Raw genomic sequence first — 576,716 nt, forward strand, 5'->3', positions numbered from 1 at the left:
TGGTAAAAAGTTTTTATATGAAGAAATGAAACAGTTCACTTTGTAAAAGCAGAATTTTCAAAAAATCTGAATGGTATGTTTACAACAGTGACAGCTTACCATTTTATGGCAAGTTATCTTATAACTTGTAAGATTTGTATGTTCTGATGTTTTCTGTCCATTTGTCCAAACAGGGAACAAGTCAAGGCTCCGCAGTTGAAGCCATGTGCTTTCACCAAGAAATAGGAAGACACAAGGTTAGATTGTTGGCTGACATAAATCACCATAATTCCATCAGTTTAACTGACCATTAAACACTCAAATGAAATATGGACTAGCAGTCTAACCCTACTTGAACTATCTCCGATTTATTTCAGCCACCTAAGTGCAAAAAGAACAAACATATTACGAGGGAGTTGCAGTAGTTATTTGGAGGCAGAGATGTTGCTATTTTACAGCATGTTCCTAACATACTGTTCTTCTCTGGGAAGGTAGGAGAAGGACAGAAACCAGAAAAATAGAAAATCACTGCCACAAATTCTATGAACCAAGCAACACAGATTCCTTCATAAATATACTTAATTTTTCAACTATGAAGGGATTACACATTGACATTAAATGTTTGTAGAACACTTTAAATATAACATGATTTGCTCTGAATTACTCACTTTTTAACTTTCCCTTTCACTTTTACCTATCATAATAACTTATATGACCTTATCAATATATTTACCTCATTTGACACCAACAGACTACCATATTTCAACTTCACCAGTAGAAATGCAGTAAAACTTTTCTTTCAGGCAAGATTGATTGAACAAGGATGTACAACAAGGACAAATTACTTCAATCCAGCTCCTTTCCTAGTCAATAAAAATTGACTATTTGCCTACAAAAGTGAGTATTTCAGCTGGAAATACAAAACTAGTTTTATACACTGGAAAATTAAATGATTCAGGATAATGCCTACTTCTACCTAAATTTAACCTGAACACCTAGATCTTGCACTGCACACCGCTGAGAAGACTGACTCCTTTCTACACCCTCCCACTTAGGGAGCTCTAGAGAGGAGCACCAGCTCTCCTAGCCTTTAACTTAAAGGTTGAACAAACTTAGCTGATTCTCTCAGTCCCTCCTCATACAATATGTTCTCCAGCCATTTAAGCTTCCTGCTTTCCCTCTGGTGGACTCGTTCCAATATGTCAACGTCTCTCTGGTACCAGGGAGCTCAAAACTGGGCACAGTGCTCCAGCAGCAGTCCCTGAAGAGCCAGACACGGAGAAAGAATCACTTCCCTCCACCTGCTGGCTACACTCTTGTTCTTATACTCAGCCCAGTATGACATCCATCACTGAATAACGTCTCCTTAAGAAGTGAATGCAGGACTTGCTGACTATGCTGATTTTAAAACATTCTTGTTCTGCCAAGAAGCAATGCAACTTGAAACAGAGCCAAGTGGTGTCTCAATATTGGTCTCTTCTAGGTTATTAGCTAAGTTTAGCATCATTCTATGGCTAACAGAAGTGTTAAAGGTCAGCAGCAGTATAATGCTGCTCAGAGACAAAGCCCACTAGCTGCAGGATATAAAAGTGCCTGCCAGTGACAGCACACTGATTTATGACTGCTGAAAAAACAGTAATTTGAATAAAAGTTACATTTGGAACAGCAACCATTCATTAGCATCCATAAGGACTGTGAAGCAATAAGTGTGGTAAGGCAGCCATGGGAATGGATGATTGGGAATTTCCTGTGGAAGTGGCATTTTTTTCCACAGTAAGAATTCTCACTCAGACACTATAACATTGTTTGGAATCTAGAAAGTTTCCTGTACAGGTGCTCCTTGAATGCTGGGAGGAACTGCAGAAATGTTTGTGGCTAAACAGCACACAAACACATTCTATCAACAACATGGAATCACAATTAAAAAAAAAAAAAAACCTAAGAACTGAATCTGGAGTTTACCACTAATTTGTCATGTAAACACCATTAAGTCATTCCACTACATGCACCTCTGGGTTGCTACTGGCTAGTTGCTCCATTTACACACAGACTGTCATTAACCCTCAAATTAACATTGTTTTTTTTTTAGCAGTTGTTATGTTTTCATAGGTCTTCATAACTCACACTTCCTTGTTCACAGACTGTCAAAAATACCTGGGGGTATTTCCACAAATTACCTGCTGCTGAAAAGAGACATGAATCTGCTGCTGTTGTAAGCTGGAAGTGATAATGAAGGACAGCACTCTAACAGGAATTTCACCATTTCGCTAAAGAGTCCATCCATGCAAATCAATTGAATTTATGTTTGTTAGTTTTTTTCCTTCTCAGACAGCAGCATTTGTTCTGTTAGAGTAATAAAGTCACCTCAATGTTTATCTTTTTCATTATTTTTCAAATTATTGCAAGACATAAGATATTACTTTAGGAAGAGTTTTATACACAACAGTAGCACAGCTGTAAGATCTGCCATCCCACTTCCAAGATGCAGCTTCAAAACCCAATGCCTCCACTCCTTTTGGTAGAAAATATACTTTTTATTGTGTCATTTGTTAATACAGGAACTTCATCTGTTATCATTATAACAGATAAATATATATGAGACTGTTTAGCCTAGAATGGAATTGTTTAGCCTAGAGGAGAGAAGGCTCAGGAGGGATCTTACCAAAGTATATAAATATCTGAAGGGAGGGAGCAAAGAAGATGTTCAGTGGTGCCCAGTGACGCGACAAGAGGCAGTGGGCACAAACAGAAACACAGGAAGTTCTATTTTAACATCAAGAAACAATTTTTTACTACAAGGGTGACGAAGCACTTGCCCAGGTTGCCCAGAGAGATTGTGGCATCTCCATCCCGAGAGATTATCAGAAGCTATTTGGATGTGGTCCTGGGCAACCAGCTCTAGGTAGCTCTCCTTGAGCAGGGGGGCTAGACTACATGACCTACAGAGGTCCCTTCCAGCCTCAATCATTCTGTGGTTCTGTGATCCTATATCCAGGTTTGAAATGAATTAGCAGATTGTCTTCTCAGAGACACTCTTATGGGCTTAGGCATGTTTCTTTGTTGTGACATTTCCCAGAATACTTGTGTATGAACAGCAGCTTACCCTACTGATTTTGCTCTCCCTTAGTGTAGAAGTTTATCAACTTTAAAGCACAGCTGGCAGAAAGAAGAGTAGGTATGTTCATATTTTCTTTGCTAAAATTCACCATCAGGTCCAGTGATCTCCAAAAAGTAGTGCACAAGACAATCCACTGAGTTGCAGGAAGAAAAAAATTTAGTACCATTAATAAAAATAATAATAATTAAAAAAAAACATTGTTAAAATAATTCTATTTTCTCTTCATCTCACTTTTTTTAAAATTCTGTGTAGGTTTATGTTTCATAACTTATGGGATATTAATACAGTAGTACATGTATATAGTTTATATATAATAATATACTGGCCTTGAGAGCTCAAAGGCTTTTACTGTTAGAGTATGTGATCAAAAATGTTTAGAGACCATTTCTCTAGTCTACTAGAAGCCCAGACTCTCAACCCCTTCTCTAAAGAAAATGTGAACATATATTACCTTTTAACAGCTTTTCAGTAAGACAATGACGTCTTAGTAAGAAACAGACAGCTAAAGAGAAACATCGCAAACCCCAAGTGTGAAATGAACTGGGGTTCAAATGGCAGCGTTGTCATTCATGCCTGCAAAAGTTTTTTCACTGCCACACACCTGGAGAAGTATTTTATAGCTTTCATTAATCAAAGTAAATATCCAATCTATAGATACTCCCATGTGATCATCTTTAAGTTTGCTTACTACCTCATCTCACAATGGAATTCAGTGACTAAATCTCCCTCTAAGGCTGGGAGTGCCTGAAGGTGAGTAAGGGTGAAGCTGCAGAGACTTAGAGAAAGGCTCTGCACTCCATGTAATTATGTGGTTTATGTAGTAGACGCTAGCAGACCCAACATTCCTTGAATGTACTGTTTAGTGTGTCATGGCACATCAAATACAGCTGGAGAACCCAGAAAAAATATCTAAATGACAAATGATAAAGAACATAGTGGTTTTTCCGCAGTGGGGATCACCATAGATTAGCTGGAAAAAAAAAAAAAAAAAAAAAGTTGTGTAACTAAGCACCTTGTATTCAAAAAGCTGAGAAGAACTAAACCTTTAAATAAGCAAAGTAGGGCAAAAAGATAGAAGGTACCCTTACCTCTGGTTTATCCCCCCATTTGCCTCCCATTCCTGTATGGCACTGGTAATTTTAGCTTAAGTCATGGTTAACTTAAAGGTTTAGTATTTACCCTTTTAGATAAGAGTATTTTCTGCCAGTTCAAGGTACACAAGGAAAGCAAAAAGGAAAAGAAAAACAAACAAACAAAAAAGAATTATTCAATGTGGGTACTTCAATCTTTAAAGGGTTCTTCAAAAATATCTGAAGAAAGGGAGCAGCTGACAAAGTAACTTCTCTACAATCCTCTTCTCTACTTCCTCTACAAAGGAAGATTGGAGAAAGAAGGGGAATAGCTGTTAATCACTTCTTACTGTATTTAAAAAGGACAAAGACCTGGAGTTTATCAAAGATTGTGATTTTGGCTGTGGCAGCAAACATTAATAGTAACAATTAAAAAAAAAACTTAAAAGTTAAAGAAAGGATAACACAACAGACAATGCAAGAGTTCAAAACAACATGCAGAATACTTATCCAGCATTTGGGGGAGATAATTACAAGGAACATCCATAAGGTTTCTTAGAAATTAATATTTTATCAGCAACACATACCAATTTGGAATTCAGTACTTTATGAATAGACCTTCTTTAATAAAGAATAATTCTGCAAGAGTCTATTACAGTCTATAGGCTGTCATGATGAGTTCGCTAACTAGTTTATACCTGGCCTACAGACAGTATGGCAGCAAAAAGTATTCTCTGAAGGCATATTAATAATAATATAATTACTGAATTTTCTCCAGCCTGGAGTCAGCTCATTCAAAACTGCCATTCTGTTAATATTTCGAATGGTCTGAAGTTCCTGAGATGCTACACAATTACCTGCACAGAATTTACTATAGATTCCGAAGTCTTTGAAGTCTTCTGGTGATGACCACTTCAAGCAGATGCATCTACCACTCATAATGGGAGTTTATTTTTCAGCATTTGAAGAGAATCACAACACTTAAAAGCAAAGGGTCACATAACAGACCCCTAAAAAAAAAGTTTTAAAACAGTTTCAAGGCAGCTTTCTACCATGTAGATGGTTAAAATGAGGTTTGCCTGAGAAGAGATTGAAGACAATGCCCACCCAGAAAGTTGTGATTCAAAAAGATGAAAGGCAGTGCAGGATTTTAAAGATAGATAGAACTGCCTATTAATGATGAGGAATCATGTACCAGAGGTTGAGTAGACATTACAAGAAAAATGATGAAATAAAACTAGACCAAAAAAAAAACATGCCACAAAGATTTTCTGCACTGAATCAAGTGCCAGAGAACTAAAAAGGAAATCAGAGATTTGACTTATGCACTCTGTTCTAGTAAGACACTGTGTGTTCATTTTAGCATGGGGAAGAGTTGTAGAGAAAAAGGGGGAGCTGAGCCCTGAGGGGGAAACACTAGATTTCACATCTTAAAAAGTCTTCCAGCTACTTGAAGCATTGCTATTTGAAGGATATGGTCACTCCTCAGTGATTCCATGTCTGCCTGCAAACTGGAAATGAGATGACTTGCAGACCACCACCACCTATTTATACTTCCCAAAGTCTCCTTGCATTCAGAAAATGAGAAAATAGACATTAGGCCAAGTTGAAGAGCTCTTTATCCTACAAAGAAAGAAATGCAACAATACGCAAGTAAATGAGTGTGATGGCAAAGAAGATTTTAATGAAATAATTTTTCCATTGAGACTGGGCTTTCAACTTTGTGAGAGAGAAATACATGATGAATTTTGTGGCGTTTTTTTCTACCTCCTTTGCTTTCCAGGAAGAAAATAGTCAAAAAATCTCCAGATCTAGAGGTTGGTAAGGAACTTTCTACCAATTAGGTCTTCCAAATCTGATCAACTGGCTTAGCAAAACATGTTCATGCCCTGCCCTGACAAAGTCAAGAACGTGTCCTCACTATATTATTGGAACTGCTTCCTGCTGTTTTTCCAGCTTAACGTTATTCATTATCTCATAACATAATGGAAACAATTAGTTCTGAATTACAACTAACGTATCTTAAAAAAGGGAGGAAATTTATCTGAATCTTTGGATTGTCATTATGGATTCATACAACTACCCTATTTGCAAAATGCCTATACTAAGATATCTGAAGTGAACTAGTACATAGCCTCACTGTAGCTCTGGGGAAAGTTAATGCTTCTTCAGCATTTTGTAGCATGACCTCCTGCAGCTGTCAGTAAAAAAAAAAAAAAAAAAAAAAAAAAAAAAAAAAAAAAGGACTTATAGCCTGTGACAACTGTAGGAAATCACAGAAGGTTTGAATGATTGCTGTCCCTGCATCAGAAAAGCATCCTGCCCTGTAGCAGGATTCTTAGGAGTTCCACTTCAATTTGTTGTAATTGTAAAATATCCATTGCTCTTTTCCACCTTCAGAATTAGACTGACAGAGATACAGTGAGAGACGGTGTTTCTGTTGTGCTCCTCACAGGACAGCCAGTAAGGGGGAGAGCAATTCACACAGGAACTCCTGCTTTCTCCACTACTCCATGGCAGGAACTGTAGCAACTCCAGGCAGTACTCCCACACAAGGATGAACTTAGACGAATACAGATGTGTTAGGAAGTAAACAAGACTGTGTTCCTTCCCATCAAACAGCACATACAGATCTAACACAAGTTTTCATTAGCTCCAGTCCCATGGTTAATACTATGTCTGCCAGTGTAATTATTTTAACATCCCTAGGAAAAAATGCAACTTTCAAAATAAAAAGCTGGTATCAGAAGAACTATTATTACTCCATTTAACAGAACATCGTGCTTGAGAAAATAAATCCAGACACTTTGTGCAAAATAGTTCATCTTGAGTATATACAGAAAACTTAAACAGCTTAGATGAGTAGACTGCATAATGTAATTTCTGAGCTGGAGATACCAATGTAGTACTGTTTAAGCTAGAAGCAACTACGTTAATATCCTTATCTACACAAAGATGTAACTTCATATATGCAATCATGTTTTTCAGCCGTCACATTGTTCTGTAGCTTTCACTTCAAACTTCTCAAACAAAAGCAAAAAGTAGTTGAACATGTACCTTGTTAAAGCAAGATTGCCACACACTCCCCTTTGACCAAGACCTTACCATACATGATCCACTGTCAGTTCATTTGGAACTGAGACGTAGAAAAGCAATGTAACATCATGCTAGTTACTGGAGAAACACCATACAAAATCTGATTGTGATCTACTGACACAACTATCTAATGTTTAATGCCATCACCAGCATGTTTCAAAGGCCAGGTGGATGAAAGAGCACATCTGAGACATAGAACAATACATATTTCACAGCAGCAAAACTGAAGATCTACAGAATCAGCCAGCTTCAACTCTTTTTCTAGTTATCATCCACCCTCCTTGTCTTCCTCCCTGTCGTTCCTCTTTTTACTTCTCGGTTTCCTACTTCCTGTGTCCTGATCTCCTTCCCATTCAGTTTTATCTGCACTTTCCTCACTTTTCTTCCTTCCCTTCAGTATCTCAGAGCTGCCCTGTGGACATGAATATAGCTGAAGGAGACTTTGCAGAACAAAAGACATTTTGGTGCTGAAAACTTGTAAGAACATTTAGGTTTCTCATCTTTCAAATGGCCATTTAACACTTGAAATAGAAATATTCTGGATTTTAAGAAAGATAGCCCTGGTGAGACAAACCCTATCGCATAAAACTTCATTACTGGTTCTTCATTCCAGCTGGCACAACTTCTCACATCACAAGCAACAATATGGCTTACAGTATCATCAGCTCCCTCAAAGACAGCAAGCAAGAATGTCTGCTGTTTCCAGTACATATTCATTTGACCTCCAACACTCAGCAATCCTTAAATAGACCCATCTAGCAAATGTGTACATATGACTCAAAATATATGTGATAGTATTGAATATAGACTGTGTCCTTCTGATCCATACAGGCAGAAATCTATCTTTCATGTTCTCCTACCAGTAAATCAGAACTTCAAATCAGTGCCTGGGTGCAAATCTATTGGTAAATAAAGCAAATATTTAACTTTAGCACATAACATACAACACTTACGTGATTTCTGTCAACATATTTTCTGTAGGTACTCAATGTCAGCAGGCTAGCTACATGAAAACAAGAAACATCCAGCTCATATATGAGGATCCTGGACTCTCTTAAATAGACAAGTTTCTAATGTGTCCTATACTCATCCAACACCTGCAGGGAAATACCAGCACAAAAGAATATCCTGCAAAGGTTCTTTTGTATTCTGATTAAGGTGTTTTTTTCCTCCTTTGTTTTCTTGGCAAGGAAAAAAAAAATCACAAGGAAGTTTCTTGTGTACCCTTTAGCAGCCAAAACTTCTCCAGTTCCCTATAAAGTTCCCAGGTCTACACAAAGAAATTACTTATCTTGTCAAATAGTCTGGATTACCCTTCTTCAACAGGTATCCATTCCATTTTTGCTGTCATCCAGAAGTCAATATTAGGACTTACCAAATTTGCAAGCATTATGTTTGAAAGACAGACAAGTGTTGCCCTTTTCAAGGGCAGAATCATAGAGTCTTAGAATCAGAATAATTAAGGTTGGAAAAGACCTCCAAGATCATCTGGTCCAACCATCCCCCTACCACCAATATCACCCACTAAACCATGTCCCTAATCACCACATGCAACCTTTCCTTGAACACCCCCAGGGATGGTGACTCCACCACTTCCCTGGGCAACTTGTTCCAATGCCTGACTACTCTTTCTGTGAAGAAATTTCTCCTAGTTTCCAACCTGAAGCTCCTCAGGCACAACTTGAGGCCATTCTCTCTAGTCCTGTTGCTGCTTATCTGCGATAAGAGGCCGACCCCCAGCTCCCCACAACTACCTTTCAGGTAGTTGTAGAGAGCAATACTGTCTCTCCTGAACCTCCTCTTCTCCAGACTAAATAACCCCAGTTCCCTCAGCCGCTCCTGATAGGACTTGTGTTCCAGGCCCTTCACCAGCTTCGTAGCCCTTCTCTGGACATGTTCCAGGGTCTCAATGTCCTTCTTGTAGTGAGGGGCCCAAAGCTGAATACAGCACTCGAGGTGCAGCCCTATCAGACCAGAGTACAGGGGGATGATCACCTCTAGGGTCCTGCTGGCCACACTATTCTTGATACAAGACAGGATGCCGTTGGCCTTCTTGGCCACCTGGGCACACTGCCAACTCATGTTCAGGCGAGCACCAGACAGCACCCCCAGATCTTTTTCCTCTGCACAGCTTTTGAGCCACTCTGCCCCAAGCCCATAGCATTGCATTGGGGTTCATTGTGGCCAAAGTGCAGGACCCGGCACTTAAGTCATGTTGAACCTCATCCCACTGGCCTCTGCCTATTTATCCAACCTGTCCAGGTCCCCCTGCAGGGCCTTCCTACCCTCTGGCAGATCAACACTTCTCCCAACTTGGTGTCGTCTGCAAACTTACTGAGGGTCCACTCAGTTCCCTTGTCCAAATCATCAATAAGCTATTAAAGATGGGCCCCAACACTGACCTCTGGGGAACATCACTGGTGACTGGTCACCAGCTGGATTTCACTCCATTCACCATCACTCTGGGTCCAGCCACCCAGACAATTTTTAACCCAGACAGTTTTTAACCCAGACAATTTTTAAGCAGTTAAAGAGTGTACCTGTCAAAGCCGTGGGCTGCTAGCTTCTCCAGGAGAATACTGTCAAAGGCCTTGCTGAAGTCTAGGTAGGCTATGTCAACAGCCTTTCCCTCATCCATCAGGTGGGTCACCCGGTCATAGAAGGAGATGAGGTTGGTCAGGCAGGACTTACCTTTCATGAACCCATGCTGACTGGGCCTGATCCCCTGGTTGTCTTGCACATGCTGTGTGATTGCATTCAAGATGATCTGCTCCATAACCATCCCTGGCACTGAGGTCAGGCCTGTAGTTCCCCGGATCCTCCTTATGACCCTTCTTGTAAATGGAACCCAGCCATGACCTCTAGTCCTTCTCCTTCACTTGTGGGATGGGTGCAAGCCGGTGAGGCTCTTGCCCAGCCAGCTGTGTCACCTCCATGATGGCACCCCCAGTTCGATATCCCCTGGGCTGCAGCCAGGCCACACTGCTCCCTGGCACACCTCAGGGCCTGGAAGTCCAAAGCAAAGTTTCTGTCCAGGTCTCCATGGCTCTCAGGGGCTCTGTGTACATGCATTTCATAACAGGCTTACACTCTCTCATCATCTGCTGCATTTTTATTCCTGTACTCAAAATATTACTGATGCTGCCACTGCAATGTGTTTTTCATGTGCAGTTTTATGCTTTCTTGAAAAGTAATCACTTCTGTCTTTTTATTCTCCTCTAAGTAATCTGTGTATGCTTAACAGCATTAGTAAAGATCACAGAAATGAAACTAGAAAGTGCTTAGAAGCTTCAAGTGTTGAGCAATCTGTGAAAGACTGCTCAAGTTGAAAGGCTCATCTCCCAGAGCTTTTTTGCTTCACAAGTAGAAATGTTTTTTTCTTTATCACCTTTCTCCCAAGCTTATTTAACCTGAAGACTCAACTTTGCTGATAACCATCTTTCAGCTTCCAGAAAACAGGTGTTTTTTCTTCACAATCATTTTTTCACCTGCTACTTGCACATCTGCTAAAAATGGCAACATTAAACAATTTCCCACTCTAAAAATGTAATTATACCTTTTATTTATAAACAGAAAGGCAAATGTGTTATTTGTCAAATTAAGATTTTTCCTTTAAGCTCTGCATAAATACAGCTATGCTGTGTACTACTGTTGTTCTTACACACAGAAAATGGGAAAAAACAGGACTGTCACTTAATGCCAACACAGCTTATCCTCCAGATCTCAATGTTTTGTTTAAAGTAATTAATAAAAAAGACAGAAATAAATCATACTAAAGAAAGAAATATCAAATTTATAAATCAATCCTTGTACAAAATATGCAACCAAGATCCCTTGAAGTCAGTATGGACCAAGTCACACAACCCTTCTTCCACAAACAGTGAAGTCAACAAGAGAGCTTTATGGTAGATGTATATTGTTCATCTATCAATCAACATACGTGCAAGTACTTTCCTAAATACGTTAAGTATTAAATATATGCTGGAATGTTTAGTTAGCATCACTAGGATAAAATCTTAAGCATTTCTCTTAGTCTTCAGAGTAGCTGCCTTCAGAACAGAAAAAAAAATGACTGTATCACTATCATTAGAGCATGATTGTAGACTACTTACTAAGATCAATAATGTGTTTCTTATAAGGCATTATCAAGATAATTTTTTTACAGTCAACTTAGGGTTCCAGAGATTTTGCTGTGTTTTACCCATGTAAATGACATATACCTATCCAGAGGATATTTCCAGGGGAGAAATAGAAAACAATTCAAACATTGGACAGTGTTATGTATTGAAGAGCTATATAAATTGATCTGTATTTTTATGTTATAAAAATGTGGTCTGTATTTAAAAAGAGTTATGCAGAATATACTCACTTTCAATGAAGGTTTTGTCTTGTTTGGGGGGGGGGAGGGGAGGCAGGGCAATATATATTCTTTCACATGATCAGAGAATTACAGAATTGTTGGTTGGGTTGGAAGGGACCTCTGAATGTCATCTGGTCCAACCCCCCTGCTCAAGCCTGGCCACTAAGAGCAGATTTCCCACAACAATGGCCAAACAGCTTTTGAATATCTTCAGGGATGAAGACTCTACAACCTTTCTGGACAACCTGTGCCATTGCTTCCGTTACTCTCCCAGTAAAGAAGCTTTCATACAGTACATAGCATAAGAATTATTCTCTCTAATTGAATGCCATTGGATTATTATGTGGCTTAATTTTTATTTCTATTTACCAGCTAATTGGCAAACAGCACTTCTGATAATAAAATTATTTTTATGCTTATTGAAAGATTAAATGTGACTCCCTTGTGTGCAAAAAGTGTCTGGAAGAAAGCAGAAGCTCAGAGATTCCCATGTGGCACCAGAGAGTGAGAAAAGTGTAGATCTGAAGCAGAAACAGTTGTCATGATCACCACCACAGTTCACAAAACTAAAAATACACAAGAACCATCAAAAATGTTCATGAGGAACATTTGAGTAAATCACAGAACAAGTTGAGTCATTCTGTGGAACACAACTGAAATAACAAGAGCTCATTGATATGCCACTGGAAAATATGTCTTAAATGTAGATGATCCACTGCCAATATTGTAATATTGTCTTAGCAACTCCAATTAGGACAGAATAACATTTAAGAACATACGAATATGAAGTACTAAAAATGCGTGAAGTGGTGATGGTGCCTCTCTCTGGTCATTAGCTGTGTATCAGATACTGTTTGATCACACCTTTCATAGATTCCAGGCTGCTTTAAACTATATAGGAATTTGACCCACAACATTTTAGATATCAATCATCAAATCCCTTCAAAATGTATTTTAACATTATTTGATTTCCCAGTAGAGAAACAGACACATCCAGTGTATTTATAGATCATCCAGAGCTGTCTACTCTGGGAAATAAACCATCTATCTAAAGTATGTATTTGTTTTGGTTATATTTCCAAACTGATGACTGAATTGTTTTAAATACCTAAACAACAAATAAGCATTTTTTTGACATTTTCTCACAAAAAAAACCCTCTCTGCGATGTGTATGAACACAAATTGTTAGCATCAACAGCTGAAGATCAAGTAAAAATAGACATGCAGATAAGAAATTAAAGCTGCCCAAATATTATTTGCCATATTCTTCCATATTTTCAACAGAACATAGCTTGTTTTCTGTAATCTTGAGTTACGTCTAGTCTCTAAGCTCATGCTTCATTACAGATAACAGTTTTGTTTTCAACATAAATTAAAGTATGATCTCACATCTTCTTATCTTATATATTTTATCTTTTTTTAACAGATTGGCTATAGAGTCCTTATTAAGGATGGAAATACACATTAGCCATAGTGTTGTCAGCTCCATCAACTTTTACAAGTGTACTGCGTCTAGCTGGGATGGAGTTAATTTCCTCCATAGCAACCTATATGGTGCTGTGTTTTAGACTGGTGACCAAATAGTATTGATAACAAATCAATGTTTTAGCTAGTGCTGAACATTTGCAAAGTGTCAAGACTTTCTCTGTTTCTCACTCTTGCTCTCGGTGAGCAGGCTGGGGGGTGGGAAAGAGGCTGGGAGGGGACACAGGCAGGACAGCTGACCCAAACTGAGCTAAGAGATATTCCATACCATATGATATCATGCTCAGCAATAATACTAGGGGTAAAGTTTTCCAAATAGCCGTTGCTCAGGGACTGACTGGGCAATCTGCTCATGCTGGTGAGTGACTGCTTTTGCATCACTTGTTTTCTTTACATTTCCCTCCTCCCCCTTCATTTATTAGACTGTCTATATCTCAATCCATGAGTTTTTGTCTCGCCTTTTGTATTCTAATTCTCTCTTCCATCTCTCTGTGGGAGAGTACACAAGCAACTGGGTGGGGACTTACCTGCCAGCCAGGGTCAGCCCACCACAAGTTTCACATCTCATTGTATTTATTTTTTATTGTCCAGTGTTTCCACTGATGGAAAATTACCAAATTATAGTTATATAATTCAAGGGTATTATTAAATTTCAAAAAATCCAGAAATTTAGTCAAATATTTTTTTTTCCTGATTTTCATAGGCCATCTTTCTAGCTCTTGACTGTTGAGATATTATAATATTACATCATACAATGTTGTGCTTTCAGTGTGAGCTGGAGCACTGAAGTTTTCTTCCCATAGTTTTAAGCTGCCCTGTTTTACCATAGGTTCAGAGAACATCTGGAGACTGATACTCTGACTTTAGATATCTATACTGAGTTTTATCTCTACCTAAAACAGTAACACCACTGATTTTAAAGAATACTACTCATATCAGTAAACAGATACATAACTAGTGACAGAGATACATTCAAAACAATTAATTTGCAGTAAGATATTTCTCGGTGTAGCTCGAAAAGCTACTTGTGCTCTTATGCAAAAGGGAAACAAAGCAATGAAAACAGAGAAAGCCAAACACTCATAACAGAACCCAGTTTTAATAGATGTAAGTGTTCAATATATATAATATGTTTTTAATCATACTTTTCAACATTTACCCGTTAATTATTTCAAAGGAACCAAGAACAGAGAAAGAACATGGCAGCTCAGTTTTGTTTACATTAGACTCCTCACTCATATAATTGTTTTTAAAAAATAATTAAATTAACATTCCTTGGCCAAGGATGGCATTCAGCTCATTGTTTGATCCTAAGTTTTTAACCATTTCCTTTGAACAACTTTTCTTAAAATTCTGAAATCAAGTCCTGGAAAATCATGAAATAACAGAGATTCATATCTGACCAAGTTGGCTATGTTTCTATGTGCTGAATTGCTAGCCATTAACATTAAAAGCTGAACTCTGATTTTTTAGTGCTTTTGGGAAAAGATGCTGCTCAAATAAACTTGTACCCATTTATGAACACAAAGAACACAATATATTCACCAAGTTCTTTGCTAACCACATTAAGATTTTTTTTTAACTGTTACAGTCTTTATTGTAAGGCAAGCGTTCATTCATTCCAATAACTATAATTCATCCATTACACCAACAAAATATTAAGAGCTTATCCAGTAAGACATGACATAAAGCTCTAGACAGTGCCTGTACCAGCACTAACTACTTTATGGCCATTACATGCATCTGTAACCATATGATACTGTGTCACCTGGGTCTTTATACAGATTTATGACTCCACTGCCTCTTTCAATCCAATATCTCTTACCTCAAGTGAAATGTGTTCAAATTTACATCAAACTGTCTTAAGGTCACAAACCACAGAAATAACAGCTAGAGTTAGATTTGTCTTGCTATTTTCAAACACTATTCACTTCTAGAGCCACCAACAGAAACCTACACTCCTGATGCCCAGAAAGGCACAAGCAGATATATGCATAGCTGGAAAGACAGCTCCATTCAGGAGATAAAATTCACCCTTTCACACATAGCTGCTGCAGAAAGGATTTGTGTTATAAATCTGAAGGAAAATGTCTTCCCTGAGGAAAGAAAAAAAAAAAATTTACATATTTAGTACAAGGGCCCCTGAGTTTAATTCTTCAATTACATTACTCTGTACCTAGAATTGAATGGAATTCATCATAGAATCATAGAATCAAAAGGTTGGAAAAGATCTTCAAGATGATCTGGTCCAACCATCCACCTACCACCAATATCACCCACTAAACCATGTCCCTATGCACCACATCCAGCCTTTCCTTAAACACTCCCATAGATGGTGACTCTAAAAGTGGGCTAAAAGTGCTGTTCCTTTCACAACAGAACAAGAGAGCTGAGGAAAACTCAGTGTGCCTAAGTAAAGAACATTACTTACTTTTTCCAACCTTATCAGCTAGTCTAATTCTCTTTTTCAAACATTGCTTCATTAAAACCCTCATAGTCATGGCCACAACAGTTATTAAGGGTGTGGCATCATGAGGTTGTGGTCTCACTCTTCTCTCATTCTTCCCTCCATCTCTACAAACACAGGATCTGTTTTGGTTTACTCTGGTTATTATTCTGTACTTTTGTCTTGCTCAATGTATCTCTTCCACCTACAGAAACCATGACAAAAACAACACTGCCACCTCTATACAGTCATACCCAGATACTAATTTCTTTACCTACTTCAAATAGGAATGACTCAGAAAAAATATATATTTCTTCTGGAACAGTTCCGTCTGTTTACTTGTACTGCCAACAGTGATTAGAAGAATGATTTCTATGAATGGTCTGCAGCTTAAACTACATGTATCAAACTCAATACAATATTCTCTTTTCATTACTATTTTTGTATGATTTTCGTTAGGACTTCTTATATTAACTTATTTCTCCTTTAATGATAAAAGTATGCCTTAATGTCACTTACAACGTTATTGAGGAAAAGGAAGAAGAAGTCAGTATCTTACATAATTTACAATTTCTTTTGATTAATCATATTCTGTAGGCAGAACTGCTCATCTTTCATGTAATAAGTTGGGCACGTTAGGTAGTTCTACTATACTGACACCATAGAAAAGCTGCTGATCAATTATTCATACACAGATTAAAGTGAATTAAAACTGCAATCTTGGAACATCAGGAAAATATAAAATGACCAAGAATTATTAATACAAAAACCTTCAAAGAAGCTATGAAAGTCAAATTGTCGGCTGCAAGCCTACTGTTACATTTTTGGTCAAAACAAAAAAAAAAAAAAAAAGAAAAGAAAAACTGCTTTTTTCTTTCTTATATGGTCATTCATTCTTTCACAGTTTCAATTACTTCTGCAAAAGATTTCAGAGAATCTTGTTCTTTTTTAATTAGACCATTTCAGAGGAAAAATTACAGATGTAGTTGACAGGATAGGTTCACAGTTTCATGCTGACCTCAAGCCCTATGAGGTTCTTTCAGGGGTAAAAAAAGCATTCTGAATCTAAACAGTTCCTTCTCTGCTCATAGTGTTTAAGATCCGTAACATCTCCATCTTCAGTTTTATGTCACCAATTTGGAAAAAAAAAATAAAATAAAAGATAGCGTACCCGGCATTGTGGGTGCATGTGATAACATCATTCTGTAATAAAATATCCAAAGAGTCAAGCCTTGCCTTTTTCAACTCAGCATTAAGTTTTGGCACTCATTTCAGTGGGACTGAGAATATCATTCAGAAAATCCAGATAATACACATCCAGCCTCTCATCTGACAAATAGTTTTTCACAGGGTCTGCTATGATGCCAGTAAGAAAGGCACTCAGATTCTGTAAGGTATCATTTGAAATGCTATTTGATAGAGCTAACACTATAAGGAGAAAAAAATAATCTTATATTTTTTTAGATGCTAGAAACTCCAAGTGGTGTAGCATCAAATGAGGCTCTGATCCACACGCAGCACGTTGTATAGACACTGTCCGTAGATGTTCTCCCATTTTGCTCATTTGAGGTATTACGGGATTTTTCTTACAAGAAAACAACCCTATTAATCATTTCTATTGTCAAACAAAAAAGATGTTCGCATGAGAACTTGCTGCACATTCAGATAAAGGCAAGGCCATGCAGGTGGCGTAATCACCAGTACCCGGTGGGAGCTGCCTGCAGGCTCTTCTCTGACAGCGACCTGGCTGAGTCTATCGTGCAGCCAAAGGATTTGTGCAGCACAACACAGGCTGTGTTTGCTGAAGGCAAAGCCACATGTGCAGCACGGCACAGCGCAGCACAGCCCAGGGCCTGCTCAGGATAACTGCTTTGTGGATCACCAACTCCTCCACGTACAGTGGTCGTCTGGGCAGAATCACTACACGCATCCCTCAGTCTGTTTCCTCTAGCACATTTGTGGAGCTTATGCTGTATTTTCTACAGAAGGAGTGTTTACTTCCAAAAGTGATTTACATTTCCCCCCAGAAGTTGAATGTACCCATCGTCAAGGCTCCCTCTCTCACAAATGCTACCCGGCTGCAGAGAGCAGAGGTCTCTTCATGGCGTGCATATATGACCAACAAAAATTCTGCTTCCACTCTCGCTTCTCCTTTCCTGTAACTGTGTATCATATACATCACACATAAATTAGCAGTAAGTGATTTTATTTGCATGAGCACATAGCTAATTCTTTCCTCACTTACTTGTTCAGTTGCGCTCAACACTTACACTTCTGGAGCTTTTTACTCATTTTTAGCCTTTCCATCCACTCCTTTCTGAAACATGACACACTCCTTATTTCTACCAGCCATTTCTAGTTGGATGCCGCTCCATCCATCCTAGCCTGGCACAAACACAGGTTTGTGTACATGCACACCTCACATACTCACAGCCCCTCCATCTGAATACCCATCCTTCTTCCCTTCCGTCTGCAAGACAAAATACAGAGAGAGCATATGGTGTTGTACGAATGTGTGTGTATATATGTGTCTGTGTGTGTTATTGTGTGTATTTATCTACAAGGGCACGCACACATGCACGTGCATTTGGCTGGGTTCTGGCGTGGATACAGATAAGCTCAAAAGGACACAAAAACACATCCCAGCAGGGAGTGAAGGAAACAGAGTTGTTTCTCCATCTGTAAACTGTGACATGGAGGATCCTTATCACTGCTGCAGAAAGGGCTGAGCAGAGCTAAAATCCAAGCATAAATTAAACCTTCCAACAGCATAACCAAAGTCTGGGAACAAGGATGGGTGAAGTCCTGCACCCAGAACTCCCTGTACCGGGCCCCAGGGAGGATGAATTTGATGTCCTGCCTATACCAGTCACTGTCTCTTGTACTAATATTCAAATCACAGAGCACCAGAAGCAGCCATAGAGTAAACACTGCTGAACTCCGTGCAGAGCACATATAAACAACCATGGCCATGTTGCAGCTTGCCCTGCCCTGGACACTTAAAGCAGCCATGGTGACTGTTGTGGCATTTGCACACGAGAGACCAGCACTGGGTAAAACAGCCTGCTGCACAAGGCAGACACATCTTGCTCAGTCCAGAGAGAGACGTTGTCAGAAAGGCTAAATTAGGAACCTCTGGCTGGAATCTACAGCTGCATTCTCATACCTGCTCTCAGAGAAAATAAACTTCAAGGCTAATTTGTCACAAGTGAGGTATGCCATCTTCTACTGGGGAAAAGAAAAGTAAGAGGAACACACAAAAATGCATGTTATGTCTGCAAAAAGCTTAAAAGACCACATGAGATTTTTGGCTTAGTTCTTTTTTTATTTAGTTTCATTAGCTCATTGACTAAGTAATATTGAGAAAGTCACCTTTTATAAGGGAAGAATGTGAAATATTTAGGTGTTAGCTCACGGATAAATTTCAATCCATTAATACTCAGTAATAAAACAATTCAACCACAAATGAATACAGATTTTTTTTTTTTTTGTACATCAGGTACATCGTCACCTTTTCAGCATCACCACATTACAAAGCCAATGTGTTATTGTCACAAGCATAGGTGATTTAATTTTTAATTAATGTAATGCTGCATTCAGAAACATAGCATGCCAAGCTTTTGGGTCTATAGGAGAAACTCCAATCAGGTTTAAATAGTTCAGCTATTTCAGTTTTTGCAACAGTCTTTGAACTCATGTTTTTTAATAAGATAAGGCAATCTGTGTACAAAACCATACGTACTGTAGCAACTTACCAGTTGCCTAATTCTTCATGCTATTTCAAGTCTTGAAATAGCTGCCAAGCTTGTGACAATTTTATTATCATTAATTTTCACAATTTTTATTTCACTACATTTTTTTCCATTATAGCCACAGCACCTTTAGTATAATAATTATTGTATAAATCCAGTGTTTCCATCCTCTTTGCAGTAAAAGTACAGCACTTGCAGTTGTGAAAACAGGCACTGAGGATACGAGCAGCCTCCAATGTCAGAAGACAAAGCTCACCTAAAACTACAGTAACGGTCAGAATTTTTGTAGACTCGACCCAAGATTTTTCTAACGCTCTACGAGCAATGTTATGGTCCGGCTTCATTCTTTCTGATTGCTTGGGTGCTGCCCGAGGCTCCCTGCAGTAAGCTGCGTCTGCCTTTACCCTTGCTGTGTACTGCCCTCTCGTGGATCTGTGTTAGAAAAAAAAAAAATATATATATATATAAAGAAAATATTAAAAAAATTAAAAATATAATATAAATAATATATAAAATATATAAGAAAATATAAAAAATATAAAAATATATAAAAGAATATACACATACGAAATTGTTTTCCCAAGCTGTGTAAAACAAACTTGAATTCAATCACAGAAGTGGGTCCACCGGAATTCATACTTACGTATCTTACATATATATATGCATTTATAGAACTGATCTCTAATTAGGCAGGGATAAATGTATTAACAACACTTTGCATTGTGTATACTTAAATTCACATTATAGTTCTTCATATCAGTGAATACTTATTTATGGTTTTTACATTAAAATGTCTGATAGATTGGAACTTGATAATATCTGCCACAAAACTTTATGTTTTGAGAAACTTTATTTGAAAACCATTATTATTATATTATGAAAACCATTATTATATATATATGTGAGAAATTATAACTGAAAAACATAATTGAAATGTGTACATTTTCAAACAAAACTTTATAATTGAAACACATTTTAACTAAAGAAGGCCTATTTCATAACCTACTTCAGAATCAAGCCAGGAATTTTAAAATTGAACCAAAGTCTGCAGAGATTTTAACAGGTATTTATAAGTAATGTAGATAATTTATAACGAATAAAGATTTATTATATACATTTTTAGGCCAAGACTGTTAAACATCCAAATTTTTACATCCTTTTTTAGAAGAAACATTTATATAAACTGCAGGAGAGTTATTTAAATGCAATTAACACATTGAGCAAGACAGATCTGTAAATATTCTCAAAAAAAAAAAGACTGAACATCAACACTGTCATTCACTCCATCTGAAAATATGAGTTTCTCTACAATTCAACCTAATCCCCCAAAATCACAAGTTCCTGTGCTTCGTTTGTTTTATTTTGTTTTGTTGTATGTTTGTTTTTTATCATTCAAGCTAGATAAGTAATTTATCTCTGAATATGGAGTTTAATGGCAAGCTGAGCTGCCTTTTAAGGCAAAATAGTATGTACTCAAAGAGATGCCACAGGAAGGGTGCTTCAGTATGTAAAATGTATGACTAAAAGTCATTTGTCAATAACCACATTCATCCCAGTCAAAAAAAAAAAATTCTCCTCCACTTCCTACACCAATTAATTGATTTGCAACTAACTCTGAGAGTCATAAGGAAAAAGATCACAAGCTCTTAATTAGCATGGCTTACTATAGCATGAGCAAATAAGCCCTGCCACTGATCAAGGAATAATATACATACATTGTTTAAATTATTCTTCATAAATTCTTGGTAAATTATTCTTTATTTCTCCCCTACCAAAAAAAAAAAACCACAAAGTACTCTTTTAAAATGGGCAGATGAACATTTGACAGGCAAATAAAATTCTCGTAGTCTAGGTTTTTAATCTATGCAGTTAACTCTGTTACCACTGAAATCAAGAAATCTTGGCAAATAACATTGATAGTAATAAAATCAAGCCTGTATTAGAGATGAACAGCTACATTGCATGACTGTCTCCAGACATGATGAGGAGAGTTAACTCAGTTAGGAGTTCAATGATGTAGTAAAACTGAAGATTCAGCCCACAATCTAGATACATCACCAATATCTAAGGGCAGATCAAGAGTATGAACTGCCTCATGCCAGCAGCATATCCTTCTTTACAATGCTTATTGCTACAGTGCCGCAAAATGCTCTGCTAGAGCTCTCCTGCTACTCAGCTGAGTTGTGCTTCAGCACGACTGCCTCATTCTTCCGAGTCCCAGGAACCAGAATATGCAGTGCTTTTCAATTGCTTCATTCAGGATTTAGCTTTTGTGGCATTGCCCATTTTTAAACACACATCAGGGAACAGATGGATAGGATGACAATTTTGCATGTCAGTTGTAATACAATTCTTTATGGAGCAAGCTGCCAGATTTTAGTATTTCTAATTTACAAGAATGCTTTTATACCTTTCATCAGCACCAGCCATTGAAGCTCAAATGTAACTTTCAGAAGCAGCTAGAAGTAAATAACTACAGAGTTTAGAATGGGTAGAAGAGGAATGTACTTCAGGGAACTTCGAATTCAATAGAAGTCTATTTGAGCTTTTGGTTCTTTTATCCAAGCACCTTTTAGAGCCAGCTAGGAAGGCTTCAGAATGGGCACAGGAAAGTTTTCCCTCCCCAGTAACCCAATCAAACTGACTAGGTCAGCTTTAGAAAGGAAAGCGTTCTTCTGTTTCCCTTTGAGACTCATACTCAAGCATTGATGTGATATTCTGTCTTGTGCCTGTTTTCTAGCACAAGAGGACCAAGGCTCAAGAATACTGGTCTTTTGTTTGATCTCCCTCACAAGAGTAAAATCAGAGCAAAAGCAGGGTTCAGCAGAAGAAAGGGTCCATAAAGAGCTTTACAGACTTGTGGATTCCACTGATTTCCATGGCAGTAGAAGAAAACAAGATCAGCCCTATTCAATTTCATTCCATAGTGCATTGCTTCATTCCTATGGTAGATGGCACTAGCAGAACCTATTATCAAGCTTACAGAACACTTCCCACCTAAATTGCTGGTTTTAATTGTTGGTGGTTTTGCCAAGTATCAGTGGTTTGCCTGCCCTTCTATTTTGTGTTCAGGCCAAGTATCATGTCAGCTTGAAATCTGGAGAGGAGGGACAAGAGAAGGAAAGGAACAGATTTCAATAAAAATAGGTTAGCTGGATAGTCAGAATTGGCTGAGGGAAAGAAATGTGGGTTTGCCTATGTTAAATATATATATATTATGTTGTTGTTAAAAGTTGTAGCAATTTGTTCTTTGAAGCAGGGACCTGAATTTCAGGTGGGAAGCAGGGAGTGCCATCCATTGAAGGCTCTGAAGGAAATGGATGAGGATCAGGGAAAACCCAGAGTCAAAGAGAAGTGCAAAATGAGTATGAGATTATGGGATGATCTGTCTGTGGGCAAGATAAGAAACTTGAATTTTCAGACCCCTCGGGGTCTGAAAGCTGGATTTAAACAAGCACAGGTGCTAAGTACAGTGATACATACACATATCTCAAGATATTCAGACAGCTGTCACTCAGCATTAGAGAGACAAAAAAAAGACTGCTTTGTCACCAAAATGTTTGCAGCGGAACACTGGTATAGCACTGAACAAATAACAGCCTTTTGACCCTGCTTTGATACATGAACAATGTTGTCTTAGTCTTTTCTCCAGTAGCATGCTGTTACTGACTAGCTAACACCAAAAGCTTTGTGTTCGTAGAATCATAGATTCACAGAATATCCCAAGTTGGAAGGGTCCCACAAGAATGATTGAGTCCAGTTCCCAGGTCCCCAAAGGACCACCCAAAAAATCAGACCATGTGTCTGAGAGAGTTGTCCAAACACTTCTTGAACTCTGACAGGCTCAGTGCTGCGACCGCTTCACTGGGGAAACACATTTTCTTTTTTATTCAACACACATTTTCTTTTGGACCCCATTTTGGGGTGCTTGATTTTCATGTGTATTGAATAAGAAGCCTCAGCACATAACACAGGACTGAGAATTTCATGAAGTGGCAGCCAGCCAAACAAGGGAGCTGTTCCCACACAATGTTAAACTGACCAAGTCTTTTTGTGAATAGAGATTTGGGTCTGGGAGGGAGGAGGCACAGATACATCGACAGTGACTGAGAAGGACACTATCTCCAGGTGGCAGAAGGGACACATGGAACCAACAGATAAAGAAAGCTGAGATAGAGCAAAGAGCCAAAATGCATCCAGAGAGTGCGTGGGACTGAGAACAGATGAGGAGCAAGACTCAAACACTCTGAAAGACAGAGAGGAACAGACACTGGCAACAAAAATGAATCTGATTTGGAGGTTGGGTACAGGGAAAGGGGAGGAGAGGCACTGGCTGAACCAGTTCCATCTCCAAAGCTGAAGTATCCACTATTACCAGTACCGATTTGTTTTCTGAACTTCTTATTCTCCTTCTCTTTATTTTAGGGGCAGGTGGGTCTGTTTTTCACCCTCACTGAGGTGTACCACTTTCCTCTTCATGGTCAGGGAACCTTTCCTCTGAAGGAAAGGAGGGACTGGCAAGTTGTACCCACCTCAAGCCTGTAGGCAAAGTTCAGAACACAGCACTATCAAGAAGAAAAACAGCATATGCCATTCTGTTTGAGATGTGTGAGAGCTACATAGGACAGTTTTGTAACTTCTGTTAAGCTTAACATGGTGTCAAGGTGAGATGCCATGGTTGGAAGCAGCAGCTCTTTTCATTTCAGTCAGATGAACAACCTCAACCCCTATTTCCAAGCAGATGCTACTTACCAATACTGCTCACATTGCTTTTAAGAAAGCCCTCCTGCTTGGAAGCTGCTTTTCAAACACTGCAGTCAGTATAAATGCCTCCAGCTCTTCCCTTGTGATTCCTCAACATTACTACTTCGCACTGATAGGAGAGCAGTAAACAGTCTCAGCCTGTCTTTTGCACTAATTTCAGAACAGGAGGAGGCACTAAGTACACTAACAGATTTTATTCATCAAGAAGAACCCTGTTACACATGCATACCTTCACACACATGCCTTGATTGGAATTATGTACTTTGGAGGGAATGTTTGCTAGCATTTCATTTGAGACAAGGAAAACTTGGAACATCTTCAGTGGTGATTATATTAGAGTAATTGTGTAAATCTAACACATATGATTCTTTATTTCATTAAAAATGTATGACATTATGTGTTGCTGGCATATAAAACTTAGTGGGACTCCCATTTTTAAAGAGCTGCTGCTCTTCTGTTGTAAACATGAGCAAGCCTACATATTTGTCTAGCAATACTGCTCAGAGCAATGAGATCTGCAGCCTTGCAAGGAAATACCGAGTCTCACTGAGGTGAAAATATGGCATGGTAAAAATAACTGCACAAGTGCCAGTAAATCAACACCTATAAATGATAATCTGAAAAGTGAAATGTATTCAAAGGGGATATTTCACAGAAGTGATGGAATGGTGATCAAAATAGCTTGTAATGTTCCCAGGAGTTTTGAAAAAAGTGGGCTGTGACAAAAATCTTGAGAGTACTTTGTTCAGATGAGAGCTCCAAGCAATTTGGAAAGCGACAAGCAAAATATGAAAAACAGTGACTAAGCTCTTTTCTCCAAAGATGAAACAAACAAGTTCATCAGAAAAAATGAGGTCTACTGAGACTACGCATTGCTGGAAAGTTCTTTAGCAACATCGTTAGATCAGCAAAGGTTTTATACCGACGGCTCTTGAAAGTCAGGTAAACAATCTAGGAGTACTGCTGACAGGTTCAAAGAACCACAGAATGGCTGAGGCTGGCAGGGACCTCTGGAGCCATCTGGTCCAACCTCCTGCTCAAGCAGGGCCACCCAGAGCTGGTTGCCCAGGACCATGTCCAGGCAGCTTTTGAATACCTCCAAGGAGGGAGACTCACCCTCATATTGAAAAAGTATTTATCAATGTTCAGACAGAACGCCCTAAGTTCAGTTTGTGCCCACTGTCATGAATCAAAATTGCCATGCCGAAGTCACAGCTTTATCTTCAGACAGAGGTTCCTAGGGAAGAGCAAGGCACAAAAACAGTAGGACAGGCTCCTGGCTCACTGCCCCTCACTTACGATGGTGCAGGGAAGTGCTGTGCACTCCCCAGTGCCAGGTCTGCCCTATTCTCCCTATTGCCTTCTGTCTTTTCTGCCCCTGGGGCTGAGGACAAGAGCAGAATATGGCAGCAGTATCCCCAGTGAGAGCTGACATCAGCCCTAGGTCACCACCCTCACTATCTCTTGGCCCAGGAGAGCCTCAGATCTCCCTGAATGCTGCTATACCTTTGCTGTGGAGCAGCCTTCAAGTCCAGCTTTGTTTATTTCTCCAAACCTAACTCTTCCATGCTGGTCTGCATCTCAGAAGGACTAGGGAGAATGGCAGCTACCCCTTATGCCATATCACAGAATCATAGAATCACAGAATGCTTGAGGTTTCTAAGTACAGACAGACAATTAATACTGGATTTTTTTTTCCTAGTGTTGATTTCACCTATAAATCTAAGCAATATAAGGAAGGAAAAGAAAAAAAAAAAAAAAAGAAAAAAAAAAGGAATAATGTTAAATTATAGTTTGGCTTCATTTGAGAGTTAGAAAGAAAATGTAATATCTAATATTTATGGTTTTTTAATTTATTCAGAGCAGCATGCTCAAGCAGAACCATAATAAACTAGTTACATAGAGAAATACAAATTAAAAAAAAAAAAAAGAAAGAGAGCACAATGTACATTTGTACATGTTCCATAGGGATTTAGGTCTTATGCAACCAGATTTATCAGTGATTCAGCACACAGTGTGAACTAAAACGAGAAATTTGCCCAAAATACTTTTTTCTTACAAGGAGCACTGCAATTTAGCACATACCCTAGCTAATATTGCATACTCCAGGTGTTTAAGTCTACAAGGTCAATGATTCAGCTACACTGCCAGAAGTCTCCCTTGTGACAAGTCACCTTGTTCCCAGATGGTTATGAAACAAGATCATTGACGCTCTGTCAGGAATCTCTTGGATTTTTTTCCTCTCTTGTTTAGTCAAGTTAGAGATACAGAACAGTGTGCGAATGACAGCCGTGGTGATTGTATTCCTTTGTGAATTCACAAAAAGGTTCAGCTTGAGCAGAACTGGCACCAACCTCCTCACATTGTCTTGTCAAAATCCATCAGCCCTGGCCTGCTGTGACCTCCTCCAACAGTGAGCTTCTTTTAAACCCAATTCAGGCAGTAGCTTCTGTGATGGCAAAGGCTTGAAAAGCTGACTGCTCTGTTACGTGGCCAACTGCATCAAGATCACCAGCACATTTCACATAGTTCTCCAATCAGGAGATACATGGAAGGTGCTGGTCATTGTCTATCCAACCTTGAATGAGTGATTAACTCATTTTTATGTCCCTAAGGACTTTTATAATCATCTAGTTTAGAGTGGTTTTTGAGTCAACTCAGGGAGCTATTCTTAGAAACATGTTCAAGCCTTTATATTATTAGATAAATTATTCCAAAAAGCAATTAAAACTCTGCAAACAGTAGGAAGAAATCCAGCGGGATTGCCTAAAACACTAAACTTAACCTAGGACTGCTGAATTCAAGACCCTTCATTCAGCAGTGAAAGAGACATTTTCTTGGGGGAAGTTCAACACAAGGACTGTCTTTACTCACCCTGCATCTTCCTCTAGAAGAGTTCCAGTGGAAGCTCAGGATTATTTGTTTTCTGAGGCTTAAAGTTAACAGGATGTAAAAGACAATTTAAGAGGAAATTTACACATTAAGAAGCACAACAGAGGCATTGACTTTTTTTTTGTTTGATTTTTACTTTATTTTTGTCTGCTCAAAAATATTCCCTAATTGTGAAAATACAAATAATAATAATAATAATAATTCTCCATGAATAACACTGTCAAACTTCTTACAGTAGAAATTTGTAGGGAAAAATGTTACTTTTTATTGGATATATGCCAGGGTATGATGTCTCCGTGACTTCCTCTGCCATTTTGTCATTCCTCTGGGCCTATCTGCCAACAACTGTCATTTCAATTTGACAGCCCAACACATCTGCAGGGAAAAGTGTCAGCAAGAAGAAAACACCCATTTTGATAGAACTACCATAGAAGTAAATTTACAAGGTCTGATATCTACTTATGGGCATAATAGGTATATATCTAGGTAAACTGAAATATTGTGTGGAGAACAAATAAAAGGAAAAAGGAAGGGCATTACGCCTGCCTGCACTAATCTGGCATATCACTAATTCCTCAATTATGTTGCAGGCACTGTTGGGTTCCCCTATTGCAGAGATATACACCTAACCAGCTTTTATTATTGTAATAAAATTCTACCAGAACTAATATTCTTATATCATCATAACTATAGCACATAAGCTCCCATACATTGGGGGAAAAAAAAAAAAAAAGGATTGGCAGTTATCAGTTTGAGATGCATTTAATAATATGATGATATATAAGAAGTTTATTAATAAAATGCTTTACACTACTAAAGTGAAATATGCTAATTAAACTTCTCAGTGACCATTTCATAATTAGACATATATTATTCATAGGGTTGTAGTTATTGTAAATACCTGAGATACATTCCCCAAGCCTTACCCTATTTTTTTAATATTATAAAAATGCATTTTCTAGTGCAAGTGCTTATAGATAAAGAAATTAAGCAAGTTACAGAAAACGAAGTAGATATACTGATCTTGAAACATGGATACTTCTGGTACATAACTGACAAAAATGGATAGGAACATTTATAATAATGTGGCTAAACGTTGGTAGTAGGCTGGATCCTGAGCCCTCCCATTATTATACCCACAAGAGCTCACCCATACAAGCCATGGTGGAGTGCTAGCACATCCAGCTGCTCTGCACTACACGTGCATTGTCTTCAGGCACCTTAATGATTTCTATGAAGAAACCTGGACCAATACAGAACCGGAACAGCACTTACTGCAAAGTAAGCAGTGTACGATATGAGGGTATGCATGTGTATAGTAGTCCTGAATAAAATGCAAGAATTTTTAGCCGTGGTCTGGGCAATTTTATGCTAATGACAGAAGTATTTACAGGAATATAAAATGTTTGAATTCAGAGGATTGTCTTAAAGTATTTCCGTGATGTTTAGAATCCTTCCGATATAAATCAGTTTAGATATTCTGCAGTTGTGAAGAAGCTGGAATGATAGCCTATTGTACATCACAGACAGAGAAACAACTTTAATTGGTTCTTTACAAAGAGACATTCTTAGCCTTCATCTATGATTCGTGTTGGAATTCACTAGAAGCAGCCTAAAGGGAATTCTTCTGTTATTTTTATCACCACAAGTTCATTCAGACAAAGTCTCTTTTCAGATCAAATGAACAATACTATCCGGTAATATTCCATGCCTTTCATCTCAGCTTTCTAGACAACTGGCTAGCTACAGTGGACTGGAAATTTTTAAGGCCATTCCAGTGTTCTCCACAGCCTTACCAGAATGTAAGCAAATGGCACACCTTTGACAGCTTTCCCTCATTTGGGTTTCTGCTTATCCTCCACATGGAACAAGGGGATTCCTAAGATCTCTTACACATAATTTGTTCATTTTTTTTCTTTCTGAGAAGAATTCAGTGTGTAATAACATCTAGCTGTTTGCTAGCTATTCTCTTCGGCAGATTCTTTGAACTGCTTAGCAAATAGATTCTTCATCACGTTCAAAGCTGAGCCCCACTCCACCATGTATCATCAAAGAAGATTACAGAAGTGCCAACATATTAGTGACCTCTGCAAATCTCTTCCATTCTTACCTTTCTCTGCTACTGCATTTGATATCTCTGCAAATTCCTAAACTTCCATAATAGTGCCATTTATTCTACAAAAAAGTCATATGCAACCAATTATAGCCTAAACTGGTGCTAATCACTGTGGTGAAACAGTTGTTTCAAACCACTGGTGGGAGCCAAGTCCTGTTCCAACAACACCGATGTTCCTTAACTCATTATTTCAAGGTTCATAGCTCCTGTAAAAGTCCTACTAAAGCAACCCAATTATCCTTTTTAGAGACTACTCAATTGTACTAAATTATAAATTAATATTAAATTACCAGCTGTACCCTGGGCTGCATAAAAAGAAGAGTGGCCAGCAGGTCAAGGGAGGTGATTCAACCCTTCTACTCTGCTCTTGTGAGACCCCACCTGGAGCTCTGGGGTACCCAGCACAAGAAGGACATGGGCATATTAGAACAAGTCCAGAGGAGGGCCACAAGGATGATCAAAGGGCTGGAGCACCTCTCCTAGGAAGACAGGCTGAGGGAGTTGGGGTTGTTCAGCCTGGAGAAGAGAAGGCCCTGGGGAGACCTTACAGCAGCCTTCCAGTACCTAAAGGGGGCCTGCAGGAAAGCTGGGGAGGGACTCTTTGTCAGGGAGTGTAGTGACAGAACAAGGGGGGGGAATGGCTTTAAACTAAATGAGGGTAGGTTTAGGTTAGATATTAGGAAGAAATTCTTTACTGTGAGGGTGGTGAGGCACTGCCACAGGTTGCCCAGAGAAGCTGTGGATGCCCCATCCCTGGAGGTGTTCTGGGGCAGGCTGGATGAAGCCCTGGGCAGCCTGGTGTGGTGGGAGGTGTCCCTGCCCATGGCAGGGAGGTTGGAACTGGGTGATCTTTAAGGTTCCTTCCAACCCAAGCCATTCTATGATTCTATGATGTTTCCTGTGAGAAGATAAACCAAGCGCATAGGGATTTATGCAACCACTCTCTGACAATGCTTTCAAAAAAGCTAGCAAATATTAATTTCACAGATATCCAAGTGGTCTAAAAGTAGTGTGATACTGTTCTGTCCTGAGCATGTCATCTTAGATTCCTACAGCAGTTCATAATGTGATGTCCAATGTAGTTTTGGCATTTTTTCCTTTGTTTTTGAAGAATTTCTTTTTATTATCACAGGACTACTAAATACTGCTTAAGAAGTAGATGGCTGCCAGAGCTAGAGAAGATTACTGCAGTTCCAGAAAAACTTGTTTTTTCAATTTATTTCTCACATGCTAAAATCTGAAAGTAGCAAATCAATTGTACATACACATATATAGAACAGAAACCACTCTTCTGCTTAAAATCAAACAGGGATTTAATTACACAGAGCCTAAATTAGGTGCTAAACACTCTCATATGCCATAATTCTAATTTAAGAGAAATAGATGTATCTGCAGGTGCTTGGAAATTAACTGAAAGATTTAGTGGTGCCCGGTCAAAAGCTCACTATGCCTTTTCCCCAGAATTTATACGAGAGACACATGCTCTTTCTAAATGTCAGACACTATCTATATAATTAATGGGTCACTGTGAATATCAGTTTATATAAACAAGTTGGGCAGAACACACAAAAGGAAACTGAGTTCAGGCTGCCTACTGTCTTCCTAGACCAAGGAAATGTACCAATGCAGAGATCATCATATTTTCAATGGACTTTGTGATTTTGAGGTTTAATTTGAACGCACATGTGTTTACCCATTTGCAGTTTAGCTAACAGAATAGATATATGGCAAGCACAGATTAAAGTGAGCCTAAAGGACGCACAGGCTAGGAATATCAAATACAGCAGTGATCTTGTTTTTCCTACATTGCAACTCCCAGATTGTCTTTAGACATAGTCTTGAGAAAGGAGATGAGCATGTACTACATTGTCCAACAGCAGCCTGAAAAAAGACTGCGTCTTAGTCTAGCCACAAACCTCTTCTAATTTCCCCTTGCTAAAGGGGAAGGAATAATTTGTGGGTGACCTCTGTCCATTATGCAGCACTTCCGTGACAAGTCTGGGAGGATCCAGAGCTCTATTACTTCTCTGATTTCCTTCCCACATAGCTTCCTTGACAAAAGAGTACATTGACACCTAAATACTCATCACAAGAACCTTACTAACCAGCATAAGTGTTAAAATGTAGTCTTAATCTACGCATATATATTCATTTATATATATAAATGAGCAAAGTTAGAAGGGGGATAAATTAAAAGGGAAGTAAATGTTATAATATTTGCCAAATAACCAGGGTGGGAAGAAGCCATCCGTGCAGTAATACTGTGTTTATGGAAGTCTGTCAAAACTTTACCTCATCGCAAGACATCTTGTACCAAAATTAAACCATATTCTTCAGATAAAAGTCATACCGTGTTTTGACCTTGAACACTTTGAGTTCAAGTAAAAGTGGAAGAATAGAAGCAAATTTGAGAGGACTGTCAATCCAAAGCCTAGCAAGAGCACAAGGACAGGCTGAACTACTGCTTACACAGAAGTGATACCTACTTCTTTATTTTAACATTTCTTGATACAGTTGCTAGTACAATGGGTATTGATCTTGTTTAGGACCTTTAATGCTAATAATACTGTAAGGACAGTGAAGAAGGTAAGATGGAACAATGACAAATTTTACAAGGAATTAAAGGTTAGATTAAAAAACTTGTTGGGAAAAAAAAGTTGTCCATGGACCCATATGAACTATCCCCACTATAACTGTAGTTAGAGTTACTGTCTTGTTACTGTCTTGTTTCCAAACCTTACTGCTTCAAAACTCCCTCTTCCTACTGCTATCACTGGGACTTACAGATTGAGCCAGAATGTGACTGTTACCCAAAGCAGATGATTTATGCTTGTGGTGTTGTATCTCTGCAACATTAAGATCTCTGTAGTGCTGTCATTGCAGTTGTACCTGAGATAACATGTTCATACGCCTCATTAATGAAACTGATACTTGACACTGAGTTTAACAGCATAAAATTAATGTTCTGAGTAAACATACACAGAGGACGCTTAACTAAATTAATCCCCCTTCTCTTAAGAGTATTGCACAGGTTCATAAGAAAATTCAGGTTGCGAGGGATTTCCGGAGGTTTCTAACCCAACCTTCTGCTTGAAAGAGGTATAGCTATGAGATCAGACCAGGTTGCTCAGGGCTTTTTCCAGTCAGATACTGAAGGAATAGGTAAGAAAAGGCAGGGAATTAAATGGGAGGAGAGAGGAAAGAAAGGGACAAAATACTGTGTTGAGGCAAAAGCAATCACAAGAGCGTGAAAGTTCAGGAGGGAACTGGAAAATTCAGGTAGCCTAAAAAAAAAAAAAAAAAGGAGGAAATTAAAGAGACTGCAAAGGAAGTGCTGTTAATAGGGAGGAAGAAGGAATAGAGGAAGATGCAGTCATACATAACTAGAAGACCTGGAAACTAATGGACAAGTAGAATGAATAGACTGATTAAAGGATGGAAAAATGTTATAGGATTCACCTCACTATAAAGTGAGCTTGGAGTCAGCTCTGTGAAGAGTTGGCTATACCAGAGAGCCTGGGGAAGGCCCTACCTGCCTCCCTGTCTTTATAGCTGCCCAGTCTGTCGGTGAGGGAGTGGAGCTGCTGGCAGCCGGTGGATGCAGTAGCCTTCAGAAACCTTCACCCAGGCTTCTGCAGCAACAGACTGCCTCAAGACACCTAAAAGTCCTCAGAGAAGGTAGCAAAGCATATCTTACTGACCTCTGAATAGTATATTTCATATTACCCTCCAAAGTATTTGCAAATATATGCATGCTTACTTGATTGATCACATAGGGTTTTCTTAAATTAAGCTATGCTCGCTTACAAACCTGCACCTTTTTTCACTTCCAAATGCATTCCAAAGGCTGCAAATAAATGTTTAGTGCTTACATCTGAATCAATAAGGACAGAAAAGATCTTTTGTCATATACACACACCTATTTTTGTTGCGCTAAGGTGCTAAACACTGACGAAAATATAGCTGCAGCGTCACAGTTTAAAACTGGAAGAGCATGTGAGCATGTGTCACCTGCCGGATCTACAGCTGCGGCTCTGCTGACACTAGATGGCAGGAGATGGAAATAAATTAGTTCCCGTAGGTCAGCCTTGCCTCCTTAACGAAGCAGTTTTACAAAACAAATCCCTGCAGTTTTGTAAATCAGGTAGTAAAACCACGTTGAAATCTACAGTGAGGATTCTGAAATGAAGTAGAACAGGTTTTTATGTATTTAAGGCTAAGATGCTCCTTGGAGAATTACTGTCTGTTCACATACACCAATATACTCGCAGTAATTAGATGGGGCTCAGCACAGTTTTAAAAAAATAGATGGAACAGATTCCATACACTTCAAACCGCAGTGAAGTTTTTCCAGATGTGATTAGAAGACTCCGGTGTATTTAGGAACTAAATTACATGTAAGAAAGTTGTAGAACCCCAAACCTCCAAGTTAGAATGAGAACACAGGATGAATTTTAATGTGAGAGACAGACTATTCCACACCACGTAAAGGCTTCATCTTTCTTCTGCTGAGGTTCTACCAGGCACAGCTAAGGGAAGCAATCTGAACTAGGGGACTGAGGTCCTTGTTGGCACTTTAAAGAGGTTCATACCCACTTCTTGCTCCCTTCTAAAAGTTTATTCTCCATAAGCTCTGCCTTAAACCTTCATTAGTTCTGGACAGAAATCATATGAGCACTTTCTTCAGTGTTGTCAGTGCAGAGGGGCCTCCATGCAATTCTTACAAGTATCCACCATCATTTCTTACAGCGCCATTCTCTCTGAAAGGGACAGAAGTACTACAACAGCCTTTCTACAGAACCCATCCCTTACAGCAGCTCTTGCTTTAGCAAGGGCTTGCAGATAGGCAGTGCCTCCTCCAGTTTTTCAAGCCCATGAGGCAGATGTCCTGCAGGAAAGCTGGAAAACAAGAAATATGCGGTATATCTTATGAGTGTGGAATCTTTCTCTATGGGTTTATTGATGATAGGATTGTCTTTGTTTTCATGTTCATACTAAGATGTTGCTGTTGCTGGCAACCAAATCTCAGGACAAGCAGGAGAGGTGGTTATCTACAGGTTTAATTAAAGAGATTATAAAAACCAAACATGGTGTTTTTACTGAGAATCATTTGGATTTTGATTCAACCACCATTTCAGTAGTCTAAGTAAGTAGTTAATGGTCAAGTGCCAAGAGAAGACACCAAAGCTTGGTCTATTACTTATCTCATTCCACAATTGATCTGTGCTAGCTAGAAATACAGAACATGTCTTTACAGCTATATGGGGTTACTATACAGAAATAACACAGTGAATCTTGGTGATTTGTTGTCATTCTACTTCCTTGGTTTTGAGAAATTTGTCATTGAATGCTTGGAAAGATCCAAGACCCCAAAAGACACCCTTACTTTTCCATTCATTAAATGTTTTGTCAGTCTGTTTCTTTATAAGAAATATTTTAAAGGTTTTACTAGCTACATCCACCACACAAGGCTGTAGTTAAGATAATACAGAGCCAGTAAGACTGGCTGGCACTTTTCGTTATTCATTAAGTTCTCTCTGAAAGTGATGGGCATCATTATACCTCTTCCAGGCAGGGAAACTTATGCTGAGGAGGATGTAATTTCTGCAAGGTCCTCAGCAGGCTAGCAGCAAGGTCCAGTCAAAAAGTTAAGCCCATCAGAACCCTGGTCCTGGATTCTATCTACTGTCCATAAATAGGTTTTGGCTACCTTTGTCATCTAGTATCTTTTGCTTTCATATTGATATTTGATAGGTAGTGGGTGATTAGGAGATTAACTTCCCCCTGGTAATGGCAACTGGGCTAGTCACTGTGTGCCACTAAACCACCTCAGCTGAAGGACCCTTCCACATTTAATGTGGATCCTATAAAATACAGGATATTTGTCTACAAACAGGAAAATCAGGTCATAATGAACTTAAACCATCCAAATGACACCCTGTAACTCACTGCTCCTCTGTTCATTGCACTGGTTGAGTTTCATTTGTAAGTAAATGCTTTCCAGTAGTGATTTTACATTTACTTCAAGATCACTGATGAAAGTACTAGATCAGACTTGGTACTAACATCTGTGGAGCCCTGCTCAGATGGTTCCCATTAATTACAGTTTCCTAATAATCACAACTTCCTGTGTTTATCTGTCAGATAGTTCTTAAGTTGTGCTTCCACATTTTATTAATATTGCATAGGGTTATTCCTGATTTGTGCTAAACAGAACATTATGCTATATGAAATCACTTACTGTACTTCTCAAAAGTCTGCACCTATATGGACATCTCCACCAACCCAGCTCCTGGAGGAATAGCTCATACTTTGTGAACTAATATCAAGCATATTTGTTTAAATCATCTGAGGTAGCTTGTTTCACAAAATTTACTGACTAACATTACTTCCATGTCAACCCTCAGACTCTTTTTTCTAATTCCAGACTGTATAAACCACTCCTCTGTCTTCTGAAGGGGTTTTATGAGACCAACAAGTTTATGCTTACTGGAAGCAGCCACATTGCCTTTATAATACATAATATGGAACAATATTAAACTTTTCCGGAAACTTTTCAAAAATCCAGTATTTACTTAAAATCATGAGGGGCAAGGATACGGCTTCTCTTGTATAAGAATATGACATTGCTTTTTGCTTCTTTCGAAACACAGAACAGATTTTCCTATTGAACACTTCTGCTATTTTTGCATTATTATTAATGATTTACCCGTCAAGCTGTGGCTCTTTGCCACTGCTAGGATTTACACCATACCCAACGTATTTAAATCCCTTTAGTTCTGAGGCTTGCCAGCCATGAATTTCTCCCTGATTGTTCTATGTCCCTTCATAATTCATAATTTATGAAGTGTAGAAATTGTAATATATTTCTTCTTTCTTATATATATATTGATTTTGTTGTTGTTATTTAATTGCTGCAGATGTTTCACTGCTGAACAAAGATGGGCTTTTAGCCAATGCCGTCCTATTTCCTGGGAAACATACATTGTTGCATGGTGTCTTCAGTCCATAAAACAATCTCTTCTCAAAGAATATTTAACTCAACACAGTCTTTTATTTTCGTATGTTAGGGTGGTGCCTAGGAAGTAACTTGTCTTTTTAACTTAGCCTGTAACAAACCCCAAGCAGTACCCTTCCTGGGCTTCGTTAACATGTTGATCCATAAGCATTCAAGATCCCCACAATTCTTTCTTAATGAATTTTCAAACAGGTAACAGTGTATTTACTGTGAAAAGTCTTACCATTATATGATTTTTAGTCTCTCCACCCTTCCTACATCAACTGAAAGCAGTTCCTCTACAGTAGAGTAACTGGCCTTCATAAGGTGTTATAGAGGAAGATTATTACAGCTCTTTTGCCAAGGGACGCCATAAATTATGTGTATTCCTGATGGGTAACTGAGAATACTGACAGAACATACAACTGCCTCTAAATCACCTGATGACATTTTGAAGACTGAAGATGCATGGAATGGAAGGAAACATCATGGCACTTCTCATGCTCTGGAGGGTAGGAGTATATTCCAGCATCAGGATGGTACAACTCCAGATAGCTGGATGGCACAATTCCAGATAGTGGGATGGCAATTTCATCTTAAGTTATGACCTTCCCAGCTGTTAGAGGATGCTCTAGATAGTCAGTCTGAATCTTTGGGTTTAATCCAGAGAGAACTGTTTCTGGGCTGAGAAATTTTCACTATGGAAACAGTTTCCATGGTGCATGGATAGTCTAATTCTATGAGATATATGAAACAATTTGACAAAATTTAACCAAACTACATGCAGACATATTTTCCGTTTTCCCGGAAACAACAGTATTTTTCTCCCTGGCAATAATTGTGTCACAGGAAGCAAAATGCAATTCTGCCAAAATACGTCTATTTTAATGAAGACATTACTTGAATAGACCATCCATATTCATATGAATCTTCACAACTCAGCTTTGTACTAAGAGGAGAGCAAACCACAGGTCATTCCCTGGTCTTCATACTTGGTGTTTTAGAATAAGGAGATTTTTCACTCCCAGAAGACAAGATTGAAAAAAAAAAATGTTCATGGTTTGTCTGATACCTTAGGCTCTTGTTGAGGGCAGGAAAGCAGGAGACTGGTTGTGCTGTCAAAACACAATTGGCTTTTAAAGTTTAGCAAGATAGTTGAATTGATAATTGAACTGATACACTTTTTTTAAACATTACAATAAGGGATTATCCCACTTGCATGGTCCACAGAGATTGAGGGATGGTACATGAGAGAAACATTTTAAAATGTTGTGAAACAGCAGAAAAAAAAGTATCTCTTACAGAAGTAACAAGCTGCCATCCACTGACACTACTCAGAGAAGTGAAACATGGTTTTACAGGCTCTTGAAGGGTAAAGATATCTTCTACTCAGCTATTAATGCTCAGTGTTTTCATGTTTTAGTGTCTGTGGATATTAACACAGCAGCTAAAGACATTTTTTTTATTGCATTGTTTTCCAGTTTTTTTCTTGTTCCTCCAAAAGAGAAATGGCCTATCAAGAGGTAAGTGGAAGAGCATTTTTACATTTGGAACACTTGGAACTTTTTTTGTTGTTGTTCCTGTCATTTTCTTACACACGGAGGTTTAATAAACCCAAAGGAAAATTGTTAAAAAGTTTTTGCTCTCCTTTGCCCCAGCCACCTGCTATCATGCCAAAAATCACCATGTTTAAGAAAGCAAGAAGTGATTAAGTCTGCCTGCTACCCAAGATATCAGACAGTAGATACTCATCTAATGAAAGAAAAGAGATGCTGCATTCAGATCATGTACTATAAGGTTAAGCTTAGCTGTCACACCTAGATAACTCTCCCTGTCAACAGCAAAGGAAAAAAAAAAAAGCCAAAACGTGGTCTAAAATGTTCTTTAAGTATATTACACATCCTTGTTACACTGAAGTACTACATGAAACAGCATAACCAACAAGGATGGCAGGTGAAAACAACTGTTGGTCTGATTTAAAGGAAAGTATGCAAAGTAAAATATTGAGCACCTTTAGCAATTTTTTTCCATGTTTTCTGCAAATTGTTTTCAATCCTTTCTCTTAGGAAGAGTTAGAAACATTTTTAGAGGTTGTCCTCTAAATTTTTTGAATGAAGAGAGTATAATAACTAATTTTAAAGGAACAGGAACAGGCCCCCAACAGTAGATAACTTCAGTTAAGTTTTTAGACATATTCTAATCTTTCATATTTTTTCTCATATTCTAATCTTTCAGTTTCCAGATCCCACCACCTCCACCTTGACTATGCTGCAACTTTGAGTACCCAAAAGGCTCAGCCACCTTGTCTTTTCTGATTTAGTAATAACTCACTCCTGATTTGAACTGCAAGACTCTTAAGTGCGTTCACTGCTTCACCTACCAAGATGGAGAAGTATCAAATTAATGTCAGGGAGAAGCAAAGGCTGGTGGCTCCCTGCAAGCCATGGCTAGGGCTGGTGGGGGCCCACTGGGGCCTTGGGCAGGGCCTGGCACCTTCTCCCATCCCACCACCCTAGCTAGGAGATGGCAGCAGGGGGGCACTGGGGCAGCCCCAGCCCTGGGCATTGGGCATCTCCTTTGGGGCAGGAACAGGACCAGGCCGAGGCTGTGTTGGGATGTAGGTCCAGGGTGGGCCTGGTTGGGTAGGGCCCATGGCTGTCCCTGGCTGTGTAGTGTGGGACTGCAGGCCCCAGGAGACCAGCCTTGCTGCAGCCTCGCTGGGACAGGGGCTGACAGCCCCCAGGATTGATATGGGGTCCTGGGCCCTCAGACAGCAAGGGCTGGGGTATCCCCTGGGTCTTTGACAGATTTATATCTGCCAACTCAAGACAGTTTCTTCTTATGGCAGCACATCCATTTTTTTTGAAAAGCTGATCACAGACAGGGGTATTGTCTTGATCTATCACTGTCTGCTTGTAAGACACAAAGATGTTTTCATTAAATATGCTTTTGGGGGTCCTCTTGTTTTGCTTCTGTTCTGTTTCCTAACATATTTCACCAGATCTAGACTTTATTCCCTGCCTCTTTAACACTTCAGAACTGGAATGACAGGATCCTGCAATACCAGTATTTTTCACCATTCACATTTTTCAATCTTTTCAACATTTTTCAGCATTCAAGTTGCATAAAGCTCTGAAGTACATGGTACCTAATTATATACAGCTTCAAGCTATTGAGGCATCCAAATTTGAAGGAGGACAATCCAAATATCATTCCAAGCACAGATGGTAAAATGACCTGATAATTATCAGGCAATGTTAAGGGCGAGAAAGGGAGGAGGAGGAAAGATACTTTTCATGCCAGTGCAGCTGACAGATAAATTATCATCTAAGTAGTTTCTGTTTCACCTATCTTCAGGATGGTATTATATGTAACGTTTCTTTTCCTCCTAGAAACATTCAATCAACTATATAATGATAGTCCACTGCAGAACTTCTGCAGCTGTGAGCTGTTTGGAGAGTCTCACACCACACTATTTCATTGAACTTACTCCTTCAAACGTACCTTTTGTTTCTAAATATTTTCATGTGCACATATGGTAAATGGTAGTTGATATAAATAAAAACCCAGCACCTGTCATCTTTTGTGCACAGTAGCTGCTATAGAACAGTTATAAGCATTGCTCTCTGGTTCAGAAGTCAGATTTCTCACAGTGTTTCAAAATAAACATTGTTATTATTTTACGTTTCTTCTCAATGTTATAAAAAAATAAAATTACTGGATATCCAGTGATTACAAACATAATGCGTATATTATAGTTAATGTTAAACATAATCTTCCATTGTGAGTATGACCCTGCTCTTGGAGTAAAAGAAGTGAAACTGTATCTAACCCTGAGTATGCTTAGACAAGTTTGGGACTCACGGAACTATGTTTGCCTTTTAGATTAAAAATACAGTCTTAAAAATACAAACTTACTCATGGCAAATGTTTCAGTAGTTATTGCCAGGAGACCCAAATTATAGATTTACAGTTGCCAAAGGCTTGCTCTTTCATCTGGGACAAATCATTCAGCCTCCCCATATACCTTAGTATTGCCATCTGCAAAACCAATCGAATCCTCCACGAAGTTAGAGGAAGGCCAACGTCTTTAATGACTGCAAAGTACAGAAATTCAAAAAGGGTTGGAGGAATGTGAAATACAAGTTCACGATGTTACTAGACACAAATCATTTGTACAGAAAGTAAACAGACATGATTTGTGTAGGAGGTGCAAGAAATTTTTAAATTGCCATTGTCGTATTTCCCAGTTTGAAATTTTCAGCTTGACAGAAAGACTAGAGATACTGCTTGCCTGATGGAAAGACTGACAACGCTCTCAGACATAGGGTTTAATTTTGAGATAGTACTGTGTGGAGCCAGAAGTTGGATTCGATGACCCTTATAGGTACCTTCCAACTTGGGATATTCTGTGATTCAATGACTTTTCACTCAAATGAAAATCCTTTAGGTTCAGACATAAGGTTTTTATTTATTTATTTATTTTAATGTTGTTTCTGTTGCAGGGGTAAAGGGAAGTCTGTTAAAAAGTCTACATAGAGTTACACTACAATTTGTTTATCCAGTTAGACACATCTCTCACTTAAAAAAAAAATAAAATAAAATAAAAAAATAAAGTTATTGTCGAGACCAAAGCTTTTTTTTTTTTTTTTTTTTTTTTTTTTTAATACTTACAGCCGAAAGCTTAAAAGAAGTGACTGTGCATGTCTTAAGGTAGAATCTCAAAACAGCTTTCCTTCACAATGTTGGCTGCCACAGGTCCCTCAAAGAAAATTTCTTTCCTATGGCCAGTTTTAAAATAAGTATAAATAAAGCAATGAATACAAGCATAACTCTTTTTCTAAGACTAAAACCTTGCTAGGGAACAGAACTCGTCAGGTTATGCAATATTGTTATTTGGTGCTATCTATCAGCATGATTTCTAAAGACTCCTGTGGGGAGTTGATGTGTTGATTATTTGCCTGTTACATATCTAATTTTTTTTAGCAGCTTCTTTATAAAGCATATCCAAGTATAAATATCTCATTTCTAGAAAATGTAAAAGAATTTCTAAACTGTGTTTATGTCCTTCTGTAGAATAAGAGAATAATAGCAGAAGAGAAGATGGAAATACGTTAAGTGAAAGAGGAGATGTGAGTGAGGATGGGGATAGAGGCAGGGAAAGGCAGCAAACAAAAGCACAGACACTTCAAGCGTCTTGCCACTGCAGTGCCTGGAAGCCCAACTAAGTTTAGGGTAGCTCAGGTACCAAGAGCAGCCTGTCCCTGATAGTACAAGGCTCAGCACAACCTGAATAACCGGCCCCAGGAGTAGATAAATCCACAGGCTATCAGCTCTCTGTTGCTACAGTAACACTCCTGACTACCGGAAGTTAAAGTTAACTCAACCATGGCTTTCACGCATGGATTATATTGCTTTCATGTTCTTTTAGACCCGTACCTAATCTAGCTCAGCATCAGAAGAGCCACTCTCACTATCCTTCAGCCCTCAAGGTCTCTGCGTGAGTTAAAAGAAATGGAGGCCAGGTCTTTAAAAGGACATTGCACTCAATCAACCTCAATTTTTTAACTGGTTGTAGCAGTGCAAAACCCAGCATGAACACACTTATTCCAATTTAGTATTAATCAGTGTGATTTAAACTAGAACAATATATGCCTTGTTTAAACTCCTGTTTCTGTTTCATAATAATTCTAACAAACATGCAGCAAGGATCATTTATTTATTCAGGCTATTGCAACCTTCTCACAAATGTGAGACTTGGGACAGCACAAAGGTATAAAACATGCTTATAAGAAACTATTTCCCTTTTTCAGTTCTTCTGTGCAATTACAGGCTTCTCAATAAACAGCATGTTCTCAAGTTCAGGTACCACATGTAGGCTGCCTGCCCACTTACTTTATATGAAGCTTTTCTTGTTTCCATGCCATGTAGGATTGCCTCTGTTTCTATAGCCTGTGCTCCTTGTAAAGTGTGGGATGCTGTGCTAAATCCCACGTCTTGATTCATTAAGAGGGAAATCATATCCCAGACTTTCTCCTGCTCCTTCGCAGGCTCTCATCACCTTCAAGTCAAAGCCGCACACCAGAACCCTGGTGTTGGCAATTCCTCTTTCAGCTCCAAGAAGTGAAGGAAAAGAAATTCTTATTTTCTTCCTCCAAAATTCTTTGCTTAACTGGGTGCAAGTTTTATAGCCCCATCTTGTCAGGCATGTTAGCACATGCATAACTTCCAGGCTCAACTATAGAGTGTTTAAAACCTTTCCTAGCTGCCAGTATTACAAAGTTCCAGCTCTCCGTCCAGCCTGCCCAGTAACCCACTATGATTTAAAGTGATGGACCAGAGGGAGACCAAGTGACCTGTATAACCCCTCGCAATCCCTATCTCTGTTAAAGCTCTTTCTGATATTTGGGGCTATTTGTCTCTCCAGCTTCTCCACCATTCTGAAGGTGTAATTTTAAATTTATTTTAAACAGGTAGATGTAGTACATGTTAACAAAGATGGTATACCCTTTATGAGCGTTTATCCCAGATGTTGTTATTTATCTTTAGTAATTGGTTTTGATGCTTGAACTCCCTTTCTTTCTCACATTTATGGTCTCGCATTTTAGTTTTGAGGAATGTTACAGAAAGGCAAGATGTAAGAATGAAGTATAGACCAACAGAACCCCACAGTAAAATTCTCCTTAACTCTGATGAAGCCAGGATTTCATCTTAAAAGCAACAATTTTAGAATAGGAAAACTGTTTTGCAAACAGAAGCCAATAGGAAAATTTTTTTTAGATGAAATGGACCCAAGTTTTCAGACTGAAAGCCAAACAGTATTTTGCAACCATTTTAATAGATCAGCGTATTACCTGATGCACTTTAGTTGTAGGAAGGATAGATAGTAAGAAAAGTGAGCAAGAAAAGCACATGAAATAAAGCTTTGCTTTTTGCTTCAGTATATCATACTCATGCCCTCCAAAAGTCACTTACTCAAATTCATGACAGCTGACTTCACCTCTGAAGTTACCTCTGAGCAAACAGTAGGGCTTATACATTAAATATGTGTCCATAAAGTTAGATTTATATTTACTACAAGACTGAAGATTTGCAGAAAATGTTTGTTGTTTTTTTTCCCGTAAGAAATTGAAGGTGTTTTTGACAACAGATGCAAAACACCCCGTGCTGAACACACATCCGTGCACAAGCACACACATACAAATTCACTTCTGTGTAGCTCCACCAAAAGCAAATTTGAGATTTTAAGCTGGATATATTCTGGGAGTTCAATGAAGAAATACCAGTAACCAAGCAGAAGGGAATAATCATGCCCTGGACCGGGTCTTTTCCATCTCCAGACTCCATCACACAGCCAGTGTCAGATTTGGTGCCAGCATGGAAAGAGACAAAGGAAAACGTTCCTTCACCTTTCAGCAGCAGAACACGAAGTGTGTGTGGTTTAATACAGAGCTTTTCAAAAAGCTCCCCGTGCCTCTGAAACATTAACAGGGATTTACAGTAGTTCTCACACATGTTCAAATATCAGCTGGTTTCATTTGTCTACAGCCCACTCTCCTCTTTTCTGTCAGAGAGGCTGAGGGCCAGTTGGTTTTGAAGCACAAAGTCAATATTTAAGTATCTAAGAAGCTATTGATTTATTCCATCAATATGGAATAAATCGATAATATATCAATAATACATAAATAAATAAATACATGCCAATGTATTATACTTTTACCTACTTTTTATCTTAACAAGCGATCTGCATGATTCCTGTAAACTACAGCTACTTGCAGCAAAACTCTCCCCATTTTCCTTGATGGCCCCTGTGTCCCAGTGACCTATGTTCACAGGAGCCTTTCACTCCTCAGCAGCATGGAAAAGATAGCACAAAACCACATTTAAAAGAAAGAAAGAAAAAGTGTTAAAAAGAAAGAAAGAAAAAGTGTAAAAAAGAAAGAAAGAAAAAGTGTAAAAAAGAAAGAAAGAAATAAATTAGGAAAGAAAGAAAGAATGTACAAAAGAATGTACAAAAGAAGGAAAGCAAGAAGGAAAGCAAGCAAGCAGGAAAGCAAGAAGGAAGGAAGGAAGGAAGGAAGGAAGGAAGGAAGGAAGGAAGGAAGGAAGGAAGGAAGGAAGGAAGGAAGGAAGGAAGGAGAAAGAAGAGAGAGAGAAAGACAGAGAGAGAGAGAAAGAGAAAGAGAGAAAGAGAGAGAGAAAGGAAAGGAAGGAAGGAAGCAAGGAAGGAAGGAAGGAAGGAAGGAAGGAAGGAGAAAGAAAGAAGAGAGAGAGAAAGACAGAGAGAAAGACAGAGAGAAAGAGAAAGAGAGAGAGAAAGGAAAGGAAGGAAGGAAGGAAGGAAGGAAGGAAGGAAGGAAGGAAGGAAGGAAGGAAGGAAGGAAGGAAGGAAGGAAGGAAGGAAGGAAGGAAGGAAGGAAGGAAGGAAGGAAGGAAGGAAGGAAGGAAGGAAAGAGAAAGAAAGAAAGAAAGAAAGAAAGAAAGAAAGAAAGAAAGAAAGAAAGAAAGAAAGAAAGAAAGAAAAGAAAGAAAGAAAGAAAGAAAGAAAGAAAGAAAAAGTTTGTATCTTCTTAGGGCAGTCCCTCTTCCCCTTCCCACTCTTCAGGCCCAAGGCTCTTGGCACCGCACATGAAATCCCTTCTCCTTTGGCGCGTCCCGACGGCCGCTCTCCACCACCCCACGTTTGGGCTCTCTCTGCCCCCTTACCACACTCAGCCCTTTGCCCGGCGGCCAAAATCCCCCCCCCGCACACCCACCTACCCCCCTCCGCCTCCGGGGGGGGCCGTGGCGAGGCACCTGCAGAGGCGGCACCCCCAGACCGAGGGGAGAGGACACCCCCAGGCTGAAGGGAGGACACCCCCGGCCCAGCCCTCCCGGCGCCGTCCTCCCCCCGCTCCCCGCTGCCTTCTCCCCCCCGCGCCCCCCGCTCCGCTCCTCCCCGGCCCCCGCCTCCGCTCCGCTCCGCGCCGGCTTTGTGTGCGCGGTGGCCGCCACCCGGGCAGGGTCCCGGGTCGCACGTCCCGGTGCCGGTCCCGCTCCCGGCCCCTCATCATGCCGCCCCGCCGGCTCCCCGCCGCCCTCCTGCCCCTCCTTTGTCTGCTCTGCCTCCAGGCTGCGCTGCCGCTCCGCGCCCACCGCGGCCGCTACGCCGGGTAAGTGCCCCCGCAGCCCCCGCCGAGGGCCGGGACGGGCTCGGGCTTCAGGATTCAATATTCCCTCCTGCAGCTGCCTCCCAGCGGCGTGCTCCGGAGCCAGAGCGCTGGGAAGGATGCTTGCGCTGAAGAGAGGCGAGGAAAAAAGTTTTAGTGCCCTGCTAGGAGCTGCCACCGCGTAGGGGAAGGGGGGGGGGAATAAATGTAGGGGTTTCACTCTGAAATGAATGAAGGTTTGGGTTTTCCTTTGGGGAACGTGGCTTAATGGAACTTGAAACTGTGTTATTATTTTTTCTCTTTAAAACTGTGTGTGGTTTTAACGCATAAAAAGCCCAGGCAGGAAGGGAACCTGATTAACCTGGCTGTAAGCGAGTGAAGGATTCCACGTGTATTTCAAACGAGGCTTTTTTCTTCATTTAAAGTCCAAGTTTGTGTTAGAAAGATTGAAAAGCAGTAGACTAGAAAGTCGTAGTAAATTGCAAACTGTGATATCGCTGCTAGGCTTTGCCACCAAACTGTGTATGCCTGATCTAGAGAGTTTCTTTTTAGCAGGTATTTAATAAAATTGTGTCTGCGAGAGATTCATGATGTAAACGAAAATAAAGACAGCCAAACATAGGACCACTACCAGCCAATGGCATCTTTCAACATACGGTATAAAATCCATTCAAACTGACCAGCAAATTCCTCAGGACACATCACTGTAGAAGTAGGAGCTGTATAATTCTTTTCATTTAATTTAAGTAACCAAACCAGGCATATAAATTCCACTAGTAAAATGAAGTTAAAAAAAAAAATGGTAATGTGAAAGGAAGCTATTCACCCCGGGTCACTGTTACTGATAGGAAGTAGTAAAACAATTGACAGCTGTTTCGTCATCTCTGTTTGGTTCCTTGCACCTCAGTAGCTATCTCACTGTTAACCAAACCAGCCGCCGCAGTCAGGAGCCCGCCTGGAGGCAAAGGGAAGGCACAGGACAGAAAACCAAACTCCTCTTTAAAGCCAGAGTTGTGTCTTAAGTCCTGTGCCACAGCATTCTTCTCTCTATCTGGAACCCAATGCGCAGTCATGGTCTCAGTAAGACATGATTTTTTTATCTTCAGGATTGTATTCAATTTGTTTGCAGATGACATTGAGATGAAAAACAAGTTCCTAGTGCCAGATCATAACTTTTTCTGAATATTAGTTACACGCCTTATCTGTTGCTGGATGCCTGAGATGTCAGAACATGTATTTTAATATCCTCTAGGTTTAAATAAGATTGTCTATCTATAGTCCTGTCAATTAAAACAGGAAAAAAAATGCCTGCAGGTTCAAGTATTGTACCTCTGATAATTCATGTGATTCACTGACTTCTCAATTCAATTCTTGAATGTTAATTTATTTATTTTTTAAATCTCTTTCTTGTTTAAGCATTTGATGTGCCCTGGGTGGCAGGTAAAAACCCACAAAAAACTCTCCCCTGTTGATCCTTGTCCTAGAAGCTTTTGCAGAGTGTCTAGCCCAAAAAAAAATGAGACTTCTTGTCAACTTCCAGAATCTGGGCAAGCACAACAAAACTCACTACTCAGAAAAAGGACTAGCATTCATTACAAAACTCTTGGTCAATAGGCAATTGTAGCAGGAGGATGAGATACATTTACAAGTCTTGCTGAAAATGTGGTCCCATTTGTAACACAGACCAGAATGTGTAACGCGTGTGTAATACAAACTTGAGAAACACCCTGATATTTTTCCCACTCTGCTAATATTTTCCATTACTACCATACTGGCATCATTTTTGTCAATAAAAGATGAAGAAAAATCAGCTTGAAGCAGGTTGAGGGTTTCTTTGGAACTACAAATACGTCTTGTCCTTTCGAAGCTTCTGCTACCAGCTCAATGTCCTGGGCAGAATCATTTAATTTCCTCCGCATGTGCAATTGATTGAAAACAGTTGAGCAGGTGTTGCCTTCACTACTGAACCCGGTCATCACCAAGAGGAAAAATTGTTTGGTAGGTTCTTTTTGAGGAGGGCAGTCAGGAGGTGAATATAGTTTTCTAATGTTCATCATTAAAAGGCGTGTCCCAACCGCCTGAATTCTTTCTGGGCTAAGTAATTTTGTGTCAGTCCTAGTCATCTCTGTTGTGTCAGAAGCTGTACCATGTAAGGGGAAGGCATAAGTATAATTAGGGCAAAGGGAAGAAAGAAAAGAAAGAACAAAAAAAGCAACAGAATGCATTTCTCATAAACTTAGACCAGAACTAGAAGGCACAGAACAATTGCAGTTCTTTAGCTAAGGACTCTGACCTAATACGATTAATTAGTATTCCACATATTTCTCCAAACTAACTCCTCCAAACTGTGTTCAGAGCAGGCGGGGTATGCCACAGGGACACATCTTTAAGCAAATAGATTCCAGATACCTTTGGGAAGTCAACAAATAGTTGGGAAGTCTCAGCAAAGAGTGGCAAGCAAGGCAGCACCTCTCGTGCCCACTGAGTTCTTGCAAAGACTCAGACACGGACGTATTTACCTTCTGCTGCCTCACACAACAAACAAGAGTCCAACCTACCCCTGTGCTCTTGTGCCTGCAGGAACTCAAGGAGGAGCTTAAGGAGCTTGGAGCTGCCGCCTTCCCCTCTAAAAGACCCTGGAAATCAGCTACCTTACATCAAACTCAGTACTATACTCCCCTACCCACAGTTTTTCTGCTCCCATTTGCATTCTCGTTCCAAAGGTTCCAGTGGAGATAGGAGAGGTGGGGACACATCAGGGTTTGGAGAGTTGCTATGGTGCATTCGTGAGGATTTTCCAGGAGGCCATTACCAGAGGTTCATACAGGGGCAACATGGATGATCAAATGGATGGAAAAGTTTAAGTGCCAGAAATAACTGAGTAAGCTAGGACACTTTGGTTTCCAGTAGAAAAAATTTAGGTAATGACAAATATCTACAAGCTTTCAGGCACAGGGAGGTGGTGGATAGAGATCAGCGGTTCACTGTTTCCTCCCACAGGATTCGGGAGGTGTAAGATGAATCTAGTATGACCCAGGTTGAAAAGAAGTTTCTTCACCCCACTGGTGTGAGACCTGTGGAACTCTGCTGAGGGATGTGAAATGTTTACAAGGGTTTAGGGGGGCTTGACATATCCATGGACGGGAAACCCGCTGAGAGTTACTAGTAATACCTCTGAAATGACATCCAGCCCAGGAAATCACTGAGGTGAAAGTAAGTGTACAGTGGAAGAGTACTTACTGGTAATATACAGTATAATATACAATATAATTTGCCTTGTTGTTTCACTTCTCTTTTGACAGTTTTGAAGAGTAGGTTATTGGAGAAGATGGATTTATTTTATTTTATTTTTTAATCAAGTGCAACAATCTTCTAGCTCTTAGTTATTCTATGAAGAAAGAGATGGTTTCCCATAAACAGGTCAAGATTTCTTAGGGGAAAAATCACCTCTCTCATTTGTTCTTTAAAAATCACTAATAGGGTTCTTTTACTCCAGCTCATCTCCCATCACCTGAAAGATGGTGGCTGGGCATGTACCTTCTGTTTCCTACCTCACTTTCTGTTCCATATCACTTGTAAATTCTTTCAAAGCCTTATCAGAAGTGTGCCTCATCTCACCTTCTCACCTTTGCTTTTACCTCCAATAACTAAAGAAAAAAAAAAAACACGTGGTCAGTTCTTCTCTAAGGTTTTGGTTGTTTTGTTCTGTTTTGTTTTTTTTTGTTTGCTTGCTTTCTGGAGGTTTTGGGAGTCCTTTTGAACATTGCATTGAGAAATCAACTCCTCCAAAAAGTTACAGCTTATGTGGGTTGCAGTACAGCAGATATTTGCCATTTCTTTGCATCAAGTAAAGGCTATGATGCATTCTTATGCTATTGCATTTGGGGTGGATAAGAAACAGAAAACAGCAAAGAAATGTTCCGTAATCCAAGATGTAGTATGCTGTAACTACTGGGACATCACATCCCATAAACTGCACAAACCAACTGGTCATGCAAATAAGCACAGACATCAAATCTGAGAACATTCAGCAAATTTCAAATATTTTAATGCCCGTTAACATCCCAGCATACCAAAGCTAAGTGCCTCTGATCCCACAGTACCTTATACACAATAGCTAGCAATTGTTCTGTCTCATGGAAAAAAACACATGGGACTGTGATAAAACCTGGTTGCTGAGGGAATAGAGAAGTGGAAAGGAACTCCTGTGCTATTCCCCTCTGAAGATTTTTTTCCAAATGTTTTAAACAGGGACTAAAAGATCTGTTTTGCTGAGTAAAAAAAAACGTTCTTTCTCTCTTCTACTCAGGTCTCCTTTTCCACCCTCAAGTTAAGGTAAAATGTCATATACATAACTGGCAAAAAAAGCATTTGGAAAGAATACCACCAGCATTAGGCTGAAGTCATAATCGTTCAGATGAAAACCACACTTACTGTTTCTCTAGATGGTGTCAGGGAGCTTCTGAAAGGTGAAAAGCTATGAGCTCTATAGCATCATGCACAAGCAATTTTAGTATTCTCTTTTCAAATTAATAATTCTGGAATAGAAACACCAGTGATTCCTAGAAAGAGCACAGGTCTGTAAAATCCATGACAACTCTGGCACCTCTATACCCACTCTGGTCTCAAGACCACAACTCTAATTTTTATGCTTTCTCATCACCTGATACTCTCCCAGCACAACATCATTTATGTTCTTCTAAAGGGAAAAAATAATGCTGCCAAGTTTTGATTCCTTTTCTCCTCTTAAGTCCAGGCATGTTAAATTTACCTTTTATAGCCTCTCTGCCCTCCTTATTATAAATGAGAAATATGAAGTGTTTCAGTTGCTCTTTCTTTCCCTTTTTCACTTTTTTTTTTCCAGTAATTAGAACAACAGTGCATGTCCACATTACACAGGCAAAGTGAAGGCCAGGCAAAGAGGTTCCCAGCTCGTTATGACTTTGTCTAAACTGATCTCCAGGTTCATGTCACCATGCAAGCCTGATCCCATACATGTCCAGATCAAGACCTTGTTGGATGATGTCGTGGTCCCTGTCTGGCTTCTGCATGTGGAGGAGAGGAGCAGAAAACTTGAGGGTAGGGGAAGGTATAAAGAATCAGGACATGGGCAAAAAAAGATAAACAATGAGGACATGGGCAAAACTTTCAGCCATACTTGGAAGCTCTGAACCTTTCCTAGGTCCCCTACTTTAGATGAAACCTATGGTCTTCCAGTAAGAATGATTCTTTGTGAAGTGCAAACCCTCAGTTTCCTCATTTTTAAAAGTATATATGTTACAAATAGGAAAGTAGCATATTATTAAATAAAATTCGTGTTTGAGCTTCATTTTGAGTCCAACAGTTATGTTCTGCAAAAAACAGCATACATTTAAGATGTATTTAGACAGAGATGCTTATAAAAACAGAATTTACATATCAAAGCCAACTGTTCCTTCAGTCTAAAGCATCTACTTTGAATCCACCAGCTTCCATTGTCTTGTGGAAATAAGCGGGTGAAGAAACACAGCTTTTCCCAGAGCTTCTGGTACTAGTTGCAGTGAACTTCAGTGCTCCCACTTCTACACCATACCCACTACCTTCTATTTGCTGCTGCCATGAATTCACTTTCCTGAAGTCACTCATGGGCTTCTTAAAATGATGAACTTAACCTTGAATATTTTGCACCGAACTTTCAGAAGCGCTTAGCCAGGCACAGATACATAAATGATGTAATGATTATTTTTTTTATTTATAAAATTGGGATCTAAAGTATGTGAATAACCTACGTGAAAGACAGTGGAACTTACTTGCAGTCCAGAAAGAAAATCAAGGTTCTGGAATGAGTGAATTTGAAAAAGGGAAACTAAAAATCTGCTTTTCCTGAATATATTTCAAATGTTTTGCAGGGAACTCTAGTTTCATATACTGTGTAGGACTGTGTCCCACACTGCACAATAAACAGGAGCCCAAGGTCTTCTGAAATCCTAATATCTGTAAAAATGTCATATGTACATCTGAAATAGCTTTACATAGTCAAAATGCCATAGGAAATACCCATTACTCTATCCAGTTGAAGGCGAATGGCCACCATTAATCATCTCCTACTGTCTCCAGAAGGTAAACTCTGTCATCTCTGTTTCACAGAACTGTCCTTCACTTAACTTTTCTCCTTAATTTTACCTCTGAATACATAAAAGAAATTGTGCTCCCTCTATTGTAAACGGGGTGCACTGTGTATATAACGTTCACACAAAAGTCAAGAAAAAAACTGATATTGAGATCATATATTGGCAGTCTGTCCAGCAGTCCTGTAGGCAAACCTGCTGTGAATATCCATATAGCACTGAAAACGAAAAGCAGGCAGTGGAGTTCACCATTCAGTATTTCTGCTGTTCAAGCGGTATGAACAGCAAGAGATGGGGAGAATTTTCCTGCAGTTTGACCCTCTACAACAAAATAAGCAAAATAAACTGTTTTGCTTGGCTCTTTATGCTATCAGTACTATTTTTCAGGCAGAAAATAACTTTCAGCAGATCTTGTGCTCTCTGTTCTACTTACAATGATAAGCAGGTTTGGTTGCAAAATGAGAACTAATAATTATAATCACACTAGACCTCTTTCCGAAAACCCTGCTGCAGACAAAACTCCTTACAGAACTTAACAGCACTTCTGCTGGTCTCAGATTTGCAGGAACAGACTTACAGGCAGCAAACTTCTGGAGACAATTAAGCCCAGTCCTAATTTTTGTTCAGTATATTTTGATTCTGATTTATAAAGTCTGTGTTCACATACTTCAGTAAAAAATTGTGGTTCTGGTTTGATATTGGTGCTAGAGCAAAACCTGCATTGATTTTGCTCTTTAAGTTACACCTCAGTATATCAAGTCAGAATCACACCCTAGGCAGTCATGGATTGTAAAGAAAGAATCTGCAAAGAAAACTCTAAAACTGCTTTTTGTGCAAGGCACCTGAGGATACGGGAGCCAAAGTAGTCTGACTTAAAATTGAAAGCAACAAATGGATAGCGGCAATGTATTCCCTTCTTTTTAATATTTTGCATCTTTTGAGCTTGCCAGATGAGAGGGAAGGCCAAGGACTCGTTGCTTTCTGGTGGAACTATAAAAACAGGCACTGTGCATCACCCAGGACGAGCACGGATGCCTGGTCTGCTGCGCGGGTGCTCACACAGGCTGGCATGGAGAAGCTGGCAGGGAGCACAGACCCATCCCTTCTGCCTGTGTCTGCTCTGTGCCAGCTGAATGATCTGGAGGACGAGGCTCCACCAAGGCACCTCTACCCCTGGGGAACATTGAGACTTGCGAGTGCACTTATTAAAAGAGAAGTCACACCTTAGAGTTACCAGGCAAAGCAATGCACGCTACAGCACCCGCTAAGGAGGGTATGTTCTAGGCTGCTTAAATATAGCCATGGAAAAACAAAAGTATCTTACCAAATCAAAGCCTCTTTTCTGGCTGTTCTGCAGTTCAGTCAAGGTTCTATGCAGGGGAGGCTACCAAAACAGGATTTTAAAAATGTAATTTGAGGAAGGTTTATTGCAGAACAGTTGTTCTAAGAAAAACTTCTTGTTTGTTATACCATGTAGTGTTTCAAATACGTTCAGCAAAGTGATAAAATTTGCAGCACCACATTGTTGACTCAGAGGAAAAAGAAGTCTCTTTTCATTTTTATTTTATATTTATGTTGCATTTCGATAATAAGTTGTGATTGCAGTATCCTACAGGTTTGAAAGGCTCAGGTAAGCAGTAGAAAAGGTGGTACATTTTAAATACAAGACAACATAACAGACATTTGTTTTGAGAAAGAGGTGGCACACGTGATACAACCATAGTCTATAGATGGATTTTTAAAGTGAGTATTTTGGCCATTTCCTTTTTTTTTTTTTTCTTCCGAGGCACTTAAAGTGTTAACTTATTTGAAATAAATGAGCAGATTAATCCAGGCATCTGAAGCCAGGCATTTGATTATATAAGAAAAGCATGGGATAGAACCCTGAAAGTCAAGTCTTGAGGACAGATGTGAGAAATGACTTCAGCAGGCCTGATGAAAAACTGGTGCACTTTGATTTACGCGACTGTACTCCTACCAAGATTACCACCAGATGCTACTCTAAGGCTGCGGGGTGATGATACAGCCAAGCCCCTAAACCTGCTAATGGCCGGCCGCTGCCAGGGGAGGCGGTTGTGCTCCCGCTGCTCCAGATGTGCAGCCCCCCTGCCCCTGCTCTGGCACTGGCACTCCTTCACCTACTGCATGCCAATCCTGGGAGCAAAAAGAGCAAAAAATATCCCTCTCATCCCCCTTTTTTTTTTTCCTGGACTAGCTCTCAGCTTGTCAGTCTGTGATCTGGCTGCTGCAGAGCCTCCGGTTGGCCCAGGGAAGGAGTGGCAATGCCTGGTTTTCCAGTAGCCACCTGGGTCAGGGGCTTCAGACTCCCTGTGCACATATGCACAGGAGATGGTCCTCTGAGCCCAGTTAATTCCAGGTGTGAACTCCAAGGAGCACAATGTGGTTTTACTTCGGCAGAATTTGGTTTCCTGATCACTCCCGACCACCAGATTTCTTTCCTTGACAGTGTCAAAGGAACAATCCCAAAAGAGTGTTTCAGGCTCACAGAGAGAATAAGGGGATGTTTATTTTCAAATAAGCATCTTCCCAAAAGTGCAAAACTAAAGAAAAAGTTAAGCTCAGTACTAGCTATGTGGGTTTTTGAAACAAAGGGGCTTCATCATTCCTACTGTCTTAAGAAGCTGTAATTCCTTCTTTATGTAACACGCAAGACTGACATAATAGCATCTACAGAAGAATAACCTCTATATTCATTAAATTGGTTGATGTTAGATGGACTATAACTATTTCACAGGAAAACAGGGCAGGCATTTAAATATGGATGTTTTATTAAGAGCTCTGGCATTTTTGTCACAGCACAGTTTCAACAGGGAAATAAACTTCAGGTTCACTTGCGCTGCACAGGACAGGCAGCCAAGAACATACTCTGCCTAAAATTTGTACCAAATAACAAGAATCACCATGTAAGCATACTGCCAAGTCCCAGCTTAATAAGGCCAGTGTCTCAGCAGCATGAGCTTGCATCTTCATCAGCAGTACACAGCATAAGGATGTCCTGTGGCACAAGGACAGCACGTCACGTCTTTATTCAGCTCTGTTATCAACAGACTGGATCCCTGATCCATCTGCCTATGAAAGTGACAACACAAAAATAGATGGGGATTATTAAAGGAATATAAAATCATCTAAGTAATTTGCTTTCTTTGTAAAAATTAAATAGTTTAAGTTCAGCTGAGCTTGTTCTGTTGTTTTGTTTTTACAAAAAGCAGTTATCTTAGTTTTGGTGTAATTTTTAAATCATGGCCTGTTTAATAAAGTTTCAGAGGAAATCAAAGTACTGGAGTATAATCTTTTATATTCACTATCCAAGAGCATGAAAATAATTTGTGATGTGGTTTGTATTTTCTGAGGCCTAGCCTAGAATTGTAACAGCAGCAAAATATGTAATTATGCAGATTTTGATCATAGAATAGAATCACAGAATCATAGAATCAGTAAGGTTGGAAAAGACCTCCAAGATCATCTGGTCCAACCATCCCCCAACCACCAATGTCACCCACTAAACCATGTCCCTAAACACCACGTCCAACATTTTCTTAAACACCCCCAGGGATGGTGACTCCACCGCCTCCCTGGGCAACCCGTTCCAATGCCTAACCAAATCCCCACTGCAAGAGTTGCTTCTGTTCTGCATTAAGTCACCAAGAGGGAGAGTCCTGGTTCTCCCTCTGTAGAATCTGCAAGGAGCGGGAAGCACAGGAACCCAGGGCTTCTCTGCCCAACAGAAGGACAACCACGTCTCTCCTCTCTGTTTAGCATGGGCTAAGCTTTGTCTGAGCACCTTTAATGTATCCTCTCTCTTAGAGGCCCTAGGCAGAGAAACATCACGTAGTCAACACCATCAACCCCTGTCAAAGAGACGTGAAAAAGACCCTGATTTACTCATCCCAGGTGGTTGTGGGCAGACCTGGAGACAGACATGTGCATCTCAGGCTCAGACTGAGGAAGGACTCAGGGGTTTCAACCTTTATTTTTGTCTACAGTGCATATTGTTTGTCACATAATCTTATGTCTTTGAAGGCCTTACATCTAGTCCCACCTGCCAGAAGTATATATCAAATTAGGAAATACATGTACTGGACACACAAGAAGCTGTTTGCTGTTCAGAATCAGGTTAGCAGGTGTCACAGACCTGGAGTCTTTAGGACATCAGCATCCCAGTTTAGCATCCAGGCCTTCTCTTTCATGGATGCTTAGTCCTTAGCCAATGGGCAGCATGCAGCTCACCAGTGTGTTGGTTTCCCCATGCCCATCCCTCTTTCCTTGGACCTGTATTCTTTTCTCTGTAAGATAACTGACATTTTTTGTCCATAAGATGGAAGACAGAAAAAAAGATACCCAAAAAGTATGATAGTCAGCACAGGCTGCCACTGCCTGACCAAAGTGGCGAACAATTTGTAACAATTAGCATGTGTCACACACAAACAGATGGGAAGGTGGTTCAAAGCAGTAGAAAGGCAAATTAGCTTAACCCTCTGGAAGATGATGGAAAAGTGAAGTAAAGCTAGCCTCCCGGATCGTAAGAAATCAGTAGAGACTAGTGCTCAAGGTGAGGTAAGCCTTATGTTTTTGGGTGACCTCTCCAGACGCTGCAAAAGCTTCACTGGGGAATGGTGGACAAAGGGGTCCAGGGACCAGGAAAACCTGATTTTTAATTCTCCTAAATAAAACTGTGAGGAGAAGTGAGGAGAAAACACACAGCTTTTACCTTTTCAAAACAGAATATCCTACCAATTTGCAGACAGTGAGACAGTGCCATGAAACAGCTCAGGGTAGAGAATTATAGAGAACAACTGATCCACGATGTGCTCTGTGAAATCTGATCTTTCCGTATTGTTTTTCTTTAATCCAGAGTCCATTATCTCTGCTGAAAAAATACACGTGGGCTTTTATGTATGGCAACTGCGTTAGGGGTGGTCTTTGAATTAGAAGGCATTAGCTCAAAGAGCCTGCAGCAAGTCACGCCAGTCAAGTGGCTGCAGGCTGCACAGCTACACTCAGGGAAAAAAAAGCAAATGATACAAAAAGCATTCTCTTGTATGGTTGAATGGACATCTCATACAAGACATATCTCTTGTATGAACAGCTTGGTGAAAACTAGAAGGTAAGGGGAAAGGGGAGTCTAATCTTCAGGAGTATACACTCTGATGTGAGATTAACTGACAATTATACAACATTTTAAAGGTTTTATTCTACTTGTAATGTGTCTACCAGATTTCAGTTATGTTGTTAGAGCTAATGAAATACAGTCTTAATTATGAAGTAGCTAATAGCTGGCTAATAAAATGCTAAATAATCATTCTATTAAAACATATAAAATAAACAACACCAAAAAAAAGGACTTTTTGTAGGAGGAAAATGCAGAGATCTCACTGGGAGGACCAGGTTCACAGCGGCCAATGGAAAAAATAATTATTAGGGTGTATTTAGCAACCAAAAGTCCATCTGCCCCACTGGAAAAAATTACTTTTTCAGGAGAAAAAAATTACACGAACTTCAGGCAAACAAAGAAGGATATTTTAAATTAGTCATTGTATAAAGAACTTTGTTGCTTACAAGAATAAATAACTGGATGAATTTAAGGTATTATTATTAAAGTTATCAAATTACATGCACAGTATTTATTTTTACACTCCATGGCCATAAAACACCAGATGTCATGCAATGAAGTAATGTCAGGGGAAGACTGGAATCCATTGTCTGTGAGGAACAGTCAGATGCTTGCTGTTAGCAGTGAAGTCTTGCTCATAAAAGTTTGCTTCAAATGCAAAAACATCAAACATGCTTCATTGCTTTCAAGACTTGTGTCCCCATAGCTTGTAGGTTTTTGTTGTTTTAAGCTTCGTTATTACTAGTGTGACACGGGAAAGGGGGAGCTTAAAAAACTGTTCAATGGAAGAAGCAAAAAATGGGTGTCAGTAGTCATCTTATGGTAGAGACTAGGTAAAGTAAATACTGCTTGTTGGATGCTTGTATTGATGAATGGCATAGGTCACCCCACACTCTATTTTACAAATGAAAAATAGTAGTAGAACAAAAGAAAAACAGCAGTAGAAGAAAAAGATATATTTTCCTTTTGAGAAGGAAAACACAAAATTCATATATAAACGCAAAGTATCACCTCATATATTGTGCTGCTTTTTGCATAATGTAAGTTTTTGGCAGCTTATTCAAAGCTTGTAGCATGCCAACTCCATTTTCCATGAAACTTTATGTAAGGATAGCTGGGGACACAAAACATATAACAAGAAAGAAGCTGCAGAAAAATGGAGCTAGCAATTTCATAGTTTTGTGCAGCTCTATATTTCTGTGGTATCATTTCACACAACATATCAAGTGTAGCTCAGTGTGCACATATGTTGCACATCACAACTTTATAAACTGAAATAATTGCAAATGGAAATTAATTCATTTCATGAATTTATCTCAGTGTACAATGTAAAAAAAAAAATTGCAAGTATATATTCAAGTAAAAGCACAGAATGTGATTTTAGCTGGAATTTCTTTTAAATACCTAACAAAAATAAACACAACCATGTGTCTATGTACTAATGCTAGTGTTTAGTGGGCATATACTGTCTGCATTTATTTCACCCCAAAATACTTTATAATTTTGCTAAATCCTGCTCCTCTAGGCATATCAAAGTAGCTGTCCTCATCTAGGATAAAGTAGAGTAAGGCTGAGGTTCAATATTCATCACAGGTTTGAAAATTAGAACACTTGAGATAAAATAAAACAAAACAAGCACTGCATTTCTTCATGTGGAACTTCATCTCACCTTTTAAGTCCGTTTCAGTCAAATAGAGCTAAATCCTATTTAGCGACATTAACAAAAAATCTCAGCAAAATTAAATAGGCCAACCAAATCTTTCTCTTCGCTTTCTCCAGCATTTCACCTTCAGATGGGGAGCGAGTACATTAGAGGTTTTCTTTGATACAATCACTGGGTGTTATAGCAGCAGAAGCAGACTTTAGTGAAAATGCTGCTTGGGGAACATATCTTGGCAAGCAACAGTTCCCCGATGGAAATAGCATTTGGCATCAGAATTTACTTCACAGAAGGCCTATGTACAGAGTTTCTCAGTTGTCGTTTTCAAAGAACCTTTCCTTTTGCTGGCTGTGCAGGTGCGGAGCTGAGATTACAGCCTGCTGTGTAAAAGCTGACTCCTCTTCCTCCTACCTGTCTCTTTGTTCACACCTCTCCCTTGCTTACTTCATTGTCCTCGTATCTTGCTGCAAACAGCCTGCAGAACAGTTTTCAGTAGGGAATGGCATTTTACCACATGCTGGATCAGCAGGTAACTCCAGGTCTTAGTTGCTTTGTGTTTCCTGTATAATCAAGTAGTAGTAGTTTCAGCTCTAACACAGCTCTTTTGGACAGTGGATCTAGACAGAATGATAAATAACAGTGTTATACTGGTGCAAATAAGCTTAACAAACTTATTATTATGAATGCTTTCAATTTAGGGACTTGTTTTCAGCTGGACAGAAGGCAAAAAATTTACAAAATTGCTTCTAAGTATGGGGATGGTTTGTTTAAGGAGCTAGCAGCTTTCTTTACCATTTCATTTATTTATTTATTGTGAAATATAATAGCAAGAAAGAACTTTAATTGAATTTATGAAATAAACTGATAGTTTCCATCAAGTATTAGCAGACAAAACTCTGCTTCTTGACATATTGAGTTGCTATGAGCAAGGCAGAGAAGTAGTACCTGGGTGCAAGACTCTGCTGACACCATCTGAACTGAGTATCCTATTCTCCTGTATCTCTTTGCATTTTTTGTTTTATTTGTTCGTTTTTAGTAGGTTTCTAAGAGTTTAAAATTATGATCAATCAAGATGCAAGTAAACAAGAAGTCATAACTAATAGCTTTACAAGACCTTATCTAGTCTGTTCATTTCAGTCCAAGGTAACTCACATCCTGAATGAAGTTGATAGCAATGTCTTTTTTCATTAAAATTATGTGGTTTTTTTTTTATACATTCACATAAATACACGCAGAAACATTTCTGAAATTGAGAAGGCATCAATTATACCTCCAAACCTGTTAAGTCAAAGCAATATACACAAAGGTAACTGTCTTTCATACAGAAAGTATGAATAGCATGATGTCATTCAGTAAGGTAGACTAAACAATCTGTCTTTACTAGATAAAAACTATAAAATCTTTAGAGACATTTACTGTATCAGGTATCTGATGAAAATTACAGTAATAAATCTGAGATGATTTAGAATCCATATTCCCAGGACAATTGTAAAATGCCCTAGGCATTTACTGTCTGCCTGCAGAACATGTTTGCACCATGTTTCATAAATTTAACTTTTGCAGCATGGAATATTTTTTTACAGGAGCACAGAAGAGAATTGCCTAAACAGAATGAATGACAAAATCTCAAATGGAGAGTTTGGTATTTCAGTAGCAGTGCAAGACTTGACACTTCAAGATCTCTGCATTTGGGGGTATTTCGGTTTGGGCAAACTAGATGTAAGACGGATGTTTAACAAATAATCGGGGCAGCAAATGTTCTTCAACAATCAAGTGATAACCAAATGTAAAGGCACATCTCAGGAAATTGGTTGAATGTTGTTGTAGCAGTGCATTTAACATCTGATTGCTACCGCAGACACCACAGGGCTCCGGCACCAAGAATTGCACTTGACAGCTTAATGGGATTTGCTATGCTTTGTCAGTGGGCTGAGCCTTCCAAGTAGCCTCGTCACTATGTTCTGTGACTTCTCCAGAGAGAAGAGCCAAATTTTTATCACCTCACATTTGGCGTGAACATTCCAAGCCACAACTCACTTGTAACCACATCTTGAACTCTAAAAAAACAGAATCACTCTTTTGCTAGTTACAATTTTGGGAGGGCAGCCAAGGTATCGCAGAGCAATTTTGATGAAGTTATAGGAAAGAAATCAGGATCCAGCCAAAAATGAACGCTCCTTAATTTGACGAAAAAGTGATTACCTGTCAAATAGGTGAGATTTTCACAAACTGCAGTTCAGAGCATTAAGCCCTGTTTTACCTGGGTGGAAACAAAACCTTGCCATGTAATAGAAACTCTGGAGATTTTGTTTATCAGAGCTAATGAAAAGTAGATTACATTTCTTTTCTTGGTGACATAAAGGGCTCCCAAACCCTAGTGCATTAATTCAAATGCTCAAATAGAGGTTTTTTTTCCAGTTAACCTTTTCTTCAGGCATATAACATTGTTGTTGCTTTAGACGAAATGAATAACACTGCTACCCTATTTTTTGATTTTTGATTTACCTGTTGGATTGCTGGGGGAAAATTCAGATATTGACTAAGAATCCTGAATAAGTCTGAGTTACTCAGCAAGTTCGGGTTTTGTGCAGTTGGTAGTAAGCAAGCTGTTTTTTCCAAAAATTATGATTTTCTCTGAAGTGAAGGAAACTGCAATTCATTCTCCAACCTCACTCCACAACTCTACACAAATATTTATATTATCTAGCCATAAACTGACTTTATCAAATTAAACAAAAATCTCCATACTCCATCTTACAAACATTTCTCCATAAATTAAGTTATATTGGTAACAGATTCTGAGCCCACAGAAGTTCAAAGCACTATTTAAAGTAGTAAGATGAGGTATTTAAAGGATTATTTTTCATATTTTAAGTTGGTAAGAAAAATTTAAAACTTTTTGTTAAAAAGAAAAGAAAAAAAAGAGCTCTTAGATATGCCAGTGACCACAGTACCTCTCATTAGATTATGAATGTTTTATGCTGCCCTTTTGGGATATCAATTACAGGACCCATAAGCAGAGTCAGTAAAGAGCCTCTTCCAGGCATGAGACATCTGGTTCTTTGGCAGCCTACACAGACATTTGTATTGCCAGCTTTAAATTAGGCCTTTGAATTTACCACATGCTTTAACTGGCAATGGGCTGTCTGGACTGCCATGTGTTCCTGGTTGTGGTAGCTTTAACATTTAATGTTTAGGTTTATTCCCCTCCCTTCTCTCTCGAGAGGACCTCCAAACGAGTAAAACTTCACCATCAGCCCTAATATTTAGGGCTTAGAGGACTGCTCTTCTAAGCCTCTGAATATGCATTTCTCATTGGTTTTCTAAGGACTGGTACAAATATACAGTATTACAAGAATTATGACCCTATATATTCCTGGGCATCATCCAAAGTTCAACACATGCAGACATTCAGAAAAAGTAGTTTGTTTTCCCGTCTGTACAAAACCATTAATACATCCATCAGCTGGTCAGAAACTTCTCAGTCACTTACTTGACTAAAAAGAGTCTGAAGCTCAGCTTGAATAATTGTTTCTAGCTTGGTGTCCGGCTTGATTATGAGAATTTTATTATATGAGAATTTTATATATGGAGGAAGTCAGCTGGAGGGAATGTGTTTGTCAGTGATGAAAAGGAGGCCTAGGACCAAACTGCACGTGTCATCTGAAGTACAGATTGTAAATAGCCCTATTTGTGTATCTATCTCTTGGATTAAGTTATTCTGCAGAGAAGCCCCTTACTGCTTGTAGAAGTAGATGGAAGTTGTTTTTAGGGAGAAAAATAATTCTAATTTGACATTAAACCCTAATAAAAATAAATAAAATGGCATAGAAGGAACATTGCTGCTTACCAAATGAAGTGAGCTAGGAAATAAGGGAGATAGTTCATTCTTAATCCATCCCTTTTGTGTATTAATTTCAGCATCCTAGTTCTCTTGCCTACCTCTGACGCTTCAGTTGTGTATACTGCAGCAGTACATGTCCTGCTGAATGGTCAAGAGCCATTGTATTGAAAGGCCTTCTGGATCTGGAGCCATTATATTCATAGTGATGTTCAAGCAATCTTCAGAATTATCTGTGCTTTTTTTTGTTATTTTATTTTCTCTTCTTCTTAGTTGATACAACCAAAATAATATCTAGTGATCTGAAATGTCAAGGAAAATGGGTCTCCGTTGTGAGCCTATATGCTCTAAACCAGATAAATAGAAACCCTAAGACTTTAATTTTCCTTTACTCATTTTTTTAAAAAAAAAAAAAAAAAACTCTTAATCTGCAGAAACTGCTTGAATACCTGAAGTCAGCACTGACTTAAGAAAGCAGAGAAGCAGCAGGACAGAAGATTGCAGTCAGCACACCTCTCTGGCCTTGTGTGCCATTTATCACAAGTGTCACTGACTTCTCCTGCCCTCCAGAAAATGATTAAACGCCAGTCTGTTATGCTGAGTGACAGTCAAGTGTCATTTTTTACAAATGCCTTCTAACATTTATAGGTAGACCTTCTCCTCCAATTGCACTGGCTGTAAGGATGTAAAACCTTCCCATTTTATGCCAGTCCCTCTGTCTGTTTGTCTGTCCACCTCTTCATATCTAGATTTCCATTTTCTACTTCTTCACCTCTGTTCCTGCTGAACCCAGTCCCCAGCCTCTTCCCTGACTCCAATTTCTGCGGTGCCCTCCCTGCTCTTGTGATAATGATGCTCCCACATCTCTTCCAATTCAGTGTTCATTTAGAAATCACTGCTGCCCACAAGCCTTAGACCAGTGATGGGCCACATGTGTTGAATCTTTCCTAATCCAATATAAAAAAAAAAAAATTGTACCATGATATTACTTAAGTGTGCTTTTAAACTGGTTTGAAAACCATTAAAATAGTTTAATTTATAACATTGGTATAAAAGGGAAGGGGAATAAAAGGGCTTCTGCAGCAACAGAATTTATCCTTCTTTTCACTGTAAACAATGGTGGGACAAGGGAAATCAGCAGCTACTCAGCTCTCTAGAGGATACCCAAAGGCAAGTTTTAAGTGTTGCTCATTAAGTGTGAAAGTCAGGAGACTTACAGCATCAGGAATCCAAACTGACACCGAGGCTAATGGCAAGCTAGCAACCACCCCGCTCTGCTCCTTAAAACAGACATGGATCTGGTGCTTTTCTGTACGATACTGTATTTATCTGGTAAAAGACCACGTGATAGCATGGCCATTTAGAAGAGTAATAACGCAGCATCAGTAATGGCACTTACTGCTGCTGTAAACTCTATCAACCTCTAGCAGATTAACAAGCTCCCTGCAGACAAATAGCACCCAAATATTCATCTACCTAGGGAATTAGGCATCTGCTCGCTTTATCTGCTGAACTGATAGCCTCTTTGTTACACAGTTCATTCTCCTGACAATTGACCTTCAGAATAAATGTGAAATGCAAACCTCGGAGCATATAAAGAGCCTCTAAAATCTATCAAATCACTTCGTAAAATCCATCACTTTGGGCTCAGCCAAAGCACTTTCTAATTTAAGGCTGACATTTATGCATTACACAAAAATAGCTAAACATGAATACTGAACAGAGGAAAGAAGCTAGAAGCATCAGAATCGGTAGTTAAAACTTTTACAGCACTTAATTTTAAAATTGAGGCTAATGGCATGAGATTCTAAGATCTGTAAGAACAGAGAATTTATGATTTTGCAAAAGACCTTTAGAAAGCTCTGTTCACGCATATCTAGATCATTAAAATATTTTATGGAGAAGTTTTGAAGAACAGTGCTTCAGATTCATTGGCACTTGCTTAAAACTGTAATATTTCACATAAGATTCTAATGTAGAACTGACAAAGCTTATTTTTACACATTTAAGTACGTACTGACTTTGATAGCATTCAGATCTCAACGCTTGTGTGACACAGTGCCCCTGTAGGCAGAAAACATCTGTCAAGTAGAGCTGGTAAAAACAAAAGTTTCTCTGGCTTTTTTGATTCAATTGGCCTTCAATAGAATAGAAATTTCTGTAAGAGTTTTCCACGTTTTCACTGACCCTAAAAAAAAAAGAAGCAGCATAGGTATTAGAAGCATATGTATCTTCTGGAAGTTAAATAAATTTACTTCCTTCTTATTATATATGGAAATAAATTAATTAGCTGAGTAGTTGTTGGCAAATAAGGATTTACCTCAGTTTTGACAAAAATCTGAAGAGGAAACTTTGCTCACCAGAAAACTGGATGACCTGTAGCTAACGCGCCATTGACATGGGTTTGAGGGAAAGATTTCTGTTAGCAATGGTATAGGATACATTCCCATACCCTCAAATACAGTGGTCTTCTATCGGAAAAAACGTCCCCCAGTAAGTGCGGGGGGCATTTGGTAAAGTTGAAGTATGTCTTCTGGTTAAGATAAACCTGAGCAACCAACCTCTTATAAATTTTGGCATATTGGGTCAAAATAACCACCCTTTTAGGTTATGTCTGTATTAGAAAGCAGTGCTCTGTATACGTATGATGGGAGTGGATTGGCTGGCGCTGAGGACCAGTCACTCGCATGGTGTGAATTTGGCAGGGTTTTGCTCTGGACTGGCTGATCTGACCCCATATGGTTGGGGCACACTGCATGCACTCCAAGCGTGTCTCTCAGCTCGTGTTCAGTCCAGTTCATGCACCCCTCAGACTGGTCCACAGTGTGACCTGCACCCTGAGGCTGCTTTGCAGTGGGACCCATGTCTTGCTAAGTAGGAACACTCAGGTTCACTTCAGAAGTGCAGTTCTCATCTGAATTAAAAGCTTTATATAGCTTCTGTCCCTCTCCCAGCACAAATGACTAAAGAATAAGGCATTTGAAGCACGGTGGCTGCTAAATTGTGTGCCTACGGTGAAGATTTCTTCCTAATCTCTACTGTTTATCATTGATAGAGAGATTGAAATCTCTGAAATGTCCTGGAGGAATATATGAAATTGCTGTATTTGTGATTAGTTTTTGGTTTTGGTTGTTGGGTTTTTTTTGGTAATTTGTGGGTATAATGGGTAATAGCTTCTGTCCAGAGTGATCCACGATTTCTTTCTTTGTACATTTTCTAAAAGCCTTACTCAGCCGCTGGCTCTCCTGTTTCAGAAGAATACTTTCCCATTGTAATCAGATTTTATTGCCTAAAAGTGAAGTCACTGCCTTAAAGCAACACAACCAAAGTGCCCGCTCTGTATCAGCAATGCATTTAAACTAGCAATTTTTTTCCCTTTCTTTGCTTTGTAGCCCAGACATGACAACTGTGGAAGCAAACTCAGATAACCAAAAACACCGCCCTTGACCATTTCTTTGTTGGGACTCGTGTGCTGAAGGATGTGGTCTTGGTAATTAACCAGATCACCTTAAGTCACTGTCCTCGGAGATTTGAAATGAACTGGCTGACTAAATAATGAAGTAGTTCAGGATCTTTCATACAATTTCTTTCGTTAGCTGAGGACTGAAGTGAATAATATGAAGTGAACGATGTTTGTCCTTCAGTTAAAAAGAAGACACTGGGGAAGCAAGATATTTACCTGCATGTACCTGAGCGACCCTTCTGAGGGGGCTTTGGAGAAACACCCCACTGGCCACGGCCCATGGTGGCAGGGAAAATGATGGCTGGGGGGATCCAAGCTGTCCCTCCAGGTCCAGGGCTGTAACCACACCGTGGTGTTCACCCGGCAGTCCTCACTGGGTCCTGCTGGTGGGGCAGTGAGGTGTCACCGCAAATAAGGGCACAAGGCAAGAATCAGCCCAATATATGGCAGCTATATATACACCACACCCAACACAAAAATATCAAAGCATGAACTTCCAGTATTAGTTTTTTCCCTGAATTCATTTACAAAAGGCGTGTTTGTGTCCTTCCTTTATGGAAACCGAAGGATCGGTAACAAGAAATGAAAATTCTCCTATAATAAAACTGGTTGACATCTAGCTTTTGCTTCGGAAGTTACAAAAAATTGAGTCAAATTACCATGAGCGGGTTTAAGAAATATCAGGCATGTTCCAGCAGCCCCAGAGAGTGACTGAAGCTGGGCCGAAGATTTAAGAGAAGATACAAATTTGTCTGGGGCTGGCAGCCTCCCATGTAGTAAACTGAGCACAACTGTTCACAGCTTCTTGCTTGAGGGCTGAGGGGGGAAAACCTCCCATTACACACCACACATTATTTTCCACATTACTTCAGTTTTATGGTTTACTGAGAAAGAAAGCAAGCAAACAAATTCTGTGATGGCAATTCAAAGTGCTTCAGCATCTCAGCACCGTTCCTGGTGCAGCTGAAGCTGCAGGACAGAGTGGCTGGCTGGCTGCTGGTGCTGCAGATACGTCCTGCTAGGTCTGGGCTAGAAGAATGGTCCCAAATACAGAGCTCTGCGATGTTTGGATAAAAATAAACACCTTTTGACCCAGAGTAACATCAGAGAATCTTGAAGCGCGGACATGGTCCTGGGCAACCTGCTCTGGGTGGCCCTGCTTGAGCATGGCGTTGGACCAGATGGCCTCCAAAGTCCCTGCCATCCTCCACCACTCTGGGATTCTGTGTATTTTATATTGTATATGCCTTACTGAAGCACATAAAGAGGTATTTGAGGAAATTAAAGTGCTCAAGATTTTCAGGAAATTTCCTGCTGTAGGCACCATGACTGAAACAGTTGCTGGTGGCACAAACTAGTCAGGGTAAGTAGGAGTAATGTGGATTTCTGGGGCTGCTGCAGATATCTAAGGCTGCCCATCGCAGAGCAAAGCTGAACCATTTTAGTAGATCCATAACATGGTAGTCATTCATTTAATACTTATTTGTACATTCAGTCATTCACTATGTGTTTCTTAATGTTCAAGTCTGTACTCTTCAAGCTAAAATGCTAGCTCAGAGCTTTCTATTTGCAAAAACAAAAACATTTTTCACCACTTTTGTCTTTTTCCTTTCACATTTTTCAGCAGTTCCTTATTGTTATTCTGAAGATGCCTTAGCCTCTACTTGATATCACACTGCTGTGAATGTTTAATTTGCTGCCTCCTTGCATTATTTACTTTCACTGTGCACTGTCACCCATCTGAGTGGTGTTAAAAAACTTAGAAATCTACTATAAAATTATTTTTAAAAATTAATAATCATTAATTTTAATATCAATACTGATATCGGTGCTATTTACAATATTAGTAAGATTTAATAAGATCATCTTTGCTGTTTCTGTAAAAAGATAATAAAAAGCAGATGATCTAACACCCTTCTGTAATTTATTTTCCTGTACAGCTTGTAAAGCTTTGAGCTTACCAGAAAAGGATTTAGAAAACACTATGTAGACTTTTTACCATTTTCACAAAATCAAAATGTAAGTGTGCTAGGTGAAGTAAATGTGAGCAATGATGAGGTCTAAAAGAAGGCTTTTCTTTTTTACTCTGGCAAATGGGCAGATCTGAACAGCTTTACTGCAACATTCACTACAAGCAGTGTATGCCTGTATTAACAGACCCTATAAAAGACGTAATTGCCATGTTAAGCACAACTATGTGGATCTGTTAGGAACAAGGTACAAAGTGGTTTGCATTAGCCCAACATTCATAGTATACCCTGCCATTGTTCCCTAATTTTGCCACAGCTTCTTTTATGAGAAGTCAGGAGAATGTTATTCCTTATTTCTTGCAGACTGCGTAAGTAGTGATGGCTCCCAGTCCCAGAGCCCTTTTCAGAAGGGGCTTTCAAACTAAAATTCAAAAAAAAAAAAAGGAAAAAAAAAAACACACTTAAAACACACTGAGGACACTCCTGTGATGTGGTAAACTCAGGTTTGAATCCTTCCACTATGATAAGACCAGGCACCTGAATGCCACCTGATTTTTCTCTGCTATTCTGGCTTACTGGGTCTTTCTATTGGGTTTTAAAAAGACAAGTTTTCATTTTTACTTCATGCAGGATGGGAAAGTTTCTGGAAACAGTGTGCTCAGTGATCCTTCTGGTATCATGGGGACAACCTCTGTGTTCCAGCTTCTTCACGTAATCATGTATTACATTTAACACACTCTACAATCAGGATTTATTTAACAGGGAAAAGAAAAAAAAAACTATCAGAACTGAAAATGTTGCTGTAAGGGCTATAGTGCAGAAAGATTTATTTGCCCATGCAAGGTAGATATATTTTAAATGAGTACTGATAATGGACTTAGGAATTGCAAGGCAATAAACATCCTGCAGTGAACATTCTGCGCTAATATCTGCACATCACAGATGTCAGCAGACATGAAAACTCAAGACCAGATTCTCAGTTTATGCAAGACAGTATAACTCCAGTGACTTAAATACAACAATGTACATTAGCACCAAAAAAAAAAAAGCTGGTCCCAAGTTTTTGTAAGATATTTTCTGAAACAATTTATTTTTTAAATATGCAATATAAATCTTTCTCCTTACAGTCACAAACACAAATTGCCAAGTTAAATATCAGCCTTACAACACAGCTATAATATATGGATTGCATTTATTCTGTGGTGCACCTATTCTTTGCATTTATTGCTATTTAACCTCACCTTGGTTTGGTAAATAACCTCACTAAGACCTGTCAATTGCCCATTAATCCTTATTTATTAATCCATATTTTTAAAATATACACTTTTCTTGTGCTAATGAGGAATAGGAATAAAAACCATTGTCAACTGATTCAAGAAAATGTATTAGAATGTGCAGAGTAGTTAGGTTAGTGTGAAGAGCTCAGAATAAAACACCCAGAGAAATCACATCCCTGGAGTCATAAGACAGGGTGTTTGGTTTCCTTAAAGGGACAAAAAAAGGCAATTAAACAGCCCTTAGGCAAAGCTGCGAGAGGAAGAGAATAGCTTAACTAGGTTGTGCTCTATACTGTATCAGTTCTTCTGCAAACATTTCTTTCATTGTGTAGGTAATGGAAATTGGACTTCCAGAGCATTATTCATATCTTTACTAGTTTGAATAGTCTTGAGATGACTATTTCTCATTATGGACTATATAGGGTAGGGTGGCTTAGCGTGGTATGGCATGGACCTGGGCCTGTTGCAAGGACAGGTATTCAGAAGGTGCTACGCAGAGATACCTGCCTAATATTAATCTTTTACAAAATACGCAACAACTGAGAACTCATTTTTGGGGCTGGTCTATTCACGAAGTCATGCTGGTAGAAAGGGGCAACATTTTGTTAGATACATGCAAATGCCATCTCCATATATCTTTAGGTTATCACAATATAATAAAATTATTCTGTCTATTCACAGCACTGCTAGAATGTATGTGAGTTTTGAAATACCACTCAGGGAAGCCCTGCAGAATTGACCTAATTTTCAGTTGGACTGAAATTACAAAAGGCTACATAGGTACAGTTAAGCTAAGCATTATTATCTTAAACACAACCAGTCATCTTTTTTTGCTTAGGGAAATCTTATTGTGGCATCATTTAAGATCAGGATTTCAGCAAACTAAGAGGCACAGAAATTTCTGCAGGATTCCGAATTATCCAACCCAAGCAACTATTAATACAATAAAGAAGTAAATTCCAAGGTTTACCTCCATAATTATGCACCATATATCTACAGCACTCCCTTAAGTCAAAAGTGATTTTGTAGAGAACTGACACAGCATTAATCTAGTGGAGAAAAATGATTTCTCAAGCAGCTTACTAAGATGGCAAAATATAATTGCTTTAATGGCTGGTGCAGCTGCCTAACAGAAACTGTCTTTAGAGAATAAATAATTTCATTTCCACTAAAATATTTATTTCCCTCCCTAAGCCTTTAATTTGACTTTGCTTTTTGAATAGTCTTGTGCATTTGGTGTGCCTTTTCTGTTATTGTTGTTCAGTGCTATCATTTGCATTTTTCAGTGATAGCGTAGCAGGTCAGTCTTGTGTAAGATAGGACTGGTTTGTGCTATATGAAAAAAAAAAAACAAAAGAATGAAAGAAAAAAAAGAAGAAGAAAAAAAATAGTTTTGGAAAATCTAGATCAAAGGAGAGCCAGATTGCATATATGCGTATCAAGACTAAGTTCAAAGATTTGGACCCATCAAATTATGCATAGCTATCTTGTTTGTATGTGTGGCTGTGTTATACTCTTCCTTTCCATTCGTTCCCTGCTGTTAAGTGAGACTGCAAACTTGCAAACCACTATAAACACATTTAAATTTAGCATCCTGAAATCTTTATCAAGGCACATAATTAAGCATGTGCAAGATCTGTGATGTATGTATTACAAAGTCGTTAGGACTTAAGACTGTCTTGTATGCCTACACAAGGCCTTTCATAAGAAAACACTAAATACTTCTTAAAGAAATGCTTCTTAAAGAAGAAGCTGCAGTCACATCATGAGCAGAACTCTCTGGGTTCTCCTTTCATTTTCTGGGAATCCTGGCCAGGAAGCCCCTCCTCTGTAATTCTTCCCCCCCTGCTCATCAGGTCTGGTTGTTTTTTTTTTTAAGTTTTCACTTTTGACGCTGTAAACCAAAATGCACTGGATACAGTTGAATGAAGCAACAAAATCTATGGCCCATTTTAACAAGTAAATGGCCAGTCCAAACACCGGTCATTGCAAAGTTGCATGGGTAGTCTGCCCTGAGAATCTTTGTGCGAGGATGGAACTTAAATTCATGACATAAAAATGCATGAGAATGATAACATGTAGTATCCTGATGGGACAGACAAGTGCAAAGACATTGGGAGGCTTTCACGGCCTTTATGAAGGGATCCCCATGCCCAGCAAAAGAAGCCCGGTTGGCTTCCAGATCCCAGCTTCTAAATACAGCTGACCTCAACTGAACACATTTTAACTGTAACTGGTTGAGTTTTTTACTGCTGTGATGTTAACAAATACCTCCTGATGTTCAGGTCCTACAAGCAATTGGGTATACAATTAACTAACATGTAATGTGGCACATATATTTACATGCAGGTCCTAGATTTGGTCCCACTGAAATAATAACACATATTTTTGATCTTTATTCTTATCTACCTTTTTGGTGTCTTTTACAAAATATTGATACAAGTGCTGTAAGCAGCCATCTAAGCAGCTGTAGGCACATGAGCAGTGGGTGAGGAGGGCAGCATCCTGATGGGGTGGCAGCATCGTCTCTGCAGAGGGGCCAGTGCCTCCCATTGTGCAGCTTTTCATCTAAATCCTGTGGTACGAGAAACAAATGTAAAAAGTACAGAAGAGTCTAAAAACTGTATTTCCAAACAAATAAAAGGCTCAGGCAATAACTTACAGGGCCTGAAACTAGCTTAAATATATCCAAAATGAAAAAGACTATATGCATCCATAAAGCTGTGTGCAGCAGCTGGATAAGCGTTTTCTGGTTTGTGTGCTAAGAATGTCCCACCATGGAGGGTTTCTGAACATTGCCTGTAAATACATCAGCACGCAAAAATGGTCCATCCACAGAAGAGGAAATGCCATGAGTCAAGAGGTTTCTCAAGCTACATCTAACTCCAAAATATGGTTCTGAACTCTACCAGTAACAAAAATAATAATAAAAATATCAGAGCTTTATCTGAAAATTATGAAAATCTGAACATTAGAAATATGTTATAACTAGTAAAATAACTTCCTACTGCAGACACAGGCATACTAAATTTGCTACCACAAATGACACAGGTAATTGGAATGATTTCAGTCAATGCAAGCTGGTTCAGCAAATAAACTGAAGCACACATAGTTGCCACACTTTCCAGTGTCTAATTATTTAAAGCTCTAAATTTTTGTGACATGGTTGAGTACAACCAAAATTTTTCATGCAAATTACTTCTTTCACCTCCCACCTCACACATTTGGTTTTCACATTCTTTGAACATGTAATTAAACATTTTTATATTTACTTTTAAAATATATTTTTTGAATGTTATTTAAAGGAATCCCATTACACAATTAAACATCAAAAGGAGTTTCCAAGTATTTCCAAAATATTTTATACCACTGATGACACTAAAAGAAAAGCGAATTTGGTGAGATTTGTGATCCCCAACAATCTAGGTTGTTTTGGTGCACATACAGGCTCCCTCTGGCAATGCACGCTTTGAACCCTTTCACAAATACTGATTCATCCCAATCTGGGTGTGCAAACCGCCCTTCCTGAGGGACTCTCCCCTTCCCCTTTGTCAGAGATGCTCCACTTGGGCACAGAGTTTTGCCATCTCAGCTCAGCCTCATCACGTCCCTCCAACAACAGGACTCATGTCCCTGTGGGGATGGTAACAGGGCTCCCTGTGAGACTCTCAGTCATCTGCTGTTTTAGGATTTAGCAGTTAACATCATGTGTAATTGCTCTTGGGCATAGTTCCTGAAGATTTACAATTTCTTATTCAAAATAGCATACTGAGTTAATGAACAATTCAGCATCCAAGTCTCTATTACCCTTTTCTGACACAGAGGAATAACTGATTGTCCTGTCCTGGAAAAAAAGTTTACTCCTTTTTTTTGTTTGGCCCAGCAAGAATAAAGAGGTAAGTCCCTTGAAATCAAAGGAATTACAGCAGCCTACTGCAGTAACAGAAGCAAAAAGAGAAGCAGACCCAGGCTTTTCATCAGTAAATTTGTTATATTCCCCAGCTTTGAAATTTATGGATCCTGTCTTCCTGCAAATTTGTGGAGATGCATGTCCTGTTTGCACTTTATCTGTACAGTGACATTAAATGTGTGCTTTGCATGAATTAAAAAACAAAGTCACTCTATGGAAGAAAATTAGGCAGTAAGGCATGATAGAGTAGTTTGGGAAAACTTAATATGCTACAGACATCTCAATGCAACAATATTTCACTCCATAACATTTTTTTTCACTCCATAAATATTTTCATCCATCTTGCTGCAACTTGCATAAATGAATAAATACATAGAAAACACTAATGATAAGTCTTAAATTTAAACTAAGCTCACCATCTTGACATTTACTCTTTAAAATATGTATGAGACAATTCCTCTGATCTCTTTTTTATACACTTACAAACTCACACTCTTACCAGCTACTTGTGTTTCTGTGCCAAGTACTGTGATGAGTACATGCAGACCTCCTTCTCCTAACTCTGAAAGCCTTTACACATTCATGGCAGCTTGCAGGATCAAGGTCTTAAATTGAACTCAAAAGATTGTCAATCAGGAATAAGCGAATACTTCCAGGTTTTGTCCCATTCACCAACAGGAATTTCATAATGCTTTTATTTTTCATTCTCTGTGCCTTGAGTTATCACTATCCACAAAAATACAGAAAGAGTTTTTTTTTACACCCAAATTATTTTCTCAAGTTATTTATTCAAAAAAAAAAAAAAAAAAGAAAAAAAAAACAATACCACCTTCCCCCCATCCACCCTCTTCACCTCCTCCCCCCGAGGGGCACAGGGTAGCAGGGAATGGGGGCTGCGGTCAGTCCCTGACGCTTCGTCTCCGCAGCCCCTTCACGGTCCCTCTCTGCCCCTGCTCCCCGTGGGGTCCCTCCCACGGGATGCCGTCCTGCCCGAACTGAGCCTGCGGGGGCTGCCCACAGGCAGCAGCTCCTCAAGAACTGCTCCCACACGGCTCCGTACCACGGGGTCCATCCCCCAGGAGCAAACTGCTCCAGCACGGGTCCCCCACGGGCGGCAGCTCCCCCCAGACCCCTGCTCCTGCGTGGGCTCCTCTCCACGGGCTGCAGCTCCGGCCCGGGGCCTGCTCCTGCGGGGGCTCTCCATGGGCCGCAGCCTCCTCCATGCCACATCCACCTGCTCCACCGGGGGCTCCTCCACGGGCTGCAGCGTGGAGATCGGCTCCGTGTGGGACCCGTGGGCTGCAGGGGGACAGCCTGCTCCACCAGGGGCCTCTCCACAGGCCGCAGGGGAACTGCTGCTGCCTGCCTGGAGCACCTCCTGCCCTCCTGCTGCACTCACCTGGGGGGCTGCAGGGCAGGTTCTCACTGCTAGGTCTCCCGGTTGCTGTTGCGCAGCACTTTTAGGGGTTTTGTTTGTTTGTTTGTTTGTTTTCTTAAATCTGCTGTCACAGAGGCACAGACAACACCACATACTGGCTTGGCTCTGGCCAGTGGCAGGTCTGTTTGGAGCTGGCTGAAACTGGCCCTTATCTAACATGGGGCACCTTCTGGACTCTTCTCACAGAGGCCACCCCTGCAACCCCCAGCTACCAAAACCTTGCTACATAAAACCAATACAGAGCTACTAGGGTATCTAAAGACATGTGGGGCCTTTGCCTCGAAGACACCGCTCTAGCTAGTCCAGCAAAACAAAATCTGAGAAGAAAAATGTTTGCTGTCTTCAAATGCTGAGAATCAAATAGCAGAAGAGGAAAAAAATGTTTAATCTGAATAAAGCTTTAGTACAGGAATTAAATAGTATAAACTGGCCATTTTAGCTGGAAATTAGAAGGTTTCTAACCATCAAAGAGAGGTTGTCCAACACGTTCCCTGTAGAAGAAGCAGAAGAGCACTGTCCTTCTACAGCAGCGCTTGGTCAAACCAACCTGGATGTCTGCAACAGCCAAGGGCTGGCTGCAATGGCCCAGGAGTTTAGTCTTATACTGGTATTTAAACTAGAATAAGAATCTGTCAACTGTAGCATCTATTAATAAGTTGACAGGAGGGCAAAATGTCATGTTGCTCTCCAGATGCCACTCCGCCTGGAAATGCACAGTCTGAGAGGAGGCCAGAAGGCTCCAGGGAGAGCTGCGGGAAGCCTTCCCCGACAGCTCCACAGGGCAGTGTGCCGTCAGCTGGGGGGAGAGAGTGATCTGTTTTCTGCAAAGACTAGGAAAAAAAATGTGGGGACTGCTTAGCACATTCTCTTAATGGAGCTGATTAGGAGATAGAGTCTTTTTCGGAGTTCAAACTCCCCTGGTTGCTTTTTTTATGCTATGGATCTTTCTAACGTTTGTATGTTGGTACAAAGAGACACTGTTATCAGGCACACAGTCCATCTGAAGGACTGTGTATCTGGAAAAGTTGAAAAGTCAAGTAACGTGTCCCTAGGAAAGAGTAGGATTTTAGCAAGGTGGAATTTTAAATATCACAACACTGCAAGTTTGTCTCAAGAGTAGACTGTGTTCTCTTTTTAATTCTTATATTTAACTCTCACACCTAAGACATTTTTAATTTTGTTAATAAAGTAATTAAATTGTTTTTCAAGGTAGGAAGCAAATATATGCATTGTTCTTTACAGATCTAGGACCAAGGAAGGGTGATCTATTTCTCAGGTTTCTAAAACTGCTGGAAGCTCTATAGAAAAAAAAAAAAATCAGTTTCTGTGGAAGAGTTAACTATTTCAACAGGAGCCCTGTATAGCATCATACTTTTTTTCCAGCTCTCTCAAAAGATAAGGTTTAGATTTTTATGAATCTGCACATTCAAATGAAGAAAATTTTGTTGGTAATTTTTGTGACAAGCCTCACTGTCTCTGTAGTTTGAGTCCTTGGCATTTTTTCCCTACTGTTGCCTTTACTGAGCTTTGTAGTTGTCTATCACCATTTTGTGTTGGAAGCCCATCAGGGAATATACACGTTAGAATTGTTTGTAGTGGAATTAAAAACATAAAAGCCCTGGCTGCAGTTGGCAGAACTGTGCAGTTATTTTGTCCATGTGGCTGGGTTCTGAGCTTGGTGTTATCCTCCTCAGTGAATCCATCTGAACAGTTCACACACTGCAGTCTCATTCATTTCAGTAATAATTACCAGTCTAAATCTTAGGTAGCTTTTTTATTCATAACCATAATGCTATGGAACAGTTTTATGAACTCCAAATGCATAATTTGTTCTTAAAATAGTTTACAGAATCAACAGTGATTAGAAAATCCCATCTGGGTGGATTTCTTATGATCTGTTACCTATTTAGGTCTCCAGTTTTGCTGTTCAGGGGTATTTGCTATGCAGAGATCCCTCCTCAATGGTCAAGAAAGTGAGAATTTCAGAAGTTTGAGAATCTGTTCCCTCATGCCATTTTTCTGCCTGCTGAGGGAAATGTTATCTGAAAGGTGCTTACAGGCACTTAGGTAATCTCAGCAGTATTTATTATTTGAGCAGATATTTTATTGGGAATGCATATCAGCATAATTTGCATTAAGAGGTGAAACATTTGAATCAAGCTCTGGTTTTTTTGTTTGTTTGTTTGTTTTTGTGGATTTTGTGTATTTGAACTTGGTTATGATAAAATGTTGCAATAATAGCTTGCTATTCCAGTGGGAAAGTTGCAGATTGACACATCACAGAGGTCTTTGGAAATTTGCAGCGTCTGCCAGCCTGTCACCCAAAGAGATTGTGACAAACATGATGCCAAATTACAAATGTGGTACAGTTGTGTTTAACCCAAACACACGAAGACAGACAAGAAACTATTTTTTCCCAGGCCATCAATGTATCCTGCACTGTGTTGTAAACACCTTCCCCAAGTAACAGTGGTCAAAGCTTTGCAAAGAATTACATGAAACCACATCAAATAGCACCAAATCTCTTGAAGTTCAACAAAGTCTAACTTCTGGGAGTAATAACCCCACACATCAGTGCAGGCTGGGGGCTGATCAGAAAGCAGGTGTGTAGGGTATAATTTGTGGGTGCTGGTGGACAAATCAGCAGTGCACCTGTGCAGTGATCAAGGCTTATGATGGCCTGGGCTCATTAGCAAGAGCATTGCTCAGGTTAAAGGGAGTGGCTCTTGGCTCTTCTGAGGCCACCTCTGGAGTTGCAGAGGCGTAAGCAGAGAGCCACCAAGATGATGAGGGGGCAGACATACAATACACCACAGAGACTAAAAGAAAGTTTTCTTCTATTTGGAGACTCTAAAGAGAAGGCTCCTATTGCTGTCTTCAACTACCTGATGGGAGATTGTAGGGAAGATGGAGCCAGGCTCACGTTGGAGGCACACAGCAAAAGGATGATGGGCAGCAGGTGCAGGTTGCAAAATGGGAAATCCTGATTAGGTACTTGGGTAACACACAATGGGATACCAAATATGAAAACATCACCTGGAGACACTGTGGGATCCTTGTCCTTGAGGAAATTCTCAATTTGACCAGACAGTGTCCCAAGTAACATGAGCTTTGAAGGTAGCCCTGCTTTAAGTAGAGGGTTAGATTTTCGGTTATCCCATCAATCAAAATTATTTTATCATTCTGTGACATTACTTCTCTATAGTTGGGAATTATTTTGTATTGAATTCATTAAAAATAAGGAGAGAAACAGAGTACTACAAAAGACCTGTTGGTCATAAGATTTGTTCCTTGTTATTACAGGAAACTACGTACTAAATCTAGGAGGATTTCTGGGCATCCCATAGAGATTCAGATAAAGAAAATATGTGAATTTAAGTTAAGTGCACGTCTCATGAAAATAAAAATAACAATTTCTTTCTTTCTGTGAGAAATGATTCAATTTCACAGGTAATCTAGAGGGAGTATTGGGTACATTTGGAGCCCAACAAGGTAACCATGTCTGTAATATCATATAAAGCTAAGAGTATGTAGAAATTCCAGATTTGCATACAGATGCAGCAAATCTGGGACCAATGGAGAAAAAGTAATTAGGGCTGAGTTGTTTATTTGAGAGGAGACAGAGAAAGCAAAGTACAAGTATGGTGGAAGTGAGGGTGAAGAGATGGGAAAAGGGATAAAAACAGACACAGCTGATGTAATCAGGTCTGTCCAAGGGCACCTGTTGGGTAGCCCCATTTCAATTGCCATAACCTAATCATGACAGTAAACTAGATTTGTCTAGCCATGCCACACAAGCCAAACATACCTCTGCAGTCAGGATGAAAAGGGGTGTTGGGGAAGCTTTCCTTCTTTGGGCAGGACAGCACCCAGACGGACAGATGGTGCATCCTGGTACTGCAATAATAACAGGGCCCATGCCAGGCTTGACAGGATCACTGTCTACTCATAACGTCCTTACAAAGCACAGGGAAACTCACTGGAGAAATACGTAGAGAAATATTAGTTACAGCCAAAGTTTATTTCAATAATCTCTGATACTGGACCAAAGATGGGGCTTTTTCAAAAAGTAACTGTGCTTGATATGTCATTGGAAAGATTACATCCAAGCTAACAATCATCATCTGTTTCATGCAAACATGTTATATAATGCATGCCTCAAGCAGTGAATTCAAACGAGTATACAAAGTGTTTCATTTATGCAGACTACTGCAGCCTCTTCCTTGGTCAAAATGGGCATCTCCCAAGTTTTTGCATATCTTAATCCTGCACAGTTAGTAACATATCTCCCTGTAATCTGATTTCTTACTTTGATCTGTTTTTCTTAAGAGTTTGTTTGTCTTGCTACTTATTTTATTTTCTGCCCTGAGTAACTATCTTCTTTCTCTCTTGTATTTGCATAAGACTGAATGACATTTGGTGATGTAAGATGGTATCCATTACCATACACATACTTTTTTTTTCTGAGAATGAAGCAACTGATTCCCACTTTCTGTATTTGAACTGATGGCCCTATATGCAGAGTTCGCAAGTCATTGGAGGCCAACTTTGCTTGAAAAAGCATTGTTCCTGGTTGGAACTTAAACTGAAGACATTCACCTTTCTAGACCATGTGTCTCTGGAATGAAGCTGCTTAAGGGAAGAGTGGTAGTAGTATTGTGCTTGTTTAGTCCCACAGGTAAAGTTGGGTTACTTACTTGGGTAGAGTAAGAAACCCTTTTTGTACACCAACTGCCCCCCCCCCCAAATAAATAAATAAATCAAACTCAAATGGACATGCCTGAGAGTTAGCAGGAAACCTGCATACAAATTCAATTTTCAGAGAAATCATCTATTCTATATTGATAAATATCATGCAATAAAATTTTTTGCCTCCTCGGCATTTCTGCCTACATTACCCAAGCAAAATCATTTTCATTCAAAATTATAGATAAGCTAGCTCTTCTTTATACCAGGAAAAATGTCAGTTTTCCTACCTTAATATCTAAAAGGCAGAAACTATACTTAATGCTATATAGAAAATATAAATGGTGCTCTCTTCTGTTTGGATCAGCATCTGCTCCAATAAAGAAAACTATCCAGGAGGGTTTGGGAAGATTCATTAAGTTCTCTTTCCAGATATTCCTATCAGGTCCCAGGAAGGACCCCAACCTTATTAAAGTGATTTTTGTAACAGTACTGAATCCCTGGTTGAAAGTCTCTATCCCATTAAATAACAGATAAAGAAAAGTTTGAATATTTTGTAAAATTTTGACTAGCAGAAGAATTTAGCAGAAAAAAGAGATGAAGCAATTCTCATTCATCACTCATGATAGTTGATGGCATATTGGGAGTTGACTAGAGGCTTTCATGGTGTAGCTTCTCAGATACATCTTTCTGTGTAGATCTGCTCCCAAGACCCAATGAATCAGTTAAGTGCAGCAGCTAAAGCAATTTGTTCTCAAGAACTATAATATTTCTTCTACGACTAGCAGTAGAGGAAAGAGATGCTTGTAAGTAGGGATTTATTTTCTTTTAGTTTTTTTCTATAGGTATTTGATTTATAACATGTCGTTCCTCAAACTGTGTTTAAAATATTTGTAAAGCCTTTGTAAACATACTTTTATTGAATTCCATGGGAAATGAGAGAGCTGATGAAGGTTCACATTAATCAGGAAAATAAAACAATAAGAAGGATTTTCGTGATGGAAATGAAGAATTTACATAAACACAATTTGTCATGTGACTTTATCAGGAAAGCTTCATGTGAGAGAACTACTAATTCCATCAGTATAGTTGTGTATGTGCTCTGAAATGGTTTCATTGAATCCATCTGCTCTGTTCATAGATAAGCAAAACTATGAAGTAAATGAAAAGAGCCAAAGAAATAAACCAATAATGCATAGTCCCCAGCAGTGGTAGAAAATATATCCCGTCTTGCTATTTGTATAGAATTTTTAAAAATAGACTTTAACAAAAAGTTTAGAGACAGCATGAAACAGCAGAGTGCTGATATGGGTCTGCAGGCAAGACGATATGAGACAACCTTTCCTAAATGTATACACTATTACTTGCTCCTTTCTCCTCAACAGCTAGACATGAGTGAGGGTAGGAGACCTCACCAGGGATGGTTCTGAATGTTTGTGGTGCAGCTGCTGTTTGTTGGCCACATTAGTCCAGGTACTGGGACTTGACCTGGTAGATTTTGGTACTGACTTAAATACTGGGTAGGCTGTTAGATCTCTACCTTAAATTCATTGGGTAGCGCTTAATGTAATCATTTGATTTTTTAGCATGAAATGTAGCTAGAAGCTGTAAAGCTATAAAAAATAACCCCGGAACTATGTTCTTTGATTGGTGGATGTCAGGAGTAAAGTGGGATCTGATATTTGTGCTTTTTTGAGCCTTGAATCTGTTACCCACCAGCTGGCTAGCCTACAGAGATGGGTGTTAGCAGATAGCCTTCCAGAGTCTAGTGTCTTCCTGCAGCTTTCATAAATAAACAATGAAACTGCCTCGTCATACTGGCTTAACCATCTTTTCATAAAATACTAACAGTACCAGGTATGATAAACTGCTTTCTTTGTGCTCTCTAGGATCAGGCCCAGCCAGAGCCTGAGGCATTTCCCAATGATGTGTCAAGTGATCAATCTGTCACAGCACCAATATTTTCCCCTTTAAGCCAGGTCTTTCATCACATGAGAAATGACAGATTTGCTGAGCTAATCCAAGACAGTTTAGAGTGACATGTATTAATTCAGGACCATACCTAAATGATATCAGTTTCTTCCAAATTCCATTACCAACGCGTAACACATGCTTAGTTACTTATTTCATTAAAATCTGTTCTGTATACATGGGCTATCCCAACCCTTCCAGAAACTTCCAATGAATCTTTATTAGTTACTTCACCTTCACATGTCCTGGGCAATCATTGCTTCTTTTTACTAATTTCCTTCTTAACAGTAATTTAATACCCGTAGAGAAATGAGTAATGGGAAAGAATATTATTGTTGTATGTGTTATAAATTAAGAGCATCTATTTTTCTTGAACAGATACAGTAGTTGCGTGCTGTAAGGGGCCTACTCCTTTCTGAGTAAGTTCCTGTAAAGGAGGTTCAATTTGGCTCAGAAACACAGTAATTTCCCCTAAAATTTTAGAGCTGCCAAATTATAACAAGGATCCTTCCAGAAATCTTCCTTTTTAGGCACAGAATTTGCCAACTAAGGTCAGCAGCACCCAAGAAGAGTGGACCGAGGTCCACTTCTCCGGATACATCAGTATTATTGCAGACACATCCTGGAGTCCAACTGGGCAAAAACCTTTAAGCCTATGAAGTCTTTGCAAGACTTAAGAGTTTCAGGGCTTGTGACTCATCTGCAGGGAAAGCTCATCAGGGTTGAGAATCAAAACTGAAGAGCTCAGACAGAAAGAAGGATCAGAAGCTAACCAGTGGGAGCAAATGGTGATTAGAAAGAAAAGACAAAAGAATTACGGTGATTGGATAAAAAGGACTACCAGAAAGGGCCAGAGTAAGCCATTCCAGAATTCAGTGTTTAGTAATAGTGAACCCAAGAACCAGTGCATTTTTCTGAACCACTTACTGACAATACTTAATGTTTACCTGTAAATGACTTAAGAATTCTTGCAACAAAAAGGGTCCTACAAGGTCTTCAGCCACAGTACACCAAAGGAAAGATCTGGTGCCTGCTTCCTGAGAAATGGAAGCAGCCTGTGAGCCTTCCTAAGACAGGGAGGTAGGTGAAGGCACACTCGCTATTGTTGCTTCTGGTTTGGCAAGTACCTTCTGAGCAGACTCAGAAGTATCAGGAAGGTAAGAGAATTCACAGTATATTTTAGGGACAAGCTTCTTCTCAATGTCAAGGGAAATTCTACAGCAAAAAATTCCCAAATAATGAGGAAATTGGAGTTACAAAAAAAAAAAAAAAAAGTTAAGGGAATTCTGGCTAGGGGACAGAACTGTATAAATAAAGATGCACATGACTTCCATTGGCTCTTGGAAGAGAAGTACTGAATATCAAAAGTCTGAAGTCAAAGCCTTAAAAGGTAGGAAAATGCCAGGATTAGCATTGGCCATGCAAATTTATTTCAGACCTCTTGTGTATGGCTTGATGTTCTTTTAGCTACATGATCATACCCTGTATTTTCTGTGTTCTCCAGCCTCCCCAAGCTCCATGAGATGAATGGTAGTTATTGTATGGAGCTATTCACTTCCTATTTGCCTGTTAGCAAATTTACGTTCATTGAGATCTGCTAAAGAAAATGCATAAAATGAGCTGCTATTATCTAGAACTTTCTAAGCATGTATGAATAGCTATTTATGTGACAAATTTTTATGAAAGCTTTAATGGTTAAAGCAAAGGGTATGTCCTTGATATGAAAGCCTCTTGTCTTCCTAAGTCCTCTCTCTTTAAGGCATGAGACCACCACCACCTTCAGAGCCTTTCAAACCTACAAAAGTGATGTGTCTTTCCCAATCTTACCCTCAAAAACATATCTTATGTTTCTGAAAGAAGAATATTGTTTTGATTTGAGGCAGACTTTCTGTATTGAAGATTGCTTGAATGGTTGTTAGAAGCAATGAATAAAAGTAATTACAAGAAATGGAGGGGAGAGCTAACCCTTTTCTCTGTAAAGGGCAAATCACTTCTATGGAAGTGCATAATCCAGGGAGAAGGTTTAGAAGCATAGTTCCAGTTCGGCTGGCATTTTGCTGCTGCTGAGATAGAGCAGAAGTATGGTAGCTATCTCAACCTATTTACTGCTGCATTGTGCTGCTGTGAGGACCCTTAAAGTGCCAATTCAATGTTCTGTTATTGGCAGTGATAAAGTCATACGAGTTGTTCCTGAGAGTGAGAGGGAAACGCAGATCCTGAAGGCTGCATTTAACAGGCTTAAGGTGAGTTTGATTATTTTCATTCTTCTTTTTCTGAACTTTGTTGAAAACTGTAGTGAGTTAAATGTCTTTCATTTGTCATTTTACTCCAAGCTGTTTAATACTCTGGAAAACAGCCTTTGCCCATTAAATTCCTAATTTCCCAATAAAATGGCATAGGAATTAGATTCATCAGGCCTGACAATTTTAACAGGAAACATTTACTGCCTTAAAATAATAAAGGTGCCACACTTGCATATTTGCTCCTTTTGCTCTCTCACTTCTTGCCAGCATACACAATTGCATGCTTCATTATCCAGCTGATTATTTTACTTAAAACACTGAGTTAATTCAAGATATGAACACACACAGGAAAAGGAAGAAGTAGGTGGCTTTAGTCTGAGAATCTCAAGAGACAAATGAGAGTGTCCATAAGACTCACTGGCAAGCCAAACACTTTTTTCCCTAGCATTTTCCAGCAGATATAAATGAAACTTAATGGAGCAAGATCCTACCTGGTGCCACAGTAGCAGCGCAGCACAAGAGCTCTCTGCAGTGCTCTGCTTTGCTGACAGACCTACCAAAAGCACAGGCACTCTTTCCACAGCAGTCTGGCCCATTATCAGAGGAGAAAGGAGACCACCCGCAAGCACAGCACCAGACCCCTGCAACAGCACAGCAAGGATTGCTTCATGCACAAGCGCTGAGCTTAGGTACCAGGGGAGGCACAAACCTCGTTAATGGTCTTCAAAACGCAGACTAACCAAAGCAAAGCCAGGGAAGTAGCAATCTGATCACTATGCTGAGCTTGTTCCAGGTGCTGAACTCAGGTCCCAGGCTCTGCTATTCACCTGTGTTGGCTCATGCTCTGCCTCAAGGGCAACGATTGACTTTTTCCTGTACCTATGAAGGTAAAGAAGTTTGATGTGCAGCTTCACGGGCAGCACAGACAGAAAAAAACTGAGTAATTTGGCACAGTGAACTCAAGCCTACATTTGTGTCTCGCTGACAAGAGCTGTGTGGACACAGACAATGGAACACTTTGGTAAATTTGGCAGTGCTGGGATGTACAGTTTTGTGTCACACCAGCAGTACCAAAGTGCTGGGAGCATGCACAAACCTCTGTGCTGCTCACTGCCTTCAACTTCCAGCAAACTATTCAGCAGTCTGCAATCAATCTCTCAGTCTCTCTTTCTGAAGCCTCATGTAAATGATCGTGTTCTCACTGAGGCAAAGAATGAAGGTGCGTGTAATTTTATACTCCAATAGTTAACATCTAGGATACAAGCAAATCAAATCTGTCTGCATACCAAATCAAACAAAATGAAGATAGCAGAGCTTTTACATCTTCACTGAGAAGCATTCCATCTGTCGGTTATAATGAAGCTTTCTTGCTACTGTTCTTTAAGAAAGTGAGTAGAACTACCTTAGGTCACCCACCCCAGGAGAAGGCTCACTGCTGAGTGCTCCAGCAGGCAAGGCATGATGCCTCACTAGCTTTAAGCAGGTAGGCTGATGCACTCTCCATCACCTGTACATTTCTTAGTGCCATGTTCACTTAGTTCCCCACTCAGGATGCTAACTTTTGTGAATGCTACTCTCAAGACATTCACGTTACATGATAAATCTCACATTTTACTGCAAAAACACAACTTTGTTTCTCCCAATGTTCAGCAGAGGGTATGTTTCAATCCTATGTCTTATAGAGCTTTGCACTGTAATGACCAAGTTTCTTAAAGAATATTGTCTTACATTTATTTCTGCAGTGCTTACTAATGTCTCAGGGATACTTTGGTCCTAACCCTCAACTGCGAATGTTACAGTAATACCCCAAAAAGAATAATCATTTCACTCACAATTAGGAAAAAAGTCTAACCATAAACCCAAAAAATACATGTGGAAGCTGTTTTTTTCATTAATTTCTTTCCCATGGATGCTGGAACGCGAAGAGGGAGAACATATGTTTTTTCCTTTCTCCTCATATTGCAAACCCTGCAAAGCAAAAGGGTTACTCACCTTCCTGCAACTGTTTCTCATTACAGAGCTCCCTTAGGCTCCCAGAAAGAGATTCCTTCACCCAATTCCATCAAAGTGGGAGCAGCAGAAACTTGAATAAATAATTGCATGCTATAACTTTGAGAACGGGATAATAAAATTTTGGCAAAGTGCATCGGAATCTGCCTAGTTAATTAGAAAGTGATTGATTTCATTGAGGTAGTGAGCTGAAGGGAAGACTCAAAAAAAGAGAGTATTGACGCCCAGTCTTATGAAAAGAGGCTGGGTTTGGCTGCTTTTCAGGTCTTAGGGCTGTCCCATCTGCAGCTGCTTTGCTTCTCATCTACATGGGGTCAGAAAGAGACACCAGAGGTGCTAACAAATAATGGATATGTTTAACGTTAACTTATTATTACCTTCCACCCCCAGAAAAACAATCTGAGGTTATCTCCTCATAAAGTAATAGATAAATGGCACTTGTTATAAGTGCCAAGTATTCACAGTACCAGCAGGAGTTATTAGTGACTGCAAGTTATCAGTGCCTCCGAAGAATCATGTATGTGGAGTTGTGCAGCACCTCAAATCTCCATAGGACTCTCCCCTATCCTTCTCCTGACTCCCAGATTTCCAGAGTTGGAAACTGAACTGATGGTGGATTTACCTTCCATGTTTTAAACATGAGCCTTGAAGCACGATCCTGATAATGTGCTTAGAAGAAAATAAAGACAGTGAAACACATACACACACACACATACAAAAATCACCAATAGTGCAAAATAAGCTGCAAACAAAGCACTGACATAGTCCTAACACAGTCTGCCTGACTAACAACCGAGGGATGAACAGGAGGAGTCATGGCAGATATATGAACTGCTCTAATTACAGGGTACTGGGCTTTGGATTTTTACATTTTAGAGTCTGGAAACCAGAACAAGTTTAAGACCCAACTCCTTTGAATGTATTTTGGTTTGAGCAGTAAATTAATACCAACCTATCATGTTACTGACATGCTCTGTGTGAATCCTTTCAAGACATAACAGATTTGTACCTAAATAATGATCAAATCGAAACAATTCCTCTTTTTTCTTTGTAAGAGAAAGTATTTGAGGAATAACTGCAAGTATTTGGTTTATTGAAGAATATTAATGTTTTACTTAAAGCAATTTAAAAATTTAACTGAACCTGAATTATGATATGGACTGATAGTATTCTCCCCCACTGACAGGATTAAAAAAAAAGAGAAGACAGTGAAAATAAAAGTTACACCACTTTCATTATTCTCATTGAGAAGGATTCCTGCACTTGGGTTTAAATTTAGACAAATGTTTCTGTACCCTGGCAAGCTGGTCTATTAGAGGCGAGGTATTTTTCAAAGGTGCCAAAAAAGTTAAACTCTATAGTAATGTCAGGGTTAGTCTCCACATTCTTGTTCCTGAATTTCTTTGCATACAACAAACTATCTATCTCCTGATCAGCACTAAGTCATGACAGACAGAAGAACAGCTCACTTAGAACTACAGTGTTAATCAGTGATAGAGCTGGGACCTGGACGTCCAATCCTCCAAAATCCTAGGATAGCACTGTGACTGTAAGACCACACTACCCAGAGTTATATCCCTAACTTCTGATCTTCACAGAAGGGTGTTACTGACCACATGAAAAAGCAGAAGCAGCATGCCCTGAATGCAACATGCTCCATAAGCGCTGATGACCACGCTGCTGCAGCTACTGTTGGGTTGCTCTTTTCTTTTGTCTGGCAAGGGAAAGAGGAGACAACGCCTCCTTCCTCAGGCTTGCTCCTCGCTATGTCTTGTGGAGGGAGTTCGATTACAGACTCATGGTGTTCTGTGCTTACTCAGCCATTTCCCTCTGCCTTTAAAATCTACATTTATAAGGCATAGTCACTTAGCATTTGTCTCTGGCATGTCTTTCATAACCTAAAGAATTAAAAGGAAAACTCATCTCTGTCCAGTTCACATGAGCATATCCTCCTGAAGGACTTAATCATGAAGTCACTGAAAAGTACTCTGATTATCCTATGACAAAGCAGTGTATTTTGGTGTCAGGCAGACAATAAATCAAATGCAAAGCTACCTACTCCTTCTTATAGCCCGCTGACTTGGGCAAAGTGAAAACAATCATGAAGAAAATAAACAGGCATTTACAAGAGTGATTAATGTATCACTTCACTCATTTTGTTTTATCTGCCTGTTAACAACTGTCCTTACCTCTGATATTTCCTGAGCAGATTTTGTCATACGAAGTCTGCTCTAGCTTCTTTCTTTCTGTGGCCTGCTAAGATACAGAGACCTCCTCTACTTCTGGGGATTCTCTATTTCTTAATAATATAAAGTGTGCCCACTGTTGACAGACTTGCTTAAGAAAAACCCATGCCAGATAACATTTTAGAAATGTAGGAGAGCATGGGGAAAGTATTGATTTGTTATCTTCTAGAAGGATTTATCTATCCAACAGAAACTATGGGTTGTTTGCCTCACCTGGTTTGGGGAAAAGAAAGAAACACCAGGGAAGTGAGGAAGGAAGTGGGGAAAGCGCTGCCTTCTGCCATGCTGCATCCAGTGCTGTCGGAGTCAGCAGGCTGCAAGGTCCATCACTTTGGGAGGAGGCTCAGGCACAAAAGGAGTACTTCCTTCAATGTGCATTTATAGCAACCTGCGCTGAGACTTCCTTGGAGAATGATCTTGGAGTTGGCCGTGTGTCTTAATGTGTTTGAAGTATCTTAAAATATGCCCCCACTAATTAACTTGGGCAGCAGTGACAGTCTAGCCACAGTGTCAGTGACAAAGCTCGCAAAAGAAGTTGGAAGAATACTCGAAGACTTCAGTCCACATGAAAACCTGATCTCAAACAGGACTGCTCTGCCACCAATACTTGAACTATAAGGCTAACTCATACACATTTACAGATGGTATAGCCCCTTTAGACTTTTTAAACTTAGCATCTGGAGCTCCTTAGGATGGATATTTGCCTCTTTAAAAAAAAAATAAATCCATATAATGCTTACTATAATAAATCCCTTAAACTTGCCTGGAGTGTATAGGCTCTGCTACAGTAAAAATGCCATTGTCTATACTGAGTGAATAATGGATAATGAATGTTTCATTCCACACATTTAACTTTTGGTTCATGAATTGCCCAAAGGCAAATCACATTAGTCATAATCACTTGCTGAGTAATTTCCACAAATTAGTTTTGGTCTGTAGCTCCATTGCCCACAGTGCTTTGTTATTAATCATTATTATAAATTGATGCCTTCATTGGCCAGTTCAATTAACTTGTAGGTGACAAAACATTGCTTTTTTTCCCCAATAGGATGATCACAACTTGTAGACCTGAACCGCCATTAAAAGCAGTCAGCCTTAGGGCAGAAAATTTGTCTGCTGTGAGTCCTGCAAAGTTCCTTAAACTTGCCTGCATTCAACAAATAAACTCATCCACAGTAACCAAGCAAAAAGGCAGGCCAGATGTACTGAGTCAGGCTGGCCACCAGCAGCTTGCAAAGCAGCAGGAGGTGGCTGTGCCCCAGCCAGGCACGGCCGGGTCCCCCGCACCCCCCTGCAGCCCCCAGCTGGGGCCACAGCACCGCCACCCCTCCAGAGCAGGCTCTCAGAAAGCTCTTAGGCCTCATGCACTGCCGCATCTGCAGCCGCTTCTTAAGGCAGTACGTGTCTGAGGTCAAAAGAAATGAAGCAGGTGGGGAGACCCTGCTCTCTTTTGAGGCAAAAGGTCCCGGTTCCTGGTTGTCACTCAGTAATAAGGCAGCGGCAGCTGGGAGCCACTGCTTTGCACAAGGGCAAGATGCCATCAGTCAGCAGTAATTCTTGTCTCTGGCCTGCTCCTGTGTCAAGCTTCTTTCGATTTCTCTGGGGAAGAAAAATAAGAGCCTGGTAACTCTGTTTTCCCAGCACCAGCAACACCCCACACCCTTGAACACCTTTTGCACAGTCCCTCGGCCAGAGACCGCTGGAGCAGATACGGCAGTGAGTATGGCAGGGGTAAACGGCGGTGGAGCTCCTCCTCCAACTTTCATGGCAAGAACATTGCAAAGCTGAAGACCGGTTTGTGTATGGTTGTGACAGACTAAAATGCAGCAAATTCTTTAACAATTCAAGTGCATACTCATGGAGTTCTTTATCTTTCTAGTTGCTGATCAGTCTCACGGTTTCTTTATTGATCTCTGCTCTGAAGCATTCATAGGTGCTGATCTAAAATCCTAGGTGCTCTGTTGCAGCCCTTTTCTCCTATAAATATTTTCTCTTTTTATAGATATGAAACAAAATTTTATTCCTGAACCAGAAATACTTTTTTCAGGTTCATTCTTTTCACACCAATCATTTGTAAATTGTTACAGTAATCAATAAATAAAAAGAAATACTCATGACAAGAGTACCACAGTGACCTGAGTATTACAGAACTGCCCACTTTGTGTCCCTCAGGGCTCCTCTTGTCCATCCATTGTCTCTCTGTCCCACACCCCTCTCCAGCGGTTGACTATTGTCGTTTGTTCTTCCTTGCTTAGGAGACAACTTGAGAAGCCTGTTGCTAATTTATGAGCCCTTTCATGGTTTTAATTCTGTTGGACTTGACTGACAGAAACAAATGTCACATTCCAAAATGCTTTGCAAAGAAACTGGGATTTGCTCAGGTTCTCAGACCCTGCAGATTTCATTTATCTGCTCAGGAATTTTCCTTTGTAAGCATTATTTTTGAAGCTCCACTTCATTTAAGCCTTGACTGATAACTTCTACTCCATCGGTGGTCTACAAGCACTTTTTATCATATATGCCTGCCTGGAATCAGGGTTGTTTGTATAGGTAGCAAAGAAGCTACTGCTCTGTGAACATTGCTGGCATAATAGAGTCAGACCACTCATTCTTCAGTAGTTTTTACAAAAGAAATTCCTGGGCACAGCCAGGCAGTTTGACTTTGGGAGGAGCCAGTCTAGCAGGCCTTGAAGCCACAGCTCCATTCCCTTTTGATTGTTTTCTAGCCTCTACAGCAGCTGCTTATCCATTGTAATCCCTGAATTGATCCTGTCATTGCAGTTCAGGGAATCAGAAAATATCTTATAGGGCAAAAGGATCAGTTGGCTATAAATCTGATAGTTTACAGCTCCAAAGGCAAACGCTGAAAAAGGCTTTAGAGAACAAAAGTCCATCTGAAAATGCAGGAAGAAAGCCTGACAGCCTAAATAGAGCTATTCCTACTTTGCAGAAGGACAGAATTAGCTCAGTAGCCAGGGCTGTGTGCGTTTTACTTTGGACATATTACAAGCATCTTATATCTATATAGCCAGATGCTTTAGTTATCAGTCCAAATTTTATTCTAACCCATACAATGGTCAGATATGGGCAGAGAATTTCAGATACAGAGAGAATGTCAGATAACAGAAGAGGTTAAACATCAGTATTTCAGAACAAGTGTCTAGAAAACTACTTTCCAGGCTCAGAAGGAAAATATTGTTACAGGAAAGCGTTAGTAGAAGATTCACAATAAAACAGAAGATCCCAGATATAAAGAGTGTGTTGTTCTCATAAGATGCAGCAAGCCTAGACTTTCTGAGATGGGAGAAATCTTCTTCCTCTCTAACAGGTGAGGAAGCCTGAGTCCAAGTTCAACAAAGTCATCAGCACAACTCACATCACTTCAGCAGGAGCAGGATCAGACCCAGACTCCATTTCTCATGCAGTACAGCAACAACTACAAATTAACCAAGCCAAAAATAGTTTAATAAGAAATGAAATAGAGTTTAGGTTGCTTTATTTGTTTATTTTTGTGAGTCTGCTAAAGACTGCTTCACATCTTTCAAATCTACTTAGCCCGGTAGCATCTGTACTTGTAAGAATGGATATTCAATTACCACATAATTGTGTCTTCAGTCCTTGCTCAGTGGCTCTCTTGAGGAACAACCAACAAGTTCTTTTCTGCAGTGTAGAGTCGTGGGTAAAATTATATCAGTGTAAATGGAGTAGCCATATCATTACCGTGTTGTAGTTTCACAAAGATCTGCAAAACTCAAAACCTCAAGCTGTGCATTGTTCCCAGTCTATTACTGCCAGTATTATGACTGCTGCAATCCAGTGAATCAATCCCAATTTATTGGCACAATTATTCTTTCCAGCCTCACTCAAAGCAAATAAATACTGAAAAGTTAGAGCCAATTAAATGTCTAGTGTGCTAAATCAGAAACTTATATTACTTTGCACCAGCAACTAGGACTAACTTGTAAATCCTTTTAGAAAGCACAGGGAATCTCATGCTCACTCGTGGCTGGACCATTTGCTGCACTTAAAGGGAAGCTGAAGGAGATTTGCAGCCAGAACTGGCAGTTAAGTTCATCAATTGGCAGGAGTAAGTGAGGATGAAATCATTCCTGATCCTGAAAATATTTGCAGTGGTGAACACATTACAGAGGAGTAGTTGTACTTTTTCCAGGTGAGCTACAACACAGCTATAATTATCTACCCATGTCAGAGTCCATGGGAGTCATTCTTCTTTCCTTCCTTCTTTGCAAATGTACCAAAAGAAGTTTAAAATGTCATTCTGTTGCATACTACATGTGTTCATGCGAGGGGTGTTTGTGTATGTATACATGTGTGACTATATCTTAAGTGTTATGTGATGAAGCTTTGATAGTCAAACTTCTGACAACATTTGTGAGTCTAGAGCAGTTTCCACTTCTATTCTTTATATTCTAGTATCATATTTCTAACTGAAAACATGTCTAATGAGTTTCAGCACTGTTTAGGGTGTTTATACGTCTGTACATGAGCATACAGATGTAAATGCAAAACCCGTACATCCTGACAGAGCACACAACATGTTGTTAGAGCCATGAGCAAAGAGCATTACTGTTTGCATTACTGGCTGCAAGCTCCCTTTTACAAGAGGCTCAGAAATGCCAAGCCATTTCAGCTGATGGCGTCATAACAATAATTATATCCTGAACTTTACAGCTGACAACATTTCTCAAAGGAATCAGAAACTAGAGTCCATGTTCATAGTGATGTTAAGGGCAAGGCCAGCTTTCACACATGCATTGCTGTATACAACTCAATAAATACAAAATAATGTACAGATATTAAAAAAAATAATAATAGAAGTGTAACAAAATTACTTTTTTGTGAGATATAACTCTGATAAATCATGTAAATGCTTTTGTCCAAATAGCAGATGAAAATCATGGCAGATTTATCCTCGCTAGTTTCAACGGCAAGCATTGGTTAGCTCTTTGGCTCTACACATGACCATGGACCTGATGAGAGCACTAAGCATTGTCTATACATGCTAAATGAAAGAAGAAATTAAACACCCATTTATGAACATGTACTGAAGAACAACTGGAGGCTACTGTCCATGAAAATGTCTTTAAATACAAAGCATGAGCTTTGTATTATATTATGTTGTATCATATACTACTTTTATTATACCAAATGCTGTATAAGAAGCTGTGGAATGCTTTCAATGACTTAAAGAAAAAAGGGAGCATGGGATTTATGCAGTCATAAGTGCATTCCCGGGGAAGAGCAAGGAGACTGCTTTCTTCATGGGCTCTCTTTCCACAGGTGCAGAACTAGCTGGAGGAAAACCTGGAACTAATGAAGAAAAAGCACCCTGCTCTGGTTTCTTTCTCAGCAGGGCAACAAAGATTTGTGTACACCATTTGTGATACATAGGTTTATGCCAAGGAAATGTTTGTTTTATTTGAAATTTATTTCCATAATTTTAATTTTTGAAGATATTCTGAATCCTTTTAGCTCAGCATCTGAATATTTTTTAAATATTTGTCCCTTTGCCTTGTGTTGATTTTTCATTGTCATACATTGACATAAAGCTAGGAATATGATGAATGAGTTCATTTTTTCTGTAGTTTGGAAATTGTCCAGGTAAAAGCAAATACATTTACACCCTTCAGCTCTCTTTAGCACCTCAAGTTAAAGAGAAAGGCCTATATGAAACCCAAAGAGCATCTGCTTTCCTAAGTACAAACTGAATCCCAGGGACCTTTATGGTTGAAAGCAAGGTTGGAGCAAGGTTGAAAAAGGGATGTGCGGTTAAAAAAAGGATGCTTATTATATAATCACAATTAATAATCTCTTACACCTTGTTTGTTCACATGCTTAAAACCCCTGGGAAAAGGTATTTCTCTGTGTGCTTTTCATAGAAACATTTTTTGTCATCGAAAGCAACGCTCATGCCTCCAGTGAGATTCTGGGAAAGACCACTCAGTGGGCATATGTGGAGTCACCACTGACCCCAAGAACAGGCCCCCAGAGTCACACCTGAGTGCACCAGCAGGTGCCGAATAATTGGTCCCAAGTCTGAGCCTGCTGAAAAATCCAGCCCATATTCTGCTTGTTGTCCAGAGGCCAAGAACAGCCTGAAACAGCGCATGACCCCCTAAAGGCAACCTGGTGCATGACATGTAGGAAAGGACTTGAAAAGGAAACAGTACTGGAAGGCCCAGTCAAAGGAGAAGAAAATATTTAGGTTTACAGACATACACTAAAGCATATCTCTTTTCCTCTAGCCTCAAGATACTGGGTAAATTTTGTGTTTCAATTATTTGGCTATGTGTTCAGGAAGTTCAGTAGGATTTCTGCATCTGCTTGTTCTGGTTGCTGGAGAATCGTCCCACCACCTAGTGAATCTCACAACCTACACAACGAATAAATGTCTTTTGGTACTGACTGGTATACCATCCATAACACTGTTCAAAAAGTAATGTGTGATGTGTGGGGACAGGACACCTTCAAAAACAGTAGAGAGAACAGAAGAACACCACTTGCTAGCCAGTGAAGCACAGCATGGAAATCCAAGGCATGACTGCTGGAGGAATGATGCTGAAAAAAGAGCGATGACTTCGATGGAGCCCTCAGTATCCACTGTAGATGCAATGATGAGGTCTCCTAAACTCAGTCCAAACATGCCTATTCTGCAACCCATCTTCTGTTTGTTTTCATGCACAGTCTCTACACCATGCCAAGGCCAAGCTGGAAGCTGCAGTATAAATAAGATGTCTGTTGAAGAAATGTGTTTCTTGTTACATGCTTTATAAAGCAAAATCAAGTCAGCAATTGAAGTGCTGCTCTCAACAGCACAGGTAACATCTCCCAGATGAGCACTCAATACGTTGTTTACATTGCAAAGGATAAAAAGTGGAATCAGATGAAACCACACTATCCAAATAGGGAACTGGGTTGAAGAGGAGTGATTTGCATTCTAAAAATGGGATTTCTTTGTCTCACTTCCAGCGCAGTCCCAGTAGTGAAATACTGCATTTTTGTCAACAGTTCCTGGTGTGCAATATACTGCTGATTTCATCCTTTAAAAGATTAGTTGTGCTTTTGCTATTTCCTTGCAGCCAGTAATGTGAGGGATAGTAGAACACCTTCGGAAATGAAAAAGCTCCATGACGCTGTAACCAATACTGTGAATGTTGGTTTTTCCTCTCCATGATACTGAAGAAATTCACCAAGATAAATCCTGAATAACTATCAAGAACAAAGACAAGTTTCAGGTGTATCTCAATTGTGATTATTTTTCGTAATATTTGCAACTTTTATATCTCATTTTGTATGCTTAGGTATTAGGAGATGTTTCAGTTGCACTTAGCTTGTATGTAACAATTTGTTGTTATTTTTATAAGGATGTCTCATGCTGAGCTGATTGATATGCTGTTAGTCCAAGAGCAATGAAGTTATCCTTTGTGCTGTGTATTTTTAGGCATAAATCTTAAAAGTCAAATACATATTCCTAATTAACCATGTGTGAAATCAACCTCGTTGAATTAGGGGGGAATTTCACTGGATGACTATAATTAATCAAAATACGAAAGACAGATAAACTGACAAACGTAAGGTGTTAGCACAGTGAGAGGATGTTTATTTATAAGCTGCATTTAGCACCATTTAATTCATGAGTTCAGTTTGTACTGACCATCTGCCATAGCTGCTGTCAGCTTCACAAGCCTCATGAACTTTGCCAGTCCTGGTGTTAGACTTCAAAAGATGCTGTGCCTACCCACCACTGTCACGTGGATCTCCAGACCATATTGTGGCAGCATGAAACAAAGAGTGGTTTTGGCAGGAATAGGAGACACTGCCCCTGTGCTTGCATTTTCTCCTTCCGATGCAGCAAACATTTAATTGGATTAACTGGACTGAAGTCACTACTGCAGAAGCATCAAGTTCAGCATCAGATGCCTTCCTGGTAGTCAGATTACTCTTACTTACAACCATTTAAGAAATTGTTGGAACTAAACCTCTGTTACGAGATTGTACTGTCTTCTCAAATAAGGTTCAAAACAAGACTGAGATGTATTAGATATTTCCAAAATAGCTTCCGTGGCACAGAAGTCAGGAGCTTTTAAAACCTACTTTATAAAAACCTTCTTATAAACCTAGAAAGCAAGTCAGAAAAGGGACACTCATGAGCTGTGTCCATGACTTTCATCAGTGCAGCCTAGCACAACTGATCACAATAAACCTTAACGGATATTTATCATGTATTAATAATTTTTAAATTCTCTTTAAGAAATGTGAATACATGGTAGTGCCTACTAAATTATTATCTTTATATTCAGTATACAAACATATTTGTAAGGCTGGCGGATCTTGACAGATATTTGTTATATTTACACAGAGGTTGTTGCTGGTACTCCATTCCATATATTCCTACTGCTAGCCAGAAGCTCTCAGAAGAGGTTTGGTAACTTGTATTTGTGCCACTGGACTTGCACTGGTTGAGGAGAAACTCTTTTCACCTCCATTTAAGGGTCTGTACATCTGTTGTTGATATGGCTGAGCAGTACCCCACCATTTGCTGCAGGGTACAGAACACCAAGTTTCAATTCCCTTTTGGAAACTTTCTTAAAAATTCAAGTTCTGGGCTAAAATTTCCAAGTGTATTTCATATTTGGCAACCAAAGAAAGTAAAAGGAAACAAGAAGCATTCCTTCGGTATATTCAAGTATAGATAGCAATAAATAATTGTGCTATAATTTAGTAGCTAGCATCTTTTTTAGAAGATTGTGAATATTTCACTATATTAATCTTGCCATTTTGTCATTTCATTTAAAATGATTGGGTAGATCACAGCTTCCTTCGGAGCACTGATGACCTTCTGTTACTGAACTCTGATCTGTTTATTATCAAAAATAAAATGGTACACGTTGCAAACAACACAGGTGCATGTCACAGTTTCCACCTCTCCAGAGTGTTCATTTCTTTTACTGCACTAATGACTATAAAAAACACCTCATGAAATAAATAAATAAATAAATAAAGACTCATGGACTCCACAGAAGCTAATAAAACAGGGAATGTATAGTAGCCCAAGGAGGAGCACAAAGTTGGAGGTAGCCTTTGTTTTGAGCCATTTGAGGGGGCACATTCCTGAGGCCATTCTCTCTTCCCATTAGCAAATCTCCCAGGAGAATTATGGTAAACTGAACACAATAATTCCTCAAAATCTGCTCCATTTCCCTAGGTATTCAGCTGGACCAGCCAATACAGTTTTATTGTCTATACCATGTCTACAGTGTTTGCCTACATAGCTTCAAGCGTGCCATCTCCTGGATTTCCCCACCTACACTGAATACATATGAATTACAGGTTGGTTCCTGCACTACAGGTGGACCTGTGGCAGCCCAGCAGCACCTTCCACATCGTCGAAGGTACGGTCACCGACGTGCGAGTGCCACAGAACACATCCCGAAGTCTGCTACCCTTCCTCCAGCAAGCCAACATCCAGTACACGTAAGCCTGTGCTTCCTGTTCTGTGCATCTATCCAGAGACCTGGCCTCCAAGGCAGGTCTGCGTCTACCACACCAAGTGCACTTGAAAATATGTTCCATGTAGCAATTAGACTGGCAGACAGCTAGGCATTGCCAAGAAAAGAACCATTTTAATGGGAGAACAGAAAATCTCCCACAGGCAGGCAGTTTTAATTAAATGTCCTCCTTTGGAGTCAAGCTTAAGTGTTTTCAAAGTATATGAAATCACATCTGTTAAGAGAGGGATGGTAATTACTAATTCTCCAGTCTGCTTTGCCTCTCCCTGTGTTTAGCAGGAGCTAGGCTTGTTTACAAGTATGCTGTAAATGAGGAGGAAAGAGTTCATGAATTATAAAGGAACATACTGGTTCTGTTTTATAACTCTCCATTCCTACTGACCCTATTCAAGTCATATCGAACAAATGCACGTTAAGGATCAGATATCATTTACAGGGTTTCTTGAAAACATTCTAGACAGTTTTGAAGTATACTTGTCAAATGATATTTATCAATTTGATACACTTATATTAGACACGAGTGATGATCTTGTCATTAAAGCCTTTTCAGTGAGATGCTTAAGTACATGAATACTCAGCGAAGAGTTATTTGAATTCTCAAGCATCTGATGAATAAAGCCCTACATGAGGCTTTTAATACTTATTTCTCAGTGAGAAGATGAGAATGGCACAAAGCATATTGTATATTATATGTGCTGTTATCAAAGTTCCATTTTTATTGCAACTGTGGTCTCCTACTAATTTGTTGTTCTAAAAATACAAAAACAAACATAAGGAAATTATTTATTCAGGCCCAGTAGCTGAAGTTCAGAGCTACTTTCATGTGGGGTTTACACTGCTTCAGTGTTGTTTACATTTAAAAAGGAGATGGCGATTTCTGTAATTGCTTTCCTGTGCTTATAACAAAAAAGTCCCTTAATTACTGTGCCCCAACAGCTGCATTCACTCCTGCTGCTGTTCCTGCTCACAATTATCACCCTTAATGAAATGACAGAAGACCACTTTATATGTGTCATAAATACTCATTATACATGAAGAACTTTATGTAGGCTGCAAAGCAGGGCATGCAAAGGTATGAACTGAGCTAAGAAAGAGCTAAGGGCCTCTGCAGTCTGCCTAAAATTGCATTATGCTGCCAACACTTGGAATACCCTACATCCATTTTCCAGAGGACCTCTGTGACACTTGGCACACAAGAGATGTGTGCTTAGGAGGAAGCTGGGCAGCGTTCTGTTAGGGGCAGGCTGTTTCTTTGCTCCCTCTCTTCATCTTCCTGCTGCCCATTTCGGACTTCTTGTCTGCTTGCCCCAGCCATCAGGACACCTAGCAGCAAAACCTTGCAAAGCCACAGATGAGCATGTGCTTGTCCTGAAAAGCCTCCTGAGATCTGTACCTCAGCAAGAGTTGGGAGGGCTTGTCATGAGAGGAGCAGCAGGTATAGTCAGGGAGCAGCTGGAGCAAGGCTGACGGGATGTGCAGCCAATGTCTGAAGGCAGGAAGCATGAAGCAGCCCCAGTAATGGACAGGGTGACCATCCCTTGTCTGTAAGAGAGGCTTGTCTGTCCCAGTGCTTGACTTTATGACAAGGCAGCCATGAAAATAGGTCAGGCATCAGACAAACCATTACCGCACCAAGCTGTCTAGATTGTTAGTTCTCTGGCAATGAAGGCGTTTAGGTTGTATTCAGATCTGAGGAACTGAAGAGCCTTTGGATGTTATACGCACAGTACACAGTCATTTAAAAGTAAACAAAGATTATCATACCTCATCTGGAGTGCAGACACATGGACAAGCAGGAGTTGTGAAATTAAATCTAGCATTGTGAAAGCAAACAGAGCATGATCCTGGTAGGTGCTTACACTAATCAGAATTCAGCACAGCAGGTAAGCATTTCTTTAACATATTAGATGCCCTAACTATTTGAATAAAAACGCTGCTTTAATCTAATTAGAGGCTTAAGTGCTTTACAGTACTGGTCTTACAGTGTATGGCATTTTGCAAGTCAAGACTATAAGTCCTTAGTTTGTTTAATAAAAGTTTCTGATGTAGAACAATGTAATTCTTAATTATACAATTACTTCCATGAGACATTTGAAGAATGCAGATAACCTTTACTTTGATTTATATGTAGATATAGACTTATTGTCTTTGAGGTATCTGCTGCGCAGTTAGTTCGTTTAGGATCTGAGTGAATGCTTTTTTTTTTTTTTTCCATCTCTTTCTGATCATTGCAGCTAGTGCCTGTAAGACTTTAAAAGGTCGAGTGTGACCATCGTTTTACAGGAATGATGAATTAATGGTGTGGAGATTACACATTGCTGTGCGCTTTTGAAGTTCCATTCAAAAGGAGGTAGCAATACCAGCACTGCCCTCAGTTTCACAGTGGCGTTGCTATTGCTGTCAGTGGTGATATTCCCAGCTACTGTGTGATGGAAGAGATAGATGCTCCACCCTCTCTGATATAATAATTCTTTTTAGATATCTTCCATGTCATATTTTTGGGTTTGTATCATTATTTGGTTCTGGAATAAAATAGGAAAGTTTTCAGCTTGAACCATTATTCCTGCCTTTTGCTCTTAATGCAAAGACTCTCGCTTTTTTGCAAGTATATTCGTTACACTTAGTGTTGTTTCATGTTTTTCCCAAGCTATTTTAAAATAACCAGCAGACAACTATTGCAAAGTAGATAAATGTAAATAACAACCATATTTAAGAAACTTTCTTTGTCATTTTTTGTGTTTCAGATAGAATAATGCCACCTACCAAATTCTTAATTTTAATTTTTTGCCTCCACAACTTATAGACATATGTAATAGACCATGCCAGTATGATACTCCTGAGAGAAAGTGTGTACATGCTTTTCTAAGCCTAAAAATATTTTTTATGGTTTTGAAACCAATTTTTGAAGATCCATGATCACATAGTATAACTGGATTATAAAAGATGACAACAAATGCTGCTCCATAAACAAATGGAAGTGGTTTCTTCTTCACATTGGCTGCATTATTTACCTCATTCTGTTTTATTCACTTAACAAGCTCATTGTGTTTTTTGAAGGCGCTGTTTGATTTCAAAGCAACTGGAGTATTTAGTCGACAGCATATATTCAAATAAGCCTCAAGCACTATACTGTCAAAATATAACAGATGAGGTAACATCAGGATGTTTTAACTCCTGCTGTATTTCTTCCAAATGTGATTGTTGTTCTGCTTTAGCCTGTGTGTTCTACTAGTCTTTCAAAAATCTTTTTTTACCTAGGATTCTCATATCAGATCTGCAGAAAGCAATAGAAAACCAAACTGGACTGAAGTCATACAGGAATCGAAGGTCCCTCCCTGGGTATAACTATGAAGTATATCACTCCCTGGAAGAAGTACGTGAAAATTCATATTGCACCTTGTATCTGCTACATCTGCCTCATTTCATGAGACTGAAATTTCAACCTCTGTGCAAGTTATGGTTGCTTGCTCATCTTCAGAAGTGTTCTAAATGTTTGTTCAAAAATAGGCACCTTCTTAAAATATATATATTGTTATGCATTTTTATTCAAGGCATATATTTACATGTAACTATCTTTGACAGCTTTTGAGTTTTGTTCTTAAAACAGGTCTTCTATTCTGATGTAAGAGATTTCACTGAGTGATTAATCTCACTGATTCATTTCAGTAAGGAGTATGAATAAAAGTTTAAGTATTTGCACAAGGTGTCCAAAGACAATTTCAAAGCATTTCAATACAGATTCATGTAGAAGGGATACTGTCCAGAAAGACAGCTGTGTAATCTGTTGATGTCAGTGTATTCACACATAGAATTTCAGTATGCACCAAAATGAAGTCACTAGGCTGAGCGTGCAGGCTGTTGTGCGTCAATGAGATCTGATGCCTGACAAATAAGCAAATAATATAAGTAGTGCTGAATCCTACAGGTGTTTCTACAGGTACTCCTTGCTTACTGAATCTGTTTGCCATCCTGCGTATTGACGACTAGACTCATGGTTCTCCTTTGTTTAGTCCGTTCTTACTGTTTAAAGGGAGCAGCTTATTAGATTCATCAGCAGATATTTGGTGAACAGCTAATGCATTCCAATAATAACATTCAAAAAAACAAAATTAAATAAAATAAAAGGTAACTGCAGGCAGCATCCAGCCTCTGGCAATAGAGCTATGAGAACCCAATGGTAATTTGATTATGAAAACAAACACAAAACAAAACAAATAAGACAAAAAGAAAAACTACAAGAAAATACAAAAACATACCGAGGACTGGCAGTTGAGATTAATAACAGTTGCTTCACCATGAAATGCAAAGACTGAAGCAACAATTTTATTTCTGTATTTGCAGATCCAAGACTGGATGCATCATCTGAATAAAAGTCATTCAGATCTTGTTCATATGTTCTCTGTTGGAAAATCCTATGAAGGGAGACCACTGTTTGTACTCAAGGTAAAGATTAAATAGTCATTGAGCAAACTAAAATCTGGAATTGGTGGCAGACACTTAGTTACTTTATTATGCTATGTGCACCAGAGATGCAGGTTATCAGTGTTTCCTAAGGAAGAGTTACTAAGACCTAAGTATCATTCTGAATGTCACCCTTAATGAAAAAAAGAAAAAAGCTGGAAAACTAAATGCCAAATCATATTTAATTGGGTTGATACACATGCAGATAGCACACAGCATGTACAATTAGCAGGATTTGGATTTAAGGGACTTGGAAAGTTTTGCAGCCAACCTGTAAAGCAATTCCGCCAGAGAAGGATCTCAGAGGATCCCTCTGGATCCCTTTTCAGCATGTGCCACACACACATCCTGTTCAGCTATTGAAAAAAATCCATGACTGTGTGTTCTCAATGCAGTATTAGGACCACAGAATTAGAAGGTTTCAACAAGGTACAAAAAAAAAAAAAAAAGTTTAATTTCAATGTACTTTCTTTTCATCCACTGTTCAGAGTTCCTAAAATTTGATTCTGCATCAGGCTACTCCTATAGCATTGTTTTTCCTTACCCTGCTCCATGTGATAGTTAAGGACTTCATTACTCATAAAAGAGGAATTGGCAGATCTCACTTTTCCTGTATTTTTCTTCCATATGTCAGGCTCATTATCTTGGCCATATCAGCATATCATTTCCCTTTGTAAACAATCAGTTTGTGTTCCCTAATACAGGGAAATTCAAAATGGTTCAGTATTTCAAATACTCTGTTATTTTCTCATTATTTTGTCTCACCGATGTCATGAGATCAATTGATATGTCTATGAATATTCACACTTCAAGCTAGGTAAAAGGGCACGACCTTACAAGAAAGCTGTCTGGATAGACTGTGGGATTCATGCTAGAGAGTGGATTGGCCCTGCCTTTTGCCAGTGGTTCGTGAAAGAAGTAAGTATTCAATCATTTAGAGCAATGTGGCTCCTTCAGTTCAATAAACATTTCATCTAGTATATTACTATTAAGAACCATAACTAGCTATTTTACTGCTTTTATATATATATATTTGTGGAACACTAAGTGCTTGGTAAACGAAGCTGATAACGACAGCCAGACACAGCTAGGCACAGGACAAAAATATGCCAGACACATATTGGCAGAGATATGAAGTAGGATTTTATTCCAAGACCTAAATATGTGGAGACTTTAACTCTGGTAATTGTCCAGGTAAATCAGTGCCAGTGTGTGCTGCTTCAGATCAGATCAGCAATATCTTTGCTTTAAGGACTTGAATTAAGAAAGACCTTTCTCTTTTGTGTAATTATATAGGAATAGGAAGCTAAAATTGTATACAAATTTCATCTAAAATTATGGATTTTGTATTATCTGAATATCATATGGTTCCTCCAATGTTTCTTTGATCCAGTGCTATCGGACTTATTCCCCCTTTATCTTTGATATCTGGGATCTAACCTTCATATTGCAAATTTTCAAATGATCAAGGAAATCAAAGGATTTGTAATTTTGCATTCCACTTGTGCAACGGATTTTTTATTTTTATTTTTTAGTATCAATACTTAATCTCTTTTAATTTGGGATTCATTTCAGATGCATGATATGTTTGCAGGATTTTCACATTTCCTCTTAACCAAAAACATCTTATCGAGACAAAATATCATCTGCACAGTGGAGATTATTTTGCAATGCAGCTTACAGAAGTCAAAGAAGGCTTCAAAAAAAGCAACAGATGTGAACTGAGTATTTTTGCATACCATTTTTTGCACAAAATAAATTATACAAAATCTTTCTTTGCAAGGTCCTTCCTATGAACACAATTTTCTCACTTCTCTTCCACCCCATCACTATGGGTTCCAGAATGCTATTTATCTGCCTTTGATTTTCTGGGGTCTCTCCATTCAGCAAAAAGATCCTGACCCTGAAAGTCACTTCATGAGAGTAAATTTCTGCATCATGAACACCCTAGAATCATAGAAAAGAATCACAGAAAAACCCGGGTTGGTAGGGACCTCAGAGATCAGCCTTTCACCCTAATGGTATTAGACTGTGTCATTACCACAGAGATAGCTGAGATGATCATATTACCATATGTGAATTCCTCCAAAAGTCACAGCAGCATGTAGGGCAAGTACTGAAATAATGAAGCTATTACAATTAGGTGAGCCTCTCAGCACAGCTGCTGATGGATGGATGGGCTAAACCAGATCCAGAAGCTGATCTCCAAAGCTGTGTGCAATGATAATGTGTACTTTTATTACAACTCCTTTTAGTGTGAAGGTGAACAAACTTGCAGGTGTTCCTGAGCAACTCTCCTACCCCGGAGGAAAGGCTGCAGGAAGGCAGGGAGAGGTTTGGAACACACAGGCACTGGTGGAAAGCCTTCTGCTCAGGCACATCTTCCTCATGGAGGTTTTAACAAAAAGCACTACAATGTGGAAGCAAGGTAAAAATCATGAGGTTTCTCTGTAGAGCTTATTGAACAACATAGGCTGTGTATGTGGATATGAAAACCTTCTGGTTGTTATTTGAGATCCTCAGAGAGTAGCTTGCTAGTAGGAATATTTCACTAACTATATAAAGGTATTTTCCTAGATTAAAGAAAGTTTTTACAGAACTGAAGAGTTCCTTGAGACTACAAGAATGTATAGTTCTGCCCATCCTGGTCATGGATTGCCTTTTTTCACAGATGACAGACATTTTCTTCTTTCCTTAGAGCAATACTTCAATCCAGCATTAAAGCAAAATGCATCAGGATAAGAATTGTGCTTACAGCCTCATTATATTAAAATGGCTAGGAGGGGAGAAGAGACAAGACAATTACATGGTTTGGATCAGAATAATGCTTTTCTCAAAGGGATTGGGCACTTTTAGTAAGAACTCTGGGAAAACTGTAGGTCTCTCTGTGCTTTAAACTCTGCAATTCTCTTTTGCTGGCAAACGCCTCCCGTAAGCACCACTTTCCATCCTCCCTGGCGCCTAAGGGCAGTTCTGAGAAAGGGCAGTCCACTTGGAAACCGATTTTTCCAGGCATGTCTGTCAACTCTAAGGAATAGCACCACAAGCCCATAGATTTAAGGCAAGCAAAAGAAGAAGCTGGATTTATGTGAAGTTAGGCTCTCCTCTAGCAGGAACAGCAGATGCGCGTCCCTTTATTGCACAGGCAGACTGAAATATTTTATCATGTTTTCACTTCACACTGTGACCTCTGTCACTTGTTTTTATTGCCACTGTCAGGCTGCTGAGTTGCTGGCGGCTCCCTGGGGGCCATGGACAGGGATGACATGGGCCTGGCAGCCTGTCCCATCCCACCACCCCAGCCAGGAGCCCCAGGTATCAGGACCTCCCTGGGGGTTGGGACAGGCCAAGGACAGGCCAGGATGTGGGCCTGTGGATGGGCCCAGCTCAGCAGGGACCATGGATGGGTAGGGCCGGCCTGTGGACTGCTGGAGGCTGGCCCTGCTGAGGCCTTGCTGGGACAGGGGCTGATGGCCCCAGGGGCTGAAATGGGGTCCTGGGCCCTGGGCAGGGTGGGGTGCCTGTGGATGGGCACTGACAGTAAGGCCTGGGGGTGGCCTTGGGATCCTGATGGCTATAAGCTGAGGAACAATTTATTGTCACTTACATTGAAACACTTGACTTTAATTCCCAAGCTATTTTATACATAGGAAACCTCCTGACCTAAGTGGGAGGTCTGTGTGGGATTCGAGACATAACTCATCTTTTCAAGTATCCATGCTCCAGTGTACCACAAGGCTTTTCAGGAGATTTAGCTTAGAAAACAGCCTCTATGTATGAATGTGTCTTTATATTCAAGCTCAAGACATGACCAGCCAGCTTTGGAGCCCTCAGTATCTTCCTTGTGCCCCTGGAAGCGACAGGTTGGGGTGTGCCAGCAAATTTCCTGCATGCATGGGAGACACCACCTCCCTCCCACATGGTGGATGTGCCACCGGGCAACTGGTTGTTAGCAGCTTACTGGGGCACAGGCAGTAACTCCCCACTTTCTCCAAAGCATCTGTAGCTGCCCAGCCACAGCAGCCACAGGACCTGGTTCCCATCTATCTGAAAACGCAAAGCAGAGCAAGGCAGAGCAGACTTGGGAAATAAGGATGTGGGGCCAGAGCGTGGGAAGACAAGAGGCAGCCTGCTATGCAAGCTCCTTCTAGATTCAGGCAAATACAATAGTTAGAGAAAAGGAACAGCTGAACTAAGGGAAAAGGGAGAAAGATACACAGGGAGAGGTTTAAGACTAAAAAAGAGAAAGAACACACAGGGAAGAGTTTTGCATTATGTAGTAATATAACTGAAGTACAAAACCAACTTCCTTGTGTTCTGAAACAAAAGGAGAGCAAAGACCATTGTTTGGTTTCAGAGTGAGTTTTTTTTGTTTGTTTTTGTTTTCTTGTTGTTGTTGTTCCTTTAAAAAAAAAAAAATTATAATCTACTCCAGGATGAGCTCTGGCCTTGGCTTGGTATCCCATAGGTCTGGTGTTAATAAGAAATTCAGTCTGTTTCTGTAGTAGGCGGCCCTGAATGCCTTTAGTCTCAGCTAAAGATAATCAGATGTTCTACAGGGATTAGTAATACTGATGTTCTCTGACAAACCCTACCTCATGGTCACTGAATTTTAGGTCAAGAAATAGGACTCCTGTGCATGAAGGATCAGAGTTTTAGGTACCAGCTAATGAGCCACAGAGAAGTGTCTGTGTATGTATTGTAGTAGAAAACCTGGCAATAGTTATTTGCCATGGATAACTGTTTACAGTGGAGTTTCACCAACCTCAAGCCTTACTCAGCTGAAAAGGGCCAGAGATAAAGTCCCTGACAGTGGAAACATTAGGAACCGGCAGTGGAGTATAGGGAAGCAATAAGAACTGTGAAAGAAAATGGAACTGATTACATATGGACTACTCTGAAGGCAACCTGCAAAGATAAATGAATCTAATGCAACCCGGAATTTGTTTCCACAGCAGTAAATTAAAAAATAAATAAATATCCTCCTACATTTTCAAAACATCTGCATGGAATCTAATCATACATTAAAATGGGTTAGTAAATATTACATACTGGAAAGAAAGGGACTCTATTATGTGTAATTACCTTGTAGAAAGCAGTAGGCTTTAGACAAAAAAAAAAAATCAGACATAACATATTTAACCAATATTAAATAGCCCTTCACATAAACAAGGAAACAAAATCTACAGACTTTTTGCAGAAGTACATTATGTATATGTGTTACCTAAGACCATTTAACTCCTCTTCACTGGGTGTGTAGCTAAGAGACTAAAAGCAAAATTCATACATCTAATTATCCAGACCTCAGATTTAAGATTTTACCATTGTTTTGAAAATCTGAAATATCATTCACAGGCTGCTATTCAAATTGACATCAAAACTAGGTTTCAATTTCAGTTTTAGTGGAAGCAGATGAGGATTCACATTACATCTGGTTTGACTTTCTTCCTTCTAATAAATGCTGCCATTTGAGCCATGTCAATGATATATAACCTTGAAATGTTGCTCATACAACATTTTCAGAAAACAAAATACAAGAGGTGTAACTTTAAGACGCCCTATTCTTTGCTTCTGTTGAAAGAAGTTGTATTTTAAACCTGAAAGATTAGAAAATTCAAGAAATTTAATTAACGGCTTCCATGGAAAAAGCACTGATTGTACTTCTTCATGACAAAATGTACTTAGAATACAATAGCAAGTAGAAAGAAAAAGTCCACTGAGATCAAATGCAGTCCCCTAAGTGAGTGGCCTCATCAGGTTTTCAAATGACAGTGCAAATAGTCTTACACTTTGGAAATACATTACCCTCTACTACCACCTTCTTCACCAATCCACAAGAGTGGGCCTTTCTAGGAAAAAAAGGAAAACTGCCATTTCAGCAGATCTACACCTCAAATGTGAATGGTGGCATTCTCTTCTATAGACTCCCTAGCCTTTTATGTTTTTGAAATGTCTAAGTTTGGGGATTTTCCTCAAAATAACATTATTATTCTTTAAATGTTAGTAGTGTCACATTGTGCTTACATTGCACTGCACATTGCGCATACCCACATTTCTTTAATGTGAGACTGTTATTTGTGTTTTGTTTTTTTTTTCCTGGATTACTAATGTTGCTGTCTGTTTCCTCTGGGACAGAACCTACCCAGTATTTAAGGTCTTTGTTGAAAACATTTTCAGAACTACTTCTGCCTTTTCTGGATTTGATCAAGGTGACTTGATAAGTTTGGTTCAGGAATTGACCTTGCTATGTACCCATGTACCCATGGGTACATGGGTACCTATGTACCTATGTACCCATGTACCCTTGTCATGTACCCATGACAATTCCCACACCCCTATCCACTGGAAAGGAGCTGTATAAAAGAAGAACCCAAATGTGCACTCTGAAGCCAAGAGCCCTTGCAGCACTGCATCATATGGGTCATAATAGCTGTCTAATCTCAAAAGAATCCCAAATCTGAGAAAGATATCAATAAGCTCTATATACTTTAATTTGAGAAATGCACGGTAGCAAGTCCAAATTCTGAAATGTGTGTCTCCTATGATCCCAATTACATGAGTTCCCATATTATCCAAGGCAATGTGTTTGTGCTTCATCATGCAGCCAGGGAGCAGACAGGTAACCCCAGCCAAAAAAAAAAAAAAAAAGGCTGGGTAGATTTTTTTAAAATGCTGACATTGATATTGATTGCTGCCATAGCCAGGCCTGAATCCCAATCCTATCTTTGCACTCCATAGCAGTGAGCTAAGAGAAATGCAGAGACTGTCCAAGAAGCAAAATGGCAACACCTGCCTACAGTATTCTAAGCTTGAGACTGATTTATGAGACACCTTCTGGGATGCATACTGCCAATAAAGCAGCCACCAGGCTTGAAGGCCAGGCTCCAGAGACCAGTTTTTACCAGGAATTTTGGAAGTTTTGAGGCCTCAGATTCTTCTAGGGAATGTTTATGAAGTGCTTGACTGTGAGGGCAGAATACCTAAAATAATAGAGATACATATACAGAACTGAATGAGGACAACAGTGTGATCAAAGGCAGGTCCAAGCAGGAGACCAAGACGGCAACGATTTTAAAAAGGTTTGGCTATTCTTCAATGCTAGTCAGGCCATGTGGTCAGAAGGCCATAAAGCTGTAACTATTCCTACTTTAAGAACTGCTGAAAGCCAGTTTAGCATTTATACTCGTTCTGCAAAGTTCCACAGTCCAGGTCCTGATGGACAAACCACCTGTGAGATGCTGTGTCAGCAGGCAGAGCAGCACTCAGTCACTCACTCATTCCAGTGCTGATGTCCACACTGTCAGGAAAGCAGCCTCACTTTCTGGATCATTTCTGGGTCTTGAATTGCATCAAAGTTGGTAAGCCTTTAAGACACGGGAGATTTATTTCCCCTTGCCCTCTGTAACTACAAGAGCCTCAAAATGTTGGCTGCTCTCCCCACTGATTAAGAGATTCAGACACCGGTTTTTCACCCACTTCATAAATATTCTGATCTCAGGGGTCTGTAAGAGTTATGTGAAGCAACACACTAATGTTTGTTAAAGATTATATGCTTGACCTATCACTTCTCAACAGACTTAAGCCTTTCAGACAGGTACAGCTGAAATGCCACATTCCCACAATCCAGTATTTCACACAAGTATTGATTTAAAGAATGCTCGTTACACCTGTATTTACGTATTCTTTGAGACAATGTAGTTAGTTCACACACACACATAAACACCAAAATATGCTTTCCATCTCCATTTTTTTACATTCTCCTAGCAGAGGTTTTGAGCTGTGCAGGAAAGCGAGCAAGAACTTGACTGTATCTCCCTGTATGCCCTACATTTATACCACTGCTGTTCCTGGGGACAGATGTACCCCTAATCTTAGCATATATCTGAGTACTGGCTCTCAGAAACCTGAAGAGCTTTTGAAATTATTGGAAATATTCCAGAGTCAGAGGCATGTAAGGTGAAAACAAATACTGTATCTGTAGATTTTTCCCTTCACCCTTTAGCCGGATACGTTCATTCTTTCCAAGGTCCCTTCCCTTCAGCTAAAGCTCTTCAGCTGATGTTGGTTTGACTTGACATTTTTTGTTGGTGGTTTTTAAACCACTGCATCTGCTGACTCTATAAAATCTTCTTTTCTGTGTTTTCCTCCTGTTCATCAGTTTTCTGTTCACCCTTGTTTCTTAAAACAGGACCAGAAACTTCTAAGGGCTGCATGCTGGCCCCCTGCAGCCCCCTTCCCAAGTGTGAGTGATTGTGGCACTGTGAAGGCTGGGCTCTTCTCACCTTGAAGGGCCAGCCACCTGGCCACCACTACACAAATGCTCTGACAGCTTTTTCAGTAAATGTCATACAATCATTTGAGCTTAATTTTTATTGTTTGCCAGAGTCTAGTCTCCCCAGCTGTCTTTTTAGCTGCCTAACCAAAAAAAAAAAAAAAAAAAAAAAAAAGTCTTCTCTGAGTGCTCCCTGTATATCCATTATCTGGGGGAAAAATCCATCTGTTTCATCCTGCAGCATCTATATTTGAAACACTCAGCCTTACTTATCTTTAGCTAATTCATTCTTTTCTGTCAGGAGCTTCTGCCTGAAATGTTATTTGGTTTTGCTCCATCAGAGAGATCTCCTCTTTCAGCCTCTTCACTCAGTACTTCATTCATCAGCCTTTCAACAGCAAGAGGTGCTGGTACAAATGCAGGATCTGTTTTATCCGCATGGTTTTTTCCTTCTTCCAAATGCTGTTCCTGCCATTTGAAGTTTCCATGCCATAATCACACCTATCTGTATCTAGTTTCTGCTACCACTCAACATCTCCCCTCCACTCCACAGCTGGTTCAGTTCTGAACAAGGTCTGTTATTTCCCCAGCCAACTTACATCCCACTTTGGTCTGAGTTTCTGCATCTCTCCAGCACATTCTTACTACTGAAAACAGATGTTACTGATATGTACCAATTCTGACGGGTAGGAAAATAAAGTAGCTGTGAATACTACTAACACGAGTTTCCAGGACTGGGTCTTCAGTTGTGATTGTGATGCTTTATTATTATTGTTATTATTATTTTAATGGATAAAACCTAAGCCAATGCCAAAAAAGATGGAGTGCAGTACCGTGATATCACCACAATGAGGCATGTGATGCATTGTTTTAAAAACAGCTGTGGCAAACCATTTCTATGCTGTGCAGTATTTCTTCTCTTTTTCAGGTCCATAATAGATTTTCCCAGGTTCTATTCAACATTACTATTGTTTAGAGAAGGTCCTTTCCTTTGATGTGACACCTTCACGATGGTGAAAATCTACATATTTAAAATTATTTCTGGTCTTCCTTTTCCAAAAGGAAAAAAAGCTCTGCATTATTTCTCTTGTGTACTTTCAACTACCCAGCTGCATCTTCCCAACTACCCATGATCTTAAGAAGCTTAAAATTACTTTCATTGTGCTTGCAGCTGTTCATTTTTTCACAATGTGAATGCATTTTGATAAAATAAAGGTAATCCTGCATCTGTCTTGTGCCTGTAGTAGGAATTGTTCAATGACATTTGTTAGTGCAAACTCCTATGTGAGTATTAATCACTAAGATGTTCAAATTCTGCCCCGTGAGGGCTTTTAAGCTGTTGAGTGTGTTCTTTTTCAGTGCATGAAGACAATTCACATTGTTGCTCCAACACTTGTCCTAGGGAAGAAATACTGCTTTATATTTTAGCAACCCAGCCCTTTATGATGATGTCGAGTAAATAGGACCTCAGTAAAACTACTGATATGCAAAGGCACTATTTATCATGAAACACTTTGAAAGAAAATTCTGTGCTTTCAACAACTTAGCTATTTCAGAAACTGAACTATAGGCAATAATGTGTATCTTAATTATTTAACTGCATCTCAACTATTTAATTTAATGATCTACTCAAGTGAATTATATTGGGTTTCCCTCAATATATACAAGACCAACATCTTGGTTGGTTGCCACTAAGTTCATGTGGGCATTAGTTGTACACAATTACTAGGAAACAAGTTTATGTTGCCCCTTTTAGAGAATTCATAGTGCTTCAGAATAACACTGGCTTTTCCCTTCCCACCTAGATAGTCCTTGAACAATTTAGGACTTAAGAGGGTTTTGTTATGTACTACCCTTCTGAGCAGGACCAAGAAGTTCTATCTCCTATTTCCACTAAGAACTGTGGAACTGCAGCCAGCTTCTTCCCCACAAGATACTGCTTTTGCTAGAGTGGTCCCAGCCACAGTGGGACTGCTCGTTGTTTCTCTAACATGTCAATCATGTTGTCATCCCTCTGCCTTTTCTCTGCTTCAGTATCTTCTCCGTTTGAATCTCTAAGTAGCACTGTAAGCAAACCTTTGGGATACCTCAGGTCCTTCTCCCTTGCACACTCTTTTTATGGGCTCTCCTCTGAGTGCTGCAGAGTAGTTGCAGCACACTGTCATTTTTCTCCATTGCTGTTTTTGTGTTCCTCCTATGGGCAATGTTTTCTGTATATTATGAAAGAGAAAGTAAGATTTTACTTGGGAAAAAAAAATGGTTTCAGGTTTCAAACACAGTTCAAGCTTCAACCTTGAAAGTTTCACCCCTTCTTTTTAGATGTTTAGTTCTAGGTACTCATTTGTACCTTCTCCTTAAAAAATAGGCTCACCACTCTGCTTGTGACCAGAGTGCCAGAACAGGGCATTAGTAGTAAAAAGGAAAATGGGGATAAAAGGATGTACTGCTTCCAAGTACAATGACAGAGAAAACTACTGACTAGCCAAACTGATAAAGCGGCTGTGAAGGCCTGAATGGCAGATCATAGTATCACCCTGCTAAAATGTAAGAAATACAGAGAATAGTAAAACATTATATGCTACCATCAGAAGGATGTTTTAACTGATGTCTTTGTAAATGGGTAGAGGAGTTAATCCTGTGTTATCATAAGGTTTTTATTATTATTATTATTATTATTTTATTTTTGTGTGATTTCTGGTAAAACAGCAATGGAGTCAATTCCCTGTGCTGAAATAGTAACAGGTTCATTCAGTGTGAATGTTAAATTCAAAGACAGAAACAATATAAGCTGATTGTTACCTTAAATATAATAACAATTAATTGTGGGACAGAAAAATCACTAAGGTCACATGCAATTTCAGAGTTTCTCTCAACCCTGTTTCCTTGCTTTGTTCCTCTGAGTCAATCCCCTTACTTCATAAAAAGTCCAACTCTGTCCTAAATCCATTTAAAACTCCTGTGCTTTATTGCCTTGGCTCTTTTGTTTACTTCATCCCCCAAATTAAATTCTGTATGGTCCGGGTCCTCAGCCAGCCTAAGCTGGCATAGCTCGATCAGAAACCACCACTCTTTGCTGATCCAGATGATTGAGCCCCCTCCTATTAATCACTGGTCGTTTCCCCCATCCCCCAGGCAGATTGCTTGCACGTTGTTGGCAGGGTTCCGGCATCATCTGTTCATTCACTAATAACACTATTCAGCATTTACTGGGCCAGCCTGGCTCTCTGCGCATTCAGCAGCAAAGCTGCTATTGATTGCATGATGGGGAAGCAGAATCGAGCTCTATGAAGTAGCATCACTTTGTATTCTGAGGGCTGTGTGCAAACTACAATGCAGTTAATTCACTAATGGTTTATATTTGTCTTGCTTGTGCCATAGTGAGGAGAAAATGTTTCAGCACTGCTGGGGGTGGGGTCGCACGATCATTATTCGGAGGATTTGAAAGTCACTGCACAAAAGGCAAGTTGTGTGCTGTGCTCCAGCAATGACACACCTTAATGCCTGTGAGGCACATTGCCAAAGACCTCCCAGTTAAGGGAGGTAAGATTATACAGCCTGTGTTGCCTTATTGCATGTGCCAAATGAAACTGCCAGATAAAAATATGGTATGAAGGACAAAATGATTTCAGCAGAAAGAAATAATATGATCTCACTTATACCAGTTTACACCATCTACACTCTTGCTCTCCATGAAGAAAGCTGCGCCAGGTCCATTACATTTGAAGTGAGATGGTACTCTGAAAGGGTAACCAGTCTATTAAGAAAAATCATATATGTTTTAAAGAACAGAACTGAATGATTGATATATGTGGGTCTAAATCAATTTCAAGACTTAAAAGTTTGAAAAGTATTACTGCCCTCCAAAGCATTAAAGGCCTCCAAAGTCTCTCATAGTATTTCATAAAATACAGCAGTCATTCAAAATAAAACAGAGCATCTTTAAAAAATTAGAGGGAGTCTGATATTTTGCTCAACACAAGCCAGTAGTGCAAGCTTGCAGCCCAGAAGGCCAACTGAGTCCTGGGCTGCATCACCAGAGGAATGGCCAGCAGGGTGAGGGAGGTGACTGTGCCCCTCTGCTCTGCCCTTGTGAGGCCCCACCTGGAGTGCTGCATCCAGGTCTGGGGTCCCAGCACAAGAAGGGTGTGGGGCTGTTAGAGCAGGTCCAGAGGAGGGCCACAAAGCTGATCAGAGGGCTGGAGCAGCTCTCCTATGAAGAAAGGCTGAGAGAGCTGGGGATGTTCAGCATGGAGAAGAGAAGGATCCAGGATGATTTCATTGCAGCTTTTCAATACTTAAACCGGTCTCGTAAAAGAGATGGAGAGCAACTTTTTACATGGGCATATAGTGATAGAATAAGAGGGAATGGTTTTAAACTAAAAGAGGGAAGATTTAGATTAGATATAAGGAAGAAATTCTTCACTCAGAGGGTGGTGAGGCCCTGGCACAGGCTGCCCAGAGAAGCTGTGGATGCCCCATCCCTGGAAGCATTCAAGACCAGGCTGGATGGGGCTTTGGGCAACCTGGTCTGGTGGGAGGTGTCCCTGCCCATGGCAGGGAGTTGGAACTAAATGGTATTTAAGGTCCCTTTCAACCCAAGCCATTCTGTGATTCTATGATTCTATGATTTTGTAGTTTTTGAATTAAAAATATCAATTCAAATATTTTCATTATATAACTTCTTGCAAATTTGTAAAGGTTCTGAAAAAAATTCAAATCTTATCCTCGTAATTTTTAAGGAGTGTATTACCATAAATTAATTAATTATGTTTGGCTCTTTTAAGGAGATATTTTTAAGTATTTTGAAGAGTTTCTTCTTCCAGTTTATGATACAGTATATATAACACTTCGATGTAACAAAATGCATAATTACAGATGTAACTTGCAGTGAACGAATGGCATGCATAGATAAAGCCACAAGCAAATATGCCAGTCTCGTTATCTCTGATATGTAAATACCTAACACAAAGACAAAAGCTGAGCTGTATTTGTTAATACTGGCTAAAAAGAGAAAAGCATTAAAAAGTCAAGGAAGTGATGTGTGGTGACTTGTTTCCTCCTCAACCAAATTTCTTCTCCCTGAAATAGCTGCTGAGGAGTTTCTGGTTTGCTTCATTTCTCTATGATAAAGAATGGAAAAAAATTACTTTCCCTACCTAGACCTCCTCTTCCAACCTTTATACCTGAGCTTCTCCAAAACTACAGAGCTTCCTAAATTGTAAAGGAATAAGCTGCTTGTATTGATGATTGTGAATATAGTAAATTACTTTGAATACAACAAAAGCTTACATAAGGTGAGCCTTAAATACTTTTATACACGCTCTGACCTCACCAAATCATCACCTGGTGGAAACAATAGCATTCCATTGTCTTATGGGACCTAAGTATGTTTCCTCAGCTAAGAAACTATTCCACTGACTTTCAGCTCTTACGTCAAGAAACACTTCACGTGCATTTGTTTCTACGTAACGTGAGTTGTATTTTCTTGGCTATTGAAGGTAACTGAGAAGCAGCGAGAACAGGGTCTTTTGAACACCTTTTTTCACGTTCACATGCTACCTTTATTCATATTTAGAGTAAGATGTCAGCCTTTCAAGTGCAGCTCTAAGAATACCAATGGTGCAGTAGGAACAGGTCTCTACTGCCAAAGGCCACATGACCATCTTAACCAGTCACAACACTTAACCAGGAAATTATTTTTGTTATGGAAACTACATACTTTGGCCTTTCTCCTTCAGGCTCTGCAGACATACCAGACTGATCCTACCATGAGAAGGATGCTAACTCAGCTGTATTTCTATATTATGCCTGTATTTAATGTGGATGGATACCATTTTAGCTGGACAAATGTAAGTACTATCAGTAGTATTACTCAAAAACTTGTTCAGACAGGTAAAACTGAATGTTTCTTATATCATTCAAAGGCGACTTTCTGGATAATCTGGCCCTTCAGTTTGTGTCACGCACAATTGAAGTAAATTAATTCAGTTAAAATATAATACTGAGTATGTTTACCAGGGGTGTGTTTTTCTGTGTGTACAGATAGATTTTCATCAAAATATAGTAATATTGTTAATTAACTGTTTTAAAACTTACATTAGGATCGATTCTGGAGAAAAACAAGATCAAAGAACTCCAGGTTCCCGTGTCATGGTGTTGATGCTAATCGCAACTGGAAAGTGAAATGGTGTGGTAAGTCTGAAAATACTTTGGTCCGCAAGCTCAGATTATCCTGTATTTAATTATTGACACAGTAAGTGGGTTAGATCACATCAGTTGCAAAGTATTCCACAATTAAAGATGAAGCTGCTTTCCTATAATACCACAAGGCAGGGCTTGAATCTTCCATCTATCTTAAAAAAAAAAAAAAAAAGTCCTGAACTTTGGAAAGACACATCACAAACAAAAGTTTTCATGGTAATTGTGGGAAAATTGCAAAACCACACATACCTGTTCTATATTTCTGCAGTCATGTAAATCATATGAAGCATAGTATTGAGTTTGGTCCATCACATTTCAGAATTTACCTGACTACAACCTTTGGAAATATTTTAGACTTAATTTTATTTAATTAATCTCTTCTCTGAAATTACCTTAGTTTTGGAAACTTCAGATTTGCTTTGTAGAGAAAGGTCTGAGTATATTTTAAGACCATTATTTTTAGTGATTTAGTGAAGAAGCTTTTAAGTACATGGAGATCAGTTTTCAAGCTCCCTGAATTTCTGTAGATACTTTCATAAAAACTGACCTAAATTTTGCATAGAGGACACAGTAGTAATGAAATATTACCAGAAGATTTGGAATGGATCAGCTGAACAAGAAATGATATTTTATTAAAATCTTACAGCAAGATGATGCAACTCTCACACAGGAGTCAGCAGCCACACATGTTCTGGTGTAGCAGAAAGTAATAGCCCTTCATTGTGAAATACAGCATTATTCACCTGGTTCTTCTGCTGACCTGCTCTCCCATCTCAAGCAACTTCCTTCACCTCTCTGAAATTGTGTTTGCATGGTGTTAGCACAACAGTCCTCCCTTTGAACTATTCCTCTTCTACTGGAAATCTCCAGGGGTTTCCACAGTGCTCTCACTGCTTGAAGTAAGGTTAAGCACTGTGCAGTCTGCCTTTCAGCGGTTTGATTGACTAAATAGATTTTTGAAAATTGTAAGGATAAAAGTAAGTGTAAAATATCTGCTTGGGGGAATTATAAAAAGATGAGAGTGAACAGACGCATACATTCAATACAGTATGGACCAATACAGTATGGACCTTCCAATTTCTATCAATTCTACTTGCAGTAAAGAAAGGACTGACAAGGAAGCAGTTGCAGATGTTAGATGTTAGATGAGAATCTCTGCACCTCAGAAAACAGTCCTAGGGCTGCTATCACGATCTTCAAGGCAAATTTATGCTGCAAAAAGAATGTAAAAATGAACCAAAGTTCTGTATCATTGTTATTATCTTTTACTTACGTGCAAAAATCACAACTGCAGGTATTTTGGGGATGTGCTTTTACTGTTCAGAAGTCACTGGCATAATTGGAATGAACAGTTCTCTTAAAAATCTTCAGAGCCATACTGTAGTTACCTATCAGTGCAACATTAATATTCACACAGTGTGTTTTCTTTCTAGACCTAATTAATCTTTCTTAGGTTCAAATCACTCTGCTCCTCCCTCTTCCTGCTCCCCTGTATTTAAAACACTCCAACTGTGTTAAAACCTAAACACTTTTTACTCAGTCCTGAAAATGTTTGCTCTTTTTTCTGTAAAAGCAAACAAAAATCTAGGCTGAGTGAAACTATAGCTATACGCACACATTGTGTGTTGCCATCCACTACTTGTTAAATCTCTTCCCTGCACTATAAATGAAAGGCAGCTCCCCACCACAACTTTAAAAACTAAAAATTATTTCAAAGTTGCTCATCATCCCACTAAGCACATGCTCTGCTTTCCTTACTGGACCCTAAATTCCACCTGATTCTCTCTTTCAGCAGAAAATAAAGAGCTCTTTCATGGACAGGGCTGACGGGTGCTCAGAAGATCCTCACCTGGAGGCTTGTGTTCTCATTAATCTGACTCTAAATGAGGCAGAGAAGAATCTGGATCATATCACACTTTGAGGCTTGTAAAACCATGATGCATTTAAAATTTAATATGGCGTATGCTTGTAAAAAAACTTTTAATACAGTTCAGTCACACCTACAGTTTGCAGACAAGGCTTGAACTTCACTGCAGGACTCCCAGGCAGGTGTGTGGTGGCAGAATCCAGCCCCTGCAAAGCCACTGTGTGCTAGCTGCACTGAGCTATTTGGTAAAGATAGCACAGCATCCCTTCTGCTTTCCTCTGCCCTTCTAGTGCGGGACTTTGATGTAAGCTTTATGATGTTGCTTCTGTATTCTCTAGGGGCTGAAAAATGCGTTATATCACTGATTGTGATAGATACCGTTTTGCAGCCCCCCTGTGCCCAAACTAGTGCACAGAAATTGCACACAGCCCCAGGTGAATACTGACTGCAAGATCTCTGGTGTACAAATGTTCCTTGCAACATATATATATGTGCAGTAAGTAGCACAATGGTTCAATTCATGAGATAAACAGCAACTTTAAAGCCAATAATGAGGTACACAGAATTAAATCATTTCATAGGGCAAATCCAGAGAAAGGGTTTGCATCCAAAGCTCTGAGAAAGAAGCAGTGGGAATTAAATTTTGAATGCATCTCAATTACTAGAGCACCCCATTGCTCCCTGAGGACAGCACCCCACACTGACAGGAGAAGTGGTTGCAAGGAAGTTTGAGAATCATGCTTCAGCTTATCCATACCCCCAGTCTTGCTTCTGTACCCAATTAGACTTGGTTTTATCATTCTCTGCACATGCTTCCTTTGTACTTTTGATCTTATGATAGATGCTGGAGGATACCCTCAATATACTACCAGGTACAAAAATAAGGCAGCATGGTGATATTTAACACAATTCCGTTTTCTTCTCATGACTATAACTCTGAAATTTCACAGGAGTTGTTGATACATACTGTATCATTTTTTATTTCTTGTGTTACTGTAAAAGAACTTGCAGTACGAAAATTCAGGATATCCTTACACTGTCCATGGGCACCATGGAAACTCAGTCTCTTTACCACCAGCCAGCTTCACTTAAGGAAAAACATTAACTACAGCTGGGATTACAAGTGGCTCATGATAGTAGGCTGAGCAGTTTAGAGAATCTTTTCTTCACTAAAAGTCACTAAACTGAGTCATATTTTACCATTGGGTCATTTTAGTGTTAGCTTGTAGGATTATGCTTTTTATTAAAAAGGAGGCTCATTTTCATGGTTCAGCATAGAACACTGTTGTGGGCGATGAAGCATCCATTAACAACAACAACAACAAAAAAAACAGCGGCTCTGGAGGCTCTGTTAAATAGCTTTTCTTTAGCTATATTATCTGACAAGACATCAAGGCAGGGTGCTCTTGGGATCTGGATGACTTGGTGGCCATCTGTTCTGCAGGGAGGACACCATCTGCCCTCAACATAACCCTTCCATATCCAAGGCTATCTAAGCAGTAATACCTTTTGATATCCCCACCTGTGGCCATTGAATGATAGTCTCATTTTTCCTATTACAAATGAAGCTGCAGCGTGAAATTCTTCCACGCTTTATTTTTTTTATTTTTTTTTTTTGGCATTAGGATGATCGCATAACCCTGCTTTAGTTCATATTATTATGCATTCTCACACACTGCTTTTTTCTTATTATTTGAAGATGGGAGTACTTACTATACAAATGAAAGCCAATAAAGCACTGCTTTTGTAAGCCCCTTATGGTACCAGGAAATGTAGCAAACAAACTATTATTATTCTGCAGGTCAATGTGAAGCATGTGGCATTTAGAAATCACAGTGGATAAAAGAGCGCTATAGATTTGCATAAATATTCTTCTTTTAGGCCCAGGCCCTAAGCTGTAAATGAGGTGGTGGCTTAGAACCAGAACTGCTATGTGATAAAGGAGCCACTACCACGCCTCCTTTTCTGAGTTTCATCTCTCACTACCTCATGGGATATTACACATAGGTTTCACTTCTGTAGCTTACTGCCACCTGAGCACAATGATGCAGTGAAAGAAATCCTCACTGTTGGGCCCTTGCCCCTTTTTGAAAGAAAAATAAGCCCTGTGCAAGCTGAGATTATTTCTATTTTAGTTAACTGAGCAATCATCCTATGCAGCTCATCATTTTTTTCCCATAAGGTTTGCGAGAGTAAAAATAGGCAGTAGTCAGGGACTATTCTCATGTTTTAAACGAGTCTCAAAGGTAATGCATGTCGAGGTTATCTACCTACCATTGCAGCTATCACTGCATAAGCCGGTACACTAAACTACTCTTAAGGGCTAAACTGGTCTGGGCAGCGACTAGTGAAAAATCTCCATGATTCCTAATAGACCAACTGAAACCCCTCACTAGTTTTAATAAAACCTCCATGCCGGAGTGCTATCATAAAGTGTGCCCCTCGTATGGAAAGCTAATGAAGAAAATACAATGTAGTCAGGCTCTCCTTTCCTGTTTGGGTTAAAAATACATCCTCTGGGGAGAACTGCATGCAGTTGGCCACTTGGCCACTTGGTGTGTTTATTAGATGGACAAGCAGATTGCTGTACTGAGGTCCCACTGGCTGATGCCCATCATTCACAAAAAAAAGCAATTTGTTTATGGCTTTTCATGCTTTTGCACAGAGGCTAAGCAATTTGTTTATGGCTTTTCATGCTCTTGCACAGAGGCTCACATAAGGCTGAGCCAGGAGTTGACCCATAGAAATTCTCCGTGATCGCTCACCGTCAGCTTTCTCATTCCATCTCTAGATGAAGGTGCTTCATTTCACCCATGCGATGACACCTACTGTGGTCCCTACCCTGAGTCTGAGCCTGAAGTAAAGGCTGTTGCTCATTTTCTCCGCAAACATCGGAAACAAATAAAAGCCTATTTGTCCTTCCACGCATATGCACAGATGCTGCTGTACCCTTACTCTTACAAATATGCAACTATTCCAAACTTCAGTTGCGTGGTAAGTACATTATGGCTGGGGAGAATACACTTCCCTATATAACATTTTTTGGTACATTTTCATTTTGAGAAGAGAGTTGTTTCCTCAATGCATTGCACATATTTAATATTGAGGAGTATTTGTTCTGGATCCGTTTACAATCTGGTTTCTGATTAGATAGCCTTCCCTCAAAGTGAGTCAGCAGTAATTTGATTTAAATGGTATAGTGCCTTCCATTCATCAGTCCCTGCAAATTACCCTATAGGATAAATCCCTGGGTTTTAATTATAGTTATTATCATTTTATTTAATTAACAGTAATGGGAATTATGTAGTTAAGTCCCTGGGCATCATCTAGCTGATATTCTGTCCCTTCATGCTCAGAACTGGAACACTTGAAGCACAAAGAAGATCATCTTCTATTTTATGGCCAAAATAAAATTGAAATGGTTTACGTTTATTGATTAGAAGAGAAATCTCATAGATTTCACCAAAAATAAAGCTTCTATTGCCTTATGTATCAACCTGCTCAGACGTAGCATTTTTACCACTTTAAGACAAGCAGTTAATTAACATCAGGTGCTTTAGAGCTTTTGTTTATTAGGAGAATAAATTAATAGTATATTTTTTGATGCAAGCTTATTGATTTACTAATATGTACTTTTCATGTATTCTATGCTCATCCAAATGCAGAAGAGCTATTCCCCCTGCTTGCAGTGTGAAGTCTTCTTTGAGCCAGACTCCTGTGCATAAAACCCTCCCTTTAGCCTATTCTCTTAGGGAAATGTTGCTCAAGCTTCACTTGCTCTTTGCTCCTGCTCACAGATGCATATTGCAGCAATCAGTAACCACCGTCTTTCTTTTGCTTTGTCCATACATCTCTCATTCTGGCCTTGAAAGCTGCAGTGACATTTAACTTACTAGTTTAAGCTAGTTTACTCCAGAAGGAGCTTAACTGCATCTTACATTTATCCTGTGCAGAATAAATGATGTTGTCGGTCCCTGGAGATTTGCTGAAGTTTCACTGAGCTGCCCTCTCAGGAGACTGAGCAGCCAGCACTGCACAAACTGAAGCCTCTTTGTTGGTTTATTTCTGTTAAGACACTTAATTTCATGAGTTACTAAAATTTCTCCTGTCTGATGTCATTCTTGGGAAATAGAGCAAATTACAAGTTAGCTATGCAGGCAAAGGAGCTAAAAATATGAACATGTGGAGACTGGCAATCAAACTCTGCACTGACTCTGATTAAATCCATGAACCTTGTTTTTATTCTACCTTCTCCACCCTCTTTTGGGGAGTGGGAGTGGCAAAGGGAAAGAAGAGCTTCCCAGACGAACTGGTAGCTATTAATTACCAAAAAATGTAGACTGGGAATTGAAAACCCCAGGATCTCACTTCTTCGAAAACCAGCAGGTGCAAGCATCCTTTTATTTTAGAACAGACAAGACAGCAAAAGGTAAAGACATAATCTTAGGAAGAATCAGCATCTCCTCTGCAAGATGATTGCTGGGTATCAACAGTACCAGGAGTAATGTGAGACAACAGCAGACACAATGTTAGGAAATTCATTTGAAGGAAAATGGACCGCTGAGAGCTTTCATACATACCAATATATCTTCAATACATGTTGTTCTTGTTGCTTGATGGCTATTTCCTTTCTGAGAGAGAAACTGCCCCTCAGTGCACACACTCTACTTTTCCATCCAGAGCTTTTAAACCAAAGGAGTCCATCTTTGGTGAGTGATAGGTGTGCCCTGAGTTTGTGAGGCCTTGGATCAGGCTTTGCATCAGAGGGAGTTTAGGTATGGACCTAAAGTGACACAGAAAGACACTGGTTTAGACAACAGCCCTGAACAGGTGTAAGTCAAATACCAATTCTAAATGTTCTGCCAGTGCTTGACTCTGGCATTGGTTTTATTGCAGTGGGGCAAAAAGGAGAGGGAGGTTGGAATAAGAAGCTGAAGTGATTTCCTGTTATGTAGAAAGTTTGGTATGGGGGGGTTATAGTGGAAATGAATGGAATACTGTTGCTTAGTTATTTATGTGTTCTAATATTTGCTTACAGCCAAAGGCTCCGTCACCCAGCGGCTCCTAAATGAATAATCTTTAATATTTGAAGTGACTCAAACGGTGACTTAGGCTGAGGTTCCAGACTCTCCAGTTCTCTTGGAGATTTACAGTGAGATGGAAAGTGGCTGTCTCTGCTTCCTGCTGCTGACGGAACAAGCTTTGCTGGTCCACGTGGACTCCACATGCACAGCAGATAAATAGCAGTTGGAGTTAACAGGGGGCCACAATTAATCCCAGGCTAAAGAAAGGATGTTTCTGTCTGGGTCGTGTCATTCTAGAGAGCTGTCAGTTACCATTTCAGTTAAAGCGTTCAATTATTCAGAGCTGCTTTGAAACTGGAGAGCTGCGTACTGATCACAACATGCATATTCTGGGCTAATTCAGGCACAAGTCTCCTATTAACACTCTCCTAAAATCTGTCCTTTTAAGATACTTAAAATGAAAGTGTACTTTAAGATTGGAAAAAAAAAAAAAAAAAGGAAAAAAAACGGCAAAAACATTCATCCACCTAGAGAGTTTTAAATTTCACCTACTGTTCACTCCTTTTTTTTTTCCTGTACAGTCACTTGCAATAGTGTTTACAGTGAGCTTATATGGCATGACTGAGTTTGTGTATCTCCCTGTAAAAATCTGACAATTGCATGTGAAGCTTTCTCCTTGAGGGGGGTGTTCAAGGGCTGGTTGCCTGGATTTATTCACGGTGAGATCTGCACAGTGTGAACTGTCCCCCTTCGGTACGTAACTCCAGCAGGGGAAGTGAGCAGCATCCCTCCAGGCGAAGAGCAGTGCAGGGACACCTGCCTACATGCCAGACACACACTTGGGTCCCTCCTGGGCTGACCTTCGGGCAGTTGCTGCCTCTGCGCAGGACTCAGTGCTGTTGTGCTGTTTTAAAATGGGAATTGCCAAAGGATTTCTTCAGAACGATTTCGACAGGGCTTGCCTGTTTTCTGTCATTGCTGTAGGACGTGTAACTCATGTGGGGAGTGTTCTCTCTCAGAGCTGTGTTCTCCTTTCCATGGCACATTTACTGGGATGACTGCTGCACTGTCGCAATGAAACCCCTCTGCCCTCACAGGATCTGACACCTCCTGCCCCATCAGGGTCCTGTGTGCATCATGACTCACAAAAGTTGAGGCATCTGCATGTGTAATAGGAGGAACAGTCCCAAAAGACAGTACTTCCCTCTGTTTTGGGCCTCCCGCCACCTCCTCGTGTTTGGTGCGGGGTGAGTCAGAAACTGCCCGTCAGCACCAGCTGGCTCCCAGGTCCCAGCCCTGCAGAAGCGCACGGCAGCACTGACTTGAGCAGTTCCTGCCTTCGTGCAGCCTCTCATGGAGGTGGTGTGAGGAAGACAAGAGACAAACTGAAAATATCAGGCCAGAATCTCCAGCACAATCTACCTTGTGCTGAGAAATGAACAAACCAAATCCAGTTGTGTCTAACAGATTTCCATAATGGGGTAAAAATTTCTTTTTCTGTTGGGCAAGGGCTGGACAAGCTAGGTAAGTGGGCCCATGTGAACTTAATGAGGTCTAAGTCTAAGTGCTGCATCTGGTTTGGGGCAATCCCAGACATGAGCACAGGCTGGGAGAAGAACTCACTGAGAGCAGCCCTGCAGAGAAGGACTTGGGGGTTCTGGTGGACAAAAAGCTCGACATGAGCCAGTAGTGCGTGCTTGCAGCCCAGAAGGCCAACTGTGTCCTGGGCTGCATCACCAGAGGGGTGGGCAGCAGGGCGAGGGAGGTGATTGTGCCCCTCTTCTCTGCCCTTGTGAGGCCCCACCTGGAGTGCTGCATCCAGGTCTGGGGCCCACAGCACAAGAAGGGTGTGAGGCTGTTAGAGCAGGTCCGAGGAGGGCCACAAAGCTGATCAGAGGGCTGGAGCACCTCTCCTATGAAGAAAGGCTGAGAGAGCTGGGGATGTTCAGCCTGAAGAAGAGAAGGATCCAGAGAGACCTCATTGCAGCTTTTCAATATTTAAATTTGGCTTATAAAAAAGGAGAGCAAATTCTTACACAGGCAGATAGTGATAGGACAAGGGGGAATGGTTTTAAACTAAAAGAGGGGAGATCTAGAGTAGGTGTAAGGAAGAAATTCTTTATGCAGAGGGTGGTGAGGCACTGGCACAGGCTGCCCAGAGAAGCTGTGGATGCCCCATTCCTGGAGGTGTTCAAGGCCAGCTTGGAAGGGACTTCGAGCAACCAGGTCTGGTGGGAGGTGTCCCTGCCCATGGCAGCGGGGTTGGAACTAAATGGTATTTAAGGTCCCTTTCAACCAAAGCCATTCAGTGGTTCTATGATCCTATGATTCTCCAGGATCCTTTCCTTCGAGATCATAATATTCCTTTTCCTTTCAAATATGTGCATCCTTTCTATGGGTTTGCAAGCACTATTAAGCAGTATTCATGTGTGACCCTCAGGATTTGCCATGCACCAGGCCTCTTGCACAGTTTCAGAGGATACCATGAACCTCCTACACAGCCTGTATCCATATGGATCTTGAAATGTAGGTGCTCATTTTCCCCACACAGCACTGAATCTGTACTTCTGCAATAGTGAAAATAGATCTCCAAGCCTATGTTTTCTGGTCCCAGAGAAAGTTAGACCAGCGGTGGATATTCTCCAGTCTACCAAAGATTCAGGAGTGGAATTTGCCTCTTTCCTTCTTCCTACTCTGCTCAGTGAACCACTGTGGAATGAAACCTTCAATCACCAGCAGAAATGAGGTTTAGTAGACTGGGAAATATATCTGCAGATGTTGGCAGAATACGCTTGCATAGCTTTTAAAATGCCTAAAAAATGGCATATATACACCTATAATTAGAAATATTTAATGGCTGACCATTCACAGTGCAGTGAGCTTTTTTATGCCATGAAAATACTGAATCAAGTTCTTAGTGTTAGGGAATTACTGTCAATAAAAATAAATAATGCATTTCTCACTTAAAATCATTTTAGTTTGGTTGCTGCAGATTTACGGAACAGGGCATTGCGCCGGCAATCAACAATCCATAGCTCAGGCTCCAACCCCACTGTAGTATTTAATTCAGAACCTAATTTATGCATTTGTTTTTCTCCCCCACACAGGAATCTGCAGCCTATAATGCTGTTAACGCTCTTCAGTCTGCCTATGGTGTAAGATACAGATACGGTCCTGCATCTAGCACTTTGTGTGAGTTTCCCTCCAGCACAAGTTTACGACTTTCACCTAGCTATAGTAAGAAGGAGACTACCTTTGTTATTACATAGGAAGCAAATGCTGTTTAAAGTGAACTTTGCTCCAGTTGTGGATGGTGAAGAAGGCGGAAAAAGTTTTGTAACTGACACAGTCAGTTGATTGCAGTAAGAATAAGTCAACTGATGCAATAAAAGAGAGTAAAATGCAATGCATTTTGGAGGGGAAATCCAGCAAGTAACACGTTCAGAACATATCAAAAGAGATTTAAATAAATAAATCAGAAGATCTGAAGAAGCGTATCTTTACCAGATACTGTAAATGCATTACTAAGTTATAAAATATTTGGGAGAAAATAATTCAAAGTAGTTTTCAGCTTTCACTATTACTTTGCCTTTCCCTCTATGCACTTGTGATAGATACAGCTGTTCATGAGCTCCTTCTAAAATTTAAGATGATCTCCATAAAACTTAGGTTTCAAATGCCTCAGTGTCTAGATGATGGTAACTGATAGCAACAGTATCTTTACTTGGATATCTTCCGTTTTTTCAGAGGGTGACTTCAAATGCATTTTCCCCTATAAACAGAGTAACTTTAAAATATTCTCTTTAAATATGTAACAACATTTGTCAAACAAGCTCCCCATGCAGATGGGGAAAAGGAAATGAAGTTCAATAGGTTTCAACGAGAAGTGATTCTCTTTACCAAAACTATGAGGCCTGAATTCTCTTGGTAAGACCAACAGGCTCTGAAAAAAAAGTGAGGAGCTTAAGTAAATAGCAAGATCTTTACCAAGTAAGCTCCTGCATCTCCTTTGCTGTTGCTGTGTTTTGGTTGGAGCTCTACACATCACACTTTATCGTGGGCCCCCATCTCACAGCACAGTCATCGTCTTGTGCTCTTTACAGTGCAGTCATTTGCTGCGTCGAAGGAAGAGCAGTGTGAATTAATGCTAGAATTGCACAGAAGAAAGCAGGCCACATAGGAGATGGATCTTTATATAAATATAAGTGTCTTGGGTAACCAACATATGGAGATAATGAAAAGCATAAGAAACATACTTCCTCTGGAAGGTTTGTTAATATTAGACACCACCTATGCAAATGCTCTCATACTGTAAGGAAATCATGAGACGAGACAGAAATTAAGAGAAAAGAATTTTAAAAGCACTTTTAAAAGAGAATGTATTTTACTTTATCATCTTTCTCCCTTCTCCTTGCAAAGGAATTGCCTTAAAAAAAAAAAAAAAAAAAAGCTAGAAGCATGGAGAACACAGTTCCAGCTGAGAGATCTTTGTGGAAGCAAAGCTCTGGTACAAGAACAGTTTGGGGCTGTATACTAAATGTTCATTTTATTGAAGTTTCTCTGTACACAGAGAAGTCAGTTATTACTTTTTTCATGTGAAAATCGAGGGCCTAATCCTGTATTGGGCCGAGAACTTTACACAAGGAGCTGGGTGCCCATACCCCTCTCTGAAGGGTGTTTTGGGTCAGGGAGCAACAGCTTGCATTGTAACTGTAGTCACTGTGTGCTGCAGACAAAATACCACAATAACTGTCCAGTGCTTTCAACATGACCTGCACTGAACTGTTGTGTTGTTTTTTTTTTTTTTTTTTACTTTTCTCTGAATTCTTTCTTTCAGATGTGAGTTCTGGCAGCTCTATGGACTGGGCCTACAAAAACGGTATCCCCTATGCATTTGCGTTTGAGCTGCGCGACACCGGCCATTTTGGATTTTTACTTCCTGAGACGCTGATCAAACCAACCTGCACAGAGACCATGCTTGCTGTTAAAAATATAACTCTTCATCTGCTGAAGAAATGTCATTGAGAGCTATTTCTAGGATCTGAAATTAAGGGCTTTACTTCCAGCATCAATTCCTTTCAGCACATTTACTTGTCACAGTAAGCTTAGGCTTATAGAAGCTATAGAAGGTAACAGGAAATATGGTATTGTTTCTACCAGACTCACCTGGCCAGAAATAGAAAAGAAAAACAAACATTTATTTTTTACTCTACAAAAGTCCCTGAAGTTGATATAGTAACTTAGTTTTCCATTTGGTGTAACATATTTAGTTCTTTTTGCATTAAAGCTTTGATTCTCTGCCAGGGACTTCACTGGGGCAGGTCCAGGCCCACATACAGGTGCTTGAAAGAAAACTTAATTTCTAGAGTGTCTTTGGCCTTACTGCTTTCCCAAACAGGACTTCCCTCACGGAGTCTCTTGAATCAGGGGATAAAATTAACCTTCATGTATATGCACTCTGTGTCCCAACACAGGCCTGTGTCTATAGCAGTAAATGGCAGTGCAGTATATAGTTGCAGCTGGACATGCTACAGGTAGCAACGTGTCTTCTTTCTGCATTTATACGTACATATGTATATGCACTTTTCTGATTTTTATTCATATAATGCAGGAATTTGACCTAAGGTTTCCTTTAACTGTTCAGAAATGACGACTTTCAAATGTATATATTGGGGTGGACTAAAAATCAACATACTGCCCTTGAAAATGTAACTTCCCTCAAGATATGTAAGAATTATAATAAAATATTATTGAACTATACAATACCCTGCTTTATGGAGAGACCATAGCTGACAAAGCAAATTGCCATGACTAGGAGCTTGGAACCAGGCAGGTGACTGGTGCTTCTGGGTTTTGCCATAGTATATGCCCATTTCTACCAGCTGAGGACCTAGCCTTGACCTGTAATTACAATGTTAACTGATGTTTTATTCATCAGTATTCTTACAGTGAGTTCTGTAACTCTGTGGCTATGTGGCTGCTCTTCTTGGAAGTCATATTTTTTGCATGCTTTAAAGGAATTAATAATAGATTGTTAAGTGAGATGGAGGTGAAACAGGAGCTTTACAGCTGAAAGAGAGAAAATAAGCACCATGTTTGAAAGAATAATAATAAATGCACAGAGAATTTAACAACTCGTTGAGGTTTTGGGGGTACTTTTAAAATACTATTTTTTTCATGTTATTATATCTGCAAAAGCATATATTTTACTTTATTAATTTTGAGCTTAATCGTATGCCATAACATGTTAAATAAAATGTATTTGTTAATAAAATTATCAAAGGCTTTTGTAATGTTCTTCATATTTTATTTCATTGTTAAGCCTTAGTTCATGGTTTTAACAATTTTCTGTATCTGTAAAACATTACTGACAGGTACAATACTTTAAAAAATCTACACCCTCTCTAGATACGTACTTGAACTTAGTAAATGTGCAACATTTATGAGACTAGGGAGCACTATATTTAAATAAGAATGCTATTGTCTTCAGGACTTCAAAAGGCAATCAGTGAGCAAAGATGACAGAATCCCATTCTATGTAAGTTTAACATTTTGTTAATAAAATGTATTTATTTTAAGCAAACTTTCTGAAAGCTTGTCCAGACTTGATTAGTTCAGAGTTGTTTGAGTAATGCAAGTTTCTAATACGCTTTAATTAAAATCTAGGTAATGGAAGCTCTAAAAAATATCTATCCAATGATCATCTCCCATTTGCTTATGACCATAATCATTACATATTTTGAAGACTGCAACAACAGGGTCTTGTTATGCACAAATTCTTGACAATCAGTCCTGGTTGTGGTGTAAATTAAATATTAGCACCAATTGTCAAGAGTTATCCTGGATTTAAGTAATAAGATTAAACTATTACAAGGACACGTGGAACAGAAGTGAAGGACAGAAGGTGTGAGAGATGCCTAATCAGCAGGAGACAATTCATCACTGGATCGCAACCTTTGTACAACCTTTTCCACCTAGAGGCCAGAAGAAACCAGATTCAGATGTGATGGATTGATTGCTGCTCATAGTTTAACGGTTCATCACATGAAACATTTCAGATTTATCTTCATACCATCACGTCTCCACTGTTACTGAAAAGTAATTGAACTCTTGGAGAAAAATAAAAGAAAAAAGAAAAAGAAAACTGGTTTTATTAACAAAAGGTCCTAACATTTTAGATGTGGTTGACCTTGGACAAGAATAATTGCAGGTAGTCCTACATTTATCTAAGAAGCTTTGACATTTAGAAGTATTTGATTTTAAAAACGTTCGATGAATAAAGCTATGTCCTGGCATCTGGGTGGACTGAGCCTGAATACTGCTTTACATGCAACTGAAACCTCTGAGCTGAGCTGAGTTTTGAAAACCTTTCTATGCAGGATAATTCAGTGCTCCATAGCTGAATACAAGTGTAAACAGTCTCTGAGTCCTTTAATTTCAGGGTCACTAAAGCTGATCAAAAAGACACTCCGCAGAAAAGAGCAAACCCTATTTCCTGAATTAAGAATTTGTAAGAAAATTAATCAGCAAGAGTGATTCTAAATAGAGCAATTTACCCTAAGGCAAGAATTCTTATAACAGCTATTTGGATATGGAACAACAGCCTTTTTGACTTACAAATGTTACTTCTCTGAACATTTCTTTCTTATCTCTATAATTACTTACATCTCTTCCCTTTCTACTTCTCTTCAGCAGACTTTATTGCCCATAGGACAACAGAATTGGTAGCTGGTTTTAAGAAAGATGAGTTTATGTTATGATGATAGGTGTAGTTTATCATTCAAATAAAAAGCACATGAACAGCAAAACAGTGGTTATTAATCTGGCAGTCAAAATCAAATATATAATCATTATGTGAAATCCAGGAGTTGAACATCCTTCTTTTGCTTATTGATAGAATAAATATAACTGCTTCTGTAAATTGGAAAAAATGCTCAGACAAGGTTTTGTGAACATCTGTTCTTTTCTCTGCTAGCTTTTATGTTTTAAAAACACAACTCAGGTAAATTAGCATGAAGGAAACAGGCCTATGCCTCTGAAAGTCACCCTTCTCAACCACAAAAAAATTATCCCAAGTGTGAACTTTAACCCAAGTGTGGGTTATTAAAATTAACCCAAGTGTGAAGATTCCGAATGACCTTGAATTGTTATTCATAAATTGTTAAAAAAATTACCTTTATATGTTGAAAAAGGTACTGAGTTTCACTGCAAATCTTGAACAAAGAACATAGGGCAAAGCTCCCCATACCTTCTTCAGAAGTTGCTTCAAAAAGGCCAATGCATTTGGTTACCCATGTAACACGTAAAGCCTCCAGAAAAATGCAATTCTTTTTTTTTTTTTTTTAATGTCTGAAATTTGAGCAGAAAGATTAAGAATGACCTTCAATGCCAACATGCATTTACTTGGAAACAACCAGTACCAGTCAGCTTGTCTACAAAATAAATTGCAGCATGCAGATTGCACTATCTACTCGAGGACTGCACAAAAATGCTTATTGAAAACACTACACATAATTCTTTAGGCTGAGAAGAAAGCAGCATATTTCCTACCAAAAACAGGTTAATATTTAACCACTCTAGTTTATTCATGTTAAACAATACCATCCCTTTTTATGTTTACATTTAATTTTATGGCATTGCTCAAAGAATAAGATATTCAGTAGCATGAGTTGAGCAGTATATTTGTAAGCCCTTTGACATCCTTTTCTTTCTCTGAGTGAAACTACTGTATCATTTCTATAGCTCAGTGTTGGAGCAGTCACATTCATTGTTAGTCTCATACATAATGATTTAACTTTTTTTTTTTTTACTTTTTGTGACTAAAAGCCAAATGTTACCAGTTTCATTCAGTTCTTAAGTGTTGGTAAAACACCAGAACAATATATCAAATGTATAGAGATGAAACTACACTTCTGCTGAAGAAAAGAGAACAGAAATCTAAATAAACCTCAGAGAGAGCTTTAAAATATGAACCCCATTACATTGATTATATTCCTTTGAAAACATTTTTAAACAGTCACCACGCCAAATACCTTTTTTAAAACCTTGTCTCCACAGAAAATATGGCATGCTTAATGTATGTCCAATTTTCATATTCATTCATGATAAAAGTTTAAGATCCAAAGAGATGTAATTGTTTCCCCCTATCAAAGTAGGAGGAAATCTGTGTGCAGACTCACTTGCGTTCTGGCTGATTAAATCAATAGACCCTCCATCCACATCAGCACCATGGAGTCAGGAGTACTGATGCTGGTTGTTGGTCTGCCATGGATGAAGGTTAACTACTCCAGAGTGGCTTTCACGCTCCTCAGCTGAATGCGCCCATCACCCTACCTGTGATGCACACCTTGAGCAGCTGGTCGGAAACTCACACTTTTAAGTGGTGTCAAAGGAGCCTGCCTTAACAACAAGGTCTTCTTTTAGTATCTGCAAATTTGGGATAACCAGGGTTAACCTGTGTGAGCAGTGAGCTCATACAGGGTTCTTCTTAGCAAATAAAGAAGTGTTTGGTGCAATAAGTACATCTTCAACCCAGAAGCCCCTAAATGCTTGTCCCTGCCCAACAAGCAGCAGTGGTCAACCAGAAAGTTGCGGCTCTCTGCGTGTGCAGATCCTTTCAAATGCTCTCTGAAAACACTGAGTCAAGCACAGCAGGGCTTGCCCTTGGACTGGGACATCAGGGAATGCACTCATAAATAATAGATTCAATTGTTAATTAAAAAATTCTGCCACTGTCCCCAGCCATGCAGAAAGTGCATGCATGTGACAATGAAGATCCATCCTTTGCAACAAAGACAAGGATAATGTTCGTCATAGTTCCTGTCTGCTCCGAGATTCCTGCTATCCTACCACTGTTTGGCATTAATGAAAAAGATGTGGGCAGAATAGCCATAACAGGGAGCTATTTTAATCTCTCCCCAGGTCTGTAGGAGTGCATACTTTAACTGAAATAATGGATAACTGGTTCTGAAATAAATATTGTGGTATGACTGTGAGCAGGTGTTTTAGTCTTTTGTGCTGACTACTAAGTGCCAGGCTGTTCCTCTGCCTACCAGTATGGCTTGATGCTGGGTGCAGGAGGGGGTGGGAGTGTCTCTTTCTTTAACCAAATAATTAACCTTTTTTCCTTTTTATTTTTTTTAACTAATTCTGAGCAGAATATGAAGCTACATACGTCTGAGAAAGTTTCATTTTATAACAGAATTTTCAATTTTCTTGAAAATAATGTATCTGTTTGAATCACAACCAGAGTTTAGATGGCTCATTGTCTTCAACATGCTATAACTGAAAAAGACAGTATAGCAGTCTGAAAATCTCAGCCAAAATGACTGATCCACTTACTGTTTCATTTTATTTTGTTTCTAGATTGAGAAAATCTGGGTTGACTGGGCTGAATCAAAGCAGTTCAGTCAAAAAGCTGTGTTAAGTGTTCTGTGCTTAGTTAGCTAGAAATAGCTGGGGGTTTTGTTTTAGTTTTTGTTGTGTTTTTTTTTCTTTTTTTTTTTTTAAAAAAAAAGGTATATTTAAAGTTCTTTACTAATTGCCTTACTCTGAATTAAATTACTGCATGCACTGAGCTTAATACGGTTTGGGCTGAGGTATTGTTATTTTCCTGGGAACCAGGAAGCCTCCTAAGGGTTAAACGAGTGGCATGCCTGCCTCTGCGGTAGGAGAAGCAGAGCTGCTGTTTGGCCTTGTTAGCACAGAATCTATCAAAAAGGCAAAATGTACTTGAGCCTTATCTCACAGGATAAATTTGCTACCTCACGCTGTGCGCGTCTCCACTTCCCCTCCTCCATTTCAAAACCGAAGTGAGTCCTGTCTGTCGGTGATGACTTCGGGCTCTAACAGCTTCTAACTTTCAGGACTAAATTTAAATGGTGAACCTGTTAAAATGTGTGAACTTCCCCACATACCTACGCAGCTCGGTTCACACACAAACAAGGCGTCCGTCTGCGCAGCGTGTGCTGACTGAGGGTTTACGTAACGGCGTGGCTGCGACTCGTGGCAGCCACAAGGCCGCAGGTAGCAGGCAGCGTGTGCTGGGCTTCCCCGCTCCACACACTGCAAGCACCCCAGTTCAGCCACTTCGTCTGGTGCCTTAGAGCCCCCTGTGCTATATTACATTGGTGCAAAACCCAAAGCTCTTCTCCCAGGGCTGCTGTGGGTCTGCTATCATTACCACCTAGGAACCCTGACCACAGGCTGTACCCTTCGTGTGCTGCCCAGCACAGAGCTAAGGGGTCAGGTTTTGCTACCATGAACACCCACCCAGCTTTGGGCAGAGGCTGTGATAAGGTGTTACACCCTCAACTGACAGCTGGCTGCATCCCAGAAAGCCTTTGTTATCTTGTGGGTTACGAAGAAGGTCCTGTGTCACTGCCCAGAGTGAACAAAGGGGTGTCTGAGCTCTTCCTGTAGAGGCTGGTAAGGCTTCAGGAAGGCCCTGGGGAGCCTACAGGCCACCAGGATTTGTGTCTTCAGCCTATGAGCAATTCTTCCATATACTATGCATTTTCAGGAACACATTTTTAAAATCATAATTTTAAACAAAACAAGAAAAAAAAATCTTATATTAAAACTGTAGCACTTATTTTAATGAGGTTTCTTTTTGGAGGAGCTGAGGTAGAAGTGACCTGAAGCTGCTGCTATCCTGAAGGATGTTTAGGGATTCAGAGGATGCAGTCCACTTGCCGTCAAATGTACACCTACCGACCCCGCAGATGATAACTGCAGCCTTCAGGATATGTCTCAGCAGAGACCTCACAGCAAACCTGTCTGAAGAACAGGCTACTCTTCAGAGAGACGTTTTGATGCTGATGAATGTGGGGAAGTTCATCTATAAATCTCCCCTCTTGAGCAGAGAGTAGGAACATCATGTTTCCACACCTGTCAGGACTGCATTTTTCAAAAAAATGTTAAAATCTACCTCAGAGTTTTAACAGAGCAAGGAAGGTCCCCGTTCATTTCACACTTCCCTGCACTTCAGCAACAAGGAAGGCTCCTTGGCTGGTGTGCCTGGCTGCACTTCCACCGACACCCAGCCCGTCAGAAAGAGCAGCATTTAAAATCACTGGAATCACTGTCTTCTTTTTCTTTTGCCTCTGTATCTTAAACAATCCACCAGTGCTAAAGCCTGAATATGCACAAGAATAACTCTTGTCCATTTAGGTGTCTGTTGAAGGGCAGAGAAAAAGCTGATTTCTTAAAAAACTCCTTTTTTGGATTCAGTGATTTCCATTTTGCAGAAAACCGGCAGTCTGTATGTACAAAAAAATAAATCGTGGAAGGCAGATGATTTGTGAAAAGTTTTATCCACAGACATACTAAGTACAGTATATATCATCTTCAGACTCCAATTCTGAATGCACGGACCCAAGGCAGACTGGCTGAAGCATGTTTTCCATTTCACTCAGTATCAGGTAGACTAAAAACAAAGGACAGAAGTCTAACATGGGGTAAGAGAAAAAGTCCAAATTAAATAGCAAGACTGTAGGCCCCAAGAGCAGCAGACATTATTTGGATGAGTTTAAAAAGGCATTTTTATTTTTAACCAGCAATAGTGAAGCACCAATACTTAAGAAAGATGAAAGGAAAACAACCATGTGGGATAATTAGAGGACTGCTGGGTCATATGGCTTACTGGGAGAGCAAATGGCTAGAAACAGATGAAAAACTAAAGTTAGACAAAAACTAGCAAACAAGCAAAAACTAATCATTTTAGATTGAATGGCACTCTGTGAGAAGCATAGAAATAAATTCATCCTGAAGAAACGTAAGTAAATGGATACTGCTGGGATTATTTCTAAGGTAAAAAGCAGAGGGCTGAAAGGACACTAAAATCTAGAAAATCGCTTCTCCATGAATCTGATGATGTCAGAGCCCTCAAACTTCTCTTACCTAAAAAATAACTTACCATTGGAGTACTCCCATGTGGACAAGATTAATATTCAAGAATCCTCTGACATAATTAATTTTTAATGTTTGTGGATATTAGCGAAGAGGTGAAGGAATACAGTAATGCCTCCCCTGTCAGTCACAAGATTTCTCACTCAGCACAGGTTGGCACCTTTATCTCCACCTCTCCAGCTGTACATGGGGATAAACCTCAACACAGCAGAAGCGGATGCCTATCTGCTGTGTGAAGAAGCAGAGCGGCAGATTCCATACAGACGTAGCAGAAGTAATCTGCATTACATTTGGGGAGTATTTCCACAGGGGCATGTGGAAAAGTGTAAAAATCACCATGTATCTGCTGCAAGATATTGGAGACTGAGAGGTAAAGAGAGTTAAGATTAGCTTCCTTTATGGAAAACCTCACTTTCCGTAAAATTCATCTAAATACTGATCCCACTGCATAGTAGAAGAGTATTTCTACTCCACTTTTCATTAGAAATCCGTTACGTGATTTTTCTCCATTCCTCTGCATTGCAATGCATTTTCATAAGTACACAGCTTTTCAAGAATAGATTTGTATTGTAACTGAAAAGGATATAGTTGCAGCACCATCAATATACAGCATGAAGTTAAAGACATGCCACAAATTCCAAAAAAGCATCACTGGAACCCAGAAGATGAGACGTATACGGGAATGTTTCCATGGAAGGCTCTCCCAGACTTGACTAATCTTAACAATGTGCATCTATTTAAATGGCACTTTATGCTCAAATCCACTAGACTATAGAAGCCAAAGCTGCAATGAAAGGGAAAACTACTGGATATCTATCATTTTGCTTGCCATCCAGTGTGGGAAATTATTTTAACACAGCAAGAGTCAGTTTATTTATTTAAGATATAAGTGCATACCTTTTAAAAAAGAATAAATAAATAAGTCTTTAAACTCTGCAAAATTCTTTGTCATACAAAAGAATGTTACTTATGAAGGTTCACATACACATCAACTATAAATATAGCAGTGCTTTTGCCTTAGGTGTTCCCTGTCAGTTATATACACTGCCATGAAAAAGACCAAAGCCTTTAGCAGCTCATTCGCTATTATTCAGCATTTTGACAACAACTGGCAATCCAACAGCCAAAAGTGCACTTGAGATTTCTGAGATATCCCACTAAAGCCTCCCATTCTTTTGTGGCTGGATGAAACAGGCAACCCTTGTGCCCCCTCCCAGAGGATAATAATGCTGGGTATTATGGAAGCTCGAGGTGTTAGAGTTGCAGACTTACCTATGCTACCACTCACCTTCTGTTTTTCCTGAATTAGTCCCCTGGGGTGGCAGGCCTGAAGTTTCATCTGTCTGGGAGAAGAAATTCACACTCCTCTTGCTCTGAAGGTGGGATTTAACTCATCTGACTTAAATTAAATGAAAACTATTCATCTAAACTAAATCGACTTGGTTCCCTCTATATAGTGGGTAGGGAAAAATAAAGGATGTAGAGGTTGATAGGCCACATCTCTCGTAGTCTTGGCATTATTGCTACTGTATGAGTTCCTCATTAGATGTTACTCTTTTTGCATAGCAAGAGCCCAAATGACAGCTGAGACTAGGTGCTTAGCTTTTATAACTGTTAAAATTAGTTGAGACAAATTCCATCCTAGGATGGGACTTACCCCTTAATTTTCAGTAGATCCAGCTCTGGCTGAATTCAGATGCCTGAAGTTCTTTCTTTCAAGGTTGCCCATGACATGCAGGACATTTAAGGAATAATTTCTGCTGTGTAATTTCAACAGTAATTCAGGCAGACCTAATTTCTTCAGCCACCACAAGTGAAGGCTGGTGCTGTGGACTATGAAGGCATCTTCCTTTCTGTCCCTCTCTTTCATGCTTCTTTTAATCCTGACAGTAATTTAGGTTACTCTAGATGCATATTTCTTTTTCTGCCTTGTAGATTGCTGGAGAGGGAACCAGAATTGTAAGAGCAAATAGTTTTGGTATTCCCCATTAATAAAGATTAGCTATCTAACTGAGTTAGCTAGCTTGATGCATTCTTTTCCTGTTTTTTTGTTTGTTTGTTTGTTTTTTTCCTGGACAGATTTTTTACAAGTTAAACAAATGCTACTACACAACACACAGACAATACCAAAGACACACGACATACCAATACAAAAATAATCCAGCAATGTAGAGTATTCAAAATCCATCAGAGGGCAGTTCCAAATCTGTCACTGAGAAGAGCTAATTCGAGGTTTGGTGAGACCCTGTGGATTTTAACCAGCGGCTGACTGGCTGCCAGCTGCCTGCTGAACCCATATGAGATGCCCCTTAAAGCTGCATCCTCTGTTAATTTTCTCTTTTTCCTGCCTCTAGCAGGCGCTACATTATATTTAAAGGCTACTGAGTTTAAGGCGGTCCTTGAACTTAAAGTGAGAATGTTACCTTATTTTTACAAGAATGTACAAGAAGTTCACTTTTGATGCAAGCAATCGGTAACCAAGATTAGTAAACAGCTGTTCACAGAAAGCTATGGCCTGTTCAGCCTGCCCCTGCAGAATCCAGTCTTCTAATAAAAGCTAATACCTTCATTAGAAAGAAACTGTGCTCAGAGCCTATCATGAGCAAGAAAAACAAAACTCAGTCAATAGCTTCATGGTAAAATATTTATTAAAATTGTAATAGTAAGTGACATGGTAAAAATAATCTCAAAATCAGAGATTTATACATCAAAATAGTGACTACAGATTCCTGTGTCCTGTGATTTTTCTTCACAGAACCACAGAATCGAAAGGGTTGGAAGGGACCTCGAAAGATCATCGGGTCCAACCCCCCTGCCAAAGCAGGCTCCTTAGAGCAGGCTGCCCAGGTGGGCGTCCAGACGGGCCTTGAATATCTCCAGAGAGGGAGACTAACAAATTAACACTAACTAATTAACATTAACACTAACTAAGACTAACAAATATCTTAACAAATTAATACTTGCTACATTATTGCGGTACCATTAAGGTTTGCAAATACACCAGAATGTTTCAGTATTGTATTTCACACAGTGACCACATGTACCAAATACGCACAAATACACAAAGCCTGCTTATAAGACACCGCCGTTACCTCTCTGATTTTTAAAACAGAGTACAGTCAGCTTCCACAGACAGAGGGCTCACACCTATTTCAAAGGACTCAGCCTCACTCTAATACAGTATACTGTGAATTTAAAGTCAATTTGGATTTGATCCAGCACTACAATGAAAAGAAATGAAACCATGAATTTAAATCTCCACAAACTTGGAGAAAATTCTTATCACGCATTTTGTGATATGAACACTTCAAAATACTATTTTAAAATGATGCACAATTGTTTAACCTGCTTTGCCTATTTCTCTGTAGACTAATATGTCTTAAGATTAAGAAAGCTATTTTGTAGGTTGCACACACTGTTGCTCAAAAAAGGGGAAAATTCCAGTTGCCTGTGCTGAGTGTTCTGCTTTCTAAGCAGAGTGAAGCATCCACATTTGGTTGGCCTTATCCATGTGAGGAAGCTTAATGCCAGCACAATTATGAAAAAATACACCACATTGTTCCCCTCTTACATCTGTGTTCATGCCATTTCTGTGCATTTGTGTACAATAATATCCCAAGTAATATTTCTGTTCTAAAATGGTGAACAAAGCGAAAGCAATGTGCTGACGAGTATAAGCAAGGAAAAGTTTAGGAAGAACAAGCTAAAGAATAGAAGTGGTTTGTTAAATGAGCCTTTTAAGGACTACATCCACAGCTATCCAGAGGCGTGACCTCCATCTCATGCATATACAAGTAGACCAATTGAAGCTCCACTGCCATAACTTGCTATTAAATTCATGTAAGTAAGCTTTCATTGCAAAATATATCTAGTCCCAGTGCTAGCTAAGGAAGCAAGTTTGGCTCAAGCACGTATGAAACACTATAAACATTATCATTAATCTTGACTATATATTGCTATGTATCAGTCATAAAGGCCCTGCACACCCCTCTTCACACTTTGTTTAAGCGAGGACTGCAGTACTGGTAAGCACAACTTCAGATCACGAACAGAAGCAGTCACAAAAATCAGCAATGGCTCTATGGATTTGTAGAAAGTAGGTCCTGAAGAATTAGCTGTTGGCTGTCTCACAAATCATGAAAAATGAGATTTTTACCAGCCCAACAACGTTTGTTCTGTTTGGCCTTCTCAGCTGTGAACAATTATAAATCACACCTCAACAGCCCCACCAGTGGCACGGCAACACTTCCTTATAGGCACCATCTCTGTTCCTGCAGGAGGAGGTCAAAAAGCTTTTAGAAAGAAACAGCATGCAATAAAGACTTCCAGATACAAAACTAACCCCTCCACCTGTGCCTGGTTCTGAACCCAGACAGCAGCAGCTTTGAATGTCATGAGAAGCCATCCATCCTACATGCTGCGAACCGGTGAGTCCAGCTTTTAATGATGCTGATCACACATCACCTCTGACGCTTAACTTCAAACTAGAAACATCTTGGAAGTCCAATCAAAACTGTCATAGGTATTTTAAAGCGTTTTGTGAAGTTATTTGAGTGAATACACACCGAGCAAATATTTAGCGAGTTAACTAGGATCCTAGAATGAATCACCATTACAGTGCTTCTTTAATATCGTCCTTCTGCTCCTTCTGCTTCTTTAATATCTTTCTTCTAGGCAAGAATAACCATAACCCCCATTCAATTCTATCTTTCTGGTTATTCATATTCAAAATCCTTCATTCCTGCCACGAAGCCCACGGTTTGTAATATACAGGCTGAAGTATCAGTTATTGCATTTTTGACAGCAAATAACCCACTGCGGTTGCTGGAGGAAGCAATCAGGCAGATTCAAAGATCACTTGATGGCAGTTAAAAGTGGTTATTGCTCCAGTCTCATTGCTTGCCACCTTAATTCACGTGACTTTTATGACCTCTCTGTCCCTGCCTTTCAACACGGATATTAAACTACTTGGAAACCATCCTTGTCATTCATTTGACTTACCATACCCACAGATTCAAGGGAGATTTATCCAGCCGAACTCCATTCAACTTTTCTCACTCCTTTTTCATTTTCAGACCTTCTTTTGTTATTATCAGCTTATTGAAAGAGATCTGCATAAACCTTTGAAAATGCCCAAGTTCTAAAGTGATACACTGAATTCACCCCGGATCAAGGGGAAGGGAGTCTTTCAGAACACAAAAATTAGGTTAAAGCTAATGCTTCGTGCTTCCAGTAGCTAGGCTATTCAATGCCTAATCTGTAGAACAACTCAGCATGCATTACACTGGTCACGTCACATCAGTTACAAAGACCTGCAGGAGCCCGAAGCTAGGATTTAAAGGTAGGAGGATCATCATTTTCAGTGAATTTGTTACTTTTCTAATTTGCCACCGATCAGAAGATTCCCATTTTGTAACTCCAAACTGGAGATTAAAAATTTGGCATAACCATACACTATGGTAGTCCGTGCTATTATGGGTGTTTGGGAACATAAGTAATGAACCAGATTCAGCACCACAGAGTAATCTCAGAGAGCTGTAACAGTAGCGACACCACTTCCCAAGAAAGAAGGCAATCATGTTGTGGCTCCCTCCCTTCAACAGTTTCTTCTTAATATCCAGTAATAGTTCCTTAGCAATTTTATCTGCTGGAGTTGGCTAGGAGAAGCCATAAATCAGTGTTATCTTTGCCATAGATCCTCCATACATCTTCTTTTGCAGTGCAAGGCCCTCAGGAAATTGCCAGAACTTTGTGTTCCTGGAATATTTTCCATTACACAGGGGAGTACTACACCAGCTTGAATTTGCCTTTGCATTTGCAGAGCCTCCCCCACAACAGTAGCCGTATACCATAACCACAGAAGTTGGTTGCTGATTTGTCCATAATCAGGTCTGTAAGTTTGAAAAATGACTATAGAAAGTTTAAAGGAAACCTATATAACCATATTTTAAAAATATTTATTTCCTTCTGTCTTCAAGATCAAGTCATGTTCCTTCTTCATTCACAATATTAGGGAATGGCATGCTGAGGTGCCACGGAGGCTGGAAACTGAATTATTCATCTGCTGGCAGGAGCAAAATGCTGGAGAAAGAACTTACGGAAAACTCCTATAGGTAGGCTAGAAGAAAAAATGTATTCCCAATAGAAAAAGTACTAGCAAAAAGGGATCACATTCCCACAAATGCAGTGTTACAAGCTTCCCAGCACATGAACGCAAACTACAGTCTGGAACATTTGCTATCTTCCACAGTTTCCAGCCACAATTCAGAATGTTATTCTGTCAACCACATGACATGTTTTTTTTCCTTCGCTGCTGATATTTTTCCTGCAGCTGTCACAAGTTGAAAAATATCATGCTTTACTCGGAGTGTGTATCCTCAGGTAACATTAGTATTGAGAATGTATTACAATATAGCAAAAGCCTGCACTTTTTAGCTTTAAGGAATAGATTTGTCACCTTGCAAGAACCTCCTCAAAGTGATGGATATTCATTTCATTACTGGTCACCCCGGGGTGTCACATGCTTTTGTACAAATGTTTGGAAGCAACCTAGGAATTACCTATTGATTAACATTCCCTGTGCTAATAAATATTTGCTACTTGCTCTTTCAGCACCGCAGCGGATATACTGCAGCCTGTTTTAACCTGTCAGAATATTCACCCTATGAACAAACTGTGAACTCTTACCCCGAGCTCCTGGATTTACCTAAAAAGAGAAAATAAAAATAATCTTACAAATGTTCAAGCACATTTAGACTGAGTGTCATAATGGATACAGTGGATATTTAGAATTATGCTTCAGTTATCTATTCTATTCTATTCTATTCCATTCCATTCCATTCCATTCCATTCTATTTTTGCAAGGGTGGCAGGCCTAGGACTCCACAAAGAGAAAGAGAGAAATGTCTTCTTTGTATTTCATTATTAGATAACCGAGCACCACAGGGTACACATTCAGTACAAGACTTGAAAGCTTCTCAACCAAGGTGCCTGCAGTTGCAGAGCAATCATAGCTTCTCTCCTGTTCCATGTTCCCATGTGCCAGATCCATCTGGACCCTGATCCATCACACGCTGATTATCTGCGTCTGGTACTTGAAAACAGAACGGGAGCAAATGCAGAGTACTGTACTGCAGCTAAGGAAGGTGCCAGCAATGAGGCACCGTGATTAAAGGGGCATTTATACACTGGTCCTGCCTACTGACCCATGCATCCAACACACGGGGTCTCACGCACAGGAGCAGTGCTGAGCCATCTGTTGTGCAACGGAGATACTGAAGAAATTTTGTATATAAAGCAGTAGTTTAAACAATGCTTTAAGTCAGCATAAACCTGTATTGTTGCCAAAAAATGCAAGCCTGCCCTCTTCTTGCTCATTTTCTTGTTCCTGTCCTTGTGTTATTCCCCACCCCCTTGAGCTAACAAGCTTTTGTGAGATTGCCTGATGAAGCAGGGTATGGAATATATCTGGATTAAAAATGCTCTGTTTCTTGTCAGGTTGGTTTCAACCTAATTAAATTCTGAACATAATTCAGCATGTAATACACAACATGACAATGCAAACGCTTGTGCTGACCAAGGAAGCAAGAAACATAGAGGCAGGAGAAGGAAGACCAATTGTTTCTTTTAGTGGCAGTTCTGTCTTATTCTGTCTTAAAGCAATCACAGTCTAGCTATTAGCGTGCTGTTTCAAAGCTCGTCAAGACGAATTAAGAACACAGTGCCATCGTGAGCAGTAGTCCAACCCCCTTACCAGCCCTGACCACATTTACTCCCTCCCTTTCTTATCTAAGAATTACTGAATGTGCAGGTAAGGCTGTTCAATTCACTGATCCCACTGAAAACTATTTTTTTTTTGTAAGACTGATTTTCAGCTGGAGCACTGAGCTGAACTGACTCACTGCAGAGCTATACAACAGCACCAACAAGACAAAGGGTGTCAGAACTCATACAGGTGAAAGAGCTCCCTTTGGGAGGCTGTAACATTCATGGATCAGCTTGTTCCAAGCATGCAGCTGCACTTTTAATATCAGCTTTTACTGTATGTCTGAAGTGAAGGCTTAAATCCTAGCTTTTCAGCATTTTCAAACAAGCACCACGTACAATTACCTTTGGGGTTGCTGTACATAGAAGTATCAGAACCACATGCTAAAAGTTCTCTGTGAGCCAGAAAGTTCTCTAGAGTTTTAGAGTCTAGAAATATTTTAAATACGTGAAACAATATAAATAGCTTTTGGAACACTCCAAGTAACTTGTAAATAAAAAAAGTACTAGATGGTAATTCTATTTTTTTGGGTGTTTCTCAAATAGATTTTCTCTCTTCTGATATTTTAATTTTAAACATAAAGGCTTCAACAAAGTTGTGACGCTTTTGCGCATACTTAGCACCATGTTTCTCTTAAGTTTGTCAGAAAACACTTCTCGAGTTTGATAGCACAACTACAGTATTTTATATGTGCTGCCCACAGACTTAACAGTTTGAGAACAAACGACAAGTATCACTCTTGTTTAGTATCTTCAGGACTCCACCAGCCAGGAAACAGGGATCTCTGCAGCTGCAATGGTTCCAGTCCTTGAGCCAGCCATTGACTGATGCTGATTCCCAGCAAAGACGAAATCTGCATGCTGAAACCAAAGCAGACATTGGAATTACTGCATCTAACAACCATTTTGGAATTATTTGCAAGGCTCCAGTGTATGTAAGATACTATCTTTAGTCTACTCAGTAACCCATGTATAACAAAAATATTCTAAACCTCCACTCTTTCTTTCCTGCGAGTTTTCTTATTCTTTCAACAGAGATAAAAGCTTAGCTTTTTAAAGTAATCAGCAAAACATACATTCTTTATGGTTTGTAGTCTCTAGCACCAAAAAAAAAATCTGACCTTGTAATGCTTCCTCAAAGTCCATAAAATTCTTTATAATTGCCCAAACATTTTAATACCTGGCTTCCCTAGTAAATAAAGCTGGCATAACAAATGACTTCCAATCCAAAGCACTGGGAGCCTGCACATGAGCTGGCAACCATTCACATCTTGGCCCTAAATGAGGGCACTGGACCGTCTTTCTATCTCCAGTGCTTATATCATTGTTCCCCTGTGATTTCCATCATTATTGGCTCAGCTCTTGGAAGGAAACTGGATGTCGACCTGCTCAATAGATGATTTACAATAAGATCTTCCTGGACAATTTCAGAAGCAGTCCTTTGATGACATACTGGCTCTACGCTGCTGTGGGGCTTAGGCAGGGGTTGCCTTGTGACTAGCACGGAGATGTAGAATACCAGCTGTGTCAAGCTGTAAACTGAGTGACGTGAGCGGCAGCTGTTTGAACCTGAGAACAGAAATTGAAGATTCAAACCACATTAGAAAGCAAAAATAACAAGAAGATTAATCTATTCATATTACAGTAGAAACAAAATAGAAGACGACACATAAGTGTCTTTTTGACAGGTCTTTTCTTTCAGTAATCTGATGTCTCAGCAGCAATTCTATATGCCAGCTAAAACACTGATGCCCGACTAAAACACACATACAAAATCATCCTGTGTACAACATATGAAAATAGACATTAATAGGAACAAAGCAGATAACTTCAGTCCTTGATGCTCTTTAAATACAGATACCCATTGTCTTCATGATATTATAATTGCAAGTCTATTTCTGCCAAATGGACCGTGAAAATCAATAGCAAACTCCATTTGCTAAATAACATTTCAAAGCTTTGACTTGGCTATGGAAATTTGGACTCAGGTGGTTTGTGTAAAAACTACCAGCAAGAAGTCTGTGAAAATTCTTATTCTTGCCATGTGTTCATGGCTGTCAGCTTTGAAAGACCAAGGTCATTTTGACATCCGAAGATCTGTATAACAAAATCGAGATTTGACCAATGGGGAAAATGTTTTTCCCTAAACAAAGGATTGGAAATAATTTCAAGTATACTCAGTAACTGTGCTGCTGAAGATATGGTCTTCTCAGTAAACCAGCCTAACCTGAATACGGTCATTAAATATCCTTGTGTATTTTTTTTGCAAGAATCAGTGTGCTTGGTGATGTGACTTTCGATGCTCTCACAGAGCTGTTCTAAAGCTAAAATCAGATCTACCCTCTTAATATTTTCAGTAATGTTTATCAGTCAGGTATTAAATTGCCTTCAGTTTCTAACTGAGAGTGACTAGAAAAAGCTCATGGAGCAGTTTGAGTCATTCCAGAAAAAAAATAATAATAACGTGGTTTGCTTTAATAGTTGGGTCTCACATTCATCTGTAGCTCTAACGGAATTCCCCATGCCAGTGTATTTCTTAAAAAGTCCAAATCTAGATACCTATGTGGCAACAAGTCTTTTTGGTATGAATCATTTTCCACTTGGGAAACTGGTTAAAGCAGTAGTAGGAAGCACTAGCTGCCTCTTCACTGGGGGACTGGGTTCGCTGTACCTTTACTAATGCAGCCACGACTGCTCTGCTGCAGACAAAGAAACACGCGCTGAAATAAACTATTCAGTCAAGAAGGCAAGGTTGCTTGCAAGGCCTCAGCACAGTGGCATGATAGCCTGGGCAGGCCCTAGAATTCCCCACAAAACATGAGGAAGGGAGCAGGATTAACCTCCTTGGATGGGTGTTGTCATGACTGATGAAGCAGGACGGCAGGAGGAGATAACAAATAGGAGCAGTTGGCTGCATGCTAGCTCTCAGTTCTGCTAGGTCGGAGATGACCCCCGGCTTCCCCAGCTGTCTGCTTTCTGTTACGGCCTTGTCCTGACCCGCCTGAAAGGTGGATCTGGAAATTCTGTCGTTTAATTTCCAGGTGAATTTTTAATTAATATTTGTTAAATATATATATATACACCAGAACTAGCTACAGTTAATGCCAAAGTCTACTGCTTTTATTACCAATGTTACTAGAAACTAGAATTCCTATTTTTATTGCAAATAATTCTACTTTTTGCACCTTGGAACACATAACTTGGCGTATCCTGCTCTCACTGGTTACCAGTCGGTCAGGGCTGGGCTGTGTTTTCCTCAGACCCACACAGGAGGTGACCCCCTCACCCCTTCATGAGGGGTGAACACCGAGAGCACAAACAAACCAGAACAATGTGACAGAAATAAGCAGCGATTTCATACAGTGAGAGACCACAGACGTCACCGCTTTTGTGAGGGTGCGTTTTATTAAAAATAAAAATCCCTCCGGCGGTCGTAGGGCAGGTAGGAATGGAAGAACTCTCCTGAGGAGGGGGCGCAGGCAGCCCTGCGTCCCCGGCCCCACACGGAGGGGTGGCCCCGGGGGCTTCTCGCCGGGAGGCGGCGAGGGGACGGCGGCGCCCCCCGGCCTCGGCTCACCCTCAGCCGCCGCTCCGCCGGGGCAGGTGGCGCTTCGCGGGGGGAGCCTCCCTCCATCCTTCCCTCCCCTCCCCGCGCTGGTGGCCCGGAAGGGAAGCCCTGCCCCTCCTTCTCCTCAGCCGGCTCCCAGGTGGCAGCAGCCATCTCCGCGGCTGCCTCCCGCGGCTCCGCTCCACCTGTAGCGCGCCCACGGGGCGGGCAGAAGGCGAGCGGCGGCCGCCCCCCTTCCCCTCCATCCCTCCCCTCCCTCCCCGCCGCCTCAGCCCCGCGGGGGCCGGGGCACGGCGGCCGCTTCCTCCCGCTCGGCAGCCGGGCGGCCGCGGCCCTGACGTCGCTTCCTTCCAACATGGCGAGGGCAGGTCGCTGCCGCAGCCGCTGCCGCCGCCGCCGCTAATGGAGGCGGGCGCGGGCCGGGGGCGGCTCGGGGACTGAGCGCGTCGCGGGCGCCGTCCGCGCACACACCGGCGGCGGCGGGGGACGGAGGAGGAGGAGGCGGGGAGGAGACGGAAGGCTTCGCTCTCCCTCGGCCCAGGGGCTCGGCTGCCGCCTCAGCCTCCCCCCCGGGGGAGCCCTCCCTCCGCCGGAGCCCTTCCTCGGGCCGGCCTCGCCGCCCTCCCACGGCCCCTCGCTGCCCTCCCCAGGCGGGGGCGGCCGGTGCCCCGCTCTCCCTTCCCTTCCCCTCCCCTCCCCTTCCCTCCCTTCCCCTCCTCCTCCTCGATCGCGCCCATGTATGAAGGGAAGAAGACGAAAAACATGTTCCTGACCCGGGCCCTGGAGAAGATCCTGGCCGACAAGGAGGTGAAGAAGGCGCATCACTCCCAGCTGCGCAAAGCCTGCGAGGTGGCCCTAGGTGCGTGCGGGCGGCCGCGGGGCCTCCCCCCCTCCTCCTCCTCCTCTCCCTCCCTTCCTTCCTCCTTCCTCCATTTCGTGGGGAGCGGGGGGGGGAGGGGGGGTGTCGAGCTGTGACACGGATTTTGGGGGGACAGGGCTTGGGGGGGGGTGCTTAGTTCCGCCCTGCGTGAAACTCGGGGGGCCCCCTCGGGTGACAGCGGCCGTGAGGGCGCTGCGGCGCCCGGCGGGCTCTCCTCCTCCTCCTCCTTCCTCCTCCTCCTCCTGCCGCTCGCAGGATGAATAGGCAGAGCCGGAGGCGCCGAGCTGAGCTGAGGTGACCTGGAAGCAGACGGCCGGCAGGTGACAGGCAGCGGGGAGGGGACGAGGCGGCGGTGGGGGAAGGCAGGCAGAGACAATGCCCGGGAGGGGTGCGAGGGGCAGCCCCAACCCTCTGGGAACCGGGGGGGGAAGGCACGACACCCCCTTCCCCAGGTGCGGCTGTGTCGGCACCTCACGCGGAAGCAGGACAGAAGTGCCGGAGCCGGGCTGTGCGAGGCGTACGGACGCGTTCAGCGACAGCGAGAGGAGAACCGGGGCTTGGATGCCGGCCCTGCTGAGCGCAGGCTGGGGTTGGGGCCCCCCTGGCCGAACACGAAGCAGCGGGTTGCCGGAGGGCTGCTGGGGGAATGCCTGCTTTATTTAAACAACACGTAAATGGGTTATGGCCCTCCCGGCCTCGTGTAATTGCGTCTGGGTTTGGAGATAATTATTTTAGGAATTCTTGGTTGTTTTTTTTTTGTGCGGCAGTCATGTCTGTTCAAACAGATTCAGTTAAAGAGAGAATGTGAAACTGTGAAACGCAACTTGGTTGTTTTCAAAATGAAGCCTAAGCAATTTCAAGCGCTCTGTTCTTAACATAGTCTATTCATTTCTCTTTCTAAAAATATTTTTCATTTTATAAAAAGAACGGGACTTTTGTTGTTTTCTTTCTCTCTTTGTCTGTGAAAGACTCAGACAAATGGAGGGGGAGAAATGGTGGCAGCTCAACTATTTATTTATTAATAATTCAAGTAGGTTGGAAAGGGTATTTCTTACATCTCTCATTTATCAACAGAATTTATTCATAATAAGCTTACAATTTAGACGGATGAGATTAAACTGATAACCCTTTGGTTTTTCCATTGACCTTATACAGCGTATTCAAGTTAGCAATAAAACAGAGAAATATCCAGCCAGTATGTCATCCACAGAATTAGATACTGGTATTAATCTTGAGTTACTGCTGTACTTTATCTCAGTAGCAAGATCTGTCTTAGGTATCATCCAGATCCCTCTCAAGCACAGCTCCATTGTGTCACGCACATTGTAAAGCGAGCCCACCAGATTGTGTAGTCTGCATCTTTTATCTTCTAAAGGGATCTGTGTGTGGAGACCCCCCCCCAAGCACATATCCCAGTGATTTCTATGCTATGGCTTCACTGAAATCTTGTCTTGTGGATCTGATTGCATGATTGGGCCTTAAGTAGGAAAATCGCATGGTATGTGGGTTTACAAGAGAGCGAAGCAGGGAAAAAGAAATAGAAGATTGCGTGTATTAGCTAATGTATATAAAAAAGGTGTCATCAACCTAAGAAAGATAAAAAGTGATGTTAGTTACCACAGAGCCTTCCTGAAAATCAGTGATGTTAGATTATAGCACAATTAAATACCGTCGTTGATGGCCTGTGAGTGTAGCATGGTCCGTTGTCTGCTTTTGTGTATCATGGATACCCAGTTCAGAAGTGGCAATATATAACTCCTGGCTACAGTGCTCGCGTCTAAGCGAGCTATAAAAAGCTTTTCAGAGAAAAGTAAATATCCTCCCTATTTCACATGTAGGCCAGCTGGGTGTTACTGGCTGTGTCTTTTGTAGCAGGATTGCAAATAGAATACCCAAATTTTGCTCTCTCCATCCAGTTCTTCATCTCAGAGATCAGAGTGCTTCCGTCCTGAAAAATACTTGACTGGACGCTTCTTTGCAACCTTAAACAAGGAATAAATGCTTCTTATTCCTGAGAAACTGCTTTCTTTTACAGACCAGTAAAAGTAATGATAAACCTTAAATAACATAATAGTTTAAAGTGAGGTTGGAGTTAACTCTGACAGTATAACTTTAAAGTTTTGTTGGATTTTTTAAATGCTTTGTGAATAAAATGTAGCTTTTAAAAATCATGGCAAACATCCTCAGATCAAAATTGTATTTTTCAGTTTAAATATTTAATTTAGTCTTCACTGAAATTATCTGATGTAGTACGAAACTCTTCTGTTATTAAGATTTTTTCTCCAACTTTACGACTTTAGTAAAACGTTTAACTTGTAGTATAACAGATTCTAACTAGTAGCAGTTACTAATACAGAGGTGTATGTGTTTGTTTTCCTGGATATTTTGACATCATGACATAGGGAGGAAATTAAGCCTATATCTAACGATGTAAGATAACGATATAGGATCTGTCACATCCTGTATCTAACAGTTCCCCAGGTTTTGTCAGTTAATGCAGAATAGTCAACTCCAGCTTTCACGGATCTTTTCATACAAGTTTGTCCTTTATGAAAAATGTTCCCTGTATGTGAGAAACATTTCCTTCTCTGTTCACCTAATAAAATACAGGTAACTAGGAACTTCACGTTGCGTACTTGCAGAGCAACTACTTTTAAGCTATGTAAGGAGTGAGTTTATCTTCACAACTGTTCGCTTGCAGAGCATCAGGCAGCGAGCTGCAGGTTTGGAATTAGAATTCCTTTCACAGCCAGTTCCCTGCACTGCTGTTTCTGTGTTGGTTTTGAGCCATATTACAGTCTAGGAAACTTTACAGTAAACATACTGCATTGTGTGTAGTCCATAAAAGGTCTTGAAAAAAAAACACCTCCCTAGTTGAATATAAAATTTTTAATAGAGTGAACACAAACAGTTAGTGCTTTGTTAGAGTCCAGGGTGTGGATTTGTCTGCCTGGAGAGGTGGCTTAGAGCAGGACCGAGCTGAGCAAAACAGAATTCCCTGTTATAAAGAGTGCTCCATCGTGTACAGACTGGGGATTCAACTGGCTTTAAAACCCCAAACTGCAAATAATGTAAAATGATACAAATAAGGAACTGGTACATGCTTTAAAGGAAGGTTTGCGTGTGCTGCTTGGAAGTCTGAAAGCACTGACTGAAGATGGCTGAAAATCACCTTTAGAAGGTCCCTTAATGTCCCGTGGATTGTGTAGCCTGTCATGCAAAGATCCTGCTTGGATGTAGGACAGTTGAAGACAATTACAATCTTCTGGATTTATTTTTACTGGAGAAGTGTTGGGTGAACAAAATTTCTGTTCATAGTTTGGGTAATGTCTGTCTCTTTTCGATAGACTGCATTTCATCTTTTTTCAAAATCAGTTGTCCTTTTTAGAAGCAAACCCCGAGTTTTTCGAGCTCTTTTCTATGGAGATCGGCATGGCATTGTACCATTGTCTGCTGTCTGCATGTGCTATAGGCATTTACGTTCACAATGTACAAGTCACCATTGTCCATACAAAGTTTATTTGCTGGTTGTAATTGTTCTTCTGAAACACATTTCAGAGTAAGCAAGGAGGATAAACGGAGATTTTTTTGCTTGTATAAATAGACATTAAAAAAAAATCCTTAATGTTACGATTGCCCTTCCCTCTTGCACGCTGTGCTTGGGCTTTAACCAGCAGGGTTTCTGTGTGGTTAACATCTCGTGCACTCTGCAGAGGTTTCAGACTTGGCTTGGTAACAGTAAGGTTTAGCTGGCCCCATAAACGGCATTTCGGGTTGCCTTCTGCATTTGAGGTGTAAAGTGCTGCTGATGTCAAATTTATGGGGCTAATTTAAGAGAAGCAGTGTACAGTGGGAATTGTCGTCGTTGGAAATGTAATCAGTTGTTGGCTGAGCAGAATGGCAGCGCTGACAAGCCTTGGGCTCCCTTGGGAAAGGGAATGGTTGGCAGGGTGCACTTAAAAACGTTTTTGTAGGAAACAAGGTAGATTGTATTTGGGTTGGGAAAATGTTAATGGCAAATGAGTACCAAAAAATTGCTTTTTGTTTTAGAAGGAAAAAAAATGGGATTTTTTTTCAGGTGGAACTCTGACTTTAAAATACATCCTCAATTAAAGATTTTGATATTTTGAAAATTTTAATGCTGTTTTTCGCTATCTTTTTAAAATCTAATTGTGAGAGACTTTAACACATCTTTAGAGCACAGGGCAGCTTTTAAATATATCTGTTCTGCTGCTTATTTTAGAGCAGTGATTGAAATGTTGAAGCCTAAAAAGAAATGTTGTTGTCATGTGACTGCTGTGCATTTATTTCTTATAATGAAATGTGTTTCCTGTTTGGTGGTGGGGGTTTTTTTCTGAGTTGATCCTTATGCAGAACCCTTTCTGGTATGTTTTTCCTCTAATTGTCATCTTTTTCTCTCTTCCCTTGGTTTTCATCCATATTTCTTGCTTATCTCCAGCTAGCCACTGCTTCATTTATATTTTTTAGCACGACACCGGTATCCATTCTTGTGGGTTTTTGTCATATAAAATTAAAAACAAGAAATAACTTGGCCATTGACATCAAATACATGTTTCAAACCTTTTCTGGAGGCTTTCAGGGAATAACCAGGATTGAACTAGCATTTCGATAGGATGTTGTTCAGTGCCCTGACTTGTTCAGCTGTCAGGGAGGGTGGTTGCGTGGATGTTTACAGACCGGGAGAGTGAGCCAGGGATGTTCCAGTCAGCCTCTTTCCTGTTTTGAGGGAAACTCCTAGCTGAAATCATGGGCTCGCAAAGGCCAAGATGAGGAAGCCTTGACTTTTTGGGGGCAACCTGATTGTCTGGTTTGGGTTTGTCACTGGTGTTCATATTTTTAAATCTCAGATGAGTTAGTACCTCAGAGTAAACAAATGCTGCCAGGAGAGTCGGAAGCAAGACCAGCAAACTTGTGCATGATTTCTCATCCAGTTCTGTGAAAACCAACAGTAGGTTGGTGACTACGACTTAAAAAAGGCAGGGGCAACAGTGTTTTGTTTTTCCTGCATCAAGCCATCGAGTTTTCCTGTGTGATGTGTGAGTTGGTAGGTTGCTGGCAGAAGGTGTTTTTGTCAGGGAAAGGCAGCTGAGCATCAGAGGGATGCATGTCTGGGCGCTTGTCTGGGAAGGACAGCGATCATCAGGGCCTGAAGTGGCTTGGGAAACACAGCCGCACGTTTAGAGGAGGCAGGAGAGCGGCGTCAAAGAAACAGAAGCGAGGAAGAAGCTTTCATCTGGTAGAGGAGGCAGAAGTGCATTGCGCTTGTCTGCAAGCAGAAAATATGTGACCTGGCTGTGCCAGTCGGACAGGTACAGGGCAAGTCATCTGTGCACAGCTGGCAGTGCCACTGTGCCCTTTCCGTGAGTAAACAGAAGAAACTGTAGGTTATTGTTGGGCAAACCAAATCTCAAAGTAAAATAAAGCACATCCAGAAAGTCTCCAAATAACCAGGGAAGACAAAAAATACTATATACATATATATATATACATATATATATATACATATATATATACACACTTTTGTGGGATTTTATGGAAAGAGAATGTTGTACAAGGACAGTTGAAGAAAAGAAGTCTGAGTGAACTGAACATTGTTGGTATGCTTTGTTTCTGTGAAACACACCTGGTGTCAGAAATTCAAACTTACATATGCTGGGTTTTTTGGTTGTTTGAGTAGTTCATAGATATCTTTGTGGATGCGAGGGACTGTTAAATAAAAATAACTGTTTTGAGGAATAAGGTAGATGGATACTTACGTGCTACTTGCCATTTTGAGTGTAAATATAAAAGAGCCCCTAAAAATAGACCTGTCAAGTCCCAAGAGTTTGAAATACCTGGCAGAACTCCATTATCGATTTCCAGTACATCTTAGGACACTGAGAAAATTCCAAAGGACTGGAAGAAATCTACTACTGTGCCAGCACCATTAAAAGGATGAACGGGTTGACTTAGGCAATTACTGGGGGATTGGCCTGATGTGTTAGTCCCAGGCAAGGTAGTGGAGCAGCTGACACGAGTGAGAACAAAACTGCCAGTCAGCAAGAACTTGGGAAAGATTTAACATCCCCCTGTCCAGTCTCCCCACCCTCCAAAAACTCTACTAGGTTTTTAGAATATATCAGAATGTACCATTTTCAGGTTTGTCTTCTGTAACTCTTGTGTTGTTCAGTTCTTAATTTTACAAAATAAGAAGTAATAACTGCCAAACTGGTAGGAAACATTTTGTTTGAAATGATAAATCTTTTCACTGTATCTTAGCTTTTAGGTACCCTTCTTGGTACTGGGGATTTTGCTTGTGTTTCTTTGTGGGCTTCTGGGTTAGATGATGAGCTTTAAGTTGGGGGAGCAAGACATCTTAAAAGAACTCTTGAGAAATACGAGCTCTTATTATGATGCTATAGTTGAGAGCTTTGAAGCCTGGATAGCAAATGTGAAGGTTATGCTGACTCTACACCTGATACAGCTTTTAGAGTAATGTTACTCCTGGTTCCAGCAGTGTGTGGATTCTGTTATCTGGAGACATGCTTGAAGAGCCGCATAGAAAAAAACAACAACAAAAAACAGCACAAGAGTTAATCCGTTGCTTCTGTTCTGGGTAGGAAAACAGTGGGCTGGTTTTATGAGCATCACATCTTGTTTTGGTTTTCCCCCCAGAGTGTGTTTTAATTCAAGCAAAAATTGTTTCAGAGTTGTCTTGCATCTGGCTGTGCTTTTTGGGAGTTTGTAAAATGCAGTCCCACCGGATGCTTCCTCTTAATCTGAGAAATAAAGCGGCACACTTGATTTCATGGGAATTAGGTGAAATTATGCTTCTGCTTGTAAGCATAGTACTAAGAAGCTTGCTTGCTTATGTGTTGGGGAGGTGCTGTCTGAAGTGGGTGTGCGCTCGCGCGCACACACAAGAACAAATAAAACTTTCATTTTGAGAGGGAATTTCATTTCCTTCTTAGTCACCTGCCCACTGATCTTTCACTCTTCAGGGTTGACAAATACAGAAAACTTCCTGAGCTGAGTGATCGCTGCTGCATGAGTGTTTGTTCTGCGAAGCAGGCTGCTCCTAGCTTTTTTTTAAGCTGTGATCAAACACACTCTTGCTAGCGAAGGATCCCAAAGCAGTAATGTGTTTGATTGCAGTGTTTGATTAGATTTCTAAAATACTTCCTCGTTCAGTTGTTTTAATCTATGCTATCCTCCTGTGATTTGGGGGGATTGATCAAAAGCACAATTTTTCAATAGCATCTTGGGGAGACTTGAAAAGAAAAAACTTTGAAACAGATTTGCACTTCACCAAAGTAGCCCGTCTAATTTGATAAACTCACGTGGCCGCTTGTTTCACTGGCTCAGATTCTGTTTTTCTGTGAGCGTATTGCTCTAGTATTATTTAATTTTCTGCTAATCAGAGTTCATTCTAGTTGTTTTATCTAACTAGATATTTTTGGGTGTAATGCATGTCTTTTATATCACAGTTTTGTCTTCTACTCTAGATTTTTACTGTAAAATTATGCACACGTACAAACAGCTAAATTTTACTACAGACGAGTTTTTAGGGCATCACTGGCATGACTGCTGTAGACATTTTTTTAAGTTGTTGATTTCAGTTCAGAATGTATTATTTTTATTCCCCCACTGACTTTTCCAGTACCCTGCATGCTATGTAAACTAATCTTGTATGAGATTGCATGGTTATTGATGTTACCCCCATTTAATGCTTAGGTTTTGTTCAAATGTACCATGTCTGTAGTCCATTACTCTTTAATCTTTTTTTCATTTTATGTATTTCTTGGGTCAGAAAAAAAAGGAAGATAGTCTTAAGAGAATTGAAAATAATATAGATTTTCATGTAAGCAGGGTTTATTCAGTCTGTGTTTTGTGTCTGTTCTCAAATACAAAGGGAGATAAATATGAAAAAGGCGATCCATTGCTAATGCAAATTCTGCACTCGTCTTTAGCACTTGCTGTTCTGATAATCTTAACGGGTTTTTGGAACGTTATCCTTCATTTTGCTTACAAACAACAGTACGACTAGGTGTATAAATACTTCAACAGATTTCAGTCAGTGCTGGATACAGAGATGCTTTACTGCTTTTTTACTTGATGTAAATGTGGGGATCTCGAGTGTCCATGTGCACTGCAATTATATTTGATAAACCAGGAATGTTTGAATAGCCCCTGTGCTTCAGTATTGCAAAGTGCAGCTTTGCAGTTAGGGAAAAACTGGGGAGAACATAGATAAAGAGTTTCAAATTGTGATCAAAATGTTGGGGTTTATTAGGAAGATGTTAAATAACATTTTGTTTGAGAGGGCTCAGCTGTCCAGGTATAGTTGAGGTACGCTTACACAATTTTAAATCAATTCTGCAAATTAAATACTTAAGAAATCATTTCATAATGTAAGTAGGGTGGCACTTGTTTGATTTCTTCGATGGCTCCAAATCACAATAATTTTAAAACCATGCTACAAATTAAAGTGGTTGTACTGGGGCAAAATTGTGTATTTTTAATGCAGGTAATAAGCATAAAGCAGTGATAGTGGCCTTTGAAATTAAGATGTTTTTTGCAAAGGTGTGCTTCTCTTGTGTGTAAAACCAACACACCAGTGCATGCCTTGCACACAGCCTTTCAGGTTCTAGCAGTGTGTGTGAGGGTCTGGATGGTGCTGTTGCACAGACCAGCAGCGTGGCAGCTGGCATAAAATCAGGTGGTTTTTGCAGGAACTCAGGAAAGCTAGAAAATCCAGTCTGAACTCAGCGTGCTTCATTTGGCTAATGGACCGTGACATCTGCAGGAATGCAGTGCTGGATCTTGTGGGGTATATGGGAAAGTGGATAGGAATTAATTAGCTTCTGTTTTCATTACTCTGAAATGGAAACAGAGCTTTATAACTGCTATAAGTAAAGCAGCTAGAATAGGACAGCCGTGTTTGCATAAAATTCCAAAAGCTGGGTAAAGATTGCCTAAGTGCCTGAGAAGCATGATTAAAATTTTCTTTAGCTGCGGTGAATGAAACTCTTAAATGTTTTCTGCTCGTAATTTAGGACATGACACTTTCTTTTGTGTGATTGTGTGCTCAAAATTACACATTTAAATAGATCTAGACTGCTTAGAGATTTTGCAGTGAAGAGTTTTCTTTGAAATTCTCTCTCGCACTTGGCACAACTATGGGGAAAAGAGACTGTGATGGTTAGCAGTCTGGGGGAGCCATAGGTTTGTGCCTTAGAGTATATACAAGTATAATTTTGAGGAGCTTTTAAAAAAAAAGTTAGGGTTTCATCTACTATTTATTAACAATATCTATAAATTAAAAAAAAAAAAAGCTTTATCAGCACAGATTAGTTATAATCTTGTAGATGCCTCTGTGATGATCCACACTTGTGTGTGTTTGATCCCAAATAGATTGCCTAGAAATAGCCACTGAGTTACGTGCTGGTTTCTGAAATATGAGGAAACTTTCATCATTCCTGCAACAACAAATAGCTAGAAAGACCAGATGTCCTTGTGTAACAAAGACAATGATTTTGGAAGTTTTTTGTTCTAGTTTGTAATAGAGTTTATTTTATCATGCATATGACAAAGCCTTTAAAGAACAAGTAGGAGAGGCACAAACTCAGTGCAGTAGAAGATGTAAGTAATTGCTGTTACACAGAAATTCTACGCGTTTAAAAAATTAGCTGTGCTAGTCAATGCACGTATAGTTTGTAGTAGTTGTTCAGTATGAACCCGTGTACCCAGTTAATACTGAACTGAATGCCTTAACAGTCGTGTTCTTCATGGCTGCGGTAAGCAGGGGTCAAAGAAGTTCTTCGCCGTAACACCGCACACAACGTGGATGGACTTCACAATACTGTGTGCTGGTGACCTTTTCTAAGTACTTTTCCACACGTCTTCTGATCTGAACCTGAGAAAAGAAGGAAAAGTTGTCATATGAGTACTTGTCTTAACTTAAGCAGCCTGGACTTCCAAAAATATTTCGTTAAGATTTGAGTAAGAGATAGGAGATAGTGAAGTAAAGGTTCCATTGTGTTAATAATGTCATGCATATGGTGCTGGAATGAGAGAGGCAACACTGGAGCTTTCATGGTACTGCCATGCTCATTCTTAATTCTAGTGTTCATTCATGTTAGCCTGAGCTGCTTCCTGTATCAAAATCTAGCAAAGAAATCAGGCCTTTAATAATAGTGGGATCACTTTGAAAGCTTCATTTGAAAGATCTCGCATCAGGACTTTTGATTTCAAGTTTGAGCTTTCAATTGCAAATGGGAATTTTTGCTCAAGTGAAAAGTACAGAGCTGGTATGGTTGTAGCCTCTTTTGGAGGCATACCAGAGACAGAAAAATAAACTTCAGTCCACTCTTCTTTGTTATTCAGTGTATTTTCTTCCTCTTAAACGTGGTTTGACAAAGTTTATAGCTAATCATTAAATTATGGCTATCTTGTATCTGGAAAAGACGCTGTTACGCTTTTCATGTGATTCAGAGCCATGGCGAGGGGGGAATGGCATAATGCTTTTTAATTAGAAGTTTACCGGTAGCATAATTCATGTATGGACTCTCACGTGACCTTTACAGTTTAGTGCTTGAAAAGAGTAGAAGTCTTGCAGTGTCCTTTGTTTTGCTTCTTGTTTTTTCATCCCTACTTGCAGATTGCTTTTGAAGTTGCTGTAGCAAGCAGGCCACTTAATGGGAATTGTACGTATTTTGGCCATTTCTGAAGGTATTGTGGAACTGCTAAAGCTCTTTCATTCCAGTCTGAAATAAAGAATAGAAATTTTGGGACTTTCAGAAATGGCTAGTTTAAAAGGCAATTTAAAAGAACAAAAAAATTCAATGAAATCTCTACAGCAAGAATGGAGGTTAAAAATAAAATGCAGATCTTCCCATATTTCAAAGGGATCTTCCAGTTTGATTCTAGCTCTTCCTAGCACTTCACACTGCACAGGATTTATTGTTCTAGGCCGTGTCTAGTCTTCAACAATTCACGCTGTTTGTTGCTTAACATTAACAGAAAGGTATGTGAAACCTTCTCATAGACATTGAAAATATTACAGCAAATGACTGCCCCTGTTGTCAGGTAGCTATCTAAAAGCAGTTTGATCCGTTTTAACTCTGGATCTTATTTTAACAAAACAAAAGGTTCTGAGAAAACCCATCAAAATAAACAGCTTCTTTGAGATAAGTATGTTCACGTGCCTGGCTTGGAATAATCATAAATACATAATTACATTTGTTTTATTCCATGCCCCTGGTCTGTATGTTTATTGCACCTATTTAATAACTTGTATGCTTGTGTTTGTGAAGAGGACGGCAGACGTGTCATGGCTTTTCTTACCTTGGGTAAAGTGTGAAACTTGAGCATCTTCAATGTACGTAACAGTAGCTTGTGGTGGCTGTTTTTTAAAAGTATGGAATGAGAACGGGTCATCTGCATATGTGCTTACTCCTGAAAGAAACTTTCAGAAAAAGTGAGGATGTTTGAAGGATCATGTTACCTGACAGAGTATTAATGAAGAGGTGGACTGTGAAAAGTGGTCGTCTGGCTTCTGTGCATGCTGCCAAATGGTCCAGAAACAAGACTGAGAAGCATAATGATGGTCTTGTTCTTCTGCAGCAGCAGCCTGTCCTTGCCAGAATGAATACAGGGCATTAGTAAAACATTTATTTTAGTCTTCAGTTGTGACCAATGAAGCAAGTGTGCAAAGCAGAGAATAACAGAGAAGTCTCAAGAAAGATTTTCATAATTAGGTAACTATGTCAAAAGCAAATGTATGTGTAGTTGCCTGTGAATGCCAGATGTCTTCAAAAATGGTCACCTCAAATATCAGTGGTTCTAAAATGAGATGCTGTCTTAAGAGATTGGGAATGTGGAGGGATTATCTATGGAAAAGTCTTAGTTATGCAGCATTAATTATGTGGGTATGAACATTTAATTTGCTCTTACTTTACAGAAGGCTTAGTCATATTAGGTAAATAAATAAACTGCAGATACGGGTGACATAGAACAAGCAGCTTTTTGAGTCCCACTCGAGCAGGAACTGGTTCAGGATGTACCTTCTGGAGACCTGGTCTGTAATTGTGAGCATTCTCATCGTGACGTGCTCAAGCATCTGCTAAAATATCCTCAAATCCAGCTTCATAGTATGAAGCTTCAGCTTCATAGTCACGAAAGCAACACATTAAAACACATCTTTTTATTTCTAAAAAGTAATAAAGAATTGAGGGCACTTTGAAGGGAGAAAAATGTTAACAGCTAACAGTGATTCTTTGTCATGTGCTTTGTCAATGTTTAGAGTAATCGTATACCAGCTATTAATACAAGCTTATGAAAAGCCTGTGATAAAGTCAGTATGAATAAATAGTAAGAAAAAAATAGACCTTTGTCTGTATGGCCTGTAGATGATAATAGTATAACAGAAGCATATGAGGAATATAAAGGTTTTGAAGGGAGTCCAAAATCTACTTTTTGCCTTGTATATGGAAGTTGAGGAAGCTTTTCACAGAGAAATTCCAAGGAATGATTTAGAAGAATTTTCCCAATTAGAAGTTTAATCTGAAATACATATTAACTCATTGGGAGTAGGATTTTTTAAAGGGTCTCCAATCTCAAATTGCTCAACAGTTTAATAACCTATATAATATTAACGTTTCATTGATTGCTAATGAAGGAAAGGGGTGTACTACATGTGAGTGGCGTGTCTTTTTTGTTTTTTTAAAGAAAAAGTGCTAAGGGAATAAAGGAGCTGGGAAACCTCAAGAGCTTCAGACTGCCAAATCTGAATCGTAACAAAGAATGAAGCTGCTAGAGAACAGAATGAGTACGTGTGCCATAATAGTGGGGAAGCATAAGCACATAACTTGACGGGGGAAACCTTAACATCATGGATCTGTAAGGCAGAGTCAGTGAGTATGTAGATAAGCATGTGGTAATCCTGTTTTACAGTTTCAACTGTAAAAAAGTTACTGTAAAAAAACTGAAACTGTAAAAAGTTTCAATCCTGTTTTACAGTTTACAGTTTTTCCTGTTTTACGGTTCAGTTCCAGTAAACCTCAACCAGGTTACTCACCTACAGCTCTTGAAGGTACTGAGCTGCTGAGGAGTAAACATGATGTTTTCCCAACCAGGTGGTATTATAGCTCTGTAGAGGTTCATGCTGTTTTGGGGTGAGTTGTGAGGTGACAAAGGTTGACAAAAATATTTACAAGAGCAAAATCAATCTGTTGCAACCTGTAGTTGTGTTATACTGGTCCATTTGTTGAGAAAATGGCAGGAGTGGTGATAAATGCAAACTAATCCATATGCACAGGAGAGGGGAGGTGGAAGACGTTTGCTGGTCTAAATTGTGTGCACGCACAGGCTCTCAGTAAGACTTTTATCCGTTGGATTGGAGTTGCTGTGAGTGATTCTGTGGAAATATTGATTCCTTTTTCAAAAAGACAAATAGGGAAACAAGAAAGAAAAAAATAAAGCTGTAAAATCGCTTTATAAAGATATCATGTATTCCATACATAGTTCTGCTCACTGCTGTCAGCCGAAGAGATGGTGGAGTTAGAAAAGATGCACAGGAGGTCAACAAGAATGATCAGAAGTATTCTAGAAGAGATCAAGTCGACTATGCCTCATGCTTCCTGGAATTAAAAAAGGAGGAAAACAGAGGTAAAGGAAGTCTGAGAGTGTAAGTGGCATAGGCATGAAGGGAGAATGGTTAATTGTAATTTCTCATTATGCAGGTATGGAGAGCCTGTAAAGAACTCAGCTTATTTAAAGTGAAGCAAAAAATACTGTTTCCTGCACCTTATAATTACATTGATCCCAGAAGTTGAAATGGTTTAAGGGATTACAGGAAAACTTAGCAGGGGTTGTCAAACCTGAAGGAACAGTCCTTGTGCAGAAGAGCGTGAGCCAGGGATGGCTAGGTGCTGGTAGGAGGGGCAGCTGCAGCATTCTTGCCCTGCTTTCATAATCTGCATTTACTTAAGCTTATGCTCTTGGCTTCTCGTGGCAGCAAACTACAGGTTAGTTGTCAGGCTGTTAAGAAAGATTTGCTGTTCTTGTATGTTTATGGTCAGTCCAGTTCACTGCCTTTAGTTCTGGTTTTTGGGTTTGCTCTCCCAGTTCTCAGAGTTTACGACACCAGTCTGCTTACGCAGCTCATCAGACTTTCATTGGCTGGCAAGCTTAATTAGTTGCCAATGTGCCTCTTATTTGAAATTTACGTTCCTTTAGCTCATTACATCTGCAGTCTGTGGTGAAATAGCTTTTGAGCTGGGTAGCGCAAAAGTTCAAAACTGTTGTTACTAAATTGTCTTTGATTTTTTTGTTGTTTTAGGTATTAAAATGCATGCTTAACTACAAAGGAAAAAGTGTTCTCTTAGCTAAATGTATTCAAGCCACTGCATGAAAATTCCTGTCTTATGACATGCAATTATAGTAAAAATACTGCTTTTCTGGGAATGGCATCATGAACTGAAGGTATACTAATTCTGGAATTAAACTATGCATGTAGGTGTAAACAGCTGTGTTGTATCTGAAGCAGGAAGAACAGAATGCTTGTATAATGCAAGGAAAGCTGAATTGGTGCAAAATATGCTACAGCTTCATTTTCTAATCAATATTTCATCGTAAAGTTTTGATTCGTAAATAAGCCAACTACATAGGTGAAATGGTCTTTTGCTTTATATTTGAGTTTCTGTCTTATATAGCACTGTATTTGCATAAAATGTTACATTTGCGGCTGTAATGCTATTGTTAAAATGTTGATACTGATGCTAAAGAAAAACTGAGGAATTGGCTTTGTGACTTAAGTTCACGTTATCTGTCATTTGTTCTTCTGTTACTGTGTTGTTGATCCTGTCATAGGGGCATAAGTTCTTGAAACAGAACTCAGTTAAAAGCAAAGATGCTGAAGGTTAGGGGTCTTCACGTGCATCGTGCCTGCTGCACACCCCAGACTATCCTAATTGGCTCTGTGCTGCCTTTGGAGAAGGGCTCAGAGGAGTCCTACAGCACACCGCACGGCTCTTCTCGGCTGCTGATTGCTGGGGCAACACGCCTTACAAGAGGTTAGACAGCATACGTGGAAACACGCAGATGGAAATATCTTAATATCAAACCAGATCCTACCTTGAATGTGGTAGTTTGTGTTTCTGGGTGTAGGTTCTGTTGAATGTTTGGGGTGCTTTTTCAGTCATCAATACACACAGAAATATTAATATCAATTGAATTTTAAGAGTTTCTCGGATTAGTAAGAGAATTGTTTCTGTTGAGCCTTTTATTTATCTCACTGTTTGACTGCAACGGAATACTGATGAAGTGCTCTTGTGTAACAGAGGTATTTTAGAAATGTATGGTGTAAAATCAGAGAAATGTCGATTGTGTTGAAAGCAGGGTCTGAGATTAGGCTGAGGGCTGTCTCAAGCAGTAGTGTATTTCCAGTGGGGCAGACTGCCACTTCTCTAGGCAGCCTACTACAAAAAGGTAAGAAAGTGGCAGCAGCACATCAGCCTATGCAGAAATTTCTTTCTCACAGGGATGTATACAGCAGAAGACTCCAGCAATTATATTACACATGGGTGAGGCAATTTCTTACTATCAAGTCTTTGATTTATTTTTTTTTGACTCAAGCTGCTCGTGTTTGCCTACTTTGAGCTTAAAAGGTCAGACTTAAAGATGATCTTCAGAAAGAAGCAGCTCATTGTGTCCCTTCAGATGAAGGATGGATTCAGAAGATTCTGTTCTGTATATGTTTGATTTCAGATACGGTTTTCAGACAGACGGAAGTGATGGGATTGAAAATGTTTTCCCTATTTTGAATGTAATTTTACTTCTGCAAAATTTGTTACTGCTTCTCTCATGTTTGTATTCTGGCAGAAACTCATGTTTTTCCAAGCAAAGTACGAGGGATGTGCTTCAGTTTTTGATCTTAAAAATGAGGGAAAATAGCCTACTGTATTAAGGGAGAAAAAAGGTCTGGCTTGACATAAAGAGGGACAATGTGTATTACCGCAAGCTTTCTTTCTGTGCAAGAAATGATACTATATTTCTGATAGCTTTCACCAGGAATACCATATATAAACAATTCTTTTATTTGCTTGCACTTACAAGCCTAAGTTTTAACTTCCAAAATAAAAAAAGAATACATTGGTTTTCATAAGAAGTTTATCAGGATGCCTGATAAACAGTGGAAGAGGCTAGAAATATATCTTCTGACTGCAGTTTCAGCCCTGATCTATCTATGAATCAAACTATTAGTTAAATGTTTGTGGTGTATCTTGTGCTCTGCCGAGTTAAAATTTCCTCTTCAAGCTGTAGATTAGATCTAGGGAGCAAAAAGCACACATTAAATATAGAGACTTGTGTATGTGTGAAATTTTGTGTATATATACATGCACCCATTTTGGGAGGGATGTATAGCCTGAAACTTCTACTGTGAACCCCAAATGGCTATATTATATTCAGTGCACGAAGGGAAAAATATGAAGACCTAGATCCAAATTCATTTCTTAAAGGATGTATCAGAAAAACTGAGGATTTTGATTTCTCTGAAATTCATAAGGGCAACGTATCAAGCTACTGTGGCACATGAAGAGTTATGATTCATCTCCTCCAGAACTAGGCGAACATGTTGCACAGTGGTAAACAGCAGAGGTACTGGTTTCCTGCTAGCTTTGAGGCAACGTAAACCCATCGTGCTCAGAGAGTGTCTGCAGCCCTGCTCTTACACGTGGCACAAGCTGGAATTTTGCTGACTGAAAGAAAATCTTCACACAGATGAAGTGCTGAGAAAATTGATACAGAAGAGGACTGGATGTTTTGAGTCATTTGTGTGTTTTTTCCGTTGATAAATACATTGAGGAACTAATGCATCACATCAGTTGAATCAGATAAGCATTTTTTTTCCTATACTGTTTTTTTACTTGCACAAACTAGTCTAGAGAAACCTAGAACGGTTATGTGGTACTTTAAAACATTAAATTCTGTCACTGCTTAAGGCTCACTTTTTCTTTTTTTTTCTCCTCAAATTTGAAACCTAATTCTGTGAGTAGATTGTCTTCCTAGTGGAATTACAGGTATTTCCATGAACCTCATACACGTGGAGTGCTTTATAACATTGCGTTGCATTATAGAGAAGATGTGAATATGAAGTCTATCCTAAGTCTCATTTCATTGAAGGCATAATTATGTCGATTTATAATTCCAATTTTATAGAAGTTGTAATTCTTAATTAGTTACCTCTTACCTTGTTATGGGTTAGTTAGATAGCACTTATGATTCTTGGCAAGAGTGTTTGAAAAGTCAAATCAATTATTAAGGCAGAAAAGCTGCTTATTTTTCTCAGAAGACTTGCAATGGTGTTCCTAGGTCAGCAACTTGGTACTAGGTAACAGAGAGATGCTAAGGAAATTCTCATACACTAATCAGTGTAATGTATGCTAATACACTAACTAAAATTGTGCTTTCTTTAAATTACAGTTACTCCAGTCAAAATAATGGTACCATATCCTTTCGTCAGACTTCTCTAAGGGGCTGTCTGAATTTGGTTGTTTCTCTGCAGCATTTTGTCCTCCCATATACCATATCCCATATGTCCTCCCATGTACCTTAGTAAAGAAATAAATTACCTCCCCCAGAACACGTTTCCACGTTGAATTTAATTTTCTGTTTTTCTGTGATTCTAGTCTAACATTATAACATTATTAACATTATAACATTATTAACACCCCATATTTCCCCAGCAGTAGCAGCAATCATGGCTAAAGCATTTGTTTTCTCGTGTTTCTACCCTTGGCCACATGGTAAAACCAGGTGAGGGAACAGATCCATGTTTAACAAACAAAATAAAAGTTGAACTTCAATTTAAAAAAAAAAAAAACAACCTCTTACTTTCTTAATCCAGTATAACTGTATTACTTTTCAACTGGTAAGGTCCCTGTGCAAGCACACACAGAATTGTGCTGCTGTAGTGATGAGGAAGGTCACATCACATAAAGCAGCAAAAAGGGTTGTACCGTTCAATGTATTGAACAATATTCTTAAATTTTTTTTCCTGAGAAGTGTTTTCTTGGCCCGTGTAGTGTTTGATTCATCTATCTGCATACGACATATATGTTCTTTAGTTTGAGGAGGAAAAAATATTATAAAATTAAAATATCTGAGGGGACTGATTTCAAAGTGCTGTGCTTCTTTTTTTGGATAGCTGTTGCTGTGTGTGTTTGCTTGGATAGCATCCTCTGGAAGGAGGACTTACACCTCACAAGAATCTTAACGTAGTACGTGAGAAAGAAGACCCAATGAAAACCCAAATTACAAAGCTAGTGATTGTGTAAGGAGCGTGCAGTTAGGAGGAACCGCCTTCTTCAGTGGTCACCCTCCGTTGGATTGGGCAAAGCATATTGGGAAACCAAGCCTCTCAGCAAGATCCTTTCTTTAGTCTGGTTAGGTGCCTGTATTTGGTAAGAAAGCAAATCGCTTGCATATTAACGCATCTTTTCGGCAGCTTGTGCTGCCAGTTCTGAATGTGAAACCAGTGACTGGGGGTAGCGGGAGGAGATATCAGAAAGGGCTGGAACAAGGTGTAGTTTAAAGGTGTGTACTGTTTGATAAAATAAAGATGTATCGCTATCCTCTTAACTGTGTTTTAAAGGTGTAAATAAAGTCTGCTTCCATTCTTTGATTTTTATCTAAGTATAAGAAATTTCTTTGAGGAGTGAAGACCCAAGTTTGGATACTGCTGGGAGTTTCCTGTAGATTTAAGAAAAGATGGGGACTCGTAAAATACTGGAGTGAAGCAGAGGGATTTACTGCTACAGAAAATGAGCTTTTCTGCCACATATTAGAAATGCTAGTGAGTGCAATTCAGTTATTCCTGGCAACGTGTGACCTACATCTGTGTCCCCCTTCCCTGTGAAGAAGAGTGAAGCAACTTGAGTGACAGTATTTTAGAGTTGGGCTTTAGCAAGTAGAAAGATGATTACAGAAAACCTAGTCCTGAAACACCCTGGATTGAACTATTCTGAATTAATTTTAAGCAGAAAGAGGCCAGTAGAGTAGTTTCTTCTTTTGAAGAGATTTGCCAGGGACGCTCTGTTTGAAAACATCATACCTAATGACCCGAAGGAGTAGGTAGTGAGGTTGGCCGCATCAAGACAGGTGGAGTTTCTGAATTTACATCAGTTGCGTGTTCCCAAATGATAACTATATTGTGAGCAAGGGAGGGGAGAAGTTGTGGCTCTGTCTGTATGAATGACACTCTGTAAATAAAGTTCAGAAGATTGCTTTGCCGATGAAAAGCCCAACAAGGACCATCAGACACAGTCGCTGTGTTTTGAGTTGCAGATGTGAAAGTAGAGAAATGCTTCAATGCGACTTGCTGCAAACCTCCAACAGATCAGAAGATACGGCATAGGACATGACAACACACCATGTTCCTTCCTTATATTAGCTCTTGCTTTAGAGAATTAGTGCAGTTTGAAGTTTAAGCACCTCACCTGTACAAGTTTTCATGTTCCTATGTATGTGCGTGCATATACACATTCTTATATCTCTACACACTTCAGAGGGTACCACTCCCTATTTTCTAACCTATTGAGATAAGCTGTAGTACTTCAGTTGGTTAGAGGTTTCAGGGTTTTGTAAGAGCATGACAAGGAGGATCTACACGGAATTTCATCAAGAGTTGTCAGACTTGAAATATAACTGGTGTTTGGAGCATTTCTTAAATTGTGTGATTAATTGGTGCTTCCTTAGTTATTCCCTCAATACCTGTAAACGTGAAATTGGAGCAGTGTAATAAGCTGTGATGGAAAGCAGGTAAAGTGTTCAACTGTACTCTTAAGTCTGCTTTGCAAGCCCGTACTAGAATTACTTGCTATTTACTATGTGTTTGATGGCCTCAGTAGTATGCTGCGTGAAGACCACAGCAGTGACTTGCTTAAATCTTTTCTGTCCTTGTACCATAGCCGTGTGAGCTGTGATCTTGTAGAGGAGACAAAGTAGAGTAGAAAGGAAGTTAATGGACCACAGCAAATAACAGCAGTCAGAAGAGCAGATGCATAAATAAACTAAATCTGAGGGTCTGTGCTAAGGTGTGGGCTCAGGAGTTTGAGGGGAAACAAACACTCATGGTATCCTACAACAGGGAGAACGTACGTAATTGAAATTCACGTGTTGGTGCTGTATATGTTTGTACCTTTATCTGTATTCCTTCCACTCCTGTTTCTCATTAGGTTAAGGTTAGCTTTCTAGGTTAAAACAGAACAAAAACTACATCCCTGAAGGTCCAGTGCTGCTGTCGGTCTCTTCCTGGACTCCTCAAAATAGGACTTTTTTGTCTGTCTCATAGCCACTGTGTTTGGGAGGATTTGGGGGAAGAGAGGAGATGTCTTTGTGTTTTGGAAGGTGTGATAGGGAAAGCTGTTCATAGGGTTTACAGGAAGACAAATTGCCATGGTATGTATCTTGGGAATCCCATTTAAAGAAAAACTTCAGTTTTCATAGTTAATAGTTTCTTCTAGAGTGTAAAATACAGATCATTTCAGTACTATCTTCCTATAATGAATTCGCATACACTTCTATCAGTTTTAGGGAGGTCAACCTGATTTGATCATCAAGGAGAATAACAGTATTGCATTAAACTTTAATTATTTTATGGTAATTAGGGGTCCCGGTGAATCTTGTTATAAAGTTTTCCTTTTTTTTGTTTGCTATGTACATACACTGAAAGAAATTAACACTGGAGATAGATGCATTAAAAGCTACTGGAAGTCTAGTATGCCTATACAATTAAAAAAGAAATGGGAGAGGAAAATAACGTAATCTGTTTGCCAGTTACTACTCTCCATTCATCGTCAGTGCAAGAAAACGTGTTGGAACTGGAGTAGTTCGGAGGTAGTGAGTTAGTTCGGAGGCTCTGTCAAGAAGAGTGGCGAGCTGGAAGCCTGCAGATGACTTTTGTGCTGTCTGTGCTTGACATGGCTCGTCTCCTAGCAAATCCTCAGCTGTTTGAAAGACCTGCAGGGGGTTTAAATGTTAGGAACAAAGTTTAGGCAAGAACAAATGCCAGATTTGCCACACATATCTTTACATGTGCCCTCTGTTTTATCTCAGACCTACTGACTTGGCAGAAATGGCCCATGGAGATCATCTGTGAGTCATTGTTGCCCAAATGTGAGGCATCTTGAGTAAAAAATAGCTGGGTGTTTCTCCTGTTCTATTGTCTGGACTTCTTGTTCCTAATTATTTTTTTTCTGAAGTCTGTTGTCGACTTTCAGGTGTTAATGCTCGCTTACTTTAGCTGAATAGGTTAGAGATTTTTTTTTTCACACTGCTTGAAATTAATTGATTAGCAGATACCAAGAAAAGAAACACATTTGGGATCCTTATTTAGAAATATATTCTAATATCCAGTTTTGGAAGAAAGAACATTCAACATGGGCTCCTTGGAATTTTTTCTCTTTGTGGGGGAGACTTCTTTATTCCTGTTAGGTTTATACATCTTCTGTAAGTTCAGACTTGGTAAAAAAAAAAAAATAAAAAAAAAAAATTCTTTTTTACTATCTACTATCACTACTATCTACTGTCTTTTTTACTAACTACTTTCACCATATATATTGTAATCATATTACGTAGTTGGGAATGTAGTTCATTAAAGTTGTCTTCAAATAAAAATTTAATTTCTCGTTTTCTATTATTTACGGTATAGCTAACTTTATCTTGTGCTTTTATATTGACATGTACCTTTAGACTGCTTTGTCATTGAGGGCTTCCATATACCCAGACGTGAAGAAGGAGAGTTTCAGTATTTTTAATGATTAAAAAAAAAAAGTGGATTTCGTAATCCTCGATTTCCACAATGTTTTGCATAACATTGGAGACAATCACTAATACCTGGATAGAAGGAAGCAAGCCAAGTCAATTCAAGCAAAGCCTTTAATATTTTAATAGCTTTTTTTTAATGCAGATATTAATATAATTTAAATTTCTCTTTGCTGCACATTCCTTGGATCTCATTCATATTCTTTGACTCAAAATAAATGAATTCAAATTGCTTTCTTCTCATGTTCATGTTCTATGGCATAAGTAATATGAACTCCAAACACTGACTTGTTTCCTTAGAGGATTGCATTCAGAGCTGCTTTGGCGAGCTCTATCTTCTGATTACTCAGGATGGTTACAGTTCTTTAAAATGCCACTACACGCTGTCATCAGTTCATTATGTTAATAGCTTTTTTTTTCAGTTGTAATAGGGTTATGAAATTCAGTAATTTCCACACGCTTTTAGCTTTAAGAAGAGTTGGAAATTCCATTTTTTTCAGTGCTAAGTGGAAGCAAAGCTACTTCTACCTCTGCCCCAGTGAGTATAGGAGCAGGTGTGTAAATTCAGGGTGTGATTTTTTTATGAGCCAACAGTTTTTCCTCCAGTGAAAATACAGGATGTTTCCTGTTCCAGTAGACTTTCAGTTAGGTAAATAAGCTTGAATTCTGCTGTTTACTCTAAATATTTGTCTTCAGATGTACAAATCCTTTTAGAATTGACTTACACATGTGCTTCTCTGGCTGGCAAAATCACTTGTTTGGAATATAGAATTGCAGAAACATAGCATGTTCTTTTGTTTTTGATGTGAGAAGTCTGATGTGAGAATGGAAAAATGTGTGAGAAATGTATTAAATGCTTCTAAGTGTGTTTGTTTTTTTTTCTGCCATCGTACTGTGTAATGAACTTGTGAAGTATTTTCCAATTTTACAGTAAATAGTTTGCTCTTTTCCATATAGCAAGGTTCATAAGAATTCTTTTCCCTGCTACCTAACGTACAACTTGATACGGTTTGTGTGCTATTGGCCTTAAGGCTGGTGACACAGAGCTTCCCTTCAGGAAGGGTTCCCACGGCTAACAGTGACCATCCATGACCTGTGCCATAATGTAACTGTATAATATTTAAATTTTACATGATACTGAAGAAAGAAATACAGCATATTTAAGTATTCGGAGGGAAGAAAGAAATACAGAACTAGTTTTACATAGAAACGTAGAACTTCAAGATAACCTAGAGGAGAGGGGTCCATTTGAGATGTCAGAGAACTGAGGCACAGGAACCAAGAGAACCGCCCAGTCATAACTGAATTTCACATGGGATTTGGAGAAGAGCTTCCGTCCTTCTGTATAGCCAAGGTTTAAATCATCTATTGTATTGAATCTGTGGGGCAAACAATTAATTAGTTCTAGGTTGGAGTTTGATCAGCCTTACAGACTGGTTAAGACAGCCCACAGCACCTGCTTGACCTACTTGGCCCATACGGACCTTGGTGCTTAGGTGTTACCAGTTGTCATTACAGACACAGTTGATAATGAGATTAACTGATTACAGGGCGTTAAAGGGAGAAGACTAGAAACTAGGTGGTTGGGGTGTTTTGGTTTGGTTTGTTTTTTGGTTATAGTAGAAACTATTAACAGTCTGAGGAGGGCAAGAAAAAATTATCACATGCTGAAATAGTGAAGTTGGAGTGATGAGAATGGAATAATATATAATAATATAAAATAATCTAAGTTCTTAGACCTGTTCAGACATTTCTTTCCAATGATGATAGTCTGTGCGAGTATAGATGAAATGGAATATTATGTTGAAATGTGCATTACACATTTTACCTGCTTTGTGGAATGTTTGATGTATACCATTGCAAGATGCTGCAGAAGAATTCATCTTTTTGATCAGCTCTTATTTTCTGTGGGCAAAAGCCACATTTCTATTAATTTTGTGAAACAGCTCTATAAAGAGGTCTTTTTGTGGAGCTGTGTACGAAAGTGAGATTTCGGGAGGGATTTATTTTGATATTTCTACTGCACTTCATTTAAGAGCACTGAATACACTTCAATAAATTCTGGTTTAGGACACATCATCCTTTCAATGCCACAAAATGTTCTGAACTGTGATTCCTACCCTGTGTTTTCTGTGTTTTTATCACAGGTAAGCTCTCTGGAAGACTGGAAGCCGTAGTCTTTTTCTATAGTCTTCTTCCCTTATTCTAGCATCTTACATCTTCTCTTGCTCTTCCTTCTCAAAATGAATGGTGATCCTCAGACAATAAAGTTTTCCAGCCTTTGACTCCCCTCCTTTGTGGTTTTGTGTGTGTGTTTTGGAGAGGGGAGAGCAAAACAAAGAAGCAGACAATATTTTCATGCCTGTCTTCTCTCTTTTCTAGATGATCTTTAGTTTTTTGGGGGGGCGGAGGGTGCTTTTTCACATTCAAAAGAATATCTCAGTGTTTTGGTTCATCTGTCATTAGCAGATTATTTAGCTAGCATTAAGAATTGTTAGTTTTTTTTCATTGCAATCTGTTTTTCTGATGATGCTTCTCAAATTTCTATATGCTTCCCATTTGATGTGGTTATTACATGACTATGAAATTGTACAGAGGGGAGCAGTCAGGCAGTGATGGAAATTAGGGTTTCCCCATTCTCGAGGTTAAAAGTAAACTCTGATATCTACCTCATTAAATGCAGTGGTATTTTGTCATGTATTTAACTGCCATTTAAAATCTTTTAGCTTCCTAAAAGAATTGGCATTGGCTACTGTAAAGAACCTTTGTTTTTATTTAAGGTTATGTAACCTGTACTTTCACATTAATGGAGTGATGCAATGCTGCTTGAAATAGCAGTAACATTTAATTAGATTGACACTTGCAAAAACATTTCCTTTTAATTGTAGTATACTTCCTTCAGTTGCAAAAGCTGCCATTTTCTGTTACGAGTTGTTGTGACCTATTGTGAAGACAACCTCTTGCACTATTTTAAGAAATGATGGTGATAATTTGTTAGAATATCAGCAATGCAATGAGGGCTGTAATCAGTTCACATTGGATTTTTTTTTAAATTTTAGTCATGTCTGCAAGTAGTGTTATGATTTACAAATAAGAGATTAAATTCAAATAATCCAGTGAAGCACCACGATGAAGGTCTGCTGGGTTTGATGCATTCTTTTAGTTTAAGAATAAAAGGAGTCAGTGCAAAGCAGAGCCACTAATTCTGATCTATCTTTTCATGAATATTATTTCATGTTTCTGTTTGCCAGGGGCTGTCTTTGTTCGTGCAGTGCTTCCAGGGGGAAGAAATTTGTTTAAGTAACAGTTGAACACAGGTTTTCAAACTCGCAAAACTGCCTGGAGTAGCTGAATGCTTGCCTCTTGTCACATCTGCTTTAAATAGTACAGAAAGAATATTTGCACTTAAGATGTGTTTTCAATGAGAAACTATTGTTGTGCATGGGGAAAGGGAGAGGCTGGGGACACACAAGTTTAGCTGAAGAACTGGTTCACTTCCGTAAGCAATTTTCACGCTCATTTAACAATCATAGCTGTTTCCTTCTGAAAACTGGAAGTTCAGCTATAATTTGTCCCTTTCCTAAGGGCAAGTAGTCAGCCTAAGGGGTGCAGCATGCCAACGGTATGGTGCAAGCTGAGCTGTTGAAGCAGAGCTTTGCATTCTGGTGGTTTTGGAAAGGAAAGAACACTTGATATACCTTTTTTTTTTTTTTTTGATTTATCCTTTTGAAAGGAGTCAGTCTTTCTGGTTTTTGATTTTCCTCTTCTTTTTTTAACTGCTTCCTTTCTTAGAAGAGAAAAAGTTTCCCAAACTAAATTTCTAGAGAAGATCATGGAGTTTTTGCTTTTCTTATTTAAGAAGGGTCTCACTACTGCCATTTGATGCATGGATACTCATTTTCCATCTAAAGCTTTTTTTTTGTTGTTTTTTTTACTTTCCCTGAAATTTTCCATGTGTCTGGTTTGGTTCTTTGTTTATAGTACAAATTTGAATTGATTCTTATTATAGATTTGTTGGCTTCCACTAGCAAATACATAAGTAACTTGCAAATTCATAAATATTTGTGTTATCAATAAAGACTAGTTGACTCTTGTACCTGAGGGACCTTATGTAAATTTGTTGCATAAACTATTGTGTGTTTCAGGTTATTAAAATTGATAAAAATGTAATCTGAAATTTAATATGTATATGTATTTGTGTACATCGAGGAGATACCCCCCTGAGCCTGCCCTTTTCCAGGCCGAGCAGTCCCAGGTGCCAGCCTCTCCTCCCAGGAGAGGTGCCCCAGTCCCTTCATCATCTTTGAGGCCCTTTGCTGGCCTCTCTCCAGTAGCTCCACGTCTCTCCTGTACTGGGGAGCCCAGACCCGGACACAGTACGCCAGGTGTGGCCTCCCCAGTGCTGAGCAGAGGGGAAGAACCACCTCCCCCGACCTGCTGACAGGACTTTGCCTGACGCAGCCCAGGGTACCTGTGTGGCACGGACCCGCCGCCAGCTTGTGTTCAGCTTGGTGCCACCAGGACCCCAGGGCCTTCTCTTTCCAGCCGGGTGGCTGGGGCCATTCCTCCCTGTGTGCAGGACTTTGCACTTCTCCTTATGTCGCTTCATGAGGCTCTTGTCGGCCCATTTCTCCCGCCTGGTGGGGTTCCTCTGGATGGCAGCACGTCCCCCTGGCATATCCACCGCTCCCCCATGGTTTGTGTCACCTGCAGCCTTGCTGAGGGCACGCTCTGCCCCCTCATCCAGAGCACTAATGAGGGTGTTGAACAGGAGCGGACCTGGTCCACCCCTTTGGGTGCACTGCTGGCTCCTGGCCTGCAAGCAGGCTTTGTGCCACTGCTGGCCACCCGGTGGGCCTTGCTGTTCAGCCAGGTTTCAGTGCGCCTCACTGTCTGCTCATCCAGCCCAAACTTCATCAGCTGCTCTCTGAGAATCTTACAGGAGACAGCACTGAAAGCCTTACAGAAGTGTAGGCAGACAATATCCATTGCTCTCCCCTCACCTACTAGGCCCATCGTTTCATCATAGAAGGTGATGAGGTTGATCAGGCATGACTCCTCCTCGTGAATTCATGCCGACCACTCCAGATCACCTTCTTGTCCTTCACGTGCCTGGAAATGGCTTGTGGTCAGAATTCAAATATGATACATAAGAAATGTTGGCTAGCATGACTACTTTTGAATTTTTATGACTTTAGCTTCTAAATTTTTGTGTTGTTTTGAACGTGAACTTAATATTTAAAAAATGAGGGTTTAAAAGAGTGGTGCTGTTAGTCTTATATGTGCTTAAATTAATTCAAGTTCAGTACTTGAATTTCTACTTCAGTGTTAAGTGTCTGTCCCCTACTGTTCAATGACACTAATACCTTGTGTTATTTTACAGCCAGAATCTGTTAATATTTTGCTGGCATTATTAGGATTACTATCTGAGCAGATCATTAAGATTCCATTAGTTTCTGTTGTGTACTGTTTCATTTTGTGCTCTGAATAATAAGGTATTGGGCAAGAATCTGCTCGGTTTTGCCACTTTAATTGGAAACTTTGAACTTGGAAGCTATTTTGCAGTTGTACATGCAGGTTGGCAATGCAGTTTGTTGGACGGACTTGAGAGCATCTCAGAGCATCACTTCTGGGTGTGAATGCCGAGGCAGAAGGTAAAATAAAGATGCAAAGACACTGGAAAGGAAGGAGAGGGCTTCTTTCTGTTGGTCAGGAGTTTGTCTTCAAGTGAGTAAACGGATGAAGCCTCGTAGCCTGGTAGGAAGGCATACTTCCCTGAAACTTTGACTATGGACTTTTTCTTCTATTTATGATTTGTTAACTTGTAGAGGAATATTAGATATCTGCAATATGGAATTATTTACTTTACTTTTTTTTCCTAGTCCTGGATAACATGGACTTGAACCACATCCAGACTAGACATTTCTCAGATAAACCACTGGCTCGCTAACCACTGGGTCTTGCCGGGACTAAACAAGAATACCAGTCATATCAAAAATAATGTTAGATTTTGGGTTCAGGTGCACGGATTACATTCGCTTTTCTTTACATTGAGCAAGTCTCTTAGTAAACATACTTCATGCTAGCAATTTGTGGTAAACGATCAAACTTAGGTGCCTGTCTTAAATAAGTGAAACAGGATGGATGTGTAAACTGGTAAACGAGTGACTGAACATGGATGAAGTGTGCTTTTGCTGTGTGGGAGCTTAGTTAGAAATATTTAATTCTTTTGTTGTTGTTGTTAGAATCAATCCACACCACTAGTTCAAAGGGTATAAACAAAAATCCGTGTAAAGCGTTGTTTTTAGTTGATTGTGGTTTTGCGTGTTTTAGAAGCATTTGATGTTAGAATGGATTTCGAGATGATTTTAAGAATATATTTGTGTGTGTGTATATATATATAGTCATACTTGATCCTGTAGATTTTGTTTTATGAATGTTCCTACAACATTGGAAAGCCTAGTCATTATAGAATTAAGTCCCATGATTTATGTGTTTTAGTAAACAGAGAATGCAAACAAAAGTACTCTTGAAATGGAAGATGTTTCTTAAAGTCAGTTTCAGCATTTTTAAACTACTTTTAAAACATATTGTAGAAGGGTACTTAGAAAATCTTGTCAGTAGCATTAAACTATTAGTCTTCTTGTTTAATTCATTATAACACAGTATGAAATAGAGGTGCTTCAGACACTCTCCCAGCCCCAGTCATTACTTTGGTGTCTAAAGGTGTTTAAAACCAAAGACAATTATTAGTCATGAAGGGCTTTAAGTATGAATCAGCAGTGGTGGTTTCTTTATTGTCTATAAAAATCCGGATTTAACAAGTGGTATATCATTCACAGATAGATGAATAGTTTTAATATTTGAGTTTTCCTCATTTTTAAATACTTGAACTGTGAAAAGGGGGAGGGAATTACAGAGGACTATTTATCTATATATGTTTGCAGAAACATTCTGGGGACCTGGTGTTTAGTTGGCGTGACTGAATGCAACCTTAAGTGTTAAGTTTGTAATGCAGATTTGTAAAATAGTTTCGGTATAGCTTGCAACCAATGCAGTTGAACAGTAGAAACTTACACAAAACTGCTTATAACCATGTATTTAATGTTTTAAACTAATCTTGGTTTCAGATGATTGCCTAAATAGTTTTGCTTTCCAATCACTTTACGTTATTTCATTTTGTGTTTGTGGTTATGATTCCATTTCTGTAACTATGCCTTTGTTTCATTTTACAGAGGAAATAAAGGCTGAAACAGAAAAGCAAAGGTATGTGATAGTTCATCATATTGAGCGATCGCGCTTTACCTTCTTGAAATGTGTACCATGCTTATTCTGAACTGTGAACATGCACTTACTCTGAAAAGCATTCTCAACATAATTTGTAAGGTTGGTGATATCTGGAAACGTGCTAAAAATGCAGCTTTTGTTACTGGCTGTTGGGATGCAAGGCACAGGACCTGGGAGTAGAGGGAACAAGCTGAAATCAGCTGGCTGGGGAGGGTAGGAGTAAGGGTCAAGATTAGAAAAGGACTTTGGGGGAAGCACAGAAAGGAAGCAGTGGTGGAGGGGCCTGAGCTTAAAAAGGATTTGAAAGGGGTTCAGAGGAAGGCGAAGGTCTGGAATGCAAATAAAGGGCACGAACTGTGAGCAAGCAAGAGGAGGGAAGCTGAGGTGAGAAAGTGGGAACAGGTAGAGAAGACTAGTATAATTGGAAAAGTGTGGAAAGGATCTTGTTAAGGAATAGGTGTAGGTTCCTCTAATCAGTTCCTCTAGAAGTGATGGCAGAAGCAAAAACTGGCATTCAGCACCCTTCCCCTATCAGCAAGTAAATTTTTAAATATTGGTAAACTTTCAACATTTTTAGTGTTGAAATTAAACATTCCACAGGATGATCTTCATCATTCATTCAGTGTAGATTATTAATCATGAGTCAGGGCAGTGGTGTGGTGCCTGTTTGTACTACTTGTTGGAAGAACCAGATTAGTGGATGAGACTGATGGTGAAAGTTTTCTTACAGCTTAAGCAGTTGAATGCTGTTTGGGGACCTGCACTCTGCCCGGGAACTGAATTCCTGTTTTAGGCAAATCATTTAAACCGCAGATGTCAAAACTGGCTGCTGGTGATTTGTGCTTTATCTTTGGGCATTCAAGCGGAGAGCTACAAGTTTTGGCTTGGGAAATCTAAGCACTTCTAGCTGGAAAGAAGGCAAGTGGGAACTTTATTTCAGAAGATGTCGAGGACTATTTAATATCAAATACATGAACAATTTATTCTCACGGCTTTTCAAATTGGGCATATAAAAATTAATGGATGCATTTGATTGAGTCACTGTGCTTCAGTTCCCGCTTGTAAAATAAAGTCTATACTATCAGCTCATAGTAAGGCTGTAAAAACAGATTTAATATTTGTGTAGCGTTCAAATAACGTTGCCCTAAGCACCACAGGCAGTCTCAGATAATAATGATGTGTTTTTATAAAAAGTATTTAGGGTAGTATAAATAAAGTCAAAGTACAAAATTTGAAGAATGCAAACAAAACAAAAAGTGCATAATGTTAAATAAGGAAAAGTAATATCTGGTCCCGTCATTAAATACAGTGTGAAAACTAATGACAGAGCTGAATTATAATGACATATGTAAGCATGGTTCAGCCATTTCTAAAATTTCCAGCGCTTAAATTCTGTCCAATTAATATTTGAAGTTGTGATTTTGGGGTATATATAATGTACATGTGTCACGTGTCCATGTATGTTTTTTAAATAGATTTGGATTTTTTTTCTAAGTTTAGTCTGACAGTAGCCTGTAGCTTCTCTGAAGGCATTGATGTGGATGGATTTACCCTATTCTTACTGTATAGTCAATTTTTTTAGATGCAGGAGAAAACATTCTTTTTCTGTGTCTTATAGCGAAACCTCTTAGTTTGTAAAAGTATCTTCAGTTTCTTATTTCTGCAATTGAGATTTGAATATCCTAACGAGGGACTTCTAGCAATAATTGGTTATTTTTTTCCAGTCCCTGATCTAGGAAACTGTTCTCACTGCTAACCTGGAATATGCTGAAAAATAGATCATTTGTAGTTCCCCAGACTTTTGCATGGAATACTGCCTCTTTTGTTTCGTTTTTAAACAGGACTGGTGTTTGGCAGTGGGACAGAGGGGAATGGAATGGAAAAGGACAGGCTGATTTATGTAACCATTACACAGCAGATGCTGCCAGAATCTTATTTATTGTTTGATACCTAGGTTAGCTTGTTTCTGTGACTGATATGTAAATATCAGCATATTTCATATTCCTGATGCTTGGTAGATCCCTTGGTGGAAGAAGGTTTTGTTACGAACAGTTTCTGGTTACACAGTCTGATGGAGGAGAAAAAAAAGAAACATCTGAAGTAATTTCTTGAATGACATTAAGAAGGAAAGACCTTTTGGATTACCCTTGTCCCCACTCCTTGCTGTCCCCCTTCTTCCCATCATCAGCAAGGTGATGAACTTACTGAGTTACCTTTCCAGAGACAAATGTAATGTCACCTTAATTGTTTCTTATTTGGGGGAATTTTTCTGGCCTTCAATTACGAGAAGCTTCAGGCTTCTGCAGTAGCTTTGTGTGGCACAGATTCTTCATTTTCTGAGTCTCATTATGGCCTGTTCCTTGTTTCTGAAAAACTCCAGTTTTATTTCTGGAGTGTTCTTTTAACCTAATTTTAATATTAGTAGACATAATCAACAGATGAAGAACAGTTTGTCATCAGACAAGAGCGAGAGATACCACCCTGCCATTCTTCACAGAAGAGCTTTTATAGGAATTTCAGGGAGGTTTAAGAATGTAGAAGGATCATGTTCTTCCTCTGCAATTTATCTGATCTGGGTTTTGTCCAAAAGAGCTCTGTTTCCAGCAAAACAATATTGGGCAATAAATAAAGTTATGTATCTGATGATAGAAAAACAAACCTCTGTTTTTCTTCAACAAAAAATATAGAGAAATCCTTAAGCCTTCAAAAGAGAAATTATTTATTAGAAAAGTAAAATCTTAACACTAGTTATTCACTATTAAGACTTAGAATTTAGGTGCCCTTTTAAAGCAGCCTACAGAAGGAGGGCTGTTTGAATGTGGTACCAGACATCTTCTCAAGGACAATCCAGCTTGCTCCTTGAAAAGCTGAAGTACTGGTATTTTATCACGTTGGTTAGTTTAAGGCTTTCTCGGTGATGCATGGGATTGCATTCATTCTTTGGATTCATAATAAGCTCTTGGCAGTTCATTCTTCTATTTCAGCAACATGAAAAACATTTATTTTCTACCATCTGGGTATGAAGAATTTCCTTGAAGCGTCTGCTTTAATTTGCAACAAATGTGGAGGACCTTCATTTTCAACTAGTTGTTCTGTAAATACACGTTTGAATTACTGCAAGAATTTTGTAGTCTCACTACAGAATATGAGGTTATGTTCTTTTTTCTTCATACTGCTTATCAAATCTGTGGAAGACAGTGTAGTTTACCCTTTGTGTAAAGATACGTGTGTGTGCACAAAAAGCATCAGGAATGCTTTTATAAAGGTGATGAGCCATTTTATGGAATAAAAATCCAAACATCTTGCTTCGAGTCAAAGGCAGACTACACTGATGCACACGAATTAGTGAAAAACTACCTACTCTTAATTGTCCATTTTTGCTTATTTTTAATGAGCATGTTGCTTCTAAAGATGCTTTAAGCAATAAGACTTCGACATTTTATAATCATCTCAAGTATTGTACGGTTACAGTCTTTTTGCATACCTCACCCAAGTGAGATACAGTGATAACTACTGAACTTTGAAATTCTGTGGTGTCATCTGGAGCACAAATAGAGCTAAGTTTTGTGGGTTTTTCTGGGTTTTGTTTGTTTGTTTTGTTATTTTGGCAAGTTGGCATTTGGTCTGTTCCAACAGTGTAACTTCTTCCTAGACTTCTCCAGGAATTATCACTGACTGTGGAAGTGCTATTTAAAGCCTCCCCCACCTTTTACCTACCATTTGAGGAGGGGCTTTCCTGGTTTTCAGGGGAAACAAATCTTTTTTTATGCCTTCAAACCATCAGGGACCACTGAATATCTACTTAGTGTGCAAGTAGGTCACTGCACTCATCCATAAAAGACGTAGATGTAGTATAAAAGCTGTTAGGAATATTTATATGACTTACATAATATAGGATTATTTATATTTTTGTTAATTTCATAGAAGTTATTTTTTCCTAATGCTGATTTTCTTGATATTTTATTTCATTCATAAATGTTGCAGCGGTGAGAATTATTTGTGCGATGACTTACAGCATTCTAATTAAATCGTTCTGTTTAGTCCCCCTCATGGAGAAGCAAAGCCTGGTTCGAGCACTCTTCCACCTGTGAAATCAAAGACGAGCTTTATTGAGGCAGACAAGTACTTCCTACCATTTGAGTTGGCGTGCCAGTCGAAGTGCCCCAGGATTGTCAGTACATCTCTAGATTGTTTACAGGTCTGTATGAAGATGAGTTTCAGCTTTCAACTACAAAGTTCTGTTGATTTGAAGGGGCAGTAACAGTTATATGTAGCAAATAATGTTGTTGATTTTTTGTTGTTAAGTTTATTTTACCTTATTGCACACACAATGAAATCAACTATTTATCTGACAATCGGTGAATATGTCCTATTTATAATGTAGTGCGTCTGTTTATTTTTGTACATACATATTGCCACAGGTAGCTGCATTTTTGGATCAATTTTATTATGTTAGTGAACAACTGCCGGTTTTCACTTATATACCTATGAATTGAAATTCTATCAATAACCTAAATGAAAGACTGAAACTTCACTAATTGCAGGTATATAGTTAACAGTTTCCTTTTATTCTATTTATAATTGCAGTAAAATATTGTAAATGTGAGACGTCTAGTTTCTCAAAGCTCATTGGCACATGCAGTGTTTTCAGCGCAGAATTGAGCCATTGTTTCCTCCTGAGTGGCCTAACAACAGCAAACTTGAACTCTCTCTCTATATTTATTTACATTCACAGGCCTATACATACCTGCTGTGCTGTCTCACTGTGATGCCTTGCTACTCTGTTCCTTAAAGTATGGGGAGGTCATGGGGATTTACAAATACCGTCACACCTAAAGTGTTTGGAACAGAATATTGTTAATTTTGTAATATATTCATTTTTGAAGTATTGAAGACCTAGAGAGAAAGAGATAATAGAACATTTAAAAAGAGAAGACTAGCTAGTAGCTTAAATAGAAAGCATTTGTAGCTGTTTTATCTGGTATTGAAAACACGTGTGCTGATGACAACTGAAGACTGGTGTGATGTGAGTGGTTGTTGTTTTTTTTTTTAGAATCCTGTTTGCTTTAAAACATTATTAATTATTGAACCAAAAGCTTTAATGTTAAGCTTGTTGACAAACTTTGTATTGCAGCTGCTCAGTGAAAATGGAACAAATCTGGGGACCTTTTTTAAAAAAAATCCTTTATGTTTATTCAGAGTTGGGGTAAAATGTGCAGTTCTGGTTCCAGTGTGCAAATTAGAGCTATCAAATATATTTATTTATTCTAATGAAAAGCTGACTTCATTTTTTTAAGCTCTTATTTATGTTTTTTTCCCTTCCAGAAACTTATAGCATATGGGCATCTGACAGGGAATGCTCCAGACAGTACAGCTCCAGGCAAAAAATTAATTGATAGGATTATTGAGACAATATGTGGCTGTTTTCAAGGTCCTCAAACAGACGAAGGGGTTCAACTACAAATAATAAAGGTAATACAATTAACCACTACTTACAGTATTTATAGTGGTAACAACAGGAAGAAATTCATGACCTCAGAATTCAAAAGCAGAGATGTTTAATTTGTAAATATAATGATAGTTTTTAAATGCTTCCTTGATTCTGTTTGCTTGAGGTGGAAGCTCCCTATGTTATGCTCCTTTCCCTACTTTCTGCTATTGCATGTCGAGTGAATTCATGGTTGTGACACGAAGTCTTGTGCATAGACCACTGGATGAAACTTCATTCATGGCAAATCAGTGGAGCTCTCTAATTGTAAAGAATTACTATCAAATAATCCTGTACTCCCAGCGGGGAAGATGGTAATTAAGAAACAGCTTTTAAAATCCATTTTGAAATTATTTTATGAAATGCAATTAGACCTGGCAGTCAGTTGTTACCATGGTAGCTTTGTGGTGCTGTGTCAGAGACGTGTGCTTGAAAGGTTTCTTTGCATAGCTTACATAAACGCTACATGTGGTATTTGTAGAAATAAGTTTTTCTGGGGGACTCTAACTGTTTTCTGGTTGCACTCATTAATTATGGGAACTTACTATGGGAAATTATTATACCAAATAATGGAATTTAGCTAATGGAAATATAATACTTTATCCCTGTAACAGTAGTCTTTGAGTGGTTGTGATGTGAGCAGTAGTGAAGAATACAGTAAAAAGCAGTTAAAAGGAATGGAGTGTTTATTAGCTCATATTCTTGTATATAGGTGTCCTGAGGTGTCGATGTTCTTGCTGATTATATTTGTTTGTTTTACTGCAAAGATGGTACTTTTTCCTCCTGTTCCTTTTCATTGCTCCAGTCCTCCTTTTTCTTGATACCCTGCTTCTCCAGCAGCTGGTTGTTAAAAGTGTTTCTGCCCCTAGTTGTCTAGGTTTGTTGTTCCATTTTGCCCAAGCATTTTAAGACATTTTTCATCTTGCAGGGGGAAGTTTTTGTTGATTTTCATTTTCAAAGGCTGAAACCATTTTATTTCCCTTTTGCCTTCTCTCCAGATGTTTTCCTGTTCTGGTCCTTTCAGCCTTTAGCCTGTTACCTGGGCCAGGATGTTAACAAAATTAACTTCCTGCCTGAAAGGGGATGTCTGTGAGCTGGAATTCTTTCTGTCCAAGAAAACAGTTGAGAAAGTCAACTCTTCAACAATTGTAAAATGCATTAAGCATATAAATTAATTTAGTGCTTTCATTTTTTGACTGTTTAGACTTAGCATGCTTATTCCAAGTATGTTGGAATTCCTGGCAAGCTGCAGAGTCTTGCTTTGGCTCCAGGTTTGTCCAGTGATTGTACACTATAAAAAGCATCAAAATAAATTATCTTAGTGAAGACTGGAGCTTTTGACTTCCTCCATGAGCAGTAATGAAACCTAATAGTCAATCATATTGTATTAGGCTTCATAACTCTTTAGTTCCAGGCTGTGGACCCAGCTTCTCCAGTATGATTTAAAGGATGGATCACACGCCTTTTAAAACGTGGCAAGTAGTATGTTCTCTGAAAAAGTTTAATTCCAACAGGGAGATAGAAGGTGGAGGATCTGGGTCTCCCACTTTCTGCACTGGCACTCCCAAAATATTATTCGTAACATGAGCAGTGTGTCTGTGTGGCAGCTACATCACCTGCACCACTGTAAAATCAGAACGCTGATCACTCCAGCACCTTCCTCCCTGGGGGATTGATTATCTTGGTTCTGCATGCTGAATAGACAGCCCTTACGTGGTGTGCTGCCATCCACCCAAGGTCTGTGAGCCAAGGCTGGGTAAGAGTTCACACCTGGAGCTATTTGTCAGTTTCTGGATGGCTTTCTAGTGGCAGAGTCATCGTAAGCATGTTCCCAGCAACCAGAGCAGCTTAGGCATTCTGAAATACCTTTCTGCTGACCTGCAAGGAAACAATCCTGCTGAGGAATGTAGCTTGTCTCAGTGTAGGTATCTAAGCTTAGAGTTACGTCTGACGGTAGCCTTGACGGTGGGTGGGCAGCTTACCTTATCTGCCTGTTTCTGCTCATCTGTTCTCATCTCTAATCCCCTCGTTCTTCATCTGCAAACTCCGTGATGAGCCACACTGGGAAATTGGCCTTTTCCCCTTCCTTCCTCCTGTAGTTTAGCTTGATCTGATGTAATTTTGATGTCAAGCTACGTAAATGCTTTTTCAGCTGTAAGGGTGAGGATTGCCAGGAGCAGAAGGAAAGCAAAAAATTAGGCTAGTGCAATGACATTATGGAAGGTGTTTGACACTTGGAAGGTATTAATAACAATTGGAAGGTGTTTATTAAAATTAGGTTCAAGGAAGAGAGGTGGCTTCAAACATACCTGCCTTCAGGCTTGTTTTGCTGGGGCTGCTATGGTATTTGTGGTTTGTGTCCATAAACTTCTTCCTGACACATGCAGAGGTTTCAGCTGAAGTTGTGTTTCTGTCTGGCCTTACTGTTCCTGAATAACTACTACGTATGACAAAAAATAAGTTGTACAAAAAGAATAGGGGTGGGGAAGAGGATGGGACATGAGATCAGCTGTGCTCACAAGTGTTCTCTTTGCTTGGCGTGCTGTATAGCAAGTATTTGTTATTATCTAGATACTCTCCCAGCTTAACTTGCTCATGTTTGGCAAAGAAAAAAATATTTGTTTGCTTGATATCTGAAATTTGAAAAATCGAATGTTACTTGAGTGACTGCTTATTGAGTCCTCCATGTGCTGTAAACCGTAAGGTCAGTCCCGGTAGTCATGCTCTCTATTGGCCAGTATCAGTAGAGGAAGAAAAGTTGAATCAAACATTGACCACACAAACAGCCTTTTGAAACTAACCAAAAATAAAGAACAACTCATGCCTGGCTTACAGAATGGGAAAACTGTAAACACTGACTAATTCTGAGGAATAAGGAGAATGGTTATAGGTTTGAAAGAACTAAGAAAAAAGAAATTTGTGTGAAAGCAGATTTCAGAAGACCCTTAGAAAAACTTCTCAGTTCAGTATCCTGTTGTGTTCCAGTAGTGTGAAATGCTAACAAAATAACTTACTCATCTGCAGTATCCTGTAGTTGTGTGGTCATTATTTCCTATAAAAAGGTTATAGAAAGTTTAATTTTTCCTTCTGAGTTTAAAAGAACCTGTGGGTTATTGAAGGATTTAAGAATCAAAATAATGATGTAGGAGGGTTCGTTCTGGATTCTTTGTATTTTTAGGCATCCATGTGAAGTTCAGGGCTAGGACTGGTTACCTAACCTGCAAATGCTGTCCTGCAGGTTTGTAGTTCCGCTTTTTAGAGGATTACACTTGGTTGGACATGAAATACTTCTGTTTTGGAACATACATTGATTCTAGTTCATTTTGAACAGCCAACCTTCCAGTGGTAAAACCAAATAGAACTTTATACTCTTCATTTACTTTATAAAGTATTTATTTTACATTCTTTATATCCTCTTCCACAGGACTCCTACTAGCACATAGTTCTCCTGTTCTTTTGCAGTCCTCACAGTCCTAATCCTCACAGTCCTAATCCTTCATGTGTTTCCAGACTGGCAGCTGGTTGCATGCTTGTGAATGGTGGATTATTTTTTAAGATTAATCTTAAGTGGAAAAAAAATAGTTTTAATTAAATACTAGATGTTAACTAAGAATCCATTATTACTGGAATCTGGTGTAGAATCTAGGATACAACTCCGATTTTAAATCACTGTCTTGACTGTGAAAACATTCTGGAAGTAAGCACTGTGTTTTTCTATTTTTCACATCTTCGCAGTGTATCTCCTTAACTTACCAACTTTCAAAGTTGGTAAACAAGGTTAGGTAAAACAGTTCTGTAACGCTATGGTGAATGTGTAACGTATATGATTGAGTAATTTGGAAATGGTAAAGCAGGACATCATCTTATTTCCTCACAAAGAAAATGTGGCTTGGACAAACACTGCGTTCTGTGTGATTTTGGTGTCGTTCATGTTGAAAAGTGGTTTATCCTTGAAGGTTGTTCAATGCATTTGCTGCTCTGTTGTTTAAGTACTTCTGTCTCCTGTGTTTCTCCAAAAGTCAGTCCCTAGTAACACATCATTTCTTTATAAATTAATGTTTGGACTTTAAGTAGAGTATTGGGTATTTAAAAAAAAAAAAAAAAAAGATAATGCTCTTTTCAAAAATGTATTTATTTATAGTTAAAAATAACCCTATAGCCTTTCTCAAAGAAAACTGAATGATGTGGTTCCAGTGGCCAATCCACTACAGAGAAGCATTAGGGCCGTTGTGTTTTATGTTCTGTCTCCAGTGCTTGAGAGTCCCCAGACAACTGAATTATGGTATCTTACCCCAAGAAGGTCTGTGCTGATCAGATGACTGCTATACAGTGTCATAAATCTTCCAAAGATAACATAGTTAGCTGAGAGGACAAAAAGAATGAGCTCAGTTGAAAACGAAGCTTTCTAGCAGTATGTATGTAGGTGTACCTGCCTCTTGTGTGTTCTTAAATCACTTCTCCTGGTTGTGTCTTTTACCATAACCATTCTGTTCTTGCAGAGTATTCAGTGTGAAAGGAATGAAAAGTTTACAGGTGCAGATAGATGCTGGATGTTTTTTTAATAGAGAATGTTAATTTTGTTTACCTTTTAAACTAAGTTAGTTCTGCATCACAAATCACAGTACTTCCTGTACTGTTCTAATATACTCGTTTTACATAATATTAAATGCACTAAATATGCAAACGTGCTCCAGGCTGAAGGAAAAAGCAACATGGATGTCACAAAAATATGGTAATTTGTAACTCAAATGATCCTGAAGATTTTTTTCCTTTTCCAAACCCACCTGACGGTTGTTCATAAAAATAAACAAGCTTTGTTGCTGTGAGCTAGGTAGAGGCACAAAACAATCGGGTCTGTATCAAGCACAGAACAATAGGTGTGAACAATTGGAAGGAAAGCATAAGGAAACGATCTCACAGTCAGGATGATAGCCTGTAATCTCAGGACAATGAGAGCTTGATTGCTGTAGGTATTTTTGCAGGCTTTGTGACAAAGAAAGTTTTTATGGAAGGATCTGAAGAATAATGAGGTAGTGCTAACAGCCTGTGTACAAAGATTTCATCTATGCCTACAGAAGAGCAAAAGGGAGTAATGCAGTAAAGTATGCATTTTTTTTAATCATCTCTCCTTAGCATACACTGACAATAGTTGAATGAAAGCAGGTAAAGCTAAGTGTGTCCAGAAGGAATGGGAACTTGGTTGCAAATCTTTACCTTGCTAGAAAAGAGCAACCTAATGCTGCAACTCCAGGTCAGCAGAGCCCACCGAGGAGCTTGCTGTTGTGACCCCTGTAGAGAGGCATTTTTCTGTTCAGGTTTTGCTCCCAGCTGTTGCCCTTGCCCTACCTCATCCCTTGTTCAGACATGCATTTAATACGTTAAACCAATTAAACTCACTTTAAAACACAACAAAACAAAAATACGCCACCAGAAAAGGAAGGGGGATGGGTGTTTTGGTTTAGTTTATTATTATTTTTAATTGTATTAATATATTGTCATTAAAATGGCAGAGGTGGCTTCATGCCTGTTGCAAAGTAAGCAGTAAGGGTATGGTTGGGAGAAAAGCAGACCTTTTGTTGTTCCGCTTCTCAAGGACCTACATCACCACGTCGCAATTTGAGATTTTGTATAATCCCGCCGAACTGGGGACTGTTGCTACAGTGATTGTCTTTACTCATCGGAACCCCTGTCTCCCTCTCTGTGTTGGATCTAGTAGCTGTTTGGCCACAGAGAAAGGTCAGAGAGTAATCTGATGAAAACTGATAAGTGAGGAAGGGAAGGATTAGTATTTTAACAGATGAGCTGATGGGTTTCAGAGGAGCAGTACTGCTGCTCCTGACTGTAGCCTGTGGTTTCTCAGGGTTAGTTGTCACATCAGTAAGGGTGTGCTTATCTGTGACACAGAATGAGGAGACGTTATGTAGGGCATGACATCGAGTTGAACCCTTAATGAAAGATCAAAGTTAAAAATGCTTATCAGTTTACAATTACGTATGGTAGTCATTAGGGTTCGTTTTCTCAAGTGCCTGAGCAGGAAAGAAAGCCAGAGGAGCGGCCGTCAGGACCTCTTGTAGGCATGTTGAGCTCACTAATAGGTATCTGCAAGGAGAGTCCCTGCTGGTAAGACTGATTTCTCAGCATGGAAGACGGAGTTATTCAGTGAATTTGTGGTACTATGTTGGACTGTCAGGAGGAAAGTGCCTGTATGTACGTACCTTTCTTGCCTCCACACCTCCTTAGCAGGTGGCATGGAAAGAACCAAGCTCTAGTAGTCAATAACACACATACTGAAGAAACTTATAAAATTCAGGCTGTTGAGCCAACTAAAACAGCACATAATCCATCTGTAGCCTGGTCAACTTTTTCTACTAGTAAGCATTATCTCCTATTATTAAAAGACAAAAAAACGAAGACTCCAGTGAACTGCAATGCAAGCTAAAACTGGGCTTTCAAATAGCAAATCGTTCATCACCTGAGTTTAACAAGGATGACAACTACAAGCTGTTTGTTGCTTGTGGCTTTCTGATTGTAGTAGTGCTTTGGTAAAGGGGGGGGGGGGGGGGGAAGAGCAGAGCTGTCTGTTTATGTTTACCTAAACCCCACTTGTTTAGCTTGTCCTCTCAAGAGTTGCCAATTTTACTTTTTAAAAACTAGTATAGACAAAGTTCTTCAAGGTTACTCCTCTTTCAGAATTATTAATTAAAGTTTTACGGAGCTGTCTGTTTTGACCTCTCAGGACTTTTCATTCAGTGATACACACAACTTTAAAAAGCAGAGTGCTAAAATACCCACGGGCGTGCAGCCTTTCCAGCCAGGTGGGAGAGTACAGGATCTAGTCGCTGGGAGCTACCTGCCTGCAGGTCAGCCACGTGTAGGGGGGAGTTGGAGAGGTTAGCAGAGCCGTGACTGATACGAGGAGCTTTGGGGATAAATTTGGGAGTGTGACAGTACTGTAACATAGAGGATGTAGGTATGTTACCTGAACAGAAGAGACGTGCAAGTATAAAGAATGGGATTCAGCATGTTTTAACTCAGTATCTCAGTATGTGAGTCTCATGAAGCCACCAGAAACTCCTAGAAATAAGGGAGAAGTGGAACAGTACAAAGTACTTAATGAAAGATAGGGAAAATACAATACATAGCAGTAGGTGTGCTAGGGCAGTATAGAATATATGGGGGGAGAGGGGAAGAGACAGGTGGTGAATATTATAAATATATAAATAGGTTTTGGCAGCGGATTTTATTTTGGTGGCACTGGATTTTGTTACAGCTTTTATATGTCGTCCTCCCTAAATTATGCTTTCCAGTAGCAGAAGCGGGGTGTTGAAAGTTCTGTGGAGATACTGAATTGTTGCACAGAGAGGGTCAGAATTCAGGATGGTGCTGTGAATTTCAGTTTACCACTTCCTGGTTTTTAGAAGGTCAGTCAGTGACATATAAACTGGACTTTGGGAGGAAAAATAGTATCAGTGATGGGAGACTTCAGGTCATTTATGAAACAGTTGTCTACAGTTTGTCCGCCCGTGTGATACCTTCATGTTAGTTGGTTGGGTGTTGTTTTTTTGTTTTTATTTCTTTATTAATTTAAAGAAAAGTTTTCTAGTGGCATTTAGGTACTACTAGTTTGTAGATGGTAGCATGAGATGCAGTTTAACGGTCATGCAGATAACAATGTATTTTCTCCAATAAGAACAGTAAGCACAGTCACCCATCTATGTGTCTCCACAGATGAGAGAACTGTGGCACCACAGGTAGAATAAGAAGGGACCTGCAGCAGTCTGGTTATCCAGGAGCAGCAGTCAGAGTGGCAGCTCAGCGAGATGGGTCTCTGATTTTTAAAGTGTTTGAGTCAGAGATGGGTGCTCTCGGTCCACTTGTTGGTACCATTTGTGGACGGGGATGCTGACGATGCTGTAAGAGATTCTGTAAGTGGAACTAGGCATGGGTTGATGAGTAAATTAAACAGCACTTCAAATAATTTTTGTTTTTAACTTCGATTAAAGTTTAACTTTAAAAACGCCTTTTCAATATACAGGCTTTCTGGTGCTTCCAGTCTTACCTTCCCTAAACATCCCATGTAATCATTAACTGTCATTAACAGTGGATAAAACTCTTCCCAGTTTTCTGGCACCTTCTACTGGAGTACAGTGATCAGCGTACATGATTGTGCTGTTGCAAACAATCTCTTCCCCTTTCCTTAGGCTTTCCAACACACTCTTCTGACAGTGTCTTTGCACCTAGTCCTCAGCTTTACCTGCCTCTATTTCTGCTCTTCAGTCCAGCCTACCTCTACCTCACAAGTGTTCTTTAATTCTTTATTACTTGATCTTTCAGGAGCACATTTGCGTATTTTTTGTAAAGTAAAAAAGAAGCAGATACTAGCTCAAGTGGAAAGAAGGAAGTGAGTTTCTACAGAGAAAGCAATACAATATTCTGACATACCCAAAAAGAATGTTTAGAAGGTGTGCTTGTGCCTCTCGTAACTGCCTAATCATATACTTAATCTCTGTTCTTCAGATTTACATTTATTTGTAAAACTTTTGGACCATTTGGATGGCTTTCTGTGTTTTCACAGGTAGTCTGTCATTCACGTTCTGTGTTTAGAAAATTCTAGGGTAGCTTTTATTAGCCACCTGATAACTCCATTGGTTACTTACTGCTGTTACATGCTATGAAACACATTTCCTATATACACTGATTAAAACACTCTGCTTAGCATATGTTAACATAACTGGTATGTATGATGTTCTGATATGGCTAAAAAAATCTTTGAAAAACTTAATTAAATTACAGCTAAAGATATGTACTTATTTATATTTAAAAACTAATCCAAAACTGACATTTATTCATTTGCAGACTATTTCATTGACAGTAAAGTTTTGACTGGAAAATACATATGTTTGTTTATTTAGGCTTTGCAGACTATTTCTTTGACTGGAAAATATATGTTTGTTTATTTAGGCTTTGCTCACTGCAGTAACATCTCAACACATAGAAATCCACGAAGGAACAGTGCTGCAAGCTGTAAGAACATGTTACAATATCTACCTAGCAAGCAAAAATCTCATAAATCAAACCACAGCCAAGGCCACTCTAACGCAAATGCTGAATGTCATATTTGCACGTATGGAAAATCAAGCAGTGAGTATCTCAGTATTTTTATGTAGAAAATAGATCCTAAAAGCAAACCGCCTTGAGAAATTTGTTTTGTCATTATTATTTTTTTATAATAATTTAATAATTATTTCGTCATTATTATTAAAGCTTCTGGGCTTTCCTAACTAATGTAGCTTTGAAAAAGAATCAAATATCTTATCTTATTCTTTTTGCGTTTTGCTATCTGAAATACGTATGAAATGTGTTTGGGGTGTTGTATAGGATTTGAAATTCTGAAAGTGGGCCTCTACATTTAATGGATGTATTTGGCTTCAGTTTCTGTTCTCAGGCTGTCAAGAAGTGCCACACTACCTGCTTAACACTGCATATAGAATAATTTAGTGTTAGTGAGATACTCAATTGTTGTGATGATAAACACTGAAGAAGTAATTCATAATTAAAACAAATACAACAAAAAGTAAAAGACAGAACCCTTCCAAGTCGTGTAATCACTTACTTTTTTTTAATGCTTTAATGTGGAGCAGTCACTTACAGATACTTGTGTCGCTGAAATTGCTGTAATGAGTGGTCAGCAGGAATACCACCAACATGGCTTGTGGCTTCCGCTGCTCATAATAAAGATCAATAAGGCAAAGTGATTGTCCTTATTCCTGTTAAAAAACAAGAACAACAAAAGTGGATGTTCAGATTGGAAAGCTGCTTGAATTCTTAGCTAGTTGTAGAAGTAATTCTGCTGTACTGTTACAAACTCGTAAGTTTTCTTTAAGATTATGTAGTGGATCGAAGCTTGTACTTGACTCCCTCTCAGAAGCAACTGCTTATTGGAACACAATGCCATCACACTCAGAGATTTATGATATATTTACGATAAGTAATGGCAAAAGCCATCCAGTTACACGAGTACTTTGGGAAATCAGTGTAGTTGCTGTCTTTTTAACCAACTCATTAAAGAAAAGGATTATTATTATCCTACACTGGCAGTCTTTGTTTTTGCTGGACTGTAAGTCTAGTCTTTATGCAAGCTGATAAGCTGTTCTGCTTGTTCTGCGTGCTCTGGGCAACTTTTTTAATATGATAGCTGCCAAAGGGTGGAAGGAATTATTTAAGCTGTAACTTGAAAGGCAGTATCTACTCAGGGCACCCCAAAAGATATATCATAGAAAGCTTTAAATGGAAGAGTAAAGAGCTGAGATCACGCTAGCCAAAATGACAGTATAAACAGTTACAAAACTTTTGGTAAACACTGGTCTCTGCAGGGATAGAAAGCCAGTCATTAGAGCATCACCTCAAAGGACACCCAGCTTTGGTTTGACTTCAGTAACTGTTGTCTTAGCCTGTTAGACAAATTACATATTCTCTTCTCTTTCCAGGGATTCCAGTGTGAGAAATCATGAAATTCAAAATAGCCTTTGTCTTTTTTTTTTTTTTTGGCATGACAGTTTCTTTCTAAGGATCTGTCTTCTGAAGTCCTGTGGAAGTGCAGCCCTTCTTCTCACTTTTAACTCCTGTTTTTTTTCTTTTTTTTTTTTCTGTATGTTCAGTCAGTTTGCTACTTCTATTTTTTCCCTTAACACCAGAGGTTTGCAGGATAGGAGAAAATGAATCTTAAGTTTTCCTATGTGTTTCTCTTAGTGAGAGCTTTAAAAAACAAAAATAAGAAATTGCCCTTTATGTTTCTCCATACAAGCCTTGTATATTGTTAAATCTCCTGACTGAACTTCCTTGTTGGACAGGCAGACAACTCTTCTTCCTATACTAGATGTACTTTTGTCATCCATTATACGTAGTGAAGATACAGTAAGTGTAAATGTGCATAGTTGGGAAGCAGCCCTCTTGCAAAGACTAAGCCTGTGATATTATATTTTTTCATAATAACACAAATGATACGTGTGCTTAAACTATTACAGGTTTATGAAGGCAATGTTTAAGCACAGCCTATAGAGATTCCATGTTTATTAAATAACATATGCAGTGTGTATATAGCTCATTGTTTTGTTTTGATGATAAATTTTTTGTGTAATTGCAATGTATTTGTAGCTTCAGGAAGCCAAACAGATGGAAAAGGAAAGACACAGACAGCAACACCATTTACAGCAGTCTCCAGTAAGCCATCATGAGCCTGAGTCACCTCAGTTGAGACATATTCCAACACAGACTGATCAGCTGTCTAAAGAACATGAGAGAGAGCTTGACCACAACACAAATGATGTGGACAAGAACCTTCAAGAAGATTTAGAGGCAGAAAATGGATCTGATATTTCTAGTGCTGAAAATGAACAGACAGAAGCCGACCAAGCCACAGCAGCAGAAAGTAATCAGTGTGTATTTCTGTTTTATGGAGGGAGGGAAAAGGTCTGTAAAAAGAAAGGCTGAGGACTGTCTTTTTTCACCTCCCAAGCCTGGAGTCAGGCATATAGATATTTTTTAATAACTGAGTGTAGAACTTGTTATCACTGTTAAGCTTTATCACAGGTATCCTTTAATCTTAGGCTCTCATACTCTTGTAGCAAAGATGCCTCTTTGCACCTGTGTGACGTTATGAAAGTTGTGATGATGTTATGAAATGTTAAGAAAATAACATCTCAAAGCCAGCAGCTTTTGGTGTTTAATGTAGGTAAAAATACAAAATGGATGTATTTGTCTTTTGTTGGCATAGGCCTGTGTATTAATTACCATTTACAAGTTAAACATTGGAATGTTTGTGCTCTACAAATATTGTTTTCAAAACATCCAGACACTATGTTGTTGTATTTTTAATGTATACTCTTCTATTAGTAGATTTGTAATTGAATTTTTAAGTATTAAATGCAAGTAAAATATTTCCTTAATTTATTAATTTCTCAGTATTTCATTTTTTTTAAGATCTTTCTAAAGCTGATGGAGGAACGTATGATGGTGAAAGCAATGATTGTGAAGAGAAGGCGCAAGAAATTGTGGAAAGTATTGTACAAGAAATGGTGAACATAGTAGCTGGAGGTATTACATTAATATATGACTGCAGTATGAATCTTGACATTAAAGATTATTTTAACATGAATATTTAAAATACATCATTGTTTATATAATATTTATATGCTGAAGAAAATACTTTCAGTTGTCTGACCTTAGCTGGGTGTTATTTAGCAATAAAATGGGCAAGATTTCATGCATTAATTTACACTTTCTATACTGAAGACGAATGTTGTTTAAAAAAAAAATCTAGCTTGTTTTATTTTTCTATTTCGTTCCTGCATAATCTCTTCAAAAATGGGCCCGTCTTTGTAGTAGCAGTGAAGCATTAAATTTTGAGTTTGTTGAGAATTGTATATATATAATCTGTGACTTTTTCTTTCCTCATACTTGTAGGAAACTTGTTAGAATAGTGAACCTGGCAATGTAAAGTTCTGAGTTGTTTTTGATCATAATTTTCATTATTTAGATCTTTTTTAGTTATATAAAGCCATATAAATTCCACCTTCAGCTCCTCCTTATGATACTTTTGCTTCTGCTAGTTTTTGTATTTAAACATTTGATTTAAGCTCTTTTTACCTTGCATTCTTACTTAACCCTTGTTATAATTTTGTTTTCTTTCTGCTAGATATAGAAGGGACCGCTGAAAGTGCAAGTGGTGATGGCACGATTGTAACATTAGAGGACGGCAGTGACAGTGAAAACATTCAGGCAAATGGAATTCCAGGGACTCCAATTTCTGTTGCTTATACACCATCTTTACCAGATGACAGATTGTCTGTCTCTTCCAATGATACTCAGGTACAGGCAGGTATAAATTAGGAAATACTGAAAAAGAGTAAAATATTTTAAGAATTGCACAACACTTGCGCAGAGAATGTTTGATATAAGTCCATAAAATAAATTACTCAGATGAGTTCAAGTATTGTGGTGTTCTAAACATTATTTTATTTTAGTGCAATATATAAATTTATTTTTTTTAAATAAATATTTGTATGTGATGGCTTTTTTTTTCTCCTGACTACCATATTTTTAGCTGCAGTGTTAGAAGTGTTTCAAGATTAGAGAACTCTTAGGTTTTTCAAGACGCTCCTAAGAAACAATAAAACTAGCATTCAAATACACATTTAGTAAAGAGTGTAACCTGTTATAGACATACTTGTATAATTTTCACATGCTTTTTTTCACATGATAAATATAATTTTCAAGCCCATAGCATGCTGTACTGCTATGATTCTGGATAAAAAGCTTTGTCTGATAAGGTTTGATTTCCATTAAGAAAAAAGAAATGAGAACACACTACTTCTGTGGTATCAGATAACAGCATATGCACAGTATCAACTGACAGAGGGTCTCTGCTACCAAAGTACTGAATAACTATGTTTGGGGATAATAGATTGCAAGCTTGAAAAGCAACAGTCATGCATGCCATATGAGCGTAAGATTAACATTAAGCATTTTGCTGATGTAAGGAACAATGATACCAAATGGCATGAACATAGAGCAATATATCATACAATAGTATTGCCAGATGTATGTTGCCACAGATATGTAACTGCTTGCATTCTATTGGAATGTCAGTCATTTTTCTTAAACTAGTTATCTACTGAAAATGACTGAAGGCAGTTCCCTTGCAAGTTGTCTTATTTAAACTTGACCCATAAAGCTTCATGACAGTCTTAATGTAATTCTGTATTTTTATCAAGATAGGAAATTTTATTAGGGAGTTTATTCATTTTAACTGGACTGCAGAATTCTTTTCTGTTTTAATTTAGTCTTGAGACCATAAATCTATAGTGAACTGGTTATATTTGTATAATATCTTAACTTCTTGTTGCTAGGAGGTGGGGATTTCCCTACACACCCTGCTAATGCAAAATGGAATACTGAAATATGTTAACTTCTTTAGGAATCTGGAAATTCTTCAGGACCTACACCTGGTGCTAAGTTTTCCCACATTTTACAAAAGGATGCCTTCCTTGTATTCAGGTCACTGTGTAAACTTTCCATGAAGCCCCTGTCAGATGGACCGCCAGATCCAAAGTAAGTAGAATTAAGAATTCTCATAATAAACCTTTTTTAAATTTGAAAATAAAAATAAATTATTTTAAATGTTTTTGAGGCTCCCCAGTTATTGAGAGAATAATAGTATGGTTAAAGAAACTTTGAAAAGGTACTTTCTGTGTTCTAATACATTTTTTGTATGCGAAATGAAAGCATCTGCTATTACCCATCTGTTCTCTAGAAGTTTCTTAATAATGCCTTCACTGCCTGTAAGTACATCGTGTTCTTCCTAGTTCCTCTGTATAATGATTTTCAGCAGGGTCTGTAAAGAAGGTCTCAAGTTGGTTTAGGTCTCAGCTATCATTTCTCTGCTTTTAGGTAATACATATGTTTATAGCCATAGTCACTTATGCTCCGCAAGTTCTTTTCTCTTACATGTTGGCTATCCAGTACATGTACCCAGCTGTACTTCATCTTAATAAAATCTCTTTGCATTCAGCTGGTACTGGCTATGACAAGTTGGTGGTGTGGTCCGTTCTGTTCTCTAGCTCAGGTTGGACACTTGGCAGCTGCCTTAACCAAAACACAAATGTTTTGCAAATGAAGTCTGTATCTACCTGGTTTGAAAATCTTGCCCTTTGAGTTAAGATACTCTGTTTTCAGTTTGGCTTAGAGAATTGTTTGCTGCTAAACAAACAAACAAACAAACAAATATATATATATATATATATATTTTCCTCTGTGGTTGGGTGCCAGTATTATAGTGTCTGGTGGAAATGAACTTTGCTTTTCTGATGTCGTATGGAATCCATATGCCTCTTTTGTTCTGCACATTAGAAAAACTTACTAATAATTTTCAAGAAGATTCCTTTTTTGTTCCGAAGATACTAAAACTGTGAGATGAGCAGTGATGAAAGGCCCAAAATCCTTTAAAATAAAGTCACGTTTACTGTTCCAGGGTCTAACTTCTAAATTAGGTAACTTTAGGACAGCTTAGCTTAATCACCAATATCAATGTGGTTTAGTAACCTGAAAAATATAATACAGTAGAAAGGGTTTTAAAGGGTCAGTCTAGAACCTTTTTCAAACTGTTATCTACTGATGCACTGTGGAAAGTCAGGACGTTCAGGAGCGAAGATTGAAACGTGAGGTTTTTCCTCACTATCATTTGAGAATTTGTCTTCCAGGAAGTGCCATGAAAATCCCGTGGGTTTAGTCAGTTCTCTGACACTAAGAATGTCCAGATATAAAAGGCTTTAATGGATTAGCTCCCCCTGGAAGGGCAGCAATAGCTAATAAGGTACTTGGAGCATCTCATCTGAATCCGTGGAGTCTTGATGTTCATAATAGACGTGATTATGCTCTCCATCTAGAACAAAATGGAGGAAATGATGTTTAGGACAACAGGAATTATCTGCAAAGACATTCAAAGATGTCCTGTGTTGGAGAAGCGTCTAGAATTTTGCTGTGCTTCTGAGGCATTGATGGTTTTTTTGAACTATTACAAAGATGCTGTAATTGGAAAAGGAGGCATAGGATATCTACAGAACTTTTCTTTTTTAAAAAAAAAAAAGTCTGCCTCTTGACAGTGAAATTAGCCATGAAGTGTTTAACGAAAATATTTTAAAATTTTATTTAATTGGACATGGAACTTTAGTGCAAAAGCAAAAGGCTGAGAGTTGAGATCAAGATTGAGCTCCTTGGGAACTTGCTTGATGTCGTTGTCTCCTTTTTCCCTACAATAAAATAAGATGGGGGAAATTTTCATGAAGTTTTGTGTATTAGATTTCAGTCCTTAAACTTGTTTTAAGTTAAGTGGGTTTAAACATCCCAACAGAACTGATAAGGCCAACAAATTAAGACTTGGGTTATAAGTTGCCACTTGCTGGAAACGGTCAATATTTAATATTTCATTTACATTTTAAATTCTCTTTCTACTTAAATTCTTAGAATTAATAGCAAAGCAAGGCATGGTTGTGTGCTGTCTGTACTATTAATGCAATGTCACACAAAAATAAAACCTTTTTGCATCAAAGGAGAGTGTTATATATGGCAATATGCAGTTGTGCAGTGCCTGAAGACAGGCATTTTTGTGAAGAAATACTGAGAGCTGTTTTGGGGCTTTTACTTCGACTCTGGGGTCATTAGGAGGAACGGGAGGAGCAAGTTCCTCACTTACTTTGACTGGCTACTCTGAAGTGTCTTCAGACAAGAAATTTAAGTTTGGGATTATATTTTAGGAGTTTGAAATGGTGGCAAAGTGATTGTTTTTCCAGCCCACTTTGTTTGCCAGTGTGCAGGAACCATCGAGTTTATTCATAAGATATTTGTTACGAATTTGAACTTTTATTTTAGCCTTTTTAATTAAGCTGGTATTTTTGCAGAATACAGCAAATAACGAAGTATTGTGTGTGTGACGTGTGGCGAGAAGAGATCCTTACCATATCTGGGCTGTACTATTTGAAAAATGTCCTTTCATTGTTCCTCACGTTTCATAACTGTCCTCTGTCAGTGCGTGGTTGTTCAACAAAAGCTGGGCTGTCTTGTTGGGAAAACCATTTCTGTCTATACTTTTTTTGAGATGATCAGAAGTGGGAAGGAGCTTTGGGAGTCTGAGGAAAGAAAACTTTCTCCCAGAATGCTATTTAAATTGCATTATATTTTCATAGATACAGATTTCCGTCCTCTACATGTTTTTTGTTGTTTTTACCATAAATAGTAGCTCTGTTCTGACACGAAATCTAGCTTTTTTTCAGTTTGTAATGAAGCATGGTGTTACCGTGGAGCTCTTGACTACACTACAGTTGCCTGATTTTGCTAATGCCAGACTTAAAATAGGCACGTTATGCATCCTAGCTGCTCTTGGAGTGGGATGGGGCCAGTGACTGATACATAATGTAAAATACCACATTTAGAGGAAAGAGATGTCAGTGCTGGGAGGAAGTAGGTCAGGCAGTTACAGCTGTTGTCTTTATTGTCCTTCAGCTCTCTTCCCATGCTGGTGAAAATAAAGGAGGAGAATGAATTTCTAAAGTCACTTCTCACCTTTCAGTACTCAGGATTCTGTAGATAGGATGGATCTTTTATATGGGATCTTCCATACTCTATTAAAAGAGGGGAAAAAAAGTACTCCCTTCATCCTTTGACTAAGAAAGGACAACGTTGCCTGCTGTTGTCACTGTTAATAGGTGTGCTGTGCTACAGAAGAGGGGCTTGGTAGTAGTGGTAGGAAACAGTAACTGGAAAAGGTTATTCTTGTCCACCCTCTTGGCTGACGGGTCACCAGCTTAACCGAAAAAAAAAAATCATCTTTTCATGACTCTTTCTATGCCTTTTTTTTAAAAATTCGTGAGTATTTCATGAGTGTCCCACATAAAAAGTCATTGTGGTGTATTGATTTCTCAAAAGAATGTTTGTTTGTTTGTTTTATGATTTACCTTGGGCTGATGTACGCTATGTTATTTTTTTCCAGATCTCATGAACTGCGATCAAAGATTCTTTCATTGCAGTTGCTTCTGTCCATTCTGCAAAATGCAGGACCTGTCTTCAGGACAAATGAGATGTTCATTAATGCTATTAAGCAGTATCTTTGTGTTGCACTGTCAAAAAATGGAGTCTCATCGGTTCCAGAAGTTTTTGAACTTTCACTTTCCATATTTCTTACCCTCCTCTCAAACTTCAAGACTCATCTAAAGATGCAGATTGAGGTATGTTACATGACTTTCTAATTTTAAAGGGGGGGGGGGAGGGGTGTTAAGTTGGCATCCGTCTATATTGATATGTCTTGCTCAGAGAAATTTGTTTTTCTTCCTGAATCTCAGCTTATGCATAAGGCTTGCCAGATCTACCCAGGCACAGAAGCTCTTTCTCATCCAGTGGCAATGGGTGAAATGCCCTTGAAACCCCGTTTGAGTAAACCAGCAGCATTCCCTTTGATACACTTACAGATTAAATAAGATTTGCTCTGTAACATCAGAAGTGACACTTGAGGCAGTGACAAGTTCATTGGTGAAGTGGAAAGTAACGGGAAAACTTTTGTAGGGAGGGTTGTTCAAAAGAAATAAAATCCACCATATTTTAACTAAAACATAAAATGAAGTCTCTAAAAAGAAGTAGGCCATTTCATCACTTAATAGTAGACATTTACATAAAGTAGTAATTTTTACTGTGCAAAACGTGCTTTGATTTGCAGATTGCCTGTAAGATTTGTACAGATCAAAGTGTGGAAGTGAAGTGTGAAAAGATGTTGGGAGTGTTGATAATGTTTTTGTTACAGGACCTTGATTTCAGGGATTTCTTCTTTCATGGATGTCATTGTATGAGTTGATGTCATGGTAGCTTCAGAGGAGGAACCTAATTTTCATAAGTTTGATGTTACTAATTATCTATTACAAAGTACACGGGACAGCAGTTTAAAGAAACTTATTCTTTTTCCTGGTTGTGAAAAAAGAATTCCTCTTCTTTCAGCTGCTGATCCTAAAGGTTATTCGGAAGATGTGGGTAGACAAGTAGATATCTTCACATTCAGTTTTTGTCTTGGAGCTGTAAGGAGAGCCATATGCTCTGATTTACAATATGCAAAATCTATATATTTTGGGATTAAGGCAGTATTCTTCATCTGTTTAAGAAATTCTTGGCATATTTTAAAATATAATTTCAGATTCTGTTGCAAGTGACCCTCACGTGGTCTTTTGACATACGTTTTCAGCTAATGCTGTCCTCTGACAGTTAAAATAGTGGGTCTTACCTGAATTATTTTGTAACTGTATTTCTTAAATCGGTCACTGGATATATTTGCAGTAATGTATGGGCTAACTCTGACATACTTTCCCTTCCCCCCACTTTTATGCTTAAAGGTTTTCATGCAAATCCAGCCGTAGATGTCAATGAATTTCAGGTGTCACTTGACTGTATTTAACATTACCATTTTTCAGCAACAGTAAATAAGCTATCACTTCTCTATTTTCAGTTGACCAAACTAAATAATGAGCTCTTTTCTGGTTTAATGTTATGATATGCTAGAAATAAAGTGTCGACTCAACATTATTTGCAATAAGTGCTACATACTGTTTTTAAATACTTAAATATACGTAATTAGTACTGCTGGGAGAAATTGTTCATCCTAAGATACTCTTGTCCAAAGTCGATACCAAAAGCAAGAAGTCTGTAAAGGAAGCATAGAGATTTAAAGTGTCATTGTAGTATGCAGCCCATGCAGCTAATTTCCCTTGCAGCTTAAAGATTTGGGTTTAGTTTTTATACTTGAAATGTTTTTCTCTGCTTCATCAGTGATTTTTTAAAAACTCTCTACAAGAAAAATACAGTCTTCCTGATTCTACAGGGTTTATAGCATTACTTTCTTTCAAACTAACTAGATAAGTAAAAATGTAACTAATTGCTTATAGCATGATCTTTATTAAAGTTTTGTCTTCCTCTGTTGGATTCCATAAAGTTGTGGCTAAAATCAGTACTCTGAGTGTCTTTAAGCTCTTGAAATTATATTCCACTTAAATTAGTCTTTGATACGCTGTGTGTTGAACTCCTTGTGTTTTGTAGGGATCCTTATTAAAAAACTAACTGGGATTGCACTGCATGCATGTTTTTCCTCTAAGGGGGCCAACAAAATGTAAATTTTGCTAGTGCATTTTGCTGGGGGCAGTATACTTACCGTCAGAAATGTTTGAAAATCAGTGCTGCCAGTTTTCCCCAAACGTGTCAAAGCAAAATTAGCCTTGTACTTATCTCTACCTGTCTAATAGCATGAAATCTCTGTAAAAAATCTGTCATATAAGGGAATATCTAATATTAAGAGTAAGGGTAGTTACGTATTTGGATGTATGTGTGCTGCTCTCAGAGAACAGGATCTTGAAGGCATGGGACTGTTGACACCATTCTAGAAGAAACACGTTGATAGATTTGGTAGCCACAACTGGCTGCGGAGAGGTGAGCTCTCAGAGGTGCAGAGCAGTGATGTAACGCTGCGTGGGATGGTGATGTAACACCATCTAGTAGTTCACATTTTGAGTTCATATGCTCTCACAGCTGTTGCCACCGCTTAGGGAAGAAGCAAGAGAAAAAGCCTGCTGTAGCTGCGAAGCATGCTCAGCTGAAATATGCAGGCTATGATACTACTGTATCTGGTGAGGAACCAATTAAGAGAGGGTAAAATAGTCACTGTTCTGAACAGAAAGCATCTGCGCTGAAGCAATTTCAGGAAAAACTACTGTCCATTTTGGAAAATGGTCATCCTGTTAATGGACGTGCTGCATTTTTTATGCTGTGCCTGACCAGTGCTCATCTTACAACAATGTGATACTGTAGAGTGATTATTCTGTGTCAAGATGTTTCCCGTTCTAATGATACCGATACTTTAAATTGGCATAATGTGCTGTTTGTTACATGTGTGCCATGTCATCATCTTGTAGGGAAAGTCTTCTGTGGTAAGGTAATAATCTCTTCTTTCCAAACCTCAAATGATACTGAACTCTAAGAGCAGTGTAGAATTCTTGTTAAATTGACATTCAGGATTTCACAGCACTGGTATGTAAGTACTGATTTGAAGTCCTAATTTCAACATGTCAAACATAAGTTGTTTTTCTACCTTTCCGCTTTTTCCCCTCTCTCCTGTACATCTAGAATGCTTCTTCCATATTATCTGTATGCTTTCAGAATTATATGCATCAGAATGGTAGCTGTCAAATTTCATTATGATGTTTGTAATAGATTTTTTTTTTCCTCTTCCTGGAATATTTCATAGGTATTCTTCAAAGAAATTTTCCTGTATATCTTGGAAACCTCTACTAGCTCATTTGATCATAAATGGATGGTTATACAAACTCTGACACGGATATGTGCAGGTACTAAGGACTGCTTGGTTCTGATTTTTACATTTTTATGCTGAAGAACGAAACTGTATTTGCCTTTCAATGAGCTATGTAGTTTTTATTCCAAGGTTGACAATGTCACTTTGTTTATAGATGCCCAGAGTGTAGTGGACATCTACGTGAACTATGATTGTGATTTAAATGCTGCAAACATATTTGAAAGGCTGGTTAATGACCTGTCTAAGATTGCTCAAGGAAGGGGAAGCCAAGAGCTTGGCATGTCCAATGTTCAGGTACAAGAAATTCTGCCAAACTTTATGAAATTTCATGTTCCTTGGAATAATAAGTTAGGACTAAACTCTTCAGTCCACTAATGTATTTCTTTTGAAATCTATTCTAGGAATTAAGCTTGAGAAAGAAAGGATTGGAATGCTTAGTATCAATCCTGAAGTGTATGGTGGAGTGGAGTAAGGATCAGTACGTAAATCCCAATTCTCAGACAACACTTGGTAAGATATGAGATGCCCTTCTTATAGATTTAGTAAAGAGATGCTGCAGGAATTTAGTGCATTTCTCCAGTATTTTGATATTTTTAGTGTCTAGATTGGCAAAACCCCTGGGGGGAGGCGCAATATTAGTATTTTTTGGGGGGTAGAAATTTCAGTATTTTTCAGTTGGTGTCATTTGAACAAGTTGTTTTTCTTAATTGTCTGAATCCCTGGAATGGTACTACATTGAAAATGACTAAATGCTGTTATTTCACACATTTCTAACTTCAAAGTGACTATAAAATGTACTTTGAAGCACTTCTAATTTCATATTGATTAAATTACAACTAAAGCAACCTGGATGGGGAGTGGAAATTCGATAGCTATGCATAAATCAATGTTGCAAGCAGTGAAGTAACTAAATCATTACTTGCTTTAATCTTGTTTCTATCAGACCTCAGATTAAAAGTCTTAAGGTTATACCAGAATTTTCAGATTAAGGGTTTAGAGTTGGTAGCTGAAGTACCAATTTAAAGTGGAAGTTGAAATTTAGACATGGTTAGCACCGCTGTTGTTGAACTGAGAGCCCCAGATAGTTGGCTTATGTGATTATAAACACTTTTAGGTGCTCAGTTTCAGAAACTTCTAGTGTGGTTTGCTTCATGTCAAAAGTAACATTGGCCTTGAGAATAAAAAGATCTATAACTAGATTTCTAAGTTCTGTTTTTTTCCCAAGTGCTTACAAATTATAGTTGCAATTTACGGCTTAAATTTCAGATACATGATGTACTGAAAGAATCCTCCTTGATATACTGTAGTGATTTTTTGGTTATTTTCCCAACCAAAACAAAACCAGAATATTTATGTAAAAATAAACAGGTCACTGAAGATAACTAGTAGCTTTCAGAAGCCTTTGGAGAGGATTTCAAAAATAATTGAAGAGTAACCTGTGATCTTACTTTCTTTTCTCTGTATGTATTTTGTATCTATGTAATCCTTTCCAATTTATAGGCCAAGAAAAACCCACAGAACAAGACAGCAATGAAACCAAACACCCTGAGACAATTAACAGATATGGAAGCTTAAATTCCTTGGATTCTACTGCTTCATCAGGAATTGGCAGTTACAGCACACAGATGTCTGGCACTGACAACCCAGAGCAGTTTGAGGTCCTAAAGCAACAAAAGGAAATAATAGAACAAGGAATTGACTTGTGAGTGCCCTTTTATCACCCATGGGAGGGTGGATTCTTTTGGAGCTATGAAGATTCCTGGGTTTTTCTTCCTTCTCCTCATAGATACTCATCTTGTGTTAGGAAAAAAACTCTGGATGTAACAGCACTTCCTCTGGTGAAAGAGTGCTGAATGGTGTCCCCTTTGGAGCCTGTCAACAGTGTTTTGTGTTAACCTAATTCCTCACAGCTAGAAGATGAGTACTCTGAATGTTTGTTCTTTTTTCTCCAGACCTGCTTGTCTAAAAATAAGACTTTTGTATTTGGATAAAAAGAACATTGAACTCATGCGATCAATTGAATACTACCTATTTTACTGTACACATTGCTGATGGAAGTGCCTATAGCTTAAGATATTGCTCCCTCCTAATTCATTAACTTTTCATAATTTGAACTGTAGGATAGTATAATTTCTCAGTGGATTCTGACATGAATCTTCCATGTGATTTCAGCCTTGTCACCTCACTTCAGTGAGGTCAGTCTAAGCAAAAATAAAAGTTTTCTGTATTAGAGTTTTCAGACCTTGAACAAACATGCCTTAATCCTTCAGGGTTTCATTTTCTTTCAGTTACTTGGTTCCTTGTCTAGTGCATTTCCATTCTTACAGGCACCTCTTTCATAGACTCATTTAGGTTGGTAAAGACCTCCGAGGTTGTATAGTCTGACCTGAACTCATGGATTTCTAGAGTGGTTCATAGAGATTAAAACAAGAAACAATAAAGCATAATTATTCCTTTCCAAACTAAGAATTTGCTGGGTTTGTGGAGGATTTTTTTCTTCATGGAGAGAACACTTCAAAATGTGTAATTTATTATATATTTATCTATTTTTTATCTCTGTGTGTATATATATATATTTGTATATATTTTGTGTATCTACATACATATGTATACACACATACACAGTTCAGGAATGTGCAGTAGACATGGAACTCTAGTTGGTTTTGATTAGATCAGAGAAGAGCAGAAACTCCGTACCAGAGCAAATGATAAGTGTTTAGCTGTCTTTACTCAGACTTGCTTGGATGCTGTGCTGGCAGCTGTGTAGGAAAGAGAAAGAGGTGGCTGCAGAGAAAAAAAATCAAATGATGAAGGCAATAATCACCGAAGGGAGTAGCTTATTCCTATCTAATACGTAGCTTGATGAGGGAAAAATACTTAATATACAGATTTTTGATATCTCAGCCAAAACTATTGAATCTTCTTTGATTAAGCAGGTAAGGTTTTGTGCATGTACATAAAAGGGTTAACTCTCATTCTTTCCTGGTCTTGATTGTACAGATTCAATAAGAAACCAAAGAGGGGGATTCAGTACCTGCAGGAACAAGGAATGCTTGGCACTACCCCAGAAGATATTGCTCAGTTCTTGCATCAAGAGGAGAGATTAGATTCAGTAAGAAAACTGTTTTCCTGATGTTTTTTTTTTTGCTTGTGCTGATGTTTTTATATTAATTGCAAATCACGAGAGTGTTTTAAAACATGTAACATTCTTGTACAATGAGGAAAAAAAGGAAACTTTTCTCTCTTTCAAAATTTGGGAAGTCAAGGAATTTAAAACAGAGTATGTGAGAGAGCTGTACCCTGTAGTATAAGCATCCTGCAGTTCAGTGGGGTGTAAAGGAAAAGACAGACCTACTTGAGCTGACTCAAGGCTTGCTAGTGTTGCTAGGAGCAGTTTGCTAAACTGTATTTACTTTAGTCCAGAAAGGGTCTGCTAGAATTAACTGCAGTTAATAGGCAGCTAAAAAGTAATGTGGCACTACAACATGAAAAGCATTTTTGCTGCCTCCCAATGGAATGTTACTTAATCTAGATTCGTTCTTTGATATGATTTACAGCTAAAAGCTGTTGCTGGGTTTGGGAGGGTCCTGCAGTGTCTGGCAGAGGAGGGTGGAAATATCTTGCATTGGTATTGTCATGAAAGAGACAGCTTTCTGGAACAGCAGTGTGCACCATAGTGCTGAGCAGCCACCTTTTTTTTCTTTTTTTTTTTTTCCCCAAGGAAGGGCTTGCATATGTGCATGCTTGTAGCTGTGGCTGCAGTCACAAATTTCAGTATTAGAATGTAGAATCAGCCATCAAAACAAAATTTTAACCTCAGTTTACATACATAGACACCTTTATCTGAATGCGAGGTATTTTTCAGTGTGTTGTGTTGCATTGAGAGGGATCAGTGGGATGTATTTGAGTACCAGCTACATATATTTGGGCATCACCTGCTGGTATTTGAGGTTTGTACTGTAGTTCAGTAGTTTTCATTCCTACAGTAAGTTTCCTAACTACAAAGAGCATTACAGCAGGGAACCGAACACTGACTGTTAATACCAACTGTCTTTTGCACATGTGGAATGTATCTAATAGAATAAAATTGTACATAAAATCAGAGGAGAAAAGCAGGCATGTAGAGCATGTAAGAGAGCACTGGAATATATGGACAAAATACTTCACTTTGGAGAGTAGAGGAGAAGCAGCAGTATGTCTTCATTAACTATGTATGAGCCTCTCTTTTTGTGACACATGGGCAGTATGAGTGTGTTCTTATTCACTTTTCTTTTTCCCAGTGTAAATGTGCTAGTTTGTCTTTTCTATTCTTATTTTAGACTCAGGTTGGGGAGTTCCTGGGAGACAATGACAAATTTAACAAAGAAGTCATGTATGCATATGTAGACCAACACGACTTTTCAGGAAAGGATTTTGTTTCAGCTCTGCGTATGTTTCTAGAGGGATTTCGTCTTCCAGGAGAGGCTCAAAAAATTGATCGCCTAATGGAGAAATTTGCTGCTAGATACTTAGAATGTAACCAAGGGTAAGCCATACATTATCTTCAGAATTTCAGAAAGCTGAATAATAAGTAAAATTTGTAGTATGTTAAACTTGATGTTATCTTTCTTCTTTCTCGACTCAGGCAAACTCTTTTTGCTAGTGCAGACACTGCATATGTCTTAGCTTACTCAATCATCATGTTGACAACAGATCTTCACAGTCCACAGGTATGTTGCTATAAGAATACTTGTGTACTCTATGGATGTCTAACTTTCAGGCTTTGTGACAGTGTAGTTGTGAAAGCTTGATGTTCGATTTAACACCAGTATGCATGTAAGAAGCATGGTAGCTTAAGTTTGTACACCTTTTAAATAACAGTATTCTTTTTCATGGATACTCGAATTAAGTTGTCTTGGTTAGTCCTTGCCATAGGGTATTGATTCCCTACCCTGTGTTGAACACAGCACTCAAAGTAGTGTTCTAGCTTACAGTCAAAGGCAGAACTTGTATAATTGCTTACCTATTGATTTTAACACAGATCTACTCTTAATTTCAGACAGTTTGAAAAAATAACGCAGCCATATTTCAGTAAATCTCACTTTTGCAGTGCATAATTTTCAAACTTGTAGTAATTAGCCATCATCATTTATGTAAAAATAAATAAATAAATCTGGAAAAATTAGTGAACACTGAAATTATATTTAAAATAGCCTGGTCTGTGTGACAAAACAATTTAATTTTTTTTGGTAACATGTGGCTAATAAATCTGCAGATCCTACTTGAATGTTTGTGAGTGTCCATGGCTGATTTTGTAGATCTGTCAGTGTAGTCTTGCATAAAAATTTCTTTTGAGAGTCAGCAGGTTCATCCTTCATGGTAACTACTCATCTGTTTGGCTGCTTTGTAGGCAGCATTTTAACTGCAATGAACATGCCTCATGTTCATATTAATAGATTCCTTCTGGGTTTCAGGTTAAAAATAAGATGACAAAAGAACAGTATATTAAAATGAACAGAGGTATCAATGACAGTAAGGATCTCCCTGAAGAATATTTGTCTGCTATCTATAATGAAATAGCTGGAAAGAAGATTTCGATGAAAGAAACAAAGGAATTAACAATACCTACAAAATCCAGTAAGCAAAGTAAGTAATTGAAGCTAATGCTGGCACTCTATGTCCTGTTTAAAACGAGAGATGAATGAAACCAGCGTGACTTGCGTAACTCAAAATTAGTCCTAACTTTTAATTTTATATCCTTTTTCTTTTAACACAAATGCATGATGCTACCTTCAAATGTGTGTTAAGCGCAGATGTTTATTCTCGCTTCCCTGTGCTACTGAAGTTGCGGTTTTTAGTGCATTGATGATACAAATACAGGTTTAGCTGTTGACCGGCAACATAGAGAAGTGCATATGAGGACTTCATTAAATAGCAGTATTGTTGGTAGGCATGGTGCAAAACAAACACAGTAGTTGTACCTTCTATTTCTGGAGTAAACATTGTATTTCCCTTCAGATAAGCAGGCTTCTTCAAAAATCTTACATTGTTTCATTTACAGGGCCCTAATTCACTACACTTTTTAAATTAATTATGTTTTCCTCTCTCAAATACCAGACAAAATTTTTGTGTTTTTCACAATGTGGAGATTCAGATGTTATTCATTCTAGTTATATGGAGACTATTAAGAGACTTGGCTTTTTCCCAGTGTAGCCAAATTTGTATGCTTTAAGCAAGTCCTAGGTTAGTCTTATGAACAGGTTGTGTTCAGGAAAGTTGCATCTGGAAAACAGTACCCATGCAATTTTCAATAATTATTCCACTAGTGTTTTTATTATAATTTTAAAGAAGCTGCTTGTATTCAGCTTCGGTTTCTCTTTGTTGATAAGATGGAGGTTCCATTACTGAAATGAAAAGGTGATAAAGTAGTTCTCTCTAAGGAAAAGTATGTCCACTTACGTTGTTTTCTGTGCTGTGAAGCTTCGATTCAGTGTGAATTTAGCTTAGCGTGGGTGTGATGTTTATGTTGTTAGTTGAGGTGATAGAGAAGGAATGCTTTTTGTGCAAATCTTTAAGCTTTCATTTAGGATTAAAATTCGGTTACTTTTCGTACATAAGCTTGCCTTAAGTTAAATTGTGTCGGTATTCTAAAGGAAATATTTTGGTTTTGTGACAATTTCAGAAGTAAAGACAAATCAAAAAAAAAAGCCATGTTTAAGTATGGCACTTAAATGTTTAAAATTCTATTGTTCCTGAAGATGAAGCTGCTAAAGATGCACAAATGTAAAGAGGAAAAAAATGTGTTTACAGGTGTCGCTAGTGAAAAACAGAGAAGACTGCTGTATAATCTGGAAATGGAACAAATGGCTAAGACAGCTAAGGCTCTTATGGAGGCAGTGAGCCATGTCCAGGCACCATTTACCAGTGCAACACACCTGGAGCATGTGAGACCCATGTTTAAGGTGAGCTACACATTTAGATATTTAACCTAGTTTCTTCTTAATACAAAATGCTGACTGACCGGATTTCTTGAAAATACTACCAAAGGTTTGTATCTGCTGTGTGTTGATTATTTTGTAAGTTATTTAACGTGCAACAGGAAAGGATGGACTTTGAGCCTTCTATTGCAGTTTCACTTACACTGGGATTTAAGAAGTTTCTGTGCTGATAGAGGAAACTTTATGGTTTAATAACGGGGTAGTTACAAAGAGTAAGGTGGGGGAACAAAAGCATAAAGAGCAGTTAAGAACTTGAAATAATAGAATTTTTATTTCAAGTATAGAGATGTAGTCAAAACAATCTCAGGCTCATAGTTTGAGTCCCTCCTGCTGCCCCTAGGAGAGATTACTTCGTTGCATTTTGGGGTGGCAGTTGTCAGAATAAGCTTCTTCTTGCTAATGTTGTCTGTTCCAAATGAGTATTTCAGGGAGTCTAGGGTTGTCATCTAGTTTAGGGAGAAGTAGCTAGACCTGTATTACACTTGGGTATTGTTTGTTGTTTTTTTTTTTAATTTGTGTAATTCTAAATACCTGTCCTCACCATCGTGTAGGTGCAAGGCAATCTGCAACCCAAATGCCTTTTTCATACCAATGGTTACTATTCATAGTTATAAAGTGCGTTCGATAGCTTACTGTGTCTGAGAATGCTATTGGGTATGATCTTTGGCATAACTAACTCATTTCGGTAAACAGACACTGGAAGAGATTGTTGTGCTTTCACCGTGTGCTCTCATTCGCTGCCCTTGTGCCAGTAGTGGTGCTCGTATGACCCCTTTGTGAACTGCTCCGTGGAGTTAAATTCTCAGAAGATCACCGTTACAAGAAACAGATAGCTCCCTAAAATGGTGTGCTGCGAGGTCAGATTGAGCTCTGGGCCCTGGCTACAGAGGGAATGAGCATGTGGCTGTAAGACCATTGTCTGTGAGGCAAAATTCTAAGTTCTGTATCACCATATTAATAAAAGTAGGTTACTACTCTGTACAGAATAATGCTGCATGAAGCTCTTGTTTAAGATCTGGTTTCAGAGATCACTTAGCAGAGGTATGCTGTACGTGGTTTCTCTACCGTATTCTTAAAGGCTGAAATTAAATAACTTGTGTACAGGCATCTATAATACTCATAGATTTTTTTTTTTCCCTTAAAATACCAGCCCTGTTACTTTCTAACATTCCTACCCTTTACTATCTGAAAAGTACGTTCCCCAAATCCATATTTATTTTTTTCAAAGGAACTAAATATGAAGCATGTGGGTAAATTAACACCCTAAACATGTTTTGTGAAGGTGATAAGAGAAGTTCTCTTGCTTTAGGATGTTCGTAAACTAACGTACTGATGACAGTGTTATATGTTGAAGTGAGAACTGTCTTCTCAAAAGTGAGAGCTATGGATGTTATGTATATCTAATCCCGCATTGTTTATTTAGACTATTTAATTTAGTTTGCAGCAAACATTTTAAATTTATAGGTATTTCCTTCACCCATTGGTGCTACAGTAAAATTTACCATTATAAGTTTATTTAGAGATAGATTTGCTGAATGATTAAATCAGAACAAAAATACATAGTTTATGTAACCATCTAAGCACACCCCAGAATTGAATGCGTAGTTTAGAAGATTGATTTTCACCTTTAATGACAAAAGTCTGTGATAAATAACAACCTAAATCTAGTTGTACAGCATATCATACAGACCTCTAAATTTCTCTTAACAGAGGAAAGTGTTTCAGTTTTGCAATATTTCACATTAGTTTTGTTTTCATTAGGAATGAAAATTAAAAAAAGGACAAAAAGAAAAGAAATAAGCACTTCTGGAATGTGCATCAGGAAGTTAAGTCCTGGATCTAGAAGTTTGTCTAAATTCTTTAAGACTCTACTAGGGTTTTGTTCTGATGAAGTTTTAAACAGTTTTCTGAGGTAGTGCTGTTGGAATTGCTGGCTTAAACAAAACCAAAGCTCTGTGATACATCATTTTGATTTGAAATAAAGTGTGCAATCTATTGCTACCTGCTCTGGCCATCGATTCTGTATTGCATCCAGGGTGACTTCGGTAATTATTTCTAAATTCCTTCTTTATACCCTGGGATTTCCTCTCCATAACCACATGTAGTTATGTCAGGATCCGTTGCATCTTCTGCTTGCTTTTTCTGCATGCCTTGACCCCAAGGACAAGAGTGTGAGGACTCTCCTGCAATAACTTTTAGCTGAGCCTAATACACTCTCAGTCCCACCTAAAGCAGGAGAAAACAGCAGCAGTGGGCTTAGAGGCAAAAAGGGAGGGCTGAGGACAACAAATATAAGAGTGGTGAGTCTCTTTTTATTTTTCGCTTCCTGTGTTACCAGGACAAATTTGGCTTATTGAAGTACATAGATTTCTTTACAATCAAAAGTATTATACACTGTGGAATTGAACATGTCGGTACTTGCCATAATTATTGGCTCTATTTCTATTCCTTGCTGTGTGAAGTATTCCTGTAGCACAGATAAAAGTTATCTAGGGCATACCAAAACTGCAACAGACATCTAACGAACATAAATTTGGGGGTTTTGTGGGTTGCTTGGACACAGGAAGAGTGGTTCTGTGGGGATTGTCTATCTGTATTACTTCTGGTCTTTGTCTGATGTCTCTCCTAACTGTTCCCTTTGGCAAAAGGCAACTTCAAGGTTAATTGTATGAGTTGAGGTCTAAAGTTAAGTTTCAGCAAGGTGTTGAAACTGTAATGTTTATTCCCTTCAAGTACTTGCAGGTGCTAATGTAACTTTCATTTTGTATGTGTTCCAGTTGGCATGGACACCGTTCCTAGCTGCATTCAGTGTGGGTCTACAAGACTGCGATGATACAGAGGTTGCATCTCTTTGTTTGGAGGGTATACGATGTGCTATCAGGATTGCCTGCATTTTCAACATTCAGGTAAAAAAAAAAAATTAAATTGAGACAATACTTCATGTACTAGCATAGTGTTAATGTGGTTCGAAGAGCCCTTGCTGCTGAAGCTGTGCACATCAGTACCTATAGTCTGTTCACTTCTGTGCATTCTTGCACTAGTTGATCTTTAAAGGTTCCTCCCAACTCAAATCGTTCTATGATTCTGTGATACTTCACAAGAACGTTTTAAATAAAGTAACGTTTTTCTTCCTGTTTTGTTGTAATGCTGTCATGCCCATATACTGTTTTTTTTGTTTCCCTACCAGTGACTGCTGTTCTGTCAGAGTACTTTCTTTTTAGCTTTTTTTACTAAGTGATGTTACATAAAAGAAGTCCTTCTAGGCAGTTTCGAAAGTAAAATAGCATCTCTGTGAACTGTTTGATATACTGTTCTCAAATACAGAAAGATGTGCTAGTCTGCCATGCTTTGTAGGGATAACTGAAGACAGGAGTAAGCAGAATTCGTGTTTGACATTGTATTATTTCTTGTCTACATTGAAAACATTTAGAAACAAACAAAAAAACAACATGTAAGACTAACTTAAAGTAAAAACTGTTAACTATGATAGCAAATGCTTCTCTTACCTCTCTTCATGCACTCTAATTCAACAAATTAGGTAATTTTTTATAACTGATGTGGTAAGGCGCATTGGGAGTTCTGATACAGCTGCTTAAAAAGTCCATTTTGAGATCATGTAAAGTTTCCTTCACTTCATTTTTTCTTCTTTATTTTCCTGAACTGAAAGGACTTTAAAAATTTGATTAACAGAGCCTTCCCTGGAGCCTACAGCTGTTCAATGAAATCCACATTCCTCTTTTTTTTTTTTCTTTTCTAAATTGCAAACATGGATCTGGTGCAAATATCATTTTAAGCAGCTGCAAAGATTATCTCCCAGTCCTGCGGGGGTCTGCCCAGGCTAGGGAGGGCAAGGACACATTTGCTGTAAGATTTCCGTGCTCCAAGAATGTACCAGAAGCAGTTGCACCTTTCCATTGGTTTGGCACAAACTTCATTGAACTACAGGTGTTCCAGAAGCAACATTTCTCGTTTGCTGAAACAGTAGTTAGTTAGTTATTTATTTTTGAATTTCAATTCAGAACTGATATTTCTTCCTGGTTTCCTATGGGAATTCTGTCTTGTTGATGCCATTTTAACAGTACTGGTTTGTTGATGATTGCAGTGCAGTACAGGACTTGGTTCCATTGCACAGGGCCCTGATGAGATGCAAAGTATTTTCTGACTTCAGGTGCCAGATAACTGTGGTGGTTTGAAGGAGTCTGGCAAATTTGTACTTCTACTAACTTAAAGATTGTTACTGTTGGAAGTAGATTTTTCTCTTGTGATTGATTGGTGCTGGAAACTTCTTCGTTTCATTGAATAAACACACAGAAGTTAAGATCAGTGTCTCAGAACATTTACCATTACTTTACAAGCCTTGAGAGACAATGGAGGGAGATGGACGCTTTTAGTGTTACAAAAATTCCATAAGCACACAGTATAGTTGAAGCTATGCATGCTCACCTCTGACTACAATAAAATCTCACCTAAAAATTCTGTTTTCATTATTTATGCTTTCAATCTTAGACTGTCACGCAGTTTGGGTTTTGTCTTTAAGACATCTTGTCTGGGACAAGATGTGCATCAAAATTACGTACTTAGTTTGCTTACCTTATCTGTTTTAATTTCGGTTTGATGGATGCATTGCTTAGTTTTTCTATTTTATGATGGCTTAGAAAAGGGTTCAGAGGAGAAATATATGTATGGAACAGGAGTAAGGTAGGACTGAAAACACTTCCCATTTTCAGAAGATACACGCTTTGTAGACTCCAAATCTTATCTGCTTGCTGGTACTCTTATCAAGAAACTTCCATTTTTGTGCTTGTACTTCTTGTGCTGTGCCTCTACCAGCATGTCCTGTGATAGTAGTTGGGCAGCTGTGCTATGTGGCTCTGTGGGAATCCATCTCTTGTACTGTTGCCCATTGTCATGATATTAGTGTTTTCCCTATGAAACAGATGTTCTAGTTTTGGTTTGTTTTTGTTTTTTTCTTTTAAAATATTTTATATTTGGTATTATTATGTGCTGAATGGTCTTTGATTTCAAAAGTCTCAAATATCCAAACAGTTAAATATATTTCATAGTTGTCATTTGTTTCTCTGATTTACAACTGTTTACAACAAGAGAATGAATTTAGCTTTTGAGCTCAACTCTAGTCCCCTTTCTACATTTGTAATAGGTTCATATGAGACCTGAGAACTTTCCTTCGGTGTTTATATATATCCTATTCATAAAAATCAGGTGCCTGTATGTGGTACACTCACTTTTGTACCATATTGATTGATTTCATCTGCTTAGATTATAGGTCAGTTGCTGTTCACACACCTATGAGTCATCTCACAAGCTTCTGAGGTGCTCCAAAGTGTGTAGGTTAAATCAAATACATTTTGAGTAGTTTTGTGGGATTGGAAAAACATGCTTTTTAGTTATATTATTTGGATTCTGTTGCCAAAAATCGTGAAACTTGGGAGAATCTGCTAAGGCAGCATTATGAGAGCAGGTTCTGATGCAGTATAAGGATAGTAAAAGCTTAGCTAAGAAGCTATGCTTCTTCTGAAGCAGCATCCTCTTGCCAAAAAAAGACCCTGAAAAATAAACCCAGAAAGTTGAGAACCTATGTGTTCTGTGCTGACACACGTTACACTTGGTGTTCCTGAGTAGAGGGAGCCTGACTTTATCGTGCAGCTTACTACAGAAAGGAGGAGGAGAGATTTCTGTTACGTAAAACGCATTAGAAATTAGGTTTTAAGAAGAGAAAAGTAGATGATAATAGTTGCCAAAATTACACATTCTACTAAAAACAAGAGCTAAGAAAATACAAGGTAAATCTTACCTTTTTTTTTTTTCCTTTGTCCCCTCTCTTTTGTAGCTTGAAAGAGATGCGTACGTCCAAGCATTAGCAAGATTTACGTTACTTACAGTGAGTTCTGGTATTACTGAAATGAAGCAGAAGAATATTGACACAATTAAAACTCTCATCACAGTGGCTCATACGGATGGAAACTATTTAGGAAATTCCTGGCATGAGGTACAAAAGTCACTTGTTCCTAAACTGTAAGAAAATGGGTACTGTTTTTGAATGCACTTGTGTACTTGTGCAAAAATATAGTGTTTTGTAGAAAACTGTCAAGTATAAACTTTTGTACTTAGATTATATAGAACAATGAACTCATTATGCAGCTGATTAAAGTAGAAAAATGTGTCCAGTTTAGAAATAAAATTATGAGAGACTAATGCTGTAATATTTAAATTACTTTCCATTTTAGATGGAAGAACAGGAATATTTGTCTAACCTTGAGTACTTAGAATATATATATTTTTATATATAAATAAAGATCTGCCTTCAGGTTTTTGTTTTTTACTGTTTCAAAATACTTTTTATTGCTAAACAACTTATTTACTCTCTGGACTAGATTCTGAAGTGCATCAGTCAACTTGAGCTGGCACAGTTAATAGGAACTGGAGTAAAACCTCGTTACATCTCAGGGACAGTGCGTGGCAGGGAAGGTTCTTTTACTGGAACAAAAGATCAGGCACCCGATGAATTTGTGGGGCTGGGACTGGGTAAGTAATGCAGATAATAAGTATTTCATTTAAATGTCTTTGTGCAAGAACATACTGGTTTGTGCTTTGCTTTCATTACTGGTGACTATGAGGTTCAGAGATGTAACTGTGAAATAGTCTATAATTGTCTACATTTGTACACTTTTACACTTTGAATAGTCATATTTGAAATATTTGTTTAGCTCTGTTAGGTGTTATTGGTAGGATGGGAGAGTGTGAAATGTAAGAAAATGATGTGTTATTTATTTCTGTTAAAATATAGCTGACCAAGTAAGAATGTATTCCTGATAGTATGACCAGATTTAATAATACTACTAAGTCAGTGCACCGAATATTTTACCAAACAGGCAAGTTAATATGTCTAGATAAAACATCCCATTATGTGAACTTTTATGAGAAATATGCAGCATTCAAACCAGAGGGGAAATCAATTTAGTTTAAATTCTGTTTCTTCTTCTGATTGTTTTGGTAGTGAGCAGGTGCCTTTTATAGGCTGGCCCGAGAGCCAAAATTTAGTCCATTAGTAAGAGTGGTAATCATCATTTTACTAGTTTCCCTGACCTTACCCCTCAACTCGTCCTCATTGTCAGGCTTTGTGTCCTCCTAATTCAGTTGTTCCTATTCTGCAGTCGGTCTTATTCTTTCCATGGTGCCCTGCCTTGGCCCGCCTTTATGCACTCGCCTCACATTGCCAAGATTTGCTGAAGGGAAACCTTATCCCTAGAAATTATTGCATCTGCCAACATCTCATATACTGGGCTTCTCCCTGCCCTTTTAATATGCATCCTCCTGTTTAGTGCTCCCCGATGACCCATCCAGCTTTGCAATTTCCAAGTATCGGCAGTTTCTCTGTGCCGAAGTGACTGGCCTTTAAAAATTTTAAGTCCTAATAGCTCAGGAATGTAAACTGTAGTCAGGTGTCTATAAATCATACTTGCTAGTCATTGGTGTAGATCCAGCTCTTAAAGACCTTTTTTTTTTTTTTTTTTCCTTCTGTCAACTTCATTTCTAAGGAAAATAGCCTGTGCCCAAATGCATAAAAATGTTTCTGCCTGAATTGAATTTCTGGAATGCTTGTTACAGTGCACATATGGAAATTTAACCATTTTCTCTTCTTTTAATAATATCATTTTAGTCTTATAGGAAAATGCCTAACTCACTGGAATTTACTATATGCTAAATGAGTATGCTTTAACAGAGCCCCTTTCTCAATTGTTTCCAGTTCTTTCCGCTCTTCTCCACAAATCCTGCGTTGCAGGTATTTGAATTTTCTTTCTGTGATGACTCTGAACTATCTTCTAGAACTACAGCTTTCTAGCAATCTTCCTGTAAAGCTGTATTCATAGGAAGAACCTGTATATGCCCGCAGATCAGACATACATTTTACTGGAAAATAGTTGTTTAATTGGAGTAAGTGAAGCTGCAGTCTGACACAGAAGCCTTGTCTTTGAAATGTGCTTACAAAATCATGCTCACATAAGCAGCAGCATTCACTCTTCCTGCTGAACTAGAGATGTGTGTTTAAAAACAAAACAAAAAGGCTAATTTACTGTATTACTGATTCAGTCATCGCACTTGCATTATCTTTCTGCTGTAGACCTTTTCTGCTTTACTTGAGAATTCAAGGCATCACATGCATTTGTGCTGTAAAATTAAAGGAAGGAGCATCTATTCCTTTTCTTCTTTAGTAGGAAGGTCTTCTTACTGGGAGTTGTAACTGGGAAATTCAGCTCTTTTTCTACTCTAATTCCTATTTGCAAAGTCGTAAGATAAAAGCTGCTGCTGTGAATAAGTTGTAGTCAAACTGTAGTTTTTAGGTAATTGAAAGTCCTCCTTGGACAATGAGAATCTGAGGAATCAGTTTTTTATTGAAGCAGAATTATATGTCTGACTGTTTCCTTGTAAAAGATCTCAGAAATGTTGGAATAGAAATATATATAAAAAGGAATCTGCTGTCTGTGGCACCTTTACAGCATTGATCATAAATCCTACAGTAAGAATGAATTTTCATGTAAACTGGCAGTACTGGTTTGGATTATCTGACTGCTTGGAAATACCCCTTCCAACCTCACACAGAGGAATGTGTTTCTTAGCTGACACATTACTGATATTCAAACTAATTGATCCTGGCAGCCTGTGTGCTTAAAAGAAATGTTTTGATCAAATCCAACAATATTACAAGTTGCTGAAAGACTAGCGTAAGGTTATATATATATATATATATGTACAGAATATATATATATATATGTGTACAGAAAAGGCTAGTTCTTAAAGCCCTGGAAAAATTCTTCAGATGGGCCAATTTATCTAGATCTGACAGCCTCCTCCAGCTGCGGAGCACAGCAAGACTAAATGGCAGACTTTTGGGAGGCAGTCTGAAACAGAAGAACTTTCCTGTCCCTGCAAAGCTGAGAATAGAATCGCTGGCCTCCTTTGAGCCTTCTGTTCTCCCCTATCTTTCTGATAGGCTGCCTAAGAGAAAAAACTTGTGTGCGGCATAGGTAGAATTACCCAGAATGGTTGCAAGATTACTCTTTTTTGCGGGGAGATACAAGCTTAGATGTTACCAGAAATTTCAGAAACTTGCTCATTGTGAAGTTAGCATTTTAACATGAGGTTTTCCAGGTGTGGCTTACAGTTTCTAGCTTCCAAAACAGATATTTCTGTTTTTATTTGCAGTTTTTTTCCTCGCTGTTGTTAGGTGATAATGCTGCTGTACTTGAGACATACCTTTAAGATGAGTTTTGGTGGGAGCTGCACTCTCCCTCTCCTTCATCATTCATAATGAATGATTAAAAAGAGAACCTATCAGGATGGATTTACTCACTTGCTGCTGATTAAGTGTGAAAAGTTCACTTTCGTGCAGTGTTCTCTATCATATGATGTGTTTTTTTTTCCAGTAGCAGAATTACCAAAGATCCATTTAAAGATGGAGAGAAAAAGGGGGTCCCTGTGTTTTTGAATTTTTTCCTCTTGTATCTATTCATATAATAGTTCCAAATGTGGGCAATTTTGTGGGACTAACAAACTTATACATGGATAGACAATCTAGAGAATTAGAACTTAAATGTATGCAGCAGTTCACTGAGATGCCCATCCATGCATGGGGAATTAATAGTGTACTTTCCTTACTGTTAATTTAAAATATATTTAAAGACACTGCAGTGACATGACTTCTCTTCCTCTTTCTTCTCTGCCCTTTCTGCATTATGCCTCATCCATTTTCAAATTTTGTTTGCTGTAGTTGGTGGAAACGTGGATTGGAAGCAAATAGCAAGTATTCAGGAATCCATTGGTGAAACTAGCTCCCAGAGTGTTGTTGTTGCTGTAGACAGGTACTGTGTTGAATTTGCTTTTTCCATCTTTTTTTTTTTAACAGTATTGGAATACCATGTTGTAATAACAGGAAATTATTAGTTTACCATGATTTGCAAAACACTACATAAGTATAACCATATAAAAGTGCTTTGAGGTTTTGTCTGGTTTTTTGGTTTTTTTATGGAGCAGAAGTTTTCTGCAAGAAGGAGCAGAAAGATGAGGCAAGAAGCATTTTACTGTTATAAAATTATTACAGGAAAGCTGCAGAATGAAGACTGCTGTACCGTCTGGTGAATCTCGATTTGTTATATATAGTAACATAGAGCAAATCTCATTTTACCTTTGTATAGGGAGCATCATTGACAGACCGCTTTTCTCCTAAATGTAGTTACTGACTTCTTGCTTTCCTCCAGGATATGTAGATGATGTCTGAAATTACCATATTATTATTCTAGTCTTCCTTTCTGTGAATCATATTTATGCTAACTGGATTTGATAAGGCATAATACATATCATAAAAATTCCCTGTTTATAGCTGACGGAACTGATCTGACTGGGGTGTTAATGGATCTTGCTATCTCAACATATAAGAAATCAGAAAGTATCATTTTCTAAATGGGTGTCAAAATTGACAATCACAGTACAAAGTGGTACATTCTGAAGGTTTACAAGCTTTCTGTGTTTGAGTATAGGCAGCAAGATCAATGTCAGTTTAATGAAAGTTGCCTTGTAGTGAAATCGTATCAAGCTACTTGGAGGCGTAATGTCAAACACATAATAGCTCTTTAGGGTTGCAGTGTTTCTCAGCACTTCATAATGGGGACATATTTCAAGTATCTATTTGTCATGGCAAGTAGGAATTGTGTACTCTGGAAAAGTTTGACTTCTCTGGAGCTGGGCTGCATAGTTTATAAAGGTGCTGATGTTAGTCATCTGTCACTGTCAGTGGGCAGATACTATTAGAAATAATGCTAACCCCCCAGTCTCAATGCATGCATGGAGTTATTTTTAAATATTGGAAGTAACTGAAATATTTCTACGTTTATTTTCACAGTTCAGTCTCTTTCCACAGTTGCTATTTTTGAATAAATAAAATTAGTTGGGATATAAAATCTTGCATACGTGTTTAATAGATGTTTTTAAAGACATTGTAATAATGTCTTAAACTTTACTTTACAGAATATTTACAGGATCTACAAGGTTGGATGGAAATGCTATTGGTAGGTTTTATCTTTTTTTTCCCCTGTAAACTACAAAATAGCTTTGTGATAAATCTTGGAAAAATATTATATTAATATCTGTGGTCATTTAACAGTGGATTTCGTTCGCTGGCTTTGTGCCGTGTCTATGGATGAACTGCTGTCTGCTACTCACCCTCGAATGTTTAGCCTGCAAAAGATAGTAGAGATTTCTTACTACAACATGGGTCGGATAAGGCTACAATGGTCTAGAATTTGGGAAGTTATTGGAGATCATTTTAATAAGGTATCTCTGTTAATTATATTGCTTGAAGTATTGATAAAAATAAGTTCTATTTAAAGATTTGATGGAAAAGCATGTTCGCATCTGAATTACACCGATTTTTCTGTCCTTCTCTATAAGTAGTTTAAAAAAATAAATTGTAAAGCTGGAAAGGCCTGTGAGAAGGCAGAGGTGCACAGTATAATAAATGCAAAAGCAGGAGTACGCATTAAAGTTATTTATCATGATCTGAGTCTAGAACTGGTTTCCTTTAATTCTTTGTTCTATATGTTTGGGTGTTTTACATAGCCTGGGATAAGGAGCTGTTTTCTGTTCAAGTCTAAATTGACACCTTACAAGGTGAATGCTTGATAGGCATTTTTAATCAGCATGTTGAAGTCTTCCTAGACAGCTTGTTTATTTTGAGAAAGTTGTAATGCTAGTATATAAAATGTAGAAAATGGTTGGAATTGATATGGGATTACTGAATTGCATTAATAGCATGGTTTATGGAATTGGCTAATGTTTAATTCTCCAGTACTGCTCAGTTTTCTATTACCAAATGTAAAGACAGCTTGGGCTGAACCCATAAGAATTCTGATGCAAACTTACCATGCGTTTCTACCTGGTGTTGTCAGGTTGGCTGCAATCCCAATGAAGATGTAGCTATTTTTGCAGTAGACTCATTAAGGCAGTTATCAATGAAGTTTTTAGAAAAAGGAGAACTTGCTAATTTCCGATTCCAGAAGGACTTCTTAAGACCATTTGAACATATAATGAAGAGAAACAGGTAATAACATTCAATTAACTCAATCACTTGGGATCATAAGCACCAACTTTCGCAATTAATATCTTAAATTGCTTTTGTAAAATCAATTGCTGGAGAATTACGCTATTTCTAATTCATTAGGTAATTTAGTTTAAACAATTACTATTTATTATCATCTTAATTCAGGTCTCCTACTATTCGAGACATGGTTGTACGGTGTATTGCACAGATGGTAAATTCCCAAGCTGCTAACATTCGTTCTGGTTGGAAGAACATTTTTTCAGTATTTCATTTGGCTGCCTCAGATCAGGATGAAAGTATAGTGGAGCTTGCATTCCAGACTACAGGACACATTGTCAGTAAGTACTGATGATGTTCAAGCATCATGAAAGCGTTTGTAACTCTGGAGGCTGAGAAGCTTTGTTTTTCTGTTGGCTCTACAGCCTGCATAGTAAAGCTCACTTCATACTTTAAAAGCAGTATTTTATACTTGCCAAATGATCATCTGGGAAACTACTTCTGGAAATAATTCTGTAATAATAATTCTCTGTAATAGTTGTCTGTAATAATTCACTAATTCATCTGTCTTCCCTTACCCCTTTAAAAAAAATTGATTGTTCATAGTCTTCTATGGTAAAATCAGTCAAGCCTTAGATTATTTTCTTGTGTACATTTTCATTTTAGTGAAGCAATTCTTTTTTTTTTTGTCCAGGAAAAAAAAAAACAAAACAGTCATTTTACTATTATGTTGTTTGCTTATCTTTTTCCTTGTTTCTGAATTGTGCTCCTTTATGGTCCTATTTAGCTGAGATAGGTGGAACTATGTTTTTTTTTCCATTCTGATCTAGATCCCCTCAGGCTTTTAAGTGCCATAAGGGATCTCTTACTCTGTCTCAACTTCTGCAGCTTCCTAAAACTTTTTCAGCATTGATTAAGAATGTGCCTTCAAACATGACTATTTAAAAATGAAGGCAAGAGGACCATATTGCTAAGGGATGACCTTTTGTTCATGAAACTCAGTATTTTAGGTAGCCCTCTTAAGCTCTAATCACAGATCTAGTGTTAAGCAGTAAACCTATTGCTCTCTTGTTTAACTGTAAAATTACCCTCCTTTAGATCAGGTGCTACCTTGATTTATTTTAGACACTTACTTGCTATTAAAATAGAATGAATGCCTTCTAGCTGTCTTTGTTGTTGTTGTTGAGCATTCATTTTTTAGTTTTTATTAATGCTCAAGCATTTGACAGCACCAATCAATGAACCAGCCTCTCGTGACTTCTGTTACAGTCAGTTCGTATTAGAATTAATAGATTTTTTTTAAAGTATGACATTTTTTTTCTGTTCACACTTTTTCTCCCAGCAATTGTATTTGAAAAACACTTCCCAGCAACCATAGATTCTTTCCAGGATGCAGTAAAGTGCTTGTCTGAATTTGCCTGCAATGCAGCATTTCCAGATACCAGTATGGAAGCGATCCGCCTCATTCGCCACTGTGCAAAATACGTATCTGATAGACCTCAGGTATAGTCTGTATTAACTAAATTATGAGTGCTTTAATGAACAATGCATTTATAAAGAAAAAATCACTTGTGCTAACATTATTGCCTTCACCTTTTCAGAGATAAATGAGAAATGTACTTTATTCCTATTTTTATAGGAATATAAAATGCCACTGGTTTTAAAATTATCAGCAAATTTCTTTTCTTTTATCTCCATCCTGCCTGCCATCTTCCCTAGTTCATCTGTTGACTAACTTTGCTGAGAACTACCAGAGATCAACATATCTCAGGATTTGTTTTCTACTAAGAAATGTTGTTAGAATGAATAATGGTATAATCAAAAACCATTTGATCTCCTTAAAAAAAAATATGGGAGATCCTTACTTTCAGTGCTGTCTCTACAGAGCAGAGTAAGAGTGTTAGACTGAACAGTCTTGAATGTATCAGCCATTTTATAGTTTGACTTTATTTTTCATAGTGTACTAAACATTGCTTCAAATACACAATTCACCTTCTCAGTATTACTATTGGGATTGCCAGCTCACCTGAGGTATCAGGCTGTACTACTAGTACAGTAGTATTAGTACAGTACTAGTACAGTAGAGGTTGTTATTTCTAGTCCAGCTTGTGTTTTATTTTTGAGGAATCTCTCTCATACGGCTCTGTATAACCCTGTGTTTGCTTCTAAAGGCATTCAAGGAATACACAAGTGATGATATGAACGTAGCTCCTGAAGACAGAGTGTGGGTTAGAGGATGGTTCCCAATTCTGTTTGAGTTATCCTGTATCATCAATAGATGCAAATTAGATGTAAGAACCAGGTAACAATCAGTATTTGTAATTCAAATTTTAGAAGGCTTACTTTACACTTATAAAACAGAAACATCTCTCTTTGTAAATGTAACCAGGTTAAAATGACTTACGTATTTAAGGGGGAGGACCAGACTTGTTAAAAACACCTTTTAAATAGATTCTGGAATGTAGAAATTAAATCATAAGAAATTTTTATCTTCTGTTGTAGCAAACAATAAAGTTACGTGGTTGTGATTGCATTATGTTAAACACATTAAGATATTTTCTTGAAGTTAAATATTTGAGCATGTTTTCGGTGCTTGTTTAGGATGAGTAACCATAAAATTTCAAAGACAAGAACTGTTTAAATAGTTAAATTGAAAATAAGTTCAAATTTCACCAGGAAGCGGTCGATAACAGTTGACTTATTATTGAACCTGTAAATTATTTAAAACAGCTCAGCTCAACATTTACCATTAGATGGTATGGAGGCAGTTTAAACATAGAACATAACAAAATGTAGCACTCAACTTTTAACTTTGCTAATATATAACAAACATTATTTTGATGTGGAAGGTTAACTGTAAATGATCAATGTGCATTAAATCTTTTTTTAAGTAAGATGTTATATTGGATTAACTGTATTTTTTCAGTAGCAATACTGATCCTCTCTATTCTTTGCATTAGTAAATGTGTGATGTTTGATTCGATGATAGGTGTTCCTGTTACACATTTCAGTTTAGTGATTTGTAATAGTTGACCTTGCTAAGCCTCCTGTCACATTTCTGGTTTTGTTTTGTTTAAACAAATATAAAATGTTCCGTGCAATGAGTAGATCTGTATTATTAGAACCCTACAGCTAAATTCTGTTGGAATGTTTTTTGTTTTGATAGAGCTCACAATGCCAGTCTTGCCTGCTTACCTGTCTTGTCCTTCATACTTACTTTGAAGATTTAAAAACTTTTTTTATACAGAGATTCATAATTTGGTTGAGGATTGCAGAGACACTTGAAAAAGCAAAGTTGTAGTTTGATTTCACCTAAAACCTGCTTATTTTCCTTGAATATGTTTGTAGGGTTATTTGCTTGTAATTTATGTTCTGTCTTAGTTCTGATGCTGAATATGTATTGCTTACCTAGAAATAACTGTTCCTTTGGTTTTGTGGTCCTTTGTAAAGATGTTGTATTCCTCTTTGAAATGACCACAGTTCTCAAAAGTATCTTCTTGTTGTTGCCTGTTAAAGTATGTTTTAAACAAACTGGTTTTATAGTTAGTTTTAGTGTGCTAGTGTGACGGAAGCACACATTTACCAGATCAGAATGTAACATTTTCCACAATATCTTGAGTTTGCTTTTGCTGTTGCAGCTTTTGACATATTTGGTCTAGCGCGTGTCTTTTTATAACTCTTAATATATGTTGTTCTCTGTTCATTTTAGGGGCTTAACAGTAATGTTTGAGATAATGAAGACATACGGCCATACTTACGAAAAGCACTGGTGGCAAGATTTATTTCGTATTGTCTTTAGGATATTTGACAACATGAAACTGCCAGAACAGCAGACTGAGGTGAGAAAAAAATTGGAGGAGAGAATTTACATGAGATGCATAGTTATGGTAGAAAGCCTGTTGGTTAAATAGCTTATCAGCTAATGAAGGGCAGCCCTCAAAACTTGAATGGCTGACCTGTGATTCTAGTTGCCTTTCATTAGCATTCTGTCAGATGTATTGTCATCTCATTTTTTAAGCCATGTGTCAAAGGAGTAGTAGTTCACAGGACAAGAAGAATAGCATAAAATGCAACACACGTAGGGTCTGTAAGAAGTGCAACATGTACTTCTGATGTCTTGAATCTGATACACCCATCAGTTTATGGCAACAAGCTCAATGGATGAGGCTTATAGTCAGGAGTGAAGTCACAATTAGAAGTGAATTCTGCTAGAACAAAATTTCTTGATGACTAGAAAAAAAAACATAGTCTTACATTCAGTGCACCTTTTGACCCTGCAAACAGGTACTGTCCTGACAAGAAAGTGAAACAGAAATAGCTGAACTATGTGTAAATTATTAGTATTAGAAATTTGATCACAATTGTCAACTGTTTGGAAGACTGTATCTGACTACTTATAGAAGCACAAGTCTCACTTTCTAAATTTTTATTCTCTGAAAAATATATAGAATATACACAAAAAGCTTAGCTTGGTGTTGAACTATTGAGCTAGGGTAGATACTAAATTTGATTTCAATCTCAGTGTCTTATACGAGGGTAAGTATTTGTCAGTCTTGCAGCCTGGTCTCTAAGAATAGTTGTTTGTCTGTTTCCACATTTTTTTTTTAAAACCAGCTAGTTAGCAAAGTTAAATAAGAGAACTCTTAAGTTTTGGGGGGATTGAGGTAGAAAGGAATGACATATCACTATAAAGCAATTAAAATTGTGTAAATATGCGTATCTGTATACCTGCAGGGAGGTGTATCCTGAAGGTTGCACCTTAAATGAAGTTACTACTTATTTTTCCCTTCCTTTCTAGAAAGCTGAATGGATGACGACTACTTGCAACCATGCACTTTATGCAATATGTGATGTATTCACGCAGTATTTAGAAGTGCTTAGTGATGTTCTTTTGGATGATATATTCTCACAGCTGTACTGGTGTGTGCAGCAAGGTAGGACTGTACCAAATTATGTTAAACAATGCTGACATTTTATTACGTTGAATGCAAATAAACAAGTGAACTATTTTTCTTTTCCAGACAATGAACAACTAGCACGGTCTGGTACAAACTGTTTGGAGAATGTTGTCATCCTAAATGGTGAAAAGTTTACCCTAGAAATCTGGGATAAAACTTGCACTTGCATGCTGGATATTTTCAAAACTACAATCCCTCATGCGTAAGAGGACTGTTAATACTTACACTTTGTAAAATAGTTTAGCTAGATGACTGTTACTGATTTCAAACTGATATCTAATAGGTGAGGTGCACAAAAAGCTGTTATGAATAGAAGCAGTCTTTCTCAGAACATAATCGTAAAATATGTGCTAGATACAGTGCTAGCTGCTAGATATATTTTTTCCTGTTGTAAATGATAAACTGTTAAAAACTCAAAATACCTTATGGGACCTGTGGTATCTAGCTTTATTCAATTTTATAATGGTAGCTGTTTTGAGAAGTACTACCTGCTTTTTTGGTCATTGTCTTTTTAATAGAAGAATGCCAGTTATAGGCAGAATTTGTAATTACATGTCTAGTTTTTTTTCACGGTCACCGCTGAGATGAAACACTACTTATTTTCACATCTGATGTCTTAATGTTAAACCACTACATTAGTACTTGTTCTTTGCCTGTGAGCTAGTTCAAAGTATTTACTTCCAGGTATCACCTAGTTCAGGCCTGAAGAAACTGGAATCAAAAGGGAATCTTCTCCATGCCAGGCATTCCTTAATTTTGATGTTATGTATCAGATAGCACTGTAAGAGAGCTTCATTCATATTTAAAACATAATTTAATCCCTGTGTTACCTCACCTGCTTTCCTACATGAGTAGGTGTGAATTAATTGCATCCAGAAAGTAATACCAAATTGCTAGCTCGCTTATGTTAGGGCTTTTTTGTGTGTGTGTGTATGTGCATTTTGGTAACTGCCAAAGGTAAAATTGGAAACCAAATCTCTGGATGTAGAAGTTCGATTAAATTACCCCTAGCTTACTATAACCTGTACTTGAAAAGCAGAATGTTTTCTAGCAGAACACCAGCTTTTCCCCCCCCCCCCCCCACATAAGATCAAAACTTACACTACTGAGTATTCTTATAGTTGAATACTAGGAACCCTTTTAGAACAGCATTTGGGATATCTTAATCTTTAGACACATTTAAAATGTTCTTGTTCCCTTTAGCTATGTGATGCGCTTTGGAAAATGTGCATTATTCCCTTTGATATTTATGGCATTTCTGCTTTTCAGGCGAGTTATTTTTCCTAGGAGGGTATCTGACTCCTTTGATAGGTTTCCGTTCTTTATTTTCCATATCTTTTTAAATCTTTCTAGGCCTTCTTTAGGAACTTTATTATATTATTTCTCCTTATATTTCTGGGAGATTTAACTTTTGCAGGGTAAAGTAAATCATACTTGGATTTTATCTGCATAGTTTTCCCCTGAGCATATGTAACCAGTCTCATTTCCCATGGTGAAGGTATGCTTGCTCTTTTCCAAACACTTGTTGGGTGACAGAAAACTACTCAAAACAATCTTGTGCCTTTACCATGTTTTATTAAAGCTGAAGCTTTCATATGGGCAAGAAAAAATACGATAACAATAAGCAAGTATTTTATTCATATTCTTAATGGAGACTTTTGTACTATTTTCTTCCTTTTCTTTCCTGAGCCCTAGGAGGATACTTTTTCCTCCCTCTGTACAGCTCCTTCTCTTTTCTCTTTCTTTTTATGGGATTTGGTTCTTTTCCTGTTAATCCTGGTTCGGCTTGCATTTCAAATTTGTATTTCTTAGTCCCTGTATAAGCCATCTTTTTTGCAGTGGAGCTTTTCCTGCCCTCCCTTCCTTAATTTTTCGTTTTAATAACAAAGTTTTAGCACCCAGCTTGTTGCAGAGGTTGTCCCAGTACTTAGGGAAAAAGGCAGATACTCCTCTTACCTATTGTGTCTGGAAGTGACACAATAGTTACGTCAAAATAAAGGCAGAGATAAGTTGCACAGAGGTATATATGATGGCTTTATGAGTGAGTGCTTTAGTGATAATAGTCTTGCAATAATAAGATGCTATGAATCCTTGGAGTATTAAGTATCTTCTGGGACAGTTTTTCATTAGTCTCATCAGGTATGATTGCATTTATTCTGCTAGCATTCGTATAAAGTATCTTCCACATATTTGTGTAACATACTTCTCTGATTTAAGAGTTGTTGTATTGGCTGTAGGAGTTCTTAGTTGCAGTACTAGATTCTGCTGGTTTTTGGCAAGTTATGTTTTTGCAAAGAGAAAGATGATACTGTGATAATACTATTTCCTTGTTTGAAAATGTGTTGAAGTATTTACTCAGCTACCACATTCAGCAAGGATTACTTAAGAGAAAAGCCCAGTAGTACTCCTGCCAAGCTTCCACAAAATCACTGAGGTTTTAATAGCTGAAGATGCTATCAGAGAATCACAGAATAGTTGAGGTTGGAAGGGACCTCTGGAGGTCATCTGGTCCAACCCACTGATCAAGGTGGGCCAGCCACCCAGAGCAGGCTGCCCAGGACCATGTCCAGGCAGCTTTGAAGATCTCCAGGGAGGAGACTCCACAAGCTTTCTGGGCAACCTGTGCCACTGCTTAGTAACCCACATAGTAAAGAAGTGCTTCCTGGTGTTCAGAAGGAACCTCCTGTGTTCCTCTTTGTGTCTGTCACGTCTTGTCCTATCAGGGGCCACCACTGAACAGAGCCTGGCTCCATCCTCATCAGACCCTCCCTCAGGTATATGTATACATTGAGGAGATCCCCCCTGAGTCTGCCCTTCTCCAGGCCGAGCAGTCCCAGGTGCCAGCCTCTCCTCCCAGGAGAGGTGCCCCAGTCCCTTCATCATCTTTGAGGCCCTTTGCTGGCCTCTCTCCAGTAGCTCCACGTCTCTCCTGTACTGGGGAGCCCAGACCCGGACACAGTACGCCAGGTGTGGCCTCCCCAGTGCTGAGCAGAGGGGAAGAACCATCTCCCCCGACCTGCTGACAGGACTTTGCCTGACGCAGCCCAGGGTACCTGTGTGGCACGGACCTGCCACCAGCTTGTGTTCAGCTTGGTGCCACCAGGACCCCAGGGCATTCTCTTTCCAGCCGGGTGGCTGGGGCCATTCCTCCCTGTGTGCAGGACTTTGCACTTCTCCTTGTGTCGCTTCATGAGGCTCTTGTCGGCCCATTTCTCCCGCCTGGTGGGGTTCCTCTGGATGGCAGCACGTCCCCCTGGCATATATCCACCGCTCCCCCATGGTTTGTGTCACCTGCAGCCTTGCTGAGGGCACGCTCTGCCCCCTCATCCAGAGCACTAATGAGGGTGTTGAACAGGAGCGGACCTGGTCCATCCCCCTGGGGTACGCTGCTGGTGTCTGGCCTGCAAGCAGGCTTTGTGCTGCTGATGGCCACCCGGTGGGCCTTGCTATTCAGCCAGGTTTCAGTGCGCCTCACTGTCTGCTCATCCAGCCCAAACTTCAACGGCTGATTTTAACAGTTTCTTGTTTTATTTTAGTTCTGTTTATAACTTCTTTTTTTAATGAAATATTTTGAAGCTTCATGAGAGAAAGTCTTGGTTTGCTGGCACTAAGAAAGCCAGAGTAAATGCCCTCTTGCTCTAGGAAAGTGGTTCCCTGCAGAAATTGTGATGATCTGACTCAATATTCCAATACATGCCTTGGGCAGATGGAAGTTTAAATCAAGTGTAATTTATTTGGGGCTATAAAGTCTTAACCGCTGATCCAGAATAATCTGCAAGTTGTGTCCTGGTAGCTTTCAAGAATCAGCTCAGTTTTTTGCTCTACATTTGCTCTACTCTATTTGTGGACTTACTACATGCCTCTAGATTATTTTTATCTTTTAATTCTCTCACGTTTGTCTTATTTTAGTTCTGTGGAGATCAGTGATGGGTTAAGTTAGGATCTTTTACATAGTGGGAAAGATCTCATGAAATGCAGGCACAAATGTCCATCGGGCATTGCTTCACACAGATCGAGGCCTTATTTCATAAACGCCTGCTAAATAGTGTGAGATCTTAACAATGACAAATAACTTTACTTTTTAGCAATAAATATATTGTAACAAGCAAGGATGTGACCACGTAGGTTATTTAATCCGATTTTGTTCAATTCTTGGCAGACACAGACAGCCTCAATAAATCACAATTAATGTAGGAATTTTTAGTGCTTAAGGCAATGAGCCTCAAGACAGCAGTGGGCTATAGGAAAAGAGCAGGAAATATCAGAAATACTGTCAGTGTCCTGGTCCCTTCAAATGAACTTTAAGTGGACTTGTTGAATTTTAAATGGAAATGTTTACTTTTAAGTGGAAATAGAAACACAGTGCAGGATTATATCCCAAATAAAGAATGGCAGTATGTCTCCACAACATGCTGATTTTGCCTGGGGTAGTTTTATTCTTTATTCCAGAGTAAGCTTATGGCCGTATGAGAGAACAAGGCATGCTAATGACACTAGAGTTGATGGTATTCTGCCTAGAGCCAAATCTCTAATATTTTGATGAAAAATTAATCCACCTCCACAAAATTCAGCTGTCTATCAGAGGCAACTGGCAGAAATGTTGACTTCCAAAACCACAATACTTAAATTTTTCAGTACCTATGAGAGAATAAAAAATACATATTTTACTACTAAAAAATAATTTATATTTTTTTTAATTTATAGAAGTATCTACCTCTTAACTTTGGCTTGCTTTCTTTAAAAACAAACAAACCACCATGTTAAGTAGCCTGTTAGAGTATCAGTGCTGATTATTATTTTACACTTGCTAGTTCTTATTTATTACTGTTTTTGTGTTTTCAAGGCTTCTGACTTGGAAACCAGTCAGTGGGGATTTTGGCCCTGTATCTCCTTCTGATGCAAAAGAAAAACTGGTAAGCTGCTTAATAAATACTTTAAAAGCTTGCAACAGTTCAGTACCAATGTGTTGTGATGTAGAGTAAGTGGAAAGCATACTTAGTTTAAACCCACGTTTTAGTTTTGATTTAGTTGGAAATGTTTTTCCAGGTAAATCTCTGCTTAATGATTAAAATTGGCGAGGAATTGAGAAGGAGACGGCTGTGTTGATTTGCAGCGGCCAAAGTAGACTTCTAAGAGTTGGCTGTAGGTCATTACCTGCATATGTTTTAGGTCACGTCCTGTGTCTGGCAGGTCTTCATCACAGGTAATACTGCAGTACCATTAGGTTTGGGTTGTTCTCTGGTTTAGGGGCTGTTTTCTGATTTGTTTTGTTAAACATTCTCTTTGATATATTATCACGATGAGAAAATGCTGCCAGAATTAGACTGACTTTTTTCCCCGGAATTTTCTCTGATATTAAGAACTCAAACATCAGTGTTTAAAACAGAAAATACATAGAACCATCAGATTTCTTAGCATTCATTGAATAAACTGATAGAAAGTTTAGATTTGCCTGCAAGTGATTGCCCTGTATCTGCATCACCTACTAATGATGAGAAATAGTGTAGCTTTTGGATATTCTCACAGATAGTTGCCTAAAGTTCTGTTTAGATTAATAAAACATTTGGTAAGAAATTGTTTGGGGATAGGGTCCTGAGACAATTCTACTAGGAGAGACTGACTCTCTCCATTTACGTTTTTGAAGTTTTAATAAAATTTAATTGCAGCAGGGATGTAAATGTTTGTGATGACTAATACGCATTGTACAGTGTGACTTGCTATATCTTCATTTGCTCATTTGTAGTGGTTTGATGTATAAAACATTTGATCTAAATGTTGGCTAAGTTTCTGATCCATTTATATCAAATATAATAACGTGCAAACATGACAAACATTAAATTTCTTAATCTTGAATAAATTGAAAGATCTTTTCTCTTTGAAATAGTTTAGTGTTATTGTTTTCAAAGCATCTTTTGTCGTCAGTGTAAAAAGACACTTTACATCTTTACTTCAAAAGTAACAGAACTTGTATAATAGTGTTAATGGAGATATATTTTGGATGCTTTCTTTTGGTAAGAGAGAATTTTTGCAGGCTTACAAAAATACTAAGTAGTACATACAAAATACTACTATTGTTGTTACTGTGTAATTAAGTATTTGTTGCTTATTGAATCTCCAGTTCTTTCTTAGTATGTCATTTTTTCATACGTTTTTCTTGAATGTTAATGGAGTATCACTGAAGTGAATGAATATGTTACTGCGGTATTGAAATAGTGAATACCTTAAGCTGTGAAGAGCACAACATTACTCATGATTAGCTCACAAGAGTTAATTTGTTTTCTCTCTGTAAGTTAATTTTTGGATGTTTTGTTTCAGGATACTATCTCACAGAAGTCCGTAGATATTCACGATTCTATTCAGCCAAGATCTTCTGATGGACGTCCACATCAGCCCAGTGCAGTGTCCACAGTAGGGGAAGAAATGAGTAAAGCCAGGCCAGCGGCAAGTGCGTGTTTCTTAGTGGTTTGGTATTTTGTATCTGTTGAGTTGTATTTACCAAAGTCTATATCTTTAGTTGTAGCCCCAACTGTAACTTAGGAAACAATATGTGGAGAAAATTATACCGATTACATTTTTGTCTCCATGTAGAATGATAGAATTCCTTTGGACTCTCATGGATCAACATTTATGACCTGTGCTTTAAAAATGTAGAGTTAAACTGCTAACTTTTGGCTTTTTACCCAAAACAAAATATTAAAAATAATGCTCTCCTTATAATTCTTTATCAATGAGTTGTGTTTTTTTTCTTAACAGCAAAGTACTTTCTGTAGGATGCAACAGAATCCATAGCTGAAAGGAAATGTATTTAGACTGATTTGATGATAGTATATCAAACCTTTAAGATCCTTATGCAGAATTATGTATTGGTGCTCTTGTCTAGTGGTAGCACTACTGCCACAAGTACATGCAAACATTTGTGATGCCAGTGCTATCATAAATTTCCTCTGCCTGTGAACAGTCTCACAACGTGTTCTTGCCATTGCAGATGCTAACTTAACAATAAGGTCACTGATTCTGATGATTTTTGAGTAATGCTGAATACTTGTCCAGTATATGGCAGGTGACTTTAAAGTTTGGAAATAATTTTTTTAAACCTGCCAGTTGATAACATGGTGATCAGCCCTGTTTTCAGAAAAGTAATTTAGATGTGTGGATTCTAGACTTTGGTTTTTGAACATGCTTGACGTTGAGCTATTTTAGGGGTAAATTTAAGAATAGCTTTAATAAAAGAGAAAGTACTGAAGTGTTTTAAGATAAGAAACGATTTTCATTTTTTTTTTTTTTAAGAATTTTAGGGGTAAATTTAAGAATAGCCTTAAAAGAAAAAGTACTGAAGTGTTTTAAGATAAGAAATTAATCTTTTTTTTTTTTTTAAGAATTTCCAGAACAGAAGTTATTTGCTGCTCTTTTGATCAAGTGTGTTGTACAACTGGAACTCATTCAGACTATCGACAACATTGTGTTCTTCCCAGCAACTAGCAAAAAAGAGGATGCAGAGAATCTAGCAGCAGCACAAGTAAGTAGAACTTACTGGTGTCTCTGTTCTTACTAGATTTTTCTCTAGTGATTAAGGTTTCATAAACTCTTGTAACATCTTCGAATTTACAGTTTTTAGAAGTGCTAGAGAACTTTCAGCAAACTGTTGAGATCTTTTACAACTTGTGTTATATTGGATTTGCTGTGCTGCTGCAGCACACTGTGCAGATTTAAACATTTACTGTTCACAGAGATTTCAGTAACTGGGCTGTGGATACAACTTAATACAGTTTTAAGTTTAAATACAGCTACAGATGAAAACAGGGTGGGATGAATTTATCAAAGAGCTTGATGAAGACATTTTTTAATTGTGACTTTAAATCTCTCTTTTGTTCTTAATAGAGAGATGCAGTAGACTTCGATGTCCATGTGGATACACAAGATCAAGGGATGTATCGTTTCCTAACATCACAGCAGCTTTTCAAACTTCTCGATTGTCTGCTGGAATCTCACAGATTTGCTAAAGCGTTTAATTCAAACAATGAACAAAGAACCGCTCTCTGGAAAGCAGGTGAGTCAGTCTCTTTGGAGAAATATTTTTGCAAGAACATTTCACGGTGCTTTGAATTCAACCCAAAAATAGGTCAGAAATTGCTTTGATGCTGAAATGTAATATTCAATATGAGGCTGTGAATTTATGACCTTAGAAATCCTTAAGGAGAGATCTCATCTGTACAGGTGCAAATACCTTTTTAATTTCCTATATTTTAAGGTTTCACTGCATTACTTTTCAGTGTATACAGCTGCTGAGCTGATCGCTCACTGTAGTTGTGAGTCCTGTGTTTGCAAGCTGCAGGTACAAAACCCTAAAACCGTTTCAGGAGGGTTGTTGTAGTTATAAGTATACACTTGAAATATGTGGCATTTTCCAAAACAGATCTAAAATGGAATCTCTGTAGCACTGTGGTTTAATCTGTTTCTTGCACCAAAGTTAGCTATATTAATATAGAAATATATAAAATATATAAATATGTAATAATAATATATAAAACATTAAGGTGGTTCTTCTAACTATATGCAGACACTCAGGAGAGGTAGGAAACTGTGAGGAAAAAGGTAAGATGAAAATAAGAAATCTAAATGGATTCTCTTGAATTTCTGTAGGTTTCAAAGGCAAATCAAAGCCTAATCTTCTGAAACAGGAGACGAGTAGTCTTGCCTGTGGGCTGCGCATCCTGTTTCGTATGTACATGGATGAAAGCCGTACCAGTGCATGGGAAGAAGTCCAGCAAAGACTACTAAAGTAAGGGCCACGTAGCTGAAATTGTTTATATCATCTCTGGTGTATAAAAGAATGTGTTTTTGTTGTTTTTTTTAACCCTTGTTTGCAGTAAACTTGCTAGAGCGAACACTATATGGTGATGGTCACAGCTAATATTAAGAGCTTCTACGTTGTGTGGAGGGGCGCCTGCAGCTACTAATGTTGTCTCTGCTTTTTGTTCTTTTTGCATCTTACACCTTTTGCATGAGAGAAAAAAGGTTTGATCACAGTCTTTTTTTGTATCGTGTGGGTACGTGAGGGATTGTTGTAAAAGATTGCTGTTCTTTAAAAAGGAAAAAAAATAGCACCTAAAAAGAAATATCACCTAAACGCTGCTGCCTGCTTTTTTTCCTTTCAGTAACCTCAGAAATTTCAGGGAACTGATGCTGTTTGTTCTCATCTGTAGAAATGAGCACTGGCCTTCAGGAGCCTATGGGCACACAGAAGCTTTTGGCTTGTTGGTTTTTCATGAGTTAGAATACTAAGGCTCACCTGAATATTTTTAGTTTACAAAGTCCTTCACGCAATTGTTGGAATAACAGAGGGCTTGAAACCATGGTGGTAACACAATGGAAGTATTTTAAGGTTTATAAACCAAGGAGCAAAACTGAAAACTACCAAATTACATCAGCATGAGCTTAATTTTTAAAGTCTACATATCATTTTGTCACATGCATTTAAATACTCCTCATTAAGTATATCTGCAAACAGTGAGGTCCTAAGACTTTGGTTTTCAGTTGAGCAAAATCACTGCGTTTTATTAATAGTCAGGCTTACAGTACTTTTCGTAAAATGATGCTGTTGCACACCAGTGCTTTACCCTGGTGTAGTTACAAAGCCAAAGCTCCCTCTGGAGTAGAACTGGAAATAAAATGTTACTTAGTAGTTTTTGTCTTTTCTCTCCAGTGTCTGCAGTGAGGCTCTGAGTTACTTTCTCACTCTTACATCAGAAAGCCATCGGGAAGCCTGGACTAATCTGCTACTCTTATTTTTGACTAAAGTCCTGAAGATAAGTGATGAAAGGGTAAGTAACGTGGGCGTTCAGGTGATAAGGAGCTCGAGACCGGTTCATCACACACAGTCACATACTTGCACAGTTCCTGCTGCTCTATCGGCAGTGTTTGTTGTGGGAATCTACATCTGCATTGCAACAGCACTTGATGGTTACCAACGATTGCAGTGCAGAACTGGGATGCAGTGAGTGGTAAAATAAAACGTGTCTGAGAAAATTTTAAAGATGCTAAAATCCTTTAAATGTGTGTCCCAAGTTGCTTTTACCCCTTATGCTGGGGAGAAGGATTAGTGGCTGATACTTTGTTCAAAGTACTTGGAAATAACTCCTGGTTTTGCTTCCAGTGTTACATGTTGACCCCTTGACCTTCTCCAGAGCAATTATGGATTAAATAAATCTGTATTTAGATCTCCCTCAATTTCTAACAGAACTTTTCTGAAATATTAAGTGAGGGGGGCAACTACAGCAAAAAAACCTAACTGACAAGGAAAAAATTCTTCCTTTGCAGAACAAGGATTCATAGGGATCTGTGTGTAGCTAGTGCACATCTGTCAAAATTCTTCACAGCCGTCTTGGCTTTATTCTAGCACTGCCAGCTTCAGTTATAACCATGTTTCTGCTTGTCATTGTGGCTTTCTCACCTCGACTTGCGAAGGTGTTTAAAATTCTTCACTTTGAACAGGCCTTCTGAGGTGTATTGATGCATCAGAATAACTTCTTCTGTCTGTTCTCTCCTCAGTTCAAGGCTCATGCATCGTTCTATTATCCCCTGTTGTGTGAAATTATGCAGTTTGATCTTATTCCTGAACTTCGAGCTGTTCTGCGAAGGTTTTTTCTGCGGATTGGTGTGGTTTTTCAGATATCCCAACCCCCAGAACAAGAGTCTGCAATAAGCAAGCAGTAGCAGAGAGTGACTGGGTATTGCTCTGTTCAGAAGTTTGTACTCCTCAGCTAAATAAAAGGACCAGGTAGCTGAGCCGTTCTGTCTGGGTATCCATAACAATGGTTTCTTTGTCTGGCAGTGTGTATCCAGGGATTAATGGTACAGATGCTTACAACTGAAATTAAGGCTTGCAACACTCCAGTCCCTTTATTTCCTGATGGATTATCTCGATCGGTTTCTCTTACCTGGCTCATGCTGAGCGTAGAGCCGGTTTTTAGCACAGTCCTCTCATCAGCACGGGCTGCAATATCCTTTACTGTCCTGGACAGCAGTATAGCAACAGATGTTTATGGAGGGTGTGAAAGGAAAATGTACCCAAAGAACTATATATGTAAAGGTTTGAGCTTCTGCAAGAAGTACAACTCAGGAGAGCTGTATTTTGAAGGATAAAATGTTTATAGTGAAAAGAAAATGGAGATTATTGTTCATGGTAAAAGATATTTAGCAACTATGTCTGATATTCTTATTCTAAGATTTTTGCACACTCAGGCTGTCTGAGACATTGGTAATCATCCTTCTGTGAAAAATGTACAGAGATGCAGGTCTGTAATATAAACTCGTTAACACTATACAGTTCTTCCTGAATTGTTTTATTTCTGTATTATTGATTTGCTGAAAACCCATAACACTTTATTGTTTACCAAATGCACTAGAAGTTTGGGTTTCTTTTTTTGGGGTTGTGATTTTCTTTGTTTTTGTTTTTGTTTCATTGTAGCCCAGCAGTTAGTGTTGCTGACTTTTGTCAAGAACAGAGGTAGAAATATCACGACTGACATAACTACCTGTAATATACTTGTTTTAGGGCTTTTCAATATAATGAGCCATTGAAATGATGATCCTTCAAGGACTGGAACTTGAATCACTGCAAACAAGTCTAGGTTGTGTCTGCTGTCACATGTTTTTTGTTTGATGTAGATTTCACTCTTATGTACAGAATTTAATGTTGAATATATTCAAGTAACAAATCTGGCATGGTTTGGGGATGGTTAAATTTATTGGCAATGTATTCATACTGTGAATTGTGCTCTGATGGTTAAAAGACAAGATTGTCAAGCATTCTGTATTACAATGGATGTAGAAATTTTTTTCAGATGGACAAAATGTATATGGTACAGATATGTAAAGTTTTCTATGTAAAAAAAAAATTCTGTACAACTTTCTGTACAATATTTGGTTCTCATCTGGCATATTCTAATCAGGTTATAGGTCAATAAAGTTTTTGAACTCTTTCATCAGTGCAATCAAAACCAGTCTAACCCACAGCACTTGTTTTATAGCTTCCTGTGCTTTTCATGCTTCCAAGGAGCAAACCCCAGCCATGGGGGTGTTTTGTTTTGTAAGTAAAAGTGAAATCGGGTTGTTCTTCAGCGAGTTCTTCCATGAAGACTGAGAAGGTAGGTGAGGGAGCCTGACCTCAAAGTGGGATGAATGTCTCTCCCTGCTGGACTGAGAGAGGAGTGAAATGTAGTGTGTTGCAGCAGGCTCTGAAAGCAGGTGTCAGCAGCGCAATGGAATAGCTCTGGAGGAGCCAGTGAAGGGAATTAAAAGGCATGACCTGTGAGTAGTTCTTTTCTCATAATGTTAATCGGGGTGGAGCAAAAGCAAATTGAATTTCTTGATCCTGGAGAACTGAGGTGAGTTTAAGTCATTTTAATTGAACAGTCTGTCCTAGTGGGCTGTTTTTTTTTTAATTATTTTCTAATTTGCTGTGTAATGGTTGTTTTACACCACCTACTGGGCCAGACCTGAGGTCTTGCTCACCTGCTTGCCGGTGACCACTGATAATTCTTAGAGCAAGTATAGAGTGTCCCATCCCTAATTATGTCCTCCTCTCCCTCACGCCTGTACCAAGCTGTGGTCTCGGTACCATTATCCAGGTGTTCTTGTTACTGTTAGCCAGGGCGCTGTTACCAGCCCTTTGTGTATCGTAGCCATGTTATCTGCCTAGTTCCTGTTTAAATGTGTGTTCAAGATTCAGCATGCAGTGCCACTGAGTACAGTAGCTACTGGAGTTTGGTGTAGGTTTTCTGCACTTTTGTTTGGTGAGGTTTTTTTGGTTTAACCCATTATTGTTCTGTTGTGCACTCCCTCTTTTAGTAATGATTTATTTTTATTTTTTTTTACTTTATGGCCTTTTCATGCCCTACCTTATTTTATTGCTTGAGCAGAAGATTCCTAATAGCTGTTTAGTCTTCTCTTCACTGAAAACAGAACTCCTGTATTATTACTCTTTTGCCTACCTCTCTAGTTCTTGAAGTACCAAAACTGTATGGACTGCTCTGGCTCTCAGGTTCAACCTGCAGCTCTCTACAAGCTCACAGCCACAGTCATTATCAGCAAAGGGGGTTGGGTGTCAGGAATACTTGTTTTATTCATGTTGAACAGGAGGGAAGGAGGGGGGGGTTGTAGCAGCATTTATGTTGCAGATGAGACTTTCCTACCTTTTTCTTTCTCAAATCATGACAAGCAAGAGTAACTGAACTTCTGACACACAGAAAAAGGTGAAGGAAAGCTGGGGAGGAGCCTTTCTGAAGGACCAAGAGGTAACACAGTGACTGGTTCACCCCACCTGGCAGTGCACCCGAAGCGTTAGCAGGCATCAGAACTCAGGGAAGGCTGGCATGTGACATATTTGACCTATGAGACACATAAGGTGGGCTTCAGCATGAGGGGCTCTGATTATTGTAAAAAGTTTGCTTTTCGCTTAAAATTATTTTGGGATTCTTACCTTTCTGGGAAATTCAGAATCAAGCAGCCCGGAGGTACATAGTATATGCTCTGGACTAGGTCTCCCATTAGGCTAAGACGAGTGTGTTTCTAGCTACTGCTGTCATACCCAACTGATGGACATGACGAGCATTTTGGCTGATGAGTGACAGTAAGACTGACGAGGCACTTCTTGCTGGGAAGGAACATGCTAAACGCCCAAAGACGCTTGGCACCATGACCTTAAGCAAGCATCTCTTAGCTGCCTTCATCACAGGACGGCCGTGGCCTTTCAGCACGTGGACAGAGGCTTGAAGAAGGCATTTTTAATAAAAATTTCATTTTTACAAAGTGTTTTTTCTTTCTTCAGCTGGTCAGAACTTCAGCCTCTGGCCAGGAATTTCTAACCATGAGAGCAGGCACATCCTTACCTTTATTCTCAGTTTATGGAGTTCTTAGAACCCAGCTGCCTTGCTTATATCAGTGCTTTTATTTGGCAATGTTTCCATGTGGTTTTCCTGCTGCTTTGAAGATGGCCTTACCCTTCCAGTCTGTTCGTTAGTAACAGTAAGCTGAAGCAAGTGATAAATGAAAATTAAAGTTGTCTTTCACGGTTTTTAGTAACAAAATAATTTATTAACTCTTAAATCAGAAACATAAATTAAATATATGCAACACTATCTGCATTTCCAGCACAGAACGAGTTAGAAACATAAGATACAATGTTACTAGACTTTTTTTCCTCCATAAAACTGTTGCTGACCTTTTGAGCAGGGCTAGAACTCACCACTATGAAAAGCAAGTGCCCTCCTCCCAAGTTATTTACTCTTTTGGTAAAAGCTTAAACTATACCCCTGCTGTTGGGTTCCTCTTTCCAAACAGTTTTTGAGTTCAGCTATAAACAAAGCTAAAAAATAACTTTGATTTAATATCAAATTCACACACACACTGTTTTTTCTGGTAAATCATCTCTGAGGCTGAAACTAACTTGAATAAAAAGTGCAAAAACCACTGGACTATAACTCCAATTCCACTGTGATACGATGTGTAAAACATCCCTGCTCTGAGAGTCTCCATTACGCTGCAGCTTCTGTTTCTTCATTATTGCTACCATTTAAATTACGCACAGAGCTCCACACTATTTACGTAAAACAGAACTACCCCTACGAGAGACCGTAAAAGTGCAGTAGTGACGGGCCGGGTCAGGCCGTTCTCCGTGGAAAGGCACAGCTGGTTCCGACACGGGTTGTGTTCAGCCATGCGCCGTTGAGAGGCCTTGCCAGCTGAGCAGTAACGTGTTCTCGGGGGAAAGCTTTGCTGGGCTCGGCTGCTCAGCCATGAACCTCCTGAGCGTTTCCGACGTGCCAGGTCGCAGCCAGGGCTCTGTCGCAATGGAGTCATCAGAACCGGGCCGCTGGCCGTCTTTGGAGGGCGTGCGCTTCAACAGGTCGTCCGCTTCTCCTAAGGAAACGTTGTCACCTGAGGGAGGAAAGCAACGAGGGTACGTTGAAGGAGAACAAGCTTCACACAGCTAGTCACAACATTACTGTCACACTGAACGTGCTTAGTCATCCGGAATAAAGGCATGAGGAATAATGCCTTCAAGTTACGTTTGTTTCTACTTAACACGCATTTCTGATCTTCTGGGGACCTGGGCCCAGCACAGTCAGTGCATCCTGCAGGCCTTCCAGGTCTAATGCCAACCACTCCTACCCCTGTCAGAGTGACACAGGGCCGGTACAGGGAACCTGAGTGCACCTGGTAGACGACTTCTTGCTTTTGTAAAGCCTCCTATTGCAGAGAGGAGCCAAATCTGCCAGCGCATATATAAATATAAAGCCATTACATTACAGCCTTACGGCCACTCTTGTAGAGACAGCCTCTTTAAGCCCAAGAAAAAATACTTTAACACTGGTAAACAGCATAAATGCAAATAAATCTACACATCGCATTCCAGCACAGCTAATAATCTTAAGGCAATGCCATTCTAAAAGGCATACGTGGTAAGCTATCTGCCATCTACAGAAAAAAAAAAAAAAGGAAAAGACAAGACCCTTGCCCTTTGAACTTGGGTTCATTACCACTTTAGAGTGATGCTGTGAGCTGATGTAACACACACTGCAGATACTGCCAAGAAGCCGCTATTAAGCCTGAAATGAAGACCTAGCAACCCTGCCAGCATACTGCTGAAAACTCAAGGGAAAGAGGCTTCCACCTCCATGCGCTAAGGACTGAAATAGGCGTTGCTGTAGGGCGCGGAGTCGCTATGGCCTCACACAGCAAGGCAGCACACACTGGTGGCCAGTTCTAGAGGGGACACCGCTGTACGACACAGACCGCCCATCTGTGAAAATGGATGATGCCAGGGAGACTGTTACAGTTGTTGGTGTTTCCCAGCACAGTTATGCCATAACCACAGCACCTTTAAACTTGTCCCAGGTTTTGGGGAATGATGCTTGACCAGAAGCGGACAAGACGACAAAGGGTTAAGTTAGTCTGCAGTGGGAACCTAAGATAAAGTAATTACTTAAATTTTCCAGCAGCTGGAATTAAGAACAACTATGAAGAAGAGGTAATAGAGAATGAAGGCAGAGAAGCAAAAGAAGTTCACAGGGCAAAAATGTTTGGATGGACTAAAATTAGTGAGGCATTTGGGTAATACATTCGTTTAGAATACAAAAGCAATGAATATGAATGGTGGTTTGGGTTGTTTGTTTTTTTTTTAAGGACTGAAAAATCACAGCAAAATGGTTATAATAAACAAAAAAATGAACTGGTTGCAAGAGTATCCATAGCAACAGAATCAGAAAAAACTGCCAGCATCTACACTCTCATTAAGTTTAGAAAAAGGATACCGATACTGTAATTACCTAGACAGCATAGCAACTGCCCTACTGAGGAAAAAAAAAAAAAAAAAGAGATTTCAGTCTCATATGCAAGAATTCATTAGCACAAAATGCATCAGCTGGGTCAACATCAGTCAGAAGTCTGATTTCTTTCCAGTAGCATTTCAGCTCTGCAGGTGGATATGGAAATCCTCCTGGTAGCAGGGACACACTGCCACATGAGGTGCGGTATATGCAGGACAGGTACAAGTCCTGCCTGTACCACAGTCCTCTCCAGGCTGATCAGAAAGGAGTTACTCTTCTAAGTTTACTCTAAAATACTCTGTTGAAATTTTCTGGGCAACCTCTTGCAACAGTTAAAGCACTCTATAAATAATTCCTTTTTGAGCCAGTTGCTCTCTGTTAACTACAGGCAGTACGTTAATATTTGATCCTCTAACTAATGTAATTACTTAATATTAGTATTTACCACATCGGCTTTAATGCACAGAGCATACCTAAGTGAGCAGACTTCTGCTGGAGTTCAGTCAGTCTGCGCAATCGTTCCTCATTTTTGCCTTTCATCTGATCAACATCAAGGCTGAAGTTGGAGTGCAAAGAAAAGGTGTCAGGCTGCAGCAGTGGGGTCTGGTCTCGTGGAACATCTTCCTGCAGAAAACACAAACATGCACAAATCCTTCAGTAAAGCTGCTTTTGGCCGGGATAGGGTTAATTTTCTCCATATTATTAGCTGGCATGGTGCTGTGTTTTAAATTTAGGAGGAAAACAGCGTTGATAACACACCGATGCTTTAGTTGTTGCCAAGCAGTGTTTGCACTGAGTCGAGGATTCTTCTTCTCACGCTGCCCTGCCAGGGAGGAGGCTGGGGATGCCCCAGGAGCCAGGAGGGGCAGAGCCAGGACAGCTGGCCCAGTGACCAAAGGGATGTCCCACACCATCCGACAGAGTATGGGCATGATAAAGCTGGAGGCAGCTGGGGGCAGTTGGCAGGGGGCTGCCCGTTGCTCAGGGACCAGCATCGTTTGGCCAGCGGCAAGCAATCGCATTGGGCATCACTTGTTTTGTTTACTCTTTTCTTTTTCCTTTTTTCTTATTAAACTGTCCTTACAGCAACCCACGAGTTCTCACACTCTCACCTTTTACGATTCTCTCCTCCATCCCACCCGGGGGGGGAAGTCAATGGCTGTGTGGTGCTCAGCTACCTGCCAGGTTAAACCACAATAATGCACTTTTTTAAAGGGCAGCTAGCTATACATGTACACCCTCTGTACCCATATCATCCAGCCACTAAGGAACCACAGGAGCTGTCTGACAAGGTTAGATTTGTGCTCTACCTTCATATTTAAGTCCATCTGGTCATCATACTTACAGTGCGCTCCAGTGCTTTCTTCTTTAGTCGTCTCCTCTCCCTCGCAGAAGGTGGAGGCTGTGATGATAAATTAACTTCTCCTAAGGCTGGAAATGTTTCTCCATTAGCACCTGCAAAAAGACAGGTGAAATCATTTTCAAAGAGATCAAAATTCTACACGGTGTTCAAACCCGTTTATGCTTTGAAACAGGTCAGTATATTGTGCTTGGCCTAACCACAGGTATCAGAGGAACATATTTAACAAGGACTTCTTGCATGGCACCAGTGCTACCCAGAGGCACAAAAAAGACCAAGGTATCACAACAGCAGCAAGGGATGAACTTCAAGCAAAGGCAAGGAATAGCTTCCGTAGAGACCAGGCATTTCACAAATCCAGCGCCTCACTTCACCGTATCTTGTTTATACCTAGACCTTTCATGGAAACAATGAGTGCTCAAGTGAGTACAAGAGGGAACACGAGGCGAATTGACAGCAGAGAAAGATATAATCAGATGGCAAGAATGTTTGGGTGGAATGAAACCAGCAAAGTGTTTCAGTAATACATTTGCTTTACAAGTGTACTAAATTATGTATGTAAGTAAGTTGCATGGAATTTATGATAATGTAATCAGTTCCTTAATCACAACTTAGTCATATCCTGGCTTTTTCATGTAATAGAGTGTTAGAATCTGTTCATACAAAAAAAAAAATCCTAAATTTTTGATCACATCTCACATTACAGCGGTGGTGTGTGGGGGTTAAATCCATATTTATGATATAAACGAAGCCAAAGGTGATGTGCCTCTTTCACACTATCTTGTTGATTTCCCCTCCCTTTACTAATTCTGGAAACTAATTCAAATGCAAACTGCTCAAAACGGTATTTTTTTCTCCTGCACCAGTAGCTGCTGCTTGAGTGCTGGTTTGTGGCTCTGCTGCTGGCTGGGCGCAGTCAGCAGGATCCATGTTCTAGCTCAGTCCCTCTCGTACCGCAGTAAACACAGCCTCCCCAAAGAAGGAAGGATCCTGCATGACAATGACAATACAGAACCCACTGCCACCAATTACTCTGCGTGACAATGAAACGATGTTTTGGGAAGGCTCTTAGTCTAGTATGACACAGTAAGTTAACAAAAAAAAGCTGAATATGTATGTACATACAGATGCACACACACTAAAGAACAGTTCTGCAGTATTCGTTTTATTATTTTTTAATGGACGTTGTGACATTAAAAACCATGGAAATAATGTTTGTTTTCATTGGCTAGCAATTTCAAAATAAAATTTTTATGAAATATATTTCATTATTCACGAGTTTCAACAACCTTCAACTTAAATTTAGAAATTAACGTTTTATGGTTAAAAACCGCAATACTTATGTTTTGAAAAACAGATTTGATCTCTACTAATAACAAGGAAGTTCATAGACACAAAAACAGGTAATTTAAAAAAAAAGGTCATATTACCTTTTTTTTCTCCTAGAAATAAAGATTTTAGTCCCTTCTCCTCTTCTACCTCCCCCCAGTTTCACCGGAGGTAGAGCACAAAGCATAATTTTGAAGGGTATGTGGCTAACAATGCATTTATCAGAATCTGAGTTACACGATAACATGACAGTGCTATTAGAGTACCACAGTTGGTATGTGAATTTATCGCAACGGAAACAAACTACGAGCTACAGAAGTATTTATTTTTTTCCCCCTAGTGCTTTGTCAGTGTAAGATGCTACTAGGTCCTTTAAGCATCTTTCCTTCTGCTGTGCAGCCATGCTTTCAAATCACTGCATTAACACTAACGAATTGTAGGGTTTCAAGCGACAAAAAAAATGCAAAAAAAAAATGATAAACCTCTTTATTCCTGATTGAGATTTCTGACTGTAGGAAAGACAAATTCATTTGCAATGCTGTTATCTATTACCAAATTGAGTTAAATTTTAATCTCATGTTAAAAAAAAAAAAAAAAGTGTTATTGCTTTTCCTAGGAAATGAAAAGCATTATTAAAATCCACCACATGTAAAATTGCTTCACAAAGGGCCCCCAGACAACGTTAGCACCGCAATCCACAGAGCAGGTAGCCCACAGATAATGACAGTTTTTTATCTTCATTTCAGGGATGGAAGTCACCAGATTCATATTCAAATTTCCAGCAGCTATTCATAAAACCCAAATAGCACAAAGAGTAAAAAGTTTCTGTCAGTGTCCACAGAACATGGTTTTTAACACCAATAAAAGATTTATGGGAAAAAAAAAAGGTGTGACTAGTATCCTACATTAACTCCGTCACCTCACTAAGTTGCAGAAATCGACTGGAGAGGGAGGAGAAGGGGATAAGAATGAGGACTATAAAAATCCATGAACCTTTGTGAAAGCGGCTAATAAAGGAACAAGGAGCACCACGTTGCACAGGTGGCAGCTTCAAAGCGGATGAAAGGAGATACTTCACGCGAGACACAGTGAAAGATGTGGAAGTTCATCCACACCATAGTGCTGAGGTTAAACAGCCACAGGGATTCGGAAATGCTGATCCCAATTCACGGCAGACAACCTGCTGAAGACCCAGCTTACCGTGACTTACCAACTACAAACACATTTGACTCAGGAAGCCCCTGAGCTACGAGTCACTGGAAGCTGAAGTACTTTGCAATGCTGCTACATGCCTGACCTCTTCATATTCTTCCCCAGGCACCTCTTCTGGCTACTATTAGACACAGGATATTTCGCCAGATTCCAGACCCTCGTATCAAGGGACACTAAACACCTTTTCATCGTTCGGGCAGTAGATAACAATTAGTATTTCCCAGTCTGAAGAGTCTAATGCAGGCTAAAGAGAGTACCGAATGCACTGAAAAAGTCTGAAAGCCTGGGCCCTTCCTAATGCCGGGTTCCATTGTGCACTCCAGCACCTGCATGAAATACATTTCAAATGAAAAATCCTGCTCTTAAGGAAATCCAGAGATTGTAATCATCAGTATATAGAAACTTATCTGGTTTCATTAAAAAGCTTTTGCAGGAACCCACTGCATCTCCCCGACAGCAAAGAATAAAAAACCTTGTAAGATTATTTCCCATAGAAGACAGAAGAGAATTTCAAGGCACTGTAATACCTATTAATGGAAAAATAGCACTTAGAGACCTGAGCTGACTGGTTTTTTGTTTCATTTCTGATTTTTACTTAAAAAACAAAACCCAGAAAACCCCACAAAAAACATCCCACAAAATCAGAACAGATAAAGTTCCTCAACAAGGCTAACATCCCAATCAGAGCACTATAAAGGAAGATGCTTTCTCATGAAAAGATGTGAAGTAGTGCGAGGCTACTTAGCAGCACCATTAATTTTAGGCGTGATCTACACAAATTTATTGCAGTACAACCCCATAAAGATCTACATTTTTATGTGGAGTTGTAATTTTCTAACACTAAAAATCACAATTGCTGTACCCACTGCAACTTTTAAAGCAGCAATAACCATTGTAGAGAAACATCATTATATTAAATGGCGTGTTTGTACATGCATCATCCTACGGTTAGAGAGAGCTATAAACTCACCAATAAAAGCGCTGTCGGATTCCAACAGGGAATTTTTCAAGAACTCGTCAGAGTCATTTCTGAACTACAAAAGGGAAACAGAAAACATGCCAAATCAGACGTCACCGTATCATTTGGAGGCCTAATGATAAATAATAGAAATTTAACATTTGCTGAAGTTCTGCAAAATAAATAGCAGCTATGCAGTGCTCTGTAGGCTATAAAGGCTTTACCTTATAGCTATAAAACAATACATTTTAAAAATATAGTTAAGTTCTCTGTAAGCATTAGTTTTTTGACTTTCTGTAGCAACATCAGTTGCTGAAATCGTCTACACATGGCCGCTGTTGTGGTGATTTGTGTAACCCACGTGCCTACCAATAAATGCATCCTAGTCACTCTGCTTGTGTTTCAGAGAAGTCGATGCTAGGTGCAAACCTAAAGACAGCTTCTAAGGTTTGTACAAACTTCTGATAAAACGCAGAAAGATTCCTTATGTTTCACTAATCCCACCACGTACAATCTCTGGCATTAAAATAGCTGATATCTTCATAGTAATAACAAGCACTTAAGAGCACGGCCTGCAGCTCATTGCATAGTTGCAACCATTTGTTACAGAAATTCTACTAGGAAAATTTATGTTGAAAATCACACCAAAATCAAAGTAATGGAAACTATCAGAGGAAATGGAACAAGAGAAAATTGTTACGGTAAATCATTGCTCTGAAGGAGAATTTCAGGTAATAATTTACAGCTTAAAAATGCATTAAGGTTTGGGTTTTGTTTTATTTAAATAATGTTTCACTTCTGTATATGGTTACAGTATTATCCTTGAGGCTAATGGCTTGGCTCTTGCACAGTCTTTTATCTTGTCCAGTCCCACAATCTCACGAGACACCACTGAACTCTGCTCTTCTGTAGTTGGGTTAGTGAAAAATTCCAAACTGATAGCACTTTATTGTGCTCTTCTCACTACATCAGAAAATAAACATCTAATCTGAGACACCGGGTCTAATTATTTACTGCTGTGTGAATCACTTGAGTCATCCAAATTCACAGCAACTGCTACTGGCTTGGCTTTTGCTACTAATTCACGCCCCCAGCAGCAATCTAAGATCACATGAATACAAAGCGAGTACTGATGAATATTAAATAAAAAGTTAGAGTAGCAAACTATCTCTGTATACAAAGATAAACAACTTGTACATCAAATTTAAAGAAGCTGTTAATCATTGTATTAGCAAGGAAGAGAAGTAAATAAGCTTGTCGTCTTGTTACTTGCCTGTAATTCTTTCCTCCAAATTCTGCATAAGCCACAGAATTTAACAATTACGGCTCACACTTGAAAAAAGCAAAGTAATATGATTAAAAAAAACAAAGCTGTTTTATTCTTACCAGTCCCATGGTTTGTAGGTTACAGCCAGAAGCAGAATCATCTTCTTCGTCAAGAACCATATGGACAAGGGACAAAATTGCAATATTGGCAGAAAAACAGTTAATACCAACACATAATATGCTGATAAAACTTGGAATATTTCCAAAAAAGACACAAACAATATGCACTACTACAGCTTTCTTTAAAATTATGTCCATTTTGATGAATCATTTAAAAACATTTGAATGCAGCGTTCATGGCAGTTTCCTTATGTCAATTTAAGTATCATCAGAAAAATCAAACAGAATTCAGTAGTATATTATTTCTGAGAATGCTGGGCACGTGCCTGCCCTTGTTAGGGCTGGATTTGTCGGTCTCTCCCGAACAGCAAGCACACTTCTCACACCAGAACAATGTGGCTCGCAGCTAACAAAATCAGCCACTCCTCACATTGCTCAAAACCTGATTTGTTGACTTTAAACAAATTTTCCAGCAGAAGGAAGTATAACTACTTTTGTTACTATTGAAAATCAATTCTTTTAGAAGACAGAATCATGCTTTGTTACATGCTAAAATCCCACCAAAGTGTACTGATTTCTGAAAAAAGTTCTCTATAATGCAACAGTAAGAACTAGTTCAGTGCTATGTTTACGACAATGCTGTAAACAATTGTTATAGATAGTTCAAGTCCGTGTGTTGTCTGAATAATAAGAAAAACCTCTATTTGTGAGATGGTAGCGTGGCTTAAGCCATCAAACCAACACACTAGCCCAGGCACCAGGACAAACTTCAGTTAAAATCTTCAAACAAAATATTTAATAATGCGCTTCCTATTTCTTGCAACTGTGCCTAGCAAACTTACCTGGTGTGCACCTGACCCTCTGCCTAGCATCACAAACCCCAGCACGCTGGCTCTCGCTCCTCCCGGACTGACCAACAGCCCACTGCCGGTAAGGCACTCCAGTCAAGCAGAGCCCAGAGCTTCAGCACAACTACGTCAAACCTCCTCCTGTGCCTCTTCTCCCGTCCCCCCAAAAAAATAGTCATCCAGAAGACTGAAAAAGACTGCCTTGTTTATAGAGGCATAGCAAGCATTTAAAAAGATTTTGGACATAAAAAACTACTAATTTTTCAGGTTCCACTAACAGTCCAAATATTTCTTTTATGTAAAGAGGAAAAAAAAAAGATAATATATAAAGCATGTAAGGTAAAGAACATTTCCATACAGTGTGGGAAAACAGGCAAGCCTTTGCCACTAAAGCCTATTATATGGCATCTCACCCACGGTACAAAAACACATATTGCTTTAATTCATCTTCCTTTCTGCCTCCAATCAGACAATAAAACCGCTCATCTATTTTCAGTGAGGGGAAGACGAGGAACTTGTCTCTGAGGAAAATGAACTGGAAATACAGAGATAACATGGTAACTAATTAATTACCTTGCTCAGTACACAGTGACAGGCTATAAAGTTAAATGATGTTGTAAAGCAGTAAGAGAGATTGAGAGAGAGGAAAGGCTGCTCAAGGATCCTCCATAAGCATCAGTGGGAAGTAGTTTTAAAAATCAGCTGCTTGGGTAACTGATCTAAATTGTCGCAGGAAATGCCTGTTTAGGTTGTAACCATTCAAGCTTGCATTATCCATTTAGCATTAGCTTATGTCTAAAATGACTGTTCATCCTTAAAATTAATGAAAGAAAGGCAGATTTGCTTTCTAGCTGGTGGAGGTTCCTCTCCAGACAACATTAGATTGAAGCCTTCTCAGACTGGCCTATTAAAAAATACTTGAATGGAGAAAAAATAAAAAAAATCAAGAACAGTTCTCAGCTGAAGCTAGCAAATTCTTTTTCATCATTTCAGTCAATCCTAGAAAGGGCAAGACTGAAGACAACCCTATACACACAATTTAGACGTTATGTGATACCAAAGAACTTGTAATCAGCTCAGATGATGTTACAGATGGGCTTATTTGAGACTGATGTTCTGTTATACCTAAGCAGTATTACACACATCACTTGAACACCAAAACGTCTGTTCAAGAAACAGGAAAACTTGCAGTGCTTCCCAGGGTACTAAATAAAACACCCTTCAAGTAACTCTCACCTTCTACATCTTGGTGTCTATTTTGTTAACCTCTCTCACCTATGGGTGTATTAACTGGCAACAACACCATCAAGCCTCAAAGCATGACCAATAGTAAGAGGCATTCAACTTTCCTAAATATTTTCCATATTTGCACTTCACAATTTTACGTATTCCATAAAGCTTTTTAATGTTTATCGTTTGCTTCCTGCTGCCCCACCTCAGTAATTAAATATTTATTTGAATTGACAATAAATTATGTTAATTTTCCCCAAGACAGATCTGTTTGGCCTGTAACAATAACCGGTTGGCCATCTCCCTGTTCTCTCATGCAACTACCAAGCTTTCTTCCTTTCTGTTTTCCCTACTTTCCCCCTCACCCCATCCTGCCAAGGAGGTGAGGGTGAGGCAGAAAGCTAGCAGGAAAGCAGCTGTGTGGGAGTTAGCTGCTAAACAAGGCTAACTCACCGCAGAAATGAACTTATTTCATTTTCAGAAATTTAGTAGGGCCAGTGTGAAATGCACAGACGAACCTTTTCTGAGAAATTTGTATCTTAACTCGGTTTTGAGTGTCATTTGTATAGCTGCAACTACAACTTTTGAAAAGGCTGAAGCAACTCTCATGCTATTTTTAAAGAATATCTAAAATAACTTGGGATACTACTCTTCCGTGACTGTAAAAGATATCTGAATGAACACTGCATTTGGAGTTAAGCAAAGCATGCAAGAACAGGCCATTACATTTATTTGTCACTACTGTTGTCACACACAACAAAAATATTTTACTACGCTAGGCTGTTAAAATTTTACTATAATAGGATGATTTCTGTCAAGCAAGACAATGAACATTTAATTCCAGAACCTCAAGCCCGTTATGACATCTTACGCGTGGTTTCTAAAGCAAAACCTATTTAAGGATACAGATTTCTGAAACTATGAAACAGTGAAATCATGACTGAAAATAAGAGAAATCTAATACATTACAAAAAGCAGAAAAAAGAGACAAAGCAGACCACAGTGGCTGCAATTTAACCAATTCAGTTTCAAAGCCATCTACTTCTTCAGTGAGAACTGAAGAAATGCCGTAAGCAACTTACCTGCTAACACTTAACACAAATCATAGATTTTTTTCCTCTACGTTTTTCCTTATGAAATAGTTACCAACCTACTTTTCTCTTGCATTTTTCTGAAGTAAGCACAAAACGGTAGTTAAATTACTTTCAGGGAAGCAAGGAGAAATAGAGAATCACACTAATAAAATTTGTCATTCAATACTTCTATGCTCTACATTATGCCAGAATTTCAGCATTCTGCTGCTTTACTCTTTTGTATTGCAGTGCTGACAGTGAACCTCAAGGAAATAAAACTAGAGCTGGCATTTTTTAAACACTTACCAAATACAAAAACAATAAACAAAATCATTGAAATTATCTCGGTCCATTCATTCCTTACCTCCTGTTTCTCTCCTCATTCTCATTCTGTCAAGTTTCTTCTGCTGCTCCCTCAACAGTGCCTGCTGTTGAATCTCTAGAGTCTGATCATCTTTTGGAGGATCAGGGTACATGTGTCTCAAGCCTATGCGTGTTTCAGAATCTAGAACCAAAATAGGAAATTTAAATTTTGATTTAAACTAATACTTCTGAAAAACATCTTTGAAGAAGCACATACAGATACAAAGCCAAAAGAAACATTTTTTTTAAATGGTGACAATGACCAATATGATGAGCCACCCTAGCAATGATTTTATAACTTTACTACAATACCAAAAATATTTTTTTCTGTCGGAGTAGAAACAAAGTTACACAGAATCATATTTTGTTGGGGAGTAAAAATCAAATTCACTCTACTTTGAATAACATCACACTACCAAACGCATAATGTATCCAGGAAGCGAGGACTGGAAGCTCGGTGCATGTCCTGACTGATAATTCTATATCACAATGCCAAATCTCTTTTGGACCTCATGTACGTGACAGGGAAGTAGCCCAACTCCAGAAGCAGAACTAATGAAGGATAGGTGTACTCTTTCCCAGAGTGTTATAAAGCACTATAATATCACTCTTTACGATAGATGTAAGAGATGCAGGTCAACATACCTTCACTTGAAAAAGCTTGAGCTCTTGTTTAATTTCAGGACGTGATATCTAGTTACGAGGCCCTTATAGAAAAAGAGTAATACTTTCTTCCCCCAAAATCTAGAAGGCATTAGAAATTTAGAGAGTTTCTAAAAATCTAACTATAAATTTTACGTGACTGGCTTGAATCATATAATAAACAATTTAACAAAGCTTCCAAGGTGTTATATAAATCCAAACTTAATACAAGTTTGCCATTATTTTGAAAAAGAAAAAAACATTTCTAAATCAAAATTACATGTATTCTTTAGAAGACCACATACTGTGTGCCTATAAATGCTAATAAAAAAAATTCTGAAAGGTTGCCCCATCAACTAAATGTCAGGTGGATGTGCAGTGACCGGCCACAGCCACCATCTCATGGTGCAGTATCTATATATCAACAGTTAAACTGCAGACACTTGAAGAAATGGCCACACAAAGAGACACACACACATACAAAACGCTGTCCACAGAGTGTGTTGTGTACAGGCAGAAGCTGTGAAGTGGCCGGTTTTTGCTTTTGTCTTTAAATGCTGGGTAGCATGGAAGATAATAACAGATGTTTCACAACCTTTCTTCCTCAACAAGAAGATCTACCTGCCTTTGTATTTAAGTTCATTAAAATCCCAGATGTTCTGTATATTGATGGGATCTTGTGCATCCCTTGATGAAGGTCGCCTTACTGGAGCCTGCAGACGAAGCCTGGCCATTTCAAATATGTCTTTTGGATTCTTCTCTCTCTTCCCACTTGAGAAATGCGTAAAACAAAATATAGTTTAAAACTGTAATATTCACGAATTCCATGAAAACATAAATTAATACTACTTACATCCTTTATTCATACAGTATATTTATAATTCCTTAAATAAAGCTATTGCAATAGGAAAATAATTTTGAAAATAATGACACTGTATATTGCGTTATAAGAAGGGATAATCTATTTGAAACAAAAAAAAAAAATCCTCTTACTTTATGGAATGGAACTAAGACTGCTGATCTGATGAGTCTTTTCCAACTAATTGGTATGATTACCTAATACATTTTGGAAGCAAACCAAAAAGTTTTAAATCAAAGAGGCAGGATTTTCTATAAGGAAATAAGTACTTCCACAGCAGTATGCTATTCATCAGATAATGCAGTCTCCAGATACAAGTCATGGTCTAGGAAAAAAGGCAATTCAATGAAATCCTACATTTGACATCTGTTTTTGGAGCATTCTCCAAGACTATTATAACTTCCAATGTTACCAGTACAGCCACTCTTACACTAAAATTTAGAAAGATTCTTGAAAAAAACAACCAACGACATACATTAGAAAAATGAAGAGAATTTTAGATACAAGTTTATGTATGCCCTTATGTTTTCATTTCACTCATGTATATTAGCCAACTAACACTAGCTACTAATATACAGTAGCTTTGAGTTACTGTGCAAAAGCTAACTTTTAAAAATTACGATGAAATTCTTACCGTGTAATTGGTACATCATCATCACTAGCCACATTTAGCAACTGTTCCTGCAGCCGCCTCTCTTCACTACGAAGCTGTTTCCTCATCTCTGATAACTCATTTATCACATTCTTTCTTTCCTCTGGAATTTAACACCAATAATTTAAAAAGTGCTAGAGACACTTTTCCGCCTACCTCAGAAATGTGAGGCGGAAAAAAAGCTGATAAATTGTTAATTAAAACAAGGATTATATAAATGCACGCATTTTGTAAACTAGAAATTAGGGCAGAGCTTGTATTTTAAGACAGCAGAAGGACCAGATCACCACTAAAGGAAAAAGCATCCCAACTTCAATAGAAATGTTTTGCTGTATTTCAAACAGGAAAAGCTATGAGGCAAGTGGGTACTGCCAGCAAATAGCCTTATTTTGCTATTAGCAAATGTACAGTCCTTAGAGACAGAAGACAGGAGCTGAGGTGGTATCAGCCCATAAAACCCATTTCTGTTTCCTGACTCCCACCAGATAGCTTAAAAGAGAGAGATCGATCTGCCTAGTGCAGTCTCTTAACTGTTAAAAAGTTCTGACTTCAACACCTACTTCTAGTGTGTTCATTCTGACTTTTTAAACCTACTTTGGGTCTAAGCTGTCTGTTTGCAGTCAGGACAGCATTCCTCCAAAAGTTAAAAGTTCTACAAATTCCTTGTTTTCCAAGTAACACACTAAATAATCTTGGTGACCATCTTTTACCTTTTACTTTGGCCTACGTCCAGAACCTAGCAGGAAAGCAAGTTTTATTAGCTTAAATCCTCCAACACATGCGTTAATTCATATTTCCTAATTTCTCTCATCACAGATGGTCTGTCATTCAATTTCCAAGAGTTGTATCGAGAACCCCTTTTCTTTCTGTACAGTGCAAGAGCAATATTCTCCCCACAGTGGACCCAAGTACTGACTGCACTTATAGGACAAATACGCAAATACTGTTATATTCTATCTGGGTTTTAGTTTATACTTGTAAAACAGTATCAGATGAAAAAATACTGCTTTCTACCCACTATTTGCCAATATAACCAATATATCAAGAGAGAGCAAAGAAGATCCTCCCTGCATGTCTGAATTTTAAAACTACCAGTGAAAGCAAAGAGGAATTTGGCAGATAAACGAAGGAAAGGAGAATTTAAGAATCAGGAATGAAATACTCTACAGACTGTTAGTCTAATTAATTACTCTGCCAATGCAAAACTCTCCCATTTTGCAACTTTCTGTCACAGAACTAGTCACCACAGTCCTGACTGAAAGATTCCAATATTTTATATATATATTATATATATAATTTATATATTCCAATATTTTATATATAAAATTATATATATGTGTAAATACTTCACACATACCATAGCAATACACTGATAATACTAACTAACACAGAGAAAGTACATACATAAAAATTCAAACTTCCTAAGAATTCCTTTGAGGGAAAGAAATTAGATTTGTAACTGAGACCAATTCCACTGTAACAGAAAGTGAACTTGCAATAAAGGCAATACCTACCAAGTGCACGCAACTGGTTTCTTCTAGCAGGGACAGGTGGAGAAGGAACCCTTGGCTGTGGAGGATCCTAGTGATCATAATGAATATGAAATGTTAATGTGTCAAAGTAAACAACTATAACAGAAATAAAATAAGGAAATAAAATGTAGTTACGCCCAATTAATATTAACTACCACAGTTACTGGAAGAAAGAATAGTGACCTTACAGGTTGTTAATACGTAGGGTTATTTTGTGGGTTTTTGTTGTTGTTTTGTTTTGTTTTTTAAATCTGATCTTTAAAAGTATAAATCAAGTCATTATGATAATACTTACAAGACACTACTCAGAGATCTGGACACAGCTATACTAAGTGCTGCAAAGACATACAAATAAACCAACCTTCTTCCAGAACGTTCGTAACATATTGGGAAAACAATAGTTTTAAATAATAAGACTTTTTTAACATTTTCTGAAATTGCACTGTATCATTTTCTGGCAAAATAATTTAAAAAAAACTTTTAGCCCGGTTCATACATATATTCACTAAAAAACAGTTTTCAATAAAATGTCAGAAGCGTAGCCTGACATTCAAATAACACAATTATTTATTCTACTCTACTCCTCACAGGAAGAATTAAAAACAAAATTGTCACAGGAAAGATTAAATAAAGTGAAAGAAATGAGTGGTCTTGGGACCACTATTATAACTCATTTATGATGCAAAAAAAGAAAGGTGAATTGTATTAGGATTTATTATATTTTTGTATCTTCAGAAATAGAAAATAATGTGCACAGCTAGAAATTGAGATTAAACTTCATGCCTGAGCTAAGTTATTTTCTGAGTCCCTGCTCTGCTCTGGGCTGAACAACCCAAGGGACCTCAGTAACTGCCCTCCCACACCCTTCACCATCTTTGCTGCCCTCCTTTGGAGGCTCTATTATAGTTTTATGTCCTTCTTATATCGTAGTATCCAAAAGTGTACATAGTAATTGAGGTGAGGCCCCACCAGCACAGAGTGAGATGATCAGTTCCATTGGCTCGATAGCAAGGACTGTTAGACCCTTGGGAAACTGAACACAGCATCTCCTCAAAAAATGAGGTGCTCATCTCTACAGAAAACGTGCATGCAAAAAAAAAAAATTAAAATAAGACACCCCAAAACATTCTTACGTTTTGAATAAAATTGGACATTACACTTCACAGCTATAAGACTGGCTAATAATAAACACTGTCTCTAGTCATTCCAGTGAACAAGCTGGCAAACAGGTAAAACCTGGTAGGATTTCATATACTTCACTGTCTTACACAAATAAGTATATGTTGACTAGAAAAATCATACTTGTGTATAGTAAGATAGATGGCTTTCAGCAGATGGAATCCTCTCTTCTTTTCTTCCTGATTTGTTCTGAAGAGCAGGAATGATGGGAGATGGCTGCCTTGAGAACTGCAAGGAGAAAAGTAAGATAGAATACATTCCTATAGATTCTAAAGAACTATTATGGACAGGAAGAATTTTGTTAATATGTTTCATTTGACAGGAAAATGATTTATTTATGTGTTGAAATATTTTTGTATTTAATTTGCTTTCAACTTTTAACCTCATAAAATGATTGCAAAACTTATTTCATGTGAATTCATTTACTCCCTAGAAAAAAAAATACTAATTTTTTGTGATGCATTTTTTTCACTCATTTATGATTAAGTTATACTTCTTTTTTTCCTCTAGCCACTTCCATTGTATTTGTCCATTTAAGAGAAATGTTATGTAGAAATATAGAAGAAAAACAGTTCTGTACTTTACACAGATTTTGTCTGTCAAAATTCTGTGATGGACTTGTATATCATTCAGGTCAAAGGAAAATAAATAAATCACAAAGAGCATCATTGTTGATGATGAACAGTCCCCTCCAGTCCTCTAAATTACGTAACTTTTTAATTTGTGTTTGGGCCTCAACAAAAGCAGGCCACAGAACTTCACAGCAGATTTAAAAATCAAATATAGAGTGCAGCTGACTCGTATGTACATGGTTTTACTGTATTTTTAATGTAAACCTGATCAGCAAGATAACATGCCACTGTAGTATGTCTGGTTTTTCAATCAGCTGTTCTCCACGTGTGCTAAGTATACTGTAGCTGGGGAGACTAACAGGGGAGCAATTCTGGCAGAGGTCTAAGAAATCATTCTCTCTCTTTAAAACAGTCATTTTTAAAAGTTAGAAAAAAATATTTGTATCTTAGAAAGTAACTGAAGCATACCATCTTCTTTTCCTCTTCCATCTTTGCTAATTTTTCCTTCTCAAGATATAGTCTAAGTTGTTCATCTTGCTTTTCTTCTTTTTCTTTTCTTCTTTTTTCTGCCTCTTTTTGTCTCTCTTCATCTAATCGAATTATTTCTTTATTTTTCAATCTTCGCTGTAATAGAAACATTATAAGTACATTAGAAAGACAGCATTTTTAAAGTTTTGCTTTGTTTTTCTTTGAGAAGTTAAAGCTACGCACCAAAGTGGTTAGCTTGAAATGAAAAGCCTATTTCATTAAGCTGACTTCAAACATTCAAATTAAAAACCATGTTATGCAAATATTAAACATCTGCAGTCCTGGCCCAGCAAACATATAACAGAATTTCTAATAACTTCAATAAACACCAGTTTGTGTCCCCAGTTGAAGCTAAACCATAGGAGTCGTTTCCAAAACATGTGCTACACGATAGTAGTGCCCACAGAGAAAAGTTATCATCCAGTCACAGTTTTAGTCTTGTGTCTGTGAAAAACGATAGCAGTTAGCTTCCTACACTATGCTAGTCCTGCTCTATTTATCCAGAAGACTCATCCAACTAAATTGCACATACTAGAGAAAAGAATCTAGAATTTCTGTCTTAGAAATTCTTAAGTCCTATGTCCTGAACTGATCTTTCAGCACTATGCAGCATAATGAAAGATTTTTCCTGCTCTGATGGCCCCCTGTCCTTGTCTTACAGTTATTTATGAGACTCTGAATTATGTAAATTATTTCAATTTTCCAAACCTGGTAAATAAAGCTTTTCAGTTAGAATTAAATCACAAGTTTACCTCCATGAAAAGTACTCATTAGACTTCCTTGGGATTCTTCCAAAACAAGTAGTATTGTTATCTCAAAGATACATCCTGGTCAATTCAAAAAAAAATAATAATTCTTTCTGAAATAAGCTACATTAAGAATGCAAATAATTGCATGAGAGCTAGATGTAAGGGACTAATGAAAAAAGTGTTTGTTTTTATTTCATTGATTTGATAAAGCTTTTTATGGGCCTATTTAATTTCCTTTAAATAGGAGATCACCACTGTCAATTACAAAACTGCAATTTTCCTTAAAAGACTTAACAGTATTTAAAGTTGGTAGCATACCATAAAGAGTGAAGAATATGCTAGTTAATACTGACAATATTCTACCTCTCCTCTGGCTAACATAGACCATTTTAAAAACAAAAACAATTTCACAGTACACTTCTCAGTTTACCTAATCTAGAGGGCAAATATTACAAAGGGTTACTTTAGGGTGAAAAAAAGTCAAGGGATCAAAATATTACACCTCCTCCTCTTTTCTTCTTTTCTCTTCTTGTTCATCTTCATATGCTTTTTGAATTCTCATTCTCTGTTCAGCCAGTCGTTTTTCTTCTTTTTCTTCTTCCATTCTAAGTTTTTCTCGCTCTGCTTCTTCCCTACGTCTCTTCTCTTCAATCTAGAAAATGAAGAAGTATTCAGCTGTCAATAGACAGCAAAAATCCGATAAACAATGTTTACCACCACGATTTTCTACAGAATTTGGAACCCCTACTTGTGCAATCCAAGACTGTAAGGATCAACTGAAAGAATTCTAAGGCCAGTCTTACAATTCATCTTCAGAATTCATTTTAAATGAGACAATATTCTATCCTTTTTTTTTTGGCCATTTTTTTTCTTATATACTGTAACCGCTATGGAATCATAGAATCATTAAGGTTGGAAAAGACCTCCAAGATCACCTGGTCCAACCATTCCCCTACCACCAATGTCACCCACTAAACCATGTCGCTAAGCACCAGGTCCAACCTTTCCTTGAACACCCCCAGGGATGGTGAACACTAATTTTAAGTGCAACTAGTAAAACCTGAATATTCCTTAACACTTACTCTCCTCTGGATATGCTGGAATAACACTTTTTTAATGGAATAAATAATGGAAGAAGGAAACCCAAACAAACAAACAAAAAAAAGACATAGCAAGTATCTTTTTCATTTACACAATTATATTTATAGACACAGTACTGACTTCCTGAAGCCAAAGGTTTGCCTATTCTTTATTCTTTTTGGCAGCACTGTACATGGAAAAGGACTCAATCTTTTCTTTTTAAGGAGATTCAAATCAAACTACTGTATGACATTTCTACTCTTAAATTATCTAGGATTTCCTTGATGTTGACATTTAATTAAATTAATATTTAATTTTTATACCATAAAAGTATATGCAATCTTTTATGGACAGAAGACAGGAACTGGTAGAACAACAATCACACTTCATTATTGTCTCAGTGATCACTATTTCACTCTGACAAACATGCATTTGTAGCATGCTGACAGCCAAGGTCAAATGTTTTTCTTTCTTTATATATTTATGTATGTAAACTTCCACTGTATGCACAGTTTGAGAGCTCCAAACTATATTTAGAGAGTCATATTAGGAAAAATGACAATCTAAGTTAGTGAAGCCAACTATTAAGAGCCTCACTTTTATAGGTATTGTAAGGCAAAACCAAAGAGACTCAATAGCAAACAGTTCCTACCACACATCTTGCGTACAGAATTGGCTATGCCTGAATGAAGTCTTTGCTCAGCAGAATCTGATGATTTACTTTGCCTGTTTACCCCTCTATTATTTTTTTTTCAGTTATTTAAGGTGACAATTGGTGCACACATTCACCTGTAGACGAAGGAAGTTCTTGTATGACTCTTGTCGCTTAAGTTGTTGTGGAGACAGGGGTTCACTGAACACATTACCCCGAGCAAAAGGAGAGGTCTGCGCAAATGTAAAACCTAAGGCGGGGGAGAAAAAAAAAGTTTCCAGATAAAAATCAAAACAAATTTAAGACAGCAAGGCAGAGCTGAAGAAGCAGGAATCTGAAACACTTCTTTCACAAGGTAGTTTATGACAGCCATAATTCAAGGCTTTAGCTGAAAACAATAGCTGTGATTAAAAGTTTTTACATTGTCTGCCTAGAACATTTTAACTGCTCAATTAACAATGTCTAAGCCAGATGCCTTTTTACAAAATAAAACCTACAAAAGATTATAGGATATCATAAAGCAAGTCATTAAACTGTAGATTGCACAGTAGAATATATATCTAAAAAATGCCACATTTAAATTAATTAGAATAGCAAAAATTTTACATTTCATTACTTCATTGCTTGCCATTACTCTGACTTAACACACACAGTGCTGTTCCTTAGGTTTATTCAATCTTTAGACACAGAATATTAGGTAAACAGAATAATAAAGCAAATTAGCAATGGATGCTACAAAAAACAAGGCCAAAATCTGGCAGATAAAATTCTGAGCACTCAGAAAATTGAATTTTGCCATTATAAGGCACCTTCCATACTATGAAGTTTGAACTGTCAGGTCTCTTCCATCTCTGCAACTTCCTCCACTGTATTGGAAACAACATCACCAGGGACCGGTTGCCAAGTTACTCTCCCTGAGTTAAGAATGTGTCATAACCATACAGTCCCAAAAGCGCTAGAAAAGATGATTAACTCGGATAACAATTAGAACAGCCTTTGCAGGACAGGATCTCTACAGGAAGTAGAGGAGAAAGAAGTAAAAGAAGAAGTTGTGTTAACACTTCTCCTGACACAGCATGTTCCTCATTCTTATCAAGTCTACTCAAAGGGATAGTGCCTCAAGGGTGTGCAAACACCATAGCTCCACTGAGCTGCTAGCTGTTCTCATGCTCCGCCCTTACCTTTCCCTGCACAATGCCTTAACACCCAAGTCAGATGAAAGCAGAAATAATATATCCACTTATCCCCATACAAATGCACAGGCTTATTGCAGCAACCTAGACTTAAGAGCATGAGCTTACAGAACCAAGTAGTACGCTGTTCCAATTATCATGTACAAAGAAGTGAAACAGTTTGGACAGGAGAAAGAAAAGCAGCATATAGGTTAATTCAAGGGGATCATGACAGATCCTGACCCTTGTCAATCCCAGACTGAGGACAGGCCTGGTACCCAAGAGCTCTCACTTAGATTTCTCACAGAACATAAGAAGAGAGAAAAAAGATGCATTAGTTTTTTAGTAGGAAAATAAAATCCCTAAAACGTGGAGGCAGTGCATAGGGCTGCACATGTACCTAATTTACCTGTAACCTTTTTGAACTTGTTAACCACTACAGCATACCTGTTTCATCTTAACCTACAACCTCATCCACTGCAGACCTTCCTCCGTCCTCTTATTCCATCTTTTCCTCCTACTGTACAGTTTTATTTCCACTTTATCATTTAAAAGTAAAATAAATATGCATAAAGATTTGCTTAGATAAAATTGAACCTAGAAAACTGATGTCCTAGCTGTCAAGTATTATCAAGTGTATCAACAGTTAATATTTATCATTACCAATGATACAGATAAGAAAGTACATTTTCAGTGCACACAGATGATAGCAACGGAGAAGTTTGCAAAAGAATCATGATAGTTGACTTCAGTGGTGGAAGGCACTAGGTCTATTATAGGACTACAAGGGAGGAGTAAAGAAACTAGAGGAGTTTGATCACTAAGACCTATAAGTAATTAGAGCTGTAATAGCGTTCTTAAAAACCTGCTATTTTATTTGTAGATGCTTCTGTGTTCTCAGGTCTTGGGGAGGCCAAACTTAGGTCAACAGACACAATAGCCCTTTTATCTTCGTATAGTCTCGCCTCTGGATTATGATACGCATCTTCGTTTTGCTTGTGCATCATATTCAAGTCAGCTAAAGGAAAGGGGAAATAACTGTTTGTAGCATTTTGTTCTCATAAAAGGCATGTTCACTATAGATTCCCCAAAATACAGGTCTGTTTCAGCAGCTCCACCATTTGTGGACACAGCAACTACAGGAACAAATAATTTAAGCAAAGGCAAGTATACATATGCTATGGGTTAAATATTAGTTGTCAACAATTCACTGATTGAAGTATTTATTTTGTTGGCTTTCTTCTGCCAGGAACGATTCTTCGCAGCAAACCTCCACCCCAACAAAAGCTATGAAATGGAAAGACAAAGAGCAAAAAGACAAAAAAGACTGACAAGCCTGTGTTGACACGTATGTATTTAGAAACCACCCCCTTCTATTTCCTTAGAGCTGTAAAATACTTTTCAGGTTGGTATTGGCATTTAAGTACTAAATGTCTACTGTATTTGATTTCCTTTAAGGGCAATAACCACAATAAACCATTAAGGTATGTTTTGGTCTTCATGTATTCCGCAAAAGTCCAGGTGTAGATGTCTGTACATAAGCAAAACAATGTCATCCAACATTTTTATAAAACACTTTTCCATCAAAATTTACATAAAAATTGTACCACAAAAATCCCAAAGATGTTAATCTCACCTTGAAATATTCATTATACTGCACTTAAAAGGCCCATTTTCAAAAAAAAAGAAACAAAAAGACTAATATGCAGTTTTCAAATTATCTTTTTATATAGCGTTTATGATAAACGTGAATTACTGTAGCCATTTAAACACAGATTCCAAAACCTTTAAACTACATCTCTCTCTGTAAAGCAGCTTTTGCATCGGAGTCTCAAAAGCTATTTTGGGGAAGATAAAAGACAAGTCACACCGCATGAAATAGAGACCTGGGAGAAACAGCACGTTATATTTGATGACATTTGACTCATAGTTTATCCATCAAGTTGCTAAAGTATGGTGGGAAAAATAGCTTTATGTATATAATTCGGGAAAACAGTTTGAGGAACTTCTTTCTCTTGGTTCTTCATTTACAAACAGAGGTAAGTTTCTCAGGAGGCATGTACACACTTTAGGCTAATGTAAGTCACCCATCTTTTCCTCTGCCCCACTCTACTCACACTATCATAAAACATAGAGAAGGAAGACAGACACTCAAATACAGCGCTTAAAGACAGGCAGTGTCAACACCTCTATCAGCTCTGGGGATAAACACAAGCCAGCACCCTAAACCCAAGTTTCTAAAATTACTATTTGGCCTTTTTTTATTATTTTTTTTTATTTTAATCACAAAGCCTTTGAACATTACCCCCCTCTGACTTTTAAACTACTCTGTGAATTTAACCACTTGCCACTAGGGTATCATAAAACTGAAACTAATTTTATATACATAAACTGTTATCCAGTAAGTGTTCCATGCACTGAAAATTCTTATAATTTATTACCAGAGAGCATGTTTTAAAAACCTAGAATGCTAGAAACGCTAGAAATCAACCGTTACAAAGCTCTAAGTTTCACTGACTTTAAAAGTTACTGCTTTTATTTGTTTTGGACTACTACTGCTTCTACTAACCTATTCAGCTCTCCACAGAAGGAAGCTGATTGATATTACACCCTAAACAGGCATGAGAAATGCCTGTCTTGGAGACCCCATTTAACTTCCTCTGGCTAATTCATCAAGTACTCTTATTTTGCAGATTAATTGGAAACATTTAGATTTCTGAAGGTAAGAAGAGGAGGAGCAAAAAGCTTCAAGTCCATTTGGCTTACGGTTTCAGTGTGCTCTAACAACTGTTAGCCCTTGAATAAACCACTGAATCATGAAGGAGGTTGAATGTGTAACACTCAAATCATGTTTTATCTGATGGAGAATTAACATGGCATTAAAATTCACCCATGGAAAGACTACATTCAGTCCCATATATCATGGTAGGTCTCAAACGAATTCATCTCAATCGCTGTGAAAGAGCCAGTATAGCTGTCTTCGTGACAAGATGCTGAAGGCAAGAAAAGAGCTATCACAGGCCAATAAGAGATAAATACTCGGCTACTGAGATGCAGTATAGGTCCTCAAGTCACAGGATCAAATGTGAACATGCAAATATCCTTCACTCAGCTGAAAAGAAGCAGCCACCATTAATGGGATTTCCAAAACTGTTCTGTAGACTGTGTGGGAGATAGAGTGTTCAACAAAACAGAATCTGTGGCACTTAAGGGAATTTAATGGTAATACTTTTATTTTGAGAGATATAAATCTAATTGTGCCTACAGAGTACTATTTTTATTTATACAAAAAATACTGCCACAGGGTCCACTACAGCAACAAAACTGTACATCTTCAAATAGAGAAAGTTTTGCATAATACAGGGCCTAAATCCAGGACCCAGAATCAGGAATTTGAGTTTTAATCTTACATCTACCTCCAACTTACTGGAGAGAGAGCTATAATCTGGGCAAGTTGTTTATCTATCTCCCAGCTCACTACTCCTATCTTCTATAAAACAGCACTTGGAAAGAAATAAAGCTTAAAAACATTACTGCTGACTGATTGCTATTTAAACACTCATTTGCCAGCAGTGTTACTTGGGGAGATTTAAATATTCCACTTAGCTTTATATATTTATCCAAATATGTTTCCATTTTCCATGTCACAAGTAGAACTTTCTAAGACTAGAAGTGTTTTTAAACTAACAAAATTAAAAAAAATAAACTGTTCCTGGAAAACGTTTACATAAATGTCTTCATAGTCTTCAGCGTATTTGTATTGCAGATGATTTTAACAGCTTCTTTTCTTCCCTCTCCCTTTACTATTGCATTTTTACTTCATTTATAGTTGACATTATCCTGTTTCCTGTTTTTGTTTGTTGTTGTTGCTTTTTTTTTTTAATTGTGCCCTTTGAATGATTCTTCTGAAACCAAAATAATTACTTAAATATTCTCAGAGTACATCTGCTTAAAACAAGTATTTCTATTTGTCAATAAAATGTTATCAGTGTTACAAAACAAGGAAACATATCTGAATAGAGCCTTTACAGGAGCAAGAAAAAAAAAATCTTTAAAAGACAACCCACAATTTTGGCAAACATACTTATCAGATTTCCTTTTGCATCTCTGAGAGGAGCGCCACCACCACCTTTTCCCCAGGGATTGTAATTCCTCATTTCTGCTTCTAACTTGGCTTCGTAGCGTTCCTTCTCTTCTCTCTCTTGTCTGCGTCTTTCCTCTCTCTCTCTTATCTAAGAAGAAACAGTCCCAAGTCAGTTGCATAAAAATATCACATGAAGTATAATTTTAATAACATGTTAACAGAGCAAGCTGAGTGCTATTGTTATGCCATCTGTATCTAGTAAATCACAAACATTTCATTGTCTTTACTGCAGACAGAGCACTGAATACTGGTGTCACAACGTGCATGTACAGAGATACATATTATAAGACTTCCAAATATTCATGTCTGACACTTCCAGTAGATCAAAAGTCCCATATCCTTGGATCTTGCAGTACAGAAGGCTGTACTGCCTGAAATTTAAACAGGCAAAGCTCCACGGCATTACAGCACTTGATTCTCTCAACCTGATTTTGTTTAGCCTAAACTTAGATTAAAGATGGGACAAAGACTTTTACCCATAAATGCTTTAAGAGAATGCGATACAATTCTGTAACTACTCATTAAATATTTTTGTTCAGTAATACGTAATGTATAACTGCTCGTATGGTTTGGTCCTTTTTTTCAACAGGTTAAATGTATGTAACTAGATCTCCTTATTTCATATAGCATTTATAACATGAACAGCTGTTAAAAAAAGTCAAACTTCTATTCAAAGCTTTTGAAACATTAGCTACTATTTCTGTTGCTGAAACATGTTAACGTATTTTCTTAAGTTTGTTCCTTCTGTGCAATAAATGTTTCCTTTTATCTCATAGTCAGACAATTTCATAAGAGATGCAGTGAGTCAAAACAAAGACCCATCTAGTCCTGCAGACTGTTTCCAAAAATGGTAAATCAGGTTTGCCTATAGGGGAAAAAAAAGGTTCTGAACATTCTGTTCACTTACAACGATAAGCAGCATAATAGCTTTGAAAGGGTATATTGTGCCAGGTTTATTAGAACTTCATGTCGAGTTGTGCAGTCCCTCACATGGCAAAGTAGAATTTATTTCTTAAGACTACAGTGAGAAAATACCTTCAGAGAAGCATAAAGACAAGTGCAGTATCAAACACTATTCCCAAATGTTTATTTTACTCTTAATTTGGCCTTGACTGGCAGCCTCTACTTGATCCCTATACACAATCATAATTAAAACTATAACATTTTTATAGCAGTTATTTACCTCCACTGAAGAAAAGCATAAAGAATCAATAGGAAATGTTAGTGCCACTGAACTGGGTTCTAGCAAAATCTCTTCTGAAATGTGTCCTATCATGGCCAAATACATTTTATAAATGTAGATGCAGCAACAAAATGCCACTAAAATGAGCAGAAGACTAGGATTTCTACTGGAAGACATGAAACTCAAATTTGTCTAGTCTATCAAAAAGGAAGTTGAAAAGAGATGAGACATCACATACAAACTCACTAAAACCAAGGCATTTGAATTAGTAACCAAATCATCATGAAGAACTTACTGAAAATAGAGTGCTCTTAATTATTAAAGCAATAATGCTTGAAAGCAATCTTTCAATGAAAATATCAGAGCAAAACAATTTATTGCATTTAAGCTGCACCTTCTTATGTTTATGAAAAGAATTATATGAAATCTGATGTCTGGAAGTAATCTGTTTGCTCTTAGTCTTTGCATTTTCTCTGCCTCTTGAAGAGGCAATAAGCTTGAAGAGATTGCTGTTCAACTGAAAATCTAAAATGAGCTAAAGAAAGGTCAGAGGACCGGGAGAAAGTAAACAACAAAGGAAGGAAGAATTAAGAAACCTTTTTACTTGTAAATTAAATGAATATGTATGGAATGAATATGAAATGAGACCATATTACAGTTACAACCACTATATCATTAACAAGAAGAAGAAAATATCAGAAGCTTTATTACTCAGTACCTGCTGTTGCAATTCTTGTTGATAAGATAACATTGCCTCTTTGGAAGCCTTTGATTTTTCTTCAGAAAATACTCCTCTGCTTCTTTGTCTGTCTCCTGTATTTCTCTGTCCAATGTTACTTCTAAATTAGAAAACCACACGTGTAAAAGGAAAACATCACAGGGTCAAAAGGAAAAAATTCCCTGCCTGAAATACGTAGCATCTTGTTTTCCACAGCCTCGCAGTTTATAGTCTCAAACATTTTCATAAATCCATACAAAACAGAGGAGATCACTGAATTACTGTTTAGATAAGACTTAATTAGAATTTTGAAGAGTTGTCTTTAACATGCTTTAATTGAAAGGCATATACCTTGTTAGCAAAATACTCCCAACATGAGAAGCATACCAATACAGACAAATACAAACAAGGAATATGAATACACATAATACTTACACAGATTGCTCTACTGGGGCTTGGACTAAAGAAGGATCCAGGTTAGGTGTGGGTTGCATTCCCATCATACCTGTACCATCTGCGCAATAAAAATAAAATACTATTTTAAGTTTTGGATGCTTAAAAATAAATATTTGCTATTACTTAAAAGCACAGCTCTCAGTGCTCAGACCGACTGCGTGATTACCACAAGGACTTTGAACTTCTGCATCGAACATAGCTAAAGCTTAATGCCCCTAAAGAAAGAAAAACAATGCAAAGGTACAACTCCATTTCTTACTTTTAAAATCAACTAAACCCCTTAAATTTGTAAATTTATAAGTGTTTTCATTAGCATAATTTACAATGAACTAACAAAAAGAACTAACTAATTTAACATAGCTTTTGACCTCGTGCTTTCCAAATGCATCCTGTACCGAGAGGAGAACCACACTGCACTGTACACTACAGCATATTTGACACCTGTACTCATAGTGAAATAGAAATGACAGCACCCTGCCACAGCAAGGCTTGAAATTGCCGTACTGCTTACGTTCAAGATAATATGAGATGCATCTCTGAAACAATTTCATGCTTTGAAATCTTACTTTGTGACAACAACCTTGAGGTCAAATTGATCCTGTATGTGAATTTTAAGTACTAGTTTGTTTAATACTCTAAACTGTAAGCCATTTTACACTAAAAGTTATATTGATAACAACGCTAAAAGAAGCTTCCATTAAAGATTACAGCTCCTATTTTACCTTTTCTTTGGAACTTCAAAAATCTTACAGGAAGTGGGAGGGCAGAACAAGAAAAAAATTTTGCTTTTATTTCTCTAGCATTCTTTAATATCACCAACTGATGCAAATCTCATTCACATAAATCCATAAAAAAATTATTGTTGCAAGTTTTCTTTGTCCTGCATTTTAAGTTTTCTATGAAGATACCAATAAACAACTTCGAATTGGGTATAAGTAGTTGTTACTAGTTTATATTATTCATCGTTCAAACAGATTAAAAGCAGTCATCTGAATTGCTAACAACCAATTCACCTAAAATCATCAACTTACAATATGCAAGACTGGGATCCAAAGGATTTCTAGCCCCATAAAAGTAATAAGCATCATCATAAGGTGTTCTATAGTTGTCTGTCAAAACTGGTGGTGGAGGTGGTGGTATGAGCGCAAGCCTTAAAGAAAAAAGGAACAATTTCTATTTTGTTGTACAACTGAAAAAAAAAAAAAAAGATCATTCAAAGAAAATAAAAGAAAAAAAGAATTCACTACACAAAAATTCTAGATTTAGCTTAATCCAAGACCTCTCTAACATTAGTGCCATGCAGGAATAACACACAATAAACCTCAATAAGGGGTTAACCTTCCTTTAGGGAGTAGTACATGAACCCACGCTATTCCAGAGATCTAAAGAGCATAAAACAAGGTCACTTTCTTTAACTGGTTCAGTTGAGGACACTTAGCTGGTTACATCTGTAACAGTAACTAAAACAAGGCAAGGACTGCTCTCTGATCAGAGGGCAAGTGGCCCAGCACAGCTTCAGCCACATGGCTAAAGCTCTGTCTCCCAAAATGGTTTAGTCTCAGCCACAACATCAAAGGGAAGCATTCATGGTCTACCCTGAATTCCTGAACTTAGCCCTGGGAGACCTCAAACTGGTACGGTCCAAACTCATGCCAGAGCAGCCACCTAACAATACAGACACCACTGGGCATGTGCCTAAGCACCCTCACAACACAGTTCAACATCCTAGGTATAGACATTATTTCTACAGTAAAACTCTTCTTCTACACAAACATCGACTAAGAGAGCTGTATTCAAGTATGTCCAGCCTGGAGAAGAGAAGGCCCCAGGGAGACCTTACAGCGGCCTTCCTGTACCTAAAGGGGGCCTGCAGGAAAGCTGGGGAGGGACCCTTTGTCAGGGGGTGTATTGATAGGACAAGGGGGAATGGCTTTAAACTAAAAGAGGGGAGGTTTAGATTAGACATTAGGAAGCACCTGGGAGCTGCCATTTCACCAAGGGTGCTGGCTAGCCCCCGGTGAAAGTCTTCGTTCACTGGAGAGACAGAAGGCATGGACACAGGAGTTTGGAAAGCAACCCTGGGCCTTTCAGGTGGCACTTTCTCTTCAGAAGTTCTTGCCGTCAAGCCAAACTGCCTCAATCTATTCGGCTGAAGGAGTTAAAAAAAAGAAGAAAAAAGCAGTTAACTCGTTATTAACATGAAATACTCTGAACCTCCATTTCGGTTGCATTAAATATTCTACTAGTTCTCAATTACCTGTTCAAATTTTTAGTAACTGCTTTTTTTTTTCCCCTCCCAGGGAACTACTGGAAATCTACTACTACAAGGAAATCTAGCATGTTTATCACAGGTTTAAAAAAAAAAAAAACACACAAAAAAAAAACCACCTCCATGGCAAGTTTTACGAAGTATATTGTCCTGGTTATTATCCGGGGGGAAAAGAAAATAAAAGTATTAAAGTATTTACTCAGTTGGCTGTAGCACAGGTTATCTACAGCTGACAGGTTCCTACACTGACAGTATTTTCATATTACGCGCAGGAAAAGTTTATGAAATGCCCTCCCCCTACTGAAACAGCTCATCATCAGTAAGAGTAAAGACAAACACACACTGAGACTTTTTCCAATAAACATTTCCTTTCAATACCATTATTTTTCAGGTTCCTTTGATTCTATTAGATTTTTTTCAAGGACAAACATGACAAAATTTTATTTCTTTTTTTTTTTTTAAATAAAGTATCAAATGTTTATTGATAACTGGCAGCCTCAGGAACTAGTGAAAGGCAACATGCAAGTAATGCAAAAGCATGCAAATCAGTTAGTTTCAGAGCTACCCTATCGCACCCAGAAAGCCCTTACACCAGCTTCTATGCATAAATATTCCAATGTTTGTTTAAATGACCCAATATAAGACCAAAAAAAAAACCCACAACTATACACCATATAAATAAAACCAGATTATGCTTCTGAATTTACCAGTCCTAACATTGCAGTGCTTCAACTAACATGCATGCAGAGACAGTGATACCAGCACCAACTAAATATTTAATATCTAACAGCAAACTGTATACCCTAAAGTATTTCAGCAAAATATTAAATGTTTACCTCCTCATCACTTAGCTGCAAGACAGTATATGTACAAGGCAGTTAGTACTCACCAATCATGAACTACAGCATTAAGATAAAAAATTCACAAAATCTACTAGACGTTAGTATTCGTTTATAACATTTAACTTCAAATTTCTAGATGTGAGTATAAAATTTGATAGCATATGAGCTACAGTGATTTAAAGTTATTTAGAAGTCTACAGACTTTTGTCTTTCAACTTGTCTTTTCAAATCCAGTATCTTGAGCAGAAGAACATTTAAAAGTCTTTCTTACTAACAAGCTTAATGTCAACTGTTCCCAAAGTGCCCCAGATTGCAGCTCTGTGGCTAATTAAAGATGTAACTATGGCAGTAGGTTCATCCTGGGGATTGTTTTCTTTTAAACAAGCAGTATATACAACAGTCTACTTCTACATACTCTGAAACAGGCATTGCTATTTAACCAACCTGTAATTAATCAAGAAATCCACCTAATTAGAATCTCTCCCCAAGAAGCAATTTGAAGCTAGCAGTGACTGTTGCTTAATGAATGCAGCAATTCTACTTAATTGAAGGCTTTCAGCCAAATTAATGGTTTTAACTATACATGTCCTGGACTTGCTCTGGATATAATTTTGCTCATACAATAAGCACTTTTCAGTCTCTGAGCAAGATGCAGTACGTGGAATGCTTCATCACAGCGTGCTTCTAGCTGTTCAGGTCTGATCAGACAAGAGTGCTTACAGTGACTTTACAGTGCACTGCAGCCAAAAGCACCAGCATCCTCTGCTCAGTTTTTCCTCTTTTCCTGTCTTGCTCCCAACCACATACTCCATTCCTCTCCTTTTCACCATCTGAATCCATGGTTAGCTCTAAGCTAATAAACAACAGAAAAGATTCAGACTTGCCAGCTAACCAAGCCAAATTGGTTCACAGAAAGGGATCAAACATGCCACAGATGCCATAGGTAGAGGGCAGGAACATGCAGCTAGACCACTTGACCACGCTCTTTCACTTTAGAAGCAGAAATTGATTCAGCTTAGTTGCTTATCTATGTGCATTTCCAGTCTCCTGCCTCAAATGCTGACTGCTTTGTTGATACTGAGTTACAGCAATTCATTCATCATCTTCTAGAAAATGAGCGGTCCTTTCATGTCTGCTGAACTCTCCAAAAGTAGCTCAAGTTTCCTTCTGTTTTGCAGCCTCCCTCAAAAAACAGCACCATTGATAATTTAAACTAGTAACCAGTTAAGTCATTAACTACTTTATTCTTGCTTGAGAAAATTATCTGTCCTTCATGTTCAACAGCATATATCTACTGTTCCCAAGATGCATTGGCCTTGGCCACTTCAGCAAACACACACATGCAAATCATACTAGTTATGTGACAATCAGGCTGCTATTAATGCTGCTAGCACCAACAATCTTACTCCTACATATGTGATAGTCAAAATTCTTGGTACAATAATCACCTTAATAAGGAAGTGGAGACAGTAACTGCATTAACTCTTACAAGTAACACAACATTAAATATCTTGCTTTTTACATTTGATGGTTTAAAAAAAATACAACTTTGAAATATAAAAAAAAATCACTGAGTTCAAATCAGCTGCGAAACAACTGGATTTTTTTTAATTGAAAAATAAAAAAGTATACAGAAAAAAACTTTCAGCAGCAAACTTTACATTCCCCTAGAAGACTCACTATTGTGTGCATGTACAGGCTACCACTGCACACCAAATATCTTTTCCATGACATCTAGTGCTTTTACAGAACACTTGGTCAAAGAGAAAAAAGAAAATGTTTTAAAACTTTCTTGAACATACTTTCCTCTTAAGCTGAAAGTATGCGCAGTGAGGACAGTCTTATCATCCTTGGCCTGAGTTTTATTTTATCCTAATGCCCTACTAGAAAAAAAGAGACACATTTATCATTCTATAAAAGCCCAATAGTTTTGTGAATCGACAACCATAATGTACATATAATAAGAAAAAAGTCTATATAAGTGGAAGAAAAAAAATCCAAACTCCTCACCTTCTTTTCTGGGTCTAGAGCTCCAGAAGCAGCAACTGAGAGCTCAAGTTCCTTCTCACTGTTTTTGTGAAAAAAAAAAAAAAAATCACATCAGAAAGCAGTAAACCATGCTCATTTTTTCAAATCATTGACCTCAAAACTCTGGAAATACAGAGTAACAAGACATGCTTCTACTTGACTTCTTCTGGAGTCAAGGAATAAGGATACTGTATATCCTTTGTAAGGAAACAAAACTCAAGAAATATTCAGCTATCATTTATTTCACCTAATAAAATTCCAACTACCAAAAAAGGAAAAAACACATTGTTTTTTTACTACAATCTTTCACATTATTTCTTAAAAATTTATTTTATTCACATTACAGTGATATACAGTTTATAATAAACGTATTCAAATTATTCATAAGTATAACAATAATTACTATATTGTAATTTCAAGCCTCAAGCTTGTTCAGCATGTGTAGCTTCCAATCACAGTGAAGCTGTCAAGAGTAACTTTAATTCATTATCCTTTCATTAATATAACTGTGTGTTTGTATGTATATCTATTATCATTCAGCAAGCAGCTACTAATACGTAAGAAAGAAATTTTATTTTATTATTCTGCATAATCAAGTACTTTGAAAGCAAAAGGGTCCTTTCCTAAACTGGAAAGGGAAATGAAGAATCGTTTTCAACTTTGCAAAGTAATTACACACTTTTCTGCCACCAAGAAAGATATATCCACCTAGAGCTTCTTTATCCCTAAGAAACTGAAAATCAATTTTTAAAATGAAAAATCATTTTTTTTATTTGTTTCACTGAAAGCTGGTGTGTTTTTTTTTTTTTTATTAAAAACTAAAGCTCTCATGCCAACTAGCTTAATTAGGTGTGGTATTAGCTAGCTAGCTAAAATTCCTTATTTATGAAAATTATTCTTACCGTATTCCATATGAAATTCCTTTATAGTTCAGCTATTATTGTTTAGAAAAATATATAGTAACTTTCCATTACCGTCTCTTATTTCGCTGTTGCTCAGCCATCTGTTCAATTAGTTCTTGTCTGTATTTCTCTTTTTTCCTTTGGAGAAGCTCTAGGTCCTGACCACCTAATGGAAACAGTCACACAATGTGTAAATGCTCCACAAAATACACAAATGTACTGGACAAAAACACTGCATTTCAGTCAAGTCAAAGCATAAAAGACAGCAGAGTATACAATCAGAGAACGTGCATAAGAACACTATCTTTACTGATTAAAAAAAAGTTTTAATACTGAAGTTTGTTTGGAGTATGACAATCAGAGCTACTATGATTTTCATCATTACTCTTCTAGTTTGCCTGGTTTTGTACAGTCAGAAAGCTACAAATTTCAAAGCTATCTGATACAACAAGGAAAAAAGTTTTTGTTTTGTTTTGATTTGTTTGTTTGCTTGCTTTGTTTTTTTGGTTTTGCTTTTTTCTCTCTAATGCTCAACTAAGGAAGATACAGCGCTCCAAAATTACGAAGCACTGCTCCGGATAAAAATGAAAGGTAAAACTAAAGATAGTCAAACCCACAGGGAGGAAAGCAAAGTGCTCCACTTTTCAGACGGTTTCCATGACTACTAGAAATTAGAAAAGTATTGGCTGATAAGCGTATGTAAAAGGAAACGGTGATCACATCTCACATGGATTTTGAGGAACCCAAAAAAGCCCTTACAACTTTTGGTAGTTCCCCCCACAGTATATGTGGAGTTTTCTATTAAAAATAAACAAACAAACAAAAAACACCACTTGTATGACCATCAGACACAACGGACTCTTGACATATTTTCATACACACAGTCACTGTGGATTTCAAGTGAAGTAAACCTGAACAATAAAGTGAAGCAGGCTGCAAAGTAGGAGAAAGAAAGAAAAAAAATAAAAAGGAAAAAAGCACCTACATGATTCATGACTGTCTGGTGGTTTTTTTCAGTTATTATGTCAGGATTGTAAAGCAACCAAAATAGGTAAGATAACCTCATGGCTTGTGATTTTTGGGGTCTGAAATCAATTCTAACTTCAAAAAAAATAAAATCTTTATAAAACATAATATTCTTTTTTTTAACAAAGACTGCAAGGAAGACTAATTCATACCTTCGTGTACTCAGGTTACTACAGTGAGATGGCTAAGAACAGATCAGGGAGACTGTCAGTTATACCACCATTGTTTTAATGCTGCCTTCAAACAGAAAACTGTCCTGCCACGTACAGCACTGAAGATCAGCTATGTTCAATTGTAAAAATAAATAGAAAGTACACCTGACACCTGTTAGCCAATTTTCCCATCAACTCAAATCTAGCTTGCATTCAAAGGCTTGCGTCTGAAGAACTAGTTTTCTTACTCTTGCCTTATTTTGTGAATTATGCTACGAATGCTTTTTCCCAGCAACGCTTCTCTCCACAAAGCTCAATAATGTTCACTGCTAAATATAATGGCTACATTTAACCAGTAAGAGATAATCGGAATCATCTGTTCTTGCACAGTTGTGAACACTACCATTCCCCATACTTCTGCAACTGATGTTAGTATCAAAAAAATTAGTTATTAGTTAAATAAAAAAAAGTAATAACTATCAAAAATAATTTGTATCAAAAAAAGAAGGTATACGGGCCTTATACTGTTAATGATAACTAAGAAGAAACTCAGGCTCCTCAAAAATTAGAAAGCCCTATTGCATTAAGTGGGAAAAGGAATATTTCTTTCTTTTTTGATTTTTTTTTTCCATGTTAATAGTATTTATTTACTGGTATAAGGGAAAACTATCATGAAGAAAAAGCTAGATTTTCAAGGTTTTTAATTATTCCCAAAGAAAAGTCAAATACGCAAAGAAAGAATAACTGTGTCATTACTTAGGTTTCTATACATACCAAGAATAAGGCCTGTTGAATATGTCATTTCAGGAGCAGACTTGGAAGGTTCATTAGCTGAAGAGCTAATTTGTGCCTGATTTCTGGCAAAGACAAAAAAGAAAATGGAAAGATCAGACATAAGAATTTACTTGCAGTCTGTCTGAAATGCGATAGATGCACTTACAACATTATGTGATATATTTATGACAGAGAACCTTCCTAAAATCCAAAGAAACATCACAAGCAAAATAAGAACCCTTGTGGGAAAAAAAAAAAAAAAAAAAAAAGCATTTCTCACAGTTCTTATTTGCCTGTGGTTTCTGAAGTTCTCAGAAACACTGACGCAGTTGAGCACTTAAAGTGTTGACAGACAAAAGCAGTGCCAAGCAAGAGTTTATATAAGGTCTTTACAAACATTTTGCTTTTGCCTCTTAGATCATGTCTTGATTTTGCAAGTCTGGAAAACTAAAATAGGAATTTTAAAACTACTATCACAAAAAAAAATCATTAAGTTAAAACTTCAACCTCAGTTAGAGAGCAGGTGATCTCTCATTTCAAAAAAGAACACTGGCATGCAATCTTCCATAGCTATTTTCAAAGCAAATGCATCGTTCTTGTCCTATATTACACTAGCTGTAGGAAAAGAATTCGCCATTTTGGATAGCATATTAGGGATTGTAAATAAACGTTTTCCTTTCACCATGATTTTGTAGTGCGATTTTCAGAAAAATACTTTGTATACCAGACCTAAAATTTCCAGTTCTTGGAACCTGCTGCACATGTGATCTCTCCTTTAATTCATCTTCATAATCTGCAGGTAGATCTCGTACTATTCCATCCAGATTGGGCCTTAAAGAAATAGACAATATTTAGCCATGCTTGCCTAAAAACATACAATCCAAAACGGAAGGTCCAGCAGCTTCTTGCAGATGGATCCTCAGCCTGACTGCACATGGAACAACAGAACCAGTTCCGAAAATACTGTGCAAAAGTTCTAGAAATACTTCACTTCCCTAGCATTGTCAAAGCACCTCCATCTGAAATTCAGATTCCCAAGTCCGCTTTTCAGGCTGAAAGGATACCACAGCTCCTAGGAAACCTCTTCTTACTTGAAGGGCTAGCTGACTGCACGATAGCTAGAATTTGCCATGTAAAATTCAATTTTCCTTGAAAAAACATACTAATTCCTCATTGCAGAGCCAGCTTCCCTGACAAGCCTTATTATTTTTGTTGTTTATACAAAAATGTGACCAAGTTCACATATCTGGTGGCAACACTAGAACAGATCTTGGAAGCAATGCAGGATCACACACTTTGGCATTCAGACTGCATTGATTGAAACTGATCTTGCTCTTAAGGAGCCAATGTAGCCTCCGACAACTATTGCACAAGCCTGGTGAAATAGTTGATTCAGATATGAAAAGCTTCTTTAATGACAGCCTACCCTTCACCATGTATCTGATACTATTTAAAAGAGAGAGGTCATTTTTGATCAAGATTAAAGACAGGTAATATGGTGAATACCCAAATTCAGGAGATAAAATTCAAAGCATCTACATGTGAAGAAAGCAATACAAATGAAAATTCAAATAAATCCAACGATGCTAGAAACTGTATGAACACAAGGGAGCTTTTCCTGAAAAGGTCTGGGGTAGCTGAATGTACAGGCTTTTCTAACCTTTAAAATTAATTACTCTATAATGAGGACGTCAAGTTATCTTGATAAAATGAGGCAAGAAGAGATATTTAATGAAAAAGTAAGCAATAGATGCTGACAAATATATACTTTCCAAAGCCAGGCAAAGCCAGGGACTTACTATTAAACAAACCAAAAAAAATCCAAGGTAAACAGAAAAAAACACATCATATTCTTTCATGTAAGAGGAGCCACAGCTCTGCCCATCTCTGCAATTTAAGTAATTGCCAATAATCAGAGGCAAAAGGATGCAAGCATGAAAGCCTCTTGGCATAACATGGTCTTCTTTCATGATCCAGATCATCTTTTCGATAATGATCAATCTGTTACTTACAAGGCTGGTCACGCAAGATAAACGCAGCTGGGGAATACAAAGCCTAGTCCACGGCGTGATGAAAGGAAGAAGGGAAGAAGGAAAGAACCAAAGCCCAGGATTCAACAGGCAACCTGTTTTTGTTTGTTTGTTTGGGGTGGGGGGAATGGGTTGTGTTTTTTGGTTGGTTGGTTTCAGTCATTTTTTTTGTAAAAAGCAGCAAACAGCATGGCAGGTCTCTGACAAACCACTCTGTTTTGCCCAGACACGTTGACTCAATTCAATCAAGAAACTCTCATACCTTGTTTATAGGATAGACCTGGTGCTGGGGATAGAGTAAAGCAATCAGATGACTACAGCGAAAAACTTTTGCTCTTCTGCTCACTCTCCTGTCACCATTTCTATTTGCTGAAATACCACAGACCTCATGCCTCCATCAGATAAGTAACCTTTCTGGAAAATCCTGCCAAACACCTGCCTCTTCAAATTAATAAAGCCCATTAAAAAAAAATACCTTCAGTACAGCAAATAAAGTGTTCCTTCTTATTTACTTTGTGTTATAAACCAAATGTGATCTGGAAAAGGTGGACTATCTGAAATGTGGAAATAAAATACTAATGCTTAAGAAGCAAAGCTGTCAGTAACTAAAAGATGTGTTTTTCCTTCTTGAAGAGAGACCGATCGTAGTTCATAAAAGTGGAACTCCTTGTGAAGGACAAAAAATACTGGATTACAAAATAAATTTAATATAAAAATGATGAAAGGTTATTTGCCATTAAAAAAAAAAACAGCAAAGAACTAACTACTAAAAAATAAATCTTAATTTTATATTCAACTAAGTTCAGGTAATTCAGGTGATGGTTAAGCAAATTCTTTTAATAAGATGCACAAACCTTGTCAATAAGAAAGATAAGACTATCTTGTGTACTTTATTTTAAATTAAACCTTGAACAAAAACTGTTTCAGAGGTCTCTCCAAAGTAGCAATGAATTGTCTGGTGATATATTGGTCTCGCATGTTTATATTAGCACCAGTGTTCTTTGGAATAACCAGGAACTTGTAAACTTCTATTCAGGTTGATATTGTCTACCCTTGGTTCAAAAACCATTCTTTGAGAAACAAAAGTAAGCCCTCAAACTTTATCAGCTGGTCATTATTTAAATATTAGACTCTACATCCAAATGCATTAGACAGAGGCACATGGTTATCCTATTGCATGTTAATTAACAGGTTTAACAGCAAGTGCCTTTTTCTGAAAAACACGGACATTTTGTCTACCTTTGTTAGGCACAGAATCAAGCTTCTGCAGTTTCATTCTGATATTCTGAAAAGTTGTTGGACAAGAAGACCCCACCTGAAAACCTCCTTTGCTCCATCCCATGGTATAACATTGGCAGGAATGAGCAATTTTTGCATTGTACTCTCTCCTCTCCAAATTGTATTCAGCAGAAACAGGTAATCTTGTTCCTGCTATCTCTTTAACCACTGCTTCCATTTGCTAACCTTCTTCAGAAATGCTATACGAATAAATACAGGCTTTTAAGAAGCACACTTGAACATACCATCTGAAACGCTGAAATAAGCCATTTACTTAGCCTGCATCTCCCAAGCACTTCCATATATTTCATTTGCCCCATACTTACTTGTTTTTTTTTCTTTATGGTTTTATTTACTTTCACTTTAGAGGGACTGAGAAGGAATGTTGAAAGGTATTTTTGTACAGAGGTAACTCTACTGCCATTTGAAATTGGAAAAGAAGCGTGATTCATTCCATTTAGAAAGTGCGCTTCCAGTAGAAGAGCATTTTAGGGCTTGTTTTTTCCAGTTACTACTCTGCAAAACTATCCAGAAAATTATTCCCGTAAACAATGACTCAAAAGATCATCTAGCCAGTCCACCAGTAATTAACAATGAAATACGATCATAGTATTTAACACTGTTGAGTGGCAGAATTTGCCTTCTGTTTTTTTCTCGAAGTGTTAATTGCAGAAGTGGTTATTTAGGTTATTAGGTCCCTAACAAGGGAGAGACACTGGTGTTTCCTTCTCTGAAGAAACAGCAGTAAAATGATTCTGGCAAGAGGCTTAACATAAAGGAGGATAAAAAAATTAAGAAAAAAAGACCATTCAAGCCCAAAAACTGTGAACTGAACAAATGAACACTCTCCAAGCACGTATTTAAAGTTTATTTACAGGAAACTTTACTGATTTATTTCATTTGAATTTAGCTGTATAAAACATGCCTGTTTCAAGTTTGCTACTATTTCAGACCACAACTCTTCCACTTTTGAAAGGAACCTGTTCTTGCAATGGAATAATCGAATGTGGCCAGACTGCCAAACCCTGAATGACTGGTAAGGCTTAGTTCTTTGTTTTTTAAATCGGTGAACTAGAAAAGAAAGATTAATAATTTATGTCAAAGTAACCAAACTGATCTATCAGTTAACACAGTGTAAAGAGTATTTAACAGAAACCAAGTGTTATGTACTGTTTATTAGAAGATTTACCTCAAACACTCTCTTTTGTTAGATTTGGGCACAGTCCTTAAATGCTTTATTCAGATTGTGTAGTTTCTACTGAGATTAGGACCAGTTAACACCATCAGGATTCAACTCAATTACACGTATAAAGACTTTGCCATTTAGCAAGACATACAGTAAAAATGAGGATTGTTTAAAATATATCTTAGCCATTTCTAATAGGTACTGGCATGTAACAAAAACTGAAGCTCAACCCAATTTTAGAATTGGAATTGAAAATTGACTTGCTAACTATTACATCAAAGGACATACATGTTTATCTTGGGTTCACATTACAGGGGATTGCTCACAAACTCTAATGTATTCTGGCAAATACTTATATATACCAGATACATTTATATAAATTGTGTGCTTCTTTTTCTCAAGTAATTTCACTAGTACCCTTGGCTCACCACACTATATAAAATGTTACCTAATGTATGATTTATATTAGGTACTGATCCAATTCTTAAATGTTTTTCTAAAAACTATGACAAAATTCCTCTTTAAAGTAAGTCCAAAAATTCTGCTTTCACCTGTGAATCTTGTGTAATTTTCATTGAGAGCAAATCATGGCTGTCAACAAGCACTACAGAAATAAAGTAAAAAACAGAGTTAAAGATACCTTTCAGCATAAAAATATCGGGGAGGTTTTCTCTCATAAGCGCTTTCACATCTAAATCTAGGGTCAAATTCTTCACTTATGTCAGGATCATAGTCCATTCTGTAGTATCTTCGATCAAAATCACGATCCTCATCAAGTCTGTGATACCTTCTTATAGGAATTACAGATTGACTAGGAAGTCCACGATGTCTTCTACTGGGAACATCCAAATCCTCATCAAGTCTTTTATTTAATAATCGACTTCTTAATTCAACCTCATCATCTAGCCTATGGTACCTGTCTTCCTCCAGCCGTCTCTTATTTAGCAGCTCTTCATAACCTTCTGTAGAAGTAAAGGCATCTTTCTTGGGAGGTTCTGCAGCTGTACTACAGGGCTCTACTTCTGTATGCAGTTCTGGCTGGAGCCTGGTAGCAGCAATAGGTTTTTTATTCCTGTCCGTCTCACGCTGTTTAATGGAAAAAATATTAAAAGATTTGAATATAAACAAATTACATTGAAGAAATACAAAACCCAAGTTTTTGCTCAAACATTCCCTAAATAGGTACTGGAGAAGAGTCAAGACACAAGCAAGAAGAATAACACTTCAAGCACTTAAAAGCTAATGATTTTTTTCCCTCCTCAAGAAAAGAAAGCACTCTTTCCCTTATCTAGCATTTTTCAGAAGAATACCTACGAATCCTGAATGGGCCTTTTACAAACTCCAAAAGGTAACAGATTTGACCTTGAGATTTAAGGGCACAAAGAACCAAAAACCATTTTTAACTTCATACATGATCAAAAGACTATATATACTTATTCCAGACTGAGACAAGTTTATGATACCTCTTAGCTATGAGCACAACGTTTTAACCTGACCATTTCTTAACCTATTTTTTTTCCTCCTCATGAGTTTCCCCATGGAAAAGTCACGCAGAATTTAAGTACGCTAATATTTCATCTCTGGCATAAAGATGGCAAAAGGGAACAGATACAGGAACCCCTACTTCAGAGATTCAGTTATACAAACACAAGCTGCATTTCTGCCACCTATTTCCTCAGGCTCACTGTTACAAAGCACTCCAACCCTTGAATAAACCAGTAGGAATTAGATACTGAATTCCAGCATCTCAAGGATGCCCAAATACTGTCTTAGCTGTCTTTACAGATTAAAATAGTTTTCAACCATGTGATGCTCCAATGCACTTGGAAGGAAAGATCATTCTCATAAGCAAATAATCTTTCTGGAGACAGATAGCAAACATTATTCCAGGTAGAACTTATAAATTCATGGGCATTTGCACTTGCTAACTGCTGTGAGAAAGGCAATGAACTTTGAGCTGCTGTGAGCACAAATGCAAGTTCCATTACAGAACCACTTAGCTCGCACAGTACTGTACGCGTAAGAATCCCCATATTAAAAAGAAATGCAATTCTTAGAGTAAACCTGCATTAGATGAATTTGAGTATTATCGCAGCCCATCACTAAAGCAAGGCAACAGTATATTTAAAAAAAATACATTCTACACAAGATTTTAAAATTAACAAGCTGTATGGAAGCTTTCTCAGGTCAATATATTGCTTCCAGATTACCACTGTTGTGAGAACCTTTGTTTTAGTAGACTTAAAAATCTTCTGTTGACTACAATTAGTGCTCTTTATATTGCTAGTTTCCTGTAGAATGGAGGATGCATTTGTGTTCATTTACAAACAATAACTAGAAATAGAGTGAGAGCAGAACAACATTCAAAGTCAAAAAGATCAGGCAACCTGCACCCTACTGAAAGATGCATTTTCAGAAAGCAAGGAAGAGAAATGTAATGAACAAAATAGCAGTGAAAGCCAGGCTCTGAGATTCTCAACTCCACAGCACAACTTGACTTGCACCAGAAGGTAAGAAGTAATATATATTTGAACGTCCTGCCTCTTGTGCAGATGTATGTGTCTCTTGAAATAATTGGTTTTAAGTTTGCAACAAGTGTGCTGAAATGTTTTATTAACTAAACCTACACTTTGTTTCCTGTAGTCTACGTAGCCTTAGTTGATTCAGCCATTCTAGATCCATGCGTGATGACTAAAGAAGCTTCCAGCAACCTGCCACTTCTCTCCTGCTAGAAAATACCATTCCCAAAAATCCATGGGCCAAGATGTTTTTGCAGGTCAAACTCATCTATTTCAGTCAGGATAATTCAGCTTAGTAGGTCTCTGCTATTTGAATTATTTAAACTCAGTTTGAGGCGACATCTCAACAAGCAGGTGTAAACCTCTAAGATGCTACCAAGCACCTGATGCAGGTACTAGTCTCTTCTACCAGAACAACTCTTTGCAGAGAACGCACCTATTTACAGCTTAACAGTAGCAATAACACCAAATGGGCTGCGGGTAAGAACAGCTACACCTTTACATGTCCTCCACCTGAGATTTTGAGTTATTAGGGGGGAAACAAGGGAGACAAAGTTTAGTCTGAACTTCCCTTCCATGTCTGACAAAGCACACAGAAAAGCTTACAGATAAGGATGAGGCAATGGTGGCAAATTCATGGGTGCCTATAACCTATGAATCTCTGGAAGAGAAATCTGTCACTGGCACTGTAACACATCAACATACAAATGAATGGCCTCAGCTCAGAATCTGAGTTCAATTATGCGTGTGCTTAGTCTATATTCAGGAGTAAAGACATTTTAGTTGATTCACAATTGCACAGCACCACATACTGGACAGCTAGCATCTGTCCTGCTTTCTCATGGACTGGACACGGACTGAGAAAAAGGCAGCTACAAAAGAAGCTGAGGAGCACTGTGCAGGGCTCGGTATTTTGTCCTAAGAGACAGCTTCCTTGGCCATCACTTTTGCCACCAAGAACAATCTGGGGAATTCCTTCAGAGGTGCTGAGAATGAAAGCACTCTTCTACCAGACAGACATGACTAAAGGAATCAAGAACTCTATTGCATAGCTCATAACCAGAACTTGTTAGATACATCCATAAAACTGTAGCATAATTAAACAATGTTCTTTGCTTCTTTTATTTTACTTTATATGCTGTAGTCAATGATAAAACAACCAACAAGATCATTTATGCTCTCTTTTGTATCAATATAAGTAGAATTGTATTACCTCTGTGTTTTTCTTCCCTAATTTCCTTATCTTTTCATTCCATTCTTCTTTATCCCTGAGATATTGATTGTACTCCTTGTTTCTTTCAAGCCGTAGTTTCTCCTAAGACAGGCATTGAGAAGTAAATCATAATTTTGCACTTTGAGAAGTAGCTTTTAAGTTCACAGTACTGTATTAAATGAATACAAGCAAGCTGTAAACCCCCTCCCCCTTCTTTGCAATGTACAAATGGGACTTGAATTGCTTTGGGGAGTGGGGTGTTCATTATCAGAACACAGTACTTGCTCTTAATTTGAGATCTCCAGAGCAGAAGGTAGCTTCCTAGACATGAAGTCTAGTCCCCAGTAACACTGGGTATCAAGTTGCATCTTAAAACCAGGTAGGTTTCCTCCTGCTACATCTATTCCAAAATTGTTTTGGAGCCTTAGTTCTTTGGAAATTAGAAGTTAATTTCTAACTGTGAATATGAATGTATTTACAGATGATTTTAAAACCTACTATTTTTTATGTTCAGATTAGTTGTCACTTGCCCCACTCAATTAAAACAAGACAACGAATACATGTACGGACAAGATGTGTCAATTAGAGCTTAGGATATAGTTTGAATTGTCAAATTTAAATAATCAGTTAAGCTGAGTGCAAGAACTGTCAAAAACACAAAAAAAATAAAGAAAAAAATCAATCCCTTCACCTTGTGCAAGAATTATTAGCTGTTTTTGCAAGGTGACATTATAAACAGCTTGCTTAAGTCTAAAAATATGCAGGAATTGTACATTAATAATATAAAATGAAATACACAAGTCTTCAGGTAGAACAAACTTTAATTTGGATTATTTGCTCATATTAGTACTTCATGTTCAGAGCAAGGGACATCTCTTATACTACCTAATTCCAACCTGTATAACCATCATGTGAATGAGGAAAAGGAGAATTATATTACAATATTATGAACCACCCTCTACTCTACTGCAGAATTTTCCAATAAAATGCATTTCAACATTATATATAAATTTACTTTCCCATGAACAGATTTCAAATAAAAAGAATTTATACCTTCATCAGCACAGAAATACCAGCTTAGTAATAGTTTTACAAATAAGACCAACGCTCCCCAAAACTGGTTCATTTCAATGTTTGTGTCTAATGGGTTTCTGACACTGACAATGTAAAATCTGAGGACAGTTATGAAAGCTGCCCGAGGGATATTCTCCACAGCTGAGAAACTAGCATTGTCTTCAAAAGGTTAAAAGCTTACAAAAACAGTCAGCAGAAAATTCAGTACACTGTGTGACCACACATTTTACCAAGTACAGAAAACAAAGATGCAAGTGTTAGCCTCTAATCATTATCTGTGCAGACACTAACTGTTTAGCAGGGCACAGTGTGACATCTTCTGGCAACTTTTAGTTTCTACAACAGCAATAAATAAATGGAGAAAGAGGATAAAACGTGCTTGTAGAGAAAATCTCAACTCAAGGTCAAACAGCTATGATATAAAACCAAAGATCAGACATGTTCAAAGTCCAGATGTGTCTTTAATTTCCACAAAATTAATCAAAGATACTTTATTGTTCACTGTTTTGGCACACATGCCAACAAGGGTTAACACAAAGTTCAGAAGAACTTGAAGCCAAGTTAAACTCAGCATAAGCTTGGCACAAAAATGCATGCTTCCCCTTTCCAGGGCATTTCATTCTTGCTGCCTCCCTTGTTTAAACCCTAATACATTTTGGGATTTGGGTTTTTTTCATAACAGTAGCTTTCATTTGTTTGAGCTGTCACGTGGCTCCTCATATGGTCAAACATTATTGCCAGCACAAGAGAGGCAGAAAGAACAAATAAGCACAGCAAGGGCAGGACTAGCACATTCCCTAACAAGTCATGTGCTGTATTACAGTGACTGCGTAACCCCAAACACAGAGTAAGAATGCAATTCCAAAGCAGCGAAGGTTTAAAAATAGATAAGTATAGATTAAAAGCACAACAGTCCACTCCTCGTCCAGAAACAGTTTCTCTTTTTCTTGCATCTCAGCTGGAGTTTGCCTGATCATTACAAACTGAGTCAGCAAAAAAATTTAATAAATTATGATGTTTCTGCTGATTCAACTTCCTGGATCAATTTCCAAGAAGGCACAAGAACAGAAAAGGGAATATAAAGCAAACTGTGTGAGGGCAGAAAGAGCAGAGTGACTCCTGTAAGACTGATTTAGGCTTTCACAGAATCATACCATGCATCAGAAGAATGGATCAGAGGTTAATAAATTCCACACATGCACATTGCGTCTTCGTAACTAACCTCCACCAACAGAGACACTGTTCTGGCTGATATCCTTCTCCAACATAGGAAAACAAGACTATAAACTGATAAGAAATCTCAGGGAGATCAAAAAGGGCTAAATGCAGAGAGAGAACGTGCTTTTCTCAAAACACACCCGTACACGTACTCTCAAAGAAAAACAGAAAATGAGAAGAGACCTATATTAACAGAAGGCAATATGTGAAATAAAAGATCACCTTTTATTTAGATTCTTGGATTTATTTGTACAAGAAGAAAAATGACACAAGATTAAGCAGGTACTGTGCAGAGAGATGTGTGCAGAGGAAGAAATCAAAACAGGGTGGATATAGCAGAAAGAAGACTTCTTTTTGTTCTGATAGGAAGTGACAGTAATATCACTGTAGAAAACTGATCTTATCCCCAGGCTGCAGTACAAAGAGTAACAAATTAGAAAAGTGTACATAATCATAAGAGCAATGTCTTTTATTTGATCAATATGGACCGCTGGATAAAGAACAAGAGCTTTTCAACACAGCAAGTGCTCTGTAAGTATGAATTAGAAGCAGCAAACCTCCAGCTGATATCAGCATAGAATTACACATCTAATTAGTTATCTACGAATTAAAGTAGAAGTATCCTAGGATTAAAAAAGCCTGATAGGTATTTAAAAAAATCAAAATTTAAAGACTATGTTTCTGAAAAGTATTCTAATGATGACCTCCAAAAATATTCACTTATAAAAACAGAGTAAAACCAAAAAATCTTATGTGAAAATAATTTTTGTGTAACAGTTAAAACATCTGGGATCATTTTCAGGTTATACACAGCTTAATTTCCTCCAAGCACTCACCTTAGCAGACCTTCGTTCATCAATAGGAAGAGATAATCCCTGAGTATAAGGATCTACTTCGCCAGTAGTCAGGTAATTTTTCTATGTTAAAAAAATAATAATCATCATTCAATATATTTTAAAATACCAAATTTTATTGCTAAATAGTTGCTAAGAATTATATTTTCTGAAATATATCTGATCAATTTAATGAAGATAAGACTGATGACCTTCACATTCTGAAAACACGGGATGCTCTCAGCACAGACAAATGAAGTGAAGGAATATGGAAAGCGAATGGCTTTGTTAATACACTATTACAAGGATTACATAGTCTGTGTATGAGATATTCAAAAAATTACTGATTTTTGGGGTAAAATTACAAGCATTAGAGGAATTTTCCAAGACATTGCCATACTTAAGATGAAAAACTGACTTCTCTAACTTAAGAAGATGTACACCTACCTCTTATTTTAACAAATGGAATCCATGCTAATATTAGCACAGTCACCACTTGATATATAGATATCAACACTATCTGTTTTCTACAACAATAGTCGCCAAACTTTTCATAATAATGATCCATCACCAAACCTTGCCATTCCTTGTGGACCAGACACTTTCAGAACAGACCTTCCAGCTGAACACACTGTTGTGGATCAGCATAGCTCCCCAGGCCACAGCTTGGAATCAGGGCTTGTACAGCTAGTCAAAATACCAGCTTTCAAACCAAACACCTATCGATACTGGAACACATCCTTAGTTTCAAGGTCTAGTGATTCCTTCGTACACCACTCACTTACTAAAAGAACCCTCAGGCCATTCTCAGTCAATCAAATAAAGTTTTATAAAATCTGATTACATTTAATAAAAAGATCGTCTACTTCTGTGGCATGGCCCGATGATGGGAATGTGTTAGTTATGGCATTTCACTAGAATGGAAGTTTCCTTCCATTATCTATGCTGGAACTTAGCCTGGAAGCTTACACGCATGTAAACAGGTAAGAGCTCTACCTGTTCCAGTGCAAAGCCTTGTCACTATAAATTATATTCCACAACTGCACATTAGAAGATTTAAGGGATTTAATAACCATGCAAATATTCAAACACAGAGAAAACTAAATTAATATGGAGAACTAAGTTATTTTTAGTAGAAAAAAATAAATGAACGGTAATCCTCTCTACCCCATAACTCTTTTCATACTTCAAACATCTGTAGAGATTACCTCAGGTGTTAAAAAAAGGTATTTGCCAAAACACAGAAACTGATATGGAAATTGCATTTTCTACATAAGCACAACTAAACGAGTTACTAATCAAAATATTATCACTGTGAGAGCTGCTAAGAGTTGCATTCACTCTCTATGCAATAAAAAGAAATAGATTATCTCATAGCTTACAAAAAAATAATAAGCTTGTATACCCAAATTTGTAAAACTGAGGTTTAGAGGAGAATAAAATACTAAAAGTCAACACAAAAATGATACTATTTGGATACTTTGGTGGGAATTATAAAACAGTTTAGGTTTTCACACAATATTCTAATCTGGAAAATAACCTGAAGTTTCAGATTAAACAAGAAGCAACAATTATGTAAGCATCATTTTGATTAAAGGTTAAGAAGCCAGTTAATGTTGCTATTGCTGTTGTTAGTCAGGAATTCCAGTGCGTGCTAATATAGTTAATTTCTATCATAGGCATGTTGTTCATAGCTCAAAAAAAAAACAAAAAAACAAAACCAGAAGGTTGTTTTTCTACCACACTAGCTCCTGGTCCTTTACTGAAGTTGCTTAATCTGAACAACCTGGACACACAACATTAAAAATTTGAAAGTTAATAACATATATATGACTGTGTAACGATATACAACAGAATTACTGTAATTGAAAGAAGCTCACAAAGATGTGCCTCTGGTATTTCATTCTAGCATTCTGAACCACTAGATGATGAATAACTGGCTCCACTGCTTTCCTGTGCACCACTGACAAGATTTCATAGTGAAGGAAAAAGCCCTAACTCTCATTCCAATGGCATTATAATATTTGAGAGCTTATTATTTTATTCCAGCTTGAAGTATGTGTATCTGAACTTCTATCTAATATACGATAGGATAGGCCTTGCAGCGAAAGTGCACTAAAATAAACAAACTTTTGTATAGTCAGCATTAGATAGCAACAATAGCAATTGCAAAGGAAAAGAGAAATCAGTAAGTGTTTTTAAATCATATTAATGGAAAATAATAAATAAGCAATCATTCTGCACAATGCAAACAATGCTGTTAATCACAACTAATCACTACAGAGCACACAAATACACAAAGCACAAAAAAGTAATGAATTTTTTTAAAATTCAAAGAGCATGAAGCTATCAAACAAAGCAAAAAGCCACTAATTTGAAGGAAAAAAAAAAAGAAAAAAAAGAAAAACAAGATATTGCAGGCACCCTACCTTTCTTTTTGCCTGTGAAATACCCTAAAAGTCAGGGAAAAGATACTATTCAACAAGTGTCTTTTATTCAAGAATATTTGAATTTGCAATAAATAATTCTTTTCTTAAACCAGATCCATTCTTTCATTTTAAGAAATGAAGGCACTGATAATAAGCATTTTCAAACAACAAAAATTACTTGCTTCCTGATTTGTTTTTCCTGTTTCACTAAGATCTGGTACATTAAGAAGCGATACGTAATATTCCCAAGATTATGACATTTCATACAGACCATTTCAGTTTTAAATTACTATTGTTGCATATAATAAGTTCTGCTAAGACAGAGCATCAAAGTTCTTTTATTTCTAAAACTGAAATGAAGCCAGGAAATGGAGTCACACTGATTAGAGCAATATTCTTAGCTGAATTACAGACCATAGAATACATAAGTACTTGAGGAAGTAGCAAATGATATTTTAAATTCTAAAGAAACTACAGAAGAAGTAAAGAGACAAATAAAGGAATTCAGAATAAAATGCACTATGTAATACGTAATCTCATGGCAATGAGACCTGTAGAAGACTAAAATACGTAACTGTTCCTAGTGCTGACATTTTGAAATTACTTTTATTCAAAAAGTCTTCAAAAGCAGCCATCATTCATAACAAATGACTTCTTATAAAGATTCTCCACAATTTTGTTCTGTTTTATTCAATTAAAATGAGAGAGTCATTGTAAAAGACTCATTAAACTCAGGCAATCAGACAAGAACCCTTACCTGAGAAAGATATCGCCTATAATCTTGCCGAAGTTCCTCCTTTAGTTTATGTTTTTTTCGTTCATATTCTTCTCCAAGAGGTAAACTCAAGCCATAGTCACCTGAAAGTTTAACTCTTAAATATTATTATAATACTATTTGGTATCAATACAAAGCACTTAACGCAAAAGATACATCTGGATTTTTGTTAGACATGAGCAATAAAAAATATACAGCCAGAAATTATAAAACAACTGAAATAAAAAACATCTTCTCTGTATGACTACTTAGGTGGAAAGCATTCTAGAAGAACTGGTTTTTTGGATGCTAGTTTTCTCTCTAATCCTTGCACTTTTTTATCCACACTAAAAAACAAACAACATAATTTGAATAAGGTATCTATACAAATAACATAACTATCTACAATATTTGGGCTATTTTACATTGTTTCTTTTATTGATGTATATTTCAAAGGAATCTCTTTTGATATGTTACTTTTTAAATTACTCTGATATTTTAAGCACTGCTTATCACACAAGATAAAACATACTCAACAACCAAAAAGCAACAAGCTGCTCCTTCAGCACAAAACACATGGAATCTGTGTGGCTTCCTTTATTCACATCTCCCCACTTCAGTGTTTTTTTACTGTAACAGGCCCAAAATGCATATTTAGTACTTTTCCAAGGTTACTGCCTGGTCTTGTAATAGCTGTCCTCTTAAAATACAGTGCCGTGGAAGTTGTTTGTTGTTCCCAAAATACATTTTGGACTACTTAATAAGAAATACCCTCTGCTCGAGAAGGCCACTTCTGCCGAAAGTTTCACCACTCCCCACAGACACCTAGTGAATTCCAGAAAACCACACAAGAAACAGATTGCAACTGTTTTTTTAAATTGCCTGTTGTTTCCCTGAAAACATTTCTACTTCTTGTGGTCTTTGTAAAACAAATAGCACGGAGCGAGAGGGAAAAGAGGAATTTTCAAGGTTTATCAGTCCCAATTTACTTCATGGAAATTTGTTTGATTCCAGTATTTTAAATGTCTATGGCATTAAACAGTGTCTGTGCAGTAAAAAAGACATCTAAATGCTAAATATTGCAAGCTTGGGAATCCCCCTGCTAATGAAATAGATAAAAGTTTGAATTAAGTAAAAATATGCTTAGCTGGCTTGAGACAGTTTCAGCTAAGTCAGAATGTATCCTCTCAAGTCAGCCTGCTGTTCTGTAGAACCAAGGGAACTAATGTCTGACTAAATATGTCATACACAATTTTGAAACAGTGCTTTCAGAGTTCAACTATTAACCAAAATCTGCATGGGAGCTTCTTCTCCAACTTTCAAGTCATTTTACTCCTAATTTTGCAGATAAGGTAGACAAGAGTTTCAGTTAAAAAAAAAAAAAAAAAACATTTGGACCCTCAAAAAAGGAGGGGAAGTATAAAAAGGAATGGAATACAGAAATGGAAATGTTTTTTCAGCTACGTCCTGTTGCCTTTTATTTACACATAAATTGTTTTGGGATTAACTATAAGAAACCAAGGAAGATCAAAAGATACTAACATCTCAGGGAGAAGACTCATTCAGTAACCTCAAAGAAGCCAGTGAAATACAGGGAAAAAAAAAAAAAGAAAAAAAACAGTGAGAAGCAGGTGCTTTGATTAAAATACTTGAAGTATTCGAACAAAAGATGGTTTAAAGCTGTTAATTTTATTACAACAGACCTTTTTGTTTGGCCACCTGGAAAGCACTGAGATGGCACTTATGGGCAGTGATTTATGAGATACTTGAAAACTAACTACTTCAAAAACTTCAGTGAGATCAGTCTAGCAGGGCAAAAATATTCCAGTTAACAAATGTTCATCCTAAATGTGTATGCGTTTCTATCTGAATGGTTCTGTTAGAAGAGATATTTTACTTTTCAATAGTTTCCTGCTTTCATTTACTCTATTTACTGTATTTATTTCACGTTCTGTTAACTGCACATACTCACACTGACGACTTTTTTTTTTTTTATGGAAAAAGTTAAGATTTCAAATGCATTTTCATGTAAAAGTTTTCATGCATTTAGTATGTTGAGAACTAACCGTGCTGAACGACCCCACTCAATTCTGCCAGGTTCTCAAATCTACTGTTAGAACTAGAGCAGTAACACGGAACAAGCCCCTGTCTAACTTAACCCAAAGGAAATTACATTGCTTTAATCCAGAACCAGCCAATAACACTAACAATAATCCACTAATAACCCAACGTGGTCAGCGTCCAAGTGATTATTACAGCAATACCTACTTGTTGCTTTTCATTTAAGATCACTTGAATGCCCCTCACCTGTAATATTTCATTGTAAGTGCATTAACATATTTAGATATCAACATTAAAACCAATTTATGATACTACACACACCATGATGTGTGTTATGATGGGCCTCAAACAAGAGATAAAATTATTTTAATATTAAACTAGTATAACTGATACACAGTGGCCTGTCACAGCCATTGGCATACAAAAGCAGAGCACTGTCTGCTGTGTTCTGTTTTCCATATCGTATGTTCCCACAGCTAAGCAAAGAAATATCACCACCTGGACTAACCTGCTGATCAAAATAAAACTGCCCAAAACGCGAGGTAGACACTATTAAAGTGTTTTGTCCTCTAACCAAGTCTATCGATTATGAATTCTGGCAGCAAGCAATATTCATTTATCATTTCAGGTCATTTTTAGTGAATTTTTCCTGTAAAGGTTTTAGAAGAGCTTGCCTTGCTGATGGCTGGAAACTCCAATTATACATCTTCATAAAAGAGATTGCTTTATTTATTGCACCTAACACCAGTTCAGACCCTCAGATTCACACATTCAAGTTCCCTTTTTAAATTAAGACATGCACTTTTCTGGTCACAAATTCTGTTAAAATTATAGAAGGGACATAACATTAAGTGTAGTAGGAGAACTTATTTAAAAGGTAGATTAGATTGGCATTATGTTAACAACATCAAATACCCATTGACACATGTTCTTTAAAATAAAAGGAAATCTTTTACTGGATGCTGCAGAATTACACCAGAAATACAGCATGGAAATTAATGGTACAAAGTGTCTACATAGGAAAGAAAAGTTGTCATGCAACAAGGAGGATACACAAAAGCTGTCAGAACAAACCTGAGCTACAATTGTAACAAAGGAAAAGTAGCAGTGCCTACAGAAAGGAGATGGTTTGACAAGTAAGCAAGGCTGGCGCAATACAGAATAAAATAGAGAAATGAACACCATCGCACATTTTCAAACAGAAGTCACGAAAGACACAGAGAAAAGAAAGAAAATGGAACAATATATATTTTTAAAGAAAACGGTGATTAAACTGTCTGGTCACAGCACAACCACAAAAATCCAAACATTTCACTAGTTCAGACTTCAACCAAAACTAAGTGCTTATTCTTTCCTTGGATAATGCACAACTACATTATAACTTTTTTTTTCCTATTACAAAAGCAACAAAAACAGTTTAGTACTCTATGCCTAGAAGTTTAGAAGGCATTTAGCATTTAAAAGAAAAATTAGTTTAACTGTGTTTATTTTAGCCAAGTTGGAGTAGGCCTCTTAAGCTTCGAGGCTGAAAAAAAAGGCATCTTTACTTCCCTGGCACAAAGCACAGAGAAAGAAAGAACCCTTTGGCAGCGAGCGGATGGTCCGTATGAAAGATGGACTTCCACAGCTTTTGCTCCAAGTACCCAAAACGTAACAGGAAAGAAACAGATTATCTACTTTAGACGAGCAACCAATTTTTTGTCTTGTTTTTTAAATGGAGCTACCTTTACAAGAAGGAAAAAAAAAGTATTTGGCATGTTTTCCTTATTCAAATCTCAGAAAAACTAATTAAATACAAAAACAAAAAGCCACACAATCCCAAGACATTTGGAAGAATAAAGAATTCGTAAGCACTTCAATTATAATGAACTTCTTATAATTAAAAATCCAAAGCAGTAATTCCCTTCCAAAAATTCTCAAAGGTAGTCAAATGCTATTTAAATCCTGAGGACACAAAAAATTATATACTATACCTAAAGGACAGTTCTGTTGACTATTTGGAGGTATATTTTCTTTAGACATGGAGATTAACATTTTGCTAGTCTCAGAAAGCTTCTCAGATTCCTTATTCTGGAAAAAAAAAAGTTTGCATCATCACAAGGTGAAAGAAATATCACATGAAAACAACATTATTAACATAATTATTAGCACTTGAGAATAGAAAGATTGAAAGCAATGTTGGATAGCAATATGCAAAACCGCTTATAAATTTCACCGATACTATCAAAAAAAGAAGTTTTTCCTCTATAACACAGGAATTAGTTCACTAAGTTTCATGTCATAAACCACTCTAAATTATAGTTCCACGATGTTTTCACAGCTTACACATACTGTCTCTGTTTCCTGTGGAGGAAGAATTGATGTATTGCATTCTGCCTGAAAATATAAAAGAATTGCAAGGTATTACAGGGCAAGATGAAAGTATCTGCTCCCTGTAACTATGTTTCCATCACATAGCTTAGGACTTTATCAAACTATAGGCTCTTTCTCCTTAAACTTGCTCTGAGTAGAGGACACAAAGATACAGAAAGTCCAACAGCCCCCTAAGAATTATCTTTTTGGAGAAAAGTATTATAATTAGGTTAAAATACTTGTATTACCCACACACAGGGAAAGAAATTCCTATAACCTTCTGATGAAACAAAAACAGGAAATAAACAATTGTTGTTAAAAGCTCAAGCTGTTTGAGGCTGAGTCAAACAGGAGACAAAAGAGACAACAAGTTCCCAAAAGTGTATTTATTTATTTATTTTAAACAGATGACATAATTCCAGCTACTTAAGAGATGCCATAGCTAAATAAATTCCGATGTAGCTTTTTGCCAAGTAATGGCACTATTAAACAATTTAACCATGATCTGCATATTATAAAATCTTTATAGCTTTAGCATTAGGTACCAAACATTCTAACAGGAAAATCATGCTAAGAACAGATTTTGCTCAACTGATTGTATTAAATAATTTAACTTTTATAATTTCCTAGTTTCCTTATCAGAAATATTGAGACTATTTTCACCTTCCATCCCACCACCCATTCTTGTGAGTGGGCAGAAAGCAGTTTCCTGCTCGTCAACTCCACTGCAGGGAAAAGGAAGAACAATAAGCATTTACAAGAGTTTTTCCACTTGTAAAAATAAAAATTAAAAATAAATTTAAAAAATCTACATAAATGCAGATACAGAGCATTTATATTAGAAATGGCTTTGCCTAGATAGATCTTTAGCATATACTTTAACAACAAATACAGTTTCAAGAGCACAGTAAAAGCAAACTTATATCAAGACCTTCAAAACGTGTTTAAATTAAGTGAAGCTATTTAATATTCTTACCCTTATTTCCATGTAAGGTGGATCATTTTCAAGTTCTGCCTTATCTTGTGCCAACTTGGCCTTCTGATCTTCAATGAATTTTTCTAAATCTTCTGCCATCATTTCTAAGGTAATAGAAACGACAAAGAACATTGCATCTACATCAGAACAGCAGAAACTTGAAGCTCCATTACAGTTGCTTAAGACAGTAGTTAAGTTATACTGTATATATTGTACTGCCCTCAGAACTGCATGCCTTAAGATCTTGGCTGGGTTAAATAAACAACAGACTTACGAAACCCATCTGTGGAGGATATTACTTGATGTTTCACCAGAAAAAAATAAATAAAGTAAAATCAGGAATCTTGATGTCTGAAGATATTTCTCTCATCTTTTGGAGCTGACAGTGTATTGGTGCCTTCTGCATCAATAAAACAGCAAAGGCAATAAAAACAGCTACCATTCTACAATAATTGTAATATGGATATCCTCAGCATTGCCTTATAATCAGACAAGCCACTCATCTGTAATAAAACATGTACTGGGGGAACAGCTGATTACCTGTCTTCGATTACTTGTGCATCTTGCCTATGCAACTGAAAGCTCTTCAGAGCTGAAATTTTAGCATTTTATTATTGTACATTGCTGCCTCTAGATAACCTGATAATAAAAATCAATGCAACTAGAAATAATGACAACGGAATGGCACAGAAGTTAGGGCATGCACAAAGACTTCAAACGTCCTTTGTTTAGACAGCCTTAGCATGCAGTTGTACAGTATTTCTAGTTCTGATAAGTAACCATGGGGGGGGAAAAAAAAAAAAGATTCACTGCATAGAAGCCCACTCATCCTAATCTCCACTCAGCATTTTCGCCAACTCCACTGGAGAAGTCGTGTGAAACTAAGCCTATGGATAAAAAAAAAAAAAATCTAATATTCTTCACACTTAAAGGAACAATGAGGCCGACAAGAAAATTAAGACCCTTACATCCTTCTAATGCTAACCACACAACTCTAGCATTGGCTTAGGAAGGTCTTAGGAAGCAATCCCCTCACATCCAGTATCTAAGTACAGACTGCAGAGCAGTTTTATTAAGGCTAATTCAGTATCTCCTAAAGCTTATAGATTATATGAAATAAGCAATAAGCCAATGATAAGAACATATTAGGAGACACTTTCAGGAAGAACATCAAGGAAATTAAAAAAACACAGACACAAAGCCCAGCAGAATAAGACACTAAATAGAAAAATATACAATAATGTGTTCAGGGAGAGTAAGATAAATGTTTTCCATGAAAAGTAAGATGAAGAGAAAATGTCAGAACTTCTGCAGACAAATGAAGCTAATATGCAATTACTTGAATCTAATGAATACATCTGCTTTAAACTTTGTGTCTTACACTAGTGCTCTTTTTGATTCATAATATGAAATTTAACGTTACAAAGGAGGCAGAACTAGGACAACCTATTTACAACTCCTAGTGGTAATACAGGACAAGCAAATCCAAAAATAAATTTCCCCATCTGATTTGTCCTAAATCTTTAATCTCATTAGTTTTGTATAGTGATGACAGATAAAAGAAATCTAAAAGACAGTAAGTTTGCAGGCACTGATGAATTTTATTTAGCCTATTAAGTTACATAAGAATAATGAAAAACCTGTTCTGAATGGAAAAAACAACTTGCCATCTTAAACAACTTACAAGTTGGTGCCATCACTTACCCACCAACAGGAAAATAAATTACTGCGTGGAGGAGGCACTGTGAGAAAGACTTCCCAAAGGCTCAGTAACTCTGGAGTCTGAATTTTTAATCTCTATTTACACTAACATTCATAAGCTCTAGAACTGTTTCTAAATCACTGTATTGGAACAGTACCAAACCTAATCTGAGCTATTACATAAGGAAAGGAATATTTGCAGCATAGTTTCTATCTAGTATGAGGAACACAATGAATATTGTAGCATTCTGCACTTTTTTTTTCATATTGTTCAAAAGAGCAATATAATAACCTAACCGTTTTGTCCTTGTGTTTTGAAGTTGAACTACACATTCAACTGATGTGAAGAAAGCTCACAACTCCAGGCCTTAAAGAACACTAAGACAACTAAACCTACAACACTGCTGGTCCAGCACACCAGCTAAGTAACAAGGAAAAGTGGCCAAATGTGTCTCAGAAAATACCTAGACGTTTTGCCTTACATCCTTCTGCTTCATTTTCCTACAATATGCATAAGCGGAAACTTTGATACGTGAAAAGGGTGTATTATACTGAAAGAGAATGAAAAAGAAAGAAAAAAGTAAGACCTTTTCTTATATATTATGAGCAAAGCACTGACAATTTGAATGTGACACATTGCTGAGTTCAGAAAATGCACATAAGCAAATATCTTACTGAATATTAAAAATTTTTATGACCTACTGTACCAAGCAAAGAGATCCTGACTAATAAAAAATTAAAAATTATACATTTCTATCTGAAAAGAGTGCTATCACAGTCCCCAGTTACACAATGAACTACATTGGAGGCTACTGTGCTAAATTCACAGTGAACTATTCATTTCAAACTGGCCTCATATGACCGCACAAACTGACCGAGGTAGAGCCTGCCACCCTAAAACCAATTCACCTCAAAATAAAAGTCTATTTTCAGTTTAGCAAGGTGTCTGAATGGACTGTGTGCATTTCTAGACCCCTGCAATTATTACTAGCAAAAGTAGCAGGCTCAAAACTAAGCTTGAAAGCATTGCTTGTTGGGCATGCGTGTGGAGCAGAAGGGAAAGTGAGACCATGTGAAAACCTAACAATAAACCGCACGTCCTCAACATCACAAGGTGCAAACAACACATTTTTCATGTTTTTTGGAAAATAGCATTCTGTAAATACTATTAAAAGTATAGATTTTTGGCAGCATAGATCTGTCAGTTCTTTCTTGAACTCGCTTATCTTTAAAATTTGTATTTTCACTTGCAAAACACTGTATGACTCGAATGAAAATTACATTAGATATACTATTTATTCAACTGCTGTTGGAAAAAGCCCAAAAAAGACAAATATTTTATATATTTTAACTTTCAAGAAGATATAACTTCATGTATTCATAACTTACTTCTTTTAAATTGGAATTTTTCATAAAAGCAACTCCAAATAATCACAAAGTCAACTACATAGACTTCAGCTTGATCAAATACACCAGGCAACGGAAAGCACACAGACATTCAAGAGAAGTCAGGTTTGAACAGAGATGGATACTGGATCTACACCCAAACACAATTAATAATGTATGTCTGCATTCAAGACATTCAAAACACCTATTAGCATATGTATTATTTTGCGTGTATTGTATCTGTTTGCATACTGTGTATATTTTATCACCTAAAGAAATATTCACCTTTTTACTCTTTCTTTTTCTCTTGTATTTGTTCAAGGAAGTGGGGCAGAAGACGTGAAATCAGCCCATGTTATTTAGGCAGATCCTGCCTATTTTGTGCATCAGGAAAGCCAGACGAGGCAATTCCCTTCCATATAAACTGCAGCAAGGGCAGCAGGGAAGTGAAGTGTTTTAAACAAGCTACTATATGTCGTGTGCGGTAATTTTACTTACAGGTTACATGGCCTCATAATTGTTTCCCTCAGAAATATTTTTCAAAGTTTCCCCCGTGCCTCCTGAACCCTGAGGCCAGGCAGCACTGGCTGCTTCTCTCTCCCTTTGAGTAGCATGCAGAAGAACCTCTCGCTGTCAGAAGGATGGTTTGTGTATCTTTCACCTTCCTTTCTTTTTGATTCTTATCTGAAAAAGCACAAAACACCCACAGTCTGGATGCTCACGAATAAACTCCAATTAAAAACAACGTGTTTCGTAACTAGGAAGGGAATTAATGATCAAAGCATCAAGCCGGCAAGCCTCACGAGTTATCTCCTCTCGCCCTAAGAGTTTACCTCCTCCAGAACCCGTCTTTTGGGCCGAAAAGAAAACGATTTGGGGAAACCTTCGGGGACAGAAGAGGTTTATTTCTCCCACCGCGGCAGCTCGGCGCAACGCCTCTCCCCCTCCCTCGGCCTGCTGCTGCCACCCCAACCAAACCAAAACAAACCCAACCCAACCAAATCCAACCCAAGCAAACCAAACCAAACCCGGCCCGGGGCACCCTGAGGCGCTGCGGGGCAGCCCCCTCCCGGCGCGGCGCCCCGTTGTCAAGCAACGGCCGCGCACCCAGCGGCTCCCCCCGGGAGGCCGCCCAGGGCCCGCTGCCCCCCGGCCGGGGACGCCCGAGCCCTGCTCAGCTCCCCGGCCCCCCCACACCACCACCACCACCGGGGGGGTGCCCGACCCCCGGCCCCGCCGCCCCGCTCACCGGCGGCCGCCCTCCGCGCCCGTCGCCGCCTCCCCGGAAAGCGGCGGCCGGCGGCCGGCAGCGCCCCCTGCGGCTCCGGCGGGCCCCGCAGCGAGGACGGGCAGCCCGCCGCGGCCGCCGCCCGCTGGGGGCGCAGGGCTCCGCCGCTCCTCCGTGCTCCCCCAGCGGCTCCTGCTTCCGCCGGCGGCCGGGGTGAGGCCGAGCCGGGCCGGGCCGGGCCGGGCCGGGAGCTGGGGGGGGAGATGGCGGCGGCGGCCGGGGCCGGGAGCGGCAGCTCCGGGAGCGTGATGGCGCAGAAGACGTGGGAGCTGGCCAACAACATGCAGGAGGCGCAGAGCATCGACGAGATCTACAAGTACGACCGCAAGCAGCAGCAGGAGATCCTGGCGGCCAAGCCCTGGACCAAGGAGTGAGAGAGAGCGGGGCCGCGGGGCGGGTGGGCGGCGAGGGGCCGGGGCTCGGTCGGGGCCGGGGCCGTCGCTGAGCGCCCCGGCGGCCCCTCTCTTTCAGCCACCATTACTTCAAGTACTGCAAGATCTCGGCGCTGGCCCTCCTCAAGATGGTGATGCACGCCAGGTCCGGGGGCAACCTGGAGGTGATGGGGCTCATGCTGGGCAAGGTGGACGGCGAGACCATGATCATCATGGACAGCTTCGCCCTGCCGGTGGAGGGCACCGAGACCCGCGTCAACGCGCAGGCGGCCGCCTACGAGTACATGGCGGCGTACATCGAGAACGCCAAGCAGGTAAAAGCCGCTCCCCGCCGCCCGCACGGCTGCCATGCGAGCCCCTGCCCGCTCCCCGTGCTGCTCCGGCGGCCCGGTCGCCGTGTGCCTGCCCTAACGTGGCCGGGGAGCTGCGGCAGGGCAGCAGCACGGCCCCTGAGCACGCTGGTTTCCATGTCTGGAGGTCAGCAGGTGCCTGACTGCTTCCCTTCCTCACAACTTGGGTTGCTCCTTCCTCACAACTTGGGTTGCTCCTTCCTCACAACTTGGGTTGCTCCTTCCTCGCGACTCGTCTTGCTCAGGAGGTGTTTCTGTGGCTGCGGCTGGTGGCTTGTCAGTGGAACAAGAAGGGAGCGTGTTTCTAAAATATCTGACGTGTCTTCTCTAAAAACAGTATGTGAAATTAAATATAACTTAGTAATTTTCTCACCAAAATATTTTATTATTTATAGATCAGGAATATGATACTTGTTTGCACCTTCTTGCTTTCTGAAGTCTCACTGCCTAGCAACTCTGCTGTTCTCTATATTTATAAACAAAACACATTTTTGGAGGAAAAAGCCACTGAAGGAATAAATAACTTCCAGTGCAACCTAATTATCCAGATTTATAATTCAGATATTGAGATAACCGACTCAAAGTCTGGCCCCACTTCCTCACCTTGTACTCCTAGACATGTCAGGTTAAGCCTCAGCATGCTGTAAAAAATCTTGCATGCAGAAGAGTGACAGAAATACAAACGTGCTCTGTGGCCGATCTAGAAACCAGCATGCTGGTATATCAGGGTACCTACTGGTACGCTTCTTCCAGTACAGGGCAATCTTACGCCATGAATAAGCATTGAAATCCCTCTTAACTGTCCAAGCTCAAATAGTTTGAGGCCTAGTTTATCCTTTGTTTTTCCTTTAATCCCAGAAGTATTATAAACCAGCTAAAATTAAAGGACCCTTACCAAGTCACTGGAGATAACACAGCAAGTATTTGGGTTGTTTTGGAGAGTTGTACTTAGATTCACAGCTTTATATCTAGTTAAAGATATTTAAATAAATGTGAATTAGGCTGGATCATAATGTTAGAAAAAAGTAAACAAAACAAAGGTAAGTATATTCTAGAGCTTTTTTGAGGGGAGGGAAGTAATTTGTCATCCCTGTTTATGAGAAAATTTCAAAATAATTTATTTAATCTGGTTCATTTTATCTGGAAACTATTGATGTCATGATTTTAATATTGCTGTTGCAGAAAAGTATGGAATATGAAAAGGTGTTTTTATCTAAAGATGTATTTTTACTATCCAGTTCTTAGGTAGAAATGATGAGTTTCAATTTAATAAGTATATAGCATAATATGAGTATTTCTATATACAATTACTTCATTAGATTTTGAACACAGCCCAGGTTTATAGGGGAGCACTCATTTGATAGGAAATATTTTTTATGGTTGTTTGTATTGTGCAGTTTTGTGTATGACTTCACTATTTTGAAATTGAACTTGTGTGCAAATACAATAATTCAGCTTTACTGGTGCTCTGACAGAGTTTGCATGCTGACTGTTCGTGTTTGATTTTGGCAAGGAGTTGTGCCTGGAATAACTTTTTATATTAGATTGCAAGTTGATAATATCCGCCCTGCATAGGTACTTTACAGAAGCCAATGTTCCAGTTATTTGTTTCTCTGTCGGCAGGATCTGATATAGCCATGGTTTAAAAAAAAAAAGTGTTAGTTGGCTTTGAAAAATAATATATGTGCTTTAGTGTGCTGCTGTTCTCTTTGACTCTCTTAAATTAGAGTTGCAAGAAAATATAAATATTATTCACCAATTCAAAAACAAAATAAACATTCAGTTCGGTAGGTAGTTTGTGCGTTCTGTCTCATCCCGACGTACTCAGTATTTGGCAAAATCAAGCAGCTGATATATTGAAACATGCAACGCTCGGTTAAGAACTGGCATGTAGGGTAGTCAGACTAAAGTCATTCAATTCAATATTTAACAGCCAGTAAACAAATCCTGATGAATTACAAACTTAGATGCAGTGGGTGTTTGTTCTCCTTGATGAACCATGGTATGGTTTTGTTGTTGTTGTTGTTGGTTGCTTGCTTTTTTCTTTTTTTTTTTTTTTTGGGGGGGGGGGGGGGGGCAGGGAAGGGTACTTTAAGAGTTATCCAGCAGTATTATTTGGAAACTTCTACTGTGAGTTTTTCTGCTCCTAAAAATCTCAACATCTTTTGGCTTTCACAGCATACTGTGGCAATGAATTCTGTCACTTTTAGTGGTCAAAAATATGCATCTTTTTAAGTTGCTATTTTTTAAACCTGCCAATGATCTCACTACATGCCTCTGAGATGTGTTATTGTACTAAATAGTGAACATTTATTCTCTACGAACTTACTATACGTTATATGAGATTATATATACTTGCATCATGTTGACCCCCAAAAAATTTCTCTTCCACACTGACAAGGCTTTGCTTACTTCCCTCAGCATGTGGAGTCTCTTCTGCATTTCAGCTGTCAGTGAAGTTGTTACTGGGTCCTTGGAGCTGAAATTCTTTGTTTCGTGGTAGTACATAACAGCATAGAGTAGTTATGACAGCAAATACTACGTAATGTATGGTTTTTAGAAAATAGTTCAGCAAAATAAGCTGTGTATTTAGTATTTTAAGTTAGCATAGCAGACTCTTGCGTATATTCTTGTTTTTATTCTTACTGCGTTGTAGTATGCTGGCAGGCCCAGCAGAGGGCAGCCGATACTTTAAGGATGGAAATTAACACTGGATTTGTTTTCCTTCGCTGCTGCTAGGTCGGTCGTCTAGAAAACGCAATTGGCTGGTATCACAGTCACCCTGGCTACGGCTGCTGGCTCTCTGGGATCGATGTCAGTACTCAGATGCTTAATCAGCAATTCCAAGAACCCTTTGTAGCAGTGGTTGTAAGTACTGTCTGATAGTTGATAAAACTGCAAAGCAAATTATGCTGAGAAGTGAATAACTTTAGGGTTTTTGTCCATGAACAGTCTAGTAGTGTGTGTTGTGCATGATGGAAGTGTTAGTTCCAACACTTAAATCAGTTTCAACCCTTTTGCTTTGTTGGCCACATGCTGGTCAAACCAGTAGTCTTGTTCTTTGAGGCTGTTTTCACTGCATTGTTCCACATGTTGTAGTTCTGCACAAATCTATATGCTGCTCTTAACTTGAGGATGGTACTTCTGCAGAAAATGCAGTGAGTAATCCATATTTAACCTCCTACAATATAACAAAACTCTGGTTTTGTTCTCTTGGGTGCCTCTTCCATAGGACTGGAGGAAAGCATTTTCACAGAGTTCTGTTACTTTGAAGCTAAAATGCCTTTTAGGTGAAATGAATGGCATAGTACAAGGTAGAAGATTCTAGGAAGTCTTTGAAGAAAAAATCTGAAGAAATCCTTCAGGCTCTTCAGTTCTTCCAGGCATCAGATCACATTTTAAATCAAAGTAAACCTTACAAGTATGACTTGTACATCTGTTGGTACTGAAGGCAATAAGGGAAAAAAGACTGAAGTTAGTGAGAAAGAAAGGATATAACTCTGGTAGAATTACATTACACAAGGATAGATCACCCCTAAGAAGTATTTCCAGCATGTGAGTTCCCCTATGTTATGACATCATAGGGGAATCATATGTCATAACATAACCATATGTTATGACATTTCACAGATACAGAACATTTCTTTTTTTTTTCTTTTTTTCTTTTTTTCTTTTTTCCTCTCTCCTCTCTCCTCTCTCTCCTCTCTCTCCTCTCTCTCCTCTCTCTCCTCTCTCTCCTCTCTCTCCTCTCTCTCCTCTCTCTCCTCTCTTTTCTTTTCTTATAAGTTGAAGCAGAGTATTAATAAATGTGTTATCAAGGAGGCTCCTTTGTTAGTCTTTTTTCTCTTCCACCAAAATACAGTAGGTTGCATAATGCTCTTTCTTAGCTCTAGTGGTTATAATATTAAAATGTGGATTTTTATTATGGTTTGTTGCTTGCTCTAGGTGGGATTTCTTTAAAGTATTTGGGAAAGAGAGGAAATTAGTTTGAAAAAATGGCCCATAGCCATTGATATTCCCTCTGTTTAGAGTCTCACACAAATGGATGCCAACTGAAAAAGTACTGTTAATGACTAAACTAAACCAATTTGCACTAATTATGCTTCTGAAATGCAATTGCTATTAATTTATGCCTGTAATAATTCATAAAACGTTACATAACAAGCATTGCCTGTATTTTTACAGATTGATCCAACAAGAACAATATCTGCAGGAAAAGTAAATCTTGGCGCGTTTAGGACATATCCTAAGGTAAATATTTAAAATAATCTAGTGCATGATCGCATGATCAATAAACTGTCTTTAAATAAGTAATTGATTGTAAAGATTAGTGGTTTGTTCATCTAACAGTTCGATTTACTTCGCTGTGCTATATATCAGTGTTCATTCTAGAAGACATGTTGACATGCTGGTTATTGTGTGTCTTTGGACATTCATTACCTTTAGAAAGGTTGACTTCTATTTTGTTCATAGATTTTTGGCAGCCTTAAATCAAATAGACTGTCTAGATAAGAAAGCTGTCCTAAAATTATATCCCTTAATATAGAAGTTTTTTAATGGATATAATTCTAGGTGACATTCATTAAAGTATTTGTTAATATTGTTCTATCATTTTTAGACCTAAAACATGCTACTAAAATTTTGACATTACATGTTGTAATTTGCTTTTCATTTTAGAAAAATATCACTTGAAACTTTCTACTTAAATCTTTTAAATAAATACTATGAATCTTCACAAAGTAATGTACAAAAGAGGTTAATTAACATGGAAGAGTTGGGCTAAAAACTAAGAAATCACATAAATAGTGGAGATCTAGATCTCCAAATGCAGTCTTTTGTTGATACTTCTGACTCATACAATTGTGCTATTTTATTTCAGTCTAATAAAGTTCAGCTGTATTGTTCAAACTTCCAGTTATCGTTGGCTTATCAAGAACATTAGTGTGTCATTCAGTAAAACTGTAACTAACAAAATGTTTATGAGAGGTTCCCAGTTGCATTCAAGCATTATTTTTGTGTTGATAAATATACAAAAGATTTCCTTAGAACAATTTGTGATTCAGAAGAGTATTCACCTCGGTTGGCAAAAACACTTCATAAATGCTTTGAGTGTTTGCACAGGGAAGAATCCTGTGCCTGAAAACCAAATCCTATATAGAAAATGCATATTTTGTATTTGCACAGAGGGTATTTATAAATGCACGAAGGGTATTTGTTAGGGAGTGTTCTGTGAGCAGTTCCTGCCTAATCAGTAGCTGTGAGGGGCACCATCTTGACTAAATAAGTAACTGAAGTTTTAGGTATCCTTAGGGCATATTAAAGGCATGTTTTTTCCCTCTTCTCATACCTTCTATCTTCTTTCCAAAGAGGATTGAAATCACTTCCAAGAAAGATAGAGAAGTCTTATCTTAGAAACTCTTCATTTCTCTGATCTAAGAAATGATCTAACCATAACATACCACATAAACTGTTAGAAAAAGGTGAACTATGACCACCAGGTTGCTTCCAACATGCTTTTCAATAGACCTGCAAATACAGTAACTTCTAGTAAAGCCAAATGTACACCTGAGATCCAAGAAAATCCCAAATTTCAGACTACCAGGGGAAATTTCATTTACCTTAGGCAAGTATCTTCCTTTGCATAAACGAGAACGTTGTGAAGTGCTTTCGAAGAGCTTAGTCATTTTGAGAAGTCCTAATCTTACTGTGTCATCTCTGCCCTTTCTTTGTTTAATTTCAGGGGTATAAGCCTCCGGATGAAGGTCCCTCTGAATACCAAACTATTCCACTTAATAAAATAGAAGACTTTGGTGTACATTGTAAACAGTAAGTAACATAAAAATTACTAACTTCAGCACAAGTTCTCTCTCTCCCCTTTTTTTTTAATATAGCTTAGTGATTCATTATGGAAAACTGCATTTCTTGGAGTGTTTCAAATCTTGAAGTTCTTTGTTGCTTTAGCAGTGTTGGTTTTGTGGAAAAGTGTAACTGTCGTTTATCAGAAGATACTTAAAAGGAGAACTGTTTTAAAGATGAAGTTACTTTTAACCTGGTTAAAAGCTTTAGCAGCTGGTTCTTGAACACTTCTAAGTGGTGGTGCTTTCTTAGGGCAAGGAGGAAAGGGTCAGATGTAGATACAGCAATAGGACTAGGTAGACTTATCTTGCTGCTCTTCTGAGCAGTGGCAACTGCAGTGCCTCTCTTTATCCTACAGTTACATGGCTGCAGTTTTTCAGTCATGTTTCTGGTAGTATTGGAAGGTGGAGCTGCTTCACAGATAACTTCAGCAACAGGAAGCATTGCTGCTTCATCTCTCCTGCTAGTTTAGTTTCCATGAAAAAGCAGTTTAATTTTAACCATTCTTCTATCCCCAGCTGTGTGTTCCTTACTCCATACGTACATTTACATGCTTGGCAAGACACTTGTTTTGCCAGGTCAGTCTCCTGATCTGATCCAACTTGTGGCAGCACACGCATTCTTGCTGGTTAAGCTCTGGTAGGATGAAAAACAGAGGCAGATGGTGAAGATGAAGGTTTGGAAAGAACAGCCAGGGAAAGCTGGGACCGCTTCTTCCAGTAACAGAGCCTGGTTTTGGGTCTGTCTTCAGATGTTTGACAAGCAGTACAGCTTAAGCAACTGTGTACAGAAAACTTCAAGATGTCATTGACACCAGCATGTCTTGTAGGCTGTTGCCTATATTTTTTTCATGGTTTTGGTGAATGGGTATCTCTTCTTCAGTGCATTTATAGTTCATGTAGAGTTTGACCCTGAAGAGATGAACTTAGAACAAATAAGAATTGATTTTCTTATATCATTTGAGAAAAATATAGAACAGTAGCCATACAGAAATCTTCGTTGAACTGTAATGTTTCTGTCATTTCAGAGTAGTTATTGTAAATCCGGCATTGCCCAGAAGTCCACACTTCTATGTATGAGAGGAAGCTTATGTTTTATCCTTTTTTTATTAGAGGTGGTCTAACAAACAAATGATTCTTTTTTATTTTTTTTTATTTATTTATTTAAGTTGGTAGTGTTTCTCAGGAAGCTGACATATGTTAAAAGCTATTTTTTAAAGTTACTCTGTTTGGAATGCCAGTGACTAATGATTGCTTTGTAGTAACAGTCTGGATAATCTTAGTCAAACTTCTCTGCCTTAATTGGTATTTAATGTCCAATGTGAAACTGCATCCATTTAGTCTTTTTAAGTTCACTGCATTATTTCTCACGTGAGTTGGATTTCTTACTTTGAATCTGGCACACATTTCTTTGAACGAACTGACTTCATTTTTCTTAGCATATGTGAAATAAGGCTATCTGTCACAGAAAGATAGTCTATCTAAGACTTTCTATCACAGAAATATTAAAGTGTGGTGTGTTGGTAGATTGTAAAGCATTGTTATTGCAGATGGAATCTCTTAGAGAAATGTCAAGCAAAGTAACTTTCCAGAGAAATTGAAATATAATAGGACTGTTACTACCCTTCTGAATTTCCCAATCAAAATAAAATTTAACATATGGCTTTCATGTTGCTGTAATTCGCCTACACAAATGATTTTGCGTAACTCAGCTTTCTATCTGCTTTGTCATTTCTTGTGAATTCTGTAGCATCAGTAAAGCCTGACTTTCAAAATAAATGTGATAGAACTTAAGATTATTTGTCTGTTAGTAACATTTGCTGTTATCAGATGTCCCTAATGGAATTAGAGGTGAGATATATGTAATCAGTCATCTATTAAAAAAAAAATTACTGTACTGAAGATCCCAAGCATGGGACATCATTGCATTGTACAAGAAGTTGTTAGGAAATTAATAAAAACACTTGCAGTCTCCTAAATAGAACACAGTGTATGCATGGGGATAATGTAAACCTGCATTAAAGCCATAAATGAAATACTTATGGAATATCTTGTAAAGTTAGAATTGGAACTGGGGTAACTTATCGTTTAGTGCTTTGAATTTCTGCAGATACTTGCCACTGATAAGAACTTTTTCAGAGAGACATCATATGGGTGTCAGAGCCAAACAAGATACATGGAAGCTTATCTTGTGTGCATGTTTGTTTTTAAAGGTATTATGCTTTAGAAGTCTCTTACTTTAAATCATCTTTGGATCGTAAATTGCTTGAGCTTTTGTGGAACAAATACTGGGTGAACACTCTCAGTTCTTCAAGTTTGCTTACTGTAAGTACCACAGTATGCTATTTTGTGCATACGTTTAATTCGTTAGTGCTGAAAGCCAGACCCTGTACTGTAAAATGCTTACTGGGACACTAGTAGGTCATATAGTTTCCACATTAAGGTTCTGTTTGTCACATTTAAGCAATAAAAGAAGGTTTCCCTAATCATAAATATTTAAATGTTCCTTATATCTGCTCTTTAAAAGTAAAAGGTGGGAATAACTTATATATAATTTTACTGAGTTCTGTATAAATTTAGACTTTGTCTTGTTTAAGACAAAGTGTTTACCTTTTAACCTTATAATACTTGACAGTACTGTAACGAATAGTATGCCTTAAAATAATATCATTGAAGAAGTAAACACTTCTTTTGTGGCTGTTTCTTTTTTTTTTTTTTAATACTTAATAGATGGAATTGTTAAAATGAGGTTGCAAGAGAAATACTGAAGGTAGATCTTCAATGGAAAAGTGCAGCATCAAAACCTTCCTTCTGCAAAAGCCAGTTTGAAAACTTTTCTCTGAGCCAAAGTCTGCTGAGTTTTACTTTCACTTTCTTGGTCCCCTTACTTAGGGAGTGCGTGAAAAGTGGGTGCCAATTTCAGTCTGAGTGTTTCTCAGCTGTTCAGCTCCTGCTCTCTCAACCACCACTCATGTACCACTCATGTTCTGTAGTACTGAAATTGCAGATACAAGTTAAAATGTGCAGTACTTGAGACTCTTTTCAGGTGTTGTTGATTTTTGTATATAAATGTTTGAATTTATGGCTTAGAATTCAATACGTTTATTGCTGTCTTTCTCCAAAGAATGCTGACTACACCACTGGCCAGGTCTTTGATTTGTCTGAAAAACTAGAACAGTCAGAAGCTCAGCTTGGCCGGGGCAGTTTTATGCTGGGTTTAGAAACTCACGATAAGAAATCAGAAGACAAACTTGCTAAAGCAACAAGAGACAGGTAAGATAATGCATGCATTCCCTGTTTAAAAAAAAAATGTTATTTTGTTTTATTACCAAGACTTTAATTGTAGTCTACCAATTAAATTGTAACCTAAAAGATTATGGATAGGAATGATTAGATTCTAGGTAAAAATGAGACCAATTATTTCTGAAGGTTTAAGAAAATACTTGTGTAATACTTTTATTTAAAAATCAAGAACTTCCCTTTTTTCATAATTCTTAATACATCTTTTTTCCCACAGATGGGGAAGGGTGTTTTTTGTTTGCTTTTTGCGTTTTTGTTTTTAAGAAGCAAGTTACAGAAATTGTAGCCTTTACATTTCACCACCTTGCCTGCCAGCAAATACTATTACCAGCTACTAATTGTCTGTTAATGAAATTACAACCATGGGGTACAGAGCATTATTTCAAAGGAATCATAGTGTTTTCCCTTAGTGTTCCTTACATGCGTGTTTGTAATTATCTCTCGTTTGTTAGTTTTGAAGTATAAAAGTGAACATAAATGGCTTCTCACAAATACATCTCTCTCCAAATGAACAGTCAAGTGATACGTGTGCTTAGAATATATAGGATTATAGTCACCATTTTTTCTGAGTAAAATCTTCTTAACAAAGAGTAGTAGTATCCAACAGAAGTCATACAGTATCTTGGGCTGTTCAACAACATTGTATTTGGCACATTCTAGACTCCGAAAACAAAAAGTACCTGCTAATATAAACTCTGGGCAATCTATGGAGAATTCAGGAATACATAAGATTCACCTGCATGCTTCTTAAAAATGTTCAGAGTGGGATATGATTCAATTTAATAAGGAACAGCTCTATAGAATCACTTGGAACAGGCAGCAAAAATTGAATAAAATCTGGGATGTTCCGATTTTCAGATTTGGAGGTTTCTGGTGCTCTTTCTCATCCTTTTATCTTGAATAATTTTATTTTCATTGTGCTTTTGTTTGTTTGTTTGTTTTCCTTCATGTTGGCAGTATGTGCCACAGGACAAACTTTACTAAGGAACAAACTCTGATTTTTGAGGTACCAGATGAGTAGTGAGTTTAATGGTGGGTGGGGAAAAAAAGGAAGCCTTACGTAAAGAGACTGATTTTTAAATAAATGACTTTGGGCAGGTCTAGGAAGATTTTGCTCAATACAACTCAGCTGAACGCAGACTTGGCCTTAAAGAGCGTGAGTCTGAAACGCTGCTGTTGGTCAAGGGCTTGTTTCACCATAGGCAGCGGGGGGATGCACGCACATGTAATCTGGTCATTACTAAGCAGAACCGGAGATGCTGTTGTGCCAGTGTGTTCTGTGTCCTTTTATGGAAAGTTAATAGCTCTGACAAGTTTTCCAACAAGCATGGTTGAGCTGGGTGGGTTTGTTTGTTTGCTTTTTGTTTTTTTTGCTTTTGTCTTTGTAGAAGCTAATACCCACTGAGGCAACTTCACTTGCAGAGCACCCTTCCAGTCAAGTTAAGGCTGTTGCTAATTCATGTTAACTGATACTTTCCAGTTCCTGCTGTGACACAGTTACAATGGCAACACTTTAAAGATACTGGAAAGAGGGGGTTGCTGATGTGTTTTTGCCTTTGATTTTCATCTGCAGGGTGTCCCAAAAGATTGACAGCATTTTATTTTCAAATTGTAAGAATTGAAAAAGTATTTTTGCATCACCCTATCATTACTGTTTCTTGCAGCATTTGCAGACATTTTTCTTTCCTGTTTTTGTTCTTAGTAGTTAGTTTATAAATTGTAAGACTGGAAGAGATTGCTGTTGTCTTTCTTCAGTGCTGCTTTCCTCTGCAACATAGGCTACCTTAGTTCCCAGAATTAATTATAACGCTTTTAAAGATGCACCTTTTTCTTCAACTAATAATCTTTCCTCTGAAAAGATAAAATCATTTGTCCTAAGAAAAGAGAAAAAAGCCAGGAGTAGCCTGGTGGGGGCACCAGAACAATTGATTCATTGACACCTAAATTATCCTGAGGGTAAATAAGGTTGCAAAGCTTGCTAAAAGCTGAATAAATATGTTGATTGGGTGTACTTGTTATAGGGGATAATATTGTAAGATATTAGCATAAAGCTACTTACACTTGGCTATATGAAATGTTCTGATTCTGTACACACACGTTACTGAGAGCAGTTTTATGAGAGTACATATTCATTGGCCAAACTGTGCTCCAAACTGGCCTCCTTTGCCTAGGATTGCTTGATCTGTCTAGTAATAATTTACCCCTATTCTTCCTGCCTTCAGTGATGACACATCTTTTGTATTTTTTAAGATATTTTTGTTAGTTTGACAGTACATTCCTCTAAATCAGGCATTGAATTAAACTTGGATCAATAGGAATCCTCTCAGCTGTCTTATTTTTTGAAAAATATACATATTACATGTTTTTACCTGATGAGCTCTATAAACTCTTCCTTGAATGTTCCCTGTAAAACAGTTTCTCTGGGGAGCTCTGGTTACCATATGTTACTGGCTTGAGCTTGGGCAAAGGAGATAAGGTAGAGAACACGGGCAGCCTTCAGTTATTGACAGAAGCTGGTAGCTCTCATCACCCAGGATTTTGGGGGAATTTTTTTGTTCAGATGACCACAGCACTCATTTTCTATTGTTAATGTAAGATGTCCTGAACTGCTAGACAAAGTTTTTTGGGGTTGGTCTTTGTGTCAAAAGACCAGAGCTGGTCAGTTGGCTTTTCAAAGCTATTGGCAACAATGGCTAAATTGCTGTGTGTGTGACTTTTCCTTTCTGGGCAGTTGGGAAGATTCATGGGGTTATGGGCACCCTGAACTTCCAAAACAGCTGAATATCTTCAAATAAAATGACAGTGGAGTTCGGTGTTTAGCCAACATTGAATTTATGCTTGTTTTTCAGCTGCAAGACCACCATAGAAGCTATACATGGATTGATGTCTCAGGTTATTAAGGATAAACTTTTTAATCAAATTAATATAGCTTGAAGTGCATCGCCAGCTGATATGCATCTCCAAAACAGAAAAAGTCATGGTTTCTTTCACTTGGACTTGTTCAATTTGGGAAACAGAGCTGGAGTGGAAAATTATTCATTTAATTTGTAGTACTTTAATATTTCCCACCTGTCTGACCAGTTTTAAAGAACAAAATGTTCTGAAATGTAGTTTAACTTTTTGTTCTTTATCATAAAACACAACCAGTTTGGAGAATTGTTCCAAAATTAAAATAAATGTGACTTTTACTGGATTTTGCTCTTAGGTATTTATCTCCATTATCCAACTGCAATAAAACAATTTAAAAAATGAACGAGTGTTTGGGGGACTGAATTTTTTGGCAAACATTAATCTCTTTTTCTTATTGTTCCACAGAAAAGTTCTATCCACTTAGATTAAATGGGTAACCTATGCATTATAAGAAGTTTGTGTCTCAGATTTTCATTTCTATGTTTAATTTTAAGAACTGAAATCCAATTTGATGATCTTCTAACAAGTTACTAAATTTAATGGAGCCATTCCTGGTTTAGTTTTACCGGCCCAGCCAGAAATGGTTTCTTCTCACCCTGAAGAAACATTTGTGCATGATACAACAATATTTTATTTCTAGCTTCACAGTTATGATGGACATTTTATATTTCTAGGTAGTCAAATTACAAACAGGCAGTGAAATTATGAAACTAACAAGAAGTTTACATAGTGCTGTTTTTTTCCTGCTTGCCATCTATTGCTTGTTGTAGTCACTTGCTGCCTGCAAAGGACCAAGATGAAAAATTAGTATCTCTGAAATATGAGTTAGCTTAATTTAGGGCCACAGATACTAAAATGCATTAATCATAATTGTTGCCTTACAACATGGTGCCGCTGCAGGGCTGATCCAAGTTTGTTTTGGAGGTTTCCATACTGCATTTCAATAATTCAAGATGTTTGGATTTCTTTTAAGTTTTTATCCTTAATCCTGAGTTTCCTGGGTTTTTTGGAATGTTTACTTTTGGGATAATTTATAACATGCTTTATACAATATGCCATTATGCTTTATACCTTCAGTAACTAATATTCCTTTTCAACCTTAACTATGCCTTGATGTGGGTCTTGTTTTTGTTTTGGTCTGGAAATTTTAATAGCTATTACTCATTTGGGGCTTTTCATTCAAATGGATTCCAGTGTATTTGAAGCTAAGATGCAAGTTATACAATGGAAACATCATTCAGCAAGGAAATACAGATACCCTGAAGCAGAAATTCATCAAGAGTTTTAAAGCAGCAGCATCTAACAGTTTAGGAAAAATACATTTAATCAGGGCTAGTCAAGCTCAGATAATTATCAGATGTGCAGTTTGATACATGGATGATTTTATGTTTCTTCCAGCATGGCAGTGGTGGCGGGGAGGCAGAAGAAGAATGCTTTGGTGTTTTAATATTCAAGGTTATTAATTTTTCTGGGAATGGCAAGACCAGCCTTCCATACAAGCAAGCATAATACAAAAGCCCACAGCAGTACCTTTGAAGGAAGACATAGCCGTGTACCTAGCCAGTAATTTTCCCTACTTTCTCTCTTCCATAGGTGTTTTTGAGACTTAAATTGTAGTATAGAGCCATTGTCCCACTTAGTATGTGAATACTTCATGAAGTATCCAACTTCTGTGAGATAGATACCTACTTGTAACCCGGGTTATATTTCCCACCTTATAGGATTCTCTTTGCGTAACATGGTCCAAAAGTTTTGGATATATCTAGCGTCCACCTGAAATATAAAATAATAGTTTAATCTCATATTAGCCTACTAGGCATATTTAAACTGTCCTCACTTACAATAGCCACGAGCTGAAATTTAACACACGTAGGCTTACAATGAATGTTTTTAGTCACGGTCGGCTTTATAATATCAATTTGTCTTATTAACTATAGCAATATTAATTCCCTTAAATGCTGATGTAAATAAAGTTGTCTGTTAAGTTACTTGCTTTGTTGCTTGCTGAGCACAGTGTTATAACCAAATTCACAATTATCCATGTGTTTGGCTATACCTGTGGCCTGTACGGGACCCTTTTTGCAATGTTCAGGAATCCCCTTGTCTTTGATCAACCATCGTTAATGCTAGCAATATTCCAAACTCTGCCTTTTACGGAGATCAGAATTCTGTTTATTGAAAATGGCTACCACAAGTGAATAATCAAATATGTCCACACATACAGGGATCCTAAGCAGTGGAGAATCATTCAGGTATAGGAAGTATACCATAATTCTAACAAGAAGTTTGGGGACTCGGGAAAAAAAAACGCTGGAGTAAAGGTGTTCTTGAGAATTGTACATGTTGTATATCAACTCTATACAAATACGTACATTAATTCTTTCACGCTTGCACCCACTTCTTCGTTTTTGAGCAATATCACAATTTATTAAGTAGCCCCGTACCTCACATTCATGCCAGGCCAGAAGAAATGTTCCTTGAGCAAGGGACTCATTTTCTTTGCCTTCAGTGGTAGTTTATGCACACAATCTCAGATTAAATAGAACGAGCCCTTTTAATCTTCCTATTTGATAGATGAAGCTTAACTTTCTTGCACTTGTGTCTTCGTAAAACTTTGTGTCTCGTTTTGGACATTTTGTTTTTACCTCAACCTGCCTTGTCCTTCATGAAATTTCAGAGAGGCAGACTGTTCCTACAGATACAGTAATAGCCTTTGAAGTTTTAAAGTTGCCATGAGCTTGGGCACCGGATCACTCTTGCAAAGCAACAGTACATTGCTCCAAGGCACACAGTGTTTGTGTAGTACTTCTCAATTTAGTATGAACTGTAACGCCAGTTCTGTTGCAGTTTGCTCACACAAATTTGTAGGAAAGTGTTTTCTTTTTTATTTTATTTTCCAATTGTTAGTGTAACCAGCTTACTAGACAGCAGCAAGGTAATAGGACCGGTTTGGGTTCTGAGGGTTACTTGGAGTTCCTATGGTACTGTATATATGGACATTTATAGCTTCATAGCTGTGCCCCAAGTAGTCCAAATCAGAATTGGACTCTTACACTGCTAACATAGTATGTTAATGTACAATATTTAAAGTATTTATTGAAATCCTAATATACAAGATTTTGCATATCACACCATAAACTAGGTTAAGATAAAATGACAAAAGCAAATGCTTTCAAGAATCCAAAAGTAGGCAAATTTCAGTACTAAAGAGTTGAGCTAGCATTGTTTTAAGGGTGCAAATCCCTAAGAGGTTAAAATTACTAAAATATGTAGTGATAATATATAAGATTAATTGCATGCATGTAGGATTTTTTTTCAGCTTGTGTCAAGTCTTAAAGAGCAGACATCAGAGAGCCTCCAGTTCGTTGAAGGATTTTTCTGGAGTTAAAAACAATTATGCTAAACCTTTAAGGAATTAATGAAGTAACATGTTCCTCAGGGTGTATTTTTTATGAGCTGTAGTTTTACTTTTCAGAGCCTAGGAATAATATCCATAAGGAAATATGTAATTTAGGAACGTTAATTTTGACCTTCAGATGAAACTTCTAACATATGAAATATTTGCTGTGACGTTTGGTTTGTTTTTAATTATGAAAAATTGCTTCATACAGGGCTTTCTGAAAACTACAGTATTCTGGGAAGTAGCATGGTCCACTGGATAGGTCATAGGACTCCATCTCAGGAGAATTGGGTTTTCTTCCTGACTTCTCACAAGCCAGGATTGCATAAACTTTAGCAAAGCGTTTTTGCCAGAGCAAGTGTCTGTTTTCCTCTCTATGAAATAATGAGACTGATCTTAAAAATACAGATGAAAAAGGATATGCAAGTACTATCATTTTACGTACTAAAGGTCATCACTACATCTCCAGTTTGTCAGATATTAACCACCTCAACTAGCAAGTCTCAAAAATACTGTTAGCAAAGAATGTTTATTGTATTTTGCATAGTTTGTTTAGATTATCTTGGATAGGAAGTGCTTAAGCCCTTTAAGGGGATTATAAATATACTTTTTAGGAACTCTTCATTTTCAGCTGAAACATGCATTCAACTCCTATGCAATTTGTCCATCATTTCCTGTGTGAATTTCTCTGTTGTAGACACAATTACCTTAGGGCTTGTGTATAACTGCAGTGGCATTACTTTATTAAAAACTGAAATTAACTTATGTGCCTGCATCTAATGGCATGTAGTAATTTAGTTGTAATTTAGTAATTACAACCATCTGAACTTTTTTCTCCAGCTGAAGACAAGTTGCCTTCATTTACACATCACTGGAGGTTAGAATGAAGCTTGTATTTTTAATCTGTTCCTAAGGAAGATATTGTCAGTCTGAGTCCCACGACACTGAAGATATAACTGGAGAAATGTGGAGGTACTAAATCAGCAGATATCCCCTCAACTTAAGTGAGATTTGTGCATTTTGTATTGTGATACAAACTCCAACCAGCTCCTCATTATACTTTTTTTTTGTGGAACATCTACCTTTTCCTTTTTAAAAAATCTTATGACAATTAGGTAAAAATCTCAAAGTGGCCAAAATGGTTTAACACAAATATTTATATAAAAGCCGGGGACACGTAACATGTAGATAACAACTTACATCTCTTTAAGAATAAAGAAGAATGACTGTGTGAATACTCACATTCACTCGCTATATAGTGTTTGACAAAATAATGCTGAGATACCAGTACGTCTTCTGACTGTTTCTGAATATTAGCAGCATAGAGTAAGTTTTAGTTTCTCTTCCTAGTTCGTCTATCAAACTTCATAACAATATTTGGAAATCTGTTATCTTCTACAGCTCTGTCTGGTGCTAAAGTGACAGCACCAGAATGGCTATTCTCTCTATGGTGAAAACTAAAAGGGCATTTTCATTTATTTTGCTCATCTTTGGAGACTGAATCTTGCATTTCCCAAATCAACATTGTAGTCTCTGCTGGAGGTAAGATACAATGTTTATAAAGACACATTATAAGCATCATGAAGATGCTTATAACAAAGATAGGTTTCTAACAACTTCATTTTTACTTCCAGGCTCTAATATATTTTAATGCTGGTGTTGGACCAGTTTTAATTTTATTTTAGTTGTATTTGCAGAAATCATTTTCGAAACTTATCTAACAGCAATCTGTTTCATTTCATAGAATCATAAAATGGTTTGGGTTGGAAGGGACCTTAAAGATCACCCAGTTCCAACCCCCTGCCATGGGCAGGAACACCTCCCACCAGACCAGGATGCCCAAAGCCCCATCCAGCCTGGCCTTGAACACCTCCAGGGATGGGGCATCCACAGCTTCTCTGGGCAGCCTGTGCCAGTGCCTCACCACTCTCTGAGTGAAGAACTTCCTCCTAACATCTCATCTAAACTTCCTCTCTCAGTTTAAAGCTATTCCCCCTTGCCCTATTGCTACATGCCCTGGCACAGAGTCCCTCCCCAGCTTTCCTGTAGGTACTGGAAGGCTGCTGTAAGGTCTTCCCGGAGCCTTCTCTTCTCCAGGCTGAGCAACCCCACTCCCTCAGCCTGTCTTCATAGGAGAAGTCACTTTTAGTCACTTCAGAAATTCTCTCTCTTAGCTTAGGTTTTGCTTAGGCTTGCACAGTTCTGTTATCAGCAGTCAGTATAAGCAAAATTGTTATCCAACCCCAAACAGAAATTAGATCGAAGAAGGAATAAAATCAATTAATGACAACTACCCAATGAAGATCTTGTAACCTCCACTGGAAGGATGCTAAGAAGGCACTGTGGGGAAACAGCTCACAACTAGTGCTTCTCAAACTTGCCCAGCACAGGGAATTGGGTTGGGTTTATGCAAAGAAGACTCTTAAGGTGTTTTATGTCCATAGAAATAAATTTCAGTTCAATGTTCCAATCTAGAATTGTGAGAATTACAGCCATCTATGATTTTATACAGGTATTTCCAAAAGCTGTTTTGAAGACAAAGACTTCTTGTACTCAGCCAAATTACTGCCATACTGGAGAGTACACAGATGATTGTTTAATACTCCATGCCACTAGATGAGAATCCTATTTCAGATCTTAATGAATAAATATTCTCTCTGAAACTTCTCATAGCTTTGTCTGCATTTAAATCAAATTACTAACAGACAGCCCTAGACACCTGCAAAATCTACAGCTATGAGGGAGACCAGACTAAGTCCAAAATTAACTTTCATAATATTAAAGTACTTTTTTAACAGAAACATTTCCCAGAACAAGCAGCTCCAGGGCATGCTCAGTTTGGATTCCACTGCTGAAATAAGGGCATCTTATGATCTTTTGTATCCTCTAAAAGAAGGATATAGGAAATTCCAGGTTGGAAGGACAGGACTCTTTATACCTTGTCTGCATTTCTAACAAAGGTCAAAGTAAAATACGCTTGCTCTTTACAACATTCTGTATTTTTTCCTGTAAGAGAAATAAAGTCCTAGTCTTGGTTGCATTGGAAACAATAGATTTTGCCACTGACTTCAACTGATGCACTTTTATGTTCCAACCAAATGTCTGCACAACATGTATACATTTTTTTGACTTACAGTGAGTTATTCATATGCTTATTTCATAGAATCACTGACTGGTTAAGATTGGAAGGGGCCTCTGGAGGCCATCTGCTCAGCAGGGCCACCTAAAGCTGCCTGCCCAGGACCATGCCCAAATGGCTTTTGGAGATCTCCAAGGAGGGAGACTCCACAACCTCTGTGGGCAACCTGTGCTGGCGCTCTGTCACCCACACAGTGAAAAAATGTTTTCTGATGTTCAGAAGGAACCTCCCGTGTTCCAGTTTGTGCCCATTGCCTCTTGTCCTGTCATTGGGTTCCACTGAACAGGGAAAGGATCACCTCCCTGCACCTGCTGGCAACACTAACACAGTCCAGGATACCTTTAGCCTTCTTTGCAGCAAGGGCACATCACTGCTGGCTCATGTTCAACTTGGTGCCCACCAGGACACCCAGGGCCTTTTCTGCAAAGCCCCTGCATATGCTGATGCGTGAACTTTACACTTCGTGTTGAACTTCATGAGGTTCCTGTTGAGGTTGCCATGGATGGCAGTACAACCTTCTGGTGGTGCATCGGGCACTGCTCCCAGTTTTGTGTCATCAGCAAGTAACTAATTCACTAAAATAAGCACCAAAAAGGTTGGTACATTTAAAAAAAAAAAAAAAAGTTTCCTCATTGGAAAAGCATATTAAACATTACCCAACCTTTTTCTAATGAAATGATTATGCAAAATACGGTATTCACTCAATCTATTAAATTTACACATGGCGGGAAACAAACCCCTCAAGTTTAGCTTTGGTGTTGCCAGGAATTTGTGCTCACAAGAAGCAGCTGACACACAGCAAGAAGGGGCAACACCAGATGGAAAACCTGCAGCTAACCAAAACCTAAGTGCCCACGGCATTAATAAAATACTAGCAAGGCAACGAGCTCTTAGCAGCAATGCTATTCAACATCCATTTATTTTAACAGGTTTCAAAGCTTCCTCTCCTCCTCTTGACAATCTCCTGGCCACTGGCCTCCTGTACCCACAGGGACCCCGCTGACAGAACCAGCACCCAGCCCGCCCCTGGAGGCACACGAGGGGCCGGGCAGCCAGAGCACCCCGCCACCACCACCTCCCTCAGCCCCACCGCCCACAGCCCTTACGCAAACGGCGTCGACTCCCCGGCGGCTGCGCAGCCGCGCTCCCCGCCCTCCGCGCCGCTGATTGGGTGGCGAGGGCGGGCGGCGGGAGCGGCTCCCCCGCCTTACGCTGTTGGCGTTGCGTTGCCGGGGCAACCCCTGAGGGGCTGCGTGATGCCGGCCCGGTCCGAGTCCTCACAGAGCCCCCACCTCCGCTGCTGCTAGGAGGTCTACGAAAAGGCCCCGGAAGGTATTTCCGTGATAAAAAACAACAAGTGCACTTCCCAATAAAACGAAATTATGTCCCTTCTGCTCTCCCCACCTTTATATAAAAAAATGAAATCATTTTTTTTGCACGTGGATCAAGGGGGTACTGCTGAGCTTCAGCCTTGCTTAGGGAGGGAGGAAGTTTCTTCTGGGTTTATGGTTTTAATCTTCGCTTTTCCTCAGTTTCTCATAAATGTAATCCTGATAAGGTGGGTTCTCTGTGCCTTGGTTTATGTGGCTGCATGAGATGAGCGTTTGGGTGCTTTTTGCTCGCTCCTCCGTTGTTTTGATAGCACTGATGGGGGCTGTATCATGCACTGGCTAAAAAAAACACAGCCTGTTTGTACTGCCTGGTCAAGTTCCTTTCCTTGCGGTGTTTTCATCCCCAGACTTTACACAGCCAGATCAAAACGCATCTTGCCCTCCCCCCCAGCTCCGCTCCTCTAAGTTATCATAGCCCTATAAAACCTGCCATAAGCAGCTACGTGGTTTTTATCTAGTCCTCAGCTCACCAGCTGCCATTAATTAGTTGTGTATGAGAATTACTTCCCTGTGGATCACTGTGCTCAGGTTTCCACATGAAAAAGACAAAGAATAAGGTACAACATTGAAACAACAAATATCACAATGATGCATTTAAATGCTATTGAATACACTAAAAGTTTGAAAAAAAAATACAGCAGTAAAGGTGAGGTTTTTATAAGCAGCAAACACTACACAGAAGTGTCATGGTAAGCAAAAAGACTTGGTTGGGAAATGTCAGATTTGAAGGATACATATCAGCTTTGTTTAAGACGTGGTGCAAGTAGTGTAATATTTTGCTTTTGTTTTTAAGGCATTTTATGAAGCTACATAGAAGAGCACATGCAATACACTTAGTGATATTAAAAGAGGTAGAGCAGTTTGGCCTATTACGGAATTATGGTTCGACTAACGACGGACCTAATTGCTAAAAACGTCAGTAACAAGAATCGCAAAGAAGAGGACTTCGGACAGTACCTGCGAAAAATGACTCATCTGAATTTATCAGATAAAAATATAGATGCAATTGTAAGATTTATTTCTCTTTATTCCTTTTAACCTGTCTATTCAAATGTTTTGTTGTTATTCTTCTGATGAGTTGCTTTAGTTGTGAAGACTTGCAAGCAAAGTTTATATTTTACAGCAGTTACATGTTTTTTTAACATTTATGTTTATTTGTAGTTAAGCCTATTTCTGTGGAAACATGCTTCACTATCACAAGTGATGTTATTTTGTAGAAAACTGCTTGTACCTAAAAGTGTATAAATTGATTTTAAATGCAGATGCATTTGAAATATGTAAACAACCTTTTAGCTGTAAATTTTCATATAAAACATCAAAGCAAGTGACTATAACTCCAACAGTATTATTAGTCATTAATAATAAATTATTTCTTGACCTGACACTTTTTTATTTCTGTTGCAAAAATCTTGTTGAAATATTTTACCTACCAGAAACTGTAGAAATATATTCAACTATGTGATAGACAAGAAAGATATTATCAGTGCATTATTTTTTGCGATTCATCAAAAAAACAGAAAATCCATGTAAGCAATGATACAAGAAAGAGAGGTGAACTGAAGTGTTAAGGTGAAATATTATTGCAGTAATTCACAGAGCTATTATTGAAATCTGCAGCTCTAAAAATGTAAACAATTTGCTATTTTGACTGTTTTATACAGTTGTTACATTGTAAAGGGCCTTTCAGGATATCACCAGTATAGAAATAATACCTTTGCTTACTTACCGCTTTAGCCACTGAATACAGCCAGGTTGTTGCCGCTGAATCAGTAGGTGCAGAACTTTGAAGGCAGTGCCCTAGCCATACTGAAAACTAGTTGTAGTGCTTTTGGAGACCATAGGTATAAGCTTAACAATAAAAAAAAAAAAAAAAAAAAAAAGATTATCAGCAACAGTATATTTTTTTTTATTTAAAGATTTGTATTTATTGATGGTTACATTTATAAAAAATATGGAGTGTGGAATAGAGGGAGATGTAAGGAAGTAGTAATTTTGCAGATCAGATTTATTTTTTTAAGGATGTAATAATGATATTACATACTATTAAGTGCAATGCTTATTTTCTCTAATGCCGTATTTTTTCCATTCTTGGTAATTTTACAAAGAGTTGTTAATTTGCAGCAAAATATTTTCAATCTGTCTGTGGTTTATTCCAGAGATTTCAGGGGAAGTCTGAAAAAGGAAAGCAGAGTTCAGGAACGGGATATAAACCAAGAGAGGTTAACGGATTTGGACTGGTGTAATGGCTTTTTCAAATTAGAAAAGTTAAAATCTACATTTTTTAATTGCTCCCTGGGGCTTATTCATTAAAAAAAAAAAAATGACCTTTTTATTTTCAAAGATTAAACCTCCAAACTTAACCCAGTCCTCTTTTGAGCTTAACAGTGTGAAATTTATAAGGTTTCAGTAAATCCTGAGTTAATTCGAGTCCCCTTGAGATACTGAGCACATTTTGAAATTGCTGAACCCCAAATAACTGAATTGTTGTGTGCAATGGTTTTCTGTTTAAAAAACAAGTGTGATTTCAGTCAAGAAGATTTACGTACCTTGTTCCATGGGAACAGACCCATGCAAGCAAATGGTTTTATTCAGCTCACTTTTTAGCATAGTGAGTTGTTAATTTGATCAGTCCATTTGATTAGTACTAGTTCATCAGATGCCATACAGAAGTTTTAGAGAAACCCTTATAAAAACATGCTATCGTTTGGTTATTTAAGAAGGATACTTAGAAAGAAACTTCACATTTGAGTGAAATCTTAGGATCAGAAATATATTAAAATACATTGATGTGAAAGTTTTTGTAGGAATCATTACTCCTTCGCCAAGAAATGGTTTTTGTTACATCACTGAGATTTGATGGAAAGAACTCCACTAACAATGGGCTTTTCTGAAATCATTCAGATGAAGGCAGGGAAGGGAATGAAGTCACACAGAATGTGATCTACCTGCTGATCCTCAGCCGTAATCCTCAGCTTCTGTACAGCAGAACAGTAACGACAGATTTCTGTCATAAATCTATGCCAGAGATTATTATTGACTCTAACTCATTCTTTCTAGGAAAAATATCATTTAAAGTGTTTGTTAAAGGTAAAAATGTAGAAACAATGCAGCAGAACTTAAGGATAAAAGCAATCAACAGCTTCCAGAAGCAGGTAGTGAATACACTTTTTATAGCATTAATTTTTTTTATTTTATCTTTTTTATTTCAGGGTGACATCTCTTTGTGTAGAAATCTTAGAGTTCTGTATTTATATGATAACCGAATCAGTCAAATCCAGAACTTGGGCTTTGCTTCAAATATAACACACCTTTACCTTCAAAACAATTGTATTTCATGTATAGAAAATCTCTCATCACTGAAAAACCTCGAAAAACTGTAAGTTGAAAATCATGTATTTATTTTGCTGGTAAAAGGATAACTATTACACTAAGAAATTCAAAAATGATGTAGCCTTTTAAGATCCCTTAAGTTGTTAAATTTCACGTTTCAAATAAAAATTGATTTTTCAATGAAGTGTTTATGATATAATGAGTGAAGTAATAACATAACATACTGACATTTAAACTGTTTTCCTTTTTTTCAGCTATTTAACAATAATAGAATCGATACATCAAATTTCTAAAACAGACTTTGATCTGTCAGCTATATGATCTACTTGCACGTTGTGCTTATTTTTTAAGTATTTTGAAGCCTTGTGTTCACTTTAATGTTCAAAGGATGTTAAATCTATTTTGGATTCTATTTTTCAGGTATTTGGGGGGTAACTACATCACTGTAGTAGAGGGCTTGGATAAATTAGAAGAGATAAGGGAGCTACATATTGAAAGTCAACATCTCCCCCTTGGCGAAAAGCTTCTCTTTGATCCAAGATCTCTTAGGTCCTTGGCAGTAAGTACATTTTGAGGTTTTCAATGGGTCATTAATCAATAGGTAGTGTTTTTAGGAGAAATAATTAGGACTTGATCATTGCATGTATTCTTTTTCTGCTAATTGGTAGCAGCCTTAAAAGTTCTATCAAGGGACTCCCATCCCAGTTGTCATATAAGCAGGGAGTCCAGCAGATTCTAACAACTTCATTTATTTTTCTGTGAAGGATGGAAATGAGAATGAAGAGAAAGAGGAAGTAAGGAAATGTGTGGATGCACTACCCCAACAGAATGTGAATAAACAAAAAAAAAAAAAGAGGGTAGGAATTTATCAGAATCAGTTATTTTAGTTTATTTATTAGACTTTATTTACTGATGTTTGTAGTTTTATACTCCAAGAAAAAATCACCTTGCTGTATCTCCCAATGCAGTCAGAGCTTGATGATCTGTTTTGTGAAGATGAACAAAGAATGCTCACTGAGAAGTGAATTCTTTTCATGTGTATATCATAAACATTTTACCTAGCTCTAATTTGTGCTGGTTTGAAAAGAATTAATCCAAGACATGTATTGCTATTTTCGTTTAAAAGAAATGGGCCATTCCTGTGACAGCACTTTTATTTTGTTTCCTCTATTCTGGAGAGATGATGAAAGGAGAGAGATTATACAGCTGCAATTTTCCCAGCATGGTAACTCATACACTTCAGTATTTTGCAGCATCCTGGCATAGACACACTAACATTTTGTTCTTCCTAGCTTTTATTTAAGTTTGGGGGAGGGAGGGGGGGCTGCTTTGTTTTTGTTTTGTTTTGAGAAACGCTTTTCACCCTTGACCATGTAACACCTTTTTAAAAGTTACACGTGAAAACGTTCTGGTTTTACCCTGTAGGCACTAAGTGTTTTGTCCCTTTTTAAGACATCGCTTCTTACATCATCATCTTCTCCTGTTTTTGGCCAAAAACATGGGGCCATATAGTTCTCAGTGCACTGTGAGCAAATGTTTTGCTGATGACAATATCCCGAATCATTTGTCTGATGAACTTGTCACACTGTGTATATCAGGATGATACTGGTAATTTTTGTCTGAAAGGCAGATCTTGTTCGTAGCTCAGATTTTAGAAGAGGGTTACGTTTCCAGATATATACTGCTGAAATAGGCATTTTCTAACCAACGGTAGGTGCTATATCTGGTATAATTCTAAACTCACTGGATTAGGTGCTCTTTTTCACCTTCTAGAGATACAAGCTTCTTGTTACTTTTATGTGAAACTACGTTAAGTATTTCCTGAGATAAATACCTGAAACACATTTACTTCTTACCTAGAATGTAAAGATCTCTGCAACTATTGCCTGTTAGGAAAGGCAAAGTGCATTATGTGACTCACTAGTGTTCCAAAGAAGGGACAAGGAGTAGAGAGATGTATACAGCGAAGCTGGCAGTATCAAGCCTGAAAGAATAACAGGATAATCCAGCTGTTAAATGAGACTACATGGGTATCAGATATGGCTTTGAGCTCTAGGTGGTTCAGATGTAACCATGGAATAAAACAGTCAATTTCTGTGTCTGTAATCTACTTCAAACGTAGAGTTACTAACACTTGCAGAACTCTGTAAAGCATTTGAATGTGTTTAGGAAAAAAAAAAAATCTGCATTTGTAAAGAATTCCTGAAATAGTAGAGAAATAATTTTACTTTGGGTTGATTTCAAAATCAAAATGAACAGCACTTGAGGACAAGATGCAAAGTCAACAGAAAACAATGTGTATGAGGTAGTTGCATTTATGTGTTTCTGCTTCATTCACTTGCTTGTTAAGACAATTTTCTGTAAAAATTTACAACTGAGTCATGCACGGCATGAAAAAATTTTCTGCTTTTTTTCCTCCAGAAATCCTTGTCTGTGTTGAATATCAGCAATAACAACATTGATGAATTAGAAGAGCTGGCAGTTCTGGAAAATCTTTCTTATCTTAGAGCAGCTGACAATCAACTTCAACATATGAAGGTACTAAAATCAATGTTTGTACTATTTAGTATGGATGACTAAAACAATAGTCAAACTCATCTTTATCACAATATAGATGAGTAAAAATAAACTTTACTTCTACAGTTACTGAACCTCTGACTTTCCGAGCATGTTTTTCTCATCCAAATATCTCGTTGAGATTAAAAATAGAGAACCATTTATCTAGGATGTCCGAATGTCCTGTAATCCTATGCAAAGAGCAGTCGTGCATGCATCTATCAACTGAGTACATTCTGTTTCTTCAGAAAAAGTTAACTTTCATTGGTTAGTAATTATTAAAACAAGTATGGTTACTAGTTCTTAGAACACATAATGCCTTTTACATTGAATTTGGCAGTTCTGTTTGCTACTGAGGAGATTCTAGTACTGTATGTGCATAATTTAGCAAATACCTAGGTCAATATACTTTGTTTGGACTCTTAATTTTTTATATTTTAATATTTAAAAATGATGAATGATGCAGTCTTTTTTTTTCTTCCTTTTTTTTTAAACTAGGGTATTATTAATGTCTTGTATTTCAAGCTGTGTCTCTGGCTGGTGGTTGTGACTGAATTCATATAGAAGTACAATTCATGTAGGCTTATGCTAGATAATTAAAACCATATTGAATGTGTTGGCTACATCAAAATAACTGAAAGCTTTTTAAAATAGGTAGTCTTTCAAAAAGGACTCCTCTCAAAAACGAGTCTATTCAAAAGAAAGCTTAGTACAGTGGCTTTAATTGTTTCTTCCTTCTTTAAGTACAAGAGACTTCAGTTGTGATGATCTTAAAGAAGATTGTCATAGCCAAACAAGTGATTGTTACTAAGAATGAGGTTGCCAGTTTAAAGACAGCATTTTCAGTGTTTCAGAGGAAAAAATGGTATCTTCTCAAACAGAATAAGTGGATAAAAAGATTGCATTATTCAGTAACTGAGTGTATGGTATTTAGTTAATTATTGCATTTCATTATTCTATCATCAGATAGACAAGAATTACTATTTATCCAAATCAATCAGACATTTAGATTTCCGTGTTATAAGGTCACAGCTTTTGAAAAATTATGTGGTTAGCATTTGAGCTATTTACTGCTCCTGCTATCAGTTACACTTGGATCAAGCTGTGATAAATTTTGAAAGTGATTGTCCTGTGTTTCCTATAAACAATCTCCAAATTTTGAAAATATGGAGCAGGTAGAGTATTTCTATTCATATTCTTTGAGACCTTTAATATTAATGACCATATTAAATGTGACAAACCTACAGGGTAACACAGCTGGATATCCAGCTTTCCAGCTACATTTACTGTTTTAGAGATTATGTACTAGTACGTCCAGTTATTACAAATATAAATTCTTATTTAAATTAAAAAAAGCATTGAATAAGCAGTAGGCCATGCAAAGTATTTCTTTTAAAAATGGCAATTTTAGCTCTGCTTAAATGCTTTAACTTACACTGAACAGCTACCAGGAGAATGATCTTATAGATCCACTAACTTTTAAAAAATAATTGAGAGAAGTTTTGAGTATGTTTCAATTTTTCTGCACTCCTGAATTTCATGATTCCTTGGTTTACATTATTCTACAACTGATAGTTGGAAAAAAACTAGGGACTACACACTTGTACTACATACACTTAATAGGTTCTGCAGGCTGAGCTTGTTGCTTACAGCAAAGGCTCTTTCATTCCCACACAATCTGCCTGCATACCCCTTTCTCTTGCTCCCATGTTTTCAAAACTCTGAAATATACCTCTTCTGCATGCCAAAGGCTCTAAATCCTGCTTTCCTATCCCCACTATCCCATCACTGCTATCAAGAACATCCCCAGGAATTTTTGGCATCGAGACCATGGTGGTACCACAAAACAGAGGAGCAGTGGAGAGTCTGTCTGCAGCTGTGCTGCACCCAGCGGGAAGGGAGCTGTAGAGGAGCCACCCAGATCTTAGCAGGGCTGGTCACAGCAGTGATCTGTGTAGCAGAGGTAGATGGCATGCAGGAATAAAATGGAATCTCTGCAAAAGAGGGAAATGTGAAACCCTAACAAATGCATGAAACGCTTTTCCTCATGTGGACTTTTCTTCACTTTTGTATAATTAGTATTATTACTTTATATCAAACATTTATCTACTTTTTTTCACATCTTTATTAAAAAAAATCAAAAACATACTCCCTCAGTTTTCAATGATGCCATGCTGATTTCAGCATAGTAGAAAATTAGGGCTAGTAAAGTCAAGCACTTAAGGTTCTGGCTAATTCAGGGAATTGTTAGCATAATTAACAGACATCAAGGATTATGACCTTGTTTCACATGACTGAAGTTTATATAATGTAGTCTGAACAGTAGACAGGACAGAAATTAAGTAATTTTCCCCAGTTCATGCAAAGTAGCGTACTGTGACTAGCTACCACAAGTAAAAAAAAAAAAAAAAAGAAAAGAAAGAAAGAAAGAAAACATGTTATGCCAGTTATCAAGAATATAATCAATTTTAATAGAATTGGCTTTTCTTTGTTTTCTGTTGCTTGCTACTGCAATTATTGTATCTTATTGAGCTTCTTGTTTACTTCAGTTAGTTTCATGAGGACTTCTAGGCCTCTGTATATTTAGGTAGGAATACTAAGGGGATTTTTTTTCACAGCTATTCCTAATAAACTATTCCTGTTTACAGAAGGCCAGCGTGTATGTACGTATGTGTACATACATACTACACAGTAGGTTTGGGAAGATTATGACTTATGTGAGTGTTTGGATGGATAGATGGATAGTGAAAATATAGCTAGAAATACCTATGAAAATCTGTATTTCCTAAGTCTTTAATTTATTCAACCTCTGCCCAGTATTGATTATGACAAGAGGATATCACAAAAGATGAATTCGTTCACTTCAAAATTGAGTCAGGAACAAGAGAGAAAGTATAGATTTTCTCAAACAGATTATGACAGGCAGTCAAAACGGTGACAAATTGCTGTCTGTAGATGTAGTTAGGGCAGTTGGAGTAGACTTTTCCGATAAAAAGTGGAGCATACTGGTCAAATACCAATTCTTAAACGGCCATCATTAATTGGTAAGAACATTATTGCCAGCACCCCAGCACCCCAGCTGCCTGCTAAGGCACTCGCCCTTCCCCCTCTCCCCCCCCCCAGATGGAATATAATTTGCTCGTTGGTATTTTGTAGCAGACCTCAAAGTGATAGCATGACATGATCATTTATCAAACGGAGACTGCCCAGAAGAGTGTCTGGTCCCTTTAGTACAGCTTATTGAAAGGCTGGGAAGTGAAAGCACTTTATTAGAGACAGGAAGGCAATGAACAACTAGAGCGTATCGAAAGGGTAATCATATTTCAGCAAAGGATTAGTGTGCTCTTAGATAAACATACACTGGAGTAAGCATGTTCTGGGTCATTTATCAAGTAAGTAACAGCTAACAAAAATCTACAGGACTCTTTGTATGCATTCATCAAAGTTAAACTGTATACATTTTATTTCAGTAGTAGACAATTTTGTATTCCAAAACTATTACGTGAACAAATATATTTCTAGTGAAATCCAGAACATGTTAGAGATTTCAAAAACAATGCTTGAATGGCCAGGTAAGAATAAATAAATACAATTGTGAAATCTTACTTCATTTTTAATAGCCTAGCCTAAAACCAGAATTCTTCATGCTCACATTACCCAAGTGATTTTCTAGATTTGAAGGAGCTGAAGACATCTACATTGCTATAAATTTAATTGTTGGCATCTAGCTACAAAATTCTGTAGACTTCGCAAGTTAGAATCTATCAGATCACGATCAGTAGATTTTTATTTTCAAATTATTACAACTGTACAACATAAAGAAATTGCCTCTTCTCTTGCATTCATACAGATTGTTTTGAATCCTTGCTTAAGCTTTTCACACATATAAGGCAGCATAACAAGAACCACAGTTAAGTGAAATTTTGAAAATAAAGTATTTCAGAAGGTAGAGTATCTGAGTAGAAAGGACCAATCTGCTAAGCTTTGCATCCTTTTAGCTTGAATTTATTGTGCTTAAAGAACAGAGGAAGTTTTATCTGGGTCATACTGCCCTTGGGTAACCAGACAGAAACCCAGATGGAGAAAGGTATATTTCAAAAATTTCACTATTTGGGCCAATGCTGTAACTGACCACCCACAGTTATTGTAGGCTGGGGGTTACCATTCCTCCTGTAAAATACAATTTTTCATATGCGTAAATAGGCAATCTACCTTGGCTTATGATTTTTAGCCTTTTTATAGTCCATTCTTTGGAAAATATTTATTCTTCCACAAATTTTTCAAAATCTAGTTGGTCACTGTGATACTCTGAGAGCTCTGTGAGACCATGGGGCTGCATTAAGAGACTTTATATATCATACAAGCTTTCAGGTGGTGATTCTTCTGTTTTAGGTGCTCACAGGTGGGACTGCAGTAGTAATTTTCCATAGCTGGCATTACTGTATCCTTAAAAGGAAAGAGTTTTCCAACTGCATCACCGTTTCTTCTCTGCAATTGTGATATACTGAGGAAATGCTATACCCCACTCTATTTGAAAATGCACATTCTTAATTAAAGTACGTGAATAGTCTCAGTGAAGTTACTTCTGTGTGCAGGATTTGGGCTTGACTGAACAATTTACGTTACTATTGAACTCTACGCTGGAGAGGGGAAAATAATCACAGTGTTCTGTTCTTGTATTAACTGCAGGATTTGGAGGCTGTATTAAACAAATGGCCAAAGCTACGCAGAATGGATCTTACAGGAAACCCCATCTGCCACAAGCCGAAGTACAGGGACAGGGTTGTTGTACAGTCTCAAACTTTAGGTAAAAAAATAAAACCAACAGCCAACCCAAAAAAACACTCATAACCTGTACTGTTATAGAAAATAACTGACACATTGTCCGTTCTTGAATTGCACTGTGTATGTAAACAAAATTACTGTCATACATACTTACATCAAATGATAAATTTTTACTTTACATACAAGTAATGTAGCTAAAACTGTTCATGTCATCAACTGCACAAAGTTTATTACTCAGCTTTTGCTCGTAGCCGTAGTAAACATTAGTTTTAGTAATAGGTGATTAGTGAGATTGTTATAAAACGGAACGATTTTTTTTTTGTGTTCATATTCCAGATGTGAAACTGATTTTTCAAAGATAAGTTTAGCCTACCCCTCTGTCAGCCCATAGGAGTTGCGTAGGTGTTTTAGTTGTACGGTGACAGTTGTACAGTTCATACCTTACTGCGTTCGAATTCCCGCTATATACCATTTGTCCTTCATCGTAACAGCCTTTAACACTTACGTTTCAAATGTATCTTAACCTTCCTGCGATGCAGTTTATTTTAGCAGTTTATTTGATGCAGCTTATTATCTGTGATGCAGACAATTTGAGCATAAAAGGAAGCAACTTAGTACTCTGTATGCAAGTATTCATACTGTAGAAAAAAGTCAAAAAATATGTGCTCACTTTTTACTTTTTTGGATAGAGGGGGCACATCTTAGAAGCAGTAATTACAGAATTTGTTTTTCTTTTTTTTTTCTGAGAGTACAAAGCATTGGCTATTAACAGAAAGGAAAAGCCTATCTGCACAATAAAAATAACAGGGTCTTATGAGAGTTCTAATGCAATCTACATCTGTGTCCAAATGAGGTATCTATCTCATTTAGTCTGACTCAAAAATGCAGATGCAACCAAGGCAATGTAGAACGTAAGCCTCATGGCATCAAAGTGAGTAAAGTTAAAGAGACAAATCTGTCTGTCTTTGTGATCAGTAGGATTCCTTCATTACCAAGCTACACAGGCTTGCTCATATCCTGAATTTCTGGATATATCTTGTGTAAGATCATGCTGTTTCTTCAGAACTTTACTGAATATAAATATATATATTTCCCTTGAAAGTTATAAAAATAATAGGTCATTTCTTTTGTAGTTAAGACTTGTCAACTCAGTCTTGCAGCTGATTAAAATGTGAGTATCAAGCTGTAATGTATCACTGGCTTTTATTATTATTATTTTTTTTTACCGAAAGACTAAAAAGAGCAAAAAGATTTGAAGAGAGCAAATACAAATTGCATACAGTTTTGTTCAGCCTGTTAGTTAACCTCTGGTATCACAGAAAATGTTCTCTTCCCTTTGACAGAATCCCTTGATGGGAAAGAAATTAAAGAAATGGAAAGACAGTTCCTAATGAATTGGAAAGCCTCCAAAGCTGCCAGGAAAAAAAACAGAGGAAGAATGACAAATGAACCTGCAGACTATCAACGTTTTTGTAAGCAAACTAATCACTTACTTCATGACTTTGCAATACTTTGCAATATTATAGAAACTCTAAAATAGCAGCTAACAGTAAATATGCTAGAAATGAGACTTTCACTGGTGGTAAGACCAAAACACATGAGTAGAAATTGGATTTTTCCAATGTAAAATTTAATTTTAGTGCTAGTTTGTGGTTTTTTTTGGTTCACCACCGCAGCCTCCCAGAATTATGGAAAGGAGTAGCACATATGTTTTGAATGTCTGTAAATACCCATATACCCATGATACTGCTTTCCATGTCTATTAAAAAAAAAAAAGGGGGGGGGAAGGGGGCATTCTGGAATAAATATGTATAAAATACATCAGACTTTTTAAGACTCTTTGTTGATACTAATTTCATCGGTTTATATTGCCAATCCTATGAAAGACGTTTACAAGATACATGGCTAGCAGAAGTAAGTTTTAAACTTGGGAAAAAGAAATATTGGAGAAAAAAAGCTTTAAACCTAAAAGAATGGGCAGCAGGTTCCTGAAGTGGGAAAACAAATTAGCTTTGAAATGCAAACAACACCTGAAGTAAAATTTAGGATCTTTAAAAAATTGGTGGGAGGTTGTTGTTGTAATTGAGTTAACTGCAGATTAAAACACACATGATTTAACAGCATGTCTTGCCGTCTTGCAGGATCTGGAAACAGACGTTAGACTTCAAATTACTCAAAATTATCTGAATAACCATACTTATAAAATAAAATTGGTGACAGTTACACTCTAGTTTTCCCAAGATAAACTGCAATATGTAATTTGCAGGAGAGAGCACGTTCATTGTAACCACACCATCTCAAATTATTATTTCATGAAATCTCATGAAGATCAGTTCCTTTTGAAGACATGGAGTTAAAAGCACTCAGCCTGTCAGTCTGAGACCCAAGAAAGCTGCAGTCTGCTCAATGTTTGGAAGCTGTATGTGAACCACAGTGGTTCTGAAAGTAATATTCTGTCTTCTGGATATGAGGAGGTGCTGTCGTTGAAGTTACTCCCTTTGAGATAATGCTGTTCGTGTTCATGCTAGTCATTTTATGGTAACTGAAAAAGCACTGTGTGAATTCTCTCGTTGTTGTTGTTCTTTTTGTGAGACTAAAGACATTTAACTTGTAGGAATTCTGATTTAGGTAACTGTTTACTATTTATCTCCATTTCTTGGATCTGTTGGATAAAACTGTTCTGCTTTACCTGATGACCTAGAGATCTGTATTATTCTTTTCATCTGCTAAGATGGGTTCACACCCATGGGGCTTATAATGCAGTGAAAGTCAGAAGGCTTTTATTTTGGTTTTTGCTTTTATAATCTCTCATCAGAGTAAATAATTATTTTACAGGCAGTAAAGCATAAATCAGTTGTATCAGTGTTAAAAGATAAAAGACTATTTTGTGTTTGCAATGTAATATTTTAATGACTGTTATTTAACTGCAATTACTTCTGGTTATTATTAGATAAGATTAAAGAGAAATGACAAGAAGTAAACTCACTTTTACAAAACTTTAACTGACTGAATATCTGCTTTAATATTAAACTTCATCAATGTTTGCAGCACTTCCTATAGTTTCATATAAAGTGTTTGTTCTGTTCTCAATTATCAAATTTGAGGCACTGTACTCTAAGTTTTATTGTTCTGTTTAATGTAATAAGATGTATTGGAACCTGTGACCAATCCTACTGAATATTAAAATTGACCTGGAATACTGAATTCATTCTTTTTTCTTTGGTTTCTGCAGCTGGCTTTGAAACACTGTATCCTATTCTTCCCTTTTACTACAGTCCATCTCTGAAACAAAAATCAAATTTTTTAATTCTGTCCGAGATGCACGGATGAGAACCTCTGCCAAGAACCATGGAAAAAAAGTAAATCAGAGGAAAACTCAGGTATGTTCCTCAGATATCTTCCTCGCAGTGCTGTTGGTGATTGCTTGTACAGTTCGTGCTGAGTCAGTTGGAAATTCATCTGAATTTATTTTTTTTTTAATGATGTCGCGTTTGTTGTCTTTGTTTTGTAAAAACGGGATAAATAGATTTCAGCGTCTGGTTATAAATCAGCAGAGTAGATGATGGTAATAACCTTACGCCAGTGTTACTAGTTTGTCATATAAATTTGATTGTCATCTTGAACAAAGGTAAAATAACGTAGATGTTAATTCTTGGAAGTACAGTTACTGTCAGCAACACTGGTGAAGGCTGATACCGTGCACGTAGTAATATGCTGAAGGAGAAGCCATTGCTTTTCATTATTGTAGCTTATTTCTAATGGACATGTTCCAGCGTATTATGTACTTGATTGGTGTTTTCCTGTAGCATCAGCTTAAGACCATCAAGATAATCAAGAGAGGAAATCTGATGTCTGTGCCTTACAGACATTCAGACATTAGATGAGCTTAAACAATTTGGACTTTAGCATATGTATTCCTTATTCAAGGGATACAAGCATCCTCGTGAGCTCTCATGCAACTGTGGGAATAAAATCTCCAAACAGGGATGTACAGTTTGGGACCTGGAGTTTTTCCAGTGTAACCTGCAGTACTAGTGTTTCTGTTTAGATCGGTACGTGGGATCTAACACCACTTCTTCCAGAGTTTTAATATTATGTATTATTAATATTAACTTTTGTTATTTATCAGCTCTACTGGCTAACAACAAAAAAAAAAATTTAAAAAATTAAGCAATGTTGTAGGTAAAATAAATAAATAAATTCAACTGACAGAGCCATTATTTTGTAACTAAATTATTGAACGTAGCATTTTATTTTACTTACGTAGCATTTTATTAGTAGGTTGGAAAATTTCATTGAGCAACATATAACACTATTTTATTCTTTATCAACTGATCACTTTCCATTCCTTTTTCTTTTGTTCTTACTGATTTGTTCTGACTAAAAATATCTGCCTTTCCTTTGAGAAGGGAAAAGGAATTACAAATCACTTTAGAATTATTGTTTTTGCTCTTCATATGGCAATAGATATATTCTGTCCTAAAAAGAAACTGAACTTCACAGATGTGCCCATTCTTAATTTTTTTTTTTCCTGCTGCAGAGAAGGTACGTAGCAGTGGAGGTTTCAAAACAAGAATTGCAGGAATTCAATGCTAAAATGAGCTTAATGCACTCAAGTGTTCTGTCAGCCTGCACTTCATCTTTATTAGCATTTTGTCTTTTGAGCCAGGCTGAATAAAACTAAGTTTTTCACTTACCATGTCCCTTAGTCCTAACAAAGAATGGAACATGCTTGTACAGCACCTCTGAGTTATTTTCGTCAATGAAAAAGCTTCTGCTATCTCCCTTTACATAAAGCATTCTGACTCTATTATGCTAAAAAGCTGTTCGATTGTGGAGCTTCTTTGCTTGAAAAAAAATAAAATAAAAAAAATCACCTATTAAGAAGCTGGAGTACTGTCCTGGCCATGCTGAAATTCCTTCTGACCCTAGAAGGGCAAAGATTGTGTCTTCCATGATTGGAATAAAATGTCTGTTTTTGTTTAATTTGCAAACGTAAATAAATATATAAATAGTGATATAAAAAAAGAAATATTTTTACAATTAGGCTTGAAGATTTGGCTTTGATTCACATAAAGATTGTAAGGACCCACAGTCAGATGACATGCATTTATTATTTTCAAAACCTAGTGTTATAAACAGGACTTCTATCTTGGATGCTAAAGGTTGCTGTACGTCACAAGTCCATGTGTAATCACTGACCTTAAGACATATTTCAGTCTTGTTACTAGTGGAATTCCATGGAAACTGAAGAGTCTAGGGAACTAGTGAAAGGTTTGCGAATTCTTTAAAATATTTAGGGAAAAAAGAGTCAAGTCAAAATACAAGAATATTCTTTCTCAGAGTGTATGCAGATATGAAGTAATCACAAATCACGGTATTCCCTAGTCAGATCCAGTAATTAGTGACATGCATAAATGTGCCCACATGTAAAGCAAAGGCAATTTTGTCAAACTGAACAAATGCTTACATTGTTTAATTGAAATTCAGTATCAGAGCAAAGAAATCAGTGAATTTTAATCCTACCCTCTGTGTTAGTCAAATAAATTATTTCAACAGATGTTTCCTCTTTCTTTATAAAAGCTAGGTGATGTTTGACCCGTGGCAACTGAAAAACAGGCATTAAATACCTTTCTAACCTACATCTAAGATCCACTGAGGATTACATAGAGCTTGAACAATGAAAAAAGCCAGTTATTACTGGATTACTGAAATGTGTCATTAATCTTTCTTTTTTTGATGATATAAAAACAATAGCAATTTCATATTGGATTTTAGAAGTTAGTTTTGAACACTTAGAGATATTGGCAGGAAGTAATTAAAAGAAAACAAATAACTATTTTAAAGATACCTAATACCTTCCAATGGGAAACGCTGTTATTAATTTTCCCTGAGTAGAGAAGTTGTTGAAATTCTGATGTTGTAAGCTTAAACTGTAACCAGCAGTTTCTGCCCACACTTCCATGTTCATTAAGTTAAATATTGTAATAGGTTTGCAATTCAGAATTTGGTGGGAAAGTCACCTTTTGTCTCTCCAGTGTATGGTATGTAATTGGAAATATGCTAATATATTCAAATGATATATTCAGCATATAACACCTCCCCTGGATTGTGCCAACTACATATAAGCCACACTCCGAGCCACCATGTACATACCATATAGTTCAAGTTCTAGTTCAAAGGGGAGGAACTTTGTAGGTGGCAGTGTTAGTTCTCTTTCTCCATAATTCTACATCTTCTTAGCCCTCAGGCAGGTGCTCTTATCACTGTTTTATTTATTTATTTTATTTATTATACATTTATAAATGCCTAGAGGTGATTTGTGTGACCTGAAATCTATACAGAGTCAATTACACGTATAGCCAATAACAGGTAAGAACATGCATGTTCTACGTGTGTACTGGGCTTTAGTTTATATAAACCTAACTGGCAATACAATAAATAGAATTGTTAAGGTCTATTTTATCAAAGTTTTTGGGGGGAGGGCTGGTACCGAGATTATAATGTTCATGTACCCAAAGAATAACTTCCAAACATACATTTATTTCATATTACAGAGTATAGTTCTCTTATCTGGGGGAGGGAAGGGAACGATACCTCCAGCAACCTTAAATATCATTCTCTTACTGAATATCAATTTCAGCAAACGTCTGAACACTCAAAAATAAAGAATATCTTCAGCTTTGGCTTCAGAAAAAAAGGGGAAATACAGAGTTAAGATAAAAATAAGTGAAATTTTAGCTCTGCATCCTAGAGCTGCATTTAGCCACTGAATTGCCTGCAAGCACTCCAACCCTATTCAGAATTAGGTGCGTTAAATATTTGGCAATTGCAGCTGAAGCACTTTGGCAGAGCTGAGAGCATGTTTTCAACAGGCCTGGAGTGCCTTTTGCAGCAGCTACATCCCATCTCACTGCCTTTCCTTGGTGGTGGTGTTGAAGGAAAAATGTAAACATCTTAGTGAGGTCTAGAAAGTATCAATCAGCAATTAATTATGAGGGCTGGGGAAGAGAAATGTGAGGAATTTTCTTGCCATTGATGAGATGTGAGAGCCATGAGATGGGATATGAGAGGAGTCAGCACAATGCTAGGTAAGTTGAAGTTAAAAGAGGAAGAGGTGAAGTTCTGAAATGTGCTGCTGAGGCAGAGCTATTTGAATGGAGAGCAGGTATACATAGATTCTGGTTCCTATGGTTCCTGCAAGGTTTTAGGGGGCAATTCAGTCAACTTAGTGGTTGCTTGCCCTTTTCTGGAGGATGTGTAGTATCTGAAAAGGTAAGTGTAAGTGCATTTGTAGAACCAAAATTAATGTTACAGTATTGCATACCTTCGTGGTAGTTTCTATATCCATGTTTACGGTTTGGCATAGTAATTCCTAATATGTTTAGAAGGCAAAAGATAACTATATCAATAAAAACATGCAAAATTTTATAAAATGCCATTATCTTCTGCCTAAACTTAAACTTCAGCAGAGGTAATTCCAAAAAAGCAGTTTTCATATATGCCAAACCTGCAGTACCTAGCACTGCCACATCATTCCGCATCACAGAGATAAAAGGCTTTCCCTTTTTGGCCATGAGTTCTGCTGCTTACCTGGAGGCTACTGATTTGGAAATTGCCATTCTTTCCTATGCCTGTGCTCCCCCACTGTGCTCCCTGTGCTGCTGGCTGTGCCCAGAACTGGGAAAGAGGAAAACGATCCTTACAGTACAGAACACTTCATGCAGTAGCAGAACACGCAGTGATAGACGCACTGAGCCTTTGAAAAGAACAAATCCGTTCTCCAACAGCTGAGAGAGAGTGCGCATCTCCTGAGGAGCCGATTGCCAGCTGGACCGCGCACACCTCTCCTTGTCTGGCAGCCCCGATATCGTACACGCACGTTGGTGTCGGGAGGGGTGTGCCTGCTGCTCGGCACGCTGGCAGGAGCACAGTTCCTTGCATTCACCTGCCGCCTCTCGCAGGAGGTGCGTTACCCCCAGGCCTCAGAAGACCAAATGGCACACGCAGCTTGTCAGGCAGCAGTAGGTCCAAAAAGGCAACCATTGTGCCCTCATCCAGCAACACGAGACGCTACGTTTTGGAGGACAGCATTACAACCACAAGCCGCTTGGTTCTAGGTATACCCCCTCAAAGTCACTTAGTAACAGGTATACCTCCTCGAATTCACCTCCAGATGGGTAAACCTGGCTTGGACTTTAACCACAGGGAAAGAAGAAAAAAATCTTAGCCCTCTTCTAAATGGTGTTTGAGTAGTGCTAACTACTGCTGTTCCCACGGGCTGCTCTCTGTCTCTTCATGTGCAGTATTCAGAAGTCTAAAGGGCCCTGAAGAACAGCGCCAGCTGATTCGGGTTTTAACCCTCTGTGATCAGTCTGCAGGGATCTGTAAAACACACGCACAGCTTAGCAAACACTGCTATTTACAGATTTTGATCCAACATGCATGAAGTGTATGCAAACCTAGGGTGGAGGCCACATGACAAAAATATCTCTAAAAAACTTCAAAATTTCCTATTTTTCTTATATGTCACATCAAAAATAGTACAAGGTTTATGTTAATTTAATGCCATGTATTTCTTAACATACACGGGTATAAAGCACTAGATAGGACTGCCTGTTATACAGCTATAAAAGCCACACAATCCCACAGTTCTGACATTGGGGCAAAAGGAAAAAAACCCACAGCAAGTAAATGGAGTCGGTGTTCAAGATGTGCCCATTGATTTTTCAGGATGAGGACTCAGATGTATGATCTGTCAGCATGGGAAGGTCTGTGTTGTGTTGTGGTTTAACCCCGCAGGCAGCCCCGTGCCACCCAGCTGCTCACTCACTTCCCTGGTGGGATATGGCAGAGAGTGGGGAAGGTAAAAGTGCGAGAACTCGTGGGATGAGACAAGCCAGTTCAATAGGCAAAGCAAAAGCTTCACACGCAAGCAAAGCCGAGCCAGGAATCCATTCGCTGCTTCCCATCGGCAGGCAGGTGTTCAGCCACATCCAGGAGAGCAGGGCTCAGCACATGCAATGGTTTCTTGGGGAGACAAACGCCATCACTCCCCGTGTCCCCCCCTTCCTTCTTCTTTACCCCAGCTTTTATTGCTGAACGTCACACCACACGGTATGGGACATCCCTTTGGTCATTGTCGTCACTGTAACCAATACATTCTGCTTTGACTGGAAAAATCAAACAAACAAAAAAAAAACTGTTTTTATTTTGTTAAGTCACCTGGCCTTGAAGGATTCTAGGGTTCACTGCTAAAAAAAGATGTATTTGAATCTCTCTTGATCTCAAATAACACTGTAACCAGAGACTCCAGAAATAACTGTATCTTTCTGTTCTCTTAATTCTGAGCAGAATTAATTGCTGCATCGAAACCAAGACAAATCAGAGCCAGCTGTGAAATGATTCATACAATAGACTAATATTTTAATTCAGAAAGAGATTTGGAACAGTAAGATCTTTCTTTCTCAGAGAGTTAATATACTACAGTATCATATTCATCACTGATTACATGTCCAGTAACGTTGGGTATAATAAGTTACACAGAGTTTGTAGTAAAATGTTTTGGAAAAAAAGACCGAGTCTTATCTGATTTCATTTATATGAGAAATTGCTTTGACTATTAGTAAGATTTTATTTCTTGTGGAACTTGAAAATTAACAGTATTTGGTACGGATTTATGTGGCCAAAATTGTTAACTATCACCACTTTGTGTGCGTGTGGAAAAAGCTGATCGATTTTGTATTAAGGGTGCGTGTAATATCCCAGATCAGCAAACAATGCCAATTCAGATTCGTCTGCCCTCAAGTTTGGGATTGAAAAATAAAAGAGCTTTCACTGCATCACCTGATATCCTCACCACAGGTAAAGACCAAGCATACTTGGTTCATTTTTCATCTGCAGCTTTTGGTAACGCTGATTATAAACTTTGTAGAAAGTTTGTTGCGTGGTCCTGAGACATGTTGATAAAGACAGGAGCTGTAGTGGCTTTGGTGTGGATCTGGCATGAACATCTCATTTGTCTTCTCTGATCTCTCTCATGTAGGTTGAGGAGGAACCTAAAGCAATGGCAAAACTCAGCTGAATTCTAAAAGCCAGAAGTTACAGGATGCAAGGAGTTGGCCATTATTGGATTTTTTTCCTTTTTTTTTCTTTTTCTCCTCAGAACTTAAAAAGAAAGGTATTGGCATCTCTTTGGATATGTAATTTGTGTCTTTGTAATCTTTTAACCAGACAAGATGAAGTTGAACTTAACACTGCCTTTTAAGACCATTCCACAATACAAGTTGTCTGCCCATTTATTTAGAAGCAATGTTTTATATTATAAGCATGTAAAAATATTAGCACTTGGTTGGCTAAACCGGTTGCATTTTCCTTAAACTTCCTCAAAAAAGGAGTTGTTTTTAGCTAGTGTCTTACCTGGTTTGTGACCTCAGTAAGGTCACAAGGCTGGTTCTTTCCGTGTAGGATACTCTTAATAATTATGCAGAGGCATGCTAATGGTCTCATACCTCAAGAAGAAAGGAGCACATGATTTTTGAGAACATCTGCAGAAGATCTGTAAAATATAATTTCCACCACTTTAATTTTTCCACTTTCTGGTAAATGATGTGGAGTAGTTTGGAAAGAAGGCTCAACATTAATGATACCCGTACTGATGAATTTGGAGGTTGGGAATATTACAAATGAATTTGACTTTGAATTCTGCTTTAAGTAGCTGGGACTTGAGTTTGGCTGCTTCGCACTAGTTTGAGTAATTAAATGAAAGCTCAAGATATAGGAAAATCCAGATGTACAGATACGGAAAGCATAGGCTGTAAATGGCCCCTGGAATGAAATCTTTCCTAACAGAGTTTCTCTGTATGAATGTCAGCTCAACATCTCATGCTTGAGACCCCCTCTGAAATAAGAAAGGAAACTTTCCCCCATGAAGAAATCAGGATCTGTCTTTTTGCATTCAATATTTGGTGTATTGTTATCATTTATATTTTATTGCCCTTTAGTAAATGTAAATCAAATAAATTTAACTCTTGTATTCACTCTCCCTCCTAAGTAACAAAATATTTATCGTCGTCTGAAAAGAAGCAGATTTCCAAAACTCAGGTAGTAAATGGGTGGTACTATAACTCTGAGGAACGGTTTGCTTCTGCTAAAGCTAGCCAATGATTTAGCATCAGAGTAAGAAAATAAAAAACAATGAATAAAGATCTGATGTGTAACTGTCATTATTACTCCATTACTGAAATTAGTATTAAGAGCATATGATACTTCTATTTTTAGCTGTCATCATCTGTGATATTCAGGTCAAGCAAGACAGAATTTTAAAAGTTGCTTCTTGTTAAGACAATTCCCAAAGACGAGTGCTAGTACCTGCGGTGAACGTGTTTGAAATGACAGCTGCTGGATCCCTGCCCCAGTGCGCAGCATCAGAAAGTCACCTCCTGGCCTCGAGGGCGTGATGCTGTCTGGGGAAGCCTTTCCATCCTTACGTTTACATCTCCTTCTGCCTTGCAAGGTACCCATTTAAAACTTTTAATGGATTTACAGTATTTCTCAGGGTGGGTTTTGCCCTGTACATGATCTAGAGCGGGACTTAATTTTCATAGGTTCTGAGTGGTTTTGGCTTTCCCTTTAAGATTTTCGTTCATTACACATTACATACAATAGGTATAAGACCCACATGAACTATTCCCTGTACAGCACAGGCTGCGGGGTTTCACACAGAGATTCCCTCAGCCCAGCAACTCCCGTCTGGCTACAGCAAACCCCTTTCAAAGCCGTCCACCAGTGAAATCGCAAAATGGGTCTCAGTCTCTTTGAATCTAATCTCTCTCTCACTTTCTGTATTCCGTAATAGTTGGCCACGTCCCAACTGCTTACGTGCGTGCTTATTCCCATTCGTAGGCTTGCCCTAAACCCCTGCATTTTAAGCCTGCAATTCCCCATGAGTGCAATCAGTCACGCTGTCATTACACGCATAAATATTCACGCTTCTCCAGCCCCAGCAAGGCCAGCCCTTACCCTGCTCGCTGCCCACGCAGCTCGCCCTCCTCACAGCGCTCCTCACCTGGCTGCTAGCGAAGAGACAAGTTTGAGCCAGGTTTCCTCTGGTTCTCATCTCATTTCTTAGATTGAGAAGGGCTGAGCTGAAGGAGAGCCCCTCAAACTGGCCACCTCTCTCGTGAGCTGCAATGGAATAGCTTTGAAGTAATTCCTCAAATAGGTGTGGCTATGAAATGGAATTATGGTGGCATCTCAGTTCTTCTGTCTTAAAAAAAAACAACTTAATATTATGCTCTAACATGTACGTATACACACACACAAGAATGGAGCCGTTCCAACACACATTTTAGATGTATTTTAAAATTATTACTGAGGGAAAGGGATGCCTGCTTGTTGGGGGAGCTGGGAGAATGGCATGCTGAACTCACTTAAGCTTCCATTTTGCAGCGTGCCTCTGAATTTTGGGGGAATTTTACATACTTGTGTTCATGGCTATGGACAGGAAAATGTAGAGGGAGGACAACTGTAGAGGGGTATAAGATATACCCCTCTTATAAGACATAAGAGGGGTATAAGACATAGCACATAAGATATAAGAGGGGTATAAGATATAGCACATTTCAGATGTTTTGGTTGTTTTAGGGTTGTTAACGAAAATGTTCACAAAAAAACCATTGCCATTTAAAAAGGAATTTTGATCAAGACTGTTTTTGGAGGTTAAACTAAGTTGGTCTGTGAATTTAGAAGGAGAGATGAAATTGAAAATTTTTGTCCTATCTTGTCAGTTTTAAAATCTTTCTGACAACATACAGGAGAGGCACGGATGGGTGTTACTATTCCAGCATCAAGAAGCCACCTTTGTTAGTAATTTAGAAAATAGAATAAAAAGTACTTTGCTACACTGTACTAGGACACATCTGATGTAACTGCAGAATCCCGTAGTCAGTAGTACCGATAGTCAGGCTTCGCCTTATCAGCAGACAAGCGTACTTTTTAAATCCTTATCCCAGAAATGGGAAGGGGTGATGGAACAGACTGGAGAGAAAGACCAGGCGCGCTCACGCAGAGGCGCAGGTGTAACACCAGAGAGTGATTTATGGGAAGGGAGCAAAGTGTACCTGGAAAAACAAGGCACTGTCTCCGTTTCGTACCTAAATCACACGTGAAATACGGCTCTTCTGCGCGCCTCAGAAGTGAAATACAGCGCAGAGGTACGGCGGCACAGCCTCGTTTCTCTGCCAGAGAAGAAGAAACAGCTGCAGCAGGGCTGGAAAACTCAAAGAGTGGGTTGAGGCAAAGCAAAAAATCACCCGAATCTGTGGGCCCAGAGCCCCCCACGCTCCACCTTGGCCCGGGCGTGAGGCGAGGCCGGCCCCGGCCCCGGGCGGCCCGTGAGGGGCGAGCCCCGCCCGGCGAGGGGCGGTCGCTGCCCGGGGCCCGGTGGAGCTCCGCGGGGTGGAGGGGGGGCTGAGGTGCCTTAAAAGCCAAACCTCCCCTCACAAAATCCGAAAGGGAGCGAGGTGGGGATTTGTCGCTGCCCGGAGGGTTTTTATTTGCCTCAGTTGTCAGCCGCGGAACCTGGTCCCGCAAGGTTTCGGGCTGAGGAGGGGTGCGGGTCCCGCTCCGTGGAGCAGAAGCACGGGTGTGCGTCCCCTCGGGTGCTCCCCGGCCCTTGGGTGTTGCTGCAGCTACCTGAGGGGCACCTCCTGTGCCCACAGCTGAGTTTTGGCTTCTTTCTCCTCAGGCCCGGGGCTCCATCCCGTGTAGATGTGAAGCTGCTGCAAGGAAAGCTCCAGCTTCGGAGGGACGCGTGAGGAGATGCGGTTTTTAGGTACATGCTTTTCTGTGTTCTGCATGTCACGTGCATTATAGTTGTAAATTTGGTTACAGACCAACACGGCGAAATCAAAATTGCATGCAAACCTGCCTTAAGCCTGCGTTTCGGTATTGCTGACCCAATGTGTCTGTGTCCTTGTGCAACTCGGACTTTTCCAGTAATCAGAGAAAACTTCTTTGCTTCAGGGGGATTCAATGGGATGGCAAATGAAATCTTGTTGATGAAACCAGCAGTAACACAGACTTCTGCTTTTGTCCATGACTATATTGACTTGGCAGTGGTAAAGGAGATGATGTTTTTGCCACTAAAATGCATGCAGAACCAGCTGTGACTGAGAGGGAAAAATACCAAGAAAGAATACGCTATCACCTTCTTTTAAGTTTAAATTAAAGGAAATAGACAATTTAAGGACTGCTTTTTTTTTTTTTTTGCCCTCATTCAAGACAAGCTCATGTAGACTTGCATGAGTTTTATTTCATATAGATAATAATTACCACAGTCTTTGTCTGGGTTCCTTGTCTTTCTTGAAACACTTCGCAAAGTCAAGGTCTAATTTTGGTAAACTTAAATCTTCACATTTTAGACATTCATGTGTATCAATTTTATTTATTTCTTTTAAAATTACGTTGTCTCTGGCTGCTTTAAAAACTTGTCCTTGCTGTCTACCCAGGACACCACGGAAACAGCAGCTCTCCAACAGGGGAAAGCCAGGAGCTGCCTGAGGGATTCGGAAGGCTTGCCTGAAGAAGAACAACTGCCTCAGGTATTATTCTAGCTCCGGAGTGCTGCGCTTCGGGGAGGAATGATGGAATCGCGTATTACAGGGGAACTGAATGAACTCCTTAAGGAGCTTGAGTGGTATTACAGGTAGAGCTGACAGTCTTTTGGAAGTTGGGAAAGACTTTTCGGCACTTATTTCCGGCTTTGCTCAAAGGAGGTTTTCTGCCATTGTTTTCAAAGGATTCTTTTGCCCCCCAATGGCCAAAATACAGTTTGCAAGACTTTAGGTTTGACAAGCGCAGAAAATCTTGCGTAATATTAGGTGTGCAAGGACAGGTGAACGCCGTTCCCGATCCTTTAGACTCATGGACCAAATTTCACCCCTCTAAAACACAGGTGCTGCATTCTGTGGCTCCATTTCCATTTGCATTGGCAAATAACATTTTTCTTTCTGCAGTTAATGGAGCCCCAATCACCTGTTAGACCATTGACAGAAAATATACAGTCTCACACTGCAAATTATACAAGTGATGTATTAAAAAAAAAATCACAGCCTAATTTTACTTGGTTGTAAATGGGAACCACTGTGGCAGCACTGGTTTTTCTCAGAAAAGCCATATGATCTGTGGAGTAAGAGTGACTGACAGAAAGCGCTTGGTGTAATAATACTACTTAAACTTTTTAAGGGCTAATATTAATATTAAGGGTTATGGGCTTATGTTTAAGGGTTTAAGTCTGATTCTGTGCCTGTGTGTGGCATCAAATGGACTGTTTTATGAACAGTGAGCCAAAAAGAAATTCATACACCTGCCTGTAGGCACCCCCAGTCATCCTAGAGCTGGCAGCGCTCGTGTTTCTGATGATTGTTATTTCTGGAAGGCATTCACTTCAGCACGGTGAGGTCGACTTAGTGCCACTCCGTGCTTTTTCTCCTCCGGGCAGGGAGAGAGCTGTGTTTAGCTAATTATTTTGTTGTGCATACACACAGAACCCGTGTCTATTTGCAAAGATGAGGTTAAAGAAGGGTGCCCCGTGCCCAGGGGGAGCACCGGTGGCAGCTGCATGGGGCTGAGGCTGGGGATGGCGAGGAGCCGCAATTCTGCCCCGGTGCCAAGGTCCAGAGCACTGAGGGGAGCCCACAGCCGGCAGAACCCTGGCTTTACGGCCACTCTTGTCGCTTACAGGATCCTCCCGCCGGCAAAGCTGCCCATGGACTGTAGGCACTTAGCTGAGAGCAGCAAGGAGACCTCCAGCCCCAGCTCGGAGCCCGAGGCCCCGCCGCCCTCCGCGGGGCAGCGAGCTGGGGCGGCCCCCGGGCGACCCGCGGCTGCCAACGCGGCGCGGGAGCGCAGCCGGGTGCAGACCCTGCGCCAGGCCTTCCTGGAGCTGCAGAAGACGCTGCCCTCCGTGCCGCCCGACACCAAGCTCTCCAAGCTGGACGTGCTCCTCCTGGCCACCACCTACATCGCGCACCTCACGCGCAGCCTGCAGGATGAGGAGGAGGCGCCGGGAGAGGGCTTGGGGGCCCTGCGAGGGGACGGGTACCTCCACCCAGTCAAGGTAGGACGGCTGAGGAGCAGCCTTCCCTCAGTGAGGAGGTTAATTGGTGTTAAAATACTGAGATGAAGCTAAAGATTTCAAGCTGATTTACTTTGCTAGAATTCACACGCAAAAAAGACTGCCTTAGCTGAGTACGCCCGAGTGGTATGACCGCGTACCTAGGTGCCAAGGGCCCGGTGGAAATACCCTGGAGCATTTCTCTTCCAGCTTCAGGGACTTCGCACAAAAATGTCAAATATAGTCAAAGCCCAAACGTGGTGGGACCCCATCCCTTGCAGGTGAAGGAGGGGGCAGCAGCGGAGGAGTGCCAGTATCCTCTTAGTGCCCATGTGGAGGCCTGGGAGACCCTCACCAAACCCATCAGAAGCCACCGTAGGGCCACCAGGGTGGTGAGATGTGCCCCAGCAGTGATCCCAGCCATGGCAGCATCTGCAGGCCTGTGTTGTGTCTCCTGCTGAGGCAGCCAAGATACAAAATGTGACATTAATTACTGGCCATGAGTTAATTCCTTCTGTGAAGGTGTTTTTCTGATGCATTTACTTCATCTCGCATGTGCCGCTATTTCCCTTGCCCCAATCAAAAAAAAAAAAGTCCTGGAGATGCAGAGAGGGCATGAAAGGGGATCTGCGGTTAACGAGTACCTGGGGATGGAAACTGTGTCCAAATCCATTGCGCAGTGACCGATGCGACTCTGAAATACCATGAGGTGTTTTCTTTGGCTCCGATCTCAGGGAGTGAGTTAGAGCACTGCTGGTCTTTTTTTCAGGAGGCTAATGAATTCAGAATGATTTAATTAAGATTAATTTGTGAAGTAATTTCTAATTCCTATAAAGTGACTAATTCACAGAGAGCTCCTTGTTCACAGTGTTGGTCGCTGTAAGAAGCGTGACATGAATGTAGGCTTCCTAGGCAATTCAAATGATTAGCAGACTCATTAGGGAAGCAAAACCTTTACATAAATCAGAAGATGGCAATAATTTACGAAAAAAACAAACATTGTGATGTATTTCAAAATAAGTTCTCACTGGCTTCAGTGAGTTCTCTTGGCCAGGGTAAGGGGACACGGGTCTCTCACGGCTCTTTTCAACAGCTGCCGACTACTGCTGGCACTAAAAATAGTTATTAAAGCAGTTAAATTATCCAGCTGCGCGTTTCCCAGGCTACTGGAATACAGCAACAGTCGATTCATTTAGAAATTAGTTTTGATAATCCTATTTATGTGTCACTTACCTGTAGTTAGTTTTGCTAAAGATCCTACCAGTCTGACCAAACTTTCTAAAACTCTGGGTAGTAAATTAATTTTTAGTTGGAGGTAGGATGAAGGTGTCACAGATAAATCACAGTACGTGCTTCAAAAAAATCAAAGGGCAGGATATGAGAGTGCCAGCGCAGGTAAGGACTGTGACCAGACTTATATCAAGCAGACTAAATATAAAGTGTTAACTAACATATGCAGGTATGGTTTTGTGTACACCAAACAAGAAACGCGTTTAATGACTTTAAGCAAGGTAAAGTCTCAGATGCCTTATTAGTGATGAATTCATAAAGCAAAGCTTGAAATAAAAATACCGAATGAGATCCTACGGTCTTTACAATGTGAGAATGTTCTGCTTCTTTGTGTCTTTAAATAGACGGTTTGGGATTTAACTGTGTTTCTAATGATTTGACATGTCCCTCTTTGTTACCCAGAGTAAAACTGCCAGCCATTTCCCAAAAGTGTCTTTTTTTAAAAAAAAAATAAATAAATAAAAAATAGTAGTACTTGGAAGAGCAGGCTGGCTGTTTCAGGTATCTTTGCATCACATGTGTGTGACCCGTTATCTTTTCAAACATCCAGCTCCAATAGTCAACGCAGCGTATCGAGCTCGAGCTGAGCTCTTCCCATCCAGCAGAAGGGCACACACCTGAAGTAATGCTGACTGCACGGTGATTTCCAGGGCTGCTGAGAAGTGTGAGCGGCAAGAATAAACCTTGCCTGTATTACGCGGGCAGGCTGGCACGAGTTGGTGTATGCACACGGGCTGCAAGCGGTGCAAACGCTGGGCTACCCCAGCGGTGACCCTGTCACCACCAACGGGAGTGCTTTGGTTTGTCTCACTAGCAGAGCAGTGAGAGTAAGGCACCATACAAATCCTGGCGCGATGCCTCACCAGCTTGACTTACAACTGTTTGTTGGTTCATGAGGATTTCAGGAACTGTACCTCACTGTTCACTCCCATAGAAAGTACCAAAGCTGCACTTCCATTGCTCAGGTCCTAGTAACATTTTCCAGTAAGTGGAAAAAATGCAACCTCTTTGTCAATAGGCAAACTGTTGCTGTGAATAGCAACAGATTCCTGTTTTCTGGTATCATGATTCCATCAGTGTTTAAAGCTTTGCTCAGAATTGCGTTCAGACTGCAAAGGTCATAAGTATTTCAGCACTGTGCTTGTCTCTTGTCTTGCAGAAATGGCCAATGCGTTCCAGGTTGTACATTGGAGCTACGGGACAGTTTTTGAATCACTCAGCACAAGGAGAAAGTGCAAACCAAGGAGAAACTTCAACAAATCCACAAAACTAATCTCCTTTTTCATTAAAAAAAGTTATTTATTACACCATATATATATATATTTAAGTTAAAAAAAAAAAAATCACATCTACAGGCTATAATTCCTGAAGTACTGTTTGTGGATCAGAAGGACTTGATTCTGAAATGTAATTAATACCTCAGTAACTTAATGTGGCTTATCATTGGTTTCTGTCAGAGAGGATGTTGCTGGTATCTGAGCTGGGGGAACAGGAGAAGGCAGTAGCTGGCAGCACCAACACACAGCACAGCAACAGAGGCAATAGTGCTAACAACAGGTATTCTCATCTACTCCAGTACAGGAAGTTAACAGGTACACTGCAGAAAAAAGGGGGAGAAGGGGAAATGTGATATTGGCTAAGTATAGTGCAATACAAGATCTGAAAAGAAAATGGCCAACAAGTCTGGAAATAGCAGTGAAAATACCGTGTGCACTTTCTTCACCCCATGAAGCCAATGGCAAAAATCCCACAGACAGCAGTCAGGACAGGGCTTTGTCCCTCAGATAGTCATGTGTATGTAGTTATACTTTGAAAATGTAGGTGCATGTTCACTTCAAGTAAAAATGTGAAGAAAAATATTTTTCACATACAGCAAACACAAACTGCTCTGCAGATTAAATGTAGTTACATAAATTAAGTACTGCCTGTATCAATCCATATATTTGTGTTGTGTGTGGCAGGGTTTAAAATGTGTTTTAAGTGTTACCCCAGTACTATTACTTGCGTGTTCAAGACATCAAGATTCATTTATCTTGTCTTTTTTTGTGGGGTTCACACATTCAAGTAAATGAGCTCTAAGAGTTGGCTTGTTCATGGCACATTTTTCACTTAAACATCTTCTATATTTAGGCAAGAAAAATTGAAATGAAATGCACCAATACTGCCTAATGTATCTGTTCTGTTAAACACTGTACTTTTCATATCATTTATTGTTATTGTTAAGGTAAATATTAAATATTATTCACTGGACATTATTTATTGAGTTACAAAATCTGTATCACTTCAGTTTCTCATTGCATAGGACCAGTAGTTTCTAATAATAACATTCTACATTTATAGTAACTTTTCTGAAGACCACTTCATGTTCTTAAGTGACATTTGACAGAAAAGGAAACCAAAATACTGGCAAGAACAACCATTTCCAAAAAAAAAAAAATCATTTTGTTAATTTCATTCTTGGTTGAAACTTGTGACACCTTTCAGAGATGCTGAGCATGTCATTGCAAGTTGAGTCACAGAAAACTGGGTCTCCTGTGTAATAATGTGTATCAGAATTAACAGAGCCATTAGAAGTAGCTGGATGAACCATCTAGGGTATGTGGGAGAAGCAAAGTGTGATAAAGTATGGTAAAACCTGGAGCTTTGCTCCACAATTTTGCATTCTGAGTTTTTCACAAGAGTATTATTTTTAAATACTAAAAATATATTAAATATTTTAAAAATACATATTTAAGTCTATATATATATTTAGCTATTTTAGGCATATATTTATTTACAATTGTAAGTGGTTTATTATAAGATGAGACCTGTGAGCACCATTCAAGCACATGAACTACTGTTTAGTGGAAAAAAAATACAAAAGGCCAGCTTTGCACAGACAAGCATCTGCTTGTAAAGAAGAGCCTCACTTTTTAAAGAACAGTAATCATGGGAGTAAAAAGTGGGTTAGCGCAACCTGTCATTGTTGGGACAGCTATTTGTATTGAGAGATATTAAAGAGGAGATGTGAAGGAGTTGTAAAGGTGGCAAAAGATAAAACACTGACAACTGTGCAGGGTGCCGGGAGTACGCTGAAGTACCAGATGAAGGTGGAAGATGCAGATTATGTTTTGGGCTGAGAAAATGCCAGATAGCAAGGCAGAAGCATAGTGACGGCAGGTTTTGTATGTTACCAGGATCTAAATGAGTGGCATCAGGTCAGGGCGAAAAGGACACGTGAAGTTTCAGCCAGAAGTCAGTGTCAAACCTCAAGCTGCTGCTGTGCAGCCGCAGGCGGGCAGTAACGTGCATGTGAATCATGCATATGAAGCGGCATGGGGAAAACCCAGGGTGTGGGTATTGCATGCTCTTACCTAACAGTGGTGCCTCTTAAATAATACACCTGGAGGGGACAGGACTCAGGAAAGCCAGAAAAGAAAAAAAAAAAAAAAAAAGAAAAGAAAGAAAGAAAAAGAAAAAGACTGCCCACCAGATTTTAAAGGCTGTTTCCTCTAATTTAATTGAAAGGTTCTGACTGCTTATTCAGGAGCTAAACTTGTAAAACGGGTAAGAATAAGCATGTTAAAAGCATGTCAAGTAATGAATAGATGGCTTGGAGAAAACATCTCTCAGACATTTGTGAAAGTGATGGAGTTTTTAGTTGCTGGAAGACATCTGATAAAAGGGACAAGAAAACAGAAGGGGCTGCTTTACACCCATACTGTTCATATAAATTGTTGCCATATATGTTACAATGCAAATATCTTACCAGTATCTTATAGAAGATTAAATCTCTATAGGAATATATAGAATTGCAGCTACAGTTTTGTCCTTGAGGAGAATTGGACGTATTTATGAGTCAGGAGTATTTTTTCTGAGGCAGGTTATTACAGATCTCCTGAACTTGTTTGCTTCATATCTGATGTCTGAAGGGAACATTAAATTTCCTAAGAACATTTGGTATTTTTGTGTGCTAGAATGCAACAGTCTGGCATTTTGCACTGGCAATCTTCCAGCATTTGGGGTCAGATTCTGCCAGCTGTGCTCAGTCACCGATACCACAAGGTACAATTTTTTAACAGGGTGACTTGGGAAAATCTCGGTTATTGTGCTTAAACCGTGCTTGTGCGTACTGAGGAACGCCAGCAACACACAGCTCCCACAGCCGGTGCCGCAGGTAAGGGCCGCGCCCCTCACGGGGCCGCCTCTCCCCTCCCCGCCCCCACTGCGCAGCAGGACACTGCGCATGCGCGGGCCCGCCAAAAGCGCCGCGGGCGGCCGCCATTTTGTGCTTTCCTCAGGCGGCGCCGAGCGGGGCGGGAGCTCCGGGCCGGATGCGTGTGTCGGTGGGTCCGGGTCGGTTGTGGGCGGCTGCCGTGCTGGCCGGGGCTGCCTTCAGCCAGGAGAGGGGTGCGGGGGCTCCGCGGAGCCGTGTGGTGGCGGGCGGCGAGGGTTATGGCCCCGTCCCGGCGGCGGAGCCCGGCCGCGTGTGAGGCGCGCTCCTGGGTTCGCTGCTGCCTCGGTGCAGCCCCTGGGGGCTCTGTCTAAAGGATATAGACTAAAGGAAAGAGGTAGTTTAAAGGATAGGGGCGGCTCTGGGCTTTGGGGCGTTGGGTCACACCTGGCGCTTCGCGTGAGGCGTGCAGCGGTAGGTTTCTGAGCTTAAAGGCGTAATTGCCGGCGCTGTTTTATAAACGCCATAAGCTTTCACTTGAAAGATGAGCGAGTGTTGTGCACTTGTGATTCCGCCTCGGGTTTGGTCACCAAACGCAGCCGATCCGACAGCAGATGGCATCACGCTGAGGCCGGAGCTGTGCAGGTGAGGCTGGTGCCCGCTGGCCGAGCACGCCTTGCAGGAGCGCGCACGGGGCTTGTGGGTGTAAAATGGGTGTAATTAGTGCGCCCTGCGCCTGGCGGGCTGTGCCGGCCGCTTTATCTTCTGGTTCATCGAGTCTTCAAAGCAGTAACAAATTAGACATCTGAAGAGACTTTTTTTTTTTTTCAGATAAGTCACTTCCATTGGCAAGCGCGTGCCCTAATTCTAAAGATAAATTACCCTTTTTCCCTCTGGGGAATTTGGCTGGTGACCCTGACCATGCCCTTTTTGGATTGTAGGCACAGATCCCAAATGGTTTGACAGAGCAGGGACAGCCCCAGCACTATAGCATGAGTACTGACCTTGGGTTCAACCTGTAGGAAAACCTGTGGTGTCAGTATGTTCCCCAGAGCAGGGCAAACAAAGTAGGGTTAAAGGCTGTCCTGCTGTACCTGGTGGGGTTCTCCTCTCCCCAGTGATGAATGTTCATTAGGAGCAGCTTAATCCTACGGTCACTCTTTGTTCTGGAACTTTCTAGGTAAGGTGCTATCTGTTCAAACTTAATCTCAGCCGATGCTGTCTGCTTTTTTCCCCAGGTAATAATAAAGCCAACAATGCTTTCACTAGGTCAGCAGGTAGATTGGTATTTTTTTGACTGGCTTACTTTCCCTGGGGAAATGCTGATGCCTTCTGCTAGTGGCTCAGAGTGGAGTTCTCATAAATAAAATCTCTTTTGTTCATTTGTTTCTTTTACTTGTTGTAGGCAGCAAAAGAATTTCAGAGATGAGTTGGTTTCTGGCTTTGGGAATCTTCAGTCCGGACTGTGCTATGCTGCTATCGTGCAAGCAGAAAGACGTCACGTGAATTCTGGAGCTACAGAAGTGAGTATTTCTTACTGCACTTAATGTTGAGGAAAGCCTCCAAAGCTGCCTCTTGAACCTTAGGTCTAGATTTCTGAAGCTGTTTTATGGCTTTTAAATTTTCTTGCAGGTGGAACAAGGAGGAATATGAGCATTTGCATGTAGGGTTAAGTTTTAAACTGTCCTAGATTGTGTTCTGCAGTTAGCACAGACTGAGTGTTTGGACTGCTGGCTGGCTCTGCTGTTCTCAACTTGTGGCATTGTCACAAGTCTTCTAATTTTTGGTTAAAACATCACAGGGCATGTGTCTCTACTAGCAAGCTGCTGTGATGGCTGTTACATTGTGGGCCAAGGAGCCTAAATATAAGCCTTATTTTCTTAGCCATCTTGACTCAAGTAGTATTTTTGTTGTACTAAACTTTTTTGCTTATATAATGACTCCATTTGTTTATTATGCAGCTGAATTTTGCCTTTGTACAAACTACTTGATCTCTGGTGCATGGACCAGTAGGCCTCTCTTTCTCCTTCAAATGCTGTCAGCATGAATATTGGAAGGTGAGGTTTTTGTCTACTCTTAAATGAACTTAAAATGTTGCTTTTTGTTCTTGACCTCGAACATTGTGACAGTAGAGAATTTCTTGAGGGCTTTTATTTGAGGTCGGAGTTCTAAAAGATGGGTGGTTATAAAACATCTAATGCTTGCTCCTCAGAACAAAGCAATTGCAATCCAAGAATCCTGAAGGAATCAGGAGATGCTTGTGGTAGCATTGGAGAATCCAGATTTTAGCTGGAGAGAAACACAGCTTGTGTTCGGAAGAATGAACAGATGTTAGCTGAAAGCGAGCAGCTAAAGTAAAGAACAGTGTGCTCGATTCGCCCTCCCTGCTGGCACCTAACCACAGCAGTCTGGTGGAATGCATGCCCAAGGGAAAGGCTTGAACGTATGAGCAGGGACCTGCATTTCTTGTGGCCAGAGAGCTTTTCTCTTGGTCCTGGCTCTGCCAAATTCATTCTGGTGCTTAATGGTTGGAAATGTGCTTCTGCTTTGATTTCCAGAAGCACGTCTGTTGAGATGAGCTTAACAAATCCCCTTGTGCGTGATACCTGGAGAAATAGCAGCAGTCTTAGCACAGGCAGGAAGCTGTTTGCTGGCATAGTGATGATAACTCTTTGCCGTTTACCCAACTGATTTCTTTGATGAATAACATTGTATCTGATGTGCCAGCTCATCAGTATTTTTTAGTAACATGTTCCAAGTTGACTTGCTACCTGTGTTTCTGATTTTACATTGTCTTTTAAAGGCGCTATCAGAGGACCTCAAGCTGTGTGTGTACGCACAGCCAGCAGCAGACTCCGCTGACTCCCAGAAGTGTGGCTGTTGAAGAAGGTGAGTTGCTTTCCAGCTGTGGTGCCGCAGCGCTCAGGCTCCAGGCAGCCGTACTGTGAGCTGGTGAAGACGGGTACGGGGCACTGCTGCTGTGTGGAGCTGTGCTGGCTTACGCCAGCCAAAGGTGTGCCCTGTTAGCCAGGGACACTTCTGGGCTGCTGACTGCCTTTGCTGTTCTCGACTTGTGGCACTGTTACAAGTCATAAAAGTTTTTGCTAAAAGCATCACAGGGGAGAAGCTGAGCAGAGGCAAGGGTAAAAAGTTGTGCTCTTTCTGAAAATTAAGGATATACGTTCCTTAGTATGGTTTGTCAGAAATAATTTCTAAAACTTCTATTGAAGTCTATTATGGGAGTAATTTTACTGGCATAATGATGAAATCTTTGCCGTTTACCCATCTGACTGGTTATTGATGTGTATCTTTTAATCTGAAATGCCAGTAAAAGTTAGTAACTTTGTATAAGGTTGATAAAGCTTATAGAAAAGTGACTAAATTTGAAGTGTTTGTTTTTTTTTTCCCCAGATTGAAAGCAGTCTCAAGTGTGGATTTCTAATGCACTTGGAAATGCTGTTGTGGCCCTTCTTGCTTCTCAGAGATGCTGCTTGATTCAAAGACTGAGTTCAGGTGAAAATGTGAATAATACCTGAATGAAGCTCAGGTGAGAGTGTGGCTCTAGGAGGAGAGGTAGCCCTGCAGACACTGTTGGAACTCAGCATGGACAGTTGAGTGCACTCAGAATGATCAAACTTGAATAAATCAAGTGTTAAAAGATGTAGGAGAACTTGTGTGTTACCTTGTCTAAGTGAGTGTTTATAATGTTAACAGCGGCAACTGTTATGCTCATTTTCAGTGCAGTGTTTGCGTAAATAAAATCCTGAATTTGTGTTCTCAGTGGTTGTAGTTCTTTGCTAAGGCAGTGTGAGCTGTAGCAGCATGATCCTGCTGGGTGACCTGAGCAGAAGGCCCACAAGCCTTCAGTATGTGCTCAGCTTGCCCAGATTTGAATGGAAGCCTGCACACATTGCTGCTGCAGCTTTTTTTTAACATGGACCTCTGATTTAAAACTTGCTCAGTGTTATGCCTACTGTTATGTCTTTACTAGGAGAACACAGTAAAGGAAAGTCCATAGCTGGAGGAGCATATATCTACCACACTACCTTTTACACTTCTTTTTTTCAGTGAGGTAGTTGGACTTAGCAGACCCAGTAGGCTGGCAGCTCAATGAGCTCTATTTTTTTTTGCTTTCCTGTGGGGTTCTACAATCCCTTCCAGTCTTTATCTAAGTTCATGTTGTGCAAATACTGTGGTTTTTGGTTTTTTTTCAAACTGCAGGAGCATACCAACATCCTGGTCTAATACTGTGTTGCTGTAGTGTAAAAGCAAGACATAAACATCAAGCAGTATGGTGACTTTTTTAATACATTTTAAAATTTGTCTAGTACATGAATAATAATTTTAAAAAGTTATCTTACACTGGAAAAGTGGTTGTAATGTATTTAAACTATCCCTCCCTGGGTAATACATGTGAAAAGAAGCAACAAGAAAAACTACAGAAGTTTCACACTGTTGAAATGAAATGCCAGATTCTCGCAACAAGAAAAACTACAGAAGTTTCACACTGTTGAAATGAAATGCCAGATTCTCTATTCCTATTTTAATTGTTAGTAGTAGCCTTAATAAAAAACTTGTCCCTTTAAGTGACAGAAGTAGCGGTAGCCAGGAACAGCCACCTCTGCCTTTCAGCACCACTGTCAGAAAACTTGCAATTAGGTCCTGTCAGCTATGCTTTAATCCTTAGCCAAATAGCACTGACCTATCTTGTGAAAGTGTTAAAAAGATGGCTGTGTATTTCTCCTTAACCCCAGTCCCAGAAGGGTGAAGTAGGAGCTTCGGGCTTTACTTCACTCCTCATTAGTGTTAACATGAATTCCTGGGCCATACGCACTGATAAACTTAAGCAGCTGATGGTGGCACTTCCGTAGGTAAATATCTCTTTGCTGCAGGGAGGTTTCGTTACTGAGGTCAAATGGAAATACAGCATTTGGTTCTATGCATAGTGCAGACTTACCTAAGCAAAGAAGAAATCGATACGTACAGTAAAGACTTGACAAAACTTCTGCCAGTGCTGTTAAGGAGGGGAGGGGGAAGCTGAGACCTAGATTCCATAGTGATACAATCTTGTAAGTTAGCATTTTTGTGACACACCATTATTCTTTTCTCACTGCCAAGTTTGCGCATGAACAAATGTGACTGCTAAATGAAGGGAACACTTTCCCCAGGGAGAGTAAACTCTCTATAGCTACAGTTTACCCTGGACCAACGATGCAGTTTCAGATGAGCGGTGTCTCTAATGCACTCCCATAAAGGATGGAGGCTTTGTGCTGTCCTGAGGCCTAATGGTGTGCGGCACTGAGACTCGTGGGGCAAGTCAACAAAGATTTTTTCCTGATCTCAGTTCTCAACAGTGGAAATTCTGGGCTTTCACTTAAAAAGAAGTACCTTTATTACTGCAGTCAACTGAGAAACGTTTTCTGAGCTGACAAAATACGAAAGTGATACACCCAAGACTAAAGACTCATTTACCGTGCTTTAGGGTAAGAGACGATTCGAGCAGCAAGACGGCAATCAGTGCATCTTCCTCAAGTACCTTCTTTCTTAAACTTAGCTTGGTATGAGCCTTAGACAGTGAAATCCTAAGAGATGAATATAAGCATGTTAGAAACATTATAAAATGGTGCAGAAATGAATGCATTACGTATTGCCCAATTTCAAACACTTCTGTGAATCACAAGTTAACACTGCAGTATCCTTGCATTTCTTCACTTGTGCCATAGAAAGCTGTGATAATTTAAAGCCCATTCTTGTTTGTCTAGACAGCTTTAATAATTCTTAAATCACTTTTTAATGTCTTTATTTTTTTTCAAAATCAGTATTATAAATAGTATTAACAAATGTTAAGTAAGATTCTTTACACCTGAACGTCTTGAAATTTAAGTGTCTTGTCTAGATTTTTACTTAAGCTTCGGAGCTGGTTAGCACAATTCCCATTTGAAACTGTTTCTTTTTCCGTGAGGAGTAGGACATACAGAATTTTTAGTGCAGATGCTGATAAGTTTGATCCATGCATAGAATCTCTTCTCACTCTGCGACTCGCAAGGTAATAGCCCTGAATGAGGTTTTCTGCTTCTGAGCTCATTTCAACATGGAGATTCTTAGCAAACAAAATGAACTAGAGAGAATGTACATGCATTAAGTAACTGTGGAAAATAAATAAATAAAAACTTTTAACATACCACTGGCAAAGTAACATAGTTTAGACAGCATATTTCACCAGTAATTTTGATAAAGGTGCCTGTCACCATTCAGCTGTGCATAAGGATGGGTTTCAGATATTAATCTGATACCTGTTAATCACACTAGAGATTCAGTTTATTTGGAATGAAATATTGTACAAGTGGTTGTAAACTATTCTTGTCAAAAGGAGGTATTAGAGATCTGATCTCCTACAGGTGTTAACCTAGTATGTTTTTTGGAAACGAAGTCAAACAATTTACTATTCTGACCCTTTTAAAGAACTCAAGCTAAATTTACCAATAATCCTAATTACTGCTAGTGGGAATAGGATGGGGGGAAGGGGTAGGAGGTGAGCATTGACAGGTTTAAAAATAAGCAGAGTATCAGGAGAGAATCTTCTGATTCCAGAAACTATGATATCCCCAAGTACAATTAATTTATGAATTGTTAGATATTTGTTACCTCTTCATAATCCTGTGTCCTGAACTGCTGAGAGACTCTGTACAGGGTGGCTTCAGGATTAATGGCTTTTTTCAGGACGTGATGCACAAGAGGAAAAGACAGTCGACATGAAGGAAATTCATCGTATATCAAAAGCCCAAAAACATCTAGAAGATTAGGTGGAAGCAAGCTCAAGTCCTAAAGAGAAAGGAAATTTATTTTGGGCTGCTGACTAGCAGAAACATTGCAGTCTTTTCAATCTGTAATGTACAATATCTGTGCGTGCTGAGTGTTGTAAGATTAGCTAATGAACTATCTGTAAGAGATGCAGTGTAGTCTTGTTTCAGTAGTAGCTGTCAAAAGCTATTCTGAATAAAAGACAAGGCATCCACTTTTGGGAAAACTAGCTCATTTTAGAAGATACTTGATTTAAAGTCACTTAAGTTGTAGCCTTTTGAGGAATACTAATAAATTTGTTTTCATTATTTCTCAAGTTGAAATAAGCATAAACACAAATGACTGCCATAGTTCAGTGACTGCCGTAACAGGATGTAAGTTTTACCATCTGCCCGATCAGAAAGCTGTCCTTCGGTAAATGTTTCTTTGAGGAAGAACCCACGTCTACGTAAGACCAAAAATTGGTCTGAACTGAAATAGTAACTTGTTGGTCAGCCTCTTCTCCATACTTCTTCCCAGGAATGAACAGTGTTGTTGTCCTGCTCTCTAGAACTAGCACAGGACAAAATACGTCAGTTAAGTAACTAATCTGGTTCAACTAAATTCTAGCTCCAAACACACTAGCTGAAGACAGTAACTATTATTATATTTCACTCAATTGTCATGATTGAGTTTTGGCATTTTCACACCACCAGTTTTGAGGATGGTGTATTTGTTGTTGCTTTTTGTTGCCCTTGTTTCTTCTAGACTTTTTAAAGTAGCTCTTACCTTTTCCCAGCATTTGAGGGCCATAAACTGAGGAACAAACCTTGCCCTGATTTTGCATGTTCGTTTCATTTTGTCCCCTCATTTGTTAGTAGATGCGAAATTACCAGATTGTAGAAGTTCCAGTTTATCCTTTTTGTAGGTACATAAGTCTCCTATGTAACAGATACCCCCCTTAGCAAGCAGAACGCTGCAAGCTTGAATACTAGCACTTCCAGTTCCGTGTTTATCTTTGGATACAGAAGGAAAGATGTCACTAGAGGATGGATGTCGTATGCCACGAGGCAGAAGACATACGCTGTAATTCAAAAGCCTAAAGGATGAAATAATAGTCATAAATTGTTAAAATTACTGTTCAGTTTTTAAAAGCTTAACACTGTTCTTAATACTTTGTAACAGTATTTATGCATATGAAGATCCTACTTAAAGAGGATAAATAAAACCACTAGCAAAACTAAATGTTTAAAGTACATTTAAACACAAAGGTAGAAGCCCATGCTTTCTCTCCAACAGCTGCAAAAAGGCCTCTGTTTCTTACGCATTTAACATATGAGGCTTGTAACAGAAGTACTTCCTAGGAAGCCAAGGTCTTCTAATTCAGCCCCTATTATTAACTCCTACTCCTGTTCTAGAGGAAAGTAGAGGATTAGCAGTTCTCCTGGCCGTCTGGGAAAAACGAACGGGCTGGTAACTTGCAAGCTCTGCCTGCCAGGGTTGTGTCCCAAATTCTTTTTGCGAAAGGAGGGCATAGGATTTCTTTTTCAACCCCTACGCTATGTTCCTTGGCACAAAAAGGTTGCAAACTGGTTCCACAATCAAAGGCTCCTAATGATTTTAAGATGTCAAAGCACGACATCTTCTCCTATTGATAAATGGGATAAAATTATTAATTAAAATACTAAGTAGGAGTAAATAGACTATTATATCAATATAAATATGTAGGAAATGTCTATTTTGATAGGCTAATGATAATAGAACATGCACATACGAACAGTACTAGTGACAAAGTACCAAGATTTACAGCATACAACCATTTAAATATTAAATATGTTTTGATTCTTAAAACCAGAGTTCCTACTATTTCGCCCATGAAAGCTTACTCTTACACCTTCTGGGGAAAAATAAAATCCTGCAGCCTACTTTTTTTTTTTTTTCAAATTCAAACTAATCTCTACAGTTAACTTTTGAAATGGTAAATTTACTAAAGCGTTATTGTCCCACAACAAAAAGCAATAATACATTTGTTGAAGAACTCTCAAATGAAAATAAAATTCATGCCACTTTCAAATATCTTTTCCCCAAGTAAAAACGAAGCCCCGTATTGGGTTGGAGAAGAATACAATTCTTTTGAAATGCACATAAGTAAGTGAGGCTGAGCACATGGAGCGGGGATGCTGTATTCAGCTTGTGTTGGCGGGTCACAGTTCCATGAAGGGGTGAGCACACAGACGTGTACATACAGAACAGCGGTTTGTTCAAGGCAACAACAGATGGATTTATGACCAGTGCGTCCTGATGTACCTGATTTTCGATACTTTATCAGAATAGTTCTTAGGAAAAAGAGCAATAAAAATACCAGTATCTGTTGTGGTTTAATCCCAGGAAGCAGCTAAGCACCACACATCATGGGCCCGCTCCCATGCCTAACACCCTAGCTGGATGGGGGGAAGGGAATCAAAAGGGCAAGGCAGTTAGAAGGACATTTAGACAAAAAGAAACACGTTTAGAAAGAAAATGGGAAACGAAGGGAAAGGGAAAGGAGAAGAAAGGGATAAGGAAAAGGAGAAAAGGACAGGAGAAAAAGAAAACTAAAAGGGGGGGGGGGGTCACCACCATTGGTCACCACGAGCTGACCAGTCAGATGGTGTGGGACACCCCTTTGGTCACTGGGGCCAGCTGTCCTGGTTCCGTCCCCTCCCAGCCCCTGGTGCACCCCCGGCCCCCTGGCTGGCAGGGCAGCACAAGCAGCAGCAGAGTCTGAGCTGGTGTAAGCACTGCTCTGCAACAGCTAAAGCACCAGTGTGCTGTCACCGCTATTTTCATCCTAAATCCAGAACATGAGAAAAGTAACTCGATCCCAAGCAAACCAGGACAATAGCTGATTGACTCATTGCTTATTAGCAGAAAGTGCTCATAGCTGGGAAGTTGGTGATGAAAAGCCTCAGAGACACAGGATTTGAAAGTAGAGACCTTTGCTTTTATCATCACCAGCTTCTGGGGCAACCTTCAGTTTTGATTTTAGAATGTTTAGTTTGACCTCTGCTAAACAGCGCTAGTCTTAAAAGCTTACTGAGACAATTATGAGTGTCAAGGTTTTTTTTTAATTAGTGAAGTTCTGATCTAGATTTATCACTTGAAATAGAGATGTCTCGTGGTTATTTTTATGAAGTCATAGCCCTGTATATTTTAAACATAGTCTTTTGCTTTTCATGCAAGACCAATCCTATTATCTTTAAAAATACTTTTTAACTTACGTAAGAAATTAGGAATCTCTTTACCTATCAATTACTAAGGCGTCGCTTGTCACAACCAACAGATCCAGGTAATCAGCACTTTCCTTTTCACACGTCTGTACTAGACTCAGCAATAGTGCGAGTTTCAGAGTGTTGCAAGTGCCTGGTGGAACAACTTGAGAAGCAAAGATATTGGCCAGTATGGCTGTAAACCTCCAGCATGACTCTGAAGTCAGTGAGAGCAGATACTTAAAATTTTCACCGATAAAAGAAGGACCTAATTGAAACAAAGGAGAGATTAGCAAACACTTACTAGAGCTGTGCAGATATGTTAGACCATGACACCATTCCAATCCTCATACAGAAGCTTACAAAGAACTAAGATGTTTATACATTAAGCACAAATTCAGAATGTAAGCAGCTGACACTATTAATTTTAGTACTCTAAAGGTAGCAGACACAATCTTCTAAACCCAGTGGAATAAGCACGGAGTAACAAAATAAAGTATCGGGCCCATTTCATGCATGACTTCCAAGCACCTTCCAGTAGGGGGAGATGGAAAGAAGCAGTTGAACTGCGGTAAATAATTATGTCATTTCCCCATGCATGGGAAGAGAAAGGGGCAGAAGATATTCTCAGCTGACTGAACACATTTAGGACTGCAGGAGGAAGGTCCCACAATGGTTTTGTAATCGGGACCTTTAGGCAATAGAGAACCGTACGAGTTCTCAAGGTTTGTGTTCTCAAATGTTTTTCAGCTTTTTTGTCCAGTTTAATGGGACTTTCTTACCGTTTGGTTTACAGAGCTGTACGCTACTGACTTCTATACATGCTGTAGCTTGTGGGCCATTTTGTACACAAGTCGGAATTCCTATAATCTTGTAGTGGTCTCCTATTGTCATTCTATTGGCCAGTTCATCTGGAAATGAAAAATAAAGTACAGGGGAAACTGAAGATGTTTCAGGGCATTAAAAAAAAAAATAAAGACACAGTCAGAAAGCTTTTATTCACATTCTGACCAGTTTCATTTTTATCACTTAGTTGCAGAAAACAGTTGGATTGCAAGTTTACCATAGTGGACTAGGAGCAAATGAAGCACGCAATTCTATTTAATTAGTGCAAAAGGTAAGGAAGGCAGGCTGGCTGAGGAAAAGTAGGTTCCTGATGAAGAAAATGGATGATTTATTTATTTCTGCATTGAAAGGAAAATGGACAGCTGTCTGCAAGTATACATTCCTGCTCTGAAACTTGTGATGACCCCATTATCAGTTATCATGTCCTATAACATGACATAAAAAACAGAAGCACACAAAAAAGAGATCCATAATATACGGATTTCAAAAAAGACACACAAACATAGCTTTGTGTGAAAGTATAAACCTTTGTACTTCTGTACTTAAGTGAAGTACAAACCTTTGTACTTCTGTGCATTGTTTTTTTCAAAAGTCACATTTATTTTTGGAAGTCAAAGTTATGTCCAAACACAAATCTCAGTCTGCAAGATCCCGTCTAACCTCACTGATGACTGAAATCCGTGGAATTTTAATGCATGTGTAGATCACGGTTTCTCACCTATAGATTGTTTTGTAACAATACATGCATAGTTGCAGTTTGAAGTGTATCTCATGATCTTGGAGCTGCTGTGAGTTTTCAAGGAATGAACTGTACGATTCTACAGACTTTGTTATCAAGTATAATAGTGGGTTTTTTTGTCTGATTTTGTTTCAAGAACATTAATGGAAGCGTGACAGTGGGGTGTGATATTAGTTGGATAGTCACATCAGAAATCATTTAATGTTTGCAGTGGAAGGCAGTGGTAGTAGAAACCAAAAATCCTGACAGAATCCGGAAAACTGCTACTTTGAGGAAGGATGTTAAAAACACGTGAAATTAGTGCAAAACAGTATGACCAAAGGAAGTAGAAAGGAGGAAAAAACAAGCTTCAGGTAGAACGTGATACTGCAGAGCTGGCCTGGGGACTGTAATTAAGTGAAGTTATAAAAGTGAACACAACAGTTTTGCTACACGTATTTCTTAATCATCTGTGTATACTGTTTAGTCATCTGGCTACCCCTCTCCCTCCCCCATTTATTAGAGAAAGAACCTCAATGTGAATTATCACGATTTCCACTATTTTATCCACAGAAATAGATCTGTAAGAAAAATGCAAGGAATTATTACAATTCAGCTGTAAAACATTTTTGTCAAATGTCAAAATTAAAGTTCACTTACCTCTCAAGAAAACTGTAAAAGTCTGAATCCTAAAATGCGATTTATTGTTGGAATATCCTTTTAAAGCACTAAGAACTTTTGCATCAATCATTTCAACTATTTGTTTATCTTTCAAAATAAAGGCAAGGAAGAGGTTAGTTCTCTTTAAAACAATACCAAGCTCTTTTTATTCTTAGATGACTAGTACATAACTTGCTTTTTTTCCCCCCTTAGCCATTTTGTTTACTTACTGCGTAACAGAAGTAGGGAAATAATAGATCTAAAAATAAAATTACATATTTCCTACCACCAAGTACTCTAAACTTCATGTCTTCTTGCAGGGCTGAAGAACATAAACTGCACACAAAATCATTCCTCACTGTGGCAGATTCTGTAGCTCCAGGCAGATGCACTCTTATGTACCTAAACCCTGAAACAAATGAATTTACCAAACGTTTATAAGGAGGATGTGGCTTTCATTTTAAATTTCACATTAAGTAAAGAAGTAATTAAAATACTGGACAATGAAATTCCAAATTTGCAAGCCCCCCGTGTTTCTTAGATAAGCATACTTTCACGCACTACGCTTCAACTATAACGATCTCTATCATTTATCATAGGCTGACCACGAGATGGCAGTTTCCTATTACAATTTCCTAACTAAAATGGCTTGGCCTGACAAGCAGCAGGGAGCAACTGACTGCTTCTGCATGGTGTGGAAATGACACTGGATATGTATATTCCTCACTACAAGTACGTGCCCTCATCAAGACATCATTATGATTTATTCTACTGTCTCCCAGCTTTGGGATTTAGCTTCTATTTTATAATTTTATGGTCTCTGTTACAGGAAGAAGCAAACAGCACTGCCCTAAAAGTACTTAAGACCTAATCCTGCAAAGATGTATCAGTAATATTAGATAAAGTAGTTCCACAGAAATCAGTTTTCATTAAAGCAAATCTGCTAGAAGCTTTTGCCAGGCACTTAAGCATACTGTTACATGGTCTTTTTATATAAACAGAAGGAATACAGAAGAGACAGCTTCCAAAAAAAAAAAAAGTACAGTATTCTACTGGTACAGACTTTTTTCCTTTCAGGGAATTCATTAAGTTATACCGGAAATGTATCTTTTCTCATATAAACTATCTTCAGGATTAGAAAATGGATTATTGGTATAGCTGTACTTTAGAAAATGGATTATTGGTATAGCTGTACTCACAAAACATTTAATAATGCTGAGCAGCTGCTGGCAAGGTCCATTGCTGCTGTCAATTAATAAAAATCATGCTGTGCTCATTACAAAAAGTCTACATCATAAAACTGCACAGGAAAATGACTCGCATGCTGGATTTTTAATCTGATAAACTATCTGAATTATTAAAAAGCTTTTGAAATAGTATTGATTTCATTTTTTACTACCTTCAGAGAACGGACAGGTTTCCTCAGTACAAAGAAATCTTGCTCCTTGTGTATATTTTGTTACAATTCCCATTGCGATGACTATTCCTTCAGACATATAAAATCTATGAGATGTGTAGTTAAATGGAAATGCAGAAAGACTGAGAACGTAACTTGGTAAAGGTGGTAAATGTGTTGGCTTCAGCAGTATACTAATCTAACAAGAGACAAAATTGCATTAATACTATAATTTTAATTTCAAACTGCTGTTTATAAGTACCATTTACTTACATGAACAAATGTAACATATATAAATAGCTGTTAGAAAAAAAAATCAGTATTTTTTAATGCTTCACCACACTTAAAAGATTTAAGATCTAACTGGGGGAAAACAATGCAGACTCACCTGGGCCTCTGTCTGCAATTGTTCAATTAATGATAATGTCTTAATAGCTACAAAACATACCTGTAATTGAAAAATACCTTCATCTTAGAAAGGGAATCTAGTTAAAACATAAAAAGATGTATTTTTGTCAGCTCTGACCACAAATATACACTTACTGACTGAAAAATCTCTGCAGCTTTTATGGGATTATGAAGAATGTAGTTTCCAAGAGTTGCATCCAATTCAGCAATATCAGAAGGATTTATTGAAATAATGAAACGATAAACAGCATAACTTTGTTTTGAGTCTGCAGGAGCAAAAATTGTCTTAAAAAGAACAGAGATTTATTTAACAATACTTATCAATGTTAACAGACTATCTACTGAGTGAGCAATACCGTTATATTTTTTGCAGTCGTGCACAAATTTCTGAAGGCCACCACTTCTGTCAAGGTAAATAAGGACAATTTCCTTCATTTTCTGTATTTCTTCCTGCATCTTCCAGAAAGATCTTCGTACTCTTAATCAGAATGTGAGAATAAGCTGTAAAGAAATTAGGTCAGAATTTGCCATGCTGAAATAATAATAAAGATATATGTTAACAAAGACATACAAAATTAGAGTATTTTTCTCAATGTTATTCTTTAATATTTTTAATACTACCATTAAATGGGAATCTCTTTCCAATGGCTGAAGCATACTACACCCCCAAAGTCAATTCTTAAAGAATGCTCTAGTATTTTTCTTCTCTTATTAATGAATTATTTCACTGCCCAACCCCTAACCCGTCAAATTAAAGGCTGCATTTAGTCCTGCCCTATATAATTTATAGGCGTAATCATCGCAGCAAAAGTAAGACTTAAATAACCACTTTATCTGAGAAGGCTGTCTGTCATAGTCGTTCAAAGTACAAAACCAGTCAACATTTTTTCTTAAATCAGACTTTCTTAGTCTGCTGTCACCTCCCGTAGCATTCATTTAAGGCATAGATCTTGCACACACTTGTGTTGTACGCTTCATCAGTGTACGCAGATCAGTTCTTATTCTGATGGAAAAAAGCCTTCAAGACTACAGTTTTGGTCTGGAAGGTGACCGTGCTCTTCAGTGTTGTTTTCATTGCGTGTTACTCCCATATCTGCATTTTTAGAGTAAAATCTCACCACATGAAGCACTTCACTTACGAATTTACTGTAGAGGGAGAACTAAGGCCAAAATGCAGTACACGTCTATTTTACTGCCTTACAGGTTTTCTTTTAAAAAGTGTCATCTGTCTTCTCTGTAAACGGCCAATATGAAACCACGCTTAAGTCTTCAAAAATAGATTTAACTACTTGGCACAGGACCAAAACACAGAATTAACAGGCTGGAGAAAGCAAAGCTCTTTGTTTAATTATAACCTGTAGGAAGTCACAGAATTGTGTGTTGGAGTACAAACAGATCAATATTTGTCAGTGCAATAACTGGGTACCTGTGGTGCACCCTTACAGCGGTTGTGTAAAACTTCTGAGAAACACACCTTGTGGGCTGGCTCAATGTGTTGTAGTGCCCTGAAGTATAAAATTTTAAGCACAAATTGAAGAATTTATATTTGAGATTCTTTTTCAGTTTCTTTGGGATTACTCCCACACAATTGCTGCTCCATCCCTTAAAATCTCCCACAAGAAGGGTCTCAAACCTAACAGAACCCCAAACCACCTCAGCACAATGCCTTCCCTCCCTCCCTCCCTGCCCCAAGACCACTGCCCAGCCCTCCCCACCACAGCCGAGGGCTGGCGTCCCCCGGGAGGAGCGGGGCGCTGAGGGGAGCCCGGCGGCAGGAGGGGGCTGCCTGCGCCCCCTGCCCCGCCTCAGCCCGGCAGCCGTTGGCGGCGGGCGGGAAAGGCACCGTGGCTCCCCGCGGCCGCTGAGGGGGGAAACGCCGAGCCCGGAGCCCGGCCGCAGCCGCTGCCCCCTCAGGCCGGCTACGGCCCTGGGCAGGGCACTAAGAGTATCACGCACCGACCCTACAATAAATAGTAAAGCCAGGATGGTTTTAAAAACAAACAATCTCTCATTAATAAACGTTGCATAGTCCACTGCATTTAGCGTAAGCAAACTTACCTCCCCAGCCAACACCACGAAATTCTTTTTTTGCGTGTGTCTTATTTCGATTAATTTTTTTACAACTGCCATGCAGCACAGCCAGTCCGCTGTTCCTGCTGTCTCGCTCGCTCTCCTCCCTGGTCAGAAGATGGGAAAGCACAATGGCAGCACCTTTCGTTTGCTTCCACAGCACCAAGAAGAAGGGCCTTAACGTGCTTCTCTGGACAGGGAGATGGATTCCAGTGTGGAACAGTCCCTTTCACTAGGGACAGGCCAACAGCTCAGCAAAGTCTGCCTCCCTTTATCAACTGTCTGCCACCTGAGGAAGGGAATGGCACAGGTCATGCCTCTGTAGGCTCCCTGCAGCTCTCAAAAATCCAGATTTTACTATCATTTCAGATTTCATAGAATCATTAAGGTTGGAAGAGACCTTCATGATCAACTGGTGCAACCATCCCCCTACTACCAATTTATCACTAAACCATGTCCCTAAGCACCACATCCAACCTTTCCTTTTCAACTCAGTCTTCTGTGAAGGGGCTACCCCACCTTAACCTTTTCAGTCATCTCTGAAAAGCATTACCATGAAAATCAGGGAGATACAGAACAAGAGTGCTAATATTTGGAAGTAGCGTGAGGGTTTATTGCTTGATGTTGTACACTGTTGGTTACTCTACCTGTGCTAGTCCTGATCTAACTGGGTTATTTCACAATATGAAATACAGTAGAAGGAACAAAATGAACCTAAGTATTTGAAGTTCACACTTAGCCAAAAAGGCAAAGCTTGCTGAAAGCAAAAAAAAAACCAAAAACAAAAACAAACAGTAAGATTAATAAGCAATAAATTATGCTGCACTGCAAGAAAATAACTACCACTGTCATCTTAAAAAGGGAGGGGGGAGGGGGACGACAATACATTTGACAAAAAAGGCAAAATGAAGCTCCAAATCTTTTCACCCAGTCAGATGACTAGCTACAGACATCTTGGAAACAGAGGACAAGTGAAGGGGTGCAGCATGTACCATACTGAAGTAATCTCCTCCCTTGTCATCTCTCCACAGAACTGTACTTCCTTGCTGTGAGAGGTAAAAAAAAGTTGCAATATGGTACATTTCCCTGCTGTCAGCAGAATGCAGTTCCAGCAACCTGCAGAATCATTCCAGGAGTATGAAGAGTAAAAGCTTAGTATAGTTTAGTATGAGAATGGGTATTTCCTTTCTTCAAATCAATTTCTCCCTTCTACTCCATTAGAAAGGCCTACTGGAGAGGAGGGAAGAAAAAGGAAAAAAAAAGGCTTACTGCCAAACGATTACAACTGCAAGAACATGATTCATGTAGTTACTGCTGTCCTGAACAGCTGCATAGATTATTTCCAAGCTTCTCAAAACTTTACAGTGGCACAATGGGAAATGAGCACTGCTCTACTCCCACAAATGATAGTCCCCCTTCCTTCCTTCCCTTTCAATGTTAATTCATACATATTTTACCCAGAGACTCCTTCCCACACCTCACACCAACTATTCAGCGTTACTCAAGCATCATGCAAGAGAAGTGGAATAAACAAAGAATCTCGTTTTAGCTTTCACTTGCTGTTTTCCTGTTGACAACATTAATTTCAAAAGAATTATGATTTGACAGACGGTTGTTCGTGATATTCTCAATTTTTACCTGATCTTGATGCAATATAAGTAGTACTTCTCTTAGCTAGTTCTTATTTTGTCAAAAAGGAAACCATTTAAATACTGAAATTTATCTAACACTTAACTCTGGCTGCTCCTCTGCGTCTTACCAGACTTTTCTCAAACGAAGGCATTTAACTGAATGCATTTATGAACAAAAAAACACAGAGCATTTTTTGAAGTAACAGACAAAAATAAGTTGTTATTTACAGGTAATATATAATACTACCATAATAGGCTTTTACACGCTGTAACTGCAGTCAATTTTTGCATTGTTAAAAGTTTTCCTTAAACAGAAGTTGATCAGAATGATCAGTTTGTCCATACATGTGTATGTTACGAGAAATACAATAGCTTTTCACATTCTAAAAATTACCATCGTAATTTACATTACTTTTTCCAAATATCAAGTGAAGATTTAAAAGTGGTGCAAAATGGGAGACAGAAGGACAAGTAGCTATGAATGTTTAAGTACAATCAATTTGGAACATAATTAGTGTTTCAAACTATATACCAGTGAGAAAAATGCTTAAATATTTGGCATGATCCCCTCACCACCCATCCCTGGAAGGTTAAAGCAAGATAGCCTTTCAAAGTAGCGGTGATTATTGCTAATTATATCTTTGGAAAAGCAGAGTTTTAACAAAAAATATTTTTAATGCAGTTGAAATCCAGACATTTATCTCAGGGAGGAAAAAAGGTAGAACACATGATCAGTAATGTTATCAATTCAATACAGTTAATTTGTTCTATCCTTGCTTTGAGTAATCCCCCATGCCTCAGATAATCCAGTTGAGTGAACTACGTACTCCAGCAAATGCAAAAACGACAATCTAGTTTTACATGCCCAACTCTTCATTCTACAGAAATCCTCGAAGCATCTCAGTGTTAACTTAAATTAAACCTTCATTTAAGTGCTGACAGGTAAGTTAACAAATTTCAAACTGATAAAACAGGGAAAACATTTACCTTTTTTAAACCAGGATATACAAAAGACGATTTGCATAGTTACAATTCAAGCACAAAGTCACTGTAAATAGGTACAAAGGCATTTATAAATTTACTAAATTTGCTGCTTTTTGTGCCAGCCTAATCTTAGATACATATGAATGTAAACCTGAAGGGACTGAGGAGAACAGTCAGTGTTTTTGCTTAAAAAAATACGTAAATGTAGAGAACATTATTTAAAGTTTTTAAAAATATTTTCTGCAGCAGGAATAAACAGTTCAAACCCCAAAGAAAGCCATCCAAAATGCCCAAATTCCTCCTATACAGCAGAGAAAGTTTGTTCATAGGTTTTAAACCTACATACAAAACGAGGCACAGGTTACACTATTTTGGAATGTGTTCGTAACTCTAACATTTCAGTTCATCCCAAGACTTCCAAAACACTGTTGGCTTCTAACTTCCTAGGAAAACATATCTTCAGAAGGTGGTGCATAAGAAAATCCAACAAATGCATCATCTGCCTCTAGGACACTGGCATTAACAATGTTGTAATCAGAAGAAATGCAAACTGAGTATGGGACCATTTCTTCCGTAAACACGGCATCAAAATTCCCAATATCATCTGGGCCAACCTAGAAAACAGGAAGATCAATCGTTTGTCATATTAATACTGTGTTTTAAAAAACTACGCTTCTCCTGTAGATTTCAAATTTAACTCCTGAGACCATCTACTTTGTGTAATTCTTTCCTATGTAAATACAGAAAGCTTAAAGCAGCACACTACAGCATCCCTGAAAGTTATTAAAACAGTTATTAAAAGCTTGCTTGTTTCTTTTAGGCTGGCATTCAGGCCAGAAGTGATACACATTTATGATGTGATCAACCTAAGAAATACTAAGGAATATCTTTCTTAAGTGACTTTTAGGGAGCTGCAAAAACTTAAAAAAAAATAATAATAAAAAAACAACCACAAACCAAATTCTCTTTCTCCCTTTTTCATTAATAATACTAAAGCATTAAATTCCAGCAACAGTAGTTGCTATGATAGACCACGTTCCCAGTAGCACACCCAAGAACTAAAGCACAGTAGGAGTTACAGAGTGGAGAGAGAAGACAGCAAAGGTTTCTCCACCAAACAGATGTAAACTGACAGGAACATAACAAAACCAGGGTTGAAACTAAGGCTTAATGATTACAAAAAAAAATCATGAAGTCAGTAATTTGGAGTCTTCACATAAAGAGGCTGTAAATTATTCTTCTTTGTCTACAGACCCCACAGAAATTGTCAGTCCTTTGATAGGAACGAGCAGAGGGAACAGCGATACGTCCAAGTGAGTTTTAAATTATGAAGACAGCACTACTGCTCGGAAGTGTCACTGCTCCAAAGTGCAGCCAGCACTGAGGGGTTCCCATCCATTCTGATGCACAAATATTTCTTCCATACAGAAGAGCCTTTAAAGGCAGGATTTTGGCAGCTATGAACTGAAACAGCACCTACCACGTTAGGATTAAATGGTGGCGGAATCTTCTTCTGAAGGAGGTCAGTCCAGCTGAGAGATTCAAAGAATGGGTGCTTTTGAATTTCAAGCTGCAGTAGGGAAGAGAGATAACAGGCGTTTCAGAAATCCATCCTGGGCATCACAGTAAATACTACTTCAGATTGCACGCACAAACAAAACCTAAGGAAGTCAAGTCCTTCATTCGGTTTGTTTTGCAATAAAAGCTGTAGTTGGCAAAAAGAGCAATTCAAATTCGTTAGCCTGCCTCTAAGAACTGGTTTCTGCATTTAAGCCTTAAAATCAACCACAGAGCAGGAATGTTTCCTGATACTATTTCTGCTCCTCCTTTCAAGATGTTAGTTTTTATAAAGATCACTGTCTGAGAAGCAGCAGCTTAAAAGACTCTACAATATGCTTAATAGTTATGAGGCAGTAAACAGCTGTGCTAAACACTACCATCCTTTCATCATATTGCCACCGTGGAAAAAATACTATCATAATCTACGTGCTCTATTACAAGGTCAACACATGACCTAACATTAAATGACCACAACCGGTGTCTTAGAAGAAGAAATAAAAAGGAAGAACACAGAGACAGACACGTAACAGAGCATTTTCTGCTCTCCCACTATTAAACCTGTGTGGTGCACATAAATTTGGTCATGTCCCTTTAAATGAAGACAGGCTTGATAAATTTGATAAATTGGGACATTACATACAAAGTCTTCCCTTGCTCCGAGTCTGCTTTGCCGATCTTTCTCCAAAAGTTCTTCCAGAATAGACCAGGCTGTGAGACTGATTCCTGGACGCAGAACCAGGGGCTTATGAAGAATATTCTCATACATCTCAGCAACATCACGGCAGTAAAAAGGAGGCTAAAAAAACAAATGTTATATATGATTTCGAAGCCACATTCAGCATTTTATTTTATGTGTATGCATCAATAAACACTTCTGTAAGAAATAGGAACTGCTAGCAATGAAGGAAGAAATCCACTTCTTACACATTGCTAACTTTAGTTCAGTCATCCTCACTGCCAAGTCTCTACACTTGATAGCTTCCTCCTGCCACCTCCTCTTTTTGTAATATGTCCTCACCCTCACAAGTAGCTACAGATGCCCTCCAGATTCAAAGCTCCCACTGAGCCTGCCTGAAAAGAACAAGTGGAAAAACAGATCTGTTTCCCTACTTAAGGTCCAGATGCATATAAAACTAAAGAAAACTAACAGAACACATTGTTATTAGAGTGACCACATGTGACTAGAAGAAGCACAGTAAGATTTTCTTCTTTTAATATTGCATCTGAAAGCAGAAGAGCTAGAAGAAACCCTGGAAGACTTAAGTTAAAATACATATTTTAGTTTATTGGGTATTATCACTACTGATACAGTTTACTCTGACGTTCCCTCAGTCGTGGCTACCTGTCTTCAGAGCTGACGTTCAGCAGTCCACTGGAAAGCAAAAGTTTAAACATCCAGAGGCAATGCAAAATCCAAGAGAGAAAAACAGATGCTATGTTAAGACAAACTGTTCATCCATTGAAGTGGAGTACTTCAATACTCTACAAAAGGCAGCATCTTTAACATTCTGGTGTACTTCAGGTAAGATAAAGAGGGAGAAAAAGGGAAGCAATCCCTGCCCCGCACGTATTAAGTACATACCAGCCCATAAAGCATTTCATAAAGAACTGCACCAAGGCACCACCAGTCTACTGTGTTGTCATAGGGCTGCTTTTTAATAACTTCTGGTGCAAGGTACTAAAATTAAAAGAAAAAATAGAGCATTAGGATAGCTATAAAAAAAATAAGTTTTAGTCACATAACAGTAAACATCTTCAGGAAACGTTGCTTATAGCAATTTTAAGACTGACTTATTTATCTTGTTCTTCAAGGCAAATACTTCATCACCGTCTGGTCATTTAGCAAGTAGGACAGCTGTTTTCCCAATTGAAACAATGCTTTCCAAACACTATTGTTTTGCCAAATTACGTTCCCACCTCTATTACGAAACTTGTTAAACATTTCAAGTAGGCTGCTGTGATGTACTAGAGGCAACGTCCTCCCAGTATACCTCTCTCTCAGCAAGCTGGCCACCAGCCAAGCCGATTTCTGCCATTCCAAGCCTGGGTGCTCCCCATCCACCACATAAACATGAAAGGAGAAGCAGTTCATTCTGCTTCAAGCTTATCACCAAGAAACAGTATGCCTTACTTTAAATTTCACCGTAAACTGTAGTGAGGGCATAAGTTGTGAATTGCTAAATTATCTAAATTAGAAGTTCTTGTAAAAGAGCTGTCACTTGATTTATTATAAACATCTGGTATCAAACAACGACAATGATAACTGGTTTCCATCTGCCTTGCAAGAAATCTACTCAGCATCTCAGAACTTACTAATGCTACAGTACAAGCACAGCACTTCACAGTACAAGACTATTCTTCGTGGGTATGTAATATAAAATTAGTACAGCTGGTTCACCATCATCATCTCAGTTTACAACAACAAGACACATGCAGTTTCTAACCCTTTCCCTCAAGGCAAGAGGTTGCTCACTTTTATCATTCCAGTATCCAAATTCTGAAAGTTAATGTGTAAAATGTATAGTAGCCTCTCTTTGTAAATGGACAAGGCGCAGATATCACTGTAATGACAGGAGCTGAAAGTCATAGCTTATTTGTATCAGCATTTCTCAAACTTTCTGCATGCGTGAGCGCCCTGTACCTCATTTGTCTACAGATGACCCTGCAAAAGCATGAAAAGCATTTGAGTATTTTGAACTTGTTCTAACCTTTCATAATCTCATTTGAACTTTATAGGTGCTGGAAGTCAAACAACTCAGTGTGTAGAAACAGAGAATACCATAGTGCTTTTAGCAGGATTATGAAATATTTGAATCTGTATCTTGGATTAGAAAGAATAATACACAACTGTTACATTTAGTCTTTACATTATGAAGAACAAATATTAAGCAACTGCATTAGCATCCTCTTATGCTGCAACTCATGGAAGTCCAAGGTAAGCATTAAAACTAGCTTTCTGAACACTAGACAGAAGTCCCATAGATTTTCCTCAAACAAATTTGAGGTCAGTGTTCTATATATTGTCCGAGGAACTTTGTGAAGCATTCAACAAATACTGTTTCAGCTCACATTTACCACTTGGCCTTATGGATTCGTACTTTGATGATAACAAGGATAAGTTGTCGAATGTTGCTTTTTTTTTTTTCCTTTTTAAGTTCAAATGTTTCAGCTACACACCACTCCTTACCCATCCTTCTCTGCCAAAGGCCTTTTCCGTAATTTATATTCATCAAAGTAAAAAAAAAAAGCCACTAATCTTGGCATCTCAGTCAATCCCTAGTACATGTTTAACACTTCCAGATTCTGAGTTTTCCAGTCTATTTTTCTTAGTAAAAAGAGACAAAGTTAAATAAGCCGTCAAATTCAAAGTTTCAGTCATATACAAAAGTTGCTCAAGTCTCACAAGATACTAAGTGCCTCTAACCCTACTAAAAATTAGTGGCAGGATATGGTAAATAAATTCATACTGGCAAATCTGTCGCAGCTGTTACAAAAACCAACTGTCCTGTGTCTAGCCAGTGGTTAGGAGACATGGGAAGAAACAGAGTATGTGAAAAGGGTTGGGAAGAGGGAGGACAGAAGAGATGATTTATGAGGATGTGGGCAGTAAGTAGGAGATACTCTATATTAGCAAACAGGACAAAGAACAGATCTGCAGTAAAGTCTCCCTTGGTTTGGTTCCATGGAAGAGCTTGTAAAAAGAGTGCAAGTCTCCAACAATACAAAACTGAGTATTTGTATCTTCTGTTTACGCAAATAATTGTCAACAAACATTAGTTATTAGTCAAAAGATACGGAAGTCGTCAACATACTTCTGGTGTCCCACAGAAAGTTGCAGTAGTTTCAGAACTTGCAATCCCTTCTTTACAAAGTCCAAAGTCTGTCAACACAACGTGACCCTGTTTAAGAAAAGAGGGATATTTAAAAAAAAATAGAACACGCTCGACACGCATATGAATAAATGTCAATTTTGTGAGAAAGCCAGAAAATCAAAAATCATGTTGCATACTTACTAGTGAATCTAGGAGAATGTTTTCTGGCTTTAAATCCCTATTAAAAAAAATCATTGTATTAATTCAAAGCAGAAGTCACTAACACAAAAGCTTCAAAGGCATTGGCTTTTATTCTTCAGTTGAAAGAAGCTTTAAGTTTTTTGAAAACATTATGTTCAAATTTCTCCCGAGATGATTTCATGCAGCATTTTTTTACTCAGTAATTTGTCCCATTTGAACTTCTGCAGTACAAGAACACAGTTCAGAAACTTACCTGTACACTATATTTATGGAGTGTAAGTAGCCCAGTGCACTGGCGATTTCAGCAGCATAAAATCTGGCTCTGTGCTCAGGAAAGGAACGTTCTCTTTGTAAGTGAAAGAACAGCTGTAAACATGGAAAAGAGTAAATAACAACAAAACACACAAAATCAGGTTAGCAAGGTACAATTTTAACAGTAAAAAGTCATTTTACTTATCTGTCTACACTTTTAAGAATGGAAAATGAAATAAAATTGGTTTTGCTGCATTACAACATTCCTTTACTCACTTCTTTTCCAGTCTTTTAAATTTCGGAAACACACAGGTAACTCAGCTACAAGGATATCCCCTTAAAACCAAGACTAGTCAAAAAAAATAGTGAAAAACCACTAAGCTGTGAATAGAGGCTGGCAAGATTCAACCATGCAAGACAAACCTCCTGACAGGTGTCAACCAAGTCATCTTCCATTTCCAAGTATCCTTGCATTCAAAGTTTTGTATAAAAGTGTTTATGTAATTGTATTCTGAGAACACTTTGGGAGATGTATATTCCAGGCCGATTCACAAATGTTCTCAGCTACAGAACTTTGGCTCTAAATAGTTTGAGCAGATGCAGAAGTCTAGCCAAAGATTAAATCATATACACATGAAATTGTGCTACACGTTCTTTTTTTTTTTTTTTTTTTTTTAAGAGAATAGAATTTTTCTGTTTTCTACCTGCAAAGTTTAGGAGAAAAACAAAGCCACCAAAAATTTCCAAGTGCTTCATTGAACTTTGAAGGCTGTTTTGAACTGTACTTTAGTTTGCCTGGAAGAATGCCAAACTAAGCTGTAGCCAAAAATTCAGAGTAGAGCAAACCAGGAGTTTGTTAATGCTGTCTAAATTAGATGACAGTACATTAGACTAGAGGAAGGTCCATCAAAGTCCAGACTCCGACACTCAAAGGAGTCAGAAACCCAGGTCTGGGGGCATCATGAATAGTGGCAGTGGGCCTTATGAGTATCTACTAACATATAGCACAATTCGTACTTCATAATGATTTATTCTACATACTTTATTCTTGTCTGTGTATAGACAGCTGCAGGGACATAATAGGTAACCCTGAGGTATGCTGAATCAAACTGTTTAAATTCTACCCCTCCTTCTCATGTTCTCTGTCGGCTACCAGAGTTTTATCTTCTACAACAGCATCCTGTCTCCTCCTCCTCTGTTCTGCTTTACGACTTTGTAAGGCCTTTGGAAAACGTATGTGTTTTACAGCTATAAGTTACCAAATTGAAAACAGCAACTGACAAGACAGCTCCCCTTTACAGCATATACATTGGATAACTACTTTCACACAATCATTTTTCACTACACTTTGTGATCTTCAGTCACAATTCAGTCTGCAATACCCCAATTTCCCATAAAACCGTACGAAGAAATAGAAGCAACATTTCATACCCTTCTCATGTTTATTAGCTATTCAACCAGTAGCTTCTTGAGCACTCCTGGAAGTACTGAGTACTTTGAAAAGCAACATGGCTCTGGCTAAAGACAAAGTGGTCCAAAACATCTCAGTTAAATATTTACAGATTTCTTCCATTTCTTGCACACATTTTCCTCCAAGTTACTTAATGACTCCTCATACTCAATACCATCACTTCAAGGAAAAGAATCCTGAGAATAAGGCTATTTGGTAACAAATAATTAGTCAATGCAAAGCCACAGAATAATCCCAAGATTCCTATAAACATAGTACCAAATTCAACTGCCTGTTTCTTTCCTTCCACTTTTGAAATACCAGCATCTCAGCTAATTCAGATGAAAAAGACAGTTTTACATGCTGAAAAACGTCAACATATGATTAATTCATAACAGAGATAAATTTAGGTAACTGTAAAAGAGACAGTATTTTTATCTGACAGCCATGAATTAATTCTGGATCGAAGCTGTTGATAAGAACAGGGTCTGTATAGCTACAGAAGTCTGCAGGAACAGCATTGCTTTAGATAAAATAATAAGAGGTTCAAAACTTGGGATAATACTGATCACAGCCCACTGTAAAGGATCATTTTATTGTGCTAATTCTAGGTGAGAGGAATAAAGAGACTCAAATCCAAGTAGAATCACCACATACCTCTCCTCCATTAATGAAATCCAGAACAAAGTAAAGCTTTTCTGTTGTTTGGAATGAGTAATGTAATCCCACTAAAAATGGATGTTTCACATTTTTCAGAAGCACGTTACGTTCAGCCATAATATGTTTTTGCTGTAGAGAAGTAAAGGATCAGTAAGTAAATAGGAACAATTTTGTAATTAAGGGAAAGAGAAAGGGGTGAGGGAGATAGCATATTTTTCTTCACCTCTTTCCTGTTAAGAACAATCTTTTTCTGCAGCACTTTGACAGCGTAATATTTCCCATCCAGTTTTCTTTTGGCAAGAAGAACCTGTGAAGTTCAAAACAAATGAAGAAACGTGGTTGCTGTATTTCACATTCTATTAATAATTTCTTAATTTCAGCATAACTGAAAAGCATTAAAGCTACGTGTTCTCAATAGCATCTTTGCTTTTCATGTAGTCAATCACCACAGAGTGAACAGAGTTTAGAGTAGCTAGCACCAATACAGTGATACAGTTTAGCATAATCTGTCTATATAGTGATATCATGAAAGACTGAATTACAGCATTTATTTTCCAGGAGCTGCTGGCTCTCTAGAGATGAATTTCAGCTGTTTTTGTAAGTTTTAAAGTTAATTCTGTGGAAAAACAACACTTTGAAAAATAACTTGTTAAAGATTTCAAGAGGGTTTCTCTGATGCATCTCTTCGGAGAATATCCATATTAAAGTCACTTTTCAAAGTGCTGCTCCATAGCATTAGGCGCTCGACAAAGCAGCCCATATCAACAAAGGGAAGCACAGGATTTGTACTCCAGCTGCTGCACAAGCACAGGGGTGCCTCCCTTCCTCCCTGGGGAAAAGAGAGGATCCCTACTGCTCTTAACAAGAGAGGAAAACACTAATTTGTTACTCCCAACAAGTGACCAAGGCAGACTACCACCACAACAGGAATAAATAACAGCACTACTATGAAGTGGCAGCAACAGGAATCCAATACAAGAATTTATATACCATCCTAGGATGATACAGCTTCCAAAGCCTCCGGCAAGGTCTCCAGCCAACAGTCGCTATGCACAAGACGCCAGCTGGAACCCTTGCACCAGGTAAGACACAGGAATTAGAAAGCTCACCTTGCCAAAGCTTCCTTTCCCAATAACTTTCAGGAAATCAAAGTCTGTTGGTTTAGCGCTGAAAGATATTTAGAAAGGATACAGGTTATTTGGGTATCAATTACAAGCTTCACATCTGTACAGACGTCTAGTCTAACACTTGAATTGTAACACAAAAAGAGCAGTCTGTCAGCAGCCTTCTTTATTTTTCATTCCAGCCAATACCTGGACTTCCACAAAGCTGCCCTTTGTTTTGCAATTCTATCTTCCTCCAGAAAAAGTGGTAGGGTTGCATCATTTGAGTTTTATTTTTTAATTTTGAAGGTTAAGATATAGAGGAGGAGTAAGACTATTCTTTTGTCCTCCATAGCCTCTAGTGTCTTGTAATTTTTAAGTCTTCGTTTCCCCATGACTTTTCCTGGAGCTTACCTCCTATTTCCCAAGAGCCAAATGGATTCTAAAGCTTACATGAGGGAAGGAAGGACCATGTTTGACATCTATTCTATCTTTCCTCAGCTCATCCTTCCCTCCATCCATTGCTCCCACATTTTAAATTAAAGCAAGAGGAGGGAGGCTGTTACACCTTCCTCTTCTGAGCATGTATTTGTATAAATTCAGTCTGTTTTTCCACTTCCCACATCACCACTGCTTTCAGTTATTTCCAATAATCCCCTCATTTTTTCCTAAGTACAATTCAGAAGTATTTTTGTCAGCAAAGTAATTATCCATCTCTTCAGCTTCTGAAACAACAGTGATGTCCCAATACACCTCTTCATTTATTGTTCCTCAAGGGAAGTACTCTTAAAATTTCATTTCTCACTGCAGTCTATTAAGCATTTCCCCTGTTAGCCCAGGACAAATCTGAGGAGAAAAAAAAATGAAAAAAAGACAAAAAGCTTTGTGCTTCGATGACAAAAGCACAAATTCACAGAGACCTGAGAACAGAAACTCTGCAGAAGACACCAGAGAAGCAATTTGTGACTGCAGTGACTAGGTTTGTATTATCAACAAGGTAAGTTGCTCCTTTGTCATGTACTAAAAGGAACTTGTTTTCAGAAACTGGTCACATTCTTAACAGTTCTGGGACCACTCCCAAAGGAAGAGAGTTTTGGTGTTGCTTTTTTTGCTATATCATCCTTAAGTAAAAGGACAGCAGTGTAGTCCCAGGGCACACCGGGCACAAACCTACGGATAACAGCAGACTAACAAAACCTGAAGGTAAAAAGGAAAAAAAAATAAAGGGTTTGTTTATTTAGCACAGGATTAAATGTCTTGCTTCCTTCCAAGCAGTGAAAATAAAAAATAAAGCCGTATGTCCAAAGAACTCTTCATACTATTAACAGTTATATTCAGTCTAATTTTTCAGTTTGTAGTTAATTGAAACCTACTGAGGATTTCCAGATGGTCCCAAGTTGATATTCTGTGAGGTAGAATTTAACTGTTGGGAGAAACAAAGAGGTTTGTTTATTTTTAAATTTTTCTCTTATACTTCAACCAGTAGTAATTTCAAAATACTTTACTGATTTGCTCCATCTATACCCACTTGTTGGAATAGGTTTTTACAGATATCTAACATCTAAATTGGGAACACTGAGTTGAAATATCTGGCCATCACCACGTTGTCACAAAGTATTTCTACACACATCATATTGCAGGATAAAGATAATAAAGTAGTCATGTGCAGATAGAAAGGACAAGATTAGGAATGAAAATTTAAGACTGTGTCAACAAATGATGTGTTCCTCCTGGAGAACCTAATCCCTTCTGTATTCGCTCTAGGAATACATTTTCTACCTTTTGTTCTAAATTCTCCAAGACCTTACCAATAAAATTATTTTTAAACCCCACTGTTTATGCAAGAGTCTAACTAAAGACGTAGTGCTTTAAAAAAAGTGTGCACATTCCCCCTACCAAGAAAAAACATTCCCAACCTTTCCCATCCTGACATTAAAGGTTAACTAACTAATTCCAGGAATGGTATGAGTCTTACCAGTACACACCCAGATGGAATTTGTAAGTTACACAGACAAGAGGAAACCACCTTCGTTTAAGTAACTTTCTCCATTTTGTTTTTAAATAAAGAAGCAGTAGCAGTACCCTCAGTGTTATTTTGGATTTTATCAGAGAAAGACAAATTTCAAAGACAAGTTATCTGGAGATAGGCAAACAGGCATCACAAAATCAGCACTCCCACAGAAGCAGAGAACGCCCTGACCAGCAGCACTAGACATGACTACTACACTAGTAAGAACCAACCACACCATGGCACTAAACTATTTTTAAAGAGCTACTATGTACATTTTAAGACTGGAAGGGAAGCTTGTTATCGTTCCTTGTTGTACAGCTACATCACTTACAGGAGCTGTGAGAGCATTAACTTTCTATCAGAGTATGGCCCAGGCCACTACACATTAGCTCTCCTCCTATTTTGGAATTTGTTGTGATATGATACATCATGTATTTTCTGTGGAAGCTTTCCACATTACTTAAAGTATCTTTCAAAAGAGGAGAAGAAAACTTGTCTTTTAAATTATAATATTCTGCAACATTCTGCTGTATGCTCGCTGTGCTGTCAAGTACTTTAGGAAAAAAAAAGCAAACACTGGCATCTTTGAAGTGAGACTTTCAGAAAACACACTGCATTGTGTGCGATTCAGAAAGGCAACTCTTGCATTCTTTAAGAGGGACTGAATAAAAAGAGAAGTACTAAGGTCACATCTACATGCCACAAAGTAAACCAGAGAAAACAAGGTCAATCACGGCACTTCTGCCTTCCTAGAAAGACACTTTTTTTCAACCAGCGCTGTTTCTGGAGATTGTAAATCAACTTTCAGAGAATCCATCTAAATTGTACTTCTGTAGTGGCTCTTCTGACAAAAGAGGCTCGAGACCTCACACAGTGTTCGGTGTGAACTGAAATTAAATCCATCTTTGCTCCTGAGTGACTTCTAGAAAGACTAATTTTTTTTTTCCTCCATGAGAATTATATTTCTCCCTCTCTTTAAAAACCAAAAACAAACATAAAACAAACAAAAAATCTCACAATTAAAAATTCAGTCTCCGCTGCTCCTTGCCAGACGTCCTTAGCAAGAATCTTTGAAGAGACTGAAAAGAACTGTGACAACTAAACTGTGACTAAATCGGAGTCTTTCACCCATAGCAAGTGGGAAAGAAGCAAGACAAAGCTAGCAATCATTCTAAATCTTCGCTGCAGTTCATATCTGACAGGAAAATATCTTACAGCCCACAGCAGAACAGTTTCATTTAAAAGAGCGGAGAGGAGATTTACTGCAAAACCAATTGGTAATTTTCAGTAAGCAATATACTTAAGATTGCTGTCGAGTAGCTAAAGTTTAGAAGACTGTTCTATGTCTGTTTTATTACCTTCTGATTACTCCTTTCATCTTCGTCTTCTGATGGATCCGACTGGTGTTTGGGGTTATCCATCTGAAGAAACGCTCTGACATCTGGGCTAGAAGCACAATTAGATGCATTAGGACACCAATAACCTGCAAGATTTCAGTCAGAATCGTAGAAAAACAGTAATGGCTTCAACAGCAGTGGACCAAGAAGTTACTCATCACAAAGTTTTACACTTCTGGTAATTAAGGACTGTATACAATAAATGTTTTTATAGCAACATAATTCAACTGCTGAGTATGTTACATAGAGTAAGTTTTTCTACTCACAAAAATTTGACATGTGAAAGTACACGTATGTGAAGACTTCACGAGACAATGCTCTGTAGAACTACATTAAAAATATTAGAAGAAAAAGCCGTATGTAAAGCATAAGTTCTAACTAGCCAGCAACCACAAAAAAAACTTATGTTCTTTCCAAAAAAATGAACAGTTAAAAGATCAATTTTAGTTTTCTAAAATTAATGAAGTAACATAACAGAATGAAATATCCAGTCTGTATCCCAAAGAGAGATGCATGTCCCAAGAGGTACATGGTAGTAGTAATGTTCCTGTCCCCATCTGCTTTTAAGTGGAAGATGGCGGTTTTGTAGTCTCAGTGTAAGCTAGCTAGGCACTAACAACAGTGCAATAAATCTTTCAATTTAATTGCAGGACCAAAATGCTATCCTTCCAAAACTGGCAAGAGAGACTGAAAGCTTCCCGTAGTACATAACGAGATGCAAAAGTGGGGCAAAATTAATTCCTAATTGGGTGTTGCTTCTGGCTCGCATACCACTTGAAGAGATTACATGAATCTTTCAAGTTCCTTCAGTTCACTATCATGATAACTCCAATACCAAAATCACGAACAAATCATCCGAACAGCCAAGGATCAGGTTAGGAACACTAAAGCTCTACTGGAATTAAATCTGGCCAGGGACAAAAGCAACACGAAAGACTTCTATAGGTATGCCATTGATAAAAGGAAGAGCAGGGAAATTGTGGGCTCTTTCTGGAAGGGAATGGAAGACCTGTTTACCTGGGATATGGAGAAGGCTGAGGTACTCAATGACTTTTCTGCCTCAGTCTTCACCTGCAAGAGCTCCAGTCACATAGTCCAAGTCCCAGAAGACAAAGACAGGGACTGGGAGAGTGAAGAACCACCCACTGTAGGAGAAAATCACCTTTGAGACCAACTAAGGAACGTGAAGGTGCACAAGTCCATAGGACCTGATGAGAAGCATCTGTGGGTCCTGAAGGAAGTGGTGGATGTAGTCACTAAGCCACTGTCCATCATATTTGAGAAGTCATGGCAGTCTAATGAAGTTCCCACTGACCAGAAGAGGGGAAACATAACCCCCATGTTTAAAAAGGGAAAAAAGAAAGACCCAGGGAACTACAGGCCAGTCACTCTCACCTCTGTGCCCAGCAAGACCAAGGAGCAGATATTTCTGGAATATATGCTGAGTCACATGGAAAACAAGGAAGTGACTTGTGACATCCAACATGCCTTTACTAAGAGCAGATCATGCCTGACAAATTTGGTGGCCTTCTACAACAGGATTACAGCATTGGTGGACAGGGGAAGAGCAACTGACATCATCTCCATGGACTTGTGCAAAGCATTTGACATTGTTCCACATCATATCCTTGTCTCTGAACTGGAGATACATGGATGTGAAAGATGGACCACTCAGCAGGTAAGAAATCAGTTGGACTGTTGCGCTCAAGGAGTTGCGGTCAAAGGCTCAAAACGTCCAGGTGGCGATCAGTAACAAGTGGTGTTCCTCGGGGGCTGGTATTGGGACTGGCACTGTTTAATGTCTTCATTGGTGACATGGACAGCTGGACTGAGCGCACCCTCAGCAAGTTTACCGATGACACCAAGCTGTGGTGTGGTTGACATGCTGGGGGGAAGGGCTGCCATCCAGAGGGACCTGGGCAGGCTTGAGAGGTGGGCCTGTGTGAACCTCATGAAGTTCGACAAGGCCAAGTGCAAGGTCCTGAATCTGGGCCAGGGCAATCCCAAGTACGAATACAGGCTGAGTGGAGAATGGATTGAGAGAAGCTCTGAGGAGGACCCGGGGGTGCTGGTTGACAAGAAGCTCAATGTGAGCCAGCAATGTGTGCCTGCAGCCCAGAAAGCCAACCGTATCCTGGGCAGCATCAAAAGAAGCATGACCAGCAGGCTGAGGGAAGCGTTTCTCCCCCTCTACTCTGCTCTTGTGACCCCACTACATCCAGGCCTGGGGCCCCCAACACAAGAAGGACACAGACCTATTAGAGTGAGTCCAGAGGGCCATGACGATGATCAGAGAGCTGGAGCACTTCTCCTATAAAGACAGGAGAGTCCCTATAGCAGCCTTCCAGTACCTAAAGGGGGCCTACAAGCAAGCAGGAGAAGCACTCTTTATTAGGGAGCATAGTGAAAGGACAATGAGTAACGTTTTTAAGCTAAAAGAGGGTAGCTAAAACAGGTTGCCCAGAGAAGTTATGGATGCCCCATCTCTGGAAGTGTTCAAGGCCAAGTTGGATGGGGCTTTGGGCAGCCTGGTGAAGTGGAACATGTCCCTGCCCTTGGCAGGGGGGTTGGAATTAGGTGATCTTTAAAGTACCTTCTAACCCAAACCATTTTATGATTCACTAAAAGGCAGCTAGCTTATTCAGGAAGAAGCATTACCCAAGTTTCAGAGAAAGTTTTTTGAGAAGCTCCCAGGACAGCCTCAGATAGGAAACTCTGCATGAGTCATTCACTATGAAAAACAACAAAAAAATGGAGCTGCCCTTTCATCGCTAGCATATACAAATAGGATAGCTTTTATATCAGAAGCAGATATACTTTGCTCTTTTCCATCATTTCACCCTCCACACTTCCATAAAGCAAGGATCAGAAGCGAGAGCTTAGCTGTTTTTGACATTTCTCCAGCTACTGTATTTCATATTAGTGTTACTGAACCTAACTCGTCTCATAAATTACTTGAGGCTCATGGTCTCCATCGCTTACATTCTGTACTCGTAAACCCTGTATGAAATCTATTTCAGTTACCATTAGCCTTTCAGGTTAAAGTACAGAAACAAGATTGTTCATGCAATTTCACACTACCGTTTCAGCTTAATTTTTCCCATCTTACATGAACTCCACATTCTGATCTATTTCAGGGTATGTTTTGTATCCTCACTCCCCAGAACAGAAAAATCACTGTTGTTTGAAAATTGTAGTAATATTGACTCATCACACAATAACTGAAGTCTCAGAACCTCTGTATATTATAAAATGAAGAACAAAAAGTTAACATTTTTCACTAGACACAGAGTATCAAAACCTGACCTTAATTATCTTTCTGCAGTAATTATGTTGGACAACTGGCTGATTAAGTAGAGCATGTTGTAATACATCTCAAATAGTTACTATAGTAACTTTGTCCATGAGTGAATTCAGAGCAGAAAAAAATAGTTCAGTGAAAGACCGCTGTACAGTCGCAGAGTATTCAACAATTCTGCAGTATGTAGCAGCCAGAGGCATCCCTGATCATTGTTACACAATTCTCATCTGTAATTTTAGAAGTTGTGGAAGCATTGCAAAAAAGTAATGAATAAAATAAAGTCTAATGAACCAATTCCTTAGCCAAGACTGCAGCAGCATCATTAGCTCATGATGTATTAATTCAAAGTATTTTAAAATACACTGAAACTGTTCCTAAAGTAACTTCACATATCCAATTTAAAAGAGTTAAGAAAATAGTTTAGAAAGGTATGTTCAATATACATTGTATATTTACTACCAGAAAGTTGTTTTTGTCTGGACTTATACACTGGACTAGGTAAATTTAGTTTATGGATCATCTCTGAAAATCCATGAAGGGGTCCCAAGCTCTGCCTAAATATGGTTCCTTCTAGTTCGTAAACACATGAACCCCCACAAAAATTGCGGATACACAATTCTGTATACACACAGAAAAATGAACAAGCTCAAAAAGTTAAAATCTTTGGAACGAAATGGTAAAATTAATAAATATTAAGACCCTGTCAATAGCAAAGACATACTTTATCTAAATAATGGTGCCCAGCTACTCCCCCTTCTCTGCACACCTTTTTAAAAAATGCAAAACACTGCTTTCTTTCTTATGCAAAAAAGATAGTCAAAAAGCTATAAAGTACAGGAAGATTTTAAAAGAACCAGACTACTCTAATGCAAGGTTTAACTTTTCCCAATGTGTATTGCAATCCCTTGAAATCCAGAGGTTTCATATTCATTTTTATATCCACCAGATTTTGACACCAGAAAATCTCGTCACTCTAATTCTCTTCTAGGGAACTAACACAGATACCTGCTTCTCACTTAAAGATCTGATAACTCATTTCCCCATAGAGGTTGCAGGGTATTGTTATCCTCAAGTTCTTCAAGTGTTATGCAAACATACTCATTTTCATTAAGGAGCTACTTTGGTCTATTTAAAAATAACTATGGTACATCTTTAATGCATTCACTATTATACACTGGGATTCAAACATTTTCTTTGGACATTATCTTTTCAGTGAAGACCTACGTTCGAGGGGGAAAGCTGCTGAGTGATTCAGGTGATTCACAGTGTTCACAAGGAACAAATTCGCAGATCCTATCATTCATCTAGGGGGAGGAAAGATCAGATCTCTATCCCTTACGACTTTTTTTTTTTGTGTGCGTGCTGTATCTGCATTCTAGCCATGAGAGCAAGTTCTCCTACAAATACAGTTAACTGAGTAAACGCAGCTTGAAGTTGGTCCACCTAATTCCAAATTCACTCTAAGACAACGGTTCACCCAGCCTGGTATTCCACCTGACAGGGACTGCAGGAAAGTTGTCCACCAGGCCTTTCAGAGTGTCTCTGATCACTCTAATGCACTTCAGGTTTTTGTTGGGTTTATTATTGAGCAGAAATATTTGGGTTTGATACAATATTCAAAAACATGACTAATCCAAGAACAAAATTCACTGAAGGATAAAAAAACAAAAACATAAAGCTACATATCAGAAAATCATGTAAGCATTTCTATCTTGGACACACTGAACCTGACATTTGTGCTTTTCAATTGAGATGTTCAGGTGCCTTCCCGTCCAGAAAGAAGAAAGCATCACAAACAAACCTTAAGTTTTTAGTGAAAGTTTACCCAAGCCAGACTTAAAGTATGAACTCCCAATACTGGTTTTAATGCTCGAAGATTTAGTGGAAGGTGAGCTTTCTTAAACTTCTCTGAAAATGCACACACCCCCAAGTCTTCCTTGTACATTACTAACTTTCTATAAGTTATTTTACTTAATATCAAATTTACTGGCACATTGAAGCAAAACAGTTTAAGAAAGCATGTATACGGGCTTACTGTAAAAGACTCTATCGCCACATATTCTTTGAGCAGTTTCTAGCAGGCTGTACCAAAACAATAAGGTTGTCATGTTTTGGTATTTCTTTACTGCTCATATTTATTGGCACATAGGAAAAGACAACAGATTATGTAGCTATTAATATGATTTGCTGCAACGTGTGATGCATATAAAAAAGAAAAGGATGGCTTTCCATTTAGAGAACAAATCTAAAATGTTTTGAGATGAAATACTTGGTATTTGGAGAAACTGAAGACCAAATGAGAAGGGGTTGTGCTAAATTAAAAAAAAAAAGTATCCTTTCCTAATTGAATAAAACAGATTAGCTTTCAACACATTATTTTACAGTGCTTTCTATTTTTTCCCAGAGAAGAACAATACTATGACCACAAAATTCACAGCATTTCCTTTAGTGGAAAACTATTTCACCATAAAGACTGTGTTTCAAAGTTTTTTCCACTTGTCACAAGGAATACATATACAAAGACTTTTTTTTTCCTTCTTTTTAAAAAAGGAAAGGAAGTACATACGTCAACTTAGTAGACATTAAATAGTTGGAAAATAAAATCTGACTGCATATTTCAAATATCTGACTGCATATTTCAAACTGCAGCAATATTCTCAGGTATTTTTTTCCTGTGGGAAAGGGACAGTTTCACAGGTTGTACTGATAGGCTAATTAAACAAAGCATATGCAATAAGGAAACTCAGTAATGCCAGACAGAGCTTTGCTGTTTTACAAGATCAAGCAATGTAGAAAGCTGCATGGCTTTAGTTTAAATTTATTAGGTTTAGATTTATACTGAAAGAAATGTGGTTTACCCTCAAGATCAGTTTGCAAACACACCCCCAGATTTAACTGGAGCTGTTTATGATGTACGACCATCTATCTCATCACTGTCCCGCTGATAGAGGCCATCACACCTGCAGTTCTTCTGCGAGAAGAGCCTACACAGAGCCATAGTTGTGTGCTCTAAGCTGGTCAGTTTGGTTATCCCAAGCCACCTAAGGAAGCTGATTAAGCTACTTGGTTAACATGCTTAAAAACAAGTTCTGGCGAATTGCTCTAACAAAAGGATGCAGGCAGTCACTCCTAGAATAGCAACACAGCAGCAAGCGGTAGAGTTCTCAAATAGTATAAACAAGCATCCACCCTAGAGCAAGAGAGTTTACACTGGAACCTGCACCCCTTAAACTAAAATCAGTTCATTGCAAAACTTTATTTTTAGATTGGCTTTGAGAAAACAAAAACATTTTTTATTATTCTTCAGCCTCGAGATTTTTCTTCAAGAAGAGAGCCACCATATTAAAGATTATCTATTACACTTAAAAGCACTGAACAGGTAAAATAAATGTTGTAGTAAGAAGCATTTAATTTGCAATTTTGTATTTGACATCTCATGTCCTTTAAATAGTCCTTATAAAACAGAAATGAAACTACTTACTGGTTGCATAGCTCTGGCTGTCTAACTAAGTTTTGAATGAATTCATTCAGTCCTGCTCTTCTCTGTTTAATAAAATCTGAAAAAAAGATTTATTAGGAATGATCAGTGAGATCATGAAAAAGACTTGTTTTCCAGTTTAATTTTTTCCTTTTAAGGACTTAAGTGGATAGCAGTTAAAAAGAACAAATGAAAATCACAAGCTTAAAAATGTTCAGGTGAGCTGATAGAACAAATTTCAGTTTATCTGTAACACTACCCTAAAATGTAGTAAGACAGGTGGGTTAAACATGAACTGAAGTGCTCCAAGAGCAACGTGCAACCACAGTGGGCTAACCTGTGCAGCCTCCATTGCATGGATGAGCCCTTCAGGTCCTAATTTCACTCAGAAAAAAAGCCAGAGGCAAAACTTGACCTCAGTTGCACAAGTTTTTACACAAACAGTCCCACCGAGCAGCATATTTCCATAATAAAGGTATGGCAGTGGAAAAGTTGCACAATCATCCAGCCAGCAGGCACTCAGACGTTACCATGATAGATATTTAAGTAAAAATACATCTCTCTCCATACTGGACATCACTTCTAACTTTAAAATAAACAAAAAATACATAAGTTATCAGAATCTTCAACCTCAGACAAAGCTTAAAACATGCAACTCTTTAAGCAATACAGAAAGATACATGAGGGACTTGAAATAGGGAAATAACGAGAAAGCGTCGAACAGAAAAATCTCGTCTTTCACTGCTCATGTCAACCACAAATACTTATTCCACAAACATTAATTTGTGTACTAACTTTTAAGGTATTCCAATGACTGCCATAAACAGGTTCCTGATAACTTACAATTTTCAAGTCCCCCCCCCAAATATTAAGAAAAATGTTCACGTTGTTTCAGGAATATAATCCCTAAATCCTTGCTAGGTTATTAAATAATGCCCAGAATAGGAGGTAAATTTGCATAAAGATTTTACCTAAGTCACCAACATCTACACCAGCTATTTCAGCATGGCAGATGCAGAATGCAATCTACCACTCTAAGCCTACAAACCTATCCATGTTGTTGAAGAAAAAACATCCGCACCACATCAGCTGAAATGTATGCTGTAATTTCCTACTTCTGTATTTTGACTGGTTCCTATGATTTCCTTCTGTCCTGTTTTTAAAGTTAAAATGGAATTAATTTTGGAATAACCCAAGTGACAATAAAAACAGTGTTTAAATGGTAATGTACATTATAACAGTATTTTAAGTAGATTTTGGGAAAGGGATATTTCATTTTCACTCTGCTATGCTTATGACTACAATACACTACTACAATACTGCATACCCAAGTTGCACATTAAAGAATGGACTGACAAAATTAAAATACTTTTCCAAAATCTGTAAAATGTGACTTATTTCAGAAGCCATCAGAAACCTTATATCAAAGCTTTAGTAAATCAGTTTTAAGATAAAGAATTATTTACGTGTGTATCGCCCTGCCCTGCAGCAAGAAAAATCTTAAGAACTATTTATTTTCTCATGCTTCAAGAATTTCAGGATAGCTCTCAGAAATTGAAAACAAGACTGAGAACTACGTTTTACAAACATGGTTTTATTAAAGTTCTAAATAAAAATATTCCCTCCATTCCCATTTAAAATCACATTTTCTAAATTTCAGTCCAAGAAATCTCACTGTATAGAAGGCCAGGCTGCGTGACATTAGTAGGTCTTCAGCCAGTTCTGAAAGTCCGAAATTTGGATAAAAGAAACCAAAATAAAGCAAGAAGTCCCTGTAGACACAATACATGTAGAACTTTTGGACATCCTTGACATTTTTATCAGAAGCAGCCATCGGAGGGAGGCAACATGAAAAGGAAGCTTCAAGTCAGGTTCCAGATAATTAACTGTAACTGCTAAAAATTAAGATGTTTGAAAGAACTCTTAAAAAATCCAAACACACACCAAGAAGGTCAACACTTTTAAATCTACTTGTACTTGAAGCACATCCCAAGAAGGTCAACAACTTTGAATCCACTCGTACTTCAGCAAAGAAGAAAAGGAAACCTTTAAATAGGTGCATGAGGAGGTGAAACTACCAACTCAGACGGATCACATCAACAAGCCAGGGGAGGGAGGGAATTTCCCAATGACCCTCAGCAAAATCCTTAAGTAAAAAGGGTCTGAACGATGAGTATACACACTCAGAGCAAAGACCTAGACTGCTCATTAGCCTTTGTATTTATTCATCCATGGTGCCACTTATGTTGATTAGATGCACTTTTAGGAATGATTTTCCATTAACGTTTTGATGCAGGCAGGGCAAGCTTAATTGGGACCTATCACTCCTAACTGGATCACACCATCATCTCATCAGACAGGCTTCCATAAGTGCAACAACAACAGGAAAAGGTTCGTTTTCGTCTAAACTGTCCAAGGAAGCACATTTAGATACAAAAGCTCTAAAGCCTTCAAGGACAACTCTCTTAGTTATTTATTTTTTAGGGGGAAAAGAGTCACACAAAGTAGATTAAAGTTTAATAGGCATCTGTTTAGAAGAGTCTGTGATTTGGCTTTTGCTTTTATATAAGGGAGATTACAAGAGACAATTCAGAATCTCTCACAATCCAGAACATGGGACAGTTTGGAAGAGCTGGAGCACTCAGTACAAGAGGTATCGGGCCACCAAGCAATAGTTTGTTCAAGATCAGAAGGCAGAATACCTTCCTACGCTAGCTCCTGTTCTTTACTGAGGTATGACTAACCTTTGGTTTAGTCACTGGTTTGAGGATTGCTGTAATACTCATCTAAGATAGCTTCTTGTAGGCTGCAACAAATCAAGTCTAAAACGAAGACGTTGACAAAACAAGTAACAAGATAACTTACCGGGATCAAAATTATCTCCAAATATTCTTTTAGCTGGAATCTTCAGGTTCATAGTTGGAAATTGCTTCTTTAGCTGAAAATAAAACATGTACAATTGAACTGTGCTTAGACATCAAGTATCTAGAAATAATTGCATTTCATTTGATTTCTGAGGAATGGTTTGAACACCTGATTATTAGTAATTCTGCTCTTCTTTTGCATCTTCTTTACCCATATGCTTGGGAAAAAAAAACAACCTGCACTCAGCTTGTTTATGCCAGTCATACCCTTTTAAATCCAGAGGGCAGCTCACTTTAGAAAGCTACAGACTGTCTTCTTGCAGTGTTATCAAAATGGCTTTCCGCTTGTCCCAGATTTAAAAAAAAAGTAGGCTAGAATTTCCATGTTGGTTTTATTCTCCTTGTTTCTTCCTCCATCAATTTTCTTCCTCTCTTGGGTGTTCCCTGTCCCTCCTTTCTTTTTCCTTTTTTTTTCTTGCTTCTGTATGCTACGTATGTATGCATGTATGCTTTTTTATGTATAAAAGCCACAGGTGGTCTACCCCAAGTCAAAACTGCAAACAAATGGACAACCTATGCTTTATGATACTGCATTTGATAATTGAATTACACTCTGTATTGATAAACTGATCAGATCATATACAACATCACTGAATTTCACCAAAAAAAAATCTGATGTGAGCTGAGCCAAGCCAAGCCAAGCCTTGATTATATTCACTTCATCTTCAGGTACTCCCAGGAAGAGCAAATCTTATTCTCCCATCCTCTTTTAAGAAAGTAGATTTCTAGTACAGTAGTTGACAGCTGTTCTTTCCTTGCAAACATCTGTATCTCTTCCAGTTAGCAATACAAGTTATTTTTGATGTTCTACACTGTAAAACCAGAATGTAAAAATAGAAACCAGATGCTTCCCCATGACCTCCACTTCTACATGCATTAGGAAGACCAGCACTGAACGAACTTCAGCAGAGCAATGACAATCTGAACAGAGAAGAAGGAAGGGAGAGTAGCAACAGGAACAGGATCATTGAAATGTCTTACCAAAGGGAACGGGATCACCAAAACGGGATCACCAAAACACACTCTAGAGGCACTGAAAAGGAGATGCTTTGTTTGCACATCACTTTCAAGTCTACCCCAAGATACCGGCAAAGCATGGCATGCTGTACCCAGGATGACTTCAGCTCAGACCTTAAGACAGCACCAAGCTGACTGCCTGCATTTGTATACCACTGCCAAACGTAAATCCATGTACAGTGAGGAAGGGAGAAGAAAGACTGACTACTTCTGATAAGGGCAATGGAAGGGAAACCGAAGCACCGTTAAGCAGTTGGTATCATCTTTCCTTACAGAGATCACAGAGAATTATTTCTTCATTTATTAAAGCAAAAATTGCAGGCCCCAAACACGAAGAACTAGAGATCAGTACTAACACAGGACAGGTAACAGACTGCACAGCTGTGGAAGTATTTGCTGTACCTACCCACTACATAAACAGGGCAAAATCCTCTCCTAGCAATGAGTCAAAGAAATCCTCATTCAGTTGCTGAAGAGGCCTCTTTCATTTGGACCACCACCACCGAATTTGGCTATGAAAATACAGGTAGCAATTGCTCTGACTGACTTCATGACTGACTTTGTATTAAGACAAAAGGTTGCTTTCAGTCCTTCATTGCTTTCAGTCCTTCCAAGTAAGACGCCTATTTGAAGAGAAATTAATCTAGCTAGATAGTTCAAGTTTCGCTGTGATTTTTACCATCACAAACGCACACTTAATGTGTTTTGACAACCTGTAAATTGGAATTACTACACAATGATCTCCTCACTCACAATGATCCCAAACAACAACAAAAAGCAGTGACCAAAGAGCCAATTTTCAGTTTAAAATTCAAACAAACGAAAGTTTAAAGAAAATTACAGTGTGGGTTTTTTTTAAACAGGCCTCTACGGTTATTGAATGTTGACTCTAACTCCTCGATGAGGGAATTAACTCGAGCCGTAACACTGCAAACAAGTGTTACCCTGTGCTATCCTGGCACAATGCCATAAGCCTGCCTTTTGCTTACCGTATTGTAGAGCTTATCAAACTCCGCATACCGTCTGAGGACGAACCATTCATTTCTGCCAACCGAGACCAACACTTTGTAAACCTGCAGTAACACAAGGATAAAGTTAACGCCAATAGCAAAGTTTAGAAAAAACTCCCAAGTTTAATCCTTAGGTGAAAATCAGGCCAGCTTGTTAAGTTTATAGTGTATACACAGGTGAACAATTATGTTTTTCTGACAACAAAGGCATAAACAGCAATGCAAAGGATTAAAAGAACAATCAAAAGCGTCTTGCCTTTTACAGAGATAGTTTTTGATCAGCTGGTGCTTGAATAAATTAAAGAAAAAGCAAAGCTGATTTCATTGAGTTTGATAAATTCGTTCATATCCAACAGGATTTGCTAGGGAATGTGTTAACACCTTGATAATTCGTAATGAATGCCACCATTAAGGAAGGAAAACATTTAAAAGCTGCAGATTACCTTCACCAAAACCTAGGGAGCAAGCACATACGAAAAACAGGTATATGGAGAACAACACCTTGCAACATCTTGAATGTATATTATAGTCAGGATCCTGACAGAAGGCTGAGGGCTTAGAATGATCTGGGCTGGATTTAGAGTTGTCTATGATGCTATAAATTGTTCAGGGGGAAAAACGTGCTGTGGCTGACACACAGTGCAGGTTACACAATGCAGTTTTGGGATCAAGGGAGGAGTAGCTGGACCCTGCTGCACAGTTGTGGACATTCAAACCCGTGGTAGCAGAGGACTCCAGTAACCAGGCAGACTGTGGATCCGGGGCTTTGTAAACCTGGTTGATGGATGAGCATCCGAGCTGACTTCTCCTACCTCTCATCAACACCTTTCCTCTTATGCAACCTGTTGAACTCCCTTCCCTATCTTCTTGTGCTTCCAGAAAGGGTCTGTCTCTTTCTTCAGAGGAGAAGATGGAGACGGCAAGTAAACAAGTACAGAAGGCTGCTAATTCCTGATTTAGAAAGCTGGGAATGCCCCAGCAACAGCAGCTCACCCCTCTCCTTTCAGCTCCCTTAGTCGAAGCGGCAGACACCACCATCAGTTCCTTAGCCTGAGATCTGTATTCATGCAGATTAGCTTCTCAAATAAGCTGCCCGCAGTCTTACCTGGGGAACACAGGAAGCTGGATGGAAGCATCCACTTGGGTGATGATGAGACTCTGCTTGGATAACTAGCTCTCTTATACTGTTAAACATGCTTTAGCATAAAGCCTAGCTATGCACCTTTCTAGAGCCTCCCTACCCTGTTAACAGCGAAAGTTTCAGCACAAGTTTCAGCTGCAAAACAAGACTGAGATACTGTGCTTATTGCTTATACAGCAATCAAGTCCCGCAAATAATGCTCCAACAAAATCACCACTCCCTGTGACTGCACGGCAGATCAATGCAAACCAGCTTGAGCAACAAGCCATGGACATAATTTTAAATTAGCAGGGCAAAATGCACAGATGAGCATAACTTCAGATGCAAGATGATATCCCCCCAGCTGGCAACTTCGAAATTAAAGCTGTTTTGTTCTTGCAGCAGCTAGCTGTAAGAACAATGACTCAGACAGTATGGGAGAGCATAAAGACAGAAGAACCATAAGAGGTGAACCCAGCTCACACCATTACCTAAACTCCTGCATGCCCAGCAAAAGAAAAACCCCAAGTTCAACAGATATAAAAGCACTGAACATCATGAACACATACGGCATCAGACATACTAAGATTTCTTAGTATGCCTGTATGTGATAGTAGGAGACAAGAGGACAGGTCAGAAGACAAGATTAAGCCTCAGACATTAAACAGCACAGGGATAAAAGCAAGAAATCCAAAACACAGCTGTTTGGTCAATACAGGCAAAAGAAAGCAGGCCACTATAAAGCAGGACCGAACAGCAATTAATATAGCCTAGTATAGTCCAAAACAAGCAAATATTTTTTGTCCTCCCCCTTTTTTATTTAAAAAAAAAAAAAAGACAGTGGATGTTGAATCTTTAGAAAAAGGCAGGACAGTGAGCTGGACTGGATATACAAAGAAGCTGGCTACCAGGAATTAAGTGGAAGCAAAAAAGCTTCCTGGTCAGAAAAATCTAAAAAATTCAAACATGAAATTATTATTAGTCAAAATACATATATATATTGGTAATAAATATATTAAATGCAGGTAGAATTTAATAAGAATGAATGAAATGTTCAATAAAAGGTTATGAAGATGCTCAGGAGGAACTAAGAGCTCATTTCAAAAAGACAAAACTCAAAAGCTTGACTTATCAGAATAACAAGTACACAGACACGTGTTGTTTTTAAAAACGCTTCAGCATGGCAAGTGTGAGAAAAAAAGAAGAGCTAGTAGACACTAAGTTGCATATATTTATGTTGTTTCTGTGCCAACATCAAGTGAACCACAGTAAGGTTTGAGCTAGAATTCATAACTTCTGTTGAGACCAGTGAGATTTTAGAATAGTTTCACAGTATATATCACTGATGTGTCTATTGTAAGTGATATTAAGGTAAAGCTTATACAAAGCGGTCACCTGAAGTCTTCATCTTTTTAACGTTTTCTTTCGCCCTCAGGCTTTTATCGCTGTTTATAGAGATTGAACTAACACTGCCATCAGAAACAGACAGCTCTGACCTACCACAAATTTGTTAAGAACAAAGTGTTCACCCCACCCTTCTCTCTCACTGCTGTCCAAAAGCAGCACTGACAGGCTCCACTCATTATAGCGCAGCTACAAAAGAGGAGACAAAGCAAAAGCACTCAGACATTTTGGAATTCACAGTTCCTACCACAAAGTTCAGCATGACCCTCACTACTGTCATCAAATCCTAAAATACATGTGATAACAGTCAAAAGCTTGGTTGTGAAAAACGGCTCTTGTCAAGCTGCTTGATGCAGAAAGCAGAGAATGCTAAGACAAGGCATACCTCCCTCCACACAGCCTGGATGGATTCCTCTTTTCCCCCCCTCCTCTCTACATTCTGAAGTTTCCTACCATTGCTGGTAGAGCTTTCTGAACGGCATGCCCGGAGAAATTGCCTTTAAGTAGCTAAGGTTGTCACACCCCTTAAAATGACCTGGACATCTAAACACTAGTAATGTGCCACAAATGTACCACACGGACACATTTTAACAGCAGGACTGCCAGCACTGAGGCAATAAAACAAGCCTGTTTTGCTGAAGTTTAGACTTTTATCAAGTTTTTCTTGCTCATTTGAGTTTCCCACACACGCAGCAAAGTTCTCTTTTGCTTGTTCCTTTTACACTAGCGCACTCCTGCCTCAAATTACATCTTGATAAACTTGAATCAAATATCACTCTTCTCGGAAAGGAGGGGGAAGAGGATAGACACAGATAAATAACTAAGTAAATCTTTGTTTTGTTGTATTCTTCAGGCAGCAATTCAGCCTAAGTGTGTTTACATTCCACTTCTGAAGAGTGACTAATTCAGAGAGAGACAGACAGAGAGAGCAGGCTTAGAGGAAGTTTCACAAGAGCAATGAAGCAGTTTGAGCTTTTTAAAGGAAGTACTATTAAGCTGTCTTTATACACTAACATAAAGAAGTGCAAAACTAAAATCCACCCTGCACTCCTTTATTTTTCAGTCTGCAATGCAGAGTTTCCCCACCGAACGGTATGACCACTTCCAGAAAGAAAGTCAAACTGGGAGACCAAAAAAGGAAGAAAGGGAGGGGAATGACAGGGGTGGAAATGGGAACAGGATAGGAAAAAACTCATAGGCATTTGAATCGGGAAAACAGGAAGGAAGATTGAAAAAAGGTCTTTCATAAATGTGATATTTTGTGTGTTTATTTTTCTTTTACAAAAAATAAAAGCATAATAGGATACCTATACGTAGGAAAAAAGGCCATTTCAAAACACATTTTATTCCTTTAGAAAAATGTTTTTTTTTTTTCTTAAAAATAATCATGTAGGATGCCAAAGGTGCCATGTAGGATTTGATTTGGTACCAAAGTGTTAAACCCGCATTTGAACACTTCCCTATTTTCTATGTGAAAACGCTGCTATTTGGGGGTGGGGAGTGGAGTATCAGAAATTTGCAAAGCCAAATTCTTTTTGCAGAAAGCAGAGTTAAACACTGTAAAACATTCACAACCTCTCACACTGGACTATGGTCAGTGCTCAGAAGAGCAAGTGAACGGATTTCTGTAAGCCTGTTGAAAATAACAATAAACTCACTACCTAAGCCAAGAAAGTAGCACCTCTAAGTGTTAATAACCTATGCGTTTGCCTACAGTGCTTACACTTGTCTATACTTACAGTAAATCTTTTCTTCTTCTCTCTGTGTTCATCAGAGCTGGGAATGCTAACGCTTGGGCAGCTTTCTTTAAGATCCATCGTATGTGTTCTTTTGACAAGCTTGTTACAGGACCGCGCTTCGGGTGCTGCGATCAGAAGGTAACTTCAGCGGTGCTGATCCGAGATACGCCGCTCTTCTAGAGAAAATTTGAATTCCATCATGTAATCCTGAGGTGAAGAGAAAAAGGAAAACTGAGGGCAGGAGCGCTTAACTGTGCTAAAACCCTAGTGACACAGACTTTTCCTCACAGGAAAGACACTTTACTATGTATATATACAGACAAATGTTACAATTTAGTAAACTTTCCTGCCTGTGGTCCTTTGGCAGTTCACTGAAATCACCCACGTTCTCTGAGGACACAAGTACACCCCAGAAGCATCGCGCTGTGTAGACATTCTGGAAACAGACTGAGTCCATACAGACAGTACTTCGAAAGAATAAAGATAGACCATGGATAAATACTTCAAAAAAAAAAAGATCACGTATCAGCTGAGAAAAGCCAGTAACGTACGTTTGGAAGGGTTTACTTCAAAACAAATATTTCCAACTGCACAAGTCTGAACCAGAGGGTATTTCAGATTTGCCAGAACATGCCGAGTGTGTTTAATTATCACATCAGAGATCAAAGACGACATAAGAAAGTTTTCTTTCACATGAATTTCAGAGAGGGACACAGGCACCTTGTGTCTGTCTGTGTGTCCACCCCCCTACCTGGCATACTTTGTGTTTAGCACAACAGAAAGGTTGTCCACTCCTGTCACAAGTTAGCTTCCTTGCAGAACTTGAGGAGGGCAAAAGCCCAGAGGATAAAGCCATCAGTTAGGCGGAGTACTTCACCTTAATGAGGTGCCCTCTCATTCACTGAGGAGGAGTATTCTCCACACCTTTACTCAGCACAAACCCAGCGTTCGCCAGACTGTGCTGCAAGTAACAGGAACTTCAGCACTGCCTAAAAACACCGGGCATTCACACTGAACGCCTTCAGCTCCCTGTTCAGGCCTGCACAGCCAGCTGCAGAGTTTCAGTGAAAGTACAACATCGTGAGTCTGACCAAGTTACAAACATGAGAAATTCGGTTGTTGTTGTTTTGGTTTTGTAGAAAGAGGGGACCTCTGTTCTCTCCAAAACACCCAGAGGAAAAAGGAGGGCCCCGTTCAACATTTAACTCCCTGTTTTCTTAAACCAGGGAAGTATTACACTGGACCGCATATTTCATATCATGGATTTCCAAAAAGCACAAACTAATCTGATGTAATTCTGCTATTAGAGAGACACCCATATTTATGTTGGCAAGCAGGCTAAAGCCCCTGGAATCCAGGGAAAAGATGTTCTTGATACCCAGCTAATCTCAGTCACTCACCTATTTTTCTTCTTCCCAAAAGCCAGATCATCTCCCTGATGCAAACCTCCATGTTATTATTCCTCCTGTGGTCATTAAAAAATACTTAATTTTTAAAAATCTACGTGGTGACTTTGAACAAGGAGCATTTGAAACTACTGTAATCACAGCTGAGTAACAGAACAGCCAGACTGCAACAGATCCAGAGAATGGCTTTGCTACATTTGCACTCCTCTGAATTGGACTGTTCCCTATTTCACTGATTAGGCAATCACAGGGGTGAGCATCTTTTTCCTTCCCCTTTTAATTTGACTACATCACACTTAATCCAAGCCAGTTACACAGACCCAGAGTTTCAAATTGGTTCCTCTATTCCTTTGGCAAGCCACTGTTTAAAAAAAGCCTTATTACAACAAGGCCCTTTTTACACTGGCATTTCCTTAAGGCTGTTCTTCACCCATTCCCACACACTAAAATTAAGATCTAAAAAGTTAACTGTGCCCTTCTCCCCCTTAAGAGGCCCACAAAAATAGTCCATGTGCACTGCTTTCAGTGTTTCACTCAGCTTACACTTTGCTGAGATACAGCGTCAGGAACTGAAAACAAGCCCCATCTTCCTGCTCATCACGTTAAAAAAATAAAATAAATCAGTAAAGCTTTAAAAAGAATGAGATGTTTCCTGACTAATATCACTCACCATCCTTCTCCTCTTTTCAATTGCCATTCATTACAGAGGTTGCTAACATGCTTGCAGTCATTCTCACACTTCTCTCCTCCCTTTCACTTTTGATCCTCGGTGCCACAGCCTTAAATACTATTAGAGCAGTATGGATTAAAGGCTGTAGTGCAAAATGTATCAATTGGAAGAACGAGTTTTATTCCAGATCTGAAGCTGAAAGTTCTAGGGAAAACAAAAGGAGGAAGTGTCACCCAGATTAATTCAGGAAAAGTTTATTCATCTTACTGGAGGGGAAAAAAAAAAAAGGAATCAATCACCCGAAACACTGAAACTGCGATGCTCGTGTTTCTTTCCTTAAGCCACCTGGAAGCTCAGTGGCTGCAATTATTTTCCTTCCCTGAGGCATCTCCTCTGAGCTGTGCCCGGGTCACCAACACGACGCCGAGCTGGCACGCTGGGAAGAAATGCATCACCGGCACCAGCAGTTTGGCCACAGCGCTCCAGAGGCTCACAGCCTTCTTTCAATTTCTATTCACCACGAGCACATTAGCTCTCACGGGCTTCTACCTGCACTACAGACCTGCCGGTACGACCAGGGATGGATTTGACTCAATCTTTGCCATGCAGCAGTTTTGGAACATAGCTGCAGTGTCGGCAGCAGGTAAAGGCACTGCTGCTGTGGTAACTACACCAAGCAGTGATGAGAAGCAAAGGGATGAGACACATTTTTATATGTAGCTTCGAATGTGTAAACTGTGGTGTCTTGTGGGTTGCCAGATACGAGTGAATTTAATAGACGCTGTCAGTTGTGAAGTCTCTGCCTCTGGTTATAGCTTTTCTTGTAACTAAGAGCAAGTAAACCCTGGCCTCCGCTTGGTAACAAGCAGAGAGGAAGAGGAGCTTTTAGAGAACAGATTCTAAAATAAACATCCCTTAAATCTTACTTGGGCACTAGTGAAAGAGCATGTAAATAACATGAGACATTACCACTGAGACCAGTGGCGTTAGAAGCAGTTGTGACTAGCTAAAAACCTTCAAGTCACTGCAGTATGAGAGATCTGGGACAGGGGAAGGCACGGTCGAATACATTAGGGAAGAACAGAAGTCACACACGCATCCCCCGGCAAAGTTAAGCCTATCAAACAGCTCCACTGTCCAGTCCCTCCCCGGCGGCTGTCAAAAAGCAGGCAGTATTTTCCCTGCTTCCTGCAGGAAGCCACAACGTCGAATTTCGGGCTGAGTCCTGCCTCTGGTGAAGCGAGAGCAGAGCAGTACAGACCTGACACTATGAGAACAGACACAGACCTACTGTGCTCACAAAGGAAGAACCTACTGAATGCCTCACTATAAAGTATTTTGTGTCATCTCCTCATGGCTACATGTAACAGGCAAACGCTATCTGGGGTATCTGGCAACCTCCTTTCTACATAAACTTAGAAAAATTAGAAAACATTTCTGAACTATAATCAGATACTTTGTTCTGTGCTAGGCCATTTTTTCTTTTTCTTTTTTTTTTTTAAAGTAATAACAGCCTGAAGATGCTACCCCTGTATAACCAAAGACCCTTGTCCTGTGTGCTGGTGAGTCAGTCTCTCCCGAGACTAGGCTTGGAAGCTACGTACTCACCTGCTGCCTTCATAGCAGTAGCCAAATTGCCTTAAAAGCCTCTGACTAAGGCCAGAACAAATCAGCTACCATACTCACCTCTTTGAGTAACACAAGGGAAGCGGGGAGAACAGTCCGAAAGCCAGTCACCCAGCAAGCCTATCTGAAGACTCACCGGGATCCGCACTCACCTACCAGAACAGAACAGGCATTTCCCCTACGTGCTCCTAATCCACCTGGAAAAACTTACTCTGGGACTGAGTCACAAGTGAGAACAGCTGCTGGAAATCCCACCTGAACGCAATTCCAGCTACAGGAGGAACTTACGTATACAGAAGCCAGAGCAAGAAATGGGAGGCAGGCCTATTATTTGCTACAAACATTACTTTACGCCCTCTTACTTCAGAGAGGGTATCATCGTTGGTACACTTTTCAACACTTTCCCCAGCCTTCTCCACAAATACCCTGACAATGACTCAACATATCGCTGGACATGACATTTTTTTGGGAAAGCCTATGAGGTCAACTTGTTCTCCACTGCTGTGTGACAGAAGGGAGCGTCGCACCCACTTGTTACCAGACCAGCAGCTGCCACGCAGGAAGCGGGAGGCGAGCTATCCAGAACCCAACGCAGAAGGACCGGGCGAGGAAAGCCAGGGGCTGCAGAAGTCACGGGCTTCAGGAAGAAGAGTCAAAAGCAAAGCGCAGATCACTGATCTGGAGAGAGGTGGGTGGCCAGAAGCTGTCGAGTAATTAGGCTCTGAAGAAAACAGGCTTCACCTAGGCCACCCTTTCGCATACCACATACGTACCATTTTAAAATGAGAACACTCAGACACCAGTGCAGACCTCTAGAAACAGCAGAGGCGAAGAAAAAGGAGAACAATAACCAAAACACTCCGGCCAGTCCCTGTCTTATCTCCCAACACCCTTTTAAATATAATCTGAGAAGAGAACTGAGAAGAATTCAGCTGTTAATATAAAGGAAAGGAAGGCTGCTCCCTGTTTACACACCACGCACTACCTTGCTTTTTTGGAAATCTTTAGTAGCACCACCACGGAAAGCAAACCACCACTCCACAGCAACGTGGGCAAAGTCCAATTCAACTGCCGCCTTCTACTTGTAGAAAAAAAAAACAACAGCTAAAGTGAAAACAACCCAGGGAAAGAAAGAAGTAACTTTTTTTTTTTTTGGGTCTCTATTACTTCCCACGATCCTACTGCACAGCAGAAACAACCCTTTCTCCCTGCCCCACCTCCCAAATTAAGCTCCATTAAGTTCCTGTAACTGGCATGTAACGAGATTCAGGGCTCGGACTGGAACCATTTACATTCCTGTTTATTATTATTACATGACAGAATACAGGCTCTTTGCTGTGGTAAGCAATCTCCGAGTCATAAAACGGTTCTTAAGAACAACTACTGCCAATAAAAGATGTCTGTCTTTTAATCCTGAGCATAGGTGTCTAATAACTCCATTTTTAGCCTTTGTCTAATGTATCCGGAAAGGTCACTGTGTCTCAGGTGGTATGGCTTACTTAAATAGCAGATCGAATGAAAATCAAGTTTGCATTACACACGCTACCTGCACATCCCTGGCATGCTTCTGCCTTCCTACAAACAGGGTCCGATTGAAGTTAAACGCAGATGCCCAGGGACAGCACAGAGCAGGAGTTGTAGCACCAGCACCGCGAGCTCCTTTCCAGAGGTCAGGCACAGAACAGATACCAGCCACTTGCAGCATATTCAGTTCTACATAAGAGGGCAGTCAGACTTCAGTAAACACAATGCAAATAATCCCAGCCTCATTTTGCCCCTCTCGCAGAAGATTAAGATAGAGAAACCCAAATTTCAATTCCAGATGTACTGCCTGTTTATTTATTTTTTACACGACCTTGAACAAAAGTCACCAACTGTTCTCCCTGTTTCACTACATAAATAGATCCGGATTCTCCTTTAAGATCAATGTTGTTATTAGTCCATTGAGCATGGGGAAATTTCCTGGATTTTCTGTACTGTCATTGGCAAGGGAACCGCAGAGCAGAATACATCAGGATTTAAAAATAATGAAGTACGTAAATCCAAGCTACAGTTCACAACCCAGAAAACACTTTTGAGGTCTGCGCTCTACAGAAGTCATAGCTGCCTAGAACCACAGAGCTGTTGGACAGTGAAAAGGCAATGATGTAAATATCAGAATAATAAAAGACAAGTAAGAGAAAGAGCTTTTAGCAATATCCAAATTACACGCCCAGCTCACCACTGCTGGACTCCTCGTGTTACACCAGGGCAACTACTTCTAGTATTTTACACCCCTTTTGCAAGGACAGCTTACTTATTCCTATAGGTAGGTATACACATGGACCTGTTGTATTTTGGAGCCGCACAGAGAATACGAAGGCTTTCTAATTCAATAAATGCAGGGATTCGGAGAACATTTGTTTATGCATGTGTAACAGCTTGGTGCAATAACGTCAGATGTGGTGAGGCTGTAATTTACAATCAAAGGGGGAAATTAAGGCTGGAAAACAGTTTTCACACAATTCATCACCATCCTATAACCACAGGTGATACTTCAGCTTTAAACTGCCGTGGTAGTAAAACAACTAGCAGTTCTCACTGGCCCATACAAGTTAAACGTGATGTATTTCTGGCCAAAACCAGCACCTCAAAATATCTTCTACGCAATAAAGAGGTCAGTTTTCTAGCTGTAAGTTATTAGAAATGCCACGCACGGAGACAACCCTGACAACGTTAACAGTGAACTTTCCAAAAGGCTTTCCAAAAGTTTGGAACATTTTTTCCTGAAATCTAAAGTGTCTTCAGGAAAATACTCCTCCACACACACCTTCCTTTTTTTTTAATATATAATTAGCTCGAATTGCTGTCATTATAGACACTGATGTGGAGGTGAACACTTAAAAAGAAATTTTAATCAGAGCTATATTTAGATACTTAGGCTGAAAAAAAAAAAAAGCACTGGAGTGGTTACGAGGAAGCGTATTTGAGAAGAATCAAAAATGGAATAAGAGCAGCCTTTAGAAATCCAGATACATTTCTGTATGCGTCTGTAAACATGCTAAATATATGCTTGAAGGGAGTTATATTAAAAAACCAACCAAACAAACAAAAAAAAACACAACAAACTTAGCTACAAGAGGACAGCAGCAAGTCATATTGAGGGATTTCTCCAGTGCCAGCCAGCTGGAAGAGCCGTAATGGTATTGAGACGACAACACCGTGCTGGAATAAATGCAGAACCAGCGCTAAAAGACGTGTATACAAATATGAAGTGGGTTAAAAAATAACCATACCACATTGCAAAATTACCTCACAGCTAGAGGTGGCACGGCTGCATCTTTAGGAGCTGCTAGAGGAGGAAAACCACATGAATGTTAACAAATAAAGGAGAAGCAGGCAGGCTGTCAGAACAGCCTTAGTCTCGGCAATCAGAAGAGAGTCGCCGAGTGACCCTGCAGACAATTACACGTGAGTCCTCCGGGACCTTTTTGGGGCTCGCTGCCCGTCCTAAAGCCCCCCCCCCCCCCCCCCCACCCCAAAAGCCTCCCCCAGAGCCGCCAGCCTCTCACCTCCGCCGGGTCGCAGCTCCAGGGCAGCGTTTCGCCTCCTGACCGCCTCCACCCCACGCCCGCCTCAGGAATGCCGCGGGCGAACGCACGCCCGTCCTCCCCCCCCCTCAAAAAAAAATAAACGGGGAAAAAAAAAAGGAAAGGCGAGGAGGGCTCCACCTGGGGCCGCGGGGCGCCCCCACCTCACCGGGCGAGCAGCAGCCGCCAAATGGCCGCGGGAGAGGAGCGGAGCGGCGGCGGCGGCACCGGCCCGGCCCCCCCCGCCCACGCAGCCCCACACGGGCAGGAGCGGGGCGGAGGCCAGGGAAGAGGAGGGGAGGGCCGGGCCCCCAAGGCTCAGCCCACCCCCGGCCCCGCCAGGTGGGGAGGTGGGGGCCGGGCCCGCTGCAGGCCGAGGGAGGAGGTCCCGGGATCTGCAGGGTGCTGCCCCTGCGCCCTGCGAAGGCGTGAGGGAGGTTTGGGGTGGCCCGGGCTGGGCTCCTCCTAGCAGCGGGTAACCGCTAAGTTGTACCTGATGCACGCCAGCCCTAAGGAAGTCGGTAAAAATAGGGAATCCATGGAAAAAATCCCACCCTCTTTCAACGGCACTATCACTTCTACTTTATTTTGATAACCAGACGTAAATGCACAGGAGTTAGAGGGGCACCCGTGCACGTTGAGGTACATACACACAGTCTGTAAGCATTTGTCATTGAGGCAAGGCTGAAGAGGCAAATACCTAATGCTAGCAATAATACCAAGTTTGAGGCAAAAGCTTATGGTGTTTTCACCTCCTCTATGTAAATCCCTGATGTGATTCTTTGGATTTCGAAGCGCTTCTTCGCTTTGTGACCGCAGCATGAGCGAGCCGAAAACGCCACGCAGCGCCCGCGTGCCCCCAGACCCCAGCAGCTCCCATCAGCAAACTGCTGGGGAGCGATGACGGAAGAGCCTCACGTTCTGCAAGCACGTCCTCACAGGGCTCGCACGCGGGCCTGACGGGGCACGATGATGCTCATTTACGCAGAGTCACAGGTATTGGCACGTACTCCTAGCGAAGAGCAATTGAGGAGAGCCGGTTTCCGAGGAGCCCCGCTGTGAGTGCTCAGACCTAGCGCTGCGCTCGTGCGTCAGGCACCAACAGTCATCCGAGCCGAGTGCGCTCCAAAAACCAACCAGCGTGGCAGCCCGGCATTGTTTGAAATACGTCAGTGTGTTGATGAGTGTGTTGTAACCCCGTACGCACAAGCTACAAGTCAACTGGATTGCGGTCTGCCATTTTAGTGGAGCCCTCCCAGGAAGGAATGAGGAGTCTTCCCATCCCAGCCCGCCCAAATTTCCAATTTGGGAATTTCATATTTTGGGGCAGGCATTGCCACAGTCTTCCTTCTGCCTGTTCAGATCAGGCCTTACATTCACAGAGGGTTTTTAATGAAAATGTGCTAGCACTTCTTGTTCTGATCCCAGCACAGAAGGCTTTGAACTTCAGTCAGTTAAAGTAACTCGCTGGCAAATAATTCAATCAGGTAATCTGTATTCAAGAGTTATTTTCAAGTCGTTTAGCAGTGTTCATCTCCTATCCAGCTGATAGTTTTCAGTTAATCATTCACTTGTCGGCAGATCCACTGAATGGAGCCACTCAACTGATTTACAGTAGAGGGGCCTCAGCGTGGGAGAGCAGAGAGAGCCCTGGCCAAGAGATAATTTAACTCTGCCTACCTGACCGCACAGTCTAAGCCCTAAAGCTTTGAATAAAGAGATAAATTTGTCCTTCCTTGCAGCTGAAAACTCTCCGAAGACCGGGCTGTCAAGCGTTTAATCTTACGTAGTTCCTCTCACTACTCCAGAGCTGCGCTCAGCCTAAGTAATTACAGAGCAGCCGTGTGGTACGTATCCCTAGACTGTAATTTGCCAGAATGAATTCCACAGCAAATTTATCTATATATTGCATCACACCATACAAACCACTGTTAAGGTCCTAAAACTTAAAGAAACCCTAGTTTACAGGTTTCTTTGGTCAGAGCTTTTAAAGGCTAGTACTCTAATGCCAATTTCCTGGTGGTTACCTGTATTTTCGGTGCAGAAACACATAGGGCTAAACTTGCCTTTAAGTGAACTTACAGGTCAGCATTCACTCTGATGTTTTGATCCACAGGAACTCCCTTGCATTCCCCATGTAAGTTTCCCTGGCAAGTAATATACACAATGATTCTCGCTTCCACCAACTGCTTTGCAGTACTTGGCTTCTAAGGAATGTTACAAATCCGTGAACTGTGCTGTCTTCCCAACTATTTCAAGTCTTTGTTGAAGAATGCCAGTAACTGGGTGACAAGGCACGAAGAGGAAGGGGAGAAAAAAAAAAAAAAAAAAAGGATAAGGGAAGGAACCATCTCATCCCATTTCAACTGGATTTCTCCAAGCCCAGTATGAGCAGGTAGCAGCACTCTGAACTATTAAGTGTAAAGTAAATACTGTTTTCACTGAAAATGTGCTTAAATTAGATGAAAAACCCTGTCACTGACCAAAGATCAGAAGTATAATCTTAACAGAGGCCTAAACAGACAAAATACAATATAAATAAAAAGCATTGTCATAAGACAAAGAGAAGCAGGAATGCAAAAGACTTGCTTAAACATAGCCACGAGCTTTGTTAGTGAACACTGTTCCCTATGTACATTCTGCAGTACTTAAATATATGTTCAAATATTTACACAACAAGCACAACCCCAATCATTTGATAAGTATAGTCCAATATTTTTAATTACTGTTAAAACACTGTGGGTCAATTGACTAAGACCTTGAAATAATCATCTCACTGCCAGCTTCAAGCACTGACGTGAGAGCTTTCTGTTTCACTTACTGTATCTTGAAAATACTTAGCCTGTCACGTTTAACACAAAGCTTGCTGTCCCGCTCCTTGTGCTCAGGGATAACACAACTTCCTTGCCCCAGAAAGGACAATTAATAGAGTCATCAGTTTTGGACACTACGCTGAGATGATGTTTGGAATCAGACACTCCTCTGTGATGGTATCTCTCACATACCAGCAGCTCCAGTTAAACCAAATCCATGCCTATATAAAGCCCGCCAAAAGGCACGAACGTGACAATGCCAGATGAAGTGATCTTTTAAGTAATTACTGTTAGCCTTTAGCCTATAAAACCCTAAACTTGGACTTCCCTCAGGAAACAACTGAGGGCCATTGTACTTAACTTCGCATTTGCCAAATGATTTTTATCCAGGAACCCAGCTCCAGCTACCTCCAGATACACAGCACGTTTCCAGAGGACGTAACCCTTTGGAAAGCCTCGAGCTGTAACAGGTGGGCCTCACGATGGCACAGGCATAGCAGCTCGAGGCAAATATTGTCTAATACCCGAGATTCTCACTGCCACAAAGACCCCATAAAACGTATGAAGACATATATACACTTGCCCTTTTCTGTAATTTTATGCTTGGTACTTATCAGTTATACTCACACCTCCCGTTTGGATTCACCTGACTAACCCATATCCATTCCCACTGCCTGCATAGGAACTGGACTTTTAAGAGGCTTGGAAATGGGCCAGATGGGATCAGGCACTCAGCCCTGCAAAACGCAACAACAATGACACATCTACTGGAGAAAAACATCTTCTGAGAGACTCCCTGGGTACATGAGATTACCAGAAAACATGGGCTATCGAGGATAAAATCAAGTAAGAAGTGACACACAGTGGGCATGTGCTTTAGCTGAAAGTCTTAAGAGATAAAACTATAGAAAAAAAAGATGGACGAGACTTAAACTCCATAGTGCACATGCAAGCAACAGTGTCACCAAGTAACTGTTCTTTACCAAAGCTGGTTTTGTAACACTTAATGCATGTATGCATATTAATGGCTTTCATTTAACTCATTTTCATAGTTGCGTGCCTGTGCTTATTAAAGGAGTCTGAATAATGGTTCAGTTTTACATGAGCTCCGTAGGAGAAATGTTTTTTTCCCCTACTTTCTTTAATGCTCTAGATCAACCACAAAATGTCTTCAGAATACAGAGACAGCCTTTCAGCTTGGAGGAACTGAATAAATACTTAAGAGACTGATTTATAGTGAACACATACTTCAGCCCCTACTCCCAAACAAACCAACCCACCACCCAAGACTACCACATGCCACCTCAACAAGCACTGCTGAGAGATTCAGTATTATTTCAACAAAGCATAAGGTCTTGAATGTAAAGGAGGGTTCCCGATCCTGAGTGACATTCACAGCGAGCTGACAGTTTTCCAGAGCTCCAGTCACAAAGATGATCCACGCATTACAAGGGTGTCCTGGAGCACAAAGGCTGGTGGAGATCCAAACCGGAATCTACAACACTACATGGACCCACACTTCGCATAACAAACACCACAAACCAGGGTAATGAAGGGATAACTATAGAAAAACCGCTAAATTGCATCATTTCACAAACATCACAGAGGACGCATAACATGGACCAAAAGAATGACAGCAGCACCAGATCAAAGAAATCCTTCAGAGAAAAAGAAAAACAGATTAAATCAAGTGAAGCATATGCTAGAGATGAATGCTGGTACACAAGCAAGCATTGTGCCAAAAACAGCAGTGTCACAAGGAATTAAAGAAAAACAGGTAAGACTGAATGATTAAAAAGGCGAGTTTATCCCTACCTAGGGGAACATGTATGCCAAGTATGCTGTTGCATACGCTGGAAATGCAGATTGCCTACCAATGCTCTTCAGAGTAATTATGTTTTTTGCTTAGAATATGTTAAGCTCTCAGTCTCTTTGACAGTGCATTTACACCCCATGAATATGAAGCCAACAGTTCAGAGTTTCTCTGGCAAGCAACTACTTTCAGTCACAAGCAAAAAGGATTTCAGTAGCACCTCTGTCTTCAGTGTCTTGATATTTACATTGATCAACAATACAGCACGTACGTAGCTCATCCTAGAAGCAAAAGCCTCGCTCTGGATGCTCACTGGACCTATGTGGGACCTCTCAACTTCTATGGTCTGGACTGAATGGCCACTCTTACTTGTCCGCTGGGTATCCAGAGCTCCAAAATCAATGCAAACAGTTCACGTGCTCTCCCAGTACCACCTCCAGCAAGAAGAAAGGAGGCATCTCTGGAGAAAATTAGATGTGTGGCACTTTTTACACGTCTCATCTCAGTCCAAGCACTGCCCTCATTCCTCACACAGTGGAAGAGACTTGGCCTGTGAATGCCTCCCTTTCCCCTCCCAAAGGCCACTTTCATACCCCGGATCTTACTGAGCTTCAAGGAGTTTTAATTCCCTGAAAGATTGTGATCACCATGCTCTGAGCTGCTTTCTTAAGCCACGGCATGTGGCTGTTCTTCGTCTACTTTATGTTCGGGTATGTTGCGTATTGTCTTTCATGAGAAAGAATCTGTTTCCAACAACAACTACAGGCAAACACCCAGTAGAGAGGGGAGTTTATGGACTTAGCAGCTACCAGCACACTGTGGGGAAGTATGCATAAAGATCTGGAGACAGCAAGTGCAACGTGATGGGCTGAGCGGTGGGGGAGGAAACCTCAATCACTCATTCCACTAGGAAAGTTATGTACCTCAAACACAGCAGAGACACCCCTCAAGAGCAAGGTACCGACTTGTAATCCATACCATACCATCATCAGCCTCACATTTTATCCAAATAAATATTAGGGAACACACATACATGCAAATCAAGTTAATGTCACACGCATTAGACAGGATTTTAAGTGATGGAAAATAAAATGAAAATATGAGGACAAATAAGGCTGTAAGTTATCCTTCTTATCCTTCAGTACAAGATTTCTAGTTTTTTACATTCTCAGCACATTTTTATAATATACTCAGTGTAATTTTTAGCAATGTTATTTAGGAAAATTCATTCCTTCTGTACAACACTACGTTGTAACTAACCAACCTCTAGGTAATTTGATATAGGCAAGCAGTTTTGGGCAGAAATTGCATGAATGCATGATGGGATTTCAAGATAAAAAAGCAGTATCAGGCAGTGAAATACCGTATCTGCACTTAAAATACACGTATCCCTATTTTCCTCACTTAATCCTCCTCATTTCCCTCATACATAAACCAGAATGTAATATTAATATTGCAGCATCAGTCATTTTTCAGTTAAGGCAAGCTGAACAATGCATTCTGGTACAAAGCAAACAACTCTGAAGATCAGTTTCTAAAAATGACTTGCAACGCGAGGCATTTCAAGTGCCATAAGCTGCCTGACAAGGCTCACTTCAGATCCGAAGCCCCCTGTTTACACCCTGCTCGCTTTCCCTGCTCGCTGTCCACCAGGAGATGCAATCCAACTACAGCCACCTCTTCACGAGGAGCACCGCTAACCGCAGGTGCGTGGACGTACACCAGTATATAAATACACCCACCCGTACAGACAGCCCCCTGGGCCCTGATCTCTTTTCCCTTACACCTACCGTCGCTCACTGGGGTGTGCAGCGCAGAGCAGGTACCCAGACAAAATCTCTACAAACTAGTTCAGCTGCCAGCTGGAGGATCACGGTGTGAATACTGAACTCAGGATAGAATCATAGAACCATTTAGGTTGGAAAAGGCCCGTAAGATCATCAAGTCCAACCACAGATTGCCCAGTTTACCTCAGCTTTCCATTATCGTAGAGACGCACGCTGTAGGTTCTGCCTCGAGCCACCTCTATTTGCTTACATAGAAGTTTTATATGGATTTTACATAGGTTCCAAGTACATGAGGAAAAGAAGCATGCTAGACTTGATTTACCAATTTATAAACCATACAAAGTCCTACAAAAAAAGAAAAAAAAAAAGAAAGAAAAAAACCCACACATATAACAAAAGGGCAAAAAAACCCCAACAGCTCCCACCTCACAGTATGGCAAGACCTGCATTTCGTTCTCAACACAGACCCTTTGGTATTCAGCTTATAAACACGGTTCCATAAAACAGGTCAGCTCTCTGAGTTTGCCCAAGATCTGAGCAGTATGTGCAGGAAGGTATGCTAGAGCTAAGCTAAGTATAATAAAAAAAGCTCTCAAAGTAGTAATTCTGTATGGATGTTTCTTAATTCAGCCTCCCGAATCCCAGCTACAGCACGTTCTGCTAGAATTGCAAATACGGGCTCGGGTGAACAAACACGCTCTGGTAAACAAATGCTTTGGCACACAACGGTATGTAGGTGGGGTCTACCCAGAATGTCAAGAATTCTTCCCTAAATCAGAGAGATGAGCGAGAACACAACCGCTGCATTTGCGTTTTCAGGCTATTTACTGGTTGTTCACCGCTACGGGTATCGTATTCGAATGAAACTAAAGAAGGGTGGTGTGGGGGGGCTGCTCCTCATTTTTCCCCCCGCCCCGGTCAATACCTTCACTGGTGGGCACCAGACCAAGAAGGCTCACTTGCTACTGAGATTTTCCACCGTCAAGCTTCTCTCTCGCTTCCTGGTGTGCCCAGCCTTGGGAAATAAGCACAGGCACAGCAGGGTGCAGAAGCCCTCCTCTGACAGAAGGAAGGATGCATCATGGGTCTTCTTGTTTGCCAGTTGTTTTCCTATTTTCGTTTGCTCACAACCTCTTCCCAAAATAGCAGCACTTTAAAGGCAGCCTAAGATTTAGAGAATAGGCCAGATTTGGATTTACTATTCTATTAATACCTCTAACAAATTGTTTACGTCAAAAGACGCGTGCGTTCTGCTACAGCGCTGGTACACGTCAATTCCAGAGCACAAAATGGGTAACAACAAATTAAAATTGTTAAAATTTAAAATCCCTGCTACCGAAGCAGGATGCTCTATCTCGTAACCCAGAAAGGACAGAGATTGAGGCAAAATGTACAAGCTTATTATTTTCTGTCCTCACGTTTACTTGTTTATCTAGCCATTTCCTCGGGTTTGTGAGATGCCCAGCCCGTTCCCAATCCACAGAGAATATGTATTTCCACCTACTAACCACAGTCTGGTTTTTGTTTGTTCTCCAAGTATGAACAACTCTTGTTCAGTCCTGGGATTCGTGAGTCAACGTTTTAAGTGTTTACATGGGTCTGAACTATTAAGTGAGTTTCAGTAATAGATTTATATAAAGATACATACATCCTGTCCTCTTACATCAGGTAAAACCAACACAATACAGGAGGACGTCCAAGAACAAGCTCGGGCAGAGGACACAGGATCAACTTTTGGACTCTACGAAACATATCTTTCTTCTTATGAGAAACAACATGGCAACCTAGCAGAAGCCAGTTAACAGCATATTGTTCATCCTGAGAAAACATAGATCTGGGTGTGAAACATACCCAAAAGTTAAGCACATCCCTCTAAATCTCAATATCAACTCAATACCGCTGTTATATTATGCCATTTTAAACACGGAAATGTCAATATTTAATCTTTCAGGTCAGCATTTTTTTATTGCAGTTGTTAGCTATTGTGGCGTTGGGTGGTAAAACAAACACAGAGAAAAGGGAAAGATGTTGTAGGTTACTGCATGGAATATCAATACTAAGTAGGAGAAGTTGTCACAAAATTGTACCTACTGACATCCTGCTTCGATGTACATACAGCCATTTTAAAGCGACAATAAGAAGCCAAAGATTTCAAAGACATTGTATTTTCTTCATCATTCAAAGCAGTCAAACGTTTCATAGGAAGATGTTCCTGCACCCCGACCTAAACTACCCTGTTTTCCTTCAGTAAGACATGAGAACACATCTCACTCCAACTTCAGCCTTCTCTAACAACGCTGCACAAATTAATTTTTGTAGATGACAGAGCAATTTTAAGCTTGCGTAAGAACACAAAAGAACAAAATGCCAAAGTTTTGTAATTACACGGCAATCTTACTTCATGTCAACTTGATTCATTAAATGTTTTATAAATCTTCCAATTAAGCAAAGGAACGTTTTTGTTCTAGAAGTGAGATAAAGAAGTTTGTAAAGCCATGAGAACTGAGCATGTTGTACATCTCACAAACTGAAGCACTCAGTAAATATACTGCTACTGCATCGATAGTAAAATATGGGAGCTGCTCATCATCTGCACAATGTTCGAGCAACTACCAAAAATCTCTGTTTGAACGCAGGGGCAGTGTTGGTGAGGATACCTAAACTGGAATATGCACCACGCTAAGCAAAGCCAACAGGAGGGTGTTGGAGAAGGGTGCTGGTATCTTTTGCTCCTGAATAACCAACGGAAACTTAACTTCAGTTTGAAGCAGATACCATGTCGGTGCTCCAGTATCTATCTGTGTCACAGTAGCTCCGCTTCCCCTCAGGTTTGGGATGAGTCACTAGCAGATTTCTACAAATTGCAGCGCTTTATAGAAACGAAAGGTACATTTGAATCGGAAGCAAACAACAGCCCTTCAAAATACCCTCTTTAGAAATACTGTTTCATCGTTCACCTTTACATAAATAAGGTTCTCCCAGCCCTACACTAATCAGTTTTTTCTTTGTCACTGATTCACGCCTACCTGCAGACAGTCGAGAACACACACGCAAGATTTGGGGAGGTTGGTACCTCCGGTAGGAAATGGCGGTGGTGGGCAGACGCCAAGCCCAGCGGTCCTCACCCACCCCTGTGAAACCACAGCTGGTTCCTATGGCAAAATTAACCAATAAAACCATGACACAATTTCTTTCCTAGAGCTTCCTTGTGCTTTCAGTCTGCCCGTCACAGACCCTTTACCATGCCTTTCCCTAAACACATGTCCCTTGGGAAAAAACACAGATCTCCATTAAAATAAAGTCGGGGTAATGGTGGATATTTCCATTCCTTCACCCATTTGTCTCTACTATTGATTTGAACGTACCTTCAAAATCAGAAAACACAGCACTGTTATTTTCTCACTCTTAGAAGAATGATGGCTAATTTTGAAAAGAGAAATGCTTACGTACTGAGGGGAAAAATAGTTAATTCTTTAAATGTCAGAGCAAGCAAGATGGCTGTTGATACTGCTGATTCCTGGCTCCAGTGTTCTTACATGCATAATTAATTGCTCAGTAAAGCTTTTCATATACATTTTATTGCGTTCATTGTGAACTTGCATAGTTAAACTAGTACCAGATTTTACAATCTTGTTTATGGGAAGGATGCCTCAAGTCACATTAGCCAGAACAACTTAACACTTTTATTGGATCACGGAGTGACAGCGGAGTTTCTATCAACTAACAAAAGGACCAGAAGCTGAGGGAGACAAAAAGAGAGCACACAAAACATTAAGCTAATGCCAAAGAGAAAGAAATTTTGGACATTTCACAAAAATGCAATCTTGCAAGCATGAACGCACCTATCATGGTGGTACAGAGTCAAACTATACCTATGTGGGTGCTAGAATTGTTGGAGTAACAAAACACGAAGATATGAGGATTAGTTATTGAATTTACATAGGACTATATTTTTGTTTTATTGTGTGTCCAGGAAAGCTGAGAGCACAACCCATGGCTTCCTGTAGTGTCAGCGGGGAGCAGACAGGAAAACGCACAGAACTCCCACTCCTCTACTATATAATGAAGTGAAAAACACACAGAGATTTTCTTTTGTGTGAAAAAAAAGGTGTATATATGTACATGTGCATGCATATATAGGGGTGGTTCCAGACTTATACAGAGGGAAAATACATCAGAGTAACAAAAAGTCATTTCAGAAAATACTCGTCAGTATCTTCTGAACACATAAACCATGGGATTTGTATTTTACATTATAGAAGAAAGTTTTCCAATACTGTTACGTAATCTGCCCAGACATGAAAAGTTAAGCGGTCAGTTTACTGAAGAGCCTTAAATAGAGAATTGGTCTGACACTGGTCTGCGGTTACTTCTGTAGAATGCTGGCATGGAATATATCCCAAACTTGGAAGAAGTCAGACTAAAGAAACAAACCAAATCCCAGATATTGGCTAAAGAGAATAAATTAACAAACCAAGGTCTGAATCCCAATAAATAGACTAAGTAGCATTTGCTTTGCTTGTAGTAGTGTTTTCTTGGCCGAACTTGCTCAGATTCCAGTGAACAATAAAATTAAGACCCACTACATTGTAAATCATGGAAACAGCAATAAAAAAGTACCTGCAACACACACTAAAAGATTCAACCAATGCACACGGAAAGGTTTTGCAGTAGAATGAGGAAAAGACCTTGAGTCTTCAAAATTTCCATCAGCTCTTAGTCATTGTCCCACAGTGGAGTAAGAGTGCTTGCAAAGGACAGCCTTTTCATCCAGCTAGGCAAAAAAAATCCCAACTGGTCCACTTCAAAAAAAGACCTGCACTTGTTACTTTCTTCTGAAAGCACCCCAGTCCTTACACTGATAGCTCACTTGTGTTAACAGCTGAGCAACAGCAGAACCACTGGCTTATGTACAAATTTTTGGTAGACAACTCAACAACCCCAGCGAGATTGGAGCTCCCTATGAGTATCTGGGTGCATGCATCAATACGTTCAGGGAATTAGTTTGCTAAAACTATTTTAATCTCTACTTAGGCACATGATATGAAGGGTTGCAAAAAGTTAACATCAAAATCCCAGTCAGTCTTACTTTGCTGTAGACATTAGCACAAGCGGATCCTTCTCACACTGCAGCTGTAACTTGGCTCATCTCACCAGTGAGGAATAAAAGCCAGAGCACAGTTCTTTGGGAAAGAAGTTATCTTTAGTAATTTTGTGCAATCCATCTTGCATAATGTGGACTTGATGCAGCTCTGAGTGCCTAGTGCTTGCCCATGACAAAGACAACTATGTAAACTTACATATACACCTATGTATTTTAACACACACCCTCTTAAATCATGCTCAATGGACTACAAGGCTTTACATTTTCAAAATCTTTCTATTCCTAGCTCTTAAGACTCAGGTCAGATCCACATCTGTGTGTTGTAGCTTCAATTCATAGGAAATGTTGCTTGGATTGACATCCCAAAGAGGGCTGGGAATGCTCATGCTGTCCTTTTTTGCTTATTCTGGCTTTGAAGAAAGTCAACAGTAAGCATCTAGCAACACTGCTCTCCCTGAGGGTGGACTCATGAAGGATTTCTTCTCTTTCTGGATGCAGTACCATACTCCCTTCTGAAAACAGTAATGGGAAGCATGTAATCGATGAGGTCACTCAAATCACAGAACTGTTGACTCTAATTATGTGGTTTTGCTAAATATTTTGCCTTATGCTGACGGAACAAGCAGTGGACCTAAACCTCACACCTACATCCATGGTCGGAAGAGCCTGGATGCAGCGTCCCAGCTCTGTGGAAGGCAATCCGCGCCCACCACAGACGGGTGCAGGTTACTGACCAGAGCTGGGGACATGCAGTAATGGCACATCTGAAAGCACGCCTGCTTTTTATTTCACTTTCAAACCAGCTGTGGTAGATCTGCTGGCAGCGGGGACAGGGACGGACAACATGGGGCAGCGGCCTGCAGGGTCTGAAGCGCTGCAGGAGCCAGCCTCTTGTGCCAGCAGGGCTGGTCTGTTTGAAGAGGCCTGTAGCCACTTTAAAATATCTAGCAGCACCAGAGTTATCTGTTTGGTACCTCAGATGGAGTTATCACACAGGTAACAAGCTGGACACAGAACTGAAAAGCCTGGAGTGGGACTAACAAGGCATGATACCTTGGTATCTGCACGGTATCGGGAGCAAAGGCCTGCGAACCGATGTGAAGCTTTGTCATCCTTTGGACTCACACTCCTTTTATTTCAAAATTCATTTTTTTAATTAAAAATGGAGAAAATATAGAAAGCAGCAGATCATTTAGATTTGTTTCCAGGCAAGTGGAGAGCAATCAGTTCAGACAGCAAGCTGACTAAACTCATGACATGGGAGGTAAGGGAGGGAGCTCATAAATGTAACGAAGGCAAAGGCAACACACTCAGGTAGAGAACATCTACCTCAAAAGAGAGGCATGAAAACAGCAGTTTCCTTCCAGGAACAATAAAAAAGAATAATCTGTCCTTGTGCCTTCTAAAAATAAACCATAGAAGTTGTAGAAGGAGACTTTTTGTCTAGGTCTTGTGTTTCGGGATCTGAGAGGAGCTCAGGACAGAATGTGAAAACACAGTCACATTGCGAGCAGTATGTGTAACATCTCCATGAGTACACAGGCAAAGGAATCAGCATGGTTAAGACAGAATTATAATGCAAGTAAAAAAAAAAAAAAAAGGGTAGCAACAAAAAATCCATATATTTGTATCTTAAGAGCAAGGAAAACCTTGCTGCCTTACATCCATAAGGAAAGTATGCATGCAGGTGCCTACAATGAAGAAAACAAACAAGCAAACACAACAAAACAAAACAGGTAAGAATATTAGGCAAATTAGAGATTTACAAAGTGCCTGGCCTGATGAATTTCCTTCTAGGATGTAGCTCAGGGTTTTAAGAGTTACAGGTCACTCGTGAAGGATAAGCAATGTACTACAGCAGAAAACTGGAAACGAGCAAACATAGCACCCATATCAGTTAAAATGAAATTACAGACCCAATGAGTCAATTTAACTTCAAATCCCTGGGGAAAAAAATAAATAAATAATCCAGAACAAATGAATTAGCAGCACCTTAAGCTTAACCAGCAGCCAAACGAGATTTGCTAAATCACATTGCTAACCTCCTTTGACAGGCCTTCCACATAGCTAGAAGAGAAAGCACAGATGTCACATCTTTCCTTTAGTAAGGCTTCAAAATTGCCTCAAGATATTGTAACAATTAAACTACAGATGCAGGAAGAATAAATAGTTTAGTGTGTGAGAAACAAAGGTTAAATATACAATTGTCAGGATAGAGTACTAATCTCAAAGGACAGAGTGAAATGTTATATACAAGATAGTGCCCACAGGCAGGAAACATCAAATACAGGATGAGAAACAACACGACAGCAGGCTACAGTAGGTCACAAGAGACAAGTACCAAGCTGTTCGAAGAAAGGCAAACGTTGTTATGAGATATCAAAAGAAGTGTTGGAGTGCAATGCCTGAGCGTCATCTGCTGAACTCAAAAAATCTTTCTACTTCACTCTGCTTGTAGCTGAATCCCTAGGAGACACATGGACCCACCAGAAAGGGTCTAGGCAACATCAGTGAGAATGCAAAGTAGCCTAGAAAATAGGACCTAGGGGTGGAGTGGACAAGCTAGTTGTTAGCACAGGGGAAAAAGATGTAAGGGGTGGATGTTATTTTACAAGACTTCTGTAACAAGAAGGGAATCATCTCTTTTTCAGTCAACTATAGATAGGACAAGTCCTAATGAGCTTATAATGAGCACAGTAAAGATTCACTGGAGGAAGGGAGGCAAGAACATAAAAAAAAGGTTAAAGTAAAAAAAAAGTTAAAGTAAAAAAAAACATTAAAAATAAAGTAAAAAAAAAAAAAGTACTGAAGCACTGAGAGAGATTCCACAAGAAAAGACCTTTAAAAACAGCTGAGGCAAACACTTAATAAAAGACAGATTTCACCTTTGGGGCAGAGATAGTTAGATGACCTCCTGAGAATGAAAGCTCATGGCTGGAAGCAATGTTCTACGAAAGAGATGGTGGCCAACAGGAGCAAGAGGAAAGGAAACTGGTTTGAAAGCACAGAGAGGGGAAGCACTGAGGGAAGTCAAGTGATAGGCAGGAAACAGAGGCAAAGAAAGATGAAAAATGAGACTGCTGTTTGCAGGGAGAGCCTTTTAGTAGTGTGTTAGACTTCCATGAGCAACTGCTTACGAGGTTGCATCTAAAGTCAAAAGAAAAAGCAGGTTCCGGGTGCTTGCACCTGCTCTTGCTGTAGTTTTTGTTCCAACGTCTACCTTAGCAAGTAATGCAGTGCAAGGAAAGTACATCCACCGAAGGGAAGACAGCTGATGTTGAGGCCCGCCGATGCTGGCATGAGAAGATTTGTAGGTTTTGCTTGAAGACAGCTCTAGCCTGACCCTGTGGGCTGAGCACCTGGGGGTGGTGGCTAGCAGCGCGCTAGCAGCACTGTGGCAGAACATCCTTCAGTCCGGCTTCATCTGAAAGGACTCCAAGAAGTTCACGTTCACCCAGCAAAGCGAACCAAGATGCAGTAAGTGGAAAGGATCAGATGGCGTACTTTACCATTGCATATTGACCATTCTCACTGACATCTGATGTGACATACGGACATCTTTGGTAGGTCTGTAAACAAACTGTAGCAGACAATCACAAAGCATTCATTTATTAGCTACATCTGCTTTAAAATGCCATTGGTAATAATCTGTGCCCCCTCCAATGAAGAATGTCTGGGGGCTTTCTGACTCATAAAAACAACAGAAGCAAACCAGAAGGCCAAGCAGCCAGGCCATCAATCTCTTCCAGCTCCTGAGTCAGAAAGCAGTCATCAAGACAAAGGATGTTCCAGCTTCCCATTGCCTGTTCCTCATTTCTTGTCAACATATTTTTAATTCTCGATGCAACTTTTTTTTTCCTAAGAAGGGTGAAATTGTGCATATGTGTGCGCAACTGTCTTTGAAAGACACCTCTTTACGCTGAGACATACGGCCAGCCTCTTTTCCTTATGAGGCCCTTGCTCTGCAGCAAAGGAGCTGCCAGTGCACCTTCGGAAATATTCAGCACCTACACATTCCTTATCAAGGACTGTTTGGTTTGCTAACCTCACGCACCCAGCATGATTCCCTGAATAATTATCTGTGCTTTGACTGGGTGGTTGATGATAGAATTTCTTGCAGGTCATTTCAAGTGATGCCCCTACACAAAATATTAAACTGATTTTTGCACGTCGACAAGTTTGCAACTTCATTTCTGAGTAAAACCCTGCAAGTGTTATGCCATTCCTTATTCCACCTCTATTTTAATTAATTCTTTATAAACTAAATCATATGAAACATGGAAAAAAAAAAAGACAACCTCAACTACTATCAACAAATACAATTAAAATGTTTACACACAAATTCTGGATACCTTTTAATACACAAGAAAAGCTACAGGATTCTGGTTTTATTCCCAGATAATTAAACAACAGGGAGAAGGTCTGAGGGCATCAAACATGTAAGAGTATCTTAACCGAGGATCCTAGCCAGCTCATGTTGCAGAGCTATGCCTGCAAGACAGGCCTTATTTACACATTCTGGGGAAGTACTCCACAAGTTTGACATTTTAAGGCTGTTCATGAATTTCTAACAGCCTCTGTCAGTTCACATAACATGTGCTTAACTACCCAGATGCTATAACCCAAACCAAGTGGATCATAAATCCGACGGCATTCTGAACTGGTGTAGGTTAAGTCAAGCTTCTAGTTTATATTTACATTGCCTTGGATGTGTAAATTAAAATCCAAGCAGAAAAAATTATTTTTAATTGGCGGGGATGGTAGGTGAACTCTTTTGTTTTCAGTCTGCCTTCTGATTTTTAATTGGGTAGAAAACTACTGTAAATATTTTCTTCTTTCTCACCACTTCTTCCCAAGCATTTTTATAAACAAGTGAAGTATTGTTTTGCTGCTATACACTACATCCCACACACCCCAACCAAAACAGAGAAAAAGTACACATTCAAACTGCTACAGGGCACTCGGGTTGCTACAGATTTTTTAACCACATTTCAGAGCAACTTGCATACCTCCACATAAATCGATCAGTGCAACTTATAGCGTATTTTTACCTTTGCTTTTCATTATAGGCTGAAGGAGAGAAAAGTAGAGTTGGAAACCTCAGCAAACGAACCTAGAAAGATTTGCTCAGCAGCCTCTGAATCGCTGGTCAACAGCTCTGCGCTGTTCAAAGCACAAGTACAAGTGCATCACTGTTCTCTCATTTAAATGTAGAATAATTCTAGGATTCATGGCAATGCCAGCTTAAACTTAGCTCCAAAGAAACCCTTTGTTTTCAAATAAACCAGTGCCCGGTTTTAGATAATTCTATAAAGAATCCCATTCATCCACCACATAACATATTAGTGAACATGAAAAGAGCACCAAGAAGGCAGCCAACCTCCAAAAAAACCTGAAGTTCAACCCATCTATTTAGCATATGCCTTTAGAGTTACGTATAACGTGTGTGTACGCATACACAAGATGTAAAACATCACTGGGAACAGCACCATTTGTTCTTGATACAAACACTTTACACTGAGATGTTTGAAAATTTACGAGCACATCAGCCACCCTCTCCTGACAGAGCCACGCAATTACTCATTTTTTCTGTCACGCTTCCAAGCACCACGTGATTTTTTTCAAGGGACGCTACCGAGGGCCAGTTCTGTGGTCTCCTTACAGAGAAGCCCCATATGTTTTCAATAAGGGCTCTGAACACAGAGGGATGGCAGAAAAGAGTTGTTAGACGCAGCGATTCCAAAGAAAACAGAAAACATTTTAAATATAATCAAGACGCATCACTCCTGCTTTGCAGCAAGGAAGCAGAAGTCCCCCGGTCCTTTGATGTCCTTGTCTCCAGGCACTTGACAGCCCGGGTACTTCTGCCAGGTAGCTTTTATTTCTGAGCTGTTCTAAAATGTCTCCATTTAGTAGTTTCTGGTAGCACTCCAAACTTCTAGGCTTAATGCATCTTCCTTTTGCAAGGTATGATTAAATCCCATCCAAAAGCGATTTTTTTCTTTAATTACCTCTTATCCCAATTCCATGCTCCTTCCAACATTAAAGAAAAACATATAACATAAGCTGGAAATTCCAGAGCATTTAAGTATTCATTTTCTGAATGCTCAGTCCTTTCTTATTTACTAAACGTAGTAAGAAACGTATTTAAGGGCTTGATAGCAATCCTAATTCATAAATTGCAGAGCAGGAGATGGGGCCTCCTGGTAGGAAACACTAAGTTGAGGCTGAGACTTTTTTTTGGTGGCATCTCTCATGGTCCAAATACACAGTTGTCACGGTAATACCATGTTACAGGCAACATCACAGAACAACAAAGCTCACAGGTCCCCCAAACACAGCTTCTCATTCAAATAATAATTTCAGCAAAGATTAATGGTGCAAAGCTGTGAGATAGCCATCAAGGTAGTTTCTGAAAGCATGCACTGTTTACAACTGGTACCATGTTTAAACAGCAAATAGGAAAGTTGTAATACCTAAAAAACCTGACACACACTTTGTATATGTTAACGGATTTTGCATCCTGCATTGTTTAGATAAATAAAAATATTTGGGAATAACTTCATTTCTACAGTAGTTCAATAAATACTCAAATACGAGGTATAACCACATAGACCATTATTATGGTCTCTCTATCTATCTGCAATATACCATATCGCAGAGGTATAACCACAGCAAGACCATTTTGGCAGGCCATGTGTCATCTCGTTTCTCAGCTGAGACCCACCTGCGCTTGAGCAGCACACCACAGACAGCGTCGGATGCTGGTACTCCTTTGATTTGCTTTACTCCGAGAGAAATATAACGGTGTGTAAAGTTACACAACTCCTATGGTGGCAATCTTTTGCAATAGCATTTGGCAAGGCAGTTAATACTAGCAGGTTGCCCGTCACCCTCACAATTTCAAACAAGACTGCCAAAACTAAGATGTGTTATCTCTTTGAATACAGGAGCTTTGAAATGAATGTAGACACCAGTGTTTCTTATCCACACTTCCCCCCAAAAAACAGGTGCTTTCCTGCCCTAAAACAAAGGAACACTGTCCTAGCAAAACAAAGCATTGCAACTATCACAGAATGAGGAATTTCCCTTTCATCCTCAGATGATATGTGCCTTAAAGACCCAAGTGAAAAGACCACGCGAAGATGTAACCTGATTTCTTCCTGTTCCTCCCCTAACTAGCCAAGCGTTCCTCCTCTCTTCAAACACGGAGGATGTGGAAATTCCCACCTCTGATAACAGCCTTACCACCAGCAACCAAGCCCTGCAAGATGTGGCACCCCAGCCCTCCTCCCAGGAAGCACGGGGAGCGCTGCAGCAGCCAGGTTCCTGCTGGTGCTCCCTCATTTCGGCCTCCGGCGACTCGCAGCCTCTTCCACGAGACGGCCCAGGTTAAACACAAGGGTAGAAGCACGCCTCCCACTCGCTTACTTCAGCCTGTGCAACAGCTCCGGAGGTGGGGGAAGACGTGGGTTTGATCCCCCTTGGGCACGAGGACCAGGAGGCCAGGTTTTGATTACAGCCTGCCCTGAAGGAGTCCCACCGCCGCCAGCTTGTTATGGCAAGGTGAACGCTGGTTCCTCTTCTGGCGATGCTTTAACGAGAAAGCCTGCACAGCCGATCCTATCAGCGTGCGTGTTTACAGCACGCTTGCCAGGCGTCCCAGTTTCTTGATCTCCTAAGAGCTTTGATGCTCGACTCCAGCAGCTCTAGATAAGGCGCTTATAAACTTTCTGCTTCACCAGGGAGACACACCACCTTTACAACAGTTTCGGAGTCAGGCAGACACCGCGTAAGGTGGTTTGGAAGACTGGGGTATACGAGGTCTGTCTGCTTGAGGATTAGGGATGCAAGGAAGAACCCGATTAACACGTTTTTAAGTGTTCTCACACTATTCTCCAGCCCTCCAGTTCTGCTTTGGAAAGCGAACGTGTTTGCTTTGCGGGTTATTTTAGCATATGGATGCTACTCAAACTAGAACAAAATGAATCCTTCAATGCAAACACTCGAAGTGCTAACTTCAGATAAAAACAACATATTGCTTTACTACAGCTCGGTCTATATAAATACATAGATTACTTATGCCAGTTTCTAGGATCCTTGATCCACAGAAAAAAATCATAGCAGATTAAGTCTTCAATGGCTCATGAGCATCCAAAAATGAAGTCAAAAGAACAACCAACAGTGGCTTTGCTTTTGGGAAGATCCCACTCCTTAAAAGTAACATTTTTCTAAATGCCAAATTAGACAGCCAAAAATAAATATTAATTCACAACTACAAATATGTATAATCTGATCTCAATTTACATGCAGAAATGCTGGGCATTTCTGTACAAAATGCCTTGTCTCCGTGGGACAAAAATGCCCTGCTGCTTTGAATGCAAATTATAAAAACGAAACCATCTGGAAAATGACCTGGGATATAGGCAGGATAACCCAGGAAAGTGCTGCTGTGTGGATGCGGCTGAGGGATCAGAGCTTATTAGAAGCTTATCCTGTATGGATGGGATGGAAAATAAGACCTGACATACTCTCTTACACGGCGATGATTAACCTGAACTTGCAATTAGCATGCGTGGCATTATGAAATGACAGATGATTTCCATCATAAATCCTAGATCCCAGGGGAGACAAGAGTTGCCATGCATCTATTTTTATTTGCTAAGACCTGTGACATTTTATTCAATACACTTTATTTTGGGAATTCAGCATATTCTTTTGAAACGTCTTGTTGCTGGGTCAAGTCAGCTTCGGAGGCTGGCAGCCAATCCAGCTACCTAGGCTGAAACAATTCTGCATATTAAAAACCAGCAATCACTATTTTAAACACACGGCATTACAGTCAAATTATCCACCTACTTGTGGATTGACTTCAAACAAGTCAAAAAACGAACAGACTAGTAATTTTAAAGTGCCCACATCTTAAAACTTGAACTACTAGCTCCCTGCAATACATTAGTTTATAAGCAGATGACAGCAGAATGGGCTAGAAACCACCCAACTAACGTCCCTCGTGGGTCCTCTGCAGACCTCTGCTCAATGAGACGTGAACATCCAGCTCGTGAGGCTTCTTAGAGAGCCGCCTATCCTTAGAGAATGAGAATGCAGACAGCAATAATGAAAAGCAACAATTCCTATCAGTTGATTACCAAAGTGAAGATCCCCTCAGAACAACTCCAGTGCATTACAAGTCTTTCAATACTCTGGATGCAGCCCATGTATATACCACTCCTGACAGCTCTCATTCTCCTGAAGAAACAATTAATCCTCTTTTAAGATAACAATAGATACTGATTTTAACAGAGTAATATGAAAGAAAATTAAACAGAAGGGTTGTCGCTGTCTATTTTGAGAGTACAAGATACATTTCCATGCTGTTTCAGTGCTCAGAGCACATAATGAAGAGGCTGTAGCACTTGCGAGAGAGGAATACAGAGACTGCTAACTAACTGGTTTTTGCTGCCAACAAGTGCATATTCATGCTCTTCATACGCTCCTAAAAATTAAGGGAAAGCCAAGTTGACAGAGCCTGCAGAGTTCAGACGCAAACAAGCCCTGCGGGAGCACGTACACCTCTCCGAGGGGAAGCCAACAAGAGAGGAACAATGCTCACAGAAGCACCACAGATGTCCTGCAAAAACCAAATCGTGCAGGTGAATGCCGCGTGGTATTCTTTCAGTGCAAATCCCCTGAGTTTGTGTCAGGATTTTACCCCTCCTGTCAGAGCTCTGTGCAGAGAGCACAGACACGCTGCAACCCCTGCACAGGAGGAGAAAACTCCGCTTGCATTTCCCCCTTGCCTCCAACCTTCTCCCAGATTTAAGGCGTTTAAAGGGGTGGAGAGGCAGTGCTGGTGCTCACCTCCCTGGCGCACGGACCTCGGAGCCGAACGGCACTCGCTGCCCGTGCAGCACGGGGCAATCGCAGAGCAACAGGGTCCCGGTGCTCCTCGGGGGGCTGCAAAAGGGCTTCCTGGAGCAGGGCTCCTTCAGCTGCCCTGATGCACAAGCCAAGCCTTACCTCCTGACCGCCTGCTTCCAGCCCAGCGTCGCTGTGTAGACGGAGTTCAGCGGTGGAACCGAAACAGAGCCCGGTGCTGGCCACAGCCGCAACCCACAGACTGCCTCCCAACCCCGGCCGAGCAGAGTAAGGCACAGGAGCAGCGCGCTCACAGACAGCAGGGCAAGAACACCCCCAGCAGCAAGTCACGCTGCTGGAGGGGGGAAATAGGGAACAGATGAAAGGAGAACATGAAACGCAGAATGACTTTGCAACTTTTTTTTTTTTAAAGAAATGGAGTATATACGCTTCCAGCGAGTGGGGGGGAGGGAAGGGAGCACTTGCCCCCAGCCTGTAGCGGAGCGCCCCGGTTCCTCCGGGGAGCGCTTCCCGGGCTCGGCCGGGGGCTTGCACCCCCAGCAGCCCCCCCAGCGCCGGAGGAGAGGGGGAAAACCGAGCCCCCCCAAGGCCCCGGCCGCCCCGCACCTACCTCAGGCGGCCTCGCCCCTTTCTCGCTCCGCTCCGCTCCCCGCGAGGCGGCGGCCGGGCCCCTCCTCGCCGCGGCCCCGGGGCTCCCCCCGGCCTCGGCACGCAGGGGCGGGCGGTGCCGGGGCCGGGGCCGGGGCCGGGGCCGGGGCCAGCGGCCGAGCTGCCCGCGCCGCCCCCGCAGCCTCGGGGTCAGGCCGGGACTCGCGGGCGGCGCCGGGCGGCTCCGGGCAGCGGCCCCATGGCGGCCGGGGGGGGCCTCAAGGGGCCCGGGAGGGGAGACCGGGGAGCTGAGGGCGGGGGGAGCCGGCATGGGGGCAGCGGCACGGCCCCGCTGGGCCTGGGGCTGCTGCTGTGGGCGGGGGAAAGGGGGCGAGGGGGTGAGGCGAGGGAGGGAGCTCCTGGAGGAAAAATGGGAAGCACTCCCTTGGCAGGGAGTTTTGATCGGGGAGAGTAGTGACAGGACGAGGGGTAGCGGCTTTAAACTGAAAGAGGGGAGGTCTAGGTTAGAGGTTATGAGGAAATTCTTCACTCAGAGGGCGGTGAGGCACTGGCGCAGGCTGCCCAGAGAAGCTGTGGATGCCCCGTCCCTGGAGGTGTTCAAGGCCAGGCTGGCCGAGGCCCTGGGCAGCCTGGTCTGGTGGGTGCCATCCCCGCCCATAGCAGTGGGGTTTGAACTGGGTGATCTTTAAGGTCCCTTCCACCCCGAGCCATTCTGTGATTCTCCGATAAAACACACCAGTCTGAAGGGCCTGGCCTGCAAATCTCAATGGGAAGTGTTTAAAAGCATCTCCTCCTCCCCCTTCTGTCTTCTTGGCATTATTTCGCTCATTTTTCAACACAGTTGCTATCTGTGTTCATTTCTCACAGCAGGATGTGGTAAAATTAGGGCTACCAGTTTGTCTCCAGCAGCATTTGTTGTTTCTCTTTTGGCTGCTTTTTCTTTGCTTCCTGCCACACTTTCCTCTCCACATATTTCCACAGGATGCAGCCCCCTGCCGCAAAAAGTCCCACCCTTAATTTTAGCAACCCTGGCTCAGAAAACTGTGTACCACGCTGATCGTTCTCAGTATGCCTGTCTGAGATTCCCTTGGAGCACACCTGTGAGGATAGTAACAGCTTGGAGGCTTCACAAAACAAGCAGAATTTCAGGAGGACCTTGGAGAGGGGCCATGAGACGAGGGAGTTGCTCTGAGCACAGAAGTGGCACAGATGCAGTTCCTGAGTGGCAGAAAGAGGAAGGCAGAGACTACTGAGAAAGGCAGCAGCTCCTGCATCCTGACGTGCCAGGAAGAAGACAGAGACTGTAGTATGGGCAAAAGTGAATCCTAGACAAAGAGCTCAGTCCGATGTTCCGCTGCAGTTAATCTGACGTCCTACTATATCTTAAAATAACAATCACCACCTTACAGTCTCCCTTCAGCACATTTTGGATGGTTCTTTCCTTTCTTTCTTGCAGAGAAGCAAAGCAGTGAGATGAAAAGGTATAGCTAAAAGCCATGTGTGTTTGATGAAATATCAGAACAAGTAGTTCTTGTCAAGATGGCATGTTTTCATACAAGCTTCCTTGTTGCTCTTAATTTACAGATTTTGCTGACATGTTTTTAGTGGGAATGCTATTTTAGCCAATCATTATGTCCGGTCATTTGACTGCACCTGTAATTCACCTCTGATCTTTGTCTTTTCTTTCGTTTACCAGCACCGTCTGGAATTGTGAACCCGAGCTTATTCAACAATTGCTGTTGGGTTGAACATTTCTCTTTCTGACTGACAGCTTCTTTAAGTGTGCTGATGGTCCAAAATATCACAAACACAAAAAATTGCCAGATTATTTAGATCCTTTATCCTAGAAAGCTGAAGTACATTTAATCTTTGCTCTAACCTTCTGCTTCAGGAAAGTCTTGCATACATTTAAAAGTAAATCTTGCATACATTTAACAGTACCTCCAGGTGGGTGTCCTTGATCTATCTTCCATGTGTAATTGTTCAGAATACAGTCATAAACAAAACTTATTTTCAGGACAATTTCAAAAGGGCAAAGCTCCAGACAGCCTGGCAAAAAGTTTCCAGTGTAGACCACAACCTGCAGATGTGGCCTCATCCACTTCATGATGTTGCTGTGGTGATGGAGCCCCAGACAAGTGTAAGTTCATTCTCATTTCCAAGTTGCAGCTCTCTGCACCAGAGACTCAGCCTACTGCTCTCCTGTACAACCACAGCATAAGACCTAACTATCAATGAGAACCATTACCAGTTCCCTTCACTATAAGCAAATTTCACCTAAGGTGAAAGCCTCTTAAAAAAAAAAAGAACAAAGACAAAAATTACTAGCCACTACAGCCAGTGTTTTCTTCCATCTTAATTGCACTGTAAGAACAGCATGTCTTCTTTTTGTTCCGGTGTTCCTCCGTGAGGACATAAGTACACACTCAAGGTTCCTAATGCCACATCATCTACAATAGGAAGCACTAAAACCAGAAGATCTTTAAAAGGTGAGTCTCAGTCCTTGCTGCTCAGCAAACAAAGCTAATAATGTGCCTCATTTGTTCTGTTGTCTGTTTGCTCTATCGTTTGTTTTCTTACACATATCCTTGCAGACAGGTTGATTTGTTTAACTACACACAGGTCAATGTCTGAATAGCTCACCTAGAAGCACCATCAACACCGAAAAAGAAAATGGGGAAAAAAGCAGGTGATGATGACATGCTGTTTTTAAAGCACAGCAACATCAGCAGTCTGGTACACAGATTAAGGACAGAGTAAACCCTTTGTGCAGTAACCGAGTATTTGTACAGATATACTCCCCACCTTATTGTGAGATACCAAACCACCGAAATGGGGAAAAATATCTCTGGTGAGGTCACCATTACTTCTGTCAGCCTGCTGTTCATTCTTTTCATTCTCTTTGTTGCCTGACCTATTTGCATATCTCCACCTTTCTTCCCTTTGCACTTCTTTCCCCATAGCAACTCGGCCTCCATACATCCTACTTTGCCTCCTCCCACACCAAGAAGCAGTGCAATAGCGCAGGCTGAAGGAAAAATTACAAAGACTAAGGGTTTGTTAGCCAGTGTAGGCTCGTTGTGAGCTTTCTAGCCAAAGCACGGAGAAAAGAAATAGAGACTAAGGACGATCAGAATAAAAGAAGACAAAAGTTTTAAAATAGGGAGCAGAAAGCAAGTTATAGGAGGTGAACTTTCACCAAGGATTATCTGTTCAGCAGACCAGACTGTACACACTCAGGCTAGTTAGATCCCCCTCAACCACACACAAGCAAGATTTTTACAACTACATCAAGGAAATAAAGTACATTAAGGTTATAAATCAACGATTACATGTCATAAGGCTCACTGTGGCATAGCATTCATCTGCCACCAAATCCATGTTCATGAAGAGGTTCCTATCTTCAGGCACACAAATTCCCATTTTTTTCAGAGCTTAGCTTCTGAAAGAATGATAAAATTTGTCTTCAGGGAGCTAGTTAACTATTAATATTTCTGATAGGCTTAGCACTTTATGATGTGTAGGTATTGAATTTACTTTCCCACAGTAAGATAGTACAACACTTATATGATTTAGTGAACTTTTGAAATATGGACTACAGCAATTAAGATGAAAGTTTAACACAAATATTACATAAAACAAGCATTTAAATGCTTTAATGAGCTACTGGAATTTGGTTGCCAGATCACATCTGGGAATCCTTGTCTAACTCCCATTATGTCTCCACGGAAACATCTTCTCCAAAGCATTGCCATTAGACTTTCATATCAGCACCAAAAGCAGAACAGGTGGACAAGAGCAGAGGTCACCTTTCTCATAGTCATTGTTTTAAGCTGTTTTCACTTTCTACCCTGTTGGATGCTTTGATTTTTGAACTTCAGTTTGTACTCGTCAGTGTCATAAGCAAATCTAGATCAGATTTTGCAGAATTTGAGTCTACAACAGAAGTGGAGCTTCCTGACCTCCCAAGTGTAATCAAAGACATATTTCCAAATCTTGGTTGTTATTAAATAATGGTCATTAGCAGCCTAATCCTGAGACAAGGTGAATCACCAGTGGATTGAGTAGGAAGAAGATACTGCCAAGCTTGAGGGTGATGTTTCAGGACATGTGAGCACCTAGCTTAGCACCTAGCTAGGAGCAGCTTTCCATGCAGTAAGTACAGTTCTTTACCCGAAATGGTGAGAGGTAAGCAATTAAGCATGGGATCTGCAGTCTAGTAAGCACATTTCATTTGCTCTCCCTCCTTCCAAAAAGCTGCAAGTAATTTTTTATACTTTTATCATATTCTCTCATGCAACTACTGTGACATATTGTGCTGCTGTTGCACGTTTAAGTATGTTCTCCGTTAAGTTCAATGTTAATTAGACCAGAAGGTTCACTGCTCTTCAGTTTTGGGGATTTTTTGGACACGGTAAGGAACAGCAAGCTGACAGAAGTAATGGTGACCTTGCCAGAGATATTTTTCCATTCAACACAAGCCTGTTTAATTTTTACATACAAAGTAGAACCCATTGTTTGCATTCAGGATTCCCACTGCTATGAACTATTTGTCATATGAAACACATTGGCTACAGCACGTAACATTCAACTTCTGCAATCAGAATTAACTAAAATAATGGAAGACAGTATATTATTTAAATCTGTAGTAAAAATATTTTAAAATAATAAAACTATTCATCTTTAACATAATAAATAGCAGTTCTTAAGCATCCAGGCAAGAATAAAATGCTATTTCTCAAAAAAAAAAAAAAAAAAGGCATTATGGCATGTATTACAGGGCACTACCTAAATATTATATCTATCTTCAAATAGAAAACCAGAGTGTATAGCAAAGAAAACGTGAGAGGATTTTAATCACTACAACATGCAATAATTAAGTTAGAGGCTCTAAGTAAAATCTTAAGTCTACTTTTCTTCTTAAGATACTTCTATAAAAGTGAATAAGGTTTAAATCCTAATTCTCTAGGGAAAAAAATTTTAAAAATGATATACCAATGAAAATCTCCAAGAAGTTAAAATTGAGTGACTTTACCTAAGTTTCAGTGTACAAAACCATCTCGCTTAGAAATATAGATTTATTTGATGAAGTGGTTTTTTTTTTTTGTTTTTGTTTTTTCTTTTCCCTTTTAATTCAAGCTGTGGTTGTCATTTTGGGGAACAAGAAAGTCCCTGTGTCAGATGTTTCGCATGAGTTATCAGGAAGTACAAAGGATGAGGCAATAGCCTTCCCAGAAATAAAATCTCAAAACCTATCACAAATGGAGGTGGTGTTATTTCTCTTAATACAGAAGTTAGGGTGTAAAGCCCATAAAAGAAGAGGAGAATAAGCCTTTTGAGTGGGCAAGAGTAGAAGACTATAAGGAAACCAAGTTACCATTTTTAAGTAAAGTGGAGGGGTTAATAAAGTTAATATAAAGTCTTTTCTTATTTGCAGAAATCAGAAGTGTTGCTTAATGCTCACTCTTCATTAACGTAGACACTGTTTTTCAGCCCTGCTGACAGGGAGAGTATGACATAAAGTTCAAATAAAACTTTTGCTTTCCTTCAGTTTTGTTCTGGTTTCTCATTTTTGCTGTTTCCTGTTCAGTGAACTTTTCTGCACTGTAATTCAATAGAGATGAACTGTAAGGAAACATGTAAAGTCTCTTTTTTAGGGTAAACTGGAAGAGATATGAAGTTGCTCATCTTTTTTTCTTTTTTTTTTTCTTTTTTTTTTTTCTTTTTAATAAACTTACACAGATAAGCAGAGTGAAACACAATGGGTATGCAATGAAAGGATGACTGAACTGAGCAAGCAAAGGAGAGCCATTCACATCACTAAAACACTAAAACGTACTGCCTGGGGGCTATACCGCCTAATGTGCTATAACTCCCTTATAGAAAACTCTGCTTAGTAATCAACTTCTGCAGAGCTCCAGCAGGAAGAATGGAGTGGGTGTTTCAGATGTGCTGACCACCATGGGTATGGATCTGCTCTGGGCACAGCATGTTTGAAACAGCGTTTCAAACGGTGAACACCTGAATCCAAGGTAGTGTCTTTGCTGGTGCTGATAGTTTAAGAGAAATCCCTTTGCACACATGAAAGGAGACAGCTGCTCACAGAAAGTCCATTTTGGAAGTATCTCAGAATGGTTGAGGCTGGAAGGGACCTCTGGAGATCATCCAGTCCAACGCCCCTGCCGAGCAGGATCACCCAGAGCACATTGCACAGGATGGCATCCAGGTGGGTTTGGCACCCAGGCAGGTTTTGAATATCTCCAGAGGAGACTCCACAACTGCTCTGGGCAACCTGTTCAGTGCTCTGTCACCCTCACAGCAAAGAAGTACCCCCTCACATTCAGCCAGAACCTCCTGTGCTTCAGTTTGTGCACGTTGCCTCTTGTCTTGCCTCTTGGGCAACACTGAAAAGAGGCCGTCTCCATCCTTTTAATGCCCTCCCTTCAGATATTTATACACATTAATAAGATCCCCTCTCAGTCTTTTCCAGGCTAAACAGGCCCAGCTCTCTCAGCCTGTGCTCATACGACAGGTGCTCCAGGCCCGTATCATCTTAGTAGACCTCCTCTGAACTCTCTCCAGGATCTCCACGTCCCTCTTGTACTGGGGAGCCCAGAACTGGACACGGCACTCCAGGTGTGGCCTTACCAGGGTTGAGTAGAGGGGGAGGATCGCCTCCCTTGGCCTGCTGGCAGCACTCTTCTGAATGCAGCCCAGAATACCATTGACCTTCTTGGCCACAAGGGCACTTTGCTGGCTCATGGTCAGCCTGCTGTCCTCCAGGACTCCCAGGTCCCTCTCTGCAGAGCTGCTCTCCAGCAGGTCAGCCCCCAGCCTGTACTGGTGCTTGGGGTTATTCCTCCCGAGGTGCAGGACCCTGCACTTGCCTTTGTTGAACTTCATGAGGTTCCTCACCACTCAACTTTCCAGTCCTCTCTGAACACGGTCCCCTCTGAGCACTGCCCTTTGGGGCACTGGCCACACCTCCCACCTTTGTGTCATCAGCAAACTTGCTGAGGGTGCTCTGTTCCGTCATCCAGGTCGCTGTTGGATAAGTCAAACAAGACTGAATGCAGTCCCCTGGGGGACACCACTAGTCACAGGCCTCTAACTAGACTGCTACTGATCACAACCCTCTGAGCTCTGCCATCCAGCCAATTCTCAGTCCATCCCAGTATCCACTCAGCTAACCCACGCTTCCTGAGCTTGCCTATGAGGATGTTATGGGAGACAGCGTTGAAAGCCATGATGAAATCAAGGTAGACGACATCCAGTTTTCCCCTCATCTACCCAGTCAGTCACCCATCACAGAAGGCGATCAGATTGGTTAAGCACAATTTCCCCTTGGTGAATCCATGCTGACTACTCCTGATCACCTCCTTATCCTCCACGTGTTTGGAGATGACCTCCAGGAGGAGTGATTCCATCACCTTTTCAGGGATGGGGGTGAGGCTGACTGAGTCCTCCTGAGTGAAGGACTGAGCAGTATTTGAAGGACTGAGAAGTGTCTGAAGTCCTGCAAAGCGACTGAGACACAATATTCAGGGGCTTAGGCAATTAGACTTAATGCATTGTTGAACCAGTGGTAAAAATACCATGTTTCTAATTCGGAATATTTTCAAAGAGTATCTATTTCTAAAGAGCTATTTGGGGAAATTGCCCCTGGTCTCTTTCCTACACCCAGACATGAAAGGCAAAGTTTTGGACACTGTTAACATATCCTCTATTTTCTTTTCCACCTTAGGGAGCTGTAGTTAAAATGCCTGCCTGAAGCCCATTGCACAACGAGGAGGGACAGCTGGGGCTCACTTTCTGCAGAGCTGGGGTCCCCCGTTTCTCACCCTGCCAGAGGCTGCTTTGGCTGTGTCCCCGTGCCACATGAACCTCTCCCCCACCACTGCCCCACTGGTCCTCCGAGTCTCTGCAGTCCCCAGTCCCATACTTCCCATCACATTTTTACTTCAGGGAAGTAAATGCATCAGGGAGCTGTGGAAGAGTTTTGGAAGAGCTGAACTGGGAAAAAAGCTCTTGGGAGGGGCAACACCCTTCAGTGAAAATATTCTTTGATCTGCAGATTATTATAAAATTAGCTGAAACTCTCAGCTCTGCTGACCCACATACAAGAAGATGAGCTCTTAGTCTCATTTTTCTGAAATGCTCATTTTGCTTTTTTGTTTTGTTTTGTTTTGTTTTCCTAGCTTTCAATACAGCCAGCATGTTTTTGTTGTCTTCCCCAGAATGTGAGAGTTCACCCTTAGCGCTGGGCTGGCTGCTCATGGTGTGAACAAGGAGGTGGACAAAGCTCTTAGCCACCAGAGGGATGGGCCTCGCAGTCACAGATGCAAGATAGGAAGGGGAGTTGAGCAGAGCAGCCCGTTTATCATGAAGCAGTATAACCTCAGACATGTTATTTCTTGTAACATCTCATTTTTTATCATATTTCTTTATTTACTGAGATCTTGACTCCTACCTCCAGTCTGTGTTTGATACCAGCTGCAGTTACCCAGCTCTTGCATGCTTACATGAGGTCACCCATTATTTCTCACACATCTCCGTTTTTTTTCTAGACTTATGCCTATATTTTATTCATCTACCTTGGACTTTGCCCCGTTTGTTCACATACTCCTTGGAATGAGGTACCCGCACACGCTGTGCTTGCAGGTGCCCCTGTGCTGATCATACTATCTTACCTGTGACACTTTTGTACTAAAGCCTTTAGAAGGCTTTGCATTTTCATAACAATATGACACGACTGACTCACGATCAGTGCGTGATTCACTGTATACCCTGATCATCTCTGAAGAATGGTTCCAATAAATTTATTCCCTTATCTTGTGATTATAAGTGGGACTAACGTATTGTAGCTGCTGATTTCTAAACCTATTTATTTCATTGGCTTGTCAAGATCATTCTGAACTATAAATTTATCCCTCACAGTGCTTCCAACTCTTTCCAGCTTAGTGTTTCCCCCAGGTTTAATAAGTATAATCTTGCATGTAATTAATGAACAGATTGAGGACAGATGCCTGCATACCCTCGTTTTGATATGCTTTTGCGGTTTGGTGGTGACCAGCTGCTCTGCTGGTTACATAAGTGTGCTGTAATCGTGGCTTTTCGAGCTGGGACAGCACTAGCTGATCTGTGCTATGAAGTGTCACATGAGAGGACACCAAAACTCATGAATGTCCAGATAAAGCAGCTATCGCTTCTTCTCGTGTATGTGGCCTGCTACCATTTCACCGAGAGAAAGGAGGTTACCATTTTGGACTGGCATTTTCAACCATCCTCGTACTGATAATGTTTCTGCAAAATGTCCTCCTTATATCCTTATATCTGTGTAATTGCGCATTGCTTTCTACTTTGACTTCCTTGATTTATTTTTATTTATTTATCTATTTATTTATTATGTGTGTGTGATTGTATTGGTTTCTACTTGGTAATTTGATGTAGGTTGGTTTTTTTTGTTGTTTGTTTGTTTTTTACAGTTGTACAACTTGCTTGCTACTTGTTTTCACTCGATAGATTTTCTCAGAGCCAGATCTAGAAAACCTTCCCTGTAGGATGCCTTACTTATCTCCTGTGCCAACAGAATCTCTCTCAAACTTTCTACCTTTTAGCCAACTTTGTCCTACTGCATTATAGTGTGACGTATTTACTAGCACATAGCTGTTAATCTGAGTAGTAAATGTGTTGGCAATGAAGGACCTCAGTATGATTTTATTTGAAATCCTCCCCTTAAAATTATATCCACTGAATCTTCCTGATGCAGTGGTGTATGGTAAAGTCATGACATAGTGAGACCCTTTCTTTGCTTTCTCTTCACCCCCGTTTTGTTGTTATTTGAGCAGATCTCCTGCTACGTTCTGGACCCCAGCGCAGGTACTCATGTTTTTAATGCACACTGTTCTCCAACCAGCAATGTTCTGCTGTATCAATGTGCATCTTGTGAATGACCCCACCACATCTGCTATGTGAATGAACCTCAGTGTGCAGGCAAAGCTTGACTTGCAGTATGTCCTGCTCGTTTGCTCAGTTGTATACAGTCATCTAGGACGTTCAGCACTTGGCCCCTCTGCTTTTCTGTATTGGATTAGTCAGATAAAAGGCACTAGGGTGACAATGCTGTTGTACCTTAGGGCCCTAATGCATCATCCGTGCAGCGTGGCAGGTCTGGGGATGGATGAGAAGGCTTCCTCGGTGAGCTTCTGCTGACACCTACTGCCAGAACTGAATCCAGCAAAACAACACAGGAGAAAGTTTCAGCACTGTCCCACATGATTAATGGTACGTGGCTTTGGATTCAGGCTATCTGCATTGTACTTAAAGAAATTAATACCATCCATAATGTTATGGATGTGATAATACAGATCAGAAACTGCAAAGTCTCCAGGAGCAATTTGTCTTTTTGTTGCTCTTTTTCTAGTAAAATTACTGAAGGACAAGAGTTAATTGAAAATCACCTTATGCATTTTTCTTCCATGATACAAGCAAATGATTTTATGGCACGAAGTAAGTCAATGCAAAAAAAGCTGTAAGTTTTTTTAATAGATGATACGTCTTCATTGTTACCATGAATGGCTTTACATCAGATTCATGAAAAGTATCTTCTCAAAGCAATTCCTATTCAGCAGTAGGGTCATATTTCTTTGTTTTTGAAGCCTCCTTTTTTTAGAACTTTAGATATGTAAAATGGACTAAGAATATTTTGAGATACCTATCTACATGTATGTATAATATATCAAATTATTATAACACCTTGCTGCTGGTGGTAAGGGTATTTATGCATGTTAGTTGCTAGAGTGCAATAAATCAGTCTGAAGGGTACTTCTAGTTTATATTTGAACTGTAACAACACCTAGATTAAAATCCTCAGGAGAAAATTTGAGGATAGATTTTGGTTTTGATTTCCAACCATCTTCTCCACTCCCACCATTTCATACTTCATAGGTTCTCTCCTATGCCTTCAAGTCTGAGAAATACAGGCTCTCAACTTGTCAATTACTTCCAAATTTAAGCACAATCACAAGCCAGGTATCATTCTCTATAAGAAGCACTCATTGTGTCACCCATTTACACCCTTCACTTGAAAATTCTTCTATGCTGGACATGGTTGTTCATTCATCTCTTCTAAACTGGGCGTTTGCAGAGAATTTCGCTAAGGACCAGACAAAAATTGGGACACATAAATACGTGTGAATGTCATGCAGATTTAAGTAAGCCTTTAACAGCTGCTGAGATCAGTGACTGTGCATTCTCTGTGAGCACACAAATCAATACGGCAGTGAGCGTGTTAGTCGCTCAACCTATTTTATTTTGAGGCATTAATCTTTTAGTATAATGGGATTGTACCATTTCTTCAATTTGCATTTGACAGAGCACTACAGAAAGCTGATAAATATTCACAGTAATTGCCATTGAGATTTCCATGTAATCAAGTTACACATCTAAGCTAATAACACTTACATTCTCCTCTTTTTTAATGGTTGAGTGCCCTAAAGATGGATTTTCTATTGACGGTTGCTGGACACTGCCTGTTCTGATGAATCAATTTCATTAATTGTCTCCTTTAATGTTAGCAATGAGTCTCAAAGAGATGTTTCAGGATAAAAAATGTGGAGCCTTAATTTTGCAAAGGAGTTTGTGTGTGAAATCAATCAAATTGCTTTGCAAAATGAGGCCTGCAAGCCAGATTTTCATCCAAGAAACAACAGAAAAACCTAGGTTAAAAAAAAAAACAAACAAACAAAAACAAGCAAGCAAAACAGTGCAGCCATTGAGCAGCTCATCTTGCATGCAGAGGTTGTCCCTGCTCTGAACAGGAAGGAAAAAAGGGAGGCAGAGCTGTATGGTTGCTGTTACTGGGCCAGTTTGTACCTGAACAAACACTGGGAACTTGACTTTGCAGCAGCAAAGCCTCTGAACAGGTAATTTGGATAGCTGTAATTAACATTAGAATTAGAATGTTTGTGCCTTCCTCCCCTTTGGCATGTTGCTTTCCTAGCATGCTTGTGTTTGGCTAACACACCTACCACATTTTGAGTGGCCCAGTTTTGGCCTTGTATGTAGGAATGCCCTCAGTGTTCACAAGGTGCATCTCCTAGTGGCAAGAAGTGCAGAACCTGTTGCAGTGGCAGCAGTTCAAGCTGTGGCTCTGGGAAAGCACTGAAGAAAAGAGCGTTTTTCAATTCGGAAATCATCAGGAGACTGTAGAAGAGGGATACGAGGTTATTCTGTTGGATGAATCCAGGTCAAGATTTACCAGCCCAGCTCCTCACAAAAAGTCGGATGCTGTTTTCTAACCACCACCAGCTTACCATTAATTAACCCAAACCTTTATGAACGCTGAACCGAAGCTGCTCACTGGGGATTCCTGTCCTTCCGGAGTGCTGTGCGTGGCTGCACCTTGCCCCTGAGGACGAGGAAGTGCAGAAGGGCTGTGAGCAACACCTTTGGCACACTGCAGTAAGTGTAGTTAGTGCTCAGGTTGTTAGGAACGCCTACGACAGTCAGCGCTGACAAAGTACAGGCAGTCCAGGTCAGGAGAGCAGAATTGGCTTACCAAGAGCAGTAAATACGTGAGTCTGCACTGCATGGGTTTGGGCTGCTCCGTGTGCCGAGGCACCCAGCACTGCCTCTTTGCAGATAGTACTAAGAGTACTGATGATACTGTAAGAACTAGACATGCTTTTTAGACACTAGGGTGTATCCAAAATGTTGTATCAACATATAAAAAAGTTGCACTCATTTTGGGCTGTGATGCATATTACCATGTTCCCTCCAGCTCACATTTGTGTCTTCTCTTTCCCCTTTCTCAAATGTAAAGCTGAAACGAGCAGTGCTTTTAGGGCCAGTTCAGGCAAAACCGCTGGGCCTGCAGGCTAAGCAGCATCAGCTCTAGCGGGGTTGGTGAAGGTGACACCAGACTGTTAGCTGGTGTAGCGCAGGCTAATGAAAGCACACCGTTGTGTACACAGTTGTATCAGAAGGCTGATAATAGTTTTCACTTCCTGACAAAACAGAGCGTCTTCTAGTTCATCATCACCTGCTCCTTGGCACGCTGCACTAATCTTTTCTTTCTGTTTAGATGGAAACTCCTTCACAGGACACTTCTGCCATTGCTCTTCCAAAAGCTTTCAAAGAAACAATGCCCCCTGAGAAGTAATTGCTTCCACCTGGGGATGATCCCTTCCCTGAGGGCGAAGGACAAGGAAGAGAGGGAACAGCGCTGTGTGAAGATCAAACTTAACATTTTAGACCTCACATCCTTGGCCAGGAATGAATGCCAGGATAGTGTTCCTGGCAGTGCTCAGTCCTCATCTGCAAAGTAGCATGGGCTCAGATATATCCCGCTGCTGGTAATTTATCACTCTTCTGAGTCACCGTAAGTAAATTCAACTTTGTGGTAATTGTGATCTTCAACTGTGTGGTAGTTTTGAAAGTAACCTTACTTTTCCTGACTGTGACGTCACTGTTCACATTGCCTGTGACAAAGCTGTGGTTATTGCCGTGACCTCTGATATGACTTGATGCTGCGCTTCTGCAGGTTATCTACGAACAAGACAGGTACTGTGTTTCTTGAATTTTCCTCTAAGGCTGTTCAAAGGTTTAGTTACTTGCATGACCTGTGTTCAGTCATATAACACATAATTTCCTTATCCAGTTTGCCGGATACAGTGTATACAGCTTGTAAATAAATATGTATTTAACTTGCATAAATCATTACCTTGCCAGAAAACTGTGATTTTTACCAAAGATTCTGTGATAAAAGTTTTTAGCTGCAGAAATCAGTTGGGCAATCAATCCTGATGGTAAGTCTGCATATAGCTAGAATAATTAGGGTCAAGTCACCATAAAAGCTAGATTCCTTTACTGAATACTATTTGTCAGTGAAATTAATGCAGAGAATAAGAAGGAGAAACGCATTTGACTTTACAGTCGTAATTTAACAAGTGCTTTCATAAAGACAACTGGTTTTAAATATAACATAAAAAAAAGTAAATAAAACGTTAAAAAAAAAATCTGTCAGTTTTGATAGTAAAAGCTAATTATTTTACCAGAGTGCTACCTATTATTTAATACGAAGTACTATTAAGCAATGACAAACGTGTTTATTTGCCATTTGTTAAGAAGTGGACTACTCCAGAAACCGATGATGGCACAGAAAAGCTCTTAGACATTCCTTCAAAATGCAGGCTCGGTCACAACAGGATTGTCACCATCTGATGCCCTCTGAATGGTCTTCATTCTCCGCGGTTCCCATACAGTTTCACAGTGGACAGAAGCTTCCCTATTTGCATTTTTTACTGCATTCCTTTTTCTTATGTAGGGAAGGCGAAGGAGCGAATGGGCACAGACTGTTGATTTATCCTCAGGCAAAACGCACGTTGGCAGGATTATGTACCTTGTGATGCTGCTACCCTACTGTCATACACATAAATAAGAATTAGTAGCAGGCAAGAATGAAAAGCTGTCTCACAATTTTCACCTTCTCCTCTTCAAACCTGTCCCAGATTTTGAAAGATCAGATAACAGATTACACTGTGGAATATATATATTTACACCCGCATATACATTTTCTGTGCTTGACAAATTATTGTACCTAAGAGGTAATGAACATGCTCAGCTCCACTGACTTGGCTAGAAGGTGGAAGTGCTCAGTCTGTCACAGGACCAGGCCTGGAGACATTTTTTATCTTAGAGCCTGTGATAAAGCATACAAACAGTGTTTTTTCTGTATGTATTAATCATCTTAATCTTTATAACTTAAATGCCAGGTGCAAAAATCATAAATTACTTTCCACAGATTAATGAAAGTGAAACCCACTGTTTGCATTGGAAAGTGCAAGCAAAACACATTTTCTATTATTTCTACTCTGTCTAATTTTAAATCATTTGGGTGAGTACAGAATAAACAAGTCCCTGGGATGTTAACATCAGGTGTTTGCTTTACAGCAGTGGGATGACAGAGGAGGGAAGCAGCCCTCATTTTTGTCCTATTTGTAGGGCTGGGTGGCTCTGGTACTTGGCAACGCTATCGAGGGTAGCCACCTCAGAGAGGTGCTATCTTGTCTTCCACAAGTTCAGCTTTTGTCTTCCTTTATTAAAGGATAAATCACCGTCAGGAATGAATTTCGGGAGAATCTAAACAATGTGAGCCAAAAGTAACCCATCTTAAGATCTCTGCATGAATGTGCTGCCAGCCACAGTAATTAGGCTGGAAGTTGTGAACATTTTTCCCTCTCATTTTTGTTGGAAATTTTATATAAAAAAAGAATAGTTCAGTTGGAAGGGACCTACAAAGACCATTGAGTCCAACTGCCTGAATATTCAGTGCTAGCCAAATTTAAAGCATATTATTAAGGGCATTGTCCAAACGCCTCTTGGACACTGACAGGCCTGAGGCATCAAACACCTCTCTAGGAAGCCTTTTCTGGTGTCTGACCACCCTCACAGTTAAGAAATTGTCCCTAATGTCAGGTCTGAACCTGCCCTGGCGCAGCTTTGTGCCATTCCCATGTGTCCTGTCATCGCCTACCAGGGAGCAGAGGCCGGCCCTCGCTGCCCACCTCCCCTCCTCAGGAAGGAGCAGGGAGCAGTGAGGTTGCCTCTTCCTCCTTTTCTCCAGACCTGACAACCCAAGTGTCCTCAGCCTCTCCTCACAGGACATGCCTTCCAGCCCTTTCACCAGATTTGCTGCCCTACTCTGGATGCATTCAAGGACCTTAAGATCATTTTTTATATTGTGGAGACCAGAACCGCACACAGTACTCAAGGTGAGGCTGCACCAATGCTAAACACAGGGGGAGAATCACCTCTTTTGAGCAGCTGGCTGTGCTGTGTTTAATGCACCCCAAAATGCAGTTTGCCCTCTTGGCTGCCAGGGCAGGCTGCTGGCTCGTGTCGATCCTGCTGTTGACCAGCAACCCCAGATCCCTTTCTGCTGAGCTGCTCTCCAGGCACTCATCTCCCAGCCTGTGAAGTACCATTTCAGATGGCTTCTGGAGATAAGGTCCATACCACCTCTGCTCCCTCATTATCTGCGTGTGTGACGCCAGCAGGCGGGATCACTGGCGCTAACACCTCACCCTGAGGCCTCCTGTGTCTCGCTATCTGCAGCTGGCAGCTGGGGCACACCTCCCATGGCCACCGCTCACCCCCGGGGCAGGGCCTGGTGTAGCTGCACGGGAGTTGGCCAGGGAGGACAGGCAGGTTCAGAGATGCTTGTTGAAAAGCTCCATGGCTGGGAAGCCCTTGGGGCTCTCCCCTGTATTGGGTTTACATGGCAAGGTTTTGGTAGCAGGAGGGCTGAAGGGGTGGCCTCTGCGAGCAGAGCCCAGCAGCTGCCCCATGGCAGATCAGAGCCAGCTCCAGCCGGCTCCAAAGGGACCTGCCTCTGGCCAGCGCCAGCGACCAGTGCTGGCTGGTTGGGCCTCTGGGAGGGCCGATTTAAGGAAGGGAAAAATCTGCTGTGCAACAGCAGCTGGGAGAGAGGAGTGAGAAAATGTGAGAGAACCAGCCCTGCAGACAGCAGTGAGTGGACAAGGCGGGCAGGAGGTGCTCCAGGCACGCAGCAGCAGTTCCCCTGCAGCCTGTGGAGAGGCCCCTGGTGGAGCAGGCTGTCCCCCTGCAGCCCACGGGTCCCACACGGAGCAGATCTCCACGCTGCAGCCCGTGGAGGAGCCCCCGGTGGAGCAGGTGGATGTGGTGGGAGCTGCCGCCCGTGGGGGACCCGTGCTGGAGCAGTTTGCTCCTGGGGGATGGACCCCGTGGTACGGAGCCGTGTGGGAGCAGTTCTTGAGGAGCTGCTGCCTGTGGGCAGCCCCCGCAGGCTCAGTTCGGGCAGGACGGCATCCCGTGGGAGGGACCCCACGGGGAGCAGGGGCAGAGAGGGACCGTGAAGGAGCGGCGGAGACGAAGCGTCAGGGACTGACCGCAGCCCCCATTCCCTGCTCCCCTGTGCCACTTGGGGGGAGGATGCAGAAGAGGGTGTTTGAGGGGAAGGTGTTTTTAGTATGATTTTAGTTTCTCACTGCTCTAGTCTGTTATGAGTAGGCAATAAATTATATTAATCTCCCTATGCTCAGTCTGTTTTGCCTATGATGGTACTTAGTGGGTGATCTCCCTGTCCCTATCTCACCCCCTGAGCCTTTTTCGATTGTATTTTCTCCTCCTGTTCCTGTGAGGAGGGGCAGTGAGGCAGCAGTGTGGCGCTGAGCTGCCCACAGGTGTGAAGCCACCCCGCCTGCCACCCGCAGCGGTGAGGTGGCGGCTGGACCCCGCCACCCCCCCCGCCCCGGCGTCAGCGCCATGGCAGCGCCGGCGGACCCCACGGGCGCTCCCCACCGGCAGCAGACTACAACTCCCACAATCCCCGCGGGGCGGCGCAGCCGGCTCCGCTCTCCCCTCCCTGCTCTCCCCGTGACCGCGCTGCACGACGGCCCTCGTAGTCCCGGCGCCCTGCCCTCTCCCTTCCCCGCCGCGGGGCCGCCCTCCCGGCCGGGACTCCCCTTCCCGACGGCCCCGGCGGCGCGGCGCCTGCGCGGCCGGCGGGGAAGTGCGAGCGGCCGTTGCGTTGCGGGCAACGGCGGCGGCGGTGCCGGCGGCTTCCGCGGCGGATGGGGGCCGGCGGGCGGCAGCGGCGGGCGGCGGCGGGGAGCCCGTGAGGAGGAGCCGGGCTGCGGCGGCCGGGGGTGGGGGGCGGGGAGCGGAGCGCAGCGCAGCGCAGCGCCGGAGATGTCCCAGCCCCAGCAGCAGCCGCCGCCGCCGCCGCCGTCTCCTCAGCAGCAGGCGCCGGCGCCGCCGCCGGCCGGCGGCAAGAAGCGGGAGCGGCGCATCTTCTCGGGCACCTGCCCCGAGCCCAAATGCCAGGCGCGGCTGTTCTTCCCGGCCGCCGGGCCGCAGGGCGGCGGCAGCATCGAGTGCACGGACTGCGGGCGGCGCCACGAGCAGCGGCAGCTGCTGGCCGTGGAGGAGGTGACGGACCCCGACGTGGTGCTGCACAACCTGCTGCGGAACGCCCTGCTGGGCGTCAGCCCGCCCCGCCGGAGCACGGAGCTCGTCAAAGTCATGGGGCTCTCCAACTACCACTGCAAGCTGCTGGCCCCCATCCTGGCCCGCTACGGCATGGACAAGCAGACGGGCAAGGCCAAGCTGCTGACGGAGATGAACCAGGGAGACATCTTTGACTGCTCCCTGCTGGGCGACCGCGCCTTCCTCATCGAGCCGGAGCACGTGGAAACCATCGGCTACGGCAAGGACCGCTCGGGCAGCCTCGTCTACCTGCACGACACTCTGGAGGACATCAAGAAGGCCAACAACAGCCAGGAGTGCCTCATCCCCGTCCACGTGGACGGGGACGGCCACTGCCTGGTCCACGCGGTCTCGCGGGCGCTCGTTGGCCGGGAGCTGTTCTGGCACGCGCTGCGGGAGAACCTGAAGAAGCACTTTGAGGAGAACCTGAGCCACTACAAGGCGCTCTTCCATGATTTTATCGACGCAGCCGAGTGGGAGGACATCATCAACGAGTGCGACCCCTTGTTCGTTCCTCCCGAAGGCGTGCCGATGGGCCTCAGGAACATCCACATCTTCGGCCTGGCCAACGTGCTTCACCGGCCTATCATCCTGTTAGACTCCCTGAGCGGAATGCGGAGCTCCGGGGATTATTCAGCGACATTCCTCCCCGGCCTGGTACCCCTAGAGAAGTGCATGGGGAAAGACGGCATGTTGAACAAGCCGATCTGCATTGCGTGGAGTAGTTCGGGGCGTAACCATTATATCCCTCTAGTTGGAATAAAAGGTGCTGCTTTACCTAAACTGCCTAGGAAGCTCCTTCCCAAAGCCTGGGGAGTTCCTCAAGACCTCATCAAAAAGTACATCAAGTTAGAGGAGGACGGCGGTTGCGTTATTGGAGGAGACAGAAGCCTGCAAGATAAGTACTTGATGAGGCTGGTTGCTGCCATGGAGGAGGTCTTCATGAGCAAACACGGTATTCATCCCAGTCTTGTCGCTGACGTGCATCAGTATTTCTACAGAAGGACTGGTGTCATAGGAGTCCAGCCCGAAGAAGTCACCGCCGCCGCCAAAAAAGCGGTGACGGACAACCGCCTTCACAGGTGCCTCATCTGCGGGGCCCTTTCGGAGCACCACGTGCCTCCAGAGTGGCTGGCGCCGGGCGGGAAGTTGTACAACCTGGCGAAAAGCACCCACGGGCAACTCAGGCCTGACAAAAACTACAGCTTTCCCCTCAACAGCTTGGTGTGTTCTTACAACCCTGCGAAGGACGTGCTGGTGCCCGACTACAGCCTGAGCAGTCTGACTGCTTGCAACTGGTGTCACGGCAACCTGGTGCGCCGCGTCAGAGAGGATGGGTCCGTCTCCTACTTGGACGGGGACAGAACCAACACCAGGTCCACGGGTGGCAAATGCGGCTGCGGATTCAAGCACTACTGGGAAGGTAAAGAATACGACAATCTGCCCGAAGCGTTCCCTATTACTCTGGAGTGGGGTGGAAGAGTGGTGAGAGAGACGGTCTATTGGTTCCAGTACGAAAGCGACACCTCTCTGAACAGCAACGTGTACGATGTTGCCATGAAGCTCGTTACCAAGCACTTCCCCGGGGAGTTCGGGAGCGAGATTCTTGTTCAGAAAGTTGTCAACACGATATTGCATCAAACTGCCAAAAAGAACCCCGATGATTACACCCCTGTAAATATCGACGGTGCTCACGCCCAAAGAGCTGACGAGGTGCAGCAAGGACAAGAGGCAGAGGCACAGCTTCCCACCAAAATTATTTTGACCGGACAGAAGACAAAAACTTTGCACAAGGAGGAGCTAAATATGAGCAAAACTGAAAGAACTATTCAGCAGAACATTGCAGACCAGGCTTCTGTGATGCAGAAACGGAAAAGCGAAAAATTGAAACAAGAGCATAAAGGGCAACCTAGGACTGTTTCCCCGGGGGCTGTTCGTGAGGGGCCGTCCTCTGCACCTGCTACGCCAACGAAAGCCCCGTATTCACCTACATCAACAAAAGAGAAGAAAATCCGAATAACGACCAATGATGGGAGGCAGTCGATGCTCACCCTGAAGTGCACCACCACTTTCTTGGAACTGCAGGAGAGCATAGCCAGAGAATTCAATATCCCTCCGTACTTGCAGTGCATTCGCTATGGTTTTCCTCCTAAAGAGCTGCTGCCTCCCAAAGAAGGCATGGAGAACGAACCCGTGCCTCTGCAGCACGGCGACAGAATTGCCATAGAGATCCTGAAAGGCAAGGAGGAAAGCAGCCCGCCGACTGCAGCGCACTCGGCCCATGCCGTGAAGCATGAAGACGTTGCTGTGACTAGTAAAATCTCATCGAAGGAGCTGCAAGAGCAGGTTGATAAGGAGATGTACTCTCTGTGTCTTCTAGCAACACTAATGGGTAAGGCTGGCTTCGGGTTGTATTTTAAAATTGTGGTTTTTAAGTGGGAGATAAAATTTTACAAAATACAGTTATATACATCTGTTTTTTGCTGTAACCATGGAGCAGGTTAGTGTCGTTACTCCTCTCTTAGAGGAACAGTTAGCGTGCTGTCCGTGATTTTCAGTGTTGTGAATTTTAAAATGTGTGTATGAGGTGCTTGTTCTTTCTTTGCTGTGAAAGCCTTTCTTAGAAATTGCCGTTTAGGAGTCGATGCCTTTCCTTCTCTGTCTGTCTCTCTACCTGCGCTCTCTGTTTGTTTTTCCAGCATCTCATTAAGCAGACATTTGATGCGCGTGTTGTGTGAGCTACACACGCCCGCTTCCTACATCTCCCCCGGGTCACAGGAAAGAAATTCAGAGTAGATGTGAGAGGGGGATGTTGGCTGCTCGTCGGAAGTTTGAGGACTAAATTCTCACCCCTGTATTAGGATAAAGTCCTGGTGTTTCTCCCCACGGGGAGCTGTGTTGGTGTAAGCAGATCAATACAGCGTTGTCTCCTAAGCTAATCTGCTCAATTTATATGAAGGTCTGGGTGTTTATTTATTTATTTATATTATTTATTTATTTTTCAAGCAGGAACCATGAAAAGCATTATTTCAGAATGCAGGCAGAGGAGAAACTGAAAGAAGCTAAATGTGTATTTGAAGCCCAGCTGTAGACGTAGGGTAGCAAAGCTCAGCTTATAAATTGTCACTCGTGTAAATGCCTGGTAATAATTCAAAACTAATGAACTTTTCTCCGTTGCCTGTGGCTTTTATTCTCATATGTGGACTCAGGAGATTTGGGCCTTCACTCGCACGCCAGTCTCTTCAGATAATTACATATATTAATCTGCTGACTGACAAAAGACAGATTTTTTTGGTCTGTTTTTTTTCCTTTTTTTTTCTTCTCCTCCCCAACACGTATGACCGAACTACGTTGCAATGACTTCTCTTTGTTAAGTTTCACCATCCCTGCTGTTACTGACAGGAAGCAGACCAGCAATTATCGTTTAGCTGCACGAACAAGTCGAATAGTCATGTTTGCAGGCTTTTTTTTTTTTGTGGGAGTCTCCCCTTCTGCCGGAGGGATTTGGCGTGGCTGAGGCACGTGATATTGCAGAAACAAACCCATTACATAAGCCCGGAGCGACATGTCAGAAGTTCATAGTGCAGAACTTTGATTTCTCCCGAGCCCGGCTGTTCGCTCCGCTATCTCTGGCACGACAGCGCGCCTCGCCGCTTGCCGCCTCGCCGCCCCAGCGTTCGGGTCGCAGTTCCAAAGTGCAGGGAAAGGCTGGGTCGGAGAGCTCGCCGAATTCCAAGGTGAAACTAAAAGAGCGTTCAAGAAATAGGCTCGAAAATGTGCTCGCTGGCTTACAGAAGCCTCGGAGGTGCTTTCAAAGTATCCTGGTGACTTCAGTACTAAGGCGCCTCCCTTTTTGCATCTACTCACATATAAACTGTGAGCCTTGCGCTCAAGGATTGGTTTTTGCCTTTGACTCTCCCCGCTGTGAGATGCCTCCTGTGAAGCACAGGTCAGAATAGCCTTTACCTCACCCTTCCCCAACTGTATCCATGTTGCGTTACTAATGGAACTAAAAGTGGCAGCAAGTGATAAACCACCCAGCTACAACAACCTGGGCAGCGACTGAATAAGGTGCTATTTTTATGTAGCCGTTTTTCGCATCAGGGCTTCATTTTCCTTCAACAATACTCGTGGAAAAAATCTAGGCGGTTGGCTACTTCCAATTGCTATTTTTCAGTGGGAAAACAAACCCGAAGATATTTCCTAAGCCTTTCTTAATAGGGTTTAGGTGCCAGCTCCTCGGGCTGGTATGTTCAGCCTTTCTGGGAAGGGAGACCTCAGTGCTTCTCAGCTAGGTTTCTCTGGTATTAAAGAAGAGTGCTGCAAAGTTTGAGAGTCAGCTTGGCCTTCACGCTCTTGCTGTAACTTATTGTTCTTAAAAATATTCATCCAACATGGTCAGATTAGGACATGAAGAGGAGAGGTGATATTAAAGTAGGCTCTCTGGACCAAACGTTTTTTTCTTTTTTCTTTTTTTTTTTTTCCCATGCCTGTAGTTAAAGTTTGTCTTCACTGATCTAGAGCTATTAGTTCTGGGTGCTTAGAAGATTTTTGTTACAGAGTCTCCTCTTGGGTGGATTGATGCTTCTTTCCCATTGCAGTTACTTGGATTTTTCTCTTCTGGTCTTGGCTCGTTAACTCATTAAAATTTTAGACCATGTTATTTAATTTTTACATACATAATTTAAAAATAACCCTTGGGTAATTAGATACTGTAATTTTTTTTCTGAGCTACTTTACAAAAAACATGCATAAAATGTGAAGCTTTTACCCCTATTTTTATTTAGCTCCAACTATACAATTCTATAAGGAAGTGACTAAAGGAATTTTAATTTCACATCAGCATAGTTTAAAGCATTTTGTTTTTAAACTGATTTAATTACACCCAGGCAAAACCACTCCGGATACGTGCAAGCCGAGTATGAATCTATTTTGGTTGGTTTGTTTTGCATTGATGAACCTGTCAGCTCGTGTGAAATCCAAATGGCCAGGTTTGAATTAAACCAATTAATTGTTGCCAGGATTTGCTGGGATTTAAACAGTGTGTTTTAAAGCCAGCCGCAGCTCCCTGTAGCCTGCGTTTATCAGCAGAGCTTTGGGTTTGCTTAGCGCTGCTGCACGCCTCCTCTGCTGCACGCGGTGACCATTGCGGGCTGCCGCTGGCACGGGTTGGTCTGCGCCCGCTCTTTCCAGGTGTGCTTGTGGGCAGGGTGCGCGGCGTTTGCTGCCCTGCCTTCCTGCTGTGGGGCCGGAGCCTGCTGCGGGGAAGCGCTGCGGTGGAAATAGTGGGGAGGACATCAGCCCTGCGGTGAGTACAGCGGCCTGAGGGAGCTTTGCATCCAGCTAAACGATCGCCCAGATCGGTTTGTGACCTGTAAATGTCTTACTGCCGTTGTAGACAGAACCAAAACGGTCAGACCCAGCTGGGAACAGAAACCTGCAGACCTCAAACATAGTTCAGCTGAATTACGCGCAGTAGTTACTCCCGCCTGGGAAGCTCCAGACAATTGTTTTGGTTCTTTTTGCTGTTCCAATCTGAGACCTCTTTCTCAAAACAGCACAAGGGTTTATTTTGGTTCCTTTCTTTCTTTCAGTGGCTTTCAATGTTTTTGTTTGGTGAGCCCTGCCCACCATACTTTTCTGCCCGTGGTCCTTGCTAGTGTCACGTAAAAAGCTGCCAAGCAGAGCTGCTTCTCTGGTGCAAGGCGTGACAAAGCATGCCTGAGGCTGTAAAACTGGACTTTTCCTAAAAGCCTGGTGGTGGCCTTGTGGGAGGGATGGGAACCCTTCAAATAAGAGCGGGCTGCTAAATGCAGCAGCATGGGGGTCCTTAAACAGAGTCAGCCACTGTGTGGCTGCTGGCTGTGGCCAGAAAATAAGAAAGAGTGGTAGGTGGCTTGTCTGCTGGATTTTCTTGCTGGGAAGTGAATGCCTGTTGACCAGACCAGCGTGTCGTTTTAGTGCTCGGTCAAAGCTGTGAGCTCGATGTGCAAATGAATGGAAGGAAACAGCATGCCTGTGGTTTAATGAGTGCGTTTACAGTGAGCCAGATTACGTAGGGCTCCTGTCTTTGAGTGTCTAAAGAGAGGACACGAAGAGGTGCCGTTCCCTGTTACGGAGAACGGGGACTTGAAGAACACCTGGAGCGGGGAGGCGGCCCGCAGCATCCTTCTGGCGGGGCGCAGGCGGGGAACGGCACCAAGGCTTTCAGAGCGGGCGGTGCCACGTAAAGCCACTGTCGTGGGGTCGGCCGTTCTCCTCCCCGAGGGGTGGCGTACCTGGTGGGTTATGCAGTGCAGGCACAGGAGGGCTTTGTTCACTGGGTGTGTAAGCTGCTAAAAATAACTCTGTGCTTTTATTTTGCTCTTAAGAGCAAGCGAAGAAATATTGGTGGGCAGTACTTCGCAGCCTCACGCTTTCCAGCTATCCCTGTCCCAGTTAACTTTAGCTGATGATTCACGTTCTCCGGTTTTAACAGAACAGTGAGAGAAACGGCTGTGGAGATTGTAATGATGAAAGAAGGCTGCGATTTCCACCTCAGTACTATCCCTGAAGCTTTGACGTGACGTGGGGGAGAACACTCACTTTTTAAGGAAAATGTAAATGCCCAGTAATTGTTTCTGCATTGTTAGTAGTTTTTGTTTGCGCGGCTCTGTCGGCTACGCCACGTGCCACTGCTAGGAAGCAGGAGAGTGGTTAGCAGAATGAGGAGCAGCACGCCTGAGGATGGAGCAGGTGCTCTGTTAGGTCGCTGATACTGTCCTTGTAGCTCCTTCTCCGTTCTTTACCTTCCTTAACATAATCTTGGGGCAGGGGGGCTGCTGTTTTTGCTTTGTCTGTTAACCCCTCAGCAGCATTTCAGGTTGTCACATTTCAACGCCATTTCTGGCGCCTTTGAAAAACGCCTGTTCCAGGGGGCTGCTGGGCCCCAGCGTCGGCATTTTGCTGCCGAGCCTTAAGAAGAGGAAGGGGGAAGGAGGTAGGGACATGATTTCTGCCCAGCTGCCTGCGCAGGGGCTCGTGCTGCAGCGTGAAGCCCGCTGTGTGGCCGCTGTGACACTAAGACCCCGTCTGGGGAAAGGTGTAGGGATACAGAATTGAGGCTTTAATGCACAAGGATACGTGCCTGAATTTTGGAAGAGTGTCAGTCATCTCCTAGCGTAAGCATGTGGTAAGAGGGGAGAGGAGATTTCGGTGTACGGCCTGGCAAAGAACCGGGAGCTGCAGCTTGGATCACATCAAATTTGGGAACCTTTGTACTGGAGCACGTCGGACTATGGGATGTTTTCCTGTAAGTTGACCAGTGTCCTAGGTTCGTGTTCTACAAATAAGCAATCAGAATTCAAATTCTTAATTGCATTTAAGAGAGTGACAATTTATTCCAAGGAGTTACATTTTTCAGCTGTTGTCTGTGATGTTAAAATAGGAGTGCTTAATCCTCACAGTTGTGTTTGATTTTTATAGGAGAAGATGTTTGGTCTTATGCAAAGGGGCTTCCTCAGTTGTTCCAGCAGGGTGGAGTATTCTACAGCATCATGAAGAAAACCACAGGTATTTTTTTGTTTTTGTTGCTCTTTCTTCCTTTGTTTTCAAACCTTTAAAATTGTAAATTGGTCTTGAGTCACTTGTAAGCATAAACATACTTTATTGTATTAGCATGGTACACCTTTAATTTTCATAACATTGTAGAGCTCCTCGTACTCCCTCAGAGCCTTTTGTAAGACTGGGGAATCAGATTACGACTAGTTCATTCAGCTTAAATATGTTCTTCTGAAATCGTCTCTATAGCCATACATCTCCGTATAAACTTCCTGACTAGAACAAACAACTTCAATAAGTCAGCTGTGGTTTGGTTTTTGTTTGTTTTTCCTACTGGAAAGATCAAACAAAGAGAAAATTACAGGACCTATTTCTATTATACTTTAAAACACTCGCTGAACAAGGAGTTCATCTTTCTACTGTGTCTTAGTAGGTGTTTTGTACAGGGCTACTGCATGTTTTAAATTTAAATGGTTGGTTAAATTTGTTTTTGATATTCCTAAGATTGTTGTTCAAAAGCAAAGTTACCCATCCCCTTTTCATGTTGATAAATATCTCATCTTGGACTATGTGTGGAATAAGCAAGCAAGCAATTCAAGAATATTTGATTTTTAGATGGCTTTTAAAATACTGCCTACAAAGAATAACGTCTGATTCTTCATAAAATGTGCTGTTGAGTTATTTTCTCTCACTTAGAGTCTGTTTTCTTGTTGAAGTCTTTGCATTCACAGCTTAGCTCCTGTGGTTTCATCTATAATAATACTTCCTTTGCCACTTTCCTACTGTTTGATTTCCTAAGCAGTTTTATCAACTTATCCTTGATTATTTTTTAGTTTATTATCAACTGTTTTAATACATCCTTTCTTTTATGTTTGCAATAACTAAAATGTGTGGCATACTTAATGCACGTTACCTCTCACTGAATTATTAGCCTGGGGAATAGATTAAGCATGCGAGTGTCTTACAGCAGATCTGCTTCATTTTAGTTTTCATCCTTTTACTGTGCTCGTACAGTGAAGACTGGTGTGTTGTTTGTGGCAAGCGAATTATTTTTAAGTGATGCCCAATGGAAAGGACGTTCTGGACTGATAAATGACTAGCTGGAGCTGAGAGCCTAAAATGAATATGAGACTTTAACCCAGCTGGTCATTAACTCAGAAAATGCCTGGTTTAAAGTATTTTGCCAACTGGCAATGTAAGAGCTAAGGCTGGGGGAGATGCCATTCTGATTTGATTCTGATTGCATTTCTGTATGTGTAGGTATTTTACCTCCTAGATTGGTGGGTAGAATTACGATTTCACCATTAGCAAACCTGTATGATTTTAGTATTTTATGAACTACTAAACTTCCACATCAATTATTGTACAACAGTTTCTTTTTTCACGTGAAGAAGCTCCTTACATATTTGTAATATTTTAATTAACGCAGCCATTATACTGAACATTTGAAGCAAAGCTTTCCATCAGGTGTAGTTACTATTAATCAATTGAAATTTAATTTAGCGGATTGTCTGAGATCTCATTGGGACTTCAAGATCACATTTTCAAAGGCAGGTTTGGTCTCTGATAGAAACTCTTGCAGCACTCTCTTCTGCAAGTGAAGGTTGAGCTGGTAGATTATGTAGTTAAATTTTGTTCTTCAGGCTAAGTTAGGTGTTTGGGGTTAAATTTTGTTCTGTAGCGTGTTTTGGCTGGTTGGTTATCAGTTCCCATGGGTATGTAAAGAAAGGAGCTGTGTGTCTGAAGTTGTTGAAATGAAGAATATCTCATCTGTAGGTTCTCTGCAGCTGTAGGAGCGTGAATCGGAAGCCCTGGAGGCTGAATGATTTTGGTCACTTGGTTCATCGTTATAAAAACCGTTTAATAACGTATCAAATTATTTGAGTGGCCTTTTTGTTGATGCCTAGAATACTTGTTTTGACTGCATTGCATTTGATAACATAGAAGAAGGATTTAGGTGTTATCTTTCTTCCCTTCTCTGTAACTTCTGGTATTTTTCTTGAGGAATTGTAAGAGAATATGAGGAAAATCCTATGACTTTACCCATTCCCTGCACTTTGTTTTTTTAAAGTGCCTTGTCTGTTTTTTTTTGTTGTTGTAGCTCTCATTTCATAGCTGATAGAACTGAAGTGAAGAGAGTTGTGGCAGCCAAGTTTTCTTCTGCAGACAGCTTTTAACTCATAGAAACCATTGTCACTAAAATGATGCCTTACTGCTTATACCACCGTCTGTATGGGACAGAGATGAGAGTTATTTTGTAATTTGTGACCAAAAAATTAGAAAGCTGATTGTTCTCTTTTTTGACACAGAGTGGCTTCAGAACTTAAATTTGCCTGGCGAGCTCTGACGCCAGATCTATCAAATCAGAAGTAGATTAATGAAACAAACAGCTAATCACAAATATTATGTCTCATGTTTATTTTGTAAAGGTTAATACTTACAATGCCTAGGGCTACTAAACATAGTAACCTTGAAATGTTTTTGTTTATCCACTTTCTCTCTGAGCAGACAAGCAATAGGAAATATGAACATCCTTAGATTTAACTGCAGTTGTGCACACTGAAATCCTACTATTTTAACCAGTATGGGAGAGGTCTTAAACTTCTCCAGAAGCACAGTAATTTGAAATGTGCTCTCTGCTCTTTAAATGTTTTCTGTGGGTGGGTTTTTTGTTTGTTTTTTGGCTGGAGGGGAAGGTTAGGGTGGTGGTGGGGTTTGGCTTTCTGTGTGTTACTGCAGGCATGTGCTGCTTCTTCAACTTCTGTTGTGTTAGAACTGCAAGCCCTACCAAGGGGGTTATTTTATTTAGTGGTGCTACAATCCTGGCACTTCAACAGAATCGCCACAGAAGGCAGCAATGTCTTAGGGGTATACTGTGGGTGGTATCTTAAGGCATACAAGCCTAAATTGTTTTTCTCCCATAGTAAAAAGTTTAAATGTGTTTCTTTTTACATCTTTGATGCAATAATTTTAAATCTGCTAGCATTTTGAATAACTTTTTCTATCTTTATAGGTTTGGCTGACGGCAAACACTGTACTTTTCCGCATCTGCCTGGTAAAAACTTTGTGTACAATGCAGCAGAAGATCGATTAGAGCTGTGTGTGGATGCTGCTGGGCACTTTCCCATCGGTCCTGATGTTGAAGACTTAGTTAAAGAGGCCTTAAGTCAAGTGCGCGCCGAAGCTACTTCGAGGAGCAGGGAAGCAAGCCCTTCGCATGGAATGCTGAAGCTGGGTAGTGGTGGAGTAGTGAAAAAGAAATCTGAACAACTGCATAACATAACTGCATTTCAAGGCAAGGGCCACTCCCTAGGAACTGCATCTAGTAGTCAACAACATGATCAAAGAGCCAGGGAAACACCACTCTTAAGAAAGCATAGCACAGAAACGGACTTCAGTCCTGCCAAAATTGAGCCTTCTGCATTCACAGCTGCTTCTGGTAACAGTGAGCTTATCCGAATAGCTCCTGGAGTTGTGACAATGAGAGACAGCAGGCAGCTTGACCCTACTTTGATTGAGGCACAGAGAAAAAAGTTGCAGGAGATGGTCTCTTCTATTCAGGCTTCAATGGATAGACATTTGCGGGATCAGAATACAGAGCAGTCAGCATCAGTTGATGTCTCTCAAAGAAAAGCAGAGGCAGTGAGTTCAACTGCTAAAACTGGGAGCTTCCAGGCTGGCTTACCCGAGTCGTTTTCTGCACCAGGTGGTACTGAACACTTGAATACTGAATCAACTGATGGTAACATGGTGAATTCTGTGGGAGCAACTTTCCCTGCGAGGTCTAAAGCACAAAAGGGAAATTCTGTTGAGGAGCTTGAGGAGATGGATAGTCAAGATGCAGGAATTACTAATGTTACTGAGCCAATGGATCACTCTTGATAGGTTAAAATCTAATAAGGGTAGAAGAAATTACTGTTCAAATGTAATGTTTATTGGCTGGGCCACACAAAGTGATTAGCTATTAAATCTTGTATGTATGTCAAAGATTATATCATCTTATTCAGTGCATGATAAGCAAGTGTGTGATTGGCAATAGCTTTTAATATTACCATACTGCTACCCAGGCTGGCTCTGTTACCTGTAAATTAGTTATTAGGAAATGCACTGAGATGAATATCTGCTGTAATGTGGGTTACTGAAAGTTCTTTGTAATTTTTAATTCTGTATAAGTCTTAAAATTTAAGCCCATGCAAGGTTCTTACCACGCTAGTTTAAGGTTACTGGAAAGGCTAAACCAGGCAAAACTAGAAACTTGACAAGGTTAATCCTGTCCCAGGTACTTAGTTCCACTCAAAAGTATGCCATAAACACGAACTACACGTAAACTTCAAAAAACAACTGAAACTAAACTTGTGGTAAATTTTACAACGTGGCATACACAGTACTTTAATTACACTGGCACTTCCTCAGATTTAATTTTTTTTTCATTCATACAGCTGTATACGCTTGTCAGAAATCTTGGAATAAGTGACTGTAGTAAACTCTCTAATTTCTGCGTATCGTCAGTTTGAGCAAGTTAGAAAAAAAGTGTACGATGAAGATAAAGTGAATGTGGTGTGGTTATGCATGGCTGTCTGAGCCAACACAACCATTTTGGTGCTCTGTTAGTAAGTGATAGCGTGTTTGTATTTCCTCCCAAATATTGAGCTGGTTCAGATGTTGTGCAACTTTCAACACAAGTACAGGAGAGAAGAAGTTGGCAATTGTAAGGAATAGCAAACGTTCATTAGCAAATCCATTTCTCTTAAAAAGCTTTGATTATTAGTATTGGTCAGTAATGGGAAAAAAAAAAAAAAAGAGCAAATAATAGCTGTCCTCAGAGCAAATTAGCATTTTATTGGAAGGAAACAACTCTCTAACCTAAATTCTCCTCAAGTGTTCAGTAATAATTGAGCTTTTGGAAGCTCCCCGTTTCCTCAGTGGAAACAAGCACTGCGTGCTGTTCCATTGTCCGTAAAGTCTGCAAAGACTGCCCACCTCTCTTAGCTTCGCTTCAGTTTGTGATGCAGGGAAACCTGCATCAGTGCTAATGCAGCTGGTATCCACTTACGTAGCGTGTTCATCAGAGCTGCAGTGCTAGTTTTTAAGAGGGAGCCCTCGTGCTTGCTCCCCAAGGACGGAACGTTTATCTGATACTGCACTTTGCTTCCTATCTTCATAGTCAGACTTAAGTGCACTATTGTTGCTTCCTCTAATGGCAAAATAACACTGAGTGGATGAAAGATGTTAATACAGCTTCAAAGGAATTAAGAGCATTTAAATATCGAAGTCAGTGTTTGTGCACACGTGGGTTTTTACCAGTTCACAAGTGTTGTCTGTATCGTGTATGTTTGTATTCGGAAAAGTCTCCACTTTTTACATTTCTAATCACTTAAACAGTTCTAAGCGCTAGTACGAGAAAATGTCCCATGGGGGAGGATTTTATTTTTGTATGTAAAAACTAACTGAAGCAAATCACTTAAAGAATAAGCCCTCATTTTTGTCAAAGTCAATTTAAATTCCTCTGCTGGTTAACTTCTTATGCGGAGGGAATAAACCTTTAACCATGTAGTCCACTGCTTATAGGTAAAATGTAAGAATCACCTTTTCACAAATAAAAATTTTAAGATCTCAAATTGCAAACCTGTGAGTTAGGACTTGGCAGCTTGGAGCGCATGAAGTAATTTGGCACACCAGAACCGACCTTGCTGATGCATTGATTAACTGGCGGGGCTTATTCAGTGAGAAACAGGATGCACATGCAGCAGCTGGAAGCCTGCCACGACTTCTGAAAACATTTAGTCTCCCATGAATCAGCCTAGCTGTCTGAAGGCTACTTCTATATGTAAAATGTTGAGGATTGTGCTTTGTCACAGTGTGAGGTTTAGGGAGGTATAGCAGGGGCATGTTCCTGGGACGGAGCTTGGGTGAGGAGAGGCTAAGGGGGAGGCATCGCCTGGATCTCTTGCATTCTAGATAAGATAGCTATCGCTTAGACGTTTTTAACATTTCCTTTAGAAAAGTCTTCCTTGGCTGGAAAAAAACTGCGTATATGAGAGAATTTTAACTTTGAAATAAATTGAAGTATTTATTGCACATCATCCTTACTCCAAGGAAAGACGCTTACTTTGATGCCTTTGTGGTAAGAGTGCGGAAGTTTGTGTGCCTTTGACTGTGTAAAGAGGAAGGCTTGGTTTGATTTTGACACACTTCCTATTTCAGCAGTAATTTGACATTTTCCTTTCTTAACTAAATAGAAGTAGGCACGGATAATAGCTCGCTTTCACTCACCCTTAGTGTCTTCTCTGGGATCCACTCACACTGTGCAGATCAGAACTCTCCAGTTCCCCAAACCAAATGGTCTCAAATGGTGTCAAAATCACAGGATGATCTGATGTGAGCTCCTCTGGTCTGATGTAGGCTGGTGTATATTTTTGGTGCAGTGCTCTTCTTTCACGTGGCTTTCTCATGCATTTAAATACCAGCTTTTCTGAGAAAGATGGCTTTTGGTACTCTCAAGGAAGGCTAAGCTGCACCTACCTGCTGGCACGATGTGTAACTGTACAGGAGAAGCGAAATAAAGAACATCCAAGTGGAAGCTTGAGCAGATGTTTCGTTTGATTGCTACCAGTGGATGCAGTTGTGAGTTGAGGTAAATCAGTGTGCCTGTCGTGAGCACCCGTGTGCCTGTCAGGTTGCCCTCTTAGGCAGGAAGGTGGTGGTGGGGTACGAGGGCAGGGAAGGCTCGTTGTGGGTGCGAACCCCGTGCAGAGGACATCTCAGGTGGTGCAGAGAGTGCACCTTTCTCTCAAACAACAGAAAACAACCAGCCCAGCTTCTTGCCTCGGGAGTTAGGCTGGGCTGCTGAGTTCCCTCTGAGCACCTGCCTTCATCGCTTTGTTGTCTAGGGGCCAGCCACCTTCTAACACAGCGCCTCATGACAAAGACGACTTAAATTACTTGAAAATCATAAACCTGACTACGGCTTTGGAGGTGTAACCTAAGTGAGGGGTGATTACTGAGGAATACAGGCCGGGTACAAAAAGAAAAAAAGAGCTAGATTCTCAATGAGCACATGGGAAGCCTCAGGAGAACAGATCCATTTTCCAGGCAAACGCAAGGTTTTTACTACTAAAATGTTTGGCTGGTTAGTAAGGTTGACTTCTTGATACTGCTGTTGGTCTGAGAATTGGCTGAATTTCAGTGAGGGAAAAAGACATTTTTCACATGAAGTAATATAAGTGTATTTGGGGCGTGTTCACTGTGACAGACACAAAACAGCAACGTGTATTGTTGGCTTTGTGAATCCCATGTAGTTTACTCGTCTTCTCGGTACAAAATAAGAACAAGAGGTAGTCTGTGACACAAGACCAGCAGCTTCACGTGAGGCCATGTGCTAACAACCCTGTACAGCAGGCATACTTTCCAAACCAGAATGCTTGATTGAAAATCTTTGGAGAAGTAGAACCTATTGTTGCTGTAAGGAGTTTTAGCAGGGTTGCTTGCCGCTTTCTCAGTTTCTTGTGAAAACGTCAGGTAATGAAATTCCTAGTGCGCTTACAACCGGGAGAGCTACGTTCGAGCTGAAATGTAATGAGTGAAAAGCGAATGATTTAAGAAGATGCCACTGTTACCTCTACGTTTGTTTGGCTCCCATTTTTCAAATAGCAGCATTCACATGCTTTTGTAAAATAATAACGTGAAGTTGATCCTTCCGTTTAAAAAAAGAAGACAGTAAGTGGTTTCTTTGTTTTTGCTTGTGAATATCAGTTTAGCTTCTTAAAACTGAGTAAGTTGCTTAAGATCTTTCGAATGCAGGATTCCCTCTGAGCCCTTACGCCTGCGGTTGAGCAATAAAAGGTTGAACTGAGTGGTATTTCCAGAATTATTTTACGTTTAATGAGGATTATTGCCAAGAAATGAAAGAGTGCACTTTTAGGAGGGAATGCTATTTAAAAAAAAATGTATAAATAAGAATTAATAGTGTATATATTTAGCAAACAAATCTTTTTAAACAGTAAGTGCTTTACATGTTGACTTAAAAAGAAACTAGCATAGAAATTATACCATCTTCGCAGCACTGGCTGTTATCCAGCACACTTTGGTTTGTTTTATTTGTGATTGCTGTACTAATTATATTTGATTTTTTAATCTGTAATGTAACAATAGTGTATTATAACAGTATATAGTGTACTATACTACACTTCACTGTACAGTATTTGAAATTTTCTTTGATTGCTATATTAAAACTATAAGTTAAAACATTTGCTTTGGCTTTATAAGATGCAACTTTTATCTAGCCTTTCACACAGGAGCCTATTTGATTAACACTGATTTGGCTACAAAAGGAGTGAGTTGTAATTACTTTTGCATTCTACATATAAATTCCGTTCTAGTTGCATACATGAATACTAGTACAGAAGGTGAAAAACTGGTATAAACATTAGAAAAGTTAGCTGATGTCGTCCATTTTGCTTTGGCTATGTTCATTTAAAGAGACTTTTTGAAAGAAAAACTTTTGATCTCATACCTATTCTGAATATTTCATTAAACCCATCGTAGGACCTTTGAATTTGAGAGACTTTTAAAAGCAGATTTTTATATATTTGAGAGCAAAATCTGAGATCTGAGTCTTTTTTTCAAAGTTGTCACCAAGAAGATGATGTGAGAAAATGCTGACCAAGTCATATGTGGCACTTATCTTGTAATCAGTGGTTTGAAATATTGATCAAAATGTATTTCAAACCAAAATTTTAAGGCATGCATGTAATACACAAATGTGAATAGTATAATTTGGAAGAATGAGGCTTCTCAAAATTTGGCAGTACTTAAACGCGAACATATTGACAACTACTTAAATTATCTCTGTGCTTATTCCACCGACTACATGTGGTATTTTGTTTCAAAAAATGGCTGTAATCATAACTTCTGAGCCTGCAAAGATGTCATAAAATCCATCTGTGAAGCTTGTGCTGCTTCTTCCTATATTTATTGAAAGGCTTTAATTCAAAATGAGACAGCATTAAAACATTCTTTTAAATGATGGATTTAAATGTGCTGAGGTAATTCTGATTGCATGTCACATCACAAAAAATTGATAATTATCCTCTAAAAGATTTGTATTTCAGTGGCTTAAATGCTTAGTGCTAAACTAGACGTTTATTCATCTTGTTTAATGCATTCTCCATAAGCTGAGCCAAAACCCATACCGTATGTATGAAGCAACCAAGTTAAGAGTGCTTTCATTTTTCTTCTGTTATTGATTACACAGCCTTACTATCTGTTTAAGTTCTTAATTTTAAATTGGAGCTGTTGGGTTTGTTTTCTTTTTCCCTTTTATTTGTACCTAACAGACCTGTTCTAAAATGGCTGCAAAGCCCCATCCTCCTGCCAGAACAAGACCCCTCACAAAAACAATTTCTTTATATGATCAGGATGCGAATGAATCTTGGATGTTCATCAGCATATGTACCGACTCACGGAAGGTGCTTGGGGTATAAAGAAGAGTCAATTCAAACACACATTTTGAGTGCAAAAGTTAATAAAAAAACAGTGCTGCTTTGTTTGATGCCGAGTTTATTTTATTGAGGCTGGAGTATATCTTGGCCTCTACTCATTCGTGATCTTTTGAATACTTACTTTTTAATCCTAGATGAAGAAAAGTAGTAATGCTTGGGTCCGTAACAGACTCGATGGCAAAGCTGATGTTACAGAAACCTGTTTGTCACCGCTGTTTTGAACTAGGTTATTCTGATCTGAATTACTTAAATTGATGATGCTGGGTGGTTCTGAAAGTTTATTAGAATCGTCAAAGGCGTTAGACTCCTGTGTAAGCATTACCTCTGTTGCAGTACCTTGCAGAGGCTTCAGAAAAGACTCATTCTCTGCTCTGTTAATTAAAGGCATTGATTTGATGATTATGACATAGCAGCCCAGAATTGTATTTGGACTTCATCCACCTCTGTTTTTTTTTAAATGGCTACCTAATTTTGTTTTCTGCTGGAAATATTTCCAGTGGCTTGCCTTGCTGGGAGCTAATCTAATTTCACTTCTAAAGTGATCCTGTAGATCTGTGCTAGGTCGGTGCTGGCTGGAAACTTGCATTCAATAAATAAGAAACTTCAAGATGGCAGGTACAAGGAAACAGCCAGAAATTAGGAGAAGGTTTAGTAGGTACTTCTTCTTTTTTTTTTTTTTTTTTTTTAACCCAGTTTTGAAAGGCATGAAGTCATTTCCTATAAACGTTTGGCCCATGGTTTCAAGCATCTACTTTCAGAATACAAAAATTTGATTTTAGATGTGATTTTGTCAACTCAGTATACAAGATTTTATTTAAAATGAAGCTTCTTCTGGATTGTCAAATTCTTATATAAAATGTAGAGAGAGACTTTACCCTTTTACCAGATGTTACCTCTCTCTCCTTTCCCACGTTTGTGCAGTGCCTCTGTGAATCCTAACGAGTTCTGATCTTGTGCTAGGTTTTTGTTTGTTTTTCATCTGCCATTTGGTACTGGATCATTTTTATAACAGAGATTTTTGTGTGCTTATTGTCCTCTGTTTATACTGCTGCTTTCAGAGGGACGGTGAGAGGCAATAGAGAAATGATCCAATGTCACACAAATTAGACCGATAGGAATTAAAACCTTGTTGGACTTCCTCCAAGATCCGTACGTATGGCACAGAAAGGAGTGAAGGGAGATTCCTGGAAGAGCAGAGGACTTGTGGGTGTACTTCTGTCAAGGGAAGAATCTACACAGGGATCTCTCCGTGATCGTAATATCACCTCATGGTCCTGTAAGGTGGCAGTGTTCGGTGGCGTTCCCCCTCCAGGGCGATTAGCTTTTGAAGCTCCAGTGGCTGAATCCGAGTCTGGGGATTTCCTGGCGTCCACCTCTGTTCTCCTAGGAGCTGAAGCTGCCGAAGAAACCCTTCTCCATCCCATGGGAGAGAAGGGGTGAGGCCTAGCCCGTTGTTGCTGCACGGTGGTATAGGATTTGTGGCAGCAAGAAGCGAGCCAAAAGACAGAGAAAAGGCAAGAGCCTAACTTAAAATTATGGTGTATGAAATAACTCCTCTTCGTAACTATTTGCATGCTCAAATCTGCTGAAATAGTGCTCGGTACATGCCCAAGTCCTATGTCTGAACGCTGTGCTTACAGGAATACTACTCCCCCATCCTCCCCCGTGTCTTTCTTAAAATAAGACTTCCCAAGAGGGATGCTGGAAATCACAATTACTGTTGCAGACAGCAGGAGGGATAAGGGAAATTATAGTCAAAAGTACCTTCCTTTTGCTTTCAAAATAAGAAAATTCAAGTCATGGTACACCAGAGGATGCTAAATACCAGTTTGTATTTCTTTGCTCCCTCTGTTTCTTCTAACCTTAACCAATTCTTACCCTGCCATATTCACCAACAGATTTAGTTGTTGTTGTTGTTTGCTTCCCTGTATTTGAAGTCAGTCTAGCTAGCTTGTTCCCTTCTTCATTCAGTTTCCAAGCTATCTCAGGTCTCTAATAAGCCAGCAGCTCAAAAACAAACAAACAAACAAAAAACCACTGTCAACTATAGTCTACACTGAAAGTCATATTTTTCTTTTTGTTTTAACAGTTTGGATTTTTCCAACCCTAAACCTGAGGTACTGTATTTGAAACTGTCACACACTCGCATTTTTGTGCAAGCATATATATATATAAAAAAAAAAAATCATTCACTGCACCTGAGGCCCTTTCCTGGACAGTCAGTACCGACTGCAGAAGTGGAGCCAGCGTGGAAGCGTACGGTCTTTTGCACCTGCAGTCACTTGCTAATTCCCCTCCTCTCCTGCTGCTGGAGCTGTGCAGGACATGGGAACGCTCTTGTGGTGGAACAAAAGGCAAACTGCAGTTGTGCAAGCAGCAGAGGCCGGCATCTCTGGCATCACCCGCTGTGATAACAGAAGATTTGTCTGCGTGACTCCTGTTATGATCTTGTGGAAAGGAGTCTTGTACTTAGTTTAGAAGAGTGGGAACCAGAACAATGTTCTGTTAGGGGGGTGGAGTAGAAAGTCAAGCCAGTGCTTTCCCTTCGTCACCGGGATACCAACAAATTTAGGCTGAGTGCTTGTATCTAGCTCCGATACTGCCACTGAAAAGCTGTTATCACTGCTGCCCGACTGCTGTTCATGTTTGGTTGGCTCAGTTTAGCTCCAGCTACTTTACAAAGCTGTTGTGTTAGGACCAATTGTTTACTCGCGGTGTTGGCAAACCGTGGTCTTGGTCGAAGGATTAAATTGACTTCTCTGGCATTCGTAGTGATGTCTTTCTAGGGCATAATACCAAAACAGCATGGGAAAATGTGTGCTGCTAATACCTGATTAATAGGCGACTTCCAAGGGAATCTCTTCAATCTCCAAAGTTGTGTGGATGTTTGTGAAAGGATTAATTTTTTATTTCTAACAGGCTCAGCATAACTAGTAAAATTATTCACAGAATCACAGAATGGCCGAGGCTGGAAGGGACCTCTGAAGATCACCCAGTCCGACCCCCCTGCTGAGCAGGATCACCCAGAGCACCTTGCACAGGATGGCATCCAGGCGGGTTCTGAATATCTCCAGAGGAGACTCCACAGCCTCTCTGGGCAACCTGTTCAGTGCTCTGTCACCCTCACAGCAAAGAAGTGCCCCCTCATATTGAGCTGGAACCTCCTGTGCTTCAGTTTGTGCCCGTTGCCTCTCGTCCTGTCGCTGGGTCCCTGATTTCCAAAATAAACAAGTGGCGTTTGAGAAATTAGTAAGGTTTGATAATCAAGATTGATGTAATCTAATCTTGCAGCAGAATCATTATTTATTTGGAAGGTTGGATGACAAGACTACAGGTAATGTCTGAATGTTTTCACCATTTGACTGATTCAAGGTTGTTCCACTTTTAACCCTTAAAAAATAATGTTTACTGTGTAGTGCCTCAGATAAATTATCATCTGTGGCAATGAAACCATTGGTAAAGTGGTTGACAACCAGAAATTTGTCTCTTCAAAGGTGTACTATCAGAGTAGCTGCTGCTGTGCTTGCATAAGCAGATGACATGAGGCTTGGGACTTGGTTTCTAAATGACAGCATCCATCAGAGCTGTGCATGTGCAATTTCATCACGCTCTGTGCAAGAGGCAAGCGTGAGCTCAGCATGACCTCTCAGTTTCTTCTCAAGCCAGTGACAGCTGAGGATTGCCAGAAGCAAGGATACAGAGCAGCTTATGAGATCTGAAATGTAATGTCATCTCTGAGAGCGACAATTATTCTATGGCAGGGCTGTATTGCTGGAGTTGCTTTATTGATCTCCTGTACTTGGAAACTGGTGGGGTTTGTTTGTTTGTTTTGTGTGTGCGATTTCTTCTTTTTCTTTTTTTTTTTTTTTTTTTTTAATTCCAAGGCTTGATCCAAAGACCACTTGAGAATTGTTAGAGCAGCCATACAGCCTCCTTGAGAAGCTGACAGAATTTGCCTTGGGAGTGTGCAGGAGGATATTTTCTGTGCTCTGGAATGATCCATAACTGTCATGGAGGTTAATGCACTAGTGCAAACTCTAAGCAAATCCAGATCTACTTAATTATTTTGATATTTTTTGTGATATAGTAGCCTTTAATTCTTATATTTCCACCCTCCCTCCGTTAGCATAAATAAAGTAAACCTGCCAATATGGTAAAGTGATAAAGTACCAGTGTGATTCAGGGTATCACAAGGTACATGTAATTCTTTTTTCTGTGTCATGATCAACAGAACACAGGCAAATTGGCAGGCAGAGGCATTAGCACTTTTTCTCCTCTCTGAAAGACAGTATAAATAGATTGAGTCAAAAGTACTCAAAGCTTGTTCATTCTTGTGAGTAAAGTGTTTTGTTCCTGTAAGGCTTGTCATTTCAGGAGAATGTTGTAAGGAACATTTAGAGAAAATTTCAGCAAAAGCAGATCGTTTTCAGCAGCCATGCAGAGAACGTTGCCCTTCAGAAAGTTTGATGCTGAGAAGTTTAAAAAAGAAAAAAAGACTGAGTGTGACTGGAGGCACACAGCAAGCTGAAATTGATCTGAACTGCAGCCTCACTGAGCTGATTGTGAGATGACTCAAGTGCTAGTGACAAACTGGGATCGTCGGTACTGGGACACGGAGCGCATGCAGGTAATACTGGGTTGTCCATATGGAGAAATATTTTAATTTTAAAAAGTACCTGGTAAGTATCTTCCTGGTCTTCATCTAGATTTTCTCCAAACAAGCTCAGCCCCCACAGGGCTGGTGCAACCATGAAGATCACCTTTAGCACTGAGTGAGTAGCGCTCCGAGACCGAGTCTAGTAGCTGGGCTGAAGTCCTGATGGATGCCCGGGGTTTTGATTTGGTGTTTTTGCCAGTGTTGAGCTTTGGAGATTATAGACACTCAAAGCGATGAGGCATTGAAAACTACTAAAAGTAATCTGGTAAAGAGCTGTAAGCTCATTTATGCTGCTCTTCGTCTTGATGTTAGCAATTGTCATGTTTACTTAATAGACCTTAGTTCTATGAGACTGGCAGCAATTGTTTTTGAGCTGGGAAACTTCACTGAGGAAATAAACCACTTCATTTTCACAATCCACAAAACTATTTCCTGGGTTTACCTTGTAGAAATTTTGCTAGATTCAAAGACTGAAGTGCTCATAGCAGGAAGTCAGCTGCGGGCTTTGCTGGTTGTCTGTGCAGAGAATAATGTTGACAAAGACTCTAGGTTCTTCCATTGTAAGATTTCTGAACAACCTACAGGCAAATCATGCAGGATAGACTGATTATTCTTAACTTCCTGACAGCAATATTAAGCCCTGTGCCTTCTGGCTCCTTGTATAGCTTAGCTGTCCAGATAAATGTTTAACTGCCTGCCTGAATTCACAATAAGATTTCAAGGAGGGTAGCAGCAAAACAATTTCACTTCTTCCCATTACTTCGGAGTCCTTCCATCATTTCAGCTCTGTGAACATTTGAAATGGATTTGTGACTGGTATTTTTTTTTTGTTCATTAAAGGCTTTGAGAGGGAATAGATGAAACTGTCACAGAACTGGACATCAAATCAGTTCAGTAAAACACATACAGACTTAACATATGGCCTAATCGTGTGGTACCTTTTTACCACTGCAGCTGGGTATAATTTTTTTTGAAGCATCAGCATTGCACAGAAAAGGACCTGTTTCCCAGCAGGAACAGTCACTGATAAGCTGCTGATCAGATGCATAATGAATGCCTAATACATACATGTATATACATGTGTGTGTGTGTATGTATAGATATATATCTCCTGCAGTTCAGCAAAGCTCAGCAAGAGGGAATGAATAACAGGGCAAATTACAGGATCATCATTGAATCTTTGAGTACTTCACCTTAGCAAATCATCTGGATTAGTATGTGCAGGTGTCCTTTCTTCCTGTCATTTTAGTATCAGAAGACAAGACTTCCTTTTAATTACAAATCCAAATACCAATTGGTTTCAGCTTGTCAGGAGACCCCACTAACTAAGGCAGTGGGGAAGTGGCAAAGTGGCACTTGAAGTGCTATCAGCTTGGAGTGATGGTGATAATTTGCCTCGTACTGCAAACCTGAACCTGCAGCAGTGTTTTTGCATCTGGTCGCCATGTTCTTCAGGTCTAGGCTGGAATGGAGCTCTCCTTTGTGACAAGGGAGTCTTTGGAAGCACAAGTGAAGGTATAAAGCAGATCTTGTAGAATGGGACTGGGATATAGCAGGCTGGTGAGTCTTCTGCTAGGAGTCTGTTGAGGCTGTTCCTGATGGCTTGTGGGCAGTGACAGCCTGGACAGTGCATGAAAAGGGTGGCATGTGGGGGGAGACACTCCGTATCCTACCACAGAGACAGACTACCAGTCTATATCTCCTTTCTTAGGGATTTTCCTAAATAAGCAGTTGGTAAAACAAAAAAAAATGTCGTAGAAGAGATTCCGTAATATTAGACCTTGTCACATGAGACAGTAATGCATACAAGATTAAAAATATATATTATGTGAGGTGTGTATGTGCTTACTGATGTACTCCAAGGCAAGTGTTTACTGGATGTCATAACATGTCTTTATATATATATATGTGTGTATATATATATATTATATATTCTACAGCAGGACTGTCAGTACTTACTAATTTAGTAGTTTGACTCAGCTGATGCTTTCGTTAGGATCCATTTCCTACAAATTAAGAACATATGTATTACTATGGGAATATAGAAGCAGGTACTTATTTAAACTACAATATTTTTATTTCAGGTTCCCGTGACTCTGAATTAAGTATGAATGAATGCTAAATGATGACATTTCATAATATATGAGGCTGATGACATAAATCCTGTCCCAGGGTGTTTTGTTGTCTTATTTATTTATTTATTTATTTATTTTTATTACAGCTTTTGTAGTTCAAAGACTCTTGTCATAGCTTTGATGTGGGTAAACCTGCTGTGTTGTCATCTCTGGATACTAAAAGCAAATCACAATGAGTGCAGGCTGGTGCTGAACACCTATATAGTAAGTAGCAGGCAAAGACTGCTTGTAAATTAAAATATATATATATATATTATTTTTCTGTGAAAGATGCAATGGTACGAGTTTACAGGTGTGACAGTAGGTTCGTAATGTATGTAAATGCTTTGGTTAGTTGGTTTTTGTTATTCCTCCTGTGTTCTGCCATGGGAGGTACCAAGGACTGAGGTTCTTGTGTGCGTGTGCAGGGGGCGCTGCAAGCCAAGGTTTCTCGCTAACCCTGCTTCGGAGCCACGTCCCCACTGGGTGAGAGGCACTGTACATAACGTGTACGTATATAAACATATATACGTGTGTATGTATATGTATGTGTACGCTCCGTACATCTAAGGCTTCGTGTATACGAATAACCTGCAGTTTAAGATTTTTGTGTAGGGGAATATCTAGAAAATAGATTATGCTGGAATGTTGCATGGATTTCATGGCTGTTACGGCTTCAAGAAGTTTTTTTTCCTCTATTCAGGTATTTAACGATTTTCCGTAAGTGAACCAGCTTTTGAAGTTAGACAAAAATGTGTTTGAAATAAGAAGCCATGTACTATTTTGATGATTTATTTTGACCATTAAAGTAAAAAGCACATTAATAAAGGAAGAATACTGATGTTTGGGCCCTATGCTAAACAGTCATAAGGTGAGCAGAGTGGACAAGTACCTCTAAAAGCTGACTCCAGGAATGTCTTTCGCAGAGTTGCAGGAAGACGCTCCTATGTTTTTTGGCTCAGGAACTCCTTACCCATACCTTTAAGGCAGGTGCTCACACCCTTTTTCTCCTAAGAGCTGTGCAGAGTTCAGGTTTTTGTAAATGCACCCACAGGAGGATGTGGTGAGATGTTTGGGGTGCTTCCTTTTTTTTTTTTTTCTTTTTTTAATATATAAGCAGGTAGTGGTTAGAGCAGCCACCTAGTAAGTGGGATGGCTGGGCATGATTTAAACCCACATTTCTCATTTCTCGCTTCTCAAGTGCACGTGTAACCACAGGGCATCAGTGCCTGGGAGGAGGTGAAAATGGAAGAGGGTTGACTCTGTGGTGTGGAGACCGTGCTCCTGCGTGGCAGTGCGTTACGGGGCTGCCAGGGGGCTGCTCCTGCATCCGCACCTTGGTCAATTGCTCAGGACCAGAGGTGAGGCCGTGGGAGCAGGAACCTCACTGTTTCTTCCTCAGGAGCACCCTAAAACCACGACTAACAGACACGGCCTCCCTCATTTTTGCTTGCACTTGGAAATACATATTTTAAATCTGATTTGTCCCACATGCAACTTTAGGAAGAAGAATAGGGGTGTTTCTGACAGGTCTTGACACGCAGCATTTTATCGGTATTAAAGACCCCAACCTGCAAGGCGTGTGAGACGCGGGCACCCCCAGGGCCTACCAGCCCTGTGGGTATTTTAACGTTGCAGTTTGGGGTCCAGGTATTTGTCCTCTCAGTAATTGCGTTTCTGTAAGTGGGGATGTGTGCGTTGTGTGTGTCCCTTCATGTGACACGCACCATGAATTAGTATTTACAGAGAGTTGCTTTTGGATTCTCCTGCCTTTTGGTTTAGGATGTGTGTGTCTTGAGGTAAGTGCAGCCAGGCAAAGCAGTGAGATCCCCCAACAAACTGGGCATGTAAGCATGTGTGGTAAATGTACAACACCCTGAAAGCCTAATTTTCATGTCAGGGTGGCAGCTGTTTCTCAGGACGTGTGTGAAGGACACTATTTAGTAACAACGATAACCATTAAATAAGGGACCAGCCCCGCTCCCCGTGAGGGGCGGCGGGCTGTGAGGCGCGGAATGGCGGCCCCACGCAGCTCCCTTCGATAGCTCAGCTGGTAGAGCGGAGGACTGTAGAGGCGCCGCCCGCGGGAATCCTTAGGTCGCTGGTTCGATTCCGGCTCGAAGGAGGCTCGGTTTTGCGCCGCGGGGCTGCCACCGATTTTATTTTATTTTTTTTTAATTTCGAAGCCGGTTCTGGTACCGGGGGAGGGTCAGGGGGTGGGGGGGACACGGCGGGGTGTGGGGGGGCGAGCCCGCTCCCCGTCACGCCTCGCCCCGCCGCCCCTCCTCCCGCTGCCCGCCCGCGGCTGCCGCGCGGCCCCGCCCCCGCCCCTTCGCGGGCGTCCCGTGCCGCGTGCCGTGGCGGCGGCGGCCAATGGGCGCGCAGTCCGCCTGCGCAGATTCAAACGGCGGCCCGGGAGGGAGCCTGGGCGCGAGATTCGGCGGCACCCGCCCAGCCCGCCGCGAGCGCGGGGCCGCGGCCGGCGCTGACAGGAGCGGGAGGAGGGGCAGGGGGCGGACGGGCCCCGCGCGCTCCGTCCGGGCGGGCCATGGCCGGGGCCGAGGGAGCCGGGCCGGGCCGGGGCTGAGGGCGGCCGGCAGCTCGCCGCGGATGCCGCGGGGCTCGGCGGGGAGGAGGGGGCCGCCGCCGGAGCCCTGCCCGCCCGCCGCCGCCGCCGCCTCCTCCTCGTTCGGCCGCCGGTGCCCGTCTCCGTCGTCCGGGAGGGCGAGCCCGAGCCCGGGCCCCTGCGGGGGCCGGGGGACGCCGCGCCGCGCCCCGCCGCCGTGGCGGCCCCCCCTATGGTGCGCGCCGAGGATGGCGAAGCGGCCGCGCAGGTGAGCGAGCTCCGAGCCCCGGGACCCCGCCAGGTGCCAACGTCTCCTCCCCTCCCTCCTCCTCCTCCTCCTCCTCCTCCTCCTCCTTCGCCCCCTATGCCCCCGCAGGTGCCCCCTGCCCGCTGCCCAGGCCGCGGCCCCCGCCGGCTCTTCCCTTCCTTCCCCCCTCCTCCTCGCGGTGAGGCCGGGGCCCTTCTCGGTTTGGGGGTGTCGCAGTCGGGCCTGAGGTTTCCTGGGAGAGGAGAGGACCTTCTCCTCGGGAGCTCCAGCCCCAGGTGGTCTTGGTGCGGTTTTCCTCTTGCTGACACGAAAATGGGTGTGTCTTTGCGTTCGGAAGGTGGGTCTCGGGGAGCTGTGTTATTGCTCGTTATTCTTGACCTAAATAGCAAATCACCTTCTGGCAAGCGATAAAGAAATGTAAAGGAGGAACGAGAAGGGAGAAGGATGCTCTGTGAGTATTGCTAACGTGTGTTACCTCTGGCACGTGGGCTTTACCGTGGCTACGCTCTCCTAATCTAACTGGGGATGCTTTCAAAGTTACAGGCGCCTTCCCTGATGCGAAAACAGTTCCTAAGCTAATACCCGTTTTCTGAAAAACTGCAAGTAAAGCAAGCAAGGAGTGCTTTGGGGTGCTGCTAGCGTGAGGAACAAAGATGCGCTGGGAGGCTTTGCTTGCAGGAGTCAGCTCACGGTGTTTTTGTTGCTCCTAATCTGCGTTCTGTAACGAGATATTTTCATCCGTGCTACTGCAAACAATAGTTTCGTCTTTACAAAGCTTTAGCCTGCGTTATCTATCAGTGCGGGGCGCTTTGATGTCAGAACAGAAAATAAAACTGGCTGTGGATAGCGGGGGAACCTTTGGGTAGAGATCAGTGGCCCCAGAAGAATGCTGTGGCGGGTGATGTTCCCCCAGACAAAATCATCCCAGCTGCAAGTTTACATAAAGGTGCCTTCAAGGTCATGGGCTTAAGCGTGCAGTTAAAAGAAACAAGTCTGGTGCAGCCCCAGATGGAATTAAGTTTAATTTTGTTAAACTGTGCTTGTTTTTTTGCGTTTGGAAGTTGTTTTTTCTGTCAATGGTTCTCACCTCAGAATTACAAAATAAACAAGACTTGCCTCGTGTTTGCCTTTAAAGACAGCTAGCACAGCTCGTGCAGTACTTTATTTATTCTTTCAGATCACTTATTTGGTGAAACTCGGTGCCTGTGTTCCCCTCACGTGGTATTTTAGTCCAGCTCCATAACTGAGCGAAACGTCAAACGAACAACCTAACATCCTTGAAAGTCTCTTCATAAATTGAAATTTTAAGCAGACAGCCCCAGATGTTCCTGTAGGAGTGATTTGTACACCGGCTGTGCCCAGCCCCGCACCGGGCCGGCCCCGGTCCCCACGGAAGGTGCCGGCAGCGGAACCGCAGCACCGGCCCCAACGGCCGCTGGCCGGCTCCTACCGGCGCTCTCGGCATCGCTGCCTTTTGTCTTTTGCTTTTCTTCTTTCTCCTTTTTTTTGTTTATTTTTCTTTTTTTTTTAAATCCCCCATCGCTTTTCACGCAACCAAAGACTCGGTTCTTGAATTAGGTTGTTGTGCGGTGGCTGAGCGGGGAGGTCACGTTGACAAAGGGCTTAACTGCCAGGCCAGATTTTTAGGTATAAGTGGATTGTGCGGTTTACTTGGTATAAAACAGGATTATGATACCAAGATACACTCCTGAAGTTTGTCGAGAGCCTGTGGGAAAGAGACAAAAAAGAGAAAAGGGAAGGAGGGAGAGCTCTTAGTTACCTGCGAGCTTAAATCCTATTTTCTTAAGTCCTAAGCCAGTTAAGGCAAAACTCTTACAATCATTGTTATAAAATAGATTTGCAGCTCTTTTTTTTTTTTTTTTGAGAAAATGGAACAATATTGACCTTTAGACAAGCTTACTGCCTTGCATCTTACTGGCTCCACAGAGTTTTAATATGTGTATGTGTTACGAACTATTTTCATTGCATCATGACACTAAGCAGGGAAAATCCTCATGGAAGATGTGGTGTAGGATGTAGAAGCAACGTTAAATATGCTGGCTTTGCAAGAGTTTGGCACGCCCTGCCTTGTAGTAATGCTTTCAAGCAAGTAGTGCTCTCCTGAAGCGACCGTGCACTCATGTTAGCTGCGGAGGAGATACTCGCTTCATGTGAAATAACTCATACACGAACGGCTGCTCAGCGTGCTGTGGGGGTGAGCTGCACGTTGTGGGAAGTAATTTAGAGCTCTGACACCTAATCAGTTCTCAGGATACCAGCACAGGTTCATTTCATTACCGGGAAGGGATTTAGTTACCTTTGGTTGAGAAAAGAAAGTCATCTTCGAGACTGAGAAGAATTAACAAACTTAGTTCTGAACATGAGCTCATGAATTTCGGCTGTCTAACGCGAAGCACTGACTTAGAAGTTTAAGCGATGTTTCCATGAAGCATTTCACCGTGCTTATTGGAAAGGCTTTGTTTGCCAAGGCTGTGAAGTAGGTGTTTCTCCGGTAGGTGGAGTGTGATCTACACGGAGCCACAAGGGCTACCTGGCCTCCTGCCCCTGACTCTTACCTTAGAGGGTCAGCACTGCTAGTGCAGTTATTTCTTGCTGCCGTATTCCTGTCTTCGAAGCTGGGAGTTGTCTCTAGTTCCTGTAACACTGAAGCAATGCTTTTATTCAAGGCAGGAGACCATTTAAAATCTCAAGCTGACGCTGAATTGCTTGGCAACCTTGTTGTGTTTGTTGTATGAGTTATGGAGACAGAATATAATTGTATCTTTTCAGTCTAGGAAACCCATTCATTTTATAAGCTTGCTTATTTAAAATAAAGGTTCATAAATATGTTACGAAAAGATGATCTTAATATCTTTTGCTTCAGATTTAAGTCTTGAATTGGAATGACTTATCTGTCTGTGTCCCAGTATATGGCCTAGAAACCGAAGCTAATTCTGTTCCTTTGACATAGTGACTATAAGGCTCCTTCTGGAGGCAGATGTTATGTTCAAGCAAATTCTGTGTGTCATAACAATATATACGGATTGGGGGGAAAAAAAGCTTGGAAAGAAAGTTTAGAAAAAAAAAGTTATTTAGAGTTATTTTAAATGCTACTTTTAACATCTTTGTTCTTCTGTTGTACTCTGCAGTGAAGAAGAAGATGACCTTCAATACGCAGATCATGACTACGAAGTCCCACAGCAAAAAGGTTTGAAGAAGATATGCAACAGGGTGAAATGGACCCGGGATGAGGTAATACTTTATTTTGCTTTAATTTCATTCCTATTCAATATTGTTAGCATGCTGAAATGTGTTATTCTTTAGTATTATATTGAGATAGCACATAGTATTTATTGGCCGAGCTTATGTCTTAACAGGATGAAAGGCTAAAGAAGCTGGTGGAACAAAATGGTACAGATGATTGGGCTTTCATTGCTAGTCATCTACAAGTAAGTTGAATCTTTGCTTCAGTTAAGTTCCCTTGTAATATTTATTTATTTTGGTCATATGTCTAGTTTGGAATTGAGGTGAAACAAACCAGAAACACTTAGTACTTAAAAATATATGTCTGTATTGTAAAGGATGATTGTAATTTGGACTTGAAATCTAGCTCAGACATCAGATAACCTTACTAGCTCTGACTGGGACTTGAATGATGATTCAAAATGACTTTTTTTTTTTTTAAAAAAAGCCTTATGTCCACACTTGCTGTTTGTTTTTATTATGTAATATATTCTGGCTTTCCAGCAGTTAGGAGAGTGGATTGCACCTGAAAGAATGCTTCAAAGCAGCAGGATCAATTTCCTAAACACCTTAGGAAAAGGTGTTTGTATGTTTCTGTTCTGTTTTTTGTTGTTGTTACAGTGATGTCAGCTTCCCTAACAAATACAATCTTTCCACCTAATATCTTCAGTTGCTATGAAGGAGGTTGACAGGAGCAGCACTGTGTTACTGATGCTCTTTTGCTAGGAAGACCAACTGGATCTTCAGTTAACAGCAATTAAAGGCATTCAGAAGCTGCCATGTTTTCACAACTATTTCACAAATAAACCCCTCTATTCTCCACAAAAAAGTGAAGATTGCTAGAAGGTGACTCAGGGGAGGAGATGCAGCCTGTGTTCTCCTTCAATTCATTGCTGCTAAACCAGAACTGAAATGACCTTATTGCTTTATCCCATCATACATCTTTGCTTCTCAAAATATGTTGTAATTTCAGAAATGGTAGGTAGAAACACTACAAGGCTACAACTTCCAAATTTTTCTTGCACTGAAAATAGGAACAGGTAGCCTTTATTGAAAGTCTGTCTTTCACAGCTTGTCTTCTCCAGGAAATTATTTATTCTTTTAACAAACTCTAGTGTTTAAACATAGTGTCTACTTGGGATTAACTTGAAGGTACTGTGCTTAACCTAATTTTAGGTGTAACAGTGTTCCGGATGTTTTTGAGGTCTTGCAGACTGCCTCTCATTTAACTTTGTCTTAGCATGGTAGACAAGCCCAGCGAAATGTTGAACTCAGTACTTGCTGTCCAGCAGCTTGCACTGAAGAGAGCAAATTAGCGTATCCCAGTGTCATAAAAGGTTTGCTAGTATGCTGTGTTGGGACAGGCTCTTATCTGTGTATTTTTAGGGATCTGACCAACTGCCCTAGTAGTCCCAAACTTTATTACAGATGCTTTTTAGGAGGTGAAGTGAAAGCTTCTCTTTCATAACTGGGAACAATATTTCAAAAGATCCTTAGTGAAGCTACAGAAAAGCACCATCTGTCCTTAGCAGAAAAAGCAATGTTGTTTAATTAGTGTGTGTTAGCTAAACTTGATATAAATCTCTTTTCCTTAACACTGTAGTAAAGAACTGAGAACACTTGCATTTGAGATATAAAGAACCTATACCTAGAAAAAAGATCTGAATAAGGCTTTTAATTTGAAATAATTTAATAATTCTGGCTAACTAATATTTTAATCTTATGTATTTAAAAGTTTAACCAGCTACACTGGTCTTCTGTTTCAGAATCGTTCAGATTTTCAGTGCCAGCATCGATGGCAGAAGGTACTAAACCCAGAATTGATTAAAGGTCCCTGGACTAAAGAAGAAGATCAGAGGGTAACGAGAACTAATTGATATTGTATTCTTTTACTGTAATAAAATTGACATATGGCTGCTAAGAGTGTCTACCTTTTTCTTAGGTTTCATCCCCACACAATGTCGGATGCATCTTGTGACATAGTGAATTACATTATATTATATTTTGCTGTATGTGAAGAAAAAAATGCAGCTGCTCTTAAGCAGATGGAGTGTAGGGTCTGCTCGAGTGTTTCATTTCCCTTTGCTCAGCTTGCTAGCTGAACTCTAGCTGACTAAGTAGAGGAGGTCTCTTTATGGCGCCAAAGATCAAAGGTCTTATTTACATCCTTTATTTCTTGAACCCATCAGGCTTACAGGAGTTGGGACTGAGGGAAGTTATTTCATGCTCTACTCTTAAAGAAGCTAATAACAGTGTTTTTGATTCCTTCTCCCTGCCTCTGTTGATCTGCCCTGCAAATTTCTGCCTTGTAAACCTGCACTGCACTTTAGGGAGGTATACACTGAGCTTTCACATACAATATTTCAAATCCACTGCTTATTGCAATTGCATAAAGCTTATAAGCTGTTTAAAACCAGCATTTGTCAAATTCTGGTTATGATCTGCCTAATGTATCATTTGACAGTTCTTGTCAGCCCTTTTAAGGAAAGGCTTCTATTGTGTTTAAAAGAGAAAACAAACAAACAAAAAACACAAACAAACACAAAAACCCCAACCTTGTAGAGACTGGATGGAGGTTGGAATGGAGGTTCTTATTTCATGTTGATGCTTCTGAAAGAAGTCAAACCAAGCATCTTCACCAGCTGCTTCTTCCAACTTTCCTAATGTCACTTTATGGAATGGATGACTGGAGTCCTGAAACGTCCAAATATCTGTTGTCATCGGTATATACTTATATTCTAAACCCAGCAAATGTGGGTTTAATAAACAATTTTTTGAAAAATAATTTTTAAAAAGCCAAGTCACGTTATACCTCTGTAGGCCTACTATCTTATTAAATTGACTATCATAATCCTTTCCTAAAACGTGAGTTCATCTGTGTTCTCAGGTTTTTTTTTTGATTAGGAAAAATTAGGAATTGTTTATAACATGCTTTTATTTGTGTTCCAGGTTATTGAATTAGTTCAGAAGTATGGTCCAAAGCGCTGGTCTCTAATTGCAAAACACCTGAAAGGAAGAATAGGCAAGCAATGCAGAGAGAGATGGCATAACCATCTCAATCCTGAGGTAAAAAAGTCTTCATGGACAGAGGAAGAGGACAGAATAATCTATGAAGCTCACAAGCGTTTGGGAAACCGATGGGCTGAAATAGCAAAACTTCTTCCTGGAAGGTGCTTTTCAACTCTATATTTGTGTTAAATATTGGAATATGGAAAGCAGTCATTTCAAAATTCTTTCCAATGTGATTTCCTAGTCAGAGATCATCTGTTGAAACTTGTTACAAGTTCTCTATCTTGATAAATAATGAAATCCTTATCTCTTTAAGATTTTTGCATTTGGTTATATTCTCCTAAAAAGACAGAAAACCAGAGAAGGTTCTCTAGCACCCTGCAGGTTCCTTCAAAATCCTGTTCACTTATAATACATCTAGTTTAAAAGAGCTGAAAAAGTTCTTGCAGAGCTGAAGAGAGTTCCTGCAAGTAATAGTGGAAGAATGCCTTAACATCCTACGACTTGATATCAAAGTGCCTTCATTAACATACATTTTGGGGTGACTTCCTTTTTTTTTTTTTTTCTAATTTTTGTGCAACACTTCTTTTTAAACCGGGCACTCAAAAAGGAGACTTTAAGTAACCTTCAAAACTCCAGGCTTAGGAATCGTGTATTGCAAAGTTTGTTGATTACCATGTAGAATCTAACTTAAGAATGAATTGTATGCTTTGTTCTCTTTATCTTTGTTTCAAGTGTGATTGCCAACTTACATGCTTGTAGAAAACAATTTCAGTGTATAAAGAGTTTAATGAAATAAAATTTTAGCCTTGTACTGTTACTAATTCAATGTTAAGCTGACCCTCTGAATTTGGTGTGTATATTCAGGAGGTGACTGCCTAGCATGTTCATAAGGAATGTCAGCTCTCGTTATGATGGAAGAAAGAGTCCTTTGGAATGTGTGTTTAAAAGTTTGAAAGTTTGATAAAGCATTGAAGCCATGAATTGCAGGAAATCCTTTGGAGGAATGGGAAGGGAATGGATTGAATCTGAATAGAATTTCAGAGAGGGAAGATGAGATTGTAAAGACAGAGGCATTGCTCACTTAGTAACTTATTAATTGAAAATAAACCCAAGATGAGCCTCTTACCTGTAGGTTAGATCCTAGACATGGGTGATGGTGAAGAGTGTAACAGTAGTGGGATGAAAAAGGGGAATACCTCTTGGAGTTGAGCTCTAGTCAAGCATACCTCTCTCTAATGCTAGTAGTAATATTGCTAGCATTTTAGATTGCAGTGCATTCATCCTCTACTCTTGCCTAGTACTAAAAGCGATTTCACCGTGCTTGTCAAACTGCAGGCCTTTTGTTTCCAGGGGAGTGGCAGTAGCTACTGGTCTTTTGCCATCCCTGCTTTCCCCAGACAAAAACAGGGCACCAAGAGTTATTGGGATGTTCTTCCACAAAGCTGCACATGCAGCTTTAGAGCTGGGAATGCATACTGTCATTTCAGGAAAGATGATTTCAAATGGTAAAATGCTGCCCATTGTGTTCTTACCATGCTGCAGGACAGTAGGCTGAGAGCCTTAGCTTGGTGTTTGCAAATTTTTAGCACAGGGTAAATGATCTTGTGATACAGAACATGTTGCTGTTCCAAGTATCTGAGAAAAACGATTCTCACCCGTGATAATAGCCAGAACCGAGGCTTTCTCTTTTCTGCGCCTATCTTCCTGCAGACTTGACATTCAATAGAAGAAAGTTTTGAATAGAGCAGCTTTCTAGTAATTCTGTCAAAAAACAAAAACAAAAAAAACCACTGATAGATCTTTCAAAGCTACTGGAGCTTTCTGGATTTGTGGCTTCAGATTAACCTGCTTGTAACAAACCCTGTGAACTATGCCATATTTTAAACTTTCTGAGATATGGAAACCAGTTATTGTTGTACACTTTCATTTTAGGACTGATAATTCAATTAAAAATCACTGGAACTCAACAATGCGAAGAAAGGTGGAACAGGAAGGATATTTACAAGATGGTATAAAGTCCGAAAGAGCTAGTTCATCCAAACTTCAGCACAAACCTTGTGTGACTATGGAACACTTGCACACTCAGAATCAATTTTACATACCTGTTCAGACACATGTAAGTTCTAAATTCAGAATAATTAGTGTTTCCCAGTTTCAAATCGTATATTGGGTTTGGAACTAGAAACAAATCTGTAAGAACGAAGATCTGTTAAATATTTTTAAGATGATATGGTAAGTTATGGTTTCTAAACTATAATAGATATCTTGTATACAATAAACTAGAGCTACTTTTATAGCTTTTTTTTAAGGGTATGTAAAATGATTTGTGTCTTTTAGATTCCAGCATACCAGTATGCCTCACCAGAAGGCAGCTGTATAGAACATACTTCTGCTTCTGCCAACTTAGTTCAGGTAAATTGTTGTGTGTTGTAAATGAAGAGACTGTACCATGTATTATGCTGTAAAATGAAGAGTAAACACATAACTTCAAAATGCCTCTAAGTCTTTATCATTCATCTAAATTTATGTGTGTTCCTCTGTAAGTAGATTTTCTGACTTGATCGATAGATAGTTCTAGATAGGAAAAAAGGAGCTGTCTTCATAGATCCCAGTGCTGCTGGGTTTGTTTGTTGTACTCTTTCTCTTTTTTTCCTCCTTAGGAGATCTTTACAAGATGATAGTGAAGGGCACAATACGTTATTTCTTTATGTAGTATGTAAACACAAGAATTGTGCTTATTTCTGACGGAAGTATGACTTAAAACAGTTATTAGTGAAATATTTAGATAAAAATTACAACCTGTTTGTATTACCTAATTCCTGTGAGATTTAAAGATGGGTTTTTACTACTTTATGTGTGTATTAAATAGAATAATATCTGAAAGATTCCATTCAAATAACTTTAACTAAAAGTTATGGCTGTACTTTTTTGCTCTCAATATGCTTTATTTTTTTCTGACTGATGAGCATTTGTCAATCAGCTGAAAATGCTGTTTTACAGCATTCTAAATACTGAAGCATTGAGAAACTAGAGAGAAAAAAAACAACACCAAAAACATATTGGTTCCCTTTTGCTCACATTTCTTGTTTACTAAGTAATGGATTTGAAATTCCTTGCGTGGTACAGACTAAATGTAGATGTTGGCTTGCAATATGACTTCCTGGAAGAATTCTTGTGAGTTTGAAATCAGTAAAACAATTTGACATAGAGAAAAATAGACATTTTGTTTGCACTAGGTGTGTTATATTCATTCTGCAGAACTCTGTACCTAACTATAAGTTTTCCTGTGCAGTTCATCTGCTTCATAGTGAATTTTCTTCTCTGATCTCAGTATAAGAATACAAATCCTAACAAAACCTCATATAGCTTCTGACACTTTGGATTGTGCTATAATAAAGAGATGTTTAAGATATTTGCTGCTCCTTGAAATCCTCCCTAAACCAGGGAGTATAACTAGTTTTGAAGCTCCCGGCATGTATTTTCACTTGCCTGTATTTATAGCAGTATTAGAAAGTTTTAGGGAGGTTTAAAAAACAAAATAAAACGAGAACATGATTAACTTGTTTTCATTTCTGATAGTAGTGGTAGAATGGTTTGTCTGGACATTCCGACAAGAAATGTTGATTTGAAACACTTTCTTACTTACTTACGTGCTTAGTTGAGGGAAGAACAAATCATTCAAAATTGTAGGAAACACATGAGAACACAAACACATCTATCGAGATGCCAGTACTGTTGATTCTATGAAAGGAGGAACTGAGTAACTTTTTTAGTTAAAAGGTGCTATAGTATACTTAGCGTTTATAGACCACATTAGAAACCATATTAGCTTGTTTACTACTTTAACACCAGATCCATCTCCTTTTAATTGCTGGAGTTGATTTACTTGCAAGTGACTACTGCATTACAAAATATGACACAGCTGGAACGGCTCTGTTCCAGCTGTGTGAGAGATTGCTGGTAAAAATGTGGCTGAAGTATGATGTAGATCCTTGCTGTGAAGGGGTGACAGAAGTGGAAAATAGTAATGGCTTCTTTCTTCAATTTTTCAGCAGTCATTTATTGATGATGATCCTGATAAAGAAAAGAAAATAAAGGAGCTCGAATTGCTGCTTATGTCAGCAGAGAATGAAATCAGAAGAAAACGAGTATCATCTGTAAGGACTGTAAATTTCTGTAAATATTTTAATATGCTTTACTGAGATTAATCTTTGGTCAGGCGTGTTTGGATTTGTATGGTATTTTTTCATCTGACCTTCTAAAATCAAAGTTATTGTTCAGTTGTAAAACAAACTCTATATGTTAAATTGAAGCAAAATATTTTTAGTGCCGTTTTCTAAACTGAAAACAACAGAAATGTGACCTGCAATTTGACACTTATTCCTAATTTAAGGCCTACAATTTTAATTCTTTTCAAAGGGTAGCAAGTGCTTGTTGATATCACTGCAATTCAGTTTTATAGATCAGCAACGTCAATTAACTGTCCATCAGAGAAAAGTGAAAGATGTATTGGATTTGTACTATTTGATTTCAAAAGTTTATCTCTGGTCTTGTGTATTGTATTTTTGTCAAACTTCAATGTGTGCTTGCAGTACGTATTATCCACATTTGGACATGTCAAATACTATATAAATTTGCACTGTACATAATTTTCATGTGCTTGAGTAGTATGGGAGAAGCTTGCAAATGACAGCCATTTCCTCAGGAACAGAGGGCTGTGAGCAACATCAAATACTTAACCCAACCTTACTGATTGGTATTTTAGATTACAGGTCAACCTCCAGTTTTTACGTGGTGGAGCTATTTCTGTCATTCTCTTGAAACAGTGCGATGTTCTCCTTATATAGTAGAATCTACTTCGCTTCTAGATTTTCAGTGCAAACCAGAATCTGCTTCTTGAGCACTAAGTGGTATACTAAAATGGGATAACCACTTAGAAGTTAAGCAGGCTGTCAGGGTAGAATCTTCATTAAAAATCTGATCGTACTGGAAGTATTTCACATTTTAGGAACAGTTTCTAACCTTAAAATGTACCTTGTACTTTAGTGAAGATGACTTTGTAATATGCTAATGTTCAGGAACATGGGAGATTTCATCACAGATGGCTTCCAATACAACCAGTAATTATCTATGTACGAGCATGTATAAAATATGAATGAGGGTTGAGATAAAAATCTGTCAGGATTTGAGAATGTTTAGAATATTAACATAAGGAGAACGCTAACTGCATTAATGTGGACAGGTAATTGGTGTTTGAAAAAGCAAAAGTTAATAGTTTAGCTTAGTCTTTCCACATACTACTTATTTTCTCCCCCACTTAACAATTGACTCTGTTCAACTTCTAAGTTGAGCAAGATTAACATATTTCTTCATACTTTTTAGCAAGCTGGAAATTTACCTACTTGGTCTGGAAGTTTTGTCATGGAAGACTGTGTGTCTAATACACTAAATAGCCTTGGGGAACAAACAAGCGAGTTCTACAGCATGGATGAGACCCAGGGCACATCCGTTCAACAGAATTCACCCACTAAGTATTTGGCAGTGGAAGCGAACGCAGTGTTATCATCTCTACAAACCATTCCTGAATTTGCAGAGACACTAGAGCTTATTGAATCTGTAAGTCTGTATTCGTTCTAATAAAAAGTTTATTTAGGCACGTCGAAACTTTAATGGGTATAAAATGTTTCTGTGAATACCTTATTCTGCACTTGCCTGTAGTTTCACCCAGACTGAGTGATTTGTTTTATTGCCTGCTTTAAAGCATTTGGAGTTTTAGCATTGTGTGGAAGGAGTATAATACAGTACATGACTTCTGAAGGTAGAGAGGTAGAGAGCTGTTAGATTGGTGAGTCGTGAAATAATCTCAGATAAGCCTGCTGGTATTTGACTGTTTTGTATCTTGCCTTGTAGGATCCCGTAGCTTGGAGCGATGTCACCAGTTTTGACCTTTCAGAGGCTGTTGCATCTCCTGTCAAGCCAGCTCCAGTAAAACTAATGCGGATTCAACATAACGAACGGGCTGCAGAGTGCCAGTTTAACGTCGGTGTTGTGCTCGATGGCAAAAAACACAATGTCAGTGGTGAGGAAGAAGGAATTTGTTCAACAACTCCAAACTTAACAAAATTCAGCACTCCACCTACTATCCTAAGAAAGAAGAAGAGATTGCGTGTTGGGCAATCACCAGTTAATGAACTGAATGATGGCTTATGTAATGATGCCATCAATGTTGCACTAAAGCATACGCCAGTGAAAACACTACCATTTTCTCCATCACAGGTGAGTTTATTTTTAAATACAGCTAAACTAGGAAGTCTGCAGGGCGTGGGTTATAAATTACAATTACTTTCTCCCCTATTAATACATTGCAGCTTAAACAAGTATGTCTAAAAACTTCTTAAAACATGTGTATAAGGGTAGATCTATCAAAAAGAATTTTTAAAATAACAGGTTTCCTTTGTTTTGAAAATTAACTTCCATGCTGGGGAGGATTAATGTCTCAGTTCACCCTTTCTCATGCAAATTGTTGTAGGTAGAAGCTTATTGTCTATGGCATAAACAAGCAGTAAGAATTTTAACAAGTTTCAATGATAAATACGGCAAACGTTGTGGAGTATAAGCCAAAGCTTATTGGGGCTTATCAGTAAAAGCTCTTCTGATATATGCTTATGTATTTTTAGTGCTCAATAACAATGGTGAAGCTTTGTCCTTTAAGTTGACTTAGTTTTTTTCTCTCATGCTTAGTTTTTCAACACTTGCTCTGGAAACGAACAATTTAACCTTGAAAATCCTGCATTCACATCAACACCAATCTGTGGGCAGAAAGTTCTCATTACGACTCCTCTGCACAAGGAAATGACACCAAAAGATCAAAAGGAAAATGTCGGGTAGGGTTATGACATTAAGCATTTGATGGTGTTGCTCAATATACACAAGTTTTTCTAAATGCTGAGAAATTAGTCTACCTGTTTGTATGCTACGAATGAGTTTTAGAAACCCTCACACCTAAATATTTGTGTACTAACATAAACTGGCTTCCTGTTTTTAATTTAACAGGTGGTTAAAATTTTTCCTTTTTTGAAATACAGAACAAAATCCATTTAACGTTTTTATATGCCTGGGGCAATATTGTGGCGATTTTAATACTTCTTGATTCATGATGGTGGTATCTATTGTGTGAATTAAGGTATTTTAAAATTGTTTGTTAGATTCATTTTATTACATTACTGTTGATAAAGTAAAATATTAAAATGCATGTGTGAAAACTTATCTATGTTTGAATAGTTTTAGAACTCCCACAATCAGAAGATCTCTGTTGGGTTCAACACCAAGGACACCAACTCCTTTTAAAAATGCTCTGGCTGCTCAGGAAAAAAAGTATGGTCCTCTTAAACTTACGGTATGTGATGACGTCATTTATTTTCTTCTTTTTTAAATTGTCCCCTCTTGTTTTTGAGATATCGTGAGCCTCAGCATGATCTTAAAAAGCATTTTCGAACAGCGCTAATGTCTCAGTGAATTTCAGCGTTATCCAAGAGAACAGCTAGACCATGGATTAAAAAAAAATAGAATGTTTAATATGTTTCAGACTTTCTATGCTGAACAGACTGGTGTCCTTCAGTGTAGTATGAAGGCATTGCCTTTTTGAACAGTATTCAGTACATGCAAACACTTGACCCACAGTAATCTTCTAGGAGTACTGACATAGACTAAAACATTGTTCCTGCATTTGTGAGGTGTTTCAAATTTGTGTAGCCTTGCTAACACTGTACCTCCTACTAGGTGGTAACATCATTGTCTGAGAACTTAGTTTTAATACTTCAGCATTCTGGTTTTCAAACAAAATTATAAGTGAGTGAAAGGGGGTGTGTTCTCCAACCGGATAACCCTGTAAGAGCAAACTGGAGAAGATGAATGACTGAATGAGTGACTAATTGCTTATTTTAACCAATGTTCACGTTTAACTTGAAAAAATGCACTATCTGAATCTTCTGGGCCATGTAAGACATGAGTTGTTTTTTTGGTTTTGGTTCTTCTGTACTGCTAGGTTTGAAACCAGATAATTATCACAGCATGCTAGTATTTTGAGCTTTTTTGTATGGGAAGATGTTTAGAAGTGTTATATCCCTCCTAGGGGTGTACTTGAGTGAACTCTAGAATTTTCTTCAACCTAAAAACAACCCCCTAATTTAGGAATTCATGTTTCTTCTGATTCTTCTGGCTGTCACAGAAGACCTTTTCTAGTTGACTATGAATAATGTTACATATTTTTCAATTAATCCGATTTTTGCTCCCTTCTTAGCCTAGCTAAGGTATGCTAATGCATAATAACTTTTGGAATTCAGTAGACATATGCTTTTAAAGTTCTGAAAAAATTCCAGCCAATGTATATTGACTACTTCTTTTTTTGCAAACACAGAAGGTAGCTCAGAGTTTGCCACAGGGCTTGGCACCATCTGTGTTACCCTATAGATTCACAGTCTCTCACTATGCAAATGGAGTGGTTTGGCATTTCTGTTTCTGTCCACTGTTAACCTCCTGTTCAAAATCAAATTTTGAGGGCTTAAGGGAATTCTTCTCCTGTTGGTACACAAAGGAGCCATCTGTATGGCTTCTGTGAAATTCTGTACTGTACTTAGGACTATCAATGTCTTATTCAAAGATTTGTGTTAAGATTGATATAAATTCCTTTCCCAACAAGAGCCATACTTTGATAGTACACTTTTTAGTATGTTTTTGTGCATATATACATACATGTCTCTATGTGCTTAGTGTATATAAGGAATTTTTATCCCCTTGTCAGTGGGTAACTCGCTAATAAATGCGAACAAATAGTTCACGTCTTCTTTGATGCTGTCTTGTGTGGTTTTTGTTTTTTTGAGGCACTGTGTACAAGTATATGGTTTATCTGGCTACAAATAATGTGGAGTAGTGTGAATTATAAAATCTGCGTATTCTTGAAATGTTGATCTGTAGCTTATTAACTACAATGGCTTAAATCCTTTATCTGTTATGTTTTGCAAGATCTTTTATCTGGCAGATGTAGAACATGGTAAAAAATAGAAACTAATAGACTTCCTGTATTTTCTCCTCCAATTTTAATTAACTTAGTCGCAACCACTTGCCTTCTTGGAGGAAGACATTAGGGAAGTTTTGAAAGAGGAAACTGGAACAGATATATTTCTCAAGGAGGAAGATGACTCTGTGTATAAAAGCTGCAAGCAGGAGGTAATTTCACAATAATAATTTCGGATAGGAAATAACTGCTTTTAAATAATATTTTACAATCTTTCTCTGCAAAACATTTCTTGCAGCGCAATTCTTCTAAAAAAGTCAGAAAATCACTGGTCCTAGATCCATGGGAAAAAGAAGAGCTTGGTGCCCAGCTCTTTGCTGAAGATAGTGGTTTGGATGTACAGGTGGGTATTAAACTATTAAAGAGCATCACTGGCAGCAACATTAACATAGAATTGAATATTTTTCACTGTATCATCTAAAAGACTTTGGATTGAGGTTAGAATCATAAATCTATGAAGTGAAAATCACCTTCATGTTGAACTATTACTTTAAGTACTTAAGCAATACTTGAACATTGCTCTTCCATTCATGAATTCTTTCTTTTAGGCCCTCAGGGCAGGGAAGCGGGAAATTTTGACTAGGGAAGTGGCATGGATGCTTAGCAGGCTTGCCATTACAGCAGCATATTTTCCATGCTGGTTAACTAATAAGCTTTAGCATACACAGCACGCTGAAGCTGTCTGTAATTCACCAAGTAGATGGCATTTACCCCTGTGTTTTGCATGCTTGACAATGTGGTAGGCATGATTTGAGGATACGTAATTGCATATTGGGCATATTGTTTTTCTTTTTCCCACTTCACGTAATAGCAGAATACTTTAAGAATTACCAAGTGTGTGGGAGATAAAGTTTGTGGTTTTCCTCTGCCTGAAGGAATTCAAATAACTCTCCCTCAGCAACCAAGAAATCAGGAGTTCAGAGATGGGACTGTCTTGGTCTTTCATTTCTTTAAAAAGTGGCCCGATATTTTTTCCACTTGAGTGACTGAATAAATTAATCTTTAGTCTTGTAGTTTGTGGGGAAAGCTTTATTATAATATAGTTCTTAATTAAGCACTTACATGCATTATTTTCTGAAAGAGCAAATGTCTATGAATTGCAATCAGGTGTTAAGTGATGTTCAAGAGGTAGGAGATAAAATGAACAGGTGCTTAAGTCATACCCCTTTCTGTTTCTTGTAGCTGTTTTTCTAAATTCCCTTCTTAAATGCTTCAGACTCCACTACCAGCTTAGGTGTCTATCTTATTGGGTGTTAGGTGCTCTGCCACCTAGTGGAATTTCTGTGCTTCCCCAAGAACACCTCTGGCTTCTTGTATTCCTCACTGCTGCGGCCATTCAAAACGGAAACAAATATTCAGTGGTGCCTTAGTAAAGTCTTGTTATGGCATGCTATATTGTGCATCTCTGATGGTCAGGTTATCAAGCCTAAACCAAGATACACTATGAGTATTTGGTATATTAGAGGCAGTGGATTGGGAGAAATTGCTTTTCCTCCATCTCGGTGAGGGATGCTGGTACGACAGGCACATTGTCTCCTATGAAAAGAGACGGAGGTTTAATACCTGATTTAAAAATGAAAAATGTGCTAGTCGTTAAGTGGAAATTGTGTGTCAGTGGGGGAGGTAAGTTAAGAATGAGGTCTAAGGGAGCATATGTAAAGGCAGTTAAACACATTTTAATGGGGTATTTTTGTAAGTGAACAAGTATGCATGCCACAGTTACTCTCTGCCATATACCTTTTTCCATCTTTGCTGTAGTGAAGCTGGATTATTTTCTTCTTCATTTCCACAAATGTTATCAGCATATAAAACTCTTCTGTGGCCAATCCAGTGCTTCAGTTCTTAAAGCAGTTCTTCCCCTGATACTGCTCTTGATATGGGCTTTTTTTTTTTTTTTTACTCTAGTCTCCTTGTCCTTACTTTCACAAGGGTTGTACTAAACTGAATTACAAGTTTTTTTTCTTTAGAATTATTCTGTAGTTACCACTTGACTTGATAAAGTTTGCTCTTAACAGAATGACATCAGCTGTAGCAAGGCTTTATATGGGAGAGAGAAACTATTTACTCAGTAATGCTGAAACCATGCTAGCAGCTAATCATTTTACTGTGCTCAGTATTGACTGTGAATCCTAGTATAGAGCAGGCTGGTTCGCTTATGCAGTGTTCATCACTTCCTTTCATTTTTTTTCCTAGGGTCTGTCTGATAGTATTTGCTTTGTTTTCATTTTGGCTTCTCTTCAAGCAGTTGAACATTATTTCTATGAAATACTAATTATTATTCATGTTCCCTACCCGCTTTTTTTTAATAGTCAGAAAATGTATATACTACGTCTTTATTAATGATACCATTGTTGGAAATACATGACAACAGATGTAACCTGACATCAGAAAAACAGGATACAAATTCATCAAACAAAGCAAATGCAGTAATTAAGAAGAAACTGAATGCATGTGCTTCAAAAAATGTCAAAATGGAGAAAGCTCTTCAGGTCTGGTTTCAAAGTTTTCTGTTAGTTTGGTTAGCTGGGTAACTATTAAATATTTTTGTTTTGTTTCTGTCTTCTAACATCTAGAACAGTTCTATTCGGTTATCTAGTTTGGGTCGGTGTTTCCATTATCCATATTTCTCATAAGTTGGTTGTATGGTCCTTGAAGTATTTGCTCATACCCAAGTTCATTAAATGTGACCCTGATGCTTCAATAAATGCTCCCTAAGATTTAAATATGTGTGCTTGTGGAGGGGTCAGGATAGCAGAGATGTAGAAGATAGGATTGGGTGCTCAAGTCAAGCACTAAGAAAGTTTGCAGCACTGACTTGTTGCAAACTAAACTTCCACAGCACCTACGTTTCTTGAATTTGTCTGGTCCTTGCTTCATAATAACCCCAGTGGGATTCGTTAAGCAGAATTAGTCCGCAGGTTCTGTTTGGTAATTGTTCTCGTAAAGTGCCTGTTCTTGTACAACTCTATATTTTCCATATAACTAAAACTGTTAATTGGTTCGGCTAGTGGAACCTAGTTTGTGTGTGTGCGCTTGTGTCTTGACCACCAGGTTTAGGGATTTGGCACCTGTCCTAATTTGCCCTGTAGAAGTTAATGTGTCTTCTCAGAACATCTACTTATCTGAATAAATTAAGGGGAAAAAAATAAAAAAATGAAAGGCAAGGCACCTGGAGTCTGATCTTCCATGGTCCACTTAATTGCTCTAACATTCTTCCATGGTCCACTTAATTGCTCTAACAGTGTTTTTAAGCACAGAGCCAACAGTATTTCTTTCTGATACTTCTTAATGAGAAGGAAGAATAAACCTCGTATAGTTGTTCCATAGCTATTCCAAAACAGAATTAAATGCTGTGAATTACAGTAAAAGTGACCACATCTATCTGACTGAGAAGTATGCACTTCTGAATACTTGAAAGGAGGGCTTATTACTGTATTTGCTAATATTCTTATTGAACCATCTTACTCTTTTCCTTCTTTCTCCTCAGGGAAATTCCCTCTCAGTTTACTGGCTTCTCTAAACATGATGCCTTTCCGTGAAATACACAGAAATTCAAATGGCTGATTTTCTCTGTGATTTTTTTTCTCTGTTACGTGTTCCTCTCCCTCCCTCCTGCATGAACTAGAATCTTGCAATCTTCATTATGCTGCAGTCTGCTAATGTCAGGTCTAATTTAGAACTGCTACGAATCAGCTTGAGGTTCAATAACTCATGTAAATGTGCAGGATTTACTTCATGGAAGAAGCAGGACTAGTGGCTCAATTATTCTTCCATTCATTATTTTTACTCCTAATGCCTTTGCCATTTCTAATATATCCCCAAGACGTCTTACTGTTCTTCCACAGCTGTCAGTTTAGTTCTTTTCAGCTGCCAAACCATTTTGCCTTCCTTGGTGTCACCAGACAGCTGTCAATAATGTGTTTTGCTGCCTGTTCAACTTAGCACGTTTAAAGGGAAAGATATCCAAAAGAAGATGACTTAATTAACTTCTCTTTTATGTTAAAATTGTTGAACTAATCTGTTTTTAAGTGCATTTTTTGGTGTGTGTTATAGCTTAAAAATGTAACACAGATATACTGCTGCTGAGCTGGATGGGGGGGGAAGAAAGAGCTTTGTCACAGGTTTTAGGTATTGTATTGTAGACTCGAATCCTTCTCATTAAAATACAGTATTGCTAGAATTGGATAAGTTATTACTACTCTGGAAGGCTGCATGAGACTTGCTTAATTCTAAGGAAGAAGCATTTTAGTTAAAAGAAGAATCTTTTTAACGGAATTCTCTTTTATGCAGTCAAATTGTGAATGGGAAGCAGTTGTTTATGGAAAAACAGAAGATCAGCTTATCATGACTGAACAAGCAAGAAGATATCTGAGCACGTACACAGCTACCAACAGCACTTCAAGGGCTCTGATTCTGTGATGGTCACTGCAACTGACAACCGTCTCTTTCCATTGAAACTGGTTCAATGTCGAAGGAGATTCCAGCACAATACTTGTGAATTAAGTCTTTACTTTGAGACAGTCTGCTAAGGGAAACCTTAAAGCTTCCTTTCTTCTCTCGACTGACAAAGAACAGACATGAAGCTCTACGAAGGGATAGTACAACCAGTTCTGCAATGCATTTCTTACATATTAAAAAAGTGACACCCTGAAATACTATAAAGAATGGTAAAGAGCATTGCAGTACACATCAACTTACAGTTTTTAAGTCTATTTTTCATATTTATTCTTTTGACTTGCATTGCTTTTTTCTGCTAGTGCATTTTTGATATAGAGTAGGTTTATAGATTGTTAATGGTTTCTGAATGAGCAACATACATGACTGAATGTGCTTTTGCTTATGTAGCATTTTTCTAGTATACAAAGAAACACAATGGGGAGGTGTAAAAAGGAAGGATAGAAAGTTGCACTACTAATTTTTTGGTATGCTGCAAAACAGTGAAATTAACTACAGTGTTAAATATATTTATTTGCGAATGGTACTAGAAGTAGGCAGAGGGGGTGAATTAGGTTTTAGTGTAAAGCATCAGTATTTTCTTCATAAATCTCAAAATGAGATGATTGTTGAATGTATTGTACAGTATGTAGGAACAGGGAAAATTTTGTAAATTGGAAAGGAGTCTTTTTATAATTTATTTTCATTTTAAAGCTTAAATGTAGATATTTATATGTATGCAGGTTGTCTAGAAGCCAACGTTGTTTCCTGTTAAAACAGCTGAAATGAAAAAGGACAAGTCTAACCTTAGAGTATGGTATAGCAGAAGAATTACAAAGGTGAAGTGTACAAATCTATACTGTATGTTACATCTACATAAAGATTGCACTATAACCCTTAAATCATGTTGGTCTACAAAATAGTTACAAGGTATACCTGAAATACAACTACTGTTCCCATACCTTGTTTTAATATATTTAGAAAAGAAGGTTAGGGTCCTGTATGTGACCCAGGAGTACTTTGTCCTGCATAGGAACTAAAAATTAATGCATTTTTAATCTTTTTTATTTTAGAAGAAACTTGGCACCTTGGATCTCAAAACAGTTTTATCTGCACTAAAGTTTGACCATTATATACTTACTAAATGTTTGAACAGCAAAGAACATTATTTTATTTATGAAAATCTTTGTCCTTATTTAAAGTAATACAGGTCACAACAGTTGCTTTAGTTGCCTATTTTAGGTATTTGCACTTATTTTATGTCTTTTTTTTTTTTTTGAAGGAATGTTTTCATTTGCTTTTGTTGTAGAAATTTTTATGTAGTTAATTTCTAGCAAATTGCAACGGTGTGTTATCAACAAATACTGACAGGTAAATAGGCTTGTACACTGTAGTTTTAGCTATTTATAATTCAAACACTCTTCCTCTCCACTCCCGGGTGTGCTGCTACAGATAGTGGCAGAATCGGCTTGCTGCTATGAGAGATGGAAAGAGCGAGCATCATATGCACTGTATGTAAAATTACAAAAATGATGTCAGGTTCTCTAGTTAACTTTATGAGATCAACCAGTACTATGCAGGGTGTGGAAAGTATTCCTATCATTTCAATATCAAAGATGGTAGAGAATAATTTATTAATGGAGAATTTTAACGTGATGAGTGGCACAAAGAAAGTAAATGGTTATTCAACTTTTTTAAAACATCTCAGAGCTTATACAATCCTTATTTTTAGGAGATTTTTTGATATTAAATATTCACCTGGCTATGATAGTAGTAGACATAAACATTTTTAGCAGTTTTTAATTCAGATCAAAATTTTTAGGGGCGGGGGGGGGATCCTATTAGTAATGGGATTGGAAAATACCCATCATGCCAGGATTAACCTCACCTATGAAAGCTGAGAGGAGGCAATTGGAATTCTTGGCAGTACTAGATTCAGATTACCAGAACGGATTTAAGAAAAACATTCTATGCTGGAGACTGCATTTAATTCACAAAGGATGAAATAACACCTTGAGAGAGAATGAATATCTGGAATCTGGATGATATATTTCAGTAGAAGTGGTATCACGAAAACTGCCTATGCCAAGTTTAAGCATAGATTTATGATAAGTAGTTTTAATTTGTGTTGGTATTGGTTGGATTGTCTAGTTAACTCCTACTTTGTTGCTTTAGCAAGAAGGTTTTAATCTTTGATATGTCAGGCATCTTTTATTACTTTTTGAATGTTGTGTGCATTTGCATTTCTTTCAGTTTATAAGTAGATTGTACATGCAGCAGCCAAACTTGCATGAAAATTCAATACATATTACTCCATTTTTTTGTTTTAAGGTTTGACATAATGTACAACAAATGCCTTGTTTATCTTTGTTTTTGTTGTACTACAACTTTTCTTTTATGTAAGAGACTCTCACATACAATACAGACCGTATTAATGTCAGAAATAAAGCATCTACATACCAGGTTACCGCATGTCCCTTTTGTTGGAGACCTGAAACCCTTGGTGCTCTTTAAAGCAATATCTCTGTATGCATGTGCATGTGATGCTGCAAGTAACTTAACCTTTTCTGGACTGGGCACAGAGAAAAAGTGATCGTGTGAGTCAGTGGGTTACAGAGCAACACGTGCTTCAACTGAACCTACGTGTAAGCCTCCTGGTTAAAAACTGTGCTCGTCTTTCAAATTTTTAACACAAATACTTAAATACTTATGTACACGAGGCAGTTAGCGGGGTAAAGAATGTTGCTAGAGTAAAGCTGTTTTGTGTTCCCATCATTTATATGGTAGAAATGATATTCTAATAAGTGTGCTTGGATTGCGGGAGTAAAGAGCAAATGTAAGCTGTGCAGCAGGATTTTTTTTTTTTAATACCAGCATGCCTTAATCTGAATTAGACTTTGTTTTATCTTGCTAGAGACGTGGGCATTCATTGCCTTTCCCAGATTTGTGACAAAATATAAACATTAAAATAAGATTATCTCTTTAAGGAAAAGGATGAGGGACTTAACACAAGTCTATTCATATGTCCTGGTAATTTGTATCATCAAGCTTTAAGCTGTATAAGCAAACGGGGTGACTTTTGCTGGGGCTGTGATAGCCAGACCACTGTGTGAATATCCTGCACACCTGCTAATATTTGCATGCATGAAGTTTTCCATTGCTTGGGACAAGCGAGGTGGGCAGACTGTGCTCTTGTGGCTGGATGAGATCAGGGCAAAGCACAGGTAGATGAGAGTGAAGTCTCTCTAAGGATGTGGCTGGCGAATCTGTTTTTCCTGTGTCGACCTTGCTCAGTGAAAGTAACCGGAGCAGACGGACAGCCAGTAAGCCAAACTCGGAATATGCCACAACACTCAGTTTGGTTACACAAGGAGTCTCTGAAAGCTTTATTTGAGGGCCTGGCTGTATGTGTAAGAAACGGTCTTTTAAGGAATAGAATAATGAGAACGAGCCGTTCCTACTGCTACTAGTCTGGTTTTACAGAAGAAAACTCCTCTGGAGTTGTACCAAATTAAAACTGATGCAGCGTTGTAAGTGAATCAAGCTCCATGAAAGAAGAGCCTTAACACTGGATACTGGCATGACCACAGCTGCACCATACATGTGACCAAGCTCCACCTACACAATGCAAACAACAAATATTCTGAATCTGGAATTTATTCTGGCATCTAGTTTTGTGGCAAGTATTCTGACAAAGGTTCGGTACAGAGGCAGTAAACATACTAATATCTTCTAATGCTAGACCTCACTTAAATTTTTTTTCTTAAGTTTCCTTGACCTTGGATAAGCTTCAGCTTTGCAGGCTTAAATGCTTACTTTCATTAGGGAGCTGTGGGTTACCGTTCCTTTGCCAGCTGAGCCAAAAGATTGGTCCCTCTTGAAGCTGCAGCACACCTGGTCTGTGTGGCTTCCCCGGGAGAAGGGCAGCCTATCCCTCCAGTGGGTTGGACTCGCGCCCTGCAGCCTGGGGGGAACAATAGGGTCCTTGTAGTTCTGCTAGCGTGTGTTAGAAGCAGCTTTGGACATTTAGACCTAATGTTGCAGTTTTGCATAAAGTAAAAATCTGAGTGCTTGCACCCGCTGTGTTACACCTCTGTGGTTACGAAGAAACATCAATACAGCAGCTTCTGTTTGCGTCTGGAGTAACAGATGTGCAGTATGGCATTCTGCAGTATCAGCCTGGATTGGTTGGGTGGTTGAATTTCATTTTCTCTTCTGCTTCGTTGCTGTTTTTATTCTTTTTTTCTTTTCTTTTTTTTTTCTTTTTGTGAGGTGCAGAAGCCATAGTACTCTTCTAGTGTTGCCTGCTGTTAGACTGCATGAGCCCAGTGATACTATTGCTATTACAAAATGAATTTTGTCTTCTTGCTACTACCTTTTACAGAAATTCAGGTTTCTTCTATACAGGTTTATTTTTAGAGAGTCCCCAGGATTGTTTACCTGATTCCTGCTTTTGTGTGCCTTCGTAGTCTCTGACTACAGAGAAGATGGATGTTATCGGCCTTAGCACAAGCACGATGGGCAGGGGCTGTGTGTTGGCTGGCAGTGATGCGGGCCTGTCACTGTCCTGTGCCAAAGTCTGGGGGGAACAGGCACTTTTGTCTTTCAGGGTGGGAGAATGCTACTTACTCGGCATTCACATCCTCGCTGACTATCGGCCAGTTGCTCAATCTTAGCTGCTCTGCCTATAAAAGTGATGTTTGGTGGTTGCACGGCCAGCGTAGCTCTACACCACCCTGCACTGCGCGTTGTGCACACTGCTTTCCAGTGGTCCGTCCCGTGGGGTAAGGACTGCTTGCTCAGTTATCTGCGGGTACAGCAGTAGGCATTAAATAAAAACAAGAATTAAAAATTAAATTAAAAAAAAAAAAAGAAAACAGAAAACCCAACCAAAAACCAGAAAACTAGTTGTAGAAAGACCATACTCATACACAGATAGAAAGCAGCGGCGGGGCAGGGCGGCCGGGTGCATCCACGGCCCGCGATTTACAAGTGAATGCCATCTTCTCCCGAGCCATACGGAACGAGCCTCGGCGGTGTCTGGAGGGCCTGCAGCACCAGAAGTAGGCCAGTTTGTGCCTCGTCCTGCGCTGGCAAACGGCCAGGCTTTGTGTACTCCAGACACCAGATGGGAAGCAATTATGAGTGTGACAAGCAGGTCATCTGGCAGACACTCCGCGGACCTGCTGCCGCCGCATAATTTTTGGCGGGAAGAGGAAAAAGCTTTTTCTTCTCTCCCCCTTTTTGTTGCTAATACCACCTCTCTCTTGACAGCGCCCTTCAGAGAACGCGCACAGGCTGGGCACGGAGCGCCCCGTGTGTGCCGAGTTTATGCTCCCTTTGTGCCCTTTCCGACGCTTAACAAGAGCGCGAGCATTTTCGCCTGGCCAGCGCCAAGCAGTGCTTACGCCTGTGTTTGTGTGGCGCGCAGTTTGCAAATACTGGCCTGCGGTGCTGGCACGGAAGTTTTTGCCGGCTTGGCGAGGCAGGAGGAGAAGGAGACCTCCAGCACGGGGTCTCCTCCGGTGCCCACCTCCTCCTGCTCCGTCGGGCAGCCCATCTGAGAAAGCAGCGCAGCCCTCCCAGGCCCAGGGCTGCCAGTCTGGGGCAGCCAGGGCTGCGGCGGGCCCTCATCGGCTCGTCCTCAGACCGTGGCCTGTAAAAGAGGAGTTTTGCCAGCCTGGACAAATCAGCTTAGCTGCGTCCAGCTGGGGCTGACAATGCGGCCCCTCCACTGACAGCGTGTGGCTAATTGCGTCGGGGGACGTGTAAAATGTGTTGCTTGTTCCAGCGTTTTTGTGCCACAGGCTGGGGAAAAGTGGGAGATGGGGTCCGGGCTGTTTGATGTCGTGCTTTTGGGAAGGCCAGTGCCAGAGTCAAGGGGAAAAATGGAGTTATCTGCAGTGCAGAGCTGAGATCCAGCACTGTAAATAACGCAGAGGTGAGTTGTGAGGACAGGAGGCTTGGTCCAGCTCGTGGCAGACACAGCAGTAGCTTTCAGTAGTTTCCCACCTGATGTTTTCTGTTGGGTTTGCCCAGAGCTCATCAGGGCTGTGTTCGAGGCCCGGCCTGGCCCTTCACACATTAGCATCGCTTCCCTCACCCCTGGGGAAAGTGGGAACAAGCACACACGTTTCTCTCTCACTCCCAGCTCTAAAAGATCAGGTAATAGCAAAGCAAGAAGAGAAACATTGCCCCGAAGGGAATCAGTGGTTGGACAGGCAATTTTGGGGGGCCAGCACCCACAACCTCAGCAGCCTCTGACCCTGCTCAGCCGCTGGTGCTTCGGTGCTGGGCTCTTCAGCGGGTGCTCCCCTGGCCCCGCACACCTCAGCTCTGCCTGCGGCAGCCCCCGGCTGCCCCTGCCTTCCTCCTGGTGCTAACTCTGTTGCTTGAGACCAGGGATGCTTGTACCAAAGGCACATGCTGCGGAGGTGCCTGGAGCTGGCCCTGCTTGAGCAGTCACAAATTTACGGGAGTTAAGAAGGTGAAAAAAATAAATAAATCACTGAGCAGCATGCTGAAGTGCCAGCCCCTCTGTGCTGTGGCTCCAAAATGCTGCTTGCAGCAAGGTTGTGGATCTGCCTGTTGAGGAGAGCTGCCATGAGTTTTCAAGCTGAATCTACACACACAGACCCCTAAAGTTCATGTGGTGGCTGGACACAAGCCCTTGCTGTTGTCCCATGGTATCTCTTGCTCCTTAGACTTGCTTTTTTTGTTGTTGGAGAGGAAGCCTGGGAGGTGCTGCTTTGTTCTGGCTCAATGACTCAGGACACAATATTTTGCAGGCTGTGCTGGTTGCAGGTTTTGAATTGCAGGGTGCGATAGGCAGGAGGATAGAAGCGGTCACATTGCAGTAAGGGTTCTGGGCCTCAGTTTTTCTTCTGTGAATAACCCCAGAAGCTTTATTTCTGGCCCTTTACTGTGCATGAATAAAGCTGTCTGTTGATTTACTTAAGCAATATGAGAGCTGCAAAGCAGGTGAAACAGATCTTGGACCTTCAGCCACCTGAAAAGTGTGACTGCGTAGCACCGAGCTCCCTTCAGAGGGTTGGCTGCTGGTTGTGCTGCCGCTCAGGGCTGCCTTGTGGTGCCAGTGCCCCATCTTTCCCCAAAAGCTTTTTACCACACTGAAGCTGGACAGTGATGTTAAACCCCCTATTTAGGTTTGATACAAGTGGAAAAAGCGGGGTTCCTGTTCTGATGGGCTGAAACAAGCTGGGAGCAGCGGTGCACAGGCACTGTCCCACCTGCCCCTTCCTGGTGGTGGCCCAGAGCCTGCTCATGCAGCACGTTCCCTTTTAGCTGTTCAGAGCAGTTTAAACCCACCCCCGTGTCCCCCTGGCACTGTAAGGCTGAAGCACTGAGAGGGAAGGGGAGCACCTTCCCCTGGTTTACATATCCCCACCGCGTGCCCAGACCCAGCGGGACTCGTGTTATCTGAACCTTCGGGTGGCCACAAGCACCAGGCCCTCCCAGACGCTTCATGTGACTGTTTCTGGGGGGAGCCCTTCGTTGCAGGATCCCTGTGCCTGCCCTGGTTATCAGGATGTGGTAAAGCTTGGCAGCTGTGCGAGTTTGCTCTGACTGGATGGACTTCGGGCTGTTTTCTTGTGGTATATAAAAGGAAATAAAGTAATGTCATTTGCAGCGGGTGACGGTGGCTGGGTGGCAGGATCCCTCTGGGGTGCAGGAGGCTGTGACAGGGTTCATGCGTGTGCTACTTTCCAAAATACTCTGCTCAAACCAACACCCCTCTGGCTGGGAGCATAACTGGATGTGAAGGAGCTGAGCTGGGAGTCCTCCCTCCACCACAGGGCATGTGAGAGCTAGCGAAGGGTTCTGGCTGCTGACCTGATTCCTAAGGCCTCTAGGGACAAAAGTGACTGCTGTAACAGTCTGACCTGACTCTTTCAGAAAACTGCCACCGTAACCTCATTTACCTCTAGCTTCACCCCAAACTTCAGTTAAATACTTTATTCTGGTGCATCAGAAAGGAGATTGCAGAGCAGAGGGTTTGGCTCTTTTGCCTGTCAGACACTGGAGGAAGGATGTGTCCGAGTCATCTCGAGGTTCTTCCAAGAATACCTGACTTCATGGAAAGTCCCAGCAGCACCATCCCATCCCTGCTGGCAGTCGAATGCCTGCTCTGCCCATGATGGCACCGCTCAGCCCTGCCTGTGAAGGTATTGAATCAGAAGGCACCAGGCCAGCGGGAACAGTGTGTAAATGTTTACACCCAGATTTCTGAATCTCCCTTTTCTCTTTTCTTAGTAGTCAGCACTGAAGGCTTCAGCCCTGTTACTGCGGTGTGATTTGGACCTCTGACTTTTTCAAGGCAAGGAGGTTTCAAGCTGGCAGGGTGGACATGGGGCGATGCAGGTGCCAGAGCGGTGGCAACCAGACCGTAGCTGCTTTGCAAGGTGCAGCTTGGGCGACTCCTCTGCCACACCGTAGGAGCTTGTCTCGTGTCCTTCGGGGGCAGGCAGGAGGAAAAAGGCATCACCTGAGGTACCATGGGGCCTCTGTGCGTCTCTGCCTCCCGCTTCAAGACCGGACGCCCGGTGAGGGCCTCACCAGAGACATGACCACTTCAGTGCACTGGTATTGAAAGGCTTGGAAACTTTTCCAAATAGCTCCTCTGTTTATTTATCCAGTCCTGGGGACCACTTCAGTTTCTCTTTCAAAGGGTCTGTCCACGGAGGAGAATGATTAGAGGCTTATTTCTTATTCTTTTTTTTTCATCTCTTCCACTAATGGGATAACCCACCTCACACATGCTGTAATCAGCTAAATAGCTTGATATTTCTATATGTTTCTATTTATGATGTAAACAATTAAAAATGATTAGCTAAGCTTTGGTTTTAGGTGTTACTGTCTCAGTTAAAACAACAGGCATTGAAAGAATCAGAGTGCTGTTTAACCCAATTTTTAAGGGTTTGCTATAGACAAATCTTTTGCCAACTTGCTTCAAATCTGGTTGGAAAATATACTTGCCTCCTACTTTACAAGAACAAACGTCAGATAACCAACGTTATGAAGGCTCTGGAATGAAGTTATAAAGAAGCAGAGTTGCATTTTTCACAGGAAAAGTTTTCTTTAGTCCAAAAAATCCCTCGCAGGACTTTCTGTGCCATCTAACAGCTGAATACAGCCTCACTAGGATTAGCACAACTTCCCGTCTAAAGTACCCGGTAACTTATGAAGCAGAAGCTTCATAATTTTGTTTTGTTTTGTGGTTCTCGTTGCTGGGACGACTGCTTTGACGGCGGCGGCGTTGCTTCCTGATCTCCACCTTGCTCTCCTTGGCGTGGCGGCGGCGGCAGCAGGCGCCTCTGCAGTGCTGGATTTTGCAGTGTCAGCTCTCAGCGCGGCTGTGCCTGAGCAGGCACGACCGTGCCGAGGGCTGGCATCACCCAGAAGTGCCCTCTCAGGTGCACAGGGGAAGGACTGGGCACGCCGCGGGGCCTTTTGCATGTCTCTTCTGCTTTACGGTCCAGCGCGCATCCCTCCCCCAAAAAAGGGAGCGGCGGGCAAACCGACCGTGTGCTGCCTTTTGGCTATTCTGCCACTATGCAAAACGTGACTGCACAAGTAGGAAAATGTTCGTTTGAAATAAAGCGAAGTAAACTGCAAGGCAGGTGATGCTGCGGGCACAGGGCCTGGTGCTGCCAGGGTGTCTGCACCCATTTCCCTGCCTTTGCATCAGGCTTGTTTATGAGGCTGCTAAAAATGATACCTGTTTTTGTGGTGAATCCAACCTGATCACTGGGAGGAGGGACATCATTCACATGTCCATCCTTTTCAGGCTGATTTGCTCTCATTTGAGCTTGGCTGCTTGTCTTTTTTTTCTTTTTTTTTCTTTTCTTTTTTTTTCCTGGGCCTTCATCTAACTTTATTAAATATTCACAGAATCACAGAATCACAGAACTGTAGGGGTTGGAAGGGACCTCGAAAGATCATCGGGTCCAACCCCCCTGCCAAAGCAGGTTCCCTAGAGCAGGCTGCCCAGGTAGGTGTCCAGATGGGCCTTGAATATCTCCAGAGAAGGAGACTCCACGACCTCCCTGGGCAGCCTGTTCCAGAACACTTTTATTGATCTGTGTGCCCCTTCATTGAAATTATAGTTCTGCCACTTAAAAAAAAAAAAAGTTTTTAATACCACCTAGAGTGGAGCCACTCACTCACTCACTAACTCTATAGAGTTCACGTTGAGATTTTTAAATCTCTCATAGGGTATGCACGGCTATTTGGCATCTGTATTGTTTGTGGAGTTTGCGTACAGCTTTCTGAGTAGGGGTTTCATCTGAGAAATCTGCCCTGTTCCACGCCTGTTTGTGTACATGAGTTGTGATATCGTATCTTTTCTGGCTGGGTAACTCAGAGATGTGAAATTTGTCATGCAAATGCTGATGTTTGAATTATAAATGATATCTGTAAAAAGTGTATGTTATTCCCCAAAACAGAGATGTGTCTGTGAGCAACTCATTGAGCAAATCACTTTGCTATAGGACCTGAGTGCAAAAGGGGAAGAAAGGCAGGCAAAGCATATCTGAGATTTTTTCATGCATCAGTAGGAATTATGCTATATAGTAGTCTAGCTTTAAATTCACTACAGTTTATTTAAATAAAGTGGCATGCAAATAAATGATGGATATTTTAAGGAGTTGCTCTGTCACAAATATGTTTTTGAAGTGATGAGAAGAAATTAAGAACTATTTTTGGAAATGAAATACAAATTACTGCAAGTGTGATGCTATACATGGTGAACTATCCTCATGCAGGCTATTTCAGTCACATCCGTGCCCCAGTTAGTCTCTCTGTAGAGCTGGGGAACCACCAAACTGTAAAATGATGAGAAACATGTCTGAAAAATGCATCTTCCCACAGACGTTATAAAGTGTGACAAGGCGCCTGTGCCAGGCAGCGCCAGCGGTGACGCTTTGAGCTGCACGGTTAGCTACGTTATGTCTCTGCGCAAAATGGCACAGCTCGCTTACGTCGTGATCACCGTTTCACATTCTTCTGGTGCTGTGCTGGAGCTGACCCAACATTGTTTTCTGCACAGGCTCATCTGGAAACAATACTGCACGTCCACATCCTGTGCCCGAGTCACGCCGCTGTTTTTAGGGGACGACTGACGGTCAGGCATTCGCGGTGGAATTCCCAGCGGAGGCCAGGCTGTTCCCCCACCGCCTGCAAAAACGTTGTGTCCCACGGCGTGGTTACCCATCAAGGGTATACTCCTGACTCAGTTGTTCTGAACATAGACTCTGTCCATAACCAAAGCACCGGCGTTCTCAGGAGAGCTGAGGAGACAAGTCCTCCTCTAAGGGACAGGGTTTCCAAAGTCCAGGTTGGTGAGGGATGCCAACAGCATGTGTTTTCTTTCCTTGCTGTTTCTCAGGGTCTTTCCCCTCACGGTCCTCAGTCAGGTCCTTCAGTTCCAGTGTCCCTGGGCCACCCACCTCGTGTTGGGCCATGTGCCTTCCATGGTTCAGCGTATGCTTTCTGGAGGCCCTGTTTTGTTTGAGGTAAGCTGAGTGATTTTGCTGTCAACTGGTAGGACTGAAAATAGACAGTGCTTGGTTTTATTTTCTACTAGGGCCTTAATTACCCTCGAGGAATCTCTGTCTTGGTGCTCTTATGTGATGGGACGGAGGGAGGTGACACTGCTCGCCTCCCAGGGCCACAAGGAGACTGGACATCATTGTCCATAGTGCGCTTCTGATCAGATGAATAAACATATGTGTAATGTCTAATGCCTGGCTGTGCCAGGGCTTTTCTCTGAGTATCTAATAAAAACAGAAGGCTTTTCCACTACTACAGTACTGGGACCGTTCACAAACACGTAATTCCGGGCTCTTCCTGTGGGGGAACAAACCTTGGATTTTTGCCATCAGATGTGTGTGTTCTTCGGTATCAGAAAACCTGCCTTTATTTCTCACAAAATCCTTCCAAAAGGCTTTTAAGTCACCAAGATCCATATGTTACCACATGCTACATGTTTCTTTTATTTTTTGTATGAATAGGACATATTTTATTTGAATCAATAAAATAGGTATCTACTACAATACAAGAAATCTTCACAGCAGTTCCTGGGATACAGAGGAGTTAATTATGCATCTTGCAAATCTCTCCTTCTCTCGCAGACACAAATTATAAATTAAATAAATAAGGAAACCATAAATACACATTTCAAGATACAGCAAATATTATGTAGAAACATTAACCATCTCTTCTCCATCCTCATACTGCTTAAAGCTATTAATTAACAAAATGAAATACTAAGGTACAGCTCTCAACAGACAAAACGCTTGCTGCCCTGGACTGAACTCTCCAGGTCACATTAGCTACAAGGGCAGGTATCGCAAGTACTCAGAGCCTTAATTCCCCCAAATGCAGCAAATGGACATTTCCCTCTGTTTTTCTGCTTTTTATTTTTGCTTTGCTTAGGGAATGAGTCCAGTTATTACTGTTCTCCCTACTCCTTGAACGTATGTGTTGCTGTACAAGCAAATAGTCCCACCCAATGCACTAGGTTTACCTATTCACGTAAAAATAGCATGTGCCACCAAGGCCAAAGCTGCTGGCAGGGCTGGGGGCAGGGGAGGGGATAGTGTGGTTCATGATATTTGTAAAACACATTTCAGGAAAAATTTGGGGATGGCTCCAGCTCGGTTCAGCCACAGAGGACCTGATTTTGGCAGAGTTACACCATCTAGACTATTGCACGTGGGCAGTGGGTGAAAAGCTCCAGCTGAAAGGTGGGGTGAACCCCTGTGAGGGGTTTGCCTCCTATTGTGTGTGGTTAACGGGGAGCTGTGTGATTCTCCTCTCCCGGGAGGATGCAAGAGAAGCAGGAGAGGAGCTCATCTCCCTGGGCTGGGTCTGCCTCAGGCTGGTTGCCTTTGGTAAGAAGGAGAAAGGGGAGAGGCTGTGTGATTTCTATCTGTGGTGCTGTCCTCCAAGTTACTGAGCACCGATGGGCAGCTGAGGTGTTTTATGAAGGCCTAGTTCCTCTCTCCTCTTGGCAGACTCAGGGTGACAAGACATCATATGTTTTTAAAGGAGCCCTTCCAGCCACATCGCACCTTCTCCAGCACGTCCAGCTCCTTGGAGCAGCTGGGGACACGCACTCTCTAAAGCAAGCTGGGTACCAGTCTGCTGCAGTTGCTTTCACATCACACAGACTTTGGTTTCTCAGCTGTGAACCTTTCCTGTGTACCTCTCCACCCTTCTCACCCCAAAGCCAATGGACCTGGTTGCTTTTGCAGCCTTTCCCTTCTGCCTGGGCTGTGCCTTGGTACCTCTGATTTGGTGGCCTTTGGCTGTGGATCACTGCCCAAGCCTGCACCTCTGTAGGCTGTAATCCAAGGCTCTCTCAGTCCTCCGCTGGAAGAGAAACTTGGAATACGTTTTTTCAAAGCCCAAGTTGAAGATGATCTTAACACAAGCAGCGGATGAAGTTGGCAGATACCACAAGTGCAGAAATTACCTGGGTAGTTGTGGTAGGAAGGGAAGGAGATGTAACTGCAGTTACGCTGCTGGCTGCAGTCATACCATTCACACCTCTGGCGCACCAATGGCCACCTATTCATTTATGCTTTGGAGCCCTGGCAGTTAGATCAGAGAAAATCATCATTGCTATGAGCTGCAGCACCCATAATTTCCCCAAGTTTATATTTAAAATCGTGTATTTAGGCAAACCAAAGTCTTGTACAATAACCAAGGGAGCACTTACGTGAGACAAGTATTGTTCTTGACTAATACAATGTTGTCTGTAATACCAGTGACATTTTTTGTATTACTTTTTTTTTTTTTGAGAGGAAAGCTCAAGGGACCATGGTCAGCAATTTCTAATTTTGAAAAAAAAATGGGGGTAGGGGATTCCATTGAATCCACCAGCTCATAAGCAAAGGTCTGGTGTATGCAAATATCTCACATTTAGATATCTACTTGCATCATTTATGTATTTTCTTTTCTACTAGCATTTTGTGCACTTAGGAAAATATTCTGTGCCACACAGGTAGACAGCAAGTTACTGACTTAATAATCAGGTTGAATGGAAGAAAGTATTTCTTGAGGTTATTCAGTAGCTCATAGTTTGAACTGGCAGGGCACTTTAAAGCACCAGTGACTTGCCATGTGGCAAAGTTTGGTAAATCTGTATTTGCAAACTTGCTCAGTTCTGACTCATCTTTTCTTTAAAATTTTTTGCACCTTTTACTCCTATCTTGAAACATCAAAACTGAAGAAAAAAGATGTCTAGCATACGTCATTCAACCAAGCAAATTGTAAGATGCATTTTTTGTCTCCTTTCTCAGAAGAGAGGATATGAGAAGAGGAAGAGGGCAAGCAGTGGTACACAACAAGCAAACCCCTGGCACTCAATGGCACTCAGTAACAAAACCAGAACCATAACCTTGCAGGAACACACGAGCATCTTGGCAGGCTTCTCTTGTTGTGAGTCTGAGCTGATTCAGACAGGGCATGTACAATAGGTCAGCAGCAGTTTCAGCATTGAGTCAAGACGTAAATCTAGTGGGATACTTGGGGTTCTAGTGTATTGCAACAAAGAAAGGCTAGCACGTTGCAGCACACTCACCATTTTTACCTTAATTAGCCTTTCTCCTACCTTTCTGAGGCAATGGCATCAAGTAATGAAAAGGATATCGTTTTCCTGGGGGAGCTGTGCTGTGTCTGTTCCCTTATCAATCCTAGAGCACCTTGTCCTGGCTAAAGGAACTTCTGTCTTTCTGAGTGATGCCAGGACTCATCAGTCTGCCTCAAAGGCACTGTTGGTTGCCCCCAGGTACTCCGACTTCTTCTTGTGCTTCATCCACATCTTCCTCAGCAGGCTGGGCGTCCCGCACAGGTTGCCTCCTGTCAGTGGTAGAGAAGCTTCTGCTCCTGGTGGCAGGGTCAGGTCGTACTCTGCCATCTTCCTCAAATACTGCCTGTGGCTGGCAAATAAAGCACAGGAGGGCTGGAATAAAGCACTCATCTCTGGGGCCCTTTTTCCTTCCCTATGATGACCAGCCACTGAAACCCGTGGGCTGCCCGTTTCCGAAGGTATGGGTGTCCCCATGACGCTGTGACAATGAGCATTTATACTATGCTCAGACTGTTCCTTAATTACACTTCAGAGACAAAATGGCAACTTAATTAAATTTTCCAAACTGCCTTAGGACCAATATTATAGACTACTTAGGGGAAAATACTTAAATTTTGAATTTAGATTTTTTTTTTCCTAGTGACAGAACTGTAGCTGACACCAGGGTGGCTGTACAATAGCCACGGTTACCAAAGTCATCGATGTGTTCTTCAGCCAATTCCTCCCTCCCTTTGGGAAGCAAGCAGAGCTTCTCTGAGCAGGTTTTACAGCTGCGATTCAGAGGTCTGCGGCTGAGGAATTCCTTGTGATCCTGGTGAAGTGGTGCCTGCCTGGGGGGTGTCACCCGTTCCCTCCTCACCAGGCAGTGCCCACGCGCGGCTGCGTTGGGGAGGCTGGGGCAGGGGCTGGGGCTGGGGCTGGGACTCACTCGTCTGCGCGCGGGTGGTCATCCGTGGGGGAGCCTGTGAGAGCCGCCGGCTTCGCTGCGATGGGGATGGCTAGCGATGATGGGGGCTGCTGGGGGAAAAGAACAGCGCTGGTGAGTGGGAACCTTAGTCTGAGGAAAGAGGCTTATTTATTTATTTATTTATTTTTAAGGAAAATGAATACATACTGTAAATCTCTTAGCAAGAAAAAGCAGGTTAAGGACCTGACTGCTGTACCCTTGCCCGCACATACATTTTGCTCACGTGAATGGTCTCACTGGTTTCAGCACAGCGGCTGTACGAGCAGGACTTACACCTCCCAAAAAATGTGGGAGGTTAGCAGAACTTTTTATTCCTTAGTTTTTACGCCTGGCTTCTTTGGTGCAGGTCACACCTACGGCTGCTTTCCACAACCATCACAATTTCTTGAGCCTTTATGAATGTTTCCCCTGAACTGGATACTTTTAGGTGTGCTCTGAAAGAATCCCAGACTTAAAGATGTTTGAAATTACTTCTGCAAATACTCTCTGAAATTCAACCAGGTTAATTGCTGGTAGGTGTAATTAGTTTCATTACATTAATAAAATTAATGCTGTTAATTCTGACCATCCTTAAATATTGGTCGTTTTCCTTGAGCGTAGGCCAGCTAACAGCTAGCTGGTATATTGTAGCCATCCAAAGAGCATTTGAAGCCATAAAGTTTCTGTAGCTTAGTTTAGTGTTTGTCAGAAACTTTTCAGAGCCCTATTTTCTGTTTGAAAATCTATTTTTTACAGAATGTAAGGACTTCGAAAATTGTTTTTGTAAAAAAAAGAGGAGGAAAATATTTTAGTAAAGCTGAATCATTCTGAACCAAAACATTTTGTCCCTACTACAGAACAAATTTTCAGATTTTGTATGATGATTTCCTGTTGACTCTGTATTCACCTTTGTGATTGATCTGATCATCTTTTCAGCGTTACGTTCCGGAGTGTGTGAATTATTTGACACTTATTCCATCTTAGAAATACATCTTTTCCCAATTGATGAGGTTTCCTGAGGAGCAAGAGGCTAATTCCTCCCAAGCCTTGCCAGGGCTGACCATGCAGGTGCCTGCCTGCCTCCACCCTACAATGTGTCCCCGGTTCAGGAGGGGCAGCTCTCCTGCGCCAGCCGCTGCTCCCAGCTGGGTAGCCCCTGGCATCAAGCCTGTCTCAAAGCCTTGAAGAAGACTGTGAAACCTGCAAGTGCTGCCACTCTGTTAATGTGGGACATGTTAACAGGTACTAGGTTTTAATATGCATTAGGCAGCGGTAGGTGGTCTTGCTGTATTCACTTACCAAAGATTTTCTATCTGACTGGTGATTACAGGACTTGGATGACTCTCGTTCAGTTATTCCCACTGCAAAGCATAAGAAACAGGGCATTATTAGTGATTATCCCATTGGCACAGCTTGTATTAAAAGCATCCTTCCACATACTTAAGCTAAGTATGAAAACAGCCAGGGTTCAGGTTGTAGTTCCACCAGATCTGATTATAGCCAAAAGTGAAAAAAAAAAAATCTTTATTCTGATAATCTACTGCGATGTCAAAATGAGTGATATTGAAATTGCTTAAGTAATTACAAAAAAAGCATTTAACTGCGCTTAGACTTTTCAAATGAGATGATGAACTTTCCTTAGACCAAATGGGAGCCTTTTCCCACTGCTAACACTTTTATATGTATGTGTGTGTGTGTGTGTGTACATGTGTATACACTTATTTTTATAAAAGTGTGTATGTACATGAAAAAAGCTAACTCAGTTTTTGTGCACACTTGAGCTCCCCACCAGGTTTGTCCTGCCTAGGAGCAGGGAGTCATTCTCCTTTCTGGGTTGACCCATGGAATTATTCTTACACGGACAGCGATGTGTGTGACATCCACCCCACCACAGGGAGGGATTTTAACTTTTCTCTCTGCCTCTGGCCGAGTGGGACCTCTCTCTGCTGTCCTTGAGCCTGGAGGTTAGCTTGCAATTACAGGCGTGTGCTCAGCCGAGAACTTCTCCCCATGTAAATGCTCGCTGACATTCCTGCTAGTTGTGCCAAGGAAATAAATGAAGAAGGGATTCCAGATTTTTTCTCACAGAGCCAAATCCTCCCATTTGGCTGTGGGAATGATGTGGATCTCTCTCTCTCTCTCTCTCTCTCTTTCTTTTTTTTTCCTCCCCTCTTTCTTTTCATTCCTGGCCATTTTTAGGTGTCTGCTCTTTTTTAAAAGTGGTATTCAAGTAAGGGAAGGGCAGAGACTTACGGAAACACCAGGACTCACCAAGATAGAAGATACAATATGATTCACAACTGCTGTTACCAAGGAAATATAAATAATAACTGGAAACCACAGAAATAGCAGGGATGCTGCTTATAGCACTGTCTCCAGCGTGAGTTAACAGTCAGAAATATCTTGTCCTTCTGGGGGCAATAGCTGACCAAGATAAATATCTCAACTAGCTTCTCTCCTGCTGCTCTCCCCCACCAGTAATTCCATTAGGTACCTAACCGTATCCCTCACGTCAAAGTTTAATTCAATTACTTTCTCTCATCTTGTGTGTTAGGTTACTAACAGTATTGGGAAAGTGGCTCCAGGCACCAGTGCTTCAGCTAATGTCCATATATATATATATTCCCATTATACATAATATATATATATATAGTTACAATATATAAACTGTATTCTATAACAATATATAATCTATATAAATATTACAATATATAAACAATATATATAAACAATATATATATAAACAATAAACATATATATATTGTTTGTTTGTTTGCTCTTATATTGTCTGATTCTTCCATTCAGCATGCCCCTATTTTTACATATAGAAAATGTTCTGGTCAACTTTTGCAAAATATTTAAGCAAAAGTAAGTCCTCATGGCTTCAATTTGGTAAGTGCTCGTCAGGACAGGGGTGGCTGGGTGCACTGTGAATGCCACTTCAAGAAGGTGCTCTGGATGGCCAAGCACGGGACAAGGGTTGCTCCAAACCTTTTACTATGACTTTGCCCTATATTTCCAAGATGAGTGCTTGTACAAAACCGAGTACTTCTTTCATGTAGAATAAATGCATATATACACTTAAATATTTAATCTATCCACCCTGTGAAGCAGAGCACAGCTTTGAGGGCTGTCAGGAGTTTATTGTTCTGGCCTTGACACCTGACCTGCTCCATGCTAGTACGGACTGTCCTTATGCCTTGATATTTGTACAGCGTTTCTAATGCTAGCAATAAGCAAGCTGATGCTCTCATCTGTACTCTTTGCACATTTCTAGCTTCCTATGAAAATTTAACTGTTTGTTCTATTACCCAGATTTCAATTTGTGCTTTATCAAATCTGTAGTCTGCTTAATATTCAGCAATAATTGTCTATGAAGCAGGCCTGGAAAACACCAAAGTCAGAACTATTCCCAGTAAGGATGTTGAAGGATGTTTTTGAGGGGTGAAATTTATGTAGAGGGCACATTTGTACGGAAATTAATGCAAACAGATGTTGTACATCCTGGGACAAATATATATATATCACTTTATAACACATTAGGCTGGCTCTCCAGCTGTTGAGAAACAGCTGCAGAAACCTTTCTGCACTCTTCCATGGCACCTCATTCTCTGTGTAGCTATTTGTTAGTACAACGCCTGCTGAAACCAGAAGCTGTAGCACATCATCCAACCCAAACCGTTCTATGATCCTTTGATCATAGCAAAGGGCTATTTTTATTTTCATACAAATATTTGCAAACACTTCCGCTTTTCTCCCCTTACAATGCTAAATTTGTAGTCAGGTGATCAAAAGTTATGAAGCACCAGAACTGGACCATGATTATTTTATTCCCCTTTGAGATTCAGGCTCTAATTTGTGACCAGAAACCATTTTTCCACAGATTGTTCTGCCCCATTCAGTGCACCACATAGAGAGTGTTCACTCAGAAAGTAGTTATTCATCCTCAGCTTTTATTGTTCAGTAGGCGGTCCTATACCCAGTTTTCCCACCAGTGAATCCTCTGAGGGCTAGACTATTCATTTTTATGGCCTTTTCTGTATTGCTGGTCACTGTGGTCAACATCTGCACAAACGTTAAAAAAAAATCCAACAGCTTCATAGGCTCCTGGAGGATAAGGGGTTATACTGGGGAAACAAAGAGTTTAACAAAGAGTTTAAGATTAGAGTTTCCTGAGACGAAGTTTTCAGAGGAATTGAGCAGAATGCAGCACGGTTTGCAGTCAAAGTACAGCTTTTTGTGGCAGCTAGAACTGAGTGCTCCTGGGTATCAGAGTCTGAATTGTGAAATGGGCACCCAGAAAACAGGGGATGTATCAGCTGTGTTAGGTGATGTGCATCGCTGAGGAACCCGTTGGCAGTGAGGGACAGAGCTTAGGGAACTATTTCAGGAACTTGGAGATGTCCCACTGCGTTCTCTGAGCACTTTCTGTGCCAGCATCCTACTAATGTCCTCATTATGCTACACAAGCTAAGGTAGCCCTAGAGGAGCTCTGGTGTCCTGAACAGCTGCTCCTGGTGAAATTGGCTCCTGGTGAAATCCTTTCTCCCTCTATCTGCTCCTCCAACAGTCCCTTTTGCCTCTGTTTTATTTCCAGATCTCTTGCTCAGCACAGTTAATTTAACCTTAGTTGCTCCCTCTTTCCCATTCAGTTTCTTTGCCCAATCACTTCCCTTTCTCCCCTTATGAGAACTGTTTCCCCCATTTTCCACTCCTCTTTTCAGATTCCCGCATCCTTTCTCCCATTGGTGCCTATCTGGTCTCTTTTCCCCTTTGCTCCCCCTCACAACAGACACCACAAGTCTCTTCTTTCTCCCCTAGTACCTCTCTGCCACCCACTGCCCCCCAGCCAGTCCCAAACACTCCTGCTCCATCCCTCCTCCAACCCCTCAGCCCCAGCTCTTTGTTCAGCCATGTCCTGGCTCCTTTCCTGGTTTCAGATCTTTCCCCACAGTCCCAAGCTCAATTTGTCCCTTCCCAGTTTCCCAGGCCCTGCTCTTGCCCACTCCGTGTTCAGATCAGGTGGCTTACAAACCACGCAGTTGCAGACCAGTGGTGTGAAGAACATGCTCGTTCATGGTAGGATCTGCTTTACATTTTTAACAGCTTTTAACAGCTAAACTTCCTATGTCTCTACCAAACGTGTGGCATATGGGGTTTTTCAAAGTCTTTTAGCTGGATTGCATCTGGGTGGTTTTTCATGGGAGAGCAAAAGGTGTGTTTTTGATTAAAAGGCCATCCCATGCCAAACTTCATGGCCCTGCTCCAGCTTCCTCCTTCCAAGCATAACACATCAGCACTGAAGGAACTGAACGACCAGTCTGTTTATGTTTATTCATTTCCTTGTTTTTGCATTGGCAAACTCTATTTTCTCCTTCATGGGTTCTCACAAATATGATGAACAAGTTTTGGTTGAAAAAAAAAAAAATCAGGCCCGTGGCTGACAGCCAGAATCTAAAATTTCATCCCAAATGATTATGTTTTGGCAAATTTTAAGGAACTGAACAGGGATCTTATATAATAAGATGAGTCAGGCAAGCTCAGTTATAAGCAATCTATCATTGCTACAATACTGTCAACTCTTGGAAAGGGAGAGTTTATGACTTTGAATAAAGCAAGTGCTGCTTTATTAGCTTGCTCTTGCAGGGAGCAGAGCTCTGCAATGATGTGGTCTTTATCTCATAAATTCCACTGAGTGTTTTAAGCATGGAAGTACCCTTTCCCAACATAACAAAATGTCTGCTTCACTGCAGACTGGACGACTGCAACATCTAGAAATGTTCTGAAGCGATGGAGACCCAGAAGGCGGTGGAGCCATTTCTGAGGACTTACCGTGCATGGTGGTGCAGGGTCCCTGCTGCCCGCCCCGCAGGCGGCCCAAACCCCGCACCTCCTCTTCTCTGTAGAACATTTGGTGGAGATTACCGTGGTGGGGCTGACAGTCAGACACTGCTATCACCTGCAGGGAAGAGGTAAAAGCCTCCTGTTAGAGCCAGGCTGGGACAGGGCCACCTTTGCAGGCCCCCAGGGGGTCTGCTGTCGGAGTCCCGATGGAGCAGCCTTGGCTGGGAGCAGTGTGCTGCTTGCTCCTCTGATTGCTTTCCTGCCATCTGGGGAGAGGTTTGTTTGGTGGGGACCGGGGTGGGATTCATCTTGTTTGGTTTCTGACTCTGAGCTTCAGAAATACAAAGCACGGAAAAATCAGGTGTGTTCCCTCGGGGACCCAGGTGCTGAGCGGCAGCTTCCTGCATTCGTTTCAAGAGAATGAAGTGTGGCCCTCATTAACTTCTACTGATTCAGGATACCCCTCTGAGTCAGCTTAGCTTTAATTTCTTATTGCATCATATTTTGGGCAGTCAGTTAAAGTTACGCAATGTGAATCAAAAATGCTATTTCTTCAGGCCTCTCCTGTCTCACCTGCTATTTGACAAAGAAAAGGCCTCATTCCACCCACCGGTCTGCCTTCTAACAAACACTCCAGATAAAAACAAGACAGCATTGAGGCACGTCCCCTTGCATTCATAAAATCGTTCAATTTCTTTAAATAAATTAGAATTCGGTGTACTGTTAATGTGCAATATTCTGTGTTTGTGAACCTTCAGGCAGATTTAAAAACACGTGCAAACAGATGTTTCCCAAAACCGGAACAAAATAAAAGCCCAAACCTGACCGCTTTTTACTTTTTCAGATTCCTTGTATCCGCAGGAGTCTGGTCTGGATCCTCCTGACCGGTGGGACCAGGAGCAGACAGCAGGCACAAATGCTGCTGCAAAGGGCTGGTGAGGCCACCAAGCCCTAATCCGAGACCTAAGAGGGGTTTTCTTCTAGTTCGGTGCGTCTTGGCACACAGCCTAGCCCAGTCCCTTCTCTGTAAGCTACTTAAGGACATGCCCGGTGCTAAGGTAAAACCAGAGGGACTGCTGGTGTCCTTGAAGTCAGGCACGTGCACCAGGTGGGGCCTGGCTCTCCTGACCAGGAATCTGGCACTGCCGGACAGGGCTGGGCCACACCATCCTGCCCAAAACTCAAGAATGAGGGGGCTGATGGTGGCAGGAGGCCTCCTCTTGCTGCTCCATCATTTAGCTCTTGCTCACACGTGGTCTTGTCTGGTGTGTGGCTGAAAATTTCTGCAGCCCTCTCCTACCCAGACACCTGAGGTCGCTGCTTTTGCATGGTCATGGAAAGAGCATTTTTGGTAAGTAGGATGCGGGCTGCAGCAGTCTCTAGTCCTGAAAGTGGCTTGTTTGATCAGTGTAAACCACAACTGACTTGAAACTTAACAATCTGCCGGTGCATTGCAGGGGATGATATTTAGTTTGAACTCCGTAAATAGCAGGAATTATTTAGGCACGTTATCTATGTTCTCAAGGTCTCTTGCTACATGCCGTATCAGTAGTGCCATAACACCCTCAAGCAAGTTTCAGTGCCATTTGCCATTACAGTCAGGGACAGCAGCACCATCTCAGTTAACTTGCTTGTTTGCAGCATTTGGCTGTAGTACACTTTGGGAGTTTCTCAACTCCTAATTCGAGACTTCACTGCGACTTTGGCTACCTCACCCATTACTGTAATACATAAAGACTTATCTAGGTCAGGAAACTAAACCTGCTGCAACACACTTTTGATCTAAAGTGGAGCTGACATTTCTCTAGGGTACTTAGGGTAAGGCAGAAGGATCAGCTAGAAGTCACTTTTCTTTTCTAAATGCACTAGGAAATTTAAATCTTGTGTGAATGGCAGAGTCATCTAGACTCTGCCGAATTAGTACGCTGCTCTTGAAATAATTACTAACTTAAACCTCTATGTCATTTGCACGGTTCATTCTGTTTGCAGGATGCTGACTCTGAATTCAGAGCTCAACAAAATGTCTTTTTTTTTTTTTTTTTTTGTGGACATGTACGTGAGGGCACTGAGGCCTTGCACACCTGCTAGTGTTGCACAAGGGACACAGAGGACACAGGAGCGTTGCAGGACAGTGCAGAGGCTGCTCCAGCAACCCCATCAGCACTCTTGGAACCAAAGCCCCCCAGAAGGGGCCAATTAAACATCTGGATTTGGGTAAAACTTCAAAGCTTAGAGGCTGGACGATGAGCTGATTGTTTATAGAGGAAATATCAGATTTTTGGAGCTAAGCTCTTTTTGATGGTCTAATGCTGATCTAATTTTTAATGTGGCAGCACTAGCATACACAGAGGGATTTGCCAGCTTTCTGCAAAGTATTCAGGTACAGTCATCGAGTGTTTTTAGAGTTGTTATCCCAATACTTGGGGAATAGGAGTGCAAGGAAATCAAAAGAAAGGATCTACTCTCACTGGGAAGAACTTTTAATAGGACAACAGGAACTGCAAATAACAATATCATTGAAATAATTTTATTAAAGAAGGTGCTTCTCCCTTTCACCCTTCCACTGCCATGGTTGTGCTTTTGGGGTGGATTCTCAAATGTCATTGAAGTTACCTTAGGTCAGTCGCCTGAATGTTAAATCACTCAGTGCTACACTGCTTGAGTATTTTTGCCATGAAAAAAAGTCTGGCAGATGTCCACACTGCTCGCTATTTTTGCCCTTCCCTAGGATTAAAGTTGTGCATCCACTGCAATCACCAGAGCAGAAGCTCTCAAGTTAGCTGAGGCATTTCTACAGCACAGACTGCAGGTGCAGAAGTAAAAGTGAAAAATAAATAATCATACTGCTACGTTAGTGTGGGTATAGAAATTGGTAATCACAACTTCCTCACAGGCATCTATATTCCACTGGGTGCAATTTATTTGAATGGTTGCACATCAGCAGCTGCATCACACTGAAAAAGAGGAATGCACGAGTCAAAGAGCTGACTGTCCAAATTGCATTGGTTTGCAAACCTTGCTTATCTGGATCTGCAGACCATTCCTTAGGCTTGGTGCTCCCGCAGCTAATATGATGCTGTGTGCATCATGACTAAGAGCTGGTCAAAGGATATCTTTAATTGGGGTCAGGAAAGCCCCAAAGGAAGAAGAAAATCATATCAAAATACAGCAACAAAACAGGGACTTTCCTCTCTTGTTTTCTTAGACCTTTGTGAGTATAGTGCTGAGTACAACAGCTGACCCAACCCAAATTAAATATTAGAGGCCCCCTACATGACAGAAACAATTTTCTGCTGAGTTTTTAAACATCATAACAGACATAAGGTTGTCCTAGCTTTTGATGAGAGCTAGCTGAAAATTATCCAGCTGAATAGGTTTATGAGAAAGTTCTGATTAGAAGAAGTTTGGGCATTTGGTTGGAAAAGTATTTATTTTGTCAAAAAAAAAAAAAAGAAAAAGAAAAAGAAAAGAGGAACTATTTAAGCATTCTGCCGTATTAGAACAATTCACTTTTTGATTGGACTTTTATGCTATTTTTACATTATGTGACAACATATGAGAGAGCATAACAAATAAAAAAGAAATATCTAAATACAGCTTATTTTGAGCAACACTGGGACACTGAATTTCATCCTCATTTGGGTCAAAGAGTCACTTTGAGACCTCAGCCCAAGTGACTGGATGAAAATAAGATGTTTACAAACTGAGAAAACACACACTTTATTTTTATTTTTTTTTTCTTTACTCAAAACCACAGGGATATTCCTGACTCTTATTGGGGTCCACTCCAGGTATCCTATGAAGTATTTGGGTTCTGTGATCTGCTTTAATAACCAGGAGAGGGGATGGAAGCAAATATGGCAAGTTTTTTCCCAGTGCATGGGTACGTGTGGTAAGCAGGGGGACCCGTGGTGCTGTGGGGAGATTAGGGAATCTGGACTATGAAGAGGAGGGTATCTACAAATGGGGAGCAGGATGGTAAGTTGGACAGAGCATGGGAAGAGGAAAGACCATGGAGCAAAATGTTTCAACAAAGTGCTAGAGAACTACCTGTGTCTGTAATGAGAAGAAACACTTTGACAGAAGAGTCTTAAAGCTTGTGATTTAACATGCACAAGAGAAAGCGGGGCTGTCGTGCCTACAAGACAGAACTGCAATAAAAGGATGATGAAAGGGGTCGTGAATAGGCTAACTGGGTTTAAGAAAGGAAAATTGGCTCCGAAGACAAGAAAACTCAAATGAAACCAATGTTTCAAAGTGTCTAAATTTGGAAAACATTTTCTCAGTGTTCAGATCTTTTGCTAATGCTGTTATTACTATTTATTTAATAATAATGCCCAGCAGACATAATCAGGGACAAAAATAGTTAGAGACCTATTGAAGAGAACTGCAATGAACACAAGTCACCCATTCAGTGAAAGGAAAGCAGGGAATGAGGAGAAAAAAGCTGAGACTGTATAGCACAGTGCTGTGGGAAATGTTTAGGTATTTTTCTGCCCAAAGCAGGAGTGAGCACTGGGCTGGATTGTAGGGATGGAGAGAGAGGAGAGAACCACACACAGATGCAAGCTGCTGAGATGTTTAGGAGCCAGGTTGACCCCGTGCCACCATGATCAAGGGACAAGCATCCTCCTGTGGCTCTCTTAGAGTCATTTATTTGACTGGAGGTTACAGCCCATTGCTTGATGTTTTCCTCCCAAATTCTCTGTGTAATGTGGTACTGGCTCCTTGGTTAATGTGTGTACGTTTTGTTATGATTTGCTTGTTTTTCTTTCCTGCCTGTCCCTCCGGCACTATTATTAGTGCTTTATGGATAGGAGTTAAGTCTGTGAATCCCTCAGATGACCCGTGTTGATAAGCTGTGTTCATTTTGAATAGCTCTGCACAAAGACCTTATTTTTTGAGGAGTTTCAAAGTAATTCTGTAAAAATCTGTATATACAGACTAAATCATCTGTAGCTGTATAGGAACTCCCTTTTCTCATTCTCTGTATCAGACACTGCTGAACTTCTTTGCCCTGAAAGATCTGCTTCCCATTTCTCCATGACATTTTGAAAGATAAGCTTAGCCAAGTAGAATGAAAACAAACAAAAAAAAAGAGAGGGAGGGAAATTTTTCTTACGCTCTTGGTTAGGATGTGCTGCGTACTTTTGGCTCTCCTTCGGGCAGGACTACATGCTGTGAAAAGAACAACAGAAAAATGGTCAGGGTGGGGTGGAGGCAGACATGCCCAAGTAGCAGACAAGGGTGGTGCCCACTGAAGATGCTGGTGAGGATCTTGCTGGTTTGTGGTGGAAATGGGCACTGCTCTGTTTGGGGCGAAGTGTTAGGAGACCAGCAGAGACCCTCACCTCAGGTAGGTTTTCCTGCCCCGATGTAGGGGGGCAGGAGCTGGGAGAGAGCCTCCAAACAGGCTCATGGTGTCTGACACTTGTCTGGTGGCTCTGTGCATGTCAGCTCTTCTCTTAGCCCCCATGCAGTCTCTGTTGGGGGACATAGAAAAGATAAGGGCTGGAGCAGCTGGTGTTGGATAATAACTGCTATTATTGGGGGAGAAAAAAAAAATAAAACACCACCACCACCACACCAAAACCTCACCTCATTTCAGTATTTTAAAGTCACTTCTCATTACTTTGTGGTGCTGTAGCTGTGCTACACCAGTGAGATTAGGCCAAATATGCCTCTGAAATGCCTCCAAAAGAATGGCATGGTGGGGAGGGGCGGAAAAAAAAGGGGTTTAAGGAGGATTCCAACTGAAACAACCCAAAATAAAATCTTTTTTTTTTTTTTTTTTAATGTCACCTCAGAGACCATTTTCCAGCTATACAATACAGACATCTGTGGGCACAGGGCAAGAGCCTTCCCAAAGTGTCTGCACGTTCCCATGGGTTTCCAGGAGGAATCTGCCTCTTCCTACAGGAGGCCGTGTCCTGGCCTCCTGTCTAATGATATTTGGGATAGGGGCTCTTTGGTGTTAGGAGAAACTGGTGTTTCTCCTTCCATCCAGCAAGCTTCAACCATGACTAGTATCTACACTGACTTTGGAGAGGCTGATCACTTTATCTAAATACAGATTTTTTTTCCAAAAAGCTCAAATAACTTCATGAAGAAATTTCAGTTTTATCACATTATGTCCAAATAACAACATTTGTGCTACATCTGTTCCTTTTTTCTTTTTCAGCCACAAAATGACCCATTCAGTACTTTAACTTGATGCAGCGTTTTGCTTAAACTTTTTCTCAATTTGATTTCTTAAACCCATGAAGACACCAAAATCATAGGCAAAGCAGAAACACTGGTCACAAGACACATGAGAAATGAGGATCGTAAGCCAAGCTTTTGACTGGTCATTGCACTCACATGGAAGTGATTGGGTTTGGGTGTTTTTTGGACAAAGTGAAGATTGATTAAATGCTTTTAGTTCCAGTTTGACTTCAAACCTGATAAACTCAGTTATTCTCCCAGCTCTCATTGTATCCTACTCTTTGCACGTTAGAATTATTACCCTCCCCTGTATGCAGAATACAGGAGTTATGGCTACAGGATTTAGCAGCTGGTTACAGAAGGGAGCCTACAAAAACTTGCAAAATTCAGAGCCAGGTTTAACTCTAATTCTACATTCTGACCCTGCAGGCAAGGCATGTGAAGGGAGGCTTCCCATTCAGGCTCCATTTGTAGCCCAAAGGCTTTGAAGCATCAGAAAAGTTTGTTAGGGAGTTGCAGGTGACTCTTGCTCTCCAGCTGAGTTTGCCTTTACATTTTTGGCATCCAGGAGCTGCAGTGCTCATCTTCGCTATGTGTTCGTGTTTGTGGAGACTTTGGAAGATGTGGAAGCAGCTGGAGTTGGCCCAAGGCTTTTCATTCCTGCTGCTAATCTGAGTTCCTGCCTTGAGGCGATGAGGTGCAGTCCTGAAGGACCTGGGCCTACTGCTCCCGCTGCCTGTGGGGCCGTGGGGGTGAGTGACAGCAGAGGTGGCCTCCACAGTGCTGGGCACTGCTGCCCACACCACGGCCTCTCCTTGGATGGTATGAAGGAAAACTGAGCAGCTTTCGGGGCCGTGGTACAAGAAGAGCTGGCCGCAGGACCAGAATCACTCTTCCTACACAGCCTGCGTTTGTCTAAGAGCTACCCTTGTCTGTGAAGGACAATGTCAGCAATGACTTGTGGCGTCCCGTAATTTCTCCCTTGCACACCGGGAAGTCGCCAGCCCTGGGGTGTGTAAGCGCTCAGTCACAGGAATCCAGGCATTTTGGCAATTTTAGTGGGGGAATCTAGGCAAACCAGGAATCTTAGTGCCTACAGCCACTAGCCCGCAGGTCTGGGGATCTCAGCTTTAGGTATCTCACTGTTCAGGTACTTTCATGGATCCATCTGAAATCCCCGTTTCGGATGGGTGGTCTGATTTTCTGCAATGTTGAATACCTGCAGGCACCACTGAAAACCAGACCACCAGCTCAGACACCACAGCGAGGATACAAGTACTGAGCATTAGGACCCCATAAGACAGAAACAGAGTTTTGGCCAATCTCTGCCCATAGTTAAGCAGGATGGTAAGACAGGAGGTAATAAATCTTGTCCAAGTCCCCTGCTAGCAACCTGCTGAGGTACAGGGTGCTTACACACCTATCACAAGCAAGTTATCTGCGTGCACAGTTAGAGAGTGTGCTCAGCTGTCAGCCTGATCACAGCCTGTTTTGAATGGGGTGGTATCCTCAAGGATCCCTACTGCCTTCTCCTGCATGAGTAGTTTTATATTTTAAAACATGGCAAGCATGGAGTGAAAACCATACAAGCACAATGAAGTTGTTTTTTTTTTCTTTTTTTTTTTTTCCTTTGAATGTGTTGTAACTTGCTTTTGAAGCTGCTGCAATCAGTTTTACTGCTGGTATTGCATTGTGTGAGGACTATAATCATTAATTGTTCGTAGGCAAAACACTTCAATTAAGTGCAGAAAAGTTCAGTGACACAAAGAATCACCTTCACGTCTCTGGTATTTTACGTATTTTACTGCCCAGTGTGAGGAGTACAGTTTATATATATGTCTCCCAGAAGTGAGTACTGTTGTGCTGTTATTGGCACCAGGCTGGTGCACGATGAACCGTGTACTAATGCACTTAATGGTAATAAATTTGCCTATTTTCAGAGTGCGTACGATCCACAGACTGACTCACTCGCTGCCTGTCATTTGCCAGCATACGTGGCAAATGGCTCACATGGGCTGAAGAAAGGGAAGGCATGAAAGGGAAGTCACAGCACCAGCAAACATCCAATTACTTGAATAGCCATTGAAAGAAGAGTGAATTGCGGAGGTAGACGCGAGTGACCCACTTGCACAGGAATACAATGGCAGCAATGAAAACAGTGGGGTTGCAGGGCTCTCCCTGCAAACATGATTTTTCTGCAGGGAGCAGGAGCAGGAAGGCAGGGCTGAATTCTTGCAGATGCCGTTTCTGGATTTGCCTGCAAGAGGCTGTTTGTATGTGCAGTCCAGATTTCAGGCAACAAAAACAATTACAATGACGGTTCACTTTGTCATTTCCACTTACATTCTGAAATTAAGCAGCTGAGAGCTCAGGCTTGCAGCTTGCAAGTAAAGATCAGATCTGGCCCCACAATTTGTTTTCCCTGCTTTTACCTGCTTTCTTTTTCTTGTTGCTGAAATATGCAGCTATTGAGTTTAAACTAATTTGTTCAATCAAATGCAGACTAGGCTTTGTCCGGTTCTTACTCTTCATTACAAGCAATTAATGTTAATCATGCATTCATTTCGAGGGCATGGCTTTGGAAATGTTCCACTTATTGAGCCAGCAGACTTAAATTCCACATTCATGCAGTTCACCCAGTTCATCTGAGCTGCTAACTGCTCACAGAACTTCATTTTCTTTTCTATCACACAGAATAGCCACACAGTTGCAAGCTGTCACTTTAGCAATTACCTCATAGGTACACGAACACTGACTCCAGATCTCTCCCAGTTTTGCCCGTGCAAGGATTTTACACAGCCACAATGTCGAAGCACCTGCATGGATTAGCTCCAGAAAGAAGCAGAGAGCACCGAGCTGGCAGCGCAGCGCGGCGCAAGCAGAACAGACAGATGAGCTGCTCCTTTCAGAGGTTTCTCTGAGGATAAAAACACTCCTTCCATCCAAAAGACAACACCGTACCCAGCATTATAGTTCTGATGTACTCACATTTGGATGAAATCACGGTGGTGAAAACTTCTAAATTTTCGTCGCTGCAGCTGTAAATCTGGTGCATTTTCCACCTCTCTCTCCTGACTGCCTTTCAGCTTCATGCAACTGCTCTGAACTTCTGGTAAATAGGTTTCACTAATCCAATCTGGCTCTGTGATCATTGTCCAGATCTACAAAGGACAGACTGATGCTGTGATCTCATCTCATTCCATATTCTTCATTGCAACATTTTCTGCTCCCATCTGCCTTTTTATGAATACTATTAATGCAAAGATTTAATTTAGCTGTTACTTAAGCCTCTACTCAGATAGGAACATTTTATCCTTTTACCAGTTTGGAGAATCCTCCACGAGAAATGGCTAATAATAAAGTCTGCTCTTTGCAGCTAACGTATGGGCAAATAAAATTTTACAGAAGTGCTGCAAGGTTTTATAAAATGATTTGGGTTACATTCTGTGTACTTTAACACGTTTATCATAAAATGCTGCTCCTCCCATATAACGAGGAGCTGATTCTAAGTGTATTAAGCGCTTGGTACCTCACCTTTTAAGTTCGTAAACATCCAAGCATTCCTGGGCATGTCAGCGTAGAATTTTAAATGCTAAAGAAGGGCATGTCAGGCAGGCATCCGTAGGTCTGTGTGTATGTCCCCTGTGCTTTAATGGTTCCTGAGGGAGGGCAGGTGGCTCAGTCATAACCAGGTTTCTATATGACTTGAGGGATCTTGGGCCTCATTCCACATTTATGCACCTCAGTATAGGGGTGCCTTCCTAAAGGTTTCAAGTTGGTTCCCTCGTGCTCCCATCAGAAATTGTTCCTTCCACATCTGTGGAAATTTGCCCCCTCAAGTTCTGCTGACTTACTTCTTGCCATGGACATCTAAGCTTGAAAATGTTGGCTCGCAGGCTCCAGCAGCAGATGTAGCAGAAACACTTTCAAGTGCTAACAGTGATATTAAATTATATCGGTCCAGCCTTCATTAATACTGCAATTAGCACAAAAATTAATTCTGTCTGTCTTCTCCTATAGAATCCTGTCAGCAACAGTCCCAGTTGGAACATGCCAGCAAACGTGGGCTGTCACTGTCATACTAATGTCAGTTCTCTTTGAACAGATAAATATTGGTCAAATACACATCCTGAGCCTGGAAGGAGGCTCTGAGGAAGGTGTCACTGTTTCGGGCCAGAAAGGAGCGGAGAGAAGCCGCTATCACTTGTTACCTCCCAGGGCAGCCTCCTGCTGTCCGAAGGCAGGGAGTCTACGGCAGGGGCTGGGGGCATTGTTCCAGGAAACCGTGCGCTGCTTAAAACGGGCAGTGGGACGGCGACATAATCGAGCAAAAGTTCAATTAGTTTTTGATTTATTGTGCCACATGTTCTGCTTGTATGACTGATGCCATTAACATCAGGCTTGGCTGCCGTGTTCATCTGTCTCTGGCCGGCGCTCTCTGAACACGCGCGCGCCCAACAGATGGGGAGTTTCACGGGCTCAAAAGGAATTGTTTATCCCGCTATTGTTCCCGTGTCAAGCAATCAAACCAAATCCACTACCCACCAATAAAAAGATCAGCGCACCGTCCATTCAGCGGTGAATAGAGCAGAGGCGGTTATGCAGGGAGGATTTAAGGCTTTAAAAAGGATAAAAAAAAAATAATGAAGAGCAACACTGAATAGTTGACCAAAAAAAAAAAAAAAAGCTATAACACATCTAACCCACCCTTTATTACACCTTTGGTTATTCAGAGTCCTGTGAGAAGAGATACTTTTGGATCCGAGTCATTGTTTTCCTAATTATAGGTATGATCTAGGGATATTTTTAAACTACAGCCAATGTTCAATGTTAGAACAAATATTTGGTGTTTCATCATGTTGAAGGGCAGCATGGATGTGGAAACTGAAGTGGGATTTAAGAGCAAAAATCTGATTACTGCTTTGCAGGTCAGGTTTTGAGCAGGTAAGCTTTGAATAACTCTCCCTACAAGAGGCATGATGCTCTGAGGATGAGCTGCTTTATACAGAGAGCTGACAAAAGGCTCTCACAGCCCTTCCAGACAGAAAACAGGGCTCTGGAGGGCCAACACACTGCGTGTTTCCTCTGGGATCATCACCTGGGAATGAATTTTCTGCTGATCATGAAAAGGAGTTTTCCACTTCATTCTGCCCAGCTTTTAATGAGGTAATCAAGCACTATGGATGCCTTGGGTTTTGCAGGAAATCTTGATGTGGCTTCAAGAAAAGGACCATGCAAAAATGGCTTCTTTTTTCTAGATCTCCATGGGTTATTTTGGACCGATCACCTTGGTTCATCTTGCTACAACACACATGTGATAATACCTGCCAAGAAAGCCCAACTGCATGCAACCTGTTGAAGAATAGCATGGCAGTAATTTGAGACTCAGAGAAGACACTCTCCACAGTTCCCAACCTAAGAAGTGCTTGTAGAGCCACATCAGATGATTTCACACTATCTATCTCCTTCACCTCCCAACTGACTTACCAAGAGCTCGGTCTGTGAAGGCAGCAGGAAACCAAATGTGCCTGTAGATTCTACAGATCCTTTTATTTTTATTTTTTCCTTGAATTACATTAAATATCTAGAGACTAGGCTAATTTTTTCCTCACTGCAGTGAATGTTATTAATTTAATTTGGATGGTGCTGCTACAGCCATGAGAAGACCCACCCCGAAATGTTTTCAGTTAGGGTGTATCTGTGACTGAAGACTCCGAAGCTGGCATTTGGAATCCAAGTTCCCAAATTCCCAGTCCCAAGGTCCTCCCTGTGGACTGCAATTTATCTCTATTTACCAAACGCCTTAACTCCCAGCATTGTCAGTAAGTGATCAAAACAATTGCTGGTGGAAGAACCTGGTGACCAAAGGTGAGTGAGGACAACTGAGGAGGAGGAGGAGGACAACTCAGGACACAGCAGCAGACATATGGCATCTGGCAAAACATCCACTTAACATCATCTACAGGCCTGGGACAGGGAAAGTATTTGATTTTTGGGATGCGGGCAGAAGGAGAGAGGTGTGGGGACGGGGAAGAGACATATGCTGAGGCTGAGATAAAAACAATCGGTGAAAACAGCATAAGGCAGAAAACCCCATGGCGACCCAGAAGATATCAAAATGTCACAGTGGGGAGGTGGCGAGTGTGCTTTTCACATGGACTGGATCTGTTTAGACACATCTGGAAGAAACAACTGCACATGCTTCTCCTGTTTGCCAAGTTTTCCATAGTTTGTAAACTTAAAAGGAATGGAATAAAAAGAAATTTTAATTATGTTTGCAAAAATTAAATTAAAACTTTGAGTGATTTAAGTCAAGTATCTGAGACCTCTAGACCTTATTTATTCTGGCCTTTGTAAACAAATTAATGCCTTCGTAATGCAGTATTCTTCCAGTGAAGTCAGTGGGAAGCATCCCTGTATTTTCAGCATACCCAGTACTGCCAAGGGATTCCCTGGTCATGGGAAGACAAAGCTCTCCCCGGGTCAGGTCTCCGGGCTCTCACTGGATCTTGTACCCTCTTGCGTAAGAGGCAAATCTAATCCGTACTGAGCCACTTGAGCCTATTTCTTACCGATAGCTGGGCAATATGATAAGGATAAACCACGGGTATTTTTGGAATAGGATTGTAAACTCAAATGTGTGCACAGTTAACCATTTAAAAATAAGATGGGATAAAACTACACGTGCATGCTGCTGGCACGTACTCTAAAACGCTTCTGCATGATGCGATGCAAGTGGTAGTTTGTGTGGTGAGGAAGTTGCTTCGATTGGTTTTAAGGCCACAGAATTGCACTTGACAATGAGAAAAAAAGTAAAACCAACATCGAGTGCAAAATGTAAAGTCAGCCTGTTATACCTAGCCTCCTATTTTCATTTAAATGAAAGGAAAAGAGAGATGGCTATGCTATCCACAACTTCACCTCATTCTTACAGCAGTTTGCAAAACTAGTTCGAAACTAAAGAAACATCGCACAGCTGAAAGGTCTGTGAATAACTGAAGGATCTTCAAAAGTTACATTTTAATTTGCTGGCAGCTGCTATGACTGCTTTTACCCAAACAGGGGTAAGGGGATTGAGGCATTTAAAAAAACATTCTGAGCTTTAATTTCACTGTAGGGGATCCGAAGAGATGCCAATGTTCAGCAGTTTGAAATGGCTAGTGCACAGACATCTTATCTGGTAATCGGGAAGGGAAACACCAGCCAGATCTGGAAGCCAGGCTGAAAGCATCCTCCAGTAGTTACAGAAGGATACTGCAGGACTCCGAGGAAACAACAACAAAAAGAGCCTGGTTGGCGCCTCCTGAAAAAGTTACATCTAGATAATTGGACATTCACAAATTTGCCCTAAGCTTGTAAAACACACTTGAGTAAGTCCATACAATGATTTGTATGAAGCACAATGCCCAGCCCTGTAAAGTTCAAGTCCCGCATAGCTGGTGCCAGCAGCAAGGATTGCATTGAGCTAGCATTAATGCTAGGGCCAATTCTGCGTATTTGGGCTGAGCACGTGGAGGCTTAGCAAGCTTTCATACTCTGGGCATGCACTGGTAATCCACAGAAAGCATTAAAAATGTCACCAAAAGAGTAGCATGTTTAAATCAGGCTGTGATAACAAACAATAGCTTATTAAGATGCTGAACTTAATTTACATTCATCCTTGATTTTTCAGGCTGTTTTGAGTTCTTTATTCCCTGACAAGGCACAATCAATTTGGGATGGGGCATTTTTACTCCTGATGCTTTTCTTTAAAACATTTTAGGATTATTTTGACTCGTCTCCTGATAAGAACATAACCATTTTTGGACAAACAAGCACCTTGATTAAAGCTTGTCACATGGATGCTGGATTTGTGCAGCTCATTTGCTGCAGCTGCATACAGTGTCTCACATAACATAGAGGAAAATCCACTGTTTGGATAACCAGGCATGAACCGCTTAGGATTCCTCCCATGGATAAGCCCAAAGACATGAACTGTCACCTTACTTGTATCTAATGCGTCCTCACGCAGCCATCAAGCTCTTTTTGCCGCCTGTGCCACACGTGCTCTGTGGGATGAAGGTCTTTGGAGGACAGCAGATCGCATTTCCTTCTCTGGTTTAAGTTCTGTGTGAAAATGAGATTTAATTTAGAACAAGGAACCTCATTATGGGCACTCAGTGACCACAGTGCTAGGAAACTCAGAAAACAGGAATAGGAAAGGCAAGAAGCTGCACTGAGGGCACAGAAGCAGGGCTGTGTTTACGGGGCCCTCTTTAAGCCAGGTTTAAGTGAAGGTGCCTGTGTGGAGCCTGGAGAGATGGCACCTGACAGATGAAGCTTTAGGACAGGATGGGAGCATTATGGAATGGCGGGGCCTTTGAAACATGAGACTTTAGGGACAGCTTTTGTGTGACAAGTATGCTGAATGGCCCTACAGCTATGAATCTGTGAGGGGAAACTGGGAGAAATCCCCCCTGATGCCAATTATCCTAAAAGGGGTTTTGAGGAGATGAAGTGGGTTATCTGCTCTCCCTGCTGGCTTGGTCTTTGGCCTCTCTACTGACACTGCCAGCACGGGTGTCAAAGATCTTCTGCTTTAAGTACCTGACTTGCTTCTAGGAATCTGATTAAAGTAGATCACCTCAGATAACAAGGTGAATTAATGCTGCAAGTACATAGGAGAGGATTTTCAAACTCATAAGCTACATAGAGGTCAGTTCTTTTCAAGTCATGCAGCCTCCAAGAGTTCTGATTTTCACAGAACTGATATTTATTTGTCCTTTTCCTCCATCCTGTTAGCCTTAACACTTAAACACTTAGTTTATTAGCTCAGTTCTGGTTGTGGTCTGTTCAGCTGCTATGTCCACTACATGGCACCAGCTGTGCAGAGATAAGCCTAGGAGAGAGAAAACCAAAAGGGAACAGGAAAAAACTGGGGGCTTTGCAGTAGACATGGCACACTCTCCATAATAACTATATAGTTTTAGATTGTACATCCTTTAGGATTTAATTATGTTTTGTAAAATTAATTTCCCATTGTAGACACTACCTTAAAGTCTGGCATTTCTATTTCCTCTCACAACATGGCCAAATAGAAGAGAGGGACTCCTCAATCCTAGCTCTTCCTTTTAATTATTATTTTTTTATAATCTCCGGTCTGCAACTGTTATATGTTCAGGCTCAGTGTCTCAGCTGTAGCTACGGTATGCATATGTCTGCACACAGGTCATTTTTTTTAGCGATGTGCTATGCCCATGCAGATGTCTCCAGTGAGGTACAATGTGCTTAGCCCTTTACCGACCATCTGCTGACCCTACACAGCCGCTGATCAGTGAGTTGGTGCTTTTAGCTTAGCCTGGATGTGTAGGTCCCCAAACTGTGCTTTGCATTTGGTGACCTCATCCGTTCTAACATAAAAAGTCACAAATGGTTACTTTACTATCGAAATCTGTCCCTGAACTCTGTGCTCAGTTTTACCGAGTAGTCCTAGTTTTAGGACTTGCACTTAAAATACAATTATAGTTGGCATGAATGACATCAGGAACTAGGCCTGTGAGGTGGCTACGTGAGGGCTGTGGGACGTGCTCTTCTAGGATGTCGGAACTACTTCATGCGTTGAACTGGTGGCTGCCAAAGTAAGGCCCTTCCCTCTGAAGTGAATACCTGGAGGGCAGGTCACAGCTCTCGATAGCACACAGAGAGAAATGGGAGAGAGAAAATCGAGCTCACGTGCCAGAAACACGGCTGTGAGTGTGTCTGAGCAGGACCCGCGTGCTCCAGAGGTGGGAGCAGAGGCCAAAGCCCCCCAGGAGGGGACACAGAAGTGGCACTGCTCACACAGCGCTGACGCGGGTTCAGCCCTTCCCTGCTTGCAAAGACAAACCCGGAGGAAGATGAAGCCACCGAAACAAGTGCTACATGGACTCTGTGTGTGGTAGTGCAAGACAAACTAATTTGGGCACCGTTTGTGTGAATTCCTGTCCCTTGCTGCTCAGATGAGCACGTAGTGACAGCTTCCATGAGGCAGAGGCCTGTCCATCGGAAAATGGATTACAGCCACCACCTCTCACACATAAACTGCTGAGCAACCATCTAATGGTCACTGGAGATACACCACAGGTCTGGGCTGGTGACCTGGAGGTGACAAGGCTCCCTTTGTCTGTCTGAATCCCCGAGGCATTCAGAGCCCTGATCAGGGGGGAAGTTCTGATCTAAATGACCATTAATCTTCCTCGGGGTGAGAAGGTCAGAGGAGCAAGTTATTCAATGTTAACTGCTTTTTATGCTAGCAAAAAGCTTCTTTATTTCCAATGCTGTCTTAAAACATACAGCAACACTTAAACATCCAAACGTTCACAGTGATTTTTGGGAAGTGATGTCAGCTTTTAGACAGATGACAAGCTCCGGACAAAGTGTCGGCCCCCTACAGCTGTGTCCACAGCGATACCGACAATGCCCCACAACGCTGTCCTTAAATTGCATGGAGGCAAGTGACAATGCCACAGAATGAAGCAATAACGCATTGGAGCTGCCGACAATCGGCCTTTAACATGTGTTATCCATTTGACTGCAGGTGTAAATCAGCATTTCAATGTCAAGTTGCTAATTTAGGGCTGTATGGCCGAGCATTCAGATGGCGCATCCCGTGAAAAGCATTAGGGTATTGTTAAAGTAGGTCAAAGTCACCGCGAGGCAGGAACACGGAGAAGGTCCACATCAATAAACCAGTGTTTGTGCTAGGATATATATTTCATGATACAGCAGGCTTGGATCAGATTAAACATTTAAGAGGGGCTCAGACCACGGCGCGGTTGCTGCTGCTGCTCGGTTGGCTTGGCGGTGCCTGTGCTGCCAGCGCACGTGGCAGCAGAACCAGGCCCTGGCTCTGCAAGGTGACTTCAATTAACACTGCCCTCGAAAGGATACATTTCACATCTCCTCTGCTTTTACTCGACTCAATGGCTGTGCATTAACTTTTCCCTTTAATTTCCACGTTCAGAGAAATAAGACAAAAATCTGTTGCCATTTGCTGTATTTGGAGTTCCCTGACAAACAGGCACATACAATTTTTCAAAAGAAACCAAAGACTGAAAGCATTTTTTTCATCCCTCTCCTATTAATAGGAAAGCAGTTCACTTAAGACCTTAAATTAACATTCCACTGAGCTGTGTCAAAGTGGTTCTTCCTCTTATTGTTATTATTTGGCTGCACGAAGTTTTCTACCAACTCACTTGTGGCAGCTGTCTCAGTACAATGGGGGAAAAAAAGAAAATGAATGGTTGAATGGATTTTTTTTTTCCTAATTGGAGTCCCAAACTGGCAAAAGAGAAAACTGCATTCTGAAACAGTGCATTTAAGGGAACTGCAGCTTTCCTAATCATATCACAGTTTTTTGTTTGTTTGTGTGTTTGGTTTTGGTTTTGGTCTCAATTTCACTGAGAAATTCAGAGCGAAAGGGTAAGCTTCTGCATATTCTCAGGTACAACCACGTGGCCACAATCGCTGTGACACATGCACATAAAAATACACACTCAGCATTTTTTAACAAACTGAGCCTGTATTCTTTCACATGTACACTGCAGGTAAGTGCAAAGGTAACCAACTGCCTGCAGAAAAACTGTTCATGCTGAGACGCTTTGCAAATTCAGTCCCTGACAGCCCCACTGTGTTACCATTCAAAGAGCAGCCTCTTCTTCTGCAAGTAGCCCGGTGATGAGTCAAAAATGGAAGCAGGTTTTGAGGCAGGACTACTAGGAGCAGGTCTTTGTACTGCCCCATGAGCAACAGCTCTTGGAGAGATGAGAAAAACGATCACATTACTTTCTGCATTCACTAGCTGGTGTTTAACAACTATTTTGAATTATATGAAGTTCCCTTTTGTTTGGGAAGTACACAGGGATGGTCTGAGGCAAGATACAGACTATACTTTGAGGCTCTTGCTATACTGCATTAAGCTTTTCTTGTCCCTTCTCCACAGACACGCTCAGTGCAGGGAGGGATTTATTAGGCCGCAGATGCTGAAGCCCAAGACATGCTGCACATGTCCTGGAGCACTGCAGTGCTTAAGCAGATTTGCTTGGGGCTTATGGAAAGTGCCTAGAGATAGCTTTGCTGCACTTCCTTTAACTAACGCTCTTCCTCATCCATTTTTCAGGCCTCAGGGGGATGGAAAGCCAACCACGAGACAGAAGATGACAGCCTTGGCATGTTGCCTTGAAGAGAACACGATGCAGTCAGGAATGAGCAAGCACACACTAACCTACCTGCAATTTCTTCCACCTTTATTCACACAGGATGACTGTGGGAGTTTTCCAAGATGTAGGTTATGTATTTTTTGCCTCATTCTCCTTTTGCTTTAACTGGTGGGATAATCAGCACTGAAATGCTGATTATAATGCTGAAATGCAGAGAGGTTGTGGAGTCTCCTTCTCTGGAGATATTCAAGGCCCGTCTAGACGCCTACCTGGGCAGCCTGCTCTAAGGAGCCTGCTTTGGCAGGGGGGTTGGACCTGATGATCTTTCGCGGTCCCTTCCAACCCCTACAGTTCTGTGATTCTGTGAAATGGGAAGAGGCAAGGGAAAAGAGGGGCTGGACTAACTGCTGTATGAGCTGCCCCCATTTCTGCTGGTGCCAAGCAGCCACCCTGTGAGCTCCTAGTACACTGGTTTTCCATTTTGTAGTCCAGGTAAAACTACCTGCTGTTAAACTGTCTTCACCAGCACTACACATGCACTTGCTCACACTGGCTCCCAAAAGCCAGCCTTATCCCAGCAGAGGGACCGACTGAGTAACCGAATGGGCCAGGGCTCAGTCTGTGTATGTCTGCACAGAGCTCTGGGAATCCAGGACTACGGCACAGAAGTGGCAGATCGATGTCTACAGCAAGAATCTGACCGGTTTGCTAGCATAAACATGACGACTCCTACTTTAATAAAAAGGAGTCCCTGGAGTCTCCTCAAACCATTCTTCTGTCATGACTGAACAGCCCTTATGTACGCTTCCTCAAAACCTATTAAAAAAAACATGGTCTAGATAAACTTGGCATTTGTTCTTCATATAAAGACTGACAAATCCCTTTATGTAGTTATAAGGCAGAAAGTAAGACTGACTCCTCAAGGAAGGGGAGGAAATCAATCACACCCTAGCGCTAACAAGTAAGCCATACAAGGATTGTAGTGCTGTCATGAAATATGTAATGTTTCTTAAAACTACGTATTGACGATGCAGAGTAAGGTGTACAGAAAGCTTCTTCAAGGTTCGGAGAAGTGCAGTGCAGCAGTTGGGCTGCTTTTATTTCTGAAACTTCTCTAACATTCATCTCAGTTGTTACCCCCAGTGCAATGGCTTTGCGTACTGCTGAGTACACCAAGCAAACATCTTGGCTGGAAGAGTCACTACGCACTGCGAAGCTGACAAATGCTTATCTTCTCTGGATGGTTTTGGTTTGTACTTTAAAAGATTGAAGTTAACACGACAGAGTTTTAAATGCTGCTGTCATAGACTTCCAAACAAGCTTGTGTTTATGGCAAGTACAATACTATTTATTATTTGGATTTCAGTATCATCTCAAGGTGGTAACAGATGCATCACGGAGGCCTTTAGTAACAGGGCAGTAACAAGTCACGCATGGAACAAGTCGCTCAGACATGCCCAGCCACCACAGTTTCACCCCCCTTCCTCCCCGCAAACACCACGTTCACATACACAAAACAGACATGTTCAAAGATACAGGTATATTTGATCGACTAGATTTCTCGGTACAGAATAGTTTAGTTAGATAATACACACACACACAAACCCTTACTCAGTTGTGAATGAAACTACCAATGCTCAGAATAGGACAGGAGCCAGGACATGACTCCTTGTCAAACCATCATTATTCGAAAGACAGCTCTGCAGGGTGGCTTGAACTCCTTTGATTTTGCTCAGAAAACTGCCAGGAAAAGAAATGTCCCCCTCTTACAGTACCAGGTGCTTAAGCTGGGTTAGGTGTAGTATCAGAGCCTTTGTCTCATCCACAAAGCATGGAGAAAACCTATTACATCAGAACGAGTTGTAAGGCTTAGTTTAGAAATTAGCAAGAGCTCTGGGTTACCCGAGTATATGAAGTTTAGTGTGAGGTTCTATCAGCTGAAAATGCAGCCTGCTAGTAACTGCCACAGCAGCATAAACAGCAAATAAAAAGTGTGCTGGAGTGAAATATCCTACATTCCTAAGTAGCCCATCAAAGTGCTCTGGTGCAGTAATGAAACCCATGTGCTGCTCAGTTCCCCAGAACTTTCCAAACGCAGCACTGCTGCCATGAATTAGGCTCCTAGAAAAAAAAAATCTCTCTTCAGGATTGCTGCCACAGTCTGGAGAAAGGTAGGAGCGAAAAGATGAAACAGAGCAAAATATTATACACAAAAGGGTTTGACAAGAAGTTTTTTTCCCCAAATATGGCAACTTTGCATAATAAAATAAAATGAATCCCTCACCCCTTGCTATTATGAAGGCACTCTTCATGATAGAGGTTCCTCTGGGCAATTTCAGCACAGGACAAGATTAAGGACATGGAAAATAGATGTGCTTTCCAGAACAGGCTGAGGCATTTTGGCAGTGCAGTCCCTATGGCCACCAAACCCACTCTATGGTAAAGAAGAAAATCTCTGGTATCCAATCAGTATCCATCCACCTGCTTCAATTTAACATTAAACCAGACCCAATGCCAGCATCTGGGACACATCTGTATTTTTAGATAGATCTTTTTAGATTCCAGGTTAGCATTAATCTTATCAGACCAACACAAAAGCACAAAGGTGTGCATACAGAGCCTTCTGCTTCGGCCGGGTGACTGCAGAACTGCTCCCTTCCCAGCAGGTTACGGGGTTCTTCTTGCATTTGTCTTGTGCTGTGCTCACTGCATGAATCTGGTGCTGAAAGGGTCCAACATGAAGCAGAATCTGATTTAAATGAACTGCACACGCAACCGTGTGCACTTTTCTTAAAAAAAAATAAAGAAAAATAGTATTAAAATTTTAGTTTCATTTCTCCCTTTCCCACTTCCCCTTCTCAGTTGACAGTCGACCAGCTGGTTAACTGCTCCGAACGTGCACACTCATTCCCACGTCTAACCAGCCCTCCCAGCGGGGCACAGCGCAGCCATATGCTACACCACCACTTTTTCATACTGAACCACAGCCTACTGCCACTTCATGAGGCTGGCGGCTGTGCTCGGAGCGACAGCACCTGCAGGAGTTCAGCAGAAGCGATCACTTCACACATGTAGTTGATAGCTTCCTTCCACAGAACACAGCAGGAAAAGGGAGCGGTTTTCTCCACGGAGACAAAATGACCGTGATGGATGATATGTTGCTGTTACGTGGTTCCTGTTGAGGGTGCAACCATGCTTTACTCTGGTTTGCTCCTCCTATGAATACTTCATATATACCTTGAAAGGAAAGACAAATATTGGAAAAAACATTTCAAAAATTTAACCTAAAGCAAAACCTCAGAAAGCCTTGTCCAAACATAGTTTCTTTTGTTTGTTTTTTAATCAAACAACAACAAACGACCTCCCTTCAATAGCCTTCTTGGTGAAGCAAGAGGGTAAGAAGATGACAAAGTGGAATACAATACAGCAGATTGACATTTTCCACAAGGGAACTCCCCCTCCCTAATTAAAAATGACCCCAGCTATTTCTTAAATAGCAAGACTTATTAACAAAATCATAAACAATTTAAACAAAAAGCACGTTTTGTAAAATGCCCTGCAAAAAACAGTTTTCACTTTTGACCATCTCTAAAGCACCAGCAAGCCTTCAGTAAAGCTAGATGTCTGATTCAGCTTTCATGCAAGTAATACTACTGGCTACTGAGCAAGGAAAAACACAATCAAGTCTTCACTTCAAAGTAGTTAGTTAACGATGAATTACTTGATCTTTTGGCAGTGCACAATGGTACAGAAGTGGAGGACACCCAAGTTCTTCCATTCTCTAAACATATTCAACCCCGCTGTCTGTAAGAAATTACCTTTGTGTTATAAAAGGGCACACTTTTCTGAGCAAAATGTTTAAGCTAATAAAGCTTCATGGAAGCCTCAAAGAGGGCAGATAAGTCTTCTTCTGTTTGGGGACGTGGTGACAGTTTAGTCACTCTCTCCTGCAAGATCAAAGAAAAACCAGATTAGAGAAGGTTGCCAATAAATTGAATCAAAGAGCAGCTAACTGTGCAGCTCAACTGCGTGCTAATGTCCTTCACAGAGAATAACAAGGTTTTGCAAATAAGTAATCAAGTCATTAAGGTTGAAGCATCATCAACTGTACTGTACTTTCAATAATATACTAGCTGAAACAGCTTATAATTAAACACACAGAAGAAAGATTAAAAAGCTGTTCACTTGCAAAGTCGAGTACTTCAAACATGGGTCTTGCCAGACACAGATGTAGGTACGCTGGGGGAAGCGTTCTGGGAATACAGTCCGTTTTAAATTCATTTGCCAGCATTGGAACTAGGAACATAATTTTTAGGCACTGAGATTTTCAAAATACAACATCTCTCAAAGGCCGGGAAGCCCAGTAGATGGGGAGAATAAACAGTGTGTGCAGCTCAGGCTCCAGAGAAGAGACACACCAAAGCAAGGTAGTGAAGCTGCTTGATATATAGCTGGACGCCTTGGAACAAGAACAGAAAATAATTAGGTTTGGTTTTAATCTGGCCTGTGATTCACCAGAGTTTTCAGATGTGTAAGTCCCACTGACTGAAATGAAACTCAGCTGTACGCCTCACCGTTCTGTTTGACAGAAATAACTACAGAGGCAGGGATTGCAATTGCGAAAAGCCCCCACGCTGTTCAGGGTGGGGAGCTGTGATTGTGTACGGATTCAGTTATCGCAGAAATATGACATGGCTCCACTTAGCTGAAACAGCCTAACATGAATGCACCTGTAGTGTTACGATCAGTAACTTCATGCTTTCAACAACCAATGAATTCACCATTTACTGAAGTATTGGGGAGATTTACAAACACCTGCAAAGACAGATGCCCACACTGGGAACGCACTGTGCCTCGGCAAAGCAGCCTCTACGTGACTGCTGTTACTTTGGCAAGACAGCTTCCCCTCCTACAACCTGTTTCTACATCTCCCTGGTGGACGAGGCTGTCCCTGTAAACGCTCTGATCTGTTTTTCCCTTTTTTCCACCTGTGAGACAGCGGACGTCATTTGCTACCGGGCTTGCCTCGCACACGGGGTCGGACGCCAGGGAGGGAGTGCCTCCAGCCCCCAGCATCTGGAGGAGGCTCAGCAAAAGCAAAAGGCAGAGCTCACACCGCTGCCGCAGCTGCTCCGCTTCCCCCTGCGCCCACAGGGCTGTGATTTGCCGAGCAGCCGGATGTGGCTGCAAAGCGAGAGCACCACGCTGTGAAGTTCATCTGTGGATATCGGGCGGGCACGGAGAGGAAGTCACCTCAGAGACATTCACAGTTCATAACCAGCACGACTAGCACGGCCTGCCGTGAGTCCGAGAAGCGCAGCTTTGTGCAGACAGCTTCGTGTGCAATAGGGACTTTGCAGGTACCAGCTGCAACAACTGAATGAAACCTTTCCTCATCTCTGATCAGCACGGCTGTGCGCACAGATCCAGCCAAGGAAACGGCTCAGATTCTTCTGTGCAGTTTTGAAAACAAACGGAGAATTCAAACAGCACCAGGACAAAAAAAGTGTGTTGCTTTTTTCAGACTCGCAATACACAAAACTCAGAGCTCAAACACCCAGTAAATAATTCATCAGGCTTAAACCAGGACGCTTTGGGCCAAACTGCAGTTTTGCAACCCTGTGTTACCTGTAAAGTCCCACGGGGTGGCGGGGGACGACCATCACCCTGACAGACCACAGCATTTCCCAGCAACAGCAGCAGGATGCTCCCTCCACACGGCAGCTCGACACAGAGGCACCAGCGCTGCCCCCACACAAGCCTGCCGTTATGTGCTGATGCCCAGACAGCAAGGCCCTGGCTCCTCCGGTCTGACTCAGTGAGGCCTGGTGTAATGCCAAGGATGAGCAACTCTGTGCTCATCGGTGCTTCAGCCACACTGCGACTGCCTCTGGTACGGTGGCAGGGGGTGGGTGGGCCGGAGAGCCGGCCTGCTGCCATCGCTCATTGTCAGCCTTCCTCATCTCCCCCCTGAAACCCACGCAGGGCCAGCCACCTTTTTGGCCTCGGGACATGATCTTTGCTAGACCCACTACTCGGTTGTGAATAGAATCAATTTCAACAGACTCATTTACAAAGGAAACCAAAATCCTATTCTAACTTCAGGTACGAAGGTTTGTCCCAGCATAGCTCCAACCCTGCAGCGTGACGTACACCTTGCTGATTTATTGTATTAGCAGCATCAGCCTGCAGCACACGGCCTTGCCGACACGAATGGGTGGCTGCTGTGTTCTGAAGAAAACTTACTGAAAGTTGAAAAGAACATAAATATATCAAAGGCTGACCTGTATGGACTACCTCTGTAGGTAATGGACTGTTAAGGAATACGAATACGTTCCCAGTATGGTACATCTCATGTACAAAATGAGGTTTGAGAAACTACCAAGTCATCTCATTTTACGCAGTACAATTAATCACCAATGCAGTGAGATGACAGTAAATGAATTAAAAGTCCATTTGAGATAAGCTAACAAAAAAAACAACCAACAAATAAAACCTTCAATGTCTAGCTAAAGAAACTTCCCCCCCTCTTAGCTACACAAAACATGCCTTCAATGAGATGTTGTGCTTGTGTTGCCCCAAAATAAATGTTTTAAAGAGAACATTCTATGAAAACAAACCTCCAAAATGCCCCATAACAATTCATGTGCATAACCTATTTGATGCATACTCTGACACTACTTCTTCCTGGCTTTACCACTTGATCCCAAGTAGTTGCATTTTGGGTCTCATTTTCTCAGGTGTAAAATAGGAATATTATTATTTACCTTCTATTGTAAGTAGCTCTGAGATTTATCCACGAGAACTAGACATGATAAGAGATACTGCTGTAAGAAGTGATTAACTTTTCAGCCTGCAAAATTTTAATTTTCACCATATTGTTTATTTCCCTTGCTATTTGGTGGAAATAAATCCTGAATAGACAGAGCACTCCATAGCATATGAATTGAGCTGTCTTTTTACAAGGAAGACACCGGATTTTGCTTTTGGTGTGGCGTGTTGCTTTTTGCAGTGTCTTTGTGAGCGCTGAAACAATAAAGGGTATTACAAGTTTAAACTACACCGTCCCAGGGGACCTTATTTCAAATTCTGATGGGGGTCAATGGAACAAAAAAGCCATCTGTGGAAAAAAAATGCAACTTCTCAGTATGGAAAAGTTTATTGCAAAGTCAGCTTCACCATTCTCACCAAATAGTGCTTGGTATTAAGGCTTTATCTTTAACCCATCCTGCACGTACAACTAACAGAGATATTTAAGAGAAAACAGTTTATTCTACCAACATCAAAGCTCTGTGAAAACCATCCCCTTTTTTAAAAACTTGAAGCTTAAAAAATGCCCCCAACCTAGCCATTCTTTCTGGACCCATGCAAAGAACAGACTGCAGCATGCACGCCATCTCACTGAAAATAAAAACTTAAACCGTGTAGCGAGAAGAACAGTTGACTATACCTTACTTTCTCCATTGTGTTTTCATGTAGGACTATAAATACCATTTGCTTGAAAAGAAAGCCTCCTGTTCTTTAAAAAATCTGCTCGATTTTATTCGACAAGGAAAACTTTTACTTTCTGTCTTACCTGAGGCAGAGTGCCTTTGACTAATGCAGGGATGTCTGCTTTAGAATAACCAATTGCAGCTAAGCCATCATCAACATTCAGATCAAATAGGAATTTCCGGAGCGTGTCTGCCAAAATAAACCCCGCATCTTTGATTCTGGCAGTGCGGATGTCAGCTCCTAAAATAAGACATAATGCCTTGACTGTAGGGTGGAGAGAGAGGAGGAAGCCTGTTCTGGACTTAATTTAATCATAATATCAGCTGAATACATATCCATACATAACAGTCACTGCCCTAAAAGCAACATGAAGTAAAAAGAGGAATCAGTCTTCATTTTACAGTTGGGGTAATTTGTAAAAGGTAAAATAAAACAAGATCAGGAGAAGCAGGTAACCACTGCCAGAAATACTAACTGCCACATGGAGTTAACTTCCTCTCCCTCTGTGCTTCCAGGGAGAAGCACTTCTCAGTCTGACTAACTGCTGGGAGGAAAGAAGCTAACACATGAACGTCAGTGTTAGTTATTTTTTATGGACAGCGTGCCAGATGCTACCTTTATTTTAAGGCCTTGAGTTTGCTGACATCTAGAGGACATGGAAACCAGCGACCAAATAATTTTCTACTTACTCTGTTTAAATACACGTTCAAAGAGAGGACTAGAGTGCAGAGGCTGAGAAAGACAGGAGCTGGCAGGGCAGTGGTTTAGTGGGTTAAATAAATCCTACAGTTAATTCTGTCTGAATATGTGCTTGCTTGTGTAGGACAATGCAGAACTGAAGAGGAGGAATTGGTATCTTTGAAACATCCACTGAACAGCAATGAAAGCTTCAATATAAAATGAAAGATTATCAGTATTCCTTACAGAATAGCTTGCTCCTCCTTCCTCAATGAATGGTCAAGACTTTATTAAAAAAAAAATAAAAAAACCTGCACATCCATATAGAAGATGAAGCTTCCTCCCTGTGATTTCTCTGCAAAGCAAGCTGAGCCAAATTTGTTCTCTGCATAACCTCAGTGATGTTACACAAGAACTATGCTGGGCCCAAGAACCATACTGAGAGATGAGTAAGAGCACAACACAGCTACGGGAGAAATATTTTCTGTGATCCTCCTGCGGTTCAGCATAGCATGCACGGGTGACTAAGCAAACAGGAGACCAACAAACTCATTTGAGGAGCTCGGATATTTGTGTAGTAAGAGGGGCAGTACTGTGGCAGAGACTGTCAGGGAGCAACTGATAAATAACACGACCGAGTACTGTACGCAGACTGATGCTGTGGGGGATTATGACATGCTACCTGAGTTTAATTGTAGAAGAGTAAGTGGGACATAAAGGTGATCCAGTATCTTCAGATAGTAAAGTGAAAAGGGAAAGGGAGTGGGGGAAAAAAAAGGACAAAAAAAGGTTCTGTTACTTTCTTTTTGCTCAGCCTAAAGGACAAATTAGTCACGGATTGCACTCAGAACATTTCTGGCCACACACACACCTATTTCAACTGTTAAAGAATCCACCCGAGGAGGTATTAAGCTTTTTCTGGCTGTACCCAAATTCACAGCTGTACATACACACAACATAACTATTTAGTAATCTTCTCCACATTATAAAATAGCTCCTCAGTCACTGCATCTGGCAACATGACAGCTTTGAATCAGCTACTGGAGTCAGTTGGATTCCAGACTTGAATCAAGAGCAAACACCCCAGGTGGGAATTAATAAGTTCATTTCCATGTGACACCTTTTCAGCAGGGACACTTTATAGCAAGGCAGACACTAACATAGCTTAAATTTCTATTGAGAATATTAATGGAGCTTTTAGAAGCAGAATTTATGGCAGCTGTTCAAACCACAAAACCTAAAGGAACTACTTTTCAACAACGAGTTTTAAAATCAGGGAGCCAGAGATCAAACTCTCCGATATGCTATGCAGGCCAGTTATCTGACGACAGCCTACTTTCTGTGAGCTGTATGCTATTGCTGCAGGAACACAGACATTTTGTAGCTTAGTCTATCTCTCCAGCTAGGTTGTGTTCTGTTTGTGACCACAGGCAGGACTGCAGGAGGACGGCTGAACAAATCTCAAAACCAAAAATAATAAAATAATCCGAACTCTCCCCCAATCTATTTTTTTCCTGAGCATGTTGTTTTACATCCTCTGCAGTACAACTGTGACATTTTCACTGTCTATACAGGAGTCTTTGCTGAAAAGCACAGCGCTTTCAGACCACATACACAGGGAAGCCATACACGTGGCTGGACTGCTGTGACTTGCAGGCAGAAGGCTGACCATACAAGGGATTGAGTACAAATTTTCCAAATACCAGGAGAGTTGCTCTACCCACTTGCTCTGTGCTGTCTACGCTGCTGTGCACGTGACTGTGATTGCTCACTCCTCAAGATAGAGAGCACGGGTATTAGCGGCAGTTTAGCTGCAACACGGAATCGAGTGCAGGCAGAAAAGCTGGCCTTAGATATAAATAAATCAGCCCACAGGAGAGCCATGCTGTCACAGCTAGACTGCTAACAGCTCCAGGACTACGTCACTGAGAGCTAGTTTGCTATACATAGCCGTGCTGGGGGTGCAGTAGGATGTATCCTATCTCCAGGACATCTTCCAGCAAAGGGCTGCACAGATTTACAAGCCACTGTACGAAATGGTAATCTTTGAATGCGTTGTCAGCTTGCAGCACGTACTTTCATTCTGGTAAGGAGCAGAAAAGGCTGCTTCTGAGCCATCGCAGATGTGTCCACGGAACAGCTACTCTGCTTTCCCTTGGTATCAGCCACTGAGAAATTCCATCACCTAGATTATCTAATCCACTATTTTAAGCCTACATTAGAAGGACGGAAAGCCACAGTTATTGTTTGCCTTGGAAAAGGGGCAGGAGTGATCCAGAACATCACTCTGTCCTAATTCATTGCAACAGCAGGGGATTTGTTAGGCGAAATGCTTTCTTTCTGCAAACAGATGCAACTGAGCATTGGTTTATTTTATGGTATCCGCTTTAAAGTAACATCGCTCCACAAAGCACCAAGAGATTTTAATCACAGTTACGCTCTCCTGATTTGTAAGGTATTTAGTTAATTTCATCTTTCCAGTTTTCTAGTCAAGAAGCACAATTCTCCAGCTTGCTTCTTTAATTACATAGTCTTTTTTAACTATTTTTTTTAAATTTAAAACCTCTGCAACAACTATGATTGCTTCCACACGTTTCTTCCCCTCCCCAAAAGACATTTTGGAACAAATTCAGTATACATGAGCAATATTCATAGAGATTCCTACCTAGTATCTCTGCAGCTTCCAAGTGCCGCTCAGGATGTACCTGTGCTGTGAAAGCAAACACTGCTGGGGATGTCAGCACCACAGAAAGGCCATGTGGCTGGAAAAAAGCAGACAAACAAACAAAAAAAAACCACATTAACAGCACATCTACTTGTAACTTCAATGTGCTTTAATGCTCAGCAATGTGAGAGAACAGAGAACTGAGGCGTATGATAGGGAAACAAAGATAAACCAAGTTTTACCACTAAAGAGTGATCCACGTTATAATCCTTTGGTTTATAAGTTTTCACCAAACCAGAAATAGGGTAGGACATTCCATGGCTGGAACAGAGAGTAAAGAGAAAGTGGTTAGGGCAACTCGCCTGGTATTTGGAAAATGTGTGTTCGATCCCCTGTGTGGTCAGCCTTCTCTGGGCAAGTCTCTTGGATACAGAAACACAAAAAGTATTTAGGTACAGATACAGCACGGGTACTGGGGACAGACAACTCTCATCCTCTGCACATTAGTGACCTCGCTGTAAAAACAGCAAGAGTAAGCAGCTCCTTACTTCGAGAGTGTGAAGTTATATACTCTACTGACTGGACTGAAAGATGCTCCGATACTAAAGTAATGCAGACGTGCCAAAAATAACAAAATCTGCATTCCCACCTGATCACGCTGCATGAGAAAAATAAACAGTAATTTTAAAGTATAATTAAAGAGTGGATTTGCTCAAACAAAAGAAATGAAAGGAAGGTCTCTGAAGAGAATGACTGCTAATAACTTTCCCACATAATGCGGGCTTCAGCTTTGCTTTTCTGAGACTTTCACCCCTATGAAGATAGATTGGATTGTAATATGAATTACAGCTCATTTCAACCTGCTGAATGCCCACCCCATAGGCAGACTCACTGCCAATTGCCTTGGTTCAGGAATGGCACAAGATTACCTCAGTGCTGTCTGACTGCAGAACAGCTGGCACGGAATTCAACATTTTAACTGCCCTTGATGCTTCTTTTTCCAATTATGGTTTTTACTTGTATGGTCAAGGAAGGTAAAGAAGGCCACGTTTTGGAATTTTCATGGGATTTGATTTGAGTATCCCAGGCCAGAATACACAATCTTCATACACGTAAATGCCAAGAGCCTATTAATTTCTCACAACATATGGCCCTCCCTGTGTTAAGGGGCAACGCAGGTCAGGCTACACTGTCCTGTACCCAGGAAAGGAGTCAGCAATGCCTTTGACAATCCGAAACAAGCACTGGGCTAGAGGCTGACCTCAGAAGGGATTAACATTTTCCTGTACTCACCAGAGATGAACACCAGCGTTGCCAAAGCCAATACCAGCAAAAGCACTTGCTAGGTGCATGTTGGCTCTTGCTTCACGGTCTTCAGGGTTTCTGATGGCTCTGCACAGCATGGAGACAACAGTACCAGCAAATTCACGATGGAGAAGGGAGAAGGGAGAACAACTTTTTAGTTGGGCAGATAATGATAGGACAAGGGATAACAGCTTTAAACTAAAAGAGGGGAGGTTTAGATTAGAGGTTAGGAGGAAATTCTTCACTGAGGGTGGTGAGGCACTGGCACAGGATGCCCAGAGAAGCCGTGGATGCCCCATCCCTGGAGGTGTTCAAGGCCAGGCTGGATGGGGCTTTCAGCAGCCTGGTCTGGTGGGAGGTGTCCCTACTAATTCTACTAATGAGCTTTGGCAACCTCACAAGCAGATCCTAGATCACTCCAGCACACATTGAGATTCATGAGAAAGCTGGTCTGAACCCCCCCCACCCGTGTAGGAAGAGGATAGGCTGGGCTTCCTTGCCGTCCTGCACGTCAGGCTGCTTATGTAGTTTTACAACATGGAGAAAAAGTCTCAGGAACAGATTCCACAGAACAACAAAAAAAACTACTTGGACTGGCTAGGTACTGTAAAAAGTCTTTAAGAAAGTAATATATTGATCTTTAACATAAGTGCACATGGTATACAAAACCTGTATACAGACAAAAACGTAACTGGTAAGGATCAAAGTCAACTCCCAGTTAAGCCAAAATTTAATCTAAATTGAAAGTCTTCTAAGTATTAACTAGTTTTCAGCAAAAGTATAACTTCACACATCTTTAAGTGATTGTGGTCATCTTCTTGATGGAGCTATTTGCATATTTGTTTGCAATGAAAGACACAGAAATGACACCAGCAATATTTCATACAATTTGTTGCATATTCCTCTTATACTGTCATAGAAAGACCATTCTTCAAAAATATGAGTGCTGCTCCCATATTAACTGATCAGCTTGAAATTCTTTTAACTGAGGACTTCTAAAGTAGATCCACAGAGGCATTAAAAAGATACCTCTACAAGACAACCCAGTAATCCTAATCCTACTTTCAATTTTATTTGATAAACATTTTGTTTTATTCAAGAGAAATTCAGGGTAGAAAATGAAAGCTTAATGCATTGCTTCAACCTAAAACTCAGGTTCTAAATTCTTTTGGGGCACTGAAGACTGACCATACTGGGAGGGGGGCGGCTGTTAAATATATTACCTTTTCAAATATTTAGCCACAATGCGCAGAGCATGAAGAGCCCAGATGTCGCTGATGGGGTTGCTGCCTTGGTAAGCTGGCCTGTTGATTGGATTGGAAGGGCAGGGACTGCGCATCTTGTAAGGAAGAGCGGTGTATGACTCGAGAGCATGGCTAAAAGAAAGATGAAAAATGAATTATTTAAGTGGGAGAGCTCCAATTTGCTGCTCTGCTATCCTTTGAGTAAAGGTTCTCCTTATTTACTTCTGGTGTTTAGCCAAAAAGAGAAACACAATCTCATAGGCAATTGGGAGAATGCTGGGGGGACACCTCCAGAGCGCTTAGCCCTCCAACAGACACACAGAATGCCACAATCCAACATGCCACATCTCCAACAGCCACAATCTATCATGCCATGCCTAAAATTAGGTTGGATGAATTGGCATTTTGGTCTGCAATGCTTTTCAACGAAGAGCACTGTGCATCTGCAGTGGGTGCGTTTCTTCTCCGTAGGACAGGAACCTTAAGAGGCTCTAGCACTAGATGCACAGTAAGACACCCTCCTTTTAAAAGTATGGACCTTTCAAAAGTTATGAGTGGGATATTCAAGCTAAGTGGAAGTGCCAACAACCTTATCTCCCAGATACTCACAAACCTGGCTACATAGAGCAGGAGCACTGCCTACACTGCTACGCTTTGATGTTTGTCCACAAACCATTTTCATTTATAAACAAATGTCTAAATTCCATTACAAACATTGTGTTTCAGAATAATTCACCAAGCTTGAGAAACTGCACAGTTTCATTATGCATCTACTACTCTAACACACACAGCACCCAGAAGGAAAGCAAGCTCTGGCCCTCAGAATAGAAATTTCCATGCATTTTGTGCAGGTAAAAGCTGTAGGTTAAAGCTGAAAATTTTGTGCCAAGTAAAAAACACATTAAAAGAGAGGTACTGAAGATGGTCGTATTTGGGCTAAAACCTGTCAGCAGCCCACAGGTCTTCAAAAGGTTTGTTTGACAGATCATGGCTTTTATTAGAAAATCCTTGTCCTCTATTCCCTGCCATGGCTGACAACTGTGATAAATGCTGTCACAGTTGTGATTAATCATCTACTTGATCTCTCAAAAAAAGGACACCTGGACTCTCTTCCCTGACAGCAACCATTTTGGAAGCAAATGATTTCTCCAGTTCTGCAAGAACATTAAAATGTCTGCAAATGAGTGATTTTTGCCCATGCTTTCTGAGGGAGGTAATGCAATTAAGTAAGAGGAATGTAGAACAGAGATCACCTTAACAAGAACAGGAGAGGAGGAGAAAAGATCGTTTTCTACTCCTAAAATATATTTTTTTCTACAGTCATTATAGTAAAAATGCAAGAACTATAATAAAATCAAGCAGTAGCCTACACAGAGAACTCACCAAAGCACATCAAAGCCACTGTTGGCCACTATTCGCTCTGGCATAGACAGCGTATGTAAAGGATCAATGATGCCCAGTGTTGGCTTAATGGCTCTTGAAGCAATACCTGCAAAATATGGGAAGAAAATGAGTTTAATTTTTTCTGCAACAAAATTGGACAGCAAAAGCCTAATGTTCAATAGGTAAGGAACACAAATGATTTGAAAATAGGAAGAGAACTGCAAAGGGAGAGAAGGGATAGTAAGTATCTATGAATCTAACTCTTATTGATGAAGTCCCTGTAACAGAATTTTTGGATTTGAGACTGTTGGCCTGGAGTGAATTCCACCAGACCACGTTCTCCCTCTGGCTGTCACTCTCCCCGAGCAGCCTGCCTTTCAAAATGTCTGTGCTGAATGGCATTTGCAACGCCATTCTTAAATTTGCATCTCGTGCGGACATCTCTGTGAATCAGAGGACAAGAGTGGTTTGTTTCTACAACAAATTACTGTTGCTAATTGCTGTCTTCAGCATCTATAACAACTGTGCCTTCATACGTAGTTAAGGTGGCACAGATGTAGCCTTGAGAGAGAGAGAGATACAGACAGACAGATTGACTATATAGAGACCACAAAACTCTGAGCTACAGTCACAACTACCGTAGACTGCATAACATATAAAATCCACCCAATCTGAAGTAAAACCTCAAAATAGCTACGAAGCTTAAGATGACATTTTAGCTGTAATCCTTATTGTCCAGGGATGAAAAGGTCAGAGGAAGACAGTGCCCCTCACTTGCACAGCATCTCAGGCCTGAGGTTTCAGAAGTCAGGAAAAGGAACATTTGGTTGCAATTACACAACAAAGAAACATAATTCTTAAAAACAGAAAGAAAAATACAGAGGAAATAAGGAACAGTTGGTTGACCCTGAATGTAAGTAGAAATTTCCTTTGCCATTAACATTTTCTGCCATTTAAGGACTTGAAAGATTTTAGTTTCCTGTTTTGCCTTCAAACTATAATCCACTATATTACATAGGCATTTCATTATGTTAATATGCTATAAATTTAATTTGAGGAGGAAACCTTTAAGCTCTTCAAATTTGTCTGTGGCAGTTGAATCAAATGAATTGACATCTGCAATGGCCGCAGTATTCCTTTTTTCAGGGCAGGAAAATAATGAAGACATTGGGGGAAAAAAATATCTTGAATAGAAGACAAAAAATCTCACCAGTTTTTACTTTTAGTTCTTTGAAGTCAAAAATGGCAACACCAGTGGTTTCGCTTCCAGTTCCAGCTGTTGTGGGAACTTAAAAAGAAGAATGGGGATAATAACAAATAAAAAGTAATATATAATAACACAGAATAAAGAAAAAAACAATAATAATGGCACCAGAAATACAGGATCTGGGAAATCTTGGAGGTATCCCTGATCCAAAGCCAACAGGTCAAAAGAAACAGTCCCTTTGACTGTTTTTCGCAGCAAAAGGAGTCCAACTTGGCTAAAAAAGACAAACTAATGACAAAACCTGTGAAGTAAGCAGCAAACTTGCTGCCGAATACAACTAGAGGAAAAGTAAGCCCAAAAGGAAGGTGAAAAGGTCAGGGTAAACTCTGACTCTTCTCCTCCCGCCCCTCACTCCCTACACACACCTCTGCTGCTTTACCTGCAATGTGTGGCTTAAGGGGCACGGTGACAGGCTTCCCTTTCCCAATGGGAGCGTTGACATAATCCAAGAAGTCTGACGTGGGGCTGGAGGCGTACAGGTTGGCAGCTTTGCAGGTGTCTATTACAGACCCGCCTCCAACAGCAACATAGGCATCAAACTCTCCCTTTTTAGCAAATTCAATGGCATGCAGGAAACTTGGAAAACAGGAAAAGCTTTTCAATCACTCAGGAGAAAAACAGCACATAGAGAAATTACTATTAAGACCAGTGTATAGGTCACAGGCAAAGAGGTGTTTATACAGCCATAGAGCCTGCGTGCCACTTTGAGAAATGTGCTGTCAGAAGTTGTACCTTTGGTCTGTCGGCTCCACCCGGACTTCATCATACATCTGAAAGTTTACACCATATTTTGCCAAGGAATTCAATACTGCATTTACAGGAGGGAGTTGGGAGAGGTTTTTATCTGTCATCAGACAAACTCTTTGAGCACCCAGATTCTTCAGGTCCTACAATAACAATTAAATTACAACACAAACAACTGGTGTAAAATCATATGCTTAACTATTTAAATTCTAATCCCAATCAACTGAATTATTTAATAAAAAAAACTAAAAAGTTTTGTACTATAAGACTTTTGAAACAGTATCAGCTAAAGAAAAAAGAGGGTTCACACATACGTACAGGACACAGACAATAGCATAAACTATAAAGCTGTCAAACGTCTATAGCTGAAGCCTTATAATAGAAGTGTATTGAGTTTACCTGGCGAGGGTTTGGTAGCAGGAGGGCTGCAGGGGCGGCCCCTGGGAGCAGAGCCCAGCAGCTGCCCCATGGCAGATCAGGGCCAGGGGACCCGTGCTGGAGCAGTTTGCTCCTGGGGGATGGACCCCGTGGTACGGAGCCGTGTGGGAGCAGTTCTTGAGGAGCTGCTGCCTGTGGGCAGCCCCCGCAGGCTCAGTTCGGGCAGGACGGCATCCCGTGGGAGGGACCCCACGGGGAGCAGGGGCAGAGAGGGACCGTGAAGGGGCTGCGGAGACGAATCATCAGGGACTGACCGCAGCCCCCATTCCCTGCTCCCCTGCACTGCTCGGGGGAGGAGGTGGAAGAGAGTGGATGGGGGGGAGGTGTTTTTAATTTGCTTTTAGTTTCTCACTGCTCTAGTCTGTTAGTAAGTAATAGGCAATAAATTTCATTAATCTCCCTACATTGAAGTATGTTTTGCCCATGACAGTAATTGTTGAGCGATCTCCCTGTTCTTCAGCCCTTGAGCCCTTCCCATTGTATTTTCCCCCTTCTTCCTTTGAGGGGGGGGAGTGAGAGCACGGTTGTGGTGGAGTTTAGCTGCCCAGCAGGGTGAAACCACCACAAGCAGAAAACTAATGATAAAGATGTCAAGTGACAACCACGTGGAACTGCCTAAGACTGCATTAAAATGTAAAATATTTTTGGGCTATTTTTTTCCCCTACACAATTCCTGTGACATAAAAAGGCCTTTCCATATTAGGCCTTCCCTAGCTGCCTGCCAAAGCACAGCATTAATAACTAGAAAATGTAACACTGAATATTAATTTGTCGTTGAAAAAAAGAAAAATATTTAAAATAAGGTAGCAAAAAGAAGACAAATAATATTACATCCTAATCTTTGCTAAATTAATTGTTGTAATAGCTAAAGGTGTAATTTAAATAATCTCTATTGTTTAAAGGCAGAAGTTCTAACTTTTCATTTACTATCTGACCATTAATCTGCTCCACACATATGCAAATAAAGAGAACTATTAACTCCATAAATGCTAAGCAGCCACAAAACATACAAAAAAAAAGATAAAGGCAAACTAGAACAATGTACTCAGATGAATCACCCCACACTGCTGAAACACAAATTCCATGCCTTCACAGACCAAACTCAGAGCTCAACTAATATCCATCTAATTTAATGGAAAGTCTTTGATCCGTTTTAATAAGCGCTGGAAGAGACATGATACTGAAAAAATCCTGTTGAGTCACTGTGATTCAAAATTTTTTGAATTCAATTCCCTGTCAAGTATCGCTGCGTAATCATAGCAAATCATCAATGATCTAATTATCCAGTGCTACATGTCATGCGGTCACTTACACCACAGCAACGCTGATGTAACACGCTTCTGTTCTGTACCCAACAGTATTTTCCAACCTTTTCACACTGCTGTGTACGACTAGACAGACAGCAAAGCAGCGGAGGTTCAGACACACTATATAAAAGCTTTCCTATTTTAAACAGATTGATAGCACCAGCAGTCCTTTAGAAAGTAAGTTTTCACCAGTGAGGGATTTACATTACAGAAGCTTACCATGCCAATCTCTTTAGTAACTCCTTCTCCATAGCGGATGTTTGAAACGGCCATCTGCAAAATAAAGAACACATTCTTCTGGAAAAAAATGAAGAAATGGCATCAAGTCCCAAACAGCCACAGTGGAACTTAAATATTTACTAATGTAAGCACTTGTTAGATGCCATATTTGAAAGAATATATTACTTTGAAAAAAATCATATAAAGTTTATTATTAAATCTACCTCAAATGCATAGTCTGTATTTCCCAGGGTAGCATGTTCAGGAACTGGAATAAAAATTAAACAGTAAAATTAGGGAATAAAAAGTGACTTCATTCTCTATCACAATATTACAGATGACACATTTCTTTGCTTTTAAAATCACTAACACATCACTAACTGCACAAGTCATCTTGGCTTGTCTGGGTAACACTTACCATTTTTGTCTTCAGTTGTTTGTGAGTTGTTTGTGATTAAATTACCTAAATACTTATTTTGATTCGTATGATTCAGCAAAAAATGGTGTTTTTTCCTTCATTCAGTAATTCTTTCCTATAAAAACTGAGTAAGTTAACAGGAAATTCGCATGAGAACTTACAATGTATAAAAATATTTATGTATATACAATAAATACATAGAACTGAGTATCTGCAGAGCATGCAGGATACTCCATATCATTTGGGAGTTGTTACAAATGTGTAGAGGCTACATGATAACCTTCAGAACAACAAATTTCATGTCAAAAACAAGAGATATTCTCTATGTATCAGGATTGCAAACACCTTTTGTACATGTAAAAATAATTCTGGCAGATGCTTATGCTGCTTTTTACTTCTGACTAGTCCTGAACTTGCAGGTGTATCCGAACTGCTTGCTTGAAAATTAAGAAACTGCATGCATTGCTAATAACAAACAGGGCATTAACAAGAACTGATGATGCTATCAACTTTATTTAGTAGAAGAAAATACTTGTAAGGATAGTACTTCAGTCATATCTTCTCTTTGCCACGTCATTCTTGCATGAATTTTCACAGATCTCTAGTTCTTGCATATCCTGATTTTGTCACAAAGTGAAACAAACAGCATCAACTGAAACAGCCCATTCTTCTCCAAGAAAGGATCAGATGAGGCATTCTGCTCTTCCTGCTGAAGTCATGCCTTCTGTCTGTTATATTAATTGAAAAAATGTGATTTGGATTCAGATCCAATGAGTGAAGCCATGATAATGAGTCTTACAGACACTCTGGGGTGCACTGAAGCACTGACCCACGACAGTAACAGATAGATGTATTAAAATCCTTTATGTGCTTTCTATTCAAGCCCAGGCCAGCTGCTATCAGCTCTTTCATTGTCATCTCTTGCCAGGCTGTACATGTTTGACCTCTCCTGGAGTCTGAGTCTGCTGTACACTCAGTCATTAATTTGACAGGCTAAAAACATGTCCAAGCGATTTACTCTCTTGCTTTCTGATGAAATAATAGGTGCCCCGCTGTTATTTTCTTGAGCCAAAATTAACTTACAGGAAGAATTTTACTGAGTTCAAAACCTGCATTATTTACTACAACACTGTCAAGAAACAGAATAAATTTTTTTTTGTTTTTTTTTTTGTTGTTTTTTTTTTTTTTGCTAACTGTTAAGCCAATTCCCATTATTTAGAGACCTACAGAACTACTATCATCTTGCTACTTTATACAATCAATTTCTGCTTAAAACTTATAGGGTATTCTTAATTAAGATTTCTAGTTACAGGGTCTTATTTTGAATTGACTGAGGAGGTCATCAAGCAGACAACCAGAAAAATGAGATTCGATTTCTCAGCTGTGCTATTGTTGTGCTGTATGATGGTCGTGAGCAAAATAAATATCTGAACATACATTAGATTTTCCACAGCTAAGATGGAAATGATAATTCTTTAAAAAGTGTCTTCAGTAAAGCAGATGAAACTAAGACTCTCAAAACCACTCATTACTGAAATTATGGCCCTGAATACCCATTTTTATAGAAACTATCCTTATTGTATCTCTTAGGTACCTTTGCAGTATTAGGAGTGAAACATGTGGGACGTATTAAAAGATTAAGAGCATCTGTAAACTATTCTGCTGGACACCCTACAGTCAAAGCAATCAGAAGCTCCTCCAAGGGCACCTCCGTCACCAGCAGAGCTCCTCTACTCACTCTCAGACCCTGACCAAAGCAAGCCACATCCTCTGGGCTGGCTGCACAAAAAGCCTGAGGAGATTCCACTCCCCGAGATAAAATGCCTTTGTGCATGGCCCCTTTTTATTCACAGCACTTCTGTTTCTTTTCTAGTGTAACAGATACATGTTTTTCCCCACTGATGCAGATGTGGAGATGGTTTGGGTGATGGCAGGACCAGCAGAAACCACCCCTGTCAGTGAGGGGAGGGAAGGCCAGGATGTGCTAGCTGTGGCTGACGGGGAGACAGGATCTCTCCAACAAAAATCTTTATTATTATACCTTTATTATTGTGTTTATACACTTACAGTTGCAAAATAACAGGCTGCTTACCTTATGCTTTGAACTGTTTGCTACCTGGTACACGCTGCCCCTAACTATGTCAGAGACACGAATTAAGCCTTACCTCGGGAATACGTGTGGCAGTGACTCGGGCACCGACACCTAGATAAAAGAGAAGAGAAAAAAGTCAGGTTTAAAAGGCCAAACTCCGATGTTTCCCTGCCCGGGAGCCTCCCGCCCGCTCCCTCAGAACCCGCGGGCGGAGGCCGCCACCGTGCGGCCGCGGCGGGACCGAGCCTCGGGGGGCGAAGCGGCCCCACCAGCAGCCTGGCACCAGGGGGGGAGACCGGGGGAAGGCCGGGGCAAGCGGCGGGGCCGGGCGGGGAGGCCCCGCCGGGGCCCGTCCCCGACTCACGCGGCCCGCTGGAGCTGCCGCAGGAGGCGGGCGGCCCGCTCCCGCCCGGCCGCCATGGCTGCGGGGCCGGCCGGGGGAGCCGGGCCGGGCCGGGCCCTGCCCTGCCCTGCTCCAGCCGCGGGGCCTGAGGCGGGGGGGAGGTCTGCTCATCGCAGAGCACTTAAAAATGACGTCTGTCGGCGACAGTCAGGCCCGCAGAAACACGATTTCGGGTAATTCTTGTTTCCTGTAGGTGAAAACTATGTGAGGTACTGGCATAGAAATCGTGAAACCTGCGCGACACAGCTTCGGGCCGCACGCATCAGAAGGACGAGATAACCCGGGGTCCACAGAGCTCTTGTGCCGGTCCCTGCATCAGAGAACAGAATTGCCTTAAGGACTGTATGCTTTAATAAACACAGGCTTCACACTGTCCTAATTCAGCTCCCTCAATGAATGCTCTTAAACATCTGGTGCGTAACTGCAACATTCAACTGATACTTGCTTTGAGAGCATCAGCAGATGAAAGGGACTTAAAAATTACATGGAAGACACTGAGCCAGTAAAGACTCTTTGCTACAAGTGGCTGATGTTAGCACAGCCCTTCCAAACCCAGGCAAGCTCAGCTCCCTGCACAGGTGGGGTGAAGTTGGTGCCCATGCAGCCAGTGCTAACTGCTTAAAAACCTGCACCCTCTCAAAGTTTTTAAGTCTGTATACAGTCATGTTGGAGTTTCAGGAAGTGAGAGCACCCAGCAAGCTGTCTGCATCTCTGTTGTGAATACATAACCACTTCTGAAAACTCATACTTTCCAGAATTTTAATGAAGAAATCCTTAGGTTCAGAAAGCTCACCACTAACACAGCAGCATGAAATACTTAACGGGAAGTCACAGGGTGGAGAGAACAGTGCCACCTAGTTGAGCAGGTACAAGACAGCCTATGGAAATGCCAGGAAAATTGGAGGCCTGGAACATTTCCTGCCATTTCCAAGTGCTTTTTGCACTGCTATGCCTAGCTACTTTTGCTGAACACCTGATTTCTGTGTCCATGTGAGCTACAGGATGCATGGGAGGTGAAGAATGCATCCTTTGCAAAGTTGATAAATTCAGCACTGTACTTGATCCATTAATGCCACTCAAATTCCTCCAGCACTTACTCCTTCTGTCCTCCTCAGTAGTCTTAACACATTGAGCTTTACTTTTTTTGTCATGTCGCCATCTTACTGAACTTCTAGAGAATGAGAAAATAATTGCTAATTATCTAGCTTTTTCAAAAACCTTGCAGCAAAACAGTATTATTAACAACTTACAAGTTTACCACTTGAAAGCTTGAAAACTTCATCTACTTGAGATTACTGGAACTCATTTTACTCCCTCTCATGCCAGGAAGGGCTCCATAAAATGTCTTCCTTCTTGGAGCTAGGCCACATACTGGGACAACAAGTTTTATTTTTTAGTTCAAATGTATGGGAGACACTACAAAGTTCAAGAGAAACGGAAGTCCTAGATAATTTCTAGTAAATGATGTGTTTGGTAAAGAAAAACAGAAGGAAAAATAAAGAAAAAAACTAGTGAAACTAAATAAAAACTATTTTTATAAAATGATCTATTACTATTAAAGCTAATAGAAGTAGGAATTTATAAGGTTTTAGCCTATTATTCAAAAAGTAGGACTTTTTAAATAAACAGAACTCTATGAAGTCTCTGCAATTTCTTAGGCTCCACAATGAGTCTTCCAGGAAGTTTTCATGTTCCTCTTGTAAGTGAGCCTGAATACAAGTTGAGCAGCAGTTCCCTTACAGAGCAAGAGCTCCCGCTGGGCCACTTACCCAGAATGGAGAGCTTTGTCTTTTAACTGTACCTGTCTGCACACACCATTCCTCAATCACAACACAGGTTACAGCCCTGCAGCTGGGCCCACCCCCCACCCTAGCTAGCTGAAGGCTCTCCCTGCCAGGGGATGCTGCGGCAGCCAGCCAGCCACAAAGCTGGTACCTGGCCACCCCCTGAAGCCCCCACCCCCACAAGCTCCCCCTGGATGGAGCACACCGTTCTCCTCAACTGCCACCTGAGAGCCAAACGCAGGCCATTTTAGAAAAAACGGAGCACGTTTATTGACAACGAGGTGTGGGAGCAGCACACAGGGCAGGTGGCTGGCACCAGCAGTCCCTTCGTGCCCCTCAGCAGGCGCCCCCAGCCTGTGACACACACAGTCCCCCGGTCCCTGCCTCAAGCCTTCTTCCTCTTGCCGCCTCCAGCACTGCCACCTGCAGGGCGCTGCTGCCGCCGGGCCCCGCTCTTCTTGCCACCACGGCCAGGCCGCTGCTGCTGCCGGCGGCCGCGCTTCCCACGCTGCCCCCGCTTCTTGCCCTTGGCAGAGGCAGCCTCGGCGTCCTCCTCGCGGAGCTGCTTGTTGACAGCGCGGGTGATGTCGAGGGCCGGCTTCTTGCTGTTCATGGCCCGCAGCAGCTCCAGCTGCCTCCCGCGCTCGGCTGCCAGGTCGCCCAGCACCGGCTGGAAGCGCCGCTTCTTGCCGCCGCGACCTCGGGGGGGCAGCTCCACCGGCTCCTTGGGCAGTCGGGGCTGGAAGCGGCCGAGCGAGGCGGTGGAGACGCGGGCGACACGGGCGGCCAGGCCCAGCTCCTCGCGGCTCTGGTGGCCGGTGGGGTGCAGCGGCGGGGCGGGGACGGCGGTGGCGGCGCGGTGAGCGCGGGCCAGGTTGCGCAGGCGGTTGAACTCGTTGCGAGCCACCCGCTCCCGCTTCTCCTGCCGCTTCTTGGCGAACTGGTCCTCCTCCGGGTCGGCGCCCGCCGGCACCTCCACCAGCCAGGAGCGGGCCGGGTCTCCGCCCGCCCGCCGGTACCCCCAGCGCCTCCGCCACTCCTTGGCCTGCTCGTGCCACACCAGCGAGCTCCGCTTGCGCCGCCGGATGCCCTTGAGGCGGGCGAACTGCTCCCAGCGGGTCGGCGGCCGCGGGCGCGGCGGCGGCTTCTCGCGGGGCAGGCGGCAGGAGGGCTCGGGCAGGCGGGCCACCAGCGGCCCCGCCGCCCCGCCGGCCCGCTCGGCCGGCAGCGCCCAGAGCTGCGCCACCAGCAGCTGCACGTTGTCGCGGGCCAGCGCCCGCAGCACCGCCTCCCGCCGCGGCCCGGCCCCGCGCAGCCCCGCCGCCGGCGGAGGGTTGGGGTCGAGAGCCAGCAGGTTGCCCAGGTCGAACTCCAGCTCCAGCTCCTTCTCCACCGACACGCCCCGGGGCTGCGGCGGCTGCGGCTCCCCCGGCGGCGCCTCCCGCTCCCCCGCCGCTGCCGCCGCCAGCAGCTCCTCCACGCGCACCGCCGCCGCCATTTTGTGCCCTGGAAACGGAAGAGAAGCCACTAAACGTCAGTGCGACGGAAGTGCCCCGCCCCGCTGCCTGCCGGGAGTTGTAGTCCTGAGAGGTTGTAGTCCTGTAGACTAGCTGGGAGGGGTGGGGAGCGGGGCATGCTGGGAAGTGTAGTCTGCGCGGCTGGCCTTGGCCTCCCGGGGGGTGGGGGTGGGGCGTTACTCCCTGCAGGGCGCCTGCACCACTTGTGCCCGTTATTTACCGTTGTTTAATCAGCAGCACGCTGTAATGGCGTTGGGCTCCCTCAGTGAACACCTCAGGCGTGCAGGCTTCCCAGTGAGGCCTGCGAAATCCCCAGCGAGCTGCCCCACGCTCCTCCGCCCAAACCCCTTGCCCGCCATCATGCACAGGGCTGAGGCAGCAGCGCTGGAAGGGCATGGCGTGGAAGGGGCAAAGCCAAAGCGTGCTTGCCTGCTGTCTGCAGCACGTAGGGCTGCTGCTGCTGCCATGTACAGGGTGCCCAGGGCGAGCAAACGGGGCCTCGCAGCTCTCCCTGCCACTGCACGTGGTGTGCTGGCATTCCAACAGCAAGCAGGTTTAAGCCTCATGAACACAAATATATATATCTTAACACATTGTTCATATTGGTTTAAGCCTCATAAACACACAGAATCACAGAATCATCATCTAGGTTGGAAGAGACCTCCAAGATCACCGAGTCCAACCTCTGACCTAACACTAACAAGTCCTACACTAAACCATATCACTAAGCTCTACATCTAAACGTCTTTTAAAGACCTTCAGGGATGGTGACTCCACCACCTCCCTGGGCAGCCCATTCCAATGCCTAACAACCTTTTCCGTAAAGTAGTTCTCCCAATATCCAACCTAAACCACCCCCTGGCGCAACTTTATCCCATTCCCCCTCGTCCTGTCACCAGGCACGTGGGAGAATAGACCAACCCCCACCTCACTACAGCTGCCTTTAAGGTACCTGTAGAACATGCGCAGGGCTGAGGCAGCAGTGCTGGAAGGGGATGGCGCTGAGGGGGCAAAGCCAAAAGCGTGCTCGCCTGCTGTCTGCAGCACGTAGGGCCATGGCCACTGCCATGTGCATGGTGCCAGGGCGAGCAAAGGGGGCCTCACAGCTCTCCCTGCCACTGCACGTGGTGTGCTCGCATTCCAACAGCAAGCAGGTTTAAGCCTCATGAACACGAATATACATATCATAACACATTGTTCCTATTGGTTTAAGCGTCATAAACACATATATACACATCATAGCATGTTGTTTATAGCTGAAAGTTGCCTCTGCAGAGCCGTGTCTGTAAGTGCTAGCAGCTGTACCAAAATTCAAGACCTCTACCAGTTCTGCTCAGACCGACACGTGCCCTGTGGGCAAGTCTCCGTGTTAGAGGAGGGAGGAGAGGACAGCGTTAGGACAGCAGTATCACCTGGCAGATGTCTCCTCAGGCATCATGATAAGTGAGGTGATCGGATGATACTGCATACACCCAAAGGTCAGCTGGGTCAAAGATACCTCCATACTATTTTTAAACAAATGAGCCATGGAGGAATCCTTTTATAGCTATACGGTGATTTGGCTTCTGCGGCCATGACATTTCGAGCTGATCCCGGGTGCCCTGAAAACAAGCTCATGGTAGCATTGAACTGCAGCCAGGGAAAGTGGTGGGAGTTTTTATATGAGAGACAATTTTCTGCTAAGTTAAATCACATCTCTACCTTTACATTATGTCCAGAGTGATGGAAACAGTTCTGGCACGGTAGTGTTTTTGGGATGAAAATAAATTGCTTGGCTTGTAAACGGAGATGAACATCTTTATAACTATGATAAAGTCTTACTTTTTTTTTTTCCCTGAGTCAACAGTTACGAGTATGATTCATATACCATGGAACAGCAGGTTCTCTATGCGTTTCAAGGCAGATCCGATGGCATAGACCGTTTCCCCATTTACCACAAGATGGCATCGCACTGGAAACTATTTCGTTCTTTCCTGGACGGCTCATGCTTTCACGTGGAAATACAAAAAAAAACCCCACAACTTTAAAGACAGGTCTTCGAAGAGATGTACATGCACTATGAGATTGGATTTAGGCGTATATTTATACTTTTGAGAAGCATAAGGTCCATCGTTTTGGAAGTCTGGTCAATATCTTTACACTGATCCCTGCACTATCCTGAGTGTTATTCTTAAGCAGTTAGCTCTTTGAGTTCTTCAGTTTGTATTTGCACAGAACCCAAAAGCCTTCAGGTAAATGACTAGTTATAGAAGGATTTAACCGTTAGTATTTATTACACTTCCAGACATGCCTTGAGAGTTTGTGATTACTGTGTATCACTATAACAGCAGAAGGAGCACATACTCCGCATTGGTCTGTTTTACCTGACAGCCTGCACCTGTTAAGGAAGAAAAAATCAGAAGCTCAGAAGGTAAAAATTCGCTTCCTGGCAACTGCTGTTTAGAACTGAATTCCAGCCTTCTTATGTATTCCAGAAATTGTAACTTGCTATGTGAGTGCTTACAAAGCAGTAAACAGAACTATTGATTTGCTACATGGCTTCAGTGTTGCTTTGCAGTCATAACCTAACCAGGGCGCCCTTATGGTTATTGGTAGGCAGCTCTACACGGGGTCTCAGACTGAGTTCAAATGTGATTTTATATAATGGCCTTTTTTCTCCTTTTGCTGATCTTCCTTGCGTGTTTCATTGCTGAAAGCAATGAATCATTTAGCCTCTATGTACATGATTGAACAGTAGCAATTATAATCAACAGAGGAAATCTGTAAATGCTTTAAATTGTTTGTTTGTTTATTTGCTCTTTATGAAAATCCTGAAAATCACACTTTCAGCAGACTAGGTAAGTCTTTGAAACTAATCACAAGTAGATGTTACAACACATTCTTAAAGCGTTTCAAAAAACACAAACAAATCATTTAAATCCCTGTTTAGAGAATAAGCCTGAAAAAATTATTGCATCTTTTTAAAGAATCAGACTTTTAAAGAACATGGGTGAAAACCTTCAAGCTGAAGTCTTTGATGGTTTTGCTCTAGTCCTTGGCAATGTCAGTTTTAATTTATCTTGAGCAGAAATTTCATAGTCTTTGTATAGACCTCCTTCTGTTGTGTAGAAGAAAGAAATATATGCTTAGTTTACTGACAACACCATTTTTTTTTGGTCCTGTAAGCACTGAAAAACAGACATAACTGAGTAATGAGCTTCACTCTACTGTGCTTCAAGTTTCCTCAGCGCGATGTTGTGTTACTGAGGTCTGACTACAAAATTATTACAGCTGTACACAGTGATGGCACCCACGTGCTGCTGTACAGGGTGATGGACAGGACATCTCTGAGCTTGCGATTTCACGGTGTGGTTGGTACAGTGGTAGTTTGAAGAATGTTTGAATGGATTTGTAAACCCAACAGGATTTTTAAATGGAGTCATGGATATTTTGGGAAACTATCCCATTGTGGAAGTGGTTTCTTAGATGCTCACTGAGCATCACATCAGAGCCCCACTTTGACCTTATAACGCTCAGTTTATAGCTGAGAATTACAAGCAGGCACACAGCTTCCAAGAAGTGAATAGACGTGTGTACTGCTGAAATTTTGGGGTTTTGAAAAGACAAAAGAATGATATCAATGTTGAATTATGGAAATTACATTTAGGAAATAAATATCTTATTATTTTATCTTATGCTTGCTCCAGCTTTCATAACAGGCTTTTACAGCAATTTTTTTAAGGATGAATTTTTAGATTCTCCTCTTTTGGGTACCGAGTTTTAGAATCGCATATATCACATTTCTCCAAATGTGTCTGGATTTGTGAGTGCTCAGCACTCACTCAAAGTACTTGAAATCAATTGCCCTTAACTGCAGGCCTTCGCAATCCATAGATGCTTGACCAATTTCAGTCTTACCCTCCCTCTTCTTTCATGAGGTTCTCTGTCTCTTCAGTATGAGTGATAGAAATAAGTAACTCATAGTGTGTGTGCATGTGTCTGTGTGCATGCTTAATTCCTCAGTGATTGCTTACTTTCTGTACAGTGAGATGATCAGATAGAAGTTGGATGCTGTGATAAAGTGCAGACTTTCTTTGTGGTGAGAAAAGCTGCAGTTTTGCTTTGTTGCTGTGTTTGTTTGGTGTTTTTTACCATAATAGTGGTTTATACGAACAACATGAGGTGGCAGAGTGCAATTTGCAGAAGCACTTGTCTGAAACATTAATAGAAACCATAATGAAGGATATATGCAATGCACCAAATGAACAACATCCATATTATACTATTTTTTTTCCTGTTGAAAAAGAATAAGGAACTATCCTGCCTAGCTTTTATTTTTGTAGTTGCTGTTCAGCTGGGCTACAACTTTATGTTTGTGTTTCATCAGAACTGCTCCAATATACAGCATTCAGGTCTTACTGTTAGCGATACAATTAGCTTAGATTTACTCTTCAAACTTTTGCCAATTACCTCTGGATGGCAGTAGATGTAGTTGCAAGATGATTCAACCAATTCTTTAACCTGCTGCGAGGATCATTATGAAGAACACTTTTATCAGGAAAACTCAAAGTGCTGGTAATTTTGGCAAATAGTAGAAAGTGCCCTTAAATTACCCACGATATCTCCAAATCACTTCTTTCCACTGATTTTGTTCAGTACACTTTAAAGTGAAATGTAAATTGCAGGATTTCTTCCTGTAAGAGGGAAGTTAGCTCACCGAAGCTAAATTAAGATCAACAGTTCGTAGACCTAATTCTGCTTCCCAATTATTATTTTTAAAATCCTGATGTCTTTCAAAATGTATATTATTTCCTGGGATATGTAAGTGCTTTTGCAGTCCAAGTAATAAAGCATAGAAATGAAAACAACTTGGCTAAATAAAGACACTTTTCTATTCCCTAGTCCATATAATGTGGAAAAAGTTGTCTGTCAGGAATAAGCAAATTGCAAAGGCCTGAAAAAAAATAAAAAAAAAAGCCTTATGGTTAAAGTTTTTGGTATTTAAGAAAGAGTTATGTTACCCATTACAAATAAAGCGTAGTTCCTTCTTGTGGTTTCACTGATGTAAGGCCTTAAGCTAGAAATGCATTAAGGGACGTGCTAAATTCTAAGCATGTGGATCGTTTTGTTGATGTTGAAGGTATTACCTGTGCTCACACGATTAAAAGCTTTTCTGGCCTGTTTGTAAGCGAGCAGGAAGTCTCCCTGTCTGAAAATGTAACGTAGTATTAGCAGAAGGCTGGATTTGTGGGAAACCATGGACGTGACACTCAGGAGGCTGTAGCTATAGTTCTAAAACCTAAAACCAAGTAATTGGAAATGCAGTTACAAGTGGATACCCCGCAGAGTCAAATTTTTGGTTCAGAAGCCAGAACATAGATAGCTGGTGCGATAGCATGCAGATTTGGATGCCTATAGGCCTTTGTGGAAAGCGACTGGTAGACCATAATCTGTTTTGATCAGTTGACTGGCTGCGACTGTGTGGTTTCATTGACCTGACTTTGGGTAAACAAAACACAAGCTAAGCTAATTTGAGGCCTTCCCAAGTGCACGATGCCTATCTTGCTATGCATTAGGGAATTGGGCTAAAATCTGATTGCAATGTGTTTTACTTTTTTATGAGCTTGACAGTGACCTGATTTTCTGAAAAACTTTCCTTGTAGCATGGTCTTAATATGAGAAATCCCAGCAATGGTGTGGCTTGCTTTTGTTAGATGTTTTTTTAGGAGAATTCAAAACACAGAGTGGGACCTTTATCAGACAGTGATGAAAAGAATGGCAATGTAGTAACGTCTTCTTCTTCCAGGGTCACTCCTTCTTATCACCTTTCCAGAGTATGCCTACTCTTTGGCATAAGATTGCTTCTGCAAGTTTGTTTTTTTTAAACACTGAACAGATTTCCTTCTTTTACAAGAAACCTGTCATGCACAGAGATCTGCCCTGGATTAAGTCTATACTTGCAAGCAGCAAAGAAAAAAGGTTCTTTTGTTCTTGGGCGGGGTTCGTGGTTAGAAATGTCCCCAGTGTTGGGAGTGATACGGAATATGTGACAGTCTTCATCTGAGATACAAAAGGTGTACCCACAAAAGCCTTATTTTCTGACAGTGGCCTAAGGAGAGACTTATTGGGCCACATTTTCAATAGGAAGTCTCAGCCTTTTATGTGTATGTACAAATACTGCATGCATGTTATTAAGCCTATGAAGATACCAGCATTCATGTGGGCAAAAGAGATTTGAATGTTGACTTTTGCCAAAGGAAAAAGGCCGAGATCTGATCTCAAAGCAAAACAATGCAATGTACTTAGGATCACAATTCTTCAGTGACTTATCAGGGAATGTTCGCCTTGGGGCTAGATGTAAATCCCAGCATCATTTCATACACACAACACAGCCATTTCACACAGCACAAACACCTGGATCCCAATCCTTGCAGGATGATGTGGAGATGTGTGCTGAAATGCTGCGTCTCAAAGATGTCTGCACAGCCTTGGCACTACTTGGTCCTCAGCAAGGAAAAGGCTTCCCATGCACAGCTTATAACCTTGTCCTCCACATTTCCATCCATCAGTGAGGCTGATCAGTCAGGATGGAGTTTTGTTTTCTGTTTGTTTTCAGACTGTGTTGTTCCCAAAGCTCCTGTTGACACCAGCGTGATGAAATACACACTGAAGATGTGTGATCAGGAATGGGGAATATGCACGCACGTCCTGCCACAAAGCAGAAAAAGCATTTGCGTGTGCAACTGTGCCTCCTACAAGGTACTTTGATGATGTGTGCTGTAGGTGTCCAAGTAAGATCCTAAGTGCGGTGCTTCAAATCTGATGTTTCAATTACTTTGGTTGCAGTCACGTCAAGGTCTTGCTAATACATTTTCAGTTGACAATTATCAATGAAAGGGGAAAGAAGTCTTGGTTTAGATCTTTTTACATACAGGAAAATGGCACTTTATAGGCTCAATCTAAGATATTAGGGAGGTTTTCAACCACATGTAACCACAGGTGACTCATGTAAGACCAGAATCATCTTTAAGCTTGTATGAGCTTGTATCTAGGATATATGTTGTGGCTCAGAGTAAATTAGGACAATTTCTGTTAAACAAATATTTTTCATTTTAAATGTCATACAACCTAAGGCTGTTACTCTACGTCACTACCCAGTGGCAATAGATTTGTCTGAAACAGTTCTTGCACTGAAAATGAAGTCCTAGAGGTTAACAGAGTCTGGTTTTAGACCATGGTCAGAAGGTAGCTGAATCAGCATAGCTGATTTAGGTAGCTTCTGGGGTGGGAGCAGCTAGGCATTTGAGAGGGAAGAGCAGCCTCCCAAACAGGCTTTGTCCATGGGGGCATTAGCCACAGCTTGACTCACAAGTGGGGATGGCTTCCCTCGGAGGAGCAGTTGTGGTCCATGCCTACAGCAGCCTACCAAACCTCTTTTTGAAGATGTCACTCCTGTAAAGGTGGCATAACTGCTCAGGTAGTCGCTGAGATCTCCCATAACTGCTCCTGCAGCAACCCGAGCTCACAGCCTGGTGCATTAAGGTAAGCTGGCAGCAGTTTGGGATTACCTTAATATAACATACTATAAACAAGATCAGTTGCTACATGGGTTGCTCAGTCATTCCCGCAGAGGGTTTGGGAGCACCTCGGAGAGGTGGGGGGGATAGCTGGGAGCAGGAACGACATTGGCCATCCCAAGGTAACCTCCCTGCTGCTGCTGCTGCTGAATCAGATCCCTCAGATCTGGGGAAGGAAATTCCTTGTCCTAAATTTGCAGTCAGAGCTCCTGGGTCCTTGGAGGGGATGAGTGAGTTTCTGAGCTGTTCAGTGTCTCCCTTGTGCATAATCAAATCAGCTATTCTATACAGTGCGTCCTTATTTTTTAATTTTATGCAGCATCCTTCTGTTCATCAGCTGCTGTACTACACATACAGCAGCAAAGCTGTAAAATGGAATAGGATCTCAGTTTCCAATACCTTTATACAGGCACTGTAGGAATTGGTCAGCCTGTAATTATCCTCAGTTACTGAGGAAATATTCAGGGAAGGGTAGGACAACTGTGTATGTAGCAGTAGTCAGGTGATAAAATGAAAATTGTTAAATATTTTCATATAGTAAATGAAAGGGACAACAGAAAAGTTTTGCTTTTTTGGCCAAGGATGCATGAATAGCTTAATCTACAGTGTTGTTAACTCCTGGTTTCAAACCTGGAGATATCTCATAAAACTCATGTTCCGTCTTTGCTTGTGGGACTGCCTCGTACTTCCAGTGCAAGAAAAGTTCCAATCTTATCGTCATAGGCTTTGAATAGAAACAGAAGTGTTTGCCGGGCTGTGGTGCTGCTCCTTGTCACTCCTTTCCCTGCAGTATTTTTTTTTTTTTTTAATTCTCCTCTCACAAGAGGGGGTGGGTAGACTATACAGAGGAGGGCTGTACAAAACTGGGCACTGGGCAGGCATTTCTTCAGCAGGCAATCCAGGCGCTACCTGTCCTTGAGCTCTCTTGTCACCCGCTTGGTGATGCGTCCACACATCAGGCCGATCAGGAAGAGTACACAGATGCCAACCGTGATCACAGACAGTATGTAGTTCTTGAACGGAGAGGTCATAACTTGCATGGCAAGGTCAGAAAAGCCTTCTGCTGGGGGGAAGGGGCTACAAGAAGCCCCTCGCTACAAGAAGGACATGGAGGTGCTTGAGAGAGTCCAGAGAAGGGCAACGAAGCTGGTGAGGGGTCTGGAGAACAAGTCTTACGAGGAGCGGCTGAGGGAGCTGGGGTTGTTCAGCCTGGAGAAGAGGAGGCTCAGGGGTGACCTTATCGCTCTCTACAGGTACCTTAAAGGAGGCTGTAGAGAGGTGGGGGTTGGTCTATTCTCCCACATCCCTGGTGACAGGACGAGGGGGAATGGGCGAAAGTTGCGCCAGGGGAGTTTTAGGTTGGATGTTAGGAAGAACTTCTTTACTGAAAGGGTTGTTAGGCATTGGAATGGACTGCCCAGGGAGGTGGTGGAGTTGCCATCCCTGGAGGTCTTTAAAAGACGTTTAGATGTAGCCCTTAGTGATATGGTTTAGTGTAGGACTTGTTAGTGTTAGGACAGGGGTTGGACTAGATGATCTTAGAGGTCTCTTCCAACCTAGACGATTCTGTGATTCTGTGATTTACAGAGCCAGGCATTCACATTCTCTACCTGTCCACATACCTCAAATTCTGACAAAGGACACCTTCCTTTTCTCTTGAAGCTGATCCTGCACCTGCCTCCTCTCTGGGCTTCTGAAAACTTGCCACATTCCCTACAGACCCATTCTGAGTACCTCCAAGATGCTCCTCGTAATCCATCAGCCACAGCTTTCTTTTCCTGCCATCCCTTTCGTTCCCTTCACTAATTCCTCCTTATTTACAACATTAATGCAGACATCTCAGCTTCATCTCCAAGACTGTTAATTCTACTGTGTTTATTTATCTGTTCCTGGTTTTTGAGGCTATTCTCCATAGTCTCTGCCTTACCCCAGTCATGTCCCGTTGTATTTCTGATTCTTTCTGTGAAGCACTGAGCTAAAATTCACCTGACTCATGGGGCAGCCTTGCTCCAGTCTGCAGTATGTCTCTGGACTAGTTTGCAGACAGAACAGCTGCCTGCTGTGCAGAGGTGTGTCAGACCTGGCGTTTGTAGTGCATGTCTGCTTCTGGGTACCTGGAAAAAGTACCTACTAAATTGTGTGAGTAAGCCAGGCTTAGCTTTCCTCTAATGCTCTGATATAAATGGCGTGACAAGTACGGATGGTGTGGCAAGGCTGAGAAACAGTCGGTGGTGAGTTTGGGAAACAGTCGATGGTAAGTTTGAGAAACAGTTGACGGTAAGTTTGAGAAATAGCAGAGTTGTGAATTAAGCTTATGACTCAACCCTTATTGATGTTACCAGTCAATTAGAGGATCATGGAAACTCTCAGCTGTACATTTAGTGTGGGCAGCGTTACGTACTGGAACACAATTGCCTTTCACTCACTCAGAAAGGCCTTTCCTGGGCTTTGTATCCTGCATCAGTGAAAACACAGGCATCTACAGTTGTGAGAGTAGAGGAAAGAAGGGGGAAGCTCAGTGGAAAAATACCTCATAAATGAGTTTTAGAGGATCAGTAGGGAAGAAGGAGGAGATCAACATCTCTTTAAATGAATTGTTTGAATGATTGCAGCTTTTCCTTCACTCCAATTTACTCAAGCTGTGCAAAACAGCTCTAGATAAAGTATATTCTCATTATGTCTTCACTGATTAGGGAAAGAAGTAGAGAAAAAAAAACACAACTGTAGATGACTTAGGACTGGACTGAGAATATTCATGGGTCTTGGGATGTGCTCTTGATCAGGCTAAGGGTTATTATGATGAAAACATCTGACACTAAGCTTGTGACTTGTAAATAAATCTAGAGTCAAAGAATTTGAACAAAAATAAAAGTAGATGGATACTATCAAACTTACTATTTGCTAAAAAGTCTAGCTAAGGATCGGAAGTAAAAAGATTTGTGTTTATCATCTCAATGGATTCAGCAGCAGCCTTCATGGTGGCAGGTGTTTGTTTTACATAAAGGAAAAATACACTTTGACTGCGATATTAATTGTTGTTCTCTAGAAAAAAAATCTTGCTTTTATACCTTTACATTTGAATTTGCATTTTCCACATAAAGTACACTATTACACTATTATAAAAATACATATATAGAGAAATAAAATACACTTGTAAACCCATCCTCCTACCCAATTGAGCTAGGCACTTCTGTTCTGAAAACTAACCACCTGTGTTTTCCTTTCTTTGGATATTGAAGTTTAAACCCAGGCAGATAAAAATAAGCATGCATTAAGCACGAATCTTGTGAACTGGTCTTTAAGCCCTTTCTCTTTGAAATCCATGTTTTTGTAACGTCATATATATATATCGATATATATATATATGTACATACATATATGTGGGACTTGCCAAGAAAATGAGAGCCAATGCTAGGTGAGAGCTGTTAGACAAATTAAAAATATGTCGGCTGCTACCTTGCTTCTTCTGTCAGCTTCCTTTGTAACTTATCTAGCTGAAAAAATTCCTCTGGTTTCCAGTCTGTTTCAGGAAGGTATTCAGGCACATGAGCAGTCCTACTTATTTCAGGGTTTGAAGCGAGGTATGTGTTTAAACTGCACATGTTGAATGCAAAATCCTCCAATAGTGTGTCTCACTGAGCAGAAAATCTGAAGGCCCTCCATTCTCACCTGCAATAAAAAAAAAAAAAGGAGAATAGCTCCAATAGGACACTTGACTTTTGAAAGTATATTTTGTTTAAGCACGGGTATCCTATGGCAAATGCCCCACGATGAAACTTTGTGTATTCATTCTCTGTGTGAAGCTTAAAGAAGAAATCTGGAAGTTTGCAAATAATTTCTGTATTACTAACCCCTCCATGCAACTTTTAGGGTTTCCTAATGAAATTCTTATCTGCTAGCATGAGTACAGCAGTGTACTTGTGTAACTGCTGGCCATGTAGATCACTTTATAAGAACTGACAAATGAAAGGCCAAATAATTTGTTAATTACCTCTTGTTGAAATGTAAGTGCTGTTGTGACCTTTTTCTGCACAGTATAAACTACTTTTTTTTTTTGTGTGTGTCTAAGAGAAGTTATTTAACTGTATTATGAAAACCATGCAGGGCCTGATCCTTGAAAGCTTCTGCTAACAAAATTTTCCCCTTGCTACGTTGCAGGTCTACAGGCTGATCCTTGACAGGTAGGACTTGGCATTGCCTTGGGTTATTTCAGCTGTGCCAGAAATCTGAACCTGCTTTGGTGCACAGATGAATAGTGGGACTAATTAGAGGGGCACAGCTTTACAGCATTGAGCCAAAGCATTGCTCTGTTTTTGTTTCTGAGGGTACAGTTAGGGTATGATTAGCTAGGTTCAAGAATGTGAATAATTGTCTGAGTACCTGCAAGACACAGCTAGGTACCCTTGGTGGGTACAGTTAAGCTAAGCTGTTGAAAAGGGTGTGTAGGAGGAAAAAATATTGCAGATACTCAGACAATTATTAACATCCCTGTAACTTGCATTACGTACCGCATGGATGCCCAGAGTCCTGAGCAAGGTAGCTTTTCCCAGCTTTCCCTCCATTTCCCTGGCATCTTTAAAAGTTTCCCTAAGAGAACATCTTGGTGCTTGTGGGCTGGAAGGGTTGAGTCAAAAGTCAAAAATCACTCACAGCACGGCAAATGGGAAGGACTTCTAGAAATTGTACAGATGATAACTGTGTCTCTAAACTACCCTTGTCTGTTAGTGGTTCTCCAAACTTTTTATTCTTGTTGCTGTCCCATGAAAGTTTTCATATATGACTGTAGCTTCCCTCTGGCTTTTTTTTTTTTTTTAATGTTATTTTTAATGCAACATCATACACTACTGGTTCATATTCAGCTCATGAATCAGTAAAACTCATTTTCTGCACAACTGCTGCTTAATGAGGGGTTCCCCCTTACATAATACAGTGTGATACACAGTGTAATATGTGACAATGCACAACCAGTCCATATTAAATTAAATGGAGCATTTTAAGCCAAGCACCTCAATAACATACTAACTCTTTGCAGTCCTGACCTACATGAGATGACTAAGGCCTCATGACCAACATTCGTTGTTTTGATGCCATACTTGTACATAGTGTCGGAAGAATATTGAACGCGCAGAGCGAGTGAGGAGTGAAATAGAAATAGAAAATAGAGCAAGTGAAGCCATCTGAATCCTTCACTCAGAAGTGAAACTGGCAGGAAAATGGGAGGAATGATTGCAAAGTTTCAGGGTTTTCTAGGGTGCCGTGTAGAAATGACAGGGTGTGCGATCCCTCCCGCTGCCACAGACAGCAAGTCCTATAGTGCTGGGGGTGATCAACAACACTTTCTTGTGGAAACATGAAGTAGACCACAAACTTCTCAACAAAGACATTTAGAAATGTCAAGAATGTTGCAATTGACAACAGAATGTCACTTGGAAAAAAGCGCATCCTGACACCGAACCAGATGGCGGATGAGACAATTGAGCATTCTGTCACATCGCCGCATAACAAAGCCAAGTCACGTGAATGCGAACTGCTACCAGCCTCATTAGTGATTTAATAATCTGCCTTCTAACATGTAGCCAGGTGAAAGCACTGTACACGAAACTGATCTATCCTGAGTGGTTCTGGTTGGCAGGGCCTACTGGAAAACTGCTCTGCTCCTTTGTCGTAAATTTAGAGCTGATATTGGAGCTGTCTTTCAGGAAGAAGGCCTAAGCTGTCACAGTATAAAAAAGAGTGCATGAACAAAATCCTATATATTCTAACTTTACAAAGCATGAGGCCATTTAAATACAGAGCACTGCTGTTCATCTCTCATTAAGGTCTTCCTTATCGTGTTCTCCCATTTGTATACAACGGTGGATTTAAATGGATTTACTTGTGATTTACTTTGGTGTACATGAAATAGGAATCAGGATCATAAAGCAGGAGTGAAAGTTCTTTGTGAAGGCCTGATTCTATTTAACCAGACATCACTTCACACTCCTCTAACTGTGCAACAGAATTGTGAGGTGAATGTGAATATAACCTATATAGCCAATGAGATGCAAAATAGATTTTGTATCAGAAAGCATCAAGGCTGAAAGCAACTTTGCTCCTTAGGACCTGAGCATAGATGAATTCATTTCTTCTCACGTATGCGCTGTTATAATCAGCCATAATTTAATTGAAAGCAGTTAGAATTAGAAATTAATGTATTTACATACACAGAAGGTTAGTGTGAAAAGAAAATGAGGTCCGTCTAGTTTCAAAGTCATTAATTTCAGGATGTCTTCCTTTTAGTTATCCTTATTATAGCAAGTGCTTTGTAAAACACAAGTATTCTTTACAGAATACTAAAATGGTTTTGATTTTAGTAAAACCTACCTTGAGTTTCATTTACACAATAATTCATTTATTGTGAAGTGTTATTGAGAAACATTTTCCAGTGAAGATCTCTAAATATTTTAGAATTCAAGTGCTGGAGAGGGTCTCATCACATTAGAAAGCAATCAGCCATCTTGAGACAGGTTAATAAAAGCATCTTAAACTCATCATCAAAAGGCACTCTTGACCTCCATTATCAGGCACAGGACTCCTAATGATTCATTGATCACATTTTCTCTGTTCAACAAAAATATCATGAGCCTAAAGGTTTCAAGATATCCAACATGAGAGATTTTTTCCTGCCTCACAACTACATTTGACAGGTGACCTTTAGTCTTTCTTTCACATTAGTGAGATATTTAATACAGATAATGCAGATACATTTTTTTTCACAATTATCTAATGCACATGCTCACAGAATCCTCTCTTCCAAGTACCACACAGTAAACAGGTACAAGAGTCTTGCTTCTGTAAATGCCTTCATTATAAATAAGTGCACTGCTTTCAGCTTTCCTCTTCCAGTGAGATCACAAGATTTAAAAGCCTCTGAATGTATGTAGTTAACCTGATGCCATTTCACAGGGAGATTGGGGCATGTGTAGCTACACAAGAGGCTTTCAGAACAGATGCGTAGTCTGTTTATGACCCTTCCATCCACCGTGCCAAGAAATCCACTTATATTTCCAAGGTGCTTAAGAGGTCCGATGTACTCAGCATTTCAGTTTACACCTACGCTGCCATGCAATTCAAGGGGTGGACTGTGGCTTGCCTTTCCATCCTAAGCTCACCTGAACTTTCCTGGCTTGGGTACAGACAACAGGGGAGCAGTGACGCTGTGGACATCAGCAGCCAAGCACTCGCCCAGGGTCCTGGGGAGATCTGCACAGTCTGTGCAGAAATCCTTGCTGTCAGCACCAATGCTGGGCAGCTGAAGGTGACTCAGGTGTGCCTATAACAACTGCAGTCACACCTCTGGATCATGGTAGTATTCCCTTTTTCAATGCTTCTCAGGACCTGGCAAGTGCCTTCTGCTGAAACTGTGGAGGTCAGAGGTGTTGCGGAGGGCACAAGATTGCACAAAAGTGTTAAAAGAGCTATGTCACTGCAGAGCTCCCCATTAGTAAGTCAGTAGTCTTCACTGCACATCCTCACCTGTGTTACTCTGTGGGTCATACAGTGGCTGCATCACCTGTTTCTTAATAGCAGGAAGATGCTTTGCAGCTTTTACAGGGGGCTCTGCTCAGTTTGAGTGGGTGCAGCTGTGGGTTTGACTCTTCTGTCTGTTATGCTGGTAAAGCCTGCAGTTATTGCACGGTAGTCAAAGAGTTTAAGAAATATGGTCTTGTCCTTCTGAAGACAGCTCTCTTCTGGAGAGAGGAGGGGTGGAAAGGAAAATTGTCCCATTGGGACAAAATGACACCCATGGCTCTGCAGGTGAGAAAGGCAGGGGACCTGAGAAGCAGGCAAAATAGCATTGCAAAGCAGCTGGCAGAGCATGAGCTCAAGGTCACTTGGCTGTTGGCCCAAATCCATTAAAAATACTGAAAGCCAGCAACTAGTCAGACCCCTTCTTTCTACCCCCCCCTCAAAAACAAACAAACAAACAAACAAACAAACAAGAAAAAAGCTGAGACATGACATTGTTGATTAAGAATCTGAAGATTCTGCTTAGCATCCTTTTGAAGGCCACCATGGATGTAAACTGGGAGTGACATGGTTTATGGCATCAGTTTGAATTGAACCAAAAGTCATTTTACAGAATGGCTGAGTTGGAAGGGACCTCAGGAGACCGTCTGGTCCTACCCCCCTGCTCAAGCAGGGCCACCCAGAGCAGTTTGTCCAGGACCATGTCCAGGCGGCTTTTGAAGATCTCCAAGGAGGGAGACTCCATAAATTCTCTGAGCAACGTGTGCTAGTGGTTAGTCACTTGCACAGTAAGAAGTGGTTCCCGATGGTCAGACAGAACCTCCTGTGTTCCAGTTTGTGCCCATTGCCTCTTGTCCTGTCACTGGGCACCACTGAAATTGGCTTGGCTTCATCTTCTTTACGTTCTCCCTTCAGGTATCTATATACATTGATAAGATCCCTCCTGAGCTTTCTCTTCTCCCAGCTGAAGAGTCCCAGCACTCCGCACACAGGAGAGATGCTCCAATACCTTCATCATCCTCGTAGGTCTTCATTGGACTCTTTCCAGTATGTCCAGGTCTCTCCTGTAGCGGGGAGCCCAGAACTGGACACAGTCCTCCAGGTTCGGCCTCACCAACTCTGAGTAGAGGATTTTACTTGAATACCTCCCTGAAAACAGGTCAAAGCGTAAGCTCTCAAATGAATCAGGAGCTCCTGAAAACTTGTCAGCTTTTCTTGGGATAAAGAGGTGAATGGCTGAATGCAGTAATACTTTGGTAAAAAACGTCTGATAGAGCAGCAAGTACAAGCTCTGGACTAAAGCTTTTCCCAGCATTGAGGCCTTTGCAAGGTTTCATCAATTTGGAGACAGCTAAATCTT

The 576,716-nt window shown here is 40.1% G+C and overlaps 14 protein-coding genes and 3 long non-coding RNA genes across 39 annotated transcripts; 9 read left to right on the forward strand and 8 right to left on the reverse strand.

The window, feature by feature from the left end:
• The first annotated feature begins 44,430 nt into the window (after window positions 1–44,430).
• CPA6 (carboxypeptidase A6) lies at window positions 44,431–129,301 on the forward strand. Of its 2 annotated transcripts, none has more exons than XM_083822327.1 (11): window positions 44,431–45,227; window positions 82,846–82,921; window positions 96,548–96,672; window positions 99,966–100,080; window positions 101,049–101,150; window positions 101,982–102,086; window positions 115,179–115,289; window positions 115,542–115,632; window positions 120,300–120,502; window positions 125,640–125,769; window positions 127,370–129,301. In XM_083822327.1, the coding sequence occupies exons 1-11, from the start codon at window positions 44,704–44,706 to the stop codon at window positions 127,555–127,557; spliced, it is 1,770 nt and encodes a 589-aa protein (XP_083678453.1). In that variant the 5' UTR covers window positions 44,431–44,703; the 3' UTR covers window positions 127,558–129,301. The 2 variants fall into 2 exon arrangements, with proteins under 2 accessions (XP_083678453.1, XP_083678454.1); XM_083822328.1 differs by having other exon boundaries at window positions 125,640–125,724.
• An 8,770-nt stretch (window positions 129,302–138,071) lies between these two features.
• On the reverse strand, window positions 138,072–147,973 carry LOC310894270. Of its 2 annotated transcripts, none has more exons than XR_014579728.1 (3): window positions 147,547–147,973; window positions 144,591–144,774; window positions 138,072–144,066 (listed from the first exon to the last, which is right to left on the reverse strand). It is a non-coding gene; the product is annotated as an uncharacterized lncRNA (long non-coding RNA). The 2 variants fall into 2 exon arrangements; XR_014579729.1 differs by having other exon boundaries at window positions 144,386–144,774.
• On the forward strand, window positions 146,884–239,172 carry ARFGEF1 (ARF guanine nucleotide exchange factor 1). Of its 2 annotated transcripts, none has more exons than XM_083824153.1 (39): window positions 146,884–147,632; window positions 176,714–176,744; window positions 180,807–180,963; window positions 182,091–182,237; window positions 191,215–191,394; window positions 193,408–193,681; window positions 194,233–194,346; window positions 194,948–195,126; window positions 196,229–196,362; window positions 199,796–200,030; window positions 203,081–203,180; window positions 203,301–203,440; window positions 203,548–203,656; window positions 204,647–204,848; window positions 206,147–206,258; window positions 207,466–207,671; window positions 207,771–207,855; window positions 208,600–208,771; window positions 209,936–210,087; window positions 212,901–213,029; window positions 215,972–216,130; window positions 216,516–216,666; window positions 219,911–220,001; window positions 221,164–221,204; window positions 221,300–221,469; window positions 222,084–222,235; window positions 222,401–222,573; window positions 223,575–223,735; window positions 224,404–224,534; window positions 225,942–226,071; window positions 227,031–227,166; window positions 227,254–227,392; window positions 232,034–232,103; window positions 233,506–233,635; window positions 234,567–234,706; window positions 235,069–235,237; window positions 235,831–235,969; window positions 236,894–237,011; window positions 237,739–239,172. In XM_083824153.1, the coding sequence occupies exons 1-39, from the start codon at window positions 147,509–147,511 to the stop codon at window positions 237,901–237,903; spliced, it is 5,547 nt and encodes a 1,848-aa protein (XP_083680279.1). In that variant the 5' UTR covers window positions 146,884–147,508; the 3' UTR covers window positions 237,904–239,172. The 2 variants fall into 2 exon arrangements, with proteins under 2 accessions (XP_083680279.1, XP_083680280.1); XM_083824154.1 differs by having other exon boundaries at window positions 146,887–147,632; window positions 194,948–195,120.
• LOC310894273 lies at window positions 147,980–169,226 on the forward strand. The gene is made up of 2 exons (XR_014579731.1): window positions 147,980–160,482; window positions 161,178–169,226. It is a non-coding gene; the product is annotated as an uncharacterized lncRNA (long non-coding RNA).
• A 2,090-nt stretch (window positions 239,173–241,262) lies between the features above and the next one.
• Window positions 241,263–301,771, reverse strand: CSPP1 (centrosome and spindle pole associated protein 1). 5 transcript variants are annotated; one of them, XM_083824155.1, is made up of 33 exons: window positions 301,648–301,771; window positions 300,897–301,082; window positions 297,312–297,415; window positions 295,957–296,053; window positions 291,926–292,026; window positions 291,169–291,192; window positions 288,743–288,823; window positions 285,615–285,716; window positions 282,523–282,968; window positions 278,118–278,219; window positions 277,389–277,471; window positions 275,509–275,602; window positions 274,517–274,574; window positions 272,501–272,515; window positions 271,372–271,544; window positions 270,427–270,545; window positions 269,375–269,453; window positions 268,940–269,060; window positions 266,979–267,126; window positions 263,760–263,912; window positions 261,860–261,972; window positions 260,493–260,642; window positions 259,182–259,337; window positions 258,265–258,369; window positions 256,945–257,011; window positions 255,413–255,533; window positions 254,545–254,690; window positions 253,279–253,419; window positions 249,764–249,807; window positions 248,390–248,453; window positions 244,864–244,973; window positions 243,992–244,142; window positions 241,263–242,127 (listed from the first exon to the last, which is right to left on the reverse strand). In XM_083824155.1, exons 3-33 carry the CDS (start codon window positions 297,411–297,413, stop codon window positions 241,901–241,903), a joined length of 3,693 nt encoding a protein of 1,230 aa, XP_083680281.1. In that variant the 5' UTR covers window positions 297,414–297,415; window positions 300,897–301,082; window positions 301,648–301,771; the 3' UTR covers window positions 241,263–241,900. The 5 variants fall into 5 exon arrangements, with proteins under 5 accessions (XP_083680281.1, XP_083680283.1, XP_083680285.1 ...); XM_083824157.1 differs by lacking the exon at window positions 301,648–301,771 and adding an exon at window positions 301,232–301,560; XM_083824159.1 differs by lacking the exon at window positions 291,169–291,192.
• A 14-nt stretch (window positions 301,772–301,785) lies between these two features.
• COPS5 (COP9 signalosome subunit 5) lies at window positions 301,786–314,836 on the forward strand. The gene is made up of 8 exons (XM_083824169.1): window positions 301,786–302,056; window positions 302,158–302,392; window positions 305,168–305,296; window positions 306,614–306,679; window positions 308,169–308,254; window positions 310,497–310,608; window positions 311,408–311,556; window positions 314,433–314,836. Exons 1-8 carry the CDS (start codon window positions 301,890–301,892, stop codon window positions 314,515–314,517), a joined length of 1,029 nt encoding a protein of 342 aa, XP_083680295.1. The 5' UTR covers window positions 301,786–301,889; the 3' UTR covers window positions 314,518–314,836.
• A 7,376-nt stretch (window positions 314,837–322,212) lies between these two features.
• PPP1R42 (protein phosphatase 1 regulatory subunit 42) lies at window positions 322,213–344,469 on the forward strand. 5 transcript variants are annotated; one of them, XM_083824171.1, is made up of 9 exons: window positions 322,213–322,364; window positions 323,217–323,431; window positions 325,633–325,799; window positions 326,174–326,312; window positions 328,175–328,291; window positions 332,999–333,116; window positions 334,438–334,566; window positions 336,327–336,474; window positions 344,375–344,469. In XM_083824171.1, the coding sequence occupies exons 2-8, from the start codon at window positions 323,303–323,305 to the stop codon at window positions 336,422–336,424; spliced, it is 897 nt and encodes a 298-aa protein (XP_083680297.1). In that variant the 5' UTR covers window positions 322,213–322,364; window positions 323,217–323,302; the 3' UTR covers window positions 336,425–336,474; window positions 344,375–344,469. The 5 variants fall into 5 exon arrangements, with proteins under 5 accessions (XP_083680297.1, XP_083680296.1, XP_083680300.1 ...); XM_083824170.1 differs by lacking the exon at window positions 344,375–344,469 and adding an exon at window positions 343,140–343,274; XM_083824172.1 differs by lacking the exons at window positions 322,213–322,364; window positions 344,375–344,469 and adding exons at window positions 322,904–323,112; window positions 343,140–343,274.
• LOC310894082 (uncharacterized protein) lies at window positions 342,750–348,272 on the reverse strand (the record flags this gene model as incomplete). Its single annotated transcript, XM_083823785.1, has 6 exons — window positions 342,750–343,152; window positions 343,514–343,652; window positions 345,162–345,280; window positions 346,216–346,332; window positions 346,408–346,789; window positions 348,219–348,272. The coding sequence occupies 5 exons, from the start codon at window positions 348,270–348,272 to the stop codon at window positions 343,569–343,571; spliced, it is 756 nt and encodes a 251-aa protein (XP_083679911.1). The 3' UTR covers window positions 342,750–343,152; window positions 343,514–343,568.
• On the forward strand, window positions 346,882–352,753 carry TCF24 (transcription factor 24). Its single transcript, XM_083824175.1, has 4 exons — window positions 346,882–346,928; window positions 347,605–347,697; window positions 348,839–349,214; window positions 351,661–352,753. Exons 3-4 carry the CDS (start codon window positions 348,864–348,866, stop codon window positions 351,772–351,774), a joined length of 465 nt encoding a protein of 154 aa, XP_083680301.1. The 5' UTR covers window positions 346,882–346,928; window positions 347,605–347,697; window positions 348,839–348,863; the 3' UTR covers window positions 351,775–352,753.
• Window positions 352,754–358,579: 5,826 nt separating this feature from the next.
• MCMDC2 (minichromosome maintenance domain containing 2) lies at window positions 358,580–372,602 on the reverse strand. 2 transcript variants are annotated; one of them, XM_083824165.1, is made up of 15 exons: window positions 370,769–372,602; window positions 369,067–369,211; window positions 368,846–368,976; window positions 368,691–368,750; window positions 368,306–368,501; window positions 367,193–367,315; window positions 366,907–367,014; window positions 365,465–365,593; window positions 364,719–364,950; window positions 362,328–362,533; window positions 361,841–362,007; window positions 361,300–361,476; window positions 360,630–360,772; window positions 360,127–360,236; window positions 358,580–359,611 (listed from the first exon to the last, which is right to left on the reverse strand). In XM_083824165.1, the coding sequence occupies exons 2-15, from the start codon at window positions 369,164–369,166 to the stop codon at window positions 359,445–359,447; spliced, it is 2,049 nt and encodes a 682-aa protein (XP_083680291.1). In that variant the 5' UTR covers window positions 369,167–369,211; window positions 370,769–372,602; the 3' UTR covers window positions 358,580–359,444. The 2 variants fall into 2 exon arrangements, with proteins under 2 accessions (XP_083680291.1, XP_083680290.1); XM_083824164.1 differs by lacking the exons at window positions 358,580–359,611; window positions 360,630–360,772 and having other exon boundaries at window positions 359,748–360,236.
• A 464-nt stretch (window positions 372,603–373,066) lies between these two features.
• SGK3 (serum/glucocorticoid regulated kinase family member 3) lies at window positions 373,067–431,273 on the reverse strand. 3 transcript variants are annotated; one of them, XM_083824167.1, is made up of 17 exons: window positions 431,112–431,273; window positions 401,835–402,041; window positions 397,551–397,634; window positions 395,486–395,558; window positions 392,624–392,699; window positions 385,803–385,890; window positions 383,807–383,856; window positions 382,440–382,497; window positions 381,554–381,637; window positions 381,328–381,459; window positions 379,222–379,334; window positions 378,969–379,005; window positions 378,768–378,854; window positions 376,538–376,633; window positions 375,596–375,751; window positions 374,876–374,965; window positions 373,067–374,009 (listed from the first exon to the last, which is right to left on the reverse strand). In XM_083824167.1, exons 2-17 carry the CDS (start codon window positions 401,910–401,912, stop codon window positions 373,839–373,841), a joined length of 1,473 nt encoding a protein of 490 aa, XP_083680293.1. In that variant the 5' UTR covers window positions 401,913–402,041; window positions 431,112–431,273; the 3' UTR covers window positions 373,067–373,838. The 3 variants fall into 3 exon arrangements, with proteins under 3 accessions (XP_083680293.1, XP_083680294.1, XP_083680292.1); XM_083824168.1 differs by lacking the exon at window positions 431,112–431,273 and adding an exon at window positions 430,643–430,819; XM_083824166.1 differs by lacking the exon at window positions 431,112–431,273 and adding an exon at window positions 409,088–409,494.
• Window positions 431,274–441,344: 10,071 nt separating this feature from the next.
• LOC310894272 lies at window positions 441,345–444,829 on the forward strand. Its single transcript, XR_014579730.1, has 2 exons — window positions 441,345–443,034; window positions 444,195–444,829. It is a non-coding gene; the product is annotated as an uncharacterized lncRNA (long non-coding RNA).
• Window positions 444,830–448,581: 3,752 nt separating this feature from the next.
• Window positions 448,582–463,667, forward strand: VCPIP1 (valosin containing protein interacting protein 1). The gene is made up of 3 exons (XM_083822677.1): window positions 448,582–451,532; window positions 456,605–456,691; window positions 459,693–463,667. Exons 1-3 carry the CDS (start codon window positions 448,844–448,846, stop codon window positions 460,559–460,561), a joined length of 3,645 nt encoding a protein of 1,214 aa, XP_083678803.1. The 5' UTR covers window positions 448,582–448,843; the 3' UTR covers window positions 460,562–463,667.
• Window positions 463,668–473,277: 9,610 nt separating this feature from the next.
• MYBL1 (MYB proto-oncogene like 1) lies at window positions 473,278–498,008 on the forward strand. 4 transcript variants are annotated; one of them, XM_083827471.1, is made up of 16 exons: window positions 473,278–473,459; window positions 478,934–479,036; window positions 479,162–479,233; window positions 480,794–480,886; window positions 481,977–482,197; window positions 483,972–484,155; window positions 484,377–484,451; window positions 486,092–486,196; window positions 487,422–487,655; window positions 487,950–488,315; window positions 488,781–488,923; window positions 489,321–489,435; window positions 491,148–491,264; window positions 491,351–491,455; window positions 493,422–493,601; window positions 495,403–498,008. In XM_083827471.1, the coding sequence occupies exons 1-16, from the start codon at window positions 473,293–473,295 to the stop codon at window positions 495,529–495,531; spliced, it is 2,409 nt and encodes an 802-aa protein (XP_083683597.1). In that variant the 5' UTR covers window positions 473,278–473,292; the 3' UTR covers window positions 495,532–498,008. The 4 variants fall into 4 exon arrangements, with proteins under 4 accessions (XP_083683597.1, XP_083683594.1, XP_083683595.1 ...); XM_083827468.1 differs by lacking the exon at window positions 473,278–473,459 and adding an exon at window positions 475,309–475,784; XM_083827469.1 differs by lacking the exon at window positions 473,278–473,459 and adding an exon at window positions 475,309–475,784 and having other exon boundaries at window positions 486,095–486,196.
• A 9,046-nt stretch (window positions 498,009–507,054) lies between these two features.
• On the reverse strand, window positions 507,055–527,155 carry VXN (vexin). 2 transcript variants are annotated; one of them, XM_083822678.1, is made up of 7 exons: window positions 526,692–527,155; window positions 526,146–526,318; window positions 522,076–522,131; window positions 516,942–517,068; window positions 512,409–512,470; window positions 511,092–511,180; window positions 507,055–510,512 (listed from the first exon to the last, which is right to left on the reverse strand). In XM_083822678.1, exons 2-7 carry the CDS (start codon window positions 526,210–526,212, stop codon window positions 510,326–510,328), a joined length of 588 nt encoding a protein of 195 aa, XP_083678804.1. In that variant the 5' UTR covers window positions 526,213–526,318; window positions 526,692–527,155; the 3' UTR covers window positions 507,055–510,325. The 2 variants fall into 2 exon arrangements, with proteins under 2 accessions (XP_083678804.1, XP_083678805.1); XM_083822679.1 differs by lacking the exon at window positions 526,692–527,155 and having other exon boundaries at window positions 511,092–511,177; window positions 526,146–526,379.
• Window positions 527,156–536,659: 9,504 nt separating this feature from the next.
• Window positions 536,660–558,883, reverse strand: ADHFE1 (alcohol dehydrogenase iron containing 1). 5 transcript variants are annotated; one of them, XM_083824183.1, is made up of 16 exons: window positions 558,241–558,883; window positions 557,224–557,300; window positions 556,661–556,698; window positions 554,302–554,345; window positions 554,078–554,131; window positions 552,102–552,256; window positions 551,749–551,945; window positions 551,313–551,390; window positions 550,103–550,208; window positions 548,699–548,851; window positions 547,464–547,562; window positions 546,413–546,491; window positions 546,171–546,267; window positions 542,910–543,067; window positions 539,152–539,280; window positions 536,660–538,570 (listed from the first exon to the last, which is right to left on the reverse strand). In XM_083824183.1, the coding sequence occupies exons 5-15, from the start codon at window positions 554,129–554,131 to the stop codon at window positions 539,197–539,199; spliced, it is 1,260 nt and encodes a 419-aa protein (XP_083680309.1). In that variant the 5' UTR covers window positions 554,302–554,345; window positions 556,661–556,698; window positions 557,224–557,300; window positions 558,241–558,883; the 3' UTR covers window positions 536,660–538,570; window positions 539,152–539,196. The 5 variants fall into 5 exon arrangements, with proteins under 5 accessions (XP_083680309.1, XP_083680308.1, XP_083680306.1 ...); XM_083824182.1 differs by having other exon boundaries at window positions 557,224–558,883; XM_083824180.1 differs by lacking the exons at window positions 557,224–557,300; window positions 558,241–558,883 and adding an exon at window positions 556,952–557,098.
• A 136-nt stretch (window positions 558,884–559,019) lies between these two features.
• Window positions 559,020–560,296, reverse strand: RRS1 (ribosome biogenesis regulator 1 homolog). The gene has a single exon (XM_083824185.1). The coding sequence runs from the start codon at window positions 560,270–560,272 to the stop codon at window positions 559,160–559,162; it is 1,113 nt and encodes a 370-aa protein (XP_083680311.1). The 5' UTR covers window positions 560,273–560,296; the 3' UTR covers window positions 559,020–559,159.
• Between the last annotated feature and the right edge of the window lie 16,420 nt (window positions 560,297–576,716).

Source organism: Anser anser (assembly GCF_964211835.1).
Source record: "Anser anser genome assembly, chromosome: 2".
Classification (NCBI taxonomy): domain Eukaryota; kingdom Metazoa; phylum Chordata; class Aves; order Anseriformes; family Anatidae; genus Anser; species Anser anser.

What these genes read in the sequence shown, in the direction of transcription:
- CPA6 (XM_083822327.1), top strand. Translation starts at nt 44,704, where the DNA reads ATGAAATCCCTTCTCCTTTGGCGCGTCCCGACGGCCGCTCTCCACCAC. An exon ending in CTGGAAAGTGAAATGGTGTG is followed by an intron (nt 115,633 to 120,299) that starts GTAAGTCTGAAA and finishes TTCCATCTCTAG; the next exon opens with ATGAAGGTGCTTCATTTCAC. An exon ending in TTCCAAACTTCAGTTGCGTG is followed by an intron (nt 120,503 to 125,639) that starts GTAAGTACATTA and finishes TCCCCCACACAG; the next exon opens with GAATCTGCAGCCTATAATGC.
- ARFGEF1 (XM_083824153.1), top strand. Translation starts at nt 147,509, where the DNA reads ATGTATGAAGGGAAGAAGACGAAAAACATGTTCCTGACCCGGGCCCTG. An exon ending in CCAATGATACTCAGGTACAG is followed by an intron (nt 195,127 to 196,228) that starts GCAGGTATAAAT and finishes TAACTTCTTTAG; the next exon opens with GAATCTGGAAATTCTTCAGG. An exon ending in AACCGCTCTCTGGAAAGCAG is followed by an intron (nt 235,238 to 235,830) that starts GTGAGTCAGTCT and finishes GAATTTCTGTAG; the next exon opens with GTTTCAAAGGCAAATCAAAG.
- CSPP1 (XM_083824155.1), bottom strand. Translation starts at nt 297,413, where the DNA reads ATGATGGCAGAAGATTTAGAAAAATTCATTGAAGATCAGAAGGCCAAG. An exon ending in AACAAGAATTGCAACAGCAG is followed by an intron (nt 267,127 to 268,939) that starts GTACTGAGTAAT and finishes GTTTCTTCTTAG; the next exon opens with ATAAGAGAGAGAGAGGAAAG. An exon ending in TGCAAAAGGAAATCTGATAA is followed by an intron (nt 263,913 to 266,978) that starts GTATGTTTGCCA and finishes CCTTTCCTTTAG; the next exon opens with CTGACTTGAATATGATGCAC.
- COPS5 (XM_083824169.1), top strand. Translation starts at nt 301,890, where the DNA reads ATGGCGGCGGCGGCCGGGGCCGGGAGCGGCAGCTCCGGGAGCGTGATG. An exon ending in ACATCGAGAACGCCAAGCAG is followed by an intron (nt 302,393 to 305,167) that starts GTAAAAGCCGCT and finishes CGCTGCTGCTAG; the next exon opens with GTCGGTCGTCTAGAAAACGC. An exon ending in GCTAAAGCAACAAGAGACAG is followed by an intron (nt 311,557 to 314,432) that starts GTAAGATAATGC and finishes CTTGTTTTTCAG; the next exon opens with CTGCAAGACCACCATAGAAG.
- PPP1R42 (XM_083824171.1), top strand. Translation starts at nt 323,303, where the DNA reads ATGGTTCGACTAACGACGGACCTAATTGCTAAAAACGTCAGTAACAAG. An exon ending in CTGAAAAACCTCGAAAAACT is followed by an intron (nt 325,800 to 326,173) that starts GTAAGTTGAAAA and finishes TCTATTTTTCAG; the next exon opens with GTATTTGGGGGGTAACTACA. An exon ending in ATCAACTTCAACATATGAAG is followed by an intron (nt 328,292 to 332,998) that starts GTACTAAAATCA and finishes TATTAACTGCAG; the next exon opens with GATTTGGAGGCTGTATTAAA.
- TCF24 (XM_083824175.1), top strand. Translation starts at nt 348,864, where the DNA reads ATGGACTGTAGGCACTTAGCTGAGAGCAGCAAGGAGACCTCCAGCCCC. An exon ending in GGTACCTCCACCCAGTCAAG is followed by an intron (nt 349,215 to 351,660) that starts GTAGGACGGCTG and finishes CTTGTCTTGCAG; the next exon opens with AAATGGCCAATGCGTTCCAG.
- MCMDC2 (XM_083824165.1), bottom strand. Translation starts at nt 369,166, where the DNA reads ATGCAGGAAGAAATACAGAAAATGAAGGAAATTGTCCTTATTTACCTT. An exon ending in CTGCAGAGATTTTTCAGTCA is followed by an intron (nt 368,751 to 368,845) that starts GTAAGTGTATAT and finishes TTTCAATTACAG; the next exon opens with GTATGTTTTGTAGCTATTAA. An exon ending in GTCTCTTACCCTAAAGCACG is followed by an intron (nt 359,612 to 360,126) that starts GTAAATGAGTCT and finishes TTCTTTGCTTAG; the next exon opens with GTAAGTCTGCACTATGCATA.
- SGK3 (XM_083824167.1), bottom strand. Translation starts at nt 401,912, where the DNA reads ATGGATCTTAAAGAAAGCTGCCCAAGCGTTAGCATTCCCAGCTCTGAT. An exon ending in TTGTTCTTAACAGGAAAGAG is followed by an intron (nt 381,460 to 381,553) that starts GTGAAGAAAAAT and finishes ACTTCTCTACAG; the next exon opens with CAAAAACATATTATGGCTGA. An exon ending in CACCATTTAATCCTAACGTG is followed by an intron (nt 374,010 to 374,875) that starts GTAGGTGCTGTT and finishes CCTGTTTTCTAG; the next exon opens with GTTGGCCCAGATGATATTGG.
- VCPIP1 (XM_083822677.1), top strand. Translation starts at nt 448,844, where the DNA reads ATGTCCCAGCCCCAGCAGCAGCCGCCGCCGCCGCCGCCGTCTCCTCAG. An exon ending in TCTTCTAGCAACACTAATGG is followed by an intron (nt 451,533 to 456,604) that starts GTAAGGCTGGCT and finishes TGATTTTTATAG; the next exon opens with GAGAAGATGTTTGGTCTTAT. An exon ending in CATCATGAAGAAAACCACAG is followed by an intron (nt 456,692 to 459,692) that starts GTATTTTTTTGT and finishes CTATCTTTATAG; the next exon opens with GTTTGGCTGACGGCAAACAC.
- MYBL1 (XM_083827468.1), top strand. Translation starts at nt 475,324, where the DNA reads ATGGGCGCGCAGTCCGCCTGCGCAGATTCAAACGGCGGCCCGGGAGGG. An exon ending in GCAAAACTTCTTCCTGGAAG is followed by an intron (nt 482,198 to 483,971) that starts GTGCTTTTCAAC and finishes CTTTCATTTTAG; the next exon opens with GACTGATAATTCAATTAAAA. An exon ending in CTTCTGCCAACTTAGTTCAG is followed by an intron (nt 484,452 to 486,091) that starts GTAAATTGTTGT and finishes TCAATTTTTCAG; the next exon opens with CAGTCATTTATTGATGATGA.
- VXN (XM_083822678.1), bottom strand. Translation starts at nt 526,212, where the DNA reads ATGCACCAGATTTACAGCTGCAGCGACGAAAATTTAGAAGTTTTCACC. An exon ending in ACCCTGCACCACCATGCACG is followed by an intron (nt 512,471 to 516,941) that starts GTAAGTCCTCAG and finishes TATGCTTTGCAG; the next exon opens with TGGGAATAACTGAACGAGAG. An exon ending in AGTCAGATAGAAAATCTTTG is followed by an intron (nt 511,181 to 512,408) that starts GTAAGTGAATAC and finishes CTTTTCCCCCAG; the next exon opens with CAGCCCCCATCATCGCTAGC.
- ADHFE1 (XM_083824180.1), bottom strand. Translation starts at nt 557,007, where the DNA reads ATGGCGGCCGGGCGGGAGCGGGCCGCCCGCCTCCTGCGGCAGCTCCAG. An exon ending in GTGGAGCCGACAGACCAAAG is followed by an intron (nt 551,946 to 552,101) that starts GTACAACTTCTG and finishes CTGTTTTCCAAG; the next exon opens with TTTCCTGCATGCCATTGAAT. An exon ending in CCTTAAGCCACACATTGCAG is followed by an intron (nt 551,391 to 551,748) that starts GTAAAGCAGCAG and finishes CTTCTTTTTAAG; the next exon opens with TTCCCACAACAGCTGGAACT.
- RRS1 (XM_083824185.1), bottom strand. Translation starts at nt 560,272, where the DNA reads ATGGCGGCGGCGGTGCGCGTGGAGGAGCTGCTGGCGGCGGCAGCGGCG.